Below are 573,216 nucleotides of genomic sequence, written 5' to 3' on the forward strand. Positions count from 1 at the left end.
GCAGTAACGGGAAGAGTGAAAAAAGTGCAGGCAAGCCGGACACTTCTTGAATCTCGCTGTGTGAATCTCGCTGCTGGATAGCAGAGTTTCGTTTAGATATATCCAAGAAAATACGCGCTATCGAATAACTGAGGTTTGTTTCAGCTATTTTGGGAATTGCGGGAATTCCCGATATTCATGTGACGGACGGGTCGTTGAAATGATTTTCCGCTGACAGAAACAGAAACATAGGAGGAAATATAACGTTACGCATATAATTTTTCACATCCTTATTACTTTCATTATCGGGTAGGGAAGTGATTTTACATGACGAAGAGTAAGGTATGTGGTATGTTTCAACTGTTTATACTTTAAAGTCTAAGTCTTACTTCCGTATTGTTTTCAACCCAACGCTGTAGGTCCAGATCCACAGTGAGACAACCAAATTTTTGCAAGAAGAAGAATGGATAGTATGGATCCTTCTGCAAGCAATCAAAATGATGTGTCTAAGAAGCTTGAATTCGGATCAGTCCCAGTAAGTTGACATTTTTTGTGTCTCTGGAGAGTTTATACATTAAACTTGACTCGGAAATAGGTCAGTGACAAATTGAAAACCATTTTTCGTTTCTCCAATATTAGTGTCCACGTTTAAACTCAGCTGTGGTTGATGAGATCTTACAGTATCTGCCTGCAAAGGATGTATTAAGGTGTCGTTTAGTGTGTCGTGAATGGAAGGAGCTGGTGGATTCACCATCACACTGGATAAGACGCTGTCGGAGAGAGGGGATCGATTCTCACGTTGCGCTCAGATCTCCAGCGGACTGGCGTTGGTATTACTTTCGGGAGAAGGGAAGACTTCGCAGTAATGATGAAGGTGAGCCACAGATCTGTAAAAATGACATTATGATAGCTTGATAATCCTTAACATTTTTATTAAATTAAAATTTACTATAACATTGTTATGGCTCTCTGTAATACTCGATTCTCATTGGTAAGTTGTGACATTTTCCTTGATAACAGCCGGTAAAACTGTTAAAGTCACAATGAAGTTGAAATTGAAAACTTACATTTTTAGAATATTGTGGTAATTTTTACAAATTACTTATCTGTGAGTTTCATTATAAAAAAAATCATGTGCCCTTATCTTTAATCTTTTCCTCCAGTCACGAGGAATGGTCCCAGCCAACATTGCAAGGTGGGGCCATATGGGCTTCCTATGTGGGCCCTACATGGGTTTGTCCATGGGTTCCACTATGGCCCCACATGGGTTGCCCACATGAATTTGATATAGAAACTAAGTGGGGTCCAGCTGGGCAACACACATAGGGCCCATATTGCCCCCACCTAATGGTGCCCCCACCAGTATGGGTTTTTAATGGGTACTGGACTGGTCCCTTATTATGTTATAATTGTACTTTTAATACTTACTTTTACTTTACTTTATACTTTATTAGTCCCATCACTGGGAAATTTGTCTTGGACAACGTGCAAGTCAGTACATACCTTATAATAATAATAATACTACAGCATACATTAAAAACACATAAAAAATAAAATAAAAGATAAATACATAAAACACAGTGGTGATTCACAGTATTTTTTCTCTGTTTAAAGCTTTGATTGCAGTGGGAACAAATGAATACTTAAATCGATTTGACCTGCTCATCAGGACCCTGTATCTCTTTCCCGACGGTAGTAGATTAAAATGATCAAAACACTTCATGACATGAGATGTGAGGGCCACTGGTCTAAAATCACAATTGTTCACAGAGTTGTTCTTCTTAGGGACTGGTATAACAATGGATTTCTTCCATAGAGATGGAATAATATGTGAGTCCAATGATTTTTGAAAAATGGGGCAAAATGCCATAGAGAGCTCCATAGCACAAGTTTTTAACAGAAAGGCCGAAATTTTATCTGGGCCCATGGATTTTTTTAGAGCATACACCTTTAAATAAAGTGCTGGTCATCTTTGGGTCGACCACTATCCTTTGACCTGGTTCACATATAACATTGTCCAGAACACCCGTATAGTCAACCAGTGACTCAAACCTAAGAAAAAAGTAATTTAAATCATTTGCCCTGTGTTCATCATCATTTGTTATAAAAGTATTGTGAGGTGGTATCATATTTGTTACTTCTTTCATTGCATTCCACATTTTTTTAGAATTCCCTGTACCAAAATTATCTTCTATTGTATCTCTATATTTATTCCTCGCCTTCTTCAGTAATATGTTCAGTTCCTTTTCTACTGTAAAAGAGGAACTATATTTTATGGCGTAATAGCACTTTTGGGAGTACTTCGACTCGCCTGAAAAGTCCGCTCCCCTTCTCACTCTCATAATGGGAGAGGGAGGGTGTTACTGCGCCGAGTTGAAGTACTCCCAAAAGTGCTATTACGCCATAAAATATAGTTCCTCTTTTAAAACCGCTTAGAAAAGCGCTATGTTTTATTTTGTACCACCAAACTTGCTCGTATAACTACTCGTCTTAAATAGGAAAAACGTTGAGGTGTTTGGTCACTTCTAACTTTATCTCTGATTGGTACCATTGAATGAATGGGGCTAAGCTAAATGCTATCGAAGTGGCGCAGCGCGCTCCAGCGCTTACGTGCACGCACACAGATGATAGAGGGATGTATCAACAATTCTTAGTTAAGGTAATAACATATTTTAATATTGAAAATGAGTAGACTATTCCTTTAACTTCCTTTGTTATATATCTTTTGTTATTTGGAAATACTGTGACAGTTTTCTTTTCCACAATTTTGTCCACACAAAAATGTATATAGTCCGTCATGGATTCTGTGGCCATCTCAATGTCCATCTCGCCTAATTGTCCATCAAATGCTTAATTGTAATTTACTTAGATAATATATTTGTTTAAAATTGAAAACCGATAAAAGCAACATAATTTTAGTTCGGTAAATAGTTTAGTTTAGTTCAGTTTTCAGCATTAATATTTAACAGTTCATTCATCTATAACATCACAAAACCTTAAGGAGGTGCAATATGAAAAATAAAATAAAAAACTGTAAAGGTTCAAAATATCAAAATAGTTTATCAAAATTTAATATAACAAATAAGCATTGAAAGAAGTCAAACTCTTAAAATACTTGAGACTCAAAAACAACACAAACATTGCTCCCTGTTCTGGAGATGGTATTCATTCTGATCTTCATTTAATCTTTGCTCAACAGTTTTATGAAGAACTTCCAAAGAATCCACAGCCAAACTCATTAACGCTGCGTCCGAAAAATCAAGGCAGTGACTCATTGCCGCGCTGCCTCATGAGGAAATGACTTCAGAGGCATGAAGGCAGCTCAGAGAAAGACTTTCGGACACACTTCAAAGGCAGCGTGTTTGAAATATAAACAGAGAGCGCCTTTGTGATAACTAATCACATATTTGAAAACTACAATACTAATTTCTCGCTAGAAATGCAATTAAAAAGGTGTAAAAAGTGAAAATCTACCTTTAGTTACACTAAATTGGTGGTCCAGTCACGTCCTTGGCCGCCATTTTATTTTTCGAACTTGACCAGGCTCGACCAATCACATTCTTATTGTACGCCCACACATAGGTATATCAGGAGACAGGAAGTAAACCAAACATTGAATTCGGACATGCCTTGATGCCTTCCTGCCTTGGAAAGCTGCCTCAGAAGGCAGCAATTTAGAGTTTTCGGACGCAGCCTAAATGTCCTTGCACGTTTGCTTTGATTCATCGCTGTGCAGTCCGTGAACTTGCACCGCAGTATTACGTTTTCTAAAAACACAACTCGGAAAATAAATTACAAGTGTAACAGTTGTGAGAGACTCCTGCTGCTCCGGTAGAAACTGTATCCTTGCGCCTGGGAGGGAATTCTTGTAGTTTAAATGTTTATCATCGTTATAGTTGTCATTTTAAAAGTTTAAAAATTTTAGCAAAGATTTTAAAAAATATGAGTTTATATTATGTGAAAAAATCACAATTAAAAACATTGGAAGCAGGACTACTTTATCAAGCGTAATGTGTCGTAGCAGTGAGCAGGTCTCCTTATATGAAACAACAGAATGTTTGAAACATTTATTAAATTAACACACTAACAAACTGATGAAGTTTCTGACATTTCTTATTTTCACTCATGCTCAGCTGTGCAAATTAAAATTAATAATTGGCAGGTAAACATTATAAATATCACAATTAAATGTCAAAATGATGCATTTTTATTTCAAAAGTTTTATACTGATCAAATCATATCTGTTATATTATTTGCTCTTTGTTTAAAAGTGACAATCAACCAAAAGTTATTGTTTCAAGATTTTAAATGTATAAAGATGTATTTCAAGCATAAAATTATTTTGCCCACATGGGTGCCATGATGGCCCCGCATTATCATCCCACATGGGAAAACCTACATGGGGCCCACATAGGGAAACCCACATGGGACTCACATATATTGCCCATGTGAAGCCCATGCCCACATGTAACCCATGCTGCCCAGATGGGACCCACGTGGGCCCCACATATCAATGTTGGCTGGGGTCAGAGGGCGGGGCCCAGGAAAAGATTACAGGAATTAGCAAATAGCAACATGACACATCTTTCAACAATCCAATCAATTCTCAATGTACGCCCTCCCTTTTTTAATTTCAGTATACGTTTCAGAAGTTGTATGCGGATATAAAGGGCCGATCACGGTACATTATCGCATTCAGGCTGGAGATCTCAGGTGGAGGAACCGATGCCACCAGTGGGAGTAGGTTACGCAGCAAATGGGACGGCGTTGAATGAGTATGGCAGGAAGCAGCGACAGTAATGAAAATAAACGATCAAATATTACGTTCCTCATCATGGTCTGATTTCTTACAGCTTTGTTATTATTGTGTTTCCAATACTGTATTGTTCTCATGTAGTCACTCAAATTAGTGTCGTACCAAGAAATAATAAAGAGCTCACACATACACGTCTGACTTCGTCTTTACTTGATGAACACTTCCTAAACAAAAGGAAGAGTTACAACCAATCAACATGCAGTATCCAAATGATCACATACGTAGGCTGATAAGATTACATCCCCTTTTTATGAAGTAGTAAGTTACAACACAAATCTGAACTGGCAGACTGAACACCCAACTTAAACATCACATCACATTGGGGGGCAAAATATTTAGCATTGCACCTATGGAACAGATTTACAATGGCTTCCTATTACTAAAAGCATACTGGTAGGTTATGTAACTTAGAGTAAATAGATAACGTATTGTGACTAATGACATGCAGAATATACTTTCAACACAACTCTTTTTAAATTAGCATCCATAACTTTGCAATGTTTGATTCACATCTTACCGAACATCAGAAGTTTATTTTACAAATCAAGAATGTCTCTAGGTTTCACCATGCGACCAGAGCGTGTAAACTGAGTAGATGCAGCTTGCAAGTGTTTTCTTTTGTGCCTCCTGTATCCACAGGCGGATCAATGTGCATTGTCTGAGGTGCTGGCTCTTTTACTTCTGATGTTATCGCCTTGGTTTCCATTAAGTGTCTGCGATTGCGGCGGAACACTTGATCATCAGGGGTGCAGATAAGATACGACCGTTGTGTATCTGCAGGTTGCAATACGGTGGCAGGCATCCATCGTCCATCGGCTTGCTGAAAACGAACATTAACCCCTTGTGCCAATGTGGACAATGGCTGGACAATGGATCATAGTACTGCCTTTGTTTTGTTTGTTTTAGTTTCCGTTTCACACAGTTGTAGCTGTTTTCCTGACTTAGGCAAGATGGAGCGAAGACGTCAACTCATCAGCAATTGCGAGGGAGACTGAAATCCATCAGCAGGAGTGTTTCTGTGTTCGAGTAAGATGAGGTAAGGGTCCTTCTTCTCAGCATGTGCTTTATTCAGTATGGCCTTTGCTGTCTGCACTGTCTTTTCAGCAAGACCATTGCTTTCCGGGTAGTGCGGACTAGATGTCCCATGTGCAAAGTCCCACTGGATTGCAAAGTCTTTGAAGTCATGCGAGCTGTATTGTGGGCTATTATCTGAAATTATTATCTCAGGCACACCATGCCTGGCGAAGATGGCCTTCAGCTTATGGATAACTGCTGATGATGTTGTCGAATGGAGTCTCTCCATCTCAAAGAATCTGCTGTAGTAATCTACAACTATTAAATAGTTGTCTCCGTTCCACATGAATAAGTCTGTCGCGACGATTTGCCACGGACGTTCAGGGATCTGGTAAGAGATCATGGGCTCTTTTGGGTTAGATTTTCGGAGCTCTAAGCATGTGGTACACCTTTCCACCATTTCCTCAATTTGTTTGTTCATACCTGGCCAAAATAAAATATCTCTGGCTCTTTGCTTGCTCCTCTCAATTCCCATGTTTCCCGTGTGAATGCGCTCTAGCATTTCCTTTCTCAGCGCATGTGGAATGATGATTTTCTCACCTTTAAACCAAAGTCCTTCGATTTCTGAGATCTCATCCCTGTGATTCCAGTATTCAGAAAGGCTGGAGGGGCACTTCTTCCTCACATCGGGCCGTCTGCCTTTTATGACACTTCTCAGGGAGGTAAACTGTGGATCTTGCTCTGTTGCTTTTTGGATGTCTGTTAACTTGTCACTTATGGGAAGATTAGCCACAATTGTGTGAATTTGTGCATCCATATCCTCATACGGTGATTCAAGTCTGTAAGCAATGGACTTCCTGGACAGCGCATCTGCTATTGGAATGTCTTTTCCAGGGCGGTGCACAATTGTAATATCGTACCTTTGTAATTGCATTCTCTGAAGGCGCGAAGGTGCAGCCGCAAGAGATATGCAAAAATGCATATAGCTACAAAATAAATACTTTCTTCAGTGAAGTCAGACTTCTGTCCCAGAATAACATACAGCGCATAAAAAAGTGAAATGGGTAACAGCAATACCAGATACCTAATTTCTGAAGTTATAATTTCTGAAATGCTTTATTCACGGTGTGTATATTTTTCTATCTGTTCTGAGAAACTTTATATTTTTCAAACACTTTTATAAAGGTTGTTGAGATCACTCAACTGAATATGTTTACAAGACAACGTTTATTACATCCTGTTCAACTATTCAATGCTAACGTTATATAGGCTAGCATTTTATTCTTTTAGTTGCTAATATCCGGTATGTGTTAAGTTGTCAACTTGAGATCCTAGGTATCTCATAAGTTATTAGTGTTTCACTAAGATTTGCTATGTGCTTCTTTTATTTAAGTAATCTGTTGCAGCTCCTCACAAATAGGATTAAAGTCTAATTTCTCACTTTACCTCTTATATTGTTCAGTTGTTGTTAATACGTCTTTATCCATCATTACTCTTAATGCCAGAGGAATAAGGAATATTGTTAAACGCAAGGCGTTATTTTTGTTTGTCAAGCAGCACAAATCTGATTTCTGTTTCATTCAAGAGTCACACTACGTTCCGGACGATGGTAGATTATGAAGATCCCAATGGGGGAATGATCATGGGTCTGAACACTAAGAATAAATATATATACTCAAAATATAATTTTCCAGGGACAATTCTTTTATCTGTTAGGGATACATCGGGTCATTTTATTTTTCAGGAATTAACCATTGAAAATTTTAATTTGATAGTTATTAATATATATGGTTATAATTCTAACCATGAGAACCACAAAATGATTGAAACCTTAGAGAAGCATATACTACATACTCTTAATAACTTTCCAAATTCAATAATAGGGGGGGATTTTAACATGATTCTGGACCACAATATTCACTGTTGGCCTTCATGTGTTTCCAATTTAATATTATTTATGAAAAAATTTTGCTTGATTGATGTATGGAGATTCAACAACCCATAACATAATTGCTTTTACTTGGAGTAATAGGAGTGTCACCAGTCGTTCACGTTTGGACTATTGGTTAGTTTCTGATCATTTGAATATTGATAAAATATCAGTTAAATAATCACAACCCCATTAACGGATCATAATGCAGTCTCCATCTTTATCCCTTTGCACTCGGTCCCCTCCACAAGAAGAAGACATGCTTACTGGAAACTGAACAGTTCGCTTCTACAATATGATACATGATAAGGTAAAGTCAGACATAAAGAGTGAAATTCTGGAATAAAACAAAGTCTGAGGATGCTTTTGGTAGCAATTGGGAACTTTTAAAATGTAAAACTGGCCAATATTTGAGGAATTATGGTAGTATCTTATCCAAAAATTGTAAATTGGAGAAAGAAAGAGTGGTCTCTAAAATAATTTCCTTGCACCGGAAGGACCCTAGTAAAGAAAAAAGTTATTCAGAAAGCATCTTAACCCTTAAAAGAGGTCTTAAGGTCAAAATTGTTAGGAGCACGGACGAGGACTTTTAAGAGGCTTAAGAGTTTTTTTTAGCAACTGGGAAGTGGACAAAACACGAAGAGGAAGACAAAAAATGTTGCACACAATGAATGACAGTAAGTTAACATGCAACACATTTTTTTGTGGGCGTGACGTCTGAGGCTGAGACTAGTCCAGATCCACAGTGTGACCTAAAGCGTTGCAAGAAGAAGAATGGATCCTTCTGCAAGCAATCAAAAGCTTGAATTCGGATCAGTTCCAGTAAGTTGACATTTTTTGGTGTCACTGGAGAGTTTATACCATAAACTTGACTCGGAAATAGGTCAGTGAGTTTACTTTCTGTCTAAGAACAGATGTAACTTACTAAAAAATACCAGAGCTGAAGGTGAGCCACAGATCTGTTAAAATTACATTATGATAGCTTGATAATCCTTAACATTTTTATTAATTTACAATTTAGTATAACATTGTTATGGCTCTCTGTAATTATACTCGATTCTCATTGGTCAGTTGTGGCAAGTTGTTAAATGAACTCCTTTAGGGATATAAACTATTCCTTATTTAATAACAATGGTTAAAGTTTAATGGTCTTTAATGTTAAAATGAATTACTTAAAAAATAAATACATAAGTCCCCTTGAAAGTTTATTGTGGCCTTCTATAGGGCCCTGGCCACCTGGTTGAAAAAAAAAACACTGCTTTAAAGTACTGTTGTAGGGATATATTGCCAACTGGTAGATTCAAAAAGTGTCCTTCATTCTGGTATTTTTATTAGATGGATTCAAAGGATGGAACATTGTAGAGAATGGTGGAGACGAATGGAAAATAGAAGATAATTTTGCAGCCCTTCCAAATGACAACAATGAGAAATGCTTCGCCACCTCTTTTGGGTAAGTTATGTTTCTGATGCTCCAGAAATTTCAGAACTTGATTTGTAATTTCAGAACTTAACCTTTCTGTAATCTTTGTTCTCAGGTTATGTTTAAAGCAACAACTGATTAATTTAAAAAAAAAAGAGGGTTTCAGTTCTGCTTTCATGGATCATCTGCAACCTGACATCAAAATATCAGACTGGTAAGTCATTTGCAGTAGGATGAAAAAACACTTTTCAAACAGAAATACATATAAAACAATGTTTGCAAGTTTTTTATGCAAGGCTAAGCAGTATAATTAGATTTTCTTGCAGAATTGAGCATGCTTAAAATCAAAAGAGTCATCTTTCAACATACTTAGAAAAAATAGATAAAATAGATATAAATGGTCTTATTTTACAGAAAACTTTTTTCACAACTGAGATATTTTGTAAAATAAATTTCACGATGCAGTTTTTGACCTGGTGGGTCTTTAGAGTTTAAGAGGTTTTAAGTCTCCCACACAACAATTTTCAATTGTATTCAGTATTTTATTCAAACCTTTGCGGACAATTTCGGTTTTAGTTGTCTTAGTAAATTTAGATTGAGGTTTGAAAATCACCTATTGGAAGTTTTTCATTTCTGCCTCTTTTTTTTTTTGCGTACTTGTCAATACCGATCTATTTGCATAGTGAATTATAATTACTTTCTTGCCATTTAATAAAAATGTATTGCAAGGAAGACCAAAGCCTTATCATAACTCTAAAACTAGTATTTCCTTCAGTCTGATGTGTATTGTTGTCTGGTGCAGGTACGCCCCAAGCTTTGATTGCAGGTGTTATTATGAGATCTGGGTAGAGCTGCTTGATCAGGACAAGAAACCCATCAGTGTCTTTCACCCTGAAAAAGTTTTCTTTAAAAAGTGGAATGATCAACGATGGTGTCAAGTGAGTTTAATCATAATGTTTAAATTATTCAATCATTAAATGTACTTAATTCTATTACTTACAAAGCATACTGTCCAATCATCCTCCACTGAACTATTTATTAAAGGTGGTGTGTGTAAATTCTAGTGGTGAGATTGTGAATTGCAACCAACAGCTCATCCCTGAATTTTAGAATGCATATGGTGGCCTCCACCGGACAAACATGGCGTCTTCTGAAACAATGTAGTGACGAAACAGACGAATCTACAGACCCATCCTGCATGAATAAATCCAGGTATTTTCGCCTGAGTGAATCCGTGATCCGCAGACCCAGATTCGCTAATTTAACACTAGTTGAGTTGAGTCGTCCTGGGATGTCAATAATTATGAGGTTATATTCGCCATAATTCTTTTATCTCAAGTGGCATATAATATAGAGCTATTTTGGATGAAGGCATTATTTGGATATTCCATTTGTACAGTGAGTAACTCAGAAAGACTCGAGTCTTTAAACTGACTAAAGTGTGACATCTCGGAAACGCAAGCTCATGTGACTATATTTCGTATCGTGTGAAGTGGCCAGGCTGGTATGGAATACGGGTTGTAAACAGTAGTGTAGAGATCTGTCCAGCTGCTGAGAAATAAATGTTGTTTTATTATATAATATTTTTAGGTCACTAATGGACAGCATGAAAGTTTGTACTGATATGTAAAATATATGCATCATATGCTTCTTTTATGTACGTATATACATCAAAATGTAACAATTTCTATAACAAGTTAATTTGATCACTTTTTTATAAAAACTCAAACGATGACACATAACAGTTTCACAATTTGTTATTTTTAGAGCGTTTAGCATTTAGAGCAGGGACTTTTGACATGACTAATACTATGGTAAGTGTTTCTGTTCCACTGAATGATACTTGAAGGTCAAAAACTATGTCAAACACTTGTAATTCCCTTGTTTTCGGCATCTAAAACTGCAAGTCCTTGTGCACGATAAACTCTGGGGAACTCGCTATATGTGAGGTTGATCCTTTTGCCTTTTGATCCTCAGCTGCTTGTTTCTTTACACAAATGTGATGCAATCATGTGCTGATTCATGTTTTTTTTATTTTTTTGAAGTTACTTATCAAAAAATAATTGTCAAAGGTATTCCACAGAAGAACCATTTTTGGTTCCCCAAACAAACATTAAGTCAAAGGTTCCTAAAAGCAGCATTTCTTTTTTTACCTCCAATCCTGGTCCTGGAGTACTCTTTTCCAGAAAGTTTTAGATGTCTCCTTATTTAAAACACCTGATTTAACTTCCAGAATGGTTAACATGTGTCCCTAACAAGCTGATTGAGTTGAATGAGATTTTAAATAAGGAGACATCTAAGGCTTTGTCCACACGAAGCCGGTGCATTCCCTATCCGATCATTTTATTTCCTTGTTCTAAAAAAATAGTCCGTAGTATATATGCCGGACCAGTATGGGGCGCTGTAATTCTGCTACAGATATACACTATACACAAAGAAGAAGACTTTGAGCATGCGCATAAACAACGTATGATGTTGTCCATTATCGCTTGTTGCTCACCACAATTGCATAGAAACAATAGATTTTGCTGTAATAAAGCTAGTAGGCTTTAGTAGCTTCTGTAGCACGAACATAATCCCGTAGTCCGCCGTTATTGTTGTTGCTGTCACGTGTGACGCTTCCGACACGTGATGTGATGACGTTAGGGTTGCCACCCATGTCTGATAAAAAACCTGGACATATCGATGACCCGGCCAATTGGTTGGCTCACAAGCCACCCCCCCCCATAGCATAATATTTTTATAGGCCTATGCCATTATTGGCAACACTTTACAATTCTCTTTTTTTTTTCAATTCTTATTTGTTAACTAACCGTGAGCAGTACATTTGTTACTGTATTTGTTAATCTTTGATAACGTTAGTAAATAAAAATACAGCTGTTCATGGTTTATTCATGTTAGTTCACAGTGCATTAACTAATGTTAACAAGATTTAAATAAATGTATTATTAACATTAACAAAGATAAAAAATTGCTTTATGCTATAAGTGCAGTTTATTATTAGTTCATGTGTTAACTAATGAACCTTATCGTAAAGTGTTACCCAATTATTTGTTCATTATGTTAAAATATGTAAATCAGGTTTACAATTTATTAAAGCTGCTTATACTATTTATGTAAACTGTTTTTATTTATATTCTATTGCAACTTTAAACAGGTCTAAATAGCAACTAGCAAATATGCACATGAAATTAAACTTGTTGAACTCATCTCACAATGTATTTTACAATCATTTAACCCGCCATGGGAAAAGCTGAAGTCACTGTTACAAACTCTACACACCATGCAAGATTTTAACTCTTTTAAGACAGGGATACACTTTCGTGTAGTCTGGTGTAAAATGTGTCTTATATTTTTGCTTTTGGGGCACTCTCCCTCTGCCATGGCGCTCCTGTTTCTAGATACACTGATTAGTTTGGTTCGGGAGAAGAGATAAAAGCCCGCCCACACTGACAATTGATTGGTTGATGTCCTGAAACAGGCCAATCAGGATGCTCTCTGTCTTACATGCGTTAAATGAGGCAAACACACACACAGAAGCAAGGTCTCCCTCTCTGCCGTGCGCGCGCTAAATTTCATATTCACATAGCTTTTCGAAAACCGGGACATTCAGTGTCCCGGGAGAGTTGATAAATTTCCCGGGACAGGTTATTAAAAAGAAGGACAATCCCGGTAAAACCGGGACAGGTGGCAACTCTAGATGACGTTTTTGCTTCACAAAGTATACGGATTGGCTGTACACACGAAACCGCAAGGTTGTCGATTTCAGATTTATCCACTTTAGGACCCGGTTTCAAAAAATAGCGGTTTCACTCTCTCAAAACGCCGGATCCGTGTGGACGAAACGGCAATACGATAACAAATTTATACGTATACAGTGATATGCGTCTCCGTGTGGACAGCCCCTAAAAAACTTTCTGGGAGAGGGTACTCGAGGACCAAAATTGGGAAACACTGATTTAAAGAATCCTTTTACTACAAAAAACTAAGTTTTTTCAGATGTTAAAGATGGAACCATTCAGCCATAAATGGTTCTCCAATGTCATTGTGTAGCACGTTTATTTTAATGAGGTTTCTAAATGTTGCATGGGCTCAAAATGACTAAATGGGCCCCTTTGTGTTTAAGAAATAGCACAGATATGTAGTCTGACTACATAGGGCACACTTTGCTTAAGCATATGGTTGGACATTGCATAAATAAATAAATAATTTGGCCTATTATCTGCTTTTCTTGTGTTTTTAAAGTAGCTTGTTTTGTGTTTGGCCTCACATACAAACATTGGCTGGGGAGAGATGGACTGAAAACTTTGTGTAAGTTAAATCTGTTGACTTGAAAATGTTATAGTAACGTTACACTGCAGTCCCCGAGCTCACAGAATCACAGACAGCAATATATTAATAATTATTTAAAAAAAAAACATGACTCAGCCCATCTCGGTTTTTGTTGTCGAGATCAAAATTAGGATCGCTGGTTATAGTTTTGCATTATGATACGAGATGTATTAGAGCGTGTTTTTTGTTTTGTTTCCCATTTAAAATTGGTTGGACCCGGAAGCAGTGCATAACGTCAGATTAATAACAAGCGGATAGTGTTGCAGGAATGATGACGAATTTGTGTAGGCCAAGCCAACCAGGAAGTGGCGGGACACTGGCTCCCTCTACAAAAATGGAAACGTAAAAACAGGGGCATACAGCACACGACACATAGACATTGTGAAGTAAGTGTGCGTTATTCGCTGCCGCTACCCAAGCTGGCTATGTACTCCGGTAAGAGAGTCGCTGCAACCTTGTTTTTATTCAATAGGTTTATTGACATTCCATTCCAGTGTGTGTGTGTGTGTGTGTGTGTGTGTGCGTGCGTGCGCGTGCGTGCGTGCGTGTGTGTGTGTGTGTGGTTTTCTGTAAATAAAGAAATACAGAATATGTAAATATAACATACATAACAAATACACATATATACAGATTAAAGATTAATAAGTAACTATCTCACTCTGCATTATAATAATTATATGCAATAAATAATTGCTATACAACAACTAAACAGTAGGGATGCTCCGATCAGGATTTTTGCAGCCGATACCGATCACCGATTTGTAATCTTCGTGATCGGCCGATACCGATTCCGATACCGTTTTTTTTTAAAGCTGATATGCAAGCTTTTTGATGACTAACTGTTACAATCTTTCTAAATAAAATAATACCACGGATGTTGCCTTTGTTATATTACTTGCAGTAATTAGGTATATTATTGTTTTAATAGAGACTCAAATAAATAAGCACAACAAATATTTATTCTGCAAAGAGAAATTTAATATGGCTTTAAAAAGGCTTATGTCTCCTAAAAGTACTAAAAATAAAACACTTCACAGACTTTACTGTAATAAATAAATATACACGCATTCGTATGAAGTATAAAAATTCTTTAGTCAAGAGCAGAGAGTGATTTTATTGAGAAATGAATTAGGTTACTGCAGCTTTAAGACGTGAGAGAGAGATCGCTCTGTTCACGTGCACTGATGACAGGGCAGCTGTGTGTGTGGGCGGCGGCTGAACACAGACAAGCAGCTGTGAGGAAAATAAAAGTTTAAATGCTCAAAACTTTAAGACGCATGCAAATAAGAAACTTTTGGCATGGGGATGCAATTGTCCGTGATAGATATGTGTTGTATACGCTGTTTGATGGGGATGTGAAGACGCCTCGCGCTGTTTACCGGAGAGCGTCCTCATACGCATATCTCTGTAAAGGCAAAGAGAGACATACAAATCTGCACGCTGCACATGAGCAACAGGTTGTAAAGCATCATAAGCATACGGCGCATATCTGTCACGGACGGTTGCGTCTTCATGCCGGGGGTTTCTTGTTTGCATGCGTCTTGGGGTTTTGAGCGTTTGGACTTTTGTTTTCCTCGCAGCTGCTTGTCTGCGTTCAGCCACTGCCTACGTAAAAATTTCTTTAATTGCAACCGCATTCAGGATCCTTTTGATGACAAAATTAAACAGAAAGATCAGTTTATGAGATCGGCAGATTTAGCGAGCACCGATCGAGTCATTTAATGCCATTATCGGCCGATACCGATCGGCGGCCGATCGATCGGAGCATCCCTACTAAACAATACTGAGTAGTAATGGAAATTAACATAGTTCAGTAAAGTAAAATGCAATTATATCTATTAGTCACTAGATGTCAGTCTAAAGGGGATCGCACACCGGCCGCGCAGCTCAGCGCCGCGTCGCACCTAGGAGAACTCGGAGGTATTGTAAACCGGAAGTGCACATTAAATAGCGCGAGCTTCGTCAGATTGCATCTACTTCAAAATGTAAAATATACATTAGCAGCCAATGTTTATCATTAATAATGTGGGACACATATGATGTTATTCAATGTGAAACTATGTGAGTGGTGCTCTGTGGCGCGACAGTGATTTGAACAACTTCCTGAAGGGGATCGCACACCGGCCGCACAGCTCAGCGCCGCGCCGTTCTAAAAAAATGTAACACATTGTTTTCTATGAGTGTACGCACACCGGCGCCACCCAGCTGTGAAGGGGATCGCACACCGGCCGCGCAGCTCAGCGCCGCGTCGCACCTAGGAAAACTCGGAGGTATTGTAAACCGGAAGTGCACATTATATAGAGCAAGCTTCGTCAGATAGCGTCTACTTCAAAATGCAAAATATACGTTAGCAGCCAATGTTAATCGTTAATGATTTGGGACAGATATGATGTTGTTTAATGTGGAACTATCAGTCGGTGGCGCTGTGTGGCGCGACAGGGATTTGGACAACTTCCTGAGTCACAGCTGGGCGGCGCGGACAGGCGCCACCTGTCGGCGCCGGTGTGCGTACACTCATAGAAAACAATGTGTTACATTTTTTTAGAACGGCGCTGCGCGGCGCTGAGCTGCGCGGCCGGTGTGCGATCCCCTTGACTCAGGAAGTTGTTCAAATCCCTGTCGCGCCACAGAGCGCCACTCACATAACTTAACATTAAATAACATCATATGTGTCCCACATCATTAATGAATAACATTGGCTGCTAACGTATATTTTACATTTTGAAGTAGACGCTATCTGACAAAGCTCGCGCTATTTAATGTGCACTTCCGGTTTACAATACCTCCGAGTTCTGCTAGGCGCGACGGGGCGCGGCACTGAGCTGCGCGGCCGGTGTGCGATCCCCTTGAGTCACAGCTGGGCGGCGCGGACAGGCGCCACCTGGCGGCGCGGACACCACCTGGCGGCGCGGACAGGCGCCACCTGGCGGCGCCGGTGTGCGTACACTCATAGAAAACAATGTGTTACATTTTTTTAGAACGGCGCGGCGCTGAGCTGCGCGGCCGGTGTGCGATCCCGACCACAAATGAACATATCGTCAATATGCAGGTGCAACCGCCACATGACAGACTAGTGGCGCGAACGGAACAATGAAACGCGCTTCAACATTTAAATAAGCAAATACCGTTGCGAGTGCAAAAACTTAACTAATCCTAACAGGATTATAAAAACAAATGTACAACATATTACTAACATGCATAAATCAAGATATTAACTATTGTTTCTAAATTATATATATTACAGCAAGTTCTTATAATTACAGAAGACGTGAGCATGCTGAACTATAATTAAGAGAAACACTATTATGTTAACTAGACAAATAAATATACATGCAATACCATCAATCGTGTCTGCAGCGAACTATAAAGTAAAATGGCGAAATTGCGCATGTGCACAAATGCGTGAGTCTAAGGAGTGACGTCAGTTCATCAGTCCAGCAGGGAGTTTTCCACAGCCAGTATGGTAGGTGCCTATATTTCTTTTGGAAAAAAAAATAAGTCTGTTGTGCTGTCGTCTACACTGATAAGTTATAAAGGCGAGTTACCTATACTTCCCTTTATCTCGTAAATACTTCTCTGTTGTATTTTTGAAGTTTTTAAAACGAATAAAAGCTACATTGCTGTTTTAAATGCTATGTTTTATTAGCAATGAATTTACCCAGAACTTTATTTCAGACCATCTCTGTCTGTCTGTGTTAGTTCAAGTACGCACATTTGCAGCCATCTGTTCCAGTAGCTGTGGTTGAGGAGATCTTACTGAATCTGCCTGAAGAGGAGGTGGTATTAAAGTGTCGTTTAGTGTGCCGTGAATGGAAGATGTTGGTGGACTCACAGTCACACTGGAGAGCGCGCTGTCGTAGAGAGGGGATCGAGCCCTGCGATGCGTCCAGACCTCCAGCGAACTGGCAGCGTTTTTACTTTCTGAGAAAGAAACAACGTAACTTGCTTAAGAATCCAAAAGCTGAAGGTGATTACTGTTTATCTCTCAGTTCATCCATCTACACTTACGTGAGTTAAGACGCCAGTCACATCTTTAAAGAAGATTCATATTTTCCAATGACCCACATAAAAATACATTATTTTGTAAACAGTGTTTCAGCAGCAACAACACATAAACAGCTTTTGTGGACAGAACGCAACTTCCGGTATTTTATAGCACATTTATAATATGTAGAAAGTCTCAAAAAACATTATAGTACTTCCAACAGTTTAGTAAATACTATACTGCCCTCCAAAGGCTAAGTGCAGTAACTACACAAATACTGAAACCAAGAAAAATGCCCAAAGTTTTTACACCAGCCAGTCTGCAATTTTGGCACACACATTTCTCTGAAATTGGACAAAATTGAACCAGGAGACTTTGTCAATAGACACATAAGATCTCACAAAGCCCATTTCAATCCTTAACTCAATTTTGACCAAATGCATAGTTACTGCACTTTGCCTTTGTCAAAAGCATAAAGTCCAAGTGATTAAGACCAGAAGGTGTGAGATCCACAAAACTGAAAATATATAAACAAGAACTATTAAAAAATACTTTCAAATGTTTGGGATAACTGGACTGTAGGCTGTATTTAAATTGCTAAGATGCAGTTGCTTTTATTCAAAGAAAAAAACATTAACATTTTGTCTAAATATAAAATATATAAAAGTAGATATCTGCATATGGTAAAAAAATTTTGTTTTTATTAGAGGAATTAAATGGATGGGAGATTGTACACAACGGTGGAGACGGTTGGGCAGCACATGGAAACAGAAATCCACTTTTTGAAAACACAGTCACCAAATGCTTTGTAACCTCTTACATGTGCGTCAGTTTGATGCATCTATTATAAAATCATTTTAAACCAGTTTAATTGAAATGTAGTTGATTTTAAAATCTGATTATTCAAACTCAGACCATCTTTATGTACACAAATCACCTATATATTTTGTCCTCAGGTTATGTTTAAAGCAACAGATTATTGACCTTAAGAAAGAAGGTTACAGCCCTGCTATAATGGATCAATGGCAACCAAATATTAAAATATCAGATTGGTGAGAATTAAAAAATTTTTTTTTAAATTTGACATTTTAAGTGAACCTTAATGATTCCTCTGTCCTTCAGATTCAGGTGAAAACCAGCTTTAACCATAACATGAAAGTTGAATATGCAAATTAGCACATGTACTTCTGTTTGGTCTGTACAGGTATACCCCACGCTGTGATTGTGGCTGTTACTATAAAATCTTTGTGAGGTTGCTTGGTCAGAATAAAGAAGAGCTCAGAACTTTTCATGAAAAAGTTGTCTTTCCTCAGTGGAATGATGAGCAATGGTGTCACGTAAGTAGGAAATTAGAAGATTATTTTAGATAAAGTCTTATTAATGTTAACAGTATTTCTGATGTTTCTGTGTGTTTTTTCCAGATGACACACGTTTTTAAGAATTATGGACCTGGAGTACGTTTTATTCAATTCATACATGGAGGAAAGGATACACAGTTCTGGAAGGGCTGGTATGGAATACGGCTAACTAACAGTAGTGTTGAGATCTGTCCAGAAGATGGGTCATAGCATGTTTCAGTCTGAATATGCCTGTTTACATTTTTTAAAGAAATAGTCTACTCATTTTCAATATTAAAATATGTTATTACCTTAACTAAGAACTGTTGAATCATCCCTCTGTCGTCTGTGTGTGTGCGCGTGGGCGCTGGAGCGCGCTGCGACGCTACGATAGCATTTAGCTTAGCCCCATTCATTCAATGGTACCATTTAGAGATAAAGTTAGAAGTGACCAAACACCTCAACGTTTTTCCTATTTAAGACGAGTAGTTATATGAGCAAGTTTGGTGGTACAAAATAAAACATAGCGCTTTTCTAAGCGGATTTAAAAGAGGAACTATATTTTATGGCGTAATAGCACTTTTGGGAGTACTTGGACTCGCCTGAAAAGTCTGCTCCCCTTCTCACTCTCATAATGGGAGAGGGAGGGTGTTACTGCGCCGAGTCAAAGTACTCCCAAAAGTGCTATTACGCCATAAAATATAGTTCCTTTTTTAAATCCGCTTAGAAAAGCGCTACGTTTTATTTTGTACCACCAAACTTGCTCGTATAACTACTCGTCTTAAATAGGAAAAACGTTGATGTGTTTGGTCACTTCTAACTTTATCTCTAAATGGTACCATTGAATGAATGGGGCTAAGCTAAATGCTATCGTAGCGTCACAGCGCGCTTCAGCGCTTACGTGCACACACACAGATGACAGAGGGATGATTCAACAGTTCTTAGTTAAGGTAATAACATATTTTAATATTGAAAATGAGTAGACTATTCCTTTAACCAAAGATAAAGAATCCATATACTTATACATAGTATTAGCACGTTGTTGCCTTATGTTTTACATCATGCAATGCATTTTTATGATATGCATTATATAGAATATTCTGTAAAATAACATAAACGTCATAAAATAAATCTAGAATACTCCCTCAGCACTTTCAAATGGAGCCAAGTGACGAGAAATAAACTTATAAGATGGCAGTTTTGTGATGGCAAAATTAAAGGCTCTCTAAGCGAATCTGCGAGACGTTAGTTATTGTTGACGTTTGAAACTGTTTTCAAACAGACGGAGCGTAGCTAACTCCTCCCCCCCCCCTCCCTTCCGTGCTTTCATGAACGCGCCCAACCCCCACCACCAAATCCTTTTTGTCATTTATTGGCTGGAATACTTTGTTTTGTTTTGTGATGCTAGGTTTGGCCACTTGTTGATATTGCCGTTTGTGAAGCCTGGGCTGTCTACAGAGATCGCGTTTTTTTTACAGTTTGATCAGCGGACAGGCAGCAAGCAGATAGTGAGGAGATGTTTCCGGTATGTAACAAAAAATGTTTTATGGTCTAAAACGCTTCAATTCGCTAAGAGCGCCTTTAAAATCTGTTTTGATTGTGATCACAGTATTAAAGGGGACATTTAACAAGACTGTTTATAAGATTTAAAAATAATTCTTTGGTGTCCCCAGAGTACATATGTGAAGTTTAAGCTCAAAATACCATATAGATAATTTATTATAACATGTTAAAATTGCCACTTTGTAGGTGTGAGCAAAAATGTGCTGTTTTGGGGTGTGTCCTTTTTAAATGTAAATGCAAATGAGCTGATCTCTGCACTAAATGGCAGTGCTGTGGTTGGATAGTGAAGATTAAGGGGTGGTATTAACCCCTTCTGACATCGCAATGGGGGCCAAATGGGTTCAATGACTTAATTCTTCACATGCTTGCAGAGAATGGTTTACCAAAACTAAGTAACTGGGGACCCAAGTATAGCACTTAAACATGGAAAAGGTTTACACTTGATGCTACTTAAATATTATTGTAGTTATGTATGTTGGTCATTTGGCTTTATAGTAAATACAAATAAATGATAGAAAATTGTAGTGTGTTATGTTTTACTTGTGTAGAAGTTATTTTGTTGTTTATGTCTACAAAACTTTTGTTTTTAGTGGTTCTTTGCTCGTAATCAAAGAAGAACCATTTTTTAGTGCCATATAGCACCATTGAAGCACCTGTGTAGAACCATATGTGGTGCTATATGGCCGCTGTATGGTTTTTCATATGTGCTTCAGCTGTGCTATATATATCACTAAAATGGTTCTTCTTTGATTACGAGCAAAGAACCACTTTTCGTGCTATTTAGCACCGTTTGTTTTTAGAGTGTATGGCTGCGCTGCTGCGCATAGGCTACCTATCAGCGTACCGCGAGAGCGATTTGTCTAGGGGTGTGCCCTTCGTACTTTTGAATGTATTCTCAATATCATTATTGTTATTTTTACAGTGTAAGAAATGTATTTTGTATAGTGTTATATGCAGCTAAATGTTGTGCTATATGAAGAGTTGCCATTAGGGGGCAACAGTGTTCTATATTAGAGTGAGTTCTGTACTGAATAAAGCAGTAAAAGAAGTGAGTGAATCAGCAAACCGCGTGTGAGTGTTGCTCTGGGTGTTACGATAAAATTGTTTATATACATACATAAGCAAGCAACATAATATATAGTGATTGAGTTTATGGCTCGCTATTATGCGGATCAGGAAGCTTTTCGCGTCCAATTGAAAAGACCTTACGGCACGCCCCATATCTTTCCGACCTCTTGCCACGCCCATTGCTCCAGCCTGCAGCTACCTCTACTTTTACGCGTTTGGATATTTTATAGTTGTAGCCTACTTTCGTTTAGATGTATTCAGGCAAATAAGTGATATCGAATAACTGGAGTGTGTTGGGAATTGCGGGAAATCTGATTCATGTGACGGACGGGTCGTTTAAACGATTATTGTTCCAGGCAGTTTAGAAAAACGAAAACAGAAACATACGAGGGTAGGCCTACGCATATAATCTTTCACATTCTTGGGCTACTTCGGGTAGAGAACTAATTATTAGGCTACATGACGAAGAAGAAGGTATGTGTCATTATTTATGTTTCATACTTTAAAGTCAAAGTTTAAGTTAACGTCGTGTTGTTTTTAACCTAAAGCTGTAACGTTGTTCCAGATCCACAGTGTGACAACAACCAAATGTTTGCAAAAAGAAAAATGGGTATTTCTGCAAGCAATCAAAATGATGTATATACGAAGCTTGAATTCGGATCAGTTTCACTAAGTATACATTTGGTGTCACTGAGTTTTTACATTAAACATGACTCGGAAATGGGTCATAGATTGACTGAAACTGAAAACCAATCGTTTTCTGTTATTATTAGTGCCCAGGATTAAACTCAGCTGTGGTTGAGGAGATCTTACTGAATCTGCCTGCAGAGGATGTGGTATTAAAGTGTCGTTTAGTGTGTCGTGAATGGAAGGAGCTGGTGGACACACAATCACACTGGATAGAGCGCTGCCGGAGAGAGGGGTTCAAGCCCTGCGATGCGTCCAGACCCCCGGCGGACTGGCGTCTGTTTTACTTTCTGTCTAAGAAAAGACGTAACTTACTAAAAAACCCCAGAGCTGAAGGTGAGCCACAGAGCTGTTACGATTACATTATGATAGCTCGATAATTCTTAACATTTTTATTAATTTACAACACATTTACTATAACATTTTTACATGGCTCTCTGTAGTACTCGATTCTCATTGGTAAGTCTGACATTATCCTTGATAACAGCCGGTAAAACTGTTAAAGTCACAATGAAATTTAAATTATAAACTTAGATTTTTTGGAATATTGTGGTATTTTTTTTACAAATGATATATGAGCTTCATTATTTAAAAAAATATATAATCGTTATTCAGAAACCTCAAAAAGATCTCTCTTTAATTCCATTCATGAGGAATGGTGGAAGGGTGGTGCCTGGGAAAAGATTGCAGGGATTAGCAAATAGCAACATGACCCAACTTCCAATGATCCAATAAATTCTCAATGGACGAATTCAAGTCCAGCCCTACCTTTTTTATTTTAGAATCCGTTTTACACGGATATTTGCCAAGACCAAGTGGCAACCTTCCGGTCTCTGAGGGTATGCATTGACGTCACTGCTCTGAAAGAATGAGTGGCAAAACATTGAACAAAATAGCTGGGTTTAAAAAAACAGCAGTATAACGGACAATTATCAGCTTAAATTGAATTTAGTTGGCCTTGACAGTGACCTCCAGGGACGTTGGCATGTGACCAGACCATTTTTATATGTTTGTCCTGCCTAATACTACTAAACAATTGCTACAAATTCTTGTTGAATCTGTTTGCACAGTCGATCACACAACAACTTCCCCCATTTTAGACACGTTTCCCACTCTACGTGCTAATGCTGTCGCTCAAACATTTTGCCACTCAGTGGGCATAACCGCAGTCACTTTTGCCTAAGGTGATGTCACGTGCATATCCTCTATTCATCGAGTGGCCGCTAGAGACTGGCTCCAAAAGAAAGCAGAAAACTTTACAGCAGAAAATACTATGTTTACAGCCTCATACAAAATGTTTTTGGTCTATATAGCTAATTTTGACCTTAATGATGAGGGGGGTGTATTTTTTTGTAAAATTATATTAAGCCTCAAAGTTTTGCATAATTAAGGGCGTGGCCACTTAAGTGACAGGTGAATTTCCACTGCTGTCACTCCTGCTGAGCTAGGTGGGTATGGTTTCAGGAACCAGTAACCTTAGGTCACCTTTGTCCCGTCTTTCGGACGATTTTTGGTTATCCAGGTGACGCGTTGCAAGATGAAGACGGCAGGCTTCGCCTAATTTGGGCTTTAAAAATGCTCCTCACAAACCTACGGGTGATGTCACGGACAGTACGTCCATATTTTTTACAGTCTGGTCACGAGGAGGAAAATAAGATGATCACCACTTCTGTTTCGTTGTGACTTTAACACACCTTTCTTCCAGGAACTGCAAGTTAGATAAGTTGTTAAGTTGCTAAGTTGTTAAGTAAACTCCTTTAGGGATATACACTATTCCTTATTTAATAACAATGGTTAAGTGTCATTGTCTTTAATGTTAGACTTAATAACTTAAAAACTTAATACTTAAGTCCCCTTGAAAGTTTATTGTGGCCTCCTATAGGGCCCTGTCCACCTGGTTGAAAAAAAAACACTGCTTTAAAGGCGCTCTAAGCGAATTCACGCGTTTTAGACCATAAAACATTTTATGTTATATACAGCGAACCTCTCCTCACTCTGCTTGCTGCCTGTCCGCTGATCAAACTGTAAAAAAACACGATCTCTGTAGACAGCCCAGGCTCTACAAACTTCAATATAAACACAGTGGCCAAACCTGCACCACGAAACAAAACAAAGTGTTCCAGCCAATAAACGCCAAGAAGGATTTGGGGGTTGGGATTGGGCGCGTTCATAAAAAGCACGGAAGGGAGGGGGAGGGGTTAACTACGCTCAGTTTTTTTGAAAACACATTTCAAAAATCAACACACAGATTCGCTTAGAACGCCTTTTAAGTACTGTTGTGGTGAGATATTGCCAACTGGTAAATTCAAACAATGTCCTTCATGCTGGTGATTTTTGTTAGATAAATTCAATGGATGGATCATTGTAGAGAATGGTGGAGACCGCTGGAAAATAGAAGAGAATTTTGCAGCCCTTCCAAATGACAACAATGACAAATGCTTCGCCACCTCTTATGAGTATGTTATGTTTCTGATGCTTCAGAAATTTCAGCGTAATTTCCAAACTTAACCTGTCTGTAATCTTTGTTCTCAGGTTATGTTTAAAGCAACAGCTGATTAATCTAAAAGAAGAGGGTTACAGTCCTGCTTTCATGGATCATCTGCAACCTGACATCAAAATATCAGACTGGTAAGTCATTTGCAGGATGATAAAAAAAACACTTTTCAAACAGAAATACATATAAAACAATGCTTGCAGGTCTCTTATGCAAGGCTAAGCAGTATAATTAGATTTTTTGAGAATTGAGCATGCTTAAATTTCAAAGAGTTATCTATACACATACTTTGGAGTAAAATAGATATAAATGCTCTTATTTTACAGAAAACTTTTGTCCATAACTGATATATTTTGTAAAATAAATTTTATGATAGTTTAAGAGGTTTTAAGTCTCTGTTATCCTACACAACAATTTTCAATTCTTTTTTTTAAGTTATTTTTTGGCCATTTTTGCCTTGATTAGATAGAAAGTAATTAAGGAGATGACAGGAAAGTATAGGGTGAAGAGAGGGGTATGGGATTGACAAAGGACCTCGAGTCGGGATTCGAACTCGGGTCGCCAGAAGTGCGTCTGCACCATGTGTCGGAGCACCATCCACTACACCATCGGCTCCGACACAATTTTCAATTCTATTCGGTATTCTATTCAAACCTTTGCAGACAATTTCAGTTTTAGTTGTCTTAGTAAATTTAGATTGGGCTTTGAAAATCTCCTACTAGAAGTTTTTCATTTTTGCCTCTCTTTTTGCATACTTTTCCATACCGATCTATTTGCATATTGAATTATAATTACTTTCTTGCAAATAAAAAATGTATTGCAAGGAAGACCAAAGCCTTATCATAACTCTAAAACTAGTATTTCCTTCAGTCTGATATGTATTGTTGTTTGATGCAGGTACGCCCCACGCCGGGATTGCGGGTGTCATTATGAGATCTGTGTAGAGCTGCTTGATCAGGAAAAGAATCCCATCAGTGTCTTTAAGCCTGAAAAAGTTTTCTTTGAACAGTGGAATGATCAACAGTGGTGTCAAGTGAGTTTAATCGTAATGTTTAAATTATTGAATAATTTTTTAATAATAAATGTACTAAATCTCTATTATTTACAAAACATACAGTCCAATCATCCTCCACTGAACTATTTATTAAAGGTGGTGTGTGTAAATTCTAGTGGTGAGATTGTGAATTGCAATCAACAGCTCATCCCTGAATTTCAGAACGCATATGGTTGCTGCCACAGGACAAACATGGCGTCTTCTGAGACAACGTAGTGACGAAACGCGCTCTGTAGAGCAGTTTGTCTGTTTAGGGCTACTGTAGAAACATGAAGACGACTTACAGTATATGTAAGGGGACCTGCGGTGTATGTAGATAAAAACGGATCATTCTAAGGTAATAGAAAGAATACAGTTCATTATGTAAGGTCTTTATACACCACTGATAATAGTTATATTATATTGCATTTCTGTCAAGAGATCTTTCTAAAATAGGGTGACCTTACGTGCCATTCTTCCCGGAGCAATCCCGTCCAGGATTTTGTGTTCGTCTCCCGGAAGTCGTATTTGTCGACCGCATACGTCATAGAGGATTATTATTATTATTACAGAAAAGCAACCGTTACATTTTAAGGTAAGAATGAAACTACGATTGTATATCTTATGTTTTTAACTGAATGGCGAATGGGGTCAACAAATATGACTTCCGGAAGACGCACCGAAATCCTGGACGGGATGCGTCCGGGAAGAATGGCACGTATGGTCACCCTATCTAAAAGTCCCACAATGCACTTTTAAAGGTATAAGTGATTTAGGAGAAAAGCGGTTGAAAATATAAATCATTTTAAAACAATTATCTGAATATTTGCTAGATGTTAGTTCTGTGTGTATATTGAACAAAAATGTGTTTTGTAAGAGGCGTGACTTTGGATGGCGATTTGAATGGAGGGTGGGATCGTGATTTCATTGCTATTCGGCTACCGTTAGCATTTTTCAAAATTAGATACCCTACCTTTAACCTTGATCCTCCTACTGACCTGTGAGTGATGGGTCTGTGGTCTCCACTAACACGAATCCATTTGGTCCTGCTGCTAAACCTGTTGCGTATTAAAATTTAAAGATTTGCATCATTCCTTTTAACTGTACAATCTCATACTTGCATATCCCAGCTAATCTGCCTAGCATTTAGCAAGCCAGAAGTCCCTTAACTTGTAAACATAATTAGCTGTTGGCACTGACCGTCACAGTTGGACTCAGATTCAGCTGCTTGGATCAGCACAACTTGCTGCAGACAGAGCCGGAAACGTAGCAGATCAATATCGCGGATCCACACACCCATCCTGCATGAGTAAATAGGGATTGGTGAATCTGTGAAATCCTGAGTGAATCCGTGATACGCAGACTCAGATTGACTAATTTAACACTAGTTAAGTGGATCAAACATGGCAGACTCGTCACAGGATGTCAATAATCATGAGGTTATATTCACCATAATTCTTTTTTTCTCTTTTATAATTGGCATATAGACCCTTTTACTGTTTGTACACAATGATGACGTGGCAACGTATGCACGCGCATTTTGACAACGGAAGTATGGCAAGAATCAGAAGTGAATCAACACAGACAGAGAAAGTTATTTTAAAAAGTTGACTTATCAACTTTCTCAACACAGCTACCAGATCCGTGTACTATAGTGGAGTGGATAGTAGACGTTAGAAGATGCCCAAATATAAAGTGGCCAGATACATATATACGTATATTAGTATATTATATTACTGCAACCAAACGCAGCAACCAGACATTTTGATGCTGGAAAACCATTTTAATAAGTTGCTTACACGTTAGAACCACTGGGGAACAACACCACTTCTGTTGCCGAAATGCGCGCACAGGCTATTTGGTCACGTGAGCTGTAAAAGGGTCTATAATATAGAGTTATTTGGATGAAGGCATTATTTGGATATTCCATTTAGAACACCACATTAACTACCCTCCCATACTGTGATACTGACTCAAATGACTCATAAAACCTAGATCTGCACAGTGACTCAGAAAGACTCGAGTCTGTCAAGTTTGACATCTGGGAAACGCAAAGGTTGTTTGAAATCTTACCTTTTGTTTTCACTGCTTTAATTTCAGATGACACACGTCTTTAAGAATTACGGACCTGGAGTTCGGTTTATCCGTTTTACTCATGGAGGACAGGATACACAGTTCTGGGCAGGCTGGTATGGAATACGGGTTGTAAACAGTAGTGTAGAGATCTGTCCGGAAGATGGGTCACAGCATTTTTCAGTCTGAATTTATGTTCTCTGAATTTCAGCCTGTTTACATTTTTAACCAAAGATAAAGAATTCATATACTGTTGTTGCCTTATGTATAACATCATGCTATGCATTTTAATGGGATGTATTATATAGAATATATGGGTGATTCTCACGAAACCATTGAAACACCACGGCACTAATGATTTTAGCTTTAAAATGTGTAATATAGTAACATTAAAAAGCATCAGAATTAACACAATACTGTGTTCTACCTTGCACAATGTGTGATTTCAACATAAGAATTTATAATTGTAAATTTTATCTCATTTTCTGCTGAGATTCTCATTACCGCAATGTGTTCGGCTGTGTTTGAACATGCGTTATGTTGTAATTTAATCAAATTAACACAAAAATATTAAGAAAAAAAATAAATGGATGTTTTGCTAGACTACTTTAGATGACAGAAAAAATATTTACTGAATATTCATGTATAATAATAATGAAGAAAAATTAGGAAAATGATGTGTCCATGCTTGATGTTCTCATCCTCCGCAACACTTTTTGAGAACAGTTTAAGCACACATACAGAATTTTAATAAAGTCTGATTTTGAGTGACCAAGCACATGGACCAGTTACTTCAAGATGGCTACCAGGTAAGATCATTTTTTTTACAGTTAATTTGAAATATTGTCTTGTCAGAATGCTTACGCGACATTTTGATTATCATTACCACAACAGATGCTTATTAAATGTTAATTTAATTAATAGAAGCATAATACTTTGATTTTAAATGCATTTGCAGAATCTCCAAATGATGTTCTTTCAGGTTTGTCATGTCATTTTGAAAATATGTCAGTGTTGATGTTTTCTGACTGTTGCGGTAATGAGATTTTTTAGGACTAATTTTTTTAATTATGTTACAAAAAGTGTTAAATGATAAGTAAAAGTGGGAAAAAAAGTAAATTTAAGCAATTTTTACATTTTCATGCTTGACATGTTTAAAACCAAGTTTTCGTGAGAATCACCCATATAGAAAAAAATAACGTGTTTTGACAGCATTAAATATTTACACTTGATGCTACTTAAAAACATTAATGTAGTTATGTATGCTGGCCATTTGGTTTTATAGTAAATAAAAACAAAAAAACTATAAGCAATTTAATGGAATATTGTAGTATGTTAAGTTTATTTGTGTGGAATTAATATTTTTCTGCAAAACTTTTTAAGATCATGGAAGTAAGTAAACCTTTATTAACACAATTTACAATTACAAATAATAAATAAATAAATCACAGTTATGTGATCATTATATAAACAACAGCTTAACTTGAGATGTGCCTAAAAGCTTAGCAAGTTTTGTACTCCACATAGATGTATCACTGCAGCGATCCAAAGCATCAATATGCAATCTATATATTTATTATGTCTATGGCTGCGGATACCTATTGGTGTATGACAAAGTGCCGCGAGAGCAATCTATCTAGTCGTGTGCCCTTTGTGCAGTGGCTGTGCATACCGATCAAAGCACAGCAAGACTGGCTGCATCCAAATACCGGATGCATCACAATTTACGGTCTGGGCCCTTCTAAGGCCGCGGACTTTGAAGGCAAGACTCTGAATTTTAAGGCCCTGTTTACATTAGAGCTTTTGCGTTAAAAAGGCATTTAAAAATGAAAACGATCCTCATCTATACTGGCACGTCAAAAAAAAAAATGTACATTTATATGTAAATTGTTGTAATGTTTTAATTCATTGGACGTAATGGATGCAGGCAGCTATTTGTAAAATCCTACGAAACAGTTTGCTTCGGAATCGCTCTCACTGTGTTTTGATGTCATCGGTATGCGATGCGTAACGACTTAGGGCACACTCACACTATCCAAACCGTGCCCAGGCGCGTTTGACACCCAAAGCCTGGTTCGTTTGACTGGTGTGTTCACTCTGTACCGTACCCGGTTTCGTTATTCGGCTTGCGAAGTGGGCTGTAGCGCGGTTCGCTTGGGCTAAGGCGCGGAACATGGAGTGTGATCGCAAATTGCACCAGAGCGCGGTTCCAAAAGAGAGACGCACTTCATGTGGACTTTCTGTCTCATGGCATTTAATTGTGCGTGCTTGCTTTGTCTACGGGTCTGTAGGGTGTCCCATCTGTCATTTTTATGCTCCGAAGTGTGCTCATCAGCACTCCCTTTGCACCCGTGATGTGGTCTTTGGTGAAGCCCACACTGTTGTTGGCTCCACGCACTTTACCAACACAGAAGTCCTTGCGAAAGAGCAATCAGACGACAGATCGGAGGAGTTCACACTGATGGGCAACTTTTCTTCCTAGTCTGTCCCAAAATACGACTCTGGCCCTCTTAAACCTAAATAAAATTAAATCCTAATTTCTAATTTTAAAGAAATTAGTCTTTTTACTCAAAAACACTCAAGATGTGTTTAGTGCCAATAGAGGTCACGCTAAACGCAGACCATGCCTTAAGACGACTTTAGTCCTGAAAATTTATTATTTCATTTTTTTGTACATATTTCCTGTATTTTCTGTTTTGTATCTATAAATATGGATGAACATTAAAATTTCTACAACAACAAGTCTGGTGGTGGTGGCCTAAGACTTTTGCACAGTACTCTACATTTTCTAATTCTAAACCTGTCTTCTCTGTCTTTCTGAAAGAATTACCTGAATGTAATTTCAGTTTCTACAAATAAGAAAGCTACAGGATTTGCTCTACATTTGATCTCTTCATCTAAGCCTGTTCATGTGATAGCCTTTTCTTTTTTATTATAAGTTTTTAATATATGGTATTTTTTGTGTTTATTGTATATGTGGTTATGAATATAATTTATGTCTACTTTCCGGTATGTATTTTCTGTACATTCTTTGCAATAAAAAACTGGACTGGGCATTGTAAGGCAAAGTTAGAACAGAAGGTGGCAGTAAGGCAACAATTTGGATGCCAGCTGACGTAAAACCCCAAAGAAGAAGAATATGCGCTGAATTCTGAGGCTGCGTCTGAAAACTCTTAAATTGCTGCCTTCTGAGGCAGCTTTCCAAGGCATCAAGGCATGTCCGAATTCAATGTTTGGTTTACTTCCTGTCTCCTGAGATACCTATGCGTGGACGTACATTAATGTGATTGGTCGAGCCCGGTCGAGTTCGAAAAAATAAAATGGCGGCCAAGGACGGGACTGGAGCACCAATTTAGTGTAAATAAAGGTAGATTTTCACTTCTTACACCTTTTAATTGCATTTCTAGCGAGAAATTGGTATTGTAGTTTTCAAATATGTGATTAGTTATCACAAAGGCGCTCTCTGTTTAAATTTCAAACACGCTGCCTTTGAAGTGTGTCCGAAAGTCTTTCTCTGAGCTACCTTCATGCCTCCGAAGTCATTTCCTCATGAGGCAACGAGTCACTGCATTGAGGTTTCGGACGCAGCGTGAAACTCTGGTCCAAATTCCAATACAGTAGGTGGCGATAGTGCACCATAAGGAAGTGCGTGTAGTCCAGTATTGTTTAATATCATGATTAATGATATCTTTTCCAAAGTTGGACAGGGTATTGGAAAATCTCTGTATGCAGATGACGGTGCATTGTGGAAACGGGGTAGAAATGTGGCATATGTGGAAAGATGTATGCAGAAAGCCATCATAGAAGTGGACAAATGGGCTAATAGCTGGAGCTTTAGAATGTCTGTGGAAAAAACAAAAGTAATATGTTTTTCTAAGAAAAAGAAATTACCAAGCACTAAACTTAAGTTGTATGATAAGGCATTAGAACAGGTCTTAGAAATTAGGTTCCTTGGGATATGGATGGATTCTAGACTTACTTTTGCATTACACATCAAGAAAGTAGTGGAAAAATGTAAAAAGGGAGTTAATGTTCTCAGGTGTCTTGCAGGAGTAGACTGGGGGGCAACTTGGTATTCTTTAAAGAGAATTTACTGTGCAGTGATAAGGCCAATTATTGATTATGGTGGCATAGTATACAGTTCAGCAGCGCCTTCCATGCTAAAGAAAGTAAATGGAGTACAATCCCAGGCACTGAGAATATGTGGGGCATTTAGAACATCTCCAATTTCTGCTCTGCAGGTTGAAATGGCAGAAATGTCGTTAGAAATTAGGAAAATTAAGCTGGAAATGGCATATTGGTGCTCCGTAAAGGGACATACAGATGCTCATCCAGTAAAAGATGTATTAAAGAATGTTGGGAGCATGAGTATTCAAGTTTAAATAGTTTTGGATGGAGGGCTGATCAAGTTGCCAAAGATATTGGAATAGATGGTATAGTCATGAGCCATACAGTAAGTCTACCAATTTTACCCCCTTGGCTGTACAGAATGCCGTTAGTGGATCTACAATTAAACAGTATAAAGAATGAAAAGGATAGGTATGTACCTATGGATATAACAGTGGCACATTATTTGAATCAAAACTATAACAATAGTGTTCAGATATTCACAGATGGGTCTAAAATCCTCAATCTGGGTATACAGCAGCAGCAATATATATACCTCATATTGATCAGAGTACTGTTAAAAGGCTGTCTAATGACATATCAGTATTTACAACAGAACTCATGGCAATATTCATAGCAATTTTATGGGTGGAAGACTTTAATATTAAGGATACAGTTATATGCTCTGATTCATTCTCAGCTTTGTGGAGCTTGAAAAGTGGAAAGTCAGATACAAGACAAGATATCTTACATGACATATTACAAATTTTGTACAAAAATATAACTTTTCTATGGGTACCAGCTCATGTTGGAGTTGAGGGAAATGAGATTGTGGATAAACTGGCAAAGACTGGATTAAATAAGGATGAAGTTGACATTTATCTCGAGGCTACGCATTGGGCACACCAGGTTAAATTATTATTTACACATGTTAGGAAAAAGTAAAACAGATGGGTGCATCCACTGTGGAGTGGCAGAAACAGTGGAGCATGTGCTTGTTCACTGTCAAGGGTATAATAATGAACGAGTTCAACTTGTAGATGGACTAAAGAAACTGAAAGTTCAGTTAACAATAAAAGATTTATTTCAGAGTGCACAGGTACAATCAAAAGTGTACCCTATATTATTTAAATATTTGAGAGATACATGGTTAATACACAGGATTTAAGGTGTTACAAAAAGTTTAGTATTATTTAATATTATTTGTTTCATTTATATAAGTGTTATCATTATTATTATTTTTTATTTATTTTATTATTATTATTTATATATATAGTAGTTTATCCATTCCATCATCCTAGGTATTCACACTCCGTCCCAGTAGGTGGCGGAAATGCACCAATAAGCTGGTTTGCCAACCGCCAATAAACTATAAAGAAGAATATTAAAAAAGAACAATATGCGCAGAAACCATATTAAAAAAACAGTAAACAAACAAACAGTAAACAGAAAACAGTAGAGAAATTACCGTATGGACAGGAGGAGAAGCGCATGTAGAATTTGGCGTACTGGCGTTAAACTTTAAATTAAATAAATACTATGCAAAATGACAAAGTAATTAATCAGAATACTAAATATACTTAATACAAAACGTACTCCTGTTCACGCTCGCCGTTTCTGCGAGATTCGGTGGGTGATTCAGATTTCTCTTGGCACAGCTATTAGAAGACTTACAGGTTGCTCACGTCACCATGCTCAGTTTGAGTCTGCGCAGTACGCTCGACCCCCCGGAAGTGTGAGCTTCTAATTGGCTTCACTTGTCTCCGTTGAATCCAACGGGGTCGCTGTGTCCATTTCTTTTACTGTCTATGGCAGAAACCATCGAGTTGTGCCATTATTTGTTTTCATGGCTGATCATTTAAAGTCAAATTCTAATTAAGTTACTTCCGTGTTGTTTTCGATCTAAAGCTGTAGGCCCAGTTCTACAGGGTATTAAAAATGTTAAAGGGCAATTCATCAAGCGAACAAAACTACGTGTTGAAGGAGCTTGAACTCGGATCAGATGCAGTAAGTTGACATTATTTGGTGTCACTTGAGAGTTTTTACATTAGACAGCCTAATGCACTTGCTATGTAGTGAGAAAAGATTTTGATGTTTTTGCTTAAATTACTTGATCTCTCTTGGTCTGCTACAAAAAACACCTGGCCCCTCCCCTAGATGTAATGTCGCTCCAAACCTTTGATACAACTTGAGAGCCCTGATAATTTTATAGGTCAGTGACTGAAACTGAAAACCAATCGTTGTGTCTTTATTAGTGCACAGGTTTAAACTCAGCCGTGGTTGAGGAGATCTTACTGAATTTGCCTGCAGAGGATGTGGTATTAAAGTGTCGTTCAGTGTGTCGTGAATGGAAGCTGCTGGTGGATTCACAGTCACACTGGAGAGAGCGCTGTCGGAGAGAGGGGATCGAGCCCTGCAATGCGTCCAGAACTCCGGCAGACTGGTGTCTGTTTTACTTTATGACTAAGAAAAGACGTAACTTACTAAAAAATCCCAGAGCTGAAGGTGAGACAAAAATCTTACGATTACACATGACAGCACTATGTTGATAATCCTTAAACAGTTTTTCTATTTTTGGAAGTTTAGCAATTAGGTATTACATCCTGGCCTTTCATTCCGAGGACTGTTACCCTATATAGCAGCTGTGTGTTAACCTCTCATCCGGGTACTGCGAGTCAAATTGACCAGTTCCGCGATGTAGTTTGTGGGGATAGGGGGATGTAACCCCCCACAATAAGTAGATCAAATCATAAATATGTATATACTTCAACATTTATATAATGTCCTTCATGCTGGTATTTTGTTAGATGGATTAAATGGATGGATCATTTTAGAGAATGGTGGAGACCGCTGGAAAATAGAAGAGGTTTTTAAACCACTTCCAAATGACAAGAATGACAAATGCTTTGCCACCTCTTATGGGTAAGTTATGTTTCTGATCCTTGTGAAATTTTTAAACTGATGTTAAATTTTCTGTTTAAACTGAATCAAGCTCACCTGTAATCTGTGTTCTCAGGTTATGTTTAAAGCAACAGGTGATTGATCTTGAGAAAGAGGGTTACAGTCCTGCCTTCATGGATCAAATGCAACCTGATATCAGAATATCAGACTGGTAAGTTATTTGCTGTACTGAAGTCTAAGATGTAATCTCACTTTTCAAACAGAAATGCATCTATAAGGGTGCATGACCTTTAAGTTTGTGATCCCCCCAAACAATTTTTGCAATTCAGTATATTGTTGTCTGATGCAGGTACGCCCCACGCTGGGATTGTGGGTGTTATTATGAGATCTTTGTAGATCTGCTAGATGAGGAAATGAATCCCATCACTGTCTTTCAGCCTGAAAAAGTTTTCTTTGAACAGTGGAATGATAAAACCTGGTGTCAAGTGAGTTTAATTTTAATGTTTAAATTATTTATTTAATAATTTAAAAAAAAAAAATGTACTAAATTCTATTATTTACAAAACGTACAGTACAATCATGCTCAACTGAACTATTAAAAGGTAGATTAAGTGATTTATGAGATACTCTGTTAAATAATAAAAATCAACACTAGGGCTGTGCAAAAAATCGCCTACGATTCTCATGCGTGTTTCATCAGTAAAACCGGTTCCTTGATTAGTAGTAAATCGCCATCGCCTGCTTTCAGATGGAGTGGTATTTACTACACAGATCCGTATTTTACAGAGTAGCAAAGGGAAAATCGCATTCATAATCGAGGAAAATCGACTATGCGATTTTGCCTAGCTTCTTGGTGAACTACGGCTCTGTGTAGTAAATGCCGCTCCATCTGAAAGCAGCTGATGGCAATTTACTACTAATCAAGTAGCCATCATTACTGATAAAACACGCACGAGAATTGCAGGCGATATTTTTGGACTGATCCTCATGAGAAATAAGCGAGAAATTGCTTATTGCCCCTTTTACATTTAACACAGTTTCCATTTGTTAAGTAAAGAATACTGTAGAGCCTGTCGGTTCTTATTACAGAAAAAATCCTGATATGGTAATTCAGTGTGCATTTCACTCCGCTTTTATACACGTACTCGCAAACTTCCCAAAGCACTTCTGCTTAGGGGAATGCTGAAGTGCGTTCCACTTCCTGAAGTGGATAGTAGAAGTTTATATTGGACAGACCCTTGTTCCCTCGATTCTGACAGAGGGAGTGAGTCTGCTTTCCATGTACACTTCAGACTGCTTGATAGACCAGTGTGCACTTCGACTGTGATGTCACAACATCAACTCGCACGGTGTGCGCAGTTTTCAAATTGATCTCGCAGTACTTTGGCATCATAAACAGATCTGTCTATCCAGGACTGCATGAAATCGAACAGACTTGTGGTCTGTGCACTTAATTTTTCTCTAGTGATCAATCCCTTTTGATTGCTAGTTCCTCAGTAGTGAATACTCATGCATCGTAAGCAATGATGCACACCCGAGTCAACAAGAGTGAGGAAAGTTACGAGTAAAGGGAATAAATATTTGGAGTGAAACGCAGCCCAGAACTTTTTTATTAGTTTATGTGAGTAATAATTGACAACGGATTGTGTCGTGACGTTACACCACGGGTGTGCATTATTTTAAATAATTCAAAGGTCTGGAGTCAATTATTCCGCTTATATCACGGTTACCACAGACATTGCTAAGACATTGATTTGGTAGCTATTTTAAGAAACAAGTTAGGTGTGCATTTATCGATAAAGAATGCATACCACTGGATTATTTCTCAACCAATCAGAATAAAGCATTCAAAAGCCCCGTGGTATAACAGGAATAACAAAACTCGGAATGTCACCCCTGACCAATTAGAATCAAGTATTCTTGAGAGCTGTGCAATAATAATAGTTTAATACATTAGTTACAATGAATAATACAACACCATATATTGGTCTTAGTACAGGTTAATTTTAGTATTTACTAATACATTTTTAATATAAAAACATTTACATGTATTCATTTAGCAGACGCTATTATCCAAAGCAACTTACAAATAAGGGAAACAATAAAAGCATTTAGAACAGCAGTACATAAGTGCACTAATAAAACTAGTCTCATCAAGCCCAACACAATATACAAAGCTCTGTTAACTTTACTTACTTATGTTAGACTATAGGACCTTATTGTTAACATATTTTGTATTACCTTTTTATTCTCACTGCTTTAATTTCAAATGACACACGTCTTTAAGAATTATGGACCTGGAGTTCGGTTTATTCGTTTTACTCATGGGGGACAGGATACACAGTACTGGGCAGGCTGGTATGGAATACGGGTTATAAACAGTAGTGTAGAGATCTGTCCAGCTGCTGAGAGATAAATGGTTTTATTATATTATATTCAGTCACTGATAACTAAAAATAACTAAAATGTTTGTACTGATATAAAGTTTATCTTATGCTTCTTCTTATTCTTATCGTATTCTTCTTGAGGATATTCACATTCGCATGTTTGTTGCATTTTAATATGTGTATATAAATCCAAATTTAAACATGCATGTCTGGGACTAGGGTATATACAGTTCGGTCAATAAATATTTGGACAGAGGTACATTTTGTGTTATTTTAGCTGTTTACCAAAATGTATTCCACTCATATAATGAGTATTTGCTTACAGTGCACACTCTGAGCTTTACTAATGCTGGGGACACACCAAAAGATAATCGGGCTGATTTTGGCCCCCCTTTCGACAATCCTAGCTATGTCCCGATTGTCTTGATGGTTCTACAGATTATTCCTTGGTGTGAAGTGAGTTAAGAGTGTCTGAACCTGATCGAAGAATGTTGGAGCCGCCCCAATCGCGAATCGTAAATATAAACATGTTTTAAATGTTTGAAATCGTGATGTGTGGGGAGAACCCCGAGGACAAACGCGTGCACGCTCTTGAGATTAACATGTGAAACTAAACAATATCCAATCAGAAGGTGAGATGATGGAAGACGGAAGCAGTCATGGCGCAGCACAAAGTGAAGTTGCTGCAAAGTTAACTTGTACAGACCATATTCCCGCTGTCTCCACGACTTCACCCAAACCCTTGTTTTTTTTCCTTGAATTTTCTGTGAAAATCATTTCAAACACTATCATTGAAATGTCTTCCTGCATATCATCCATCGTGCTTATTCTGAAGTCTTGCAAAATTTTGTGAGATTTTCCTGTGTTCACAGAGTCGAGACTCTGGTTGAAAATCTGTTTGTGTGTGGTGTGCTGTCTTTGACACATCATGGCACACCACATCACTAAAAACATTTTGAAAACTTTATAAGATGTAAAAAATATTTTGGTGTTTAGCCAGCATTAGAGGATATTCACATCCAAATTGGATGAAGGATTTAGTAATTACAGCCATTTAATATGTAGCTCCCCCTTTTTAAAGGGATCAGAAGTAATGGGGCAGATTACTTTAAAGCAGTGTTATGGACGTATGGTGTTGTCTATTTGTTAATTAATTTCTTCATGATTGACGAATGTTAAATGTCTAGAGTTGATTTTAAGTGTGGATTTTGCATTTGGAAGCTGTGGCTGTGAACCCAAATCATGTTGTTCATGCAAGTGATACAGACCATATTTAAGTTTCAATCACAACAAATCCATTAGTTAGATAGCAGGATCATTAAGATTGGCCAGATCAACAATTTGGTACATCCTGACTTAAATAATAATGGCCGGTGAACCCAACTTGCTCGGCTACAACTAGTCCAAAATGCTGCTGCTAAATTCCTAAAGAAAGGCCACAAATATGACCACTCCACCCCGTTACTTCGAGCTTGTCACTGGCCACCGATCCAGTACCATGTAAATTTTAAAATAATCTTATTTGTCTACAAATGATTGCATGGGCTGGCCCCAAGTCATCTATCAGAACTCCTTTCTCCACACAACCTCACTCGAGAGCTTCCTTCTGGCAACCAAAATTTGCTTAAGATTCCTTTATCTAGATTTAAACGCAGAAGTTTCCATCACGCGCCCAAGGTTGTGGAACAACTTACCAATGCACATTAGAACTTCTCTTTCCATAGGTATTTTTAAATCTCTTCTTACACTCTGAGGCTATTTTGGGGATTTTCGCCAGGATTTGGCCTACCCAATTTCAAAAGCTTCCCATACCCACATGCAGAGGTGTACATACAAAAGTTTGGTATCATTTTACAGGAAACTCTTTGAAATTACATAAAACACTGTTGAAAGTGCTAAACATGGTTGAATGTGTTGTCAGTCCTCTAAAGCCCTTTTCACACAGACATTCCATAAAATACACGGGAAAGGCAGCGGGGATTTTTCCGGGATCCTTCGATTTTTTGTTCATTCACACTGCCATGATTGCCCGGCATCTGATGGTCCCGGAAAGACACGTGACCTATTGAAAGTCCCGCCCTCTCTTCTACGCAGCGTCTGAAGTTTGCATATTATATAGTATTTCTCTCTCCAAGAACCACTCGCATGCATTTTTGTTTATGATAAGATTATAAAGGAGCGCGTGACGCGCTGTTCTAATGCTGGTGAATGATCTCAGCTTCAGAGTGGATATTTGACGAGCTCCCTGATCTCTGCTTTAATACAGTTTTCAGACATTTCTCATCGTGATTGTTTATATGCATTTAAAACCCGCATTTTGAGGAGCTGAACGATATATCTCGTTGGGATGACGCCACGGGTATTTTCGTTTATTATAGCTCAAATGAGCACGGGACGCAATATTCTTTTATGCTGCTGAATGATCTCCGTTTCAACGCAGTAAGTAATGAGCTAACTTACCTGATATCTGCTTCAGTCCAGTTTGCTGACATTTCTCGTCGTGAATGTTGTAAATCCCTCATTTTAAAGAGGTGAACCAACTTTATGTTGCCATGACACACGCGTCCTCACTACGGCACGTGCGTCATTGTTTATGCGTCTCATTTATCATTTCCTGATAACTGCGTCAATATAGTTTGCAACATTTCTCGTGGTGAATGTTTATATGCATGTTATCTCTCATTTTAAGGAGCTGAACCATAACTTTTGTTGTGATGACGCGCGCGTCCTCACTACGACACGCCCATTACGGCATTCTTTCGGCTTCTTGTTCACACAGAGGTTTATCCGTGTATCTGACTAGGTCCTCTTTCCGGCAACGATCCCAGAAGATTAACGGGACGAGTTTGTGTTCACACAGACGCTTGTCTGGCAATTTTACGGGTATTTTCTGGGACCAAATGTCTGTGTGAATGGGGTTTAATAAACACAAAAATAAATAGGTGCTTTTTGATGTTTTTTTTTTCCCTAAAGTCTGTATTTAAAAGTGTATAACTCTGGCCCTTGAATGGTAACGAAACCTGCAGACAGTTTTGTTTGACTTCAGCAATTGTCAGCTTACAGAGGAAAAAGGATTTTTTTCTCTATCATAATCTATGCAAAAGTTATTTTACTCCAACTGAAGGGAGGAATAATACCATTTGTGTGTTTAATTTCCGCCTAAAAATATTTGAAGTGCTCCCATAACCACAGTGGAATAAATGCAATTTCTCATTTTACAGAAAACCCTTTGACGTTACATAAAAAGCTGCTGTTTGTGACAAATATTGTTATTTATGTTGTTTTTCATATGATGAAACACCAAATTGTCTTTTTTTATGTTGTAAACACTTGAAAGTAGATAACTCTGGTTCGGTGTGCTCTAGCAGACAGTTCTGTTTGATACCAGCAGCAGACAGTAAACACCCAAAAAAAGAATGAACTCTTTAGCATGTCGAATTCAAAAGTTGTTCTTATTTTACTGAAGCGTGTGAAAATACTTTTTTGTTTTGCACATATAATAAATAGCAAGGGATTATTCATGCTTACAACCAAAGAAAATGCTGTGAATGGACTCATTGTTTAGAGTAGGATCTAAGATAAAAGATGGTGTATCATTTGTGGCTATCTGTGCTTTCTGAGGCAGTTCACGCTCAAGTTTCACCTAAATTTACAAAAATATTTTTTTACCTCAATATTCATTTGACTATTGTTGAATATGTGATGAAAACAGCTTGCCCATGTTTGTCATATTTGAAAAATATGAAATATGTGAATATTAAATTATATTTTAAAAATATGGGGGGTGATTGTGTAAATTAATTGTAAACAACTTTCTTACGGTAAAAAATATGTCAAAGTGATGCATATATGCAGAAAGTAGAGATTCTAAGTTTTCAAACAGTATCTCATATGTGGTACTGTGTCCATGACAGACCATTACAAATTAAAGGAATGTTTTATATTAAGAAATAATAAATAATTCTGGACCCGGTACAGGGTCCCAAAGTTAAAGTAGTTAAAAACCCATCTGTTTTCCCTTGCCTTTCTCGATTGACAGGTATAGTTTTATTTCTGTCATTAGCTATAAGTAGTTGTGTGTGTTGTAAATTGACATTTGTGGTGAAGTGTTAGTAGTGTTAATCTACAGTATATTGTCAACTGACAAATATGGAATGGTGTATCATACTAAAATTGGGGAGCTATAGGCGCATTATCAATTAACCATGAGCCTTGAGTATATTGTATTGAGTATATTTATTGTCAACTTCACATTGGGTAGTTATGTATATTTTCAGATTTGGCATGATTAAACATTAAATTAAATATAGTTTAACACAAAACAAAGTGTGTTGTTCCAAAAATAACACAGAGATGTGTTAAGGACAACACACTAGATGTGTTATTTTAACACATTCGTTTTTAAGAATGTACATTGTTAAGGATATACATGTTTTACAATACAGTTATAAAATGAGACATAATCTTAAATTTCTGAATGCTAATTACTCACCACTTTATACCTATACTTTGCACTCCATAAAAATATTTTTAATTTAACATTCACAATTTAATATGTAAATGTTGCAAATTCAAAATATTTCCTAAAATATGCAACTGTAATACTTTTAACTATTGTATGAGGTGAGAAATGTAATGAATCAAAAGACAGCCCACCTGAGGTTATGTATGAAGCAACAGCTTAAGTAAGGTCCTGCATTGATCACTGGGAACCTAATATTAAATCAGATTGCAAGAATTAACCCAGCCTTGAATCCATTTATTATTTGAATTCATGTTGTCTATTCTTAACATATTTACAGAGGGAAGGATTCAGAGATATGAATATGCAGGTATAGAATATGGGTCAACAGATCAGTCCAGAAGACACATCCCAGTGTCATTACTGGTTTAACTGAGTTTCTGTTTAGTTTTCTGTCGAACCTTTTTTAAAGGTTTTGCTTTTATTGTCAGATATCATTGTGTGATATGATAGCTATGCCAGTTACGTGGGTCCTAGACTTTTATTTTAATTTATTATATCTTTTTGTAGCGAGAAGTTAGCATTGACTTCTTTAGCTATTTTAGGCTTAGTATATAGACCATTTCACAACTTCAGCCATGTGTAAAAAAGCCTTCTTACAAACATCCTGAATTGTTGTGTCCGATTTATTCTTTCTTCAGAAGTCACTTTCTGAGTATAGGTTAACATACACTGTCCACTGTGTCACTTTTATTTTATATGTTCAAACTTGTGCCACATTATGACATTATATTTGCATCATGTATAGACACTGGTTATTTTGCTTGCAGGTTTATTATAAACTAAGACGCATCTAAGATTTTAGGCTACTTTACAATTAGCATGTCTGTGTTTAACTTTTGATAAATGTGCTTATTCAATTTATCATAGCACAATATAGTACCATCTAGTGACTTTACAAGAATTCCACTTACAAAGGCATTTGCCAGATGCTTTGGATAAGTGACTGAAAGTGAGAAAAACAACAAACAGATCCATCTTACAAATGATATTATCTGAAGTTGCAACATGTTAACGATTATTTCTTATAATTGGGATTATTTTACAAGTCTAATCATGATATTTTACAGGAATGCTACGATAAATGCAGATATACACTAATACCTGGCCGATAACTGTTCTGAATCACACAGTAATTTCATGTACTAACGCTTTTGACCAGGAAATCCCATCGATCTGAAATCACTGTTAGTTTGAGTCGTTTAAGACATGCTTTTAAATAAGCAACACTCGTCAATTATAATCATTATATCTTTATTATCATCAAAATACCTGAATAGGTTTCCTTGAGAGCGCGTATTGAGTTTCTGCACGGGAGCGCCCTCTGGCTTTTGGATGTAGGTGCATTTCACCGTAATTCATTGAGAAGCATAGCAAGCATCATTGGCTGATATATCTGTGCACCCCTAACATTTTACGTAGGCTAGATTGTAAATCGTTTAAATCAGTTGAGAAATAAAAACGCTATGTGCTGTTTATCCAGAGACCGCGCGGGTCACCGTTTACTAGGCTGCATGTTTTTATACGGCACTCTTGCCATGACTAATATGGCAGCGCCGTTGACGAGTCACAGCCACAGACAAAAGCGCTCAGTGCGCAATTTATGGCTGCGCATCTGTAGGCGTGAGCAATTTAGAGAATGAACTTTATACACAGGCTATGCCATTTCACTTAAAGCTTCGTTTCTTTCGTCCTCGAATCTTTCCCAACAAACACAAGACATCACGCGTGCTTCGAGTCTTAGCTGATCCACCCTCCTAGGATGCTAGCGAGAAAAGGAAACGAGAATGCACCAATAAGAATTGAAAAGCACCCTAGATATCCAGGCAAACACGTGATATTAAAGAACTAAGTTAGTGTGATTCAGCTGTTTTGGGAATTGCGAGAATCCTGATTCATGTGACAAACGGGTTAGCTGTCAAGTCGTGAAACGATATCTATTCTGCTGCAAGGTGTATTCCAGTTTAGCAGAACTAGCTATTTGAGGGTATACGCATATTCTCACAACCTTATAACTTTTATTATCGGTTAGAGAAGTGATTTTTGACATGAGTAAGTGCCATTATTTATGTTTCAATTGTTGATCATAATCTAAATAGCCTACTTCCGTGTTTTCAACCCAACGCTGTACCCGTAGGTCCATCCACAGTGTGACAACCATATGCAAAAAGAAAAATGGGTAATTCTGCAAGCGATGAAAATTATGTGTCTAAGAAGGAGCTTAAAATCGAATCAGACGCAGTAAGTTGACAGTTTTTGGTGTCACTGGATATATTGTTTCTACATTATAGACATAACGCGGAAATAATTAAAACCGGAACTGAAAACCAATCGTTTTCTGTTATTATTAGTGCCCAGGATTAAACTCAGCTGTGGTTGAGGAGATCTTACTGAATCTGCCTGCAGAGGATGTGGTATTTAAGTGTCGTTTAGTGTGTCGTGAATGGAAGGAGCTGGTGGACTCACAGTCACACTGGAGAGAGCGCTGTCGGAGAGAGGGGATTGAGCCCCCCGATGCATCCAGACCTCCAGCGGACTGGTGTCCGTTTTACTTTCTGACTAAGAAAAGACGTAATTTACTAAAAAATCCCAGAGCTGAAGGTGAGCCACAAATATGTACGATGACAGTACTTTTAATAATTCTTAAAAATGTTCTCTCTTTTTTTGTTGGTTCAGGTCCTAGCATAAGGCAGGCGTTCACAGTCATTGTTTGGGATAGACAACACATAAACTCCTTTTATTATGGCTCTCTGGAATAGGGCCAACTCGATTCTCATTGATAATCCTTTATATCCTTTATAACATCCGGAAAAAAGGTTAAAGTCAGATATTAAGAGTGGGTGTTTTTGGAGATTGGCACACATGGTAGGATTCAAACCAAATTTGCCGCGTTAATTAAACGCCTCATTCGTGCCGCGAGACCTCCAGACATGCGTAAACGCGTCTTTACTTTGACTTAAGATTAAAATCACTCACGCTTGACGCGGCTGGTGTGAACGCAGCATAACAGATATACGGCCCAGGCAGTTTTACGCCCCTGTTGTTCCTGGTGTGTCCAGTAGGGTGTACTGTGAGTTCGCATCATCAGATCAGCAGAGCAAGGTTTGGATCGACACAATAAGATAAACAGTGTAACTGTGGGTTCACACCAGAAGCGAGTTCAACGATTTGCGCGAGTAGCTTATGTGGCATTACGAGGGGGTTGGGGGATAGCTTTATGACAAAAGCAAAGATTTTACATAAAATTCCGACTACGCCACCCCGGGACTTACACCCGGGGAATTAATCCTTACACCCAAAAGGCGGCGCACAAGTTCGTTCCTCAGTAAAAGTGAGTAGGAGACGTGGGTATAATGCAAAAATATTCATTTATTAGACAATATTCAGGATTTACTTTAATCAGGTAAAAGGATGATTTAAACAGACATGATGAGGTTGTTCAAAACAGGTCTCCAGCTGTCACACTTTAACAATAAAGACACAAAACATTACATATCACCTTAATCAAAAAACAGAATTACACAAAAACAACACGTACATCATTATATAAAATGCCCTCACTGCTAAAATGCAATGACCGGCAACAAATCAAATAAACAAACAAATAAACACAATACCAACCTACAGGGCTGAGGCTACCCACCGGAGTGATCTCTGGCGCAAATAATCCACAAGCACACTTTCACACCACACCGTGAACTCAAAGCACACACTTATACAATTCAAAAATGTGTAACACGGTAAACGTTGAAGCGTTACCACCACCGCCACAAGATCCATCCACCCGTGGGAACCTCAGCTCCTAAAAGTATAAACAATATACAAATATTCAGACAAAAATGATATACAAATAAAGAAACGAAACAAAAAAAGGTAAACGGCAAGGGAAGCTACACTGCGCGAACGCCACAGTCCATTTGCCAACTCCAAATGCACCGGACAATCCTTCACTCGAATCTTAAAATCAACCCGGAAACTTAAGAACCAGACAGTGTACAGTCCAGCATACAGCAGAGAGGATAAAGTCGGTGCTACAGCGATGCTACTCCGCAGCACGAGAATCAAACACTCACGAGAACAGGACGTAGAACAAAAGGGAGAACCCTAAAGTAAACAAATACGATATTAAAAACTAATTGCAACATCATACACAAACATTGACTTCATGCTGGACACTTACCGAATAGTGGTATCACCCCAGACAAATAACAGTTTTACGGCATAGCTTAACCCACAGCAGATCAACCAGCAGCCAACTGAGGTAACACTGTCATGTACCACTACATGTAGAAGGGCCCCGGCACACTAGACAAACGACACACTAAATCCAACACAAACTAGTTTAAATAACATACAGGGATTAAAACTATGAACAGCAGCACATTAACAAAGCTCACCTGTCGCTATCGTTAAAAACACCCCGGGGAAACACAGGACATGACGCATTCCAGGGAGCAGCCAATCAGCGCTTAAAAAGGGACTGCCCCTTCCTGATAGGTTATATCAGCTGTCAATCACAGCTCACCTAATCCTGCTACACTTATATACAAAGTCAATGCAAGACGTGATCAGACGCATCCTTGCGTGGGGTAATGCGAATGACGCGATATGGGTGGTGCGTTTGCCGGGAAAAACTGCCTGGGCCGTAAATCTGCCTGAGGCCTGTATCTGCCTTGCTCCAGGTCTGCAGCCTCCCTGTATAGGACAATTCTCCAAGTCCCATGTTAACGTAGGTTGTCTGCATAGCTGGTTCAATAGGTTTCATGTGTTACTTTGCAAAGCTTGGTATTTACAGTTTTTTCCAATTGCTAACACACAATTTTGCAAACTAGTCTGGTTTTATCAAAAAACTTAACACAATTTACAAAACCACACACCCAAATAGCAAAATACCACATATATCCTGCAAAATGAAGCACTCCAACCTAAACTACATATAACATTATCAAAATCAAACTTTGACACAAATTGGAACACCCTTCATTCATATTACCAGATTTTTGTCTAACCAACTACACACAGTTGGGCATAATGAAAAGTGCACTTGTCTTTAGTATGCTTTGCCATAATACTAAAATATGTATTAGATTGTTCACATGCACAGAAATATTTGCAGATACACACACATGCTGTTGAATTTTTTTTTTTCACCAAACAAGTCACAACGCCACATCACAGGCAATATATTCCCTTGCCAGACATCGAGGGAAGAAGCGCCTTATCCATCCCTAAATTGCACCAACATCAATCCCATCACATGCCTCTTCCATAGCCTGCAAAAGAGGCATGCGCACAAGGGGCTGCTGGTCATATACCTTCCATATGGCTCTTCTGTGGGGTTCAAGAGTGGCGAGTGTGGTGGGAGGTATTTCACGATAAATGTTTGGTAGTCAGCAAACCAGTTTTGGATTGGAGCTACACGATGAAAGCTCACGTTGTGCCATACTACAACATACCAGTTTCTTTGGTCTGCATCATTCATACACTCTGATGGTATGAGAATGTTGTGGAGTCTTTCTAGAAATGTGAGAATATGGGCTGTGTTGTATCAAGGTTGGCATGACAGTGGAGGACACCATCCATATTGGAGATGGCAGCACACATTGTGATGTTCCCACCATGTTAGCCAGGAACATCTATAATGGCTCTGTGGCCGGTGGCGTTCCTGTGGTCTTTTCTGGTGCTTGCATCCTGATTGAAGTGTTGACGGTGAGCCATTCGGGTGTTTGGGCGGGTGGCACATGGATTGGCCATTTGGCTTGTGTGGTGTCGTTTTGAATGGTGGTGTTTTGAAAAGGCAAACATGTGACTTTATGTCAGATTGTTGTGTCTTGTGCAGAGAACCGTGTTCAGTGCATTTAAAAAGTGCCATTGTGAATTGCAAAATGTGTGTAAAGCAGAAAATGTGTTTTTAAAAACTCATTTGAGGCCCCCTTAAAAGATTACTGAGGCCCCAGCCCTCTGGTTGAGAAACGCTAATTTAAAGTACTGTTTTGGGGATCTAATGCTTCTTGGTAAATTCATATAATGTCCTTTATGCTGGTATTTTTATTAGATGAATTCAATGGATGGAAGATTGTAGAGAATGGTGGAGACGAATGGAAAATAGAAGAGAATTTTGCAGACCTTCCAAATGACAACAATGACAAATGCTTTGTCACCTCTTTTGGGTAAGTTAGGTTTCTGATCCTTTAGAAGGTTTTTGACGCGCAATTTCAGAACTTAACCTGTAATCTTTGTTCTCAGGTTATGTTTAAAGCAACAGCTGATTCATTTAAAAAATGAAGGCTACAGTCCTGCTCTTATGGATCATCTGCAACCTGACATCAAAATATCAGACTGGTAAGTAATTTGCAGTAGGATGAAAAAACACTTTTCAAACAGGAGAACACGTATAACAGTGCTTGAAAGTCCCTTTTAAGTCTCCGTTATCCGGCATAACAATTTTCATTTCTATTCAAACATTTGCAGACAATTCAGTTTTAGTCATTTTAGTAAATTTAGATTGAGCTTTGAAAATCTCCTACTGAAACAATCCTCAAAAGTTAAATGACATTGTAATATTTGTACTTTGAACTTTTTTTTAATCTATTTGCATACTGAATTATAATTACTGTCTTGTAGCTAAAACTTGAACACTATTTCCTTCCTGTGTAAACACTTCAGTCTGGTGTGTATTGTTGTTTGGTGCAGGTACGCCCCACGCTGGGATTGCGGGTGTTATTATGAGATCTGTGTAGAGCTGCTTGATCAGGAAAAGAAACCCATCAGTGTCTTTCAGCCTGAAAAAGTTTTCTTTGAACAGTGGAATGATCAACAGTGGTGTCAAGTGAGTTTAATCATAATGTTTAAATGATTAAATCATTTTTAAATAATAAATGTACTAAATTCTATTACTTACAAAACATACTGTCCAATCATCCTCCACTGACCTATTTATTAAAGGTAGAATAAGTGATTTATGGGAAACGCTGTTGAAAATTTAACTTAATCAATTTAAAACATTTAATGTTTAAATAATATGCTAGATGTTTGTTCTCTGTGTGTGTAAAGAGCAAAAATATTGTGTTTTCACATAGTCCTGGTTGTGTAAATAGTCAAAAGAAACAATGTAAATCAGACTGATCCACAACACTTACCAATCAGCAATAGGGTATGAACTTATGATGGAAAAGGAAAGAGAGTGAGCAAGAGGGATATTTGACTGTAGAAAGAGAAATGTCTATATATTGATGAAGATAAAGATTTGACCATTACGATGAAATTTTCCAGAGAGATGATAGAAAGCAGAGAGATCTGATTATTTGTGCCAAGGTTGCAAAGGTTGTTTGAAATCTTACCTTTTATTCTCACTGCTTTAATTTCAGATGACACACGTCTTTAAGAATTATGGACCTGGAGTTCGGTTTATTCGTTTTACTCATGGGGGACAGGATACACAGTTCTGGGCAGGCTGGTATGGAATACGGGTAATAAACAGTAGTGTTGAGATCTGTCCAGCTGCAGAAAGATAAATGGTTATTATTATATTATATTTTTTATAATATTATGCTATTATATATCGCTGATGTACTCAGAATGTAACAATGCAACAAAATGTTTGTACTGATACAAAGGATATATTGTATGTTTATTGTATGCTTGTATGTATATAAATCAAAATTTAACAACTTCTGTTAAGTATATTACCTGATTCTTCTTTTTACTAACCAGTGATGTTACCAATTGCAATTTGTTACAGCAAATTGTGTTGCACTGGTAATGGTAAGCACCTAAAACACTAAATATGTTATCCGATACATTTTTATGACTTAATTATTGTTTATTTTGATGAATACTCATATTTATTCTACCGATGAATTAAATATCTGTTTTTCCAATAAAAATATAAAACTGACCTCGGCGCGCTGTAACATCATCACTCCTGACTACTTCCCCTCTCGCTCAATCTTCCGTCAATATTACTGCGGGTTGAAGTGCTGCAAACTAAGTGCTTTTTCGCCATACAAAGTAGTTCTAATTTTTTTATCCGCTTAAAAAATCTCCACGTTTTATTTTATGCCACCATACTTACTCATGTAACAGTCTTTAAATCTGGAAACATGGAAGTGTTTGATGGCTTCTAAATTCATCCCTGTTTGGATCCTAAGGAATGAATGGGGCTAGGCTAAATGCTAACACATTCACGAGGTGCTGAACAAAGATTAAGTACACACATTGAAAAAAGATAGGGATTAATTAGTCTAAGTTGTGGTAAGAACATTGTAAATTATTGAAAAACGGTGGTGTTTTCCTTTAAGTCAAATGTCATCAGGGAAAGCAACAACATGGGTTAACCCAGGTGGGATCCTTGTGTGGGTCCTACACTATTAAAAAGATGCTACAAAAGGTTTTCACAGTGATGCTATAGAAGAAACATTTTTTGGCTCCTCAAAGAATCATTTAGTCAAAAGAAGCACAAAGAATCATTTTTATTACCAAAATGTTTACACAACAGAAAGAAACCATTCTGCCAAAAATGGTTCTCCAGTGTTATTGTGTAGAGAATATTTATTTTAAAGAGTGTAGTTGCGACTCTAATGGAAAAATCATGGGCTACAACGTTTAGCACAAATGGGCCCTTTCATGTTTAAGAAATAGGACTGATATGTAGTCTGACTATATGGGCCATACTTAATATATGGTTGGACATTGCATTAATACAGTACATAAATAATGTAGCTGAACTGTCCTATCCTCTGCTTTTCTTGTGCTTTTCTCACATACAAACATAGACTGGGGGGAGATGAACTCAACACAATATTTATTTCTCTGTTAGTCTGTAAAAAAAATTCTGTAAAAATGATTATCAACATCATACAGTCAAGGGGTATGTAAACTTACAAACTGTTACTTTGTCATTGCATTCATATTAACTAAGAAAAATGTTGTATGTTAGATAAGACATTGACTAATATTAACACATAGCAGTGGTTCTCAAACTTTTTCAGCGTACTTCATTGTTATTACCTTTTTCAAACTGTCTTTGTTAATTTCAGACGACACATGCCTTTACAGATTATAAACCTGGAGCTTGGTTTATTTGTTTTACTCATGAAAGATTTGTTACAGGGTGCTGGGCGGCACACTTAGAATACGGTTATTAACAGTAGTGTAAAGATTTGTCCAGTGCAAAGAGATAAATGTTTTTATTTTCACTATTATAAAAGTTGCTGTATAGCTACTCATTTACACAGGCGGATGCCTTTCTACCCTTTATTTATTAGGGTATTTGTTATAAAAAAATAAGCAAACACCAAGAAATACCTTTTTTTTTAAATACAGTTTTTACAGATTTAAAGTATTTCCTAAAAATATATATTTTAACCATTTTGTTAGATGAAGGTATTATTAATAGGAAAATTTAATCCCATTTTAAACTTGTAATACAAGAAAACCATTCAGTAAAGTAATTAAATGAATCAGAGATAATTCTAAAGCTTTTTAAAGATTTTGTTGGTTTATGCCCAGATTCATTGGTGTGACAGCTGCTCTGTCCACCTCATGAAAGTACACATTTATGTTTCTTCTGGGCCACTTGGTTCTCCACGGCTGCTAATACTGCCTCATCAAATACATTCTTCAGTCCTTTCTAAAAAATAAATAAAAAGGAAAAATATAGATATTTCACATAAAATACTAAACCCAAGAATTTAGATGAGTTGATAAACATACCCACCTGTGTTAGAGCAGAACATTCAACATATTTCACTGCCTTTAAGTCCCGGGCCAGTTTTTCTGCTGTTTCTGGTTTGATTGGCTTTTGTTTGTTTTTTGCAAGCTGTTCAACAGTTAAAGGATCATCTCTTAGGTCAATCTGAGTTCCAACCAGCAAGAAAGGGGTTTTCGGGCAGTGGTACATTATCTCCGGCACCCACTGCATTTCAAATGATCAAAATATTGATGCCAAATAATTGTACATTATAAACATTTCTCCAGAAACACGACCATCAATCTCTTTCACTCACCTTGTCTTTCACATTTTCAAATGAGGAGAGGGAAACTACAGAGAAACAAACTAAGAAGATGTCTGTTTGGGGATAGCTTAAAGGCCGTAATTGATCCTGACCTACAAAATAACAAACAAATTGAACTGGATTAAGATAGGTCTGTGGGAATGACTTTTTTAATTCTGTTAAATGTGTTTAATCTTTATATCTGTTAATAAATGTTTTTCTATTCCATATTCATATGCAATTAAAAACCTAAATAGCTCTTCTCTGGAAAGATTTATAAATGTATTTTTTATGTTTCATTAATATGAGCAACGTCATACCTACAGCATCAAATAATCCAATGGTATAAACTTCAGCACCAATCCTGACAGTCACAGCATGTCTGTCAAACACCTGAAAAATATTAAATATAGCAATTACTGGTCATAGTTAATTTTTTTATTTTAATGTGTTCACAAAGCAACTATCAAATTTAATAAGTTTTCTCAGCAATTTCTTGTTTGTCATTGATAGTAGGTTCAGGGGTTGTATCTCTCTCGTCTGAAACCAGGCAAGATAAAAACCATTCAAAAATCACTGAATAGTTAAATGAAGAGAGGAAGTCTTACTGTAGGTTCTGATGGGAACTTGTTTGTATACGAAACCAAAAGGCAGGTTTTACCCACAGCACCATCTCCAACTACCACACATTTAATAGTGGGCATTGTCATTGTCACAAAGTTTTTTCCAGTATCTGGCATCAAAATAATCTGTAAATAACAATACAATAACAATGTGCATATATGCAGAAGGTCACGTTTCTATTCAAGTTTGGAGTTCTGAGATTGAATTGACAGAATCCAGCTTATCAAACAAATATATTTTATTTTCAAATGTTGTGTCTTTATTTTCAACAAAACTATATTTTAAATACTTAATAACACCGTAAAAAAAATAAACTACACATTTAATGTTTCACAGACTATTCTGCTGTACTGCAAATATATTGCTATAATAAAACAGCTGTACTTCTGGGACATGAACTCATTTGACAAGCTTGGTATATAATTATATAACGATATATAATTTGCAAGTTGTATGATTGGATAATACGGTGGCAGGTAACAGAAAAATATTTAAAACAACAGGATGAGGATTTAGTCACACAAAAACCTGTGTGTGTAACAATAGTTTCTTATGAACCACATTACCAGAAAAGTGACGAAACATGTTTTAACAAGACGCACAAGTTTAACTCGTCTGCGGTGAACTCTGTAAACACTGCACCTGTACAACAGTTTTGACCTTTCACTTTAAACATCTTAAACTAGGATTAAACGTCAATTTATAAGCAACGAACTGTAAAAGTCAACAGGCAAGTGCCATGACCAGCTGCCCATTCTCGACGCGTTTGGTGCATTTCACAATAAAAGTCTTTCTCGTTTCATATTAAAAGTCAAATCAGGACGCTCTGAATCAGTACATTGGATGCACAGGCTGCATCATTAAAATAAAAGCTTTTTATTAAAGTATTGATCAATGATTTCTTTGTATACTATAGAAGTATATATGTATACCATAAACATACCAAAATCCAATTAATCCTGCATTTATTGTAGTATGTACAACATTGGCATGTCACAGGACAGGTGCTTTTATCAGGTTTACTGGTTCAATTTACTCAAATATTTAATAAATGTGCCAGTTCATTTGTAAAAAAAAAATGACATTTGTATCTGTGATATGATGTCACATTTAATAAAATAAATTACAGCTAAAAAAATTCAAGACAAATTGTGCCAATCCTGCTTTTGCAGTGCTTGGATCCAAAGCAGATAATCTTCAAAAAATTATGTTGCAGTGCCTAACACCGCAGATGTGAGGTAACAAAACGCTTCTGTATCCAAGTCTTCACACTGTCCGAGAACTTCAGTTCAGTTCATCACAAGCAAAGTAATCCTTCAGTGGTGCTAATAGATGTTTAATGACAGGGACGCTCCAGGACTTCCCCAAAACTCTTTGCCTCTGCAAACGGCCCAAGTTCCTCACATCCGTGTAATGCTTCGGAAATCCAAATATTCTGAAAAGCACGAAACAAAGAAAATAGTAGTTTTATGAGTGTACAATTGTGTGGGGTAGCTGCAATTAATATTAAAGTCATAAAAGATACCTCTCCATTTCTGTGATCCATATAATGTCATCTTGTCCGTTCATAATGACTGGGCACTCACTATAAGTGCACCCCGGCCCCATTGCTTTTGGCCGTGTGGTAATAGTACGAATTTTTTCATGCTAAAAACAGTGACAGAACTCATGTAATTGCATAGTACTACAATAATGAAGTATTATGTGATATAATGTCCTGCATTCTTAACAAACCTTTGCAGTTCGGCCAGCGTCTAGGCAGTCTTGAAGAGTTAGTTTATCACTCTTGGAGGGCACGATTGGTCTGGTCAAATGAGAACAGATCAAATTTAATGCAGATTGCTTATGGTATCTTATTACACGGCTCGTTGGAATGCTTGATTCTGATTGGCCGTCAAGACATTTGCAGGTTTGTTATTCCCAGATAACAAAACTAATGCTCATGCTCAAAACTAATAACACACGGTAACCCGGATGCAGCAAATACTTTTGACAGGTACAGTTTAATATTACACAAAAATTTATATAAATATGTCTTTTAGCTCATTCCCCATCAGCCATTATTTTTTTAAGTTGCCCGCCAGCATTTTTTGTGATTTTCACAAAATGCCTTCCAGGAAAAAAATCTTCTAAAATTATATAAACATACAAATAATACATCAAATGAAAGAACAGACCCTCTGCTTTCAAACAAACAATAAACAAACAAACAAAATGGGGGAAAAAACGTTTCATCCTATCTATATTTTTCTCTGCTTATAAACTCCTAAATAAGTGTATTTTTCTTTAAAAATACAACTTTTTTTAGCAAAAAGCTGAAATAATTGCATTTTTGTGAAGGAATTTTGTTAGAGATCAGATTCAGAATAATTATCAAAACATATACAGAGTTTAAAATTAGTAAATAACCTTTTTGTCTTCAGTTTTTTCATAAATTGGGTAAGTGCCATCTAGTGGATAATCGCGCTATTGCAGATTAACATGAGAATTAATCGGAACACTTTTTTATGCAAATGCTTTCTCCTAATTGACGAGATAACTCGTTGTCAATGACATTATATTTTCAAATGATTAAACCAAATAGCGGCAACCTATTGTTATTGCAGAAATAAGACCCGACCGTGTTATCAGGAACTGACACGAAACGGAGTAATTGTCCTGTCTCTTAGGTAACACACTAACAGTTTACTAAAATACCAAAATAAATAACTCATATTATGGTAATACTAGTACATACATGGCTCAATGTAGAAGTATCAATGTTTTATAGTCTTATAAATACTCACCTGTTCATGCCAGGTATGTTTCCCCAGAAGTATCTTGCTCTGTGAGCTGGGCTGACTTTCACAGCGTCGATAAGCACAGGGTTACACTAAAAACAAATGCTTATTAAAATTCATAACTAACAAAAACGAAAGAATAAATTCAGCATACAGCTACTAAAAAAAAAAGAAGAAAAACTTATTATTTATTAAACCTGTACCCAATATATCACTCACTTCTAGAAAGCGGCATATGGCATTTTTAGTCTTGTTTTCCATTAACACGACATTCTCAAACAGCCAAAAGAATGGCCGCGGGTCGTCATCCTTTGGTCTCATAATATTCAGGAGCCGATAATATTCGAAAAACAACCGCCCGCTACCATCTGCAAAAAGTCAATGTTATAAATAAGTGAAGGCTTCATACAAAATGGATGAAATGATTTCACATGAGATTCAGTGATTGTCTGGCTTTTAGCAACTCAGTGACTTAATTCACTTGGCTCATTCATAATGAAGCTTATCGTTAACCCAGAAAGAAGCTGAAGCTGTTCATACCACAATAATAGTCAGATGTGGAAAAACGTAAATGATCTTGTGAACTTAAGTGTCTTACCATACAAGCCTTTCCGGTGAGGATTGACTGTGCACAAGTCATTGCAAGGACTTCCACCAATGAGAAGATCAAACGGGCCCCACTTTTTAATCTGAGCATTGAAAGCGAGCACATTTAGTCGATGGCCTGTTTAGTTTTTTCATTATTATATTAAAAATCAGCGTAGAGTCAAACAAAGAAAGCAAACTAGTCGATTATATGATTTTGTATACGTACATGCTCTTTAGTAATTTTTTTGACATCATCCACATGCGTGATTTTTCCATCATGGTTGACCATGGACACGATAACAGACTCTTCATCCACCTCTGATGCCATGTATTGTTCAACTTTAAAGCCAAGTTCCCGTAGAGCTAAACATCCTAAAACACAAACACATATTTAAGCAAAATGCACCTGAAACGACCGTTTAAACACTCATGGGGGGTTCGGAAAAATAGGCGTGATTTCACAAAGTACGATTTTTTGTTGGTCCTGGATCAACGTTTTAATCAAAGAAACCCCAACTGACCCTTAACTCAAACACTTACCATTTTTACCCCAAATTAGTGTAAAATAATAGTTTGAGAAGAATTTTTAACAGCCCCTAACCCAATCCTAAATCTAAATCTAACATGCACCCTAATGCTGCGTTCAGACTAGCCGCGGTAGAGGCGTCAAGCGCGAGTGATTTGAATGTTAAGTCAATGGCTGTTTCTCAATTCCAAGAACGCAAAGAATGGACTTGCGTCCTCGTGAAGATCGAACTTGCCAGGCGACCTCGGAAGAACGAACTCAGAAGGTCGCGAGAACACAGAACGCACTTATGAGAATTGAGATGTGTGCGATCTTCCTGTTCGTCACCTGACCTCTGCCATTGTTTTGCAGCAATAACTTATGGGGCGTGAAGCAATTTCAGCGCGCAAGTCTACACTCGGTGCATCCTCGATATCAAGAACACATCCGGGTATTTTCATGCGTCTTCTGTACTTGCGTTCTTGAGAATTGGAATGAACTTCGACTGTTAATGATGACGTAGAGCAAGGACACGAGAACGCAAGATCGCTGAAGAACGCATATTGAGAAACAGCCAATGTAAAGACGAGCTGATGTGCGTCTGAAGGTCTCGCAGCGTGAATGAGGCGTTTATCGTGATGTGGTAGACGCGATTCCTCCTCATTCGCGCGTCTAGCTGGCGCAGATGGCGCGAATTGAACTTTGGCGTGTCGTTAACCAATCAGGACCTTGCTCTAGTAGTGACGTGATTACAGAAAGCGAGCGGAGTGGCAAAGGCCCCTCCCATTACGCAAATTTCTTTGCAAATGTCTCGATAACTAGAATTTGAATAAAGCGAGTAAATTCAAAATGTTCAAGCGGCAATTTAGACGCAGTAGACACGAATTTGACGCCTCAAACTGGACTGGTTTGAACCCGCGGTAATACTGCAATCTGATTGGTTCATTAAAATATTGATCCAGGGTCACATCCTACTTGGTGAAAATACATTCACCATATGGGCGGAGTTACCTGTGGCTATACCATCAAATAAAGAAAGGACTCTGATTGGTCGTCGCTGGCTAGCAGGGACTGCTGGGTAAACACGATGAGGTTCCTGCAGAGAACGAATGATACGGTCATTCATTACAAAATGATACAGTCGAACAAACACAATTGTTTTATAAGGTGAACTGTATAAAGACAAACACTGACAAACTCCAAGCCGCTGTTGTTGGTGAATAATTCCTGTACACGGATGCTCCAGTCGTGTCTGGGTCTCATAGCTCCGGAGGCGTTCTGCGGTGCGCACAGGTAACAGACCCATGGGTCAATTTCTTTCAGCTTAATAAAAGTCCCAGGACCTACTAGGATATCCAGACAGTCCATGCAGTAGCAGCTATAAAGGAAAAATACCAAAAGTAATATAAGTATGCGTGTGAGCCTGTATAACAGGGTTTCCTAAACTGGGGTTTAACCATCTTTGCACCAAACTGGGCATGGTATGGAACGAACACACTTATCAAACGAAGCAGGCTTTGGGGGTCAAACCCGCTTAGGTGCAGTATGGTTGGGAACATGTGAGTGCACCCTTACATTGCACATCTCTAAAACATAAATTTATTATCATAAACACGCTTACCGACAGCAGCTGTCGAGGCCGCACAGAATGACCTCCGTGCCGGAGCAGCAGACAGTGCAGTACGCCTGATATCCATCTTCATCATATGTGTACAGCGTCTCAGTGAAGTTATACTACACATGATAAACACAAAAACAGCAGATATCGTTCAAATAATTAATTAAAAACAACACAAGAACATCAAGGTATTTTCAAGAATCTGTCTCACTGCAGGACCATTGAAGTGAACTTGATTGGTCAAAATGTTAATAATAAAGACACATTCAGCCCCATATCAAAGACTATACTCCAGGCTTTCATGGTGTACCTTGCATGTTGAGCACAAGCTGCCTTCAAAAAGTGGGTGAATGGTTTCAGCAGATGTACTTCCACATGATAAACAGAACTCTAAGAGGAAAGAAAAACTGAATGTTGCATCTGTATGTAACAGCTATTTTAACAAATGTACATTAAAGGATCTCCTACCTTCAATATTTCTCTGGTTTGCTAAAACTTCATTCACCATTTCATCTGTAAAATAAAATCCCATAACATTGTGTCAATTGGGTTTGTGGTTTACCTCTATTTTACCTGTAATTAATTACACATCAGAAGGGTGTCTTATGTATACATACATCTTTGTTGGCTGTTCTGTCTCGGCCGGACCTGCATGCCTTCAATCTCCTGCATGCTCTGCATAATTTCATGTTTATTCCGGCGTGCATAGAAGTACTTTTTCCGTGTCTTCCTGATTTGAGACGGTCTCTGATTCCTTTCGGGAGACGTGAGTGTCCTGTAAACGTCTTTATCCCTGAGGTCTATCGAGCCGTTGTTCAGGTCCAGAGATTCAGAGAGTTTATTTAGAGATACAGTTAAGTTGAATAATTTTTCAGGGTGGTGTCTGTGGTTCGGGGAGCTTGCGTTCCCATTCAAAAGTGGTGGCGTAAGATCCGTTTCTAGAAATGAAGAGAGATTTTAAAGTAACTATTAATACTAGTCTCAGTGTTAAAATCCAGCATTAGCACTTCTTTCCAACAGGTATCTGCTACATACCACTGAGTTCTGATGGAGGTCGAAGCCCATTTACACCTGATGGCTTAAAGCCTCCAAAGGCCCAGTTTAACATAACTTGAATCAGCTCATCTTTACTGTCTGTGTCAGGAGAAAAAAACATTCGGCTGCGTTTGGAAGCCACCTAGAAATACAAGGTGGAAAAAAATTCCTTAATTTTTGAGTTACATTTTGTTGTCAAACAATTAAACACATACAAAATAAGAGTTTGTATTAATATAAATAATTTTTATATATATAAGTAAAATGTTTCTTACATTTACACACACACTCACCTAAAGGATTATTAGGAACAACATACTAATACTGTGTTTGACCCCCTTTCGCCTTCAGAACTGCCTTGGCATTGACTCAACAAGGTGCTAAAAGCATTCTTTAAAAATGTTGGCCCATATTGATAGGGTAGCATCTTTCAGTTTATAGAGATTTGTGGGATGCACATCCAGGGCATGAAGCTCCCGTTCCACCACATCCCAAAGATGCTCTATTGGGTTGAGATCTGGTGAGTGTGAGGGCCATTTTAGTACAGTGAACTCATTGTCATGTTCAAGAAACCAATTTGAAATGATTCAAGCTTTGTGACATGGTGCATTATCCTGCTGGAAGTAGTCATCAGAGGATGGGTACATGGTGGTCATAAAGGGATGGACATGGTCAGAAACAATGCTCAGGTAGACTGTGGCATTTAAAAAATGCTCAATTGGCACTAAGGGGCCTAAAGTGTGCCAAGAAAACATCCCCCACACCATTACACCACCACCACCAGCCTGCACAGTGGTAACAAGGCATGATGGATCCATGTTCTCATTCTGTTTACGCCACATTCTAGGCAACATTTTTCCAGTCTTCAACTGTCAAATTTTGGTGAGCTTGTGCAAATTGTAGCCTCTTTTTCCTATTTGTAGTGGGGATGAGTGGTACCCGGTGGGGTCTTCTGCTGTTGTAGCCCATCCGCCCCAAGGTTGTGCGTGTTGTGGCTTCACAAATGCTTTGCTGCATACCTCGGTTGTAACGAATGGTTATTTCAGTCAAAGTTGCTCTTCTATCAGCTTGAATCGGTCGGCCCATTCTCCTCTAACCTCTAGCATCAACAAGGCATTTTCGCCCACAGGACTGCTGCATACTGGATGTTTTTCCCTTTTCACACCATTCTTTGTAAACCCTAGAAATGGTTGTGCGTGAAAATCCCAGTAACTGAGCAGATTGTGAAATACTTAGACCGGCCCGTCTGGCACCAACAACCATGCCAGGCTCAAAATTGCTTAAATCAGCTTTCTTTCCCATTCTGACATTCAGTTTGGAGTTCAGGAGATTGTCTTGACCAGGACCACACCCCTAAATGCATTGAAGCAACTGCCATGTGATTTGTTTATTAGATAATTGCATTAATAAGAAATTGAACAGGTGTTCCTAACAATCCTTTAGGTGAGGGTATATATTAATAGTTACACAAAGTACACACATAAATTATGTAAACACAAACTTTTTTTGTATGCGATTAATCATGATTAATCGTTTGACAGCCCTCAAGATAAAAGTACAATACGTAAGATTTTTGCATTAAAATATCCCAAAACTACTAGCACAGTGTTATACATTTTGTTCACATGTACTAAAAATGTAAAAGTATCCCAAAGATTTGTAACAAAGTTTAAATATAGAGAATTTGCAGTTTTTAAAGCATACTGCCTGTTCATAGGGTGGCTTGTCAATGGTGTCATGTTCGCATTTTTTTCCTCCATTTTTACTATGGTAGAAATCATAGATGTGTTCAACTTGCACAACTTTGCATGCAGCACTGCACAGACCGATTGGTGTATGACATCATAGCGAGAGCAATCCAAAAGCATTACTATAGAGTTGCTCTAGCAAGATTTCATACGCTGATCGATCTATGCAGCGCCAAATACGGAAGTAATATTTTAGCATCTAGCACGTCACTATTGTTGTTTCTATCAAGCCACTCTGTTTGCTTATATTATAACATAACGATTATAAAACTTTATTTCATGACATCATCCATAAACATGATTTGTGAGTCCTGTCGGACTGATGCAGTAGAGATTAACATTAAAACTCCCATTATTCAGAGTGTCATCAAGCTACGATTTTGTTTTTTCAATAGTGACCTCTAGTAATACCAAACAAAACTGCAATCTTGAAAAATGATTACCCTCCTAATCTGATAAAGGTGCACTAAAAGATGTCATTAGCTAAATAAAATTTGCATTACCTGAAGAGAACTGAAGATTGCGTCTTTATATGTAGATACCGTAGCAAAGGAGTTTGAACAGAAGCACTTGGCAAATGCAAAGTAAGGCAGGAGATCATCTGCACTGATCTGCATAAAAAACAAAGACAATCTTTCTCACCAGGAGCTTGAAAAACTCAAGCACAAAGGTTAAAATGTTAGATTGCATATTATTTTATAGCCTGAATTTGCTTTATGTACCTCTAACACCATCTTGTTACCAAAGAACATCACTTTACGCATGGAGTCACAGGGCTTTTCACTATCCCAGATCTGAACCAGTCCAGGCCAGAGACCGAAGCCTTCAATAGGTCCCCAAACCATTTCGCCAACTGTGTAATCGCCCTAAAGGGGTAAACACAGTGACTGACTGTTTTCAAATTAAGCAGATTACTTCAAAGCTGAAATGTCATTTTTTAATACACAATTAGCATTACATATATTATTCATTATCTTAGCACTGTCGATTGTAATGCTAACTGAAAATAGTTGCCTCTGCATATTGCTGAGTGCTAAGGTAATAAAAAATATTTAAATTTACCTGGTACTGACTTGCTTTATCCTGTTTGTTATGCTGACTTGCTTCATCCTGTTTGTTATGCATTGATGATATATTTCTTTTCCTTTTCTGGAAAATAAAGCAAAATATTCAATCAGGACATCAAAAAAAAAAAAGTAAAACATCACCCATTTCTCAAAGAAATCATTGGATAGTTACTTTAGCATTACTCCTCCTGACATTATCACCATCATCTTTTCTGGAATCATCCTCAGGTTTGTCATCATCACTGCTGCTGCTGCTGGTGGTGTCGTCATCATCAGGGATGTCATCATCATCATCATCATCATCATCTATAACTACAGATGCACACAGTAAAAAACAAAACAAAGAAGATCTAAGGTTGAAATGTGTAAGGTGTAAAACAACATCTAGTGGTAGTTTTAAACAGGATGTAAAACCTTGTGTGTCACACTGGCTCTCTGACTCAGGTGATGCAGGTGACACTGACGCAGCCTCTACTTCCATCACATCTGCGTCTTCTAAGATTTGTGAGATAAGATCCTTATTGATCAATACGTTTTGTAAATAAGTAATAATGATATGAATCTGTAAGTTATCATTACCGGATGTGATGCTGCCACGATTCTCAGTGCTGAGATGTGAGGGAGCGCTTTTATATGAGCTGCTGTCTGTGACGTCATCATCATCTTTCATGTCTACATCCTCACTCTGTCCCAAGTTTCCATTTTTAAAGTGATGAAACAGCTGATACAGACAAAAAACAGATAATAAAGATAATTTATAATAAATTTCACGAGACTTAAAATAAACATTGTATAATGATGTCCTCTAAACCAAACTATAAAGACTAAAGGTGCGTTCACACCAGACGCGGAAGAGGTGGCAAGCACGAGTGATTTACATGTTAAGTCAATGCAAAGACGCGAATAGGCATCCTGCGGCGCGGATTGTGCGTATCGCGCAAATTGAGCGTTGCTGTGTGAGTTAAAAAATCTTAAATTTGGCGGATTTTCAGGAGATTGCTCTAACTTAATCTGGGGAATTCTGGAAAAATTTAAAATTGGAAACGTAACAAGAATTTATGGGAATTACCTGGAAATTTATATAAACTATTTTTTCAAATTCCCAGTTTATTCCCAATAATTTTCATATATTTCCGTTAATTCCATAGAAAGTTTCCAGCCTTGAATTTTGCAACTCTATTACCAACTTTATGCCGCTTTATACCATCTCCATCGCAAATGAGATTATGATATTAACCGAATGTTCTCGACACGAGGTTTTTGCCAAAAGAGCTTGCATGCACTTAAAGGGTTTTGCAGCGAATGACAGTCAAATTTGTTAAATACCAATGAAATGACTTAAGTAACTTTTATGGAAAAAAGGCATTTAAATTATTGACTAATAATCTTTTTATTGCCATTAACGTAAAATTACTGAAGCCTGATAAAAATGCTTATTTACAAAAAAAACGTCAGATGCACTTTGAGGATTTGCATCTGAACTCTTCACGTTCATGCTTATTTTCCAGCTAGCACTAACCTGTTCAAAAATGCTCTCTTTTTTCAACGTCCTGGGTAGGGCCAACATGCTCAGTATTAATTTCCCAAAAAAAGATGTCCTTCCCATAATCCTCAGCTCTCTCTTCCAGTACTGCTCCATTGACAGCTCATCCGAGCATACGTCTTCCTCATCAAGGAGCTGGTACTCCAAAAACTCATCCGTCAGCAAACCAAGCTTCTCGGGCCCTGAGCAGACTCCAAAACAAAGACCTAAATCTTGGACTATTTTTCCAGTGACCTCAAGCTTTTTCCCTGGGCTCAAAACCAAAGACACGTTCCTCAACATACAACCCGGTAATGGTAAACATCCCACAATAGCAAGAGTAACAGTTGAGTAGAAAGAGATGATAGATTTATGGAAACCCTCCAAAAAATCGGTCAACTCCTTAGCATTTTTCAGAAGAAAGTCAGCCGCATCTTTGCCAATGTCGACCTCTCCTCTAGGTAAATGTCCGGCTGTGTCCTTCAGAAATGAGATCTTTCCTCTCTTAAGAAATGAATCTGCTGCTTTAGGGCTGAGGAAACTCGTCGTGTAAAACTTTAGTAACTGAAAAGCATCTTGGAGAAACTGCATGACGCCGACACCTCGGTTAATACTCTCCTGAAAATAATAAAGTGGTTGCAAAGCATGCCTAAGAAACAAGACATTGAGTTTTATTTTAGGATCACTTAGAAGGAGATGGATTGTTTTTCCATCGGCCCTTTCATCAAAGTATTTCTCAAGGTGTGACCATAGTATGGTCATTCTGTTGATTATTCTCCAGAAGAGAGAGCAGTGAGACGTTAAGTGCTGATTCAACATTGACCCATCAACATCTACTAGGGATTTTTTTAGGATAGCTGGGAAGTCTGGAAAGTGTTTGTAGATCTCAACGATAAGGTTCAGAATCGGGTCTGAGCAATCCATTTCCGAAACACCACTGTGAGAGGCATGTCCCGCCATATTTGCAAGTCCACATAAAGACACAATGTCTGGTTTCAGCATCTTCAGACCTGAGAGGAGACCTTCATGATATGGGAAATTTGAATGGATAATGGCCATGTTCATTAGGGGTATTTTGAACTTCTTCAGAGTCTCTACAATACAGGTGCAGATGGCATCTGCAGTCTCTTCCTCTGGTTTAAAAACATCGAGCAGTCTGATTTTGTTTTCCCCTGTAGCTTTGTCAAAAAAGCCCACTGTGATCACACTGACCTTCTCCTCCTCGAGCTCAACTCCATGGTATAAATAAAGGCAATATGGTGTCTGACTGCAGATGGTTCCAAGGTCTTCCAGATATTTCTGGTCTGAGAGATGTCGGACCTTGCTATCGTTCATGAGCGAGCCAGCATCAGCTGACGCAGACGAGCAATAGTTTCTGATAAAAGACATTGTGGCAGAGCTGCAGGGTGGAGAGTCCGAAGATTTCCCATTGGATTTCTTCATAGCATTTGTCATGTTGTTTGAAGACTGTGTGCTTACAACATGGCAGGGTCCTGAAGAACGGTCTAGTACAACATGGCAGGGTCTTAAAGAACGCTCCATTACAACATGGCGGGGTCTTACAGAATGCTCCATTACTTCAGCAATCTATGAAAGAATAAAAGGGGAAAAATTACATAATACCCAATAGTTAATGAAAAAGGCACCTACGCATGTCTAGCTTTGTGCTTGATTTTAATAAAAAGGGCTGGAAAACGATTAATCACGACTAATCGTTTTGCAGAATAGTTGCAGAAAGTTTTTGCTTACATAATATTGGTGTGTACTGTGTATAATAAATATGTATATATTTATACAGACACAATGACATGAACGTATGATTTTAAGGAAAAAATATTTTTATAATAAGTATTTATAATTATATATAATAAAAACTATATTTAAATGTAAAATGTATACGTGTAAATATTTTTAAATATATACTTGCATTTGTGTGTATTTAAATATACATAATTATACACAGTACACACACATATATGATGTAAACAAAAACTTTTATTTTGCAAACGATTAGTTGTGATTAATAGTTTTGAAGCCCTACTTTAAAGGGGACATATCATGAAAATCTAACTTTTCCATGTTTAAGTGCTATTACTGGGTCCCCGGTGCTTCTATCAACCTAGAAAATGTAAAAAAGATCAACCCAGTAACTTAGTTTTGGTAAACCATTCACTGCAAACATGTGAAAAAATAGGTCACTGAAATTTGCCTCCCCTTGTGATGTCAGAACCACAGTGCTGCTGCTTAGTGCAGAGATAAACTCATTTGCATTTTAAAGGACACACCCAAAACGGCACATTTTTGCCCACACATACAAATTGGCAATTTTAACATGTTACAATAAATTATCTATATGATATTTTGAGCTAAAACTTTAGATATGTACTCTGGGGACACCAAAGATTTATTTGACATCTTTAAAAAGTCTTGTGAAATGGCCGCTTTAAAGGAAATAGTTCAAATAAATATTTTACTCAATCTGTCATCACAGACATATAAAAATAACACAAAAATATAGCAGCTGCTTTATGTTTTTGGGGTGCACTGCAGCAACACTTGCAGATGATAAATATACAGTAGCAAATAACCAATCCATACTCCAATGCGGTAGGTGGCAGTAATGCAATACCTGTATGACAGCCATCTCCAACACGCATTACAAGAAGAAGATTCTACTAAATAGCGCGAAACTTAATAAGACATTCATTAAATAATGATATAAGCGCAATTACCCAACACAGGGGTAAACATAAAGACAATAAAGTCATGGTTTACAAACATGCTACTTATAGTTGCTTGACCTTTCGGCTAAAGCAGATATGAAACGTGTAATGTGTTATGCAAGTTAATTCTACACGATTGTACTCTGAGGTAACTGACAATTAAACAATGTATAAATAAACAATTATGCACCCGGCTTGGGTATTGTAAAGACGTTTTCTGTCTGTAAATATGTCTATCACAGACGTATATCCAGACACTTCAAGACATGAAATGAATGTGTACTTGAAACATAGCGACACAGTTCTTATAATGACACGGGCGTTTGCACGCCTTGTTATTGACATTTCCAATTTAACGGATATAAAGTGAAATTCATTAGATTTCGTAAACTTACCTGTACTTCATGTGTTTCTCGTTCTTACATTCCCGCTACTTCTTCAGAACGTCGCTTCAACCATGAGCTCAACGACAGAGGCGCAACAAGCTCCGCCCACTTTAGAGCACGTTCCGCTCAGAATCATGGGTAATGTAGTTTTACAGCAGTACTACGGCAAAACATTTATGGCACGTTTTAGCTAAGCTTACCTGAATTAAAAAAAATCCAAACAGGTCTCATTCTGACAGCCAAATTAATATTGTACAGTGATTGTACAATATTGTACAATGATTTTCAAGAAAAAAATTCTTAGTATTTTTGTCTTGTTTTCAGTAAAATATCTAAAAATACTTAAATTAAGATGCTTTTTTCTTGTTAAACAAAACGACACAAGAAAAAAGTCTAGTTTTTAGACCAAAAATATCAAATTTAAGTGATTTTGTGCTTAAAACAAGCAAAAAAAAAAAAAAAATAATAATAATCTGCCAATGGGGTAAGCAAAAAATCTTTTTTCTTTAACACTAAATTCAAGAAAAAATTGCTTGTTTTATGGACAAATTCACTTAAATTTGATATTTTTGGTCTAAAAACTACACTTATTTTCTTGGGTCGTTTTGCTCATCAAGAAAAAGCATTTTAATTCAGATATTTTTACTGAAAACAAGACAACAATACTAAGAACTTTTTTTTGAAAATCATTTTTTTTGTAGTGTATGTCTACTGCAAGTGAGCAATTCCATGCAAATGTCAACCTTACCATAAAGAAAAGTTTTACCCAAAGCTTTTACCCACATTGATATATCAGATCTCAACATTTGGTGGCATAAATACCAGTTTAAGTTTTTTTAAATAATTTTTCAAATGATTTCACAGTTAAGTAGAATTTTCACATCTATAACATGGTTTCTCTCTCATATATGTGCAGATGACAAAAAAATATTTGTTCTCCATTTGTTTGGTATTATTTCTTCTGGTTTGTGCATTTTAATTCATAGAATTCATACAAAGTAATCTCCCACACTTGTCACATCCATAATACATGTTTATTTTTTATTATACACTAGAAAACATGAGTAAAAAAATGATATTTTTTTGAATTTTGAATCATCAGGGGTTTAGGAGAATATAAACCATGGCTCAATATATTAATAAGTACATTCTATAAGAAATTATGTTTTATTTTTTGACTGAAAATAAGGCATCAAAAAATGCTGGAATTACTCAAATGTCCATACATGTAACATTTATAGTAAAACAGTTCACATAAAAACAACCAATTAGGTCTTTAGGAAACACACAGTCCAAAAAGTTTTGGAATCTTGGTCTTTATTGTTTTTTTTCTCAAGATACTAACATTTTTGGTTATTTTTTATACTGCCCCAAGAGAACAGTAATTTGTATACAAAAACTATAAAAGAAAAATATAAAAAATATAAAACGACTGTATAAAAGTATTGTTAAAGTTGAAAAGTACAGAATAAGCAGGTAAAATATTAATGACAGCATCTTATATCAAATTGGAAAATCTACTAAGCAAAATATTAAGGCTATGATATTAAAATGTACAGTATTAAAGCATACATGAAAAAGACAGTTTTTGTGCTGTTTATGCCTGTCTAACAAACACTTAAAAAATGAAAAAAAAAAACAGTAAAAAATGAAAGGTTTAATATTCATAAGTCTAATGCGGTATTAAAGTTACTTAAATGGTCAAGCTTTGAGTTTGGACAGTAGTTTTTTTTTTTAAGCGTATATATTAGTCGTTTATAACTGTTTGGGTTACAGCATTAAGTATAAAAACAAATATTTCTTCGCAACCTACAGTAAAACCTTGTATGGTAGGCTGTATCTTTTCTCTTCAAAAGGCACCACACACAAGTGTTTCTGACAAATGAGGCATTTGAGTTAAAGAATCAAGAGTGCTAGGTATCACACATCATTCAGTGATACAATGTTTTCGAAAACTGCAGCAACTTTACCTATAAAAACAAACAATATAAAATGTAAAAGCATCTCTGTGAGAGCGAACCATAAAGAGTCAACATTTTGCTATACCAATCCTCCATCGTAGAGGTTGAGCTACAAAATGAAAATTTTAAGTATGCTGTATGAAAAAGTTCAAAAAAACTGAAATGTGTTAAAATTTGTAAACATTAATTTCAAGGTAAAAATACAGTACACTTATGATCTCTATCCTAAACAAAACAAGCTGAAAATTCTGAGTTGAGCGCAGGCTAATGCCCTATAGTCCTGCTCATAAAAACACCTTCTGTTATACTGTTCTTGTGCGAATGTCGACTGTATAAACACTATACCGTCTGGGGAATGTTCATAAAATTTTTTAAGTGAGATTTCTACCTTTAATCAAACAAATCAAAGTAAAACAATCTGGCATGTTAAAATCATGCCTTGAGCATAGATTTCGTTAATGCATCTTTTTTCGTAAATGCATTGTTTTGAGGGCTCACAGCTTGGTATTTGCACGTTTGCAATGCTAAATTTCAAGTATTTTCTCACACCATCAATACAATGGAAATGTGTCACATGCAAGCATACGTGATCTATAATGACATTACACATGATATAAAAAATCACTCATTCTTTAGCCTAAGCTTTAAAAGATACCGTGGAAGTTTGTTTTGTTTTATACGTTTGGCTTGTTATTACAAGGCGTTGTGTAAAATGTTTTAAAAACTATACGTGTATAGATCAAACCTTACTGACAGCTTCAAACCTTGACGCGTCAAGTACAACATCTAGTACGAAAACTGACCATGTTATCAATAAGTGACGTTCTCAACATCACACCACAGTGTCTAACTACTACCGTTTGGTCTGATGGTCAAGAGTCTCCACTTCGACCTCAACCCAACCTCTCAGCTCATCTCTCCAAAACTGAGATCGTTTTGTAACTAAGGAGATAATCTCCTAAATCTCCAAGAGGTCCTTGTTGTTTTAATGAGGACATTTGGTTTTGTACTTTGTTACTGTGTTTGATATAATGCTGTGTGACCTAAGACCGTGAACGTGGACTGCAGATGCTATTCACAGGCAAAGTAGTCTTTGAGTGGGGCAAACAGGTGTCGGATCACAGGTACGCTCCAGGACCGCCCCAGCAACTTCTGTCTGGCCCCACGTCCCATGTTGGACACATCCGTGTAATGGACGGGGAAGCCAAAAATCCTATGATGGGAGAATGATAAATATTTGATTAGGATACGGGTTAGGATATTTTCAATTATATCAGTCAATCGAATATTTTGATGGAGTATGAACATACCTCTCTAGCTCTGTGCACCACAGGATGTCCTCTTTGCCATTCATCATAACGGGGAAATGTTGATCTTTGCCTTGCTTAATGGAGTTGGACCGTGTTGTGATGGTGCGTACTTTGCCAAACTATAGATTGTATATTAAAGGGTTAGATTTAACATTCAAATAGTATACTAATCAAATGTCAATTAGTATATATATAGCATTTCTTTATTAGACAAAATAACAAGTAAAATAAGTTATTATTTGCTACACAGAATAAAACATTTAACAACAATCTTGCTTCATTTTTTCCAGCAGGGGGCATTGCAATTGCCCTGGCAAGTACTACACTTCTGGTTTGTAAAGAAAATGCTTATATGTGACACTCTGTCTGTGAAATCCAAGCCAAAATATCAACCTAATTATGAGTTTAGGAGCATCAAAGTTTGATTACACTTTTTTGAGACGACCTTACTCAATATTAAAAATATAAAGGTTTTATTTTCACACAATGTTCTTTATATTGTGTAGGATGATTTTATGTAGAAAACAGTAAAGCACAAAAAATGACATTAGCTTGGTTTTACATGCATATGTCACATATGTGCGAAATGTGTCAATATCATAAGCATCTCAAGAAACAAGATGTTACCTTTGCCACACGGCCATGTTCCAAACAGTCCTGAAGCTCTAATTTATCCATCCCAGAGGCACACAGAGGTCTGCAACAAAGCACTTTTATTCATATCACTACATAATGGTTCAATTTATAAAGACACAAATTTAATACTTATTGTAATCTAATTTAGAGGATACAGTGGCATTATTAATTAAGTATTAGCAGATTACACATAAGGATAGTATGAGATAAGAGGCCTTGTACCTCTTCATTCCCGGAAGGTTTCCCCAGAAATATCGAGCCCTGTGAGCAGCTGACACCTCAATGGCATCGATCATCACAGGGTTACACTACATCACACAGAAAACAGGTTGAGATCAACTATTCATCAAGTTAGTTTGTAACAAAGCAGATTCAAAGCAAATCACATTTCGTCTCGTAATTCTACCAGTCATATCGATCTAGAACGAAAGCACAAACCTCCAGGAACCGTGAGATGTCTCTCTTATCGTTGACGCTCATGGCGACCACGTTCTCAAACATCCAGAAGAAAGGTCGGTCTTCCCCTTCCTTTGGCTTTGCTTCACTCAACAGGCGGTAAAACTCAAAAAACAGCCGCCCGGTCCCCTCTAAACAAGAGTAATATACAATTTGCCAATTATGCAGTTAAGTATTATACTAGATTTTTTATCTGCTGATATAAATGCCTCCCATACATCAAAAAAAATATGTCCAAAAAATACATGCTAGAAAGAAAAGCTTAATTTGTGATTTTAACATAGTATAATTTTTTTTTACTTTTTGTCTATTGTATTAATGTTGAATGTTGATAAGTGTACATTGTCCCTTTTTCAAATAAACAAATAGATATGTTTGAATTTGAAAATATATTTTGTTTTAACCTTCATATATCGACACCTATTTCAAAACATATTTCAGGGGCAAGCAAATACATTTCTAATTTTACACCCCATATGGCAAAATATATATTTCTTCCTGACAAAGTTTATTTTAAATACAGTATATGCTAAATAAATTTTATTAACAGTGAAGTTAATTTTATAAAGTATATTTCTGTAGCTGAAAAAATATTTAATTTTAATCTTTTAAAAACTGTTATGTAACAAACTTTTCCTTTCAATGCAACATGAATATATTTCCTTATATATATATATATCTTTTAAAATTGTATTTAAAAAAAAAAAACCAAAAAATATATGCAAAATTATATTAGATATTTTTGCTGTATGGGCTATGCAAAAAAGCAGATGTTGCAAGAGTAAAAAAACACATTCTGAAGTCTATATAGCTCGATTCGTCCTTCAACACAAGTCACAGGGCTCAATCTTAGTAACATTAAAGAATTAAAATGGCCGGGTTGATCACAATTCAGATTGAACGATTTGTTAAGTAAATAGTACATTTATAAAGTTATAATAAATACATTTTTATTTATGGTTAAACTATTCCTTAAAGCTTAAAGGAATAGTTCACCCAAAACTGACTTTCTTCAGTCAACAAAAAAATAAATAATAATTTGATAGTAAAACGCTGTTGTTTTATCTTCTTATATGTAGGGGTCAACATGGCAACATCTGGATTGTGATGATGGAGAGGTGTGCATTTTGGAGCTTCACCATGTTGTCTCCCATATAAGAAGATAACATGACCATTTGATATAAAATTGTTTTCTAAAAAAACATCACTTTGATATTTTTCTCACTTTTGTAAGTTGCTTTGGCTTCTGCTTAATGCACAATTGTAAAATGTGAATAAAAGTCATGGCATATGGGTGTGTAAATTTCAAGAAAAATGTCATTTTTAGGTGGACTATTCCAGTAATTTGTCCCAAACATTTTAACAGTATTAAAAAAAAAACTATAAGTGATACTATCTTACCATACAGACCTTTCCTGGCTGGGTTGACAATTGAAAGATCATTACAAGGACTTCCACCAATCACCAAGTCGAAGGGTCCCCACTCAGCAATCTAAATAACAGAACAGCACCATCTAGTGTTAGTAGACAAAGTAACAGTGAAGCTCCAGATGTGTGGTGAAGCTACCAGCAATTCATTTGACATTAAACATATTATCACTGGCATTTTCAGGATAAAACCACTTTTACTTGCATTGACACAAAAGTACAAGATTGCAAATATTAAAGAAAGCCCCCTAAACTTATCTATCCAAGTAAATTTGTTTGCTCCGTATCTAAACTTTTCTATTAATCTAACTACTGGTTGCTCAGGCATTAAGGTCATGGACTGTATTTAAAGAGACATTTTAAAATGGTCTTGGTCATGCAAAAACAGTTCATGGCCGACAGCGCATCTGTGAGTGCCAGTAAGAAAGTGTTTCTGCAGCTGGTCTACTGATTCTTTCAGTGTTTCAATGATAACCCTATCAAGGGCCTCATCCACCCCAAACCACCCTCCAATATATCCCTTCTCTCTTTTCTTCCACGACAAGAGTCCTTTTATACGGCCCTCTCTGCAATCCCACCCAATCCAGGCTAGGAAGAACAATGGATGGGTGAGCGAATGATTGAGTGGGTGGGTGAGGAGGTGAATGAATGAACTGAAAGAGAGGGGATTTAAGACGGACGAACAAACCTTTGTGTTCCATCACTAAAGCTTAAGACAACTCGCTGTTTTCAGTGTGTGTGTGTGCGTGTGTGTGTGAGTGTGTGTGTGTGTGTGTGTTTGATAGTAAGTAAGAAGGATAATGGAAGCCAAACAGACTTAGAGGTGTGACTACAAAGGCAAAACTCAGGTGAGGCCATTAGACTTATCAGGTGCTGTTGGAACAAGCAACACGCTGCTAAACAAACAATCTCAGGCCAGGTGTGAGGTTACCCTGCCAAAAACTACTAGAAAGCAAGAGTAGTTGAGGAAAAAAAGAATGTGAATGTACTTTTCTTTGATGTATGAATACGCATTGATTTATAGTTTGTTAGGATATGACATTTGGTGAAATATTTGGAATCTAAGGGTGCAAAAAATCGAAATATTGAGAAAATCGCCTTTAAAGTTGTCTAAATGAAGTCCTTAGGAACTGCATCCACTCATAAAAATAAAGTTTTAATTTATATTCATGCTAGGAAATTTACAAAACATCTTCATGGAACATTATCTTTACATAATATTCCAATGATTTTGGCATTAAAAAAATCAATAATTTTGACCTATAAAATTGCTACAAATATACCTGTGCTACTTAAAATATTTGTATATTTTTGTCAAATTTAAATATTGATTTTATTGTACATGTTACTGTTATTTTTAAATATTAAATTAGGAGTGCACAATATACAGAAATCATTAAATATTGCAGACGTGCATGTCATTCAAATTTGGTTTCTTGTGGTGTGACAAACATTTAATATCTGACTTCACACAGACACAAATATTTTTCCAGTAACCACTGATCTAAATAAATGACTGGATTGCACATATAACGCTTAAACTAACAGTATGAGGTAAAACCAGCGGAGAGTTCGAGCGGCCATCTTGGTGTGCCCAACCGGCAGAGGGCGTCATTGACTTACATTCAAAATCATGATCTAAATCCATAAGAGACACAAACCAAAAGAAAACTATTATGGTGCACTCACATTTTTTCTGGTAACGTTGCGAACATCATGCACATATTGAATTTTTCCTTCATGCCGGACGACGCCCACCGAAATTGAGTCTTCACATACTTCTGATGCAATGTACAAATCAACCTTGAAGCCCAAGTCTCGAAGCACCAAATAACCTGTAAATCAACATCAGTATTCAGATATAAAAGCAGTTAAAACTGGTAACTAATGTTGAACTTGGATGGCGTAAATGGTTTAAAAAAATCTTTAAAAAGCTTTCATGCTCACCTGTGGCAATGCCATCAAACAGCGAAAGAACTCTAATTGGACGTCTTTGCTCTGCTGGAACCGCAGGGTAAATCTTGGTACTTTCCTGGAAGAAAAAAAGTAGCACCATTAAAAACCTACAAAAACAAAGACCCTCCCTCTAGGCTGCTCAAATTCATGTCAGACTTACAAACTCCTGTCCGTTGTCATTTACGAAAAACTCCTGTAGTTTCAAGCTCCAGTCGTGGCGTTTCTTCAGTACACCGTACAGCTGCAAGGGCTGACACATGTAACAGCGCCACGGGTCCAGATCACGGGCGCTGTTGGCCGCTCCAGCACCCACTAATATATCCAGACAATCCACGCAAAAACACCTGCAGGTAGACAGAGGAGACGGAAAGACAATATGCAGACAGTTATAGAGGTGAAGAGTGATGAGGGGCCGAGATGTTACAGTGGAATGCAAGAGATCTTGAGATGTGAAAGACTGAGAAGCGTGAGACGATGCGTTTGGATTGGTACCTGCAGCAGTTAGCGTTTCCACAGAGCAACACCTCTCTACCGCCACAGCACACGGTGCAGTAGGACTGGTAGCCGTCATCATCGTACATGTAGGAGATTTCTAAATAAACATCCTGATGCAAACAAAAACACAATTGTAAATACGTAACCAATTACATTATAATCAAAATTACATTACAATGCAATCAAATCTGACAGCAATGTTCATTCCTGAAAAATCTGGAGGTCTCGTGGTGCGAATGAGGCATTTAGAGCGTTGCGATAGATGCAATTCCGCCTCCTTCGTGCGTCTAGTTTGCACGAATTGAGCGTTGCCGCGGCAAATGCGCAAGTTGAATTTTTTTTTACTTTGGCAGAAAAACACGCCACGTTAACCAATCAGGAGCTTGCTCTAGTAGTGACGTGATTACAGGTCGCAGAAGCCCCTCCCATGACGCGAATTTCTGCGTAAATGTCTCAAATGACTTGATACGAATGATTTCACGCGCAAATGAAGCGAGTAAACTCAAAATGTTCAAGCGGCTAACTAGACGCGGTAGACACCAATTTTGACGCCTCAAACGCGGCTGGTGTGAACCCACGGTAAGACCACAAACCTGTTTAAACCTAAAAACTATTCATGCTGCTCCAGCTAATGTGCAAGCAACCTAAATATCTTACACAAAGCATTATGCTTCCTCTCATTCAGTTTTTAGGCTACAAACTATGTGCCAACCGTAGCAACTCCATACTTTCTTAACTCTTTCCCCGCCAGTGTTTTTTTTTAAAGTTGCAAGCCATCGCCAGCATTTTTTTTGTTTTTCAAGATTGTCATGATTTTGCACAAAGTTTAATGCCTTCCAGAAAATGTTCTTTTTTAAATATATGAAGAGTTTTCGTGGCAAAACGAGATGACTCTTTTTTTAATTTTTCAGAAATCTCGTTTTTTGGTTGTGCATTCCAATTAATATCAATTCAACTGCAGTCGGTTTGTTTTGATTTAAACCTTCATAACTTAAAAAATACAGCTCAGTAGCACCATAAAACAAAATAATAACATGATAACATAATAATAAACATGTTTTGACAAAAATGTTAAAAATGAATTTATCTCGTTTTGCAACGAAAATCTCTTTTTATCACCTCTCAAACATCGGTAGGTTTCTACAAAAATACCAAATTTACCAAAGAGATGATTGCTTATCAGATTTATCAGATTTTCCCTATGGTGTGAGGTGTGTTAGGAGTGTCCGAACCTGATCGGAAGAACGTCGGAGCCGCCCCAATCGCGAATTGTAAATATTAAACCTGCTTCATTAGAAATCCTGATGTGTGGGGGGAAACTCGAGGACAAACGCACGCATGCTCTTGTGATTATCACGTGAAACGAAACAATATCCAATCAGAAAGCGAGATAATGGAAAACGGAAGCAGTCATGGTGCAGCACAAAGTCGATGCAAAGTGAACTTGTACAGACCATGTTCCCGCTGCCTCGACGACTTCATCCAAACTTTTCTAGTTTTCCATAAATTTTCTGTGAAAATCATTCCAAACACTATCATTGAAATTTCTTCCTGCATATCGTCCGCCATGCTTATTCTGAAGTCTCGCAAGATTTTGCGAGATTTCCTGTGTTCACAATCAGACTTTTGTTGTAAATCTGTTTGTGGGTGGTGTGCTGTCTTTGACCAATCATGGAACACCACACACTATAGGAGCAAAACGGTTAAATGTAGGATTTTTTTATCCTCATGTTTGTGATCACTTTTAAAAATCTTATAAAATGTAAAAAAATATTTTGGTGTGTACCCAGCATAAATTGACAAGATAACTCGTCAATGGAGTTCATCAAATCTGTTCAAATAAAGTATAATAAATGTATTGCATTGGAGGCAGCATTGTGACATCTGTAGTTCCTCAGGACTTTATTTATCCCAGTGTATAACCAACCGATACAATAGCAGTGTCCAGGTGTTAGGATCAAGTAATGTTGTCTGACACTTTTATGAGCAATCATGTCAGCACGTGTTGCAGCGCCAGGTTCCCAGAATCTCAAGTTGTGTTGTGTGACATGAGATTGGAGAGGATAAGTAGGTGAACCTGGAGTTACCTTGCATGTTGGGCAAAGGCCTCCTTCAAACAGGGGGTGAAAGGTTGCCACTCTCGTTTTTCCACAAGAGAGGCAAAACTCTGGAACAGAGAGCAAGAACAAATCAAGCAAATAAAACCAACACAATTTTGGGAAGTACTAGTTGGTACACCGGAAAATCAATTTTAAAATAATTTTTTATATTTTTATATTAAAGGGACACTCCACTTTTTTAGGAAATATGCTCATTTTCCAGCTCCCCTAGAGTTAAACATTTGTTTCTTACCGTTTTGTAATCCATTTAGCTGATTTCTGGGTCTGGCGCTAGCACTTTTAGCATAGCTTAGCACAATCCATTAAATCTGATTAGACCATTAGCATCACGCTAAAAATAACCAAAGAGTTAATATTTTTTCCTATTTAAAACTTGACTCTTCTGTAGTTACATCATGTACTACGACCCACGGAAAATTAAAAGTTGTGATATTCTAGGCAGATATGGTTAGGAACTATACTCTCATTGTGGCGTAATAATCAAGGACTTTGCTGCCGTTACATGGCTGCAGCAGGTGTAGTGATATTACGCACTGCCCGAAAATAGTCCCTTTGGTTACTTTCAATGGCAGGGGACTATTTTTGTGTGCATAGAGTATAGTTCCTAACCATATCTGCACAGAAAATCACAACTTTTAATTTTCTGTAGGTCTTAGTACATGATGTAACTACAGAAGAGTCAAGTTCCAAATAGGAAAAATATCGAAACTCTTGCTAATGGTCTAATCAGATTCAATGGATTATGCTAAGCTATGCCAAAAGTGCCAGCGCCAGACCCAGAGATCAGCCGAATGGATTCCAAAACGGCAAAAATCAAATGTCTACCTCCAGGGGAGCTGGAAAATGAGCATATTTTCAAAAAAAATGGAATGTCCCTTTAAGGTCAAGATAAAGGGGTGATATGTCATATTTGTATTGGAGGTGTAGCTTAAAAACATTTCTTACCTTCAATACTTCTGTTATTCTTTAAAACTTCATTGACCATTTGTTCTGCAATACAGACGAAACTGCCATTATTAGCATAATAAACAACAACAATTCAAACATTATAAAACATTTAAACCTCATTATAGTTTTCCGCAAGCTTTTATTTTACAATCTAGTCATGCATCTTTTCATATCTGGTGTGAATAGGCGATTTTAGACCTCTCATTTACACATCTACATTCACACGTGTATCATTTATCGTTACGGTAATCTGCTGTCAGCCATCAACATGAATAATAACCCATATCTGACCTCTGCTGTAGACGTCCTCAGTGCCAGATTTGGCCTTACAGATACTGAGTCGAGCTCTTTTGGCAGAGGGAGGGAATTCTGGAGGGCTGGAGTCCAGCAGTGCCGAGCTCTCCGAAGCCAGGGGAAAAACACAATACTCAGCTGGAAGAAGACAAATATATATAATCACTACTGTAAACAAATACACATATACACTAAATGATGACACATTAGAGCAGTGGTTCTCAAACTTTTCTGGCGGCCCCCAAAGCAGCTTTTACAATATATAAGTAGCCAAGTATCAAGAGGTAGATCAAGTCGGAACAGCTGGGTTCCAGACGGAAATTCAGTTGCTGTTTTCCATAAGGAAATAGATTTTTAACACTAACTTTTAAGCCTTAAAAGACCTTAAAGGAACCTTTATTTTTAAAAGTTACTGTAACCATGAGCTTAAAGGTTGTTAATTGATGTTATATGCTTTTTTTGCATTATACAAATCTGCATTGTCCTCTATACATCCTGAAAGAAAACACTTAACTATTTTTCTTAGTTTAAGTTACAGTAAAAGTCATATTTGTGAGAAAATATCACAAATATATCTGTAAATGTATATCAGGACAATGACCCAGATATTTCTTCATGCGATTCACACACAGAGCGAGAGCAATAAACAGGCAGACGGTATGTTGGGCTTTCGTACAGCACATCTGCCATCGCTATGGGCAAACTATAAATCCCACAGTAATTAGATACGCTATTTCCTCGTTCTGAAACCACTGTAAGACCACACTTTCAGAGATAACCTTTTCTCAAGAGTTCACAGTTCTCGAGTTTTATTTTGAGTTAAATACCCCTAAATTCCCCTAATTTAAACCTGTCATCTGTATGTGTAATGATTTTGGATGATGAATAGTAAAACTTTAAATGGAAGTAGCCGAACTAAATAAAATAAAAATGAGGCGCTGTCACGTTAAATGTTCACATTAGAAACGAAAACATTTAGTGTAGTCTGTTTTGGGTGTTTGTGTCATGAATAAACATACAATGTGCTTAAAAAGAGCATTTGAACAGCTAACTCTATGTTATTGTTTACAAGGTCGTTGCTGGTCATTGTTATCTTTAGGTAGCGTAATGATTATATGATACGGGCTTGTATAAGTATGATACTGATCCTATAATAAGGATAAGTAATGATCTAAAAGACCCAATCAGGTAGCAGATGCGGGCATCCACGGCATCGTTTACAAAAGTGACCTGTTAAGTCCGTCTTTACTGAAGCACAAACTAAAACAGGGTCTTTAGCGTTTACAAAAGTCTCAGTTTACTAGAATCGAAAACTCAGGAGTAGTGTGTTTGCCAGGAGTAATCGTAGTAAAAGTCAAAATGCACTATAATATAAACATAGTCTTAGTTTAATGACACTGAAATTGTAACCAGTCACAGCTGTAGCCACAGTAGACTCCTGCCCAGAGGAAAAACACAACCATTCAAAAGCTGAAGGTATGGCTATGTAAACATGACATGATGAATCTCAAACAGAAGTCTATAATCAAAGATGTTAATGGCTGGATTTATAGAGGAGAGCTGCTAAGTGTGACAGTAACTTGTCAAAACCTGGCTGAGCTTGACGCCTGCGGGTTTACAGCTTGATTTGTAAACTTTAAGGGCAGTATCACTGCATCATGCCATCTATAGTCTGCTCTCGTTTCATTCAGTGCGATTATGGAATAACAACTTACATTTAAGTCTGTTCCTCAAGCCTATCATATGACTTCAGAAAACGTAATACGGAGGCATGAGTGATATGGACCATTTAAACTAGTGTGTTCCTGTAGCTCAGTAGGGCACTGCATTAGAAGGGTCTAAACTCCAGAAACACACATGATTATAGATAAAAAAGTAAAAAAGAAAAAAGCATCTGTCAAATGCATACAAGTAAATGTAGTAGGAAAGCTTTTGTACAATATGGGGCGGTTTCCCGGACAGGGTTTAATCTAGTCCAAGACTAAAATGCATGTTTGAACTGCTTAATTTAAAGGGACACTCCACTGTTTTGAAAATATGCAAATTTTCCAGCTCTTCTAGAGTTAAACATTTGATTTTTACTGTTTTGGAATCCATTCAGCTGATCTGGCGCTAGCACTTTTAGCATAGCTTAGCATAATGCATTGAATCTGATTAGACCATTAGAATCGCGCTAAAAAAATAACCAAAGAGTTTCGATATTTTTCCTATGTAAAACTTGACTCTTCTGTAGTTACATCATGTACTAAGACCGACGGAAAATTAAAAGTTGCAATTTTTTAGGCAGATATGTACTAGGAACTATAATCTCATTCTTGTGTAATGATCAAGGACTTTGCTGCTGTAACATGGCTGTAGCAGGCGTAGTGATATTATGCAGTGCCAGAAAATAATCCCCTGCTATTGGAAGTAACCAAGGCGACTATTTTCAGGCAGTGCGTAATATCACTATGCCTGCTGCACTCCACTTCGCATCGTGCCTAACAACGCCCTTCAGATGTGACTTATTCCCTGATACAGCACAGTTTCTCACGCCTCATTGCTTATAATCAATTTCATAAAAATGACATGTTTTCCATTATGTGCATGGAAATGAAGAGAGTGCATTCTCACAGGTAATAACGACTTTTGTGTTTAAAGAAAACTTGACAAGTATCATTACTTTCCTGCTGAAAACATGTACTGACTTAACAATATAGCAATGCTAAAAATGCCAGCAAAATGTCACGTTTTTGTATTTATTTTTTCTTATCTGGTGATGATTCTTCTTAGACTTTATTTTGATTTTATGTTTTTTATTTTAAAGGTTTCTGATCTTTTTGTCCTTGGATTGTTTCCTCCCATGCCTTACATGTGTCTATTTGGGTCTTGTTCAGTGGCGGCCGGTGACTTCTCTTCCGAGGGGTGCAAATTCAAAATATGTGTTCGGAGTGTTGCTCATCATGTCAAAATATGTGTTTGTTGTGTCATGTAAACCATGTGCATTATGGGTCTTTTCAAAATACATGCCTACTGCACACGCGTTTATGGTAAAAGATACGCTGTCACGTTCATAAAATATTCGCAAGACACTAACTTAACACTAAACTCTGATTACACATGAGATTATGTCATGACAGGGCCGGTTTTTGCTATGGGCAATGTGGGCGAACGCCCAGGGCGCATCTATGTGAGGGCGCACGAGCGCACTCAAAAAAAAAAAAAAAATCCAAGCGGTTTATTAGACAAACGCTCATTTCCATCTCAATACACAGGTTGTGTGCGTGTCAGAAGAGGCACGGGAGAAAGGGGCGGGGAAACAGCTTGCGACTGCAAAACGCTCGCTCGCCTTAAGGGGGGCGAGTGAGGGATAGACTGATCCCAGACCAGAGGCCATACAACACAAACTGCTGCGTCTGCTTCCAAAATCATTTTATTTTTCATTCCTAAAATTAACATAGACCCATATACCTACGAACATGTTATCAATTGGATTTTGTGAGAAAAAAAATCTGTAGAGTCAGTCATCTACGTGACTCACGTCACGTGACACCGGTTGATTGACGGGCGAACGGACCTTGTTGTTGGCAAAATGTAATGCAAAGTTAATGATGTCGAGTCTTCATCATCATGGATCAAATTAAAAGACCAAAGAAGCCATAAGTTGCCCAGATCAGAAAAATAAGAAAAGAAGATGAGGAAAAATGGGCAAAAGATAAAGGTATGCCGATTTCTACGAGCTAATGTTATTTATATTAGCCTCGCTCTCTTGCTAATATGTTGCTATTAGCCACAGAACACGACTGTTTTTTTGTTTAGTTTTAGTTTTGCTGAACTAGCAACTATTACAATTGAGGCACCATGTCATGCAACTAAATTCACCCATAGGCAACACACAGTCTAGTTTGTGTTTGCAACACAACAAGTGCAAACTCACACAGACCTCCTGACTGTGTCATTTTTTATTGCTATACGCTATATGTGAACTTAAATAACTTCTAATATAAATTGACATGCCATTTTGTAAGCTACACAGTGATATAGCTTTTTAAATAATTTGTAGTGTATGCTTAGCATTTGTTAACATCCTATAAACTAATGTGTGTTATGGTCATTTTAATTGGGTAACTGATGCATGTGTGATGTAAGTGTATCTAACTTACATATTGGATCTTAATTGTAAATTCAGGGGCATTTCTGAAATATTTTGAAGTTAGAGCACCCACTGGCAAAAATGAGGAGTCAGATACTTCAACAGCAGCCACAGACATGGTTGTGGAGTCTGATGAGGAGAGTGTGTGTGTGTTTATATACTGTATTACATTTATTTATCTTGTTTTTCTCTGTTCTTGTTACCTTTTTGTATTTAAGATTATATATAATAAAATAATACATGTTGGTGGCGGGATTTGGGGGTAATTCTTTTTTTTCTGGGGGCGGCCAAGGGATGGTTCGCCCAGGGCGTAAATCTAGCCAGGACCGCCACTGTGTCATGAAGTCTAAAGTCAATGGCGCAATATTGTTTTTGTTATTTAAAGGAACACGCCCACATTTTGGGAATTTAGCTTATTCACCGTATCCCCCAGAGTTAGATAAGTCCATACATACCTTTCTCATCTCCGTGCGTGCTGTAACTCTGTCTGACGCAGCCCCCGCTAGCTTAGCTTAGCACAAAGACTGGAAATGCATGGCTCCAGCTAGTATACTGCTCCCAATAAGTGACAAAATAACGCGATCATTTTCCTATTTATGTGTTGTGATTTGTATAGTCACAACGTGTACAAATAACAAGGTGATATGAGACACAGCGATCTTTTAACAGTATACATACTGAGAACTATATTCTCTGAAGACGAAGCACTGCCGCATGGGCGGAGTGATTTGCACAACTCTGACCGAACTCTCTGCTCCTCACCAGGGGCTTCTCGTGTGCTGCGAGCAGATCACTCCGCCCATGCGGCAGAGCTTCGTCTTCAGAGAATATAGTTCTCAGTATGTATACTGTTAAAAGATCGCTGTGTCTCATATCACCTTGTTATTTGTACACGGTTTGACTATACAAATCACAACACATAAATAGGAAAATGATCGCGTTATTTTGTCACTTATTGGGAGCAGTATACTAGCTGGAGCCATGCATTTCCAGTCTTTGTGCTAAGCTAAGCTAGCGGGGGCTGCGTCAGACAGAGTTACAGCACGCACGGAGATGAGAGAGGTATGTATGGACTTATCTAACTCTGGGGGATACGGTGAATAAGCTAAATTCCCAAAATCTGGGCGTGTTCCTTTAAAGAGCGCGTTAGTAATAAGCGCCTATAAACAGGACGACAACGTGAGTTTGTTTATCACATAGATTCGCAGCAGCACATAAAAATATGAAAAATTAAAGGATTAAACTGTAAAATATTATTATTCAGTCTCTTGGACATAAAGTAATGCTTTTTAAGTAATGCTTCTCAAAACACTCATGGCGCTGTCCGAGTGCTGAAAAGTTGCGGCTCTCAAAACGTTTGTAAATTCTTTATCTTCTGTTTGTTACAAATAAAGTGTTTTTTGAGTGCAAACATTTTTTTGCATATTTGTAAATTATTCTTTGAGATTACACTGATCATGTAGGCTATCCATTCATTTACAGCAATTAAAAGCCTGCTAATTTTACTTCCATTTCAATACAAATGGAAACAATGCAATTTTTTAATATCAATCTTAAAGTGGTGGTCTTCTTTCTCCGCTAAAATGTTTTTCAGGTTACAAATTCCGCTTCCTAAAAAGGGATTAGGCATGGCGCCAAGCGCAACTTTTAAAGGGGATCAGAGCTGAGACTCTCATTGGTTTATTTCACGTTACGCCCAAAACACACCCATTACTCATTACGAGAATAGGAACAACCCATTTAGGCCGTGCGCTTGGCGCATAAACTATTTTTCCCGTCGTTAAATTAGCAAACTTGGAATCAGACATGCCCATTTAGACCGTGCGCTTTAGACCTTTAGATCGTTAAAATAGGGCCCAAAGAGTCACCAGCCGCCACTGGTCTTGTTATTTATACCTAACACGATTTTAGTTGCTTAAAAAATGCATACATGTAAAATACACATTTAAAACAAACGCCGGTCAGTTTAATATTTTGCTATCTGATATAATAAAACACCTTTTCAATTCTGACTTTATACAGCCCTATTTTGGGGGGGGGGTGTGATTGATATTAGTCCACTCAGAGTTAAGTACGGTTTCAAAGGTTTACCCAATGGCAATTAAGTAATGCAGGATTTAGTTCTGGAATGTGACTGGGGTCTGAGATGACATCATACTAATGTGCTCTCACCTGTGTTCTCTCTGGGTTTCAGGCCCTCCTGACCTTTGGGCAGAAAGCCGCTGTGAGCCCAGTCCAGCATGGGCTTTACCTGTTCTTCAAGACTATCTGTCTCGGATGGGGGAAATGTCTTCTCTGCGCGAATGCTGGCCACCTGAGGAACACCAGATGAACAGGGGAGATAATAACAGGACAGCGTGTCAAAGTAATAATAACATTTCTTGGAGACAGACGTTACATCAGAGAGGTAGAAAAATATGAATACATTGGAATAATACCAACTATGTGAACTCTATCGCACAAAATAAATAGATTAAGTGGGAAACTGAGATAAATGACAGTCTGTAAACCATGTTATTTCGAGAACAACAGATTGAGATACTAAAGTACTGTATCACAGGCAGTCCTGTAGTACCGCTGCATGTCTGGGCTTGGATGCTTTTGTTTAGTTTGTTAGGAGGTATGATTGTGAGAGAGATAATTAAGGGACCTCTGGGGAATTCCAGATAATTCCCAGGTAAGTGTTTGCCCAGTCGTCTGTTTAACTCGCACACACTTATGAACATAAAAAGTCTATTAAGTAATATAAAGCTGTTCGTTTTTGTGTCCAGATGTCACTTGTTAACCCTTTCAGGCTCAGACACACCGTTTGCCTTTCAAACATTTAATTTTACAGGCATGAATGAATAACAAGCTATTAAACTATTAAATAAGGATTTGTGTCTTTAATCCTTGGCAACAGGTCAAGGGCCAGTTTCAGTTTCTCCATCAAAATTTTGACGTTTTTCACTCGGACTACGATGATAAATGAACAGAGGTATTTTTCACAGTAACCACTCTGCCTGACAGGGTTATCCAAATACATCAAAGGTTGGGTAGGAGGTTTAAACTAATTCCCCCTAAGGCGAAAATTGTCACTAAGTGTTTACAATAACAATTAACAAAGACAAAAATGTGTTGTTACCTCCAGGGCCTGGAATATTGCTCTCCGGTAAGAGGCGAGTTTTGTGTAGGATGACTGGTTGAAAAACTTTGGGAAGGCTGTGATGGAATCCAGTTTGTCAGCGGATACCTGTAAGACACACCAGACATGTGATGCATTGCAGACAATCGCTTTGAACAGAAGTTCACAGAATAGCGCAGCATTGCGTTAATGCATAGTGTATATTTTTATATTTATCATACTTATACTATGCAGGCTTGTGCACAATTCAGAATTGAATTGAGAATGACTCCTGAATTCCAATTCAATTCTTGATTTTGAATTGAATTTGAATTGATGTCAAAAACAGGATCTAGAATTAAAAATCGAATTTGAATTAAAGGAAGCAGAATTGCAATTCAATAGAAATTCTAAGAAATTAATATACATATTATACAGTAAGTGAAGTGTTAAAAATGAAGCTTTCAGTATATGTCAGATATGATTGCATTACATATTCTAAAAATTATATTAGTTTGAATTACTTGTACAGATTACAATAACAGGAAATGTTTCCCCCCCAGCAATTAAGGTTAAAAACTCTAGTCACATAACAAATAATTAAGTTTGATTTTTTGTAATTGTAATTTTGTGGAACACGATGGAACATGACTTTATTTCCCAGAATGCTTTACTTTAACCAAGTATTTCACATGGTTGTCAAACAATTAACTTTCCTAACACTGAGTGTGAGATTCTTTCTGTTGTGTGACTGTGGAATCTCTTTGAATTGCCATGAATTTAATTCCACTTCCTGTCATTCCAATTCAAATTCAACTTCCTGTAGGGCGGAGTCAATTCAATTCAAATTCCAATTCATGAATTGAATGGAGGCTATTTCTGAAATTCTGAATTGTGCACAAGCCTGATACTATGTTATAGTGCATTGCTTTTAGATTTTGAACAGCAAGAATGGCAGATTTACAATTTTATGCTTTTCAATGGCTGTAAAGCCCAGAGTATAGTTTGTTGTTTTACGTTTACGTGAACGTACGTCCACGGTTATTTAACTCATACGTGAACACAGACATTCACCGCATGTGCATTCTCCTGGGCTACATACAACATTCTCCTGTACGCGCATGCACGACCTACGCATACAATGTATGCACGCAGGGTCCGAAATTAACACCCGCCAAGCGCCAAATGCGGGTAGATTTTCCGTTTGGCGACTAAATTCAAAAGGCTACCCGCCACGCTGGCGGGTGATTTTCATACCAAAATGTGTTTGACAGTAACTAATCTGGGAACGAGGTGAGCTAGCCACAGAACGTCTCTACGCTCCAAGTCTCGCACTAGAGACGGTCTGTTGCTAGCTAGTACTGCAGGTAACTTGCGGTCTGCAGCTATCTGCTGCATATTAGCTATCAAAATGCATCCCCGCCCTCCCCGTCGGGCTATCTTGACTTATAGGGAGGAAAAAATATATTTAAATGCTTATGCATTCTTTCACAGATTTGGATGGGTAATAATGGTTTATGAAATTCAGGCATTGGGTATTTAAATTACGTTTGAGCCTGCGCTCGAGTTTTACTTTCACTTTCGCGATCGTGCGAAAAGACGCAGTACAGGAAGCAATCCGTCATGATTTGTCATGGATTTGTTGGGCCAATCCTCCAACTTCGTCCTGTCAGTCATTATCCTCACGTAAGAAAATTAAATCTCTCGCAGCAAGCTTTAAAGTATAGATTGTACGGGCAGTGAAGAGAGTGACTCTTAAAGCGACAGTGGCCACTGTTTTTCTGATCGAAAATATGATCCAATCTGTAACTGGATGATCCAAACTGTGAGTTTTGTGACCCACTAAACCACTTTTAAATGGTGAGTATATCTGGTGTGGGGATGAGCAGGAAAACTTGGTTTACATGGAAATCCAGTCTTTTTGTTTGTTAAAAAAACAACAGCATCAAAACAACAACAAGAATAGCAGATTAAACATTGTGGTTAGATGCCCTATTGGCTTTGTATTGGCAAAATTTGGCCTGTGGTAAAACTAATTGAATAAGCCTGTGCTATGCCCACAAAGTCAAGTGGCATTTTCTTATCTGTGACTTCAGTTAATATTTGTACTGATGATTGATATGGCTACTTGCATTCATTTCGGGCTGCCAAAAACTGAAGAGTGCCTGCCCGAAGGGCTACCAGGGATTTTGAAATTTTGCGAATCCTGCCATGAATACAGCAAATTACATTAATGTACATGTGACAAAAAAAGGCTGTTTATTATTCTGGCTGGTAAAAAATGTGTTTGGCTGGTGGATTTTTTCATCTACCAGTCCCCGTGGCAGGTGAGCCAAAAAGTTAATTTCGGACCCTGTATGCACGGTTACAAAAATCTGCACAAAAATAGGGTTGTGCAGATATACAATACCTTCGTGTATCGATGATTGTCAGATATATGGCCAATAGCGGGCTTTCATGATGATAGTTTGCGATAGTTATTATTATAATCATCATAGTTTCACATACGTAGTTTCACATAGTTTAAGACGAGTAGTTATACGAGCAAGTTTGGTGGTACAAAATAAAACGTAGCGCTTTTCTAAGCGGATTAAAAAGAGGAACTATATTGTATGGCGTAATAGCACTTTTGGGAGTACTTCGACTCGCCTGAAAAGTCCGCTCCCCTTCTCCCTCTCATAATGGGAGAGGGAGGGTGTTACTGCGCCAAGTCGAAGTACTCCCAAAAGTGCTATTACGCCATAAAATATAATTCCTCTTTTAAATCCGCTTAGAAAAGCGCTACGTTTTATTTTAACATGCACAATGCGTGCTTTTCCTCGCATGAGAGGCTTTGTGGGCTTCACTTTGTGCGAGATAGCTTGTAATGTGCATGGATTCCTTCTCCCATGACCTGGACTTGTAATGCGCGTGTCTTGGACTCATTCTAGCACCTGAACTTGTAATGCGCATGACTCGGACTCTTCCTCGCACATGAGCTTGTAATAAGCGTGGCTCTGCCATTTCCTTGCACTAGAGAGGTTGTTAGACGCGCATGTGTTTAAAACCAGCGAGTGTGTTGTTCCCGCTCCCTGGCACGTAGGTAATTTCAGAGCGCCTGGGCTTTAATGACGCGCTCGGATTAATGGCATCAGTTTTAAAAAGGTTGTGTCATGACAGTGTTGCCCTTCGAGTAAATCAGCTTCATTTTTGGCCACCAATCAAGTGCCTTGTCATAAATGAGTAAACAATGAACAAATAAATAAATGAGTAAACTATTGCCCTGCCCACCGATTATATCGCATATCGGCAATCTCACAGGCTGACAATAGGACCCTCTCACAATGGGGCATTTTGCCCAACACTACAAAAAACTGAACCTCGAGTATGCGTAAAAATGAAACTACTACTAGCTTAAGTGTAGACTGCTCTAGGTAACAACTGCCTAAAATTTTTATTTGATTTTGCAGTGGTTTTGTAAACGGTATAAAGAATCACTTAAAGGGATAGTTCACCTAAAATGTAAAATTCTGTCACCATTTAATCACCCTCATGTTGTTCTAAACCTGTATAAATGTCTTTATTCTGTTAAACACTAAAGAACATATTTTAATAGATAATGATATTTATGGCTATAGAAGTCAACTGTGTGTTTACCATCATTTATCAAAATATCTTCTTAAAGGAAAACGTTTTTTAAATATTTTACTATGTTCTTACCTCAACTTAGAGGAATTTTTACACACCTATCTTTTTTCAATGCGTACACTTAATCTTTGTACAGCGCATCATGAATGTGTTAGCATTTAGCCTAGCCCCATTCATTCCTTAGGATCCAAACAGGGATAAATTTTGAACCCACCAAACACATGTTTTCCCTATTTAAAGAGAGTAGATACACAAGTAAGTATGGTGGCACAAAATAAAACGTGGTGATTTTTTAAGCGAATAAAAAATGAGAACTATATTGTATGGTGGAAGAACACTTATGCTGAGTCCCAACTCGCCCACTTATACTACGACCTAAAAGTATGTACTGTTTTTGTGAGGAAAATGTACATACTTTTGAGTGTGTAGCAAAAGAGTATGCACGTTCTGGGACGTACTTCGATGACATCATGCAACGTGAACGAAAACGTGGTTGCCTAGTTACGCACACCACACATATTGTTAACAATATTTCATTCATTCTTATAACTTATGTCAAATATAATTTTATTTACTATTCCCATCTTTTTTCTCATCGTTTTTGTTCACAATACATTTTACAATATGTTCTACCAAGTTGAGGAGTGAGCGTCATAAAACGCAGGTCGTTTGTGAGGCAGCTGGTTCTGACGTTCATGTGCAATGTGTGTAACGAAAACTACTTATTTTAAAGTCAAAATATTAAAAAGTTTATAGTATAACTATTGTTTAACGTATTTTATACTTATATATGACTCAAAAATACCCAGATGAAAATGAACCATGCTTTTACTACAGTATAACCATGTTTCTTTCGTTGGACTAATAAAGTTAACATTTGTACAGCCACAGTATTACTACAAATAAGCAAAAGGGTCAGTGTGGTTAAGCTCCTCCCTCCCGCACGCAATGGGTTGTGGGCAATATTAGCCGTTAGAGTGTGCATTGATCTGCACTTCGAATTCTAACCGGAAATAGTAGACCATCCGGGTATTTTGGGATACTCATTTCAACTTACTACGATTTGGGACGTACTAATTCTAGTTTCGAATACTATTTAGGACCACTGATCTATATAAATGACTGGATTGCGCATGACGTCACAGCTGTGAAGCAACCGCGCCGCCATGTTGGTATACCCAAACGTCCTATTAAATCAATGGACGCGATCAGATTTTAATGATAAAACATCACTTTACTAGTCTTTGTTTTTATATTTGAAGTTACCCTGTACATTATTACAACACAAACGTCCTTACCATGTAAATAGTTATTTACTGAAAGTTGTACATTTTCGTTTTTAATCAGTTATACATTCATCTTCATTACAGTATCAGAACAGCAGACAGACCGCAGCATATTTAGTATTATTGACGTACGTGCTCATTCTGAAATCTAAATAAATAATCATACTTTGTACCGTATGTGCATGCAATAATTTGCTGGTTTTATGTTATCCAAACTTACAAGTTACCTCAACTTATTTAGAGAAATAACGCTAACCGTGTAGCTGAATGTCAAAAAAAACTTTATTTATACCCGTGTCATTAACAGAACGCAGCAGACACACTCACCTTAACGGTTTTTTATAAATCCATTTTCCTGCCCGATTAAAACATAAACATTGCAAATAACACCAGAATTAACAGTTAATTTACGTACACATATCCTAAAATAAAACGCTGTAAAGCGTGTGAATTTAAAACATGATTTTGAATGGAAGTCAATGACGCTCTCTGCCGGTTGGGTATACCAAGATGGCGGCTCGAACTTTGCGCTGGCTTCACCTCACGCTGTTACGTTAAGCGTTCTACGCGCAATCCAGTCATTTATATAGATCAGTGTTTAGGACGGATAGTATGCGAATTGGGACTCAGCATTAGTTTGCAGCACTTCGACCTCTGGCGCAGTAACATAATCACTTCTTCCACACAATATACTTCAAATTTTTTATCCGCTTAAAAAACGCCACATTTTATTTTGTGCCACCATACTTACTCGTGTAACTCTCATTTAACAGTCTTTAAATAGGAAAAACATGGAAGTGTTTGGTGGCTTCTAAATTCATCCCTGTTTAGATCCTAAGAAATGAATGGGGCTAGGGGCACTGAAAAAAGATAGATATATATTAATTAAGTCGAGGTAAGAACATAGTAAAATATTGAAAAACGGTGGTGTTTTCCTTTAAGAGTAAATTATGGGGTGGGTGAACTATTCCTTAAATTTTACTGGCATCTATGGGTTTCGGCTACAAGTGCTCTTGTAGCTCAACTGGAAGAGCATTACATTAGCAGCACAAAAAACATGGGTTCAATCCTGGGAAACACGTATACTGATAAAATGTATAGCTTGAATGCACTGGAAGTCATTTTGGATTAAAGCGTAAAATGTTTTGTTAATATGATGTCAACCTGTTTACCTCTGAGAATTTTCCATCTCCAAACCACTGTAGCCAGCGCATGCCGTGAGAGGCCTGCCTCTTCCCTGTCGCTCTCCAGGTCACCACCATACCCGGCCACCAGGAAAAACCCTTTATTTTGCCCCAGACTAACTCTCCGATACCAAAACCTTTGTTATCCTGGAGGGAAGAAAGGAAAGATAAATCAAATTAACTGATGATATGCTGTACAAACTAAATAATGCAGCACTAAAACATTGGTGACAGTTCACCAAAATGTTTTGGATTTTACTGTACAAATTTGTCCATCTTGTACTCCTTTATTGCTTAGTGGTAGAGAAATTGTGTAGCAGTGCAAAAGATCAAGGGTTTGAACCTAGGGAACACACATACTGATAATAATGTATAACTTGTAACACACTTTAGTCGCTTTGGATATAATACATAATGCATAAATATAACTCTTAAATCCAAATTTAACAGACAAAAAATTAGCAATATTGTGCTGATAAATGTGTGCATTCCCAGATTTCTAATGCTTCTGATTTCCTTTCATTTGCAACAATGTTGCTTCTTCTGAATACTATTTTGTGGTGTTTTGATACTTATCAGAGCTTAGTTAAATATGCTAAGAAACTCATACAGCTTTCAAACAATATAAGAGTAAGGATATTTTAATCCCTGCATGAAAGATCCCTTTAAATATGTATTTCTTTGATCAAACTACACAAAGAAGGACTTAGAATGGTGCTGCACATTGCTTAAATCTGGACTGAGAGACAAGCAAAACCTCTGACACTGAGCTTGTCCGGGCACGATTCCCAATCAATCAGGTACCATTTCAACACCCTGTTGTTCCCTCACCTGTGCAAGTGTGTATGCATGAGTGTTTATGTGTCTGTGGTCAACAGCGACTTAGTCAAACGCTATAACCCACAAAAACCCCATTCAGAAGTCCCACAGTCTCTTTGTCTCGGTCATCAGTGCTCACAGAATGCACAGCTGCCCGGCTTTGCAACTCACAAACCAGAGGATACGCCACAATCACAAAGGCTGTTATCTTCGCATTCAAACAAAGCGAGGCTACTGTTACATGTCAAAGGCAGGTGGTCAAACACAGGTAATCGTGGGTTGTTTGTGCATGGGCGTTAGAGGAACGGGACGAGGCGGGAAGAGATGGGTGGAGAGATTGAGTGTGTGATGTCGTGGTACCTTGTACTCAGGTTGGCTTGCTGTTTCACCGGTGGACGTTGAAGTGGCGCTGCTTTGTGCAGAGTCTTTGGAGTCTTGCTCCATCAGCTCAAGAACGGGTCCTTCGGGAACATTAGGAACCTGCACACATAGTAGCACAGACATCTTAACACACAGAAACTGGAAATCTTTGATCTTGTAAGCCAAAGTATTAGACTAAATGTAAACAGAAATGTAACATGATGTTTAAATCCAGCAGAAGCCCTAAGGGTAAATTCACACTAATCCAACAAATGGGTTAGTGTTTGTTGTGAGTGTCGGTGTGCCCTAATTATCCCTAAAACACTGTTAAACCATTAGATGTTAGTTAAAATACAAGCAGTGATATTAATCAATGCAGTTCAGTTATGAAGTTAATTAGGTTAGTGATGTATCTCAATAAACTGACATCAAATTCGATCCTGCACCTGTTTATACATCGACTGGCACAAAGTTGAAAAAATATGCAACTCCTCTTGCCCAATAAAACACTATGAGGCGTTTTCCCAGAGTCCTGGACAGGGCTCATCCTAGTCCAAGACTAAAATGCATGTTACTTATCTTAACAATTATTAAGTGCCATTGTTTAGTCTCAAGATGCACACGGTATTGTTTTCTGTAAGGTATGTTTGTAAAAACGACTTAAATGTCCTAATATAACTAAGGCTTAGTCCTGGATTAATTTTAAACCTGTCCGGAAAACTGCACCTACATGTTTTTGTGGTATGAAAGAACAGGGATTTCGAACTTTATGATGCCAGGGACCCTCACAAATGAAGAACTTTTGTTAGAGACCCGTTCCTAAAAATATATCCATTTTTATATATTTTTATGTATAAAGAAACATATAAACTGTGTTAGATAAATAGTAAGTGTGACATTAAGAAGACAATATATTGTTTCCAAACTTACTGTAAATAACTGGCTGCACTTAATGTTGAATGCATAAAGCTGAAAAAAAAAACATTTTCAATTTAAATAAAAAATACAAGGGATCAGGGAGTGACATAATGCTGCTTTCACATACAATCGAACATTTTCGTAAATATGAGTTTCCAAATAAAATTGTGTTTTTTATATGAACTGATAGCATTTTAATATGAAATATACAAAAGTATGAACAATCCCTGAAAGTATGTATGTGCATAGCAAAAAGAAAAGACAAGGATTATCTTAAGATAGGACTAGACCTTAGTTTATTTAGGAAATATAACTAGTTTGAACAAACATGCCTTACTAAAAAATTTCTTGTGTGCATTTTGAGGTAAAACAAAGGGCACTGATGTATTTTAAGAAATGTCTATGCAACTTGTTTTCAGTTTGGACAACTCTTACATTTATTTTTAAACCGCCCCTTACAGTTAGATTCAGCGTGAGAGAGTAATTTAAAAAAAGTGGGGATGGGAGTGGAAATATCTTTGCGTGGTTTATTAGCAAGGCACCCTTTAAATATCACAGGTGCAAAATGTTTATAATGACACCAAGAGCAGCACAAATTACCATAGGGTTTAAGATGATTAAATCATGCCGCATATACCATATAAACCATAATTTTGCATCTGAAAGGGAAAGTCCTACAAATACAGATGCAATTTTTACTGTGTGTCTTTAGTAAATCCTGATAGTAGTTTTTAAACGCTGGGGCAGTCTGTTGGTAAAACTGGTCCTTAGAAATAAATACGAACACTAACAAATATTAAATGAAAACGCAATAATGTTCGGTAGAGTTTAACAGTTTTTACTTTGTCTTTTTCTCATAAAACATTTGGAGACCCCTTGGAACCTTCTGGGTGCCTAGTTTGAAAACACCTACATTAGAGAATGTCAAATGAGTGAGTTCTTAAACATTTCATATAAGTTGAGCAGGGTTTAAGGTTTTTGCTTGATATGCTACATTGGAGCAATAATATTTTTAAAAAAAAGTATAATTTTTAAAATTATTTAGGGCCAGATTAACTAACAACTTGCACCAGCGCAAACAACAATTTTGGGGTTAAATAATGACTCTTGGGATTACTAAAGATGCGCAGTGGATCATTAGCGCTAAAAAAGGTGTGATCTAGTTATTTTTGTGACTGACCTTATCGCATATACATTTCTAGGAGTTTCCCTTCAGACGCAAAAGTTTTGAGAGGAGATTATTTAAATGATTCATGCAACGCGATTTACTTATGTTTGCATGTGTGTATATGACCAGTGGTGGGGGTAACGCATTACAAGTAACGCGCATTACGTAAAAATATTACTTTTCTGAAGTAATGAGTAAAGTAACGAATTACTTTATAAATGTACATTAATATTTGAGTTACTTTTTTTCAAAAAAGTAATGCGAGTTACTGTTCAGTTTAATTAATTTAATTTAAAAATTAAATAATTAACTTAAATAATTAACTTAAATATTAACGTAGAATTACGCACTCTGTGCGCCTGAGCGGGAACAGTTTGAGTCAGAAACAGAGATGGCAATCACATGCAAGGCCTGAAAGGGATCAGGCAGCAGTCAAGTAAGAAAAAGTAACGCAAAAGTAACTAAAAAGTAATGTAAGCATTACTTTCCATGAAAAGTAACTAAGTAAAGCAATTAGTTACTTTTTTGGGGGAGTAACTTAATATGGTAATGCATTTCTTTTAAAAGTAACTTTCCCCAACACTGGTTATGACTGGTATTTGCACCATTATTTGACGCTGGGAAAAAGCATGTCTTAAATCATTTTGCGCTTAAAATGGCTGCAATTGTAGCTGATAAGAGGAGGCTTAGAGAGACAGAACAAGGCAGAGGATTTTTTAAGAGTTTATTTGTAATGCCAGAAGAACATATTATTCAAAAATATTGTTTGCCAAGCCATGTTATGTTAATTGAGTTACAGGAGAAGGTAAACCTTCATTTTTTGTCCTCTGGTTCTTTTCGATGTACTTTCGCTTTGTTTGGCTGCTGGGATTTCACACCCCGAATTTTCATTTACAATGTCCGTGGTGCTGAACTCAAGCGCATCAGCCATTAGTAGCATCAACTCATCTTATGTGCGACCTGAAATAACTTGCTTAGTAAATCTTAGTAGATTGCGTTGGTCATTATGGAAATCAGCCTTTTAAAAAATAACCCACAGATATTACCATTCCCATCGGCTCTTTTTGGGAATTGTGCTCTCGCGCTAATTTGCCCCGTTAAGTAAATCTGACCCTTAATCTTGAAGTAGATTCACAGAATTCAAACAGCTGTTCATTTCCCCAGAAAATAATATGAACTAATGTACCTAAAAACAAAAAACGACAGCTAAGCAGTGAAGGTTTTTGGGGCACACCCATTCATTTCCATTGTGATTTCATCACTGTCAGCCCACTGAGATTAGTTATTTTCTGTGGTAAATTACATCATGCTGCAGAGATGCTGGATTCTGTCACTGGTTGACATCTGGTCTCTAACTACTAGTCAACCTGGTTTTGGTGGTCTACCATAATCCCCATCTATTGTTTATGTTCTAGGCTTAACGCCAAACCCACTTGTCTGTCTTGTCTTACCCTGCCACAACACAAGTTAAAGCTAGTCGTGACATATGTTTGGCGATTGACGTTTTTCTCTCTTTGCATCTCCTAGATTGCTGTATTTGATTGGCTGAGTAGAAGCGACTTAAGTTGTATGTCAACATAAAGAAAGGTGAGAGCTGACAGACATCGATACTTAAAATAGTTAAGTGTGTGGAGCTGTGTTGTAACAGCTTAAACTTAGCTCCTTGTTTTCAACGTGTCCTAGTGATGAACTTTAACGTTTTTCGGTCACTGTGTGCGTGCGAATCTGAGTATTACCAGATTGTTGAGCTCCTGTTTGCTTGGCACCCCCTCTCTATTTCGGGGTTTGCTGTGGCCCGTCAGTCCGGCCTGGAAGATGGTCCTCGGACGAGGCCTTTGCCGCAGACCCGTCTCACAACCGGACCCAACGTCGGCTTTCTCCTGAAACAACATGCCGATATGCCTTAGATAAAAGCGTCTGCTGAATGATTACATGTAAATGTGCAGATTGAGACAACCTTTCATTCACAAAACAACACTTGTTCTGTCTGCAAAAATATGTCATTAAAATTTATGTCTTTTCATTTTTTCCCTTTGAGATGGTTGCACAACCCTTGCCGTTGTTGTCAAGAGAAGTCAGGATAACAGTGATATATGAACATAGTAGTCTAATTTCGGCTTATCACAATTGATCTGATTTCAGAGAATGAGCGATATCACAGCAATTATCTTCTTGAAAGACGAGATGTGTTTATCCGAACATATACACACGTGAACATGCACACACATGCTGAGTGTTTTCAGTTAGCGCAGCAGCGTGTTTGTTTAAAGCACAGTGAGCTGCTGCATGTCTTATTTATTTCATTACACTGAAAATCACATGGCAATACCACTTCCATTATGGCTTTACAGATTCAAACTAAGTCGTTTGCGAAAATGAAGAGCGTTTTGCTAGATAAGACCCTTACTGTACATTCACACGGGACAAAAGCGTTAACGCTTGATGGAAGGCTTGTCTGAAGCATGGCCAACAGCCAATCACAGTGGCCGCAACACATGCTCCGGTCTGTCATAAACGTAATTGTCTGGCTCTGCCTAGGTTATTTGCATAAGGCGATCTGATTGGCTGACACACGCATTGCCGCTTGAAAACTTGAGAAATTTTCAACTTCTGCCGTGTGCAACGCCAGTGACGCCGCGCCGACGGATCCATAATTCAGTTCGGCAACGCATTAAAAGTGAATGGGAAGCGTCAATGCTTACGTCCCGTGTGAACGCACGGTTATGTCTCGGTTGGGATTGTTTAGAGCAATGAAACAAAATTGTGTTTTCTCTGTGCTTTCAGCCCCCATTAATGTGACCGTGTGTAACAAAGAAAGATTTTTGTGATCTTCAAAGGTTGTTGTGGTCGGCATCTAAAGCAGTCAGCATATGTTCTGGTAACTATCACCATCAGACATTTATCAAGAATGCATGTGTGACAAACAAATGCATGTGGCGACACATATGCAAGCTATTACACACATTTTTAATAAGCGACATTGCATTACATGGAAACTAGCTAATGTGTATTATATAATGATATCATGGTCTAATATCTAACACATGATGCTGAGGAATATAACTATAGGTAAATAAAACACGGCCAATAAAATGTGATCCTTATATCTGATGAAGTTCTCACCTCACTATATGAGGAATCCCAGGCGCTGTCTTCTTCTGTTTCAGAGCGCTTACGAGATCTCTTTCTTCTCATGCTGTTCTCACTCTCATCTGACAGATAGATCACAAATAGATGAGATGAACAGAATACCGTATAAGACATTTCAGACACAAATACATTACTGCAGTTTGTCAGACGTGATGCTTTATATTCTCGCTGTTCGATCAAAACCTCTACTTTTTAGCAAATTATAAAAACGCTTTATTTTTTAAACAATTAAACACTGGGTTTATAAGTTCATATTGTAGTTAAAATATGCCAGATATTTGCACATGTCATACATTTTTACCAATATCAAGCCCAGAAGGACATAAACCAGCAGATGGTGGAGATTCTGTTTTTACGTATATGCAAGGGTCCGCATACACCGATTTTTGTAACCGTGCTTACTTTTAACGCGTAGGTCACGCATGCACATATAGGAGAATGTAGCATGTTGTCCAGGAAGAGATGCATTGAATTTTGTCGCAACGCCCATGCGTTGCACATCTGTATACATGTTTGAGTCAAATAAACGATGCTTTGCAAGGCTGTGCGTTCAATTTATGTGCTCCCTGGGTTCAAACCCAAGACCTTTTGCGCTGCTAATGCCATGCTCTACCACTGAGCTATACAGGAACGCTCGCATACATTCGCATACACATACAAACTATACTGCAGGCTTAATTCAGTACATAAATTATGAAGCATAGGCTACTATGTGTAGGCAAGCAGATGAGCCCAGAAAATGAATGCAATAAGTTTCACGCAAACTGTTCTCCCATAGTAAAGCATTGTAAAAACAAAGCATTACGTGGCACAGGCATTAAGACTGTGATATTAAACAAAAAATCTGTACACATTTGAAAAATTAAGCACACTATGTACAAGCAAACAGATGAGACCAGAATATAAAAGCAAAGCGCATAAATATGTTTATATTATAAGAAAACATTAAAAATGTCTTAGTGCATCACATTACATCTTACAGATTATAAAGTTTATTATAGCAATGTAGGCACTCAGGTTTTTCTGTCATTTGACCAAACAAATAATAAAAGATTAAAGGTGCAGTGTGTAAATTTTAGCCGCATCTAGTGGTGAGGTTGTGAATTGCAACCAAAGGCTCAGTTCACTGCTCACCTCCTGCTTTTGAAACACATAGAGAAGATACGGTAGCCGCCACCGGACAAACATGTCATCGTTGGAGAAAACTTAGTAAAAAAGTTTGTCTGTTAAAGGCGGAGTCCACGATGTTTGAAAAACGCTTTGGAAAAGGAGACGGGCCGACTACCAAAACACACTTATAGCCAATCAGCAGTAAGGAGCGTGTCTACTAACCGACATCCTTGCCGGGTTGCGTATGTGTGGGGCGGGTCTATCAACAGAAGGTCCAGATTCTATTGGGGTAGGGGCGTGTTTGTTTAGGTGATTTCAAATACAGTGGGGCAAAAAAGTATTTAGTCAGCCATCTAATGTGCAAGTTCTCCTACTTAAAAAGACGAGAGAGGTCTGTAATTTTCATCGTTGGTACCCTTCAACTATGAGAGACAAAATGAGAAAAAAAATCCAGAAAATCACATTGTCTGATTTTTAAAGAATTTATTTGCAAATTATGGTGGAAAATAAGTATTTGGTCAATAACAAAAAAGCAAGATTTCTGGCTCTCACAGACCTGTAACTTCTTCTTTAAGAGGATCCTCTGTCCTCCACTTGTTACCTGTATTAATGGCACCTGTTTGAACTTGTTATCAGTATAAAAGAAACCTGTCCACAACCTCAAACAGTCAGACTCCAAACTCAACTATGGCCAAGACCAAAGAGCTGTCAAAGGACACCAGAAACAAAATTGTAGACCTGCACCAGGCTGGGAAGACTGAATCTGCAATAGGTAAACAGCTTGGTGTGAAGAAATCAACTGTGGGAGCAATTATTAGAAAATGGAAGTCATACAAGACAACTGATAATCTCCCCCGATCTGGGGCTCCACGCAAGATCTCACCCCGTGGGGTCAAAATGATCACAAGAATGGTAAGCAAAAATCCCAGAACCACACGGGGGGATCTAGTGAATAACCTGCAGAGGGCTGGGACCAAAGTAACAAAGGCTACCATCAGTAACACACTACGCCGCCAGGGACTCAAATCCTGCAGTGCCAGACGTGTCCCCCTGCTTAAGCCAGTACATGTTCGGGCCCGTCTGAAGTTTGCTAGAGAGCATTTGGATGATCCAGAAGAGGATTGGGAGAATGTTTTGTGGTCAGATGAAACCAAAATAGAACTTTTTGGTAGAAACTCAACTTCTTGTGTTTGGAGGAGAAAGATGCTGAGTTGCATCCAATGAACACCATACCTACTGTGAAGCATGGGGGTGGAAACATCATGCTTTGGGGCTGTTTTTCTGCCAAGGGACCAGGACGACTGATCCGAGTTAAGGAAAGAATGAATGGGTCCATGTATCGTGAGATTTTGACTCAAAACCTCTTTTCGTCAGCAAGGGCACTGAAGATGAAACGTGGTTGGGTCTTTCAGCATGACAATGACCCCAAACATACCGCCCGGGCAACGAAGGAGTGGCTTCGTAAGAAGCATTTCAAGGTCCTGGAGTGGCCTAGCCAGTCTCCAGATCTCAACCCCATAGAAAATCTTTGGAGGGAGTTGAAAATCCGCTTTGCCCAGCGACAGCCCCAAAACATCACTGCTCTAGAGGAGATCTGCATGGAGGAATGGGCCAAAATAACAGTAACAGTGTGTAAAAACCTTGTGAAGACTTACAGAAAACGTTTGATCTCTGTCATTGCCAACAAAGGGTATATAACAAAGTATTGACATGAAGTTTTGTTATTGACCAAATACTTATTTTCCACCATAATTTGCAAATAAATTCTTTAAAAATCAGACAACGTGATTTTCTGGATTTTTTTTTCTCATTTTGTCTCTCATACTTGAAGTGTACCTTCGATGAAAATTACAGACCTCTCTCATCTTTTTAAGTGGGAGAACTTGCACAATTGGTGGCTGACTAAATACTTTTTTGCCCCACTGTATCAACATTGGCTTTCAAACATCGTGGACTCCGCCTTTAAGGGCTTCTGTAGAAACATGGCTGCACAAAATGGCGACTTCCATGTAAGGGAACCCTCAGTGTATGTAGATAAAAACATCTCATTCTAAGGCAATAAACACATAACAGTTTATTATAAAAGGTCTTTATACACCACTGATAATTTAGTTTTGTATATTATTTTGCATTTCTGTCAAGAGATCCTTCTAAAAATTACACACTGCACCTTTAAATGATACGGACAGCTAAATGTTGTCTGTATGACTCGACGCCAAGTGCTAGACTAATAAACTTTTCTCTGCTCCTCAAACACATAAAACATTAGCATAAGAAAATACTATATATATTTTTCTAATTAGTTTACTTTTTTACCCTTGCATAACATACACGCAGACACCACACGTTGGTAGAGACCCTACAAAATGTGTGTGGCATCCCATTCTCAGACGCGGGGTAGAGTTTTGAGGTTTCGTCACATGTTTTTATCAATACTTTCATCTGTCAATTATTCGCAAAACCCACAGATAAACGTAAAGGGGATTGCAGATGCAACATTTCTGTCGGACAGCGATGATATATACACAAAAAATTCCTTGTTGCACTTACATTTTTCAAGTTTAATAAACTTAAATTTACAATTAATTTCTTGACTTGTGAGGAGTTGCTCTAAATTATAAAAATAAAGTTGAAATACCTTAAGCTAATTCAACTTTATTATTTATAGCAACTCTTCACTGGTCAAGAAAGTTGAAATTTAAGTTGATTAAACTAAAAAACTTAAGTGCACAAAGGATTTTTTTACAGATGCTCTGTGGCATCCAGTGGCGGCCGGTGACTTTTCTTCCGAGGGGCACGAATCAAAATATGTGTTCGGAGTGTCATGTTTGTTGCTCGTCATTTTAAAATATGTGTTTGTTGCGTCATGTGAACCAGCCATGTGCATCATGCCTCTTGTCAAAATACGTGCCTGGTGGACATGCATCAAAAGGGTTTATGATAACAGAGACGTTCATGTTCACAAAATACATGCAAGGCACTCACTTAACACTAAACTCTGATTACACATGAGATTAAGCGAGTATCTGGCAAACGTGAGCGTCACTTTTACTATAAACCCTTTAGACGCATGTGCAGCAGGCACTTATTTTGACAAGACGCATGATACACATGACGCCCCGGACACATATTTTGATATGACGAGCCACACACATGATGGGCTAAATACATTGTGCGCCCTTGAAACAGAAGTCACCGGCCGCTACTGGTGGCATCATCTATAAGATACTGTTGATTACACAGTACAAAACAACTCCAGGTTGAGGATTTTGCAATACTGTAAACCTGATTTGAATAGTTTTACAAAATGAGAAGCCAAACAAAAACTACTCTGTATCTAAAATGTAACGTTTTTGACCCATAACCCTGGCCAGCGGAGAGCTATGCTTATGTACCTGCGGGTGAGGCCGCGCCTCCGTTCAATTTGGGACTGAAAGGTGAAGGTGGCTCTGCTGCGGTCAGCGGGCTGTTCTCATTGGTCATCTCCAGACCGCTGTCGTTCTGTGTCAGTCCCTCTCCAACAGCCGTGTCACCGTTCACAGCCGCCTGAAAAAAAGACATCCTGTTTTCAACCTCCAAAGAACACAAACACACAATCTTGGGACAAGGTCTTCCAGGAATTCAATATATGGAAAAGCAAAGCAATAACAGAGCTAAATCCCTTTATTTGTCCACATGATCTGAATGAGTGTTTGACAATACAAACATGTGCTGGTCTCATTCATAAAAAGAGATACTAATTTAGGGCAGGTCTAAACAGCTCCACTTCATCACTGTCAACTTAACAGAGCATTTATTATAAATACACTTGTGAATCAGCAAACACAATCTTAATGCTAATTTTACAGTAATATGTGAACCTGTCATGAAATCCAGAATAAGAACTCAAATTCTAATTATGAGATTAGGAAGATTAAAGTTTAATTTCACTCACTGATTTGATTTCAATCTTTGACATGGCCATAAAATAAAGATATCAAGATTGTATTTTCACTAAATGTTCCTTACGTTATACAGGATGATTTTATGTTAAAAAAAAACAGTAAATCGTGACTTCTGAATGATTTCTGGGTTTTTTACCGGCAGGGTCACATTTTTAGTAAAAATGTAAATTATAAAGTAAATATAAAACATTTATCATTATGTGAAAACTTGAGCTTCTGAAAAAATTATGTATTCTGACTATAAATTACTAGCTCAGGTCAGGTGACTTAGTCTGCTAAATGACCAAGTTTCTCATAGTTACATAGCTATGAATCCTACAACTATGTAAACTCCAGTGCAAATAACAATTTGCTTAGTGTTGTTACTTTCTGTTTTGTTTGAATAAAGTAGCAGGAAGAAAAACACAAGCACTTTCCGATGTCATTTGTTCGCAGGTTTGTTTGTTGTAGCAGCCACAGCTGTGTTGAAACTTGAAGAAGATCGTGCAGAGCATTCACAGGATCATTGCGCTGGCAGAGCGAAGTGTCAACAGAGCGAACACAAGCAACATGTGTCTGAGGACAGATATGTGTTCGGTCATGCCTCTTCAGCGTGCGGATTGGTTAATATCCTTGATGGCTTATCAAAAATCCCTCAGTTGGCCCTGAATGCGTTTGAAGTGCCTGTTTGATTCAGTGACGAATGGTACTTAGATCCACACGTGTTTGTCTTTCGGATTTTGCATTTGAACTCTTGCGAAAAGAGTGAATTTATTTCAGGCTGTCCCATGCCATAGTGGAGTATTTTGTAAGAAAGTTTGTCAAGTTCATTTTTAAGAAAATTCGTCACAAAAACATTACAATAAGTTTTATTGGTTAACATTCGTACATCCTTTAGCTAACATAAACTAACAATGAGCAAAAAATAGTTTTTTAGTATTTATTCATCTTTGTTAAACCCCAATACATTTAGTTCAATGTGCATTAACTAATATTGGTAACACTTAACAATAGGGTTGTATTTGTTAACTTTAGGAAATGCATGAATTAACTTAAGTAATTACAAGGCTATTTACCTCATAAGTACGGTAAGGAACATTATATGAAGAGTTTGGTTCCAAAACGCAATAAATCCATTTTGACTAATTTTGGTCAAAATGTGTTTTCTATACAAAGAAGGTGACAAGATGAAAACCACTATTTTCTGTAACAAACTTTCACATAGCATCTTTAGATTATAAAAACATTAAAAATTCAAATCCATAATTTGATTTTCAAAGATTTATTATAAAATAATAAAAAGGCTATAAATCTATTAAATCAATATAAAAATGTGCATTCATCTTTGCCATGTTATATTTATTTAGTTGATTAGTGGTATTAATAAAATAAACATTAATGGCATTAATCAAAACATTTACTTTGTCATATTAAGAACACTGTCATTGCTGCTGTTATACTTGGGACGTCGTCGCTGAACTTTTTTGACAGCGATCAGCTGTAAAATATTTTGGTCTTGCTCGATTTTCGTTGGCTTTGAGTAAAATAATGAAAAGTTTTTCATAAGATCCCCTGGGGTCAATGTGTTAGCATGACCGAAGCTTGATGCTGTCGGGAGAACAAGCAACAGCCATCATTTTTTTTTGTCTTCGGAGTGCCTCTCACGTCAATTATAAGATTTTGATAGCATATGTCTCTTCCCCGTCACAGAAAACCACCACAGGTTTATCAATGCCAAGTATTATTATTTTTTTATTTTTTGTGTTGATCACGAAGTACAAAGTACATGAGGAAAACTAGGATTCTGTGTGTATTCAACGCGCCGCCATTATTGTTTACAATGTGTGGAATGGTGCACTGTGATTGGTTAAGCGGATTTGTTGCATTCTGCAGAGAAGGAAGAGTGGCGTTTATCACATTTTGGAAAAAAGGGAGAAAAGATGACAGAATAACACAGCGGATATCGGATTTTACGTAAAATTAAAAATGTACTTTTTAATACTGACCTAATACAATACTGATTTTGGCGGTAACCCGTTTTTTTAAATGGCATTTAGCGCGCTTTGGAACCAAACTCTTCAAATATTTATTTGATATATTTTATTTGCCAACTTTTTTTAAATGCAGACCTTCTGCAAGAAAACATGTTAAGATAAGACAAGACATTCAAATGTCATGAACACACCATTTTAACACGCAGTTGTCGGAATAACATACCTTGGAATGTCGCGACTGCCAATCACAATTGCTAGTTAACAATCTCAATTCTTAGCATATGTAATGTAGAAAGGTATTAAATATATTCTGTACCAAATGTTTTAACATTTTAAACCAAACAACAATAATAATTAACTTGTGAAATGACTCTGCTAAATAAATTAAATATACAGATGTTATACACTGAGAACAGTTCTGAGTAATGAACGTGGAAAGAAATCTGTGTGTTCATGGATGTGGAAACAATATTGGCTGCCATCGCTGTCTACTAAAACACCAGACATCTTTCATGCCACAGCTGTGTTGCAGAAGATCAGTGTTCCTGCCAACATGCACAATCACTCACTCACTCACTCATTCCCACCAAGCACACTGAATGTGTTGAGATTTACTGCCAGCCTTTACAAGTTCTGAATAACAATTTGATCTTCGACTATGACAAAAAATAAACACACAAAATGCATGATGGGAAACAGAACTTTCACATCACCCATATCTCTACACAGTTAAAATCTTTATGACAACTTTTTAAATAATACATTAAATACACATTTAATTTTTGGCCCACACACTCTAAAAATGTCTGGGTTATTTTTGACCCATGTTGGGTAAATATTGGACAGAATGCCCCGCTGGGTTAAAAATGACCCAATGTAGTTGTTGTTATGCAACCATGAGTTGGGTTAAAACAACCCAACATTTGGTAAGTTTTAACCCAGCAGGGCATTCTGTCCAATATTTACCCAACATTTACCCATTTTTAAAGTGCATGAACAGAATAAAGAAATATTAATGGGCATCCTGATGATGCTACATAATGCATAAAGTCTATAAAAAGTGTTTACTTTAAATCGAATCACAAGCCGCTCTAATCATTTTAGCACAAAAAATGCTCGAAGAAAGATTTTCCACCTCTGTTTCTCAGTGCCACGAAGCTGGAAGGGTGAAAGGGGTTACACGCTCCTTAATTTATTCCGTTTATCAATGACACCCCTGCACTGGACTTGCATAAAGGGGACCCAGGCCCCTGCCTCAAGCTTTTGAAAAGCACAAAGTCAGAGGATCAAACTAGGTGGGTCAGATTCTTTTTATATCATTTAATACTACACAAAGAGAGAGAGAGAGAGAGAGAGAGAGAGAGAGAAAGCGAGAGAGAGAGGAATGGCAGTGCGATATTTCCTAAAAACCCATGCTTTATTTGCAGCCATGCTTACCAAAAACATGTGAGCTAGGGCTGCACGATTAATCGTTTTTAAACCGAAATCGCGATGTGAATGGATGCGATTTTCGAATCGCAAGAAATGCGATTATTTCGATTCAAAACTATTAAATATAACAATCATCTAGTACGCAGTTTTTGACAGTTCGCTTCATGCGCATTTTACGTTTGATGCAGTTTAGACCAATAGAGTGCATGAACACTGAGGCGCTGACTACACGTCAGATAACACCATTTGGAAAACATGAGCGCGAGCAGCAGTTCAACTCCTCAACAAAGTGTACGGCCATATGATTTCCGCGATGCGGAAAACACGGACAGAATCGCGAAATGCATACAAATGGAATTAACTGCACAACGCGGAATGCCATGAAGTTGGCAGATTTTGGATTCAGTCATTTTAAAAACGCATTATAACTCATTAACCGGCAAATGAAAGGAAAGAAATGCGCGAAAACATTTCCCTTTTGTGTAATGTTGGACTTAAAGAAAGGTGTATATACGTCCGTTTCTCGTCATGCATCGCAAACAATGACAAGCGCCTCATCAGACTATAAGCAGGTTTCATTAAAGCCCGGAACACAGCAGACGAAACAGGTACATTATACTTTCTTGCATGCGCACATCTGCACCGCTTTGAATATTTACAGGCATGAGGGTTCATGAAGCGCGCACACAGAGAGCAGTCAGCACACGCGTGACCACTAAACTTAAGTTTTCTTTCTTGTCTAAGTGAACATAAACAGCTGGATGTTTATCAGTAGGCTATATTGAAGCAGAGCAGTTTTAAAGCTGTCTTGTGTCTTAAAGTGACAGTAACCTGGTGCTTTCTGTGTCAGAAATGTTTATTACACACCAAAAATTAAAATCACTCCTTACTCTTAACTGAACAAGCTTCTGCAGCTCCACATTTAAAATCCTACAGTGAGGACTGTGCAGTCTTTTATTTGTATTTTTTGCTTATGTTAAATCATAGATTCTAATAACTAATATATTTACATTTATTACAGATGCCTGAAAAGTAAAACAAGATGAGTATAGTCTTATGATTAAAAGAAAAACTTAACATTTGCTTGTCAGATGCATTGTTGTAGTGACAGCCAAAATACATTGGCCTATATGTTATTTTAAATAAAACTTTGTTTTTTAAAATAGCAAAGTCCTGCAGACAACTTGGTACAATGTTTAAGAGGTTTTAAATAAACAGTAGCACAGCATCTTTGTTTGGTGCTATTAAAACCACCACAACAAACCTGGATGTACCTCTTTTATTATATACTAATGAATCACACTTTAACCTCTTAAACCCTGAGGACCCAGTCCCGGGTACAAAATTTCGTATTTTGACTCAAATAAAATATTCTTTTAATCTTTAATGGTCCATCATGGACCCCAGTAACACATATGAGATACTGTTTGAAAGCTTAGACTCTCTACTTTCTCCAGATATGCATCACTTTGAGAAATCTTTTACTGTAAGAAAGTTATTTACACTTAATTTACACTATCACCCCCCCATAATTTTTTATATGATTTAATATTCACATATTTCATATTTTTCAAGTATGACAAACATGGGCAAGTCTTATATCAAATGAAAGCTCTCATTCTCAGGAATAAGGCTACAGCGTTATTTTTGTTCTATTATTAACACATATCAAACAATAGTTGAATGAATAATAAGGTAAAAAATCGTCTTTTGTAAACATATGGGAAAATTGAGTGTGGACTGCCTCAGATAGCACATATAGCCACAAATGATACACCATCTTTTCTCTTAGGTCCTACTCTAAAAAATGAGTCCATTCACAGCATTTTCTTAGGTTGTGTGCATGAATAATCCCTTGTTATTTATTATATGTCCAAAACAAAAAATTAATATTTATATGAAAAATGTATTTTCGGACACTTCAGTAAAATGAAAATAACTTTTGAATGCGACATGCTAAAGAGATCATTCTTTTTTTGGGTGTTTACTGTCTGCTGCTGGTAACAACCAGAACTCTCTGCAGTCTGCTAGAGCACCCAGAACCAGAGTTATACACTATCAGAGGCAGTATTTACAACATATAAAAAGAAAATTTGGTGTTTTATCATATGAAAAACCCCATAAATAACAATATTTGTCACAAACAGCAGCTTTTTATGTAACTTCAAAGGGTTTTCTTTAAAATGATATAAAGCAATTGAATTTATTCCACTGTATGTGGTTAGGGGAGCACTTCAAATGTTTTTAGGCAGAAATTGTATACAAAAAGGGTATTATTCCTCCCATCAGTTGGAGTAAAATAACTTTTGCATAGATTATGATAGAGAAAAAAATCGTTTTTCCTCTTTAAGCTGGCAATTGCTGGAATCAAACAAAACTGTCTGCAGGGAGCTGAGGCACTCAGGGCCAGAGTTATACACTTTTAAATAAAAACTTTAGAAAAAAAACATCAAAAAGCGCCTATTTATTTTTGTGTTTATTAGAGGACTGACATCACATACAACCATGTTTAGCACTTTCAACAGTGTTATATGTAATTTCAAAGGGTTTCCTGTAAAATGATACCAAACATTTGTATGTAAACCTCTGCGTGTGGGTATGGGAAGCTTTTGAAATTGGGTAGGCCAAATCCAGGCGAAAATCCCCAAAATAGCTTCAGGGTGGAAGAAGTTAAATCGCGAATCGCAATTTTGATCAGAAAAATCGCAATTAGATTTTTTCTCCGAATCGTGCAGCCCTAATGTGAGCGCACAGAGAGAGAGCCAAAGGCACCACAGAGACACTAATCAGATAACGGTTATGTTAGTAGACATTTATAATTCCAGACAAGACACAACATGAGCACAAATGGAAGCATGTTGTGTCTTTAAACCTGTAAAACAACTTATTTTAGCCGGTAAAGCCTGTTATTACATTTAGCGAAACTCAGAACATATGACATACTAAAGTCAAATTTTGAACTTATCCTTCAACCTATTAAAAAATCTAGGAGGTCATTTGGCATTTCACTCAAATATCACCCAAAGGATGTTCACCAAATTAGCGCCCCACTTCCAGCACACAATGGCACAGAAACTGTCACCGCAATGCATTGTTCAGCACAGTGTTAGCAGCACAAAGATCATGGGTTTGAGGTAACACACATACTCAATAAATATATACTACTAATAATAATAATTATGCAAAGATATGATTTATGGCACAAGTACAATGATTAATATAGCTGCAAGCAGCAATTACCGGGGTCAAGCCAAAAAGGGCACAGAAGAAAGTAAAGTTGAGTTCGGATGAGCAGTTTAAAGAATCTAGGAAAATCTCTTGATTTCAGACAAAATAATTTAACAGTTATCAGCAAAAAAGCTGTGTTCTCATTCAGTGAAATCTCTCCCTCTCTTCTCGACTAGCATAATCATAATAACGAGAAAACTGAAGAAAAAGTAAGTGGTGCTTGCAGTGGCAATACTCAGCTCACAAAATGTTACAGTTGTGTTAATGAGTCAAAACAGCCCACCCCCAAGTCTCTACGATGTTCTGATGCAGAGATATAGCTCTTGCAAAAACGGTTAATAAGGTATTCTCATTGGTTGCTAGGGAGTGAATTGGCAAAAACAAGTGATTATAGTCAAAGCCATGAAAGGAGTAATACATGATGACCCAAGATTTTAGATGTTCTGTTGGAGTAGTTTTAGGCAAAAAAAACATATTTCTCTCTCAAAACCACTAGGTGGCGCAATGACAAAATTGTGCATGCAACCTCAGTTCATAACTGTGTTACATCTAGCTAGTTTTAGGACTATACACTTTAGTTTAGTGAAGAAACAGTTGTATGACCATAGGGTGGCTTGATTTCAAAGGTTTTGTTTAATTATAAGGCCAACTAGTGGTGCAAGCATACAATTTTTTTTTGTGTAGCCTCAGACTGTGGTCGTACATCAGCGTATCAAATCTGGTGAAAAAATCTCTTTGCTTTACAAAGTTATAACCATTTATGTGTAAAAAACACCAAATTTAAAGGTAATTTTTCGTTTTTTGCAATTTTCGGCCATTTCTGATGGAAATTTTAATATAACGCCAATAGAACTTTTTGTTCAGAAGGTAAGGTTAGTTTCTTCCTATGGTGTTTTCGAGTCGATCGGAAAAACGCTCGCGGAGATATTTGCGCGTGTTTTTTAAGCGCTATTTTGCCGCACAGGGTTAACCGTAAGGCGAATACTGGCATGTTTGGTATCGTTGGACTCGGCAACTATTCAAAACTCCAGGGAAACAAGTCGCATGAAAATACGTCGATCATAGCCAAAGTTATAGGCCTATAAAACATTCGTCTGGCCCTTAGGTGGCGCTGCAACGAAACTATGCATGCCCCCTCAGTTCCTGACTGGCATCTCAAGTACCAAGTGTCGTGTCAATAGGCCTAAGTTTGGCGAAGATACAGCCTAAAATCTGTTTTTTTGCGCTCTATGTAAAATTCGTTGACGCGCTATACGACAAAGGATTGGTTTATCGAAATTCTTTTAATAACTTTTTGCCTTGAGTGTCTCTAGATGCCGCATACCGATTTTCGTGGCAATCGGGTAAAAACTCTAGGACGAGTTCGCAAAAGTAGGTTTTTCGAATAATTCAAAATGGCGGAAAAATTTTCATGACGGAAAATGACGTCATATAGTCTAATCGAATTGTCTTGAGCCAAGGAATCAGAGGAAACAAGAATTTCGTTTCTAGGACTTACGGATCAGAAGTTATAAGCAAAAACGTAAGTGCAACTTTGGACTGTTGGTGGCGCTAGCGGGTTTGAGATAGAGACTCCAAAATTGCTATGGATATTATTTGGACTGTCCTCTGTCAGTGTGCCAAATTTCATAACTTTCCTACGTACGGTTCTATGGGCTGCCATAGACCGCAATGGAACAGGAAGAAGAATAATATATAAGAAAAAGAAAAAGAAATATAGCTGCAAGCAGCAATGCCGGGGTCAAGCCGAAAAGGGCACAAAAGGATGTAAAATTGAGATTGGATAAGCAGATTGAAGAACCTAGGTAAACCTAATAATTTTAGATGAAAAAACAAAAAAGTTATCAACAAAAATAATCTAAGTTCTTGTCTACTGCAATCGTCTTTCTGTTATTGACAATCATGGAACATTAGAGCACTGAAGGACATGTGAGTTGTGTTTGCAGTGGCAAAACATGGGTTACGTCAGGTTACAACATGTTTAATTAGTCAAAAGAGACCATCCCCATGTCTCTACGATGTTCTGATGCAGAGATATAGCTTTTGCAAAACGGTTAATAAGGTATTCTCAATGGTTGCTAGAGAGTGAATTGGCAACCACCGGTGATTATAGTCAAAGCCATGAAAGGAATAATCCATGATGACTCATGGTTTTAGATGTGTTGTTGCAGTAGTTTTAGGCAAAAATACCATCTCAAAACCAGTAGGTGGGGCAATGACAAAATTGTGCATGCAACATCAGGTTATGATTGTGTTACATCTAGCTAGTTTTATGACTATACACTTTAGTTTAGTAAAGAAACAGTTGTATGACCATAGGGCTGTCTTGTTATCAAAGGTTTTGTTCAATTATAAGGCCATCTAGTGGTGCAAGCATACAATATTTTTTGTGTAGCCTGAGAATGTGCTCATGCATCAGTGTGTCAAATCTGGTGAAAAAATATATTTTCGTTGCGAAGTTACAACCATTTATGTGTAAAAAAAACACAAAATTTGAAGTTACTTTTTCGTTTTTTGCAATTTTCGGCAATTTCTGATGAAAATTTTAATATAACGCCAATAGAACTTTTTGTTCAGAAGGTAAGGTTAGTTTCTTCCTATGATGTTTTCGAGTCGATCGGAAAAACGTTCGCGGAGATATTCACACGTGTTTTTTAAGCGCTATTTTGCTGCGCAGGGTTAACCGTAAGGCGGATTCTGGCATGTTTGGTATCGTTGGACTCGGCAACTATTCAAAACTCCAAGAAAATAAGTCCCGTGAAAAAACTTTGCTCACAGCCAAAGTTATTGGCGTATAAAACATTTGTCTGGCCACTAGGTGTCGCTGCAACGAAACTGTGCATGCACCCTCAGTTCCTGACTGGCATCACAAGTACTAAGTTTCGTTTCAATGGGCCTTAGTCTGTCAAAGATACAGCCTAATATCAGTTTTTTTGCGCTCTACGTAAAGTTCGTTAAGGCGGTATACGACAAGGGATTGATGTATCGAAATTCTTTTGATAACTTTTTGCCCTGAGCGTCTCTAGATGACACATACCAATTTTCGTCGGAATCGGACAAAAGCTCTAGGACGAGTTCGAAAAAGTAGGTTTTACGAATTATTCAAAATGGTGGGAAATTTTTCATGACGGAAAATGACGTCATAGGGTCACTTCGAATCGCCTTGAGCCAAGGAATCAGAGGAAGCAAGAATTTTGTTTCTAGGACTTACGGATCAGAAGTTATAAGTAAAAATATAAGTGCAAATTTGGACTGTTGGTGGCGCTAGCGGGTTAGACATAGAGACTCCAAATTTGCTGTGGGGACACATTGTAGTGTCCTTTATAAGTGTGCCAAATTTCATAACTTTCCTACTTACGGTTCTATGGGCTGCCATAGACCGCAATGGCGGAAGAAGAACCAGAATAACAATAATAAGAAAACTAACAAATACAATAGGGTTCTACGCCCCTTCGGGGCTTGACCCCTAAAAAGAAAAAGAAGAAAACTAACAGATACAATAGGGGTCTTCGCCCCTTCGGGGCTTGACCCCTAAATATATCCAGTGTTTATTAGGGATGTAACGATTAACCGTGCAAATGAGCGTTTTCCCAATGAATGAATGATTACTCTTTTCTGGGTTTTCGTCTCTGACGGCATTCTGTAGAAGCATAGCCCAGGACTATCTCCTTGTCAGTTAGTGCATTTTATAAGCTTAACTAAAGAAATAATTTACGTCTTAACCTGTGGTCAACAGCAGATAGCGCTCTCTTGCCTACCAGGGGGCGTTCCTCCAAGTGTCTGATGAACGCCCCCTGGTGAAGCGGTCATAGCCGTGTTTTATCGTGACCAAACAGAATCAAGGATTGGAACTAAACGTTTTATAAAATGCCTTTTAACGTGTATCGGCCCAGTTGTTTTACATATTTGAAACTCTTTCATGTAATTTCAGTGTTACTATACAACATAAAGCCCTTATACAACATGTTGAAAAAGTAAGGTTTGTAAGGTATAAACAGTTATTGTTCAACCACTATCGACACCAATGCTACAACACTCAAACGCTCTACGATTACCTGCCAAAAGACGGAGTTTAGGCTGTGTGACGTCAACTGCAAAAGCTCTGTAGGGCGTGATAAGCTGCTTTCACAAACAACCTAAGGGGATGTTATTTGGAGAACAGGCTCCCAATTTTAGGTATATCGCCCAGCCCTAATTGTAACAAATAATTGTTATTGTTTGTTTATTCTAGCAACCAGGAGCATGCGACAGGTGTTTTATTGGGCATTTCAAAAGAATTTCTGGCATTCATAACACCACAACATTGGCATGCATACTAAAAGGAGGTTAAAAGTAACCTTACTTAAAGGGAAACCAGTCAAGTCTGCGTAATATTTCTCTACGAGCTCCCCCTAGTGTCTGAAAGTAAATGCTTTCAAACACACTGTCGTAAAAACGAACTGTTGTCCCTCCCCCTCGGAACCAAGTTTATCAGCTTATTTCCAATCCAGTTAGGTTTCCCTTCCGTCAAGGGTTTTCGATGCTTCTTCCCCGGCTCTGCCATTTGCAACAATCGCTAGCCGTGTTTAGCTCGCCTGCCTCTGTGTTGTTTTTTTGTAAAGTGATACTGCTTCTCGCGATATCTGAGACTTTGCGAGACTGAAGGACACCGGGTCGGATACAGCGAAGTTGCAAGTGGGGTATTCTTCCTACAGACGGTAGGGGTGGGCGAGAGAGACTTCATTCGTCCGGTAATGAGTCATTTAACCATATACCGATTTACGAAGATGATTTATTAACATAAAAATGCTGCCTTGTGTCCCTTTAATATATGTAACTAAATGTAGAAATTATAAAAACTTAATATTAAGCAATAGTAAAAATGTAATGGTGTGGAATTATCCTTTCAGGTCGATTCTGCAGGAAATTTCATGGCACATTTACTCAGGCATTTGAATGGCCATGTGTGTTTCTCTCCTCCCTGGCCAAGCAGCTTTGGTCTATGGCTTCACCCAGGTGCAGTGTTCAAAGAGCCTGAACTCTCTCTCTCTCTCTCTCTCTCTCTCCCTCCCTTCGTCCCTCTCTCACTCTTTATCTCTCTCTAAACCAGTCCCTTCATCCCCTCACAGTCTTCATTTCACTCTAACCCACTACCTTTAACTCTCTCTCTCTCTCTCTCTCTCTCTCTCTCTCTCTCTTTGACTCACTCACTTAGGCATGTCGTAATTATGACTATATCGTAGGGCTGAAATGATTCATCGAGTTACTCGATTAACTCGATTCAAAAAAAATCCTCGAGGCAAAAATTCTACCTCGAAGCCTCGTTAAATTCCTATGACGCGCACTACACGCGCCGTTGTTCAATGTTCAGGAAGCACATCATAGCGTGTAATACATTTTGAATTTAGTTGGATATTTAGTTAAATATGTCCATAAACGGCAGAGAGAGAATGTCTAAAGTTTGGGATCATTATTCTTATCATTACATTACATTCAGCATCTGAACCGAAAACATCCACTGCTGTTTCACCAAACGTCGATGAAACAAGGTAACGTAGCTTTCGCTGATTTTAATCCCATACTGTATTTGTAGCGATGTCGTTATGCGGTTTGACTAGATATGATGTTTAGCTTTGGTGTTTTTAAGTAGTAAACGTATTCACGTTTAATTGCAAGAGACTATAGCTTAAAAAAGAACCCCTTCACACACACGCATGCACTATCGTCTCTCTCACGCGAGTCAGACCGATCACGCAATGCATCACATATACTTAAACTTTTACAGTTGTGTTCAAAATTATTCAACCCCCAATGCTGTTAAGGGTTTTAGGGAATTTAGTGTACATTTGTAATTGTATTCAGAATGAAATCCTACAATGACTTCTTAAAGAACCATATGCAACTAAAATGACATCAGTTGGTTTTGTAATATAGTAGTAAATGTTTCTTTTGTGAATTCTTCATTGACACAATTATTCAACCCCTTAAAGAACTACCACTCTGAAGAACAGAGGTTCATTGAAGTGTTTTCAATCAGGTATTGAAAACACCTATGGATGTCAGGGAACAGCAATAAAGCCTAATAAGCACCAATTAGGCAGCTTTAAAATGACTGTGATACTCAACTCCTTCTAAACATTTACTGGTGTGGTTACAAACATGGTGAAGTCAAAAGAATGGTCCAGGAAGACAAGAGAAGAGGTGATTAATCTTCACAGGAAGGGCAATGGCTATAAGAAGATTGCAAAGATGTTAAACATACCAAGAGACACCATAGGAAGCATCATTCGCAAATTCAAGGCAAAGGGCACTGTTGAAACGCTTCCTGGTCGTGGCAGAAAAAAGATGCTAACTGCGACTGCTGTGCGCTATCTGAAGCGTAGAGTGGAAAAAAGTCCCCGTGTGATTGCTGAGGAACTGAGAAAAGATTTGTCAGATGTGGGTACTGAAGTTTCTGCTCAGACAATACGGCGCACCCTGCGTACTGAAGGCCTCCATGCCAGAACTCCCAGGCGCACCCCCTTGCTGTCTCCAAAGAATAAGAAGAGTCGACTGCAGTATGCCAAAAGTCATGTGGACAAACCACAGAAGTTTTGGGATAGTGTTCTGTGGAAAATTAGAACTGTTTGGGCCCATGGATCAACGCTATGTTTGGAGGAGGCCTATGAAGAAAAGAACACCTTGCCTACTGTGAAGCATGGTGGGGGGTCAATCATGCTTTGGGGCTGTTTTGCTTCTGCAGGTACAGGGAAACTTCAGCGTGTGCAAGGTACTATGAATTCTCTTCAGTACCAGGAAATATTGGATGACAATGTGTTGCAGTCCATCACAAACCTGAGGCTTGGGAGACGTTGGACCTTTCAACAGGACAATGATCCCAAGCATACCTCCAAATCCACTAGAGCATGGTTGCAGAAAAAAGGCTGGAACATTTTGAAGTGGCCATCGCAGTCACCAGACTTAAATCCGATTGAGAACCTCTGGTGGGACTTAAAGAAAGCAGTTGCAGTGCGCAAGCCTAAGAATGTGACTGAACTGGAGGCTTTTGCCCATGATGAATGGGCGAAGATACCCGTAGATCGCTGCAAGACACTTGTGTCAAGCTATGCTTCACGTTTAAAAGCTGTTTTAACTGTAAAAGGATGTTGTACTAAGTACTAAGATTGAATGTCACTTGGGGGTTGAATAAAACTGAAAATGATGTGAGCACAGAAAAGACATTTGTGGTTATTTCATTATAAATGTTATGTTATATTTTTCTGACCTACACATGCCTCTTTGATGTAATTGTAAGCAGGATGACTGAATGATCAAAATCAATGTCAAACCGGCCAAAACAATCAATTTCAGTTGGGGTTGAATAATTTTGAACACAACTGTATGTAGCCACGCAACAATAATTTCAGCTGCATGCATTCACTATATACAGCGGGAAGTGATGTTCTGATAGCAAATAGGCTCACCCCAGAAATGATATATTATTTGTTAGTAGTCTAATGGTAAATGCTGCAGGTGTAGAAATGTACATAAACCAGATATTTACTTTGATGTCAGGGCTAGATTACAGCATGAAACCTGTTGTGCATATTAATAAATTAAAGTGCTTAATTGTTGGCACTGGCACTTATAAACACTAAATGGGTAAAAATTGAAATAAATAGGCTGTAATCTAGCCCTGACATCAAAGTAAATATCTGGTTTATGTACATTTCTACACACTTGCAGCATTTACCATTAGGCTACTAACATATAATATATAATTTCTGGGGTGAGCCTATTTGCTATGGTAACAACCTGTGTGTATGCGGGCACGTGCACTTGTGTTTGTGTGTGTGCACGCGTTCTGTGCGTGAGGAAGAGTGACACCCCAGTCAGACGTTCAGTTGCTTCATTGCATTTTGGTATGGCAGAAATAAATACATTCATTTTCAATAGAACGCTGCATTTGGTTTGAATCACTTGCATTGCGGTGCATTTTAGGTTAAGAATCCGTTCGAAAAATCAGAACATCACGTCCCGCTGTATACAGTGAATGCATGCTGAAATTATTGTTGCGTGGCTACATAAAAGTTTAAGCATATGTGATGCATTGCGCGATCGGTCTGACTCGCGTGAGAGAGAATAATTTATGCTAAACTCCAATAAGACAAAGATTATTATTATTATTGAACAAAATATGTCAGATTACAAGTTGCCCATGTATGGTGTGGTGCCGTAAAGTGTAAAGTGCATGCGTGTGTGTGAAGGGGTTCTTTTTTAAGCTACTCCTGCAATTGAACGTGAATACGTTTACTACTTAAAAAAATCAAAGCTAAACATCATATCTAGTCAAACCGCATAACGACATCGCTACAAATACAGTATGGGATTAAAATCAGCGGAAGCTACGTTACCTTGTTTCATCGACGCTTGGTGAAACAGCAGTTGATGTTTTCGGTTCAGATTCTGAATGTAATGATGATGTAATGATCCCAAACTTTAGACATTCTCTCTCTGCTGTTTATGGACATATTCGCTCCGCCATCGGGCCAACTAAATTCAAAATGTACCACGCGCTATGATGTGCTTCCTGAACATTGAACAACGGTCCGTGTGAATCAGATCTCGGCGCGTGTAGTGCGCGTTATAGGAATTTAACGAGGCTTCGAGGCAGAATTTTTGCCTCGAGGAATTATTTGAATCGAGTAAATCGAGTAACTCGATGAATCGTTTCAGCCCTACCTCAGTGTTAATGCACTCTATTGGTTTAAACTGCATCAAACGTAAAATGCGCATGAAGCGAACTGTCAAAAACTGCGTACTAGATGATTGTTATATTCGCAGCTCTTGCGATTCGAAAATCGCATCCATTCACATCGCGTTTTTGGTTTAAAAACGATTAATCGTGCAGCCCTAGTCATTAATAGCCTCTTTCACACAGTAATTCCAGTAAATACCATGAATTTACCAGAATGAATTTACCAGTAAATACAAAAATGTGCTGTTCACACACGCAGTGACGTTCCGTCTTTTTACCAGTAAAACATCATTCACACATCAGTATCAAAATAGCGTACCAAATTTTTTTTCGATGCTTCAACACATTCTAACTGACCCACTGATGTCACGTGGACTACTTTGATGATGTTTTTATTACCTTTCTGGACATGGACAGTATACCGTACATAGATTTTCGATAAAGGGTCAGCAAGCTCTCGGACTAAATATAAAACATCTTAAACTGTGTTTTGAAGTCTTACGAGTTTGGAAAGACATGAGGGTGAGTCATTAATGACTTTATTTTTATTTTTGGGTGAACTATCCCTTTAAAAAGACAATACTATCGAGTATCGGCATTAATTCTGGGTCAATTAACCAACCTATGAAAAGTAGCTATCAGGACAGGCCTACACTCACTTTCTCTAACCCAATCCCTTCATCCTTCTCACACTCTTAATCTCTCTCTAAACCAGTCCCTTCATTCCCTCACACACTTTATCCCACTCCTTTCATCTCCTTTTCTTTATGCTCTGTGGAGTGAAGGAATGGGGAACAGAATGATAAAGTCTTGCCTCATTTAGTCACAATGGAAATAAACAAATAATATATTCTTTTATGAGTACAAATAAAAGAATATATTAAAGCATGGGGTAACAGGTCTTAATTTTTTAGGAATACTTGTTACATCAGCTCCTCCACTGATAAAGCCAGACATTGTGAGGACTCTGCCATAATCTTGTTGGTAATTATATCTAGTTTTGTATGGCAGGGTCCTAACAGTAAATGTTTTGTGTGGGAGAACGTTCTTTTGGTATTGTCATATCAGACCACGCTTTTCTCGTGTCTTGTGACTTTTCCCCGCTCCCTTGTATTCTCTTGTCATTGTGACTTTATCCCCGCTCCCTTGCATTTTCCAGTCTTTGTTTTTATGTCTTGTTTAGTCTAGTGTTCTGTTTTCATGTGTATATATATTTATATATATTTATTTATATATAAATATATTTATGGTTTTGTCTTGTTTGTATTGTGGTTGTCTTGTGTTTGTATGTGTTTTAAAGGTTCACGTGTGCTTCCTCACAGGTGTTCCTGCTTTGTGTGATTGCCTCCTCTCGTCTTCCTCACCTGTTGCTTGTTATCCTCTCGTTTGGTCTGTGTATTTAATCTCTGTGTGTCTAGTGTGTCTTTGCAAGTTCGTTTGTCATAATTTGTCATTTGTCAAGATTGTCTAAGATCGTCAAGAGATTGTCAAACATTGTCAAACATTGTCTATATACTCGTCTGTCATGGCGTATGTTCTCGCCATTTCTAGCTACGCTAGTTTCTAGTCTTGTTTTGTGTCTGATTCTAGTTTGTGGATTTGTTTCCCTACCCCAGTCTGAGCTCACTGCTACCCGAGAGTTTTCCTGTGGACTCTGATTATTCGACGGCTCTCTGGACTGTTTCTCTGCTGCCTGTTACGGACTGTCTTCAACCATTGTTGGATTTATAGACTGGTCTATCACTTTACTGCGGAGACTCATCGCGGCATTGTCGCTGTCCACTGGAGAGGTCCTTCATCACTGGAGCTGTCCAGCTTCTCTTATCAGTGTCTCTAACGCTCTCTCTCTCTCTCCCTCTGCCCGCCGCAGGATTTACCCCTGTCCCAGTGGCTAACCCTAACCCCCGTTCGTTGTCTGGCCGGAGCCCGAACGTGTGTGGTTCATCGTTCCGGTGCCTGTCTGTGTTCCCCGTCTCTGCCGTCTGCCCTGGTGTGGCTTTATGCCCAGACGTGCCATTGTCTGTTTGCTGTCATTATTGTTTAAATAAAACCTTCTGTTAACTGCATTGGGATCCTCTGTGTTTTGTGCCTGACAGACATACAGTAATCATTTTTCCTATCTCTCCCTCTCTCTTTCTGTGAAAAGCACTCCCTTTTGCCCTGCTTTATAATCCCATAAATTACACTGAACTGTTGGCCTCATTTTGAACCCTGAACACATGAAAGTTGAGAAATGTGTGAGAAACTGACACCATTACACATCATTGTGTGTTAGGGAGGAATATGAAACCTATGAACAGATTTTTGAAACTGAAAGTAAGGCTGTTCAAGTAATGGGCATATATTTGGACAAGTGTGCAATAATCCACCAGCTTATGAAAACATCTATTTTTTCTTGCGTGTCTTGCGTCTTTTTTTTACGTGAGCGTTTCTTTTATCATAAACGGTTTTGACGCGTGTGCAGCAGGCACTTATTTTGACAAAACACGTGATGCACATGGTTCACATGACGCAACAAACACATATTTTGAAAACGCAAGCAACACACATGACACTCCAAACACTTCTTTTGAATTTGCGCCCCTCGGATAAGCAGTCACGAGCCGCCACTGGCTGCGTCCAAAATCGCCTACTTCCATATTACATAGAAAATCAGCAGGTGAGGCGAGTATGTCCAAATATTAAATAGTATTTTTTTTAAAGTAGACGAAAAGTACCCGGATGACGGACTACTTCCGACAAGATTTTGAAGTCTACATTTGATGGACACCCATGAACCCCCGGAAGAGGAGTCATCCAAAGAAGAAGAAGATAAAAAAGAGGAAGCAGAGATGTTGTCATATTCAAAAAGTGGTAATGCGGCTCAATTCAAATGTAAATACATTAAGGTTAAAATGGGTTGTTTAACATCATCTAAGTATACGGCTTGGATTTTTGACGTCATTTGTTTTTATGACGACGTATGTCACGCGATGTTCAACATGGAAGATGTAGTACGTCCAAATTTAATTCACGCTACCATATTCAAACTATATACATAGTTACACAGTAAGTACATATTATATTAGGGTGCACGATTTGGGTAATTTTTCCCATTGCGGTTATTGCTGCTAATATTGCGATGTGCGATTATACTAAATGGTATCATGAGTCAACTTGATGGGTTTTAAGGAAAATCCACACACAGTTTAGCTAAAATGTGTATTTGTAAAACTAGAAATGTTTTCGTATTGCCACGTGATGTAGCAACTGCTCAGTGTCAGTAATCCTAAATCCAAAATACCGCCATACAACAGACATAGTTTTTTTTTTGCTACCAGATCACTGTCAACCTCCTCTGCATCCATCTTCGCTCTGGTATAAGTGACGACGCACACCACACATGTGCATGCCACACGGTGCACTGCCTTTCTTGTTCGTTTTTCTTTCTTTTTTTAAACAGCAAGGAAAATCATCAAACTGTTATCAGAAAGTTTGTGTTAACAAGTCCTCACATTTATTTATTTAATATAATTGCAACATTTTGCTGTCATATAATTGCACAGGCTGACATTGCGATTGTGATGCGATTAATTGTGCAGCACTATATTATATGCATTAAAACATGGCTGTAAAATAAAGTGCTGGAGAATAGATGCTTAGAAGCAGTTTGAGTAACTCATCTATTAACCAGACATCGCTACTTGAACTTGAAATAAAGTATAGGAGTCAAACGGCATTGAGGTTTTGCATAAAGCTTTAGTGTAAGCAATTGATGATTGAATTTTTATTTTGGATAAACTGTTCCTTTAAAGCCCCACTGTGTAGGATCTACTCCCATCTAGCGGTAGAAATCTATATGACAACCAACTGATTAATACGCTCTAGCCCCCACCATTCGGAACGCGTTTTAACTAGTACGGTGGCCCTGTCATGTCAAGGTTAACATGGCTTCCAGTAGCTAAAGCAATGAAAAAAATGAACAATTTGCAATCGTGTGATCCGTCAAAGCACACAGATTTATGTTAAACATGTAAAAAGTCTGATTGTCATGATATGTCCATTTAAAATCACATACAAAAAACAACCATAAACGTAGCTTAGACACTCCTTTTTCATCCACGTGAGGAAAAATATCACAGGGGCTGTTACACTTGGTATTTAGATGTGTTTTCGTCGATCAGATCACAAGTGGACGAGAGAGACACATTACGTTTACACTTGGTGTTTAAATCCGTCTCTTTTTGTCCATTTTCGACCGCTTCTTTCCAGATTACTGATGAGATGGTCTGTGGACGAGACCCTCTCCTGTCATTAAATTATGAGCTAGAGTAATCACAGGTTTAAATGGACGCGAAACTAATATGTCAGAGTCCAATGCTTATGTTTTAAGTAAACGTTACATGTCCGTGTATATGTAAGAGCTTTCTCTGATATTGGTGAAATAAGATTGCACAACTTTCGCACGCTTGTAAAGTGAAACAAACGACGCGCAGATCAGCGGCGTTTTATCAATGAAAGGCTAAAAATAGCGCTGTCACCGTGTGTTTGTGCTAGAGGTCTGAAAAGATGAAAAACATTTATCTCAGTACCTCACATTACATAAATGGGCGGAGAGACGGCGTGTGGCTGTTCCAGCACACAAAACCACATGCGTGTTTACACTAACTGCATATCCATGCTATAGTTAGCCAAGGAAATATAAAACTTTAAATTTACAACATAGACTGTAAACGAATATGCTGAATTACCTGTGGTGAAGACATAAAATAACTTAGCAACTTCAGTGTCCATTGAGGCCCCATCTTGGAAAACTAACTCCAATATTGACTTTGGTCTTGATGTTTTTCCTGTCGCGTTGTTGTTTAAAATCCCCGTTTCGCTTCCTTGGCGACTTGTTTTAATGTCCTCGAGAATATGTCTTCAACAGGCTTTCAAATCAAAGCATTAGATCGCAGGTTTATCACGGCGTGCTGCCGAAGGATTCAGTCTACGCAGTCTTGATGACGTATACCGCCTACGCATGCAACCTCCGTGCAACCAGCGTTTACGTGTAGTCTGAAAGCGCGAAAGGCGGAGCTTGACTTTCAGGAATGTCCCTCGTCGGCGAATGTATTTCAAAGATGGAGGCACAACATGGATTCAGCCAGAGAGCGATACGGCGGTATTTATTTTAAATAGCAGATTCTACACTTACGCGAATACTTTGATTAGTGGGGTGGAAGTAATTACACATGAATGAGCACATACTTTTGAAAGAAAACATGGGTTTTTGCTAAGAATTAACTAAAAGAAGTACACAGTGGAGCTTTAAGTAATGAACACACTGCTACTTTATCCTCACAAGCTTTCTTCATCTTACCGTGGCAGTCATCTTGTCACTTTCCGCCATGATGGCGGATGAATACTTGTTGGTTGGCATCACTATTTCAGACTTTTTTCTTTCTTCTCTTTCCTGTGAATATAAAAGCATTTTGTTATTTAAATGATTACATGGGTTAAAGACAAACAGTATAAGAGAAATAAAATCAAGATACTGTACACACGAACCAGTTATAAGCTCCAATAATAAAAAAGTCTTAGTGTTCATATGTGCTGGCCTCTAAAGAGTGTTTATTTGTCATTAACAAAATATTTACCTTTTTACGGCCATATTTGGAATAAGGTAATAAAAAGGCAACCAAATATATTTGAAAACCTTTTAAGATTAACCAGGGCTCTACAGTGCGAGTATTTCACTCGCATATGCGCCTAAAAAAGTTATGTGCGAACTTGTAAAATAATTTAGGAGCACAGTGCGCAAGTGACGGGCTGTTCAATACACTAAACAACAGCGAAGCATACCATTGATTTTACATGGAAGAGGACAGGGTCGCAATTTCAGTTAGTTGTGTGCATCTGTTTCATACAGCATGAGATGCAGAGCGCGATTCACGTGACTGGCGCGAGCAGCTGTGTCACGTGTTTATATTCGCGCTTTGGTCCGCAACGCGAGCCTGCCCCGCCCCAATCGCACCCGCGTCAAGATGCGATGACTGACTGGTGAGTTAAGAGACCACGGACTCTATAGCCGTTTTAACTTTATTTGTTGTATTTCCAGCTTACAACACCGACAGTTGTCGTCTGATATGTCGGCTCAGTGATGACTTGCTTATCCACAATGACATTAGATGTCTTAATAAAAGAAACGTATTGAAACGATTTTGTGAACTAGAAAAAATATCCTGGCGTTTCAATCCAAATTCAAAGCAGACAAAGGCTCAAATATTATGCGTATCGCGCTGACAAACATACACCTGATTTTACTGCTCTTGCGAAATCTAAGAGTATAATTTATCTTATTAAAAGCTAGCCTAATGTTTGCCAGTTATTAAGATGGCTGTTGTAGTTTAAATAGGGGTAGTGAAATAATTAGCTTTGACAAAAAAATGAATAAAACAATGTTATGTTCCATATTATAAACTTTTGGTTAGGCCTATGTGTACTTAAGTGAGTAAATATGTTAAATTCTCATTGAGTGTGATTTGGCTCTTATTTACCCCTTTAAATGTAGAATAAAGCTTACTCGGGTATCTTACAATGCACTTATGTTATTATGCAGTTTTAAAATACAACATGAGTATGTTTAAATGTATATGTAGTCATCATCCCTGATATATCTCTGGCCCCTCATTTGAAATGCTTTTCATGAACTGGCCCCCATGACAAACAAATTGAATAGCCCTGCTGTAGACACTCAACACACAATCATATTCATCAATAGTAAAGAAATGAAATGATATTAGGCTATCAGTGCGGCTGTCGCTCTCTCCTACCGCCTATTTAAAAAATGAGCCTATGATCAATAAAATGCAGCTTATATCTGCTGCTTTTGGTGACGTGAACTCTGGCCTACATTAAATCTGCATATAGCTCGGGAATAAAATATCCGTATGAATTGAGCAGTTTATTCAACTTTTTACACTGTGCTCGTATATTTCTTTGTGTGCTCTTACATTTTTTCATTTAGGAGCACATGTACTCCTTCGGAAAAAGGTTAACGTTGAGCCCTGTCATCAACCACAGCATATTTCCAGTTTATAGATTTGGTTTCACTTTAAGGAATTTTTCAGATAATAATTGCCTAAGTGAACCTATTATAACGTTGAGTCTAGGCAAAAATGTATCTGTGGTTAAACAGTAAAAGCCACTACATTAAAGAAAGGTTACACCTTAATATAAAAATGCTACCATTTACTCTCTTATTTTATTAAAAATCTTTTTTGCATTAAAGTGCCCATATTATGGAAAACTCACTTTTTCTGGGTTTCGGGGTATTCATTTGTGTCTCTGATGCTCCCACACGCATATAAACTTGGAAAAAAATCCTTCCATGCTGTTTTGAGTGAAATACACGTTTCTGAATGTCCTCTGCCTTGAGTCTCAGAGTTTAAACTCAGCGCCGTTACGTCAAACGTTAAACGGCTAGTTACGTCACATTCCGTTTGAATTTTCCCGCCCACCACCCCACTCGCAGGTCTCCACCCACCAGGGAGCTAGAGAGCACAGACAGATCAGTCACTTCGCCAATACCCTCTATGCTGTTATCATGTCTCACGGGAAATAACAGCGCTATTTGGATATTATGGATTATACTCCTGCCTACTTTTAAAAACAAAGTTTTAAAGCGTGTTTATTGGAACCTAAAGAGTAATATACAGTGTGTTACGACACAAATAGTCCTCAGATTGTAGGCGACAAGACGTTCTTGCAAAATCTGATGTAAGACTATGTATCTATATTTCACGGATTATACGCATCTGTGGACAAAAATGGTCATTGTATTTTATTGGACTGGATCATTCACACATCTGAAACAGACTTGATTCGATTCGCGATCGTTATGTCAAACATAAAAGGTAAGAAGTCACGTAATATTTTCCATGTTGTCATCTGTCACAAAATACTACATTTACGATGCTAGAGCATCTGTATCTCAAAACAGAGACCAAACATTGATGCTAATCCCGTAAATTATACCTTTTAAATGTATAGTAATGTGAATAATTGTTTGTAATGTAGACCGAAGCCTATATAGATACTTCTTTGCAGGCTAGATAGTTTGCAGCGTGGTTTCGAAAGTTAAAAAAAATATTTAACGGCTTTATTTTACAATTCTACATGAACTAAGTAATAGTGCTTTGCCAAACTAAGTGTTTTGCCAAACTAACCGAGACCGGGCCTTACCGACCCGGCTTTTCTGAAGAGGCTAACGTACCCCCGAGACTCTTGTAACTTTACGGTCCGGACCTCCCGCTAGCTTCTATCAATTAGCACGTGGTCCACAAGCAGTATACATCTAAATTTCTGTCATTTGCGAAATTATGCGTTTGAAAATGTTTTATAACGGGAATATGTTAGCATTGTCCAGGGAAAATGAGTTTGTTGAGACTGCTACATCACAATTTACTCTGGAATCATTGTGTGTCATGAGTTTCTTCTCCTGTAGTGTACTTATTAGTGATACTTTTTTGCTTGATTTGTCTGTTGGCAACATAAACCGTTAATAATAATAATATATAAAATAATAACATAGTATGGTCTGTACTGCTCACGATACCAGTGAGCATGCGCACGGGCACATGACGTTAGTAGTGGGGCGTGATCAAAAGAGCAGCAGCTCACATGCGCACGGGCACATGATGTTAGTAGTGGGGCGTGATCAAAAGAGCAGCAGCTCATAAATATGTAATGACCACCTCAAAACAACACAATCTGAAATGCCCTGAAACAGAGGCTACTAGAGATGGGTAACAATCTTTTCCTACAAGCTATTTCAAGCAAACAACTTTTGAAACATGTTTTATGAAACTCATACACCTATTTAACTTGTTGAAAAGCAGTCATAATATGGGCACTTTAAGCACAAAAGTAGATGCAAGCTTTTTCTTTATATCTCAAGTTGACAACGAATCAGATTTTAAGAGTTTGGAAGCCCCTGATTTCTACCTGCTTTACTCATACAGAATCTTGAGTTTAAAGGTCCAGTGTGGGGTTTTTAGCTGCATCTAGTGGTGAGATTGTGAAGTGCAACCAACCTCAATTTCGAAACGCAAAGAGAAGCTACAGTAGCTGCCTGCCACAGGACAAACATGTCATCGTCTGAGACAACATCATGACGAAACGCTCCGTAGAACAGTTTGTGCATTAAGGGCTACTGTAGAAACATGACGGCGACTTCTACATAAGGGGACCCGTGGTGTATATAGATAAAAATGGCTCATTCTAAGATAATAAAAACAATACAGTTCATTATGTAAGGTTTTTACACACATCCGATAATATAGTTATGTATATTATATTGCATTTCTGTCAAGAGATTCTTCTAAAAGTACCACATTGCACATTTAATGGAAAACACCACAGTTTTTCAATATTTTACTATGTTCTTACCTCAACTCAGACGAATTAATACATAACTATACTTTTTCAATGTGTGCACTTAATCTTTGTACAGTGCGTTGTGAATGTGTTAGCATTTAGCCTAGCCCCATTCATTCCTTATGATCCAAACAGGAATGAATTTAAAGCAACACTATGTAGTTTTTTTACCTTTAAATAATGTCTCTAAAATTATTTCAGTGATAGAACAACTTTTAACTGGACAAATTGTACTGTTGCTGCAACCTGAGCAGCCTCCTAGCTGCTACAAGCACACTCTGAAAGTGGAAGTGGAGGGTAGAGCACACAGCCCCGCCCCTCCCCCTGCCTGCAGAAGAGTGTCTGATACCAGGCACTCTTGCGCTTTTCAACCACATGGGGGAGCTGTAGATCATTTTTACATGGAAACTACATAGTGTTGCTTTAAAAGCCACCAAACACTTTCATGTTTTCCAATGGCGGCTCATCCGAGGGGCGCAAATTCAAAATAAGTGAAAAAAGAGAAGCTCACGTTCACAAAATACACGCAAGACTCTCCCTTAACAGTAAACTCTGATTACGCATGAAATTATGCGAGTATTTGGCAAACGCAAGCATCTCTTTTATCATAAACCCGTTAAACGCATCTGCAGCAGGCACTTATTTTGCCAAGACACACGATCTCTCGACACGCAGAACACATATTTTGAAATTACGAACCACACACATGACGGACTAGATACATGTTTTTGATGAACTTCGCATCGTGCGCCCTCGAAAAAAGAAGTTACCGGCCGCCACTGATGTTTTCCTTATTTAAAGACTGTTACATGAGTAGTTACACATGTAAGTATGGTGGCACAAAATAAAATGTGGCCTGCAGTAATGTCATCACTCCTGACTACTCCCCCTCTCGCTCAATATTACTGCTCCCAAGGTCAAATTGCTGCAAACTCAATGCTCTTTCGCCATACAACAGTTTTCATTTTTAATCTGCTTAAAACAAATTTTTTTTTTATTTTGTGCCACCCTACTTACTTGTGTAACAGTCTTTAAATAGGGAAAACATGGAAGTGTTTGGTGGCTTCTAAATTCATCCCTGTTTGGATCCTAAGGAATGAATGGGGCTAGGCTAAATGCTAACACATTCACAACGTGCTATACAAAGATTAAGTGGACGCATTGAAAAAAGATAGGGATGTATTAATTTGTCTAAGTTGAGGTAAGAACATAGTAAAATATTGAAAAAAGGTGGCTTTTTCCTTTAACAGAAGACACTCATATAAACGTTTCATTGGATGAACGCACATCGTCGCGGTTATGCATTCTGGACGGAACTTAACTTCTAGTCTTTGTTTGATAAATGGTCTGGCTAGTGGCTAAACTGGACTTTGGAACAAATACCTCATCAAAAATAACAAATGTTTTGGTTTTCTAAAGACGAGGTGAGACGGCGATCATGGATCACCGCTATGAAGGGAGGTTTAGGAGCCGATCAGTAGTTAATACTGTATACGTTATATATTACACATTTTACACAGTAACGTAAGCTCAGTGTAGTTTTTGATACGCTTTAACCATGATTTGAACTAAGGTAATATATCTTGCTTGTTATCAGAAATGGACTCTATTGTTAATGATTTTTGGAGTTTACTGGAAGTTACGTTTGTTCCACAAAAGTTGTTTGTTTATGTAGTTACTGCTGAAACCGTCTATAGGTTTGTTACAACATTAGGGTGAGTAAATGACGACAGCAATTTTGGGAGAATTGTTCCTTTAACAGCATCACTTGTATTAGCCATGTTGCATGAGTTTATTTTCCCTTCTATAGTCCAAAATTCCCATGAGTTGGAAACATTTCTGGCATCAGCTTATCAACATAACTGGCATCAGTCACTCATACTTTCAGTTTACAGCTGTTGTTCACATTACACCCTGAGGGTGACGTATGTGTTTCTGTGTTCACTCTTGCCTATCACTTTGGAAGACATTTTTGTTGCCTCATTTATATCCCACAAATTGTTTGAATTTAACCTTTTAATTTGCATGCACTGATCGAAACCAAAAACCTTTCACTCACAGGTCTTTAGTTTGTTTGCTACGAATAATCAAAAAACAATTCCAATTAATATTTCAAGTAAAATCCAATTTTAGTTAAATAGTGTATCAGTATATTTGTAGCTTGAAACACCTGAACACAGGATCTGAATAGACAAGTTTCCCGGGTGAAAGAGGCGGGCCGCCATTAGCCTTTCACTCTGCCAACGACTTCCGGTTGTGCCTGCCAAGCACGTCCGGTTAGCGTCTTTTACTGGTTAGCGTGCAGAAAAAGTAAACTATGGATGGTGTTACACGCCGCCACGGCTCCGGGACATATTGTGCTGTTTGCGGTTTCAACAACTCGTGGCGAAAACAAACTCGCTAACCGGAAGTGCTTGGCAGAGTGAAAGACTAATGTCGGCCCGCTTATTTCACCCAGGAAACTTGTCTATAAAAGAATAAAAAATGAAAATAAATCCACTTAACCAACCCACTATATATAGACAGAACACAGGCGAGACCTCCAGGTGCATCCTCCACAATAACTGAATAACACACATACAAGCGTGTGCAAGTACGCACACACAAAGGTATCTACAGCATGCGTTGATGGATCTCATTTCAGAAGTCCATTATCTACAGGTGACAATGTTTAAGTTTTTTCTTATGGAGTCAAGCACACGTGCATTAAGGCGCACACACACACACACACACATTCATTTTGCGCAGCACAGTGGGAGAACTGAAAGCATTTGTGCAAGTGAATAAAGACTGAATGCGAGAATACAATAAGAGTCCACATCAAAGGTCTGTATGAATGACAGAGATTGTGGACCTGATGTGAGAAGGGTTTTTGTCATTTGTGTAATTTGTGCATGTGTGTGCGTACTTGCAATTGAAGAATACAAAACCCACATTAACCCTTATTAAGACCACTATCAAATGCCTTGCTGTAAACAAACTTGACATAAGGGTGGGCTTCAGTACAATGACAGTGATTTTAAGTTCCATTGAGTTTACTAGTGAATGCAGCTGTGAGCTGGAAATAAGAGAAAAGTTATTGAATGACCGACTTAAGGTTTTGTTCAATTCTCAAGCACCAATCACGAAGCTTGAGCTGTCCGTACCGTTCTGAGTTCAGTGTGCTGAGCTCATTGTTAGTGGAGGTTTGATTGAAGGCCTGAGTCATTTCTGCACCCGAAAGTGACGACGCGGCTGCCGCGGCATTCCAGCGAGAGGCCCCACGGGCCATCGAGCACGCGCTTTGCCGTACCGACGCAAATAATTCTCGTTCAGATGCACGCGCGCTCAACTCGCGTTCACCCCGATGCATTCACCTGCACTGCGCACCCCTATTTTAATACACGCGCTCACAAATCTGTTTTTGAAAATACATCTAACTACAGTTATTACTAATACAGGAAATGGCAAATCCATGTTATTTGGTGATGAACTGATTTGTGAATTAACACAGTTTAACCATGAATATCATGGCTAAACTGTTGTTACTCCAGTGAGACCATGGTAAATGTGTGGTTATGGTCTTTTTACTACAAATAAAACATAAACCATGGCTAATTTTCGAAAGGACAATATTCATAAATCATCCATATTGTAAAAACATTAAACCTCATGCCGGTGTTATGAAACTTCTATGGCTACCTGACAAAATAAACCGGTTTTATTATCACAGAAATGTAACATAATTTAAGAGCTTTCCTTCGTGGCCTGTATAATGTTATTAAGTAAACTCGCTTTGTTTCGAACTGTACCAATGTAAATGTGCTTCAATGTTTTTTTAACAGATTACAAATACGTGAACATGTGAAAGATGAATTTATTTGACAAAAAAAATTCTGAGAGTTTCAGTGAGAAAACTTTGCGCACATGCGTCTTGCAAACATCTGGATTTTAATAAAAACGTGAAAATCCAACGAGAAATTATCTTAAAACGAACAGAAATTAAATAAAATGAGCACAAATATAGTAAACAACTCTGACAAATAGTTATTGCCCAAAAAAAACGTTTTACAATCTTCCCCCTCGCGCCACTTAACGTTACATAATCACCTATAAGCTTTCAACTCGCCTCGAGCGTGCACGCACATGTTTTTCCAGTTTTGGATAAAAATGAAATAATTTTACATTTGGTAGTATTTGTTATATGACTTACAGAAATAAAAATCAAATCTAAGTTTAAGCAGGTAACCCATACTATTACACGTGCGGTCACGCTGCACTTGAACTCTTCCCGAGAACGCGCATCAAACGGCTCTATGCAGAAGTGGAATGAAACTTACCTGTCTCAGCAGTTGCGGTGTTATTTTAAAAAGTCTGAGAGCACAGATTGGTGGTGCTGTTAAAGTAGTCCACTGCCAGGCTGCTGCGGTATGCCACACTAACCTTTGCTGCTACACACGCCTTTAAACCCTTGGGGCGAATATGTAAATGGAGTCTCGTTCCCAGGGACCGTTCGGTCTTTCGCCTCAGTACTCCAGGCGTGACTTTTCCCGGGTCTCGAATCTCGCATCCACGAAATAAAAACTACTTTTACCTCCTTCTGTTTAATCCTAGGTGTGTTTGATTTCATTAACCGCTGCCCAGACTAATCGGCGAATGACATTAAAGTATCGCGAGAGCGATTTGAAAGCCCAGCTGTGGAATAGTTGTCGCGATACTTAATGTTACACGCTAATAAATCTGTGCAGAGCCCATGAAGTCCTTTCTAATCAGACGCGTATCCTGTAAAAATGTTCTTTGAGGATCTGTCTCTTTGCAAATCAGATATGTATCAGATTTTTTTATAAGAAAAGCACAGCTTTAGTTTGTTCATTTCTAACAAACGATATTTTCTAAATAATTCGTAACACTTTCGTTAGAGTCACTTAACTGAAATTTTTCTGATGATCTTAAAGCGTTTTATAGAAAAAAATATTCAAATTAAATTTTTTGTCCTATAAAACAATTTTTTAAATGCTTTTTAAAATTAATGACTTGGAACAAATAATAAAAAAGCACTTTATGTAAGTTTAGAATAAGTATAGTAAAATATAATAAAAATACACCGCTTTATTAGCATTAACTATCACAGTAAAAGAGATCCATGATCCAACGTTTAGCGGACGCGTGGGTAGCGCGAAAATAGCGAAAGTGCTGAAATGAATTCGTGGTGGCTCGGTTAGTAGCGGAAGTGTTAAAGCAGATGTGACAGTTCAGTGAGTTTATCAACAGCGGAGCTTCACCCAAACGATGTTACAGTTACATTTCACGAACGATACATTATCTGATAATGTCAGCACTGACTTTCAAAACCTTAATAAGTTCAGTGAACAGGTAGGATTTCAGTATGCTGGGAATGAATGAACTGTGATCTTAGTGTGGCGTTTTTGCATTTTGTGTACACGATAGCATGTAAAATACTGCGATGAAGAAACAATTAGAAAGTCAGATGAGGTCTGGCTGTGTGTGTATCACATGAGATGACCATAGTGCTAACCCGATTAACCTGCTGTTTCTTCAGTGATGCAAAGCTGGGTTATGCTCAGTTAATTTAGCGTCCCAAACTAAATTATATATTTGAAGTGCAAGTTTGCTTAGCAAAGTTAAACATTTGCAGTGATATGTATACATGGCTATAGAGCACAGATCTATGCGGAAATACATTTACAAATAATTGTCAGACCTACAAATAAAACGATAGCATGTCAAGTTTTATGGCATAACATTTATGGCAAGTTTATGGCATGCTATACTGTAACGTTGGTTGTAGATCAGACAAACATGTAATATAAGATGTGTAAACAATAAAACTTTTGTATTTAATAGAAGTAATTAGACATCTACATGTCTTTCTTTTTAAAGTATATTATTGTATATAAAAATACATATTTAAGAGTGTTTTTATTTCTGAAATACATTTTTTGTGTACTTGTATGCTCCCTCAGCTTAATTGGTAGACCAAGGTGTTACCAATGCAAAGGTCATGGGTTCAGTCCCAGGGAATAGACATACTGAATAAAAAACAAATGTTTGTATGTCGCTTTGGAGTAAAGTGTCTGGCAAATGCATACTTGCAAAACTTCGTTCAAAGGCAATCACTTAAACATTTTCATTTATTCCCTCTGCAGCAGTTTGTGAGTCTGACAGAGATCTTGTATCAGTTTCTACTAGAGCCCAAAGAGGTAAGATCTTTAAATACCCTGTCACTTTGACATAACAAAACTAACCATTTCTCTGTGTTTAATCTGTAACTTAAGGAGGGAAAAGTTAACCCTCAGGCATCTGAAGGGGTTTTGGGGCCCTGGAGAAGTTTTGACATTCTACGACATTTGTGCTTTTCAAGTAGCTTGCAAACATATAAATGGCTGAACAAGCCTTAAAACAATGTATTCAGCATAAACTGTGCTACAATAATATGTGGGCAGCATGCATGTACATGTTTATGGGTGATTAGTCAATATATATAAACATTTGTTCATAAGACGTTTAAGTACTGGATGTCATACAGTTGAGAATTTGCTACAAAAAGATGTAATAAATATGGCCACTATTTACATTAAACAAATTGTTGATTTAACTTTTGTAAAACACTTTTTGTTGTGGAAAGGCCACGTGTGAGGGAGTCGATGGTCATGAATATTGATGTCATTCAAACCAAAGGGTAGATAAAGACCCAACCCTTAATGGCCCTATCAATGCAGAATGAAGGCAGGTAGACAATTAAATGGTACATTTACATTTAAGGTTACATTTACACGACAACAGTGTACTAAAAATGGATAAGTTATTCCTTTGTGTTTTTCACGTACAGACGCCAACGTTGTCAAAAGCAGTGGTTCTCAAACTGGGCACCGTGGCCCCCTAAGGGCTGCAAGATGGTGCCAGAGGGGCCATAGTTTTACATTTAAAAATATTTATTTATCGTAAATCAATTTATCATATTCTGTGTAAATCAACTTTAGAAAAATAAGGCCTCAACTAACAGAACTACATTGGGTAATTTAAAGCGATGCTCCAGACAAGATTCAAAATTACCTCATGATTTACTCACCCTCCAGCAATCTGAGATACACATGTCCATCATCTTTGAGACAAACACATTTGGGGCTCTATCATACACCCAACGCAATGCACGACGCAAGTGTCTTTTGCTAGTTTCAACCCTGCGCAATTATCATTTTCACGTTTAGCACCACGTTGTTTAAATAGCAAATGCATTTGCGCCCATGTGCGTTCTGTTCTGAAAACAAGGTGTGTTTAGGCGCATTGTTGGCTTGTTGCTATTTTGAGGCAACTAAAATGGACTACGCCATTGACCAACAAAAACAATGTGTTTTTTGTTATTTAAAGAGCGCAGTAGTAATATGCGCCTATAAACGGGACGACAACGCAGGTTTGCTTATCACACACATTAATGCGCAGCAGCACAAAAACGCTTTTAAATATGAAAGATTAAAGGATTTAATGTAAAATATTATTATTGAGTCTCTTGGACATAAATGATGACTAATTATGAGACGTTAGAAGGCGCAAAGAGCTGCTTCACCTGCAGCCTGGTAAGTACATAAATGCTTTGCTTTAAACAAATGCATTTGTTTTTAAATGTTTTTAAATGCTACGTTACGGCTTTATTGTATATGATGACACTGTACCTGTGGATATGATGAGATGAGAAACATTTTAAGTAATGCTTTGTAAAAATCCCATGGCGCTGTTCTTGGGCTGAAACGCTTCGGCTCTCCGCAAGTTTGTAAATTCGTTTGTATTTATAGAGTACAAACCTTTTCTTGCATATTTGCAAATTATTTTATAAGATTACAATGATTGTGTAGGATATCAATACATTCACAGCAATTAAAAGCCTGCTATTTGTACTTTTATGACCAAAAGAAAACATTTTTTAAAGGTTTTAATCCAAAAAATTTAAATTTAATTAAAAATAAAAACAACAATTTTTTTACATTAATGTTAAACTGGTGGTCTTCCTCCACTTAGTTTTTCAGTTTACAAAGTCTGTCATCTAAATTGGGATTCGACATAGCGCCAGCACAACTGGCTTTTAAAGGGGATGAGAGATAAGACTCTCATTGGTTTATTTCACGTTACGCCCAAAACACACACATTACTCTTTAGGAAAATATGAACAACCCTTTTTGACCGTACGCTCAGCGCGCAAACCATTTTCCTCGTCGTTGGGTCCGAGGGGTTAATAAAGATCTTTTGTGGGTAATTGATGTGATTTTGTAAGAAAATATCCATATTTTAAACTATAATAACAAGCTTCTGGTAATGACGTCAAGTCAGAAGTTGTTCTAGATTATAAATCTTGCAAGAGCAAACTCCAAATGTGTTTGTCTGAAAGATGATGGTGGACATGTATGTATCTTGGATTGCTTAAGGGTGAGTAAAAATCATGGGTTAATTTTGATATTTGGCTGGAGTATCCCTTTAATATGTTTTGTTTAATTCAAGTTCTAAGTTCTGTCCGAAACCATGTACTACCATGCTATATAGTACGCGAAAAGCAGTAGGCGACGCGAGTAGTATGTCCGAATACATAGTATTCCAAAAACAGTATGTACCCAAAAGTACCCGGATGACCTACTACTTCCGGTTAGATTACGATGGATACTTCACTATCCCATGATGCCCCGGGAGAGGAGTTATCCAACGAAGAAGACGACGCGTAGGCTGAATTCGTGCTGGAATGACATGACGTGATGACGACGTATGTCACGTGATGTAGCAACATGGCGGATGTAGTACGTCCGAATCTCATTCATACTACCAGGATTCATACTATACAGTACCTACTGTTTTAACAGTAATTAAGTAGGTACTTCATCTCATTCAGTACCTACTGTACAGTATGCGGTTTCGGACGCAGCCTTCGAGATTGTTTTATGTAATTGGGGGGCTCGAAGGAGAAGCACCCAACACAAGGGGCTGCATGCTGAAAAGTTTGAGAACCACTGGTCTAAACAATCCCTGTTAACACAGATTGGTGAAAACGACTAAAACCCAGCCATGTCATACAATAAAAATGCACATGACATCACTGTTTTCATGAATTTGCTTTTTTGCCGTTGTTAGCACAGAAAAAAAATGGTGACTTCGTCAGAAGTTTCCATTTTCATGGCCCTAAAAACGTTTTTTATTTTAAGTTGAAATGGACCCTAAATGCTATGCTATATGTTTGTTTACAAAAAAAACTTTTCTTAAGAAAGTTATATAAACAACTGTTAGCAAGTATTGTCCAAAGTAACATACCAGTAGCCTACATACATAACTAATGTCATTGTCCAAAGTCAATGAATTGCAATGCTTTGTCATTGTTTGGGGAGCGTTGATCATGTTTGCATGGATCTCCTCAGGTGTCATTACCTTTTGAATAGTGCCTGTGGGTGTGATCACTTTAATGACCTAAGGGAAGGAAAACTGTACCTCTCTTTTCTTTCAGTCGGAGCGATTCTTGCGACAGCTGACAGAGTTTGCTGGAGAGAATGGGATGAGCGTGGGGCCACTGAAGAGTCTGATGAAGAGCGTCCTCCTGCTACCTCATGGTAACACATTCAGCACTCTCATTTTGAATGAATACATTACCTTTACTAAAGTTTCATCTAATTATGACATTAGGATCATGACATAACCTAGACGCACTGTCACCTATTGTCACAGGAGCAGAAGCGCTGACAGTATTTCTCCATTCCTGATTTTACTGCTGTTTACACTATTGCGTTGCAGCGTTTTTACTTATATAAAATTATCTCTATTTAAGACCATTTATATGGCCGTTTAAAGACCATTAATCATGGGGGGATCAATTTTGTCCCCACCTGGGATAAAAATAATGAATCAGAGGCAGGGATATAAAGACCAGAGTGGGGTAATCCCCCCATCCTTCCCAACAAATCGCTCTCTGAGAAAACGGTAAAGCACAAAAATGACTTTAGGTGGGATTTCATAGACTGGGTCACAAATAATCACACTAGAACTAGAACTAGACTCATCACTTTTATATAAGAGAAAAAATAAGAAAAGGTTACAAAATGCTGAAAGCCTACAATGTGAATGTAGAAACATTGTTCTCTGGCTTATTTCTCAGGTGCTTTAAAAAGAAACCTGACAGCAGAACAGGTGAAGGTTGACCTTCTGTCATTAGGTATGCTCTTACCACACACACATATCCTGTGCAAATTAATCATATTGCTTGTGAAAATATTAAAAATATTTTAAAGATTAAAAATATTATCTGTTTTTGCATAGGATTAAATGAGGACAAAGCCAGTCATTTCTCTGAGCAGGTACTTCTTGAAGTTACTGTGTTTCTGTGAAGATTTTATCTGTGAGGTTGTATGCAAGTTATTCAGTTTACTTCTTCTTTTTATTTCAGTGGAAAGTTCACTACCCTGTTTTATCCAGACTGGCAGTAGGACAGACGTTAATGGTCAACCAGCTTGTTGATATGGAATGGAAATTTGGTGGTATGTAAAGGAAACATTGTGCATCTGTATTGTTTGCAGTGATGAAGAACATCATGGTTACTGTATAATGTGCTTTGGATAACATGTAAATGTATAATCCTTTGGTGTTACTGTTGGTACAAGTGAGCTACAAAAGACTGGAAATATTTTTCTACAGGTAAACGTCTCGTTTTATTCAAAAGCTTTACAAAAACCACTTAGAAACTTTCAGTTTATGTTCCCGACCATCTACCGCAGCTTGCTAACCGAACATTAACCATTTACTGATAAGATTTTTGATTGTCATTAAGTAATACAGTTGATGGTTGTCTGTGACCCGGTAAAAACAATACAAACATTTGATTTGATTTGAACGTCCAAAGAGGCCACATTTTCTCTTTTTCATCTACCACAGTGGCCATTTCTAAAGCAGGACACATTTCATTAAGTTGAAAAAAACTCTTGTGCAAAAAGAGAGATGTTTATGGTCAGGGTCTAGGACAGGGGAAATCAGCGAAGGTCTGTCTGGACGCGTCAGACGGAGACGCATCATCTTGCGCACACATGCGCAGCCTCCAAACCATACTAGCACGGTCACATATGCACTATAAATGATTTCTTTACTAGACCATCAGAGCAGCAATAATTCACATTATTTACAGGCCATTCACAAATTAAGGAAAGAAAGGTGTCGATTTGTCAATATGCACGTGTCAACATGCACCATGTGCTAAAAATCTTTTTTCTTTTAAAGGAACACGCCCAGATTTTGGGAATTTGGCTTGTTCACTGTGCCTCCGGAGTTAGATAAGTCCATACATACCTTTCTCATCTCTGTGCGTGCTGTAACTTTGTCTGACGCAGCCCCGCTAGCTTAGCTTAGCACAAAGTCTGGAAGTGAATGGCTCCAGCTAGCAAACTGCTCCCAATAAGTGACAAAATAACGCGAACATTTTCCTATTTGTGTGTTGTGGTTTGTGTGGTCACACCGTGTACAAATAACAAGGTGATATGAGACACAGCGATCTTTAACAGTATACATACTGGGAACTATATCCTCAGAAGGCGAAGCACTGCTACTTGGGCGGAGTGATTTGCTCGCAGCACCCGAGAAGCCTCCTGGTATGGAGCAAAGAGTTCGGTCAGAGTTGTGCAAATCACTCCGCCCATGTAGCAGTGCTGCGTCTTCTGAGAATATAGTTCCCAGTATGTATACTGTTAAAAGATGGCTGTGTCTCATATCACCTTGTTATTTGTACTATACAAATCACAACACATAAATAGGAAAATGCGTTATTTTGTCACTTATTGGGAGCAGTTTGCTAGCTGGAGCCATTCACTTCCAGACTCTGTGCTAAGCTAAGCTAGCGGGGGCTGCGTCGGACAGAGTTGCAGCACGTACGGGGATGAGAGGGGTATGTGTGGACTTGTCTGGCTCTGGGGGATACAGTGAGTGGGCTGGATTCCCAAAATCTGAGCGTGTTCCTTTTAATAGATAATATTAATCCATCATAAATTCTAACCTACGGTTAATCGGTCAATATGAGCATCCCTATTTCTTACTGATTCTCTTACAGCTGTAAATGAACCCCAGGGATTTTCATGACACAAGTCTTGAATTTTTTATTAATAGTACTGACCTCCTATCTTTGTTTATCCCAATTAAGATTTCAAAGCTGTCAGTCGCATTATAAAGTATAGTATTATAAAGATATGCTTCTCTCCAAGACACATAATGTGGGGTTTCTGTAATAATGTATTATTTGTGTTATTCTGTAGTCAAAGGAACAGAAGTAGGCTAACATTTTTCTTCTTGTATCTACATTTTTAAAAACATCGGGATAGGTAAAACCCAAGCAATCTTTCATTTGGCAATTTTAAACTTTATTTTTCACTCTTACAGCTAAAACTGGTCATCAGAAAAGGAAACGCAACAGAAAATGTGTACATGGGTAAGTGCTCATAAAACCCACACTGTAAAAATATGCAGCATTTTTATCAAATCAACATACGTTTATGTTACTTAAACTTAAGAATTTAAGTTGAACAATTTCAACTTTATTTTATAAGTTATGTCAACTTTTCACAAGCCAGAACTTAAAATAGTACCATACTTTCCGAACTACAAGCCGCACCGGAGTATAAGCCGCGTCATTAAAAAATGCTCATTAAGACAACATAACATATATGTCACAGTGGACTATACGTCGCGTTTATTTAGAAAATTATTTCACAAAATCCAAGCCGAAGACCAGACATTTTATGTGGAAAGGCAAGTTATTTAAACAATAGCATACAGAACAGAACTGATAAGTAATATTATCAGTTATTTAAAAGATAAACCATAGCATACAGAACTTACCTGGAAGGTTGAATAGGCTAAATTAACCAAACAAGCCAACTAGCGTGAAGTTCGCAGACTCGTCATTCCACATTACTGAATCCATTGAATTACATAAATACAGGAGCAGCATATAGCGGACTCTCACGGCTGTAGACGGTAATGTTGTCTCTTGCTTCATAAATGTCAAAATGAATTCATACTGACTAACAAGCCGCACCTGACTGGGTGATTCTCACGAAAACTTGGTTTTAAAAATGTCAAGCATGAAAATGTAAAAATTGCTTAAATTAACTTTTTTTCCCACCAGACATTGAAAAACAAAGTCTGAAGTAAATGGGAACATTAATTTAAAAACTTTTACTTATCATTTAACACTTTTTGTAACATAATTTAAAATATTAGTCCTAAAAAATCTCATTACCGCAACAGTCAGAAAACATCAACACTGACATATTTTCAAAATGACATGACAAACCTGAAAGAACATAATTTGGAGATTCTGCACATGCATTTAAAATCAAAGTATTATGCTTCTATTAATTAAATTAACATTTAATAAGCATCTGTTGCGGTAATGATAATCAAAATGTCGTGTAAGCATTCTGACAAGACAATATTTAAAATTAACTGTAAAAAAATGATCTTACCTGGTAGCCATCTTGAAGTAACTGGTCCATGTGCTTGGTCACTCAAAATCAAACTTTATTAAAATTCTGTATGTGTGCTTAAACTGTTCTCAAAAAGTGTTGCGGAGGATGAGAACATCAGGCATGGACACATCATTTTCCTAATTTTTCTTCATTATTATTATACATGAATATTCAGTAAATATTTTTTCTGTCATCTAAAGTAGTCTAGCAAAACATCCATTTATTTTTTTTCTTAATATTTTTGTGTTAATTTGATTCAATTACAACGTAACGCATGTTCAAACACAGCCGGACACATTGCGGTAATGAGAATTTCAGCAGAAAATGAGATAAAATTTACAATTGTAAATTCTTATGTTGAAATCACACATTGTGCAAGGTAGAACACAGTATTGTGTTAATTCTGATGCTTTTTAATTTTACTATATTACACATTTCAAAGCTAAAATCATTAGTGCCGTGGTGTTTCAATGGTTTCGTGAGAATCACCCGACTATAAGACTTGGCACCAGCCAAGTTTCGGAAAAAAAACGCAGCTTATAGACCGAAAAATACGGTATGTTGAATTGACTTGCTAAATCAAGTTGTTTTAACTTTTCTGAATGTTTTTTGGTATGCAGTTGATGTACTTTATCTTATCTTTCCCCATCAGAGCTGACTTTACCCCAATTCTATAATTTCCTTCATGAGATGGAGAGGGCCAAAGCCAGTATGGATTGTTTCAGTTAACTGCTTTAGATGTTATGTTCATCTGTCTGGATGCCAGCTGCCTGCTCACCTGTGAACAGATGTTTTCACAGGTGCAGACTTTCTGACAAATTGTTTCAATATGAAACTAAAATAATAGCTTATTGATTTTTCTTAATGTATGTGAATGTATGCATTTGTGACAATATCACATTCCACATTATTGTCGTATTTAATCCTCTGTAATTAATCACTATTCTCAGAATAAACTTTGGTGTTTATTAGTGTAAATGTGTGTGCTTTTGTAAGTTGTTTATTATTAAATGTACATACAGCTCAGATGGGAAAGGACAGATAAAATCACAATTAAACAATACATTTCTGACCAACAATTATACCTGACATCAATGTGACATCATAACGTTTGATTCTTAAGCTCAAAACTCATTTTATGAGGTTGTTTTGGCTACTGCACATGCGGATAGTTTGGTAAGCGCCTTGTGTGACTGTATAGAGCCCCTTCCCTCGGAAAATTGTCAGTCTTTATCGATTGATGATTGGTTCTTTTAACTGAAAGGCGGGACTTCAGTCAACATAGCTTTGAATTTCCCCCCTATTCATAGTAATATGAGTTATCCATTATCTTTGGTTTCATAAAGCACAGGTTCACAGAAAAAACACTGTTATATAAATATAGTACTACGTATAATAGTGATAGTATCATCCTTCGTTTATTTTATAAAATTTGTGAGTCAAGCTAAAATAAAATTACATTTTGATTACTACATTTGGATCACTAATGCACATCACAATCCACATTAAATGTTGTTTTAGTAACTGTATTACTATCAAAGTCTTTCATGCTTTACATTAATTTGATCTTGTGTACTCACTTATATTTGTCCTGTCAAATATGAGCTCTTTGCACTCTCAGAAGAAAAGGTACTATAGTTTGTTTTTTTAAATGTTTTTGTCACTGGGACGGTACATTTTAAAAGTTCCTAATGTACCATTTAGGTGCAGATATGTATCTTTGAGGTACCAGTACCAATATGTATCTTTTAGGCAAGTGTACTTTTTGAAAAGGTAAGATGTGTCTTTTTTCTGAGATTGTGTATGATGACATTTGTGTCCTGGAGCAATGTAATACAAAGATTAAAATTAAAAGAAACACCAAGAGGGTGTAGTCATCTAATTCCACTGATTATATATATCTGTCCTTACATATATTGTTTTCCACTCTTTGTTTCTCAAACCTGCATTCCTCTAATTTTCCTCTGATCTATGTTCAGTTTGTCTCACTCATATTTCGTTACTAATTCGAACTAGTTTGTATACTCTTCCTTCAGTATACAGACACTCTTCTGTCTGCATGTCACGGCATGTTCTCTACAACAAAGTGCTAAATACAAGGTGTGAAAATTTAAATGGATTTTATTAACCAAAAGAAATAAAGGAACTATACAAAAGAGAAAAATAAATGATATGAAGAGAGAGATTTATCTATTTATTGAATTTCTTCTATTGTGTTTGTATTCTTTAAAATAAAAGACGAACTTCAACACTATTTAATTAATGTTAGGTCATGTTTTTAAAAAAAAAAGAAAAAAGAAAAAACATATTATCAAAATGTTCACTGTAAAAATTATTTGCTGCCCTAATTTTTTGTTTAATCAACTCAGAAGAAGTAATTTTAACTTTATTATTTATCTTGACTAGAGATGAGTTGTTATAACTTATAAAATATAGTTGAAAGAAGTCAACTTCATCTTATAAGTTGTAGCTAGCAACTCTTCTTTTGAGATAGATAAATAATAGTAAGATGAAACGACTTGGAATTTTTTACAGTGTATGTACTTTTTCTCAGATCATCTTCTTTATCACCTTTAATCTTCATATGATCAAACTAAACAGTCATTCTGAAATGAAACAATTCTGCTTTAATATATTTGCATTATATATTTCACTATGCAACTTCAATACTTGAAGAAAAACTGACAATTTTACCAAGAATTTAGCATAATTAAGAAAAGTTTAATTAATTAAAAAAGTTTTAAAATCTATGTTAAAAAGCTACAGAAAGCAAAGAAACATGATGCTGGTGCCTCACTTGACACCACTGTGAGAGAACTCATTTGGCTTAGCTGAAATAAAAGTTTAATTGCTTAACAAAAAAACAACAACTGGCTGAAGATCTCTTTTATAAATCTGGTACTCAAGGACTGCAAAGTGCCAGGAAAGAGAAATATATCAGCACAAAATGTAAAGCATAATTATTAAAACATTTCCATTCATTTTTGTAATGTTGTTTAGTCAATGAAAGAGCAATCTTTACTGACATCACCATTCACCACACACATGTAGTCAGAAGAACTGCCAGATAATCAAATACAACTGCAGTGCATTTATTGGTAAACAGAAAGTCTTTTTTAAAATTATGATTTGTATATTTGTGCACATTTGTGCGCTTTTATTCATAATTCTGGGAGGGCAAAACCTTTTTAAGTTTAATAGTAAAACTCACCTTTATAGAAGTGAATCGTATTGTCGGCTGTGTTCACATCAATGAAACATAGCCTTGTTAAATTAATCTCAAAGTGAAAACAAAAATTTTCCACATCTGATAACTGGTGAGTGATTGCCGGAAATTCAAAATATCCATATAATGTTTAAATCAAATAGTTCATTTTTTATTATCAGTTATCATAATATCAATTATTGACCTATCACATGTAACAAAATCTGTTATATCATGACTTATCATTTTAATTTAAGTCACTGTATTGTCAGTTTTGAAGGAAAATATTTTTAAAATGTGTTTAATGTGTAAACTTTGTTATTTAATAATTATTTTTGTTATATAATAATATTATAATGTAATAATATTTTAGTTAATTGCAATTTTAGTCTTATTGGACTACATAATGTACATAATGTCTGAAATGAGTTGTCCAACACTTAATAATGCTTTTATTTGTAAATGTAATATTCCGGCTCTGGGCATCCATAAATCCATCAGTAAGGGGGCAATTAAATGTAAATTATGACATCACTAATGTACCTATGATGTTAAACAGACTCTGTCTGAATAAATCCCAGATCTAAGTGCCTGAAGATCTTAGATTTGACACTTTTGCATTTCCAGGCCAATCTAGCTTGTTCACACCTGCCATCCACTAAACACCTGGGTTGTGTGTGTGTGTGTGTGTGTGTGTGTGTGCGTGCTTGTGTGTGTGCTTGTGTTTGTTTTATGGTAGGTTCGTAAGTGAGAAGGGGGTATATGGAAAGGTTACTGTTACACTAGACGGCAAAAAGAGGAAGTTTCATTCCCACGAGAATTTCCTAGACACCCTAAAGCAATTCTCTGAACATCTGCCATGTAGTACTGGCAAGCTATGCTTTTAAACAATCTCATTGTCCACCATGTCAATTTCTGGATGCATTTTTAAAGACATAATACGTGGTGTCAACGTTGCCTGCAAATGTTTGGCCTGATATTTACAAAAAAACCCAGCTGTTTTTAGAATTCAGGCTAAACTTTCATGTGTCAATTTTGGAGAACTTCTACAATTATAACAGCTCATCATCAATTGGACTGCAACGCAACATTCAAACACATAAAATGATAGACTTCAATAAAGATATCAGGTTGTTGTTTTTTTGGCGTGATCTCATTAATCTTTTCTTTGGTGTGGATTATATTTTGGATTATAAAAACCTAATATCACACCAAGGCCGTGAATGTGTGTGAAATATTTCAAATCTTTCAACTGGTTTAATATTTAAACAATACTCCTGGAGTGAGCTCAAAAATGCTAATATATAGATTGAGTGAGAGAGAATGAGACATAAAAAGAAGGAAATACTGTAAGGGGTTTTCCTCGTGGTGTGGAGATCAGCCAATCAGAGTGCTGTATTTGGCAATATTTGGCATTTCTCGAACGTAATCTAAAGAAAACCCCCAACAATCTGTGAGAATCGCTGTAAATATTTGTAATTGTGTCACATTGAAAAGATTAAGTTCAGTGCAGTGTGTTAACTTGTATACTGTAGATTTTAGCATAAATCATTTGAGTTTTCTGTGCTTACATATATCATTTGCATATTATACTGCTATGCTAGTATGCTGTTCTGAGACCTGCATATTGAATTACTTTCCCACTGATGCTGCCAAACATTATTTTGACAGATGCTATTGGCTGTGTTGTGACATCATGGCTCTGTTGAGTTTGGGTTTAACAAGTCAGTACTTGCTGTTTCTCAGTAAAGTCTTTGATCATAAAAGTTGAAAAAGCAATTTATGCTTCCTCACTCCAATGTTTACTGAAAAAAAAACTATCTAAAAATGTCTGGGTTATTTTTGACCCATAATGGGTAAATATTGGCCAGAACAAATGCTGGGTTAAAAATGACCCAATGTTGGGTTGTTGTTGGTATGCAACCAGCATAAAACAACCCAGCATTGGGTCAATTTTAACCCAGCTGTGTGTTCTGTCAAATATTTAGGGCCACTCCAAAATGCGGATTTTGTTTCTCTGAAGCCATTCTGTTGTGGACTTGCTCTGGTGTTTTGGGTCGTTGTCCTTCTGCACAGTTTCAGCTGACGTACCGACATTCTCAAATGATCCTGAAGAATTGCTCCACTGCTGTGGAGTATCAATATGCTCTTTTAGGCATGCAACAATCTTTTTTTTTAGTAAGCAGTGGCTTCCTTCGTGGTCCTGCCGTGGATACCCTGCTTGTTCAGTACTTTACGTATTGTAGACTCATGAATGTTGGCAAGTTCCAATGATGCCTTCAAATCTTTGGCTGTCATTCAGGGTTGTTTCTTTCCCTCATTGATGAGTCTCCGTTGTGCTCTTGGTGTCATTTTGACTTGGCGCCCACTTCTTGGCAGAGTAGCAACAGCCCCAAAGCATCTCCATTTGTAAATTGTTTGCCTGTAGACTGGTGAATTTTCAAAGTCTTTGAAATAACTTTGTAACACTTTCCAGCTTTATGTAAAGCAACAATTCTTGATTGTAGCGAGTCATGGCTCACATAAGCGTGTTCTTCTTGTGCAGAGCAAACTCCAAAAGTTTGAGGGGTTTTTATCAGTCAAAGTAGCTGTAGTCCAAACCTTCAAACGTATTTTAACTAGACTCCTGGTGTGCTAAAACCTGACTCCAATTAGCTTTTTTGAGGTCATTAACTCAAGGTTTCACATACTTTTTCCACAAGCACTTAAAGAGGGCCGCACACATGAGACATCCAAAGAAAGCAGTTCTGCAAGGAAGAATGGGCTAAAATTCTTTCTCAACAATGCAACATTGTCTGATTCACGGCTAAAGGAAGAGCCTGGTTGAGGTTATTGCTGCCTGGTAGGGGGGGTTAAGCAGTTATTAATACTAAGGGTTCACTTACTTTTTCACTGCCATTTTGAATGTTTAATAAGTGTGTTCAATAAAGACATGAAAGATCAGAATTTGTTTGTGTAATTATTTTAATACACATTATGTTTGTCAATACCCGTGACTTAAGATCTGATCACATTTTATGTCTGTCGGGCCAAAATTCTGAGTATGATCTTGACACAAGCGCTGCGTCCGAAACTGCCAATTTCATACTATATAGTAGGCAAGAAGCACTACTTCGCTTACTATATCGTATGTAAGTATGGGTTTTCGGACGCAGCAAAGCACATTTTGTAAACACTGACATCTGAAAGAAAGCTTGTGTGTCAAACCACCCAATGATGATAAATTATACACATTCATAAGGCTTAAGATAGGTTTAATGATCATTTTTTTATACTGTACTAACAAGAAAAACTAACTTTGTGCTGGTTTGGAACTTCACGTTACTGTATATCTGGTGACATTGTTAGTTCATGTGATGCATATACTAATTAACCTTATTGTAAACTGTTAGCAGAACTTCCATCATGCTTAAAAATGTTCATATTTTTGTATTTTTATGAATGCCATATGTTTAATAATAATTGCCAGTAAGAATGTAGTATTCTTAGCTAAGTCTATATAATTCATTCTGCATATTTCACCTGTGGGTCGTAAAGATGTATTGTGAGAAATGTGTGTGTTGATGGCTAAAACATTAGTTCAGACAGGAAGAGGGGGTTTTAACACTTCATCAACCCTACACAGGGGCTCAAACACCAGGAGCCATTATAGTTATATATATATATATACACACACACACACGCATGCACACACATATTTTCTCTTTATGAAACGCTTAAAGGTGGTTTTAAACAGGAAACAAACCTGGTCTCATTCCTGCAGGCTTCCTCTTTTAAAGACGTCCCTGAAAACTTAATCTAGAAAAATAAGCCTGATTTGACAAACCAAGCCCAAAACAAACTTTCAATCAAAAAACAAGTGCCACTTTTTTTTGTGTGTGTGTGTGCGTGTGTGTAATTTATTGATATGATTTATTATAACATCAAATATACAATAATAAACAAGAATAAATTATATTTATATATTAAATGTATAGACATATTATTTAAAATAATTTTTATATTTCACATATTCAACTGGCCATTTAAATCACTAAATAAATCATTCCTTTATTTAGGCAATTATAAGGAAATCTATATTCAAGCAAAAAAAAAAAAAAAACTATAAATACACTGTCAGAAAAAATTGTCAAAATATGTACCCCAGCGGTCCCCGGGGCGGTACCCTTTAAAAAAGTCCTATATGTATAAAAAATTATTTGCTGCCTTAATTTTTTGTTTATTTAACTCAGATTTACATGTCATTTCAACTTACTATTATTTATCTGGACTAGAGATGAGTTGTTAAAACTTATAAAATATAGTTGAAATAGGTCAACTCATAGGTTGTAGCAACTCATATATAGGTAATATAAATAATAGTAAGTTGAAATGACTTGTAAATCTGAGTTGAATAAACAAAAAAATTAAGGCAGCAAATAATTGTTTACAGTGTACCATAGGTAAAGATATGTATATATTTGGTATATGTGCATTTAAGATACTAATATGAACTCTTTAGGTCCAAAGCTGTTCTTTTTAAAGAACAGCGTCCCAGTGACAGCTGGGGTACATATTTTGACCATTTTCTAAAACTGAACTGACGTGGTCTTGAGCGCAGCTCAAACAGCAGGTGGTGATATTTCACAACTGCTGTTACAGTAGTTGTCAGTCATATTTAAAGGGATAGTCCCCCCAAAATAAAAATTCTGTCATCATTTATTTACCCTCATGTCGATCAAAACTTGTTTTTTGTTTTAAATATATATTTTCAATGTCTCTGGTTTTGTGTTTATTCAATTTAAATAGGCTAATTTAGGTCAAATTTTGTTTAATTACAAGAAGAGACGCACCAATATGAACATTTTCCACCGATAGCCAATTATTCAGACTGATATCTGCCGATACCAATCGTTTGTTGGTTATATAAACTTGCATTAACTAAATTTTGAAGATTACATTTTCTGAATGTTATCCATTTATATAATGACCATTAATATTAAATATTAAACTAGTGATGTTCCTTTACATTTTCTATACGCAAGCTCAAATTCATTGCATTTTCCTGTTCTCTTTCTCTTTTGAACATATATATATATCGGGCAGGACTATCTGCGTTTTTAAACTATCGGCCGATACCGATTATATATCGGTGCATATATAATTACAGCGTTCTTAAAAATATCCCCTTTTTTGCCGAATTAAAGGTTATACACAGGCTTGGAATGACATGAACTTTCCCTTTAATTGTGCAATGGATGCAAAGAACTAGCAAGTACAAATGCTGTATATCACACCATTCTGTCAGTAAGTCCCAAAACCAACACTTGTTACTGCTTAATTTCTTGGCAAATTTATGAAAAATAAGCCCTAAGTTGCATATAATAATCAGACATGGTAGCACTGCCCTTGTTCTTCAATCATCTCCTTATTTCTTTCTCATACACACTTTTGTTGCCATCAAATTGTTTTATTTTTTAAACACATAAACACATCCTATAGTCTCTGTCCACTGGAGGAAAATTGATAGGTTGTTATTTAAGTTCCTGTTGACTGTAGACCGCAGACATAACTGTGCAGTGTAGATTGGCATGTGGTGCGCAGGGGACTTCCTGCAGTATTTCACCCCAGGCGCTGTGACCTTAATCTGGGCAGGACAGACAGCCTGTGCAGGCCGATCTGAAGGAAAGAGGGCCTCAACTTGTCTGCCTTGAGGAAGCGTAATGCAGAAGGTTTCCTGAACAGTACTATACAAAGGGCTGTATAGTAATATACTTGTGCAACGAGGTTACATGCATGCATGTTTAATAAAAGAAAGAAAAACATGCAGTCAAATTATTTATAAGTTAGAAGTCTGATAACCGAGGTTTGGTGCACAGTAGTCCACGCATACACTGTACAAACCAAATAAGTTTATAATATCTAGAGATGGTTTCAATTTTTTACTTTTTACTTACACATTAGCTAAAATAGTTTTTGAGCTAAATGTCATGAGATAAAGCATTGTTTTGATCCATAGATGCCATGTGACTAATGACTGGAGTTAAATAATGTCCTGATGACACTGATTGGCTGATGGCATCATAATAATACACATACACAGTCCTAAGCTTAACAACTCTCCTGAGCTGTGACATCAACGGCAGGAAGTAGGGAAAATTGTTCTGACCCACATTTTGGATACTAAACACTACTTTTAATGGCCATTAATAAAGATGCATTTGTCATAATGAGTTAGCCTAACTAGACCATGCTTAACATCCAAACCTTGACCTCCTGAGCAAACCACACTCACCACATACAGACGCCAACCATAAGAAAGAATGTAAATCATATTTATTTTTGCTTTATTCTAACTCGCATTTGTTGTTTGCTCTTGTTACTTAGTTACCACACACCTCTGCAGTTCCAGCTTCTCTCTTATCGCCCTGGCAACCGAGTCATCCCATTGCTTCCCCTCCACTAGCACACCGGGCCTGTCCCAAGGCTGACCCCTCCCCCTCGCTCCCCTCCATCTCTCCTCCCCCTCCTTACAGACTCCTGCAGCAGTTGGGGGGAACAAAATGATGGCAAAACTGACACACACACTTTCTATAGCACCTCTCTTTTGTTCTGATTGCCTCTGGAAGAAATCATTTTTCCCTTTCAGTGGGAATTCTTTCACACACGTTTTCCTTTGTTTCATTCATGCTATGAGGGAATAGGAAATTAATAAAACTCTAAACATTTATGCTTTAAAAAATGTTGTTCATTCAGTGAAGAGTTAAACATAAGACTAATATTCAATTATTTTAATATATATATTTAATTTTAATGAAACTGTATGGTATTCTAAAGCACAGTACAGTATGCCTAGTATAGTATAGTGTACTGTAGTGTAGTATGGTTGTATTGGGGTGGTTCTCAAACTGGGGTCCGGGGCCCCCAGGGGGGCCGCCAGATGGTGCCAGGGGGGCCCCAGTTTTACGACATTTTTATAAAATACATTAATTTATCATGAATTCTGTGAAATTAAATCTAAATTAAAAGAAAATAAGGCGCACTACTTTGTATAATTTAATGTTTTGTTTAATTAAAATGTGAAGTTTTAGAACTGATTTTTGTCATAAATTTTCTTCGGGGGAGTCGCGAAGGAATGCACCGTACACAAAGGGGGCCGCACGCTGAAAAAGTTTGAGAACCACTGGGGTATACAGTAGTGTAGAATAGTATATTAATTTACAGTACAGTACAGTAAACAGCAAACAGTATACAATATACTACACTATATTGAAGCACAGTATACAGTGCATAGTATAGTATAATACAGTACATACCGTACAGTACAATAAAGTTTGGCATAGTATAGTATTGTATAGTACAGTACAGTATAGTTTAGTATAGTACAGTACAATATAGTTTGTTATAGTATAGTATACAGTACGCAGTAAATAGTATACAGTGTAGTGTAGCATAGTATATGACAGTACAGTACAGTATAGTAAACAGCATACAGTATACAATTTAGTACACTATATTGAAGCACAGTATACAGTGTATAGTATAGTTATAGTACAGTACAGTACAGTAAAGTTTGGCATACCGTAGTATAGTATTGTATAGTACAGTACAGTAGAGAATAGTTTGGTATGGCATTGTATGGTACAGCAAGTAGTATACAGTGTAGTGTAGAATAGTACATTACTGTAAAGTATAGCAAACCGCATACAGTATACAATATAGTACACTATATTAAAGCACAGCATACCGTATATAGTACAATATAGTGTAGTATGGTTATAGTATAGTATGGTTATAGTATAGTATAGAGTACGCAGTAAGTACTATCCAGTGTACATTGTAGTGTAGAATAGTATATTACAGTACAGAACAGTAAACAGCATACAGTATACAATATAGTACAGTATATTAAAGCACAGTATACAGTGTATAATATAGTTTGGTATAGTATAGAACCGTATAGTATAGTATAATTCTAGTATGGTTATAGTATAGTATGTTTATAGTATAGTATACAGTATGCGGTATCCAGAATAGTATATTATCCTACTGTACAGTACAGTAAACAGCATACAGTACAATATAGTACATTATGTTAAAGTATAGTAGTATAGTATAGTACAGTATAGACCGGTTCAAAGGATGTGAACAACACTGGTCCAGAAGCATTTCCTGTTTCCGTTTTTTAACACTAGATAAACATTGGGATAAAATAAACCAACAGAACATATAAACCTCAATTAACTGAATTTAAACAAACATCTTAAATATAATAATATATGTAAAATAAAAAAATAAGTGTTACAAACTGTAACAGGAAGTTTTTCTGGACCAGTGTTGTCTACATCACCTGAACTGGTCTATTCTATAATTATAGTATGGTTATAGTATAGTATGTTTATAGTATAGTATAGAGTTCGCAGTAAGTAGTATACAGTGGTGTAGAATAGTATATTACTGTATAGTACAGTTAACAGCATACATTATACAATATAGTATGGTATATTAAAGTACAGTATACAGTGTAGTATATATTATATAGTATAGTATAGTGCAGTGTAGTGTAGTGTGTATAGTATAAATTTACCATGGTTTTATTATAGTAGTTTATTATATTATGGTTTTACAACAAAAACTTTGGTGAAGCTATGAAAACATGGTTACAAAACCATGGTTCATTGGTGTTAACCATTGTAGATTTTTGTAAGGTATAGTATAGTATAGTATAGAATAGTGCATTATAAACAATACAGTATATGATATAAAGTACATTACAGTAAAGTATACAGTATAAAGTATAGTGTATTGTATTACAAAACAGTAAACCACATCCAGTGTGTAATATAGTATAAATATAAGAGTACAACAGTGATTCTGAAACGGGGGTTGGGGGGTGTGAGTGAGGTGCTGGTGAGATGATATATAGCTACCAACCAACAGCACTAGATCATTTTAAGTTTAATTAAAGTTTTGTTTAATTCAAATTCTAAGTTTAAAATAGTTTGAATTTTCATGTCATGTTTTTTTGGTGGGGGGCACAAAGGGATGCATCCTACACAAGGTGGGGGCCCACAATGAAAAATTTGAGAACCAATGTAGTACAGTAATTTTAGTATAGTGTAGTGTAGTGTAGTATATTGTTTATACAAGCACATCATTTCTGACCTCCATCACATAACTAAACAGAGGGATTTCATTATGTTTCTCACGTTCAAGTTGAAAATTTGACTCATGTGATTCAATCAGTGTATGCAGTTAGTGTGTTTGACACTAGAGGACAGCATTGGCTATAAAGTTCCTCAAGAGCAATAAGTCTTATTAGGAGCGTGTCTGCCTGAAACAAAACCCCAGAAAACAAAGAGCTGAAGTAAAGCAAGTGATTACACTGAAAGTAAGAGAAAGAGAGACTAATTTAAGTTGTTAGAAAAGGGTCAAGCAGGTAAAGCCAAGAGCATAGCTGCTGCCACCACAGTGCTGTAGCACCTTAAATGAGCACCTGAAATAAAAAAAACACTTCTTTCTCTCAGATGACCTGCAGAGACTAACACACACACACACACACACACACACACACACACACACACACACACACACACACACACACACACACGCATACACGGAAAACAACTTTAAAGATACAGAGAGAGAAAAAATGCACTGTACATTGAGAACAATGCCTGGAGATTTTTTTCTAATAATACATTCATGAAAATGACAGAGAAGTGTAAAGGGGAACAGAACTGTGACAAGGCCAAACAAAAGGCTTGGCTTTAAGCGAATTACTGAATCCTGCATCTTATGCTGATTCTGCTACATGGTCTGTTAACACTTTGATACAGGCAGATGTAAAGACAGTACAAGCCTGATCTAAAGTGCGGTAGATGGTCAAAGGTCAGATGAAAGAAAAAGGACACTTCATCTAAAAAAAAGTCTATCATGATTTATAATAACAATCATGTTAATCCAAATTCGTATAATTTTATATGAAAGAATTACAACTTCATCAACCTTTCATTTTCATTGCATATTTCTTCAGTTTCAATGAAAGTGAATGGTTGTGAATGAGACTGCCGATCACTGCCATACCTTTTGTGTATAGAAATATGTAATACAAGATGAGAGATGTGTCTGTATTAGTGTGGATATTTGTGGATGGTTGAGTGGGTGTCTCTATAAATTTGTAATTTACATCTATCTATCCACTTTACTGAAGGAAAAACTAGTTAACGTGTTAGCTTCTGCTAATGACGACCATGATATGCAACACAAGAATATGCTTGTTGTCAGATTGGCACATATGTCTTTCTCAATATGTCAATGTAATACTAATGAAGTATGACCAACTTACCCTGTATTTACAGAAAGGCCAGGCAGGTTGCACTATTTGGGATGAGGACCCCGGTGGTCTACATTTGGTAGTGTTAAGCGATGCAGCCAGAGGCTTTAAAGGCCCTTTGCATTCCAGTGCCCCGGCCTCAGTTCTGCTTAATTCTATTATTTTCATTCAAACATTGTTTTAATCCAAGTCTAAAGAGAGATATGTGGTGTTAAAGGAGAAAGCTTCTTTGGTCTTTCATTTGATCTTTAATATGCTTCAATATTGAGGGGAAATAAGTACACAAGTGTGTTCACATTGCCATACACAGGAAATGAGACATACCCGGTAATATGAAATATGTATAGGTTACACCGCAAAAAATGACTTTCTTAATTAGTCTTAATTTTTTGCTCAAATTCATCTTGATTTAAGAATTCTTTGATATTTCTACTGAAAACATGACAAAAATACTAAGTTAGAAAGTCATTTTTTGCAGTGTAGAAATATGAATAGGTTAGAACTACAGATATTCGATTAATGGCAATGACATCTACAATACTGATAGATATAGATAGTTTAGCTTTTTAGTCTTTATTTCAAGGTATTTGTCATGAAATCCTTGAAGGGAAGAGTGTACAAACAAAGCAATTCTGTTATCATTTCAAAATAATCCCACAGCATGAATTCTGATGCGTTTTTCCGCCCTGTTTGATTGCCAGGATATAGACGTTTTAGTGCCAACAACATAAACAAACGGCTTTTGTGGCCCAAACTTAACTTCCAGTAGACTTCCGCAAAGAATCAATAACAACAGAGTCCCTAACTAAATACCTTAGTTCAAATCTGATAAAGTGCAGAACTAACGTTACTATGTAAAATTAATTTTATGAATTTTTGCCAGGCTGCTGAACCTCTCTTATAAAGATAGTTTACCCAAAATTCTGTCATCATTTACTAACTCTCATGTTGTTACAAACCTGTATCAATTTCTTTGTTCTGATGAACATTTTAAGGAATGTTTGTAAGTAAATTGTTCAGAGGCCCCAATGACTTCCATAGTTTTCTTTTATCCTATGTAGAAGTCAATGGGACATCCGATCAGAACAAAGACATTTTTACAGGTTTAAACAGCCCGGTCACACGAAATTATGTACCTATTTTTTTTTAGATTTTTTGACGCACGAAATTTTTTGATTCTTTTTCGTAATACTGTCACGAATTTCCCTGTTTTTTTGTGATCGTATCACGAATTTCTGTTTATGTGCAATTTTCTCGTATTCGTGACTCAACAGTTTTGTACTATTTTCTTACCATTGTCACTTCGGTTTTGAGTTAGATTTACATAAAATGACATCCTTATCCAAACCCAACCCTAACACCAGGTGACAATGTTTTAAAATTTAGAAAATATAAAAAAATAAATCAGAATTTTTTTATAAATCAATACTTAAAGTGACATCCTAACACAAACACCAAATCTAACCCTAAACCGAAGCATCAATGGTTTGAAAATAGGACAAAACAGTTGAGTAACCAATACGTGACAATGTCAGACTAATAAACAAACATAGACCAGAAGTTTACTTCGGGCCAGGCGAGTAACTGTGACAACATGCGTGAGTCCAATAAAACATTCTTTAATCTGCCCTGATCATCGGCTGTTTTTAAATAATTGGCCGATGTTTAATAGTTAGGGAAAATAGTTTTATCAGCTGATACCGATTATAGGCCAATAATCAATATATGTTTATCTGAATTCAAGAGGGTTGGGTTTTTATGTCTGAAACTGTAAGGAATCCAATAGCTTATTTTTAGCTTAACTAAATAGCTAAAAGAGCACCTATTGTCCGATTCACATTTTTACATTTCCTTTGGTGTGTAATTAGTATTAGTATGTATTAGTACATGTTAACGATATGCAAAAGGTACAAACCCCAAAGTAAACGATGATGCGAGTTATCATCTCCAACGTAAATTTCTTTCTTGGACTACAACAAACACAAGGATTGTAGGCAACAGTTTACTTCCTGGGATTGATAGACGGACATTATCATAATTCCTCCCGCTTCGGACTTAGCCTGTAAGTTAACTCCTGTTAGCATTGCATTGTGAGCGAATCTTTCAAACATGGTAAGGAGTGTCGTATTTCCAGCTGACGTCAGAGGTATTCAGGCCAATCACAACGTACAGATTAGCTGGACAATCAAGGACACAGCGCATTTCAGATCGATGACTTTAGTACGAAATAAATGCGTTTAAGGAAGGCAGGATATATGGAGCTACAAAAATGTTCAGTTTTTTGGAAAATAATGTGTTTTTGTACCATAAACAACGCGAACACAATGTATTATACCAAATACACAAAATACCGTTGTTTTTAGAAATAAAATAGGTGCCCTTTAAACAGTAGATAATGGTGCTATCAATGCCAAGATCATGTACTTTAAAAAAAATACAGGCTCTAAAAGGGATCTTCACAGCAATGTCATAGAGGAACCAGTTTTATCTTCTTTTTTATAGTATGTGAAACCTTTTCCCTACGAAAGCTTCCTGAATGGTAAAAGTTATTTATGCAACCACGACAAAGACCATTTTAGGAACCTTTTTTCCCCAGGGAATCTGATGCGATATACATATCACAGTACATCGGTTGCAATTAAATAATTTGTGATACTGTGAACGATGACATATATTGGGATAATTTCTATTTTAGGAATATAATAGGATTTAATTTTAGGAGAGCTGTCATTGAGAACATTGAGGTTTCTATGCAAACCTTAGCAAAAAGTTTGGCACGCCCCTATGCACGTACATCCTGTCACTTTTTACGTTCAGAGATAAGAAGAATGCTATCTAGTGGTCAGGATGTAAACTCCAATGAAACAACATTAATGTTGTATGATTTAAAAAAAACAATATCGTTTTTTTTTTTTTTTTTTTTTTTAGAATCGATACGGTATTGCCAATCAACCTGCCATGGTATTCACTTATACCAATATTTTCTTACACTCCCATAAAATAGGTTGAATCAAAGTTTGTATTAATTGAGAGTTGTTGGAAACATCTAATGCCTAAAAGGTGTACCTTGCTTAGCGTTTTTCTTGTTTGTTTCCTCTGAGATCTCTGAAGCAACATGACACATACATTTCAAGTGCATTCCAGGTCTTTGGTGTCTCCAGGCACCATTTTGATTATGGAAGATGGATAGAGGATCGTTAAACAGCTATTATGGTGGTGCACAGTCTTAGGACAGCCCGGTAATGAGGTGCAGCAGAAGGAATTGATGGGTGTTTGGCTCCACAGTGTTTCTAGAGAGCAATGCTGCCCTAGTTTCCACTACTGGGACACCACCAAACAATAGATTGACATTGACTAATTGTTAGATATTTTGCCAAAGAAATTGACATTTGGCAGTTTTATCCAAGCTATACATTTTAGTAGGCTGTGTTCACTGGAAATCAGACCACTTGGTATTGTAAACAGGATGCTCTACCAGTTGCAACAGTACAGGAACCATCTACAAACATGGTCACCAAATATGATTGATTGCGTCGGACTACACAGGTTTCTTTCAAGTTCAGCCTTGTTTTTTCGCTATATCTGTCAATCTCAATATCTCTCAGAATCAATTTCAATACTTTTATTTTTAACAGCTGACCTGACACACTGGAAGTCAGTCACGCTAAGTTTATGTGATGATAACTTAAGATATCGATCAAGAAACTGCTTTTCACTTTCTTTAGCTTCCTGTGAAAAATGAGACGAGAGAGGCGCGGATGAGCAGAGCGACCGTTGGCGCACAACCAAATGAACGTGTGTATGTTTGTGGTGGACGTTCCCTTCCAAAACCTCAGAGCAGTGACAAATCTGCACAATCAGCACTTTCTACTTCGTGAGGAACCTACATATCACAAAATCACTTCATACTACTCTTAGTTGCATTCGCAGTGTGCATGACACTCTTAACTTTTCTTCATGTTAAAGGAATAGTTCACAAAAAAATAAACATTCTGCCATTATTTACTCAGCCTCATGCTTTTTCAAAACTACACAACTTCTTAATGTGTAACAAAACATGTTATTTATAACAGAACATCCAAGCAGTTTTTTCTGTATGATGAAAGTGAATGGTGACCACTGCTGTCAATCAAGATTTTGGTAATTAACTAAATAAATTGATTTAAATGAACATAAAAAGTATATATTTTACCCTACCATGAGTTAAAAACAACCCATCATAGGCATATTTAAACCCAATGCATAAAAAATGAGTTATTTTCAATTCAGTGTTGGGTCAAAAACTGACGAACCCAACCCGCTGAGTTGTAATTTAAAGGTGGAGTCCATGATGTTTGAAAGCCAATGTTGATATTTGAAATCACCTAAACAAACACGCCCCTACCCCAATAGAATCTGGACCTCCTGTTGATAGACCCGCCCCACACATACGCAACCCGAGATTTGATTTGATTGGCTATAAGTGTGTTTTGGTAGTCGGCCCGTCTCCTTTTCCAATGCGTTTTTCAAACATCGTGGACTCCGCCTTTAACCTATGCTGTGTTGTTTTAACCCATTGTTGGGTCAAATATAAATATTTTCTAGGCTAATTAAACCCAGCGATTGGTGTGTATCTTTATGACCCAACGCTGAGTTAAGAAAGTATAGAAGAAATCTCAATTTTATCCAACATTTTGGTTTATAATCCAGCATAAGTTAATTTAAACTCATTGGTTGGGTTTGTCCATATTTTACCAAATCATAAATTGAAACAACTCAGCATAGGTTAAATTACAACCCAACTGGTTGGGGTTCATCCTTTTTTGACCCAATGCTGGGTTATCCTAATGGTCATATCATGTACCATTAGGTACAGATATGTATATCTGGTATGAATATGAACTTATGAGATACTTATATGATATACACTCACATAAAGGATTATTAGGAACACCATACTAATACTGTGTTTGACCCCCTTTCGTCTTCAGAACTGCCTTAATTCTACGTGACATTGATTCAACAAGGTGCTGAAAGCATTCTTTAGAAATGTTGGCCCATATTGATAGGATAGCATCTTGCAGCTGATGAAGATTTGTGTGATGCGCATCCAGTGCACTAAGCTCCCGTTCCACCACATTCCACAGATTCTCTATTGGGTTGAGATCTGGTGACTGTGGGGGCCATTTTAGTACAGTGAACTCATTGTCATTTTCAAGAAACCAGTTTGAAATGATTTGCGCTTTGTGACATGGTGCATTATCCTGCTAGAAGTAGCCATCAGAGGATGGGTACATGGTGGTCATAAAGGGGTGCACATGGTCAGAAACAATGCTCAGGTAGGCCGTGGCATTTAAACGATGCCCAATTGGCACTAAGGGGCCTAAAGTGTTCCAAGAAAACATCCCCCACACCATTACACCACCACCACCAGCCTGCACAGTGGTAACAAGGCATTATGGATCCATGTTCTCATTCTGTTTACGCCAAATTCTGAATCTACCATCAGAAATCGAGACTCATCAGACCAGGCAACATTTTTCCAGTCTTCAACTGTGCAATTTTGGTGAGCTTGTGCAAATTGTAGCCTCTTTTTCCTATTTGTAGTGGAGATGAGTGGTACCCGGTGGGGTCTTCTGCTGTTGTAGCCCATCCGCCTCAAGTGTGTGTGTGTTGTGGCTTCACAAATGCTTTGCTGCATACTTCGGTTGTAACGAGTGGTTATTTCAGTCAAAGTTGCTCTTCTATCAGCTTGAATCAGTCGGCTCATTCTCCTCTGACCTCTAGCATCAACAAGGCATTTTCGCCCACAGGACTGCCACATACTGGATGTTTTTCCTTTTCACACCATTCTTCGTAAACCCTAGAAATGGTTGTGCTTAAAAATCCCAGTAACTGAGCAAATTGTGAAATACTCAGACCGGCCCGTCTTGCACCAACAACCATGCTCAAAATTGCTTAAATCACCTTTATTTACCATTCTGACATTCAGTTTGGAGTTCAGGAGATTGTCTTAACCAGGACCACACCCCTAAATGCATTAAAGCAACTGCCATGTGATTGGTTGATTAGATAATTGCATTATGAGAAATTGAACAGGTGTTCCTAATAATCCTTTAGGTGAGTGTATATGAACTCTTTAGGCACTCTAAAAATGTCTGGGTTATTTTTGACCCATAATGAGTTAATATTGGACAGAACACATCCTGGGTTAAAAATGACCCAATGTTGGGTTAAAAACTACCCAGCATTGGGTCAAATTTAACCCAGCATGTTTTCTGTCCAATATTTACCCATTATGGGTCAAAAATAACCCAGCCTTTTTTAAAGCGGGTGCAAAGTTATATTTTTCGAAAGGGTACAGCCCTAGTTCAAAAATGCTACTATACAATTCAAATTTCTGCTTTGCATTGACTGGCAGGGTAAAAAGTAAAATTTTAACCCTTTCATTCTTACAATTCTGCAATCAGCATAAAGCTTTTTGCAATGCCAGAAATGGAAGCGGAATCCAAATTACACACGAGGATAGACCGCAACACTGTACCCTACACCCACCTACAGATTCTACTTATGACTGCAGTCATAGCAACAGATAGACATAACTACCCAATGATACACACAGTCCAGAGCACAACCTCTCACACATTTCCACAGTCCCACCAAGAGCTCGGCACATATTGAACAAACAGATAATGTTGACACATTATGCTCCCATATCATCCGAAACTGGTCACATTCTTACGTTTCATTGAACGTTAATTAGAGGCAAATGAAGTTTGTGAAGTTGATCATTCTGGTCCAAATGTTCATAAGTAAAAAATCAAAACTGTCCCAAATGACAAAATAAGGACTCATTTGAAACATGGTGCGGCCCAAACCAGCAGTTGTGATTTCGACAGACCAAGTGACACATTTCAGGGAAGAGACTGTAGTGGGCTAACCACAGATGACTGACCACTTTTCTCTTAAAGCAGATGCTAGCTATTCTTTCATGGGCCAGAGCTAAAAAGGGGAAAGGGTGGCTGGGAGGGTTTTGAAACCCACTTTCACTTCCTAAAGTAAAGTCCTGTTTCAACAAATAAGCATTTTCTACTGGGTCCATTGTTTCCTTGCACTTATCCGTGTTCCTCTAGCTAAATTGATAGAGAATTGTGTTCGCAGGACAAACGTTATGTGTTCGATTCCCAGGGAAAATACACATATTGATTAAAAAAGTATAGGTGAATACACCATAAGTCACTTTGGATAAATGAATTTGAGAAGTGAATTATTTAGCTTTAAAGAGTGTTTAGGAGAAAGTTATTTACCTCTCACTTTGTGTTCTTGAATCTGAATTAAAACACAAAAAGATATGCAGCGGCCCTCACATGAACAAGCTATCCTGAGTTTTTGCAGAACATCAATGAAAATAGGATTTCTGTCAAAAGAAGCTCCTTTCAAATCTCACTTGTATTTTCAGTAGACTGCATATGTGTGTGTCTGTATGTTGTGTCTGACTCAGACACACAGCAGCACTTGCCGGTACACAAACTCATTCAGCCCAGCACAGAATGTCCATGCTCAGTGTTTACTCAAGGTCTCCTGAATCGCCCACATTATTTCATGATCTGGAATAATACATCTTATCGTTTCAATGAGAACTCGAGGAATTTGTGTTGGTGGAACTCCCTTGAGTTCTGGATTTTGGTTTTAGGCTTATTAATCATACAATTAATTGTTTTCTTTTAGATTTTTATACATTTATGATACACGTCGGAATGCAAATGAAGACTTTTGATCTCTGGGGATATTATGATCTCTCATGCTCAGAGGTTTCCTTTGCAAAACAAGATTACTGTCTTGTAAAGTCTGCAAACAAAAGTCAGATATTATGATATGTAAATTTTCAAACATTACTTACGGTCATTTACATATTTCATTTCATTTACATATTTGGCAGACGCTTTAACCCAAAGCATTGGGTCAATTTGGTTTGTTCTGTCCAATATTTACCCAGCATGTGTTAAAAATATCCTAGCCATTTTTAAAGTGTATTTTATATTTTAACTTATTAGGCATTTTAGGAGAGACACCTGAGACAAATGTTGATACCTTGAGGTCAGAAATGTGAAAGAGAAATTTAACAATACAAAATTGTTCTCTGCACTGCTTTAAAAATGTCAAAATAGATGGTCCAAAATATTACAGTTTAGAGTAATTTAATATGTAATGGAAATATAAATTGAAGAAGGGACTTTAAATACATGTGATCCTGTCTGTGAAATCCAGGTTAAAGTATTATGATGCAATATGACATTTGGACCATCACATTTTGACTCATTGGTTTCACTCGTGGGTTATTTTTAACCCAGCATTTGGTCAAAAAGGATTCGAGCCCAGCCGTTGGTTTAAATTAACCCAAAAAATTTTCATATTTGATCAATGGGTTAAAACGACCCAGCATTTTGGGTTGAAACAGCCCAGCATAGGTTAAATTACAACCCATCAGGCTGGGTTCGTCCCTTTTTGACCCAATGCTGGGTTGAAAAAAATAACCCATCATTTTTTAGAGTGTACTCAGTCAATATTAAATATATTTTCACATGTTCTTTACATTATGTAGAATGATTTTATGTAGAAAACAACATATCGCACAAAAATAGGACTTTAGCTGGGTTTTAGGCTACATCCCAGCAAGCAATAGCCATCATCTCACCGTCTAGGTTCGCTATAGACCTGATATAGTCTGGTTATTAGTAACCCAATTCTAGCCCTAATAAACTTGAATTTGGTTACATGTTGTTTTCGCATAATAACTTGTGAGATGTGTTATATTGCAAAGTTTTTGGTTTCATTAATTAATTTATTTTATTTTATTTATTTTTGAGGTATGGCTAGATGTCTATTAAATAAACTTGAATTTGGTTACATGTTGTTTTTGCATAATAATTTGTGAGATGTGTTATATTGCAAAGTTTTTGGTTTCATTAATTAATTAATTTTATTTTATTTCTTTTTGAGGTATGGCTAGATGACAGCCCAAATTTCCCTTGTTTTAGTCTAAACGTGTGGGCTGTGTTTGGGCGTCTATTATATGCCTTTAAAACGCAAAAATTGCTTGCTCTGATATAACCTCGATAATTACACGAATCTTCTACCACAATTTACTGTTAGCCGTTTTACGGAAAATTTGGTCATTCAATTAATTATTAATAGAGCTACAATTTAAATTATATTTAATCTGACGACTTTATAAACTACATGCAAAAAAGAAAAAAAATGGTTCAGCTCATTTGGTACTGCGGGACAGTCCTCTGTTTTGTGTGTGGGTTTGGGTTAAGGGCGCACTTCCTGGATCTGATGCGCACCCGGTCCCACCGCTCTAATCTCCAGCCTCGTGGCTCAGGTACTCTGTCCTATCTCACATTACAAGCGAACACGCGCAGTCCGGTTCTCCGCGTGGACAGGCATCGGGTCGGGACAGCGCACTGAGCGTCGAGCTCATTCAAACAGGTGGTAAGCGATTTCAGGTGGAGCTGACGGGGACGTGCAGGCAGCACTTCATTTCACTGAGCCTCCGTAGCTGCATCTGCACGAGCGTTAAATAACGACAACTCGGACATCTCTGTTTATTTTTCGTTTTATTTAAGCTGTTGCTTTTTATGCAACGTACGTTTTTGGGCTAAAAAGGACAGTTTCTGTTTATTAGCCTGCAAGCTTCAGCATACAGGTGGGCGAAAGCCGTTTGTAGGACGGCCCCCTCTTTCAGTTCCTCAATAGGGCAGACGTGGGACTGTCATTTATTTGTCATCCTTTGGGACAGAGGAAACGGCTCGCGCTCAGTTAACAGGTGCGACGATTGATAAATACACCAGCGTTCAGTCGCGTATTTTGTGCGATACGCATTCGTTTTCATTTATTTTTATTTATACCCGTGGCAAATTAAGAGCTATATCTATATATCTCGCTCAAAAAACAGCATTTCCCCCGAAGCCTCTTTCTATTCGAAAAGAGGGAGGTTTTTCCAGACAACAATGTCCACCAAAAAGCGCATGGATTTAACGAAACGGAGCCGAAGCCCCGCGGTGTCCGAGGGCGAGATGTTTAGCGATTTTCAAGAGTGGTGCCTGCGCACTTACGGCGACTCCGGCAAGACAAAGACCGTCACCCGGCGAAAATACAACAAAATCCTCCAGACCCTCTTACAGAGCGACGACCCGGAGGTCGTTTATATCGAGAGCAACCACATCAACGCCAAATTCAAGTTCTGGGTGAAATCCAAAGGTTTCCAGGTGGGCAGCACTGGCGGCGAGCGGAACGAGACCGGATCAGCTGACAGACCGGTCCTGTACGTCCCCATCAAGGCAACGGTTAGTGTGGGTGCCTGTTCCCAATCCGCGCTTCACGCGTAACAGCGCGCGGCATTTGCCTATGCAAATCATATGAAAGCCACGCACATAATGGCGCACATGTTCACGCGTCGCAAAGCCGGCGAATCTCCTTTATTTCTCGACAGTTGAGCTATTTATCCTGTCAGGTCTCTGATAACCACTTGTTTGTGGGTCGGTGTCAGTGGTAACAGTGGCATGTTTGCTACCCGAAATTAGGGCAGGGCTTTTAGAAAGCACACCTATCAGTCACTAAAAGTCATTTAACCTACATTAGTTAAATGTATAGTAGGTGTTACAAACACTTTAAAATGCGCAATTGGGATTGGCTTAATGTGAGTATGCGTGCACTTGTTCCCTGTCTATGTTTGTCTGACCCTCAGTCGTGCATGGAAGTAGTTATGATGAGTTGTCTCTGTTAGTGAGTCCAGCTTTAAATTTTAACATTTGGAAAAAGTGCTTTACGTGTAAATACCCATAACAAATCACTGGCTAGACAAAACATTGTAACTCGGGCACAGTTGTCTGCTAAATGTGCTAAATGTGTACAGCCCGTCCTGGGGCAAAGAATCCCTCGGGCGATGTCATCATCGCATGTGTACTATTGCCTATATTTTTCCAGACCACAATTTAATCTCATAAAATGACATTTGCAACTATGCATTGTATGTGGTCTTGCCCTCGCTTGTGCCGTCTTAAAGATGATTGATCTCACCCAAAGAGTTCAGGTTTCCAAGCCGTTGACTTTATTATAATAATTGACTTAACCCAAACACACCTGCAGATTTTGTTCACCTGTGTAGCTTAGTGAGACAATATGGCGGTGTGTGGGACTATTGCTAAAAAGACGAGCAAGAAACGAGTGTTTGTACCAGAATATAAAAGCAATTGAGGGAGAAAGAGGTGGGCGAGCAGTTCAGCTCTCAGCAGAACAAGTAAAATAATGAGGAGCCCAGATAGAGATTCATCTCAAAAGTTGTAACCATCTATATTACTGATAAAGAAATAGAAACGGGTGTTATGGTGAAGTCAAGGTTGTATTTTATCGTCTGTGCCGTGTGATAATATATTGGCTGCCCCTTATTGTCTTATTCAAATATTATTTTCTCTGCCCTGTATGTGTGTTCTTTGTTCATTATGAGATATCCTTCCTATTCAACTCACTCGAGGGGTGAATTGAGAAACCAAGAGAGAAAGACAGTGATTCCTTCCCAAATTTAGTAAGAAGTACAGGGTTATTTTGGATTGCAACAGAGAGTTTGGTCTTAGAGGTTCTCCTCACCTGAATAGTGAAGTCATAACACCTGTTTCTCGCCAAGAATAAACGTCCAACCATCCAATCAGTTCTCAATGGCAGAAATCTACATTTTTTCTCATTTTAGAAGCACCATACGAATTTAAAGACGATCGCTACTTCTGTTTCATGCTGTCTCTTTTACTCTGAAGAAAAACAAGCAATAATACCTTCTACTGTTTACCTCTCAGCTGTGTGTCTGTATTTAAAGCATGTATAGTAGTAGTAAATATCAAGAGTTAATTGATCCATGCTGCAGCAATAAAAATGATCTGTCTCTTATAAAAACTTGACATATATTGTAGACTCTCAGAGGACTGGCATATTACTCATCAAAACTCCCAGCCTAAAATAGCGTGAATGTAGCAGCCATCATCCACAAATGTGTAAATCAGACCTCATCTGACTCGCCTGACCTTAAGTGACCTTTAGCTGTACTTCATAACTCACAAAGAGTCAACGACAGAATGATAGGATCAGATCATTTAAGGATAGGAGGAGAGGGATATAATAAAAAAATGGAAATTTTTTCATATCTGTGGCAAAATGAAGGAGAAGTCTTCTAGTCGGATATTGAGCAAAGGGGATTTCAGAGGAGAGAGACAGAAAGAAATGTTGAGAGAAGGGGAGAGAAAGAGGGGCTGAGGAAACAGTCATCAGGCATCACATGCAGTTGACACCAGCGTCTGTAGACACTATTAATAGCTTTCAACGTTCCTCTCTTTCCTCTTCTCTCTCTCTCTCTCACCCTCTCTCTCTATCTCTTTTCGAGCTACTGTTGCAGAAGAAGCTGGTTCTCTCTTTGGCTTGTTCTGTGGAGCAAGAAAGTCTGAATTTCATAAGAGTGGATGACACAAACAAACTTTACTGCACTGACAGAAAAAATGGTCCCAATATGTCACTGCAGCAGTGCCTTTTGAAAATATCCTATTATGTTTAGGTAGAGATATGTATAACATTTGGTACGAATATGTACTTAATATAGGTGCAAAGATGTAAATGGTACCAACCCAGTGACAGCTACATTTTTGATGATTTTTGTCCTGATAGGATGTTGTGTAGAGAGTAGATGTGGGGAGGGTTATATTAAAGTTTTGCAATTTCCAAGTTTGATTTCAAAAACTGATTTAAACTTTGACATGATTATTTCGTCAATATTAAAGATATCAAGGCTGTAGACAGTTTCAGCAGCAACAACATAAACAAAAGTGTTTCATGGACTAAACGCAACTTCTGGTAGACTTCCACATAAAATTAATAACGACAAGTCCTTTTACAGTAGTTTATTTATAATAACAAGGGGAGTAGTAAATTACCTTTGTTCATATATCATATCTAACGTGTATCAACTATTACACTGAACTGTTACTGCCATTAATGTATGCAGTAATATACAGTGTTAGCTATAGGTCCTTAAGATATGCTCATTTTCCAGCTCCCCTGGAGTTGGACATTTGATTTTTACCGTTTTGGAATCCATTCAGCTGATCTCCGGGTCTGGCGCTGGCACTTTTGGCATGGCTTGGCACAATCCATTGGGTCTGATTGGACCATTGGCATCGCGCAGAGGGAGTAACCAAAGAGTTTCGATATTTTTCCTGTTTGGGACTTGACTCTTCTGTAGTTACATCGTGTACTAAGACCGACTGAAAATTAAAAGTTGTGATTTTCTAGGCAGATATGGCAACTATGCTATCATTCTGGCGTAATAATCAAGGACTTTGCTGCTGCTGTAACATGGCTGATATTATGATATTACGCAGTGCCTGAAAATAGTCCCCTGCTATTGAAAGTAACCAAGGGGACTATTCATGCACTGCGTAATATCACTACGCCTGCTGCAGGCATGTTACATCAGCAAAGTCCTTGATTATTATGCCAGAATGAGATTATAGTTCCTAGCCATATTTGCCTAGAAAATCACAACTTTTAAATTTCCGTCAGTCTTAGTACATGATGTAACTACAGAAGTCGTTTAAAATAGGAAAGATATTGAAACTCTTTGGTTTTTTTAAGCGATGCTAATGGTCTAATCAGATTCAATGGATTGTGCTAAGCTATGCTAAAAGTGCTAGCGCCAGACCCGGAGATCAGCTGAATGGATTCCAAAACGGTAAAAATCTAATCTTTAACTCTAGGGGAGCTGGAAAATGTGCATATTTTCAAAAAAAGTGGAGTGTCCCTTTAAAATTCTTACCAAACCTCTCGCAAAGTTGTAATCCATGCTCGTCGTCTTCCCTCGTCTTTACCAAACCAAGATATTTGTTTCAGAGATCAGTTTAGCCACTAGCCACACCGATAAATAAATACAGACCGGAAATTCACTTCGGTTCAGGGGTGAAACCGCGACAATGCGCGTGCTTCCCATGAAACTGTCTATATTTTCACATTATCTAAGACAATTTTATGTAGAAAACAGTAAATCACAAAAAAATGACTGTATTACTGAAAGACCATTCCTCAGCACATATTTGGTGAAAGTGTTGATGGTTTCTGTGCGTGGTCAACAGTGTGCAGGTGTAGAGAGGAGTAGATGGGTGTGCTTGTGTCAGTTGTCAACATCGTTGACATCATCAAGTGCCAAATGTCCTGCAGTTGCAGTTGTACATGTTTTAAGTGTGTCTCGACAGTCACTCACTGGTGACATGTTTACCACAGTACACATCCAGTTGACATGTGACATCTTCAGTTACCCATATGAGAATATCATTTGCTAAGTGGACACACTTGGGCTTCTGTTTTTAAGGGTGCATCGTGTAACTTTTATAAGGATCTCTTGACAGAAATATTATCAGAGGTGAATAATGACCTTAAAAAATGAATTGTATTGTTCTTATAACCTAAGAATGAGTAGTTTTTATCTATGAACACAAGGGGTCCCCTTACATTGAAATCGCCGCCATGTTTCTACAGAAGCCCTATACAGACAAACTGTTTCACAAAGTGTGTTTCGTCCCTCCGTTGTCTGATGATGTGTTTTTCCTGTGGCAGCTACCGTAGCTTCACTAAGTGTTTCGAAAGGGAGGGGTAAGCTGTCGACTGGGTCGTTGGTTGTAATTCACAGTCTCATGATGCCACTAAAAGTCGCACATTGCACCTTTAAATGAGGAAAATGAGTCTTTCTTTGTTAATGTAATCTTGTGGTAGCTGGTTTCTGGTTGATCCAACTGGTTATTGCCTAGTCAACTATCAACCATTTTCCAAAAAAATTACTTAACCACCTTAAAAGAACTGTTCACCAGAAAACTGTTAACACGTCACATATCCATGGAAACAAATAAATCAGTGTAGTAAATTCAAATATGGCGGCACATTGATAACATCAAATCTCATTGGTTCTCGCATGCCATATGATGAAACATGCATGTGACAATTTGTTACAAGATGCAAAAACACTGAGATTTGACGTTATCGATGCCAAAACACACTTGTAGCCAATCAGCAGTATGGGGCGTGTCTTCTAAACGAAATCAATGCCTGGGTTGCGTATATGTGAGGCGGGTCTATCAAAAGAAAGTCCAGATTCTGTTGGGGTAGGGGCATGTTTGTTTAGGTGATGTCAACATTGGCTTTCAGAGATTATGCACTCCGCCTTTAAATTTAAATTTTACTAAATAAATGTAAAATAAATCACAACATTTTTTTTTGCTTTAGAAGACATTAATTATCATTTGGATTACTTTAATGATGGATTATGGCTGTCATAATAAAACTAAAATGCTGTCATTTTAATATAAAATGTTAATATATAAGTATATATGAAGAATTTGGTTCCAAAACGCAATAAATCCATTTTGACAAATTTTGGTAAAAACGTGTTTTCTATACCAAGAAAGTGACAAGATAAAAATCACTATTTTCTGTTACAAACTTTCACATAGCATCTTTAGGTTATAAAAACATAAAAAATTCAAATCCATAACTTGATTTTCAAAGATTTATTATAAAAAAATCTTTTTCCCACAAAATGCAATAAATCCATGACTGTTTTTTTTTCAAAATACTATAAATCTATTCAATCAATGTATAAATGTGCATTTATCTTTGCCATTATATATTAATTTAGTGGACTAGTTGTACACACTGATTAAATAAAAAAACATTAATGGCATTAATCAAAACACTTACTTTGTCATATTAAGTACACTGTCATTGCTGCGGTTATACTTGACGTCGTCGCTTAACATTTTTCACAGTGACCAGCTGTAAAATGTTTTGGTCCTGCTCGATTTCCGTTGACTTTGAGTAAAATTATGTAAAGTTTTTCATAAGATCCCCTGGGATCAATGTGTTAGCATGAGAAGCTTGATGTGTCGGGAGAACAAGTGCCTCTCACGTAAATTATTAGATGTTGATGACTTACATTTCTTTCCGTTCACAGAAAACCATCACAGGTTTATCAATGCTATTAAAGTATTATTTTGTTTTTGTTTGTTTGTTGATCACGAAGTACAAAGTAGATGAGGAAAACTAGGATTCTGTGTACTCAGCGCGCCGCCATTATTTGTTTACATTGCGTTGAATGGTGCGTTGTAATTTGTAGAGCGGATTTATTTCATTCTGTAGAAAAGGAGGAGTGGCGTTCATATCGCATTTTGGGAAAAAAAGGGAGAAAAGATGACAGAATAACATGGCGGGTATTGGATTTTGTGTAAAATTAAGAATTTACTTTTAACTACTGACCTGATATAATACTGATTTTGGCAGCAACTCATTTTTTTTTTCAAAAATGGCGTTTATCGCGTTTTGGAACCAAACTCTTCATATATATAACATTATAAGAGATGTTTCATTTTTCTGGTAAACTAGCTTTTCTTTTAAGCTGAAATGACCCGCTTAAAGATGCTGGTCGGTCAGCTTGGGCCAAATAATGGCCTGTTTGAAAAAAAAAACAGCTACCATGTCCCAAAACACAGCTACCAGCTGAAGCTGGATTTTCAAGATGCCTTTCTCTTTCATGTTGTGGACACTAAAGGTGAGCTACGTATTCACAACACCCCCTTCCCCTCAAGTCGCTGTTACCCAGGGCTCAAATATCTCTTACACACATACACACAAAGCAGGTGTAAGGAAGCAGCTGGGAAGATTAGTGTCTGTCTGTCTGTGTGTTTTGGTTGGTTTATGTGTTGTATGAGGACACTGTTTGAAAGGGTTAATCATTCAGAAAAAGTAAAGAGTGGTTGGGAATCCAAAGTTATCAGCTGTCTGGTACAGGAATACACCGGTCATCGAGTTCTCTTGGTTTATTCTCTTACGTACAAACAAGAAAAACAGAGAAAACATTGCTTTCTTACTGTCCCCTCCACTTTCCCTCAAATTACCTCTGACACACACACACACACACACACACACACACACACACACACACACACACACACACACACACACACACACACACACACACACATGCAGTGGTCGTGACTCCCCTCTGATAGCTGAGCAGCTGTAGATGTTACTCCTGCTGTAATTGTGGTCGTGAGTGTTCAGGCTAACAGGAGCACAGGAGGAGGGTGGAGGAGGAGGAGGAGGAGGGGGAAGAAGATGAGAAAAAGAGGAATGCATTGGAGCAGAGATGTTCTGCTGAAGAAGAGAGCATTGGGATGTTTGTAGGGTAGTTAGTGGTCAGTGTGTGCTACACAACAGTACACACACACTTTGTTCTCTTCTGTGGCTTGATTTTGAATTTCTACGAGTAACTATGTTGAAAAAATATAGGTGGATTTTTACATTTTCAGAAAGAAAGCGTAAGTGGTGCTTGTCTGTGCTGGCAAATTGCTAGGGTGTTGTGGTGGTTGCAAAGAGGTTTGAGTGTTTAGCACATTGCTGTACGGTTGTTAGAGCGTTGAAGAGATCACGTTTAAGTCCATCACATTCGGTTTCCAAGATACACTATGATGGACTATTATGGTGCTTTGATTGGACCACTAACTGCCCTACAAACATCTCTATGATGTGGTAAAATGGTAACTTTCAGGGCCGGCCCGTCCAACAGGCAATACAGGCGATTGCCTGGGGCCCCACGACAAGACGAGGGCCCTCCAGGCATAAAAATAATTTTGTCATTTTGCCCAGGGTCCTTATTGTTTAACATAGGGATCACAAAAAGGTACGTGAAAAAAAACCTTGGATTTAATAACAGGATAAGCTCTTCACACAACAATCGACAGTAAAATTACAATAAATGCAAAACAATACGTCTCATTGCGCATGCTTGGAAATTAAACGTTTAGGATAAAGGGTAATAAAGTATTGTATAACAACATAATGTTCACGTTAAATCTATCAATAAAGAATAAAAACGAGACTTATTTTTAGTGAGGTTGCGGTGGTTGGCTTAAGAAAACTATGGCATCAAAACAGTACCTTTTAGGAGCTAAAAAGAGAAAAGCAGAGGAAGAAAAACAATCTCAAAGTAAAGGTATATTCCGCTTTACATTGTTTGATGCATATGCTAATTTAAAAACATAAGAAAAATGTCCATCACCCTTTATAAAAAAAGACTTATACTATATCATTTACTATAGTAAACTGTGGTATAATTCTTAGATACTAAAAAATAATATTCTGTATTAATATCCATGATATTTGTATTGATACACTGAGTACTGTACTCTTTTTTCACTTTAACAACATTGCTTAATATGTTGCATTTAATAATAACTTCTACACTTATATATATATATATATAAATTGTCATTTTTGTGTGTTTTAATTTTACTTGTCAAATTTCAGTGCTATGACATATCCCCATGGGCCAGCCCTTTTCACTTTTTATTTTTAGTATGAAATAATTGAAACTGCATTTATAATCAACATTTCTTTCAATTAGACCAGCATATTTGATTTATTTTACCGATAAGTTAATCAAAATGCATTCTGGGACTGACTTTCACTTTAAAAATAAATGTGCTACATAATGCAATAGAAGAAAAAAAATGTTTCTGTATGTTTCCATAAAGAACCATTAAAGTCCCCATGAACCGGAAGTCACGATCAACTTTACTTACGCGTTTGTGATGTATTTCTGGATAATAGGAAAATAGTGGGCGTGGATTTTGTTTTGCACCGTGCTTTGATTGGATATAGAAAAGTAGGCATTTCATTCAGAAATGGAACTGGCAGCAGGGTGACAGTTGGAGGGGGCGGGGTTAACGATTGCTCCCGCCCAAGCTGTCTAGCTGATGTCATCAGATAATGATTCCACAAGAGGGCGAAAGTACATTTTCAGATTTTGATTAAAGTTTAAGAGGGCACATGAATAATAAATAAAGACTTAAATGGATAGATTGTTTATAATTTTGGGCGATATGCCCCATTTTGAGATCTTCCTATCATTAGCCTGTGAGATCGCCGATACACGAAAGCATCGGGGGGCGGGGCAGTAGTTTACTAATTTATTTATTTGTTAATTTTTGACCCCTTTATGACAAGTGACTTGATTGGTGGACAAAAAAAGAAGCAAGGGCAACACTGTCATGACCGTAACCTTCTTAAAACTGATGCCATAAATCCGAGCTCATCATTTAATTCCTGTGTACCAGGGAGCGGAAATAACACACTCGCTGGTTTTAACCCTCTGCATGCTAACAGAGCAACGTGTATTACAAGCTCATGTGCGAGGAAGAGTCAGAATCATGAGCATTACAAGTTCAGGTGCTGGAATTAGTCCATGCTGCATGCATTCAGGTCCGAGCAAGAGTACAAGATGCGCGCATTAAGTCCAGGCGCATGCAAGAAGGAATCCGCGCGCATTACAAGCTCTCTTGTGCAAAGTGAAGCACACAAACCATCTCATGCGGGGAAAGCATGCAATGCGCATGTTAATGTGAAACTATGATGATGATAATAATAAAAACCATCGCCAACTATCGTCAAGCACGCTATTGGCGATATGTCTGATGATCATCGATAAATGATATTATACAACAGTTCTTTCTGGTTCTCGAATCTGATTGGCTAAGAGCTATGCGATATTGTGCTGATATCGGCACTGTAACCGCTTCACCTTTCGTATCATTCCGCCACCTCGTGAATGGAGGTCCTAAGCAGGCTCATCTCTGAATGGAAAAACACAGACGCGCTGTGTGAATCACTCTCCGTGTGTCTCATTAGTTTACTAGCTCATAAATCAGTCTGTGAATCCCAATCAGAAGTATTATTCCGTCAAAGATCAGCGCTCTTGGATGTTACGTTACAGTTAATGGGAGAAATGTCTTGTCACATCGTGTGGACGATTAACACTTGGAAAGAGGAATATAAACACTCGTTTTTTTTCTGGAGCTATATTTCTTATCAGAACGCGAAAACACCGTGGAACTGCAGGTAAGCACCGCAGCTTTTAAATGTGGACATTGATCATTTATTTAATCGCGACGTGACTATTAAAACATGTTATGAGATATCGCCACTGATATATTTATAAGCAGCATGCAAAAACATCTCTCTGACACTTATAAAAAACCGTTTTATATAGTACTGACAAGAACAAAGTTTAATAATAATAATCGAGTGCTCGTATCGCGTTAAGAATAAATGAGAAAGCAATAGTAACGTTATACAAGTAGTTTTATTAACTTTTACCTCGTGCCAAAACAATAACAACACAAAAGACACTAAATATGAATTAAAAAACAAGTAAAGTTTGATCATGACACCAAATACTGCTGATTTGATCTCATTTTGACGATCATAAACAAACAAGGCCAACATTTGAGCCAGGGTATCTCCGTCAGAGATGTAGCCCAGAGAGGGCGGTGGTCAGCGGGGCGAGTGAACACTGACGTCCGCTCATGCTTTGGTTCTCATTCGTTCCCGAATCTCACTAAGCAAACGTTCAAACAGGTGCTATCTTTACTAATCGACTGCAGATTTAAATATAATACATATACATTCTCGACTGAACTAATCTTAAAACTACACTTTGTGACCAAGAAACGGTAATATAAAGTAACGGCTTTTCCGTCTATTGAGTTGTTATGAGCTTCAAAGCAGCCGAAAGTTTTACCTGTCATTCTGGCCGCCCTCAAATCCGTGGCGGAAGAAGTAGTTCTCAAACAAAGAGGCTTTTAAAATAACTCTGTTGTTTTCTAGTTTTCGTTTTTCAAACATGTGCCGTCGAACTGTTGTATAAAAGCAATATCGCTCTCGGAGTCGTGTGATATAGCTCTATATCATCACGGCTGTGATTGCCTAATCTGGCCTAATCACAGCCGTGATGATATAGAGCTATATCACACTCCTACTCGAGCGATATTGCTTAACTATCGTCTATCGGCACAACACTAATTGTTTATAATAAACACTGCAATAAAAAATATTGAATATTTTTGCTTGTTTTATTCACAAAATCACTACAATTTGATGTTCTTGGTCTAAAAACTAGACTTATTTTGCTCATCAAGAAAAAGCATCTTAATATAAGAAATTTTTAGATATTTTTACTAAAAACGAGACAAAAATACTTAGTAAGAAAGTCATTTTTTGCAGTGTATTAAAGGTTATGCACCTGTTATGTACCTTTGACTAAATAACCTCATTCACACAGCACTTTGGTCCCAAAAAATTTCCGTAAAATTGGCATAGAAGCTTCTCTCAGGGATCGTTCCGATAAAGAGGACCTAGAAACATTCCCGTAACATTCTCGTTACATTTCCGGAAAGCTTCGTGTGTGAACAAGATGCAGAAACAATGCAGTAAGGGGCGTGTCGTAGTAGGATGTTACAGGAAGTAAAGAGAGGTTGTTTCGAGGAGGAGGAGATTAGCGTTTTTTGTTAAAGATTATGAGGGCGCACAAGAATTTTAAACAAATTAACGTCAAGACTCGAGAGGTCGTTTACACCTTAAAATACCGTGACCACAGGCAACTCTATAAGTTTTAGGACAGATCACGTGCGTGAAAAGAGAGGGAGAGATATGGAGATTACATCCCAGCGCAATGTCACACTCCATCATAGTGGAACTAATTGATTTTAATCAAGTATGTGTGAAGTCACTTTAGATATCTGCAAATAGAGCGACTCATCCTGAATATTCGTGGGATATTCATGAGGTTCACATGTAAAACGCTTTCGTTAAGAGAACGGCCTTTAATTTGGTTCCCCAGGAGAGAAGCGCGTATCTCCGCTCAATAGATTCAGTTGTGCAGAGAAGACAGATGCAGGACTGGGAGAGTGATTATTTATGAATTAGAGAAAAGAGGAACTGTCGTTCCACTACCCTGGAAGTCTAACAAACACACACGCGCGCACACACACAGCTGGAGGGAGCTAATGACAGGACAAAATGATTAGTTTCATTTATCACCCGTGAACAGAGAAATGAAATAAGTCTAATTTTCCTGTTAACTAGAAGGAGATTAATGTTTTGAGACTGTACTGAAACTCTCTCCACTGAGTGTTCGTACAGAAATGACTGAAAACATGCAGAAACAAGCAAAGAGACTGTTCTTGGGTCTTAGACCTGACAAAATTTTTAAATATAATGTGCTTTTGTAATACATATTTAAACATCATATGTGTGAAAATGGAAAAGTCATCTAATAGCTGTAGCTTTATATTGAATAGTGGCAAAAATTGTTAACTTGACTTCTTTAGTCCCATAGGGGCCCATAGGGAAGCAGGACCAGAGCCCCTGGTGACTTCTCCATTTAGGTTTTTCAATGTATATGTCTATAATATACTGTATATATAAATATGTATAGATGTACAGTGGTGACCAGAACACCTGACAAATCCAAAAATGTCCTTTTATTCTTCCAAAGCATAATATGGGGAAGTTTCCCAGACATGGTTTAGATGAATCCAGGACTAGGCATTGTTATATTAGGACATCTAAGTAGTTTTACTTAAACAAACCTTTCAAAAAACAATACTGGTGTGAATTTTGAGACAAAACAATGGCAGTGATATATGTTAAGATATCTCAGTACACGGTGTTTAAATTAAGGCAGCTTAAACATGCATTTTAGTCTGTTCGATTTTTTATTGTATATATGCGGTAACGCACTGGCAATGTGCATAATACCCTTACTGTAATTTAATTGAAAAAAATATATTGCCTTGAAAGTGAATCAAACCCGGGTCGCCCGTGTCGTAGGTCCATAACACAGAGGAGCGAAATCTTGGCGTCACTAGTATTTTGGAGGTCAAATTCAAATCTGACGGTCAAGCATTTATCCATAATCCCTTTCTTGTTTCTATCTACAATTTTTCCATTTTATATGCTTTTATAACACTGTTTTATTCAACTACAGTAGCGCTACTGCTGTTGGTTTACAGCAGTCTACCACAAATTCAAAACATACAGTAAATTACTGTAAATTAAATGTTAATACCCATAATGCAGTGCATATTACAGTAATGAACTGGAAAAGAAAATGATGGTATTTTACTGGGCATTTTGTAGTAAGTAACTGTAGAAATTACAGTTAGGTCTAACAGTGTAGGATAAGCCATGTGCGGGAAACGGACCTTTATTTCATAATTGGGCTGTGAGCACAACAAATTTCAGATGTTATCCCATGCCTTCTGTAGTAGCTTAAGCCAAAGGCTTTCTTTTGAAAGTGCAGTTTATTTTTCAACTCACCCCAAATTTGCTTGATGGGGTTGAGGTCTGGACTTTGAGGGGGCCAGTAAGGAAAATGACCTAAATCTCCTTATGTTGGCCATCATTATGCTCTATAAACCATTGAATAAGAGCCATCATAGGGATATTAAGGTAATTTTCCTTCCAGATAAAATGTAGCATTTACATTTTAATATCCATCTTATTTTTGACGTAAATGTGGGTCCCGACAATTTTGAGCTCTTTTGTGTAATGGGGCGTACACACCACAATTCAACAATTTGTGCGAGTAGATTACATACAAAGTCAATGCAAGACGCGAAAATACGCCCTATTTGCCTCAAACGCGCTTTTGCGCAAGTTGAAAAAATTCAACTCAAGCGAAAAATTTGCACAACGTTAAATCCCGTCAGTAATCTAGAGCGAAGAACGCAATGCTCCGCGTTTGGTGTGTTCGCAGCATAAAGGGGGTCGCACAGCGGGCGCGCGGGGGGGGGGGGGGCGAAATCCAAATGACCTATATATTCACATGCTTGCAGAGAGAGCCATACCAAAACAAAGTTACAGGGTTGCTATTTTTCATGTTTTCTGGGTTGGTAGAAGCACTGGGGACCCGAGAACATGGAAAAAGTCTGATTTTCATGGAATGTCCCCTTTAATGTTAAACTATGTGAGTGGCGCTCTGTGGCGCGACAGGGATTGAGCAACTTCCTGAGTTGTAGCTGGGCGGCATGGACAGGCGCCACCTGTTGGCGCCGGTGTGCATATACTCATGGAAAGCAATGTGCTCGAGTTTTTTAGAACGGCACTGTGTGGCCTTAAGACTTCGGATGAGTCGCTAAAGCTGGTAGTCGTATTGCGAGTGACACAAAATGTGCCGTTTTGACTGGCTAGTTAATGTTTGTTATGACATCCAGAAAGACCGGCATAATTTGTGCAGAGGCAACAGTTATGTGAATCTTTTGTTAATAGTTCAAGTGAACATGGCCACTGGACGATGTTGATTATCTGAAATAGGCTGATATCCTCTGGTTAGGATACAATCCAAGTTGTACACTCATCTTCATTCACTGTCCACATCTCATGGCATCTGCACACAGTACAGTGGCTATGGGACGGGCTGTAAGGTGAATGAGTGCCTGCTGTATTCTGGTTTGATTTCCCTGCGTTCCTGTGGTTGCCATGGTGAAAAGTCTCTGTGCTGTAGAGCAGGATAAATTAACAATGTTTTAATTGACTCAGAGCTCCGAGTTACAGTGTACGTTATCTTTTCACTATCATGTGCACCCTATTAGCCTTCGCTCAGCATACAGTATCTATTCATTCAGGTGTGTGCGTGTTTAAGGCTCCTATACATACTTACCGAGCAGAGTAACCCTAGCTGTGTGTCCAATTTTGTTTCCTCTTTCCAAATCAAACTGCACTGATTAACTGTGCTTTTTCCTGCACACACACAGCTTGGGCCCTGAGAGGTAATACAGCCAAAACATACCACGTCAGTACGCTTGGGAACTCGGAGTACCTTACCGATAGAATGTACGGCACTCCATCGAGCAAACTAATCACGAGTTTTAGCTAGAAAAAACAACTGAAGGACAGGGAGAGACGAGGTGTGGGTAGCTGAACAGCCTTAGTCGAGAGGTTGAGGGTTGAGGTTAGCTGCCGGCCTTAGGGATTGAGAGAGGGCAGATCAAGATATCTGAAACCTTTTTTTTTTCTCAGAGGTTGCTCTTTTAAAGCTCGGTTATGTTTCTTTCATGTTTTAACTTTGTCATAGATGTGTCTCCTTAAATTCTTGATAAAATAGACACAGTTGACATTATTTTAAAGGGGACATTTCACAAGACTTTTCCATAAGACGTCAAATAAATCTTTGGTGTCCCCAAAGTACGTATGTGAAGTTTTAGCTTAAAATACCATATAGATAATTTATTTTAGCATGTTAAAATTGCCACTTTGTAGGTGTGAGCAAAATGTGTCCTTTTAAATTCAAATGAGCTGATCTTTGCACTAAATGGCAGTGCCGTGGTTAAATAGTGCAGATTAAGGGGCGGTATTATCCCCTTCTGGCATCACAAGGGGAGCTAAACTAAGTTACTGGGTTGTTCTTTTTCACACTTTCTATGTTGTTACAAGCATTGGGGGCCCAATTATAGCACTTAAACATGGAAAAAGTCAGATTTTCTTGATATGTCCCCTTTAAATATACTGAAATGTGGATAAATCCGATAATAATTTGCTCTTGGATAAACTAGGACAAGAAATGTTTGAAATCTTTCCGTCAGACTTGCCTAATAACGTGACCTATATATTTAATTTCTGTTCCGGTTCATCTCAGTGCAACGCGTTATGGGATCATTCCTAGCCCACCTTCTCCCCCAACACCACCTGCTTAGATCTGCAACGGAGGCTTTCTCTATTTTCTTGCAGTATGGATCCCTATGCTCTGTAATTTTGATCATGTTTTAGCTGAAGCCTTTGATCATCCCAGCAGCAGTTTAGCAGAACACTAAGATAAAGCTTATGTACATACATACCACGCTTAAAATACTAAAACTACTTTCTGAGAGTTGTCATGATTGAACTACACTCACCTAAAGGATTATTAGGAACACCTATTCAATTATAATAATTCTTATTAATGTAAGTATCTAATCAACCAATCACATGGCAGTTGCTTCAATGCATTTAGGGGTGTGGTCCTGGTTAAGACAAACTCCTCAACTTCAAACTGAATGTCAGAATGGGAGAGAAAGGTGATTTAAGCAATTTTGAGCGTTGCATGGTTGTTGGTGCCAGACGGGCCGGTCTGAGTATTTCACAATCTGCTCAGTTACTGGGATTTTCACGAACACAGATTTTTAGGGTTTACAAAGAAGGGTGTAAAAAGGAAAAACATCCAGTATGCGGCAGTCCTGTGGGCGAAAATTCCTTGTTGATGCTAGAGGTCAGATGAGAATGGGCCGACTATTTCAAGCTGATAGAAGAGCAACTTTGACTGAAATAACCACTCGTTACAACCAAGGGAAGCAGCAAAGCATTTGTAAAGCCACAACACGCACAACCTTGAGGCGGATGGGCTTCAATAGCAGAAGACCCCACCGGGTACCACTCATCTCCACTACAAATAGGAAAAAGAGGCTACAATTTGCACAAGCTCACCAAAATTGGACAGTTGAAGACTGGAAAAATGTTGCCTGGTCTGATGAGTCTCGATTTCTGATGGTAGATTCAGAATTTGGCGTAAACAGAATGAGAACATGGATCCATAATGCCTTGTTACCACTGTGCAGGCTGGTGGTGGTGGTGTAATGGTGTGGGGGATGTTTTCTTGGAACACTTTAGGCCCCTTAGTGCCAATTGGGCATCGTTTAAATGCCACGGCCTACCTGAGCATTGTTTCTGACCATGTCCATTCCTTTATGACCACCGTGTACCTCTAATGGCTACTTCCAGCAGGATAATGCACCATGTCACAAAGCTAGAATCATTTTAAATTGGTTTCTTGAACATGACAATGAGTTCACTGTACTAAAATGGCCCCCACACTCACCAGATCTTAACCCAATAGGGCATCTTTGGGATGTGGTGGAACGGGAGCTTCGTGTCCTGGATGTGCATCCCACAAATCTCCATCAACTGCAAGATGCTATCCTATCAATATGGGCCAACATGTCTAATAAATGCTTTCAGAACCTTGTTGAATCAATGCCACGTAGAATTAAGGCAGTTCTAAAGGCGAAAGGGGTTCAAACACAGTATTAGTATGGTGTTCCTAATAATCCTTTAGGTGAATGTATATTAATCATTAAAGATGCTGTGTGTCGATTTTTAGCATCATCTAGCGGTAAGATTGCAAATTGCAGCAAATGTCTCAGTCCACAGCTCACCCCTCCCTTTCAAAACGCATAGAGAAGCTACGCTAGCCTCCACTGGACAAAAATGTCATTGTCTGAGACAACGTAAGGACAAAATGCACTAAGTAGAGCAGTTTGTCCATTTAGGGCTACTGTAGAAACATGTCGGCGACTTCCATGTAAGGGGACCTGTGGTGTTTGTAGATTTAACTGGCTTATTATAAGGTAATAAAAACAATACAGTTCATTATGACCTTTAACCTTCTTTCCAGTACATTTCTTAATATATTAAAAAACTACATTAATAAAATTTCTCTCCCTTGATTCGCCATCTTGGATTTATAATGATTACTTTCCAGGCGTATCCTCTACACAAAGAACATGCAACATCTTAATAGACAACATTATTAAGTTGTCCACTATTTGAAACAACCTTGGCGCCAAGAACGCTGCTGTAATGCCTAGAAATGCTTCCTCCTCGGGCAGCTCATTAGGTTTTGGAACGAAGCAAGCATGCGCGTGTGTGTTCGCTCCCTCAGGCCCTCTTGTTAGCCCGCACAAAGCAGTGCGAACACACAAAGGCTCCATCATTTAGCCATCAGTTTGTTTATCCGTACAGCCATTTGCCAAGATTAGCCCATAAACTGTGACCGCCTGTCACAATTAGCACTAACCCAGTCAACCTCTCTCCACTCCCACTCGAATAAACCCATATGCCTTTAGATGCCGCCCCTGTGGTGCACATTTCCTCTGTTTTTGCCCGTGCCAAAAAGAAACACTTGTCCTGGAGAGGATACGAATGTTACGTTGAGAATTAGGACAGACAGGTCTAGCCTGTCCCCCCGTCTGATACGTTTTTCAGTACCGTAAATGTTTGTGTCAGAATCAGCAGGGTTGCGGTCCTCCTCGCAGGCATGTGTGGATGTTGATCTTGACATGTAGTATAGGTGTAACCAAAGTTGGACTGTTTAATCTTTCCTTTGCATGCCATCTTAACACTTAAGGTTACTGAAGGATTTAACGTGTCTGCCAAAGTTGTCCACCTGATGTTAGGGTCATATCTGAATTGCTTCTGCCCTCCACCGCACTCTTCCTCCATCCGTTGTTTCCAGAGAGGCAGAGATGTGGGGGAGCGCCGCTACCACCGCTCCCGCTCCGACCCAGCTTGTCTCCTAGCAACAGGGCTGTTTGGTCCGGGACCAGGGAGTGTAACCAGGAGAGAAACAGAGTAGCAGAAAGCAAAGAGTGTTATGAGAGAGATTAAAAGGGGAAGTGGGAAAGCTGTAATTATCTGCTGCTACTGATGGAGCGAGTGCCTGAAAGAGCAGAGAAGAGGGAGCGGGTGCTGGGTTAAAGGTGCAGAGGGGACGTGAGAGGGATGGAGGAAGAGAAAGTGTGAGGATTTGAAAAGCAGCAGGAGCATTCGTTCAGTGCTGGAAAGTATGATTCTAGTCTGTTTTTTACGGGGTCTCATTTCATTCTTATTGGCCGGTCTTCGTCTATGTCCGAAATATGGCTGTCGCACAATATCAGATAACATTTTTAAGGTTATGGACCCAGCCAAACAATTTTTTACCCTGTCTATACCCAGAACAGCAAACACTAGATGCCAGTGGCACAAAGAAAATGCTAATGTCTAACTTTGTGTATGTGTGTGTGCTGGCACATAACAGGGCAGCCCTGGTTTCACCCTCAAAGGTTTCGGTGACTTTGACCCTGTGCAGGCACTGGGGGAAGGGGGATCTTTCTCTATCCTGTCCGCTCTGCCTTAAGGTGCACCCTGTGTGTGTATGTATGGGCACGTGTGTGTCCTGTTTGTTACGCCTGGAGGTGCTGCGCCGACCCCCCTCCCTTTCTTGTCCCACATTGGTGCGTTATTGGGCTGCTGCTGTCAAACACGCTCTCGTCCCAGGCCTCTGATGTGCCCAGCAACTCTAGGAAAGGGGGGCGGTGAAGGCCAGGCGGCATCATGCTACAGCAGAACGAATCTGTAATACATGCACACACACACTGGCAAAGCCTGGCACACGTGCCCTATCTCTTAAAGTTAATGTAGTGTAGGAAAATACAGCAGTAAACATGTGTAAGTGCGCGTCACATCACTGTGGAGACTCGCCTGGTGTCGAAACAAACCCAGCGCCCACCATCTGCCTCTATGTGCTGATGTTAAACATATAGCTGTAATGGATTCTGCATTATTTTATATTTCTTTATATAAACCAACTACTAAGATGTCTGTTTGCAAAACATCGGCTGCATTTTTAAGGCAGTACACTAACTTTAAAGAACATTTTTAAAGACTTCCCATTATGTTCCCCAAATTGCAGGTGGGATATAGATTATCATTAAATAAAATTAAAATGAAAAGAGCCTGTGAGGCAGCATTGCCTGTGCACCCTGTCCCTTGCTGCCATGGTAACCCCCATGGCCCATGCTTGTGACACAGGCACAGCACGCCTGTGAGCGCCTGTGAGCTCAAACCAAAATGAAAGAAAAAGATGTGGACGATAATTCGAGTTAGCTGGCTCGCTGGTCGCTACCACTGCAACTTTGACTGGGAGGCTGTGTGCATGTCACATGACCCTTCTGCCCGGCACACCTACCAGAGAGGCCGGCTGCGGTTACCATGGTAACCAGGCTGGTCCTCCGGTGGGAACAGGAAGCTGACTCCCCAAACTGCGTTTGCTGCTTCCTTACACCTGATGCAAAAAATGCAATGTATTACTTTAAAACCAACAAAGATATTTATATCACTTTTGCAAACTATTAACTGTGTCATGATGGTGATACCTCCCGGTACCTTTTTAGGGCCATAAGTGGTATACAATACTCACAATGAAATGCAAACAGTAGTTGATCACAGTTTCTTCCCAGATGTGTGTTTTGTCATTGTTAGTGTGTATTGTGTCAGCCATCTGCTGTGATCATAGCTCACTGCTGCTCATGAGGGAGAGCTGAGAATCTCCCCAGATTTCCACATTCGGCGCTCTTAAAAGTCCCTCTGAGATTATGAGCTTTTCTTGTTTCTACATAATTAACAGCTATATTGTCGTGCAGAGTATTGTGTCATCTTTTTTTCAAGGTTTTGTTACATTATTGAATAAATCCATAAACAGATGTTTATAGATAGGTATTGCAGTTAAGCTTATGATTGTCTGAGCATAAACATGAATACTTTACATGAATACATTTGATTTTGCTGAAATGGCTCAAAAATTGCTTTTTTCTATAGAAAACGTACTTCATTCAGTTTTAATGCATTTAATGTGTTTGGATTGATTGCACCGCCTTGTGTGTTGATGCTTTTATCCTGACCTGTCATTAGAAATCAAATGTTGTAAAAGAATCAAAACGGCTTTCATGCCAAATTTGGTTAATAAATTTAACAGTACAATACATGGTAATGATAATAACAAATGTGTTAACTTTGGCAAGCCTTTTTTATTTTACATTGTCAAAGCACTGCTGTTCAAAATAGAAATACTGTTTCTTTGTAGTAATATGAGGCCAGATTCACAAAGAGTTTTTATGAAGAAAATTCTTCTTAACTGTGATAATTTCTCTTAAATGTTCAGAGCAAAATGTTAAAGAGCACCTATGGTCCGATTCACGATTTTACATTTCCTTTGGCGTGTAAGTGTGTTGTTAACAATAAGCAAAAGGTACAAACCCCAAAATAAACGATGATGCAGGTTATCGTCTCCAATGTAAATCTCTTTTCTTGGACTACAACAAACACACGTCTTGTAGGCAACAGTTTACTTCCTGGGATTGTTGACGTAGACAAGACCGATATTATCATAATTCCTCCCGCTTTAGACTCAGCCTGTAAGTTAACTTCTTTTAGCATTGCATTGTGAGCGAATTTTTTAAACATGAAAAGGAGCGTCACATTTCCGGTTGACGTCAGAGGTATTCAGGCCAATCACAACGTACAGATTAGCTGGACAATCACGGATACAGCGCTTTTCAAATCGATGAGTTTTGTACAAAATCAATGCGTTTCAGGAAAACAGTATATCTGGAGCTACAAAAATGTATATGGAAAGTAATGTGTTTTTTTAACCATAAACCACACACACACATTGTATTATACCAAATACACAAAATAACAGTGTTTTTTAGCAATGAAGTAGGTGCACTTTAAGAATATTTGGTATTCCCGAAAAACATCTTAAAGCTCCCGTTCTTTCTGTGTTTTTGAAGCTTTGAATGTGTTTACAGTGCGCAATATAACATGTGTTCATGTTTCACGTCTAAAAAAGGCGGTATTTTTCACACAATTTACTTATCTGTATGTTTTCACTGTCCTAAAAACGGGCTGATGTCTTCCTTGTTCTATGAAGTCCCTCCTTCAGAAATACGTTACGTGTTCTGATAGCCGATAGCAGCTTAGCTTGCCGTTAGCTTAGCTGCCGACTGCCATTTTCCTGTGTAAATATATCGCCTGGCAGTGAACTTTGAGCTTTATCATTTTACAGGTATTATTTATGCTCTAATAGCAACATTACAAACTAACTAGGGTTTAAAAAATGAGATCTGGAAGAATGTGACCTTTAATAAAGTTTTTGCCCCCCCCCCACTCGATGTATTAGGTGTATTATGTATAAAACAAACCTACAGTAAAACCAGTTGTTCATTTTAAAGGTATTTGATGATGTATTTCTGCTTGCAGTGTGTAGATGGAGGTTTGGGGCCGGAGAGCTCTCTGAAGAGGGTTGCTGTGGTGGAAGATTTCTATGACATCATCTACGCCATGCCTGTCGAGATCGGCTCCGATCCTGCCCAAGCACCCAAACATGCCGGACAGAAGAAAACCTATAAAGCCGTGAGTTATAAAAACATCTTGTTCGTTCTTTCTTTCTTTCTTTCTTTCTTTCTTTCTTTCTTTATTTCTTTCTTTCTTTCTTTTTCTTTCCTTCTTTCTTTCTTTTTTCTTCCTTCCTTCCTTCCTTTCCTTTCTTCCTCCCTCCTTCCTACCTTTTCTTTGTTCTTTCTTTATTCTGTGGCGTGGTCAGGAATAAGGATAAATTCATAGTCAGTTGGTTTAATTAGTTCTATAGAGAACATTTTTAGACGTCTGTATCACACGTGGCTGTCATGGAAACATGGGATGTGAGTGTGACACCTGCTGCAGTTTTTGTAAACCCAGTCCCAAGCTGCTGCCCTCTTTTGGACAGTTATGGGAATGTACGATTGCTCTCACAAACCTTTGAGGTATCACAAAAGATATTTTAAGTGCATAAATGGTCCGCCTTTAGTAATTGACACACACACACACACACACACACACACACACACACACACACACACACACACACACACACACACACACACACACACACACACACACACACACACACACACACACACACACACACACAGAGAGAGAGAGAGAGAGAGAGACACACACTCCTGCTTATCCTATGCCTGACAGCTGTTGGTCTGTTAGGGAAGGGCCAAGCTTTTCCCTTGGCATCAAAATTTGAGTGTCTGCTACTCTCAAAATCTCCTGTACACTCTTTGAACTGAAGAAACGTTTTATAAGTAAGGAATAATTGATGACGGGTCATTGAATTATAAGAAAATAATGCACACTCAAAGTGGTTATGCAGTGGTGGTGCCGTTACACCGCGGGTGTGCATTATTTTCAAATAATTCAAAGGACAGGAGTCAATTATTCCACTTACACCACGGTTTCCACAAACATTGCCTGCTGCCTATTTTTAAGACATATGACAAGTTAGGTGTGAGGTTATCGAAAAATAATGCATACCCATGGAACATTTCTCAACCAATCAGAATACAGCATTCAACAGACCCGTGGTATAAGGTGATTTACAGTGCCCTCCACAATTATTGGCACCCTGTTTAATATGTGGTCGTGGACTTCTAAAAATTCTCCTTTTTATTTAAACAACATAGAACCCAAATGCAAAAAAAGACAAAAATCCAACCTTTGATTTAAGTACATTACTTGGGTGGTAAACAATTTACACATTTAGAAAAAAACAAAACTTGAAATCATGCGTTCCACAATTATTGGCACCCCTGATATTAATACTTTGTACAACCCCCTTTTGCCAACACGACAGCACTAAATCTCCTCCTATAACATTTCACAAGATTGGAGAACACAGAGAGAGGGATCTTTCACCATTCTTCTTTGCACAATCTTTCTAGATCATCCAGTGTCCTGGGTCCTCTCTTCTTTAGCTCGCCCCACAGGTTTTCGATTGGGTTGAGGTCTGGGGACTGAGATGGCCATAGGAGGACCTTGAGTTTGTGACTGCTGAACCATTTTTGTGTAGATTTTGCCACATATTTTGGATCATTATCCTGCTGAAAGCCCCAATGACGACCCATCTTCAGCTTTCTGGCAGAGGCCCTCTGGCTTTTATTTAAAATGTCCTGGTAGTTGAAAGCATTCATAATGCCATGCACCCTAACAAGGTTCTGAGGGCCTCTGGAAGAGAAACAGGACCACAGCATCACAGATCCTCCACCATACTTCACGGTGGGCATGGGGTGCCTTTTGGCATACTCATCTTTTGTTTTACTCCAGACCCACTTAGAGTGTTTGTTGTCAAAAAGCTCAATCTTAGTTTCATCTGACCAAAGCACATGATCCCAGTTGAAGTTCCAGTACCGCTTAGCAAACTCCAGATGTTTACGTCTGTGAGAAAAGGCTTTTTCCGTGCATGCCTCCCAAACAGCTTGTTGGCATGTATAGAGGTTTTGATAATTGTTATGGAGACTTTGTAACCCCAAGATGCCACTCTTTGATGCAATTCTGTGACATGATTTACTTCTCTAACCATACTCCTCACTGTGCATTGTGGCATGGGACCTCTTCCAGCCTTGTTTGTCACTGTTCCAGTTGTTTTAAACTTCTTAATGATTCCTCTGACTGTAAATACGAGCAAGTTAAGGCGAGTGGCTATTTTCTTGTAGCCAAATAAAAAGGAGAATTTTTAGAAGTCCACGACCACATATTAAACAGGGGTGCCAATAATTGTGGAGGGCACTGTATGTGACCCTGTACCACAAAGTTGCAAAGGTATGTTTGTAGCAATAGCCAACAATAATTTGTATTGATTTTTTTATTAGGTATTGTTAGATCATGTTCCGTGAAGATATTTTGTAATTTTCCTACAGTAAATATATCAAAACTTTATTTTTGTGAGTGAATGCAGTTGCTAAGAACTTAATTTGGAAAACTTGCACCTGATTTATTGCACCCTCAAATTGCAGATTTTCAAATAGTTGCTAAATATTTGTTTCCCATACATCAATGGAAAGCTTATTTTTTCAACTTTCAGATTATAAATCTCAATTTTCAAATAAATGTAAATTGACTCATATGAGTGGTTTTGTGGTTCAGGGTCACATATTTGGAATGCCTTAAAAAAATGTATTATACAATACAACCCCTTTTTAAGAGTTCACTCAAACCCATAGGTCTTTAGATGGTGAAATGGTTCTTTATTGAACCTTTATAGATTTCATTTCATTTCTTTTTTTTTTTGCTGTTGATTTGTTCTTTATTGAAAATAGTGTGTTTAATATTAAAATAACATTTAATATGACAGATAATAACAGTAGAAATACAAACTAATTAAATCATACTAAATAGATCAGCATGACTATTAAATATTAACAGACTGTAAACATGACACAAATATCATCCATAAATGAAAATAATAGTACTAAATAATTTACTGTTTTCTACATAAAATCATTCTACATAATATAAAGAACATTAGGAAAAATTACCTTGATATCTTTAATATTGGCTGAGTAAGACGATATCAAAGATTGAAATTAAAGGGAATTCAGTGATTGAAATCAAACTTTGATGCTCCAGATCTCATAATAATAATTAATTTCACAGACAGGGTCACATTTTAACTGCTCAATGAAAATTACTACTAAACTACAAGTAATTTGAGTTTAGGTTCTTAAATCCTCTTTGGAGCTGAATAAAGAACCCTATAGAACCTTAATGAACCTGTATTCTGTGTATAGACTCTGTAAAGGTGGAAGCTGAGTTTTTTAGATGTTATACAGGTTCTGCAGTGGAGTCTTTGTGTTTAGTTCAAGTCCTGGTTTCATAGCGCACACACATGTTTGTGCTGCACCCTCCAGCTGTGGTGCCAAGACCGCCCATGTTTGTTTGAGCCTCATGGGAGAATAGAAAGACATAAGGGAGTTACAATGTGGGGGTTTGCTCTTTCTCTCTCTCTTCTCTCTTTGTCCAGTTTCATGGCAGAAAAGTGAATGAGAGAAAAATAAGGAGAAATAGATGAAGAATAAATTATAGATAGTTGGCGAAAAAAGGCGAATATAAAACAAAGCTTTATATTTAGTTGAGCTTTAATAGGTCGGAGATGTTTTTCAATAGAAATCAGAATCGTTTTTGTTGATGATAGTTCATGATGAAGTTTGACTTGCGATGTTGTGAGAGTTTTTGTGTATGTGAATCAAAATATAACAATATTTAGTGAATGATGGTGTATGTGATTGAGAGAAAAATAAGTAGTAAACAATTTAATTAATTTGTAATGTTCAAAATAGTCAAAAGTAATTGGTTGTGCTGATTCACTGTTAAAGGAATATTCAATTTTCTTAAAAGAAAAATCCAGATAATTTACTCACCACCATGTCATCCAAAATGTTGATGTCTTTCTTTGTTCAGTCGAGAAGAAATTATGTTTTTTGAGGAAAACATTGCAGGATTTTTCTCATTTTAATGGACTTTAATAGAGCCCAACATTTAATACTTAACACTTAACAGTTTTTTTCAACTGAGTTTCAAAGGACTATAAACGATCCCAAACGAGGCATAAGGGTCTTATCTAGTGAAACGATTGTCATTTTTGACAAGAAAAAAAAAATATCCACAACTTTTAAACCACAACTTTTCGTCTAAATCCGGTCGTGATGCGCCAGCTGACCCCACTACGTCACCGCAATACGTCATGATGTCAAGAGGTCACAGAGGACGAACGCGAAACTACGCCCAAGTGTTTACAAGTGTGTTGAAAGACCGTTCCTACGTTGTTGTTTGTCAACTGATACTAATTAATGTCTTTGTGTCAGTTTATTGTTTACAATGGTCCGCAAATTTGCGTTTTATATATGTAACACGTGACCTCCCTACGTCACTACGCATTTCGTCTAGGTCCGGTCCAGCGCGACCTAACCTAAAAGTTGTGGTTTAAAAGAGCATATTTTTTATTTTTCTTGTCAAAAATGACAATCGTTTTGCTAGATAAGACCCTTATGCCTCGTTTGGGATCGTTTATAGTCCTTTGAAACTCAGTTGAAAAAAACTGTTAAGTGTTGAGTTAAGTATTAAATGTTGGGCTCATTAAAATGAGAAAAATCCTGCAATGTTTTCCTCAAAAAACATAATTTCTTCTCGACTGAACAAAGAAAGACATCAACATTTTGGATGACATGGTGGTGAGTAAATTATCTGGATTTTTCTTTTAATAAAATGGAATATTCCTTTAATCGATCAGAAATTCATCCTTGAGGAAATTGATTTATACTCTAAATCACTGATATGTGCTGGGTTCCTAAATATCTTCAACAAAGGAAAAAAACACCAATTACCTCTGACTCTGAAGTGTCTAATACACATTTTGTAGTACGAGTGGATTTGACAAACCCTGAACAAGAGTTTAATACTGCCTGTGTGTTTATGTGTGTCAGATAGCAGAGACGTATGCGTTCCTGCCCAGAGAGGCGGTGACCCGTTTCCTGATGAGCTGTGGAGAGTGCCAGAAGAGGATGCACATCAGCCCCAGCGGAGCAGAGTTCAAAGGTATCAACAATATAACGCACAAATCCTCAGACACACACCAGTCCAGATCAGACCATGAGCAGAACTAAGATTTTGTTTAGGTAGGACAACATGCTTACTAGGATTTAAATAGCATTAGACTTATGGACCTTCTGGTTTTAGATGTATGGTATTTAATGTATACAGTTAAAAGGGGTAAATGTTGTTCCCGAACCAAGCGATCTTACTAACAGAATCATCTGGCTGTTGCAAGTGTATGGATTTATATATAGTGTTAAATCTATTGAGAATAGTCTTTATGTCTATATGGACATTTCTATTACAGTCTTTAAAATCAAAGAACTCCACAGAGCCAACAAGACAAAATGCATTCATACATATTCATACTCGAAATGTATCATTAGACATGTCATTGTCTTTGTTAGGAAAATCCCATCTCGTCCCCTTTGTCCCTTGCCTACCCTATAACAAGGTCCCCCCACAACTGTGTGCCAGCCTGAAGCTAATGAACCCCATTTAGCCACACCTCCTTCACACGCGCGCGCACACACACGTATCCGAGGACCCTTTGATTAGGCTGTAGTCACCGGAGTGTCCTGCTAGCCTCCATACACACTGCAATTAGCCCAATTACAGGCCTTTTAACAAAGAAAATGCCTCTGAAACGAGATTATTTCTACAGAGAGAAAATGAGACGGATTGTGGGTGGAATCCGTTGGGGGAGGAATTTGATTGGGGGATTTTCAGTGAGAAAAGACAAAGAGAAAATGGCAAGGATAAAACTAAGCATGCTATCACAATGACTGGTGGTCACAGGTGGTCGCAAACACCAAAGGTCATGGGTTCGAAGGGTATCAGGGATTCATGGGATTCATGGGATTCCGTGTCCTATAGAAATGAATAAGTTGACTTGAATGCATTTTACAGTAAGTTGCTTTGAATAAAAACGCTTACCAAACACATACAGAGTGCATCTCAAATCTAACAGTATGGGTTAAAAGAGGTATTAACCTTTGGTCTGGGCAAAATGGTAATAAAGGTTACAAAAATTCCCAGAATTTGGACTGTGGAATGCATAATAGTGAATTCATCAATTTATACATCTGTGTTAAATGCTATCTAACAGATAAAATGATATTCTGTTGTAGTCCTATTTAGATATGGGGTTGTTTATCTTATCTGTGTGTAGTAAAAGCTTTATCCACTTTCTCAGATTGCCTATTTTTAATTTAGTAGCTAATATTAAGTGTGTGTTGATTTGAAATAAATCGATAAAAAAGATTGTTTTACACACTCAATTTTGTTTCCGCTCCAAAATCTTTTCAACACTAGAACTAGAAAAATTATTTAAAACGTTTGTTACGACACAATCCCATGGCAATTCGTACATGTTTATGAAGCGGCTAGTTTATGTAAAAATTTGTATGATCTCATTTTAACGTGTTATTTCATTATGTAATATGTAATGTTTTGGACCGTTAAGTTGTTGGGATAAAGTTTCATTCGTGCTTTGGTAGCTAATTCGTATAAATTTATATGACCACATTGTCTTTGCCCCTGTGATGTTGGGGCAGGGTTAGGGGTTTCATTATTGTTTTTTGTTTTTTATGACAAGCGTATGTTTTTGTACCGAGCCCCTAAGGGGACATGGAGCAAAAATTAACTAAAGTTTAGTTTCGCGTGAAACTATCGCGCGCTCACGTGAAACTATCGCGTATGCACATGAAACTAACGCTTGCTCACGTGAAACTATCACGTACGCACGTGAAACTATCACGCGCTCAAGTGAAACTATCGCACGTGAAACTATCGCACGTGAAACTATCGTGCGCTCACGTGAAACTATCACGCGCTCACGTAAAACTATCGCGTTTAGTTTCGTGTGCTCACATGAGCATGCGAAACTAAACTTTAAAAAAATCTGCACATGAAGGTTTCGCGTGAGCACATTAAAGTTTCACGTGAGCACATGAAACTAAACTGTAGATTTTTTACTGCAATGGCACCTTAGGGGCTCTGTATTTTTGCACAATTAGCTTTGTACGAATTAAATTAGCCAACTCATATAACATGTACAAATTCTTGTGAGATCAGGCTGGTTTTTGTATGATTCACGTTCTATGGAAATTCCATATCATCGCGTGAATAGGTACATTTTGAATTATATCATTTGTGCATTATTTTATACTACTTTTTAAATTATGCCAATTACATTTTTAGGAAATAGCAAAATAGAGTTTATTTCAATTAATTGATTTATTTGAAGTATTAGTCACAGGTGAATGACATGCTACTGTATGTGCTTTTATATGGTTTGGTAAACAATGACCTTGAAACTAAACTCTAGGGGTAAAATATCTGGTAATACAAAACATATTTTTTTGATACTAGCTAGAAACGATTGCCAATCAAAATTACTGCCCTCAAACATTCTGCTCGCTGTGAGATAAACAGAGAAAGAAAAAAAACATCTCCTAGGTCTGAACTGTCAAAGCCTCGTGTCAACGTTGGGCTTTAGGTTGGGTGTTGCTCATAAAGAGAGCAGCTAATTGGCTTCTCGCCCATGGGGGTGCTCAGACCTCCCCCCATCCACTCGCGCCTCTCAGCTCCAGCAGCCCGTACCAAAGTTCAGAGCTGAATTATTAAAAGTAATTAATTACCGTACACTCACTTTAGATTTAATTGACACTCAGTCTGTGGTAGACATCACCTTTTGTATCCACGTATCTGCTATAGTGTAGCTTGATGCAGAGATGTATAAATAGTAAAATGATTATTAGTAACACATTGAGGATGTAAGTTTGAGTATCTGTAATTGATGCTAGCTCTTAAGGAAATGCTTCACACTTTTGTTTTATCATTTTCCTGCCTTATTGTTTTCTGGGTAGCCACAAGTGCAGCTCTTGTAGCTGTGAAGATTTACTGTGAGGAATTTATTGATGAGTTGATAAAATGTGTTAATTTAGCTGCCCGACATATCCTGAAGTCTGAATATTGTATTTTGTGTCTTCTGTTTTGTGTTTTTTTTTTAGTAATGCGTTTGTGTTAAATCCATATGAAATGAGAAATAGGTGATCAATAAACAGCAAACAGCTCATCCATTACTGACAGACTGTGTGTGTGTGTGTGTGTGTGTGTGTGTGTGTGTGTGTGTGTGTGTGTGTGTGTGTGTGTGTGTGTGTGTGTGTGTGTACGTGCATGCCTGTGTGTGCATGAGATTTTTAGCAGGTAATGGGCTGCTTCATGGCTCTCTTAACTCAAAGCTAATAAAATCCATAAATTAAGTATGTCACATGGTCAAAAAAAACTTAAAACCCTCTAATATCTATCTATCTATCTATCTATCTATCTATCTATCTATCTATCTATCTATCTATCTATCTATCTATCTATCTATCTATCTATCTATCTATCTATCTATCTATCTATCTATCTATCTATCTATCTATCTATCTATCTTGAGAATTTGTTGCAGTATGTATGTTTGGGCTGTAGATATGTCTACGGTTGTATTAGATACAAAGAAATAAGTACAGATACTGACACATACAGTGCCAAATAAGTAAGCAACAACTCTATCATATTATTTTCACCATTTTCATTATCATTAGGATCTTTACACATGTACAGTGGTTTTCATACGACTTAGAAAAAACACAACAGGGGCTTTATGGAGGATGGAGGGAGGTGGGTTCGAATTTTTATTGGTATTTCTGTGAATAATTATAATTGCAGTTTTGCACATTATATTACTACAATAAGGCCTTTGTTTGGTATTGTTAATTAGGCAAAGACTTTGCCAGAAAACCCTGGGGTAGATACTGCCCTCTTGTGACAACTCGGATATATAAAGTACTCATGTTCTGTACATATGTGACCCAGTCTGTGAAAACCCAGCTAAAGTCATACTTTTTTTGCATAATGTAAATAATAAACCTTGATATCTTTAATATTTTCTGAGAAGGTCATGTCAAAGATTGAAATGAATGTGAAATCAATGAGTGAAATAAAACTTTGATGCTCCAAATCTCATAATTAGATTTTGAGACTTTAGCCTGGATTTCATTTCTCTGTCTTGATAATAATGTCACTTATTTTTTATTATACCAGTGTTTAATCTCATGTTTGTAAATCTCTTCTCAGAGAACAATCAACCAACCCATCTGACCGCAGACCTTATAGACTACAACATGCCACTCACGACAACCTACCTGAAACAGAAGAAACTGCAATGCATGAACAGGAACGAGCAGGTATAGGACAACCGTTCTCATCTCCTATACAGTCATATGACATACATTCAGCGTGCAGGCAGCCGTGTTTCATTTCAATCCACCCAGATGGTGCAGAAATCACTGTGGGCGTTGTGCATTACTGACAGGAGGTGCTGTACATTGCATCTAAAGTAGAATTAAAGAGTTGTATTTAAACACAAAGTTATTCAGTATTGTCACATTTTATAGTTTCAGTGTACATTCTTAATAAGCGGAGATGTGAACTGTGGCATGTTGGTCATTCGTGGGTGGGGTGGGTGGATGTGACTTTGTGTGTTGTATTATATTTAAAGTAAAGTACAGTAGGCAATTCTTTTCTAATTAACAATTGTCGTGAGCAGCTGGTTAATTACCTGAGGTGTGAGGAAACCGGTAAAGTGCCAATTTATCATAGAAAAGTGGACTATTCTTAAAGTAACGCACACCTTAGTATATATAGGCTACACATAGATTAAATATATCTCGCTTGAAATTGTAAATCATTTTTTATGTTTGCATCAGACTTACTGTACTTGCAATCATTGTGGGCGTACTGTAATTTCGAAATGAATACACATCTGCAATGTGAGAAATCGCAAGAAAGCAATTGACTTCTGCTGGTGTGTTTGCTCAGGTTATGTCTTTTAGTTTATTAATTTTTACCTCAATATGACAAAACTCTTTAGTTTAATATTATGGTAAGATTATCATGCATGCTCAGTGTTGGATGGTGGTCTACTATACTGGCGGTGTCCCCATCAGGCGTAGTATGACTTTCTCTGTCGTCCAGCTTCACCAGAAAGACTAGCTTAATAAGTCATTCTTATGGTCCACCACTAGACCAGCACCTAACCTGCCATAAACTAGTATGCATTTCTCACATTAATCTTACACTTTATTCTGGATTTTATTCTTTGTACAAGAGGGTTCACTCTCAGAAAACTGAAGGGAGCAGACAGGAAGTGAGCGTGAGGCACTTTCCGCAAATATGGTACAAATTGGTGTCCCGTTACTTTTAAGCATTAGAGGCACAAATCACATCAAATGTCTGTATCCCCTAAAGTTGTTACTTTGGCTGGTACCACCTCTTTTTAGAGGTTCTGGATTTTTTGGCTCTATTCTATATTGCATTGCACAATACTACATGGCAAATAATGTAAGAAAAGGACAGCACTCACAGTTCAAATTGCAAAATAGCGTTTAATCGCCAACAACGAACGTTTCGGGCTAAACGCCCTTCTTCAGCATGTAATGGCGATTTAATCGGCGTAAATAATCTTGAAGTACACTGCATTATCCAAACTCTGCTGTTTTTAAGTTATTGTATGAAAGAAATAAACACATTTTAATAATTTATAGATTTACAGGTAACTAAAACGGCAAGCTCTTTTTGTCACAAACCTGTCAAAATCAGCGATAGGCTAAAACTATTATCCAATTGCTTTCAACCCTCTTACCCATTCTGGTTTAGTTGTTAGGATTCATAATTTACATTTCACACTATTTTGGTAGTTGTTAAAATCTTAAAATAAAGAAAAAAATAAAAAGAACTGATTTGAGCTGATTAATAGGTTAACAAGCATTTTCTGGAGATTTATAATGAAAAAGAAAAAACCGTGAAGATATAGTAGATAAATAATCTGTATGAAAATGTCTGAAAAACCTGAGAGTGGAAAGCACAGAGGCTCAAAATAAGCAGAGGAATTATATATGCATGAGTACAAGAGCGACAGTACAGTAACAGAGGATGTTACAGGGAGGCTGACCGGCCCTCCAGGACGTGTGTGCCCAGCTCAATTCAATAAAGAAGGAAATTAGCAGCATCCTTCCTGTTGGCTGCTCTCTCGGAGGGTGGTGGAGGAGATTAAGAGAGGGGGAATGTTCATTATCGTTTATGGGCTTTTTTCTCGTTTGCCCCAAACTCATCTCATTTTCTCTCTCACTCTCAATGTTCTCCTTTCTCTTATGTGTTTCATTTATTGTAAGGAAAGGATTTGGGATTTTATAACTTTTACATTCAGAATCAGCCGTGTTCATGCCTTAGGGCTTTGGATGCCCAGTTTTGAGTTTTAAAGACAGTATTTTAAAAGCAGTATTATTGTAGTTGTAAAGTGTTAAATATATTTTGTTTGTCAAACATTAGCAGTGTCACTGCTAGCTGTTTAGATGGCAAAGGTGAAATGTTTTGCAGTGTCTGGAATGTGTTGTTTTTGAGATAGCTGTATTGTGCCATTTTGTCTGTAGGTGGCAGATTTATCAAGCAATTCAGACAATTGCTAACTACATAAGTGCTATAAAGACCTCATCTAAAGTTTGTTGTAATGTTGACAGATTATTTTATTGCATTTTAAATGTTTTAACATTTTTCAAGTATATGTGCATTTTACATTTTTTATCTGACAAACCTACATGAGGTATTTATTATATGTAACATTTATGCTCATTTTAAAACATCTTCTTGCTCTTCAATCATGCTTTGCTATTGTAAATTTTATATAATGTTGATCAAAATGTATGGGATTTTGGTTATTGTTTGTGTTCTAGCTCAGAATTAGATTTTTGATTTTTATATTACTTTGAATTTATGGACATCTTTTAAGGACTCCATTAGTGAATCATAAATCAAAGTGTGTTTGAGCACTTACTGTAGATGTTCACTGGATGATTGAGACAGTATCAGGGTGGAGAGTTTTCTGTATTGATCTTTAGGAATAGAAGAATTGTGATGATTCTGTGTTCATTGTTTTTTTTTTTTATGAGCTTTGGACCCAACGCGCCCCTTCATTTTAAAGCATGAATAATTAAATAATCAAATATTTTCCCACGCATTTGCAATCAGTTGTATCAATGTATGTACATGTATTAGTTCCTATTTAACCACTTATCATTATGTGGGCATTGATGGGACACTGAGCATACTAAATTAATGGAGAAAAAAACAAACTTACGAGGTCCGGCTCCCGGAATACTCGCAAAAATAACATTTCACTAAACACAGAAAAGATGTTTCCAGTAATTCTAGTAATTCATTTACAGTGTGCAAAGATGGAAGCAAAAAGAAAAAGAGGGAAGGGAGGGGAGTGCGCTTAAAATGGTTTTGGTGTTTCTGTACCTCACTGTACAAGCACTTATAGCAGGGCGTGTGACGTCAGTGACCGCGGCCCCGCCCCCATCTTCAGGGCTGAGAGTCGCGCGGAAGGGGCTCGCGGCCGCAGTAATATTGTTGCAATATTAAACGGATAGAGACTGAGGAGACAGCGGCTCTGCAACGAGGGGGGATCTTAGAAGATTATTAAAACCAAATTTCTTCCACCAGTGAAGGTATGAATTCAATTTACCAGACATGACTTTATTATCTATATTAAAGAGCTGGTTTTATTTTACCTCAGCAGCGCAATATCATTTGTTTACTAGTGCTGAAGTGCTTACAAGAGGGTCGCTACTGGTGTTTATTATTTCAATTAGGGTTTAATGCTGAGTTACAGCATCTGTACATTTTCTGTTGAGCTGTTAAAATGATATATGATGATTGTATGTATGGTCGTATTAAACCTGTACATAACAGAAACAACGCGAGTGCCGGTCAAGTTGAACATTATATCGATACAGTAGCGTTAACGTTACAGACTAAAGCAAAGTCATATAGCTGTAATGTGTTCGGTATTGCGATAAATTTGCTGCTGGATGCCGATTTGTGATTGATATTGTATATCGTCAGGGGTTTTTCTTAGGAATTGTAGTTTATTGATCACCTTTATTGATACTGCACACTATACTGCATTGTTGATTGATTGACAGCTGCTTTCTGACAGCAGGATTTTTTTAGCATTTATTTATTTTGCTGAACGATTATAAACCCACACTCATGGCATTTTTTCCAGTAGTTTTAAAGTTTTTACATTTTATTATGCATGGTCTGGTTGTTGATTCCTTTGCAGTAGGATGTAATCAAAACTATTGTTGGTTAATAAACATAGTTTCTATATAAAATATATATGCACACCACGTGCCTTTTGCTGTTTTTAAAGCAGTGTTGGTTTGGCAGGCGGTTGTTACAGCTTCCATACATTACCTGAAGGCCTATAACTGTACAATACATATCTATAACTACTTACAATGTCTCTGAAAGTGCTTTTGTATCATTAACCCTAATCATTTTAACAGAATACCCCTTAATCTTGTATATATGATCGTTTCACAAAAAATCATTGTCAGCAGGTGGTTTTGCATACTACTGCGTAAGTCTGATTATGTCCAGCTAAAGAAATATGACACTGAGTCAGACAGCAAAATTCACATTTATTTCTTATCTTGCTCCACTCTTTATGTGACATTTCACTCCATTTTAAGCATGACACACTACCCCATTTCATTTCACAGAGGCCGCTTTGACATCAGGTTCTAGTTTTTAGGCTTAACGTCCGTGCAAAGAGGAGAAAAAGGGTGCACGGCCCATCTTGGCCGATGAAGGGTTACTGGCTTTAAAACTGCCTTTATCATCCTCTGCCTTCTGCCAGAGCCTCACAAGGATAAAGCTACCAAAATAAAATCACTTTTCCTGACCCTCGCACCAGCCTGTCCAGAAGGAGGGAAGCTCCCCGAGCCATAATCCCTGCCTAAATCCGAGCTGCATGGCAGTGAGGATCTCTGTGCTCCTTCTCAACCTCCCGCACAATCCCTCTATCACACCAACCCTCCCTGTTCCTCTCTCTCTTATTCTCTCTCTCCCTCCTTAGGTCTATTGTTCTTTGTATTATCCCTATGGTATTTCAGTGACTGGCTCTTTGCTCCCTGGCTGTTTAAGAGGGTCTGTACCATCCTCTGCTCTTCTCCAGCTATTACAAGACACATCAAAATTCCCATCTGGGGTCCTAAGATGTGCCTTTTTTCAGTGCAACTGTTTCTGTGTCCCTTGGGTCTTTACGGCCACTTGTTCTTCCCCACAGATGAGACTTGGCTTGGCTTAAAGTCGACATGAAATCAGAATTCATTCTATTTAGTTTCTTAAAAAAACAGTTTTATTGTAAAAGATTTATTGGTGCATGTTAAAAGAAAAATATGTCTTCGTAAACTTTTATCAAACTATAATAACATCTGAAACGACTTGCCTTTTTGGTACAGTATACCTATTTTTAAAGGGGACATATCACGACTTTTTCCATGTTTAAGTGCTATAATTGGGTCCCCAGTGCTTCCATCAACCTAGAAGATGTGAACAAGAAAAAACCCAGTAACTTAGTTTTGGTGAACCATTCTTTGCAAGCATCTGAAAAAATAGGTAATTGAAAATTGGCTCCCCTTGTGATGTCAGAAGGGGATAATACCGCCCCTTAATCTGCACTATCGAACCAGGGCACTGCCATTTAGTGCAGAGATCAACTCATTTGCATTTAAAAGCATACACCCAAAAACAGCACACACGGGTTCTTGAAATCCTTGAAAGTTTGTGAATCTGGGGGAAAAAAATTCAAGGCCCTGGGAAGTTTTAGAAAATATATACATGCATAGATACAGGTCATTGAAAGTGCTTGAATCTATTTTATGCAAGAAGTTTTCTGGGGGGAAAAATCCATGCTATTCCCTGTGTATTGTAGGATAATATCATAAAAATTCTAGACTTTTTAAGCACACGTGCTAAACTGTTCGCTTTCAATGCTTATATCTTCTGTATGCGAATGTTGATTCATACCAAAATGTTTTTTACATAGTTGTGTTTGACACATGAAAACGTCTCGGGTTACGTATGTAACTGTTGTTACCTAAAAAGGGATCGAGACGCTGCCTTTCCCTTGCCATACTTCCTGCATCCCTGTAACGCCGTCTTTGGCAATATTATAGATAGCGATATACTTCCTGGCTCCCGCATCACCCCGTCTTTGTCGTTAAGCCTCACCATTGGTTGAATTTGATATACACATTCAGACGCACTTACCCCTGGAGCCGTCCCCAAAGTTTCACCGCAGTGACGCAGCGTGAGTTCCCTCGAAAGGGAACTGTAACAATGTATCCTAAAACGTAACACGATGTAACCTTGCTCTTACTTAAAAATGTGTCCCCACATTTAGTCTTTGTATTTGAAGTTAACTAAGGTGTGGGAACCCTGTCCAAAGCAGTTTTAAACATGTTATAATAAATTATATGTGGGGTATTTTGAGCTAGAACTAACATACGCATTCTGGGGACACCAAAGATGTATTTTACACCTTAAAAAAGTCTTTTGAAATGTCCCTTTTAACTCTTTCTCCCCAATGGCCATACAGTACAGTAGGCGTCTTTTCATCATCCTGGCAATTCCTTTTGGATAAAATCATGCCCTGGACAACTTTTTTCTATCAGAAATAATTCAAAATATTGCCACTTTACAAAACAGTTGTTTCATGTCAACTTTAAAATTCTCCCCCAAAATAGTTTTGTGCTTTTATAATCGTCGCCAAAGTAGAAGAAGCTGTTATGAGCTTAATTATTTCTGATCATCTATTTGCATCTATACCACTGAGCAGTCTATTGTCATTACATACAAGTGTCCAAACCCAGTATGTGTGTGTTTATATAGTTATTACTCTCCTTTTACAGCTCATGTGAGCGTTCAGCTAACCAATGAGACGCTTTCCTGATGATGGATCCCCCACCGTGTAATTTCCTGTCTTTTCACGGCTCGTTTCTTCTCAGGCAACGTGTGCCTAAACCCGAGGGGGAAATCTAGGATGTGACATACAGGCTCCTTGGTGCCCTCGCCGCTATTCTGCGCTTGGCTAGTGCTGCCTGGGGTTTCACTGTATGTAAGACTCAACCAGCATAACGCCAGACAGCCTGCGCTTAACCAAATGGTCTTTTGGGTGGCTTCCCACTGAAATGAATTTCCTCACTGGTTCAGGCTGGTTATGCTGGTTTGGTGGTAGGTTAGATGACGACCATTAAAATGTGGCTTGTGAAAATCAGTCAATTAGTCAAAGATGATATAGTTTCTGCATCCCTAGTGAATAGAGAAAGTGATGATAGGGTTGACTTCAGATTTAGCAGCGGCAGGGCGCTATCAGACAGAGTGCACTTGTATTTTATCGTACTTGATCTTCAGCCACCAAGCTGAGCTGTGTCTGGTCTGGTGTCACAGAGGGACTGAATTGATCATGGCCTTTCTGTCATGTTAAGGGAAAGACTAGGACACTGCGGGCACAGATGACAGGATCAGTAGCAGAAGTCATTTAGACACAGTGGTGGCTGGCTGCAGAAGACACATTAGGAGGACATTCATGGCTACCGAAGGGCAGGACTGTGATTGGTTGCAGAGGTCACAGACCACATGTATGCCCCCCTTCCCTGCTGACCTGGAAAAAGCTATTGTCATGAAATATATTTTACAGGACGTGAGGTCATCATGTAGTCTGGTTTAACTAACCATTATTATGGTCAGTGAAACTCTGTTTAAGAGGATATCAGAACATGTTCAGTATTTGAGCATATTGTGATGTTACTTTGGATTAGGGCTTGTATGTTTCAGCATGCTGGTCCTTTTTCCTTTTCGAATAATGAAAACGAATCTTATTGTAAACTAGAAATAGCTTCATTTAAACTCCTAGCAGTGGTATGTCTCTTTGGGAGAAAACTATGCTAAAAGAATGTATATTTTTGTCGTACCTCAGCAGAGAAAAGTTTCAAAGGAGTATGTGTTTCATATGAACATCAGACTCTTCATTCAACAGAAAAAATGAAAGAAAATTTTAATTCTCCCATTAAAGCTTTCCTTTTAAAAACCACACTCTTTTTAAAAAAAAACCTGTAAGAATGTCAATACAGAAAGTAACAGCATATTATACAGAGACAAGACATTGATTTAAAGCTGCTATTTAACCATTGATACAATGAAGCACTCTCTCGGCTCATTTTGTGGGTGTTTTATTCAAAAGTGAGCATGCATGTGCCCTCTTTTCTCTAAAAGCTTCACCTTCTGCAGTGGAAATTTCCATGATGCCTGGCCCCCAAAACTTTTTTTTTGTGAAATGCACTTGTTGTACTGAGGCAAAAGGATGGTGATTCATTAAACCTCAGTTGTTAAAATGTTAATATCTAACCTGATCTCACAGGAAAACGTAACATTAAATATAACTATAATGTACAATTATTAGAAGAAAAAACGCACTAAAGTGCAAGAATGGGATGGCACGAATTATAAAGGAATTAGCAACCGCGTACTTAAGTTGTTCTGTGAGATCTGGTTTGATGTTAACACCTCAACAACTGTTACAAATTGTTATCAGATTGTGTTGTAATATTTGATAAATGACTTTTTGTAAAATGCAAAAAAAAAAAATGCTTGGATTGAGTTTATTGCTGCCTGGGCAGAATTGAACTATGTATATTAATGTAGTCAGCGAAGCACATAAGTTGGCATAATGTGTGAAAGGTTCATAGTCTAATTTTTCACATTCTGTTATGCCATTTCTGACATGTAAATATTATAAATTAGCAGCTGTTAGTTTGTTTCAGTCAACATGTCAGATTTTATGCAGAGTGTGGTATTAAGCATTAAAATACATTTACAAACTGTTGCCTAGTAATTGGCTGTCTATAAATGTGCTTATGCTTACAAAGTCCACTACTACAGCAGGGCTACTCAAACCATAATCTGAACATTTTATCATAAGACTATTTTAATTGACAGAAATATTTTTTCACGGCTGGACAGTTAATGAAGCATCCACAGGATGTTTGTGCGCAGGTGATGTTATCCAGGCAAATGTTACAAACACACAGGTGTTGTGTCCTTATGTGGCCTTAAGCTGAAAAAAGTATTTCTTGTGCTGCATCTGTACACAACTATAGCTCACAATTTTTTTAAGGATGCTCCTAAACCGAACAGTTTGTGGATGTTCTTGTTCTGCCAGCATTGATTCTCTAACAGACGTAACATTTTTGATAGTAGCTCCTTTAGTTAAAAGCTTTGTGTGAAGATCAACTAGACCTGAAAGTCCTTTTAGCTTGTGGTAACTTAAAGATTGCCTTAAATAAGCAGTCTCTAATTTTTCAACACTTTTTATTTTATACCATTTCTAAGAAATTATGTTTCATGCTCTGGCATTTTTTCATTAGTTTTTTTTTCCAGTTAGGTAATGTATAGTTATGGATGTGATCATGTCATTTATTCAGCAGGAAACTATAGATAGAAAATACTGTATGGGAAATTTGTGTGAAAAAATCAGATTTTTTAAAGTTATCAGATTTGTCGTTTTAAAGAATGTTTATTATAGATATTCATGTGAAAATATTTATTGTATTATTATTATTATTAACTTATTCATTGCCAGCCTTTTTTTTTTTTGAAAAGTTGCCGGCCAGCATTTTTTGTGATTTTCAGAAAAATTTCACAAAATGCCTTCCAGGAAAAATTTATTTTAAAAATATATAAATATATATAAAATGAAAGAACAGACCCGCTGCTTTCAAACAAACAATAAACAAACAACAAAAATTTTCCAAAATAATTTTTTTTAGCAAAAAGCTTAAATAATTGCATTTTTGTGAATACATTTTGTTAGCGATCAGATTCAGAACGATTATCAAAACATACACAGAGTCTAAAATTAATAAATAATTTTTTACTTCAGTTTTTTAATAAATTGGGTAAGTGCGCCATCTAGCGGATAATCGCTATATTACAGATAACCATAAAATCTCATCAGGAACATGTTTTTTATGCAAATGTTTTCTCCTAATTGACGAGATAACTCGTCAATGTTTATTGTATAACTCTTCAATGGCAGGGAAAGTGTTAACTTTATTGTAGGGCTGCATGATTATGATAAAAAATATTTTCATAATTGCAGATTATTCGCCTTGATATTGCGATTATTGATGGTTAATAGATTTTATGTTGGACACGTCAACTTATCAATTTTAAAATCTCGGATTCACCACTGTATTTGGTGCTCAAACATACTGCCGAAACGCACAAAAATGAGCAGCTGTAATTGAGGTTTTTGGTGATTATGTAAATGTTTCACCCGTAATTGTAATCCAGATTAGTTTTTCGATTTAATTGTGCAGCCCTACTTTATTGTATGTTTTTGTGCATGCATGCATGCATACTTTAAGAATTCTTCCCTGTCTGCCAGTGGTCAACAAACAGTTTGTCCCGCCCCAAGCTTGTCATGTATTGATGCAACATTGCTAGGCCAGTCTGAATATTTAAAAAACAGCTTTATGTTTTATAAAAGCATTTACAATTGACCTACAGTACGGGCTTACTTACAGAATACTGTTCTCTGCATATAACACTGGTATATAAGAGAGTATTTAACATGAAAGAAATGACACGCTTCATCTCTTACAGAGGAGAACGATGACCCTGGGACACAATTTCATGTCCGTTTCCCCTTTTCAGCTTTTGTTCTAAGGAATAATGGGCCAGGACTTAACCGAGCAAGCAGATTTGGTTTCGTCGCTCCTCACAAAGAGGCAGAGGGGCATCAGCAGGCAGAAATAGCCCCCCTTCCTTTCGATCAATGAAGGTCCAGTCGGAATCATTGATCACAGCGTATCTTTATGTAATAGAATGCTTTTATATATTTTTTGCCTGTGGCTGACACCGGGGTGTAATATCACAAACAGACACAGATTTCTATCACCTTTGCACAAATGACATTACAGGGAGCTTTGAATGGCACAAGTGTTTTTGCATGATTATGTATGTATGGCGTGTGTCAGTGCTGTTTTTTCTCTTCCCATGTGATCAATATTCTGCAGTGGAAGCTCATGGTTCCTATATGTTAATTCTCATTGGACATCATCGCGTGAGCGTGTTCACAGTGCGAACTGATATGAATGTGCAGGTTTACATAGAAACATGGCGCTCTTATCAATTCGTTCACCTTTCTGCGCTGAGATGATGCAGTGCGTTTCTTTAGGTAGCTATTGATCGCTCCGCCCGGCTTGCAGGAAGTCGACAGAAGAGGGCTCATGTAACACACTCGGACATCTGTTGGATGTGAGAAACACAGGCAATGTGATTGGCAGCTGTCAGTAGGGAACATGGACAGATTGTATGACCTTGTGTGCGGTGGATGTGTGAGAATGTGGACGTCTGTTCTGTTTCTGTCATGGTTTGAGTTCTTCTGCTTGCTACTTCCAGTTACTACGTACAGTTTTTAGCGTGAAATAACATAAAGCACACATTTACAACCTATTTTTCCAAATGAAACTTGAAATTTGATTGAATTGTAGTTAGTAGTGTATTACAGATGCTTAAAGAGGAGAGGCTGACATCTAATAAGTCTTTTAGGTAAAAATTCATTTTTCAAAGATTTTTTTCTTTGATGAAAGATTATGAAATTAATAGTGCAAATCATACACAATCATGTTATTTAAGAAAGTAGACAGGGTCGCTTTTAATTTTATGTTGAATTGATGTTTTATGTCAAACTATAAAGGTGTTTTCCATTACGAAACACGTACCTTTGTGTCCAGACAGAAAATGTATAGGAGCTTTTTCTTTTTATCAGTTTCATTTTGCAGTACTTGATCAGTTTCCATGGCAGCACACAGATATTCTTCACATTTCTCCTTTTATATATTTATATGAAGTCTTTAAATTTATTTCTGTATTCATTTGGAGCCACGTCGCCGTCCTTGCCTTGATAAATATCAGGAGTAAGAGAGAAAGGAACTAACTAGATTGAATAAGATGAGATGGAGAAAGGTATCACACTATAGCAATACATGCAAAACAATCACACAATTTAATTCATTTCAGTTTAATTTATATACTGTAATTTATATACACAATGTGCACTGTTGCAAAGTTGCAAAGTTGCAAAGAAAAATAATGCATCAAAATAATGCTAAAGATATAGAAAAATTATCTAACAAAAAAAAGTTTCACATGAGCACGCGATAGTTTCACGTGTGCACGCAAAACTAAATGCGATAGTTTCACGTGCGCACACGATAGTTTCACGTGTGCACGCGATAGTTTCATGTGCACACGCAAAACTAAACTTTATGTAATTTTTGCTCAATGTCTCTTTAGGGGCTCCATAGCCACATTTATTGAGGTTACAGTTTTTATTTTGTTTGCAAAATGTCCAATTGTAAAAAAAAAGTGCTGCCAAAAAGTCCAAGGCCACAAAAAAACTATCAAAAAATCAATATGAAGTTAAATGAAATTGATCCTGTTAACTTTATTAATTCACACTCTTGGCATTATTGTTAAGCAATGTCAATGTTATTTAATAGAAAAAATGTTACTTGACTTCTTTTGCATTTTGTATATTTTGTAAAATATTTGATGTTAATTGCTTTGAATCAAAGCATTTTGTTGCCCAAGGACATGCAGGCAAGACGATATGAGAAGGCAAGGTTGAAGAGACAGACAGGATGGGTTAGTTTGCTAAATGGATTAGCTTTAAATGGCCCGGGTACGATTCAGGCTCCGGCTCCAAAAAGGCTCCTTAGTAACACAGCCTACAAGATCCTCATCTCTGAGCACAAACGGAAGTGGCCAATCTCCTTACAAAAGCCTTTTTTACAACCTGAGAAAAGCAAATGTTGTTCTCATGCATGGTTTACTCGGTTTTAGAGAAAGACATTCATTTGTATTCATATTTTGGTGCATCGTTGCTTGACCAAACAGTATAGCATGCATCTGATACATCAATCATTGAAGGTACATTAGGCTTGTGTGCATGTATTTATAACCTCATATATCAACTCATACAACACTAGCCACGTGGACAACTTTTATGAGGGTTGATTTTTTTTCTTCTTTTATATATTTAAAATCGTTTGAATCTTTATTCATAGAATCACTCATAAATAATATTTAAGAGTAATGCCCGAGGCGACGATTAATAGTTAAATGATAACTTAAACTTGGTTCGATTATACCCACTGAAATTACGACACAATTTGTTGTTTTATCTATTTACATTGCAATAAAAGATTATCATGCTTTAGCAGCCTTATGTCAGAAGAACGCTTAGTTTCGCCGACTCTCATCAGTACGCTATTTAAAAAACACTCGCTCCTGAAGTTAATGATTTTTTAAAGACTTTACTCTCTTCTTGCTCTTAATTTGTGCCACTTTAGAGAATTTACAGCTCTGTATACAGCTGGGCAGCTAACCCTGCTAATAAAGTCACTCCCCAAAAGTCTTAACCGGACCGTCTCGTGGCTCTGAGAGTCCAGCCGCGCGAACGTAAATTAGTTATCACGATAAAAGGCTCCTTTCATCGCACCCACCGAAAGCGTATCATAATGAAAGCAAAGTTAATCAACTAAATGAGGACTTTGGTTTATGCAAAACAGGCTGGAAACAGAGGTAACGCCCAGCTGGGATGAGGCTGTCCACCGAGGACGTCTGCTCTTTGTGCTGCATGTATGGTCACACACAGCTCTTAGACAAAAGAGAACACACACAACACCACAGCCAGAAGACCCTATAGCCAGAGTAAAACACAATGCAAAGACAAGACGATGGGTGATTGGACTCTGTTTAGAAGAGCTTGAATGTTTCTTGAAGGGGGAATTTACCAGGCGGTTCCATCTGCATAGGCAGCAATTTGTCAGGGAGAGAGATGTAGAGAGAGAGAGACAGGAATGGTACCTGCATGCAGATAAGATGAACGCATGAAGAAAAACATTAATAAACAATAAAATCAAATGAACAACCATCAGAATTGAGCCGCAGGGGGTCCGGAACGATGGACTTGAAAAGATTTAGCCACTGATGACCTGTATTTTTTTAAATTGGATTAGCCGTGACTTGCTGAGCACGGGCTTGAAGTGGTTAAATGCGGTTTTGTATGATTGTAATTGAAAATGAGTTAAATGTCAGATTAATAGAATCCCCCGTGTGGCGCTCTATTGGAAAATGATTGAGGAGGTGCTGAAATGTTCATTCTGTGACTGCACTGAGGGAATGAAAATGCGGCATAGGATTTTGGGGGGTGGGATGCACAATGGATGGGTGTGTGGCCCTTTCACTGTCTGAGGAGGGTAGCTTCTTTGTTATCAAACTGATGCCTCGAGCACGACTCAAAATGTTGTCACATGACCTAACGGGTGTCCCTGAATGAGTCCTCTGTTGTCTGATCATATGAACTGACCATCAGGACTTTTGGTGACCCATTGGTATTGTTCATGATTACTGGGGAATCATGTTTAAACATGCATGCTTATCTTTTAGACTGATTTCTGTACCTATCACGTAGGGGTGAACGATAAACCGGTAGATATAATAAACCGGTAGAAAATGATTGACCTCTGTTAGGGTAGACACCTTATTTATGGACAAACCAGATTCTGTTTGAAAAAATTGGTTGTTAAATAGACAAGACTAAGGACACAGTACAACCTATTTATGCATTTAGTTGATGGTTTTATCCAAATGTGCAATGTGTGTTACCTGGATTCGAACCCAGAGTCCTGCACGGGTCCATTTTTGGAGACCCGCTCCCGCCCGTACCCGCAAAGTTCAGCACCAGATCCGACCCGTCACCCGTGATAATATCAAAATTAAATCCGCACCCGCCCGGACCCTTTAATATTTGGCACGTTACCCGATCCGTACCCGCACACGCATAAATCACACACGCTAAAATCATTCCAATTGAAGTGCTTTATTTTTTTATCTCGTACCTCTCTCAACATCACAACAGCGTCATGGATAGGCTAATGAAACAGGCTAAAGTGGGCTTTGTTTTGCGCCATTTAAGTAGCCTACCATCGGCACAAATGGAACCTGATAACTATACACAAATAGACATATTAATAAAAAAAGACCAAGAAAAAAAACAACCTACCTATACAACCCCTGCTGTGCTCCAAAATCTCTTCTCGAAATGTTTTCTAAGAAGACGTTCAGCTTCCGGCTATCAACAGCAAAACTTTATGCAACTCCTGCAACGCTCGCTCCAACTAGGCTACGAGAAGAATCAACAAAGGTCGCGCACTGTCGCGGTGGTGACGTGATGGGTCAAATGTCATATGTTGCGCGTGTAAGGGTAATTAGGGCGTGCGCACCAAAGCTTTACGCCCGCGGCCGGCACATGTTTTCAATTGATTTTAATGGAAAATAACTAGCTTTCGATAAGGCTGCCATCTAAAGGCCGGGGTATACCTTTTTTCCGCGTCCGCACAGCTTTCCAAGTATACTCGCCGCAGCTACACACGGATGGCCGCGTTGGACACGTATACGCAATACAAATGATTTCTTATTCAAATTATTACTCTACCAGGCCATCAGGGCAGCACTGATTTGCAACATTTACAGTACATAAAAAATTAGGATAGATGAAGAAAAGTAGCAGATCCACCACTGCAAATAAAATTTAGAACAAACAACAAGAAAACAAAGAACAGAAATAAAACATTATGGTGACAAAAATGCTCCACAGCTTTCTGTTCTTGGAAGAAGTGAAAATAAATGAAGACGATGGTGTGTGTGCCAATGCTGTCTATTGCCTTTGTGTAATTGTTTGTAGTGTAGTGTCCTGTCTCAACATTTTCACGCTCATGTGTCTTGTACGCTGACGGTCCGCGCACTGTTCGCACGGTCTCAAATTTTGGGCAGCACGCGGACGGTGCGCTCGGATGGCCGCGGACCCTCCTGATGACGAAAATTACGTCATGCGGACGGCGCGCATACACGGACGTCCCTAGTATACCTTTGGCTTTAGACTCCTCCGCATTCAGAAGAGAGCATCAGTGTAGTGTACAATGATGAGGAGTCTAACCCTGCGTTCACACCAGCCACGGTAGAGGCGGAAAAAACGTGCTATTTGTGCGTAGTTAGATGCTTTGACGTTTTGAGTTTACTCGCTATATTCACGCGGAAATTCGCGTCATGGGAGGGACTTCTGCAACTCCGCTCGCTCCCCATTTTTAATCAAGTCACTACTAGAGCAAGGTCCTGATTGGACAACGCGGCCCAAATATCCTACAAAATTCGGATTTTTCAACTTGCGCGTTTCCCGCAGCGATGCTCAATCGTGCCATTCGTTCGTACTGCACCATAGGATGCCTATTCGCATCTTGCATTGACTTAACATGTAAATCACTCGCGCTTGCCGCCTCTTCCGCATCTGATGTGAATGCCACATAAGATGGCGGCATTATTGGAAGCTAAGTATTCTAGTTTGTAAAGTTTGAAATATGTATATTTCTCTTACAAAATCGCATCGATTACCCTTAAAAGGCCTTTATTTATCCCCCGGGCCGGAGCCGTGTGGATTCATTTTGTGACAGATGGATGCACATTCTTTGGACTTAAAGGAGTGGACCCCATATTAATTTATTATAAAGATTGGAAGAGGACATTTTAAAAAATATCTGAAAATGTGTTCATATGAAAAAGGATGGACATATGTAACTCAGGGTGAGTAAATCATGGAGTAATTTTCATTTTGGGCCGAACTATCCCTTTAAGAGAGCAGATATAAGCAATAAAAGGAGAGAGAGTGTTTTCTCTCAGGAGAGAGTTTCCCTTTCAGTGCTGCATCAATAATGTACCATCCAATTTGCATGTGAAACGGATTAACCAATCAGACCTGGTGCTGGGGCGGTGTCGGGAGGTACCAGATGATTGGCAGCTCTGGGGGGAAAACTGCCTGTTTAAACGGAGGTCTTGTGGTGCAGCGGGGATGTACTATAGGATTCCCCTTCAACAACAGGCATGAGCAGATGGGTCTTCACCCACTGTCCCTCGGGCGCCTTTTACTTTCGCCTGTCTAATAAATCATCCTCATTCGTCCACTAAATACGCTCAGGTATTTCATTGCTTTACAGCCCAGGACACTGCCAGTGTCAGCCGTGAAGTTAGAGATGTGCGTGTAGATAATGAACACATTTTTCAGATGTACTGTAACTACTGAGCTCTTGAGATTATTTAGGGTCATTCATATAAGGTTAGACTATAGATTGGTATGTAATTTAAATAGATTGATGGCCGTTCATGAGAGGTGAAAGTGCTGTGATTCTATCAAACTGAACAGGTGACTTAAATTGGAGCAATTTAAAAAGTCGGGGACAAATTAGATTTAATAACCGTCATTACTTTACTGTGATTATATTTACAGTAATACATTTCTCTTACTAAAGGTTACATCTTTTCATTTATACATTTGAGAGATGCTGTTGTCCAAAGCGACTTCCAGTACATTCATTGTATACTTTTTATAACGTGTGCTTCTAATGCAATTATCTACTATTGAGCTCCAAGGAATACTTTAAGTTCAAATAATATTTAGGAGCTTTATACCAGGCCAACATTTGAGAAATAAAAATGTATCCACCTCAAGTTTCTTTATGCACATTTTGAAATTTTAGTTTAATCTTTGTGTTTCCATCCTACAATTTTATGCGATATCCCAAAAGAACCATTTAAATACTGTTATCTACTGTTAAATATCCCATATACAGTCCTTTGGGACCCAGTCATAATCTTGTAGGCCATTTTACATGTGTATGTATGAGTGATGCTGTCACTCAGCAGGGGTGACTGCTCTTCCTGACAGACCTCCTCATGGGCCCGTTTGCCTGCCAACATCACGGTCCAATCTGACGTGCATGTCTATTCTAGATTTCTGCACAGACAGACACTGCACTGATATGAGCAATCCTGGCTCAGCTGTTAGACTGGCATCTTACTCTCTCACTCCTTCTCTCTCTCTCTCTCTGCAGGATGAGTGTTCAGTGAGTAGCGAGGAGTTTGATATGAGTGACCCCACATGGATATCAGCTGAACGTCACTCTGCACTGTCTGACCTGAGCCACCCGTCCAGCGCAGAGAGGATGCACAGCCCGCAAAACGCACATAAGGACGAGGACGGTAGGTGACCTGCTCATCTACCATCTTAATAGAGAAAGGGTACCCTTCCAATTGGAGAGAAAAATGATTTGCTTTCACTTGGAATGCATGTGCTTGTCTTCAGTGCAAATATTCAAACAATCTTTAAATTAATTTAATTGAAAAGCAAAATTGAATCAATTTCAGTAATATGTGTATTTTAGAGGTTTAGAAAATATATTTTAGATGTTTCTTGGACCATTAGCAAATGTTTGGGAGAACTATCACCAACTTTGAAGGAATTTTCTCTTTGATATACAGAATACAATTTAGTGAGGTAAATGCCTTATACAACAAGTTGTCTTTTTTGATATTTAAATAGTTTTATCTAACATTAAAGATAGTCATATATCTTTTCTTAAAACAAGACAAACCTTTACCTACTCTTTAAGTGAATGATTAGGAGAATGCACTGTTGTTAGGAGTACGTGCACAGATGAAACATATTCTCTTATGCCATACAAGTGGATGAAAATGAGTCGAGAGGAGATGTAGGAATCGATTATGAGCTAGTATCCTCCTCCCTGCTGCTTTCAAAAAAGGAGAGAGATCTGTACAAAGAGGTGAATGTAGAGGAGAGGAGAGATGTAAAAAGAGACTGATTAGGATAAACAATTGGGTGGATTTGTTAGTCGATATTTAAAACTGTAATAGGTCTGTTATTGAGTGCGTTTACATGCACAGTCTTACGCGATTATGCTTAATAAACTGCTAACAGGTGTGGTTATGAAATGCATGAAATGGTTTTCTGTTATCGGGGAAAGCACATAAACGGCATAAGAAAAAACCGATCTGCACAAGGAAAACACTAAAATTTTTCAATATTTTACTAGGTTTATACATCAACTTAGACAGATGAATACATACCTAGTATGTAAGTATGGTTTTTTAAGCAGGTAAAAAATGAGAACTATATTGTGTGGCGGAAGAACACTTAGTTTGCAGCACTTCGACCTCGAGCGCAGTATAGACGGATTCATCGGACGCACGTGATACACGTCTATATCCCAACTTTACTTCAGGTTTCGTTTTTTTAATGTCTGACTAGTTGCTAAACTGATCTCTTGAACAAATGCCTCGTCGAAAATAACAAATGTTTTGGTTTCCTAGGTAATCTATGTATTGTTTTTTTTTTGCTTGTTATATAAATAAACTACTTTTAAAGAACTTTGTTGTTATTTATTCTTAGCGGAGTTTACCAGAAGTTACGTGTGGACCGCGACAGCCGCTTGTTTATGTTCTTACTGCTGAAACCGTCTATATTGACTAAATTTAAGCGAAAGGGGGAGTAGTCAGGAGTAATGATGTTACTGCTTGCCGAGGTCGAAGTGCTGCAAACTAAGTGCTCTTCCGCCATACAATATAGTTCTCATTTTTTATCAGCTTAAAAAATCGCCACGTTTTATTGTGTGCCACCATACTTACTCGTGTAACTACTAATGTAATAGTCTTTAAATAGGAAAAACATGGCAGTGTTTGGTGGCTTCTAATGTCATCCTTGTTTGGATCCTAAGGAATGAATGGGGCTAGGCTAAATGCTAACACATTCATGACGTGCTGTATAAAGATTAGGTACACACATTGAAAAAAGATAGGTATGTATTAATTCGTCTAAGTTGAGGTAAGAACATAGTAAAATAGTGAAAGACAGTGGTGTTTTCCTTTCTCCACATTTTGTTTATGTGCGCATGTCTAGTTAGCGCAAAGTAACGCATAAAAGTCTGTACTCGACTCATGCAGTTGGCTGAGAAGACCACGAAAATAAAATCTCATGTTACATTTACAGGTTTTGCAGACATGAGAAGAGATACAACAATATAGCTTAAGACAGATTTCTCGTCGACTGCTTGTGAAAAACCTGACAGATCTCCAGATCACATGTAAATGCAGTTTTCTGCATAGACGGTTTATTGATTTGCATGTAAACGCATAAAAACAGGTTTCTATAATAAGCAGATTTTTGATAGTTATCCGCTTATTCTGTGTATGTAAACGCACTCATTGTGGGTATATTGACGTCTCAGGTCTTTAAAGGTCAGTGGTTCCTTGTTGCATTCTCCATTAGAGGTCCTGTGTCTGTGAAGTGACATTAGGTACCAGAAAGCACTTGTGCTTTGATAATGATGGAAAAGCAGAGTCTCTCTCTCTCTCCCTTCCTTTCACTCTGGTGGAGGTATAACTGTGGTCTCTCTGCATTGAAGCCAGTCTGAAACCTTTGATACAGAAAGCTGTTTTTCATAAACATACAGATTTCTTTTCAGCTGCCTCTTATAATTGTATACATACAGAGGCGAGCATGCACACCCACACAGACGCAAGCGCTCACAAATGAAAGTTAGCCAGTGTATAAGTTATATACCGTATAACTGAACTCTGACTGTATTCTGTGAACCACTTGCTTTAGCTGGTTAGCATAAAGCAGTTCATTGTGAATGACGAATATATAATTTATAAAAGTCACATCCTCAGCATAGTCTGAAACTGTTTGGTATTGTGATATCAATTATTTAATATTTACCAGTCCCTATATGGCATGGATGAATAAACCTAATTGTGGTTGGTCATGTTTATATATTTGAGTTGGCAGTTCTTGGCCAGAATACGCTGCAAGGTGCAAAGACTATATGCCAATTACTACAATCTTAGTTGAATGGTGAGTTCTGCATTGGCTGGAAGAAGAGGAAGACATGGCTCGCTGCATGCTACTGAGGTGATTATATTAAGGGTACAGCAGGAACATGGGCTGTGCTGCTGACCTCTGAATCTTTTCTTGTGGAGGTCAGATGTGGGCAGGGTTTTTTAAAGCACCCTCTGGAGCAGGTGAAGAGGGCCATCAGCAAGGCCTACGATCCAGGACCCGTCTATCAGCAGGAATGTGACAAGAATATAGAGTAATGATGATGATGATAGAGGAAGAGAGTCAATGATGAAGAATGAAAGAGGCAGAAATAGATCAAGATGGAGTCAGAGAGAAAGAGGAAGATCGGGTAATCAGGATTGATGTCTTTATCTGATTGAAGTTGCACTTGAAATTTCCAACTTTACAAATGCACCTGTACTGATTTCTTGAACATAAGGCGAGACATTCTCTGTTCGAAAACTTATTTTAAAGCCCAGGATACACTATGAACAATTTTTGGCTGTCCCAGATGAAAGATTGCCATTGTGAAAGAATCCTCGCGATTTCTGTGATCGTGGCTCTTCATTGGTGGTCCTATGTCGTACAGTCAGAGAGGTTCAAAGATGGCCGTTTTCCCGGTCTTGCGACCAAAGATAGCCTACGATAGTTTTCTGACAATGTCAGAAATTCAGCATGATCAATGCACAGTGGTATTTATTTACCACTAGCGCATACTGGTGACACGTGTGACGCATCATCGAAGTACGATGTCATCATCGTACAGTCTACATGCTTGTCGTACCCAAGTTTAAACAATCCATGCCACGCGTAAGGCATTGTTGGTGCACTTTATAAATCCTGTATAAATTACATTGATCTTTTACAGAAAAGGCAATCCCAGAGTGCATTGCTTCAAATAGTTACCAGTGAAAAATGAGATCTAACAAGAACAACATATTTCCTTATAACACAAATCATTTAGAAAATAATTCATCTGTGCAGCCAGCCAACGCAGACAACACACAGACTGTCCACATATTCAGTCTAATCATCTATTTACTTTCCTTTTAACTTTTTGTCCCCTTGTAAAAGTTAATCAGTGTCTAAATGCCCAATTACACATGCTGTTAATCTCAACCCAGCTTGAATGTCTTAACCTGTGAACTGAAAACAGATTGTGTTGTTCAGTCTGTATGCTGTGGGCCTCAATAATTGTAACAACAGTCCAGAGTATCACACATTTTCAAAGCATCGCTGGTGTGTTGTAGTGATACCAAATGTAGCGGGTTGGTGAAGTGCTCCATTTTTCATCCAGATGATGATCCACTTCAAAGGCGACTTCAGTAGTTTGCATGCATAGTGGAAATTTCTGAAGATTGGTCCTTCAATCTTTAGATTATAGGCATTATCTGTAGGTGTGATTGTTGTGATTTTAAGATTGTGCTAATAGGTTGTTTAGTGTATATGCAGTCAGGCATCCTAAACTTAATTTTACATTTTAAAAGTTGTTAATTGCTCAACCAGCTCGCAGGAACTCAACAGTTGCTGTCAAAATGAATCACTGACTCACCCCTGTACATTATTGCACCCTGTCATTGGCCTGAAGAGGTTCATCAGATCCCTGCTGCGGTGCATAATAAACCTGAGCTACTGCATTATATCAGCTCTGTACTAATGCATTCGAACCCTGCAGCAGTATTTCATAAATGAAACACTAACGTCACAATCCAAAATGAAAAGAATAGTGCCTACATTTTAGAGCAGCATAATCAGATTGTAGTTCACCCATACCTTTTGATACACCATTTTTTCTCAGCTGAAGTTCAGGACATGTGTATGTTAAACCTGCTATTAGAGCCTGAGATGGATTTGAATGACCTTTGTCAATAGGGTTGAAGAAAAACTATCGGTGTAATGCCAAAGTATCCTTAAGGACAAACGCAACCCATGCCAAGTGTGTGTGTGTGTTGTAGTAGTAGAAGGAAACTAGGCCATGTGAAAATGACAGTACAGTTTGACTTTGATGGGTTCCCACTGGAGGCCAGGGATGGAGGTCAAGTGTAAAGTAAATACTTGGGTTATAGTAGCAACTTCACAAGCTTATTTAAAGGTATAGCGGAAGTTTTCCCGAATTATTTAAAAGAACCGCCCCTCCATATTTTTTAAAAAATGCACACGCAACACTCTCCCTCCTCCCGAGAGGGAACGCCTGTTAAACGCGTGCACAAGACAGAGAGAGAGCATGCAGGAGCCTAGTTCTTCTCTTCGCTCTGTTTACAAGTTGCTGTCGGCATGTTTACCGTGTCTGTGCGGTTCGTGACTCGTGCCAAGGCTAGCATCGCTAATCATAGCTTACATCAACTTTTACTAGCAGTGATTTTAAATGGATTTCTCCAAATAGCATGACAAAATGTACCTTTCCAGTAGAAATTTCGCGTGGGAAGCCCAACCTGTCCTTTTAGCTCACGCCAGCGGCCAGCGTGTGAAATAGTCTCCCATAAACACTCTGGTCTTGTTTCTTTCTTTATAGTCCTTTCTCTTCTTGTCATACAATTCGTAGACACTTAGAATGGTGCTGAGCTGCGTGTCCTGTGTGCAACCCCCTTAAGATCTACATTTTGAACACAACTGCACATTCTTGCTATCACATCTTCTACAATGAAGATAAATATGTAATTGTTAAATAGATTTTCAAGTGTTTTAGCTTGCAAAACAGAATAGTGTTCGCTGCTTTGAAACAATTAACTATTGTGAAAAGCGCTATATAAATAAAATTGAATTTAATTAAAATTGAGAAGCTCAGATGCAAAAATTGACCAAATGCTCTTGGCATGTACCGTACTTTCCGGACTATAAGCCGCACCGGAGTATAAGCCGCATTGTTTAAAAATGCGTCATTAAGACGAAATAACATATATAAGTCACAGTGGACTACACGTCGCGTTTATTTAGACAATTATTCCACAAAATCCAAGCCGAAGAACAGACATTTAATCTGAAAAAGTTATTCAGCTAAACAATAACAGACAGAACAGCAGGCTGAATAGATGTCTGTACGTTAAAAGTAATATTATCAGTTATTTAAACAATAAACAACAAAGCTTGGATGCACTTAGAGGGTTTTGCAGCGAAAGACAGTCAAATTTGTTAATTACCAATCAAATGACTAAAGTGTGAAAATAAGGCATTACAATTACTGACTAATAACCTTTTTATTGCCATTTAAAGTGAAATTACTGAACATAAACATAAGAGCCGAATAAAAAAATCGCACTTAGATGTCAGACACAATTAGAAATGGTTAAAGGAACACGCCCACATTTTGGGAATCAAGCTCATTCACCGCATCCCCCAGAGCCAGACAAGTCCACACATACCTCTCCCATCTCCGTGCGTGCTGTAACTCTGTCTAACGCAGCCCCCGCTAGCTTAGCTTAGCACAAAGACTGGAAATGCATGGCTCCAGCTAGTATACTGCTCCCAATAAGTGACAAAATAACGCGATCATTTTCCTATTTATGTGTTGTGATTTGTATAGTCAAACCGTGTACAAATAACAAGGTGATATGAGACACAGCGATCTTTTAACAGTCTACATACTGAGAACTATATTCTCAGAAGGCGAAGCACTGCCGCATGGGCGGAGTGATTTGCACAACTCTAACCGAACTCTCTGCTCCTCACCAGGGGCTTCTCGTGTGCTGCGAGCAGATCACTCCGCCCATGCGGCAGTGCTTCGTCTTCAGAGAATATAGTTCTCAGTATGTATACTGTTAAAAGATCGCTGTGTCTCATATCACCTTGTTATTTGTACACGGTTTGACTATACAAATCACAACACATAAATAGGAAAATGATCGCGTTATTTTGTCACTTATTGGGAGCAGTATACTAGCTGGAGCCATGCATTTCCAGTCTTTGTGCTAAGTTAAGCTGGCGGGGGCTGCGTCAGACAGAGTTGCAGCACGCACAGAGATGGAGGGGCTATGTATGGACTTGTCTAGCTCTGGCGGATACGTTGAATAAGCCTCCCAGAATATGGGCGTGTTCCTTTAAGATGCAAGACAGACCGGACAAGACACAATTTAGTAGGTGAATGGATGTTAAAGTGCAAAGTATATAACAATATATTATAGGTTTTAATATTGCAGTTTATTATTTAAGTTATTTAAATTAATTTGATGATCTTAATAATTAGGGTTTGAAGTTTTATCTGTTGAAAAGCAGTACAGTGTATGAGACATGTTATAGCCACTGTGAACCATATTTCACTTAATAATGATGAGAGAGGATCTTGTTTTTTTGTGTGTGTCTGTGTATGCATTCATTGAACTACAGGGCGTATCCACAAAAGAAGTAAAACATTAGATGCACACTCAAAAAAGATGTATTATTATACAGTACAATACACATACACAGCAATAGATCTATCAGATTTAAACGCTGCATCTCCTTATTCTTTACCTCTCCTCTGCTATACTAACCGGCCTTCATCATCTCTCCTGTCACCTCCCATTCTCTCCTCATGTCTCCTGTTTTCTCTGCACTGTTTCTCTCGTCCTTTAGACAGCATGCATCTATGATCTGCCCTTTAGCCTCTCAGCGTTTGAAGACAGATAGCTCAGAGATGCCCGAAAACATCCACACTAGCAGGCATGCGTCATCAAATGTGTTTGCCGATTCATATTTTCCAACAGAAAAACACACATTACAGATGCTCGAATGGGAAGTCTGACGCTCTGTCAGAGCTGTCAGTGATGGACTGAAACACGACATGGAAGCTGTCCGTGTTTGCTGTTTGAGATAAGACGCAGAATGCAGAGTCTCTCTCTTTTGTCCGTGTCTGTGTGTACTAAATAGCGTTACAGATGAATTCCTTTCTGTTATCTTTTATAGAGCAGCGATCACCAACTTTTCCTGTGGCCTTGGTTCTGGGGGCATTTGTCTGGTTCATTTTATCTATAGGGATCTCAAATTCTTCAATTCAGAGTTAAACTTAAATGAGATGAATCACTTAAAAGTTTCCACAAAGGTTCCAGACAGTAAAGTGAAAGTCATCCCTTTATGACAGCATAGACTACTCATCTCATTAAAAATGGCATAAGTAAAAAACATCTCCATATGGTTATCTGTTCTGAATTAATAACTGTGCTTTGATATTCTCCACACTTTTCCCCTTAAATGAATAAGTTTATTTGAAGAAACCAATTTTCCAGAACTTTTATAGTAGGAATTTTTTTTGTTTCAATACAGCTTAAGATTGCGGTTTCAATGCAGCTTCAAATGGCTCTAAACAATCCCAACCAAGGCATAAGTGTCTTATCTAGCGACATTAATTAGTATCATTCCCAGTGTTGGGGGTTATGCATTACAAGTATATATAAATATATATGTATCTCTTTCAGGGGTTTTTCTCCTCCTAGGAGTTTTCCCCCTGGACTAGCCAGGAGGGTTTTTCTCCTAGGGGTTCTTGATCCCCTGGAGAGTCTGCCACTACTGGCTGAACTTAATACTTTACTGTATACGTTGCATTATTACTACACTCGCTTTTCTATGCTTTTCCTACATCTATTAATGTAAAGCTGATTTAATACAATTAACAATTGTGAAAAGCGCTATATAAATAAAAATTGAATTGAATTGAATTACGTAATAATATTACTTTTCTGAGGTAACGAGTAAAGTATTACGCATTACTTTATAAATGTACACATTAATATTTGAGGTGTTGATTATTTTTCTGTAAACCGCATACCAAACCTGTAAAATGTCTTAAAAAAATAGTCACCAGAGCGATGTTTGTGATAACCGTGGAATAAGAGGAATATTTGTGGTCAACATATGGTGTTAGTTGTGCATTATACATATAATTTAAAGGCCCGTCGTCAATTATTCCTTTCATATTAACATAGAATAGTGCACTCTATGCATCGCGGCTGGGTGAAAACAGTTTAAATCAGAAACAGAGATGGCAAGCCAGAGCTTGACATTTTTGCGTAGGCAAAACATGCCATTTCTAAATGCAGAACTTCTCTGTCATAAAAAACACCTCCAAAGCCCGAAAGAGATCAAGCCTCAGTCAAGTAAGAAAAGTAACGCAAAAGTAACTTAAAAGTAAAGTAAGCATTACTTTCCATGAGAAGTAACTAAGTAACGGAATTAGTTACTTTCTTAGGGAGTAACTTAATATTGTAATGCATTACTTTTAAAAGTAACTTTGCCCAACACTGATCATTCCACATACAACAACGTTGGAACGGTCCTCTTTCTTCACACTTGTAAACACTGGCGGAGTAGTTTCGCATACGTGACTTTTCGACGTGATTACGTAATACGTAACGTCACATTGGTGCATCACACGGCTAGTGCAAGACGAAAAGTTGTGGTTTAATAGTACATATTTTTGTTGAGAAAAATTGACCCTTATGTCTTGGTTGGGAGTCAACTATATGGAGAAAAATTTTATGTTTTCCTCAAAAAGCTTAATTTTTCTCGACTGAACAAAGAAAGACATAAACATCTTGGATGACATGGGGGTTAGTAAATTATCTTTTTTTTAATAAAAGTGGAGTATTACTTTAACATCATCATGTGGTTGCATTCACAGTCGTGACCCCCTGATGCTCTCCGAAACAGTGTTAACCTGATGGCCTCATGCGGTTGTGTTTGAATGACAGACAGAAGAAGCAGAGGTTCATTAATGCAGTCAGGTCATTCTCTGTGGTTTCAGCAGGTTGCCGATTCTTATTTGATTCAACCATCTATCCAGGCAGTTATAGACACATATCCCAACCCCATACTGAAGAGTACATCTATTTCCATTGAACCCATCACTCTTAAGACGTACCATGACTACATAGACCTGAATTCGCCAGCCGTCTCCATCTATTTCTTAGGTTTGAACCGCGTCCCCCCACCATGAGCCTACCGGCAATAAAGACTTTGTGCGGGAGAGAGACCAAGGGCGATAATCACGTGATCACTTAATGGAAATGTTATTAAAAATGCAAGGCCATTAACATATGACATTTCCCAGTGTGTGTTCTATTTGATTATGAGTATGTTTGCTGAGTTAATCTGGAGGACCCGGAGCGAGATAGCAATGGAGGGGAGGAATCGGGAAGGAGCCGGACGATAAAATCTGAAGGCCTCTTTAGATGATTCATACAAAAGAGAGAGAAGTCACAGTACGGACCACTGTTCTCCTCCCTCCTCATTTATGCACATGACCAGACAGCCCGCGCTCTCATAATGACTGCATGTGGGGGCAGAAACTGATAAAGATGCATCTGAAGATACTGTAGAAAAGAGGGAATGTTAATGTCCTTAAAATGCCGCTTATTCACTGTCTGGAGTATGAGTGGAAATGTTCATGTCTCCACCTCATGTTGCTAAATGGTGTATTGCCATATTTCTTATGCTATCCTGTATGCATAGATCATCAGGATCTGCTACATTATCCAAAATACAGTACTGTGGAATAATATAGACCCACAATGCATTGCAACTTCTATTGCCAGTGTGACGAATGAATCTGAAGCAATTTTCAAGTGTGTATTCTGTATGTGTTGTGATGCTCTACTGAAGGCTTCATTGGCTGTATAAGACGACGGTTTCCACTGAGTCAAAACCAGAAGTCGCTTAATTATTAACTGCCATCCCTAAACGCCACCCTCAAATAACAAGGGTTGTATTAATTATTACACTTACAGGTTTGTGCACATTATCAATAGGTAACAATATGTTTTGTTAGCATGAAAGATAGCCTGCTGTGATTTTGCACATGTTAACAGGAGCGTGTTTGCCATCTCTGCGCACTCACATCGTCGACATCTGATCAAGCTCTAAGGTTGGTTTACTTCTAATGAGTTTGTTTGCGTGCCGTAGGCTGCAATCAGGGCTGATGAGGTGGCGCTCTTCACCGCGCACGAAATGCACGTCCCATTACCTATTTTAACGGGCTCAGCGTTTCTCAGAATTCGACCCTCGACGTGAAGGCTGTGTAAGAGTGTTTGTGTAAGCACCGTTTGAGAGAGGCCTCACACCTCCTCCTGATTGTTTTATGGGGAGTGGGTGGGGTACATTTCAGGGAAGTCGTGTAAAGGTTGCTCCATAAATCTCCAAAATGCCCCTGAAATTTGGACCTGGTGCTATCAGATCCTCTGGCTTTTACTGGAGGGCGAATAAAACACCGTATTGAAGAAGGGAGATAAGATAAACCATTATAAAAGGGGCGCACCGCCGTGCCTGTTTGCTTTTCTAAATTTGAAGCAGGTGTGTTCGCAGCACCCGGTGACCTTGGTTCGATTGCCAATCTGCAGAGAAACGGTGACAAACAAGGGTGTTACTTTAGGAGAGACTGAGTAATGTGACCCTTCCTTTAAAGGGATAGTACGGCCAAAAATGTTGTCACTGTATACTCGGCTCGGCTTAACACATTACAGTACACACAATGTTGAAACATTGGCACCACGTTATCGGCAATGACATAAATCTCTCATTTTGTTTATAAAAGTACCTAAAAAGAACGATGGACGACTTTTTGTTTTTAGGGTGTAGTGCACCACCACCAGCAAGGTCTTTTGGAAAAAAGCAGCCGCATTAAGAGTCTGATCAGCTTACAAAGCAGCACCAATTGACGACCCTTGACACATTTTCTGTGTCAATATTGGTGTAATGCTGCTTAGGAGATATATTTGAAAGATTTATGAAAAGCACAGATGTGAGATTGATGGTGAAAGGAAGAGGATAACATGGATTTACCCAGCTGGTTAGAGAGTGTACCGCAAACAGATGTTGGTCCTAAGCTTCGCAACATCAAGGAACTACAGTATAAACATCCTAACCAGGCCAAAGGACAAGTTTTAGGATTTTCTCTCCTTTTCTACTTTTTCTGTTACTGGAAAACCTTATAAATGTAATAAGGACTACACTGAAGCTTTTAGGGGCCGCTTAGATGTCACGCCTAAAAACGTGTGGATAGCGCTTGGAACTTTCCAAAGCGCTTGGGCAGTCGTGCTCCTGAGGTCCTTGTCACTTGACCTACTGTATGGTGTGCTTGCGGCATTCTGAAAAGTTGTGATGTTTTAACCCGATGCAGTGTGGGCGCGCCTGGGAAAAACGAGCGTGTCGCATCGCGTCGCTTCCATTATGGACATGAATACCGCGCGCCTGCATTTGAAATAATGAACTTGAGCGCGTAAAAGTCGTGGTATGTGAACGGCCCCTTATACAGTACTTTTACCCCTCATCCGGTTGTCTCGGAAAAGGCCAATGATGCAAAACAAGATGTCTTGTCCGCATCTGATTGCTACTAGTCTGTGTTGACTAGTAGGGGTGGAACGGTACACAGAAGTCCCGGTTCGGTTCATACCTCGGTTCAGGGGCCACGGTTCGATTCACTTTCGGTACAATGGAGGGAAAAGCAAAACAAAAATGAAGAAGGCATTTTTTTTAGTACTTAAGCTAATCTTAAAAACATAGGTGTCCTTATCAGTGTTATTTTCAGATGTCATGAATATGAACTGAAATGCATTTAACATACTATCTCGTATTTCAAAAATGTATACCTCTTTAAGTAATCTTGTACTCATCTTTCATACAAATATGGGTTCAAATGTATTACAAGTGTTACCTAAATACATTTTAAAATTACATTTTGGCCTTATTTCATATTAATGTACTAAAGAACAAAAAATAGGCTTGTAGGATGAATTAATAGATGTGTACGACTTCACGAGGGGCTGCAAGAAACGACAAGTAGATGACGTCAGAGTAACGCGAGAGCGATTTGAAATCAGCCTCCTCCGCAAGATTTCTCGCGGTACTCTGACGCTGATGGCGCTGCGTAAAGTTGAGCACGCTTAAAAAACTGAAAGCAGCTGAACTCGACAGAACTGCCCTGCGTATGCCTGTTGTATATAGCAGGACAATTTATCTCCTACTTCTCAGCGTGAGAAATACAAAGTGTGGCGTTTGAACTGACTGAAATGCGTGTTTGTCAAGGTGAATGCGTGAGACTTGAGAGCCCTGATTAGATGTATTTCCACTCGCATACCTAACAACGCCGACGCAAAGTCCTCGTCTTTTCCACCACTCTCTCGCCTGTACTATTGTAACTGACTGGAAAACTGAAGTTTTGCCAAACTTGCGATCTTGAAGAGGCTGGCGGAACACCACCACTTGCCATACTCGCTGTCGGCTGCTCATTCACTGACTGGACCGGCGTCGATGTGACATAACAATGCAGAGTGCCAGAATGTAGACGGTCTCTGATAGAGCGCATACATAGGCGGAGCTCGGGTGCATCGGCGCCAATCAGAGCTTCAGAGCCAAAGCGGGGCAACAGATTAGCTGTCCATAAAGAACCCGCGTATCTAACAGTAGTTCCGCATTACATTAATTATTTTGCACGCAAGTTTTTTTATTTTCATACCGTGTATTCTCCGTTTAAATTCATGCACCGAACCGTGACCCCCGTACCGATTCGGTTCGAAACGAATACATGTATTGTTCCACCCCTATTGACTAGTCATGGATACATAAAAATCTGCTTCTATATTTCAACCAATTCAACTACAGGAAGAGACCAATTTCAAACTAATGCTGGGCGAAATCCTCTTTCAAATCAGCATCTGATGTAGTGCCTAGTCATGTATCTGTTGTAACAGAAAACCTATTAGTCATACAGGATTAAACTCTGTAGTCTGTAGGTAAACTTACACCATGCCCGCTAGCAGTCCGTCGATAGCAGTCATCAGAATCTCTTCCTCTTTTTCAAAGGACTTCCTGTTTTTTTCCTCAAGGAATGCTGCACGTACTGATATCTTAGACCTCTCTCTCCTTCGGCCTCGGTGCATTAGCGCAAGTGGGTTTGTGGGTAATTCTGCCCCTTACCCACTGAGATGATTGGAAGTTGTTTTGTGCTAAAGGGAAATTAGATCAGATAACGCTTTCCCACAACACGTTTGCAGTGACTGAAGTCACAGCGGATTGCAGTTAGACACTTTTGGTCCAATTTGTAGACGGATCCAATAAACCATCACAGTCTAAAATCGTAACGTTTCCCTACTGTGGTCATCTGCGTTTCGGTCTGTAATGATTTGTGATGTGTTCTGCCTCAAACGTAGAAGCTACCTTGAACGTCTCCACTGATTCTATGATCAAAGCTACCATTGAGAAAAATGTACTTACCTGTATTAAAGCCATTGTACTAGGATAATTGACTGCATTAAAGCTACATCATGAAAATCATTATTGATCTAATAAGATATGGCCAAATGCCAATTACAATAGCAAGCCTTTCGATGTCTCCTAGTAATAGTCGCACAGGGATTGTCCTCTTAAGCCGACAGCGGGGGCTTAGCCTCAGAAACCCAATTGCCTAATGATATTAGCGCTAATTATAAAACTGCTACTAAATTTACCTGGGGCTGAATAGAATGGGGTTGCACTTTCTAGACTCTCTCATTTCTGTGAGAACTTACCACAGAAAAACATGTCTTTGAAATACTTTGACAAAGCTGTGAAAAACCACCACAGCGATTGCTGCTTGGTGTGCAGTTAGTACGATAATAAGTAAGGAATAATTCACAATAGGTCGTTGAATTATCGCAAAAAAATATACATCCAGGGTAGTAATGCGGCACGAAGCGTAGCAGATTGTTCATTATTTTTTAAATAATTCAAAGGACTAGGTTACCACCGATGTTGCTAAGACATTGCTCTGGTGTTTATCATAAGAAATTTACTGGCTAGGTGTGCGTTTATCGAAAAATAATGCGTATCAGTTGAACATTTCTCAACCAATCAGAATAAAGCATTCAACAGCCTTGTGGTATAAATGTAAATATTTTTGTGTAGCAAAGGCTGAACAAACTGAATTGTTAAGCAATATTTTAAATTATTTGCGAAGGGCGAGCTTCACTTAAGCTGACTACAACAATTTATGCAGGAAACAAAGCAAATATTACCATTCTAATATTTATGTAAAACTATATTAAAAACGTAAGCATGTACTCATCTCAGTCTTAACCCAAATCTCTCCTGTGCTCCAGTGAAGGGCACGTGTTGACGCAGAGTCGCACAGAAAAAACACAAGGTCTCTGTAACACCGGGTGTGTTTTTATTGCCCTGTAGACTTTCCTGTCCCTGAAAATGTAACTCAATTTTTATTTTTTACCTTCAGTGTTCCCTCCCTCATTCCCCTCTGTCCTGAATCCTTCAGTTTATCTTCTGTGCAGCCTTGAGGAGGAGGCCAGCTGGTGTTTATATATGTAGCCATGAACTGAGGTTTATGGTTATGACTTGGTCTCAGTCCTCCCTGTCAGCACCCACAGATATCATTCTTGTGTACAAATGAACCTCTATGTAGTCTGCTCATCCTAACTCTTTATTTACATTTATTTTCTATTATTCCTATAACACAGAGCTAATTAAGTGTGCTCCTGTAGGGAAGGCCGTAACCACCACAAGCAATCGGGGGTCAAGTCCACTGGTGCGTAGGCTAACCCTGTAGTGTGGCATTGCATGGTATTATAAGCTAATTATTTTATAGTTAATTTGCTATTTCAAACAGTTTTTGCACTGAAAAATATCGCACTTAAGCAGTGCATATGTGACCATGTCTGTAAAAACCCCAGCTAAAGTAATTTTTGTGATTTACTATTTTTTGCATACAGTAAACCCATCCTACATAATGTAAAGAACACTCTGTGAAAATGTAACAAACCTGTATACATTACCTGTATACATAGTATTCTTTATTTCCTACTATGGAAGTGAATGGGCCTCATGCTTTGGTTTGGTTACAAACATTTCTCAAAATATCTTCCTTCGTGTTTATCAGAACAAAGAAATACAAGTTTGTAACAATATGAGAGTGGGAAAATGGTGACAGAATTTTTATTTTTGGCTGAACTGTTCCTTTAACTTGCATCTGACAAATCTGAATAGGCCATATTTAAATTAAAATTGAACATACTGCATGCCGAATATCCCGTTCTTGCTGTAAATCCAACTAAAGGCCTGCGGCTTCTGTTTAGTCGTCCACTAGACAGCACCCATCCTCCTCTCCTCTTGATTTTGATTCCTCCCCCATCACCAACCCCATGATGCCGCACTGCCCCGTCAGCACGCCCACCCCAATGAGGGTGCCAGTACCACTCACACAAAGCCCGGCATCCTCTTAAAATTAGGAGTCTGGGCGGCCTGCCTCATTTCCTTTGTCTCTTCATCAAACACATGCAGCTTTCCACGTCAACTGAAATGACAAGTTTGTGTGTGTGCGTATTTGCATTTGCAACAGCATTTGTTTCAGTGCATATATGGAGGTTCATGCGGGTGATTCTCATGAAATTTAGACTTATGAGGTGTCATGAAACATTTTGATAAATGCAAAAGTAAGAGTATGGAAATAAGAAGCATACAGTTACAAACATCTATTCATGTACTATTTTGCACATGATTTCAAATGACATCATACAAACCAATTTAGTTGTTTTTTCCACATTTAAGGGGAAAATTTTCATTACCACAACGTGTCCATGACTGGATTTTGGGTTCTTTCACATGGAAATATTTATAATTAAAAAATCTAAAAAATAAAAGCTTCAGTGCATGTTATACTATAAACATTTACAGTAAAGAAACATGTGGTATTTGGTGATCATTGATAAATGTAGAGACAATAATAAGGAATATAAATGTGTCCAAGAAACATTTTCTCATCCTCCGCAACAACTTTTATTAATATAACATTTTAAAAAAAATTGTTGGAAGGGACATAATTGACTGTGACACTCAAGTTGGCTACCAGGTAAGCAGTTCTTATTTTTTCTCTCCAGATAAAAGTTGAAATTTAGTTTGTCATAGTACCTAGACAACTTTTCAGTTCTCATTACCGAAACATGAGTTTTTGTAAATGCATATATTTAATGTAATATCATGTTGCGGTAATGATAATTTTTTATAACGATAATCTAAAAAATGTAAATAATTCTATAGGAAATATTTTTTAAATCCTCTAAAAATAATGGTTATAGTAACTTCAGACCTTAATCTTATATGTGCAAACAAAATTGGCTTCAAGGGCTTTTTAAAAAAATCTGATGCTGGACACCTTCTAAGTCTGGATTTCGTGAGAATCACCCATATGCGCATTTGAACGGGATTGGATGATTTCCTTCTGTTCTTGTTTCATTGCCTTTTACACTTAATTCAAATTCCAATAAGGCACCTGTTTCACTTGCAAGTGGCCCACTGTATAAATCGTCAGCGTGATAATTCCTTGATACTTCTAAATCAGCCGTGTCTGGACTCAAATTAAAGATGCATATGCAATATCTTTTAGAAATGCGTCTGGAGACGCAACCGCCTGCATTATTCTGCCCACTCGCAGCAGAGAGTCAGACTGGGGCATTCTCAGCCGACAGGCAGCAGTCAGGAGGGAGGCGCAGCATATGGAGGTGTGAAGGACTGTTTATACGGCAAACAAAGAAAATGAGAAACAGTTTACCACAATGGTGCACAGGCTCCAACCTGACCAGAAGACAAAAGATACTGCGGTTGGCTGTGTGTGCATGTGTGTCTTACGAAAACAAGTCCTTGGTTTGGGGGAGGCGATGCCGTCTGGTGCCGCCTCCGACTTGAGAACAGAAAACGAAGGTCGCAAACACAAAGCTGTCTGACGCATTACAGTGGTTTACACTGTCATCACAACCAAACTTTCAACGGTTCACCCTTACCTGATTATTCTATTGGTAGTTCAAAAAAGTGTGGTACTTAATAAATGCAAATAAAATCGAGACTTTAATAGAATCCAGAGTCTTGACTGGCTGTCACAGGTCACAAAGACTTTATAATGACTGCTAGATTGCGGTGGGCTGCAGTAGAGTCGCTATAAAAGTGCTTTTGCTAATAGGCCGTACAGACCCAAAATAACCGGTCTGCATTGTTACCACGTCACTTTTGGTCTAACTTTCAATCACACTATGAATAACAGCCCTCACATATTTCTTTCTTGCTTGCTTTCTTGCTCTCTTTTCTGTCTGTCTTCCATTCTTTCTTTATTGATACACTGTCAAAAATAAAGGTACGAAGCTGTCACTGGGGCAGTACCCTTTAAACAAGGTCCTAATATGTACCATTTAGGTACAAATATGTTCCTTTAAAGGTACATTTTGGCAGTTCAAAGTACTAATATGCACTCTTTGGGTACAAATGCGTACCTTTTTGAAAGGGTACTGTCCCAGTGACAACTTTTGTACCTTTATTTCTGAGAGTGTATATAAATTTTTTCTTGTTGAAAAATAAAATCCAATAGACTTTCGATGAAGAAGGAACCCAGAACGTATCCAGGGACCAAAATAAAGATTTAGGGCTGGGCTTGTTTGACTTGCGCCAATAAGCAATCAACCAGGCACCTAGCAACGGCATAGGAATATCTCGGAAACCAGCGCTTTTGCATGATAGCGAGTTTTTTCTCACATTTTCTTCTGAAAGTGTAAAAACTAGTTAGTTTTTTCTTTCTGTTGCCTGCTGTAAGGCAGTTATGATTGTTATCACAAATGGAATTCACAACGACGGCTTTTGTGCAGTGGATATTTGGGGCGTAATCTTTTTCACCTTCATGTGTCTAAGAAAGTGTTTCTACTCACACACATACACACGCGCACACACACAGCACACCCTACCCATCCTCCTTCAATTCAATCCATTAAAATGAAAGAGGCTGTTAGCCATTAAGAAAAAGGGAGAGCAGCAAGGAAGAGGAGGCTTTGTGTCATATGGGTCCAAATAAAAAGCGGCTGCCTCTTTCTCACTGCGCCGCCTCCTCCTCCTCCTCTGCTCTCCATCTCCTCCCCCCATAACCAGCCCTGGGATGCGGCACTACCCCATCAGCATCCGGTACAGACTCGATTGAGGGACTCTGGACAGCCTGCCTCATTGTTCTGGACTCGTCTTCAACAGTAAGCTGCTTGTTCTTCAATACATGTTGCACATGTCCGTGCGTTTAAATGTTAAAATGCAACCAATTTGTCGTGAAAATGGAGAATTTGAAATTATTGGTAAAGTACATGATTGGGGTAATTAAGTCTCCACAGGAAGCTTTTTGAAGTTGCACTCGGGTCCTCCGTGCTGTAGGCTATGAAGAGAACGGGGGGAGTGGGCGAGACGGGGCAAGAGAGAAGGTGGAACGTGCCATTCCTACTCATACAGGCTTGCAAAGACACGTGGAGCCATGGGCTGCGTCTGCACTCTCATGTGACCTCAGAATTATGTGGGTTGCTCTGACTGCATCTCAACACCTACTGGCAAATACACACACACAGTTGTGTGAATTTTGACAGGTTAGGTTGGCGGGGAATTTGTGGGGACAGACTTCTGATGTGACATTTAAAGACAATCTGAAGTCTCCTGAAATGCAGCTTTTACCAGTGCGTTGAAGTAATTTCCAGTTAGGCAGGAAATTTAACGTGAAACATATTCAATGGGTCCGAAACCGCCTACTGTATAGTAGGCGAAAAGCAGTGAGTGAGGCGACTAGTACCCACAGTAGACGAAACGTACCCAGATGACCTACTACTTCCGGTAAGATCCTGAAGTGTGCATTTCATGGACACTTTACTATCCCATGAACCCCTGGGAGAGAAGTCACCCAGTGAAGAAGAACGAGAGGTGTCGTCATATTCCAAAATGTCCGAAAGTAAAGCGATTATATTCAATTTAGAAAACAGCCGTGGATATACAGCTGTCAGGGTTCCCACGGGTCCTTTAAATCCTTGAAAGTTTGTCAATCTGGGGAAAAAAATTCAAGGCCCTGGAAAGTTTTTGAAAATATACATACGTAGATACAGGTCATTGAAAGTGCTTGAATCTATTTTATGCAAGAAGTTTTCTGGGGAAAAAAAATCCATATTATTCCCTGTGTATTGTAGGATAATATCATAAAAATTCTAGACTTTTTAAGCACACGTGCTAAACTGTTCGCTTTAAATGCTTATATCTTCTGTATGCGAATGTTTATTTATACCAAAATGTTTTTTTTGCATAGTTGTGTTTGACACATGAAAACGTTTCGGGTTACGTATGTAACTGTTGTTCCCTGAGAAGGGAACGAGACGCTGCGTCTCTTGCCATACTTCCTGCGTCCATGTAACGCCGTCTTTGGCAATATTTCAGATAGCGTTATACTTCCTGGCTCCCGCATCACCCTGTCTTAGTCGTTAAGCCTCACCATTGGTTGAATTTGATATACACATTCAGACGCACTTACCCCCCTGGAGGCGTCCCCAAAGTGTCACCGCAGTGACGCAGCACGAGTTCCCTCGAAAGGGAACTGTAACAATGTTGTATCTTAAAAGGTAAAACGATGTAACCTTGCTCTCACTTGAAATGTGTCCCCACATTTAGTCCTTGAATTTGAGGGTATTAGACCTGGAAAGTCCTTTAAAGGTCCTTGAATTTGAAGTTAATTAAGGTGGGGGAACCCTGAACTGTCCATTGTGGTTAAATTGTGCTTGTTTCATGTCATTCCTAGGGGTGTCACGGTTCTCCAAATACGGGGTTCGATTACATTTTCGATTTTTAGGTCACGGTTCGATTCTCGATTTTTACTTTTTTTTAAAGAACAGGTTGCTATGCCATTTTTAGACTAGACTTTTATGAAATATAATATCTGACCTTGAACCCGGAGATGCCCTGCCATGTTAGTCGTGCTCCCAGTGGAAAAATATGGTAGACGCACATACCTGATAAAACGAAACTTCCTGTCAGATGAACATTCCTGTTAGTACTTTGCACCTTAAAAACGCGCTTTTATTACCGTCAGAGGAGATTGTGAGAATATACCCCAATAAGTCATGTTTAAATGCTGTTTTCATAACTCTTAAGCAACTGAAATAAGTTGTTGTGAAACTTAAACAGATCTCTTTCACAGACGCCGCTCTGCATGCTTGCATGCTTGCATGCTCTGTTCTGATTGAGTTCAGCTGAAGGCTATATGGGAGGCGCTTGCTGTTTTTTGTTTCCATGTAAAGAGGAGCTCGGGTGGTGTCTTCTGCATCTTCATGCTATCTTTTAACGTTTTAACTGGTTGTAGTTAGCGTAGTTAAAGGAGGTTGACTCGCAGCACTCAACGTGTTTTTTTTCCGCTTGGCGAGCTGACCGGACATGACATGGGGCGTGGCAGCATCAACGATTACATTTTTTAGTTCGAGCTTATGACTTAATTTCGATCGACTTCGATTAAAAATCGAAATCGGGGCACCCTTAGTCATTCCAGTTAACAAATAACTTATGACGAATGTAGTACGTCCAAATTTCATTAATTCTACCCATATTCATACTTTATGGAACGTACTGTTTTAACGGTTCAGTTACAGTATGCAATTTTGGACCCAGGGATTGAGTGGGATGCTTCATATTCTAGAGAGTATTTGATTGGTCAGAATATTCTGATAAGAAGCTGAAGGAATAAAAAATATGATGGAATTTAATGTGTACCGTCAACTGTGTGCTTACCATCATTTATCAAAATATTTTCTTCATCATTTATTACAATACTTCCAAAAAATGTTTTTTCTACTATGGAATTCAGTGGTCACTATCTGCTGTGTGTTTCCCATCATTTCTCAAAATATCCTCTTTTGTGTTCATCAGAAAAAGAAATTCATACAGATTTAGAACAACACGAGGATGAGTAAATGACGACAGAATTTTCATTTTAAAGTGAACTATCCCTTTAAGGCTAAAATTTTCATACTAAAAGCAAAGAAACTTCAATTTTAATTGCATAGGGACTTTAAAGAGACAAACCCGTATACAGGTCCTTTCTAAAAACAAACGGTGCTAAATAGCTCTAAAAGTGGTTCACTGGCTCGTAATCATAGGGGAACCATTTTAAGTGCCATATAGCACCTGTGTAGAACTATATTGTGCTATGTAGAACCATATGTGGTGCTATAGTGGTGCTATATCGCCACTGGATGGTTCTTCATACACTCTAAAAAAACAAACGGTGCTATATAGAACCAAAACTGTTGCTTTGGATCGTAATCATAGAAGAACCGTTTTTAGTGCCATATAGCACCGGTGAAGCACCTGTGTAGAACCATATAGGGGCCATATAGAACCACTATAGCACCAAATATGGTTCTACATAGCACTATATGGTTCTACACAGGTGCTTCACTGGTGCTTCACCGGTGCTATATGGCACTAAAAACGGTTCTTCTATGATTACGAGCAAAGAACCACTTTTGGTGCTATATAGCACCGTTTGTTTTTAGAGTGTAGGTGCTTTATAGGTACTTTACAGCTCTAAAATGGTTTCCCTATGATTACGAGCTTTTAGTGCTATTTAGCACCAATTGTTTAAGAGTGTATTTTTTATGGGACTCCAAATGAAAAGAATGCATCTTTAAACAGCTACAGTTTATATTGAGTGCTAAGCTCCAAAAAGTCACCTGGTATGCAAATATTCTTTTAATATGAATCCACAAAAAACATCATAATGGTGAAATAACATCAAATGACCATCAGTATGGTCAAAGATCTACAGAACCTTAACTCCTCTGCTTTGGTGACTTCATGGAAAAAGAAAATGCACCCTGTGAGAGCGGTGGGGGTAGTAGAGGTGCAGAGAAATGATGGAATGGGGAGGGGATGAGTGAGTTGCTTTGTGGCTCTCGATTTGCCGTCTGTTGGCATGTGGGAGGTTGTTCAGCTCTCACCATCTCAAGGCTACAGACACAGACAGTGAGAGGTGGAGGTAGAGTACTATAACACTCAACATGCCTGCTTTACCTGAGGAGAGGATGAGGAAGGGACAGCCAGGCCAGGAAATCCGCTAGGAAAGGTGGTAAAGAGGGGTTGTAGGCCATGTGGTGTGATTTAAGAGGATGGCAAGAGGGGAATAGAGGAGAGAGATAATGAGAGCTGATTCAGATGTTGAGTGTAACTAGAAAGGAGAGAACGTATTTAGCTCTGATAGATCGGGTGATTTGCATATTGTATGTGTGTGAGTGTGTGCATCTGCTTAATGTCCTGTTTCATATCTGATGAGATTTCCACACTACGCCCCCCACCCCGGCCTTTAACGTGACACACACGCTTTTTGGGCACTTACCCTACATGTCCACTGGTGCTGAAGATATTCACTCAGTCCAAAACTGCAGAGGAAAAGGTCTGCTGCTTTAGGGTTGTGCTGATGTGTGTACAACAGTACCGTTGTCATTAGTGTGCTATACAAGTATAATTGCTCATAATATATGGTCAGTAAATTCATCATAATGTATATAAATTAGTGCTGGGCAAAGATTAATCGTGATTAATCGCATACAAAAGTGATTTTTTGCATAATATATGTGCGTGTACTGTGTCTAATAGTTGTGTATATTTAACCACACACACATTCATATATTCATTTCAGAATTGTTTTACTTATATAATTGTTTTAAATTTATTTTTAATATAGAATATATAAAAATATAAATAAATATTTATAAACATGTAAATGTTTCTTAAATACATACATGAATGTGTGTGTATTTATTTATACATAATAATTACACACAGCACATACTCATATATTATGCCAAAAATCACTTTTATTTTGTATGCAAATTGTACAAAAGCGTACTAATGAAATTGTACGAATTATTACAAATTAACCTTTTTTTCAATACATAAAAATTGTTATGTAATTTTGGTCCCCAGCGTGGGTTCAGCCCTCTGCTTTTGTATGAATCGAAATGAATTTAAAATGCAAGCTCATCTATCTCACGCCGTGCCACTGGACACATACAGTCAAGCATTGTGTCTACGAACTAAAACATGCTCTGTAATGGCCATAGGAGTGATATCAAACAGTCAGCTACTGTCTGAAATTGTGAATGGAGAAAGCACATCCCTCATGCAATTGACTATGTAGGCTACCATATGCATGTGAGAGGAAGAGATCTAGTAAAGGTAATGAGGAAAAGAGGTTGAATATCAAACATGTTGAAAATCCTTGGGATGATACTCCTCGAAATGGGGATTAGCCACAGAATGTCAGTGACCTAGATTAAGATCACCTTTCTGCTTAATCTTTTATGAGGAACAAAAATGAGGAGCAAATTTAATTTACAGTAGAGTGCAGAGGCAGTAGGACCGGAGATGCCTGTGTTGTTTTATAGGACAGTAGGATAATGGCAATTGAAATAGATGTGTTTTTGCCATGTTTGTTTTTATTTGCTTGTTTGTGGGGAGAGGTGCATGGACACAAATGAGAAATGTATCCAAAACTAACAGAACATTTATTGGTTATGTTGGTAGTATTCTTGTGGTTTGAAGCTTACGTATGTAGACATGGATTGTGAAGGTAAGATGTAAATCATTATTAACAAAACTAGAGGTGTAACAATACATCGATACGTCATATGGCTTTAATGAATCATACCGTTAAAGGAATAGTCTACTCATTTTCAATATTAAAATATGTTATTACCTTAACTAAGAATGGTTGATACATCCCTCTATCATCTGTGTGCGTCCACGTAAGCGCTGGGGCGCGGTGCGATGCTTCGATAGCATTTAGCTTAGCCCCATTCATTCAATGGTACCATTTAGAGATAAAGTTAGAAGTGACCAAACACATCAATGTTTTTCCTATTTAAGACGAGTAGTTATACGAGCAAGTTTGGTGGTACAAAATAATATGTAGCGCTTTTCTAAGCGGATTTAAAAGAGGAACTATATTTTATGGCGTAATAGCACTTTTGGGAGTACTTCGACTCAGCGCAGTAACACCCTCCCTCTCCCATTATGAGAGTGAGAAGGGGAGCGGACTTTTCAGGCGAGTCGAAGTACTCCCAAAAGTGCTATTACGCCATAAAATATAGTTCCTCTTTTAAATCCGCTTAGAAAAGCGCTACGTTTTATTTTGTACCACCAAACTTGCTCGTATAACTACTCGTCTTAAATAGGAAAAACGTTGATGTGTTTGGTCACTTCTAACTTTATGTCTAAATGGTACCATTGAATGAATGGGGCTAAGCTAAATGCTATCGAAGCGTCGCAGCGCGCTCCAGCGCTTACGTGCACGGACACAGATGATAGAGGGATGTATCAACAATTCTTAGTTAAGGTAATAACATATTTTAATATTGAAAATGAGTAGACTATTCCTTTAAACATAAGTTAATATCAATGTGAGGTACCTTTATTTTGAAACTATCCACCTTCACGTAACCTCCATCTAGGCATTTCCGACAAAGCACACTTTTATGTTTACTAACAATACTCTCTGCATCAGATTGCGATGCAACAACAAAACAGTGTTAGCTGTCTGCTGTCGGACGTTGTCAAAATATCGACAAACCAATATACCACTACCAGTACACCATCAGAACGCATTTTCAGCGTAGCTGGAAACCTTATAACCCCAAAAAGATTTCTCACTTGAACCAAGTGTTGTTTTGCGAATGGAAGTGCTACACGCACAAAGGCGCCAATCCCGTGAGTGCCCCGGGGCTGGGCTCGAGCACCCACCGAAATGGCCAAGCACACATGCTCAGTTGGTTCACATTTCGCGTCTAACTGTGCTTTCACACCAGACACGGAAGAGGTGGCAAGCACAAGTGATTTACATGTTAAAGGTAGGGTAACACATTTTGAAAAATGCTAACAGTAACCGCCTAGCAATGAAATCCCGATCAAGTCAAATCGCCATCCAAAGTCACGCCTCTTTCAAAACACATGAACACGCACAGATCAGACGGTCACATCTCTCGTCTCATTCACCAGTGAGAAAACTTTGCAGTGCAAAGTGAATAACACTTCAAAATAACCAAACAACTGGTTTACATCAGAATTAGTTTAAGCACACGTTCGGTTGTGTAGACGTAGTAACTATATCGTTACGCTAATCCGTAAACGAACACAGATTTCATAAGCAACACAATGTTTCATCAAAGTAGAATATCTAAATCCATCTCAATACAAACATATCGCGTACCTATCTTACCAAAATAAACAGTGCAACGACTCTTTCAGACTCTTTGCCTCCTGCAGCTGTTTGCATCTCGTGGTAAAGCAGTAAAGTTACCGATGTTAATTTGGGTTTTTGCTCTTGCTGATCCAGGCAGTTTTTGCTGTTGTTGTTATAAAAGATGCCTTTAGTTTTGTGCCCTCTGTGTAGGCTGTCAATTTAGCAGAAAAGTTTGCTGTTCTCACTGTTTACAGGCAGGAGGTGAGCGCACGTGAACGCGCCGATGACGTATGGTGTCTGCGTGGACTCGCTGCGCGGTGGGCATTCAAATTACGCTTACGTATGAGGGACAAAAATGGAAACGTCCGTTCGGACCGAAATCTATGATTTGTTGAACATTTTTTGGTCCTACGCATTTCACAGATAACATAAATTTCTACAAATACATTTAAACAACTTAACACTGTGATTGCTATCAGGATGTAAGGAGACTTTTAACCAGCATAACAAAAAATGTTTCAGGATCAAATCTGTTACCCTACCTTTAAGTCAATGCAAAGAGGTGAATAGGCATCCTGCGGCGCGGTGCGAATGGAGCTGAAAGCGCGAATTGTGTATTGGCGCGGGAAAAATCATTTTGGTGGTTATTTTTATGTTGTGTTAACCAATCAGGAGCTTGCTCTAGTAGTGACGTGATTACAAGAAGTGAGCGGAGTCGCAGAAGCCCCTCCCATGACATGAATTTCCATGTGAATGTCTCGAAAGACTAGAATTTCACATGCGAATGAAGCGAGTAAACTCAAAATGTTCAAGCGACCAACTATGCGCAAATAGCGTGTTTTTGCTGCCTCTAACCGTGTCTGGTGTGAATGCATAGTAAAACCACGTGGAAAACGTGACCATGCCACTTTACTCTATTTCAAAGCACGTGGGCACTCCAGAGCAGCTGTCGTTGCTAAGTAACCGAAGCATTGACAGCTTGACGTTGTGACGAGCACCCACTGTCGGAAAAAGAAACCTGCGCCTGTGAACATGCACGTTTGTTAAGAAACGTATATCTTATTTTCATATTTTAAAATCTATGTATGGATTAAATATAAGCCTATATGCATCAATGCGTGCACACACACATTCTATAAACACTGCATCATCGTGTTTTGTGACGATTTGTCTAATGTACACCCCTAACCAAACACAATTTAAATATTAAATATTATTATATAGTTCTAGTTTTTTATTAAACATACAGGTCGTAGCATCCAGAAAAAGGAACGTTCGATTCAGTATTCTGTGGGAACGGGTCTCGTTGGCAGGATTGATGGATGGTGTAAGGATTAAAGCACATTATCTTCATGTTCCCAGATTAACACACTCCGTGTAATCCAGGGATTAAACTGTAAAATGAGATATCACGGTTCGATTCTTTAACCCATTGATGGAATAAAACAGATTCGCTGCAGGAGCTACTTGTTCACAGCTGGATCTGTCTTTCCAGTAAAGTCATATCTCTAACAACAGCTATATACTGTAGACATCCCGGCATCTGTTGCAGAGATGGCGATAAGTACAAACCTCTCAAGCTAGTCGTCTTTACTGTTGTGTAGTTCAGTGTAACATGAAGAAGTCATTTTCAATTCCTTGTGCGCATCGGGAGTGCTGATCCCAGAGGCAGCTATAGGTTTAACTCCTCCATCTGTCTATGCTTTGCGATTTAGTGGGTTAGTTCATATCCTGCTAAAACAGCATGAGGAGTGCCACGGTCTAATTACAAACCTCACATGCTAAAATTTATATTTGTAATTCGAAACCAAATTCTTGTTCAAATTCAAAATCTAATTTAAACCTGAAAACAGAAAATATTGTTTTTCGAGGATTTCTGGATTTCTTTGCATTTATGGTGCAATAACATGAATTATCAGGGTTTGCAGATTGAACTTCATTCCAACTCAAGTGCATGCTGTCACTGTGATTTTTACTTGCACCAAAATGTTGAGCGTATCCACACTGAATGTCATTTGGCGACTGGCTGATTAAAGTCTAACCAGTCTCTCACCTTTATTCTGTGTCAAGGTCCGAGACTGGTACCTGTTTGATTAAGTTTGGCTTGTACAAGACTCCCTCGCTCTCTGAGTCAAGCCTATAGACAGATGAGTGATTGCCCCTTGCAGAGTATATAACATAAAGCAAGAAAACTGTCCAGGTACTGACAGATCAAGACCATTATTACAGCACAGAAAATGTCAGACTGCTGCCCACATGAGCTAAAGCGGCTCACTAAGATCACCGCTTTTTACTGCTACCGCAGTCTCAGTCAGAAACTGACTGTTCACGGTCCATCCGATGCCGAAATATGGCGAGGTCTGATCGTGTTTCCTGTGGGAAACGCTGTTGTGACCTTTCACATACACAAACATTAGAATGTGTTTTATTTATTTAATGCTTTACTGTCTCTGGTTCATTGATTTTCCATTTATCTGCCTCTAAAGTAAAAACCAAACTATGCTTGGCTGTTTTACAAGTCACTCACATGCCCCATCTAAGTGGTCAGTTTGTAGGACGATGAGCCAATACAAATGTGCACCAGACTTTATGATGTACATCTGATGGTGCATAAAGATTTTGTTTGTTTGTTCAGCTGTATGATGACAGCCGCGTTACATATAAGCAGGAAGGCATTTAGGGGTTTGATATACGATGATGGAGAAAACAATATGAATGTGCTTCAGCCATCTTAAGATCCTAATGGGCCCTCCTGGTCCTTCAGTGTATGATAAGAGGTAGAGCGGAGAATATGACTGAGAGAGAGAGAGAATATGAATACAATGCTGAGTCACACTCTTAAGATGAACAAACCACAGGAAACCTGACCCCCGTACACTTTCAATCAGCCTTCATCACTAATGTGTGTGTGAACGTTGGATACAAGCATTTGAGGTTGATTCTCTATTGTTCGTTTTAGGATAAAGAGATGACTGATTTCATGATTAACACAGCTTACAGCAGAAACCGATCCTTACTGCACTCGCATATGTCTCTGTAGCTCTGTGGTGGGGCAAGGAGAGGGGTTAATATATTTTGAGGCATGTGACTGCCCACACTAAATGTGGACTTGTTGCCTGTGGCCATTTTTTGAATTACAAAGCAGCAGTATGGGGTGGAAAGTACAATACAGTACAGTTTAGTAAGAGCTGACCATTTACAACTGCACACTGTTCAGAAAGAGACACAGTTTTATTGTTTGTTTGGCCATTTGTCCCGGGAGGGGATGGATTGCATTAAACTTCTGATTTGCATTTCAAACAGATACATTTTAGAGACCCCACAGGCATACCTGAATAAAGATGAATCTGAATTGAGCAGTTTATGTTGGAAACCAAACTCATGGTTTTTTTTAGGCCTGCACAATATTTGTTGGTGGGTGATATTGCGATGTTTTGATTTTGTGCAATGTTAATTGGGTATGCGAACTGCTTCACTGGAGGACATAAAAAGCTCTGTTTGAGAGGTTTTTACTTCTGCCTGGCATTTCTTGAATAGTTTACATATTTTTACAGATAATTTTGTGATTTTTCTCTGTCATTTGAAACACTGGCAAAGGCATCCAAAACAGTTTTTCTTTTGAAATAAATGTTCTGCGATGTAACTATTGCAGAGGCGGACATTGCAATGTCGATGCTGAAACTATATATTGTGTAGCCCTGTGTCGACAATCAATACTTTGTTTCTAAATACTTTAACGTTGTTCATTCATTTGTCTGTTTTACATTAATTGAATCTATTTGAGTCTTCACACTAATTTAGGGTATGTTAACACGACAACAATGTAGTAAAAGCTAAAAAGTTTCTACATTAATTTTTAAAAAGTTTTTACTTTCAGACAACAACATTTGGTGCTTTTCCATTGCATAGTACCCATCGGTTTGGTTTGGGTCAGGTCGGGTCAGCTCACCTCACTTTGGCTTGGTTAGCTTTTCCATCAAGTTTAGTAACACTTCGAAGTGGGAGGGATTATAGGCATGTCGTTATATTTGCGCTGCCTACTGCTGTGACATCATATGAGAGCGTCGTTGTACATTCCCATGCATTCATTTATTTCTCAGTCCACCACAAAATTAAAATTGACCACCACAAATAGATGTTTGCACATCGCGTTTATCACTACCTCTGTCTCACATAGTTTCTGTACAAACACCCATGGCGTCAGTTGACGCGCTCCGCTGAGCCTCATTTAAGTTTCATTTAAGCATATATGTGGTCGTGCGCGTCGCGAGTGTGCCATCACAAACTGCAAGTCTGGAAAGAAAACTGTTATGGTGTTCCTGATTCACAACCTGTGGATGTTTTTCATCGCTAACAGGGAGTTTGGGAACTTACAGCAAAGCACAGATGACAACATGTTTACTCGAGACAGCGCAAGCTAGCATGAGGGTAAAGCTAATCTTTTACATTATAGCAATGACGCTGGTAGTGACGATTCGCTCAGACCAATCAGTGATCTGCAGTGTTTTCGCGTCACGTTTGGTATCAGCTCGGGTCGCTTGGAACCCCGACCGAGGTGGTACTAAAAAAACTAACGGGTACTACGTACTGCACCCAGTGGAAAAGCCCCCAAAGTAAGCTGACCCGACCCAAACCGTGGGGTACTATGCAATGGAAAAGCGCCAATTGTCTAAACAAATTCATGCTGATATGTGAAAATAACAAAAAGTCCAGTGCTGTGCAGGCCAATCCAGTAGTTGGCGCTGTCACATTATGTCTAAACCAATGGGCAACCTTCCAGTCTTTCTCGTAAAGTCAACACAGAAGTGACTGAAATTGCAATTCATCGACTGACCACTAGTGAATAGCTCTAAAAGGGGGTCAATCCCATGTTAAAATGCCCAACTTTACTCCAGAAATGAATATGTTTACAGTCTGATACAAATAGTGTTTTTGGTCTATATAGCTAATTTTGCCCTTCATGACAACTGTGAGGGGGGGGTACATTTTTTTGTAACTTATCCGTTTAAATTATATTAAGCATTAAAGTTCTGCATAATTAAGGGCGTGGCCACTTGAGTGATGGGTGAATTGCCGCTGCTGCTGTCACTAACGTCTTGCTAGGCGGGTGTGGTTTTAGCAACCAGGCACCTTAGCTACAGCAACGTCCCCCTTCTATGGCTATATGTTTGGTTATCCACTAGTTACACGCGGTGACCCATTGCCAAGTTGCTGGCCGCATGATCTGCCAACTTTGGGCTTCAAAAATGCTCTTCACACACCTATGGGTGGCGTCACGGACACTACGTCCATATTTTTTACAATCTCTGATCTGAACATATAATATAACACACTCATGATTTACGCAAATTGACTTCTTTGTAGTTTACACAGAGGTTATAACAGTATAGTTTTTAAAAACTTTTACTATGAAACCTATTTTCAAAAGTTTGCGTTTTTAGACACCCAAAACACGGTTGTCATGCAAATGTTAATGACCGAACTCCATAAAAGGTTTCCTTAGTTGAAAAAATGTCATATAAACCTAATCTTGTTTCAGTCATTCAGTGACTAAGGTTTGTTTGTTTGGCTTCCTTTTATATTTTTTATGTAATTAACTGCGTTTAGATTGACATTTTTATTTTATTGTAGCAGTAATTTGTTTAAAAAGCTGCTTTAAATGAAGCATTTTAATGTAATTAACTACCTTTATATTTACGTTTTTACTATATTGTAGCGATAATTTGTTTGTAAAAAATGCTGTTTTAAATGACACATTTTGAAGATACGGCGCGTCGAGTGGTGCGACACGGAGGTGTTCACAGTCTGAGCGCTTCTAACAGCTGCAAATTAACCTGCTGACAGGAAAGATGTTTCCAGCCCTCTCGTTCTCTGAGTCATTGCTTTCGCTCTCTGCGTTCCTCTCTCTCCTAGTGTCAGCACCGCCCGTTACTGCTGGTCTTTGTCCACACTTGTCCCTTGCGAGATGTAATAATTCAATCTTCCTGTTTTTCTCTCTCCTGCACACCCAGTATTCCTTCCGTTCCCCGAAGACCATTCACCGCAATAGGAGATAGTCTCTTTAACACAGCCAATGTTCCTTATACCCCCCCCCCCCTTCAATTCATCCCTTGTCTCATCATGCAGGAGTGATGCATTGCTTAATACCCTCACCTCTCACTTTCTTTAAATATTTGCAAAACCATCACTTTTTACATGGACCTTATACCCTCATGTCATTGTTGCCTCTCTCTCCCTGTTTCTAGTTTTTCCTTTCATTCTGGCTCAGTGCCAGGCCACATGGCTGCATTCAGAGGCAAATCGAGGGTGCGGATGGCACACCGATCTCTGACTCCTATTGTGTCAGCTCAGTTCCTGCAGTGTGTGCTTAACTGGAGTTAGTAAATGTGTGTCTTAGTGCATGTGTGTGTGTTTGTAGGCTAAGAGTATCAGTATGTTGATAGGTTGGAGACCCCACCAAAAGCATGTTAAAGCTGATTGGCCCTTATGATGACTATTGGAAATCATTGCATGGTAGGAGTAGCACTACAGACCTGCAAATGAGAGAGAGAGAGAGAGAGAGAGAGAGATTATCCCCACCTTATTCTTACACTGAACTTCTCTCTGTGGGATGCAACATCCTTTACTTGCAACGGAGGTGAGTGCTTGTGACTGTTTGTGTGTGTGCGTGCGCGCGTGTGTGTGATATTGCACATCTCATCTATTGTAAAGTCATATGTAGCAAAGTACAGACTGAGGTCCACATGTAAGTTTGGACAGCTGACAAAAGAACAGACAAACAGTGGGTTGATTCTGGCATAAGGCACTGTCTGTTGTTGAATGCTTGCTTGTGTCTGTGTGCGCTTGCTATTAGCTACAGAGTTATGCTGTGCTGAACAAGGGAGGGATGGTTCTGTCCTCGATGTAATTTGGTCATCCCTTTATCATGTGGATTGACTCTCTTCTTCCTCTTTCCCCCTCACCACCATTTCTCCACTTCTCTGTCCACCATCTCCTTCTGCTGTCATCCTTACTCCTCTAAACGCTCCATTTGTTTCTGCCTTGGGCACAATCATAACTATTCAGAGCGGGGAGACGGCACTCGCAAAAAACTCGAACAGCACTCGCAAAACATGCAGTGCACTGACACATCGCTGTCTATTCAACTCCTACATCTAGATCTTTGGGTTTCTTCGCCATATCTCCTGCGTCCCCTGCCTCTCACGGCACCAATATGAAATACCAAAAGATGTAAAGAGGGAAAGTCCCTGCCTCGGGCATCTGACTGCATTTCTTTCTTTTTATATCCTTCTTTCTTTCTGTCTCTTTCTCCCTTCCCCCATTGCCTCTATCTTTCTTTCGATTTTTTCTAGGGAATTGGGTGAAAGGGTGGTGGGGAAAGGCTGTGTGGTGCTTTTACAAGCCTGTCCACTCACATCCTCACATATTACAGGGTGAACTGCTGCCCAGATTTGGCATAAAATTTAGTAAAATTTAAGATTATTGTAAATCGTAAGAATCTGCTAAAATAACAGGATATGGATGTACTATTGTATCTCATACACTATAACTATTGGTATAATTGTATGTGAGCTCCTGGATGTGCTGTACTAAGGTATCACAGACAAACAGAAGTGCTGGAGGCTTCAACCGCAAGGCCTCACTGAACAGCCTGTTTTCAAAGAACCACCATCGGTCCTGGGGGATGAGGGGGAAATGAGATAGAGATTAATAAATGACTTTTCTTTACTAAATGTGAAAAGGGGTTTTAAGCCCCTCTCTAATTATCTCTGCTTAGTTTGCAGCCCAAACTGGGAACTTTTAGCCGGGCCTATTAAATATACCTGATTACTGTCTCTCATTAGCCGTGCCATTAGGATTTACACAGGGAGCCTGGATGTTTGTGTGTGGGCGTGTGTGTGGGACAATGTTAAACTTCTAAAACTACAATTCTTCATCTAAACATGCGTGCTTCAATGAAAATATTAAAATTCTGTCACTTTACTTACTTCATGTCGTTCCAATACCATTGTTACAGTACTTTCTTTTTTAAAGTCCCTGTAAAGTAAGATATTAAATGTGTTCTTTTAAAAATTAACCACCCAACTTTGAATGGCTGAAAAAACATAAAGTAAATAAAATAAGTTAATAAAATCTTTGAAAAGTAGGCAGCATTCTCAGCTCTCAAGGGGTGGGGGCTTGTCCGCTGTGATCGCTGAAACCACGCCCATTCGCGGGAAGTGCCAAGTGCGTCAATGAGCCACCGTTTTAACCCTGCCCAAATAATCCTGAACACAGAAATGGTGAAAAAATTGCAGTCTTACTCTGCAATTCAGTTTTACAGTTTTGTTTGGCAGGATTTAGCAATACATATTGTTTAGAAACAAAATTGACTTTACAGAGACTTTAAAATGCAAACTTTTTATATGTCCTGTTTACGTTTTGTAATATAAAGAACGTAAATGGGGACTTGGAGCTTTATGTCCCATTGAAGATGAAGAGAATTAATTAAATAGGGGTGTTGTGCTTCACTATTATGGTCTTGTTTACACATGGTATTAAGATGCATTTTGGTCGATCGGATCACAATTAGACAAAGCTAAATAAATGTGTAAAGGGGGTGTAAACTGTTTTGGGCATGTGTACTTTTGACCACATTTATGGCGCTTTTGTAACGCATAGTACCCCACGGTTTGGTTTGGGTCGGGTCAGCTTACTTTCGGGGGCTTTTCCACTGGGTGCAGTATGTAGTACCCGATACTTTTTTTAGTACCACCTCGGTTAGGGTTCCAAACATCCCAGGCTGATACCAAAACATGACACGAAAACACTGTAGATCACTGATTGGTCTTAGAGAATCGTCACTATTAGCATCATCACTATAATGTTAAAGATTAGCTTTACCTTCATGCTAGCTTGCGCTGTCTCGAGTAAACATGTTGTCATCTGTGCTCTGTTATAAGTTCCCAAACTCCCTTTAAGCGATGAAAACATCCACAGGTTGAGAATCAGAAACACCATAACAGTTTTTTTCCAGACTTGCGGTTTGTGGCGGAACATTCGCGATGCGCACGTCTGCTTAAATGCAACTAAAATGAACTCAGCGGAGCTTGTCGACTGACGCCACAGGTGTTTGTACAGAACTGTCATTTGAGACAGAGGTAGTGATAAACGCAATGTGCAAACATCTATTTGTGGTGGTCCATTTTATTTTTGTGGCAGACTGAGAAATAAATGAATGTATGGCAATGTACAACGACACTCTCACATGTATGATGTCCCAGCAGTAGGCAACGCAGATATAGACGGTTTCAGTAATAACAACATAAACAAGCGGCTTTTGTGGTCAACACGTAACTTCCGGTAAACTCCGCTAAGAATAAATAACAACAAAGTACTTTAAAAGTAGTTTATTTATATAACAAGCAAAATAAACAACACGTAGATTACATAGGAAACCAAAACATTTGTAATTTCCGATGAGGTATTTGTTCAAGAGTTCAGATTAGCAATTAGTCAGACCATTAAACAAACTGAAACTGGAAGTAAAGTTTGGACCAGACGCGTATCGTGTCACCCCACTTGCGTACGCTGAAATGGTCTATAATGACATGCCTATAATCCCTTCCACTCTGAAGTGTTACTAACTCGATGGAAAAGCTAACCAAGCCAAAGTGAGATGAGCTGACCCGACCTGACCCAAACCAAACCGTGGGGTACTATGTAATGGAAAAGCGCTATTAGAGGTAGTCGAAAACACATTCCTTTTGTGATGTAGACGCTCATGTGGTCAAATGTGTTCAAACAGCCATAAAATACTTTCTACTCCCCATAATATACCAAGCACAATGTTTTTTAATCAGTCCTGACTTCTAGTGTGAACCCACGATGTTCAGCACAGTCTTTAGGCTATCATTGATCAAACGAAAGCAGTGACTCCCGTCTCTATTGTGCTGAAATACATTAAAAGTCCCATACATATACATGTACGAACCTTTGTGCACCATGTTTACTAACAATACAAGCAGCGGGACACTGACATAATATTAGTGCGTGTCAACTTTAACCAGTTATTTACCATCACCTCACAGAAGCAGTCAAATGTGGACAAAAATGTGGACTAAAACACCAGGTGGGAACAAGAATGCCTCTATCATACACCTATGATCTGTTCGACCAAAATGCATCTTTATAACAGATGTAAACAGGGCCTATGAGACTTTTGTGTCCTGTTTGAAGCTCATAATTGCATAGAAAAGAGTTTTTGTATTAGGGTAGTCACACAGGTGTAAAACAATTTAAACACGAGTCAATAATGAAAGAATTTTGGGTGAGCTTGTCTTCAGAGGTCTCTGGTGTGTATGTACAGTATTATGTTAATTAAGCTGCCCTTCCTGGGTGTCTCAGAGATGTCTGTTGAAGATTATCTGCTGTGTCAGGGACACCAAGACAGTAAAGGACAAACACAATAAGAAAAGCATCTCTCTTTCACCTTCTGTTATTCCTGCACAGACATGTGCTTTACCTCCATCTGTCAGTCTGTCTCTCCTCACAGCCTTTACATTCTTTACATTTTCTCACCCCTTTTCCTTTCTTACTTCACTGACCCATCTTTTGCTTTCGGGCAGGGGACAGCTGTCTTTGCAACAACAGTGGATGGGGGAACTGGGTTGCTATGGCAATGCCAGGCTTTGTGCCGGCATGGGGAGCAGCTCGTGCCGCTTCTTAGTGGGATAAGCCATTGTAATCCCGCAGAGGGATTCCGACACACACACACACACACACACACACACACACACACACACACACACACACACACACACAGAGAGAGAGAGAAACTCTCTGCAGGTGCCTAGGGAAGTAGAAGTGAAAGAATTAGCATCTGTTAGTGCTTGTGCTCAGGTCAGCTCCTCTGAGGACTGCGAATAAACCCTCGAGCTGTCAGAAGCTACCAGGCCACACTAACCCACCTCATACACACACCTTAGCACTGACTCACTGTCTACAGTGTCACTTACAGCTCATTGATTTCCTTGTGCCGTAAGCCAGCCAGGACTTTGCAAGATAATGTCGCAATTACAGTAGCATCACACCGAAAAATCCACTGACTTTTCACGTGTGTGTGTGTCCGTTTATAAAAAATCGACATGCTGTGGATTCAATAGTTGATTGTCATGTTTTATGGTTGTAATGAAATCGTTAATAGAAGTGTTAACTGTACAGTTCAGTTTGTATGCATCCCGTGCACATTTAATGAAGAATTGCTATAAAGTTAAGCAGGAAATACTGCTCATTTAACCGGTTTATGAGGCGAAAAATTTCTCATTACTCTCTATACACATGTATTCATGTTTTCTGCTGGCTTAAATTAATGGTTTGAATATCTACTAAGTGCAGGAATTACACACCTGCAGTGCATCCTTTGTCTTAGTGGTATAAAATTACATTTCTTGAAAAATAAGATGAAATTCAACATTGCAACTTGTAAACTTTTAAATGACTGTAGGAGTCTTCAGCACTTTAGTAACAGCCCTAACTATGTGCACTTCACTATGCAGAAAGTTTAAGTCCTGACACTATACACTTTTAATTGCACACTTTATGCCATATAGTATATACTTACAGTAGTGTGCTGCTATGCATACTGTATGTATTTGCATAGTTAGGCATGAATATATACATGCATAAGTGTGTGTGTGTGTGTGTGTGTGTGTGTGTGTGTGTGTGTGTGTGTGTGTGGTATTCATTTGTGCTGAATATAATATAATTCCAGTCGTGTGTGTCTGTGTGTACATTTTACATAAATAAATATATTAACACATTACAAGTATCTTTAAAAAGCTGTATTTTTTGCTGCTGAATTACTGTGTTGGAGCATTTACTTTTTTTAGGGAGCCTACTTTACCATGTGTGTTCATGGTGTGAATTTTGGCATACGTGTATATGTGCGCATAAGTGAGGTTGTATTTTTAGCTCACTGATTCACGCTTTGTGTTTTTATGTTGTAGAATTAAGCTAATTGAATGATGAGCTAGATTTCAGTTTAGTGCTGTCCCCTACACACAGCAGCTGCGGGCTATGCTGTATACATAACAAAATATAATTTAATTTATTGGCCCATTGCTGCATTAATAAAACAATTCCCTTAATTAATGCCCTGCTTTATCTGTAACGTTTATTTAAATCGATGTTCTCCGACCAGACTACAATGAGAACATTGATTTATACTGGCTCCTGTACAATATGAAATCACAGCTGTAGATTAAATCATATTGATTAAAATGTTCAAGCTTAATCCTAAAGAGAGTCAGTGTTTAGGTAGAGTCAAGTTTGATTTATAGTTCATTTTTAATTAACAAGTTAATGCAAACAGTGTGGACAAGTATTTCTATGTTATGAATGTGACTTGAGCTCACTGTTCTGTGTTGCTATTGGCTTAACTGATTTATTGAGCTGTTAAAATAGCCACCTTACTCAAAATTGTCCATGACTTCTGCCATTAAAAATGCAGATATTTGTTTTAGGGCTGCACGATTATGACAAAAAATTCATAATTGCAGATTATTCGCCTTGATACTGTAATTGCGATTATTATACGTTTTAAAACGTTTTATAACTTTATGTGAAGCAGCTACATGGTAAATTCCAAAACTAAATAATGAATGTAAATTACAAATAATTATGGGAGTTATGTTATTAGTAGAAAATCCAAAACGAATGGCCAAAAACACGTCAACTTATACATTTTTAAATCTCTTATTTACCACTGTATTAGGTGCCCAAACATACTGCCGAAATGCACAGAAATGAGCACAAGGGATAGCTGTAATTTTAACTTTTGGCGATTTTTTTATTTTTATTGTTTTACCCGTAATTGTAATCGCGATTAGTTTTCTTGATTAATTGTGCAGCCCTAATTTGTTTGTGAACTCTTTATTTAGTGTTTTATCAATGCTTTTTTGACACCACATTGTTAAAAAAAATCATTAACTTTGTCACAATGCCACAACAAGGTATTTTAAAGGTCCCGTTTTTCCAGTGTTTGAAGCTGTGATTGTGTTTATGGTGCGCAATATCACTTGTTTAAGTTTCGTGTGTAAAAAAATAGTGCTGGGCATAGATTAATGTAGATAAATTTTATACAAAATAAAGGTAATTTTTTGGATAATATATAAGTTTGTGCTGTGTGTAAATATTATGTATATGTAAACACACACATACATACATACATACATACATTTGGCATGTATGAGTGGCTTAAACGAACAATTGCTCCCATATCTCAATTTTCTGAAAATGATATTTTTTTTGGTACATTAATGAAAGATAATCAAATTCATTTTCTAGTGAACAATTTGCTTATAATGGGAAAATTTTACATTCATAAATGTAAATATATGAAAATGAAGCCTTTCTTTTCTGTTTTTCAAAAAGAATTTTGGATTTACTGCAAATCTTTAAAAAGAGTAAAACTGAAAAGTGGAATAAGATTACTTAACCTGTTGAAGGACTTTAAACTTTTAGAAGACCCTGATGTTTGAGCTTTTTATTTTATTTATTTATTTATTTATTTTTTAGTATTTTTTTTTATCTGTCTTTTAGTTATTTATTTTATATTATGTGCTTGGTTTGTTGAGAATGTTAATGTACACTATATGTTTGCCTTATTGTAATTGTATGTTAATGCAGAATAAAAAAAAAAAAAAACATACATACATACATACATATATACATATATAGAGATATATATAAGACATTTTTATTTAAATATCTTTTTTTATTTTCATATAATATAAAATATTTACAAATATAAATAAATATACATGTAAATGTTTCTTAAAGGATAATTCCGGTATTTAACACTTTGAGTCTCATTTCTGGTTTGTTTTGGATGAACTACAGTGATGGACACAGACATTTTGACAATGGGTTGTGTCTTGAATTTTTGACTCGTTTAGAAGCGTCTCTTGACTGCTTCAGAATGGAAGTCAATGGCCATGCACAAACATGTCATTAAAACAACACTTAACGTTCATTTTCAAAACTGTACTACTCACCAAGTGGTTCGTGGTGTTCGTTGATGATTAAAAACAAATATATTGGCGCAATGTATGATTTCAATCCGTGTTATTTGCTCTAGTGGAACTATTTTTTCAGATACCTCACAACCGCGTATATACTTCCGCTCTATATTTGAGTCTGAAGCATGAATGAACGTAGTCCAACAAACTGTAATAAAACGGTAGTATACTTTCAAAATCAAGTTTATTTATAACACTTACACCATCCAATATGTTTTTTCATCAGCAAAACAATAAAGAAAATATTTAGCAGAAACCCCAGTGCTCCGTCATGCAAGTCAACCGATCCGCACACTTTAAGAGCTAAAGCATATATATCCAATACAACAGTAATCCCCCATAACTCCGTGTGACATATTGACGTCTTGTGAAGCAAATCAATCAGTTTTTGCAAGAAACTGAACGTTATTTACAACACTATTAGCGTGAATGCCAAAGCAGGAAGCGTGCTTTCCGTTTGAGGTGATCTCTTCCACTAGTGCTGTTGGCTCTGGATGTTGGTCTCTCTGCGCCACCTATAGAGCGGGAGCGTGAAGCGCACTTCCTGCTTGGCAAAAGCTCTGCATTGACGCTGTAAAAATATATATATATTCGAATCTCAAAACTGAAAATCGAATGTCAGCCCTACAAATATGGGAAAAATTTCTTCTGAGAGTAAACAGACCCTTTTCTGTTTCCCGGCGGCGGAGTGATATATCAGCGAGCATTGCGTCTTCCTAGAGAAGTCAATGGAATTTTACAAAATGCCAAATAAAACACGACAGAAACTGTATTTCGCTACACAACTTGTTTTTAATTATCAACGAACACCACAAACCACTCGGTGAGTAGCACAGTTTTGAAAATGAACGTTAAGTGTTGTTTTAATGACATGTTTGTGCATGGCCATTGACTTCCATTCTGGGGCAGTCAAGGGACGCTTCTAAACGAGTCGAGGACTCAGGACACGACCCATTGTCGACATTTCTGTGTCCATCACTGTGGTTCATCCGGAGCAGGCCAGAGGTGAGACTCAAGGTGTTGAATACCGGAATTATCCTTTAAATACATACATCAATGAGTGTTTATTTATTTATACATAATAATTACACACAGCACAAACTTGTATATTATGCAAAAAATTACTTTTATTTTGTATGAGATTAATCTAGATGAATCTATGCCCAGCACTAAAAAAATGCAGTATTTTTCACACAATTTACTTATCTCTATACAGCTGTTTTCACTGTTTTAAAATCGTGGTGATGTCTTCTTTGTCCTATGAAGTTCATCCTTCAGAAATATGTAACAAGTTCTGATTGTGTAGTTTGTTTATTGTGTTGTGAATCGACAGCAGCTTAGTTTAGCAGAGCCTTTTGAGCTTAGCTGGCTGATGTATTCCTGTGGGCGGAGCTTAGTCAAAAACTCTTATTTTGACGTTATTCAACTGGGAAGTAGAGGGCTGTGGTCCAAACCGGCCGTTCTCTGTAGGACTTCTTCTTCTTCTTCTTCTTCTTCTTATTTTATGGCAGTTGGCAAACAACGTCTGGTTGCATTACTGCCACCTTCTGAAATGGAGTGTGGATCTGAATACTATTGTTCCTACACTTAAATTATCCTTATTAAACCAGTTTTCCTTAAAAATAAAAATAAAAACTTAAAACATAAATCACTAGATTTCTATTGCAATATTTCTCTGTAGGACTTGAAAGGGGAATTCTATTAAAGAAAATATATCGCCTGGCAGTGACTTTGAGCTTTATCATTTTACAGGTATTATTTATGCTATAACAGCAACATTACACACTAACGAAAGTTTGAAAAATGGGATCAGGAAAAACGGGATCTTTAAAACCAATTGCCGGCGTGCCTTCTGTGTAAATGCAAACACAACCTGTAATTGATTATAGAATTGGTCTCGTAAAATGGACCAAATAACATTGCCGTAACATTTACCGAACGCATCCTGTGTGAACGAAAGGCAGAAAAAATGCAGTAAGGGGCGTGCCGTAGTGAGGTCATCACAGTAAGCAGTTACAAAATCCACATGTGCACGATTACAAATACAATACACTTCTTGTTGTGTATCTTTGCAGGATCTTTAAAGGATTGTGTATGAATGCACACAAAGATTCTGGAAAATCATTATGAATAAACCAAAATCAAACAATACATGAACAAATACCAAACACGTTTTCCATGTATTTTCTGGAATCTTTGTTTGTAAAGGACTTAAAGGAAGGCATACTGTTGCTTATTACTTTTTGGAAATGGCATTGCAGCAAAAGTTTACCTATAATGCCTCAAAATGCTGTCTACTCGCTGGAGCTCTAGTGTATTTGTTTAAATCGGCGAGAGAGTGCATGTTTATGTGTCCGTGTGGTTTTGTGTACATCTGTGTTATGGATGTATTTTATGATATGTTTGGCAGCTTGTGGCTGATGCAGCACTTTGCTCTTCCGCCCTGCCCTCTACCCCCCGCCCCAAGAGATTCATGGGTAAAGCATTGATTGACTGTCCGTGGACCATCCTCACAACCTGACAACTCAACGAGCTGCATGCTTGTGTGTGTACCCTTGTGCCTCTTAGACCCTTGCCCTCTTAAACACACACGCACTCCAGTGTTGTTCTGTCCCCAGTGCGCTAAATGCCCCAATGAATCACTGTGACATTCAGAGCAGCTGGACCGCACCGTCAGCTCTCTCTTTTTGCCTCCAGTATCGGAACGCTGTCTTTATTTTAGAGGAGCAGGGGGGAGAGGAGGGGTAGTGGATGAAGACAGGGTGGGTCTCTATTGTGCAGAAGTGAGGAGAAATGTAAGGATGGGGGAATTAGAAGGGGGAAGGGGAGAATTTGCCTTTCTTGCACCAGCTGTATATGAGGCTGTATGAAGGATGGTCGACTAGTCGTTCAAGTAAAACTGACTAGTTTGTCTAGTTTCTTTGTGTATTCTGTATGGCTGGTTTTGAATCTCCACAAAGCAGCGCCTTCATTAGAAATGGGTCCGAACATCTAACCTGGCTAATTGTACAGAGCATCCTTTTGCGCTAATTGTTTAGATAACGCACCGAATGATCGATTTTGAAAACATGTAGTATCGCACATTCGTAGTATGACGAAATAAAGGTCGAGAGAAGGGAGCTGAATGAAATGCTTGTGTAGGTGTGTGCGGCGAATGCGAGCCTGTTAAGACTGCAGCGGAGGGGGTTGACTGACAGTCTCGGGCTTATCGGAAGAACCCACTAATTGGAGGTCATCCGCATGAATTAAAAAAACAGTCAATTACTGCACAAGGAGAGAGCAGACCTTCTATCCTCCTCCTGCTTGTTGCCACTCTATATAGATTACGTATACATATATGTGTGTGTGGGGGGGGGGCTTTCAAAATGTATACAATCCGTCCTCTATGCCAATCATCGTATAGACTTCACTATGGACTTGATGAAATGTTTGTGTTATGGCGACTCCTCACAGTGCCTGCTGGGTAGACCGGATCATTACGCCTGATTGGTCATTACTGAGACTGTGAGACAGGAAGCACAGCGGTGATATCGACTGTTGTGCTTGCACCCCTCTGTGTGTCTCCGTCATACACACACATACACACACACACACATCTGCTAGTGCGATTGCAGGAGTGAACATGGTGACAATCGCTCAGCTCACTGTGTTTTGCTCAGAGATGCAGATGGTTGTTTGTACAGCATGAATAAGTAGGCCCAAATGCAATATGAAAACTAGGAAAAGCACTTTTCTGTGAAATGTTAATATTATTATTTTAAAAGTGCTCTTAACCTAATATTAATTATATTAATGTTTATGTGCCAGAGGAGAACTGGTTATCCTGGTTGAGTCTGGTTTCTCCTAAGGTTGTTCTCCACTAGAGTGTTTTTTGTTTGTTTGTTTCTTTCTTGCCATGGTTGCCTTTGGCTTGTTCAATAGGAGATTGATGATTTTAGGTTTAGGGTTAAGGTATTGTAACTTACAAATGTCACTTCATGTGTGACTTACAATTTTTAAAGTAACTTTGCAGTTTTTTCTTACTAATGCTAAACTTACATTTTATTTATATTTGATGGTATTATTGCAAGATGTGTTGTGTACATTATAACTTAACTCATTCACCGCCAGCCTATTTGAGAAAATTGCCCACCCGCATTTTTGTGATTTTAACAAAAGTTTCACAAAATTCCTTGCAGGAAAAATTATCTTCTATAAATATATAAACATACAAATATATCAAATGAAAGAACACACCCTCTGCTTTCAAACAAACAATAAACAAACAAACAAACAAACAAAATGGGGGAAAAACGTCTCATTATATATTTACTTTTTCCACTTAATTTAACCACTGAAATATGGATATCTCTCTTTAAAAATACAACATTTTGAGCAAAAAGCTTAAAAAATTGCGTTTTTGTAAAGGAATTAATGTTAGAGATCAGACTTAGAATGACTATCAAACATAAAGGCAGTTAAAATAAATCATTAAATCTTTTTAACTTCCGTTTTTTTATGAAATTCGTCCAGAAAGGCATATTAATCAGTTAAATATGAACTCATAATTGACGAGATAACTCGTCAATGGCGGGGAAAGGGTTAAAGAGCAACTATCAGCCAATTCACGATTGTACATTCCCTTTGATACATGTTAACGATTTTCAAAAGGTACATACCCCAAAGCAGTGGTTCCCAATTCCAGTCCTCGGGCCCCCCCTCCGAGAATGTTTTAGATGTCTCCTTATATGAAACACCTGATTTCACTCATCAGGCTCCTTAATTAACACACTAATGATCTGATAAACTGAATCAGGTGTTTTATATATGGAGACATCTAAAATGTTCTGAGCCCCGCGGACTGGAATTGAGAACCACTGCCCCAAATAAACGATGAAGTGAGCCTCCCACTTTGAGTCACAGCTAGGGCTGTCACAATGATTAAATAATCGCCTCATCGCGATTGTTTGACCTCATCGCGATGATTTCAGATCACCGCAATGATTGCACATCTCTCTAAAAAAAAGTTAATTCAACTTAAATATTAGTTGACACAACAATTTTTGTAATCTTTAATATTTTAAAATTTGAAGGCAACCATGTTACTTAGTTGAACCAACATTTTTTATTTGAATTGAATCATGTATAAAGGAATTGCACAACAAAGGCCATCATTTATCTATTAAATCTATTTTGCAAAATGTTTAAAAGATTTTACTCCATATCAAAGCAAAACCTTCAGCATGTCCTCACATTTACTACAGCATACAATGTACAGATTGTCTGTATGGCTTTTACTGTGGATGATTAATAGAAGAAGCGAACTGGACCAGGGCCAGTTGAGTGGCATGCGCCACGACTAATCATATTTCACGCTTGTCACACGGTAAAGAGATTTCATTGTCCATCATTATTTTCTTCAAATAAGCAAGGGGAGCTTTAGGAAGCTTTCTTTTCAGAGAAATAATACTGTAGCATGTTCAAAAGGTTTATATGGGGAGCTTTCCATCTAACCTTCACAGACGTCTAGTCCATTGAAGAGCTTTGCTTTGCTGAAACACTCCAGGGTCCAAAACTGTTAAAATATTACATTAACAACATTTTTTCTGCAACGATAAAGCAACCCCTACACCAATTAAACACTCAAACAAAAATGTACAAATGTAAAAATTCCTTGTTGCACTTAAATTTTAATCAAGGTTAATCAACTTGAAATTACAATTAATCGCAACTTTCTTAGTGAGGAGTTACTTTAAATACTTTAAAATTAATTCAACTTAATCAAGAAAGTTAAAAATTAATTTTAAATTCAAGTTTAATTTAAATTGAAAAATGTAAGTGCAACAAGGATTTATATACAGTGTTGTGGTGTAATAATACAAATTAATATTTGTATGCCTGCTAATTTTCTGGCAGGCGTGGCAAGAACCTTGCAACGTCGAAATATAACCAATAGAAAAACAGCAGCCCACTCAGTCCCAACACTATAAAGCTTGACTGCTGTGGACGTTTACAGACGAGAAAAACGCATAACGTATACAACGCATCACAGAGAAGGACAGAAATCTCCACTGCATAGGAACACACTCACGCTCACACGTTTTATGTACATTACATTAGACGCTGTCACATCTGTCATTCAAACACCTTTCCCGAAAGACAGAGGAAAGAGTGAAGGAGGTATAGAGAGAAAGTGTGAGCGCTGTATAGCTCTTTAAGCAATGCTGGCAGGCATTACTCCGGCCTTCCTCTCCCTGCATGAATACTCTTTATACTCCAATAAATATGCGTCTGTCTCTGGCACGCTCATTCCCTGCACTCACTCAAGATTTCTTTCTTTCCCTCTCTCTCTTTCTCCTGAACCACCTAGCATGAATTTAGTTTGTTCCCTTATATCTCTCATTGCTCTTGTGCAGTGTCCTCCAAAGACAATTTCACCATCCCCCTCCGTCCCCTCCATCCACTGCAGGCTGATGTTCATTTTGGCCCTGGCTCTGACCTGCTTCCTGCTGCCCTTGTCCACTTACTCACTCTCTTCCTCTCGGTATCGTCCCCTCCCTCGCATTTTCCATCCAATCCCCATCCCACTTTCTTCAGCAGGCCTGTGTTTTCTCCACCACATCCAATCCATCCTTTCTCTCTCTCTATCTCTCTCACTTTCCTTCATTTTCTGTTGCCACTTTACTGTTGCCGCTGACCCCAATTGTGCCCTTACAGTTCTTTCCCCCTTTAGCTACATGTAGCCATTACATCAGCACACCAACACACACACAGTTGTTTGTGCGTTTTATTTTTGACACCATTTGGGATTCTTTTAAAATATTGCTCTTGTAGTTTGCAGGGAGTTGTTTTCTATGTGCAGCACATTTATGGACCATGGAAGACAAAGTGGCCATTTTAGTGGTCCACTATGTAGAGAGCAGGGTGGCTGATGTGTGATTTAATTTTGTTATATGCAATGCAATATAATGATAGCGAATGGGATACAAAAATAATTAAAGCTGCAAGCAGCGATGGAAGGGCCCTCGCACACATATGCACCGCTACCCTATGGCATTAGTAAAGCAGTAAACCAGGGGGGTATAAATTAAAGTGGGTAAATACAGCTGGATATTCAAAGGGAAACTGGTGTGCCACACCGCCTGTGTGCAGCAGGTGGCGCTATGATGGTACCTGATTATTGTTATATTGACGTGTTCAGGCCGGGACCCTTATCAAACGTGTGAAGTCTGAAGCAGATCGGATAATGTATGCCTGAATTACAACAGCTTCCTGTTTCATGTCAAAACATCTCACTTTGCCAGGCTGCCACGGACACGCCCTTCAACGAAAAGTCAAGATCTTCTGAATATATCATATCAAAGTCCTTAAGATCAGTATTACCAAAAATGATGATGATTTGATTAAATATCTAAGAGCAGTAAATCACAGCGTAAAACATGTAATTTCCTGCAACCTCTAGGTGGCGCTATGATTAAAGCTGAATATTGGCATTGAAATGTGTTCAGGCCAAGACCCTTATCAAACTTGTGAAGCATGGGGCAGATTGGACATTGTATGCCTGAGTTAGAGCCACTTCCTGTTTCATGGCGAAAATGCCGAAATTTGTCAGGCTGCCACGGACACACCCTCTAACGAAAAGTCAAGATCTCCGCAATTTAACATCGCAAAGGCATTTAGATGACATTGACCAAATATTACGATGATTGGATTAAATCTGTAGGAGGAGTTCGTTAAAGTATGAAGCCTGGAAATGACCAAATTTGCACAGAAATCACAGCAAAAATTCAAAATGGCCGACTTCCTGTGGGGTTTAGAGCTTAGCTTCAAGAGACTTTTTTGTAAGTCTTGGGGTGATAGATGATCCTACCAAATTTCATATCTGTATGTTTTTCGTAGTGGGGGGGCTGTTCTTTTGAAATTTTGCAGGTGGCGCTATCGAGCCATTTCTACACGCCCACTTCTGGCGCCTATGCCACATGTAAATTTTCGCCACTTCTGACGTGTGTGCAACGTTTTATGACTTTTTGGGCTTGTTTAGCCTGTTAAAAATGCGATTCATTTAGCGATACTTGGCGAGGCCGCCACGGACACGCCCTTTAATGAAAAGTCAAGGTCGTTGTTTTTTATCATCACACAAGGTCTTGAGATTACACTGGTGAAATATGATGTTGATATGGTTAAATATCTAAGAGCAGTAAATCACAGCGTAAAACATGGTATTTCCTGCTGCCTCTAGGTGGCGCTATGAGTGTTACTGAATTATGCCATGTTGATGTGTTCAGGCCTGGACCCTTATCAAACGTGTGAAGTCAGGGGCAGATCGGACATTGTATGCCTGAGTTATAACAACTTCCTGTTTCATGGCGAAACATCACACTTTGCCAGGCCGCCACGGACACGCCCTTCAACGAAAAGTCAAGATCTTCGCAATTTATCAAGGAAAAGGGCTTAACATCAGCCAGACCAAATATGATGATGATTTGATTAAATCTCTAAGAGCAGTAAATCAGAGCATAAAACATGGTATTTCCTCCTACCTCTAGGTGGCGCTATGAGTGAAGTTGAATATTGGCATTGAAATGTGTTCAGGCCAAGACCCTTATCAAACGTATGAAGCGTGGGCCAGATTGGACATTGTATGCCTATGTTAGAGCCACTTCCTGTTTCATGGCGAAAATGCCGAAATTTGTCAGGCCGCCACGGACACACCCTCTGATGAAAAGTCAAGATCTCCGCAATTTAACATCGCAAAGGCCTTTAGATGAGATTGACCAAATATGACGATGATCGGATTAAATCTGTAGGAGGAGTTCGTTAAAGTATGAAGGCTGGAAATGACCAAATTTGCACAAAAATCAAGGCAAAAATTAAAAATGGTCGACTTCCTGTTGGGTTTAGAGCTTCGCTTTAAGAGACTTTTTTGTAGGTCTTGGGGTGATAGATGATCCTACCAAATTTCGTATCTGTACGTTTTTCGTAGTGGGGGGGCTGTTCTCTTGAAATTTTGCAGGTGGCGCTATCGAGCCATTTCTACACGCCCACTTCTGGCGCCTATGCCACATGTAAATTTTCGCCACTCCTGACATGTGTGCAAAATTTCATGAGTTTTCGAGCATGTTTCGCCCCTCAAAAATGCGATTCACTTTGGAGAAGAAGAAGAATAAATAATAATAATAATAATAAACGGAGCAAAAACAATAGGGTCCTCACACTTGTGTGCTCGGGCCCTAATTATCTATACAGAATACATGACAGATCAGATGCAAAAGTAGGACTGTCACGATTATGAAATTTGGCTGGCGGTTAATTGACTAATAAATTGCGAAGATTATGATGATTAATTGACTGTTTTATTGCTTTGATTTATTCATTTTTGTTTGTTAATGAAATCATTTTAAAACATGATCCTACTAAGGTCATATTAGTACTGGACACATGTCTGTAGTGGCTGCAAAAAAATCAATTCCTTTCACTTCCCGAAATTTGGAATTGCTGTTTTGGAAATGTATGTTTTACCTGGAAGTTCATACTGCTTATCAAAGTTTTGCAGCATTTCTTTAAATGTTTTTTCATTGTATTGAATGGCTATGGCTTTACGATGTTGTTTATACAAGCGCTGCAGCTCCCCCTTGTGTTTTTTAAAGAGATGTGCAATCATTGCGGTGATCTGAAGTCATCACAATGAGGTCAAACAATCACGATGAGACGATTATATAATCATTGATTAATCACAGCCCTACCTCTAAGTGCATCTGACATGTTTCTTGTAAATTAGCATTTTTTTATCATGCTCTTATGTTTAGGTTCAGTAATTTCACTTTATTGGAATTAAAAGGTTATTAATCAGTACCCATACAAAAAGTACATGCAAAAATCTCCAAGCACTCTTCACTGTCCTTTCTGAATAAAGGTAATATCGAGAAGTGGACACTACTTGAGTATTTTAGTTACATTTTCCAAGCATCTGTGCTTGTCTTGGGAATAAAATGTACTTTACTAAAAAATGTTCACTACATTCTAAAGCATAGAATCATTCTGTGTATTCCTTTTATATTGCATATTAAAATTGATTTAATACATAATTACATAAAAATTGTGTACCTTTACTTTTCTTTAGTAAAGGTACGAAAGTACTTTTTTATTCAAGTAAAAAAATTACTAGATGTGTAATGTACTTAAATATTATATATAAACCAAAAACTTGCAATTATGAAATTTAATAGAGTAAAAATTATGATAATATGCTTTGGAATGTATGTTTTTCAAAGAAAAACACTGATAAAATATGAATACTTAAAAATTTACTTTTATGTAGAAAGTAAAAATACTTAAGTAGTGTCTGCCTCTTTAGTCCATTTTCTTAAAAAAAAAAAATCCAGATAATTTACTCACCACCATGTCATCTAAAATGTTGATGTCTTTCTTTGTTCAGTCGAGAATAAATTATGTTTTTTGAGGAAAACATTCCAGGATTTTTCTCACTTTAATGGACTTTAATGGACCCCAACACGTAACAGTTTAAAATTGCAGTTTCAACGGAGTTTCAAAGAACTCACAACGATCCCAAATGAGGCATAAAGGTCTTATCTAGCAAAACGATTTTTATTTTTGACGCAAAAAACTTGCTGGACTACAACTTCTTGTCTATCTCCGGTCCTGTGATGCGCCAGCGCGACCTCACGCAATACGTCATCAAGTCAAGAGGTCACGGATGACGTATGCGAAACTACGCCCCAGTGTTTACAAGTGTGGAGAAAGAGGACCGTTCCGGCGTTGTTGTATGTCGAATGATACTAATTAATGTCTTTGTGTCAGTTTATTGTTTAAAATGGTCCAAAAATGTGCGTTTCATATATGTAACGTGTGACCTTTCCACGGCATTACGCAATTACGTGAGGTTGCGCTGGCGCATCACAGGACCAGAGATAGACGAGAAGTTGTAGTTTAAAAGTGCATATTTTTATTTTTATTGTCAAAAATGATCGTTTTGCTGGATAAGACCCTTATGCCTCGTTTGGGATCGTTTAGAGTCCTTTGAAACTCTGCTGAAACTGCAATTTTAAACTGCATTAAAACTGTTAAGTGTTGGGGTCCATTAAAGTCCATTAAAATGAGAAAAATCCTGGATTGTTTTCCTCAAAAAACATCATTTCTTCTTGACTGAACAAAGAAAGACATCAACATTTTTGATGACATGGTGGTGAGTAAATTATCTGGATTTTTTTAAGAAAGTGGACTAATCCTTTAAACATCACTCACCCCATTGACTGCCAGCTGGTGGACTTTGGTGTATGTATGTAGATCTAGACAAACGCTTTCATTCGTGCATGCTGTGAATGCTTGCAGTGTAGCGCATTAGCTTACTAACCTTGTTAGCATGACAGAAAGAAATCTTGGCAGTAGACGACAAACACAAAAAAAACTTTGTTTTGACCAGGGGCATATAGATGGGTTTTTTACTTGCATACAGGGTCTGTGCTTACTCAGAAGTGCCCTCTGCAGACAGCTTGTTTTTTGTTTTAACAAAAAATACAGATTTTAGCCGTTTTAAGACACTCCTATAAATTTAGAATTCAGTGTTAATACACATTGAACATGTTCAATTTATTTGTTTGAAAGCCACAATAATACATTTATACATTGTCAGCATAACCCAGTGATGTAGTATTATGTGTGTATATATATAAGTTGTTGTGTGCTCTGTTTATTTACAGATGATTCATCTTCTGAAAGTGGCAGTGGCAATGGATTGCACACACTGACTCCTCCTTCCGTGGGCGTGGCCGGTGCAAGTGACAGTACAGGGCCAGGACCTGGATCAGGCTCGTACAGCGAGGTTAACGGGAACGGAAACGGTGCCGCGGCACCAATTGACTTCAGCACGACTTCTTCATCTTCTTCCTCAGAGGACCAGCAAGCGGTGAACCTCGGCGAGAGACTGAGTCAGGCCCTGCCTACTGCTGCAGCCATGCTGGCGACCTTTAAGTCCGAGCATACAGACGAGCTACGCAGAAAATACCCCAAATCATCAGAGCTGCGTCTTGACCGAGATGTCAGGGATTATAACAACAAGGTATATAAACGATAACTAAGATAGTTTTTGTTACATTGTGTAACACCCACTGTTCAAAACTTAAGGGTCCTTTGAGAGAATTATTTCTTTTGGCCTTATAAATAAGTGTATAATAAATGTCTGAAATTTGCTTTGTTTGACAGAAATACAATTTCTTTTCTTAATAAACTATACATTTAAGAAACACACAACTACGTGTACCTTTAGTAGACTTTGGCCTCGCCCTTAATGCACCAGATTGTTATATGTCAAGCATACAATGCATGTTGTACTACAGGTACAGTAATGAAAGGTGCCCATCAAACCTAATTGATCCAGAGAGCGTGGCAGTCCTCTTCAAATCGAAGCAGAGAGGTTTGAATGATCCTCTGAGCAAGGCTTCTCTCTGTATAGAAACTTCATTTAATTCTTGTTTTCATGGCCGGCCTTAATTTCCTAGGTACTCTTTAATGTTTTGTCTTTGAAAAAGATGCCTTTCAAACATGCTCGCCTACAAAGTCTCGATCTCAAACGCCTTCCGAGACTATTTGTACCGAATGAATCTGAATAACACGATTAGACCTTGAAGACGTGCAAAGCACCGTCGGGACATGAATGGCCTTATATCGTCATGTTTTCGATATATGTTTTTCAGACATTTTCCTGTTTTGAAAAGCTTCGTGATTATCATCTATATGCTGAAGGTTCACCTTGGTTCTTTTGTGTTTGTGCTTGCAGTCTCCACAATACAGTTCAGGGAGTTATGATTCAATAAAGATGGAGATATGCGCCGAAGATCTGACTGTCGGTCGGTCTCAGGCGGCCGACGATGATGACGACGACCATGATGACCATGATGATAGTGATAAGATAAATGATGTGGAAGGAGTTGACCCAGAGAGGCTGAAGGCCTTTAATGTGAGTAATGCAAGTACTGCAGACAGATTAAGTTGGAGCGAAGGAAGTTTTTTTTTGACAGATTAAGTTGGAGCGAAGGAAGTTTTTTTTTTGTGCATAAATAGGTCATAAATGTCAGTAATCTCTCTAAACCATGTGGCTTTTATTTGTAATGAGAAAGGTCATTTGAATGCTTGTTTTATGAGAGGATTTTACCTTTGCAATGCCTTTATCTAATCATTATTATGTATTAGTAGTTTATTTTTTAGTGTTTTACACAAAAGTAATTTTAAACTAAGTATTTTGGTTAAGTTTGTTTCTCCAGTTATATTAGTTTGCATGTGGTCTAGGGATCCATAACGATTAATCACGATTAATCTATAGCAGAATAAAAGTTTTTGTTTACATCATATATGTGTGTGTGAACTTTGTATAATAATTATGTATATTTAAATATGCACACATGCATGTATAATTTTAAGAAAAAAATATTTATATATAAAGTATTTATATATTATAAAGAAATGTATATGTATATATACATGTTAACATTTCTTAAATATATGCATGCATGTGTGTGCATTTATCTATACAAAGTTTTTATACACAGTTCACACACATATATGATGTAAACAAAAACGTTTATACTGCTATAGATTAATCGTGATTAATCGTTATGCATCCCTAATGTGGTCCTATAATGAAGTCATTGTACATCATATGACCTGACCCCTTTATTGTCCATTTAGATGTTTGTACGTCTGTTTGTGGATGAGAATCTGGACCGCATGGTGCCGATCTCCAAACAGCCTAAAGAAAAGATCCAAGCCATTATTGAATCGTGCAGCCGGCAGTTCCCGGAGTTCCAGGAGCGTGCTCGGAAGCGAATCCGCACCTACCTCAAATCCTGCCGCCGTATGAAGAAAAACGGCATGGAGGTACACATGTTGCCTTGCTATCCTTTACATGATTTGATATCATCTACTGCCCCCTGATGGCCAGTACTATACAGTTCAGTTAAAATCATAAGAAATACAACTTTAATATCTTTTTTGGATACAGTGAAATGGTGTTAATTACCACAGAAAATAATTTGATTTTTAGTCTATATTTTTATTAAAGCACTTATTAATTATTTAGAAAACACAATTAATATATTTATTTATATAAATAAATATTCCCCATTTTTGAAATGATTGAAATGATGAATTAACACAACACAAACGTGTGATTTTCACGAAATCCAGACTTAGAAGGTGTCCAGCATCAGATTTTTCAAAAAGCCCTTTTAGCCAATTTTTTTGCACATAAAAGATTAAAGTCTGAACTTACTCTAACCAATATTTTTAGAGGATTTCAAAAATATTTCCTATAGAATTATTTACATTTTTTTAGATTATCATTATCAAAAATTATCATTACCACAACATGATATTACATTAAATATATGCATTTACAAACTCATGTTTCGGTAATGAGAACTAAATTTTAGAGGATTTAAAAAATATTTCCTATAGAATTATTTACATTTTTTTAGATTATCATTAATAAAAATTATCATTACCACAACATGATATTACATTAAATATATGCATTTACAAACTCATGTTTCGGTAATGAGAACTAAAAAAAATTCAACTTTTATCTGGAGAGAAAAAATAAGAACTGCTTACCTGGTAGCCATCTTGAGTGTCACAGTCAATTATGTCCCTTTCAACTATTTTTTATCTTTGTTCCATGAGGGCTTAAACAATGATTGAAAATTGAAATATTTCCATGTCAAAGAACCCAAATCCAGTCATGGACACATTGCGGTAATGAAAATTTCCCCTTAAATGTGGAAAAAACAACAAAATTGGTTTGTATGAGGTCATTTGAAATCATGTGGAAAATAGTACATGAAAAGATGTTTATAACTGTATGCTTCTTATTTTAATACTCTTATTTTAATTTCATTAAAATGTTTCATAAGTCTAATTTCGCGAGAATCACCCAAACCTGTCCATACATGTAATTTCAAATAAATTCATCTTGATATGACGTGCGCATTTGCTCGATGGTGTTGTATTGATTCGATTGATTGACCGGGTCTCTGTGTGTCCTAGCAGACTCGACCCACGCCGCCCCACCTGACCTCAGCAATGGCTGAAAACATACTCGCAGCCGCCTGCGAGAGCGAATCACGCAAAGCTGCCAAAAGAATGCGCATGGACGTCTACCAGGCACACGTATGCAACTTTTGTTTTTTTGTGTGTTTGTGCATGCAAGCGTGACATGTGTCAGTTTGTTTAAAACAGAAGTGTGTGACCGACATGCTCTCTGTCCTCTCAGGAGGAAGCGATCGATAAGCCTGTCTCCCGTGAGCCGATTTCGCTGGCCCACTCTGCATACTCACTTGCAGCCTCAGCCTACTCCCAGGACCAACTATACATTAATGGAGGGTTGAACTACAGTTACCGTGGTTACGGCGGGCTGTGCGGCAGCATTCAACATCCTGTGTCGCTTACAACAGCTACTGCCCAGACCAATGGTGAGAGAGGCGCCTATAATTGTGCAAAATTATTTATTTAATTATTTTTATTTTTTCAGAGTTGCAAATGTTTGTTTTGTTGTTCCTATAAAAGTCCTTTAGCTCAACACATGATTTTGCTATTATCCAAAAATAAACCTAATTCAAGTCTTATTGTCTAACACAATGTTCTTTACAGTGCATGTAATTCTCATTTTTACTCTCAGGCCCTACCGACCTCAGTATGAAGTCTCTGGCCTCCAGCTCATCCTCGTCAAGCTCCAGTAGTCTCGGGAGGAACGGAGGAGGGGGCGGGACTTCAGCACAGCTCAGCCACACAGAGGTAGCGGCGGTGCGACAGCTGATCGCAGGATACCGCGAATCTGCCGCGTTCCTGCTCCGATCGGCAGACGAGCTGGAGAACCTCATACTACAACAGAACTAAACTGGTCGCTCTCTCTCCTCAACGCCCTCTATCTCTCTCTATCACATATATTCATTGTCCCTCTGGGTACACACGTGGAGCGTACATAACCATCATCATCATTATTATCAGATGTTTCTGATCACCAAGGTTTTTAAACTCGGAGAGAGAGAATAAACAAAGCTCAAGCAAAAAGAGCAAAAAGAGATGAAGGAGAGAAGATGCAGAGGTACGGAAATGGGAAAAGGAGCTCTTAAGGACAAAGCATTGCAGCTTTATCGAGGAGAAGGTTGTGATTGGACGGTTTTATGTGTCTCTTCATATCGATTCATGCCTCCCTCCATTAATTTGAAGCTCCGCCTCCATGCTCCTCTGAGAGCCATTGATTTCTAATGCTCTTTGTCCTTTGCTATTTCAAAGGAGGTACTACGGCACACCAATCCTCCAGATGGCACTAACTAAATGAAGACGCTTTTGATTTCGAGGCGTAATGAAAAGAAGGAAAAAAGAAATGAAGAAAATTGAGAGACCTTCGCTGTAAATAAGCACCCTCTGTGTCCTAAAGCACTTTTCCATTCGTTCTGACCTCTGAATATTGTAACTTATGCATATAGATATGCAGGTGGATGCTCACCTGGAAATACCTCAGCCTGTCTGTCCTGCTCTTTCTCTCTCTTTCCCAGTAGTCTGTATGGGGGAGAAGAAAATTATCACCTTTCCGTCCTTAACCTCACGGTTCACTGCGTCTCAGCATCCTGAGATTCAGGCATTGAAAGCAGAGAGTTTTCTAATCGCCAAACATTTCCTTAATCATTTTGTTTTTTCAAGCTAATATATCCTAAACATTTTTACACAAAATATATCTTTAATTAAAGATATGATCTCTGCTCTTAGGTTAATATTTAAAGATGTATAATTTACAGGAAGACAAGCAGAAATACAGATTTTTTTTTTCTCGTTTTGACGCAAATGTTTTGTATATACTTCGCTTCATTTCAAGGTCTTGATCTTGTAAATGCACTGCACTGGAAATGGCGTATTGGACAGAATGAAGTGTTCTGATGAGGTTGAGATATAACCGACTGGGTTTCCTAATCCATTCGAACCTGTCATGCGTACAGGTGCCAACTCCACACTCCATTTCCTCTCTCTACGGGTCACTCCTGTTCCCCTCGTTTCTATACTGTGCCCTTCTATTTCTCCTTTACACCCTCTGCTCCTCCACCTCATTGTATCTCGGAGGAAACAGAGAAATTGAAGCTGTTTTTGGCCATTGATCCACTCTGCTGCTATGGACTCAGTTGTAACACCACAGACCTGAAACCTCAAGCCTCCCGACACAACCAGAGCACCTCAAGACGAAACGTACCAAGGCAAAAAAAACATTCAAAACAGACAGAAATGGGAAGCCAAGAAAGATAAAACCTGTTTTGTTGTTTAATCAGCGTTTTGCATTCTGGTTGAGGGTGTTTGTTTAAGACCCGAGGGCTGCTTTTGTTTGCTTTGCAGGCTTTTTTGTTTGTTTTAGCATTTAAGTGCTTCAGAAAATCTGAAAATCTTTGGCACACGAGCTTGACGCATACACACACTTAAGGGCATCTCTGAATATTTCGCTAAAAAATGATTATTTAAAGTGGTGTCATTCAGGAGCCAGTGGAAATGTCACTGTTATTTGCTCCGGATGATCTTGGAGCTATTGCACTGCTGGTGGGGGATGGAGAACAATATCGCAATGCAGATGATAATCAAAAGCATTCCTGGCCCTAAAAGAGAAAGACTAATACACAAGACCCCAACCGAGGAGCTTTCAGAATCATTTGACATACATTTAACCCTACTTACATACATAATGGGCAAGGTCAGTCGCGTGATTGAAGGCTTTGATGGAACGCCGTGTTTCGGGGGAAATTGTGAATTGCGAGTGTGACCGGAGACGACACTGCCCTCTTAAGACATATTTTGACACACGCATGTCATACGCGTTAATGATTTATTGGAGCGAAGCGAAATGTAATGTATTATATTTATGAGAGCCTACAGCGTTCAGCCCTCTTGACTGATGTATGGATTTCTGATTAGAATTAGAAGCTATTGATGTGAAGAAATATGCAAAATTGTCAGTGCGAGGCATCTCATCACTGTGTTCAGCTCGTAGCGCGTCTGTGTTACGGTCCTCTCATTATAGGGCATCCATGTCGCCCTCCTATTGTTCAGGAGAGAACGCATTCGATGTTGTAGGGAAGCAAATCCACTGGGGTTCTGCTTATGGATACTGGTTTGTCACAAAAACACGTCCAGGTCATATTTCACCTCAATATAACAATAAAACGATTACAAAATTTACATTATTTTCATAACAGTTAAGCACATTTCCACCCAATCTCACACATTCTCATTACTGTAATGTTATGGTAATGAGAATGTAGAAGTTTATGAGTTTTTACGGATTTACAGTACATAAATGTAGTTAGCATAAGTATAAACACTATTTTTGTGTTAAAGTTATGGGGATGTGCGGGAATGGTTTACAATTTGCTATTTATTTATTTTGAGAAAGAAACAATATTGTTCTGGACCTGGACATGTTCTTGCAAGGTTTTCTATTGGTATGCGTTTATTTGATTGCATTTGGGAGAAAAAAAATCCTCTTCATTATCAAACTTCTGTGCTTTTGCTGTTATTTTGTTTTTCTTCTCCCATGTCATTGTCCTGTCACAGGTATAGATAGTGATGTCATGGTAAAGAGCGAGCCAGTTTTGTTTCTTCCTGACTCGGCCATCTCTCTATGTCTCCCATTGAGGTTGATGTGGGTACACTCTAAAAAACTTTGGGGTTGTTTTAACTCAAAGTTGGGTCAAATATGGACAAACTTAACAGTTGGGTTAATTTCAACCCATAGTTTGGTAACACCAACCAAGAATAGGGTTATTTGCATTGTAAAAGTTGAATCTACTTAAACCACACTCAAAAATGGCTGGGTTATTTTTGACCCATAATGGGTAAATATTGGAAAGTACACGTGATGGGTTAAAAATGACCCAATGTTGGGTTGATTTTATGCAACCATGCGGTATAATAACCCAGCACTTTGGTCAATTTTAACCCAGCGATGTGTTATGTCCAATGTTTACCCATTATGGGTTAAATTGGTAACACTTAAAAAAATTTAGTTTTGTCTTAAAAGTAAACGCTGTAAAAACTTGTATGCATTATTTTTTTGTATAATCAACTTAGATTTACAAGTTATTTATTCATCTTGACAAGAGATGAGTTGCTACAACTTAATTAAATTAAGTTGACATATTCAACTACACTAAAAAATGATTCATTCAATTTACTCAATTATTTTAAGGTAAGTGGTTGCAATCAATTTATTTAAGCTACATTTAAACAAAAAATGTTTTGTTTTGTTTTTCTATTTTTTTATGTAGCTTAAATAAATTGATTGCACCACTTACCTTAAAAAAATTAAGTAAATTGAATGAATCTTTTTTTCAGTGTATATTTTATAAGTTATACCAACTCATCTCTAGTCAAGATAAATAATATTAAGCTGAAATAACTTAAAAGGAAGCAAATATTTTACCCAACTATGGTTTGAAACAACCAAGGTTTTTTTTAGAGTGCATGAATACCAATGTCTGTTAAATTGATTGTCAAACACTGTTGAATATACGCCAGCCTCACATGCTCGTCTATGGATTTATAAACGATGTACGTTGGTTAACCGTTTGTGACTTGAATTTGGGACTATTAAACGTATCGGTGGAGAAGCTGAAAGCGAATCGTTCATGTTTTTGTAATAGGCTTCTTCTCTCCAGTTCACTCAAGGACGGCTCCTTAACTACAAACTGTAAAACAAGGCAATTGACAATCTTGAAAAAGATGTAACTAGTTCACCGTTTCGTTCTCATGCTCTGTGTTCTGCGTGTTGTTGTAGAATACAGTGTGTCAAGAAGAGTGAGGGATATTTTAGCCATAATCAGATCATCTCTCACTCTCGAACGCGAGTTCTGTCGAAACCTTTTTATCCGATTCCTATTTTTATTAGAATTACTATTATTTTGTAATTCTTTTTGTATCGCAAAGTGGTCTTTTCAGAAATGTTTTGTAACGATACCAACATCACATGTGAAGTTGTCCTGTATGCCTATACATTCCAAACAAGGATGTCAACATGCCAGGCAGCAAGCCAAACCAAGGTCACATCAGATTGCAGATGCATCAAGGGCAACCTGCTCACTGTTTAAGTTAGCAACAGTATTAGTTTAATAAATAACGCCATGGTTCCCTTTTGTGCCACACAGTACTGTATGGGCTTGGGTCAGCTACGTTCCCACATGTTACAATTTTAAAATGTTTTAATGTTGTCGTTGACATGTAGTGGGCAGTGTAAACCAACATTAGGATTTTGGGAAATATCTAATGTGTAGTTCCTGCATCGTGCCTTTAAAAGGGCTGAACAGAATTGATTGTTTTTTATTCTTTTGTTTATAGTTTTTGATGGGTTCAAATCTGCACCGCATTTTACTGTGATCTAATGTACTAGTAAACATACCATCTGTCGTGTGTTAAAGACGCATTTTCTTATAGTCCCAAACACTCTTTAGTTAAAAAAACACATGCACGGATGGTCATACGGGTTCTGGCTTTGCATTCAGGTGTGACGCTGGTTATGGTTGCTGCTAAACTACACAATTAAAGTGGTCTGGTTTGATTAGATTAGATGTAAAGCTCTGAAGAAGAAAAAAATGTAAAACAACTTGATTTTTATTTTTTTACCACAGTTCTGTACAGCTGCATTCAAATTAACGTGGTTTCTGTTTTAGTCCTCTGTTATAATTTCTTGGTGCTTTGGATCTTTTCCATTCCGTCGGTTTTCTCCTGATTTCTCCTACTGTATAAGGAGCTGCAGATGTCGGCTCTGGTTTTGATATGTACCTAATACCAATGTGAAACCGTCTCTTTCCTCCTCATTTTGGACTCAGTGGAAGTGTGATGTTTACATGTACAGATTTATGAAATTCTTTTTTCCTCATTTTTTGCTGTTGCTATGTTTATTTTCAAATGCTTTCCCTTTTTCCTTCTTAGGCATTGCTTAATTTCATCTGATTTTTTATAGTTAAGGGAAATGGGACTTGCAGCATAAAATTCAATGTATTTACAGTTATAGGCAGTATATCTGTCTAGGAAACTCCTTAAAATTATTGCCTTCAGGCCAAGCCCAATCTTTTTTTATTTACTGCTGTCACTAGATGTACAAAATGAAGATATTTCCTCTGACAATTGAGGAAAACATGGCTATTTTTTGTTAATGATTAAAAGCCATTATCGCACCCTGCATCTGGTGCAGACGTCAAGTATTACAGTAAGAGAACAGCAAAGTATAATCCTCAGGTAAATGATTACTGTTTTATAGTTAAAAAAAGTCGTCTTATTGGCAACCCCATTTCCCTATTTAATAACCATAATATATATCATACAAATTTTTTATATTTATTGTGTTATATATATATAACAGTGAAAATTTTCTTTTCAGTACATGTGGCTAAATATTTTAATTCCTTAGAAGTGTTGATAAATACATATGTGAAAAAACAGAAAGACTGAATGAAAAAAATCATTTTCTGTTGTTTAATGCAAAACAGCATGGGTGGCTCCTAACATATCACTTTCATTAATAAAAACCAATGAGATTTCAGATGAAGCTTTCTTTGGTGGGATGTCACTGCTAAAATATGACATTGTGACCGTTTTTTCTTCCAAACTGTACGTCACAATGATAAATATACTAATAAAACAGTGTGCTATATATCAAATCTCTAGTAGCTATATTTATTATTCTGGAACCCCTTTAAAGGGCCGTTTGAGGGTAAAGACTTGAGTTTATGGGTAGGGGGTGTAAAAACAAAGATAGCTGTACAAACGTGTGTGTGTGTGTGTGTGTGTGTGTGTGTGTGTGTGTGTGTGTGTGTGTGTGTGTGTGTGTGTGTGTGTGTGTGTGTGTGTGTGTGTGTGTGTGTGTGTGTGTGTGTGTGTGTGTGTGTGTGTGTGTGTGTGTGTGTGTGTTTGAATACGTGGATCATGAGGAATTAATACAAATCTGTATAATAGCATGCATAGGCTATTACAACATAAACATGGCAGCAAACTAATGGCTTAAAATATAATGAATACACTATACTACATTTTTCTGATGTTTAGGGGATAAAAAAATGTGTGAGTTAAGCATTAAACCATTCCCTGTTAAAAAAAAACAATAGACACAATCACAGAAATTCTATTGGATTTATTGGTTTTAATGGGAATTTTATTGATTGTATTGGAAACTATAACGGTCTCTGTTGGTCTCTACTGGTATGTGTTGGGTTCTATTGGTGGGGGCATTAAATCCTAATGGAATATGTCCCAAAACACACTACAAAAAGGAATTTTGTTGTGGTTTTAAAAGCTAATGGTTCCTATTGGTATTTTAATGGAACCATTAGGAATTTCTGTAATGGTTTTATTGTTTTTTTTTTCAGCAGGGTTATGCAGCCTATGGAAATATACCATGCCAACATGAATGTGTGTGTATGTGGTGATGGAGAGGAGAGGGGGTTCTGCTGTGTAAGTAAAATGTAAAACATAAAAAGTAACTCAATATCCAAACATGTCAAAATGTGTGAAAGGGTTTAAATTAAGAGTTTAAATTAAAATACTGGAAAATAAATAAATGTATAAAGTATACCACAATGTACAGGTAGGCTAAACAACACCCATGCGTTGTAAGGTAATCGAGTAGGTTTTTTCAACCACGCAAAGCAGTTTTGCTGACGCAAATGAATGTCCACAAATAACGCATTCTTGACAAGGACGCGTTTTAATGAAGGCAAATATCGTTTCAACGACGGTTTATAAACAAATGTTGAAGGTTTGCACAGTGAACAGATGATCGCACTACAGGACACGAAGATCTATCGCAGCCAAAGTTACGTTTTGCTTCGGAGCAGCGCGAGGCACCAAACGCTGCGGCACGCGCAACACGCAGCGACCCACCGCAACGGTCGTTCTGACTGAGGAAAAACGCGGTCGGTGAATATAGATGAAAATAGCATTTCTTCGAGCTAAACAAACCACAGCATTCGTCTCACTTAACTCCAGCATGTGTTTTCCGCATACCTACAGCGCGATTGTTTGTTTGTGTGTGATCCATCCCGAAACGGAACCGGTTTCACCTGATCCTCCTCTATGTCACCGCGTTGGCTGAACAAAGGGGATCCCGGTGTGCTATCGCGACGGACCTTCGATAAGAAACCCGTACACCTCCTTATTTCAACCGCAAAGTGCCAAAAATACTGGCTGCCCTGGCGTCCGTCACCGGAGTCCTAGAAAGAGAGGGTTGGGATGGAGAACTGCTGTCGCAGCTGTATGCCATGTCTGAAGTGCTTATGGGACTGGATATGGCCCGAATTTTACCACACGAACACCGCTTACCCGGCCGAAATCCCCACCATCTCAGGTGATATCCGGATCCCGGCGCCCAAGAAGAAACCGACGCAGCTCTACGCGGCTCTTTTTGACTTTGTGGCCCGCAGTGAAGAAGAGCTCAGTGTGAAAGAAGGGGACAAATTGTCTGTTATAGAAAAGAGGGGGGATTATGTGCTTGCCAAAAAGCTCACCGGATCACTGGAGTCCGGTCTTGTACCGGCCAATTACGTGGCCCTGGTACAGGATGAATTTGCCAATTATAAGTAAGTCCTACTTACTAAAGAACATACATTTTACTATAATAAACACTGACAGAAATTTGATTAACAAATGTGTTTACATATATGTTCATATATCAGATATTTTGTATAGGATTTAATATATTGTCTTGAACCTTACCCTAAAAATTAAAGTATACTACATTATAGTTGATCAATACTATAGCTATTACTCCAGAAAACAATAGTGTACATTAACAAAGTGTAGTAATTACTTTGATATACAACAGTATACTACAATTAACTAGTTTATTATAGTAAATATTTAAATAATACATTTACATTATATTTAGTCATTTTGCAGACGATCCAAAGCGACTAACATATCAAATATTAAATTTAGTAAATATACGACATTATTTACTACAGTTCACTATAGTAAATATTTCAGCATTTACTACATTATAATTCAGTTTCATACTGTTTTGTCATGTGAGCTAATAGACGTTTAGATTAGTGAGAAACCTATTTGAGTTAAACATTTATGATCACTTGATCCGTATCAGCTATGTGCGCACCTTTATCTTAGAGAGATGAATGAAGACAGCGCGTGCACGCGCACACAGGTAAAATGTGATGTGCAGATAACTTGATGTACTGCACAGTGTTTTCTCAGTTTGATTGGTTCATGTTTCTGCACAGTCTGCTTCCTAATAGCTTCACGTTTATTCATCAAGACAACGAGAGTGTTTTTATTTTTTCATTGTTTTCGAATTGTTTTGTACTTCTGTAATGGGATCAGTCCATTAAAGGTCTCCCAGAGACCATTGACATGTAACGGCCTGCTACTGTACAGTATTTCGGTGTTCTGTAGCCTATGGTATAATACACCTGTCACCTGGCGCAGTTTCACTGAAACTCACGCAGCATGCGCGCCCTGCCGCGCCCATATTTAACATGGCAACACTTTGCATGACGCCACCGTGTTTACTGTGACAAACTGAACGTGGTTAATGTGGGTTAAACGTGAGCCTTTCTCGCAATTGAATACATGCAAATAGTTATTTTAAAGTGTATTTATTTTATACTTCCTAAAAATAAATGAAGATTCAACGGCCAGAAAATAAAAAGATCATCCCGGAAAATAAAACCATTAAAGCTCATCCCTAAAAATAAACAAATAAATTCATAACAATCATATTCATTTAAATAACTACTCATAAGATTAGCATTACTATATAATTGTAACTATAACATTTTATTTTTAATCTTTTCTATTCACAGTATGGAGATTCTTATTCAATTCTTACTACTGTCAAATAATACATTTTACAACAATAATACCCTAATTTAAAGGCAGTATAACAAATATGCCTGCTATTATGATGTATAAATACTTGCAATTTAATTGTTATGATTATTTCTTTCAACATAAAAGGATTCATATTATTAAACTTTGAGATTGGGTGGCGATATTCTTAAATTGCATGAAACAAATGTCACAATGCAAAAAATAGAGTCTCTAAACCAGTGTTTCTCAACCAGGGGCCCACTTTAGGAGGCTTTAGATGACCTAAAATTATTCAGAATAATACAAAACAACACTCTAAAGATGTCTGGGTTATTTTTGACCCTTAGTGGGTGGATGTTGGACGGAACACGTGCTGGGTAAGAATTGGCCCATGCTGGGTCAAAAATGACCCAATGTTGGGTTGTTGTTTTTATGCAACCATGGGGTATAATTACCCAACAGTTGGGTCAAAATAACCCAGCATTGGGTCAGATTTTAACCCGGCACGTGTTCTGTCCAATATTTACATTTTTAGAGTGAAATATTTAAATTGTGTAGTGGACAATAAGGGGGGCTTGAATTGATAAAGGTTAAGAACCCTTGTTCTAAACAGGCTTCATATTTTTTAAGGATCTGATAATGTCTTATTTCTTCACTATTGGCAAGTAATTGTTTATTCAGTGAGGTATTAATCTGTGCTCTGTGTGTTTGTTTACAGATGGTACTATGGGAATATAAACAGACAAAAAGCTGAGAGTCTCCTTCTGGCTTCTCAGAATAAAACCGGTTCGTTTTTAGTACGGATCAGTGAGAGCCACAGTGATGAATATACAATCTCAGGTTTGTTTTTTTTCTCTTTTCTTCTCCCTCTGTGTTATACATTTTGTCATTTGAATGGTCTTTACACGCTTGCTATTTCCTCAAACATCTCTTGCATCTTTATCTTCTTTCTTTATCCAGTTTTCTGTCTGATCTAACAGCATAGTGCCCCTTTCTAAAATCTCTGTGTTTTTTCCTCATCCTTTCAGACTACACAACATCTCTGTTTTTGTTAATCTCCTGCAGTTTGTCACACCATATTGTGCTTCCATATTCAGCTGACTAAGTGTTTTCTGTCTCCTTTGGAAGATGGCAATAGAAAAGCGAGCTGTTTTTGTCTTTAAAGGTGCAGTGTGTAATTTTTAAAAGGATCTCTTGACAGAAATTCAAAATAATATACAAAACTATATTATCAGGGGTGTATAAAGACCTTTTTATAATAACAGTTATGTTTTTAAAACCTTAGAATGAGCCATTTTTATCTACATACACAGAGGGTCCCCTTACATTTTGTGCCATAATTTTTCTACTTTTTACAAAGTTGTCTCCGTCGATGACATGTTTTTCCGGTGGTGGCTACTGTAGCTTCTCTATGCGTTTCAAAAGCGAGGGGTGAGCAGTGGACTGAGCTGTTGGTTGCAATTCGCAATCTCACCACTAGATGCTTCTTAAATTTTACACACTGCACCTTTAAAACAAAGCAAGATAAATCATGACTGTGTATGGGGAAAAATATGATTTTATTCTTTGCTTTACAGCCAGAAGTGAAAATCGTGTCTTCCATTTTCGTATTCGTCGATCGGCGATTGGTGCTTACTTTGTATCCGAAAAGATCTCTTTTGCTACTCTGGATGAGCTTATCAAATATTACCAGAACAATTCCAAAAGTCTGGGATGTCCCCTAGACCAGCCATGTGTACAGCAAGTATGCATCTCTTAATGTTTTATACACACACACGCACACACGCGCGCACACACACACACACACACACACACACACACACACACACACACACACACACACACAGACACACACACACACCAGAAACATCTGTATGATTCATTGGCATGTCTTACTATCCTAATTTTAGACATCAATGTCTGTTCTCAAGAAAGTAATGCTCATAAATAGCCATTACGTTATGGGTATCAGTTCTGCATTAGAAATGCCATTACCGATATGAAGAAGCAGTCTGTTTCTAGTGAAGTGGACATGGGTAGCGCTTCTACTAGGCCATGGTTCCTTAATTTTTAAGTTTTCAGCTGTCTTAAAGGAAATGTTCACCCAAATATGAGATTGTCTCATAATTTACTTATCCTCAGGCCATCTCAGATGTATATGACATTCTTTCTTCAGTTGAACACAAGAATAATTTAATATTGAAATTGTTTTCAAATATAGAGGTCAACATGGTGATTCTCCAAAATGCATATAAATATATTCTTGAAATAATTGAGTAGATAATGATACTATTTTTATTGATTAAAACATTGCATATCCATAGAGTATTACGGAGATTAGTGCAGTAACTTCAGATGCATGTAGCATCTAATCACAAGTAAATCGACATTATTGACGTGCTCCCATTTTTAACTCATTTTCAGGAAAAACATTAAGTAAGGGATAATGTATAGCAGTGGCGCCGGTGACTTCTTTTTTCGAGGACGATCGTCGCGAAGTTCGTCACAACATGTATGTAGCCCGTCGTGTGTGTGGTTCGTGATTTCAAAATATGTGTTCTGCGCGTCGTGTGATCTTATGTGCATGACGTGTCTTGTCAAAATAAGTGCCTGCTGCAGATGCATCTAAAGGGTTTATGATAAAAAAGATGCTGGCGGTTGCCAGATACTCGCATAATCTCATGCGTAATCAGAGTTTACTGTCAAGGGAGTGTCTTGTGTGTATTTTGTGAACGTGAGCGTCTCTTTTATCATAAACGGTTTTGACTCGTGTGCAGGCGCTTGTTTTGACAAAACACGTGATGCACATGACGCAACAAACACATGTTTTGAAAACACGAGCAAAACACATAAGACTCTGTATACATGTTTTGAATTTGCGCCCCTCGGATGAGCAGTCATGAGCCGCCACTGATGTATAGGCAGCCGGTTGTTATTGCATAAATAATTCCCAACAGTGTGATCATTACCCAAAACTGGGTTCATTTCACGATAACAACCAACTGGTTATACATTATCCTGCTTATAACATGGCTATTTTATCAGCTTATTTTTAAAAATACAGACCTTCCACAAGGAAAACCCATTAATTTTTGGTTTTAAGATAAGACATGACGTTGAAATGTCATGCTATTTGGTTTAATAATTTGTAAATATAATGTCATATATGTTATTTAAAGACATATTCATATTTAGTTTGGTGTAATATTAAACTGTACCAGTCAAAATGACTTGCAGCATCTGGGTTACAGTGTTTTATTAGTATTAGTATCAGTGTTGGGGGTAACGCATTACAAGTAACTTGAGTTACGTAATAATATTACTTTTCTGAAGTAACGAGTAAAGTAACGCATTACTTTTTAAATGTACATATTAATATTTAAGTTACTTTTTCAAAAAAAGTAACTCAAGTTACTTTTTTAGTTTAATTAATTTGATTAAAAAATATGTACTGAATTAAACTAAACTTATGCACTCTCTGTGCCTGTGTGGAAACAGTTTGAGTCAGAAACTGAGATGGCATGCCAGAGCTAAACATTTTTGTGATGAAATATGCAATTTCTGAATGCAGAACTTTTCAGTCAAAAAAACACCTGCAAGGCCTGAAAGAGATCAAGCTTTAGCCAAGAAAAAGTAACGCAAAAGTAACTAAAAGTAACGTAAGAATTACTTTCCATGAAAAGTAACTAAGTAATGCAATTAGTTACTTTTTTTGGGACTAACTTAATATTGTAATGCATTACTTTTAAAAGTAACTTTCCCCAACACTGATTAGTATTAGTATTATCTGATAATCACAAACCTGCAAATGTCGCGACTGGCCAATCAGAATCAAGCATTCCAACGAGCCGTATAACAAGTGTTAATAACAGAACCCATTGGCCAATCTGTGCACTATATTATTCTATGACTTCTGTGTCAAACTACTTAAAATATTTCTGTGAGTAGCTGTTAAGGTGTGTGGATCCGCATATTTTAACATGGTGACTGTGAAATATGACGTTCCTGGATCAGCATCTTTTGTTGATCCTAAAAACAACTGAAGACACACCTTTTCCTTATATGCTTGACTAATCTTTAGCAATCCTTAATTTGTCATTGTTCAACTCCGTTTAATGTTATAAAAAATGCTTATGCTTCTCCCTAACTTTAAAGTTAATCCTACTTGTAATAGATTTGTGTACAGTGCTTTAGATAAAAATGTCTGATAAATGAATAAATGTACACTGTAAAAAAAATCCGTAGAAATTATAATGTTATTGCAGCTGGGATCCCGGTAAATTGCCGTGGATTTGAATTTATGTTGTTTGCTGGCAATAGTTTGTTCAAGGTTGAATAAATTTTGAATATTGGCGGGTCTTTGTCTTTACAGAATGGAACTATACAATAAAAGCCTCATGCAAAGCATTCTGGGAAGCAGAAATCATCATCAAACTTTTTCTGTTTTTTGCTTCAGATTTTGTTTCCCAGAATGTTTTGCTTGATGCTGTTTTTTCTAGTTTTATTCTGTAAAGACAAAGAATTGTAAATGTTTAATGTTCATTTAACTTTGAACAAAATGTTGCCAGTAATAACATAACGTTACCGGCAACCCAGCTGCAAATTTCTACGGAATTTTTTTACAGTGTAATATTCCTATCAAACTAATTATACGCTAGACATCTCCCTAAACTACATTATAATGTTATCTAATTTTAACCATTAACCAGCCCTAAACTCAAAGGTTTTATTAAGCTTCACACCCAATCCTAAGTCTAATGATAGTTAAGAAATAGATGTTTATTATTTTGTTTTTGACAATATATCTTGTTCCAGGAGCAATAAGATCACCATCTAAGTCAAATAAATTATATAATCGCCATAAAAAATATTTTTTAACAAATATACTTATAAATTTACTTTACAGATGATAAATTTTCATTTTATACAAACAATTTAAGTGCTAAGTTTGAATGTTTTCATTCTTAATAGTTATACATGCCATACCTATACATACATTTAGTTTGTTTACATATTAAAAATATCATGGAACTGATCGTTTAGCTAGAAACTTTAATGCTTTGTGTTTAGCGTTCCTAGACTTACTAACGTAATACAATTTTATCTTCCTATTATATTTATGCAGTTTACTAAATCTACTTACTTACTAGTATTACACGTTTGATCTACATGGTTTATCCTCTCTGCTGTTGTAGTTGATATCATAAAATAGTAGTTCTCAAACTTTAGGGTGCATCCATTTCATCATCCCCCTGGAAAGTTCATGACATAAAGCAAAAAAATCTCAAACTCTGAATTTGAATAAAGTGATCATCTTATGCGATGTAGTTCTGTATGTTGGTAACCTTATTTTTATAAAATGTCATAAAAGTCTGGCCTCCTTGGCACTGTCTCGTGGCCCTCAGTTTGAGAACCACTACCATAAACTGTGTTTGTCATATTAATGAATACGATTCCTGGAAGAGATCTCTTGTGACCTTTATTTGTTTATGTGCAAAGGGAGCTGTTTGACATGGAACCATGGGAGCGGCCGAGAGAGGAGTTTCAGCTTATTAAGAAACTCGGCGAAGGCCACTTTGGAGAGGTGTGGGAGGCTTTGTGGACCACCAAGAAGCAAAAAGTGGCTATCAAGATGCTCAAACAAGGTGTGACATTGCTTTACTTTCAGCTTCAAATGTGTGGAGTGCAATATATTTAAAAGCACTGAATGGTGCATTATGCTGCACAAAGGTGGTGAAATCTTGCATATATGCTGTGAAATCTAAGCATATGGGTTTTGTAATTTTGCTGCGTGAGCACCAATTCTGCTGCACACTAGAGAGTCTTTCATTTTTTGGAATATGAAGCAAGATTTAGAAATGGAAAGGAAAAATATTATAATGGAAAAAATATTTCTGAATTGATTTATTAAAAAGTTGTTCACCATGATCCCCATCATACCCTAAAAAAGGAATTTTGTTATATAAATATAGCATTATAAAAGTGTTAATATAAATGTTTTTTCACACATCTAAAAATAAAGGGGCTTTCAGAACACTGCCACAGAAAAACCATTTCACTTCCCCAAAAAAGCTTTCGGCAAAAGTTAAAAGAATCTGTTGTTTCTTTACTTACCAAGATGGTTTTTACTACAAAATATATTTTGTGAAATGTTTTAAGCACTTTTCAAGAGCACTTGTAAGCATTTGCTTTCTCATTGAACCCTGTAGAGGACACAAAGTTGGATGAATTTGTCAAGGAGGTCCACGCACTAAAGAACCTGCATCATCCTAAACTGATTCAGCTCTTGGCTCTCTGCACACGAGGAGAACCTGTTTATATCATCACTGAGCTCATGACTAAAGGAAGCCTGAAATCATACCTTTCTTGTAAGTGTCAAACAAAATGCTTTCATTTCCCGATACTCTTCCAGAATTGTGCATGTGTACATATAAATATTATTTTACAGTATCATAACAAAGCAGTGCTTAATGGATCTTACATGCTGCTATTATGGTTTGATTTTTTGTTTTTAGTTGATCATGCTAGCACCGATGCACATTTTTGCTTTATTTCACTGCTGTTTTAATTCTTTCTCATCAAAAATCAATTGAATTTTCTAACGTAGCTTTCATGTGCTTGACACTGAATTCGTTTTCACTCTCTTTATGGCCTGCATTTCCTTGTTTACCATACAAACTGTTGTGTACTAAATTACCACAGGTGTGAAAGTGAAAACCACAGCATACGCATGCAAAACTAACAATAGCCAAACATTCCCACGGACTTTGAATGTCAATTTGCAAATCAGACACATATTGCATGTCTATTTAATAAATATTTTGTATCATTTTGTTACGCCTTCTGAGCACTGATGGAACAATATTTTGTGCAGAAATGCTGTACTGTTAAAAATACTTTGCTGCCTTAAAATTTTTTGTTAAATCAACTCAGATTTACAAGTCATGTCAACAGAGATGAAAACTTGAGAAAAGTCAACTTAATTTTATAAGTTATAACAACTCACCTGTAGTTATAACAACTCATCTCTAGTCAAGATAAATAATAGTAAGTTGAAATGACTTGTATATCCGAGTTGATTTAACAAAAAAAATGTAAGGCCGCAAAGTATTTTTTACAGTGTGTAAAAAAATAATAAGCACTGAAAATGGTGCATTTTCAAACATTGCATCTTATGTTGACTTAAAGTCGCAATGACATTAAAATGAAAAACTGTCATTTGTTTTAGAATATTGTGGTATTTTTTACAAATTGCTTATTTGTCAGCTTCATAATCTTTTAAAAATACATGTGCCCTCATAATCTTTAAAGGATTAGTCAATTTTCTTTAAAAAAAATCTCACCACCATGTCATCCAAAATGTTGATGTCTTTCTTTGTTCAGTCAAGAAGAAATTATGTTTTCTGCGTAAACATTCCAGGATTTTTCTCATTTTAATGGACTTTAATGGATCCCAACACTTAACAGTTTTAATGCAGTTTAAAATTGCAGTTTCAAAGGACTCTAAACGATCCCAAACGGATGACGTATCGAAACTACGCCCCAGTGTTTACAAGTGTGGAGAAAGTGGACCGTTCCGACGTTGTTGTATGTGGAATGATACTAATTAATGTCTTTGTGTCAGTTTATTGTTTAAAATGGTCCACAAATGTGCGTTTCATATATGTAACACGTTACCTTTCAACGGCATTACGCAATTACGTGAGGTCGCGCTTGCCCTCACACAGCCGGAGGAAGAGGAGAAGTTGTGGTTTAAAAGTGCATATTTTTTATTTTTCTTGTCTAAAAGGACAATCGTTTCGCTAGATAAGAGCCTTATGCCTCGTTTGGGATCGTTTTGAGTCCTTTGAAACTGCAATGAATTAAAACTGTTAAGTGTTGGGGTCCATTAAAATGAGAAAAATCCTGGAATGTTTTCCTTAAAAAAACATAATTTCTTCAACATTTTGGACGACATGGTGGTGAGTGAATTATCTGGATTTTTTTTTAAAGAAAATTTACTAATATTTTTTATTTTTCTTGTCTAAAAATTTTTCTTGTCTAAAAATTTTTCTTGTCTAAAAGGACAATCGTTTCGCTAGATAAGAGCCTTATGCCTCGTTTGGGATCGTTTTGAGTCCTTTGAAACTGCAATGAATTAAAACTGTTAAGTGTTGGGGTCCATTTAAATAAGAAAAATCCTGGAATGTTTTCCTTAAAAAAACATAATTTCTTCAACATTTTGGACGACATGGGGGTGAGTGAATTATCTGGATTTTTTTTAAAGAAAATTTACTAATCCTTTAACCAAAAATCCCCTAAAATGCGATCTCTTTTTACATCCGGTCATTTGATATGGTAGGTGGGCGGGGTCCGCAAATAGCAGCGTGACCCAACTTCAAACCGTCCAATCAGTTCTCAATGGACGAATTTAAGTTATTTACTTATTTCAAAAGCTGTTTTACTTGGACAGGGAAATTAAGGCAGTCGCTACTTCCGTTTCATGGCGACTTTAATAATGTTTATAATCATAATGACATACAATACGGTTTAAAAGTCTGAGACCACACTGCTTGTTTTGCATTTTATTAATGTTAGATTTTTTTAAATGTGAATATCAAAGTATTTGGGCACAGATACTGGATAAAACAAAATTAAGCATTCCTATTACTGTGAATAGGGGGCAATGCAATGCTTAGTATGGCTGCTCTGGCGTCTGAAGTCCCGCCTTCCAGAAAAAAAAACCACTCATCAATCAATAAACACTGATGATTCTCTGGTACCTCGAAGTTTGAGCACAATTTGAGCTTAAAGGGATAGTTTACCGAAAAATTTAAAGTAACAAAATGTAAAGAAGAATTATTTACTTATCCCTAAGTTGTTCTAAACTTTCTTTGGTCTGCTGAATACAAATCAACATATTAAAAAAAAATTATAACAAAGCAGATCAGGGCCACTATTGACTTACATACTATGGAAATGAATGGTGCCCCAGATCTGTTTGGTTTTTAACATTTTAAAAATATCTTCTTTTGTGTTCAGCAGAACAAAGGCATTTATAAAGGCTTGTAACAACTTGAAGATGAGTAAATTTGACAGAATTGTAAGTTTCCTGTGAACTATCCCTTTAAGAAATAAAAGTTATGGTACCGTTGATGCCAGGTTTAATTGTTGGTTGGAAATATGTTGTGTAATTGTGATTTTAGCACATGATTTTAGAGATATCAAATAGATAGGACTTTAGTGTTGCATGACTAAAAAACTGCCCGGAGGCGTTGCAAACATGGCACACTTTCCGTAAAGGGACTTTGGTATGGGTTATTATGGCCCTTGTTGTTTGAAGAAATCATCCACATTAAGATAAACTTCACAAATGCGTGTAAACCTGTTGATCCATGTTATGATGATGTTTTTCTAACATGTAATCTGTTCCTGTAGCATCAGAGGGTCAGTTATTGACCTCTGCTCACCTGATCCACATGGCTGGTCAGATAGCAGAAGGTATGGCTTATCTGGAGGACCGACACATTGTCCACAGAGACCTGGCTGCTAGAAACATCCTTGTTGGAGATGACTTGGTGTGCAAGGTGGCTGACTTTGGTCTAGCTCGCATCATCAAGGTAATTACGACCATGATGTCAAAACTGCTTTCTGTCAAAGCTCATTTTCTATTCAAAGGTATTTAAGTTGTGTAAGGGCTTCTCACCCCCACATAAACAGGTGGATTTATTAGAGAAGTATCTCATTCAGCAGTGATATGCTCACTTTTATTGCTGCTGCTGTTGTTATTACCTATGACCTAAATGCCTGCTAGTATAGTCACAACATAACACACATACAGTATGAGGTCATGTCGCTTTAGAAAGCCACTGACCAATTCACAATCATAAACATTTTTGATTGACTTCTCTTTTCTCTTTTTGCTTCTGCTCTAACTGGAATATAAATCTTACTGTAAAAAAATTCCTTGTTGCACTTCAGTTTTTAGGTTTAATCTACTTGAATTTACAATTCATTTCAACTTTCTTGACTATCTTGAGGAGATGTATATATAAAATAATAAAATAAAGTTGAATTACCTTTAGTTTTTTCAACTTTATTTGCATAATATATAGCAACTCCTCACTAGTCAAGAAAGTTGAAATTAATTGTAAATTCAAGTAGATTAAACTTGAAAAATGAATGCAACAAGAATTTTTTCACAGCGTACACTGTTAAAATATGTACCCCATCTGTCACTGGGAAAGTACCCTTGGTACATTTGGTACAAATATGTATCTTTTGAGGTACAAATATGAGGTACTAATAGACTGTGAACAAAGTTGTCTCAACTTAAATAGAGTAAGTTACTTGGCTGGCTTAAAATGTTTAATATTTTGAAGTAATTTTTAGTAAAACTTTTATGGCAACCAAGGCTGCATTCAGCCCAGACGAAATGTTGCACAATCCTTTTTAAACAGAAACGGTGATGCGTTGAACACCCTGTTTTGATGACGCAAGAGTTGCAGCTATGGCAGCTAAGAAGGCCATTCTTTATGTTGTTTTGAAGAATTTTTGGAGCCTGATGAAATTGTTATAAATACCTGTTTAATACTGTTAAATACACTCATCTTGCTCTTCATAATAAGACACATTTGTAAACTACTTAACTTGGACGCATTGTGCGAGTTGTCTTTTTAATACCTCGTGGTTTATATCATGTTGCTGCTGATTGGGCTGATATTTTTGACACAACTACCAAACAAGATCGTATATCAAACCTGTTGCACACCGTTTCCAGGAAACATGTCGTTTAACCCAGAAACCGTAGCAAATTTTTGTGCACTGGTTTTGAGCTTGAATGTGCCCCAGGTAACTTACTCTTTTAAGTTAAACCAACAAATCGTTTTGAATTCTTTAGGTCCAAATCTGTAGTTTTTGTAAGGGTACGGCCCCAATGACAGCTCGGGTACTCTAAAGCATGTGACCGATTGCTTGTGTTGTTTTTTAAATCATTTTGGATAATAGCGTCTGCTAAAATCACACAGCTAGGATTGAACATAAATATGAAATAAGTGATTTTAACTGTTTTTGTGTGTAGGACAGCGTGTATACAGCTAGCAGAAGCACTAAGATACCCGTGCGGTGGACGGCTCCAGAAGCGGCACTGTACCAGCGCTTCTCAGTGAAATCTGATGTTTGGTCATTTGGAGTGCTGCTTTATGAGATGATGTCACGTGGAAAGATGCCATATGATGGTATGAGTCACTCTGATGGCTTCAGGATTCATCCATATCACACTGTTAGATGGTTTCTTGCATAGAAGAACCATTTTTGGTTTTTCAGGATTAATATTTAATCCTCGTATTCATGCTTTATGATTTTTACACTGTACTTGTTATGCTTGGGTTAACCTTCTTGCATATTTGTGAACAGGGCTAGAACATTGGCAAATGTAGCTAGAGACAGCCAGTCGACCTGTTAACTGCTTGTTTTACTGTGAAAATGATGCCACTATCCATGTTGATCCACGTTGGCTGTTTATAGCACATAAATTAACTGTATAACACAATCTGTTTCACTCACAAAATTTGTATGTATTTAAGGATGTGGCTAATTTGTGAAAATTCGTACAACCACGTGTATATATATATATATATATATATATATATATATATATATATATATATATATATATATATATATATATATATATATATATATATATATATATATATATATATATATATATATATATATATATATATACATTTATTTATTTATTTATTTATTTACCACAGTTTGGGGTTAACCCCTCAAATCAAGCAGGGTTTTATAAACTTCCTTAAAAAATCAACACAATCTCACAGGAATTCGTACATGTTTTATGGAGTGGCTAATTCGTATAAATTCGTACGACCACATTTAGACATTTTTGTATGATTTTCTTTCGCCACTGGGAGTTGGCGTTAACAGCAGGGTTTTATTATTGTTTTTTATAATAATTGTACGTGTACATTTTGTACGAATTCATACGAATTAGCCAACTCGTTAAATATGTTCAAATTCCCATAAGATCATGCTGAAAAAATATTGCTAGAAAATTAAACTTGTGATTCGAATCTTTGCTGTAAAGGCAATGTTTTAAAAGATTACCTTGATCTAAGGACAGTGTATTAAGATGTATTATTTTATTATGAAACATGCCAAATTCTTATGCTGCGTCACCTACTTCCATACTATATAGTAGGCAAAAATCAGTATGTGAGGCGAATAGTATGTCTGAATTCATAGTATTCAGAAAATAGTATGCGATAAAGTACACTGAAGACCTACTACTTTTAGCAACATTTTTAAGTGTACATTCGATGGACACTTCAATGTCCCTTGACGTGAGACCTTGCAAACTGAGGCGGCACCAAATTCAAAAAGTTGAATATAATGAAAATACCGAAAAATACAGGAGAAATACAGATTTCAGTGTTGCACTTACTTCTTTCAATGATGTAAAATCATAATTTTGCATCATTGAAAGCAGGAAGTCCAATATCTTTGTTAAGGGGGTGAGACTACAAACACCCCTTTTCCAGTGGTGTAGTGGTACCTGGAGAAGTGGGTATACTCTTACTTTATGTCCCATGTTTTTAAAGTAGAAGTGGGTATGCCATCAAATAAAGAAGTGGGTATACTCCGTATACCTGCGTATACCCTGCACTACACCACTGCCCTTTTCTCTGTCAAATAGGCACCAAATTTGAACTGTATGTAACATACATTTCGACTACAAATATGACACACTTTCAATAAAGATTAATGTTTCTAGGGGTGAAATGCTCCTTTAAATAACAGTTCACAGTTGTTCTGATTACATCAGTCAAAGGACATATAGATCACATGACAATAAAACATGGTGGATGCCGTATTTCCAAAATGTATTTATATTACACCCACATATACTATATAAAAACGTACTGTTTTAATGATACTTCACCTAAGCGTTACTGTTTTTACATGTATTTCATATGCATGCATATTTTGTGTCCTGTATAATTGCAGGTAAGAATAACAAGGAAGTTATGGAGCTCCTGTCATCGGGCTACAGGTTACCAAGTCCCAGTCGTTGCCCCCCGAACATCTACCGCATTATGATGACATGCTGGGACGCTGAGGCTTCCAAACGGCCTTCGTTTCATGCACTTCATAGTCAACTTGACAATATCTACTCCAGAATCTACTATAAAACCATTGAGGTTTAGTGTACTATACAATGAAAAGACTGAAGCATGATTGTGGAATACTGGGACAGAACGAGGAATGATGAAAAGACTTGCATGCACAAAAGTGCACAAATGCACAACGCTTAGTGTCAGTGGGAGATGTTTTTGATTGCTTGAATTAAATGAATGAAGTAAGGTGCAATTAATGTTTGCTTGTTAAAGGACTTCAGAGAGAAATAGTGTCTAAAAGAGTAAAAGTGATTCTCTTTAACCTGATAGGGCCAGATTATCTCTATAGCTTATCATTGGAACACTTGATCATCAGAAGCACTTTGTTATGCCTCAGTTATTATTCACATTGCGCTTCCTTATTTATATTGTGATAGGGTTGATCTGGCCCATTCGGTTAATGTAGGTTTAGTGGAAGGTTTTGTTTTCAGGTGAGAGTTATGTTTACAAATGATTCACCTGCCAAATAATGGACAGGCAACTATGAGAACGTGGAAATTATGGCCATTTTAAGTTACAATTGTTGAATGTTTTTAAAACAGCCTGCACAATTTTTTTTCTTTTTTAAACCAAGTGTATGATCTTAACACAAGCTCTCTCTCTAGTTAAGATCTAACACATGAGCCATATGACAGAAACGAGCTGGGAAGATTTCCTCATATCTGGTTTTGTAGAAATCACATTGATGTCATAATTCACTTAACAGAAAAGCCACATGAGTTTCACATGTGCTAATTCACATGAATTTTCATGAGAATCCCATTGGATGAAATACATGTTTTATTTCTGTAAAGAAAATTGTCTTCCAGTTTTACAAGAGCACCACTGAGTCTTCTATGTATTCTTCAGGATAACTCATGTAAATAAAATATTTTTACAATACACGTTTCTGCTTTTTCAATAAGCTGTTTGGAAAAACACTGTATTTAACTCGAGTTTTCACGCATGCTCATGTCTTTTTTTACTAGTATCATCTGCTGTCACCTCATAATAAAGTATGCAGCCTATTGAACTTATGTCATTGTGGTGCAAAGAAAGGCGTGGTATTAATGCGGAAGATTGTAGACTTTTGTCATTTCCCTGAAGCGCGTGCCGCGCATCGCGTTCTTTACATCGGCATCCAGCAGAGCAGGTGTCTCCTCTCGGGAGCGCGCCGGCCAAGAGCGCAACTCTTTTCACATGGGGGAATGTTTGAGGACAGCTTGCCCATGTCTAAAGGCATTATGGGACAGAATATACGGATCCTCGTCGTCGGACGAGGGTGGAAACGTGGTGAAATCTCCCCGTGGTTATACGGGAGAAGGTTACAGCAATGCAATTGACGATGATCCGGAGGTTTCCCCTCGTTACTCACGACAGAATCACCCCGCTCTCCAGCCGCCTCGGAGGAACGACAATGCTTTATATACGGCTCTGTGGGACTTTGAGGCACGAGATATCAATGAGATATCGTTTCAAGTGGGTGATATCTTTCAAATTGTCGACAGTTCCAGTGAATGGTGGAGAGCGAGGAAAACAGACACGAACGGCTGTATTCTCGCCACCGGTTTCGTTCCGCACAATTACCTGGCGCGCGTGGAGTCCTTGGAGTCCCAGCCGTGAGTGCCACACAAACTTGCTTTGCACTAACTTGCTTAAAAAGTTTATACTTATGTAAAAAAATGTATTTTCTTCAGTATTCAAACTGTTGAAGTTTCTGTGCGTGCTGACGTGTTATTAGCTCCAATTGTGGGTTTATTATAGTAAAAGTATATTAGGCTACATGTGCTTTAATTATGGTTTAAAGGCAGTAACAATGGTTTTGTTAAACTGTTGTATAAATGGTTTTACTACACCATATGATATGGTGTTTGTCTCAAAAAGAATTACCACTAATACCACTAAACCACAAGTACTTTAACTATAATGAAATCATGGGTACTACACTTTTACTATAATAAAATCTTAGGTAGGGGAGAGTGGGGTACGTTAGTTGTCACACTGTTCATAACTCTAACACTAGAGGCTCAAAAAACAAAAATAGCTTGTGTGACAACTTCTATAGTCAACTTTGTTTTCACGTGTGGTCAAGATCGCTTTAATGACGTTAGCACAATTTTCTTATTTTTTGACTTAAAGTGCACATATTTCATTGCTAAAAACAACGTTATTTTGTGTATTTGGTATAATATGATGTGTTTGCATGGTTTATGGTTAAAAAAAACTTTATTTTTACATACCGTAAATTTTTAGCTCCAGATTTCCCTCACAGATTTGAAAATCTGTGTCCCTGATTGGCCAGTTAATCTGTACGTATGTGACGATCTTTACCATGTTTGAAAGTTTCGGTTGCTAACAGGAGTTAACCAAAGCCCTTTTCACACAGACATTCCGTAAAATACATGGGAAAGGTATCCGGGATTTTTCCGGGATGATTACATTTTTGTTCATTCACACTGCCATGACTACCCGGCACCTGATGATCCTGGAAAGACACGTGACCTATTGAAAGTCCTGCCCTCTCTTCTACGCGGCGTCTAAAGTTTGCATATTATATATTATTTCTCTCTCCTAGAACCACTCGCGTGCATTTTTGTTTATGATAAGACTATAACTGAGCACGTGACGCGCCGTTCTAATGCTGGTGAGTGATCTCAGCTTCAGAGTGGATATTTGACAAGCTCCCTGATCTCTGCTTTCATACAGTTTTCAGACATTTCTCATCGTGATTGTTTATATGCATTTAAAACCCGCATTTTGAGGAGCTGCACGATATATCTTGTTGGGATGACGGGCGGGTATTTTCGTTATTATAGCTCAAATGAGCACGTGACGCGATATTCTTTTATGCTGCTGAATGATCTCCGTTTCAACGCAGTAAGTAACGAGCTAACTTACCTGATATCTGCTTTAGTCCAATTTGCTGACATTTCTCGTCGTGAATGTTGTAAATCCCTCATTTTAAAGAGTTGAACCAACTTCATGTTGCCATGACACGCGCGTCCTCACTACGGCACGTGCGTCATTGTTTATGCGTCTCATTTATCATTTCCTGATAACTGCTTCAATCTAGTTTGCAACATTTCTCGTGGTGAATGTTTATATGCATGTTATCTCTCGTTGTAAGGAGCTGAACCATAACTTTTGTTTTGATGACGTGCGCGTCCTCACTACGACACGCCCATTACGGCATTGTTTCAGCTTCTTGTTCACACAGAGGGTTACCCGCGTATCTGACTAGGTCCTTTTTCCGGCAACGATCCCAGAAGATTTACGGGACGAGTTTGTGTTCACACAGAAGCTTGTCTGGCAATTTTACGGGTATTTTCTGGGACCAAAGGTCTGTGTGAAAGGGGTTTTACAGGCTGTGAGTCCAAAGCGGGAGGAATTATGATAATGTCGGTCTTCTCTACATCACCAATCCCGGGAAGTAAGCTGTTGCCTACAATCTGTGTGTTTGTTGTAGTCCAAGAAAAGAGATTTATGTTGGAGACGATAACTCGCGTCATTGTTTACTTTGGGGTATGTACCTTTTTGCATATCGTTAACATGTACTAATACACTCTTACACACCAAAGGAATATATATATATATATATATATATATATATATATATATATATATATATATATATATATATATATATATTTATACAACAGTTCTTTCTGGTTCTCGAATCTGATTGGCTAAGAGCTATACGATATTGTGCTGATATCGGCACTGTAACCGCTTCACCTTTCGTATTATTCCGCCACCTAGTGAATGGAGGTCATAAGCAGGCTCATCTCTGAATGGAAAAACACAGACGCGCTGTTTTGAATCACTCTCCGTTTGTCTCATTAGTTTACTAGCTCATAAATCAGTCTGTGAATCCCCAATCAGAAGTTATTCCGTCAAAGATCAGCGCTCTTGGATGTTACGTTAAAGTTAATGGGAGAAATGTCTTGTCACATCGTGTGGACGCTTAACACTTGGAAAGAGGAATATAAACACTTGTTTTTTTCTGGAGCTATATCTTTTATCAGAACGCGAAAACACCGTGGAACTGCAGGTAAGCACCGCAGCTTTTAAATGTGGACATTGATCATTTACTTTATCGTGACGTGACTATTAAAACATGTTATGAGATATTGCCACTGATATATTTATAAGCAGCATGCAAAAACATCTCTCTGACACTTATAAAAAACCGTTTTGTATAGTACTGACAAGAACAAAGTTTAATAATAATAATCGAGTGCTCGTATCGCGTTAAGAATACATGAGAAAGCAATAGTAACGTTTCACAAGTATAGTTTTATTAACTTTTACCTCGCGCCAAAACAATAACAACACAAAAGACACTAAATATGAATAAAAAAACAAGTACAAGTTTGATCATGACACCAAATACTGCTGATTTGATCTCATTTTGACGATCATCATAAACAAACAAGGCCAACACGAGAACCGGGGAATCCCTTTCAGAAATGTAGCCCAGAGAGGGCGGTGGTCAGCGGGGCGAGTGAACACTGATGTCCGCTCATGCTTTGGTTCTCATTTGTACCGAATCTCACTAAGCAAACGTTCAAACAGGCGCTATCTTTACTAATCGACTGCAGATTTAAATATAATACAGATACATTCTCGACTGAACTAATCTTAAAACTACACTTTGTGACCAAGAAACAGTAATATAAAGAAACGGCTTTTCCGTCCATTGAGTTGTTATGAGCTTCAAAGCAGCCGAAAGTTTTACCTATCATTCTGGCCGCCCTCAAATCCGTGGCGGAAGAAGTAGTTCTCAAACAAAGAGGCTTTTAAAATAACTCCGTTGTTGTTTTCTAGTTTTCGTTTTTCAAACGTGTGCCGTCGAACTGTTGTATAAAAGCAATATCGCTCTCGGAGTCGTGTGATATAGCTCTATATCATCATGGCTGTGATTGCCTCCGGCACTCGGCCTCGTGCCTCTGGCCTAATCACAGCCGTGATGATATAGAGCTATATCACACTCCTACTCGAGCGATATTGCTTAAATATATGTGCTGACGTGCTATGTTGAGCTAACCCTGAGATTTAGCCAAAATTAGCACATATGTCAGTTTAGGGCAGTAATTCTTACCCTAGTGGTCTGCCAAAGATGACCTAAACTAGGCAAGTGTTTATACAATCGTCACTTATCACTTATTTAAGTAGATTTTAATGCACTTGCTAAACTGTGATTTCAGTTCTTGCCTTTCTGTTTTAATAACAAAACAATGGTTCTGTGGCTAAACCAAAGATGAGTCAAAAGAAAAGATTGAGCGTCAACTGAAAGCAGCTAAAATCCACAGATCTATTAGTTTTGTTATGTACTAGTTTTTGTTTCATGTGTAAAATCCCTGTAATTTCAGTGATATTGGAGATTAAGGGGAACATTTTTTTCAGCATTTTATTGTTAGGCCTAACCATAGACTTCCTATACCAACCACCTCAGTTTTAAACTAAATGGCTCTTTTGAATGACATTAATTGGGCTGTTAATTGCAGTTTTTGTTTTCACATGTGCAGTTTGTTGTTCATATTAAGCTGTAACTCATTTCACATTTACTTTTTCAAATGAAATAAAATTCATATAATAATTTCTGAACATAGCATTGCATTTGTGTTTAAATAATTAGTTTTTGACTTGAAACAGTTGCATATTAAATGTAGCTTATCCTTCCTATTTTGTTGTTTTGTGGGGCCGTGTTAGAGTGGGATTCTGTTAGGTGGTCCTCAGAAAAAAATTGAAAGATAAAGTGGTCCTTGGGCTGAAAAAGGTGAGGTGCCAGAAACTCTGCTACACCTGTCTGTAATTATCAAGCAACTCTGAACACCTTGATTAGCTGCTTCAGCTGTGTTAAATTGGGGTCATATCATTCTAACCTTCCTTCATTTTACACTGCCTGTGTTTGGTACCGCATTGTGGGGATAGCACGGTTTCCTGGGTTAATTTCAGAGATAACCCCGCTTGTAAATTACAAGTGTGAAACGATCCTTATAGCAACTATCATCTGATTCATGATTTTACATTTCCTTTGGTGTGTAAGGTTAAACCCCAAGGTAAACGATGACACAAGTTGTCGTTTCTAACGTAAATCTCTTTTCTTGGACTCAAACTGAGCTTGATGACGTAGATGTGAAGTGAGCGACTTGTCTGACAATTGTACGTTTTCTAAAAGCTGTGAATCTGAATCATCCATAGATAGACAGTAAAAGAAACGTTGTTGAACAATTTTGTCCCGTTGGACTCTGTTTGGTAGGGATATTAAAAATATTCGTCCCATTAAAAATGCCTGTCTTAAATTGATTCTAAATCGCAAAGGCTGCAACTCTTTGTTTCATACACAGCTTGTGTGTGTACTACGGCATTTGGTCAGTATGAAGTCCTTATTAATGTAAAATCATGATGAGTCGGAGTCGTTTATAACGTGCATTTAATAAAGCAACACTCGTTAAACAAAATCATTTAAAATATTCTTTATTATCATGAAAATACCTGAAACAATTTGAAGAACAGCGATATAAATATTTCTGTACACATTTCCTGGAATAGCATTTGTAATGCTACTTCTTCTGTGGCACAAAGGGAGTTTCTGCATGAGAGCGCCCCCTGGCGTTCGGATATACCGGGATTTCACCGTAATTCATTAAAATTCATTCATTGAGAAACGCGCATTTGCACGATTAATTGTTACAGCCCTACTCTTTGGTCTTCTCTCTTGACTATATGCCTTCATGTCCACCCCGATTGCCTCATAGACAGTAAAAGATTGCCTACGAGCTTCTCTTCCTGTCCATACGGTAATTTCTCTACTGTGCAACAGAGAGTCGCAGGTTATGACGCAATCGTTAGCCTAATTTTACAAAAACTGCTTTTACTGGGCCCTCACGTAAGATACAAGCATTGTGAAAAAAAAAATCATAGAAATTTCAATGTTGCAGCTGGGTTGCTGGTAATTTACTGTAGATTTAAATTTATGTTATTTACTGGCAAGAGTTTGTTCAAAGTTAAATAAATTTTAAATATTAACAAGTCTTTACCAATAAAACTATACAATAACAGCCTCATGCAAAGCATTCTGGGAACCAGAAATCATCATCAACCTTTTTCTGTTTTTTGCTTCAGATTTAGTTTCCCAGAATGTTTTGCTTGATGCTGTTTTTTAAGTTTTACTCTGTAAAGACAAAGACTTGTAAATGTTTAATGTTCATTTAACTTTGAACAAAATGTTGCCAGTAAAAAACATACATTTTAATCTACGGTAAGTTACCGGCAACCCAGCTGCTATTTCTACGGATGCCTTTCATTTAATTTGTCCATCGAGATCTGATTGGATCGTTTGAAGTTTGGTCGTGTTGCTAATTGCTAATCGCTGAGATCTTCTCCCGGACCCCGCCCACCTGCCATACCATATGACCGGAAGTGAAGAGAGATCGTTTTGAGGAGGGGAGGAGATTTGCATTTTTGATGAAAGATTATGAGCTCACACGAATTTTTAAAAATAATGAAGCTCACAGATAAGTCATTTGTTAATAATACCACAATATTAAAAAATATATATATAGTTTTTCATTTCAATTTCATTGCGACTTTAAAGCAACACTATGTAGTTTCCATGTAAAAATGACTAACAGCTCCCCCATGTGGTTGAAAAGCGCAACAATGCCTGGTATCAGACACTCTTCTGCAGGCAGGGGGAGGGGCGGGGCTGTGTGCTCTACCCTCCACCGCCACTTTCAGAGTGTGCTTGTAGCAACTAGGAGGCTGCTCAGGTTGCAGCAACAGTACAATTTGTCCAGTTAAAAGTTGTTCTATCACTGAAATAATTTAGAGACATTATTTAAAGGTAAAAAAACTACATAGTGTTGCTTTAAAGGGCCATTTCACCGATAGGAACATTACTCTTTATGGAAAGTGAGTCATATTTGTAGTCAAAATGTAACATAAATGTAGAATTTTGTGCCTATTTGACAGAGGAAAGACAAAATGTGACTTTAGAGCACATTTGTATGAAAAACTACAACTGCCACTATGCACCACAATGCACAGCTCTGCAAGCCACTCCCATTAATCGGAACACGGCTCAGACATGCTATTATGTGCATAAATGCCACGTTAGTAAAACAAAGAAAATAGCCACCACCACTGTGTCTGACAGACACCAAACATTATTTACTTTTAAACGTGATGTTACATTGTGTTACACACAATAACACTCTGGTCTGGTGTGTAGCAAAGTCTTATTCAAACAGTAACGTGCGGTTTCAGATCCGCAGTACAAATGTCTTTTCAAGTAGTTAAAAAAGGGTATGCATTTTAAATGTTTATTTAGTTTTACCAATTTTCTTTTTGTCTCTTGTTTACTGTAATTACATTTGTGTTATTATTGGCCTCACTGCTCTCACAATACAGACATATAAAACACAGCTCAGATATGCTATTGTGTACATAAATGCCACGTTAGTATAACAAAGAAAATATAAACACTCACTTTAGTCAGACGTCCGTTTATCCCTGCATCCTCCACACAAACGCGTCCCCTGCACAATATTTCCACAGACGCGCTGCCTCAGCTCTTGGAGCTTGTGCTCGTAAACCGAAACACGTCTTTGAAATAAGCACGCGACCAGAAACATTCACAAAACAAACGTTCATATCCTTATCTGATCCAGAAATGTTAAACCGAAAGCAAACGGCGCGAGTCCGTCCAAGCCTATATACTCCGCAGCGCGTCTGCTCGTAAACCGAAACATGTCCGTGAAATAAACATTCCAAACGCGTGCAAAGTTCCTCTCTTGTCTAGAAACCTTCACCAAACAAACGCCCATATCCTTATCTGATGCAGAAATGTAATAAAGCAAGCACACAGCGAGAATACAGGCAGTAGTCTGTCCAAGCTTCTCTACGCAGCAGAGGCCGATGGTTGCTGCGTCTTCACCGGGCTCCTCTACCCAGCCGACGCCCAGGCTCCGGCCTACTCCTCGGGCTTCTGTTCCTACATCTGCCTCAGCTCTTTGCAGTATTGTGGCTCATAAAGGTGCAATGTACAGCGGATTAGAGCATCACGCTTGTAAAATCACCCTCTTCCATGTAATATTGATTAACTTCCACTGTTATTGTAACATGAATTCTGGCTCGCTCCACAACTTCTGTTTAGCTTAGCTTAGCATAAAGATGGCGGCTGATCGTTTTTTTCCCGTCTGTGTTTGTATATTTTCGTAAGTCCCACCCACTTATCTGTAATTGGTCTGAAGCGTGAGTGGGTCCCACCCATAGCCCCCACCTTGGAAAAATGAGGAATGAGTGTCTGTAGTCTTTCACACTCAATAGAGATACAGGATTTCCTTCCTTCAATGACTCAAAATGACGATTTTTACATCATTGAAAGAAGGAAGTGCCTCACTGAAATCAGTATTTCTCCCCTCTCAGGAGAAACTGAGGAAATGGTGCACGACCATTCAAAAACATGACTGGGGTTCTAACGGTACAAAGCTTAATGCAAATGGGTGAAGTTTCCCTTTAACTCCTGTCAGCATTGCATTGTGAGCGAATCTTTCAAACATGGTAAGAAGCTTCATATTTCCGGCTGACGTCAGAGGTATCAGGCCAATCACAACGTACAGATTAGCTGGCCAATCAAGGACAAAGCGCTTTTCAGATCAATGAGTTTGTATTTGTATTTTTACACTTTTACTATAACAAAATCATGATTACTATTATAACACCATGGGTACTACACTTTTACCACAATAAAACCACTGTATATTTGGTAAAGGCTGCTGTTCCTTCTCTGTCTGGTTCAGCGTATGTTTTAAATGTAATTACAGTTTCATTTTATGAGATTAAGCCATACAACACACACATAATCTGTATCTCTCGTTTTACTGTAAGTGTGCATGGACCCGTGATGGCTAAAGTAGTGATTGCATCACATGTTCCTGTAAATGTGAATGTATTATTTCCTCAGTAACCTTCTCCTGCACTGTATTGATTATTAGTGGATTTATATATGAAATGCTTAAATTTCTCGTGATGATTGCACACCAGCCCAGTTGTACCTGACCCCCTTGTTTTTCATTCCCCCTTAGGTGGTTCTTTGGAAAGATGAGCCGAGTTGAGGCTTCAGGTCACCTCATGTTACCTGCAAATCACGATGGCTCCTTTCTTGTCCGAATCAGTCAGTCTGAGAGCGTGGGCCATGTGATCTCAAGTTTGTATTAATGCTGAAGTTGTAAAATTGTATTTAAAGTGTGGTCTATATGGTTTAATCCCAAACTGAAGGCCTTTTCCTAATCTGCACCTTCTCTCATAGTAAAGGCACATAATCAAGCAAAACACTTTAAGATCTACCAGACGGATGGTCATTACTTCGTGGATCAGTCTATGAAATTCTCCAGCATGATAGAGTTGGTTGAATACTATCAAATTCACCCACTGGCCTCTGTGGATAGACTCAAACGCCCCTGTATAAGGGTAAGACAAAGTTTGGCACGCTTTCTTGATCTGTTTGTGCTCTCCGTGTGGTCATCTTTCTCGTTGCCTCCTGCCCTCTTTCCGTTCTGTAATCTGAGGAAGTGGTTAAGAGAGTTGCTTCATATTTTTGAGAACATCAGTCAGATTTTGAAATTGCAGACTGTTTGCACTATTCAATGAATTCATCAGCAAACAAACAATCTATATTTAATGCACAGCAAATACAAAAACATTTACATCACTTCCTGCCACTTCTCACTCTAGAAAAGACCTCAACCACAAGATCTATCACATTCAACAGTGGATGAGTGGGAGTTGCCAAAGGAGGAGTTTACCATCGAACAGGAGCTTGGCAAGGGCCACTTTGCTGATGTTTACAGAGGCAAATGGAAAAATCAAATTCATGTGGCCATCAAAATCCTCAAGAACAATGGTGAGCTAACACTAGCTGCGTTTTGTACGATCATGGTTATGAGAATAGTTTCACAAACTGAAAACATTGAATGCATCATAGATTCTCATGATCGTAATAAACTATGTGATCCTGTCTTTAAAATGTTATTAGCTTGTTTGTAGAAAGTATGAATGTTTTTCTGCAGCTTTAGGACTTTAGATTCATTCAACAAAGTTAAATCGAACATGCATAATCATTTGTTAATAAATGATCATATATGTTATTAATTATGCATATTTATATAGCATATTTATTATTAATATGAATTATTACATGGCTCATTTGAATGCTTAATTCTGATTGGCCAGTTGCGTCATTTGCAGGTTTGATATTTTCAGATAACAACAAAAATTAAATATAAATGTCTTTTAATAACATACACAGGGCTTGAAGTGGGTCTGTACTCATTCTCTATTTTAAAGGGCACCTGTGGTCCGATTCACGATTTTACGTTTCCTTTGGTGTGTAGGTGTCAGGCCCGAATTAACACAGTGTAGTGCCACAGGGTGACCACATTTGAAGTCCCCGCACACGGCTTATATAAGCATGCAATGCACTTATTTACATTTTCCCAAAATAACTGCATTACTGAAAAAAATAGACTTAACTTTATGCAGTTGCTGCATGTGGCATTATGCACAATTGATGAAACTTTCAGAATAGGAGTTATGAAGCGATTCATATTTAATTTACCAATAAAGAACAATACATATAACTTACATTCCAGCACACATCTCAGTAGCCAAGCCATTTAAACATTTAATCTATCTAAAAAAATAAACATAGCGTGATGAAGCACAATAAGAAACATGGGGGATCACACTTCAACAGAACACCGGTACTGTGCCTCTCTGAGTCGAAGTGTCAGCGAATGGGGAATTAATAGCAATGACATCACATTAAATCATCTGCAATCACGCGAATAATAGACGTCTCTATAGAAAGGATGTGTGTGAGTCAGATCTTCACCAAGATGAAGGTAAAACTATCCATGAGCAAACCGGCGCCTGTGGTTGTAACAGACAGTCGCTATAGCAGCAGCACAAGCAACGCTACCTCAGACATTGATGTTAATGATAACGTGATAACGAGTAGCCAGTACCAGCTGACCCTAATGCCTTCACGAGACTGTTTCATACAATTTAGAACAGAAATTAGTTTTTATATCCTTTATATTTCGATAATGTTTATTTTTCAGTGTTATAGATTACAAGTGAAATTATTTACCATTAAATCTGATAAATGTATCCACAAACTGCTAAGTAATCTTTTACCTCTGACACTAACACGCACGCGCACACGCACACACGCACATGCACGTTGTGCTAGCAATATTTAAGATGCACAAGAGAGGACCAGAACTTTTATTTCCCTACTTAAAGCACTGAGCATATATGACAATATATTTACAAATGATTAAACCAAATAGTGTGTTCTGGACATTTGAATGTCTTGTCTTATCTCAAAACCAAAAAATAAACGGGATTTCCTCATGGAAGGTATGCATTCATTAAAAATGAATATTTCTAATCAATATTTAATATTCCTTACTTTAATTATGAGGTAAATAGCTGTTTAATATGTAGGATATTCATGTACAGGCAGCTGGTTGTTATCACAAAATAAACCCCTTTAGTGTAATACACACCGTCTGGGCTTATTTCTGCAATAACAACCGGCTCCCTGTACATTATCCCTTAAGTATTAAACTGCACCTGTCAAGATGACTCAGAGTACTCAGAGTTTTATATGTTTGTTATCTGGGAATAACAAACTTTGGAATGTTGCCACTGACCAATCAGAATCCAGCATTCCAGAGTGCAGTGTAATAATAATAATTAACTACATTAGTTCAAGTAAAAAAAGTTAAAAGTGAAAGTGACATAGTGAACACACGCACTTCATAAACACACACACACGGAGCAATAGGCAGTTATCACTGAAGTACCCAGAGACCAATTGGATGAAGGTTGCTTTGCTCAAGGAGACCTCAGACGCTACTTGCAATTGGGTTACAAGCACAACTCTCTTACCATTAGAAAATGACTGCCCCACAGTTAGTTAAAAAGGACTAACAATTTAATAAATATATGAAGAGTTTGGTTCCAAAACGCAATAAACGGCATTTAAAAAAATGAGTTACTGCCAAAATCAGTATTATATTAGGTCAGTATTTAAATGTAAATTCTTAATTTTACGCAAAATAAAATATCCTCTGTGTTATTCTGTCATCTTTTCTCCATTTTTCCCAAAACGTGACAAACGCTACACCTCCTTTTCTACAGAATGCAATAAATCCACTCCACAGATTACAGCGCACCATTCCACGCATTGTAAACAAACAATGGCGACGCGTTGAGTACACAGAATCCTAGTTTTCCTCATCTTGTACTTCGTGATCAACAAACAAACAAAAACAAAATAATACTTTGATAAACCTGTGATGGTTTTCTGTGACGAGAAAGAAACGTAGGCCATCAATATCTAATAATTTACGCGAGAACAACTCTGGAGACGGAAAATGCCGGTTGCTTCGACAGCATCAAGCTCTTTTGTGCTAACACATTGACCCCAGGGGATCTTATGAAAACTTTTATTTTACGTGATGCCAACGAAAATCGAGCAGGACCAAACATTTTACAGCTGATCGCGGTCAAAAAAGTTCAGCGACGACGTCCCAAGTATAACCGCAGCAATGACAGTGTTCTTAATATGAGTAAGTGTTTTGATTAATGGCATTAATGTTTATTTTTTTAATCAGTGTGTACAACTGTTCAACTAAATGAATATAACATGGCAAAGATGAATGCACATTTATATATTGATTCAATAGATTTTATAGCATTTTGAAAAAATAAATGGATTTATTGCATTTTGTGGAAAAAATAATTCATTTTTTTTATAAATCTTTGAAAATCAAATTATGGATTTGAATATTTTATGTTTTTATAACCTAAAGATGCTATGTGAAAGTTTGTAAAAGAAAATAGTGGTTTTCATCTTGTCACTTTCTTGGTATAGAAAACACGTTTTTACCGAAATTTGTCAAAATGAATTTATTGCGTTTTGGAACCAAACTCTTCATATATTTATACAACATAGATTTATTAATGATGTTAAACTATATTGTTAGCTAATGCATTAACTAATGCAAATGATAGCTTATTATAAAGTGTTACCATTTACATTTCTGTAACATTTTACACTTTTGGGAGATGCAGATTTATTATGTTGAGATTCAAACCCATGCACTTTGTATTGCTTGCACAACACTTGATAATTTCTCAGTTTAGCTACAGCAACAGCATTGTAACAGTAAAGAAATACTGTGTTTAAAAGAAAAACTTTTCAAATCTATCCACCTGTTTCTAGACATAAATGTGGGTGCCGCCATCTTTGAGCTTTCCTGTTTATGACTTCCGGTGAGCCACTAAAGCTAATGGTAGTTTATTGCGAAGGACACAAGTGTGCCGTTTTGACTGGCTGTTTAATGTTTATTATGAAATCCAGGAAGACGACATAATTTGTGCAGTTAGGGGTTGCCATAATAGCTAATACAAATGCAGTAAATCTCTAACAAAACATTTGTTTTAACCCCATGCATAAGAACTGAATGTGTATGTGGCGCACATGCACTCATGATCTCTATTTACAAATCCATCCAGTAAACCTTTCATAGAAACTGCCAGTAAACAATAAATACAATAATTGTTTAAAAACAACTAACATTATGCTGATTTATTTATTCTGCTACTATATATTATTTAAAAAATGCGATTTCAGTACAGAATATTTACGACATAATCTGCTTAGTTAATGTTTATAATAGTAATGTGTTTGCAGGTACTTTTGTTATGTTTTAAATGAAAAAGCAAATAAAGTAAGCAAATCATTTCATAAGCTCAAGTCTCCACCTAGTGCGTACGATGTAATAATATTTTCATAAAACGAAAACAATACACAATACATGTAGTAGTTTAATATTTTTATAATGGTTTGTTCAAATAACTTACAATGTGTTGAATGAGAAAGATACTGCTGACTGTGTCGGACCGCGTGTAGCTGGACCGGGTGTGCCTCATAAGCCTTGAAAAAGTGAAGCCTCTGGCTCTTTGATCGCCCCCTGGTGGCTGGCTGCAGTACAAGTCATAACCCCGCCCTCTCCATTCAAATGAATAGGACTTTGCTCTAAATAAAAAAAATATTTACACTTCCAATAAAAGTTTTCGAAAGATGGTTTTGGTCCTTTCAAGTAGTTGTTATCACGCTGATATATGTTCATTTGTTAATTTTTGTGATAAGTTTCATTTTAGATTGTAATTTGATGCTATAGAAACGGGGCGTGTCGTTATGATTGGAGTGGTTGAATTGGCCGCGCGAGCGTTTGGGCGGAAGTTTAATACCGCGGCTCCGCCTCTGGCTTCACGGACGATTCCTTCTGCGCATGCCTCGGCTCCAAACTGGCGTTTTTACGTAACATGGCGGCGACCGTGGTCGGACATTTTTGGCTTCAATTCATTACAATGGTGGGAGCTGGACGCGTCGCCATAAACAAGTCCATTAAAAATTGCCGTTTAAAAAAACTTCTCACCAGAGAGAGAGTTGTGCCATTTTAAACCAGCCCCTGAAAAGTTAAAAACACAAAGTCTTGGTAAATTTCATGTACAAAGACTCGACTGACTTTCTCATTGTAAAGATACTGGTATGTCTCTGCTTTTATATTTGCGCATTGAAGACCCGTCACCTCTGATCAACAACACGAAATGATTGAATATATCTTCATATATCAAGCCACTTTTTAATTTCATCCTCACACTGGTTCATACATGGCAGGTTTAGTAAATATTAACTGTTTAAATCATGTTTTATACGTGCTCCCACTACCGGCTGGCTATTGAACCGGAAGTCTCGCACTGGAAAGAACATACAGTACGTCACATCACTTCTGCGTTCGAGAAAAATGTGGATATCAGATCTTTATGAATACTCTACTCTGTTGTCCGAACTGTTTTCCAAACACAGTTATACCAGGATATAAAAAGATACTCAAAGAGTTTTCCGGTTCCCTCGTAAAAGAGTTTTGATGCATGAAATACTGCAAAGAATGAAAAACATTTAGAGACTTTACCTGTCAGTAAATCTATACTGTCAGGTTATTGTATCCATACAGGATGTATAGTAGACATTCAAGAAACTCCACACCAGCAGATTTGTTAAACAGGTCAAATATTTTCAAAAGCCAAACACACAATATTCCAGACAGAAGTGCTGGGAAATTCAGCTTTTGTCAGTTTCAGAGCTGAAAAATTCACCCCAGGACATTACTAAACAACAACATGGTTGGGCAGTTCTGTGTTGTTATGGGCACAAATTAAGTACTTCATTCCAGAGAAAATGTATTCTAGTAGTGCAGGCACCACCTGTTCTGCTTACAGCCTCTGGGCATAAATATCTTACAATTCGTACAACCAACAAGTTTGTATTGTGCACAGCAGCACACACTTCTGGCAGCTGCCAATATACCCGTGATCTCAAGCAGAACAAATGTGGGTCACACAAGATGACAATGACCCCAAAGACACTACACTGGTAAATCTACAACTAAATAGCTGAAGCAGAAAGAAAATAAGATTGTATACTCAAAAAATAAGTGATGGGTTATTTTTAACAAAAAGGGACAAACCCAAACAAACTTTGGGTTAAATTTACCTACTGTCAAAAAAAGGTACATGAAGGTACAAAAGTTGTCACTGGGGTGGTGGTACTTTTTCAAAAAGTATAGTGTTGTACCTAAAAGGTGGTTCCTCAAAGGTGCATGCCTTTTTTAAAGGTACCGCCTCGTTGACAACTTTTGAACCTTATTTTCTGAGAGTGTAGAAAATGTTTACTGTATATTGATCCAACAATGGGTTAAAACAAGCCAGCATTTTTAGTGTAATGGTAGTTTGAATGTCTTACTATATTATTTCTTACTATTCTTACTATGACTGAAATGTTTTGTGTTTGGATCTACCAGGTGAGAGTAACACGGCCTGTGTTACAGGTGATGGTGGATGTTTGCCAACTTTTTATAGTGTAACTTAGTGAATGATTCTTGCATATTGCAGTTTTGTGCTGTGCTTGGCCAACATTGTTCTTATTGTTTTTATTTCATTGCTGTATTGCATTGAACTTTGATTCATCATATAAATTATATTACACTGGCAGCCATTTCTGTAACTCAACTGTAGTATTGCATTAAAAGGTTGTGGGGTTGAATGCCAAGAAACGCACCAATAAAAATGCATAGCTTGATAGTAGTGTTAGTCAATTTGGATTAAACATCTGCCAAATGCATAAATGTGAATGCAATTGGCCACAGTAAAAAGGCTGATTGTCAATCTGATTATACGACACCCTTTCTTGCCTATAATAAAACATTTAACTGATATAAAAACAGTTGTTCCTGTTAAACTCTATTCAACACAGATTTCCTCAAGCAGAAAGAGTTTCAGATGGAGGTGCAGATTATGAAGCGATTGCGTCACAGACATCTCCTCGCTCTCTTCGCCATCTGCACGTCCTCCGCCCCTTATTACATCATCACAGAGCTCATGGAGAAGGGGAACCTTTTGGACTTCCTCAGAGGTCAGGCACTGCCCATTTAAACATTATATTTATTTAAAGCTGGGGGGATGGTGTCTCTGCGGAGTTTGGCTCCAACCCTGATCGAACACACCTAAAGCAGCTAATTAAAGGATTAGTCCATTTTCTTTAAAAATGGAAAAAAAATTCTCACCACCATGTCTTTCAAAATGTTGATGTCTTTCTTTGTTCAGTGGAGAAGAGGTCATGTCTTTTGGGGAAAGCATTCCGGGATTTTTCTGATTTTGATGGACTTTGATGGACCCCAGCACTTGACGGTTTTGATGCAGTTTGGAATTGCAGTTTCGGAGGACTCTGGGCGATTGCAGGCGAGGCATGAGGGTCTTATCTAGCAATGCACTTTTAAACCACAACTTCTCTTCGCCCTGCGGCTGTGTGACACGACAGCGCGACTTCCGGTAACTGCGTAATGACGTCGAAAGGTCACGTGTTACATATATGAAACACACATTCGCGGCCCATTTTAAACAATAAACTGACACAAAGACATTAATTAATATCATTCCTCATACAACAACTTCAGAACGGTCCTCTTTCAAAACACTTGTAAACACTGGGACGTAGTTTCGAAACGTCATCCGTGACCTCTTGATGTGATGACGTATTACGTGTGGTCGCGCTGGGGCATCGCAGGACCGGAGGAAGACAGGAAGTTGTTGTTTAGAGGTGCATATTTTTTATTTTTCTTGCTAAAAATGACAATCGTTTCGCTTTTGTGCCTTAAAGCTAATTCCTTATGATAATGGCATAAAATAATGTGATCAAACGTACAGGTAAAAAACATTCATACATTACCTCATACGTGAACATGATTACTGAACATCTCCCATCATTCCTGGCTTTTTTATAACGCTATTAAGTATTCCCTTTGTTATTGTGTAATAGGGACCTCTAGTGGTAAAAAGCTACATATTGTGGCTTTAAGTTGTATAGTTAGTAACCATGTTGCAGTAATATTATATCAACTCTCTCACCTTGTAAAGTTCATCCTTGCTCTGTCTGCATCTCATTTTCAGGTAAAGAGGGTGGTGCATTAGATGTGGTGTCTCTGTTAGATATGGCGGGTCAGGTAGCAGACGGGATGGCATATTTAGAAGCCAATAACAGTATTCACAGAGACCTTGCTGCAAGAAATGTTCTCGTCGGAGATGGATATATCTGCAAAGTAGCTGATTTCGGCCTGGCTCGGGTCATTAAGGTGAGATTATATGATGTACTGTGACTTTATAACTCAGTTGTATTGTTTCTTTGTCCTTTTCTTTCATCATTTCCTCTTATTTTCACAATTGTATGTTTCAATGTTGCAGGCAATTATTTGTGCTTACCTGGCAACAAGTGCAGATATTAAAGGGGACAAGACTTTTTTAAGATGTACAATGAATCTTTGCTGTCTCCACAGTGTGTATGTGAAGTTGTAGCTTAAAATGGCATATAGATAATTTATTATAGCTTGTTAAAATTGCCACTTAGGTATGAGCAAAAATGTGCCGTTTTGGGTGTGTCCTTTAAAATTCCAATGAGTTGATCTCTGCACTAAATGGCAGTGCTGTGGTTGGATAGTGCCGATTAAGAGGTGGTATTATCCCCTTCTGACATCATAAGGGGAGACTAATTTTAATGACCTATTATTTCACATGCTTGCAGAGAATGGATTACCAAAACTAAGTTACTGGGTTGATAGAATCACTGGTGTCACAATTAAAGCACTTAAACATGGAAAAAGTCAGAATTTCATGATTTGTCCCCTTTAAGGCATGTGCTATTACATTATTAAAATATTTACTTGAATTATAATTTAGGTAAAGGTGGGTTTAACTGACAAAACATTTGAAAATCTCTGTTATATGGCATGATAAAGCACATTTATATTTAACTCATTCCCCGTAAGCCTTTTTTTTAAGGTGCCCACCAGCATTTTTTACACTCTAAAAAAAAAAAAGGTTCTATATAGCACCAAAACAATTGCTTTGGATCGTAACGATAGAAGAACCATTTTTAGTGCCATATAGCACCAGTGAAGAACCAGTGAAGCACCAGTGAAGCGCCTGTGTGGAGCCATGTGGTGCTATGTGGAACCATGTGTGGTGCTATATGGCCCCTGTGTGGTTCTGCACTGGTGCTTCACTGGTGCTTCACTGGTTCTTCACTGGTGCTTCACTGGTTCTTCACCGGTGCTATATGGCACTAAATGGTTCTTCTATCGTTACGATTGAAAGCAACAGTTTTGGTGCTATATAGAACCGTTTGTTTTTTTAGAGTGTATGATTTTCACAAAAGTTTCACAAAATGTTTTCCAGGAAAAGTTTCTTCTATAAATATATAAACATTCAAATCTATAACATTTTGTTACTTTCTTTCCTGTCATCCTTTATTTGTTCTCTTTTTATAACCTCTTAAATATGGTTAGGTTTTTCAAAAATGCCAAATTTTGAGCAAAAAGTTGAAATATTTGCATTTTTTGTTAAGGAATTTTGTTAGAGCTCAGATTCAGAACGATTATCAAAACATACATGTAGTCTAAAATTTGTTAAATTAGTTTTTATCTACTACATAATAGTGGAATTACAAATTACTGTCAAAACTCGTCAGGAAAGCATCATTGGCAGAAATTTTTTTTCTCTTAATTGACGAGAAAAAGTCTGTTCAGCACCAGTCATCATGAGAGTTAAGGACTGAGTCAGTGCGGTTAAGGTGTCTAGGAATAGCCTTCAGTTTTGTTTTCGTTGGAACAATAAATATATCTTCTTTTGAAATAGACATTGTAAACATTAGTGGTAACATACAGCCACATATGAAAACATATATCTCAATATGCAAACAATGGCATTAGCGGCTGCATCCTGGTAAGTGTAAAGTTACTCTCGAATTTGTTTATTGAAACCGCTTTATGTAATACCAAAAAGGGAAGCGTATTGCACCCGTGACAGATTTAGATTTCTCCGTCACCTAAGTTGTTAGCATGGAGCAGTAATTAGATTAAATTGTAGCCAATTTTAATAATCTATGTCTTTATTTATGTTTAGGAGCCTTTTTATATATCCAATGAAAGGACAATACCATACAAGTGGACAGCACCTGAAGCCATCAGTCACGGACGTTTCTCGAACAAATCTGACGTCTGGTCGTTTGGGATTCTCCTGTATGAGATTCTCACCTATGGCGGGGTGCCTTATCCAGGTGAAAAATTGGGATGTTTGTTATCATGTGTATCATTTGTATGTTACTGTAAACAAATTTATTAAACCACGATCACAACCCAATAAGATTTGTGCCACAGCTGCCCTAATGATTACCAAAATTATTTTCATGTTTCTGTAATGCAGTGGTTCTCAAACTGGGGTCCGGGGCCCCCAGGGGGGCCGCGAGATGGTGCCAGGGGGGGCCCAGTTTTATGACATTTTTATAAAATATATTCATTTATTTAAAAAAAAAATAAGGCAGCACTACTTTGTATAATTTAATGTTTTGTTTAATTAAAATGTGAAGTTTTAGAACTGTTTTTTTGTCATAAATTTTCTTTGGGGGGCCGTAAAGGAATGCACCATACACAAAGGAGGCCGCATGCTGAAAAAGTTTGAGAACCACTGCTGTAATGCACTGTAAAAAATATTTGCACTTTGCATTTTTAAGTATAACTAACTTGGACTTACAAGTCTTCATTTTTTTTTTTTTTTAATAAAAGCTAAGCTAAGTCGACTTTATTTTATAAGTTACAGCAACTCATCACTAGTCAAGATAAAAAGTGAAAGTTGAAATGACTTCCAAGTTGATTACACTTAAAAAAAAGAAGAAAATGTATAGTGTGGTTTATCCAGCAGTACTAAGCAGAGTATAAGTCACTGTATTATTACTAATGCAATTCTTGCATTCAATTTTACATTTTACACTCCTGTTTATAATGCTAAAATGTCAAGAAAATTAATGATATTGATTTGTTTATTGTCTAGGTTATTCAGCAAATGAGGTGTACGCACAAGTCACAGAACGCAACTATAGATTACCTAAGCCATCCAAATGTCCACAATTCATGTATGACATCATGCTGTCCTGCTGGAGTGCACAGCCAGAGGACCGTCCTGATTTTAAAGACCTGAAACACAAACTTGAAAACGTCAGCAGCTACAATGACTTGGAATGATTCTGCTGAAAGATTTCTGAGAAAGTGAAACGAGACTGACCGCAAAACAGTTCTTAAGGATGGATGGTACATTACTGGATATGTACAATAGTCCAGTGTGTTTCATTACACCAGTTGGGAACATGCACATATTAAGCACTTTTTGGCTGCTCTCAGTGGATCATTTATTTTTGGATTTTTCTCTATTGGCTAAATTCACTGAGACATGGTGTTATTTTATAATCCTGTAATAGTAGATTGAACTGATTAGAAAACAATGCCTCAAGTTACAAGTCTTATGTGAAATCAAATATAATTTTTTTATTCATCTATAAGGTAAAAGATTTTATATTTTTTGTAATAAATTGACATTCTTTCAATGCAGTTAAAGGTTATAAACTTGTAAAAGTACATTATGATCAAAAGCAGATGGACATGTGAATATGCATCAAAGAATCATATAAAAATGATGCAAACTACTACACTCCTAAGAAATGAAGGCGCTAAATAGGGTGTTAAAGGTTGTTTATGAAACCATACAGCCTGAAATTTTGCAAACCTTTATTTTTAAGAGTGTGTATTAAGCATTATGTTGTTTTGTATTTTCTGTATATTATACTGTATTTTCTGTACTATATTGTTAGTGATTTTGTGTTAGTGTTGTGTATTGATATTTAGGTAAGCAACTTACCAAATTCCTCATAAAGGCGATCTTACTTAGCCATTAAAGTCAAATAAAAAATACACATATCAGATCACCCATTTATTTCCTTTAAAGTGACTTCAGTGACCTAGTTTGACCCGTTTGTATATATATCTTTAACTTTAAAGGGATAGTTCACCCAAAGGTGAAAGTTCTGTCATCATTTACTCACTCTCATGTTGTTACAAACCTGTATACATTTTGTTGTTTTGATGAACACAAAGGAAGATATTTTAAGAAATGTTTGTAACCAAACCGTTGATGGACCCCATTTACTTAGTATTCTTTTTTCCTAATGGGGGTGAATGGGGTCCACGAGCGGTTTGGTTGCAGACATTTCTCGAAGTATGTTCCTTTGTGTTCATCAAAACAACAGGGTTAAAGCAGGTTTGTGACAACATGAGGGTGGGTAAGTGATGACAGAATTTTCATTTTTGGATGAACTATCCCTTTAAATGGTAGTGGTAAGCATTTAGAAAACATTTAATGTGGCATATATTTTGCTTTATTAATGCTGTGTATTGTTGCCTAAATCCATTATTAAAGTTATTGCAGTAAAAACAGAACTAATGGATTAAGGATAAATAATAAGAAATATCACCAGCAGATGGCGCACTACGCCATTATTTCACAGTCTTTAACAAAGCACAAAATAGTGTATTTATTACTAAAGAAAATTTATTAAGAATATTTTATATTTATATGTCAGTAATTCATAGGGTGAAAAGCAGACTTTAGGACTTTTGTTATTTTTGGGATTTTTTATTTGGTGCTTGAAGAATAAAAACCCCATTGAAAATATGCTATAGGGCTATTAAAATATTTGCTATGGTAGCAAAATATAAATACGACAGTGTTTTTAATTCTTATTGTAAAATACTGTGTCTTTGAATTTGTAGTAAATAGCCTACTATAATTATAAAAGTATATATGTAAGCTAAGCTACAGATTACTACAGTAAATATAAGAGCTGCGTTTTCTGTAGGCTATATGTGATTTACAGTAGGCTACTCAAATCCATTTACTTCTGATATGTTTAAGCTTTCTTCGGTTAAACAGAAATAATTAGGCTACTCGTGAATGTTATTTTAAATCAAATAATTTATTGCTTTATTTCTCGTTTCGTAATGATGACTATGCTTTGCGTCGCTCAGACTTTGTTGGATTTAACGTGAACTTTTCCGGTGAAAATTCGAGATGATTCCAGTTTGTGGCTGATTTATGGTCGGGCACGTAGAGGGACGCGAGTTTCCCCTGCGCTGTTCACGCGACCACAGCGTGATCATCAACAGAAATAAGAGGCACGTTTCACTTCACGCAGCGTTGCGCAGACCGATCGGTTTTTGACGTCAAAATACCGCGAGAGCGAATCGAAAGCACGAAGTGGTGTCGTGAGACCACTTTCCTCTTATAGTTCTTGGCTCTAGATCAGTCAGTTTGATTTAGTTAAAACCCCTTATCGAGAACTACGCATTTTTGGGGTGAGGTTCTGTGAGGAAAAAATTCAAATTAAATGCTCTTTTAATTGTCATATTTATATAATAGAGCACACCACACCTGGATTCTTATTTGTAAAGTGCAGTTGTAGTTTTTACTATTTGTCTATTGTTTAATATTTGTTTAAAAAAATAGTATTTCATGCTGTTGTTTGGTTTTGTTGTCCATTGCATTAGGGTTAGAATAAGTTTCATATTCACATAACATAATAAAAATTATTATTATTATAATTATTATTCATATAGCTAATATAAATAAGAACGATTAAGAACATCAGCAATTACACTATGAATGCCCTTTACACCATGTGAAAGTTACAAGATTTCTGGTTCTTGCCAAACCAGTCAGCTGACCCGTCTAAGTTCTCCCGGCTTGCTGTGTGCCAGCATGCCCACGCATAGCATTTCTGAAGGTGGAGATAATAGGCAGAATGTATAGCATCAGGTTTCATATTGCGGTTTCCAAACTGTACACACAGTCAAATGAGGTCAAGCCACAATAGACATTACCCACTAACCTCAATAACTCGGGCACCAAGTCAAAGAATGATGCTGAAATATGGGTTAATGCAGGTTTTAAGGTGCTATCATCTGATACATTGTTTTATGAACCTTCTTATTTCTTTGAATGAAAAAGTATAAATGAGAAATGTAATTGTTGTGCTTAATGTATCCTCCTAAATGTGAATGCATAATTAATAGGGTGAAAATAAGACGACGGTAAGCATAGTGACTTTAATAGTAAAGTTACAGTATTTCTGGACTTAGAAAAACATACAAAAAAGCAATTTTTCTTTATTATGTTCCTATTTCTCTTTGGCCTCTGTTTACCTTTATACAGAATGACCTTTAAAATGTAGGGTAATTGTCAACAGAAGTCTGGGTACACCTAAATCGACTGACTCCTACTTTAAGACTGCCAATGACACATGTTTTAGACCTCCTATGGGTTTCTGGAAATATGGGTCATACTAGATTTATTTGCATGGATTTCCAAACTAAGACTTCTAAAATGAGAAGATTCAGCAGTCTGTTACTCCCCAATAACTACCACATATCTGGAGGTACAATATGTTTTTTTACAATAAATATATTTTGTGTTTAGTTATTTCTTTATGTGCGTTTCCTTGTTGATATATTTTCAAATGGTCAAGAAGGCAGATGGGTGGAACCTTCAGCTCCTTGGAAAAAAAAAAGTCAGTCCTGGAGCCTGAAGCCTGGGAGGGGTTTGATTTAAAGATACAGGATACTTATGTGTGTTTGGACATGCTAAATGAATCATAAGACTTAGTTTTAGTATTTTGCTGGACCATTTGTACTGCTGATGGATTTTAAGGATTTATACACATGACAGACAGCTTACAAAAGGCAAGGTTTACTTAAAATGAACAAGGCATGGTCTTTTATGTAACCTTATTTTAGACTTCTCACTGACCTTGACGTGTACTGTATGTTGGCATGTTCCTACATAATAAGGGTTATTGAAATATTGCATTTTTCTATGTATAACCATTGCTTTAATTGTGGTGAGTTGTTTGTCATAACTTGTTTTGGACACAAGTGATGTGTTATGTTTTGTGTTACTACAGTATATGAATGAAGGTCAATTCATACCCATAGGCCAAACACTTTTATTTTTGTTTTTCATTTTTGCTTTCTATTACCCCTCTCTCTCTCTCTCTCTCTCTCTCTCTCTCTCTCTCTCTCTCTCTCTCTCTCTCTCTCTCTCTCTCTCTCTCTTTTTGTCTCCATCACCAATACATACAGTAGACTTTAAAAGCTATTACTCAGTAGCATTGACAGTCATAATAGTCTTTATAACTATAATGTAATATTTAATATTTATTTATAGCCTACCCTCATAACCTCTTGACATTGTACGATTCCAAGAAAAGTCATTTGACTGCTTGACTGATTCAAATCTTTGGCCCTCAAAAACACATCACACAATGTCAGTATTTAATTCCGGACTTCCTTATAAAACAATAAACCTTTTATGAGCTTTCAAGTAAGATCAAACAAGATGAAGTTTACCTTTAATCTGCCATTGTTTCGTTCTTATCACCAGTCTACTGAAGCGTGATGTGTGTTATGTCAGTTTGGATTACATCTCTTTACACAAAGGCTTTTGTGTTCAAGACCAATTTCACGTTGACTCAACAGAGGATTAGCGTGCAAGTGCCTAAAATTTCTGCAATCCTTTATGCCGTTAAGTTGGGAGAACTACAGGAGTCGACAGATCAGTAAGAATTGTTATATTACATATGGGTCCTTTAAAACATGGATGTGATGCATATTTTGAGTCAGGAGCCATGTTAAAAAATTTTGTTAATTGAACATTTCCATATATTTTAATTTTTATTCAGAATATTTTGATCGCCCATTCAGAAAAATGTCAGGTGGTACAAACCAATCATTGTCTTTTTGCCAGATAAGTTTTAATGTGCTCCTCATTGTGATTGTTTGTTTATTTTAAATTATAATAATTAATACATAAATAAGAAAGTTTACCATTAAACGAACATTTAAGAACTATAAATAGGCGTAATTTAAAAAAGTATAATAATAATAATTATAGACAACCAGCTTGCAATTATTAAAACTAAAATTATTATCAACTTTTAAACTAAATTATTTAGTTTAATGTTTTTTATTTCTAAGGGGCATTCATAACAGTTGCACCCTTTCACATTCTTGTTGCATCATCTGACCTCTGCAATGAATTAACATTTAACAAACTCCTGCTTGGATGCTGGTCAAATTCATATACTTTTTAAATAGGCCTACAATTAAAATGTGTTTGATAATATTCTTTTACATTGACCAAAAAAGCGAAAGTGTTGGTTTCCCATTGCATGAAAGTTTTTTACAGTATTTGAGAGAAATCAAACTTTTCATTCAGCCATAAAGACCAACTGGGGTTTACTGGGTGATGTGATATCATGTTTACTAACTTGTTAATCTCTTAATAAAAGGCCCATGATCGCACAAGATTAAAGAATAAAGTGACGCATGTCATCGAGTTATTTTTATGCCAAAGGACACAAACATAGGCATGTCATGTAATTGACCCATATTCTCTTTTACATAACCAGCACAGGCTGCCTATAATAGTGGGGTGTCTTCTCTCCAAGTCAAGTTATTTTTAGATGGGGAACAGTATTTTGGCATGATGCTAAAGTATTCCCCAAAGATGAAAAGTGTGACAAAGACACAAAAAATGACAATGCCAACAAATTGTGAACATCACTTTTACAAAATCCACCACGTTTCTTTAAATATTTGTGTTTTGAAATATAATATGTAAATAATCATCTGGGTTTGGTTACTTCCATTCAGCAGCATCTCTGGTTTCTGTTAATGCAAGACTGGGCTAAAAGTCATGTCTGTGACCTTTGACACACCTGTGATTCACTCATCTACAATCAACAAGTTTGCTTTATGTGAAATCAACACATTTTGTCTTTTTTGTAAAAGCATGATAAGAGTTTCTGTCATGATTGTGTTCCAGGAATCTTTGTGGCTGATACATGATGTTTATGGCATTATTTGTACCAACATGTACCAAACGCATGTACTTGATTTCAACCCCCTTCTCTCCCCTCTATTTTCTCAGAGAGACATCATCTTTGCCAAGTCCTTGGTTTGGCCATACAGATTAAAGCTGACCATGACCACTGTGAATGCCCCCTCCTGTCTGCTTGCTAGGAATGAGTTTTACCGGAGTAAGTGCGTAACTTTATTTTTAACTCTGCTGTGTTCATGCAATCACTGCCCACGTGTACTGCTGACCACCCTTTTTTCCAAAGTTGTGTGTTTTAAGGAGCAAACTTCAACATGAACAGACTGTTCCTATTTTAGCTTTATCAACCTAAAACAAACAAACAGACGAATCACCCTCCTATTTTCCGAATTGCCAGAAATAGACATAATTCAATTGCTTAAACAGTACTGAGTAGAGTAAACATTAAGTGCATTCATTTATTTGTAGTAATTCAGTGTTGAAAAGTGATTAAAACTGAATTTAAAGTGCCACTTCTGAGCATTGAGCTTATTCAGAAGATGTTTTACAGTAATCCTTTCATTTGTGATACATTTAATGCATGTCTGAAAGGATTTACTGTTTAGCCATTATAGAAATTTACATCCAGTGACATGGTGCTCATTTATTTAGGAATTTATATTAATTTAAACGTTGAAAAAAATAAGAATTGAAGAGCTCAAATGCAAAAGCCGCTAAACAAGATCTCTGTCTTAATATAAAATAAAGGAAATTATATAAATGAAAATATTTATGTTTATTACAAAATGCCACATGAACACATATTAGTCATTTGACCTATGTGTTTTTTATTTGTTTGCAGGCATCAATCCAACAGGCAAAATAAAGGCAGTCAGCCTGTCTGATAACTTAATGGAAACAAAACAAAGACAGGTGACTGTTTGGGTCACCAAATCTAAACACCAAGGTACAGTGTGAGTATATGAAAGAGTTGTTTTGATCAGCTAAAAAACATGATAAATAATGTTCTGTCCCTTGATAGCGGCTTTCCAAATGACTAAATTGAACCTTGGTTGAACATTAAAAAAATTGATAACAGCTCAAGCACAACACCTACAATATGGGACCAAATACTACACTGTTAAAAAATAAAAGTTGACTTAAAAAATCAACTTATAAATAACTTCAATTTGTTACGGCAAGTTTTTTTAAACCTTAATTTTACTTAATGTGAAAAATGTAAGTTTATAATACTAAACTTTTTAGGTGTAACCAATTGAATATTTTTCAGCTTTCACTTTTTACAGGGTATATCCTATTTTCGTTGTGCAAATTAAATTGTCGTCATTAATAAAAACAAAAATAAAATGTTTGGTTAAAAATTACCTTGTATTTGGTATCTCTCCCTTTGTTTAATTCATGATAACATGCAATCAAGCTGACATGGACTTCACAAGCTTGTGCCAGATGTGATTAGCATGTTGTCCTATCTTAAACTCTTCCAAAGAGCATACAGTGGGACACTAAATTGGACTTTTGGTACAGAGTGTACATAGTCAATGTCATAAATGTGCTTATTTTAAATGCGTCTTATACAGGTGCTGGTCATATAATTAGAATAGAAAGTTTATTTATTTCACTAATTCCATTAAAAAAGTGAAACTTGTACATTATATTCATTCATTACACACATACTGATATATTTCAAATGTTTATTTTGTTAATTTTAATGATTATAACTGACAACTAAGGAAAATCCCAAATTCAGTATCTCAGAAAATTAGAATATTGTGAAAAGGTTCAATATTAAAGACACCTGGTGCCACACTCTAATCAGATAATTAACTCAAAACACTTGCGAAGGCCTTTAAATGGTCTCTCAGTCTAGCTCAGTCCAGTTCGTTTTTTATGACCTTCCCTTCCTAACTTCCCTCACTCTTGTTCACTCAGAGGTACGTCATTGCTTACGTTGTACGAGTGCCCACTTCTGCTAGAACACTTGAAGTGGGTTCAAATGGATCGCCCTAAGCCCTTGATCACATGGAAAGTGGAGACCGCCCCCTCAATCATTTGACCTGTGCAACGCGCGAGCTGCTGAAGTGACGTCACAATCTTGTTGCATTGTGGGATATGGTGCTGCCTAAAGTGTACATATGAGACTCGCTCCCTTGGTCAAAATGGAAATCCATGTAAACTTCCCTCGTCCACTTGCACTTCAAACTTCAAAATGGCGACAGGGATTCCCCCAAGGGGAAGTGTTTAGGGAAGTTTGTGAGTGCGTGTTTAAAACTGGAGTGGAACACAGCCTAGTTCTGTAGGCTACACAATCACAGGGAAGACTGCTGACTTGACAGTTGTCCAAAAGATGACCATTATTGACACCTTGCACAAGGAGGGCAAGACACAAAAGGTCATTGCAAAAGAGGCTGGCTGTTCACAGAGCTCTTTGTCCAAGCACATTAATAGAGAGGCGAAGGGAAGAAAAAGATGTGGTAGCAAAAAGTGTACAAGCAATAGGGATAACTGCACACTGGTGAGAATTGTTAAACAAAACGCATTCAAAAATGTGGTGGAAATTCAGAAAAAGTGGACTGCAGTTGGAGTCAGTGCTTCAAGTACCACTACGTACAGACGTATGCAATACCTGGATTTCAGCTGTCGCATTCCTTGTCTTGAACAACATCAGACAGCGTCAGAAGCAACTCCATGCCACCCCGCATTGCTGCAGTAATTCAGGCAAAATGAGCCTCAACTAAGTATTGAGTGCTGTACATGCTCATACTTTTCAGTTGGCCAAGATTTCTAAAAATCCTTTTTTGTATTGGTTTTAAAGCAACACTAAAGAGTTTTTGCTCTTTGCTCCCCCTACATGTTGGAAGCGGAATTGTCCATTACCGCTGTTGTAAATGATTTAGCCTACTGCAGCAAAGCTGGCTCTGATTGGATTGTAGGTCTGCCGTAAAGCAAGTTTTTGTAGTTTTCACTCGAACTACAGGACCGCGACCTGACGGTTGGAAACTTCTTTAGTGCGATTTTGGCCGATAGAGGGCTGCAAAGCAAATGTGAAAGTGCCGTTCACCCTGTTTCGATTGGATGAACGACTGAATTTTTTTTGGAAACGTTATTTTAAGGTAAAAAATACTCTTTAGTGTTGCTTTAATATTCTAATTTTCTGAGATACTGAATTGGGGATTTTCCTTAGTTGTCAGTTATAATCTTCAACATTAAAAGAAATAAATATTTGAAATATATCAGTCTGTGTGTAATAATGAATGAATATAATATACAAATTTCACTTTTTGAATGGAATTAGTGAAATAAATCAACTTTTTGATGATATTCTAATTATATGACCAGCACCTGTATACACTCATTAAACACGAAACATTCTTACTCATTTTTTGTGTCTGAAAACAGATTTCTCAGGACACATGACCAATGGTTGGACAGTTGGTTTGATTTTAAGATGCCCGGTGCCATCCACCAAAACTTCCATCAAAAGCCCTGCAGACCGTGTTGTCAAGTAAACACCTCCACAAAGATTGTACAGAGAGCTTGCTCTAACTTCTGTCTCAAGTCAATGTAAATCTGCTTCTCTAGATGTCTAGTGTATTAGATGCCCTTTTAAACTTTAATGCTAATGCCTCAATGTTAGTTTGTATATATTGTAAAATATTCAAATTACCTTTTACTCATCACTTCAGGCTGTGTAGGGTTGTTTTACATAGTGAAGCAAGTACATGAGAATTTCTCAAAAAAATCTTTGTTCTGTATCTAAACCTGGAACTATTGCTGAGTCAAAAAGAAAAAGGCACAGGATCAGCATCCCACAAAGAGGCTTTTTCCATGTATCCAGCCAACCGTCAAAACTTAGTGACCTGGAAAATGTATGTGTACACAGAGAGGATCTGTACAATGTCATTTTAGCGTACAAAAGCTGGTATGGGTCTAGTTTCCACATTAACTCATATTTACTGGCTGAGTGTTGTATGTAGAACTCATCCACAGGCACTATACACCACTTCATTAATTTACTTAAAACCATTTAAAACATGAAACTATTCTGTGACATTCATCAAGCTTGTTTAGTGATTTTTTCCACCATCTTCAGACTATTCAATTAAATGGACTGTAGTACATTCTTTTCGGCACCTGCTTGTTATTCTGTACATAGAGGTGGTAACCTTTATCTTTTTCCTTGAACTGTCATGGAGTATTATGTTTTCCCCATAATCCTGTTTGTTTCCATAGTCCATATTGAAAACTGATGACTCTGCATGGTGGTGTTTGTGTATACAAGCTCGCTTTTATAACCAGACCGAGAATGCAATGGGAGTGGCCAAGGCTCCTTCTTTCTAGAGAACGGCACACTTTTTTGGAACGCACAGTATTAGTGCATGTACATTACTCATACAAAACACCTCAAAACAAAAGTAAATCAAGCAGTAGGTTGTTTTAAGACCATTTATTGTGCTGAAAACACAAGATATACAATGGGATTAAGTAACAAAAACATTTAAATGCACCAGTGTTACGGATGTGTAAAAATGTATAAAATCTTTTCGCAAGTTAGTTTTTCCATTTCGTCATATATAAAATGAATACAAAAACACAAGGAGAACAAAGCACTAAAACAGGCCATTAAATGAATGGGGAAATGTAAAAACAAAAACAAAAAAGGAGCCGCCCCCTAGCGCAGGGGTTCTGAGCTGATCACAGACTCAGGAATGGGGAGAACTCCCCGCCTCCGACTTGCCTCCATCACTACTTTCACTCGCCTGCTTCATCACCATCTCCCGGGCGACACACATCACCTGTCCATTGGTCACACTAACCACACCTGACCTGGAGGGAGAGCCAATCAGAATAAGAATTTGACTCTAACGGATGATACTGATCATTTGCAACTCAAGTTATTGGTATGGGTTTCACGTTTGATGGACAACAGCAACTCCACTACAAAAATACTAGACTGACTTCTGCTGTGCCTCTTCAGCAAGCGTTCCCATACCAGGCTGCTTTCCAAAAAAGAAACTAGACCACCAATGACCAGAATCCTGTTTGGGCAAACCTAAGAAACAATACAAGGACAAGTCAGAATAAAGCATCTTCTGGTGGATTTGGTACATGATGATGTAATCAATAAAGTGAAGTTCACAGCGATGACATAAGAGCCATTTTTGGTTCCCCAAAGAAACATTCAGTCAAAAGTTTTTATAATAGAAATAAGCATTTAACACCAAAACAAGAGTTTTTTTAAAGGTTATGCATCTTCCAAAAACGTAACTTCCACGGACTCATGCAGCACATTTATTGTTAGTGTGAAGTGTATTGTAAATGTGCTAAAGTAATGTGACAAACAGCCCAATACAAGTCCTGCCAAATAACTAACAAGGTCTAAGTAACTAACAAGTTCTTTTTAAAGTCAGTTATGCAACTTCCTCAAGAACCGATTACTAAAAGTGTCATCATCACTTCATTTAAATAAAGCTGCAGTATGGGTGTAGACTGAAAATTGTTGCCTCATTGCATGGGAAGATGTGAAGATAACCCCTGTGACTCAGTCACTTAGTGAATTTAAGCTTTATTGTTAAAAAGGGCTGAATGGATATGAACCATTACTCACCTGGATGATGTGGAATAACCTCCCCACTATACTCCGAACTGCCACATGATGAGCTGCTACTGGATGTAGAGCCAATGCGCCCTGTGAAGGTACAGACTTATAAGGCAAATGCTCCGTATAACATTAACTATTAATAGTGGTTATATAGAAGACAAGTAAGCACTCAAGTGCATACTTAAATAAGGCAACTTACTTCGGTAGTAGTCGTGAGTGGCTACAAGAGATCCGCTAGCTGGGATGGCTGCCATTTTACAAACTTCTTTAAACTATACTGTGGGGGAAAAACAGGGGAAAGCTGCTCAGATATGTCGTTGTATACAAAATAAATCAACCTTAAAATGAAACACACACTGGCGTGGGACAATCGCAGACTTTTAAGGGCACAATTCATAGGGTCAGACAATTGTTTGGATTAGACACTGTAAATGCTTTTCTTTAGTGACAATAAATCACATTAAATTAAAGGCATTCAATAGCATTTTCACATGAATGCAGAAGAAAATGACAGTAAATATTTATACATCAGAGACTAAAACAGTTGACGCGGCTTACAAGAGAATCTTCATGCAATCATTTTGTATTAAACGCATTTTTTATTTTTATTAAAAGTGCATTGTAAAAGTGAGATGCATGACGCACCATTAATTCACATTATATAAATGAGATATTAAACTGTGACAACATCGTTCCCACTTTCAATCTAAACAATAACAATCAGCAGCCTGTAGCAGTTGCACCTTAAAAACCGCCGAACAAACAACTTTATAAAACCCGTTATAACAAACCTTCTTTGTGCTGATGTTGTTAAAGCACCGTTCTGGATTCAGTCGGAGGCGTTGGGAAGAAAACGCTAGGCGACGGGGCCCATTTGAAAAGGTTTGGATGGATTAGACTCTCCACGTCCGGAAATGAGTACCGCAATGCTGACTAACAAAAACAAAGCAGTTCGCTGATATTTATACAAAAAGGTGACGTAGGGGCCCGCAGAGGCGAAAGGAGGCGTGGCTGACTCATCTCTATATATAGACCCAGATCGTGAAACCGGATGAAACCAGCAAAATCGAGGTTGGAGTGGCTGGTGCTTTAAATTCTGCTGGTGTGCGCTAGAACACGAGATAATGTGAGAATGAGAAGTAGATATCATTCTCACAACCTATTACAAGGTGTAAAATAGCTGTATAGCATAATTTCATATATAAAAATATATGGATATAGATCACGTTTACACTGGTGGATAATTTTTAACGTGTCACGATATGATCTACGTTCAGCTCCCTGGTGGTCTAGTGGTTAGGATTCGGCGCTCTCACCGCCGCGGCCCGGGTTCGATTCCCGGTCAGGGAACAACTGTTTTTCTTATTTAACTTATTTGCAAGTGACATTATGTGATACAATTGTCAGTTGAATCACTTATAAAACAAGTTACGCAGACATAATGAATATGTAAGAGTAATATACCGAACAACTTGTTATCAAAGAATTTGAATTTTACGCTGAATAAAAACCTTTTCTAAATTTTATGAAATTAACATTTATTCACAACAACATTCATAATGTAAAATATTGAAACATGTTCTTTTGAGAAGGACAAATAGACAGAGGAGCTCTTTAAAATACACAAATAAACAGTTTATCAATATATAATAAACAGTTTAATAAAATTCAGTAAAAATGTCATTAAAAATATGAAAATCTAAAATGCTTATGTATTTCTTTTAACTTTTATCTACGTAAGAACTTTATTCGTATCTATATTTACACTCAACAAACTGAGCCTTTAGTGGCACGTGGCTCTTTCAACCTGTTTCTCGGTTGTGGCTAAAAGGGATACAGCTACGGCCAAAATCTCGTGAAATCTGCCGGATCAGTGCTGTTTTTATCCTAAATCTACCCATAAACCCAACATTTCACGGGTTAAGGCCGTAGCTGTATCCTATCTAGCTACAACCGCTGCTTTTTATCCTACACCAAACCTAACCCTAAACCTACATCTCGCGAGATTTGGCCGTAGCTGTATCTACTCTAGCCTTTTGCCCGGACTCGCATCACTTTGCATGTATTTGCGTGCTACTGCCACCTACTGGCACATTTACGCCAATATAATTTTATCACTAGAAATATACGTAAATAAGCAAAAGAATAAACAAGTCATTTGAAGGAACGCTTTATTGATATACAAACAAAATGATAAGTATTACACCATTGTTGTTGTTGTTTTTTTTTTTTAAAGAAAACAATCAAAGCCTAAGATTTCTAACTTAAAGCTATATGGTGCTCATTCCCTAGACAACCACCTCCTCTAATGATGTATGTGTACTACTTAAAACGAAAAATAATGTCCTTTCTCTCATAATGTTCATTTCCTTCCTGTCATTTCTTTGTTGGCAGTACTACAGGTGTATCCACCCGTTCCTTTTTTCCCGTAGAAAGTCAGAGTAGCCATGGCAGTATACTAGTCACATACATCAGCCAAATCGCTTGCATCTTACCCAAACAAGCATGTAATCATTACTGTGTAATATACCGGAAACAAGGCCACCCGGTGACACACATGAATATAATGTAAAATAAAAAAAAGGAAAACAGACTAATAATAATAATATATTTGTTTAAAGTGAAATGTATTCCAATATCTTTCGGGTAAAAAGTGACTGTGCTACACAAGACTACATTAGTGTTCACCTCTCTCTGGGAAAAAAAAATCAACGCTAACAATAAGAAGGTTGACACGGCAGGCCTTACTCGGCTTTGAACATTCTGGGTCAAAGTTGCTTTAATGTCCTATAATTGAAAAAGTGACACTTGTGTTACATTTGACAGCAAAAGGTCTATGACATCTCTTAACTGGAATGGCACAAAGCAAAGGAAAGCAACTTCTGTTGTAAAACATTCCCAACAATCCAAATATTCAACTGAACAAGACAGAGAAAGAGCAAAGGTAAAACAAAAAAGATATAGGGGAATACATTGTTACCAGAAACAAAAATACATAAGGAATATCGCGTGAGACTACAGCGTGTATAAGGCCGACTGAGAGGTCAGACATTCACAGAGTGTACAGCAAAGCATCGCTTCATGTTGTGCTGAGAGTAAAAAATAACTCCATGGATGCTCAGCAGCATAGAAACTTGCAGCATGTTGCTTTTTGTCTTTTATCCTACCCCCTTCAGATTTAAATGTGTTTATTTTAACCCCTCTACCATCTGACGAATGCTGCTTGGCAGTACTGTTTAAATATAATTATTTATATACCTTTATTATTCATATATAGATAGAAGTTATGTAAAAACATTATGCAAAGCAGTGTAAAATAGTTTCTAATACAAAATGATTTCTTTTTGTACAACCTGCGATGATTTCATGTCACAGAATCTGCACGGTTTTAATTAGGAGATGATTCAAGCACATGCTAGCAGTAGATGGAGGGGTATCGAAGACATCAGTAAGAGGGGGATAACATAATTCAGAGAGAAAGGGCGAGGTCTGGGAGAACCAAAGCGTGTGTGGAGTCAAGATTCACGAATGAATGAGATGAGTGTTTAAGTCAAGAGGGTGGGCTCTCAGAATGGAGCGTTGTCCTGCACTGGGTTTGACTCGTTCGGAGAGTGGGCGCTTTCACCGTTGGATCTTCCTCCAACCACTTTATACTGCAAACACAGTGATATACAAAAATAAAGATCAATCGATGTGCACTGCAATGGCGAAAGCCAATCTATATATAGACGGAGAACTTCAAAGTGAAGATTGACCTTGATGTTTTCCACTTTGTCCTCAAAAGTCTTGAAAGTTGGAGAGTTCCTGTGTTACAAAATATTTAGTGGTCATTGGAGCAAATTGACTCAACTGCCAGTTAAAAAGTTAACATCATGCAAGCAAGCAAAAAAATCCTTTTAACATGATTTTTTTGCTCAACACAGCAGTTTACATAGTTTAAGTTTATATACCATCATGGCTGATATTTGAATGTCCAATTTTAAGGGGAATGGTCTACCCTAATACTTTACCTCATAGCCGGCATACTTATTGAATGGCGAATGGAGTAGTTGCTACTTGGAAAGCATTAAAAGAAGGAAAGAGGTGCGAGCGTTAGCAGGCGAGCAGTACACCACATCACGGAGAGAAATGAACTGGGTTATACCAGACAAGCTCAAATATCTGTGGTATTTACAGCATGTCCTTCAAATTAATTCAATTCATCACAGAATCTACAAGGTAACCACATGATCAGGCTAAACCAAGTAGGAATCAAAATATGAAGTTGAAATAATAAAAAATAAATGTAATTAAACTATAATAAAACATACCATACCAAATTATGTGGGTCTGGTGGTATAAAAGACAGAGCTCTACATAAGAAGTATTGCAATTTACACATAGATTTTTTTTAGGTATCCAATTATGACATTAATCGTCTTACCCAAAGGAGTTAGAGAAAGGCAAAGCTCTGTAGACCAAAGAGGCAGCAAATAAAAAGAAAAGGAGAACACAAAACCATTCATATTGGGCATTAGGCATCAGGCATGAGATCAAGGCAAGCAGGAAAAACAAAATATAAGTTTTATTATTTATAAAAATGCACAGGACTACAAAATGTAAATTAAGTGATTTGTAATACTATCATCCTTAAAAACAAATTATTTTAAAGGGACATCTCCCCTAGAGTTTAACATTTGCCCTTCACCGCTCTGGAATTCATTCAGCCAATCTCCGGGTCTGGTGCTACCACTTTTATCATAGCTTAGCAATAGCATAATCCATTGAATCTGATTAGACCAATAGCATTCAAAAATGACCAAAGAGTTTGGATATTTTTCCGGAAAATTAAAAGTTGCGATTTTCTAGGCAGATTTGGCTAGTAGGAACTATACGCTCATACTGGCGTAATAATCAAGGACTTTGCTGCCGTAACATGGCTGCAGCAGGTGTAGTGATATTACGCAGCAGCCGAAAATAGTCCCCTCGGTTACTTTCAATAGCAGGGGACTATTCTCGGGCACTATTTTTTTTGTCTTAATACATAATATAAGTTCAGAAGAGTCAAGTTTTAAATAGGTAAAATATCAAAACTCTTTGGTCATTTCTGAGCGTGATGCCAATGGTCCAATCAGATTCAATGGACCATACCAAGCCATGCCAAAAAGGGTACAGCCAGACCCGGAGATCAGCTAAATAGATTAAAAAATTGTAAAAATCAAATGTTTAACTCTAGGGGAGCTGGAAAATGTGCATATTTAAAAAAAAAGTGGAGTGTCCCTTTAATAACAACACACACGCACCCATGCACACACAGACACACAGACACACACACGGTAAAAGCATCTAATTCCAGGACCAAGCGCTACATCATACACTAATATACACTCACTGTGTGCTGTAATTCATGATCCTAACTCTTTTTCTCCATAACAAAATCCTAGATGGCCAACAAGTTATTAATCTTTATGATATTTACATTTAGCAAGCACTTTTATCCAAAGTGACTTACAAATGAGCCAAATCAACCTACAAATGATGAATAGTTAAATTATTGGTGTTGTGGATGGTGTGAGCCTGGAGGATGTAGTGTACTCAGTGAGTTTATAAAAGTAAAGCTTTAATGTGTGTTATGAAAAAATATTTCTCACAAACGGCTGTTGAGATTGTAATCTCATATGAAGCAATTGGAGGCTTGGGCCCAGAAATGCTCTTTCTTCTGTCACAACTTAAATGAATTACAGACGATATATTGTGTATCCATGGCAACATACACATCAGTGCGATAATATCTTGCAATGTTAAATCTCATCGGTTCTTGTGTCTCATGATGAAACATGCATATGAGAACTTGTCATGAGTCGCACGTGAACCAGCGAGATTCTGCGTTATCACACTGGAGTTTTGTCATTTTGACCCCCATATAAGAAGGTGAGGATGAGAGAATTTTTATTGTTAATGAACTATTCCTTTAAGTCTCATGTGTCTCAGATATTTCTTCTGAAAAAGACCCAGAAATCTCACAAATGTTTCCATTAAGAGTTTCAGAAGAGATGTCAACAATGTGACAAACTGAGCTGCAATCAAAGAGACTATAATCAAAAGCCCAAACTGCTGAAAATTTTGGTAACACTTTGGACTTGAAGTGCTGTTCATAAGACTGACATAACACCCCCACAATCATGACATGACACGTGCCATGAGCATTTTTAATGCAAAGATGTCTTTGTTATGACAACTTGACATCAACCAATACATCGTAACTTGTCATGACAAGTTCACATTACCAAGATAACATAACGGACCACTTTTTACCTGTGAAACAGATTGAATTTGTCATTAAAATGTCAATAAGTGTTAATACTCTTGTCATATAGTTTTATAACAACATCATGAATATTTTTCTTGACCTCAACTACAGTGGTACAAATATAATATGTCATTAAAATGTCATTAAGTGTAAATACTCTGTCAAATAATTTTATATCAACATCATGAATATTCTTCAGTTCATAATGTTTTTTTTAAGTTTCCTCCATGTGTTATATAATAATAATTAAAATTTATAAAATTATAATTTATTGCAATTGGAGACCAAATCACCTAAAATTAAATGAAAACAGTACAATAATGGGTTAAGCCATGCAGTGTTGGGTCCATATCACTGCAAAAACAGTTAATTACATTAAATTAATTAATTAAATGTTTTGTTAGTTTTTTCTTCTATGTCAGAAAATTTCAGAACCCTCTTTGTGAGGAAGAACAAGTTCTGTTAGTTGTCAGTTTTTGTTATGTATTGTGCAAATACATAAAGTAAATCTTTTGACGTTTCTGTTGCATTTTGTTAAGACATTTAAAATGGTTTGACAGTATTAACACTTAATGACATTTAAATGACAGTTTAATGTAATGTTAACCCAGAAAGCTAGGTAGTTTCTTAAGTTTGATAATTATTCTGCCATGTCATGTTTATGACAGGTTTATGAGAAGTTATGATGTATTGGTTTATGTGAAGTTGTCATAACAAAGACATTTCAAACAATGTCAGCTTTGCGTTGAAAATGATATATAATTAAACAAATGAAACTTAACGAAAGTTAACATAAATGTGCATAAAATCTCCCTCATGACATGACATGTGTTTTACAATGATGCATTTTAACAGTTGTACTTTTTTGATTTTACCTATAGGAATTTTAAAAGGAAATTCTGAGATAAGTTGTTACTTAAAGGAAACACAATTGAGAACTTCATCAAGTGTCCTGAGCTATGAAAAAACAATCAGAGCAAATCATGGAGTACCAAATGATTTTGAAGCCTATGAGAATCCTGAGGACCCACAATGAAAAGAGATCAAGCAGATCAGACAATACGCAGATTTTCAGGCCTATTTACTTTTAGTTACATCATGCATCTTGATAATTGGACTGCTATCTGGACTGCAGGGTCCCCAAAAAAGAGGAGTAGAATTTTAGATATATGGCTTGAACAACTAGATGCATCTACACTGAGGATTAAACAACCTTCTCTGTAGTTAGAGGGCATTTACACTTGTCTATTCATGATCAGATAGCTATTCAAAAGTGCTGTATGCATGAAGTTACCAAGAGTAATAGTATTTGTTACTTTAATAACAGGATGAACCGGAGTGGCCGTAATGAGGGTTATGAGATTAGAATGATGTTTATTGTATGTGAAGTGCAGTGGAAAGACGATACGTGGCTTTGTGACTGTCCCAGCATAGCATTAAAATCGACTGAAGACAATAACAGATTAAGATAGATGAACTGTCGATAGCAAACGGATGGATCTATAACCAAGAACAAATAGATCCCAAGGACATGAAGATGGAGTGGATGAAGGTTAAAGGCGGGGTGCATGATCAGTTAGTTGACACACCCCTTACTGATTATAGGTTACAAGTGTGTTTCGGTACTCGGCACGGCTCCCTTTTTCAAAGTGTTTTTCAAAAATCATGCACCCTGCCTTTAATGCAGATTAATATCAGTCATTATTCATGATAGCCAGTAAGAAGGTCAACAGAAACATTCATAAAACTAAGCATGCAGGTTAATGCATAAGAACGCATTTAAATCTGAGTCATGCTGTACTGGAATAAGAATTAAGAGGGAAAAACAGGAAGAACAGGGAGACGGCATTATGACACATGGGTTACCTCATGTCACCCAGTTTCCTGCTGATGGCCGTGCCCACGGTGGAGAGGGCGGCAGAGGTCTTCTGTCCAGCGCTAGACAGTGTTTCCTGAGTCTTTTTATACCTGCAACAGGAAGACAGCAGAGAGAAAACCAAGTGGAGAAAGAGAAATAAAAATCATCATGTGGGAGCCTAATAAAAGACTAGTCCTCAGAGTTAGTCAACCAAAGCTGAAAAACAAAAGCCTGGTGAGAAAACCCACAGATATCCTTAAATTCTTCTAAGTAGTTAAAGTATGTTGTTTCAATGTAAAGAAATCGACTTAAAGGAGAAGGTACATGATATATAACACCCTCTCCAGCAATGGCAACATAAAACAGAAGCTATAATATCACAGTCAGCATTTCTAGGACCCTACTTATCCTCCACAAAGCCCCAAACATAGCAAGCCACCAAAAAGCAACCCTTTACATGGCAAAAATGCAATAAATGGACATACCAACAAACAAAAAAGAAAACCATCTTTAAAAAAATGATGGAGTAACTTAAACGATGGAGTAACTCACACTTCAGAGTTGGCAATGTCATCCAGAGTGGAGGAAGCTGAAAGATATCTACAAACGAACAAGGTAACACATTCAAATCTCCACGAACACATGGAGAACAGAAATGCTGAATAAGTAACGAATTATAGAAATATTTATCAAACAGTTGAGTAAGACAGATAAGGCTCACAAGCAGAAGCGCTCCTCGACTGCACGCCAAGCATAAACATTTTTCAACAGCATTCTCAGACACAACCTTGAGGCATTTCGGTTGAGAAACTTGTGTAATATGTCAGTATGTGAGCCTTTAAGCAAAAAACATCACAGAAATCAAAAATGTTGCTGTTGGGTTTACAAATAGCAGGAAAGCTTGCTATGCTTCTCAATGAATTACGGTTGAATGCTACTACATCCAAAGGCCAGAGGGCGCTCTCGTGCAGAAACTTAATATGCGCGGCAGACGAAGAACCATACTCACGCAGCTATGACCATAGATATGTATAATAAAGGCTAGATATCTCGCCCGCACTGCTGGCCAATTGAGTGGAACGTCCACATTTGGCGGCCATCTTACCACAGGCAGCTCGCTCACCCGTAGCACCGAGCTTTAACCTCCCGAAAAGCACCCCCACTCTGGCCCAAACCGATGAATAGACCTACTTTCACCAAAAAGGTTATTTTTACTAAACCATTTAGAGTAAGCATAACTATGTTGTCATTAGAAAGAAGACACTTTGAGCTTCATTTTCCAGGTTTCAGAATTATTTTAAGGCTGAAGTACATTTACATTTTTTTAAATAAAAATCTTAATGATAAATATGTGTGTGAAACCTAGAAATGCAATGATGCCAAAGCCACAAGTCTGAAGAAAGTGTGTTTCACGTTTGAAGTCAATAGGCCCAAAAATTGGAGGAACAAGCGAGCCAGATGACGTCACGATATTTGACAGCGCTGTTTGGATATTATGTATTATACTCCCGCCTACTTTTTAAAACAAAGTTTGAACGCGGGTTTGAATGCGAGTGTAATCTCATATACAATGTTACGACGTACATAACCCTCAGATTGAAAAAAAAAATAAAAAAAATAACCCTCAGATTGTATATTGTATTCCATTACAAGACGTTCATGCGAAATCTGATGTAAACAATGGACAATATATCTATATTTCACGGATTATACGCATTTGTGGACAAAAATGGTCATTGGATGTATTCTATAAGACGGTTCTAAAGAATTATTCACACATCTGAAACAGACTGGATTCGATTTGCGATCGTTATATCAACACAAAGGTAAGGAGTCCTATTTATATTTTGCTTGTTGTCATCTGGACTTTTGTAACAAAATACTACATTTATCTCAAAACAGAGACCATACACTGATGCTAAACCCGTAGACCTTTTAAACAATGTATAGTAATGCTAATATTATTAATGTTTGTAGACAGTAGACTATATAGATATTGTTAGCAGTGTTAAAAAAAACTGATGTCATCCCGCACCCGAGCTAGTGCGCGTCGAGAGGCTAAAGCAACACTATGTAGTTTCCATGTAAAAATGACTTACAGCTCCCCCTTGTGGTTGGGTATCAGGCACTCTTCTGCAGGCAGGGGGAGGGGCGGGGCTGTGTGCTCTACCCTCCACCGCCACTTTCAGAGTGTGCTTGTAGCAGCTAGGAGGCTGCTCAGGTTGCAGCAACAGTACAATTTGTCCAGTTAAAAGTTGTTCTGTCACTGAAATAATTTTAGAGACATTATTTAAAGGTAAAAAAAACCACACAGTGTTGCTTTAATGGTGCAGGCACCTTCAAATGACCACAACTTGCTTAATTTTCTACCGATTTTCAAACGGTTTGGTTTGTTATAAACGTCAAAGATGTACCTACGACAGTGCATACTTGTACTAAAAAAGAATTTCATGAAACATGAAACAAAGCATCTAGAATTATAGCCACGTTAATAACGTTTGTAAGAAACCAAACCGTTTGAAAATTAAGCAGGTTATGGTCATTTAAAAGTACCTGCACCATTAAAACTCAATGCCACGAGTAAGCGACCCGCCCGCGGCAAGATGGCCACCATGTGATGACGTCAGAGACTCCACCATAACACATCTAGCCTTTATACATATCTATGGCTATGACCACAGCTCCAGGAAATGGCTTAAGGATATGTATATTGCTGTTCTTCAAACCTTTAAAGGTATTTTCATGATAATAAAGTATAATGATTATGCTTGACGGTGTTGATTTTTCAAATGCATGTTATAAACGACTCAAACTAACAGTGATTTCAGATCGACAAGGACTTACCAAAAGCCGTAGTACATGAAATAGCTGTGAATAATATTGATTAATAATAGCGATTCAGAATAGTTATCGGCAATGCATTATTAGTGTATATCGGCATTTATCAGTGCACCCCTAGTAAATTCTGATGATTAATGACTACAGCGAAGGCACAAAAGAGCAAACCATTTACACACACACACACACACACACACACACACACACACACACACACACACACACACGTGCTCTCTGTGGACACATCTTTCTGCCTGTCTGATTCAAACTCACCGAGTGTGTAAAGAAGGAAGTGTGAGATTTCTCACACGCTCGTGATACTACAGAGTTCACCTCTAAGAAACCCATGTTTTCGTCAAAAAAGCACAGGCTTCTTTAAAGGTTACCTAATATGACAATTTTTCAAATTTTAATTTTAGTCTTAAGGCCGAAGTATAGTCAATTTTTTTTCCATGTATGGAAAACGCATTTGATAGACAGCGCCCAATAAACGGCTCTGGCCATTCGTAAACCACGCCTCAAATACGAGAAAATTAGTGTATGGTTCCCAGCCCATGTCTTATTGTCTATGAGACTGGTCTGGTGTTAGCCAGGCTATGCGCGACCTACATGTACAAGGTATGCATGGTTTCAAAAATTCGCCGGTGCTAATACAGTATGTGCTCACTCTTCTGATGACAAAAATTGCCTACGAAGACCCTTGCGTACTCTCGCAGGATTTTAATATATGGAGTGGGCAGATTTTTGTCATTACAACGTGGTTGTGTACACACACAGGCGACAGACAACTATGTTCAAACAACAAATTAAAGTGAATTTCTCATATTAGAGAAATACTGACATGACAAAAGCAGCATGCGTTTAAAAATCCCAGTGAATGCACACTCATAAACAAAATGCAAAGCATAATGCACTGTTAGTCACAAATGTGGATAAAAACATCCGGCAAATGACTAAAAAAAGCAAGTACGCTTGACCCTGTGTGCTTCAGAAATCTGCAAAGGTGGAAAAAAAGGCCGACTGTCCCACAGTGGAGGAAAAAACAACAAAGTCAAAGTATGCGAGACATGAGTCAGCCTTTCGAACGCCTACTTTAACAAAAAAAAAGATATAAATTACTAACTGCTACTAAGGCCGTGTAGCATTAAAGATGCTATTTTTCTGTACAAGCAAAGCCAAAATCTTTCATTACTGTAAAGGTTGTTCACACCACAATAATTTTTAAAAATCATTCCAAAGACATTGAATATAACAAAACTGAGCACTCCTATATTACTATGAAAAATTCAGCAGGCTTTCAACAGGCTTTAAAAGGTTTCAGTCTTTTAAAGTGGAGAATGACTGCTAGGAAACGGATGTACATTACAGTTAGTAACATAAGAGTCCAGATCAATATCCATTTGAGAGACAGGTTTTAGCTCTTTGTATTAGATTGTATCTGTTATGGGTGTGACATATAAAGACTTTAAAACACACACAGTAGATCAGCCTATTCACGAGCTGTAAGGGTTTAGGTGACTTTGCTTAGTGGGCTCATTTAAATTGAATCGCTTTAGTATATAAGCTGTATTTTATGCATTTATGGTCAAAGAAGCAACAGTGATCTTTCCATCTAAAACACATGGATGAGTTCTGGATGCTTTTCGACGAGTCGAGTATAGGTGAGAAAAGCCCATGCATTCACAGTGAATATGTGCCGACTTGTTTAAACACTCGCATGTCACACCCTGTAACCAGTCTCTGTGCAATCTCCACATAACTACAAAACAAAGATGTGGTAACATGCTGCCTGATGGATGCCTGATTAAAGCCCAAGAATGATATTACTGCATATTTTTCAAGATTCATAACATATGTACAGGTTTAAAGTTATTACTGACCAGTTAAAGGTGCATTGTGTAACTTTTAGGAGTATCACTTGACAGAAATGCAATATAATATGCACAACTATATTTTCAGCGGAATACACTCAACTAAAGGATTATTAGGAACACCTGTTGAATTTCTAATTTATGCAATTATTTAGGGGTGTGGTCCTGGTCAAGACAATCTCCTGAACTCCAAACTGATTGTTAGAATGGAACGAAAGGTAATTTAAGCAAATTTAATTTCAAATTGGTTTCTTGAACATGACAATGAGTTCACTGTACTAAAATGGCTCCCACAGTCACCAGATCTCAACCCAATGAGCATCTTTTTGGGATGTGGTTGAACGGGAGCTTCGTGCCCTGGATGTGCATCCCACAAATCTCCATCAACTGCAAGATGCTATCCTATCAATATGGGCCAACATTTCTAAAGAATTCTTTCAGCACCTTGTTGTATCAATGCCACATAGAATTAAGACAGTTCTGAAGGCAAAAGGGGGTCAAACACAGTATTAATATGGTGTTCCTAATCATCCTTTAGGTGAGTGTATATAGACCTTAAAAACTGTTGTGTATTTATTACCTTAGAAAAAGCCATTTTAAAATATATACCCTGCGGGTTCCCTTACATGGAAGTCGCCACCATGTTTCTACCGTATCCCTAAATGGACAAACTGTTTGCAATTCGCAATCTCATCACTAGATGCCACTAAAACCTACACAGCGGATCTTTAATACAATGGTATATGTAATATATTATAGGGATCAGCCAATAACCAAGTTAACAGAAGTCGTCGTTTCATAAATGGCAGCAAGTTACGACCATGCAACTTAAAATGAAACTCCCACATACAGTAGCACTGTGAAACCTGACAAAAACATTTACAGTAAAGGACCTTGAAATGCCAGCACAGAAGCCTGTCTAGAATACACACAGAAAATGAGGAACTTGTTTCTAACATTTTCTATTATTCAAGTGGTACTCATGTACAGCTCCACCAAAAAATTCAAGTAGGCACTTGTGACTCTCTATTTGAAGGCCAATTTCCAGCAACATAAAGCGGGAGGAATGTTTGTGAGCTGGAAGAGAGAGCGCCGAGGGCGATGGTTAAAGGAAAAGCATTGAAGAACAGGACCACACCAACATGTCTGTATTTTTTTTCTGATCTGTTTAAACATGTTACAACAACAAAAGTGTATTGCTAAATTTTCTTATCAAACCCCAACCTAAGAAAAAAAACCTCATTCTCCTGTTGGTTGCTGTCAGTTCTGTCAATGACACAAGATCTATGAAAGGGTTCAGGGTCTGACTCCGTATATATGGCATCTCTCTGTAACCTCTTATGTTTAAACAGGCATGAGGCACATGTAAAAAGGCATCTTACGCGTTTGAGGTCTGGACGTCCTGCCAGCTTTTCGTGATGTTCTGTTTAAGCTCGCTCAAGGGGCTGAGACCCAGTTTGCGCTTCAGCTCAGATGCGTGACGCTCTTTGGCTGACAGCACCTGCCGCAAGGTGTAGATCTCTTCCTCCACCTAATATCAGAAATAAAGAACTCAGCAAAATAAAAACATGAAGACTTCTCATGACTATGTGTTTTGTGTGAGAGAGAGTCACAAGTCATGGATCAGAATGGTAAAGCGCAGTGGCTGTTGATGTATACCTTGGTGAGCTCCAACCTCAGTTCCTCTGCCTCCTCCTCTGTTAGTCCTGGGGGGAGATTTTCTGGACCCAAAGCCACGGCTCCCCTCTCCTCTGGCAGATCAGAAAGAGTGTCAGGGCCCAGGCCTTTATGTGGAGAGTTTAAATTAATGTCTATACATTTGAAAGAAAGAAACAGAGAGAGAAAGTGTTACAGGTGTGTGCTTATTTTTTTAAAATAGGGAAACTTAGACATAGCAAAACGAGATAAATCCATTTTTAACATTTTTGTCAAAACATGTTTATTATTATGTTATCATGTTATTATTTTGTTTTATGGTGCTACTTAGCTGGATTTTTTAAGTTATGAAGGTTTATATCAAAACAAACCAACTGCAGTTGATTTGATATTAATTGGAATGCACAACCAAAAAACGAGATTCTGAACAATTAAAAAAATTATTAACGAGTTTTGCAACGAAACTCTTCATATATATATATATATATACTACAACAAAAACATTTATTTGTATAGCACATTTAAAACAACACTTGTTGACCAAAGTGCTTTCCATTCTCAACTAAAACCAAGAAAAAAAAACGAACACATCAAACATAAAAATTACACAAAACCAGTCTTTCACTTAGACAGTTTAATAGTCAGACATTCACCACTATGTGCAATTGTAAGCAATATACTACTTTATACAATTTATTTACAATTCTGCACAAACAAATAATTATTATGTATGATCACAATGGTACGTTGAAAATTTGAATGTAATCCCATTTGGTGCTTCTGCAAAAATCGCATTGCATTAAAAAAACAGATTTTTTAAACATTAAGTATTTATAAACAAACAGAGATTAATTATATAATTTTTCCTGTGATCATTAACCCATAACCCTTCACTTTACTACTTATATTTAAAGGCAGAAACATAAGAAACCAACATGAGAGCAAGAAAGAAAATCAGACATTGTAATGTAATGATAAAATGCCAAAAATAAGTACATTTATATGAATTTTAAAAACTGTTGCTCCAAGTAAAACAAGTGAAAACTTAAAGGGGCCATGGCACAAGACTTTTTTTAAGATATCAAATAAATCTTTGGTGTCCCCAGAGCACATATGTGAAGTTTTAGCTCAAAATACCATATAAATAATTTATTATAGCATGTTAAAATTGCCACTTTGTAGGTGTGTGCAAAAATGTGCCGTTTTGGGTGTGTCCTTTAAAATGCAAATGAGCTGATGAAATTCAAACCCTGATCACAATAATGGTGGTTTGTTGCAATAAAAAAACATTTGTGCTTTTCTCTGCACTAAATGGCAGTGCTGTGGTTGGATAGTGCAGATTAAGGGGTGGTATTATTATAATAAGAGCTCCTTGTGACATCATAAGGGGAGCCAAATTTTAACGACCTATTTTTTCATGTGCTTGTAGAGAATGGCTTACCAAAACTAAGTTACTGGGTTGATCTTTTTCAGATTTTCTAGGTTGATAGAAGCACTGGGGACCCAATTATAGCACTTAAACATGGAAAAATTCAGATTTTCATGCCATGGCCCCTTTAAGCTTTATATTTTTATTTATATATTTTTAAACATGAAAACATACTGTTATCTTCAGTATTTACTATAGTAAACCGTAGTAAGTCCTTAAAAACAGTATATAGGCTACTTAAGTAAACTACAGTATTTTCTACAGTTTATTAGTGCACTATAGTTAATAGTACAGTATACTGTTGTAGTGCACTTTTAACAAAGTTTAGTAGTAAATAATGTACTGCAATTTACTACAGGTTACTATAATTAATACTAAAGTATGCTACATTTAAAATAGTGTATTTTTCATGTTCTTATTTCTTGTCATTACTAATGTGTGTATTTACAATCTAACGTCACACCCATTTACACGTGTAAGGTGTAAACACATTATCAGCTCAAAGGTTTTAAAGCGTGCTCCATTAGGTCAGACGGAGACAGATGTCACGTGAGTATGATGTATAACAATGATACGTGTCATTCAGATGAGCCCTTCAATGACCCTACAAAAAAAAACCTTCACTGGCCCTAAATAACAGCTTAATAACGCTATAAACAAATAAGAGATTTAACCCAAAGGACTGATATCTAGCGTCAACTACTTATAAAAAAATATATTAATGTTAAAATCCGCCTGAAACAAAACATAAGCGTTTGCATCCACATAGTAACTAACGATCCATGTTTGTATTTATGCACTGGTATTTTATTATATTATATAGCGAAAATAAAAAAAATGTATTAAAATTATAATAACAATGCACATGGGCTTAAAGCTGAATCACCAAAAATGAGTCAAACATCACCCCCTTATGAAAATTAACCATTTAACTACAATAACCACCGTTTAATAATGGTATTTGTATTGACACTCATTTACCATTGAACTGTAGTTTAACTCTGTATATACTATTTGTAGTAAACCATATGGTGCTATAAATGATAATTAATCTTTCGAAAACAATTCCTCAACGTTTGTTATAATAAAAGCATATTTGTTTTCCTATAGATATAAAATGAAACAACATTAACATATCTCCGTTGTTTTGATGTAAATTAAATGTATCTGACACAACTATAACAAATTTGCATTTGCTATGGTTGGGTAAATCGACTTGCACTTAACCCGATCGCCTGCACTACCCTGAGCTCCTCGTTACACACAAATAAAACAACTATAATCACACAAATGTATGTTACAAGGCACAGAAAGTAGTAATTACACTTGTGTTAATCATCATCACCCAACCAAATATCCGCCGATTGTTTTAGATTTGTTTATCTTGATTAGCGGAATCCATGTCGTCGGAAAATGTGTTGATTTAATATTCACAATGTTGTCCGGACAGTTACGCGCGTCAGGGTAATGTGCGCAAAATTTTGCGATGCCTGATATGCGCTTTCTATAAAAACATCCAAACAAGCCAACAACAGAAGAAGCCAAGCGATCACAGCCGATCACAGATCAGTTCAACATCAGCTACACAAGTGCGCTTTCTTTCCGGCGCTCCCAGATGACGTTTAGTGTCTGCCTTTCGCTTACATCAACATCACAGTGAAAATCATCACGTAGCGGGATAATATAATCATAAATATAATCATAAACATAACTTTTTGACTTATTTTTTGAGGACATTATTTGTGTACCATACACGTGGATTAAAAAGTGCGCATGAACTTGTTTTTGATTATTTAAATGTCATAAACATAACAGTAAATGGATCTCTAAACCATGTTTTAAGGTCTTTAAATTTCGTACATTTATTTATAACACAAATCTAGTTCATTGTAATTTAATTTGATTGATTTATTGACTTCATCATCATTACCCAAGGACGTTGTTTAATGTGCTATAATTGGGTCCCCAGTGCATCTATTAACCTAGAAAATATGATAAAAAACAACCCATTAACTTAGTTTTGCTAAACCATACTCTGCAAGCATGTAGATAAATAGGTCGTTGAAATTTGGCTCCCCTTGTGATGTCAATACTGCCCCTTAATCTGCACTATCCAACCACAGCACTGCCATTTAGTGCAGAGATCAACTCATTTGCATTTTAAAGGACACAACCAAAACTGCACATTTTGGCTCACACCTACAAAGTGTGAATTTTAACATGCTATAATAAATTATTGATATTTTGAGCTAAAACTTCACATACGTACTCTGGGGACACCAAAGACTTATTTTTCATCTTAAAAAAGTCTTGTGAAATATCCCCTTTAAATCCATAATAATCTACACCGTAATCTGTAATGTACACACATATAGGGAATGAGCAATCTCCTGAATTGTTCAGTCAACTGCACACTTTCCAACCATTTAATGTGATTAGTAGTCAAATTATTATGCCAATATGGGATTGCATACTCTAACACAGGACACACATAAACGATAACCAATTCTTGTTCTCCAACACCAAACATCTTTAGCCGACGGAGAGCAAAAACTTTTCTGTTGGCTGAGGACAACATGTGGTCCACTTGACCATCCCATTTTAAATCCCTCTGGATGGTAATTCCTAAAACCTTAACAGAGTCACAGATTTTCACAGAATGTTCTGATCTATAGAAAGTGGTGGCCAAGCTGGGATTCATACGGGAAGCATGTAAGACATTACATTTTTTATATTGAGTTTCATTTTATGATCCTCCAACCAAATGCCAAGATCATTCCACATCTACTGATGCGGCTGATGAGAAGTCCTCCTCTGGGCCATGGTCATGTCATACACATATTTACAGTGGGTAACTTGATCTGGGTAAGCATTGTTAATCAGTGCTAGGAAGATTATGGGTCCCAATATAGTTCCCTGGGGAACTCCACATTAAGGATATTCCCAATTAGATAAATGTACCTAGTAACGCACTCTTTAACGACGATTAGACATAAAATTATTAATCCATGGAATTAGGCTGGGTCGGGTCTCGCTCCAAGATCCAGGAGGCACTTCACTGCTACTGTATGGAAGCTTTGGCAAAATAAATTGTAACTAATGTGCATACTGAACCTGGTTCTTCGCAAGCTTTGTACACAACATCCATCAGGCTAACCAAATTATTTCTCAACCAATCAGAATAAAGCATTCAAGAGCCCGTGGTATAATAATGAAATAATGTGCTGTTTAAATAAAGGTAGCTGATAAATGAAACAGAAATGAGAGTAAGGCATTTTATATGTAAGGTCTTTATTGACTGAATGCACATCTTGAACCATAGGCTATTTAGGCAGTAAACTTCAATTCAAATGTTGGCAAAAAAGAGAATTTGACACATTTTGGCAAAAAACTCTTATATTTACACTAACCATACAAACAACTAAAAAAAAAACCCACTGTGAAAATACACATTACAAACCCTGTCATTTATCTCATAAAACCCTATCTTAAAAAAGGTCCAGTCAATGTAGAATTGGGATGGTTCACAAATCTAGAATGGGTGCGGTGTGTTTCGCACTCTTATCATCTTGCACCGATGGCTCTGGAGAATTGATAATGCCAGTACAACAGAGAAAAAAACATATTCTTTAAATCTTTAATTGTGAATATCCAGAATAATTTGCACTTTTATTTATATGCATTATTCCAACACAGGTATCATGTCAAGAACCAAACTGAAGAGACATCTCAGGTCAGGATTATAGCAAGACATCATTCCTGCTTTTGAGCAGTCTTGCATTAAACCAGCAGAAGGAAAACCATTGGCTCGCTGGTGACCCCTGGAGGGCTCAGTCCTTCAAGAGCGGCGTTTCACAGTTGAGTCTGTAAGGATTTGGTAGATTTACCATAGAGGGACCATAAAGATTTTATAACATTTATAACAATTTTCATCAAATACACTTTAAATCCGCTTAATCCAGGCCTCAGGCCATTCAGAAATCTGATCTGCTTGTTTACAAGAAAACATGTCAGATGCACTTAGATGCATCCAAGCTCTTTATATACAAATTCAAAACACTGCAACAGTGACCATATGTTACTCTCAAATAACAAAATTGAGGATATTTTGGTGAAAGGAAGAATCAATACAGGATCACAAATGGCAAAACACCGGTTCAGGATTATTACCTGGTGACTGTGCCTCTTTGACCCCACTATATACAAATTAGGCACTGAATGCTTCCCCACATTCGCTGTAGGATGAACAGAAAACCCAGGAAGTAAAGGGTGAGGGTGACAGCCTGAGGAACGATGGAAATGAAGATGGAGAGATGCAAACACGGATATTTTAATAGGCAGAACCACAAAACCAAAGGTAATGATGCAGCTCTGGTTGCAGAAATAACCAAAAACACAGAAAGGCCACTGTGATCTGCATTGTGAACTCACTAGCATATGCTCCTCAAATGCTAACCCTGCCTGGCTCTTCAAAGTATCAAATACATCACTCCAATGGTCTTAGATGCACATATTAAAAGGAAATAAATGTACCTGCTGGATGCTAAACCCGTTCCTCTCGCACACAGGCTCCTTTCTGACATCTGCACAGGCATTTGCTTGCCCCCATGAATTCCCAATAGTCTCTGACATGAAGCTTCTCGTCTCAGAGTCTGATTTTAGATCCTGGTCTGGTTCAGGGATTGGTTCAGGTTCATACACAGGTTCTGGGGTTGGCATTGGTTCAAATTCATACACAGGTTCTGGGGTTGGCATTGGTTCAGATTCATACACAGGTTCTGGGGTTGGCATTGGTTCAAGTTCATACACAGGTTCTGGCTCTGGTTCTGATATTGGCTCATCAGATGTGTCCTCCACCTCTTCTTCAACTGTAATGATGTAACAAGCATTAAAAGAGTTTTGGCTTAGAAAAAAACAGCTATATATCTGTTATGTGTCTGATACTTACCCTTTATGAAATCCAGTTGATAGAGCACTTGCTCCTCTGTACTAAAATCCACCTTGTAGTGATCCATCTTCTCATATCCAGGTTCAAGGGTCTCCAAAGTAAAGCTAGTAGTCGCTTTAGAAACCCTTGGAGAATATGATCATTAGATGAAAGTCATCATAACATGTGACACAAATTAACAGAATTTATCAATGAGGATTTTGGGTTGAGAGGGATATAACTTGGGGGGGGGGGGGGTCTAATGGTTTTTCATGCATTCTGAATTATTAACACATTTAAATAGTTGGATTTTCTAAACATTGGCAAAGGAAAAAAAACATTTGGACGTATAAAGGAATATTTCTGTGACAAATTATGTTCGTCTGGGTTCGGAATAAGTTTTTTTTTACTACTGATTCTGTTATTTAAGGAGTGCTGGAAGTACAGTGGAAGTCCTTATATGGGCATATCCCGGAATAGCGCACACACACCAACAAGAGCCAACATTAAATCAACGTCAACAAAGAATTGTGTTTTTGTTTGTGAGGGAAATCTAAGCTTATTCAGCTTCCCAAAGAACCCAGCATTATAGGAACAGTAGATGCAGTTTGTTGTGCAAGTGTGTTTGAAATGGGGCGGTCCCAATATCTGTTTTGTTGGCAATCGGCATGTAAGGGCATATAATGTAAATGACACGAACATGTAGGAAATCATAAGTTATCCAGAGGTAGGGGGATAATGTTTTGTGTGTGTTGCGTAAATGTGACTCGCTCCGCCCACATTACACCTCCAGGACCTTTAAAGGTGCATTGTGTAACTTTCACTGATCTCTTGACAGGCATGCAACATGATATACATAACTATATTATCAGTGATGTATAAAGACCTTACATAATGAACCGTTTTGTTTGATTACCTTAAAATCAGCTGTTTTTATCTAATAATATATTTATTTTTTGGCGACAGTATAGAAATAACTTTTGAATAAACATCATCATCATCTTTTAAAAGATGAGTCACTTACTTCTCAATAAGATCTTTTGAAGTCTATAAAGAAAAAAGAAAAAAACATCAAATACTGGCAAATACTGTGAAATAGATTCAAAGATTCAAATTTTATAAAAAGCCCCAAACAGTGTTGTTATACCAGCACAAAATCAGCCATCTCTAAGTCTTCAATAGCGATACGAGCTGCCTCCATCAATTTTGAGTTTGTGTCTACATGCCCACTGTAGGTCTGCACTAAAGATTGGGTCCAGCCAGTCTTTTCCTCCTCCTCACATGTAATCTGTTGAGTCATGATTTTGCATCGTTCCTCCAGAATAGCAGTCATGCCATCAAACTTCTCACAAAGAATCTGTTTTTGGATCCTGCTATTCTCCTGACAGAAAAACATACGCAATATTACTTTACAATCAAATTGACTTCACACATAAAGGAACAGTATGTAGGATTGTGGCCGAAACTGGTATTGCAATCACAATATTTGTGGCTAAAACTGGTACTGCAATCACACAACTGGTGGCCAATACACAAAATGAAAACATAAATATCAGTTGAGGACTGCAACTCCACTTTTTAAATGACAATATCCTGGCCAGACCACAGTTGTGAGTGATATAAGTATTTGAAATGAAAATGATTTCTTAAAGCAACACTAAAGAGTTTTTGCTCTTTGCTCCCCCTACAGGTTGGAAGCGGAATTGTCCATTATCACTGTCATAAATAATTTAGCCTACTGCAGCAAAGCTGGCTCTGATTGGATTGTAGGTCTGCCGTAAAGCAAGTTTTTGTAGTTTTCACTCGAACTACAGGACCGTGACCCGACGGTTGGAAACTTCTTTATTGCGTTTTGGCCGATAGAGGGCTGCAAAGCAAATGTGAAAGTGCCGTTCACCCTGTTTCAAGTGGATGAACGACTGAAACTTTTTGGAAACGTTATTTTAAGGTAAAAAAAACTCTTTAGTGTTGCATTAATGTCTAGTGACATATCAGGGCCATTTTATGATTAATTGATATAAATTTCTTACATAATGTTTCTTTAAAGCAACACTATGTAGTTTCAATGTAAAAATGACGTACAGCTCCCCCATGTGGTTGAAAAGCGCAGCAGTGCCTGGTATCAGACACTCTTCTGCAGGAAGGGGAGGGGCGGGGCTGTGTTTCCTACTCTCCACCGCCACTTTCAAAGTGTGCTTGTAGCAGCTAGGAGGCTGCTCAGGTTGCAGCAACAGTACAATTTGTCCAGTTAAAAGTTGTTCTATCACTGAAATAATTTTAGAGACATTATTTTAAGGTAAAAAACTACATAGTGTTGCTTTAAGTCAGTATGTACAAGTATTTTTTTCATATCCAAACAAACCTCTATGTTCCTGCAGATTGCTTCCAGTTCGTTAATAAAAGCTTGGGTGTCATCATTGGAGGAAACCAATGAGGCAACTTCATCACTGAGCTCTGTCTACAAACATTTAAAAGATGTTAAATTAACCCATTGTGCATTGTTCCAATTCACTACCCTTTTGTGCTGTTAGTTGCCAAAAATGGCCACTAAATTAAACGGCTGTAATAATGTATCAGATTAATATTTCTTTCAAATTTCAAATATAACACAAAAGGGTTAAAGATACCCTTTAAATGGCAGTATTTAACCATGAAGTTGACTTGATGAACTATTGTCAGGATTTTACCTTCTGTTGCTCATAGACATCAGATAAAGGAACTACTTTGCAGTTCTTGTGAGCACCAAACACCTTGCAGAGAGAACAGGTGGGCACCTGACACTCCATGCAGTAAATATTAAGCTTCTCATCATCGTGTTCATCACAGGTCAGCTGAGCCGGAGGCTTTGGTGGAGGCCTAGAGCTGCAGACATTTTGATTTACAAGACACATTATATTTAAGAGCGAGCCCAAATCAATCACGCCTATATGTTCATCACACACCAATGATCTTATTTCAATGGGGTGGTTTCCTGGACATGGCTTATCCTAGTCCCAGACTAAAATGCATGTTTGATCTTAACATATTTCAGTGCCATTGTTTTGTCTCAAGATGCACACAAGGTATGTTTGTAAAAATACTTAAAGGTCCTAATATAACTAAGGCCTAGTTCTGGATTAATCTGAACCCAAAACCGTCCCAAAAACTTTCAAAGCACGTAAGACATGTTTGTTATAGACAATTATAGACATTCCTAACATTCACATTTATGCATTTGGCCGGTTTTTGGACCCAAAACAACGTACAGTGCATTCAAGCTATACATTTTATCAGTATGTGTGTACCCTGAGTTGAACCCATGACCCTTGGGTTCAGTTCTTGATAACAAGTTACCTAACACTTTCCTGATCTGCCCTCGCAGACTCCTGCTTGTAAACATCAATGATGTTCTCCACAAGTAAATTGCGCTGAAGTCCATAAACTCCGTGACGGTCCAGGACAATCTCCTGTCGACAGGAAGGGCAGCGAAAGTGTCCTCCAACGCCAACCTGAAATAGAGATGGCTTCTCGTCTTACTTAGCATGCTGTTCATACATTTCTTTAATCAGCATGTATGTTTTCTGGGATTAAACCCATAACTTTGTGTTCATAATGCATGGAAAATATTTGTTAGCAAAGTGAACACAAGTGAAGAACATCTTCTCCATGATTCATCCAATCTGGTCTGTTTATTAGAACCTGAAGTTGTTTTTATTACGTGGATATGTTGCATACATCTTTGTGTTTTTTTCTTTTAGCATGCCTGTTTGGTAATTTGTTTACCCTCAAGTCCTCCTGTAAACAAGCGTACCTTGTTCTTAGCAGTACGGGTACATTTCACACAGGGGCTTTTAACCTGCACTTGGTTCACTCGACACTTCCCAAGGGAAAGACAAGGTACGGGTCGAGGCTGATTTCACCGGGTGTCCTAAAATAGTCCTACACTTTAATAGCTCTCAGCTGCTGAGACTTATGGGGCAATTGAGGAACAGAGCGGCATCAATGGCTCAGGGAAAACAGTACTTCACATGGTGAAGAGAACTGTTTATTTACTGAATAATCATGTATACGCCCTAAAAAATGCTGAGTTATTTTCAACCCAGCATTGGGTCAAAAAGAGACGTTTCGTACAACTGCTGGCAAGACTTTTGTATATTTATCAGAGCTGCTATGGCTACTTGAAGGTCCGACCTATAGAAATAATCCAACATGTTTGTTGTTATTTTACTGAACTGGCACATGCCTGTGATGTAAACGCGTACGCGACCAGAGCCACCATGAGCAGACTTTTGCGTTTTTACCCTTTAGACGAGAACGCGACGGTAGAGTGTTTTAAGATTTCCACTCTGGAGGGTGGTTTCACTTTTTTGCGTCTTTAAGCCCCAAAAACGCTGCCGCCGTGTAAACGAAAGGCACATCCGATTAAATATTTTTATGTTTTTACCCTTGAGTGTTCTCGTGTAAACAGGGCCTTATATTTGACCCAATAATGGGTTAAAACAACCCAAGATAGGTTAAATTACAACCCAAGGGGCTGGGCTGTCCCTTTTTGACCCAATGCTGGGTTGAAAAGAATTTTGTCTACATACATTTTCTCACTTTAAAGGGGACATTTCACAAGACTTTTTTAAGATGTAAAATAAACCTTTGGTGTCCCCAGAGTACGTATGTAAAGTTTAAGCTCAAAATATCATATAGATTTTTTATTATAACATGTTAAATTTGCCACTTTGTAGGTGTGAGCAAAAATGTGCATTTTTGGGTGTGTCCTTTAAAATACAAATGACCTGATCTCTGCACTAAATGGCAGTGCCGTGGTTGAATGTGGGGCAGTATTATTCCCTTCTGACATCACAGGGGGAGCCAAATTGTAATGACCTGTTTTTTCACATGCTTGCAGAGAATGGTTTAATGGGTTGATCTTTTACATTTTCTAAGTTGATAGAAGCACTAGGGACCCAATTATATAGCACTTAAACTTGGAAAACGTCTGATTTACATAATATGTCCCCTTTAAATGAAAAAGTTTACTTGAAAAAGCTTTCATTTTTAGGTAAGTGTTTTAACCTTGAATATTTCACTTAAATTGAAAAAATCTAAGTTGACAAAATCTAATTTGTTTAAGTAGATCCAACTTTCACTTTTTACAATGTCTACTGTGTAGCAGGGATCTGTTAGCATCCTCTTGTATTACTACTTTTTCAATGAAACCTTTAGAGGTCCATTGGATCATCTGATCAATTTATAAACAGAGTAACTTTTTAACTTGAACCTACTTTTTACAGTATAAAAGAATTAAGTTGAAAATTTCTTTTTTTAGGTGTTACCAATGGAAGTAATTTTTTAGGTTAAAGGCGCCCTAAGCGAATCTGTGTGATGTCACTTCTTGTTGACGTTTGAAGTGTTGTCAAACAAAATGGAGCGTAGCTAACTTCTCCCCTCCTTCTCCCTTCCGTGCTTTCTGAAAGAGTCATGAACGCGCCCAACCCCCACTCCCAAATCCTTCTTGTCGTTTATTGGCTGGAAGACTTTGTTATGTTTCGTGGTGGTATGTTTGACCACTTTGTTTTTGTTGCAGTTTGTGGAGCCTGGGTTGTCTACAGAGACCGCGTTTTTTACAGTTTGTTCAGGAGACAGGCAGCTATAGCAGATAGTGAGGAGATGTTTACTGTATGAAACAAAAAATTGTTATGGCATAAAACCTGTGAATTCGCTTAGAGCACCTTTAATCCAACTTTTACACTGTATAAGACGACTTGTTGGTCAACTTAATAAAATAAGTTACTTGGTTAATTCAACTTTAAAATAAAAGTTAACTCAAACACGTACACTTTTTTATCAACTAATATTTTTAAGTCGAATAAACTCAAAATTTTAAGGTAACTTACTTTTTTAAGTTGAACCAACTGGGAGCTACTAGAACCATAAATTTGCTGGCCCTGCTAAAGTTTATTAGCCATTTGACATAGCTACGCTTTTAACCTTTGTCTATGAGGACTGTTGTGGTATTAATGTTCAGGTGTAGATAATTTAACCCCCTTACACAACTCTATTGACTACAACATATAACTGTGAATATCTCTTTTATACCTGTATGCTTATTCTATGTTGCAATGATAAGGCAGCACTGTCAGCACACATGGATTAAATGTAGGTCATCTATTTTTATCATTTTCAATTCAAGCTGTGTATTGACTGGGTATTAGCAGCAATCCCCACACCTGTTTGGCTTCCACATATTTTGTCAGTCCATGTATTTTATTACTTCCATGTAGTGAAAAGTCTGGGCTCATAAAGTTTTCAACGTTTAAATGTGGGCAGGAGAAGATGTGATGCTCTTAAAGGGACAGTTCACCTAAATGACCCTTCATATTTACTTGTTGTTTGATCCCCCAGTTTCTTTTTTCTTCTTCACACCCCAAATGCAGATTTTTGGGTTTTCTGTTATTATAGGTGTGGATGGTGACTGCCTCCCCAAGCCCGAAAAGGACCCAAAAGTGCAAAACAGACAACTCCACTTGACTCAAGCCAAAAGTGTGGTGAAAAATAAACTCTATATCTCTGTTTCTCTCATCATCTGTGTCTAAATAGTTTTAGGATGTTTAGGATCATTAATATGTAACACGAATAACAGCGAGTGGAGTTATTAATTTGACACTTTTGGGTCTTTTTGAAGCTTGTAGGGTTTTTTGGTTACTAAAGAAGCGGTGACCGCCCCAGCCACCATCCTCTCCCATGGTAACCAGAAAAAAATCAGCATTTGGGTTCTAAAGAACAAAGAAAGACATTGAGTATTCAAACAACATGAGAATAAGTAAATGGGTGAATTATCTCTTTAACTATGAAGAGGTCTCAACACCATTTAGATATTAGTTGGAAACTTGACACCTCATCTACGTACAAACCATCTGTGTTTAAACTTGCTGAACATTGACGTCAACAGTCTTTATAAACATCACATACTGTTCATTTAAAACCCAAATATAACACCCGAGAAGAAACCATTGGCATATACACACCTGGTACAGCTCATTGGCACACTTGCGGCAAAGGTTGTGCAGACAGGGCAGAATGACGACTGGTTTGGTGAAGACCTCCAAACAGATGGGGCAAATAAGCTGTTTCTCCAGAGTCTCCAGTGAGTCTTTGTCGGAAGAGCATATGTCCTGTGGTATAGACATGGCTGTGTGCCCTCAATGACCCCACGCTTACTTCAATACAGAGAAGATCAGTAGATCTAAAGATAGTAGAGATTGTTGACCAGCTCTGAACATCTGCTGGGTCTTCATATCTTTTTGCTGGTCTCTTTGTCTACCCCTCTTCAAGGCACAGGGCAGTTGATCTGCCCCCCTGCGCTTGATCAGGGGGCAATGGGGCTTTGGAAGCCGTGTTAGTTTGTAGCTTGAAATGTGCGTGTGTGCTAGAAGGGGAAGGTGTCTGGTTTCTTGTTGGCTACCCCCTTATTTATCTGCTGTGCCCATATCTGGCAACCAGTGGAATGCTGGGAAACAGAGATGATGCCCTGTATCCTGTTACTGAAATAATTCATGTCTACACTATCAATACAACCACTGTCAGAAAAATAGGATCAAAACATGATCCCAAGCTGTCATTGGGGCAGTACCCACCATTTAAATATGGTGTACATTTGGTCCCATAATATGAACTCCTTAGGTACAAAGTGTACTTTTTGAAAGGGTACCACACGAGCGATGGTTAGGAACCATTTATTTCTGACTCGGCTAAAAATAAGTGTTTAGGAAATGTGCTTAAATATTTCCACGAAAAGAATGAATTTATGGATGTGGGATGTGAAGTATAAAAACTTTTATTTCTTTTACATTTATTTCTTATTGTAATAGGGCTGCAGGATATCGAAATTAATAATATTACATATTTTCACATTGATTTGAACATTATTGTATTGCATATCGTATTATTTAGCAAGTTTACATATACAAATTGTTAGTATATGGCCAGAAATTAACTTTTTACTGCACTGCAAATAAATATTTGTTGGTTCAACTTAAAAAAGGAAGTTAATTCAACTTGAAAATATTAACTTAAAAATATTTTTAATTTGAATTAACTCTCAATTTGATGGCAACTAGGTTACTTAATTTAAGTTGAACCGATGTTTTATTTATTAAACGGTGGGTATTTTAAATTACTAAATTAATTGGTACACTGTAAGAAATACTTTGCTGCCTCAAATTTTTTGTTGAATCAACTCGGATTTACAAGTCATTTCAACTTACTATTATTTATCTTGACTAGAGATGAGTTGTTATAACTACAGATGAGTTGTTATAACTTATAAAATTAAGTTGACTTTTCTCAACTAAATTTTATAAGTTGTGACAACTCATCCCTGTTAACATGACTTGTAAATCTGAGTTGATTTAACAAAAAAAAAATTAAGGCAGCAAAGTATTTTTTACAGTGTATATGAAAGAAATTAATTATTAAAAAACCCTACACAAAAACATCACAACAGTCTCTTAGCTTTCTCAACATTTATTGTACATCTTTATTCAGATCAACTATCCATGTTTAGTTTCAGACAAAGTAAATTCATGCTACAACAATTTTAAACGATTCATCCAGAATGTGCCAAAGACATTCTGCACAATTTCCATATTTGCCTACATGTCTTTTATTAAAACATTGTAAAATAATAAATAAAACATTGTTTTATCACTATGTTTACACTATTATTACCTTAATTTCAGAGCGAACACGTAGATCTGTCATGATTCTGTTCAGATGCGTTCATACACAACATTTCAGATATTCTTTGATTGAAAGCAATTGAATTCTGATCAATGTTTCAACACTGAAAATAAACCCAAATAATTGAAACTAAACACAGGTATCAATAACCATATATCGGCGTGTTTTGAAAAATATATATCTTAAAGAAGTGGTACATGTTATAATGCAGTTCAGAAAATCTAGAAACTTAATCACTGATAATAATAATCTGCCCAATGTTTCAAACATAAGTTAAAAATCGAAAGGAAATATCCACATACACAATGTAAACCTAAATTAACATGAATTAACACAATTTAGGGCAAGTTATACAAAGAGCTTTCCACACATCTCCTTTCAAATGCATTTAACATGCATATATGCACACACATACTTACAAACATGCACAAACAACGAGAGCTATACAATTAATACAACGCAAAGAGGTTACAGATAATCAAACACAAAAGGTACAGTCATACAGATCAGAGCTCTGTGTTTCTTCAGTTCAGTCTTTAAACACCACACACAAACACAGTGTCTACAGTGTTTTAGCTGTACGAAAATTGAGGCTGAATACAAAATTAGTTATTTCTGTTGAAACAGAATTAAAGTTTACAAACTTAGAAATAATATGTGTAATTATTATGCTCAGCACATATGTATTTTACGAGGTGGCTAATTTTTATTCATTCGCACAACGACATTTGTCATTTCTGTATGATTTGCTCTCGCCTTGTGATGATGTTAGGGGTGAAATTTCATTATTGTTTTTTTCTAATAATCATACATTTAAATAGTCTACACAAAAAATGTATATTATATCAACATATATTTAATATAACAAATTAAGTTAAACAATTTAAAATTGTTTAAGTTATGTCAACTTATTACAAGTCAAAACTTAAAATAGTAGGTTGAATTGACTTGCATAATCAAGTTGCAGTGTATTACAGTCTAATAATCGTACATTTGTGTGTGATTCACTTAGAAATCACACAAATTCGCCAACTTGTAAAATACATATGAATTCCTGTCGGATCATGCTGGACGCTGCAGTATATCAAAAATAAAGCAAATAAATGGACAAATGTATCTAAACAGAAAATGGAGGAGAAACTAATGTCCACAGGCAGCAAAACAGTAATACCTCTTAATGTGTATAACTGTATTGGTAAAATATATCCTATTCACCTGATGAAATTAGACCACTGGAACTAGAAAAAGTCGTCAAATAATAGGTACAAAAACACTAAAAACAAAGTAGTACAGTAATACACTGAGGAAGGATAGTCTAAAATGTCTAAAAATACAAGCATAAGGGTTCGAATATTAATACATAAGTGTTTACTTAAAAATAATTTCTTTGAAATGTTGGTCAAACAATTAATTGAAAAATATTGTTTGTGCATACTCTATGTATCATCGCATACACACAATCCTCCAATCTCATATTAAATCACACTGCCTGAATATGGTTTTATTATGCTTTCAAAGCAAAAACCAGAGAAAACATAAATTAAAGGACGCGTATTATGCAAAATCCACTTTTACAAGGTGTTTGGACATAAATGTGTGTTGGCAGTGTGTAAACACAACAACCCTTTTCTTTTTTTATGTGATGTCACAAAAACAAAGCCACACCCATGGCCACTCACTGACTGGTTAAATTTACCCAAGTGGCTAAAGATATTATTGTCTTAGACTGCATTCACAGAAATCAGATCTATTTTTAACCAAAAGCACTCACTGTGTGTTTGTAAGGAGGTGAGGAGCTGTAGCTCATTTGCATTTTAAGGTACACACATGAAAGCAGCGATATTTTGCTCCCACCCAACCAGGGGCATTTTGGTCATGCTATAACAAATGATATGGGGTATTTTAAGCTGAAACTTCACAGACACATTTTAGGCACACCTTATATTACATCTTGTAAAAATGGGCATAATATGTGACCTTTAACTGATGCACAGTTCCTAAAGAGTGGGATAAACAACCTTGTATGGCCTGTCGTGTGTATCTAACCATAACTAAACCACAAGTGAATACACACACAAGACTTGTGGCTGAAACTGAGAATGTAGACGCCTACCGGATGCAATTCACACACACAAAACCCATCAAGTTTTGCACAAATATAAAAACACGATGAAGCACAGAGGTGAAAACATGGCCTTACTCTTTATAAAGTATGAAACTATTGTTGATGTGGTAAAAGAAATTTAAGCATGAAATCAATGTCTGGGTATAACAAAAATAAGCTGTTTAGAGTCTCATAAGGGTAGAAACTATTTCAGCAGGTGCGAGTCTGTTCAGTATTCAATTAGGACAGAAGACGGAGAACATTTTAAAATTTTTAAGACATTAAAAGGGAATGTTGAAACAGACAGGATGTTTAAGATGAGTTTTTGGAGGTTTGTGGTAAGATCACATCAAATCCATAGAAAGGCAAACACCTCTGGGTTTACTAAAAACAAGTTAGTAGTTAGTATGTGTGGCATCCCAAAGGTACAGTTTTTGAGTTGGCTAGTAATGTCAGATTATCTCTTATGCTGCGTTCAGACCAGCCGCGGTAGAGGCGTCACTCGCGAGTGATTTCAATGTTAAGTCAATGTGAAGACACGTTGACGCGCATCTGGAGGTCTTGCAGCACGAATGAGGCGTTTAGTTCAGCAGACGCGATTCCGCCTCATTCGTGCGTGTAGTTCGCGCGAATGACACAAATTGAGCGTTGCCGCGTGAAACGCGCAAGTTGAAAAATGTGGACTTTGGTTAACCAATCAGGAGCTTGCTTTAGTAGTGGCGTGATTACACAAAGCGAGCAGAGTCGCAGAAGCCCCTCCCATAACGCGGATTTTCGCGTGAATGTCTCGATGACTAGAATTTCACGTGCGGGTTTCACGCGCAAATGAAGCGAGTAAACTCAAAATGTTTAAGCAGCAAAATTTGACGCGAATTTGATGCCTCAAATGGGGCTGGTGTGAACCCACGGTCATGGTAACTAAAAGCTTAAAACTATTAAAAAATATATTTATTCTAGAAAAATGTCTACACTGTAAAAGAAGTTGGTTCAACTTAAAAAGTAAGTTACCTGGTTGCCTTCAAATATTGAGTTAATTCAACTTAAAAATATTAGTTAACTCAAAAAAAGAGGTTAAGTAAATAAGATAATAACTATAAAAGTTGAATTAACTCAATATTTTAAGGCAACCAGGTATGTTCAATTTTTAAGTTGAACCAACAAATCTTGTTTTACAGTGTAAACAAAAAAACAGAGATATGTTATAAATAAGTGATCTACATTTGTAGTGGGAACAAAGTAATAAACTGTTAATATTAAATGGATCTATCAAAACAACTGTCGTTGACCATGTAGGTATATGTAATACCAGTCACTCATCAGCTTGTAATAATGATAATACATTAATACATTTACACTAATGCTGCCTTCCAGACAATTCCGATTTAGGTATTTTAATAATCCTCTGGAAATAATGTCTGGAATGGCGCTCTTTTAATGTTACTAAGCACTTTATCCAGACGTTATTTTCCTAAATCTGCTTTGGGTATACGTTTTTCAGGAAACATCATTGCAGGAAGACAACTGACACTGGAAGTGTGTGTGTTATATAACGCAACAGTATGTTTGGGGATGGCAGAGGTAAAAGGCAAATAAAAAAACTTTCCCTGTACAGTAAAACATTTATCACGTTTCCAATCTGCTCAACTAAACCTCAATCTATTTATCTGGTCTATCACTCAACACTCATTCTCCACAGTGCCCTCTTCTGGCATGGTGGTCCCGTGTGTGAGAGAGAGAGAAAGACAGGGGGAGGTTACTTTAGTAGCTGGCGTCTGTCCGATAGCTGGAGTGGTGAGAGTCTGCGGTCAGCTGAGTGGTTTCTGTGGCAGAGGAGGGCTGCATCACAATGGGGTTGCTGCCATCTGTAGGTAACAGACAGAAATATGGTTTATAATATGTCCAAAAAATGTAAGAAAGGGACAGCACTCACAGTTCAAGCTTCAAAAATAGCGTTTAATCGCCCACAACCTTGGCGATTAAACGCTATTTTTGAAGCTTGAACTGTGAGTGCTGTCCCTTTCTTACATTTTATGACATTATTCACATTGAGGGATTCAGCACCCAGTTTGATTGACCCCATTATCAGTAAGTGTGAGCGTGTTGTTGCACAGAAGATTATAATATGTCCAGCCATACAAAACCAAACTGATAAGCATTCAACAGATGCTTTTATCCTGTTTGTATTTAATCTGCATGCGTGTTCCCTGGGAGTCGAACCCAGGACCTTTTGTGTTGCCAACACAATGCTCTACCAATGTACTTTTTAAAGGGTTTGTTCAGCCAAAATGAAAACGTTGTTATTTACCTACCCTCATGCTGTTTAAACCCCTAAGGGTATTTAATTAAGACAAAATTTTAATTTTGGCGTGAATTATTCATTTAAGAGACAGGGAATCTTAATAAAGTTTAGGGCTGCTGGATTATAAGAAAAATCATAATCAGATTATTATGGCCAAAATTAAGATCACGATTATTTTACCACAATCATTGACTTAAACATGCATTTATTTAGCCTTTTTTAGTTATTAAAAGTGGATTTCCTTGAAAATGAAATATATTTGAACTTAGGAACAAAACAAAATTTTTTATAAAAATATAATATCTTGATTATAATAAGATATAATATACCTTAATTATCTTGTAATTGTTTGAATCAAAATTGAAATGGAAAATCAATTACGATTAATTATACAGCCCTAGTTACGTTAAAGTGCCAAAGAATGCATTTATACAATATGTTACATTGTTCTCTGATATCTACATAGAAGGTATGTGGCTTCATTAACTCTTTCCCCGCCATTGACGAGTTATCTCATCTCATTTGCATGAAAAAAAGTGTTCTTGATGAGTTTGTACAGTTATCTGCAATACCGTGATTATCCACTAGATGGCGGACTTACCCAATTTATTAAAAAAAACTGAAGCAAAAAATTATTTATTAATTTTACACTCCGTGTATGTTTTGATAATCGTTCTGAATCTGATCTTTAACAAAATTCCTTCACAAAAATGAAATTATTTTAGCTTTTTGTTAAAAAAATATTTCTGAAGAAAAATACCCATATTTATAAGCTGAAAAAAAAATATAGATAAGATGAAACTTTTTTCCTGTTTTGTTTGTTTATTTTATTGTTTGTTTGAAAGCCGAGGGTCTGTTCTTTTATTTGATATATTTGTGTTTATATATTTTTAGAAGAAAATTTTCCTAGAAGGCATTTTGTGAAAATCACTAAAAATGCCGGTGGGCAACTTTTCAAAAAAGGCTGGCGGGGAATGAGTTAAATGCAAAAATAATCCAGAAACAGTTTAACATGTCCATTTACAACCCTAGGATTTATCCCTAAAAATTAAATTATCTATTATTACCTTATTTGAAAGGGTCATGAATAATAATGTTGAGCTCTGCTCTGATTGGCTGTTTCTCAGAGCGGCTCATTTTAGTAGCTCTGTGTGTGTGTAAAGAGACCTTATGTTTGAGGCTGTATCAGACCAAGATACATATTTTGAGGAACAATCAATTATTCGGAGATTGTAAAGAACATTTCTGAGAGGTAAGTTTGTTTTTTCAGTGTGCAAAGACTGTAGTAGAACTGTAGCCTAAATGCTAGCATATAGCATTAAAAAGCATATAGCGCTAACTCAGCAGTCACAACTTTGTTTTTCAGAGCTCGTACTAATCATCTACGCCTCATCTATAGTTTTACATTCTACAGCACATTTAAAATAAAACTCATATCAGAAACAAAAACATAACCATACCGTGCCACTTTTTTTTAAATTGCCAATAGTTTATTTATCTCACCTCTTTCATCAGACTGCATCTGAGCCTCTAAGTCTTCAGGTGACACATAGAAATCAGGCTCATCTGAATGAGGAGGATGAGGTTTACATTTTCCACAGCAGCAGTTACAACAGCAGCATAAACAACAGCAGAAGTAACAGCCAGTGGCCACACCACAGAATACAAACAAGGCCTTGGAAAGACAAAGTGTATGTTAAAACAACATCTGCGTTTACATACATACAATGTGTTTAAATCTATCTGTGCGTATGCATCTGTTACTAACCTTGGCCCACCAGCTGGACAATACAAAGTATGTGTTCACATTCTCCTCTCCAAACTGTTCTGCCACGTAGAGGCCGAGAGAGCCGTATTTGTCGTAGATGTTGCGTTTAGTGGCATCCGACAAAATGGCGTGAGCGTTGTTTATCTCTTTAAACTTCTCGACCGCTTCTGGGTTGTCGGGATTCTTGTCTGGATGAAATTTCAGAGCTAGTTTTCTGCAAACCAAAATATGGGACATTTTCTGCTGGGGTCACATACTAAACTTAGTGTTAATTTATTAGACAAGACAAGAGAAAGTTAGGGAAAATCAAGTTGTGCACTTTGCATTGTGGGATACCGTTTCGTGTGGTGCATTCAGTTTGAATACTATAATTTGGGCAAATCTATGGAAGACAATCCAAGTATTGTGCAGTCAAAATACATAATAGTTTGCTGCTCTGAGTCTGAACAAATAAAGGAAATTATTTAAAAGCTCTATGTCACCCTCTTGTGGAATAAAGTGGAAAATCACAATGATAAAACACTGAAATGCGTATTTATTTATATAGCCTACAGAAAAATAGACTGAACTGATTTGGGAACATGAAAATGAAACAAATCAATACAGAACAGATTATGACAATTTAATCTATTAAATCACCAGTTTGATAAAATGCTTCTTTATGAATCAAGAGCATCCCAAAATATTACCTGTAGGATTTTTTGATATCTTCTGGTGCTGTGTTCTTATCAACTCCCAGGACCTGGTACAGTGATTCTCCTGATGTGGAGAGCGAACGCTGTCTCTGTTGTTCGGCCATTATTCACACATTCACTCACACACAGACACACACACTCCCCTCACACCTCTCAACCACCACCTCTGTCTGAAACAAAACAAAAACATTCATGTATATTTTCATATCTGTTCACATTGTAGCAGAATATGGTGTCACTCTTGTCTTGTTTGGAGAGCTAAATATTGTTTCATGCGACAGTGAGGAGCCTTTAAAAAAATCCAAGAAGATGGGAGAAATGCTGTTTTTTGTTTAGGTGTGATACTATCAGCATATCTGTTTCTGTATAGTATTTATTTAAAATAGTATTCACTAAAAAATGCAATCTAATTTATGATTTCCTGTAGATTTGCAAAGCGTGATTGTTTTATCAGTCAGTATTGCCCACAATGTGCAAACGAGAAGAGTCTGTGATACTTCTCAGCTTACCCTCAGATCAAGATCAAGGTAGTTTTAACATTTATGAATCTTAAATGTTATGTAATAAAGAATAAGGTAATGACTGTAATTTGATGCTAAAAACAATGCCAACACGCCTGTTTCCTGAATGGGTGATTCTCACGAAACCATTGAAACACCACGGCACTAATGATTTTAGCTTTAAAATGTGTAATATAGTAACATTAAAAAGCATCAGAATTAAAACAATACTGTGTTCTACCTTGCACAATGTGTGATTTCAACATAAGAATTTATAAATGTAAATATTAGCTCATTTTCTGCTGAAATTCTCATTACCGCAATGTGTCCGGCTGTGTTTGAACATGCGTTATGTTGTAATTTAATCAAATTAACACAAAAATATTAAGAAAAAAATAAATGGATGTTTTGCTAGACTACTTTAGATGACAGAAAAAATATTTACTGAATATTCATGTATAATAACAATGAAGAAAAATTTGGAAAATGATGTGTCCGTGCCTGATGTTCTCATCCTCCGCAACACTTTTTGAGAACAATTTAAGCACACATACAGAATTTTAATAAAGTTTGATTTTGAGTGACCAAGCACATGGACCAGTTACTTCAAGATGGCTACCAGGTAAGATCATTTTTTTTTACAGTTAATTTGAAATATTGTCTTGTCAGAATGCTTACACGACATTTTGATTATCATTACCGCAACAGATGCTTATTAAATGTTAATTTAATTAATAGAAGCATAATACTTTGATTTTAAATGCATGTGCAGAATCTCCAAATTATGTTCTTTCAGGTTTGTCATGTCATTTTGAAAATATGTCAGTGTTGATGTTTTCTGACTGTTGCGGTAATGAAATTTTTAATACAAATTTTTTAAATTATGTTACAAAAAGTGTTAAATGATAAGTAAAAGTTTTTAAATTAATGTTCCCATTTACTCCAGACTTTGTTTTTCAATGTCTGGTGGGAAAAAAAGTAAATTTAAGCAATTTTTACATTTTCATGCTTGACATTTTTAAAACCAAGTTTTCGTGAGAATCACCCGAATGTGACAGTGCATAACATGCATTGTAACTGCATTACATAACATAGACGCACGCACGCATACACACTATAAACCCCTATCAGATATCAGACGGAGATCTCTATAGATCTGTAAAACACACAATACTGAGTCTACGCCAACGTTATAGCCAATTATCGGTGATGGTTTGTGTAAATAATGAGTGCAACTGTCTTACACACATGGAGGAATGGTTAGGACCTCATGGATGCACCAAATTTGATTAACCCACTAATTCAAGTTAAGAAACCTCTATATAAAAAGGCTGCCAAGAGTTAATTCTCTGAAAAAGCCTTTTAAGATTTGGTTCGTAGCAGCAACTTTCAATGTGGACCTAAATAAGCTTTTTGATTGGGCAGAAATTATTTTATTCCTTGTCCCAGTAGCTTCCCATGTGGTGGTGGGAGTGTTTTGCCTTCATTCCAGGCTAATCGTGCAGCTTGTCAGTAAGTATTAGTTAATTGGTATTAGCGGAGCGTCTGAATAAGTGAACGGTTATTTTTGTCCCTCAAACCATACGTGCTTCTTTACAGAGGAAGATGATCAAGTACACTACCACAATTCCTATATGTGTGATGATACATTAACAGTTACTCTGTGTCAGATTTAAATGATCACAGCTGTGGTGAATAAAGGTCTGTAAATATTGTGTACATTTGTCTACCTGAAAATATAACCCATGTGTGTTTAGACTATTTAACACTCATAATGTGCAGCTTTTGTTTGTGATAGCTGGGCTATTATTTTTTTATGCATATTACTTCACCTCATAAATGCAGAGCAATATTAATATGCAATCATCTAGCACTTCTCAAGCAACCACACAGAACACCCAACCTAAAATCACACTTTATATGTTTTTCTTACTTATATTTATATGTATTGCAATATTAAAGTCCCCATGATATTCAAATTAAAATTTTCGGGCTTTTGGTATTTATATGTCTTTAGAATATGTGTGCTTTTAAATATTGACAAAATTCATATTTAGTAGATATAAGCATTAAAAACTTAGTCTATTATCTTTGACAGAACAGATAAACTTTTTATGACATCATTCTGCACTTAAAGTCCCCATGAAATCAAAACTTTTTTAATGGAATATGTGGCAATGTTTATTTTAAACTATTTATCTGTGTGGGTCATTGTTTTTTTAAACATGCATGTGCCAGCACAAACTTTAAAATCTGAAAATGTACTTTCACCCTTTTGTTCATTATCTGATAATGGCTTGTCAGCTAAATGGCTTGTGCGGGAGCATGTGGTAACGCCGCCCCTTACAACTGTCAGTCTGCTGCGAATGTAACACCTACTATTCTAAATTCAATCAGTTCACAGTGGACAAGCCACACCCACTATTTTCCTTCAGTCATATCTTGTTTGACTCGAAAATATGTCACAATACGGAAGTAAAGTTGATCGTAACCTTCTATTCACAGGGACTTTAAGCATCTTATCAGATTCCAAGCTGTAATGGTGCATTCACACCAGCCGCGGTTAAGGCGGCAAAAACGCCCTATTCGTGCGGAGTTGGACGCTTGAACATTTTGAGTTTACTTGCGTCATTCGCAAGTGAAAGCCACGTGTGAAATTTTAGTCATTCAAACAATTCACGGGGAAATTCACGTCATGGGAGGGGCTTCTGCGACTCCGCTGAGACTCTGCTCGCTTCCTGTAATCCCGTCATTACTACAGAAAGGTCCTGATTGGTTAACACAGCGCCGAAATCCGCCAGTTCAGATTTTGCAATGCTAAATTCACATGAAACGCGCCATTTGCGACGCGCCTTCCGCCCCGCAGGCTGCCTATTCGCGTCTTTGCATTGACGTAACATGTAAATCACTCGCGCTTGCCGCCTCTACCGCATCTGGTGTGAACGCGCAGCAAGATTAACTAAACACTACTGAATATTTTAAAAAGTGGGATGTCCCACCCTTACTTCTTGTTTCAATGGAAGTTACGTCAACACATCAAGCAAAGCAGGGCACATCACAGTGTCTTTAAATTACACACCACAAATGTCTTGAAACAGCACATCAGCACTTAAGCATTATGATGGCTAGTTTTGGAAGGGCAAAGATCAATAACATTTCCTACAGACAATAAAATAAAAGTAATAAAATAAAGTAATAAAAGTGTTTGTGAGCTACAAGCAGATTTGATCTACCTGTGAGAAGTTGGCCCCAACCCAATCGCAAAATGTTTGGGTTGATACACAATACTATCGCGTATCAATGATCGTCAGACATATGGCCGATAGCGAGCTTTCATGACGATAGTTGGCGATATTTATTATCATCATAGTTTCACATTAAAATGCGCAATGTGTGATTTTCCACACATGAGAGGGTTTGTGAGCTTCACTTTGCGCGAGCTTGTAACGTGCGCGGATTACTCTTGCTCGGACCTAAACGGGCGTGGTATGGATCCCTCCTAGCACTTGAAATTGTAATGGCATGACCAAATATGAACAAATAAATGAGAAAAACCATTGGCCCGGCCCCGATACTATCGTCGTGTATCGGCAGTTTCACATGCTGATGATAGGACGATCTCAAAATTTAGCACATCACCAAACACTACGAACTATACTTTCAAGTTTTGTATTAGGTGAGGGGCAACTTCACGCAGGTGATGGAACTCCACCTTCAGTGTTTCGTCAGTAGAAAACTAGTAGAGTTTTCATGTATCTGCAATGCAACTCCTACCACAACACTACATCCATTCTCACTTACACTCTTTCTCTTCTCCAACCCCCTCCATGTTACCTCACCACCATATGGCCCGACTAAATCTTTCTTGACTATGTGCACTAAAGAAGGCTGCCAAAGTCTCCATAGACTTTTAAATATCCTTTAGAACTAACAGACATTTCCTGCATGATGTGTTATGTCAGGTTCTTCTTGTCAGCTCTGTCTGTCTATTTGTGTTCAAACAACCACCCACGTCACTCATTGTCCATCTTTTCTCCATCTGCTCCGGCAGGTAAAGCGATGCGATTGATGTTCGCGGTCTGTTTGTAGAGGGATGGAACAGCACGGCGAGGCGAAAGTGTTTGGAGAGGTTCTGTCTACCATGAGCAAATATATATATAAGGCTGTTACACGCATGTAATGTAAACACACGTCTAATGGATGGCGCTGATACACATAAGGTGATTTTACTTACTTAGTTTAGTTATCTCAAAATATATTGGCTATAGGGCTGTGCAATACAAGCAGAAAAAAATATTTTACGGTCAAACAATTCCTAATGCCCTAACAAGATAATACAGAAGCACTGCTTCCTCCATTTGTGTTCTTGGTCTTGTAAGGAACCTTCTTGGTGACAATGATTTTATCAGCAGAACATGGGTAAATTGAAAACAAAGGATGCTGGGAAATCTTTCAATAGGAGCCTAATTTTATTATAAACCATTGCCAGTCAAGACAAAGATTTTCCATGGGTTACGTTTGCCAATATAATTGACTTAAAAATGACAAGAAGTGCACGCTAAAGACGGAATTAAAGTGTATTACATCAGCAGCTCAAAATGCTCACTAAAATAAAACCTGAAACTGGTGATGCAGAACGTAAACTAGTATTCTAGTAAGTTAACAAATTGGGGTTAATGAGTGATATGAATACAGGATGAATATGGTAAATAACAGAAAGATTTACAATGAATGGCCTAAATGAAATGTGTACCATGTGAGGTGCATGAATTTTTAGGTCATCTAAAGTTGGAACAGCCACAACACAAGAACTAAAGTTCATTTCTGCTAAGTTTGCTCCGAGTGAGAAATATGTGTTCAAACACATTGTTTAATGGTTCTTATTATACCAATCTCAAATCTATTTGAATAAATCCAAGAGAAGTATAACAGTCTGAGAAGACATTACATCATGAAAGTCACGTTCAGATTAAATCAATCAAATTATGGCTTTGGCACTTCAGACAGCAAGAGCATGTCTGATTTCCATACACAATACTACAAAGAATTGAGACAAACTAAAAGTCCTTCCTAACTACTTGTGATCCAGTCTGTAAAAATCTAACTTTGATATCTTTAATATTGACTCACTAAGACCACGTCAAAGATTGAATCAATGTAAATCAATGATTAAAATTAACCTTTTATGCTCCTATTATGAGACTTTAGCCTGGATTTCACAGACAGGGTCGCATTTATGGTCAAAATCACAGAGCAATAAGACTTTTCTACATGTTTTTTTATCTTATTGTATTAATAATGTATTTAAAAACCTACATTAGCATTTATCATCAGAAAGTGTGTCTTTATTGATATGTGTCTTTGCATGAGAGTCAGAACAGGCGGTGTGCTCTGTGTTAAATATAGTGTGACACACTGCACTGCCCTATATATCAAGTTAAGTGTTAATAGGGCTTGCAAGGTGATTTCCCAAATCCAAGTAAAACTTATTCCATGATACAGCACAGCCTCTCATACCTTGCTTACATAAAGCTATATCAGGAGTCTCCAACCCTGCTGCACGTGAGCCACCGTCCTGCAGACTTGAGCTCCAAACCCAATCAAACACAGCTGAAGCTGGTTAAGCAGGGTGTTCAGGGTTGCTTGATAATTACAGACAGGTATGTTGGAACTGAAGTCTGCAGGACTGTAGCTCACCAGGAGCAGGGCCGGAGACACCCGAGCTATACCTATATTTATTGTGAGATTTTAACTGCATATAAGAACCTCTTGACCCCCCTGTTATAGACTGCACACAGAGTAAGTCTGGCCAGAATACTGACAAAACAAAAGGGATGCACCGATTGTTCGGCAACCGAAATTATTTGGCCGATAATAGCAAAAAACTTATTTCGGTGTTTGGAAGAATACATTTTACCGAACAATGAGGTCTTTAACTCTTTCGCTGCCTTTGACGAGATATCTCGTCAATCAAGAGAAAACGCTACCCCGCCAATGACCAGTATTTCCGTCTTTCTGCAATACCGCTATTTTCCACCAGGTGTCGCAACTTTTTAAACCCGGAAGTATTGCCCTATGGCAAGCAGCTGCATGTCCGTTTTAAAGATCGCTCTGAATGGGATCTCTATGAAAAGTCTGTCACAAAAATGGAATTATCTCTGCTTTTTGCTCAAAATGTGGTGTTTTTGCAGAAACCTACCCATATTCAAAAGCTGATTACAAAAGAACTACTGAAGGTCGGATGAAACGTTTATTTTTTTTTTTTGAAAGCAGAGGGTCTGTTCTTTCATTTGATATATTGTATGTTTATATATTTAAAGAAGAACATTTTCTGAAAGGCATTAAACTTGAAAACTCATGAAAAACACTGGCGCTGGCTGGCAACTTTTTTTAAAAAACGCTGGTGGTGAAAGAGTTAAAGATGCAATCAAATAGCAACTAGCGCAGAGTGTCCAAAAAAAAGACGCGAAAACATACAGCACTACAAGTTTCATTTATCATTTAAAATCAAGACATCCTGAAAACCATGCAGCGTATGAAAAAGACACAGCGGACAAGAGACTAGCTCTTCTTCTCATGTCATAGAACAACGAAAAGCGTCAGCAGTACGTAATAAAAACTTCCTAGAACCAGTAAAGTCCTATAATTACAAACACGCTTATGAAACGAGAAATAAAATGTTTATTAACAAAAGCTTTTTATTAGGCCGCTTTGTTGAGCCCTTTTTCCTCTGTCATGCTCCTGTCATATTTGCCCGCGTCTCCATCTTTCTCCGTGCTCGTGCTTGACCTAGTGTCCGCTGCTTAACATACAATGCTAAGTTTTTTAAGGCAGAGTAATGAATAGGTTATTTGCATTTTGTGCAGGAATAGAAGATCGGATTAATATCCGTTTAGCCAAGACTCATTTATGTGGTCGATTGTAAATGTTTAAGAAATGTTTATTGTTAAATAATAAAATAAAGTAAAAAGGACATTCTGAAAATGTAACTTGTGCAATGGCGAGAAAATAAGCAAAATAATTAAGAAAATGTAAAATAAATAAAAAAATTTAGTTTTATTTTGTTTGGCTTCGGCCAAGAATTTTCCTTTTGTTGCATCCATAAAAACCTTGGCAGAACTGTGGGAAGGTAAAACTTCCACATCCATCTATTTAATTAGCTTATACGGTTTAGGTGTGCCTTTAGCATGGCTTTCTCTGAATGAAATGAACCTGTCACAGAGGTGGGCAGCTAACCCATCATTTAATCCTTACTAATATTTAGGTAACAACAAGAACATAAGGTGGTGGTGGTCTGAGCTCGAAGACACAAAACAGGAAATACGTATGTAAAAAGATCTAAAGATAAACAGTTTATGCAAAGTCATCTTTAGAGAAACCTACCACTACCAGCAGATACTTAGAAAACAATTAAACAATGAGTCAGATGAATATCATTATCAATTTAATTATCCACGTGGCCTACAATGCATTTAAGGTACACATATTTTTCACCAGAATGTGTGTTACCTTACCTAGGAATCGAAGCCACAATGTTTGTGCTGCTACCGCAATGCTTTACAAATGAGCTACGTGAACATTAAATGCAAAATATTAGTGGCTGTCAGCATCAGTCATTAGAAAATTTCCCCTTTTGCCTTTTTTCTCCATTTGTGTTTCATAGACGTTAGTAAGTCATATGACATAAAGGTAAATGAAGACATAACTTTCATTTATGTGGAAACTAACGCTTTAGTTGTCTCAAAATTACCCCTATGTTGCAACATGGACTGATAAGTGAGTGAGGAAAGAAAGAAAGAGACAGATCATGTGTCAAAACAAGAAGTTCAGGCCCCACGTTAATAAAGCGTTAATAGGCTAGCTAGTACAATATATTACGTGGTAAGCCACCCACGTTAAATGAAAAATAATTTATTAAAGAAAATTAGATAAAAAGAAGACATGTTTACTGTATGTGATCCAACCACAAACATTGACAAGTTTCTTGATGACGTGACCTAGTCTGTTCAATCTTAACCCTATTAGATTTTGTAATTGTAATAAACGATAATAAAGAGGTTACGAATATTTGACCTATCTGTCAAAAAAGATACAGGGCAGCAGTCAACGGGTAGTGCCTTTCTCCTGAGGATCAGAGGATTAGCAAACAGACCATCGTTTTAGATTCAGCAACAGCAGAAATGCAATAAAAAACCGCACGCGCTGATGACAGCATTGTGAGAGTTTCATAACTGATGGTGGCTATCAAACCTAAGTGTTGAGTGATCGAGTGGAAAATAAAAGCCTTTAATCTCCTCGTTCTGCGCTTAGCATCCATATTGGTTTGCTGGGTCGCCGGTCAGAGCCGAGCTGAAACCCCTACTACACAGCAATCCAGCATGCAAAGGAGACGCGATTGAGCCGCGCAGGGATTTTCTCTGGCTATGAGATGTTTCTTACCTTCTAAATGCGAAACGTAGGTGTGAGGACGGGTCGTCAGTTCTTCGCAAATGTTTCGAGTAACGGCCTACAAAAAGGAGTAAATCTAGTTCCAGTGTTCAGCGTTTCGTACTGATCACGAGCACGGTCTCAGCTCCGCTCATGTCGTGACGTCACCGGCGATCTGGAAATGAAAATGGGAGGATACTCGACGAGGGAAGCCGCTTTCGTTATAATAAAATTATAATAAACAGAATAAACGGATACATTTCTGCGTATATGATCTAAAGATGGGATTCTGTGTTTTGATTGACAAAATAATTTGCTGACATACATTATAATAATGAATCTACGAAATAAGAACAGAATATATTGTAATATATTACAATATTTTCATAACCCCTGCGTTCATTTTAAACAATTTAGATACTTTTCCACGTCAATTTGCAGTAAAACACATTTTATTAACAACCAATCCAAATGATCCATGGTTGAAGTCTCGTGTTTCTTTAAATATCGCGAGAGTTCATTACGGCCTTTCTCCCCGAGCTGCTAGCAACGATAGTGTACACATTCAGGTAAAATCCACCATTTTTACTACCATAGAAAACATTTTATAAAGTGTGGGTAATGAGTTATCTTACACGAAAGCTCAGGGAGCAGCGGTGTTTGTTAATGCTTATTTAAGTTTGTTGTTAGGTATAAAATCTGCTTTGGTCTTCTCTCCACCAGCGCAGGCTTCAATGTTATGATACAGGCCTGTATAATTAGTGCTTCCGGTCACCGTAAGCGCTAAAGTAATCGTGTTTTTGTTCCTGTACATTTTTGATTAATATGTTTTCATGTCATGTCAGCTTTTTATTATTTTTCTATCGCTTGTTTTTTCTAGTGACCTTGTCATTGAGAAGGTGCAATGGATGTACATTAAATCTGGAAAAAGTATCAAGATCTTATGTATTTAAATATACGTTGTATCATTTACATGCAATATGCTACAACTGTTGTACGTTAATTATACTAAATAAATTGAGAGTCACGGGATGGATAAAATGTTTTTTTTTTTAAAGTTATTCACGTTTATGTTGAAGTATTTTACATGCCAGTTAGACTTCACCATAGTGTAAAGTTGTGTAATGTGTTTTGACATTAATGCATGACTGTTGTTTGTACTTTGTCAATGCAGAACATTTCATGATGAGTTATGCTGAAAAACCAGAGGACATAACACGAGAGGAGTGGATGGAAAAGCTCAATAATGTTCACATTCAGCGTGCAGACATGAATCGACTCATTATGAATTATCTGGTGACTGGTATGCACACAACTAACTGTGTTATTAAAATTTAACAGCTTTAGCAAAAATGTCAGTAAATCATTTTCATTCTTGATTTTTATTTATGTAGAGGGGTTTAAAGAGGCCGCTGAGAAGTTCAGGATGGAATCGGGTATTGAGCCAAGTGTCGATTTGGACTCTTTGGATGAAAGGATAAAAATTCGAGAGATGGTCTTGAAAGGACAGATTCAAGAAGCCATTGCACTGATCAACAGTCTTCACCCCGAGCTGCTGGACACTAACCGTTACCTGTACTTCCATCTCCAGGTATAAGGGAAATGTTTGATTTGTGCTGCTAAAGACTTTGAGATACGTTTTGTGTGGAGGCAAATTTGGAGCTATCTTTTAAATATTTTTGGCATATAATAAGTTGTATGATTAAATCATACAACTAAGTGTTGTTCACATTTAGGCCTGGTTTCTCAAATGCACGAGGTCTTAACTCGAAAATAACTTGCCCTGACACATCCTAAAGTCCCCCTCTAGTCAATAATTTTATCACTTAAAACTCATCTTTGAGCATCATGATGGCATATCGTCGCTGTTCAATGAAAACCACGTCCATTTTGCAGATTTTTCGACGGATTAAATGTCCAGGTTCATTTCCCTATAAAGTATGCTTCACATATCTAAATGGCTTATGAAAAGTTGTGAAATCATGTCATCTGATTTTCACGTATATCCATTTGGTGTCAAAGCTGTTAATCACGCCACGTATCTCCCGCCCTGTGGAAGCATCTCGCCGGTCTCGTGAAGTTTCATCGTAACTCAGCAATGGATAGCCGAATAAACATAGCCTGGTGAGACAATGACTTTCCTTCATCGAGGTAAACATTTCCCCCCTGACGCCAGACGTTTATCTAGGAGTGACAAAATGACAGTATGACTGTGCAAACAAAGTATCTAGGCTATTTAATAAACTGAGCGTATTCATCTGTCAATATGAAACGCGACTTGGCCATTCTAATTAATAATTGGAAGAACGCGTATCGACCACCGTTACTGTTAAATATGCACGTATGTCCATTTAAACTCAATTTTGGTCAAATGTGGATTATATCTTTACACTAGCAAGAATATGGTTACATGTAAAGATGCTGTACCAAGTATGACAACGCTACATTCAACTGCTTTTGAAATACAGTGTTTTTTTCACTTCCTGAAAAGTACCTTTTTGGACATACGTGAGTTTCATCAGGCAGCGACGATATGTAAAGGTTTTGTCATGTGACAGTAATTTCTTTGTGCTTATAAACAGCTTTAATTTAACTCCACGAAAGATGCCAGTGAGCAGAAAGGTGTTAAAAAGGGGTGCCTGAGCGCGATTGCCCCCACTCCCCCACAAGCTGGCACCCACATTGAACTTTAGACGATCTGTGCCCAAGCTTGCTTTTGTCATTGGGATTCGATTTGTTTTGAAGAAACAGGAAGTAAAGCGCTCTTAACACTGAAGCCAATCGTAATGTCAAGTTTGTGGCTTCTATTTTGGAACATTTTGGATTCCCTCTCACTTTGTGTAGTCAATCCATCGTTCAAGAAGCTCAGATGTTCATATAATCGTGCTGTGAGCATCAGAAGGCTTTTACAAAAGCAGATGAAGTTGAATGACTGTCACGCAATTAACGGCTCGCCTTTTGAATCGCGCTCTGCGGTATGCAACTTGTATCCAGATGTTGCCCACATACAAAGAAAAAGACAAGTGTAAACGCGTCTAAGATTGGAATGTTATTATTAATTGGGGTGCAGAATCCAAACACGCATCCAGATAAAGTATAGAAACAACTGAATGTTGACAAGTATAAATGCATGGTGTCCTGATATGCCAATGATCCGATCGGCGTTATCGGATGTAGGGGAATGCATGTTAATGCATTGTGTAAAAGCAGCTTGGAATGTTTTTTTTTTCAAGTCACATTCATAAAAGCTACTTGTGGTCTAGTAAATTTGCTGTTTAATTTCAATGCAAAACTAACACAGCTTCAATATTTCTTAGTTTTATAGACGTCTTTTTATACATTGTGTTAAAGGCGGGGTGCGTGATTTTTGAAAAACACATTGGAAAAGGGATTTGGGCCGAGTACCAAAACTAAGGATGTCCCGATCCGATCTGGTTTCAGACTCGATCGGAAACGGACGTTACCTCCCGATCAGGACTCGGATACATGCAGGGTTTAAAATCCGGCGTTAAGGTCTCGCTCTGCGCCAGTGTACGCCCTGCGCTGGTGCGTGTGAACTGACAAGAAGAGAATTACGTGTTTTCTTTCATAGGCTTCACACTCGTGCATGCGGGGAACCCACGACAAAACCGTGTTTTTACAGCTCATTTAAAAACTTTGAAAAAACTTAATAGAAGTCTAAAAAACAAAGTATTAAAGTATATATAACCATGTCACTCATCTCATTACAATATGTTAACTAGATAACTGGATACAACTTATTGTATAGTTTAATAAAATAATGTATTTTGATTATACAAATTAATTATGACCTAACTATAGTGATTTTTTTAACTAACTGCTGACCATCTTAGGGAATCTCTATGGCTAATTTATAAGACATATTGCTGAATCAGTATGTTGTTTTTCTTGTTAATTGAGTCTTTTTTGGTAGCCTATCTTATGCCTAGAATTAGTCAAGGAGGTTGATTCTTATAGTTTGATTCTTTCAAAGTTTGATCAATTGTACATAATGACATGTCCAACAAATGCATATAGGGTGTCAGACTCATAGATGTACATTATTTAATGTTCAGGTTTTAAAGTTTGGGTCAACATGTGGTACAGCTTTAAAACTGAAACTTATAAAATCCTATATGAGGTCCAAAATGTCATTGAAACACACCAGTGGCTTTGCTGTCATCAGGATAAAACATGTTACCCCTCAAACCCTCCCTCCCAACAGAGCCTGCCCATAAAACAAATCCCAATTTAACCCCTGTACATATACACTATATATATTCTCATTATTTTTTAACACATCTATAGTTATGCACTGGCACAGAGTTAAACTCTTTTGACTCCACACAGAAACGGCAACGCGTGCGCATGACATAAGGAACATCCTGGTTCTGTTTTTTCACTCTTCTTTATTCTTTTTTTATGTATTATAGAAGTATCGGTTCGGGATTCGGTATCGGCAGATACTCAAAATCAAATGACTCAGACTCGAGGGCAAAAAACCTGATCGGGACATCCCTAACCAAAACACACTTGTAGCCAATCAGCAGCATGCATACTAACTGACATTGTTGCCTGGGTTGTGTATGTGTGGGGCGTGTCTATCAAAAGAAGGTCCAGATTCTGTTGGGGTAGGGGTGTGTTTGTTTAGGTGATTTCAAATGTCAACATTGGCTTTCAGAGATCATGCACCCCGCCTTTAAGTAATTTCTTTGTGTATCAGTACTGCAGATTAAAAGTATCTATTATTAAGTTGTAATTCAAAGTTGCCTGTTTTTCTCCTCCAGCAACAACACCTGATCGAGTTGATTCGCCTGCGGGAAACCGAGGCTGCATTGGAGTTTGCGCAGACGCAGTTAGCCGAACAGGGAGAGGAAAGTCGAGAGTGTCTGACGGAGATGGAGCGGACCCTGGCGCTCCTGGCATTTGACAACCCAGAGGAGTCGCCCTTTGGAGATCTGCTTAACATGATGCAGAGACAGAAGGTAACAGGTTGCTTAAAACAGACAAACTTACTGATTGTTTGATTATTCTAGATTATAATTTATGGTCTTGCATTAACAGGTGTGGAGCGAGGTAAACCAGGCAGTGCTAGATTACGAAAACAGGGAGTCGACACCGAAACTTGCCAAACTACTCAAACTGCTGCTGTGGGCTCAGAACGAGTTGGACCAGAAGAAAGTAAAGTACCCTAAAATGACAGATCTCAGCAAAGGCACCATCGAGGACCCCAAGTGAACATGAAACTGCATCTCTATGCTTGCATTCTGTGGGGAACAAAATGGACGCTTTCCCTTTCCTTAACTATTTATACTCAGTGACTGACACTCAGACATCCTTTTATCCTCCTTTTGTTTCGTTTACTTGTTGCTTATCATAGGCTGTGGAAATGAGGTTGTTGAAATTTAAGAACGACTTCTAGCCAAAATGGAAACACTTTTTACAAACGCAGAGATTGTTTTTTACAGCAATGTCTGAAAAGGAGAGCAGAATTAATTGTATTTCAGTCAATTTTGTTTTGCAGAGAATTATTATTAACCCTCTATTTTGTCCGCCGTTGTTCAGAAAGTATATAAATAGAGAACCACACTTACATTTACATGCTATTTTATTGGAGATTTGTGTCCGCTGGTGCGAGGTACCAAATGCAAAATATTGGTGTCATCATCACCACTGGATTGATTGTATTAAGGTTACGAGTGAGCTCTGTGTGCTATCATATTTTAATTTGCAGTGCACAGTTATACATTATTTGTATGTGCGTGAAAGGGCCTGTTGAAGAACATCTGGCCTTTTTAAGTACTAATGTTATTGCATTATAATGTTATAAAGTCATGTGACATTGTTTTCTACTGTACATTGTCAAGTATTCCTGCTTACATTGACATTCAATTATGTGATTTGTAGATATTGCAGATATAAATTTGTAAGCTTCTGATGTCAGATGCTTTACATTGTATTAAATATTCTTTTTTTATTCCCCAAACTCTATATTCGAATATCAAAATCGCAGATGCTGTTGGGTGCTATAACACCCAGCTAAATCTTGCAGAAGAATTTTTATCAATGAAACTGCAATTGACAGATAAACAACATCCTTAAGATGCTTGCCATAACCATCTGAAATCATACTGGCAATGCATTGTTTTTACTGGGGTCCAGGGCCCACATGGGGACTTCCGGAAACTTTCAAGGGGGCCTCAAGATGACTTAAAATTATTTGAAATAAGACAAAACATGAACTGAAATGAAGATTTTTTTAGTTTTGTTTATTTTTATAATGAACACGGGTTTCTAGATATTCAAATCTTTAAAATATTTTATTGCGTAGAAATTCTTTGTTCTGGAAGTATTAAATCTCTATGAGATTGGCTGTGCTATGACAAAACGATATTTGCTCGGTTTGATGTGATTCGATGCTTTTTATTTACTTACCGCAGCTAAGATTCGGGCTTGCATTACTTGTCCAACGATCAATCGTGTTACCGTTATTAAACGCGTGTATACATAAAAATATCCTTGCATCGACATCAGATTCGAGCATTTACCTAAACATCACTCGAAACCGTGCGTTTATTTGAGTGGAGGACGCGAGTTATGTGTGGAGAAGAGGCTGCGTCACGTTACTTCCTGCTTTCACGAGCCAGCGGTTGGAGGAACTGCGTGGCTGAAAAAAAAAGAAACTGACACGTGGATTATAATGAACAGGAAAGACTGATTTTCCTCAGTCCATTTGTTGGTTGCAGAAGCTCAATGGATGCTGCATAGACCCCGTATGGAAATGCTTCTGCATATAAACTTACCGATTTCGTTTCTTTGCCGTTTTGCTTGTCGCGCGGACTGACCCGAGATCGTACACGAGGAGATAAAACACAAACAATAATATTGTCGTTGAATGGCAGTTCTACAAAAACATGGCAAGAACAGTAGTCCAGATTCGGTCTGTACCAAGGAGAAGCCCGCAGAGAATTTCGCACAAGTTGGACCACAGAAGAAGTGGGCTGAGTCGAGTCAAACCTGGACAAGGTGAGACCACCTCGACCAAACTTTCCGCAACTAACGTTAAGTTAATAAAGTCACTCTATTCCAGGTTACATCAGTAACTTATGTTACAGGCATTCATTTGTTTTATTAGCAAAATAAGTTAATGGATGACAATAACCGTTAAGTTAGTATAGTGGCAGTCTTCATATACAATGAGATGTTTAATTTCTAAAATGCATGATGAGGTAACGTAACATTAACGTTACATAGTATTGAATTACAATTGTTATATGAAATGCTTTCTGTCATGTGTTTTTTACAAGTCATTTACTATCATGTGTACAATATTGTGAACAAAGTACAATGAAAAGGTTTTTGAATGCTTCAGGCTCGAATACAACTTTTTGATACATAATATTATACATACAGCGACTGAAATAAGTATTGAACACGTCACCCTTTTTTGTAAATATATTTCTAAAGGTGTTACTGACATGACATTTTCACTAGATGTTGGTAACAACCAATACACACGCAAAGAAATCAAACCATAGATAACCATAAATGAAGTCAAATGAAACAAACAGACGTATTGGACCCCTCCCCTGAGGAAAAGGAGGTGCAAAAAGGCATGGAAAGCCAAGACAGTCAGTAATAAAAAAGCAATCCGGCCCATTGCAAATAATAACAGGTGGTTTAACTTACTCCCAAATGATGGCCTATAAAATAGTGTCTCATTACCAAGGTGTCATGCAAACCAAACACATAGCCAGGGAAACTCTCAGAATGGCCCAGCCAATCACCTGACTTGAATCCTATTGGAAATCTATGGAAAGAACTAAAGATCACAGTTCATAGAAGAACCTTCAATAGAGCATTTGTGTTGAAGAATGGGTCAAAATCACACCTGAGGAACTGGTTTCTACATACAGTCTTAAAGCTTTCAATTCCAACAAAGGCTTTTGTACAAAGTATCAAGTACATTCCAGTAGGTGTGTTCAATTCTTTTTCTTATGTGTAATGACGTAAAATGACACAAACATCTATTTATGGACATCTATTTTTTTATGTGTGGATTGCATGGGTTAAAGAAACAACTACTAAATAAACAACAACAAAAATATAACCTTGATATCTTTAATATTCACAGCGTAAGGTCATACCAAATCAAACTTTAATGGTTCTAATCTCATAACTTTAGCCTGGATTTCAAACAGACTCTCACACAGTTCTTCAGTTTATATCTCTTTTAGTGGAAAGTTTGCATTGCATTTATGATACATCTAAAGCCAGTTAACCAACACGGGCATCTGCTAGCAAAGCCACTATATTTGCTTGGTTCTTCTTAAAACAAACTTTGTTTAATGTACACAAAAACTGTGTCTGATTATATCTGTTTGTTTCCAGGCCATTAGTCAGAATATGGACCGTGGTTCTTTTGCTGGGGACGTGCCTGCTGTACTGCGCCCGTGTAGCGATGCCTATCTGTGCAGTGAGCATGGCAGAGAAGTTCAGCTGGTCCAAAAGAGAGACTGGCATGGTGCTGGGCAGCTTCTTCTGGGGTTACTGCTTCACTCAGGTCCTTGGAGGTTACGTCAGTGACAGGTATGAACCAGGTGTGCCTTATAAGTCTTGAAAAGTGAAGCCGCTGGCTCTTTGATCGCACCCTGGTGGCTGGCTGCAGTACAAGTAATAACCCCGCCCTCTCCATTCAATCAAATAGGACTCTGCTCTAAATACAAAAAATATTTACACTTCTAATAAAAGTTTCCGAAAGTGGTTTTGGTCCTGTCAGGTAGTTGTTATCACGCAGATATATGTGTTCATTTTTGTGATAAGATTCATTTTAGCTAGTAATTTGAGGCTATAGACATGGGGTGTGTCGTAATGATTGGCGTGGTTGAATTGTTCGCGCAAGCAAGCATTTGAGCGGAAGTTTGATTCCGCGGTTTCGCCTCTGGCCCTGTCCCAAATGGCGCACTTCATGTGGACTTTCGGTCTTGTGGCCTTAAATTGCGCGTTCTCGCTTAGTCTACAAGTCCGTAGGGTGTCCCATCTGTCATTTTTACGCTTTGAAGTGTGCTCATCAGTGCCTCCTTTGCCCCCTTGATGCGGTCTTCAGGGAAGCCCGCACTGCAGCAGGCTTCGTGCACTTTGCCAACCCAGAAGGCCTTGCAAAAGGGCAATCAGACCAATCAGGCGACAGAAGGGAGGAGTTCACACTGACAGACAACTTCTCTACCTATTTCCGGTGTGATGCTCGAGTCTGTCCCAAAATACAACTCCGGGTGCACCCACGTGGACTCGCATCAAGGGTCCCTAAAGTCTGGACTACGTGATGTCATCAAAGTGTGGACTCTGAGGAGGACCACAAGTCCGGAGTTTGCCATTTGGGACAGGGCCTCTGACTCCACGGACAATTCCTTCTGCGCATGCCTTTGCTCCAAACTGACGTTTTTACGTAACATGTTGGCGACCATGGTCGGACATTTTTGGCTTCAATTCATTACAATGGAGGGAGGCGACGTCGCGTCGTCCATCTTTTTTTTACAGTCTATGGTATGAACCCATAGCTCCATTAGTCCTATTGGTAAAACTACAGAGCAAAAGATCATGGGTTTGGTCATGGGGAACATGCATACTCATAAAATGTATACCTTGTAATGCCCTGTAAGTTGCTTTGGATTAGTGTCTTCCAGATGCATACTTTAAATGCAAATTTATTACAGTAATTACATGCAAGTCAGTTGGTCACAGAAATCTAAGTCAACATTGTTGACTGAATAAACAGTGTCATCATAATATTTTATTATTATAGTACTGCTACAACACAATGAATCAGTCATCAGGCAAAAATGCAGTAGTGAAGGCAGTTAGCAATTCTATGAATGCATTAATTAAATTAACAGCAGATGAGCTTAGCAGATTTTAATGCTCCTTATATGTTTTGATGTTGGTAATAATCTATTTAAGCAAAATTGAAGAGAATGCGCAGTAGCCATATAATATCATGCAAATTTAAAGTGATATCAAATTTAGTAATTTCACTGAATGTTCTTAGTCTTGTGGCAACCAGAGAGCCACAATCTGCTTGAAAGTGGGACTGGGATGATTAAGTAGGTGATGCAAATTAAGGTTGGGATGAACAGATTGTCTGCCTGGAAGTAACAGCACTGTAAAGTTTTTAAAGCTTCCCAAAACCTTTTCACCTTATATCTGTCTTGTTTTTAATGCTGGATGTGTTTTTGTTGTTAGGTTTAGGGTGGGAGGAGAGAAAGTGATGCTGTTGTCAGCGGCGGCTTGGGGAGCGATGACAGCGTTCACACCCATCCTGGCCCATTTTTGCTCCCAACCCATCGTCTCCATGACAATCTCCCGGTTCCTAATGGGGCTGCTGCAGGGTGGGTACTGTCACAAAACCACAATCTCACAATGTATCAACATTTCTGACAAAGAACAGCGACTTTATATGCTGTCACACTGAACAATAATATGTGATATAATTTTGAACAAGAGGAAAGGTTTTGAGTAGTTTATCCTGTTATTAGAAAAACTTTGTTTATTAAGCCAAAGATTGTTTCCAGATTGTTGCTATTGCTAAACATTGTTGTGCATATATTGAGTCTTGTTTATGAGGAGAGATTATTTATTGTATTGTAGAGCTGAGCATCATTCTACTGTGGTAAGTAAAGTGTGTTTACTGCAGGAATCTAACCAGTCTGATGCTTAATGATGTTTATTAAGCTGTATGTCATTCAACTACTATTTTATTTTCTTAACCCTTCTGTGCTTTTGAGGATCACCCTGTTTAGACTTACTCCAACTTAACAACACTTTTTTAACATCACAACATGATAAATACCAACTTTATACACTGTACATGTGGAAATTGTTTTTTTTTTTACTTTGATTTGCCATGTGGGATTGATTTAACCTGATTGATAAAACGATTTGCCAGAGTGGTTACAATGTCATTTTCATGGATCATTTTCATATCGGACCAGTTATTTGTTTAGCATGCTAGCATAGAGGATGCCACAGTCATTCTGTAGCCAACATTTACAGTTACAACTTTATACATTTTTATGATAGCATTGCTAATATAAACCCTTTTCACACAGAGATTTCTGAAAATACACGGAAAATGCATCCTGGATTTGTCCAGGATAGTTTAATTTGTGGTTCATTCACACTGCCAATGATTTTTTTGGTATCTGTGCATGAATTTAAACACATACCGTAAAGATCCCGCAAAGACATGTAACATATAATTACCCATGCTTTATCTCTCTAGAAACCATGCTCATGAATTTTTTGGGATCAAAGTGCTGTGTGAATGAGGTTTTATAGTATTGTGCAGTGCAGTCTTTGTTTTAGAAAGTTTTAATGACCATCCATATTTCAGGGTTCCCACCGGTCCTTAAAATCCTTAAAAGTTTGTGAATCTGGGGGAAAAAATTAAAGGCCCTGAAAAGTTTAAAAAAATAAACATAAATAGATGCAGGTCATTGAAAGTGCTTAAATCTATTTTGTGCAAAAAGTTTTCTAGAAAAAACCCCTATATTATTCTGTATATGTAGTGAAGGATGACATCATCATAAAAATGTTTAGCGCACGTGCTAAACTTAGTTTTAAATGCTTATATCTTCTGTATGCAAATTTTGATCCATACCAAAATGCTTTTTTGCATATTTGTGTCTGACACACAACTGTTAGAATGTATCTTAAAAGGTAACATGATGTAACCTTGAAATGTGTCCCCACATTAAGTCCTTGAATTTAACCAAGGTGTGGGAACCCTGATATTTATTTAGCTCTCTTTATTAAGATACAAACAGAAAATACAGGAAATATGTACACAAAATGTCTTCTCCAGATGAAAGTCAATATTTAGTGTGCACATGTTGAACTCTTTTTGGGGAGGCTGAAGTCTTGAAGTCATTAGATCAGAATTAGAAATTAGGATTGTATTTCATTTAGGCACACTTAATGCTCACTTTCTGGAGCGGTTCCCGGACAGGGTTAGGATTTATCCAGGACTAGACCTTAGTTATAGTAGGATATTTAAGTTGTTTTTACAAAAATACCTTACATTAGGTGTGCATCTTAAGACATAACAATGGCAGTGATATATGCTAAGATACGTCCGTACAAAGTGTTTTTAAATTAAGGCAGCTGAAACATGCATTTTAGTTTGGCACTAGGAAAAGCCCTGTCTGGGACAACGCCCTCAAATCATATAATTTTAGTCAGTTTTTTAAATACTGCATACATATTCCCTGTATTTTCTGGTTGTAGAGACTGAAAAAATGGTTATATATGGTCACTAACATAACAGAAACAGCGAATCGAATTGTGGCATCATGGCCTAAGACTTTGCAATGTACTTTGCATATTTGCTTAACAGCACTATAAGGGGCCGTTTCCCAGACAGGCTTTAGGTTAATCCAGGACTAGGTTAAGTTATATTATGACATTAAAGTAGTTTTTGCAAACATAACTTACAAAAAACAATATTGGTGTGCATTTTGAGACAAAACAATGACACTGGTATGTGTCACGATATGTAAGTGCAAGATGTTTTTTATATTAAGGCACCTTAAACATCAAATCTAGTTTGGGACTAGGATAAGCCCCTTAATTTTCACAGATAGTATTGCTAATATACATGTATTTTGCAGTAATAATAACATGAAAGCTTATTTTATTTTTATATATGTCATATGCATATCCTCATGTCTATGGCCTGTACTAGTAGTATTTATCTCCTATAAAACTGCTTTGCAGCAATGCTGTGGGAATAAATCTGAATCGAAGTGAATGAGTAATAAATGACATCAGCACATTCAGACTTCTGCTGCTAATGGGCATAAACAGCTTTAGATGTGGTAGACAGAAGTCATTTGTCATTTATGAGCGCCATCTGGGTTTGTCTGTTCTCAAATGACGATTCACTTAATGAGGCTGTTTGTCATTTGTTTATTTCATTGCGGTTCAGGTGTACATTACCCATCCCTGGCCAGCCTGTGCTCTCAAAAGGTCGTGGAGAGTGAGCGAGGTTTCCTTATGAGCACTGTAGGAAGCGGCTCGTACCTGGGGTCAGTAGCCTCTTTCACACAGTAATTCTGGTAAATTACCATGAATTTACCAGAATGAATTTACCAGTAAATACAAAAATGTGCTGTTCACACACGCAGTGGCGTTCCGTTATTTTACCAGTAAGACATCATTCACACATCAGTATCAAAACACCGGTAAATTTGTTGAGAAAGCGGAAGTAACGTACCTGTAGCACGCGGCGAGCTCAGTGTTGTATTTGTAAACAATCCACGTCGTTCATAACCACGGTCCGTATTTTGTTGTTTTTACGTGTGTGGTAAACAGTCGCGAAGTTGCTCATGACCAAACAACATTAAATGAGACGACGTCAAACCGAAAATGCGTTTTTAACAACAGTACTGTTTGCACTTTAGGCTTCACAGAGGGCGTGCTAAGGACGTCGGCAATTCGGCGGTAAGCTGTTTTAAACAACTTTGGTGAAGAAATGTGGACGTAAACTTCAGGTGTGCTTAACTTTCAAGCAGCATGTGTGTGGAAACGTCAGTAAACACTGCGGGGGTAAACGCGTCATCTTTATTAAAACGCTATGATTGGCCCGAAGCTGTCTGCACGGTCTGACGTCGTCCGTTCTAAATGCCGGTAATCCTATAATTTTCGTTCACACACAGCGCTTACCGGTAAATTACTGGTAATCTTACAACCTGTCTTACTGGTAAATTGGGAGCACTGATTTACCGGAAAGGTTCTGTTCACACATGACATGTTAACGGCAATTTACCAGTAAATTACCAGTAAAGACTGTATGTGTGAAAGGGACTAATGTCTGATCTCTAAATGTATTCACTGTATATGTTACCCGCCTGGGGTCAGTGTCTGATCTCTAAATGTATTTACTGTACTTGTGTAAATCTGATGTCTCTGTTTAATATATTGAAATATTTGTGTGTTCAGGACTTTGGTGATAGGAGGCATTGGCTCTCTCATGTTGGATCTATATGGCTGGGAGAGTGTGTTTTACATCTCTGGTCTGCTGTCCTTGTTGTGGGCATACTGCATGTGGAAATATCTGCTCAAGGGAGAAGGTGAAACAAATGAACTCATATGAATCATTGTCTACCCACACCTGATTTACATAAATATGGAATATATGTTTATATTCAATATGAAACCGTTTACAAGTTATTTTACATGTAAAGTTACTGCCGCATTTGAAAAGGGATACTCGTGTTACAAAAATATAGGGTGTGGCCAAGCAAATATATTTTGTTGGCAAAAGCAGAAACGATCGAAGAGCTCAACCGCAAAACCCTCTAAGTGCGTCTGACATGTTGTTTTGTAAATGAGCATTTTTATAATTTTATCTTGGATAAAATGGCTTCGGCCAACTAACTGTTTTTTTTTTAATGGCCTGAGGCTCAAAAAATATTTGATGAATGTACAGTTTAAAACATTATCTAATTGTTGGCATTAAGAGACTTTTGTATCAGAGCTCCTCATTTTCTCTTTGGAAAAATTTGCATTGCTGAATCACGTACAGTAATAATAGCAACTTGTATTAACGTCAACATAGCATCAATAGTCACCCTGTTTACTTAAGTATAGGTGTGTGTTTTGTGTAACAGTTTCAACAGCTGAGCAAATGTATTATTTTAGATTCCTGTACAATCCTGGGTGTTTGTCACCTCACTGTGTACACGGTTGTATATTTAGATACATGGTGTACGTAAATATATATGGGTGATTCTCACGAAAACTTGGTTTTAAAAATGTCAAGCATGAAAATGTAAAAATTGCTTAATTTTACTTTTTTTCCCACCAGACATTGAAAAACAAAGTCTGGAGTAAATGGGAACATTAATTTAAAAACTTTGACTTATCATTTAACACTTTTTGTAACATAATTTAAAAAATTAGTCCTAAAAAATCTCATTACCGCAACAGTCAGAAACCATCAACACTGACATATTTTCAAAATGACATGACAAACCTGAAAGAACATAATTTGGAGATTCTGCACATGCATTTAAAATCAAAGTATTATGCTTCTATTAATTAAATTAACATTTAATAAGCATCTGTTGCGGTAATGATAATCAAAATGTCGTGTAAGCATTCTGACAAGACAATATTTCAAATTAACTGTAAAAAATGATCTTACCTGGTACCCATCTTGAAGTAACTGGTCCATGTGCTTGGTCACTCAAAATCAAACTTTATAAAAATTCTGTATGTGTGCTTAAACTGTTCTCAAAAAGTGTTGCGGAGGATGAGAACATCAGGCATGGACACATCATTTTCCTAATTTTTCTTCATTATTATTATACATGAATATTCAGTAAATATTTTTTCTGTCATCTAAAGTAGTCTAGCAAAACATCCATTTTGTTTCCTTAATATTTTTGTGTTAATTTGATTAAATTACAACATAACGCATGTTCAAACACAGCCGGACACATTGCGGTAATGAGAATTTCAGCAGAAAATTTGATAAAATTTCCAATTATAAATTCTTATGTTGAAATCACACATTGTGCAAGGTAGAACACAGTATTGTGTTAATTCTGATGCTTTTTAATGTTACTATATTACACATTTTAAATCTAAAATCATTAGTGCCGTGATGTTTCAATGGTTTCGTGAGAATCACCCATACACTCAAAGTACGGATGTACAGTACAATAGTGGCCAAAAGTTATTTCCAGTTCGAAAATTTTATATCTTTGCTCTTTATTAATTTTTTTATTAAAGATGCATAAAATGTGTGTTTGGAGTATAAATTTAAACTTGGCTTTGAATTTAAGAAAGCTTGGCAAAAAATTATAAGCTTTGCACATGTGTTCTGTGTAAACACATAGCCCAAGACAATTACAAAACAGATTTATCTTTAGTCAATTTATGGTTTATTACCTGTGAGATTTTAGTTTTTCTATGCATTTTGTGTTTGTTTGAATGAAACCCAAATTCCCTTATAAAGGGTATGCATTGACGTCACTTCTCCACGTGACCACGCTGGAACTCGCCCTGTTGAGTGGCAAACGTTCAACAAAATGGCTGGTTTTCATAGGGGCTGCTGCGAAAATGCCAGTAAAACTGACTATTATCAGCTTAAATTGAATTTAGTTGGACTTGATAGCAGAGGTGGACGATACTTAGTTACATTAGTTACATTTTCCAAGCATCTGTGCTTTATTAGGGTGTTTGTATTGGGAAAAAATGTACTTCACTACATTCTAAAGCATATAATAATACTGTGTATTCTTTAATATTGCATAGTAAAATGTATTTAATACCTAATTACATTCAAATTGTGTACTTTTTACTTGAGTAAAAGTATGTTAATGTACTTAAATATTAAATGTAAAACAGAAACATATTATTTATGAAATGTAATAGAGTAAAAATTATGATAATGTGCTCTGGAATGTATGTTTTACAAACAAAAACACAAATACTTGAAAAAATACTTTTAAAGGAATAGTCTACTCATTTTCAATATTAAAATATGTTGTTGCCTTGGCTGGGAGTTGTTGATGCGTCCCTCTATCGTCTGTGTGCGTGCACGTAGGCGCTGGGGCGCCCTGCGACGCTTCGATGGCATTTGGCTTGGCCCCATTCATTCAATGGCACCATCCAGAGACAAAGCCAGAAGTGACCAAACACACCAACGTTTTTCCTATTTAAGACGAGTAGCTACACGAGCAAGGTTGGTGGTACAAAACAAAACGTAGCGCTTTTCCAAGCGGATTCAAAAGAGGAACTATATTTTATGGCGCAATAGCACTTTTGGGAGTACTTCGACTCGCCTGAAAAGTCCGCTCCCCTTCTCACTCTCATAATGGGAGAGGGAGGGTGTTACTGCGCCGAGTCTTAGTACTCCCAAAAGTGCTATTACGCCATAAAATATAGTTCCTCTTTTAAATCCGCTTAGAAAAGCGCTACGTTTTATTTTGTACCACCAAACTTGCTTGTATAACTACTCGTCTTAAATAGTAAAAATGTTGATGTGTTTGGTCACTTATTACTTTATCTCTGTTTGATACTATGGAATGAATGGGGCTAAGCTAAATGCTATCGAAGCGTCGCAGCGCGCTCCAGCGCTTACTTGCACGCACACAGATGATAGAGGGATGTATCAACAATTCTTAGTTAAGGTAATAACATATTTTAATATTGAAAATGAGTAGACTATTCCTTTAAGTAGAAAGTAAAACCTATGCTTGATAGTGACCCTAGCAACTTATCAACCCACCTGTGGTCTGTAGATGTTGAAATGAACGATCAATTTACTTCTCCTTTTGGTGTTTTTTGGCAGTCTGTAAAACGATAGCTCCGAATTCTTGTTAATCTGTTAGTGCAGTCTATCGCACAACAGCTGTTTATTTACACGTGTTTTCGTCGATGTCACGCTGTACTCAAATGTCTTTTGCCACTCAGTGGGCGTAACCGCAGTCCCTCTCGACGAAGGTGACTTCACATGCATACCCTCTATATCCTTTGTCTTGAAGGTGGTGTATGTATAATTTTAGCGGCATCAAGTGGTGAGATTGTGAATTGCACCAACAGCTCACCCCTCAATTTCGAAAGTCATCAGGTAGCTGCCACAGCACAAACATGTCGTCATCTGAGACAACGTAGGGACGAAACGCACTCTGTAGATCAGTTTCTCCGTTTAGGGCTACTGTAGAAACATGAAGATGACTTTCATGTAAGTAGATAAAAATGGTTCGTTCTAAGGTAATAAAAACAATACAGTTCATTATGAAAGGGCTTTATACACCACTGATAATATAGTTATGTATATTAGATTGCATTTCTGTCAAGAGATCCTTCTAAATGTTACACAATGCACCTTTAAGGCCAAATTATATTGTCCAATAAATAACTTAAAAATATGATATGTATGGTACAAAATGTCCAAAAAACTAACTTTTAAGGTTTAATATAACGTGAGGGGCTTTTGGCCACTACTGTATAAATATACACAACAGAGTTTTGACAGCTTTTATTGTGCTTTATAATTGAGGTGTAAGGTGCTGAAAAGTGTTTGAAAGACTGACTGTATTTGTGTTTGTCAGGTCCGATCATTACGCTGGAGTCTCTAGGCAGCGCTGGCACTCAGTCCAAAATGTCTAGGAGAAAGTGGCTGCGACTCCTCAGACAACCAGCTGTGTGGTAAGATTTGCACCAGAGTACTGTGTGCTAAACAAAGAGTCTTTACTGAGCTCTCATAAAGGCCTCATTCACATCGGCTCAATGTCTGTCTATATATAGAGCATTCAGTAACACAGCGCTCTATCCATTTAATCAGATGGGATGGATGTGATTTCCTAAGGTTCTTGCTATGGTTGCATTACGTTTCCCCAACTTTTACGTTATAATTAATATTTTGAGATATAGTGTGTGATACCATATTAGGTCTGTTTGTCCTATTGCTGCTGTTCACATGTGCCAGAGAGGCTCTGACAGATTTTGTTTTATCCCGAAAGTTCCCAAGGATTTGTAAATCCAGAGGAAATCCTATGTTAAATAATGGCTCGCCCCTTGTCTCGCCCTTTTAGTGACTTAATATCTGCGCTATCCTCAGTTTTTTGTTTGTAAAAACTGTAGGCAACACAAGTGGACAAATGCTGAAGTGGCGGTTATACAGCATCTAACATGCAGCTGCTGTTGTGCCTTGCAGCTACAGTAATTCATAACGATGGCATAAAATAATGTGATCAAACTACAGGTAAAGAAATAAACATTAATTAATTACCTCATCATTGAACATGATTAGTGAACATCCATACGTCTCTGAATGGTGAAAACAACATCCCTTCGTTCCACTTTCCTTCATAATGCCATTAAAGGGACAATAAAAAAGCCTATTTTCGAGCACCCCTAGAGTTAAACATTTGATTTTTACCGTTTTGGAATCCATTGAGCTGATTTCAGGGTCTGGGGCTGCCATTTTTAGCATATAGCACAATCCATTGATTCTAATTAGACATTAGCATCATGCTCAAAAATAACCAAAGAGTTTCAATATTTAGGACTATATAGGACTTTGCTGCTGTAACATGGCTGCAGGAGGCGCAATGCTATTACGCAGATCCCGAAAATAGTTCCCTGCTATTGAAAGATACTAAGGGAACTATTTTCGGTTGCTGCGTAATATCATTGCGCCTCCTGCAGCCATGTTATGGCAGCAAAGTCCTTGATTATTACGCCAGAATGAGAGTATAGTTCCTAGTTATATCTGTCTAGAAAATTGCAACTTTTAATATTCTGTGTGTCTTGCGATGTAACTACAGAAGAGTCAAGTTTTAAATAGGAAAAATATTGAAACTCCCTGGCTACTTCCCAGCGCGATGCCAATGGTCCAATCAGATTCAATGGATTGCGCCAAGCTATGCCAAAAGTGGCAGTGTCAGACCCGGAGATCAGCCGAATGGATTCCAAAACTGTAAAAAAAAAAAACTCAGGGGGAGCTGGAAAATGAGCATATTTTCAAAAAAAGTGGAGTGTCCCTTTAAGCTTCGCCTTTGTTATTGTCCTAAATTTGTTAAATCCTACATATTGTGCCTTTAAATATTATGAGTATGTTATGTACATATGACGTGTCTTTTTCCTGTTTTTCAGCGCTGTCATTATTACCCACTTGTGCACCGCCAGCACCTTCTTCACACTTCTGTCATGGCTGCCAACGTTTTTCAAGGACACCTTCCCTGATGCCAAGGTAAACTAAACCAGCTCTTTTAGACAGCGCATGATGTCATGATCTCTGTCATAACCAAAAACATCAATGTTTATTACATTGCTCTTTGAATAATCCATTCTGATTAGTCAGTCATGGCTTCCTGCAGTCAGATTTGATGTATATTGTATGATAGGTGAACCATCAAATGAATAGTTGTTTTTGACAAGCAGTTTGCTACACTGTGCCTCATTCTTAGGCTTATGTTTACATGACAAAGATGTAATGAAAAACAGAAGTGTTTCATTTGCTCTTTTGAAAAAAATCACGTACAGTATACATTACGAAACCGTCAAATTTCAAATGCAAATCTCTAGCACTTTGTTGTGTGTGTGTGTGTTTGTGAGAGAGAGAGAGAGAGAGAGAGAGAGGAGGTAAGAGTAAGGATGTTGCCATTGTAGCTGAATTCCAGCAGGGGGCTCCACATCACAAGACAACAAGCATTGAGTTTTGATTATAATTGACAAGCATGTAACACAAGTTGACATTCATAAGTCGCAGGATTCACCTGTAGCTCATTGCTTGTCTCTTTGTGTATATGTTTAATTCTGTGTCTGAATGTGTGTGTTTCCCAGGGTTGGGTGTTTAACGTAATCCCCTGGTTTGTGGCCATCCCCTGTTCTCTGTTTAGTGGCTGCCTCTCAGACCATCTTATCAGTCAGGGTAGGAAAGCATATTTCATTAAAAGATATAAGCTCGCATTACTTCTATATGAAGAGTTTGGTTCCAAAACGCAATAAATCCATTTTGACAAATTTCGATAAAAACGTGTTTTCTATACCAAGAAAGTGACAAGATGAAAACCACTATTTTCTGTTACAAACTTTCACATAGCATCTTTAGGTTATAAAAACATAAAAAATTGAAATCCATAACTTGATTTTCAAAGATTTATTATAAAAACTAATTATTTTTTCCACAAAATGCAATAAATCCATGACAGTTTTTTATTTCAAAATGCTATAAATCTATTAAATCAATGTATAAATGTGCATTCATCTTTACCATTTTATATTTATTTAGTTGACTAGTGGTATACAATGATTAAAAAATAAACATTAATGGCATTAACCAAAACACTTACTTTGTTATATTAAGAACACAATGTTTTAGCATGAGAAGCTTGATGCTGTCTGGAGAACAAGCAACCGAGTGCCTCTCGCGGAAATTATTAGCTGTTGATGGCTTACGTTTCTTTCCCGTCACAGAAAACCATCACAGGTTTGGCAATGCTATTAAAGTATTGTTTTGTTTGTTGATCACGAAGTACAAAGTAGATGAGGAAAACTAGGACTCTGTGTAGTCAGCGCGCCGCCATTGTTTGTTTACATTGCGTGACTGGTCGGCTGTAATATCAGAAATGGATTTATTGCGTTCTGTAAAAAAGGAGGGGTGGCGTTTGTCGCATTTTGGGAAAAATGGGAGAAAAGATGACAGAATATCACGGCGGGTATTGGATTTTGCGTAAAATTAATTATTTACTTTTAACTACTGATCTGATATAATACTGATTTTGGCAGTAACTCATTTTTTTCAAAAATGGCGTTTATCGCGTTTTGGAACCAAACTCTTCATATATTCACGTTCAAATTTACTATTCAACTTTATTGCCATCTGCTGTTGTGTTTTTGTTGTTTGATTGTTTTGTAGTGTTGTAAACATCTTGTCTGTAATTTGTTTTATGAAACTGTAATATTGTTTCTCAGCTGGTCCACTTAATCTCTCTACTGTGTTTTTGTCCTCTAAAGGTTTTGATACAGCGTCAGTAAGAAAACTGATGCAGGTAAGCGGATATAAACACTGTTCATGTGTTCAACTGTTTAAAGGGATAGTTCACCCAAAACTGAAAACACTGTCGTCATTTACTCACCCTCATGTTGTTACACACCTGTATACATTTCTTTGTTTTGATGAACCCGGAGGAAGATATTTTGAGGAATGTTTGTAACCAAACCATTTGTGAACTCCATTCACTTCCATTGTATTTTTTCTATTATGGAAGTGAATGGGGCTCACGATCGATTTGTTTTTTTACAAACATTTCTCAAAATATCTTCCTTTGTGTTCATCAGAACAAAGAAATGTATAACAACCTTATTAAAAGAGACGGACGACACAGCAACACATATACTGGCAGTGTGCACACAGCTTAAGAGCAATTTGCATAAAATGTGTTTAACCCCTTAGGCGTCACACCACACTATTGAGTGAAATCTACACTTTTAGGCCCTGTTAACATTAGAGCATTTGCATTTTAAAACGGCATTTTAAAACGAAAACGACCATTCACGTAACTAGGCATGCGCATAAAAGTGTAAAATAACTTTAATAAAAACTCGAATTATAGCTTACCGTTGCGCATTTATGCAGCCTAGGGGTGTGCAATATTGACAAAAATTCATACCTGGATCCTTTGCCGGCAACTACAACAGACACTATTTTTGAACCTATAAAAATGTCTTTGGGAAAGTCTTATATTGTTCTAACTTCCCACCTACAACATGCTAATATGATTAATAGGTTAATGTTGATGTTATAAACCAAATAGAAAGGTCTTTATGATTTAAAAAAGAAGCATTCAAGTGAACAGTACTAAACAGTAGCGAACTTGAAACAAAAATACATTTCAGCATGTAAACTTCAATCAAACATAATAAGAGGTGAAGTATAGCTTTAGCCTATAGAAATGCTTATTGCTTTAATGTAGGGAGTTCCTCTTCACCCATTTCACGCTGCTATATTTATATTAGTTCATTGTTCATATTTATGATCTTAAGCCGCCTTTCCACTGCACACGACATACGGAAACGACAGTCGGAGTTCTCCCCCTAGTGGCAGTCGTAATGAAGTTTCAATTTAATCGTATATGGGAGAGAAGCTCATTCCAGTGCAAGAGGTTGTTACTAATATGTTTACCATGGTGGAATAAATAAATGAACGCAAATAAATGAAACAATAAACAGCTATGCATATATGACAAAGATTGCAAATATTTTTTAGAGAGAACATATAAAGACAAGATTAAAATAATAAGGTACACAAATTAAATTAATAATGTATTACTTATCAGTAATCAAAAGTGTTTTTTTAAGGATTCAAGTGTTACTAATAAAGTTAAACCAAAAGGATTAATCATTTTCACCTCACACACAGTTTGTGATTGGAATACAATGAAATACATCACTTCCGGTCGGCATATCGCATGCGGTGAAGTCGCACAAGTTCAAATTTTTTAACGGATCCAATGCTCAAAACGGATCCGATATTTATGAAAAAAGCAGTTGGTCGGCACCTCACGCAACCCCTTTGCGACTCTCCATAGGAAATTAATGACTTCCGGCTTATCAACCGTCGTTTGTCGTGTGCAGTGGAAAAGCGACTTCATAGTCCATTTGAAAATTTAAACCAAATAACTTCCCTTACCTGTCGCTGTTCAGTGCGTGTGTGTTCCCTCACACGCGTCCTCCGACAAAAAAAGCGTGGCTGGCTAAAGTATAAAATAATTTATATGACGTTAATTTTTAAAAATGTGTGAGGTCCGTGCACGTCCTTCGCTAGCAACACGAAAATAGCAAAAAGCGCAATCGACTAGACGAGCATTAAATATTAGCCTAATATGACGTTGATTTTACTGTTTTATTAATTTATATTCACAAAACTTATCAACAAAACATCGATTAAAATTAAGAGACAAATTATCTGAAACGAAATTCATTTTAAAGAAGCAAACAAAACTTAAATTAAACTCGAAAATAATGTCTGGCCCATTACAATTCTCCCTTCATATTGGCCTTTACAACCCCTATATGGCTTTTAAAATTACAGTCTATCTTTCGTAATAAGCTAACTAAATTTAAACAAAACATAAACAACATTACAACAATATTCAAACCCAACAATACTCAAACATAAATATAAAACAGACATTATCTATAAGGACACACGTTAAAACAATCTGAAATAGCTGGTTGGTAGATGATTACTATTTTTGGAAAAACTTCCATTGCAAACCTCCATTTACCTGAATAAAAATATTTTTTTCTTTGAAAATGATGCGCTGTCAGGTTAGCATCAGCTTTTAGTTTACATAACTAGTTTACTCCGTCTACGTTCATTTACACTGCAGCGCAACGTCTGAGTTCTCAAATTAAAACAGGGTGAGGGTCAAAAACGGTGGGGTAGTGTAAATGAAAGTTGTAAACGTGGCAAAAAGAATGCGTTTCAAAATGGAAAACGCATTAATGTAAACATAGCCTTAGAGATTTCGAACGAAATACAGTCCGTTATGATTAAATACAAATTTATATGCAAAACACTGATGTAAACATAGGCGTCCCGCTGGTGGACAGTGACATTTAGCAGGATATGAATCAGTTAGTCTCCCTACATTTATTTTATAAAACACTGTTGAAATGTCTGTTCTAGAGGCTCAGACCTTTCCAACGATATATAGTTTGTAGTGATAGATTAAAATTACATCAACAATATTAAAGTAAACTTAGCTGTTCCGTACTCAGGACGGCGATGCTTAATAGTTTAAAAATGAACAACCTCGCTATTACTAAACTTTATAATGTATCTATATATTTATACAAAAATAGAATTTAAGGTTTCTTGCTGTCAATAATTCACTACACAAAACACATTGCGAATTCATCTTTTATCTTGAATTGTTTTGTTTATGGTGGGGGATAGTCATGCTGGCATGTCTTTTATTTGGCCACTATATAAATAAGTTTCAACCTTTGATGGTTAGCTTTATTTATATTGTTTATCTTTAACGTCTTGGTGTCAACCAGTTGCAAAGCACTGGACTAAACTACATCTTTCTCTTGTTTTTTTAGTTCTTCTCTATGGGTGTGTCTAGTGTATTTACATTGTGTCTGTGCGGGACCACCACCTTCCCCACAGCTGTTGCGTTTGTGTCCACTACTATGGGCCTTACAACATTCAGCCACTGGTAATGTGTCTCATGTCTACCTCATCCCCTAAAAGGTGTTGATCCTGTTACATTTAAACTCATTTTCTTATCATCTCTTTTTTTTAGTGGGGTTTCACTGAATGTTCAAGATCTGGCTCCATCCTGTGCTGGAGCTCTGTTTGGTTTGTATTCATCTCTCTGCTTATTACAGTAATATGTCTGTATTGTTGTGTACATTTTTACTGGGCACAATAAAAGTTAATTGCTTATTACTTTGTTTCATTTTTGTAAATGTTTTTTTTTTTTTATCGTAGGGGTGATGAATACATGTGGAGCATTTTCAGGTAAAATACATAGCCGAATATATATTAAGAAATGTAGAAATGTCTATTACTATTGGTAACAGATTGTTTTCGTGCTTGTTTAGGGGTCATCATGGTGTATTTCTCGGGGTATCTGATCGAGGCCACCGGTTCCTGGGCGTCGGTTTTCGGCCTCATCAGTGTTGTTAACCTCATAGGTTTAGGGACATTTTTAACATTTGCAGAAGCTCGCAGAATGGACATAGATATAATAAAGGGCCGTTACCACAACATCCACATCTGAAAGCAGAGAGGACGAAGAAAAAGCTTCGGGCACCAGAAAGGACCGTTTTATAGATCTGTTGCTTTTTTGTGTCTCCCAAACACTAAATACTGTAATAGCAACCAGGTACAGGGTGACTCTCTACAGTTACTGAATGATTCATTTTATTTTGCTTTGCTTGGTTTGTTAGGTTGAGGGGAATATTAGTAAAACAGATATATATTTATGGGAGGTGTCTGAAGAGTTGAAGAGCCTTACTAGTGGCCAAAATATGAATAGTGTTAATAATAAATATTTAATTATATTTATTGTGGCCTTTAAAGCACAAGTGATTGGTAAGAGTAGCAGTAGATTTATTCATAATCACTTTGACCAAAGCAGTTATTCATGCATTTGTTGCTTCTGGTAAATACAACACGCACCGAACCATCTATTTAAATAATTGAATTAGTCAGAAGATGACCAAAGGCCAGATTTAATATTGCTTTATTATCATTATTATTACCACCATGTACAAATATGCAGTCATTGTTATCAGTGCAAGACATCTCACAGTGCAAGGTGTGTGTGTTTCTACATTCAGTATGGTTTGTTACAGCAGGGTGTGATCTTTTAATTGAAGAAAGTTACTGTTGTTATTGGTCCTTTTTAGTTTCTGAGAACAGTTTCTGATTGTCTCCGCTTTCGAAAGATTTTTGTTTTATCATTTATTAATTTATTATTAGGGACCTTCTCTCGATGCGGAACAAGAAGTTGCACAATGAATGTATTACGGTTATAAGCTTTTGATAGTTACATCTAATTGGAAATTCAACCCCAAAATCTACAGTATAATACATTTAATACCATATAATCACAAAATAAAGTGTATTTTTGAGCTTTAGTGTACAGAAAGGTTATAAAAGTGTTGTGGTGAGATGAGTCGTTAAAGGAATAGTCTACTCATTTTCAATATTAAAATATGTTATTACCTTAACTAAGAATTGTTGAATCATCCCTCTATCATCCGTGTGCGTGCACGTAAGCGCTGGAGCGCGCTGCGACGCTTCCATAGCATTTAGCTTAGCCCCATTCATTCAATGGTACCATTTAGAGATAAAGTTAGAAGTGACCAAACACATCAACGTTTTTCCTATTTAAGACGAGTAGTTATACGAGCAAGTTTGGTGGTACAAAATAAAACGTTGCGCTTTTCTAAGCGGATTTAAAAGAGGAACTATATTTTATGACGTAATAGCACTTTTGGGAGCACTTCGACTCGGCGCAGTAACACCCCCCCTCTCCCATTATGAGAGTGAGAAGGGGAGCGGACTTTTCAGGCGAGTCGAAGTACTCCCAAAAGTGCTATTACGCCATACAATATAGTTACTCTTTTAAATCCGCTTAGAAAAGCGCTATGTTTTATTTTGTACCACCAAACTTGCTCATATAACTACTCGTCTTAAATAGGAAAAACGTTCAGGTGTTTGGTCACTTCTAACTTTATCTCTAAATGGTACCATTGAATGAATGGGGCTAAGCTAAATGCTATCGAAGCGTCGCAGCGCGCTCCAGCGCTTACGTGCACGCACACGGATGATAGAGGGATGTATCAACAATTCTTAGTTAAGGTAATAACATATTTTAATATTGAAAATGAGTAGACTATTCCTTTAATGCAGATGAATTAGTCTTCCTTATTCTAGATGATTCCACATCTTCAGTGTCTGACTTTTCCTGATGGTAGATGTGAAATGCGAGAAGTGTTTTCCGAGGTATTTATTTTTTTATTATTTTAAAGTGTTCGGAAAGTTGAAGGTCATCTTTACAAAACATAACCTCACGCTCGCAGTACAATCAGCCGGTTCCTCAATACAGTTTTTCTTCAAAATTAACTATGCTTCGTCACTTAATGTGCTTTAAAAATCCTGCACAATTCCTCCATTACTGCAGGTTGTTGTTGTTAGAGACAATTGTGAAAGATTTTGCAAAGAAACAGGAAAACTTGAATTATTAATACGACGCTGTTCTTTGTAAATGTGTTCACAAAGGCACTTTGTGATTACATTTTTTTTGTACACAAAATTATGTAAAATATAAAATTACATGTAGAGAATATTACAAAAAATTATTTATTGATTTATATTTGGGTGGAAATGCTTTTATAATACATGTATGTTTAAACTATAGGAATTATCTTACCTTTAATATGTTTTGTTTAGTCCCTGTTGTTTATTGGTCATGTAACTGTGTTATATGAATGGGGTTTGTTCAATTATCATGCCAACAATAACTTGCAGTATATCAGTGTAACAGTCAACATCATCTGAATATTACGCTTGTATCATTCCTTACTACAGAGGACAATAAAATACAATAGATGATGATTTATGAATTAATGTCATTAAGATGAAAGTTTTGTATTCTTGTTTTAGGGACAAATGTAATGAAATGTAAAGCAATGCAATGTAAATCCTGTATTTGTAAACATATTTTGCTGAAATATAAATATATATTTTATCAAGTGAACCAATTTCTACCTTTATTTCATGTCTCCAAAATGTTCAAGCTGTTGTTAGGAGACACCCCACACAGGGGCAGCAGAGTCCACGTTGTAGTAACCCTTGTTTAGTGGTTTAGTCACTTAATTGTATTTGGCACATGCATTTAAATGTTGTAAAGTACTCATTATGTGTGTAATTGAAAGTGCAAGTGTGGACATACATACAGTATGTGTGCTCTTAAATTGCATGTTATGTCTGACACCTCTGCATGTTTGTGACATTATTCTTAGTTTTAAAGTCTTAAAACTTCCAAAAAAATCTAGTTTAGTTCAGATAACTGTTATACTGATATCTTTGGATCTCTGGGTAAGTAGATTAATGTGCCAATACATTTTGTATGGCCTTATTGTTTCAACTAGTCAGTCACACTTGTAATTCCAGAGCTACTGTATATTAGTATGGAGGGACATGCAGGCCTTCCTCTGCTCTGTTGCTGGATATATGGGGTGGCACCATATGGCAGGTCGCTGCGTGCCATGCTGGTGAGTTGGCAATATATGTGTGTGCCAGGCATCCGTCACCCCTCTCACGGGACTCACTCAGGTTACCATAGAGACAGATGGCGATGCCGTTACCGTGGTGGTAGGAATGGGGGTGAGATCAGGGGCCTGGGGCAAAGTGGCCGACATTATGTCAGACCCAAAGTTGAGAGATACTCTATGCAGTTCGATATAATGAAGGCGGTTGCTGGTGATACTGGTGAATTTGAATCTATGATCATTTTAATTTTGTGAAATACATACAGTAATAATGTAATTCTCTTAATGCACAGAAGTCATTAAGAAGAGAAATTATTTGTAAAAAAAACTGGCATACTAATATTTTTGGGCATTAGTGCTGGCAAATTTTGGTTCATAATCCTACAATCTAAAAAATAATTCAGGGGATCTGTTGCCACTATTTAATTTAATGCATTGGTGCAAGTTAAAAATTTTAAATAATTTATTTATTTAAAGATTTAAAGTTGCAAACGGTTTTTATTGAGTTGTCCAGACATGATAATGTTGATAGTTTCATCAAGTTAATATTGTGTGTACTTCAAATTAATTATCTGTGTTAGTTTGTATAAAACATTATTTAAGTTATAGTAACTCAATGCATTTAGCTTGATAACTTCAGGTTCCCAGCATGCTTTGCATGGGACTTGATAGTGAGAGAAAATGTAGAAATATGGTGTTATTTTATGCATTTCTAATCAAGATGAAAACATGAGAAGACTTTTAATGATTATTTTTCTGTAGTTTTGTTATTTAAAAGATTTTCTGTCATGTTGTTGATTTTTAAGAGGTTACCATTGTGCTGAAGAGTAGAGCACTTGATCAAGTTGAGAACAGACTCACCTAGCATTATCTTGCTGATTTAACCAGATGGCATTTTGATAAAAATGCTAAAACTGGTTGTCTTCTGCAACCTGACAAGTGTTGTTAAATAAAAAAGTGTGAATCATTTTAGTAGTTTTGTGTAAATCAGTGTCCACGATTGAATCAAATTTAAAATGCAAAAAACCCAGTTAAAACAACTTAATTTTTATGAGTATTCAACTGAATTTTTTTAAGTACATCCAACTTATTATAGTTTGTTGGCCGGAATTATTTTCAGAAGTAGTTGTCTTAACTCAAAATAATTGATGCAAACTGTTGCGTTAATTTTTTTTGTTGAGTCCAAGCAATATCTATTTTTTTTACCACAGCCCTTTCTGAGTGGGGGGTGGGGGTGAAAAGGTGATGTACTCCTTCAAATGAATATTACTCTGGCATTTTTAGTCTTGTTTTGGTCTAATTTTGGTCTTGTTTTAAAAAACACATTTAAAAAAAAAACATGAAAGTGTCTGGAGGTGAAAATATTAATAAATATGAAAAAATGTTATAGGAGTTTAAATTTATTGTAATAAATATAAATAGTATTATTTTACACAAATTGCTGCATACTCTTATCGCAAATTAATAAATTACAGTCACTGCATTGTTATTACTGCTAAAAGGTTTTGAAATATGAAAACTCTTTATTTCTTAGACCTTAAAACACACTAATACGTTACAAAATATAATCAAACATAATGTGTCATTATTGCATTGTAACAATATTATATAGTTACAGTACATGCACTGTTACTGTAACTTATTACTGTAGCAATTTATATTCTTTTTACGTTACAATAGCAAACATATTTACTCTCAGTAAAATGTGTTCATTTAAAAAAAGATTTAATACTATTAGACCTATATTAACTTGATTAACTACAAGAAATATGAGGTAAACTTTATTGTGTTAAGCACAACATTCAATATGCTATTTTGTAAGAAAGAGTAAATTTGATGTTTTCAATGTAAAACACATTAACTCAAGTGCTATGGAGAATAACAAACCCTCAGGCTCACAAAGTCTGATGCTGTTAACATCCAGATTATTTGAGTGACGGGTGACAATATCCAGACATCTGCTTGTGTGTATTTGTATGTGAGGACAATAGTTCAGAGCAATGCATATTATTATTTTGTGACCACAGCAAATGGCAAACTCAGCACACAATTTGCCACCACATTGAATGCTAACAAATCAAACTAAACAGGACTTTTGCTTTACAAGGCAATTGTTGTTGAAATAGTTTTAAATAAGATCCATGTATACAAACCTTTTCATTTACCCCTCCTCCCAAAAATACATAAAGCATTTTACACTTTGTCCAACGAGCCAACAGTCTACATAGTTATGTTTAAGTAGGATTGTTAGTCGTTTATTATTTTACTGAAGCACAATCTTTTCAATACTAGTGAATTGCATCATGCTTTTGAAGCAAATGGCCCACATGGTATGTTTTACAGACGTTATTCAATTTAACACAGCTGCCATAATATCACAGCTTTACATATCTTAAGTACTGTGGCACTTAATGAACTCACATGGGATGTGACAGAGGAACAGCCCCCTGCGTGCATTATTGGTTTGAGTCGCAACAGAGGAGTAAAGAGCCTGTCAGAGGACTGCCAGATACATCTGAGTGAAATAGCGCTGTTAATTACTAATTAACTTCAAGCTAATGACAATGTCATTGTGTCCACGTTTCAACGAATGTCCTCCCTATATACCCCCCCAAACACATACACATTGAGGTCTGATCTGCATGCTAATCACTCTTAATACCTAATACTCATTCGGTCTTCTTTAATGGCTATACAGTATAAATTCATGTAATAGGTTTGAAAGGATGCACGAGAATGCATTTAAGTGTGTGGGGGGATACCTCTCAGTCCTACAGCAATACACTTGACTGCTTAAATCGTAAATTAATAACTAAGACCATTTAATTTGAGAGTCCTGACCATGAGGAAAAAACAAAGAAATGAAACGATTTTATTATTTTATGACCATAAGAAAGCTTGAAGCATTTCTTAGCCATCACTTCATTTATTCTCTCGCTCTCTCTCTCTTTCTCTTTCTTTCTTCTGTTAAAGGCTGAACCCTGTGGCTATAAACTCTCCCTACACTGAATCACCACTAACTTTGTTTTGTGTTCCCCATGGATTTGCCCTGGTCTTGTTGATTGCCAATCATTTTCCTCTTGCTCACATCTCTCTGACACGCACACACACGCACGCACGCACACACACAGAAATGTTGATTTCTGTCAATTAACTCAGTCAGCTGTTGGTTTCCTGGTAAGCATATGGCCACTGTTACACACACTGTCCTATAGCTCTGTGTAGCGAGGGACAGTATTTTAATGGAGCCCTTCGGGACGGGACACCACACCTGCGCTCATGTCATCCTAAGTGATGCAACAATATAAGATGACATTACATAGAAAGAACTTATCCTTATTCTAACATGAGCAATCATGATGTTTCACCAGGACAATGTAGTTAAATGAATAAACTATGAGAAGGAATCTAAATTCAAACAGTTGCATAAATCTTCTTTTCAACTTGATTTTTTGAAAATGTTCCAAAATTAACTGATAAGAACATCAAGAGACATAAGTAAGCTTTATATGGGTGATTCTCACGAAAACTAGGTTTTAAAAATGTCAAGCATGAAAATGTAAAAGTTGCTTAAATTTACTTTTTTTCCCACCAGACATTGAAAAACAAAGTCTGGAGTAAATGGGAACATTATTTTTTAAAAACTTTTACTTATTATTTAACACTTTTTGTAACATAATTAAAACAATTAGTCCTAAAAAATCTCATTATCGCAACAGTCAGAAAACATCAACACTGACATATTTTCAAAATGACATGACAAACCTGAAAGAACATAATTTGGAGATTCTGAACATGCATTTAAAATCAAAGTATTATGCTTCTATGAATTAAATTAACATTTAATAAGCATCTGTTGCGGTAATGATAATCAAAATGTCGTGTAAGCATTCTGACAAGAAAATATTTCAAATTAACTGTAAAAAAATGATCTTACCTGGTAGCCATCTTGAAGTAACTGGTCCATGTGCTTGGTCACTCAAAATCAAACTTTATTAAAATTCTGTATGTGTGCTTAAACTGTTCTCAAAAAGTGTTGCGGAGGATGAGAACATCAGGCATGGACACATCATTTTCCTAATTTTTCTTCATTATTATTATTATACATGAATATTCAGTAAATATTTTTTCTGTCATCTAAAGTAGTCTAGCAAAACATCCATTTATTTTTTTTCTTAATATTTTTGTGTTAATTCGATTAAATTACAACATAACGCGTGTTCAAACACAGCCGGACACATTGCGGTAATGAGAATTTCAGCAGAAAATGAGATAAAATTTCCAATTAGAAATTCTTATGTTGAAATCACACATTGTGCAAGGTAGAACACAGTATTGTGTTAATTTTGATGCTTTTTAATGTTACTATATTACACATTTTAAAGCTAAAATCATTAGTGCCGTGGTGTTTCAATGGTTTTGTGAGAATCACCCATATATTAAATACTCTGCATACAGAAAAGTGCTTTTATACAGACACGTACAAAAACAATTGCATACAAGATTATGGAATAAGTTAACTGTAAAATGCAACAACAATTTGGTTATACAAGTCAATTCAACCTACTATTTTAAGTTTTGTGATAAGTTGGCAGTCACAATTTCACAATTTACAATTTCAACTTCATGCCCTATCATACACCAGGCACATTGCTTCGCAAGTTTTTTTTGCTAGTTTTAGCCTGGCGCCGTTTTCATTTTCACCTCCAGCGTGACCTTGTTTAAATAGCAAATGCATTTGTGCCCATTTGTGCAGGCGTGTTGGCTTGAAAACAAGGTTCTATTTTGAGGCAACTAAAATAGACTACGCCATTGACCTACTAAAACCGGGTCTAAAGTCTAAATTCAATGGCGCAATATTGTTTTTGTTACTCTATTTAAAGATCGCATTAGTAATATGTGCCTATAAACGAGAGAACGACGGGCGGACTTACACATTAAGCAAAGGTCGGCAATTGCCTTGGGCCCCGAGCTACCAAGGGACCCCAAAAACGTATAGGGGTGTACTTAGTGAGCTGCCACTTTTTGCACCTGAAAATCATCAAGATTCCCAGAAGCCTACATTTTGTTTTATTAGATATTCTATTTAATCATCTTTTATGTTTTTCAGTATATTCCCATAAAAAGTTTTAACGTCATTATTACATTTACATGAATGCCCTCCACGTTATAGTTTATAGTGGATCTTGGACATAAATGAGGACAGTTCACAGGACTTTAGAAGGTGTGAAGAGCAGCTTCACCCTGTAGCCTGGTATGTAAGCTGATTTTTTTTATACAAAGTGCTAATATTGCATTTATTGCATGGTGATAAGAACCATTGATGAGAACCATTTTTAAGTAATATTTTTCAAAACACTTGTCCTAGTGCTGAAACGGCTCTCTGTATTCGTTGTCTCCTGTTTGTTACCTTTGCTTTTGCACATTTGTAAATTATTCTTAGAAAAACTTTTTAAGATTAAAGTGATCATGCATCATACTTTATCAGCAATAAAACACTGCTTATTTTACTTATTGCACCATTACTGAAATAACGACTTTTAAAGAGAACCAAAGCTTTAATTACAAAAATAACCATTTTAATAAATAAAACACAATGCAAATTTTTTAACATCAATCTTAAACTGGTTACAGTTTTTCTGCTTACACTAAGAAATTGTCACTGGGACAGTACCCTTTCAAAAAGGCACACATTTGTACCCAAAGAGTGCATATTAGTACTTCAAAGGTACATATTGGTAGTTCAAAGATACATATTTGTACCTGAATGGTACATATTAGGGTACTGCCCCAGTGACAGCTTTTGTACCTTTATTTTTGACAGTGTACAAACTTCGCCATGTAAATAGGCAATCTGCCTTGGCGCAAGGAGATGAGACTCTCATTAGTTTATTGCACGTTACGCCCAAACACACCCATTACTCTTTATGAGAATAGAAACCACCGTTTAAGGTGCCAGGCGCATAGACCGTCCCGTCCTTAAACTTGCAAAAGTGGATTCAGACACACCTTAAGTGCACTTGCACTCACACTTTAGACCATGCCATGCGCTTAGATTGTTAAAATATGGCCCTTTGTTTTTATAAGTTAAAGTAACAAAAAAATATGTTGATTTGATATATTTTTACAGCTACAAGTATATAAAATCATTGTAATAAGATGTTTAAAAAAGCTGAGAGTTTCAGGTGATCTAGCTATACAGTACTGTGCAGAAGTCTTAAGCCACCATGCCAGAATTAGACTTTTTGTTTTTGCAATGTTATAGTGATCATACATAATTGTTTCTCAGTCTCTTTAAAAGAATACATCGAGAAAATACATTTTAATATTTAGTATTAAAAAATGTATAAAAATGTAAACAGATGTGTCAAATTTTTTAGGGTAAACTCCCCTTCCACTTGAGTAATAGCAGGCAGCTGCAGGATCTCTTAAACCTAAATAAAATTAAATCCTAATTTCTAATTTTAAAGAAATTTGTCTTTTTACTTCATTCTGCTCAAAAACGCTCAAGATGTGTTTAGTGGCAAGAGAGGTCACACTAAACACTGATGCCTAAAGAAGACAGTTAGTCCTGAAATTCTAATTTACATTTTTTTTACATATTTCCTGTATTTTCTGTTTGTATCTTAATAAAATAGATTGAAAAATAAATAAATATGGAAACTTCTAAAACAACAAGTCAGGTGGTGGTGGCTTAAGACTTTTGCACAGAACTGTAAGAAAATTGTAACATATTGGTGTTTGCTCATTTATTTAGCTTATTTATTATTTATGCTAGCCTAAACCTTTGAAAACGTGCCTCTATCGTCTCATTAGCAGTCATTTCTCATCTTAATTTAATTATAACATACTCAGAGTCTGATTATTAAAGTGAAGTACATAAATGCAGATGGTACATTCAACACCCCATCTGTAAAATATAATGATGTATGTTACATTTTGTATACGCACTAATGCCAGTCAAACAACAAACATATCCTCAAACACTAGACAGACCTTATGATTATGAAAAACAGGTTGCTTCTCTATGCACACTCACATATAAACTGCTACAATAGTCAAATCTATGTTCAGGGAACAATTTGATACATTGCTTAGGGAACGTACAGGTCACATACAGGCCTTTACAGTAAATAACTTTATCTTAGCAAACTTAGCCAATCTCCAACCTACCTCAACTGGACTTGCCAGCACATTCACCATGTCTATATTGAACTGAAAACTTTAACCCACTTTAACACACACACACGCACGCACGCACGCACGCACGCACGCACACTTTTGTGAATATATATATATATATATATATATATATATATATATATATATATATATATATATATATATATATATATATATATATATATATATATTCACAAAATCATGTGTTATGTTGTAATTTAATCAAATTAACACAAAAATATTAAGAAAAAAATAAATGGATGTTTTGCTAGACTACTTTAGATGACAGAAAAAATATTTACTGAATATTCATGTATAATAATAATGAAGAAAAATTAGGAAAATGATGTGTCCATGCCTGATGTTCTCATCCTCTGCAACACTTTTTGAGGACAGTTTAAGCACACATACAGAATTTTAATAAAGTTTGATTTTGTGTGACCAAGCACATGGACCAGTTACTTCAAGATGGCTACCAGGTAAGATCATTTTTTTACAGTTAGTTTGAAATATTGTCTTGTCAGAATGCTTACACGACATTTTGATTATCATTACCGCAACAGATGCTTATTAAATGTTAATTTAATTAAAAGAAGCATAATACTTTGATTTTAAATGCATGTGCAGAATCTCCAAATTATGTTCTTTCAGGTTTGTCATGTCATTTTGAAAATATGTCAGTGTTGATGTTTTCTGACTGTTGCGGTAATGAGATTTTTTTAGGACTTATTTTTTAAATTATGTTACAAAAAGTGTTAAATGATAAGTAAAAGTTTTTAAATTAATGTTCCCATTTACTCCAGACTTTGTTTTTCAATGTCTGGTGGGAAAAAAAGTAAATGTAAGCAATTTTTACATTTTCATGCTTGACATTTTTAAAACCAAGTTTTCGTGAGAATCACCCATATACTGTAATTAAAAATTAAACATTTAACAGCCTCATGCAAAGCATTCTGGGAACCAGAAATACTCATCACGCTTTTTCTGTTTTTCCTTCAGATTTTGGTTCCCAGAGTGCTTTGCATGAGGCTGTTGTTGTATGGTTTTGTTCTGTAAAGATAAAGACTTGTTGATGTTTAATGTTCATTTACCTTTAAACAAACTGTTGTTATAAAATATCATTTAAATCTACAGTAAGTTACTGGCAAAACAGCTGCCAGTAATACTGTCATTTCTACAGACATTTTTCACATTGTATGCACACACTTCCATCATGTGTTGTGTTTTGTGTCCTCATTTTCATATTTTAGGCTACTAGAGGAATCCCAGAGTACAAATTTCATTGTACAGTGCAAGAGTGTTTTCTGTACATATGACAAAAAACTCTTGAATCTTCTCTCTTTAATACTTACTTATGTCAATGTTATAAGTATGTTTTATAATAAGGATTATTATACTACACGTTCTTAAGATCTGGACAGGAAGCGTTTTCATAACAAAGGGCCTTTATTAGCTCAGAGAATTGAAGCAGTCCTCCAAAAACTCTATGCTTTTGTTCAATAGCAATGTCTTCTTTGTTGGTTATCAGCTCTTCACTGGTGGAAATTAGTTTCCTTTTGTTTCAAACCGAGCAGTCTCTGTAAGTCATTAGCTCAAAATGTATCATCACTTATCATTAATGCTTCGCAGCAGCTCTCTGTGGTACGGCTGAGAGTTATTAGTTAAGGAATCATTGACTCACCCTCGTGTCATCCCATCAATTGCCCCTGTTTCCCTTTGTTTTTGAAAGTCAGTCATCAAATTTTGTATTTACTATAGTAACTTTAGTAAAATTCTTATAATAAAATGTTAAATGAGTCTTACCATAGTAAATATTAAAGCACAGTGTTTTTACTACAGTTTATCTTTTCACTAGTAGTACTTCAAAATACTATTGTAGCTATACATTATCAAAATGTAGAAATTAGGCAACTACTACAGTATATTACGATCTAAGATAGCAAATACTTAACTATACTACATTATTTTATCTTTGTGTGTTTTCTTTCTCTCTCTATCGTTCTTTCTCTTACTAAAGTTTGGCTGTCAATCTGATGTGCCCTCTGGCTATGTGCACTGATTAAAAACCCCAGAGATAAGGAGACCTAAATTAGATTTCAATAAGGCTATTGAATATTCATAACAGGAAAACTTCTAAAGGTAAATGCTTTTTGATCTTGGCTTACAAATACCACTTGTGTGCATTTGCGGGCTTTTCACACCGGCTCCAAGTGTCGCTGTGCCGAGCCCTATCTGAGCTGAGTCGAGGGGGTCCGGTGAGCGGCAGCGGTTCAGCGAGCTCCTCTGGGGCACGCGCCGGAATACAGATCACTGGCTTCGTATAAACGCCGGGCATTAATTATATTTATACTGAAGGGATTCAATAGAAAGGGCACTTGACCTAAACATCCATTTATGAGAGCGAGAGAAGTTCAATAGGCCTATAGTGAATAAAGATGAAAAAGAAACTTGCGTGCATATATGGACATAAACACAAGGTAGCACGCATGGGGCTAAAGCAGGCATTCAGACCCTAAATCCAAAAGTTTAACATTTATATCATGTCCACATCTTATCGAGTTTAAGCTTAAAAAATAAGTGACATGAAGTATGTGGTGTAAATGGCCTCTTATTCCTAATGGATATTAAGCCATAACCCTGAATCCTGTTTGGAGTTTTTACTTATAATTTAGGTCTTTAATTACACATTTTTTAAATGAATTTGACCAATGACCAATTTTTATTGCAATAGTAATTTTGTTATAACAATCGTTAAAACCGATAACAGAATGCTTATCCGGGTATTGCAAGTCATCTAACGTTATTTATCAATCTGCCCCAGGTGAAAAAATACACTAAAATACACTTTTTTAAGAAAACTATGTACTATTTATGTACTATTTTTACAAACTAATTTCAAAACACTATTCTTTAGCTCTTTTAATCCAAGGAAATACTGAACCTGTCACACTCTGGGATTTTTTGGGGATTTTCGCCTGGATTTGGCATAATCATAATGTATGCAAAAGTTATTCTATTCCAACTGAACGGAGGAATAATAACCATTTTGTATTCAACTTCTGCCTAAATTTGAAGTGTCCCCATAACCACATACAGTGGAATACATGCAATATATTTATATCATTTTATAGATAACTCTTTTAAGTTACATAAAAAGCTGCTGTTTGTGACAAATATTATTATTTACAGCGGGGAAAATAAGTATTTGACACATCAGCATTTTTTTATCAGTAAGGGGATTTCTAAATGGGCCATTGACGCAAAATTTCCACCAGATGTAGCCATATATTGAATTCATACAAAGAAATCCAAACATTTAAGTATACAAGTTGAGTCATAATACACTGAAAAAAATGATTCATTGAATTTAACCAACTCCTTCAAGGTAAGTGGTTGCAACAAATCCACCCAAGCCACATTTAAACAAAAAAAGATTAGTAAAGTAAAATAAAATATACAACTTTTGTTTAAATGTAGCTTAAATAAATTGATTGCAACCACTTACCTTAAAAAAATTGATTAAATTCAATGAATCATTTTTTTTCAGTGTAAAAGTCACTACCATAGACATATACGTAGACACCTCATGACACCGCCATATTGGCTAGGTCTCCTCACTCTACGCTAGCACCAGAGTCAATCAGAGTCAACAGAGAGTGAGCAAACTATGCCTGTATTTTATGCAGCATACGGTTGCAATAACTGGTGCAGTATCGATACCAGATCGCATGGGATTACCTTTCACAAGTAAGATTGAACAATAATTTCCGTTATTTTACCATTTAATATATGTCATAGTAACTAACGTTACTTATGTGTAACCAAACCATGTGAAAATTCGGGAAGTTATGGTTATTGTAGTATGGGATACACCTTCCTAGGTAGAAATAAATGCAGGGGGTGCATTGGGGACCCATCCAAGATGGCGGTCGGCTGATACGTCAGCTCCAATAGGCAGTGTCAGTCTAAGAGGCATCTACGTATTAATGTCTATGTTCACTACATAGAGGTTCACTACGACCTCTTGTTGCTTGGCAACTACGTCAGGAGGTCACGCAGTGAACTTGTAGTTTGCTCGTGAACATGCTAACAAGGAAAACTAATTTTTGAATAAAGATGTTAGTTTTGTTTTCATAAAAGTATTCTTGTCACTTCATAATATTCTTATTGAACAGAATGACATATGGACTTTTGTTGGCGATGTCTTTCAATCTTTTCTGGGTTTGAGTAGTGTTTACAGTAGCAGTCTACTGGACAGTCACAAGCCTCTTGGTTTTCATAAAAATATCTAAAAATAAATTACGAAGACAATCGAAGGACTTACGGGTTTGGAACGACACAGGGGTAAGTGATTTAAGATAAAAATTTTCATTCTGAAAGGCCTGTCACAATGATTAAATAATCTTCTCATCGTGATTGTTTGACCTCATCGCAATAATTTCAGATCACCGCAATGATTGCACATCTCTCTAAAAAACACAAGGGGGAGCTGCAGCTCCTGTATAAACGAGACCGTATCAGATTACTTTTAAATGTGTGTTATGTGTATTAATATTTGCTGCCAGGTAAACCTTGCAAAATATTTAATTTAAATAATCACAACAATATGTGAAAATTATTCCATAAACAAAACAAAATGCATGAGAATAAATGTCAAAGCAATAAAATTTCAATTAATCGTCATATTCGTCAAAGGCCTAAAACAGGCAATTAATCGCCGTAATTGTTACAATTTATTAGACAATTAACCACCAGCCAAATTTCATAACCGTGACAGCCGTATTTTCAAGTTCATAATTTTACCTGGGGCTATTTTCTTATTGTAGCATAAACAAAATACATAACTTCCAAAAATTCTAAAAGTTTTCCAAAATATTTCAAATGGATATGTGGCAAGTAGAAAATTTCTTTGAATAGCATAATTTTCCTGCAACAAATTTTTTTGGACTGAACTATTCAAAATTATGTACTAGCCTAAATTTACTGTGCAGTACAAGTCATATATAGATGGTTTTAGCGGTAACAACATAAACAAACATGGAACTTTCGTGGAACAAACATAACTTACGGTAAAACTCCGCTAAGAATCAATAACATCAGAGTCCTTTTAGAAACAAGCAAAATAAACAACACGTAGTTCAAATCATAGCTAAAGTGTATAAATAACTACACTTAGCTAACGTTACTTTGTACTATATTATGTATGCAATCTTAACTACAGATCCCATCAGTAATCCATGATCGCCGTTATCCCTCGTCTTTAGGAAACCAAAACATTTGTCATTTTCAAGAGGCATTTGTTCAAGAGTTCAATTAAGCAGAGAGAGTGGGAGTAGAGTCAGGAATGATGATGTTACTGCGCGCCAAGGTCAAAGTGCTGCAAACTAGGTGCTCTTCCACCATACAATATAGTTCTCAGTTTTTTATCCGCTTAAAAATCTTTTTATTTTATGCCACCATACTTACACGTATAACTACTCATGTAACAGTCTTTAAATAGAGAAAACATGGAAGTGTTTGGTGGCTTCTAAATTCATCCCTGTTTGGATCCTGGGGAGTGAATGGGGCTGGGCTGAATGCTAGCACATTCACGAGGCGCTGTACAAAGATTAAGTGCATGCATTGAAAAAATATAGGTATGTATTAACTTGTCTAAGTTGAGGTAAGAACATAATAAAATATTGAAAAACACTGGTGTTTTCCTTTAAAGTTAATAGTATGGTAGAACGAATTTCCAAACACAGCCACACAGATTAAACACTTTACAGCTATATTAGTAGTTCACCAACTTACTGCTCACATAAACAAGACCGATGAATCTTTGTACTATATAAAATATATATAAATATAATATAATATAATATAATATAATATAATATAATATAATATAATATAATATAATATAATATAATATATATATATATATATATATATATATATATATATATATATATATATATGAAGAGTTTCTTTGCAAAACGAGATAACCACCGTTTTTTTAATTGTTCAGAAATCTCGTTTTTTGGTTGTGCATTCCAATTAATTTCAATGCTTCAATGGTTTGTTTTGATTTAAACCTTCATAACTTAAAAAATACAGCTAAGTAGCACCATAAAACAAAATAATAACATGATAACATAATAATAAACATGTTTTGACAAAAATGTAAAAAAAATTGATTTATCTCGTTTTGCAACATATATATATATATATATATATATTATATACACAGCCTCTTATACCCTATTGCTTAAAGCAAAATTGATCGTTCTTAATCCTATAGAATAAAACTAGAATATAGATTTAAACTACAGAAGATAATTTAATAAATAGACTATAAGCCCCTCCTCCACTGTTTAAAGTGTGTGTGATGTGTGAGAGGAGAGGGGACTGGTGTAGTTTTTGCCTGAGGCTGTACTGTGACAGTGAGCCCAGACCGTTTGGCTACAAGTCTCAACCAGACATCAGGAAACCAAAATGTCATTCAATGATGGGGCCAGTGGGAATCTCTGTAATAATACTGCATCCTTAAATGAAACTTTGACCCTTGGCGCTGCTTGTGGAGTCATATTCACACAAATGAAAAGTTTTGTAGTCATAGTTTTTACATACTGTATCATTCTGATGAACAACAGCTGCAATCTTAAAGGCATAGAAAATGAATTCTGTAAAATGGTGTATTTTGGCATAGTGGACACTAAAAGCGCCACCATATTTTCTTCTTTTTCATGTTCTGTCTCTCTTTCTTTTTCTCTCACTCTTTCTCTTGCACCAGATGATGGTCATTCTGTTGCCAGGCAATCTGGTCTGTCAGATTCACACTTGCTTTTACCCCCAGATCTTTTCTTTATACTCGCCTTTTCTCTATATCCAACGCTCTATCTCTTATTTTTGTTTTTTTATTCAGGACCACGATCTCACATCTACCAACCGTTAGATATGCGGAAACACCTTGCGGTTGTGTTATGTTGTCTGTAATGTACGGGACTGACAGGAATGAAAGGTGTGTGTTTTTGTTTGTTTGTGTTCCACCTAAAGGAAAGTCTGAACTCTGTAATGGGTCATTGGAGCCGTACGGGGTCATATTTTCGCCTGGAGTATGCAAAGTGGGCCGCAGGCAACGATCATGTATATAGTCATACGGTATGTAAGTATATTTGTATCCATGTATGAACACACAAGTATATGAGTAAATATCATTTTTAAGAAAACGCTAAAGAGAAAAAAAAATGATATAATCTTGTGTGTGTGTAGACAAGTGCATGGAGGCAGGTGGTGGTCTGGAGGGCTGGTGCACTGGTGTGTGTGTTTATCTTTCTAGACCTCGGGCCCTGTGCAGAGATGTGAGGTGTCATGCTAGCTGGGCTCCTGCAGTCTGAGAGGCAGCTGTGAAAGAGACAGGTATGTCTGCTACAAACACACACACACACACACACACACACACGAGATGTTTATATGGGTCAAAGACTCAAAAGTGTTTTTTTCCTACACTTAAGAAAATAAAAAAGTTACAACTAAATGCCTTTACATACACTTAAAAATAATGGTTCTTTAAGGAACCATACATAAAGAACTTTTATAAAACCTATTTTAAGAGTGTACATTCACACACATTTTTTTTATAATACCTATTTTAAGAGTGTACATTCACACACATTTTTTTATTAAGGTGTAAACTTTAACCTCTGTTACCCTTTCGTATTGAGTTAAAATTTTCTTCTTAAGATTTCCTAATGCTTAAGAAAGGAATGACGTACAGGCAGCAGGTTGTTTTTGCAGAAATAAGCCCTGACAGTGTGGTCAGGATTATTTCACATTAACAACCTGCTGCCTGTACATTATTCCTGCCTATTACATGGCTATTTACCTCATAAGTAAGGTAAGGAACATTAAGTACTTATTTTTAACAAATACAAACCCTCCGTGAGGAAAACCCATTTTCTTTCAGTTTTAAAGGGACACTCCACTTTTTAAAAAAAAATTCTCATTTTCCTGCTCCCCTAGAGTTAACATTTGATTTTCACCGTTTTGAAATCCATTCAGCTGATCTCGGGGTCTGGCGGTACCACTTTTAGCATAGCTTAGCACAATCCATTGAATCTGATTAGACCATTAGCATCGCCCCCTAAATGACCAAAGAGTTCCGATATTTTATTAATGATATTACGCACTGCGTAATATCATTGCGCCTCCTGCAGCCATGTTGCAGCAGCGAAGTGCTTGATTATTACGCAGTTTGAGAGTGTAGTTCCTGGACATATCTGCCTAGAAAGTCTCAACTTTTGATTTTCTGTTGGTCTAAGTACACGATGTAACTACAGAAGAGTCAAGAAAAATATCTAAACTATTTTTTCGGCGACGCTAATGGTCTAATCAGATTCAATGGATTATGCTAAGCTATGCTAAAAGTGGTACCGCCAGACCCGGAGATTGACTGAATGGATTTGAAAATGGGTTAGAGTGTCCCTTTAAGATACGATAAGACGTTCAAATGTCACAAACACACTAGTTTAATTATTATTATATAAATTTAATGCCATATATGTTATTAGAATACATATGTATATTTAATTTTGTGTAATATTAAACTGTACCTATCAAAATGATTTGCAGCATCCGGGTTATCTTGTGTTATTAAGGGGCATGCACACCAAAGCTTTTACGCCCGCGGCTGGCGTATGTTTTCAATTGTTTCCAATGGAAGCTCGTCTTTTTTTTTAATCCAGCAGCTAGCGTTTTTTTCCACGCTGAAAGCCGGTGCTCTACGGTTTTTCCACACTCAGCGCTGAGAATTGAAAAATAATCAACTTTGGGTGAAAAGCTCAGCTCGTCAATGTCAGTTCTCACATGGCTGTCCAATCACAGTGGAGGAGGGGCAGGACAAATATCACAACAACCAACATTAGTTTTGAGCGGTTGTTTTTAACCCAGGGCTGGGTCACTATTGGACAGAACACACTACTGGGTTAAAATGACCCAACTGCTGGGTTGTTTTAACCCAACTGCTGGGTTATTGTCAATCAACCATATGTGTTCTGTCCAATAATGACCCAGCCCTGGGTTAAAAACAACCCAGCATTTTTTACATAGACTGTAAAAAAATATGGACGTAGTGTCCGCGACGTCACCCATTGGTTTCTGAAGATCGTTTTTGAAACTTAAAATAGATGTTGCCTGCTGTCTCCATCTTGGCCGCACATCACTCGCGTATCCGAAAATGGTTAAAGAGGCGGGACGTGGGTGAAATTGAGGTGTCTGGTTGTTCACCCCTCACTCAAGCGGCAACGTCCTTAATTATGCAGAACTTTAAAGCTTAATATAATTTAAATGGAGGAGTTACAAAAAAAATCACCCCCCTCACAGTTGTCATGAAGGGCAAACTTAGCTATACAGACCATAGACTATTTTTGTACCAAGCTGTAAACATATTATTTTCTACTGTAAAGTTGGCTATTTTAACATGGGGGTATATGGGAATTGACTCCCTTTTGGAGCCTGCCTCTAGCGGCCAGTCGATGAATTGCAGTTTAAGTCACTTCCGTATCGTAAGGTTGCCCCTCGATTTTTTTAGAGTGAAGCATTCCAACAAGCCATGTAATAAAACATCTTAAAGTCCCCCTGGTTGATAATTTTATCACTTAAAACTAGAGATGCGACAATAACTGCCGATATATACTAATAATATCTGGCCGTTATAACTATTCTGAATCGCACAGCTGATATTATGCACAGCTATTTCATGTACTAAATGGTTCTTCTTCTGTGGCTCATTGATATTGAGTTTCTACACGAGAGCGCCCTCTGGCTTTTGGATGTAAAGGCATTTTATTGATCCGTAATTCATTGAGAAGCAAAGCAAGCATCTTCGGCCCATTTATCGGTGCACCCCTACTTAAACCTCATCTTTGGCATCATAATAGCATGAAATGTAGAAGTTTTGTCCAGTGAAAGTAACTTCTCCATGCTTTAAACCAGCTTAAGCCTTAAACCACCAAACTAATGAGTCACAGTGTATTTTGATATTACACTTATATATACAGCTACACATAACCCTCTCTGATTTATACTACACCAGCAGGTACAAGTTATATGCAACCCTATCTGTGAATTCCAGGCTAAAATCTAATAATGAGAATAAGCATCAAAGTTTAATTTCAATCATTGATTTTAATCTTTGACATGGCGTTACTCAATTAATATTAAAGATATCAATGTTATTTAATAGAATCACTTTAGTCATCGATTCTTAATGTGGTCACATATATCGACTAACTTACTCGATTAGACAAACCATCTATCAAACGCACTTATGCAAAATGATCCGCTCCTTTACTGCTCAAACATCAGTCATTTGCACTTCATCATCAGCTGGTTTATCGCTTCATCAGTTATTGCATGTTTTCATGCGCCGTTGGTTGTATGTTTTAATTGTGCAAGTAATTAAATAACACGTGTCCTAGCATTCTGGCCGCACGATGACGAAGTGGGTGCATGCGTTTGTGTCGCCTGATGCTGTGATGCCAGGTGTCTCCAGGTGTCTGGCTGTTCCCTGCTTCATTTATCACATTAGAAACCAATCAGTCAATCACTATGGTCAGCGTCCCTCATTTTCTTTAAAACGTGAAAATAAACAACACAGAAATAGAAGGCGTAAGAATCCAGAAAGAAAGAAGTGGAAAATGAAAAGAGAGAGAGAGAGAGAGAGAGATGGCCTCTGCAACATGTTTGCTCCCAGGCAATCATAAGCCTCCGGGGCCTGAATCTCCATCGAAATATGAAGTTAGAGGGCTTGAGAGCTTTTATTCAAAAGCTCAGATACAATCCTACACAGACCTGTACTTATCTCACAGAGTTCCTCTATATCCCAAACCCTTTTCCAAATATTTCAGCCCAGCCTGCTCCTCTCTTCCACACGCACTCAGATTTTCTCTCTCTCTCATATTTTTGCTCTGGTTTCACGGTGGGGCCAGATGTCCAGGTTGACATAGCGCTTACGGCGTTTGACTTGATAAAAAACCAGGCTGGCTGTGGGTAAAGGGGGATTAAAACAGGGCCTGAGGCGCTGGTGTTAGATTGAAAACATCCTGGGCTGCTTTGTATGGAGATTTGCATACATCGAACCCGTGCGGGGCCCATCCATCTGTTAGAGTGCATTGTCCCCAAACAACAAAGTGTGTTTAAATATTTCACATCTCCGTTTACCACAAGGGAGAGAGAGAGAGGGTGAGAGCCACAGACACGGGCGCACAAAGAGACGAAGTGGAAAGAAGAAAGAGAAAATGATTTGGCATGTCTTTGAATTTGAACAGTTCCCAAATGTGCTCCCATCACCGAGTAAACAGCTCTGGCCGGGTTTTGGCAGTGCATGGACCATTCAGACATCTCATTTTGTATTCCAACGTGACACCATAACCTGGGCTGAAAACAGGTATGAAAAAGAGGAACCAAAAAGAGTGAATTATAAAAAATAGATTTAAGAGGAACAGCAAACTTTCATAAACTCTGTGTGTCTGAACTCAAACTGATTTGAGTGATTTAAGAGAGCAAATGACATTTAAGCACATATAGACGCATATGAAAACCGTGCGCATGAACTTTGTCAATGGTAATGATTAAGTTACACATGGGAACCCAGATCAGTTTGATTCATGAACAAATCAGTAAGATCAGTTTGGTGAAAGATTCATTTAAATGATTCAAAAGGATCCAATACAACATAATATACTGACAACCTTATTTTGTATTAGCACCTGCATGCATGCATGTACATGCAGAGGTGAACATTTCTAATGACCTAAACAGATTGGTTACAGTATAAATAACACGATTGCATACAGTTTACATTGCTGAAGTTTGTGATTCAATCCCACTGACATCGTACAGTCACTTGCATTTATAAAACATATTTTAATAACCTCCACCTTTCAATCGCTCTCATTATCACGCAATTGAAGATTAACTTTAAGTTTGAGAATGTTACATACAGATCACAAAAGGTTAAATATATAAAAAATAGAAATGGGCCTAAGAAATTATGATATTAAGTTGTGCTCATGCCTCAACCCTCTTTATAATATTAAGACCATAACTCTGACTAGATATGACATTTACAGGCACTGCAAAGTTAGGTAATTATAGTAATATATCTGTAATAATCAGCAGTCGTTGAGCTGGAGAGCAAGCGCAAGAGAAGGAGAAAGAGAAAGAGAAAGAGAAAGAGAGAGAGAGAGAGAGAGAGAGAGAGAGAGAGAGAGAGAGAGAGAGAGAGAGAGAGAGAGAGAGAGAGAGGCCCGGGACATAAAGATTCAGAATGTGTGATCTACTGTAAGAAAAGCATGCATGCAAAGTCATCTGGGCCTGTTAAACACTGATACAAACTCAGAATACACAGTGAGATCAACTAAATTATGTCAAATTAATAAGCAATAAGCCCCAAGAAGCAGTGGGTTATCAGTGCATTTTATAACAGCTATTACCTTAGCTGTTATAAAATGCACTGTAACACCACTGCTTCGCGGGGCTTATTGTGTTTATAAAAAGGTTACTTCATATGCATTGCAGGATTTCATCAAATGAAACACAAATAAGTTGTAATTATATTAGTACAAATATTACTCTTCCGCCAAACAAAGTAGTTCCTCAGAATCAAGACTGTGGTGTTTATTTTAATAAATCAACATTCATCTCATTTATACATTAACATTTATATCGTGCAACTGTTGAAGTGATAATCAAATATGCTTGGAAGCATGCTTAACTCTTTCCCCATCACCGTTTTTTTTAAGTTGCCACGCAGTTTTAGTTAATGCCTTACAGAAAAATGATCTTTTTTAAATAAACATAAAATATTAAGTTAAAGAACAGACCCTCTGCTTAAAAAAAAAATGTTTCATCCTACCTTCATTTGTTCTCTTATCACCTCTCAAATTTTCAGCTAAAAGCTGAGATAATTCCATTTTTTTGTGAAGAACTTTTTTAAGAGATCCGATTCAGAGCCTGATCAAACACTTACACAGTGTTTTTTAGTGTTGAGTGAATGCGTCAGTGTTTAAGTTGGGTAGGATCACCATCTAGTGGATAATAGCGGAAATATGAATTTGAGGTAGAAACTCCTCAGGGAACGTTTTCTCTTTATTGACGAAATGACTCAACAATATTTATTGACATTTATCTGGATATCGCCATTAATTGTGCAATTGTAGAATAATAAAAAAATATGATTAAAGACTGTGGTGTTTATTTTCATTAATCAGTACGCAGTTACAGTGGCACAGTGATAATTATGTAATGCGGTCTGAACCGTGGGGTTACTGGGGTATTTTATCACGGCTTAGAACGCATTTCAACCAATCAGAATGAAGAACCAATACTGCCCGTTTTATAATGTTTTATGTCACTTTAACTTAAAGGAACCTGCCGACTTTCTGTGACTTTAGCTTATTCACCGTATCCCCCAGAGTTAGATAAGTCCATATACCTTTTTAATCTCTGTGCGTGCCGTAACACTGTCTGATGCACCCACCGCTAGCTTAGCTTAGCACAAACACTGGAAGTGCATGGCTCCAGCTAGCATACTGCTCCCAATAAGTGACGCTTATATAAAAATAATGCCAACATTTTCCTATTTATACTTGTGAGGAGTGATTAGCGCAACACTTGCGCAAACTCTTTGCTCCTCACCCCACAGCTTCTTAGGTGCTGCGAGCAAATCACTCCACCCAAGTAGCAGTGCTTCCCCTTCTGAGAATATAGTTCTCAGTATGTATACGTTTAAAAGATGGCTGTGTCTCATTTGACCTTGTTATTTGTACATGATGTAACTATGCAAATGACAGCAAAGGAAAATGTTGGTGTTATTTTGTCACTTATTGGGAGCAGTATGCTAGCTGGAGCCATTTACTTCCAGTCTTTGTGCAAAGCTAGGCTAGCGGTGGTGCGTCAAACAGAGTTACGGGACGAACGGAGATGAAAAAGGTATTTATGGACTTTTTTAACTTTGGGGGATACGGTGAATAAGATAAAGTCACAAAAAGTTCGCGTGTTCATTTAACGGTCCCGTTCTTTCTGTGTTTTTGAAGCTTTGATTGTGTTTACAGCGAGCAATATAACATGTGTTAATGTTTCATGTGTAGAAAAATGTGGTATTTTTCACACAATTTACTTATCTGTATACCGTTGATTTCACTGTCCTAAAAACAGGCTGTTGTCTTCCTTGTTCTATGAAGTCCATCCTTCAGAAATACGTAACGAGTTCTGATTGTGTAGTTTGTTTAGTGTGTTGTGATTCGATATCAGCTTAGCTTGACGTTAGCTTAGCTGGCGACTGACGTAATCCTGGCGACTGACGTAATCCTTTTTAGTCAAAAAAACTGTTCTACTGACGTCATTAAAGCAGGAAATAGAGGGCTGTATTCCAAACCGATCGTTCGCTGTAGGCTTTGAAAGGCGAATTATGTTAAAGAAATTTAATCGCCTGCCAGTGAACTTTGAGCTTTATCATTTTACAGGTATTATTTATGCTATTACAGCAACATTACACACACTGTAAAAAAAATCCGTAGAAATTACAATGGTATTGCAGCTGGGTTGCCGGTAAATTACCGCAGATTTAAATTTATGTTATTTACTGGCAAGAGTTTGTTCAAAGTTAAATAAATTTTAAATATTAACAAGTCTTTATCTTTACAGAATAAAACTATACAATAACAGCCTCATGCAAAGCATTCTGGGAACCAGAAATCATCATCAACCTTTATCAGTTTTTTGCTTCAGATTTTGTTTCCCAGAATGTTTTGCTTGATGCTGTTTTTCTAGTTATATTCTGTAAAGACAAAGACTTGTAAATGTTTAATGTTCATTTAACTTTGAACAAAATGTTGCCAGTAAATAACATAAATTTAAATCTACGGTAAGTTACCGGCAACCCAGCTGCAAATTTCTACTAAAGTTTAAAAATGGGATCAGAAAGAATGTGACCTTACAACTTAACAAATTAAGTTGTCAACTTACCACAAGACATACTTCATGCAGTAATGTCTTAACTGCTTTTATTCAAGTGAATACAATTTATATTAATAAAAACATACACAAAAAGCAATTCCCGCACACTATCTGCTTGCTGAATTTTTTTTTTTTTAATAATTGTTGCGTTGTTACAAGACTTTTTGTCTTCTTATCCTACGCACCTATTAATTTACTTCAGGTGTGCGACGCTAATTTGTTTGAATATGAATAAAAAAACAAAAAATTATTTAGTTTTTAAAGTGTAAATTCAAGACTGAACAGCAATGCTTGCTCTACACTGTCAGAAAATGCAGCACGAAGAAACAACTTGGTTTTGCACGTCAATTTAACCTAGCGTTTTAAGTTTTGACCTGTGATAACAAGTTGACATAACTTAAAAAAAAAAAACAAGTTGAAATTGTTTAACTTTTGTTAAATAGATATAATTTTTTACAATGTAACATGAAAAACAAAAATAAACTGATAATCTACGAAATGAATTAACCAGTTCTATAGGCAATCTATATAGAGTAAACAAATAAAGTGAAAACATCAGGTTGAATAATTCTTAAAGTTTTGAATGGTTGGCTGCTCAGCGTTGCTTGAGATAGCAGGAGTGGATCAGCAAACGGCACTTAAGGTAAAAGTCAACCGAGAAGAAGTGGGCCCGGCCACCTGGCGGCACGTCCACGCCGATCTCACACCTCTTACACCACCACGCCAAACACACACACGCAACAGAGATGGACGTGAGGGAAGTGTGGACAGCACGGGGGAGGATTTTGGAACGTGGTGCCTGGTCAAGCTGTCTTCTCACTCAGATGTCCAAGAACATAAAATACTCCACAAGACATTTTCATCAAAAATAAAACAAGATGTACAGGACTGGCAGTTAGGTGTATGTCGTGTCAAGGCACTTCCAAACAAATACCAAAAAGGGTAACCAAGGTGCGTTTTTTTTAGAATAGCTGTACCGCTTTCGCCACAGGATTTAGATCACAAATTTGGGCCAAAAAGTCACTATAGAGGCCTAGAGGGATTCTGTTTCAACCATGAACTGAGATGCATTATATCCTCCTATAATCTGGATTAACTGTAATAATGAACCATTATTTAAAAGCTATTACCCCAGAAAGAGAGAGAGAGAGAGAGAGAGAGAGAGAGAGAGAGAGAGAGAGAGAGAGATATGGTACAAAGTGCTACATGGTTTGTATTAGAGTACAAGACAACATAATCAGACTAATGGTTCACATTAAGTATGTGCCAAATGCTTGGCTTTTTACTTTAGATCCTACAAAATAAATACGGCGCACAGATCACAGTAATTAAATCAATCCCTTTAAATCACTGCAAATTCTCTCTTAGCCATCATTCTCAATAGTAAACGTCGCTTAACAGATTAACTTGTCTAGAGCACTGGCCAGGCTCAGTGTGTGTGTGTGTGTGTCTGTGTGTGAAGGGAAAATACGCTCGTAATTTTATTTGGACAAGGACGCCTTTTGAAAGTTTTCTGACCGTGACCCACAGAAATCAATAGGTTGTAGACAAACACAAATAGATCATTACTGTGTATACACACACACACACACATACTGAACGATGGGACCACTGCAGTGCTATCAGCAGGAGGCCGAAGCTGATGGACATTCTGGTTACGCAACTCAACAGATCACAGCCATTAGAGACAGGTGGCATCACCAAGCTGTGTGTAGGTGTGTGTGTATGTGAGAGAGAGTGGGGGGGTGAGATAGTGAGTGGTTTGATGGATGGATGGACACGAAGCAGTTGCCATGCATTCATTCAACCAGATCAAATGATTGTCTATTAGCATTATTCTATTGACTATATTATCTTGGCTATGCTATCCATATGCACTTTAAAGCTCTATATAAACTGAACCAATGTAAAAAATTGTTTTAGTTGATATACACTGAAAGTTGAAATATGTGGTCTCCTCTTATGTTATAGATAAAACAGGAGCACTATGGGTTGAAGGCTACAGGTCTGAAATTATTATATTTGAAGAAAATTGAAGTACAAATGCATAAAATATCTTATTCATTGGCCCTGTCCCAAATGGCACCCTAAACACACTGGTCTTCTTACAAGTCTGCACTATCATGACGTAACATGCTTTTACTGTCGGGAAGAAGTCTGCTACAAAGCATAAAGGCTGCATATCGACCAAAAAGGGGGTGCCCATGAGCACCATTTTCATACATAAAGAGAAACCGGGAAACCCTACGGTCTCGTGGACTTGAAGATGGTATAGAATGATTGAACGGAGTATTTATCCTTGTTCTGTGATGTGACATGTAGACAGTTTTTTTTGTTTGGGTCTGTAATGCCTTAGAAGCTTCCTAAAAACCTCTCTCAGATAGCTCTATTAGGGTGGGGGATTTTAAACAAGTGGTTTTGCATCTATTTGGCTCCCCCTACTGGCTTAACTTGTAATCTCATTACTGATTGGCTGACTTTGCTGCCATTCAAAAAATGTAGCCAATTATTTTAAAGTGGAGGGGCAGTGAGATGCCTGTGATGTCATAAGCATCAGTTTTTCAGATTGGGCCGTTTTCTGGCTGACATTTCTAAAAGAGGAATTTCTATGAGACTGAGATGTTTACCATGTCTAGCACTTTTTGTATGTTCGTGAATGTGGGTAGACTACCATTATTCAGCAAAGACAAGGTAAAAATGCTTTTTCATTCTCTGTCCCCTTTAACAGACACATGCATGAGGTGATGCTGCCATACCCTGTTCCACATTATACTCAACATAAGAGCTAAGGTGACATCCCAAGACCCAAATCTTTCAACTCATAGATATGTACACTAGATGTCGCCTTGGTTATGGCAGTTCATTGGAACGAATGCGTCAAATAGAGCTGCCATCTTGAAACAGGGGAACCCCTCATCAGCGTCATTGTAGGCAATGGTGTAACGGAAATAAAATCACCCTAAATCGTCATGCATGCGATTTTCTAGTTTTTCTTTTGGTTCGTTTCAACAGTCAGACATGTATTTAGCATTGAGTCCAGAAAAAATTAAAGTTTTGAAATTATGAAAATCTACTTTTTCTAACTATAATGCATGGGTGATTCTCACGAAACCATTGAAACACCACGGCACTAATGATTTTAGCTTTAAAATGTGTAATATAGTAACATTAAAAAGCATCAGAATTAACACAATACTGTGTTCTACCTTGCACAATGTGTGATTTCAACATAAGAATTTATAATTGTAAATTTTATCTCATTTTCTGCTGAAATTCTCATTACCGCAATGTGTCCGGCTGTGTTTGAACATGCGTTATGTTGTAATTTACTCAAATTTTGCTAGACTACTTTAGATGACAGAAAAAATATTTACTGAATATTCATGAATAATAATAATGAAGAAAAATTTGGAAAATGATGTGTCCATGATGATGTTCTCATCCTCCGCAACACATTTTGAGAACACTTTAAACACACATACAGAATTTTAATAAAGTTTGATTTTGAGTGACCAAGCACATGGACCAGTTACTTCAAGATGGCTACCAGGTAAGATCATTTTTTTACAGTTAATTTGAAATATTGTCTTGTCAGAATGCTTACACGACATTTTGATTATCATTACCGCAACAGGTGCTTATTAAATGTTCATTTAATTAATAGAAGCATAATACTTTGATTTTAAATGCATGTGCAGAATCTCCAAATGATGTTCTTTCAGGGTGGTCTAGTCATTTTGACAATAGGTCAGTGTTGATGTTTTCTGACTGTTGCGGTAATGAGATTTTTTAGGTCTTATTTTTTTAATTATGTTACTAAAAGTGTTAAATGATTACTCAAAGTTTTTAAATTAATGTTCCCATTTACTCCAGACTTTGTTTTTCAATGTCTGGTAGGAAAAAAAGTAAATTTAAGCAATTTTTACATTTTCATGCATGACATTTTTAAAAGTTTTCGTGAGAATCACCCGCATAGTGCTAGTAGGCCTAACATCCATACGCAGCACCAAATCCGACATCGTCCATGAATTTTAAGTACAGGTGGAGATAGCAGCTTTACCTAGATACCTCCAATGACAAGACCCCTGTTCTAAGATGGCGGCAGTTTTGACGCATGCTTAGAACCCCAAGGCGACATCTAGTGTATATATCTATGCTTTCAACTGAGCTGCAAAATATATGCCTTTACGCATAACAATTTGTAACTACAGACATGAAATAACATAAAAATATGTATAATGTAACAGTGAAATAAATGCATGTAATGTAACTGAACTAATATTAATACTGTAACAGATGTTTAAATAGTTAGAGTAACATATGCAGTATGCTTGCAAAGTGACAATGTTCCCGTAGCTCACACTAAAATACTGACAGTTAAAAAGTGAAATATGACAGCTTAAACATAGCGTTTTTATTATGTATTTTTAAAGGTTATATTAGGCTTAATACGCCATAATTAATGCATGAGCAGAATTGTGGTCAGCCAACACAGACTTGGTTTTCTTAATCTGGCTTTTGCCAGATGGTGTCCTATTGCACAAATGATTCATGCAAAAATTGTCACTGATCTGGTCTAGCGCCTTTAGGACCCAGACACGACATTTAATGCCTATATGTAGCAAGTATACTTGTAAGGCAATGTCTATTTATATGGGGTTGTGTTGGAAGTAATTGATGCAGCATTAAAGATGAATCACATTAGGTGGTAGCAACTGCTCACTGTGTCTTAAAATTCCTTCTTTCAGTTTTTAATCACTGATTATTTACATTTATGCATTTGACTTTTAACCAAAGTGACTTACAATGCATCACAAGGTTTACATTATCAGTTTGTGGGCTCCCTGGGCTTGTACCCATAACTTTTTGTATAATTGATAATGCAAAACTTTACCACTGAGCTAAGCAGGAGCCCTTACACAAGACAATGCAACTATCTATAAGCTTCGTATCTTCATCATAATCTATATTTTATATATATATTATAATATATTTTGCACTAATATAAAGTGCTTAGTTGTTCAAAAAAATGTGCATTGCAAACATTCACTGCAGTTCTTGCTCTCTTCATTATTTACACATTTGAAAGGCGAGTATGAAATATAAACATTTTGTATGGACAGATGTGGATTAGTGTTCATCTTTGCTTTATGCAGGAGATTAAAGCTTATTCGCTGCTAACAGGGTTTATCGTTCTCTGAAATTCTGATTACAGGAATAAAATGAGAGAAAGAGAGAGAGAGGGAAAGAGAAAGCAAGAAAGAGAGCGAGGAGAAAGTCGAGAGAGATACTTTAAGAGATGTTAGATAAACAGTGGTGTAGTAAAATTTTGATTTAACACATTCTCATTGCAATTTGTAACTAGTCTTCAGTTTCTGCTTTTCCCCAGTGACACAGGGTTTAGGAGTGGGGCTTCAGAATTGCTTAATCCAATAACTGTAGGTTTTTGTACAACAAGTCATATAGATTTCTACGTAATTATTTATTGTAAATCACAGTATTTCAAATGTGGCTTACAATCACTAGCCTGATCTGTGCCACAATCACTAAACTGATCTGGGCCACATTCCTCCCACCCACAACTGGCCAAAATGTTATCTGCCATCATGGATCCATCATGCAATCATTGCTACACCTGGCCCATACTTGGCTGACATGTTGCATGCCGTTGCCGGCAGCACGCCAGCAGTGCCATCATGAGGCTACATTCGGGCCGAGTCCGTCTGCTATGTGGGTATTAGACATTAGGGGCCCTATTTTAACAATCTAAGCGCATTGTATAAAGCGCATGACACACGGTCTAAACAGGCATGTCCGGTTCCACTTTTGCTAATTTAACAACGGGAAAAATGGTTTGTGCGCCAAACGCACAGTCTAAAAGGGTTGTTCCTATTCTTGTAATGAGTAATGGGTGTGTTTTGGGCGTAACGTGCAATAAACCATGATAGTCTCAGCTTTCATCCCCTTTAAAAGCCAGTTGCGCTGGCACCATGCCAATTTCCTATTTAGATGGCGGAATTTGTAAACTGAAAAACTAAGTGGAGGAAGAAGTTTTAAGATTGATATTAAAAAATTGCGTTGTTTTCATTTGTATTGAAATTGTTATTTTTTGGTATTAAAAATTAAAAGGCGTTTTCTTACATTCATGGAAGTAAAAATAGCAGGCTTTTAATTGCTGTAAATGTATGGATCAAGCGTGCCGCACAAGCCCTGAAAAGTGAAGCCAAAACGTCTCGATCGCCCCCCAGTGACCGGTCCCAGTATAGGTCATAAAGCCCGCCTCCCCATGTTATTCAATGGGACTTGAGACCAACTAAAAAAATTAATTACACTTCAATTATCTTTTTTCCGAAGCTGGTTTCTGTCATTTACTGTAGTTTTTATCACGCTTATGTAAATTCAAATGTTTGTTTTTAAAATAGGTTTGTGTTTAGTTAGTTATTTAATGATATAAAAACGGTGGTGTCACGTCATGATTGACAGCTGTGATATCGTGTGATATGCGCATTCTACGAGAGCGAGGGCGGGGTTTTGACTTCGCGCCTTCCCTTCCTGCTCACTACTGCGCATGACTGGTCCCGAAATCGCTATTGCGCAGACTCAAGACCCAAGATGTCAGCGCCATATCGGACAACTGGCGGCTTCACTTTTCACCAATGGAAGAGAGCGAACAGGCGTCGTCCATCTTTTTTACAGTCTATGGTATGGATAGCCTACACGATCAATGTAATCTCAAAGAATAATTTACAAATATGCAAGAAAAGCTTTGTACTCTAAAAATACTTTATTTGTAACAAACAGGAGATAAAGAATTTACAAACGTGTGGAGAGCCTTCAGCACTCGCACAGCGCCGTGAGTGTTTTGAAAAGCATTACATAAAAACGGTTCTCATCTCATCATATCCACAGGTACAAAGTCATCATATACAATAAATCCGTGTGGTAGAATAAAAAAATTCAAAATAGATGCAAAATTTGCATTTGTTTAAAAAAAAAGAAAAATTATTACCAGACTACAGGTGAAGCTGCTCTTTACACCTTCTAACGTCTCATAATCGGTCCTTATTTATGTCCAAGAGACGCAATAATAATCTTTTCCATTTTAATCCTTTAATTTTTTTATTTTAAAATGTTTATGTGCTGCTGCGCATCCATGTGTGTGATAAGCAAACGTGAATTGTCGTCACTAATGCGCTCACTAAATAACAAAAACAATATTGCCCCATTGTCTTTAGATTTTGGATCAGGTTTTTTTTGGTCAATGGTGAAGTCTATTTTAGTTGCCTCAAAATAGCAACCAGAACGCCCATGGGTGCAAAAGTGGGCGAAAATGCATTTACTATTTAGAGTAAACAACATGGCGCTAAACGTGAAAATGAAAATTGCGCTGGGTTAAAACTAGTAAAAAAAAACACTTGCGTCGCGCATTGCGCCAGGTGTATGATAGGGCCCAGTGTTCGATAACATCTTCTTTAGCGCCCCTAGAGGCAATACTGAGAATGCAACTCATATGTGGATTGTTCTTAAACACATACCAATACAGCCTGATCTCACAGAAATTCATTTTACAATTAACTATTTTACAATGGTTGCTAATTCGTATGAATCGGTATTATGCAAATTTTCTATTTGAATTAGAAAAATGCAATAATGAAACCAACCCCTAACTAAACATCACTGGGGTAAAAACAGATTGTGCTGAACAATAGCTACAAGCACATGCAAAAATAATATTTTAGGCTGTGCTCAACATTCAACAAAAAGGTGATTTAATAATGGACTGTTAATTAATTACGTCTACATACAATAAAGAGACAGTATGAAAAAAATGATGAGTTGTTTGACATGACAAAGAGAGAGAAAGTGTGTATGCGTATGTTTGTGTGGGGGGGTTAAGTTTATGGTGGTTGGGGGTGGTGGTGATGCTGGTGGTAGAAAAAGAGCTTGGCTGCATTTACGGTCGATAACGAACGCTTAATGCAAGTCTGGAAAACTGAATATGGTCACCATCTGCTCAATACCCGACTGCGTTCTGAGAACCATTCAAAAGCCAAACACACTTACTTGCTGAAGACAGCCCAAGAAAGAAAGACAGATCCAGAAAGAAAGACAGCTCGTGTGAGAGAGAGACAGAGAAAAGAGATGCGCTCGGGGTGGCCGATCCATCACGTGTGTTTAGAGAAAGAACAGACACAGATGAAGGTGAGCACAAATAGGACGGTCAGCCACGGGTCTCACGCTCAGAGGTGTCACCACACTCACACAGCTCTGGGGTAAAAAACACACAGCACATGTTAGCTAAGGTAAGAGCTGGGGTATGAAATCTTTTCCAAAAATTATGGGAAATTCTGAGATTTTAAGGTGTTGAATGGTCCAACTCCTAAATAAAATATTACCATCTTTTGTTTCAAAATGATTTGCTTTCTACCATCAAACACAAAGGGATGTTCATGCTGCTCTTTATCATACATTGAAAGTGTATGGTGACCAGAAGAACCAGTCTATTCCAGCATCTCGGGTAACAGCCTGCAATGGACTGGTGGTCTATCCAAAGTGTACCCTGCTTAACCTAAGACTTTAACAGCAATATTTTTCCTAGGTCAGACAATAGCTTTGTGGAAAGAATAGATCAAATTTGGCATCAGTATTCAGAAGAAAATAATGTAAATAGAAACTTTATCTTATATGGCTTCAAAAGACTTTTAATTTTAGAAAGATTTGATATGCCTCATCATTTAGTTCAGCACAACCCCTGCCCCCTCCATAGTCGCACCCCTTGTAATCTAGAACAGTCTCTAGGACAGAAAAGACAGGCACTCCAGTAAGAGACTAAACAGCTGGTCACCATTACAGTTATTGGTGTTAATCTGTGCCTCCATGACCTGATATCAGTCATAATCACTCACAAACACACATTAAATATGAACACACAAATCAGGAACTATGATACTCCACAGGGAGGGGAGAGAGGCCCACCCATGACCCAGAGAGAAGATACCTTTCTTTGGGAGGGGAGTGAGGCAGATGGGGGGTCTGGTCTTTTGTCGGGTGAGATTGCATTGCATGTTTAAAATGGTACAGTTCATGTAAAACATGATGGTAACCAGATGTTTTTTGAGAGCTGATATACTTAAAAGAGATAGTTCACACAATAATGAAAATGTTGTCATCATGTCGTTCCACACCTCAGCCACGGTAGAGGTCAAGCGCGAGTGATTTCAATGTTAAGTCATTGTAATGCTGTGTTTACACCAGCCACGCTAGAGGCATGAAGCGCGAGTGATTTCAATGTCAAGTCAATGTGAAGACGCATTGACGCGCGTGTGGAGGTCTCGCGACGCGGATGAGGCGTTTGGCGCGGAAGACGCGATTCCACCTCATTCCGCCAATGGCGCGAATTGAGCGTCTGGTGCGGTACGCGCGAATGGTGCTTTTCGTGCCTTTTCGTGAATTTGCGGCTGACGTCCGAGTTGAAAAATTTGAACTTTGGCGGATTTTCGCACAGCGTTAACTAATCAGGAGCCTGCTTGCTGCTGTGGCGGCAGTCCCGACCGGAGTTACTCATTCAACATGAAGGAATGCTTGATATTGTCCGTGAGCAGTCACCCAGAGCTATACGACACAAGCATCTACTTGGCTCTAGACACGCGAATGCATTCAAACTGTTCAAGCTGCAAACTAGGCACGGTAGACGCGATTTTGATGCCTCAAACGCGGTTGGTATAAACGCAGCATTGTGCTTCGTTCAAACCAGCCTCGATAGAGGCGTCAAGCGCGAGTGATTTCAATGTTAAGTCAATGTAAAGACGCGTGTCTGGAGGTCTTGTGGCGTGAATGTGGCGACTCCGCCTCGCTCGCGTGAATGACGGGAATTGAGCGTTGCCGCGGGAAATGCACAAGTAGAAAAATGTGAACTTTTTTGGTGCCGCGTTAACCAATCAGGAGCTTGTTCTAGCAGTGACGTGATTATAGAAAGCGAGCGGAGTTGCAGAAGCACCTCCCATAACGCGACTTTCCGCGTGAATGTCTCAATAACTAGAATTTCACGCGTGAATGAAGCAAGTAAACTCAAAATGTTCATGCGGACAAACAAGACGCGGTAGACGCAAATTTGAAGCCTCAGTTGCGGCTGGTGTGAACCCACGGTAAGACCTTAGTTCATCTTCTGAACTCAACATATTTTTGATAAAATCCAAGAGCTTTCAAACCACCCATAGTGCCACAGCTCAAACCTTTGTACTTAAGGAGTTCATATTAGTACCTCAAAGATACATATTGGTACCAAATGTATGTATACATATCTGTACCTAAATGGTACATAATAAAACTTTTTGAAAGGGTATTGGCCTTGTGACCATTTTGTACCATTTTATTTTTTTCGGAAAGTGTATGCACCGTATGCATTTCTTTTTATCGGAATGTCTATTCTATGGGAATCAATCCCATGCCTGTTTAGCATTGCTAATGCAAATGCTCTACCAATTGAGCTACAGGAACAGATATGTTTATGAGAGAGATGCATGTTTTTACAGTAGTCCACGTGAGAGGGTTTGGGGTGAAATTGGCCCTGCTCAGGCTGATCCATGCAAGAGCTTTCAGCTGGATTACAGCAGAGCATTAGAACAGAGACCACCGAAAAACCCTTCAGCTCTAATGTAAATAATGACTGTCCGCACACAGACCCACATACCAGTACACGCTAATGCACAATAACACAAACCAACAAACCTCCAATTACACACTTCCATAGATTTTACCAATCTAATTGACATCAAATCGCTCAAACATGAGACCCACAAGTTACCGACATTGTAAGTCGGTCATTTCTGACAATGAACATGCAAACACACAAACAAAAATGTGGTCACGGTTAAACCAGACGCAGACTGTCTGTCAGTCTGCAGAAATAGATCAATGCCATTAACACATCTTAGAGAGTCATGTGTGTATATTTGTGAGCAGACTCTTTCTCCTCCTGCTACTGAGGGGATTAATAGAGGGGGGGGGGTGTATACCCCCCTAATCCCCACATACACCATGCAGTCCTGTATAAGTGTGTGTGTGTTTGTCTTCTGCTTCACATTGGCTTTCACTCTCATAGCCTGCAAGTCAACTCTCACTGATGGTGATGCAAAAAAAGACAAGGAGAAGAAAATCTGAAATATTTGCACACAAATGCATATGCATACACAACATAATCTCATGGAAATGCATACCCTTTTTTATGAGATTTGTATGAAATTGTATGATCGTGACGCTAGCATTAGGAGTGGTGTAAGGGGTGGTTTATTGCTTTTTTAGATAATCGTAAAAATGAATATGAAATTGGCACCATGTAAATAGGTAAGTTTTTCCAGTTTTGCATACATATTATAAATATATATAGACACCCCCCCACTACTACAACCAACACTCAAGGTCAGAAAAGGTAGAATATTCATTGCAATAACTGTTCGTATACACTTTTACAGTACAGTTTAGTCACAAAATATCTCACTGAACAGCCTGATCTCACAGGAATTTGTAAAAATTGTACAAGTTGGCTAATGTGTATGAATTTGTACAAAGTGAATCTTACAAATACAAATGGCTTTCATAAAAAAACAATAATGAAAACCCACCCCTTGATCCCGTACCTAACCCTGACATCACAGGGGCGAAAGCAAATTGTACAAAAACGTATGTCGTACGATTTGGCCACCTCGTAAAATATGAACGAATTGCCATGGGTTTGCATTGAACTATTTTAACCAGCCCTCAATATATCAAAACCCTTGACTCTTTTAGCTCTTTGTCTTGTTGCGTTTTAACCCCGTACAAGCATGTAAGTGCTGCTTTGCTTTGGCAAACATGATTAAATCAGACAATCTACTGTGTTAAATCCTCTTAAGGCTTCATATTACATATCTGCCCAACAAAAGAGACTCAATCAGAACAATCAAAACCCGCTCTCTGGCCCGGATTATCTGATCCCATTGTTATGATTAAAATGAAAATGCCTGGAACAGGATGGAAAATCTCATGTACTGAGGTATCGGGATGGGTGGAGGAACGCAAACGTATCCGTCGTAAGTCTTTGATATGGATCAACCATTGTTTTATGTTATGTGATAATACATTGGTCAAAGATGATTGGTTCACAGGGATAGAGAGGTAAATGAGGTCAATCATGGGCTAAATACTTATAGGATTTACATTTTTAGGATATACTGTACATATAACGAATAATTGACAACAGGTTGTGAGCAATATTTATATATTAATATTTTCTTTAGTATTTATGTATTCATTTGTTTTATATGATCAGAAATGAAGCAAAAACAAAACTGAAAAAACAAGCAATCAGTTATTATTTGCTGTCTTAATCTTCTCTTTTTAATTTTGGTAATGGTCATATAATTAGAATATCATCAAGTTGATTTATTTCACTAATTCCATTCAAAAAGTGAAACTTGTATATTATATTAATTCATTGCACACTTTTAATTTTGATGATTATAACAACTAAGGAAAATCCCAGATTCAGTATCACAGAAAATTGGACTATTGTGAAAAGATTCAATTTTGAAGACACCTGGTGCCACACTCTAATCAGCTAGTTAACTCAAAACACCTGCAAAGGCATTTAAATGGTCTCTCAGTGTAGTTCTGTAGGCTACGCAATCATGGGGAAGACTGCTGACTTGACAGTTGTCCAAAAGACGACTATTGACACCTTGCACGAGGAGGGCAAGACACAAAAGATCATTACAAAAGAGGCTGGCTGTTCACAGGGCTCTGTGTCAAAGCACATTAATAGAAAGGCGAAGGGAAGGAAAAGATGTGGTAGAAAAAAGTTTACAAGCAATAGGGATAACCGCAGCATGGAGAGGATTGAGAAACAAATACCATTCAAAAATGTGGGGGGAGATTCACAAAGAGTGGACTGCAGTGGAGGTAATGGTTTGGGGTGCCATGTCATCTGCTGGTGTTTCTGAGGTCCAAGGTCAATGCAACCGTATACCAGGAAGTTTTAGAGCACTTCATGCTTCCTGCTGCTGACCACCTTTAAGGAGATGCAGATTTCATTTTCCAACAGGACTTGGCAGCTGCACACATCAGTGCCAAAGCTACCAGTATCTGCTTTAAGGACCATGGTATCCATGTTCTTAATTTGCCAGCAAACTTGCCTGGAAAATCTATGGGGTATTATGAAGAAGAAGATGCGATATGCCAGACCCAACAATGCAGAAGAGCTGAAGGCCACTATTAGAGCAACCTGGGCTCTCATAATTCCTAGGCACTGCCACAGACTGATCGACTCCATGCCACGCCACATTGCTGCAGTAATTCAGGCAAAAGTAGCCCCAACTAAGTATTGAGTGCTGTACATGCTCATACTTTATTTTTCAGTTGGCCAAGATTTCTAAAAATCTTTTTTTTGTATTGGTCTTAAGTAAAATTCTAATTTTCTGAGATACTGAATTTGGGATTTTCCTTAGTTGTCAGTAATAATAATCAAAATTAAAAGAAAGAAATATTTGAAATATATCAGTCTGTCTGTAATGAATGGATATAATATACAAGTTTCACTTTTTAAATGAAATTAGTGAAATAAATCAACTTTTTGATGATATTCTAATTGTATGACCAGCACCTGCATATTTATGCTCGATTCATTACAATTTTATAAATCTATTGTTTCAGTTAAACTTGGCGTAGTGATATGGAACTGTAATGAGGTCGACAGAACTACTTCAGAGGTGTGCTTTTACTGAAAAATAATGCACACCCTTAGAACGTTTCTCAACCAATCAGAATGAAGCATTCAACATCCATGTAGTATAAAATAATTATGACTTTTGTTCTCAATTAAACTGCAATGGAACTTATTTTCTTTATCATCATTTCTATCCTGTTTAATCATAAATGAATGGCCTTTAAATTTTTAAGGCAAAACTGAATATTTTTTCATCTTTTAATAAATGTACTTTTTGCATCCCATTGGGAAATTGTGTTCACTCAAATCCGTGTTTATGATAACAAATACTATTAAAAATATCAAAATATTTAATTATACTTTAAGATATACTGTCCAATTATAAATACCACATTTACTTACTATATAGGGTTAGTATTAGGGCTTGGTTTAGGGTTAACTGCATGAAATAGTTACTGTTATTAAGTAAGTACACATTAAAAAACACTGAACATATACTCAATTTTTTTAAACATAGAATAACTCATCTCAATACATGTCAGTGACGGACTTGTTGAAAGGTACGAATTGATGTAAATAAAAACAATTCTGCCTACAGAGATAAATGAGCTAAAAGGTGAACAATATGCTTTTCGCATCCTATAGAGGTGACATACAGACTGGAAGTGGTGTGTGTACAGATCGTGAGTGTTTGTGTGTGTGTTGCTGCCAGTTCTCCTGTAGTCTCCGCAGGGTGTGAGGATTATCTGAGGAAGTGCAGAGGAGTGGCACTAATGAAGAGACCTCCTCGAAAGTGCACACACACACACACACACACACACACACACACACACACACACACACACACACACACACACACACACACACACACACACACACACACCTCCACCCATATCCTAAGCACCCCTCATGTAATACATTAAACATACGCCCGGAGTTCAGAAAGGCCAATACTGACAACCTGTACCTGAGAGTGATCCTAGCCAGTAACAGTTCATCTGTTGTCATCTGTCCTCCTCAAAGTCATCTCAGCCATTATCCTTCTAGAGTAATTAAGAGGCAGAATATTACCTCAGATACACCCCCCACTCCGTTCTATGGATCGGCCCCTCTCAGCATGATGGATGGGAGGCTGTCACATCAACCTGAATGGCAGAGGGGTGCAGCATTGACACACCTCCACTCGCATAAAACCAAACACTTGTCATTACACACTCTTATTGTCAAAATGCAGATGGCAGGTTTGAGTAATAACACAATCTTGAATGAGATAGGGGTCAAAATTATGAAAGAAACAAGCCCTGCAGATTTACTGTACATATATACAGAACAACAACACCAGTACTATCTACTGATAGCCATGAGCCTCGAGTCACTCTAGATAACAATGTCTGCTAAATTAATAAATGTTATTGTAATTTACTGCACCTGTTTAAATGAAGGATTGCTTTGCAGTAAACACGTTTAAGCCCCAAGCCTGTACGTTCAAAACAAGAGATGATGTCTTATAAGGAACAACCGAACAAACACAAAATAATTTAGATAAAAAATCCTTTCACTGAATAACAAGTCACTTTCGCAGAGGGCTTATCTTGAGTATTAGTATTAGCTGAGGAAGCTTAGAGAACATCTCTCGCTATTCAACTCTAAAGCTTCTACCTCGGGAACCGAAGAAGTGAAAAACAATTGGATCTTTTTAATGTCAAAGCATGTTAAGATCCACTCTCCCAGCCCCCCATATCCTGGAGAAACCAAAAAAATTACATAAATCAAATCCATTTTCATTATTACAATATTTCAGAGGCATTATCCTTCAGACAAAATGCCATAAAACCCCATTTATTCTTTTTAATCCTTCAAAGAGTGGCTGATATTACCTGATAGTGATTGGGTGTTCGTGGTGTAAGAGTGTGAATGACATCAACAAGTCTGAAAGCTGGAATCATGTCGGTGGATCCCATTGAGATGATTAAACTGAGCCTCGTGCTCAGTCCGTGTGTGAAATAAAAGAAATTAAAATGGGACAGAAAGAGCATGTGGTCACGTATTTGCTCAGTATTTGTTGTCTATTGTATTTATTAGGGCCCTATTGTTCTTCAAGGAGTTATTATTATGTATCTGTTGTAGGTATATATCATAAATATTAAATCTATTGTATTTAATGTATATTTCTACCTATCTATTGTATTATCTATCGTATCTATCATCTATCGTATCTATCATCTATCGTATCTATCATCTATCGTATCTATCATCTATCGTATCTATCATCTATCGTATCTATCATCTATCGTATCTATCTATCTATCTATCTATCTATCTATCTATCTATCTATCTATCTATCTATCTATCTATCTATCTATCTATCTATCTATCTATCTACTATCTTATCCATCTATTTATCCCTGTCTGTCTGTCTGTCTGTCTGTCTGTCTGTCTGTCTGTCTGTCTGTCTGTCTGTCTGTCTGTCTGTCGTATCTATCTATCATATCTATTGTATCTGTCTGTCCATCTACCATATCTGTCTGTCTATCTCTGTCTGTCTACCTGTCTGTCTGTCTGTCTGTCTGTCTACCTACTATCTTATCCATCTATTTATCTCTGTCTGTCTGTCGTATCTATCTATCTATCTTATCTATTGTATCTGTCTGTCTATCTACCATATTTATCTGTCTATCTATCATATCATATCTGTCTGTCTGTCTATCTCTATCTGTCTGTCTGTCTGTCTGTCTGTCTGTCTGTCTGTCTGTCTGTCTGTCTGTCTGTCTATCTATCTATCTATCTATTTACCTACTATCTTATCCATCTATTTATCCCTGTCTGTCTGTCTGTCTGTCTGTCTGTCGTATCTGTCTGTCCATCTACCATATCTGTCTGTCTATCTCTGTCTGTCTACCTGTCTACTATCTTATCCATCTATTTATCTCTGTCTGTCTGTCGTATCTATCTATCTATCTTACCTATTGTATCTCTCTGTCTATCTACCATATTTATCTGTCTATCTATCATATCTGTCTGTCTATCTCTATCTGTCTGTCTGTCTGTCTATCTACCTACTATCTTATATCCATCTATTTATCTCTGTCTGTCTGTCTGTCTGTCTGTCTGTCTGTCGTATCTATCTATCTATCTATCTATCTATCTATCTATCTATCTATCTATCTATCTATCTATCTATCTATCTATCTATCTATTTATTTACCTACTATCTTATCCATCTATTTATCCCTGTCTGTCTGTCTGTCTGTCTGTCTGTCTGTCTGTCTGTCTGTCTGTCTGTCTGTCGTATCTATCTATCATATCTATTGTATCTGTCTGTCCATTAACCATATCTGTCTGTCTATCTCTGTCTGTCTACCTGTCTGTCTGTCTGTCTGTCTGTCTGTCTATCTACCTACTATCTTATCCATCTATTTATCTCTGTCTGTCTGTCGTATCTATCTATCTATCTTATCTATTGTATCTGACTGTCTATCTACCATATCTGTCTGTCTATCTATCATATCTGTCTGTCTATCTCTGTCTGTCTGTCTGTCTGTCTGTCTGTCTGTCTATCTACCTACTATCTTATATGCATCTATTTATCTCTGTCTGTCTGTCTGTCTGTCTGTCTTATCTATCTATCTATCTATCTATCTATCTATCTATCTATCTATCTATCTATCTATCTATCTATCTATCTATCTATCTATCTATCTATCTATCTATCTATCTATCTATCTATCTATCTATCTATCTATCTATCTATCTATCTATCTATCTATCTATCTATCTATCTATCTATCTATCTATCTATCTATCTATCTATCTGTCTATCTGTCTATCTACCATATCTGTCTGTCTATCTGTCTATCGTATCTGTCTGTCTATTCATCTCTGTCTGTCTGTCTGTCTGTCTATTGTATCTGTCTGTCTGTCTGTCTGTCTATTATCTTATCCATCTCATTCTGTCTGTCTGTCTGTCTGTCTGTCTGTCTGTCTGTCTATCTATCTATCTATCTATCTATCTATCTATTTATCTATCTATCTATCGTATCTGTCTGTCTGTCTGTTTATTATCTTATCCATCTCATTCTGTCTGTCTGTCTGTCTATACAATATATCTATTGTATCTGTCTGTCTATCTATTATATCTGTCTGTCTATCTTTCTCTGTCTGTCTATCGTATCTGTCTGTCTATTCATCTCTGTCTGTCTATTCATCTCTGTCTGTCTATTCATCTCTGTCTGTCTATTCATCTCTATCTGTCTGTCTGTCTGTCTGTCTGTCTGTCTGTCTGTCTGTCTGTCTGTCTATCTATCTATCTATCTATCTATCTATCTATCTATCTATCTATCTATCTATCTATCTATCTATCTATCTATCTATCTATCTATCGTATCTGTCTGTCTGTCTGTCTGTCTGTCTGTCTGTCTGTCTATTATCTTATCCATCTCATTCTGTCTGTCTGTCTGATCTTATCTATCGATCGTATCCTATTGTATCCTATCCTATCCTATCGTATCTATCGATCGTATCCTATCCTATCGTATCTATCTGTCTATCTGTCTATCTATCTATCTATCTATCTATCTATCTATCTATCTATCTATCTATCTATCTATCCGTCTATCTATCCATCCGTCTATCTATCCATCCGTCTATCTATCCATCTGTCTATCTATCTATCTATCTATCTATCTATCTATCTATCTATCTATCTATCTATCTATCTATCTATCTATCTATCTATCTATCTATCTATCTATCTAATATCTGTCTGTCTATACATATTCGTATTGTATCTATCAAATTAATATGTCTTTTTTACCATATCATACCCATCGTACCTAATGCATTTATCGTATCGTGTCTGTCTGTCTATCTATCTATTGTGTCTGTCTGTCTGTCTGTCTGTTGTATTTATTGAATATATTGTACATTTGTTTCTATTGTAACTAAGCAGTACAGAGTAGACACATCAGTGTTCAGCACATCAGCACATTAGTATTAGTGATTGACTGGCTTCTATGTGGGAATCCCTGGAGTCAAGTACTTTCACATGATAAACATCCCAAACTGTAGAATCAGCCATAAGCAGATTAGTACAATGGGATGAGAAGGCTTTGCGAGTCTTTAGCCCAATTCACTGCAGAAAGTGATCGACTGTGACTAGTTCAGATAAATCTCGTTGCTCTATCCATCCTTCCCTGCCTGTGTTCAGAGCTTCAGGCCAAACATCCCTCCCGAACCCAAGCTCATCTGGGCCCGGTTGCGGCGTGGGCCGTGTCCAGAAACCCATGACATGCTGAGAACGAGTACATGACTTATCAGGACACACACTGAGCTAGTGTGCAGACACGGCCTGCTTCCCTAAACCCAAGAACAATGCTAATAAATAATTGGCTTTGGGATGTTGCTCTACAAACGCTCCATCCTGCCTTCCTGTCAATCTGTGATTTAGATAACAAGGGTGAATTGTAAAGCCTTGAATTGGACATTAAAAGGGGGCGGGGGTAATTAGGACATGTTAGGATGTCTGACTCCATACAGCTCTTCTATAATGTCAGGTCTTGTCGGTTGACAGCACGTCACCTGCCCGTGTGCACTGTACAACGCAGAGGCCAGGAATTTAAATGACACAAAGAGTTATTCAGTTCGTAATGAAGCTGCTTAATGAAACCATTGCCCTTGAAAGTTCTTCATCAATTTCAGCCCTCCCTCACTCGCTTTCTCTCTCTCATGTCAGCACAGCCACGTGGCAGCTCTATATTAATTAAAGCCAGCGTTTCCTGAAGTACTTAAGTGAGGTGCCCCCATTGATAATGAGCAGGTTCAAAAGAGTGCCATCCCTCCAAAATGACTTTTTAAACCAGCCTTATTAAGCAGAAAATTATGCCCAAATCAGCCTACAAGCTCCTCATTAAAAGCCACTGATCCTTGGCCGCGCGCTAGTTCGTCCGATTTTAATTAGGAACGCACGAGTCTCACTGCCGCGCTAAACGCCATTAATCTTCCCTTTCATTCCGAGTCAGACGCCCAGGAATGTGGAGAGCCAGCCCAGCTCCGGCTCGCAGCCTCCGCCTCCTGTCCTCCTGCCAGCCTGAGCGAACGAGTGCCGGCATGAGCTGGAGGCGGCGTACGAGTTAGTCCAAGTTAGGAGTTTCTCTCATCCGTGTGGAAACAAATACATTTTACAGTTTATGAATTTAGTATTTGAGATTGCCATAAAACTTCATACAGTTAAAGAATTGAAAGAAAAACACACAAAGCTCTATAAATAAGTCTTAATACAAAAGTCAGTAACAGTTTATTTTACTACATTTCCATATAAAATGTAAACCAAGGGATACTCCTTATTTTGAAGCAGCCTAATTTAATGAAAGTTGCTTGTTGCATTACACTCTAAAAATGCTTATTTACAACTCATCATAACCTAAAGTGTAATGTTTACAGTTTAAGAGGTAACATTTATGTTAAAGGGATAGTTCACCCAAAAATAAAACTCTGTCTTTAATTACTCGCCCTTATGTTGTTCTGAACCTGCATGAGTTTCTTTCCTCTGTTGAAGATATTTTGATAAATGATGGAAAGCACACCATTGACGGTACCCATTATCTTCCATAGTAGGACAAGCAAATACTATTGAAGTCAATAGGTACAATCAACTTAACATCATTTATCAAAATATCTTCTTTTGTGTACAGCAGAATAAAGAAACTCATACAGGTTTAGAAGAACATAAGGTTGAGAAAATTATTTTTAAAAAAAATCTTTTTGGGGTGATCTATCCCTTTAATCTTGATAGATTTAAAAATGTAAAGACTTAAATTGTGAATATAATGTTATAGTAATTAATAGATTTTTTGAAGTACTTACTATAGTAATAATAGTAAATAATGCATAATTGCACCCTAGCCCAAACCAAAACCTTAAAGGATTAGTCCATTTTCTTTAAAAAAAAATCCAGATAATTTACTCACCACCATTTCATCCAAAATGTTGATGTCTTTCTTGTTCAGTTGAGAAGAAATTATGTTTTTTGGTGAAAACATTCGAGGATTTTTCTCATTTTAATGGACTTTAATGGACCCCAATACTTAACAGTTTTAATGCAGTTTGCAGTTTCAAAGGACTCTAAACTATCTCAAACGAGGCATAAGGGTCTTATCTAGTGAAACGATTAACATTTTTGACAAGAAAAATAAAAACTATGCACTTTTAAACCACAACTTCTCTTCTTCTTCTCCGGTCCTGTGACAAGCCAGCGTGACCTCACGTAATTGCGTAATGCCGTGGAAAGGTCACGTATTACATGTATGAAACGCACATTTACGGACCATTTTAAACAATAAACTGACACAAAGACATTAATTAGTATCATTCCAAATACAACAACTTCGAAACGGTCCTCTTTCTCCACACTTGTGAACACTGGGGCGTAGTTTCGATACGTCATCTGTGACCTCTTGACGTGATGACGTATTACGTGAGGTCGCGCTGGCGCGCCACAGGACCAGAGGAAGAAGAGAAGTTGTGGTTTAAAAGTGCATATTTTTTATTTTTCTTGTCAAAAATGTTGATCGTTTCGCTAGATGAGACCTTTATGCCTCGTTTGAGATCGTTTAGAGTCCTTTGAAGCTGCAATTTTGAACTGCATTGGAACTGTTTAGTGTTGGGGTCCATTAAAGTCCATTAAAATGAGAAAAATCCTGGAATGTTTTAATTTCTTCTCGACTGAACAAAGAAAGACATCAACATTTTGGATGACATGGTGGTGAGTAAATTATCTGGATATTTTTTTTTTAAGAAAATGGACTAATCCTTTAATCCTAATTCTAACCTTGTTAATATTACACAGTACTTATATGCACACATTGTAAAAAATACTTTGCTGCCTTAACATTTTTTGTTAAATTAACTCAGATTTACAAGTCATGTCAAGAGATGAGTTGTCACACTATAGTTGAGAAAAGTCAACTTAATTTTATAAGTTATAACAACTCACCTGTAGTTATAACAACTCATCTCTAGTCAAGATAAATAATAGTAAGTTGAAATGACATGTAAATCCGAGATGATTTAACAATTTTTTACAGTGCAGTACTATAAACGTAAAATTACATGAAGTGTATTTAACTAAGTTCGGGAGGAGCATGATCATGTGATCCAACCAATCAGCGCGAAGAAGTGCCTATAAATAGCAGTCCCTCATCTCTGTCCCGTGACTGATTTTTTGCAGCATCCCTCCTCCACCCCATCACCTCACTCTCATCTAGTTTCATTTATCCCAGTTTAAGAGGGGGGAGGAAAAATACGGACAAACTTAACTGTTAGTTTAAATTAACCTATAAAATGTTTATTATTATTATTATCTAACTGTGTGTTGAAACTATGCAGCTTTTTTAGGACACATACAGTACACACGATGCAGGTACAGTTTTGTGATGCTTTGTGATTTAATCTGCTGTATTTATCAGGCATTGTAGCCGAGCACACCTTTGCTTGCCTGTCTGTCAGAATTCTGCGTGCGTGGAGGATTATGGATGGCCAATTACATTGTTTCTGGCATTAATTAATGACATGAACTGTCTTCCCTGCTCCTTACAAAACAGTCTCTCCCGATCTGCCTACAGGAGGGCAGACTGGGTGAGTGTGCTTGCGCATGTAGGCGTATTGTCTTTAGGGTTGCATCCAAGTAAATTAATGTACAAGCAAATGGCCATATGTTTGTTATTGCACTGAATTTTCAAAAGAACATTATTATATGATGTTGTGTTGACGTATGTATTTTGTAATGATTGTGCACTGATTGTGTGTTCTTGAATGGCCCTGACAAGAGGGGAAAATGTACTTGCACGTGTCTTCATTCTCCTTTCGCCAAAGTTGTCCCAAATTTTCCCCCACCAGTTTGGCGGGTGATGGCCATTACAGAGATTACACTGAAGAAGTGGACTGGCTGCTCTAAGTGTCAACTTACATACAGTGACAAACTGAGAGACAACCACTTATGTATACTCTGTATTTCTTTCTTTTACTCAGACACAGATCTCTTTATTGTTAAGTCTTTGCTAAGATTTTATTTCCTGGGAGAAAACCCTCAATTGAGAGCTCATAAATTATTGCATGCTTAAAGGGTTTTGCAGCAAAAAAGAGTCAAATTTGTTAAATATAAAACATCTAAAGTGACATTAGTGAAAATAAGTTTTTTTTAATTACTTACTAATAACCTTTTCATTGCTATTAAAGGGAAATGACGAAAAACTTAACCAAACAGCCTGAAAAGATGCTAATTTATAAGAAAAATGTAAAACACAATATAGGGCTCCATTGAGAACCTTTAACATCCACAGGACCTTTTTTTTGCACAACATTTTTAAAAGGTTTCACAGACAAGAAAATTGTTATCTAAATGGATCTTCTATTGCATTGCATGTAAAAAAAAACTTTCAGAACTGTTATTTTTAAGAGTATACATGACCATTAACCTCGTCTACTTGGTCTCATCCAGAAACAGTAGTACATTTTAAATGCATGGTGTCAGGTGCCTTTTGGCAACGGGTGAGGGGTCTGGTCTGAATGCCATGTTAAGAGCATTAGCGGGCATACAAAGGGGCAGTGCCGCCCTCTCGCATCCATGTCTGATTACAATAATGAACAGAGGGGCTGGTCCATCTTCATGCATTGTCCCACATGTCGACCTGAATCACATGACTCCTTGTAACCAAATAATAGTCACTGTATATGACAAACTGGGCCAGGAGCTGAGGGGCTGGAATGATATCAAAAACCCACCGAAGGGTTGTCCCTCTTTATTTCATTGCAGGGGTGCACATGCATTTAGAAGTTTGTAACGAACAAATAAAAACACAATCTCTACCCTGCAAATCATTTCACATGTACTGCTTTCATACCTCCAAACTGGTTTCTAAAACCAGGCTTCTGATTCAGGAGGTCTCTGACACTCTTCCTATGCCTGAGTGCCCTACAGTGTCTGCCGTGCATAAACAATCACCAACCTGAGCATCGTTTTTCAGCAGTCCGCCCCCATCTCCTCTCTGTAGCTCTCGGCCTGTTCGCACCACCAAACCCTCAACGTGCATGTGCAGATATCCTCATATATGTAGCCTACTATGCGCTGATGTGCTTCCTCAAGAGATTAATGACTCTCAGCGGAGCTGTCAGAAGCATTCGGCAGAGATCAGAACTTAAGGGCATATGTTTTTCCCTCTTCTCAGCCGCCTGCAAAGAGAGACACAAACAGGGGCTTCCAGCTACGGTAATGAAATTATTCCCATGGAAAGAAGTGCAAATGTGTTAGACATACAGAACTGTTACTGTACAACAGACATCAGTAAATACTTGAAGAGAGGCTGAGCCTTTACACAGAATGCATGTACTACTCATCAGCACCGATGTAAAAACCCAGCTAGAGTCATTTTATAAAATCATCCTAAATAATGTTAATATATGTTTCAGTGAAAATATAACTTTGATATCTTTATCTTTATATGACTGAGTAAGGCCATGTCAAAGATTGAAATCAATATGAAATCAAATATTGTTGCTCCTAATCTCAATTAAATTATGAGACTACGGATTTCACAGACAGGGTCACAAATATAAAACAGGTTTTTGGAATGAATGGGTGTGCAGGTTGTAACTTTAGCTGTGGTTTAAAATCACAGTGATGATATTATAACATGTTTAGAAGAGAGGACATTAAGGGTCACATTTCTATTGGTCTCATCTGCAGCAATGACATAAATACACTAAACTAAAGGGATTATAAAAAGTGAAATACTTTAAATCGATGGTTTTCACTTTATCAAAAGAGTTCTGTAAAAAGTGATTTGTCAGGATAGCTCCGGTCCGACACGCCAAGTGTAGATGTTTTTAAAGGTTTGTAAATGTTGTAAATGTTTTTTCTATTTTTTTACCATTGTCGCTGACGCTTGGGGTTATGGTTAGAACAACTTTCTGTTACATAAAATGACACCCAAACCCCAATTCTAACACCGACTTCAAGCGACCATGACCAAAAAAATCAAAAGCTAAACCAAATCTAACCCCAACCGAAAATAGTTTAAAAATAAGAAAAACCATAAACCAAGTGTCTACATAAAACGAAAAAAACGCGACGTAGGTGATCGGGAAGCACTGGCGTATCATATGCACGCACGATAGGAGTTTGGCGTTATGTATTGCGCGACTTTTCAGATTTAACACAGAGCGAGTTCAAGATCACTAAGTTACTCTTAAATGCACATTTGGTGGACAGGTACAAAAATGAGACTCATAATAGAAGAGTACATTTTTTTGAGTGCGCTACGTCTTTAATATAGGGCCTACTACACTTTGCATTATTTCTATAAATTAAAAAACTACAATGCAAACACAAAATGTAGCCTAGATAATACGAAAAGTAAATCTATCGTTGATTAAATATCCACGTAAGGTCATGTGCTGCGTAAAATATTGCGAATGTCGGGACATTCGAGATAATAGTGGGCCGCACGATAACATCAAATGAACAAGCAAATAAATGCATATTTTAAATAACAGAACAAATGTCACTAAAATTATTCTAAATAGATTGTTATTAAAACATTCTTTAAGTTTATTATGTCTAATATTCTGTGTTCAGCGGTCAGTGTAAACATTTCAAAACGTTTAAACATCAAGATCTAAAGCAACTGATATCGACTCAATGCAGGCTTATATATCACTGAATGACTTCAAAGCAGTGTGTGAAACCTAACAGCATCCTTAGACAGGCATTGAAATCGTGTTAATAAGTGAAGCGGGTAAGTTGCAGAACACACAAATACCCATAGACAGGTCCTGCTGGCCCAGGGGCATTTCCGCATCTTACCAGTTAAAAAGCAATGACCAGTCTAATTTAAGAGATTACACTCATACAGATTCAATAGAATCCACGACACAACCCTTTAATACATAAATAAACTAGAGTGTGACAGACATTTATGTCGGCCTGTTCACGTGCTAGGCCTTATTTACAAACAGCAGAAGCAGTGTTTTATTTTGGACATTTCCGACTATCAATACTGCGCAGATATTTTAAACTCTTTGGTAAAACTCTAATGATATAAACATTGTGTCCGTTTAAAAAAGTGCACATAAAGTTTACCAAAACCGTAAACAGTTCTTTTGTCACAAGTCTTTTAAAATTGTGTCCACATGACCATCGTTTCATAGAATGTAAAGTTTGCATTGCATTGCAAGTTTGTTTTTTATCTTCTTCATAAAATGACACGTTTCACAGAATAGATAATATTCAATAATCATTATTCGATAATTGATATTTTAAAATGGTTTTAAAAAGTATGATTAAGATGCGCATGTTTGGGAGAAAAAAAAACAGATGGTTCATAGATATGTTTTAATTATAAAGACATATAAACAATAGCTATACAGTATGAAACTCATGTCGCAACAAGATCAAATGTTTGTAGGCTTGATCAAGTAGTTATTCACAGTTGTACAATACAATCAAGTGAATTGTGCAATAACAAAACAAAATCCTTTTAGGCCAAACATTTTTGAATAGAACACCGTTTTTCCTACACTGACAGACGTCGGCGTCGTTTATTCATTTCACACACACATGGTTTTGGTGCCATCCTTTTACAAAACCGATCTTCAAGAAGTTATTTGTGGGCCATGTCGTTTTCGTTGCAGTTTATTGCATAGTTCACTAATAACGCTGGAATCGAAAGGGAAAACTTTGTAGGTTTGTATAACAATTAAGTCCTCTGCAAGCTGTAATCAAGTAATAATTTCTTTTTTGTCTTATTTCACAAATAATTTGACAAAGGAGAAATAACTGATAAATTAGCTTTTTCCAATAATACCATGACCCTCAGTTAATCCTGAAATTTATTAAACATTATCTAATAAAACTGGATGAGTTATTTAGACACTTAATATGGGTTTTGACCCAAGCCCATTCTCAATAAATATTCAAACGCGCACAAGGTAAAATAGAGCAGGTAAGAGTTCAATGTATGGAAGTCAAGGCTTGTCATTGCAGTGTTTGAAGAGATTGGATGGGTTCCCGGTGAACGAGCTGCATTTCTCCGCGCAGGCGGCCAGTGCCGTGCCGGTAAATGGGTACACGGCCGCCTGTCCGAAAGGCGCCAGTGCGGTGGGCATCGGTGAAGTTATAGTCTGTCCTTGGTTTAGATAAGCCACCAACCGGCGCATTTCCTCCAGCGCTTGCGCCTGCATGAGGATGTAGTTTTTAGCAAGCAGCAAAGTGGCGATTTTGGATAGTTTTCTCACGGATGGACTGTGAGCGTAAGGAATCACAGACCTCAGGCCGTCAAGAGCGTCGTTGAGGTCGTGCATCCGTCTCCTCTCCCGCGCGTTGATGCTCAGCCGCAGAGATCTTTGCTCCTTCGGCTTTTTGGTACCCGAGTGCTTCTCTTCGTCAAACCCAGCACCCCTCTTACGGGACTCGAGGTGGTCAAAGCCGTCATCCTCGTCGCTGGTTTGCTCCCCGCCACTTTCGTTCGACTTTCCCGTTTGACCGGAAAGGAAATCCGCCGCGGGTGTCAGTGAGAAACGGGCAGGACTTCCAGCACCATGGCCAGCGCCGAAGCCGAACGCGGACTGTCCGTACCGCTGCGTCAGGTCCAGCAGGGTGTCGTTACTGATCGATTTTAGCAAGTTCTCTTCTCCGACATTCATTTTGGAGAAAACAAAACTAAAACAAAAAAACAGAGACCGGGAGGAAAACTTTCTTGAACGATGATCTCGCGCTGTCTTTGCTTGATGTCCTCAGAAGTGTTGCTGAAAATGAAATCGATGGCGATCTTTCTATCCCTATCACGCTGAACACTTGTGTAACGCCGTTGCGCGCATACAGCGATGTTGCGTGTACTTTAGACGCCTCGTCTGAACTTGCGCGTTCTCGCAGTGCGTCTTGCCCTCGCCCTGGGCAGATTGAGACTCGCGCTCAGTCCTGCGAGCGCGTGAGTAAGAGCGCGAGGCCCCGCGGGATTATCACCGTCCAATCAGGTGGGCGTTTTAATTAAGCAGATTAGACACCGGCACGGTCCTAAATTAAACTGTAGTAATGATAACCGCTGAACAAATCATGGCATACTGTGATACAGGGCCTGTGAGTGGTTTGCTTCCGTGTTGTTCTGTGTAGACTGTGATATATAAAAAAAAAGAAGAAAAAAGAAAAGAAAACACAGCATGGCATTAAATTTGGAGTCTAAATAAATGAGTATATGGACCATGCAATAAACCGTTTTCTCAAAGTAAATAATGAAATTAATATAAAATATATTAATAACAATTTAAATGTGACCCTCTCTGTGAAATCAAGCAAAAGTCTCAATCTTATTATCAAATTATCAAAGTTTAATTTCATTCATTGATTTCACTTTCATTTAATTTTTTTGACATTGTCTTCATTAAAGATATCAAGGTTATATTTTCACATAATGTTCTTTACAATATAGGCTATAGGATAATTATGACAAAAATTATTATTATTATTATTATTATTATTAAATAATATTAATAATAATAATTATTAATAATAGGATAGCTGATTTGAATGATGAACTTTAGTCAATTTTAGGACCAGTGGGTCTATACATTAGGCAATAGCAATACTTCTCAAAAAAAGCATTGCTCAAAATAGATGTCCTGATGTTGTTATTATACCACATAATACCACCATTAAACAAATGGCGACATATTGCCATATCCTTGTGACTTTAAGAAAAAAAAGATTAGCCTATTCATCTTTGACTGCCCTTGTATAACACATCCACTGCTATCAATATGACAGTTCAGTAGTTACAAGACAAAGCATTCATGTCTATTAATTAAACGGTGTCAAAATTTACACTCAATAGCTGTTATAAAGTATACTAGTCAACATTTGAAGTGGATCAAAAAAGTTCATTAAAGTTGTCCTAAGACAACAATGGGTATTGGTTTTAAGACAACTTTTATGAAAGGTTTTGATCCACTTTAAATGCTGACTAGTATATTTCTAACATTGTCAGGGTTAACAAATACGACAGCAAATAAAGAGTGTTAAAAGTCAAATGAAGTCACGGAGCAGATTGTGCAACAATAATTCACTGCCATCTAGTGTTTATTTAGGAAAAATACAATAAGACAACATAGCCAAATCTCAACATTTTGCGTACAGCACAGTACAGTGGTGTAGTAGTTTACCTGATACCCACTAGGAAATGTCAAGGATTTCCGTATATCCACTTAAAATAGAAAGAGAATGCGTAACAGCATCGTTTTGTGACACATTTCACACTTTCATTCATTTAGATGTGAATCACTGATCATTAGCATGCTCCACTAGCTACATTGGCGGGTTGAACCTCATAAGTCAGTAGGCTTGGTGTTTGACTTCATGTTGAATTGCGCGATCCGATCGGCGTATGAAATCAAATTACCGTATTGGCGCGAAAGTGACTGAGAGCAAACTGATGTGGCGCCACAGGAACCGTCAGGCGAATGACATCAAAGTACCGCGAGACGGATTCGAGAAATCACACGGAGAAGTCTGCCTTCTCGCGGTACTTTGACGTCACCAAGCGGTCTGCGTAGCGCCAAATTAAATGGAACGTAACTCACACGAGTTAACAGAGAGTTAACAACGCACATGTGACTATTCAACATTTAAATCATAAGTCCAGTTTATTATTTAATTTGGAGGTAATCATGCACAAAAATAAGCCCATGTGGATGTCCTAATGCTAATGGTTTTTCATATAGTCCACTAGCTGTGTTCAGTTCAGCATCCGCAAATTAAATATCATGTTTTGGTGCCTAATATTAGGCTACAGGATAACCTTGTAATGATAAAATAAAAGCCTATTTTCATTCTTAGACAACTTGTATTATATGCATATTCGACTATGCAAATGAGAGTAAATTTATGGTCATCTTAAATGCGTATTAAAGAGCACCTATTTCATTGCTTACAAACAACATTATTTTGTGTATTTGATTTAATACATGTGTTGGCATGGTTTATGGTTAAAAAACAAATTATTTTTCACATACTGTACATTTTTGTAGCTCCGGATTTCACACTCTTCCTGAAATGCACGGAATGATACATCGTTTGATGCTAAGCTAGGGCACATCATCAGTGATGTTCCTGATCTCATTGGGTGTTTCGGGTCTTTCGAAACATCAGACACCCTCCTTCAGGTGACCCAGCTGAGGTTGATCAAGCCTCAGCTTGTGCCCTAGCAGCGTTTGTCCACGGATCTGCTCTTTTGATCCAGAGCCACCTCGAAGCCTTCTCTGCAGCCTCTGTACTATTGCAGATAGCCCTTCTTCTTCTCTCACCCGTGATGCCGAGTGCGGTGTAGGCCCTGTAGAGGGACTGCCCTGCAAAGCCTCTGCACCCCACCTCCACAGGTAAGCACCTTGCCTTCCAGCCCTGGTTATGACAGTCGTTTACGAGGCATTCATATTTTGCCCTCTTTCGCTCAAAAGCTTCCTCCATTCGATCTTCCCATGGCACAGTGAGCTCCAACATGACCAGGTTCTTTGTTGCCTCAGATACCAAGACAATGTCAGGTCTCAAGGAGGTATTGACGACATGCTGGGGGAACTTAAGTTGTTTGCACAAGTCCACTTTCATCTGCCAGTCCTGTGCAGTGTTCAGAAGCCCTGATGTTACCCTGGCAGATCTTTCTGGTTTCTCTCCAGCCCTGATGAAGCTGATGGTTAGCTTGGAGTGCTTTGACTTCCCGCAGTTGTTAATAGTAGCCTGGATGCTCTCTGCAATTGTTTTGAGCACCTGGTCATGCCTCCAGCGGTACCGGCCTTCCCCCAAAGCTCTTGGGCAGCAACTCAAGATATGCTCAAGAGTTCCCTTTCTTTGGCACAAGACACATCCTGGTGTATCGATTAGACCCCAGGTGTACAGATTTGATGGGCTGGGGAGGACGTCGTAGACTGCCTGCACCAGGAACTTGATGCGGTGTGGCTCTGACCGCCAAAGTTCAGTCCAAGTGATCTTTCTCTCCACAGCTTGTTCCCATCTAGTCCAGGCACCCTGACGTGCCATTCCCACAGCTTTGCTGGACCTTTCCTCCTCCACCGCAGCCCTCACCTCACCTTGAACTAGCTGTCTCCGCTCCTTTCCCCGAGCCTTGTCCAACCGGGGCACTTGAAAGGTTCCTAGCCCAGCCCTTCCTCTGGCCACTGCTCCCACCAGAACACCATGGCGCAGCCGTGACTCTGCCTGGTCTACTGCTGCCTCTGCCCTCCATTTCCTGCCAGTCTTGACCACTACACCTGCCCCAGAGACTTTAGGGTCCCTAGACTCGCGGTACTGCAGCACCTCTCTTGCGCGCAAGACCTTGAACTCCTCTTCGATGGATTTTAGAGGGAGCTGCAGCTTGCAGGTGTTTCCGTAAAGGGCGATGCTACTTAAGCTCCTCGGGAGTCCCAGCCATCTTCTTAGGAAGCGGCTGACTCTCCTTTCCAGTTCTGAGATGGTGGTAATCGGAAACTCATACAGGAGGAGAGGCCACAGTATCCTTGGTAGAATCCCATGTTGGTATACCCATGCCTTAAACTTTCCAGGGAGCCCAGTTTTGTCCACGCTCTTCAGCCACCTCTCCAACTCCTCACAGGTGTTTCTGATGGATGTTGTATCCCTGAGGCTACTGTCGAAAGTCTTTCCCAGGCTTTTAACTGGTTTTTCAGACAGAGTTGGGATTTGAGTTCCTGAAATGGTAAAACGAAACTTCACCACCCTGCCCTTCTTCAGCACTAAAGATCTTGATTTAGCTGGCTTGAATGACATCCTGGCCCATTCAATCAGCCTCTCCAGCCCCTTAAGGATCCATCTGGCTCCAGGCACTGACTCCGTTGTAACTGTAAGGTCATCCATAAAGGCACGGATTGGTGGTTGCCGTGTTCCAGTTTTGGATTTGGGTCCTCTACACTCCGGTTCAGCCGATTTCACCAACATATTCATTGCCAGAGCGAACAGGATCACCGAGATGGTGCAGCCTGTGATGATTCCCACTTCTAGCCTATGCCACTCTGATGTTGTTGATCCAGATGAAACTCTCAGCTTAAAATCACTGTAATAATCCTGAATAAGGTTTCTCACTATGACAGGAACATGGTGCTTCTCCAGAGCCTCCTGTACCAGTTTGTGGGGCATGGAGCCATAGGCATTGGCCAGGTCTAACCACAGCACCACCAGATCGCCCCTGTTCTCCTTTGCTTCTCTGAGGAGCTGTGTAACCACGCCTGTGTGCTCTAAGCAGCCTGGAACACCTGGTATGCCACCTTTCTGCACAGAGGTGTCTATATATCCATTTTTGAGGAAGAACTCTGCCAAACGCTTTGCAACTATGCTGAAGAAGATCTTTCCTTCAACACTAAGAAGCGAGATGATTCTGAACTGGCTGATGGTCTTAGAGTCTTCCTCTTTTGGGATCCAAACTCCCTCTGCAAACTGCCACTGTTTTAAGGTTTTCCCTTTCCTCCATATAACCTTTAAGATCCTCCACAGCCGCTGTAGCAGCTTGGGGCAGTATTTATACACCTTGTAGGATGTTCCACTTGGTCCTGGTGCAGACCTAGACCTTGCCTTCTTAACCACTTCCTGTACCTCTTTCAGGAGTGGCTCCCTCAGGTCGAATGCCTCCACAGGCTCTGGTGGTGTTATCAAGGCGTCACACTGCCCCAGCTCTTGTTCTCTGGAGGGGTCGCTAAAGGTATTTGAAAGGTGTTGGTCGATTTCCTCCTTCGAAGAGACTAGGCGTCCACCTTTCTTCTGCCCAAGCACCTGCTTGGTGAACTCAAATGGGTTCCTAATAAAGGCTGCTCTCCTCCTAGCCCTCTCCCTTCGCCGCCTCCTATGTTGCTCGGCTCTGCGCAGGACAAGAAGCCTCTTCCTTAAGATGCAGCGCAGCTCTTCCAATGGCCCACGCTCCTCTTCACCAGATGCCTTGTACTGCTTCTTCAGGATTTTCAGCTCTGTTCGAATGTTATGGATTTTGACTGCCCTCTGATTTTTGGTGTATGGTTTCTTTACTCCTCTCTCCTCCTCCACACCAAACCTCTCCACTGCCATGCTCACTATGATGGCCGTCATAGTTTTCAGCCTCCTCTCCACATCACCCTTGGCCGTTGCTTCCAGCACCTTATCCACATCTTCATCAAACGTCTGCCACTCGGCTGCTTTACATGCTTGAGGCCACCTGATCTTCCTATTCTCGGGCTGCATGACTGGAGGGACAGTTTGCACCACTTGGAGGCTCTGGGCTCTATGGGGTGCTTCCGGGCCCTGCTCCTCCTCTGACTCACCAGGCACTTGGCCTGTGCATTGTGGTACTTGCCGTTGCTCCAGACATTTCATCCGTGACTGATGGATCTTCAGTCCTCTTGCATTTTTACAGATCTTTCCGCAAGGACATACCGCACTCATAGTCGTTTTTCCATTGCTAATGGTCGATAACCTTAAATCCGTCCGACTGGGGTTCTCCTTCTCCCCCCCTCTCGGGCTCCCCTGGGGGTGTTGTTCATTTAATTTATCCGTAGCTAGATTTGGGTTTCCTCTTCACAGAGGCTGCGGCTAGGGGTGCTAGCCCATACCGCCCCAGTTGCCGTCTTCCCGAGCTGCCATCTGTCTCTCCAGAAGTCACCAACCTCTTCTTGGTTGTCAACCAGCCTGTTCCTGGTAGTCACTGATTTCTTCAGACTGACAGTTGTAATGATACAATTTGAAAAGCTCTGTGTCCCTGATTGGCCAGCTAATCTGTACTTTGTGATTGGTCTGAATACCTCTGACATCAGCCGGAAATGTGATGCTCCTTACAATGTTTGAAAGATTCAGTTGCAAACAGGAGTTAACTTACAGGCTGACAGGCTGTGAATCCAAAGTGGGAGGAATTACGATAATGTCGCTTTTCTCTACATCACCAATCCAGGAAGTAAACTGTTGTCTACAAACCGTGAGTTTGTTGTAGTCCAAGAATTTTTTTTACGTTGGAGACGATAACTCGCATCATCATTTACTTTGGGGTATGTACCTTTTGCATATTATTAACATGTACACACACCAAAGGAAATGTAAAAACGTGAATCAGACAATAGGTACTCTTTAATTAAAAACATTTACATTATTAAATTACTGTATGGTAATGTTAGCTATAAATAGTTGTCAGATAAAGCAGTTGAAAGAGTAGATAATTTTTATCCTTTCCTGCATGTTAGCCATGGACTGAAGATTGTAAACAGTTTATTAAATACTGAGTTAGATTTTAATTAATACTAAACCAGTCTAAAAATCAGTCCATTTTACCCAGCTGTAAATGCTATTGGCTGTTAAAGTCTTTTCTTGCTTATAATAAACTTATAATAAATTAAATAAATAAATAATGCTCTCAATTACATGAAGATGTATGCCTCTGTGAGTGTGGTGGTGTCGCTCTGGGATGAGTGAACATAAGGGTGAGAGGGAAAAATCACAGTATACTCACTACAAACATCTACACCACTGGTACAGCAACATACATAATAAAAATTATTACTAATTAATAGCGTTTATTTATTAAAATTATTTTCACTTGAAAAAATTCTGTATGCATTTAGATGTTGTTTGTGACAATAAGGCATCACTAAATGCAAAGTTGTTCTCCACATCTGAAATAATAAAATCAAACAAAAGGTCTTTAAAACCGACTGAAGCACTTATTATTTTCAACCCAGCATTGGGTCCAAAAGAGACGAGCCCAAAATAGATGTCGAGTTAAAATTAACCTAGAAAATGTTTATATTTGACCCAATATTGGGTTAAAACAACCCAGCATTTTGGGTTGAAACAACCCAGCATGGGTTAAATTAAAAACCCACCAGGCTGGGCTCCTCCCTTTTTGACCCATGGCATTTTTAGAGTGCAAGACATTTTTTTGCATTATTCAGAATAATAAGTTACTTCTGTTTAAGTTGCAGAGTTTCTGATTGTTGATCTATTTATTTGCTGAAAGTACAGTGCAAAAACCAAAATCTCTGTATCTGTGCTATTTCGTATAATACAGAAGAGGGCGCTATTGTTTAACAATTTCGTAAAATAGAGTTAAAGACTGCATTCTTACCCCAAAGAATAATTAAAATATAATTCATTAAAATGTAAATAGTATTAATAAAAGTAACACAATCCCTTCAAACTCAGATTGTTTGCATGTGCATAATATCCTGCAATATAACAAAATGCACATTATGCTTAGCTCGAAGGGAAATGTGTGTAAATAAATCTATATGGTAATACATAAATAAGTTTGTTTGATCTTTCTGCATAGCACACAAAGTTGTTTGGCAGTTGTGCTTGATGTTTTAAAGGCACAGATAAACAGACATACGCATGGCTAGACAAACAAAAAGATTGACCTCTTTTATCTCTCCTCTTCCAGGCTATTCCCCTTTGCCGGGGCGACTGCAGTGTGTGATCAGCAGGGGATTTTTTCCTATCCTAGCGAAGGCGAGTGCTTCTCTACGAGTTATCATTCAGAGTGTGATATCAGGCCCTCCGGCCTAAGCCGCCAGAGATGAGACTGCCTCTGTCCTAACACGCCGTGAAATTATAGGGCTCTTCGGCTATTGTGAAAGAGGTCGCACATTTCATAGCATTCTCATTTTTTCCCTGCATCTTCAAACCATTTTCCACATCAGAAAGTAGTCATCATCTATAGGCAGTTTGTGAATGCTGTTATACCCAAGAGTACGTGTGTACCACCTATAAGTGACCATATCAGGGAAGGGAGATAACAATAGCTGTACAAACCCACTCGGTCCTCTTTGAACATCATGACTACAAAGCATGGCAAAATTGTGCAGTAATGGTCTGACGGTAAGTGCAAATGGCATTAAACCTTCGCTCGTACATGCCACTCAATAGTAGCTACTAAACATCTGGCCACATTTCTGTAGTGATGGCAAACACACGGTTATGTGCGTCTCGGATTAGCAATGCAGCAGTCTTAAAGAAAGCAAGCAAAGTGGATGCAACTGAATGCTCTGGCTTTATTTTGTTGTTGCTAGGTGACTGCTGGTGCACTGAGGAACAGATATGACAAAAGGATTTTGTATCGAAATATATTTTTAGAGCATTCATTTAAAGTGGCAAAATGCAGAAAGAAAATACGTGAGCCGTAAACACACCTTGAACATTGGGGGGAGCAAAACATTCAGGGACAGGGCTAAAAAAAAACATCAAATAATATGATGGCCTAATATGAGATAAAAATAGCTAGAAATACAGGAAATTTTCACCAAAAAAGTGACCTGAAGAGCTGCACTAATGACGAGAGTAAAAAATATTCTGTTTTTACCTCCTCCACAAACATAAAAAGCTAAAGAGGCTGTTTGTCTCAGCAATGAGACATTGTTTAGAGGCCCGAGCAATAGGAAAGCAGGTTTACGGGCACGCTGCGGCATGGAGGTTGCAAAGATAACAATAAACCTGCGAGCTCCTTAAAAGAAAATATATTTAACCACACAAAACAAAGCGTGTCTTGCTGGTGTATTGGCACGCATGCAGTGCAATTGATCTGAGGCTCCCTGTTGCCACAGCAACCACAGGCTAGACTACTCCAAGGTGATGTGCCACTTGAGGACTATGAATCCCAGTGAAGATTTCACAGGGGTGATGAGTGACCTCAAGGGGGCAGCAGCTGCCAGGATCTGCATTAACAAGGCATCGTTGGCTATGGCACAGGAAATGAGTCAATGTACAGGGATTAATGCTTCTCAAATGATCTTTGTGACACTAAACAGAGACTGTTTAATTGCCTGCATGGTTGCGATTTCTTCTGAAAATAGTGAGCAGGCCAAAGGGACTGCATCGTTTTTGGAGGTACGCGTACACTTAAAGGGCCCGTGGTGTATTGGCGTGAAGAGGAGGAAAAGGTGATCACAAAAATCACAGACCGCCCACAATTTCATATCGACATCACAACCTGAAATTAGTTTCTCTAGCTAAACTGGCTATATGCACAGATTTTTGTTTATTTATTTATTGTACTGTTTGAACTTTAAAACATGCTGGTTTGTTTTTTAACCTATGGTCGGGTAAAATACGGACAAATCCAACCATTGGGATTACATTAAACTATACAAGAATGTTTCAACTGATGATTGGGTCAAATAAATGATTTAAAGGATTAGACCATTTTCTTAAAAAAAATAAATAATTTACTCACCACCATGTCATCCAAAATGTTGTTGTCTTTCTTTGTTCAGTCGAGAAGAAATTATGTTTTTTGAGGAAAACATTCCAGGATTTTTCTCATTTTAATGGACTTTAATGGACCCCAACACTTAACAGTTTTAATGCAGTTTAAAATTGCCGTTTCAAAGGACTCTAAACAATCTCAAACGATGCATAAGGGTCTTATCTAGCAAAACGATTGTCATTTTTGGCAAGATAAATAAAAAAATATGCACTTCTCGTCTATCTCCGGTCCTGTGACACGCAAGCGCGACCTCACGTAATATCGAAACTACGCCCCAGTGTTTACAAGTGTGGAGAAAGAGGACCGTTCCGACGTTGTCGTATGTCGAATGATACTAATTAATGTCTTTGTGTCAGTTTATTGCTTAAAATGGTCTGCAAATGTGCGTTTCATATATGTAACACGTGACCTTTCCACGTCATTACGCAATTACGTGAGTACGCGCTGGCACGTCACAGGACCGAAGTAAGATGAGTAGTTGTGGATTAAAAGTGCATTTTTTTCTTGCCAAAAATGACAATCGTTTCGCTAGATAAGACCCTTATGCTTTGTTGGGGATCGTTTAGAGTCCTTTAAAACTGCAATTTTAAACTGCATTAAAACTGTTAAGTGTTGGGGTCCATTAAAGTCCATTAAAATGAGAAAAATCCTGGAATGTTTTCCTAAAAAAAAACATAATTTCTTCTCGACTGAACAAAGAAAGACATCAATATTTTAGATGACATGGTGGTGAATAAATTATCTGGAAAAGGACTAATCCTTTAATACAAACCAATGACTGGATTTGACTGCATGTTCACCGTCAAAAAAATAGTCCCTAGCTGTCACCCTGGCTGTACCCATTCCTAAAAGGTACATACTGTATTGGTACCAAATGTATACATATCTTTACTCAAATGGTACATATTAAGTGCCCCAATGACAGCGTGGGATATTTCTTTTAGCATTTTTCTGATAGTTTAGGGTCTCTTTACTGTATATCTACACTGCCTTCCCGTTAAAATCCTTTGTGGAGACTTTAAAGATGCACAAAGCTTCAGATCCTTTACCACCTTGACAATTAAATGTCTTATCTACGTGCGCCTACAGTAAGTGACCAGAGGACAGGTGAAGTGAGTCCTCCTTTAAGCCAAACGTCTGTTACCCAGCCTCTCTTAAATCATCACACTGAGATAATCTCCATCTGTTAAACACACGCACGGGCAGAGCAACAGAGCGAGAGACATTCGAGAAGACAGGTGTAGACTGAATCAGACTGAGATGCGTAAGAAAGCAAGGGAATGATTCATGGATATAAAACACAAAATCTAATAGAATCAAATAAACCGTTGTGCGAGGCGCTCGCACATCTCCCTTTGAACCTCGTGGATCATTATATGGGTTTTTATTCACGTAATCTCCCTCATCTGAATTCTCATTGGAATTATGATTTTGGTCATTAGTGCGAGCTTCTCCCTACAGTGGGCGATTTCACATAAACACGAAAACACAACGAGCTGCGTAATGGTGTCATGTCTCTGATGTGGAACTGCAACAATGACAGAAAAGAGGAAAACAACTAATTCACTTCATGTTATGTCTCATTTACACTTTTTATAAGCACAATTATAAATACAGTCGTATTTACATGCATTTATTGAAAATAAAACAAGAAAACAACATACACCATATACACTGAAAAAAAGTTCTGTGACCGGAAGTCCAAAAAGCTTGGTTGTCACGTGATTCATGGAGACTTCAGTGAGCTCATAGTGAGCCATTGAAATACACTGAGTTTGAGGGAAAGAGCTGTGATGTTTTTCTTAATTAAGAGTCAAGAAATTGCATTGATTTACAATATTTATATGCAGTTACTTTTAAAAGTAATGCATTACAATATTAAGTTATTCCACAAAAAAGTAACTAATTGCGTAACGGTTACTTTTCATGCACTGTAAAAAATACTTTGCTGCCTTAACATTTTTTGTTAAATCAACTTAGATTTACAAGTCATGTCCACAGAGATGAGTTGTCACAACTTATAAAATATAGTTGAGAAAGGTCAACTTAATTTTATAAGTTATAACAACTCACCTGTAGTTATAACAGCTCATCTCTAGTCAAGATAAATAATAGTAAGTTGAAATGACTTGTAAATCCGAGTTGATTCAACAAAAAATTTAAGGCAGCAAAGTATTTTTTACAGTGTGGAAACTAATGCTTACGTTACTTTTTTAGTTACTTTTGCGTTACTTTTCTTGGCTGAGGCTTGATCTCTTTCAGGCCTTGCAGGTGTTTTTTATGACTGAAAAGTTCTGCATTCAGAAATATTCATATTTCATCAGAAAATGTCGAGCTCTGGCCTGCCATCTCAGTTTCTGACTCAAACTGTTCCCACACAGGCGTGTACGCATAGAGTGCATAATTTTATGTGACTACGTTCAGTTTAATTCAGTAAAAAAAAATTAAACTAATTAATTAAACAGAAAAGTAACTTGCATTACTTTTTTACAAAAGTAACTCAAATATGAATGTACATTTAAAAAGTAATGCGTTACTTTACTCGTTACTTCAGAAAAATAATATTATTATGTAATGCGTTACCCCAACACTGTTTATATATCACACCAATATGTATAGTTATTTTTATGTAGTTCTATCAACAACGTTTTTTCTGACAAATAAAACCCACTAATATGGGAAGATTAGTACGGTCAGCTGCTGGTATGTGCCTTGTTAAGCATGTTTTACACTGTCTCCAACAACTTTAAAATGTTTTACACTGTTTAGTATGTAATCTTATAATGTTTGTGCATAATGTAGAATTGACTGTGTGCTGTGTATATACACCTCGTGCCTGTTAGATTTAAAAAAAATATACAAAGAACAAAATTTAAAAAAAGACTTAAGCCACTGCTCCATTTAATGTATTGTAAATTATAATAATACCACTGGGTCAGTAAAGTGTCATCTTCTTTTTGATGTAAATACGATCATCTGATGGGAATTGCCATCTTCATCACTTTAAAGTATTATTAATCCCTGAACGTATTAATATAAGCACTAGTTATTAATAAATTAATTTATTGCATTTAATTTAATTAACCAGCAGAATCAAAGTGCCAAAAACACCCCACCCACACGTTTTATGCATAAAAATGCACTACAAAAAATTGGTGCTAAATAGCACTAAAAGCTTGTAATCATAGGGGAACCATTTTTAGTGCTATATAGTACCTATAAAGCACCTATGAAGAACCATCCGGGTGTGATATAGCACCACAATACCACCAGATATGGTTCTATATAGCACAATATGGTTCTACACAGGTGCTATATAGCACTTAAAATGGTTCCTCTATGATTACAAGCCAGTGAACCACTTTTTAGCACCATTTGTTTTTAGAGTCTACGTATCGCCATCACATTTAATAGCCTGTGTCTCTAATTATACAATAATTGCATTAAGAAAACAAAATTTACCATTAAAAGGCTGTTCGTGGTTTGTTATGTGTTGCTAACGTCATCCTAAATCTGTCCTAGCCTGACCCATTTTCTACCAACATCCCCTAAATGTACTAATTTAATGAGAAATAATCCACTACAAATGAATTGATGCACAAAGTGATTTGATTGTACAATCTTATTTTTTTAAACGTAAACTTAAAACGTTTATCAAGTTCATCACATTCAGTCTTTTCTGCGGCAATTCTATGGAGCTGATAGTAGGAACTCTTGAGAGGCTCCATGATCCGCCATTGCTGTAAAAAACCTCTTCCATTGGAGTTAATGGAGTTGACACAACTCCATAACTAAAGGGCTCTGCTCAGAGGTACTAAATGTATACATATCTGTTCCTAATGGTATATATTAGGACCTTTTTCAAGGAACTGCCCCAGTGACAGCTGGGAACATATTTTGATCATCGGTACAATTATAACTAAATTAAATAAAGAATAAAATGGTGGGATTTCTGTGCATTTCAACTGAAAGGGAAACAAAAGCTGGAATAAATATGAGCACAAACACAAAAGTAAGAAAAAACATATACGTGTGATCAAAAAGAAGCGCTCTCATTCTCTGAAACACACTCATGAGATTTCACTCATTTCCATACCAGAACATCACCCTCTCTCTCTCTCTCTCTCTCTCTCTCTCTCTCTCTCTCTCTCTCTCTCTCTTTCATACATGCATACATACGCTGGATAGGGAGGAGGTATAGTTCAAAGCCTTGCTCTCAATGAGGATGGTGAGGGTTGCTTTGATCTCTCTCTGACTAATTTGAAGATGTTCAGTTTAAACCTACAGGGAACAGAGAGACGGGTTCCCATATGCTGCAGTGCTGTAGCGTTCACTCCCGCACTAATCACATGCTTAGCCGCCCTCAAACGCACAGACCTGCGCTGACTGAGCATGCTCAGCATTATCCACCAAAATGTTTCCGAAGGTAGGCCTACTCCATTGGCCGAGGGACGCGTCAATCACGGCATATTGATGGAGCATCCAATGTGGACCGAAGACAGTGTTACTGTCTCAGCATCAAAACACTCAATAATAACAACAACAACTGCTAGCGCAGAAGGCAGGATGGGGACAAGATGGTAATCTCCGGCTGAGTGGAGACGTATACCGAGAAAGAAACAGTTTGTTACACCAACATTTCATCAGATCCGGATTTGACAAAAGAATCATCTCTTCTTCTCTGCTCTACAGCACTGCAGCATGCATGCAGATTTTAGAGAGGAGAAGAAGAGGAGATATAGAAAGGGGTGGGGTGGGGGGGTTGCATGAATAATTGTTGAAGATATTTTTACTGTGACCCACTTTAAAGTCAAATTCAAAGCTCTTAAAGGAGCAGCGAGCTCTCTGAGCCTGAGACTGCGGAAAACCTAGATTCCCAAAAATTTATTTTTGCTTTTTTTACATTAAATCATTCTACATATTATATATAACCTTAATATCTTTAATATTAACTGAGTAAGGTCATGTTAAAATTAAAGTGAAATCAAACTTTGATGCTCCAAATCTCATAATATGTATCTAATTATGAAAGGGTCATATATTGTTACTAATATATTATAATATATATTTTTTTTTAAATAAAACCTCAGCGATGTGATGAGTTATTCATTTAAAAGCTTTTCTTAAATCGCTCAGTTTTCGTTTTGCTTTTCAAAAATGTCTGGGAATGAAGCAAAACTATAATGGATTTGTAAAGGATGTCACAGCGGTTTTTAGAGCAAATAGCAGTTTGTATTCATGTGCAAATTCTACACATAAAAGTGAGGATACAGTCCATAACCAGAAAACTATCATATGCATTTGTTAATGAAATACACAAATTATCTAAATTCAGAAAAGCAAGCAAAGCGTGGAGCATGCACACAATAAATATATAAAATATCTCTCTAATACAAATCAAATAGTCACATATAAAACAAGGTTGACTTCTCTTCACACATGTACAATTATTAACTGTATTTTTTAAATATCACCCTCACTTTCTCTGTCACACAACCTTTAAAAACCATCATGACCATGTCAGAGTTCCTTCTACCTTTAACACACAAGCGCTATCGATCGGAGAGGTCACACAAACATCTGTCTGGAGGGTCTGGTATATGTGGTGTAGGGGACAGATGAGCTGTCACTGTCTGATTGATGACTATGCTTGCCGGAGGACGGTCACCATGGTGATAGCAGGTCAAATAGGTCAGAGAGGTCACACCGAATTTATAATAAAATTTACTGAAGCAAAACAAACAAACAAAGTGCAGAGAGCACTTCAGGCCATGATAAGCTAATGGTAAACAGGGACATTTTGTACTGTGCTTTGCAAGCATGTTTTATTTAACATATCTGTGGATGTAAAACTAAAATAATAAATATACTACATGTTATAGTTTTTAAATATAGAGATTTTATAAAGAAATTATGCAGCTTATAATACAGCTCATTCAACAATTTGCCCTATTTGATAAGTGCATTTATTCATGTTATAAATGTATATGCATTTTAATTTTTATTTGAGTAGGTATTATGTTTTCATATTATTAGTATTAGTAGTAGTAGTAGAAATATGCCTACTATTATTGTGCTAACACACTGCAAAAAAAGATGTGATCAAGTCATGACAAAGTGTTTTTTTCATATTAATTTAATTCAACAAAATAAGCTAATTTCTTAATATTGTAGAGCCAATTTGATTGTACTTAAACATTTAAGGCAACATTTTTTACAGTGCGTTTTAATACAAATTTTATTTTTGTGTACTCAACTTTAGTGTTTAAGTACATTACTTTTATTGTACTTACTGAGGATAGAGACTTATACATGCTATAAACTTGAATTTGTAAATATAAAATTTCATGGTAAAATAAATTACAGTTTTTTTTAAACAGCATTTCTCCCACAAATAGTCAAACTTACTCACTCACTCACACGCACGCACACACACACAACGACAGGTATAAGTGTGTATGTGACTGTGTGTGCCTATATGATTTAGACTGCATTAGTTTTATCCTGGCGAACATCCTTCTGTTTTTAGCTTTAGCTTCTGTCACTTCACAGTGTTCTTATGGGGAGATTTTAGACAGGAGGTCAATATTTAATGAAGTGACCCTCTTGTTAAAATCCTTTAAGTGCTACTGTCCAGCACTAGCTTTTACAGTTATGGCTTTTATTTATTCATTTAGGACCCTTGCTCTCTCTCTCTCTCTCTCTCTCTCTCTCTCTCTCTCTCTCATCTCTCTAGCTTGCACACTCAGGTTTGGTAAGAAGGGCTGTGGTCCTTTTATCCTGAGGAATGCAACGCCATCATTTCACATTAGTCTACCGCACTGCACACAAAACACACGAACACTTTCCGTTCCTGGGAAATGCACACTTTTAAAGACACACAAAGTTAAAGGTAAATATCATTTTAATCAAAATAATCTTCACACATCATCTATCACACATCTCACTGTGATATGGAACATTATGAAATCAGTAGTAAAACAAGTATAAACATCAATATTAAATGAAAATATTTTGCTATATCATTGCATATGGTGACCAATTTTGCCATATGTCCATTATTATATTGACTGAATTTGAATATGCTGGTACAGTTAATGCAGACAGAATCTGACACTTCTCATAAAATGTTTTTGCACAGCACATAATCAAAAAGATAAAATAATAATACAACTTAGATATAAACATAAAATAAATTTTTAGTTTTGCTGCTTTTATATTTTAAAATAATCATGTATACACGATTTTCAATGAAAACACAATTTTGCCATATCACCATTTCACCTATTTCATAGCCTAAATGTCTAATTGTTATTTATTACATAATATAACTATTTCTACAGAGTTGCATCATTTAACATCTAAGTCTTACCCAAATGAAATGCTTTAAATTGGTCTAAACTTAAATAAAAACATATTAAAATATTAATTGATATTGACTGAATTCACATACACTAGTACAGTCAATGCCGAATTTGAATCTGACACCCTATTCAGTATTATCATAAAATATTTTTGCACAGAACATATAAAAAAAGACTAAATAATAATACAACTTATATTTACTTAATATATGGATAAAAGGCTCCTTTTGCTGTTTGTTATATATTAAAATAATCATATATATATTTATTTTTTAATTAAAACACACTTCTTACCAATTTTACACACATCATTAATATCTTTATAATTTATATAATATATACATGATGATAATATATATTATATAACATATAATAAGGTTATAATATGGTTTTCAAGCCTTGTTGTATACCTTCTATAATGTACAAAAGTTGTCACTGATACTGGGATTTTAAAAAGGTCCTAATATGTACCATTTTCATACCGATATGTACCTCTAAGGTAACAATGTGTACTTTTGGGGTACCAATATGCACCTTTTAGGTACCACAGTGACAACTTTTGTACCTTTTTTAGAGAGTATGTATGTATAGCATCAAACTCCATAACATCAGTCAGGGTAAAAGAGTCACGGATGAGATTTAAGGGATATGTGTGTCTGAAGTTGGCCTTGGCTCTTGATGATTATTCCACAAGGGCTATACAAAAAAGGTTATGTATGCGTTTTCGTATGTATATCAACGTGTGTGAAGATCGAATCAAGATCTGACAGCATAATTAAAGACGTCACACTCATCAGCAAAGACCCAGCACATCAATATTATCAGAAGCTTAAAAGCTCAGAGTCAACTCCAGATGTTGTTCAAAATTTTCAGTTTTGCCAATAACTATTCATTAAACATCACTTAGATCTTAAGGGTTTTCATCAAATATTTATGCTGGGAACATGCAGAAAAGAATGTGTTAAACGTGGCACATGAGAAAAGTGCTTGCGTGTGTGTGTGCGCGCCAAGTGAACATGAGAGCATAATTTAAAAGGACATTTTCTCTCCTGTGTGTCAGTGCACGTGCATGTATCTGATCTGAATATGTAGGTCAAACAACCGTATATGGAAAGCCTACAATTTGCCAACTTGTATCCGCTCGAGTAGACAGACTCACAGTGATGCTGAAGCCAAATAACAAACAGTGTAGAAGTCTATCATTTTTACCCTTCGGTTAGACTCTACATGTTTTACACTTTTGAAACCATTTTTGAATTATTTAGAGACAGTAAAGTTATAGCTGATGTTGTCAACTGCTTTTCTTAATAAAAAAAACAACTCTCTCCCTAGAAATTAATACTGAAATAATTAAATGAAAATTCTTTTTTTGTCCTGATTTTCGGAAAACAACTAATTAAGTTTTAAGTAGATTTTTCCGCAACGGCTGGTGTTTGGAGATTTTATTCATAATTTTTTCATCTGTTAAATCTCAACCTCTGCTGATGAACTGCACACATTTGTCCTCACAAGTCAGCATTATCTGCTTGATACAGAAAGACAGCGAGCGAAAAAAGGAGAAGGGGGATTTGGAGACCAAGAAGCAGAGAAACGGATTGGATCAAATACAGTCAAAATATAATTTTGGAAACGTGTATCAAATACTAAATGTCTTTAAGAGGTTTGACACACATACACACACTTAAGTCTAGCCCTGCACGCTCCATGCTAACAATAAAATATAGGGGAAAAACACACTAATTTGCATAGAGACAGGTTTAATCAAATCAGCTGTGGGTACAAATTAGCCAGTAAGAGCATAATGAGTTAGGAATTAATTAGGAACAAAAAGAGCATGAAAATATGGGAATTCTGGCATCTGCACATTATCTTCTGGTCACTGGACTCCCCAAAGACCCTTTGAATCATCTATTCAGCTATCTATGAACCTCTCTCGACCAGTAAAAGCAGGACAGAGTTGGTTCAAAGATGATTTGAATAGGATCGGGTTAGAAATTGCTGGAATGTGCATACGACCTGATACAATACTTTGAGTCATCATACATCACATGCACAGATTGTTGGCTGAACATCTGTATGTTGTCAGGCCAGTTGGTCTAATTCGTTGAATTGTACAGAATTTCACACATTATTTCTGGCCTGGTAAAAAACTGACAAACTAATTTGTTGCTTTATCTGCCAATGTAATTGTAAAGCAATCATTGGCCAATGAAAGCTGCTATAGAGTCCAGACCTTCTGCCACCAGTCTGAAGGACTTCAAAAGATACATTGTAATGTTCCTATTAACCCATGCACATCGTCAGGAAAACCTGACATAATAACTGTTATGGTGTAAGGCATGATAAATCTGTTTGCATTTAACACTATGTAACAGAATATTGTTCCCAGAATCTCCAATACCTCTTTTGTGCATTAGCAGGAACTTCTAAATGTGTGGAGACACCTCTTCCTATCACCTAATCACAATACGCTTCATTAGTGGTGTGAGCAGGTTATCATTTCTACTGACAAATTTCTGCCATGCTCTGCAAAAAAATATCAGCTGCTAAAGTCTTATCATCTCATTAAAATGTTTATGACGTCAACACAATTCTTCTCACATCTCAGCACAGTAATCAATACATCCAGTCACAATAATTATCACACCACAACAACCATTACATCACAATACTACATCTTTGGTGTCTCCAGAGTACATATCATATTGATAATTTATTAAAGCATGTTAAAATTTCCACTTTGTAGGTGTGAGCAAAAATGTGCTGTTTTGGGTGTGTCCTTTAAAATGCAAATGAATTGATCTCTGCACTAAATGGCAGTGCCGTGATTGGATAGTGCAGATTGAGGGGCGGTATTATCCCCTTTTGACATCACAAGGGGAGACAAATTTCAATGACCTATTTTTTCACATGCTTGCAGAGAATGGTTTACCAAAACTAAGTTACTGGGTTTTTTCACATTTTCTAAACATGGAAAAAGTCAAATTTTCATAATATGTCCCCTTTAAAGAAGTTCCAGAGTGTTTGTTTACTTCATTAACCCGGATTCATTTGTAAAGAAGTCGATGGTGGATTTGCAGAGAGACTGTGATTAAAAAGCAATGTTGTACCATCAATATTGGATCTGACAGGAAGCCGCAATTTAGATTCTGATGCCCACTTATGTGTTGTTTACGGTAATTTAGGCAAGTTGCGATCAAAAGGTCCAAAACTCAACAAACAAAGCTTTTTTATCATATAACTGTGGTATGTAACATTACGTGTTCATAAGACCAACCTCACAAGCACAATAGAAATATACAAAGTTAGTAATAAGGACTTAATAGGCACGATTTAGATTCTGATGACAAGTACTGTGTTGTTTACGGTAATTTAGTCATGTTGGGTTTGAAGTTTTATTGCTACTTCACCATACACATACATTGTCATTTATGTGAATCATCTCTAGCACCCAAAACCTTTTGTGGCTCGAACATATGCTATTTTTACACATTAAGGTTTTCAAAACAATTGCCCACATGTACTGACGGAGAATGAAGCTATCTAATCATAGCAGTGGGCATTTATGTACAGGTCTTCAATGTGGCCCGCCCATCAAAACCGGGCATTTCTCAAGCAGCCTTAAAAACCAGGGTACAAAATAGCCTATTACTTGTTGCTTTTGATGTTTTTGAATGTAAAAACCACGTAAATGTCATATGTAGACCCCAGACAACAGTATAAAACAACAAAAACAACAGATTCATTGCCCCTTAATACAACTATTACTACATCCCAGTGGCGGCCGGTGACTTCTTTTTTTCGAGGGCGCTCGATGCAAAGTTCATCACAACACATATATAGCCCGTCATGTGTGTGGTTCGTAATTTCAAAATATGTGTTTGGTGCCTCGAGTGATCCTGTGTGCATCACCTGTCTTGTCAAAATAAGTGCCTGCTGCAGACACGTCTAAAGGGTTTATGATAAAAGAGACGCTCGCGTTTGCCAGAAACTCACATAATATCATGCATAATCAGGGTTTACTATTAAGTGAGTGTCTTGCGTGTATGTTGTGAACGTGAGCGTCTCTTTTATCATAAACAGTTTTGACGCGTGTGCAACAGGCACTTATTTTGACAAATCACGTGAAGCACATGGTTCACATGACGCAACAAACACATATTTTGAAAACAACAGCAACACACATGACACTCCGAACACTTATTTTTAATTAGCGCCCCTCGGATGAGCAGTCACGAGCCGCCAATGCTACATCCTATCACAATACTCCTTACATCTCACCACATAAACCATCTCATCTCACCACAATAATTATTAAATCTTGCTACGATAACCATTACATCTCACCACAATAATGATCACATCTCATTACAAAAATCATTACATCCAATTGCAATAATCCTTACCTCTCACAAGTAGTTTTTACACGTCATCACTCCATCTTACTCCAATACTTCTAAAATTTTAATACAATACAATAAAATACAATACAATATGCCTGACATCAATATACTGCAAGTATGAAACCAGACACGAAACAGGATCTCTTAATTAATCTAAATGCTAATGAATTAATTGTAAATGCTAACGAGCTGTGCTGATTGTTCCCAAGCTTTGCTTGATCAGACAGGAGCGAGTGATCAGGCAGGTGGCTCAGCTGTGCCACTAACGAGCCACTAACGCTTTAACAAGGCTCCTGCCCTCATTTCTTTATGCTAATGACATTAAATAATATTTGTTCTTTTCTCAGTATCAGTGAACAAATGTGTCGGTTTTCCTCCTTCACCCTTGTCTTTGAAATCACCTTTGTCTTTGGTTTTTGTTTTGTAAGAAGTTAATTAGTTCAAGAAGGTCAACTGGTTTGATAGCAAGTTGTAGAGGAATCTTTAGTCTTTTGATGTATTAAGATTAGGAGGCACTGTTCTCAGATGGCAGCAGCGTCGGGAGAGAGAGAGAGAGAGAGAGAGAGAGAGAGAGAGAGAGAGAAACTTCTTTGAGTGGTCCTGGGTATGGTGTGTGTTCACCATTCAGTGGGCATTCGGCCATGTGAAACCAGGCCGTGTCTGCTCCGCGCTGATAGCTTCAAAGCAAATAGACGGCAGTCGATTCAGACTTCTTTTCATCGCTGCTATTATTAATAAAGGAAAGGGGGTGGCCTTTAATTGGACCCACTGTCCCTCAAAGAAAAATCCCTAACACTAATTTCCTGCAATATTCCAATGCAGGCAGAATTATTAATACAATTATGCAGAGAGACACAAACCAGATTCATTCACACTCGGCCGTGTGCCGCATTGGACTATAAACACTATGTGAAGTAGATTAATATGACTCCTTTGTGAAACAGTGAGGATGTGACCGTGTCAGTGGCTGTAGAGCATCGGTTCTCAAACTTTTCGGCGTGTGTAGGGACTATCCTTTCGTTCGACATAAAACAATCTTAAAGGGACACTTTTTTTGAAAATATGCTCATTTTCCAGCTCCCCTAGAGTTAAACATTTGATTTTTACTGTTTTGGAATCCATTCAGCTGATCTCCGGATCTGGCGCTACCACTTTTAGCATAGCTTAGCACAATCCATTGAATCTGATTAGACCATTAGCATCGTGAAAAAAAATATCCAAAGAGTTTCGATACTCTTCCCATTCAAAACGTGACACCTCTGCAGCTACATCGCATACCAAAATCGAGAGAAAACCAAAAGTTGTTATTTTCTAGGCGATATGGCTAGGACTACACTCTCATTCTGGCGTAATAATCAAGGCCTTTGCTGCCGTAACATGACTGTAGGAAGCGCAATGATATTACGCAGTGCCTGAAAGAGTGCCCTGCTATTGAAAGTAACCAAGGGGACTATTTTCGGGCAGTGCATAATATCACTATACGCCTGCTGCAGTCATGTTACAGCAGCAAAGTCCTTGATTATTACGCCAGAATGAGAGTATAGTCCTAGCCATATCGCCTAGAAAATCACAACTTTTAATTTTCTCTCTGTCTTAGTACACGATGTAACTACAGAAGAGTCAAGTTTTAAATAGGAAAAATATTGAAACTTTGTTTATTTTTAGCACGATGCTAATGGTCTAATCAGATTAAATGGATTATGCTAAACTATGCTAATAGTGGTACAGCCAGACCCGGAGATCAGCTGAATGGACTCCAAAACAACAAAAATCAAACATTTAGCTGGAAAATTAGCATATATTTGTTTTAAGTGGAGTGTCCCTTTAAACTTAGAGTTTTACCTAAACAAAACATTGTATAATTTAATTGCTGTTGGTTAGTAGCCTTATTTTTCAGAAGTTTAATTACACAGAATTTATAATAAATTAATGCATTTTATAAAGTATCATAAAACTGGGGCAAAACAAAACAAAAACACAAACTTGTGAAAAGTTCTTTGCGCATTTCTGCTCACTTTGAATTTACATTTTGATGAAAAATTGACATTCAGACTCTAAAATTTTAAAAAATTGACTAGCAATGAAAAAAAAATCATCTGTAAAAGTAAGAATGACAATTAGTGTGTATTTGTGGCCCTGACAAAATATTTTAAAGACTTTATTCAGTTTTAATTTAATTTTCGGGTAGAATACAGGCATAAGAATACAGGAAATCTCCAGCTAATATCTTAATATCACTTCCTTTAAATCTTACTTAGTTCGATTTAAAAATGCCTTTATTAGCATGACCGAAAACACATTGCCAGTGCCAACAACAACATTGCCAAAGCTAATAAACAAAGTGAAAGACAAACAATGCTGTGAAACCATCACAATATACCTCCCACTTCACAACATATTTTATATCCAATCACAATATACCTCAAATCTCATTGTGTGCTGTGAAATTCACTTTGAAATATATAAATGTACATTTTAAATAACTACACAAGTCTAATTTTGTATTAAGCTCATGTATTTATTTAACACATTGACTGTTTCTGTCAAGTGGTGCTTGTGAGCACATCACCTTTATGTATGTCTCAAAACACCTCGTGTGGAGGTTTAATGTGTGTATGATGTTTTTTGCTAAGGATGTGTGTGTGTGTGTGTGTGTGTGTGTGTGTGTGTGTGTGTGTGTGTGTGTGTGTGTGTGTGTGTGTGTGTGTGTGTGTGTGTGTGTGTGTGTGTGATGGGTAATCTGCAGGGTGAGTTGTCACACTTGTCCCGCGTGAAAAGCTGCTGTAGCGTGCAGCTCGGCAGCGATAGGCCGAGCTCATTAAAATACAGACAGTAAGAAACAAAAGCACGCATACACTCACTGTGGCGTGTTTCTGTGTGATAACCGTCACGGCCCTTCATCTGAATTAGCCAGGCTTTGTAATCACACACGCACAAACATATACATATGCACACACTCAGACACAAGTACACACTGTCATCCATGCACTTTAGTAACACATAGATAGTAATAAAACCAATAAAATATACCAAATCCTAACCCCCTTTTACTCTTCAAACAAGGCAGGCCAAAAAAAAACACCAGATCAGGATTTCCCAAGCGGGGGTTTGCAAACCCCTAGGGGTTTGTCATGGAACTGCAGGGCGTTTATGAGATTTGATTGAAATGTCAATGTGGTATTAAATTAAAATGGCTGGATTTTGTATTTAATAAAAACTATTTAACTCTTTTTTTTTATTATTAATTTATTTTGTAATTATGCTTTGTTTGGTAGAGCACGTTTGCAGTGCAAAAGGTCATACGTTCGTTTACAAGAAAACACATTTGATAAAATGTTAAGTACGTTAACCTGTAAATATAGTAATTTCACATGCTTTACACTGCGTAATTTCAAGTAAAACATGTAGGTCAGAGCAGTTCAACTAACAAAAATCCAATGTTAGTGACAAAACAACACACAGTGTGTACTTAACCGATTCAACGTAACCAAAATACATGAACAATTTCAGGCTATGTTTTCTAAAGTGTATGTAGAATATCTGGAGCTTGCAACTGCAATGTGCTATTAAATAATTTAACATGTAGCAAGTACATCTGACTCAAACATACAAATTGATGCCAAATAAACGTATTGGAAGAATATAGCCAGGGTGCTTCGGTATTTCACAAGCATGTAACCAGACAACCCATATATTAACCTGCAAATGTGCATATACACCCAAAAAAGCCTTTTTCATCTTCACACCATGCTGTCGTGTGACCAGTATATCTCATGTGACTCCTGGGAGAGTCAGGGAGAGAAAAGGTTTTCTTCAGCACAATAAATATAAGAGGGTGAGCCAAGGCTGGCCCCCAAGGACACCGCTGTGTGATTGGCCACCACCGGGACAGGAAATCGAAGAAGAGCGGAGAGAAAGAAAAGGTGTGATTTCACTAGCTAAATTACCCACGGGACTGATGAGAGAAACAAATCAGCTGGTGAGAGAACTGCATCAAGAAGCCGATATCACAGAACATCTGAAATATGCGCCAATCACACAGCAAAAAATATTTTGTCATAACTTATGTAACCAAAAAATTCAACCATTGATGGGACATAAAATATTTTTTTTCTGGCACTTTGAAAAAATTGACAGCATAAAAGCTAACATGAACATAAATGATTTGCTTGTAATGTGTCAAAAAAAAAAAACGAATTTGATCCATGGTCACTATAGTAGATTTAAGGATGCTGATTAAAGCAATTACACATGATTCAGATCAAATCAAAATGAATCAAATGTGAACTAACCATTAAGACAATAAGCAAAGAAGACCAAAATAATCTATTAAGGCTCAAACTTCAATCTCAATCTCAAACCCGCTCTCAACCCAAGGTCAAATCAGCATCTTGCTTTCTTTTCCATCATTACCAACCTCTCATTTCTTTATTCTCCCTCCAAAATGTTTTGCTTTATTTTTACAGCATCAGCTAATTTTTCTGTAACCCATCAATAAATTGTCCCTTCTGACTCTGTTCAGAACAATAAGAGTTTAATCTCTTTACATCTCACTCTTCTTGTGTATCTTCATCCCACCCTGCTTATTTTTGACAGATTAAACCTGTGAAACACATTAGGGTGATTCTCGCGAATTAGACTAATGAGGTGTCATGAAACATTTTGATAAAAAAGTAAATGCTATCAAAAAAGCAGCATACAGTAACAAACATCTCTTCATGTTCTATTTTGCACATGATTTCAAATGACATCATACAAACCAATTTTGTTGTTTTTTCCACAATTAAGGGGAACATTTTCATTACCGCAACGTGTCCATGACTGGATTTGGGTTCTTTGACATGGAAATATTTATAATTAAAAAAATCTAAAAAATAAAAAGCGTCAGTGCATGTTATACTTTAAACATTTACAGTAAAGAAACTGTTTGGTGATCATTGGTAAATGTAGAGACAATAATAAGGAATATAAATGTGTCAAAGACCAATTTTCTCATCCTCCGCAACAATTTCTTAATTATTGTTTAAGCCCTTAAGGAACTAACATTTTTAAAAAAAATTGTTGGAAGGGACATAATTGACTGTGACACTCAAGATGGCTACCAGGTAAGCAATTCTTATTTTTTCTCTCCAGATAAAATACATTTTGTTTGTCATAATACCTAGACAACTTTTTAGTTCTCATTACCGAAACATGAGTTTTTTTAAATGCATATATTTAATGTAATATCATGTTGCGGTAATGATAATATTTTTATGATGATAATCTAAAAAATGTAAATAATTCTATACTGTAGGAAATATTTTTAAATCCTCTAAAAATAATGGTTATATTAAATTCAGACCTTAATCTTATATGTGCAATAAAAATGGCTTCAAGGGTTTTTAAAAAAATCTGATGCTGGACACCTTTTAAGTCTAGATTTCGTGAAAATAACCCATTTAAAGGTACAGATTTAAATATATTTTTTTTCTGAAAAGAAGCTTTCCAAGACGTCATTTAGAGTGGCACGTATAGCACACGACTCACAGTTCAAATCTGATGCATCATAACCAGCAAAAGTCTCACTATGGTTTGCAAAAACGTGACAATGCAGCATGCATCTCTGCAAACTGAACGTTCCCCAATCCCTCTGTTCTTTTCCATTGTTCTCTATTCTTTACAAAAGCTCTCCAACTTGATCTCTGTGTTCGTCTACGTTCAACCCCTCTCTCTCCCACATACAAACACACTAGTGCACGCGCTTTCATATGTAAATTGACTTGTGAAGAATCCAGTCTCAGAGTCGGGTTCTAGCGTGCTAAATCATTAGCTCCGCGGTGACGGAGAGTGCTTCGTATCATTACATCTAATTACAGCCTTTCTGTTTTCTATCAATTAACAGAGCAATTAAAACCACTGCGGCGTGATTATCAGCTAACTGCTGACTCAGGGGCAGATATGGAAAACAATGGATATACGTGCAAAACAAACAAACAAACACACAAATCAAAGCGAAACATAAATGTTAACGTTTGCATAATTAACAATTGAAATTGTAGCTAATGCAGCATCACACAGAGGAAGCGTTATCAATTTATTACAAAAATCTTATAGTCATGTATTAATAAGCGTATAGGTCTGAAGTCTGCGAATAACGTGTGCGACAAGCGTGACTGCTGGGGAAAAAATAAGGATGGAAAAAAGATTGAGAAGTTCAGTTAACACATTTGAAGAGAATCTTTTTCACTAGTTCACACCAATACAGGCAACGAGAAAAAACGTGTGCGAGTGTAGGCAGGAGGTGGCTGGTATCGTTTGGTGAGATCGGTTTAGTAAAAGATCCATACAGCTAAAGATTTTTTCCATGATTACACATAAATATGATGCAGATTACTTTTCAGTTATATATGACCTAGCCATTAAAACAATAAATGGAGAACAAATTATTTAAAAAATATTGTGTAGTATTTCAAACAGGCATAACAATTTAATCAGATATATTCAAGATGAACAATTAAATATAATTCAAGGATAAAACAACATATTATAGGTGGAACAAAACCTACATATCATATATCTTCTTGTTTCCATGGCTACAGGCCATACTACTTGGGGACCATGATACCATAAAATACACTTTATTGACAGGAGTATGTTGATTTTTTTGACAGTGTTCCTTGTTTTTTGACAAGCGTGTGGTATTGAATGTTGACGCTGTATTATGTGTGTGTGTATGTTCATGCTCAAGTGAGCGTGTTCATATAACATGTTTGTGTGTCTGTGTTGTGTGCAAATTCAGAGTGGCCTTGGGTAGTGGGGGGTGTATGATTCAGCACCAGACATTTGGCACGTGTCCTTCTCTCTCTTTCGCTCTCTCACTCACTCACTGCATACACAATAATTCCTCATCCTCCTGGGGAGTCCGAGGGGGTGATGTGGAGGAGGGTGGAGTCAGGTGGAGACAAGAATCCCATCCCCACCTCCACCCTCCATCATCACACAGAGAGCGAGGCAGCTCCGTTTGTCTCATTCTAATTACGTTGTGGAGGTCAAAGTTCACTGGTGAGGGGGTAAAATCTAAATTTTCGGGGATGCGTTGGAGTGAGATTGGAGGTGGCTTTACATTTGGTATGCAGATCAACATAAGTGTGGCGGTTTTTGTCTACACGCATCTGCGGGGGTCACGAGGGGGTGGCGTCTGCGTGCGCCAGCCGGCCTGGGGAGGGAGTGAAGGTTAAAGAGGTCGGAGTTCTCATGGGACCGAGACAGCTCCTCATCATGCAAACATTCATTTATATACAAACCGATAAGGACAAACGTGTCGCTGCTATTGACCTCTTCACCTTAACCGACCTTGACCGCAACACAATCGTTCGGAAAACAAGAAACAGTGTTTGGGATGGACGGCTTGGACTCTGTATGCTCAGTGCAGAAGTGTTATGAGGTGGTTTATGTCCTGTGATTTCTCACTTACGTGGATTTGGTGCTTATACGCTGGAGTCCACTGTTACCAGTTACACTCTCAGTGGTTCTGTGGTAGAGCTTCACAGGTTTGTGTGCTCGTGTCACACTTCCACACAGCACCACAGAGAGGAGGAGCTGCTGAGCCATTTTCGGGACAGACCCGAAGTCAGATCATCTCAAATAATTTGTTTCGCTTGTTGTAAGTGACTGATAAATATAAGCAGATATGTAACAATATGATTAAAGCAGAAACTTAAATTGCTTATAAAAGATGTCACAACTTTGGCTTGCCTGCACATAACAACAATTGGCCGCCCCCCATGCCATCCTAACTTTTGATCCTCTAATTGCTTACCCATGTTCAGGTTTAGGGGGTTGTTCACATCACACACCTGCATTTCTTATGCCTCCCAGTTTTACATCTGTGCTTACATAACCGTGCGATTTCTAAGCTGCACCCGAGCTGGACCGAGTCCAAGTCATCAGCAAAAATGTAACTGATGACATCACATCTCTTTTTAAGCAGGCAGTGGAAGTGAAATGTGGATATCCTTGACTTGGTGTTTAAGGGAGTGTGGCATACACGCAGTGAGAATAGATGAGTGCATGACAGATGGCCACCGATTTTGGCACGGAGGATAAATTTATGAGTGTTTTTCTCAGTATGTACCCAGCGCACCAACAACCAAAAGTCGTTGTTTTGCTGAAAGCAACATTTTCCGCTTGTGATCATATAATGCATATTCATTTAATCTAGTCAATCACAAAGGCATGCATATGGTTGCTTGGCTCTCTCCTGTGACAGTTTATCTTTATCTCATTCAATGAAGACATGAAAATGGCAACTTTTGTCCTTTTCGTTTTTCCTCACTGCAGAAAAATCGTGTCAAAATTTCTCAACAAAACAATTCAAGTTTCGATTTTCATATTTGTATTTTTCTGGCCAGTCTATGGCCTTGATCTCTCTATATCTATCGTAATATATTGTGAATCACTATTCTTGCTTCAATACATTCTCGTTTATATTGGTTTACCTTTACCCCTCTCGTCTAACTGTTATGCTCTTCCTTACTTATTTATTCTTTTGATTTTAAAGGGACACTCCACTTTTATTGAAAATATGCTTATTTTCTAGCTTCTCCAGAGTTAAACATTAGATTTTTACAGTTTTGGTACCACTTTTAGCATAGCTAAGCATAATCCATTGAATCTGATTAGACCAATAGCATCATGCTAAAAATGACCAAACAGTTTCAATATTTTTCCTATTTAAAACTTGACTCTTCTGTAGTTACCTCATGTACTAAGGACCAACATAAATTTAAAGTTGCGATTTTCTAGGCAGATATGGCTAGGAACTATAGGACTTTGTTATAGGGGCAAGAGGACTATTTTTGGGCAGTGCGTAATATCACGTTACTCCAGCAAAGTCATGGTTCCTAGCAATATCGGCCTAGTAAATCGCAACTTTTAATTTTCTGTTGGTCTTAGTACACAATGTAAGAGTCAAGTTTTAAATAGGAAAAATATCGAAACTCTTTGGTTATTTTTTAGCGCTATGCTAATGGTCTAATCAGATTCAATGGATTATGCTAAGCTATGCTAAAAGTGGGACCGCCAGACCCGGAGATCGGCTGAATGGATTACAAAATGGTAAGAATCAATTGTTTAACTCTAGGGGAGCTAGAAAATGAGCATATTTTCAAAAAAGGGGAGTGTCCCTTTAAATGCCCCACTGAATGGATGGAAAAAGTAATTCATAACACAGATATTTGAACTTTCCTGTCTCTCTCTCTCTCTCTCTCTCTCTCAATGACTTTCTTAAAAATAGTCTCTCTCAGTGTTCTAGTGCAGATTTATTGTAAACCGAGAACAGTGGTTCTACCAAAATATTTGAATTTTATGGGCTTTCTGATAAGATCAACATAAAAATTTTGCACCATAAAAAATAAAACCTAAGAATCCATTCCATCTTAAAGGGACAGTTCACCCAAAAATGGAAATTCTGTCATCATTTCCACACTTTCATGTGCACACTTGTATGCATTTCTTTATTCTGTTGAACACAAAATAATATATTTTGATAAATGATGGTAAGCACACACTTTACGGTACCCATTGACTTCCATGGTAGGGAAAAGAATACTATGGAAGTCAATGGGTACCGTCAACTGTGTGCTTACCATTATTTATCAAAATATCTTCTGTATTCAACAGAGTAAAGAAATTCATACATAAATTCAAGTTTAGAACAACACGAGGAAGAGAAAATTATGACAGAATTAAAATTTTTGGGTGAACTACTCCTCAAAGATGGGACGGTTTCTTTTCATGGTATAAAATTTCTGTGTAGAAAAATATTTAGTGCAGTTGCACAAATTATCTTCTTTAAAATACTTTCATAAAGTGATTTTCATTAAAAAATTCAATAATTAATTTATTAAAAAAATTCTACGGAAACAATTTTTTTTTTAAGTAGCTTGTGTTTACCTATGAAAACAGTCAAGATATAATCTCATATAATATCATGAGAGTCAGCTAGTATTAGATGTAATTTAATTTTTAACCAACAAGATAACATTGATAGTTGTAACCCATCAAAAAGGCAGAAAATGAAGTCAAAAACCCTAAAAACCGTACTGCTATTTTTTTTTTTAAATTATATGATCACTGTTTTGGAAGAGAGACGTTTACTGAGCTGAGCTAAACTGTAAACATGCAATCAATTATTTGTGATAAAAAAATGTTTCTAACTAAAATTCTCTGCTTCTCTCATTTTTAAACAAATTAACAGATACACCTGCCTATTATCATCCACTAAAACAATGACCTTCTACACAAACTATTAGGAGGTACACTGTAGATCTCAAAGCAAATGTGTGAGCAAACTGGAAACGTTTCAGGTCGCTCTGGCAGTCGTATATTGGGAAGAGAACAGGGGGCGGGGTGTGCGGCCCTGGGTTCTCCCTAACAACATTACAATGAAAAGAACAGGCGGTGGGGAACGACATTGTCATTAACCTTTGCTGCGAATGTAAATCAACGCCCGTTCACGCAAATTACCCCAATTCCACACAACCCTTCACCAAAGACCCGACCAGAAATCTCCCAGATAAATGATGGGAAGGCGCGTGGGGAGTGCATGGACAAGCCCAAAGGCCTTAGTGTCTCTATTTGCTACTTTTTTTGAAATTTCTCTTTTTTCCACCTTACATGTAACCACATTTCATGTGCATCACACTAATGCCTTAGACTGAAATAATTGCATATGAAAAAAATCCTAAATGTGATATCACGTTCATTATGCTCGGCGTACATCAAACCACATTAATGCAACGAGAGATGCGTTTATCCCGCACTGACAGCGGGTGATGGATGGACAGCTGCCGCGTCTGCACGCGCTCGGTTGGGACGTCGACATATTGCACGTCATACGGAAAGGTAACAAATTCACCAGGACGGCTCGAACCATCTGTCTGTGTGTCCTCGCTCTAACAAAAGAGGTCACCGTGAGTCAGGACACTCTGCAGCCGTCCATTGTCCTGTCCTCACCGTTTAACGGGCGGTTGAAGACATCTAACAAAACAGCTGAAGAACAATATTAGGCGTAAAAGCTGATACTTATTAACCTTGGGTCTGATGAAACAGCAAGCAGATCCATGCTAAAATTTAATTGTATGAAAACACACAGTCGTTTGAGGAGGCAGGAACTTTGAAATACCGTGAGCTATAAAATTGGACGACATCTGTACAAAATGGAGGCAGTTGTGTGGGCCTGCACGCACAAAGCAAATCAAAATTTTCGAGCGTGCACGATAATCCCTGTGCTGTCCTGAGGGAAAATGTCTCTCTCTTTCTGTATTTTGAATTCATGCGAGACTCATAACCATCTGGCTGCTGAACAGATTAATTTTTGTTTGAATTAAATATGATCGTTTTTAAATCATTTTGTAGCACGAATGTGTGACCTCGTGAGAAGTTTTAAGCCAAAACGATGACCAGTTTTAATTCTGTATTCCCTTTCACTAGTTAAATGTTTCACTGAATTGGTACAGGACAACCCACATATATTTAGACCAAATTAAAAAGAGATGCTAAAAACAAAGATGTCTCTGTTATTGCCCTTCATTATTTTGAAAGCCCATTTATATTACTACAAATCCAAAATACTTCAGCCACTGGTCGATTTTCAATTATGGTTTTTGATAATAAAGATAAAGCAGGAGTTGAAGTTCGCCGCACTTGCCCCCACTGTTAAAACAAGCTACCACAATACAACTCCAAAACACCTCTCCTGCAGTTAAGCTTTCCATCTCTCTATTTACTCTGCAGTAGATGAAAAACCAAAGAAAAGAGAAGGAAGGTCAAAAACCTGTCAGGAGAGGAATAGAGAGGGGCAATCAATACTACATTTTGTGATGCTTTCTCCTGTAATAGCGGCTAACCGTTTGCGTCAAAAAAGCCATATTTGTTTTACCTTTGCATGTGGTGTGTGATAGATCGCACGTGTGTGCAAGCGTTTATTTTGCATGCAAATATTGTGTTATGATAGTATATGAAATACGTCTTTGCATTTGCTGTTTTTTTCCTTTCCGTCTTTCTGTTCTTTCACCATTTTAGAGTTGAGCCCTGCACACAGTATCACTGCATCCTTACTCAGGACCAATCAGAGTGTGTGTCAGATTAGGACATTTAATCCTGGTGTAATCCCTCTTCTGGTCCACTGGGTGCAGATAGCAGTAACTGTACAGACACACAGATGGGCACAATATGTGAAAGAAAGAATTAACAGAATCATTCTTAAAATGCACAAGAGAAGCATGCCAAATTATTTTGTGTTTAAAGTTTATTGCAGGATTTAATTATATTTTGGTTACGTTATATTTTAAGGTGTACTTGTTACTAGGGCTGTGTATCGGCAAGAATCTCGCTATACGGTACATATCACAGTATGTGGGTTGCGGTGCGATATGTTGCTGTGCATTGCAGTATGGTAAAGGAAGACGCCATATTGGGATTTCTCCTAGTTTAGAAACATTATAGGATATAATTTAAAAAATATATACAATTTCACAAAATGTCTTTGTATTGTATGCTGTTTTTGCAGAACCTTCAAGAATTTTTTTTTTGTAAGACCCTCTGATTGAAAGGCTCTTAGGGGAATCAAAAATGTCATTACTGCCGGTTTAGCACCTTTATTTTGAAGTGTTGCAAAGGGTTCTGATTTCTACTTGGTTTCCTTAAAGTAACACTAACCAGATAAAATAGATAGCTAGAGGTAAGCAAGCTATTCAAGATAAAAAGAACAGCAGGACAGATCATATGCAGGGCTTCCTGTCTATAGCAGGATTTCCCAAACTGGGGTTCGCAAACCCATGGTGGGTTCATGAGTTGATAAAAAAATTATCATATACAATTAAATCATAAAATGTAATTAAATCATTTTAAAATAAAAAACATTAAATAAACGCATATTAACAAATATATTTTATTTGTTTAATCTGCATGCCATGTGATCATTACACAACACAATATATCAGAAAACGAAAAATTTATGTAAAATGGGCAAATATGTTTTATGTACCAATAAAAAAAAACAGATGAAGGTCCAATAACAGGTAATAAAATACTATGTGTATAACAATAACTATGTAAAATACTACAGATACAAATTTTAAAACATAAAATAAATGTTTTTAAAGTTATACATGCAAATGTGCTAAATTATTGAAATATTTACTTTACATCTCAGGGAGTACTTCAAGTAAATAATTTAAGTCTCGTCTGACAAATACTTTTAAAAACCCCTGCTCTAAATGGAAAACTTAGGCTCAAATTTTTTAAGTTTAAATTTAGCTCACAAAAACATTAAAAATAAATAAATAAAATACTAGTATTTTAAAAATAAAATGCAAAAACTAAACCCAGTATTTCCATGCCATTTTTATTTATTTTATTATTATTATTATTTTTTGAGAAAAAATTTAAATGTTCTGCATTATTTATATTTAGAATTTTATTTATCATTACCATAAAGACTTAATCGCCAGTAGCACAGAAAAGGACCTCAATAGAGGAAGGCAGGTGTCTCTACACTGGGGTGAAATGTGACATTTGGAAATGTTGGGGGGAGGTGGAAACAGGGAAATGCAGATGGCAGTTCTGACCTGACCTTCAACCTCTTCGTCCAGCCGAGGCTTCGACAAGCCTTTATGTAAGATAATTAAGGTCTGGGTTTTTCTAACAGCAAGATTACGGCTCAGTGTTACAGATGATGTCACCTTAGTGGGTTCAGCCCTCATCACGAGCAAACACAGACGTTTATTTATGAAAGATATCAGGAATGTCACAAAATACTTTGTACATAAATTCCTGTCTGTTCACTTTAACCTCCTAAGCCCTGAGCTTTGATTAGGCTTGTATTTTAGATTTCTTCCAGCTATTTGGGGTTAGGAAGAACCAATCAATATAATAACCAAATATTTTTCTTTGAACATAAAGCAGTGTAATTGTCCACATTTGTATAGACGGTTTCAGCAGTAACAACATAAACAAGCGGCTGTCGTGGTCCGCACGTAACTTCCGGTAAACTCCGCTAATAATAAATAACCACAAAGTACTTTAAACGTAGTTTATTTATATAACAAGCAAAAGACAACAACACATAGATTACATAGGAAACCAATAAAATTTGTTATTTTCGACGAGGCATTTGTTCAGACCATTAAAAAAAAACGAAACCGGAAGTTAAGTTCGGATCCAGACGTGTATCACGTGCGTCCGATGAAACCGTCTATACAACAGGTTCCGGTTATTCAGAATTAAGTATTATGGTGCAAACAACAAAAAATGTGATGTCCACATTTGTGGACACACCAGGTCTTAGGAGGTTAAAATTGATTCAATATTTTAGGTGTTTCCAATTGAAGTAGTTTTTTATTCACACCACATTTTTACTTTAAGTTAGAAAATATAAAACTTAATTTTTTATAAATTGAGGTAAGTTTTTTTTTAAAATAGAGCAGCTTTTACTACTTTTTACAGTGTGTGCATCCACTTCACCGCCTCCCAAAGAAAATTCATGCCATAAAATCATCTCAAAATCTCAAAGAATTTGAATTAAACAAAACAAAACAAAACAAAACAGATTACATCATACAATGTAGTGCTGTTGGTTAGCAGCCTTATATTTCTAAAGTTTAATCACACAGAATTTATGATAAATTAATCTATTTTTTAAAATGCCATAAAACTTGGTACCATCACATAGCCCCCCGTTTTATAGTGTCATTATTTAATACACCTCTATCGACAAACAAATTACTTTTATTGTGCATATGCATGTGGTGCAGGCATGCATGTGTGCTGCGGTGACATTCACAGCTAAGATGTAATATTCTAGTATATAAACACATAATTATGATCCAATCAGTGCTCTGTGTTCTGCTCTCTCACTCAAACATCATGAGAGAAATCTGAAGCAGAAAGCAAATGTGAAGGAAGACAAACAGACAAGCCAGTGGGATCCAAAATGACAAGCGAACGAAGAGATGATAACAAAACGTGGGAGGGTGAGTGGAATCAGAGCTGACGAAAATGAGCAAGCAAACAAAAATTTCCAAATAAATTGCTGTTGTTTTTATGACAACACCACCATTATTAGTATTTATGGTTCAATGATTTGCCTTGCAATGGACTGACCATCTATCCAAGGTATACCGTGCCTGTAGCCTAAGAAGCTGAGATAGCAGCCCCCTATACCCTGCAAAAAAATGGGGATTTAGAGGATGAATGAATGGATTCGTAGATTTTTACCAGTTACATGGAGTCTACAACTAATTTAAAAGATCACAAAGTTGTCACTATTTACGAAGTTTAAAATAAGTTTTTGCACCATTTGTGCAACAGACATGAACAATGCCAAAAACATTTCTAAGCGATCGGATTTACAAAGCCATTTATCTACTAAGTAGATTACAGTTTAGTGTATCTAATCACCTTTCAACTACCCAGAATGCCTTAGCAACTACCCATCAACTATTCAGCATACCCTACCAACTGCATAGTTGGGCATCGTGCTAGTGAGTTCTCTTCAGAATAAATGTACAACTAGTACTCAATATTGGGCAGCCTTGTTCAGGAGGGACATCTGACTCACTCACTCCCCCACAGGTGGATGTATTTATAACACAGAGAGCTCAAAGAGTGTTAGAATGCCAATAGACAGAACTGACGCCCTGATTTGAACCGTGCAGGCCAAACCCTGTACTGTCATATTGCCATGACACCTTGAAGCAAGCCTCCACAATGTGAGTCAAAGGAGGACAGATTAACAGAAGAGAGGGAGAGAAAGTGAGAGACATTGACACGCATGCATACCCAAAACGTACAAACACACCTGCATGCACACAAATAAATTCACACTGACACCCTATTGGTTGATGATAAAAAAAACTCTTGCAGAATCGTTTTATCACTTTCACCCTGCAGAGAAAATAAGGGAACGAAGCATTGGGAGAACGGAGGGTTATAGCAAACTATAGCAATAAAATGAGCACAGACCGTTTTCCAGGAAGACTGACCTCTATGGGTAAAGAGAGACAAATACTGAACAGGTAAGTAGGTGGTCATTTCCATATGAATGTGTTTCTAAAGTACAGAAGAGTAAGAAAGCCAGGAAAACTGCCCTGTTCAGCTAAATCAAACAAGAGTGCTCTTAAAAACATGAATAAACATGAGCTCTTCAGTCCAACAGAGAGAGTCGAAAGCACATCTCACCTTTAAGTGAAAAGCTGCCTGGTATTACGTGTAGGACTTCATGTAGGAAAGTGAGAGCATGCACAATACAGTGATACACGTGCACAGAAAACGCACTCACATCCTGACACGCCATCATCACATATCAACACGGATGGCTAAACTCAAACGCTTGCTCTAACATCCATACAATATCTACACAAAAACATTAGATGCCGAGACAGATATCTGCTGATAACAATGATTTTAGATGTTCTTGTGATTTACTCAGAGGAAATTTTAATTGCTCAGATTTAGCTTTCTAATCGTTGAGTTCTTAAGTTGTGTTTCATTCAAGTGTCAACTTAAATTTAGATGTTTCTCTTCAAATATCTTAGGAGAAATAAAAATAGAAACTGTTAAAAATGCATTAAAATGCAATAAGGTGTTGTACAATTAATGTAGATTGTAAAGTAAACGGAGTTCATATTGGATTTTTTTAATATTATTGATTTTTATATGCAGACTTGGCAAATCAGAACTCAATTTGTACCAGATAAGATCTCTTCTAAAGCTATAGCTGCATTTCCATTAAAGCTCATATAACACACGCTGTTTCTGCATTTTTTTAATGTTAATCGGGAGTACCTATAAAGTAGTATTGCATCCTTTATATCTCCGAAGAGTCTTTAGTTTAATCAGATTTATAAAAGAAAGATTAGCTTTACCGAATCTTTCCAATAACGTATGAAAAAATGAAGAAGGAGGAGTTACTGCCGCGGGAGGAGCAAGTACAAGTCATGCAACACTATACAACACTGTTCAACTTATAATTCACTTCATGTTCGTGTCATTTATATAATATGCACGCGCCTATTTCCAGAAGTCTTACTTACCGCATGCAACTCGTGACCCGGTTGGGACTTTTCAGTGAAATCCAGCGCATCAAACACACACGCAAAACTCCGCTGCTACCCCTGATAAACAAACTATATCCATTGTTTCCATAAGGCGGACTTTCTTCTCTTTACATCCAAAACCACACTTCTTCATTCATGCCATTGTTGAGTTTTGAAATTAAACAAAGCTGTGTCGCGTGATATGATGTTTTCCCGCTGAATGACAGGTGGTTGGGGTTTTCCAGGGGAAGTGCCCATAATAAGAAGTGATACGTATAGAAACCCCTGAAACACTGGACCCGTAATCAAAAAAAAAACTTTCCGAAACTTGTATAAACCCTGGCGAAGTGCATTCGGCACAGAAATACTCTGTAACACGCCCAACTGCTTTTTTGACACTTTAGCATGAGGAAACCACTCTATAAATGTGTTAATAATTCAGAATGCATGAAATATCATTGAACCACCCCTTTAAGATTTGCGCAAAACTTTAGCGTCATTTTCAAATTGTCAACAAAAAAGTATTGCAAAATAACCACTGATGTTATGCGACTAAAATGCAATTTTGAGGTCTAGCGAGAAGTCATTCCAAAACAAACATGGCGACGAGTGGGTTTGACTTCATATGGATGACCTCATTTTGATGTCATGCACTTGACGGTTCTTGTGACGCCACATGAAGTCGACCACACCTCTTCTGTCTGGTCCTCTTATCAAACATACTGCACCATTTTTAAAGAATGATTATGTAAATTTTACGCACGTCAGTTGACCAGTAAACACAAAAAAGTATCCAATGCAGTTTAGCAATATATTTCTTTTTTAATTGCCTGAAAAACCACCTCACCTCACAAAAATGTTTTTGCGATATATGCAAGGTTTTGGGAAATTGCTGTTTTTCAATTCGCCATTTTAATTTGCGCAATAATGGAAACGCAACTAATGATGGAGACGTTTGTTAGATTTCTAGGTCTCTTTTTTCTTTTTATCAAGAGAAATGTTTTTCTCTTCATTAAATCTTATTGATGTCTAGGAGAAATAAAGAGATATTAAAGAGATCTCATTGATAATTTTTTTGGTAGTTGTGTCTTCTGAAACAAGCATCTCTAAATTTTTATTCATTATTGTTAACACCTAAGAATCTGTCCCCAAACGCCATCAGAATGTGCTGGACTGGGATCAGGTGAGAGTGAGGCAAGATTAAGGTAAGATTAAAGTGAGATGTGAGGGTCAACGGTCAGCAGCAAACACAATTACCTCTAAGCACTTTAACATCTTAGATAATACGCAGCGCAAGAGGATCCACTGCATAAAATAGCTGCCAGAGAAAAAGTCAAGAGAGACAGTGCTACAATGTAACACACACACACACACACACACACACACACACACACACACACACACACACACACACACACACACACACACACACACACACACACACACACACACACATTTACTTATATGTTTAAATGAGGGGAATCCATAGACTACTATTGTTTTTATAGAGCACTAGTTATAAATACTATAACCTAACCCTAAAAGAAAACTTTTTACAATTCAAACAACTTTTATTCACTATAGGGGTTTTCACACTGCGCTTAACCCTGGGTTATCTTCATTCTAAACCCCGCTTTTAACCCTGGGTTAAGGAGCGTTTCACACCTGTAATTTGAAAGCGGTGTTAGCACCGCTTTTTACCCAGGGTTATGAAACCCTGCTCTGGAGCAGGGTTAGCACCGCATTTGTGGTGTTAACCCCGCATTGTGGTGCCAAACGCATGCAGTGTGAAACGAAGCAGGGTTAGAATGACGTGCGTGAAGTTGGCCCCCCACCCAACGCAAAACGTCGGCAAAATATGCTCAATCGTTTGTGATCCGTTTGTGCTGGTTTGTGCTGCAAAAATTTTCGTTTGTGCTGCTTTGGTTTTTTAGATATTAAAAGAACATTTATAGGTCATACTGAGGTCACGTAGCCCCCAACATGCACCAAATTTACCCAAAATAGCCTTAAACGTTTGTGCTTCATTTGTGCTGGGTTGTGCAGGTAAAATTTTCGTTTGTGCTGCTTCGGTTTTTATAATATTTGACATTGAAATAAGGCGATGACGTCACTCAGCCCCCCCACATGCTTCAAGTTCACCCAAAGTATTCTTGTTTGATTGTGCTTCGTTTGTGCTGGTTTGTGCAGGTAAAAATTTCGTTTGTGCAGTTTTCGTTTTTTAGATATTAAAAGAACATTTATAGGTCATACAGAGGTCACTCAGCCCCCCACATGCTCAAAATTAACCCAAAATAGTCTTAAACGTTTGTGCTTCGTTTGTGCTGGTTTGCGCAGGTGAAAATTTCGTTTGTGCAGTTTTCATTTTTTAGATATTAAAAGAGCATTTATTGGTCATACAGAGGTCATTCAGCCCCCCACATGCTCAAAATTCACCCAAAATAGTCTTAAACGTTTGTGCTTCGTTTGTGCTGGTTTGTGCTGGTTTGTGCAGGTAAAATTTTCGTTTGTGCTGCTTCGGTTTTTATAATATTTGACATTGAATTATGGTGATGACGTCACTCAGCCCCCCACATGCTCAAAATTCACCCAAAATAGTCTTAAACGTTTGTACTTCGTTTGTGCTGGTTTGTGCAGGTAAAATTTTCGTTTGTGCTGCTTCGGTTTTTATAATATTTAACATTGAATTATGGTGATGACGTCACTCAGCCCATCTCATGCTTTAAGTTCACACAAAAACTATTCTTGTTCGATTGTGCTACGTTTGTGCTGCTCTTTACAATATTAAAATATTAGAAATTAAATTGTAGGCGATAACCAGAAATCAGATAAATAGTATTTTAAGCCTTCAGAAAAGGTTAAAGTCTTTCTCTGTCCATCTTTATACTTGTGTGAACATTGTTAAGCAAAAAAAATGAAATAACATCAGACTCCAATATGTTTTTATTGAAATTAACAATACCATAATTCAAATGTCAAATATTATAAAAACCGAAGCAGCACAAACGAGGTTTTTACCTGCACAAACCTGCACAAACCAGCACGGGCGTAGCACAGTCGAGGGAGAGTGGTTTTTGGGTGAACTTGAAGCATGCGGGAGGCTGAGTGACGTCATGACCATAATTCAATGTCAAATATTATAAGAACCGAGGCAGCACAAACGATTTTTTTGCCTGCATAAACCAGCACAAACGAAGTACAATCGAAAAAGAATAGTTTTTGGGTGAACTTGAAGCATGCGGGAGGCTGAGTGACGTCATCACCATAATTCAATGTCAAATATTATAAAAACCGAAGCAGCACAAACGAATTTTTTACCTGCACAAACCAGCACAAACGAAGTACAATCGAAAAAGAATAGTTTCTGTGTGAACCCGAAGCTTGCGGGAGGCTGAGCGACGTCATCACCACAATTCAATGTGAAATACCAAAAAAACCGAAGCAGCACAAACGAAACTCCTACCTGCACAAACCAGCACAAACGCAGCACAACCGAAAAAGAATAGTTTTTGGGTGAACTTGAAGCATGAGATGGGCTGAGTGACGTCATCACCATAATTCAATGTCAAATATTATAAAAACCGAAGCGGCACAAACGAAAATTTTACCTGCACAAACCAGCACAAACGAAGCACAAACATTTAAGACTATTTCGGGTTGGTTTTGGGCATGTGGGGGGCTGAGTGGCCTCTGTGTGACCTATGGATGTTCTTTTAATATCTAAAAAACGAAAACTGCACAAACGAAATTTTTACCTGCACAAACCAGCACAAACGAAGCACAATCAAACAAGAATACTTTGGGTGAACTTGAAGCATGTGGGGGGGCTGAGTGACGTCATCGCTTTATTTCAATGTCAAATATTATAAAAACCGAAGCAGCACAAACGAAAATTTTACCTGCACAAACCAGCACAAACGAAGCACAAACGTTTAAGACTATTTTGGGTAAATTTGGAGCATGTTGGGGGCTACCTGACCTCAGTATGACCTATAAATGTTCTTTTAATATCTAAAAAACCAAAGCAGCACAAACAAAATTTTTTGCGGCACAAACCAGCACAAACGGAGCACAAACGATTGAGCATATTTTGCCGACGTTTTGCGTTGGGTGGGGGGCCAACTTCACGCACGTGTTAGAATGTTATGACCCTAATTAAACACAGCTGAAGTAGCTGATCAAGGCTTGATAATTACAGACAGGTGTGTTGAAACTGGGTTGGAGACTCCTGACCCAGGGTTTAGGAATGCACAGTGTGAAACGTCAAATTATGAATACCCAGGGTTATCTCTTAACCCCTGGTTAAGTTTGAACAGTGTGAAACATGAAAAAAATAACCCAGGATTCCGTTAACCCTGGGTTTAGAATAACCCTGGGTTAACAATTTCAGGTGTGAAAAGCCCTTATACAAATTTGTTCCCAAAAATGGATTGTTATTTTTGAATAAAAGTTTTCATGTTGTGAAAATAATACAGTGTTCAATTGTAGGTTGTTAGTAACACAATGGAAGCAATTTCTTATTTATATTAAACAAAAAAAATGGATTGTTAAAAAGAATATTGTGTTTTAATATTGTGCTGAGATATTGTCTATAAAACATAACAAACTGAATCCGTGCCTTTTATTACAGTCATGAAGCATGATCTGCTACTTGGTAGTTAATGGCTAGAGGTATTACGGAGAAAAATCTAGCAATTCTAGAAAGCAAAAATCTGTGTATTGCACAATTCATTGTTTATTTTTAATCCATTTCCCAAAAGAGACTGTAAATTTAAAATGCATGCATCTGCTAAAGGTTCATTTTGTCAACTTTTACGAGTATCTACACTACAGTATAGATAGCTTTGAACTTAATTGACAATTTATTTGACTAAAAAGACACAAAACACTTAATTTATGGCGTTTCCCGGAGAGAGCGGATGGAGCATTGAACCCAAATCAAAATAAAAATAAATACGTGCTCGCTGAAAATAAATCCAAAGGAATTTTCACAACTACTGCCATCTTCCAAATGCCCCCCAACCCTTTCTCTCTCTCACCCTCCCTCTCTGCCTGTGGAGAGCTCGGAGAGATGGGCACGGTTGCTAGGTGACCGGTTGTGGTTGCCATGGCAACTTTAAGTGGAACAGCTGGTCCAATCAGCATAAATTGCGGGCAAGCAAAGGCAGAGCCAGAGAGATACTGGGGTGGGGGGGTGCTGAAGCATGCAGGATAGTGAGAGGGATGAGAGAGGAGAAGAAGAAAAAAGGAAAGGCGGGAAGAGGATGTGAGATAGAGAAAAAGAACCAGAAGACGAATGAAAAGCCAACTTGGAAAAGCGGATAAGTGAGTGGAAAAGAGGATGTGAGGAGAACAGCATGAAATTTAGGAAAGGATAGAGGAAGTCAAACTTCATCTCTGTACCAAACCCTATTAATCCACTTTTAATAAAAACGGTAACATAAACTTTAAGATTTAATAAACCAATCGCACAGATCCATTTTGTTCTATTGTAAGCAGAATTACAATCAGAATTCCTTTACAGAATGTCTTGATTGTCAGCACATAAACAATATAAATATAAAGAAGAGTTCACTGCATCAACATCAAAGTGCAACAATAAAAAAGTAGAAGATAAAGTGTGTTTATATATCAGGAGCTCAGATGCAAAAGCCTCTAAAAGCCACCTCGGTCCAAAAATGTAACAATATTAGCAGAACGCTCATGACATGTACATTCAAATCCACTTAATCCCAGCCTCGGGTCATTCAGAAATACCAGGTTCTTGGCCGAATCCATTAAAGGGGACATTTCACAAGACTTTTTAAAAATGTTAAATAAATCTTTGTTGTCCTAAGACTGCGTGTGTGAAGTTCTAGCTCAAGATATCATATCGATAATTTATTATATTGCAAAATTGACACTTTGTAGGTGTGAGCAAAAATGTGCCGTTTTTGGGAGTGTCCTGTAAAATGCAAATGAGTGCACTAAATGGCAGTGCCGTGGTTGGATAGTGCAGATTAAGGGGTGGTATTTTCCCCTTCTGACATCACAGGGGGAGTCAATTACAATTACCTATTTTTCACATGCTTGCAGAGAATGGTTTACCAAAACTAAGTTACTGGGTTGTTCTTTTTCACATTTTCTAGGTTGATAGAAGCACTGGGGGCCCAATTATAGCACTTAAATATGAAAAAAGTCAATTTTTTCATGATATGTCCCCTTTAAGAGTCTAATAAAAAAGCTCATTTTCAGACGCACTTGTAGGATTTTGCATCTGGGCTCTTCATATCTGACACCAGACTTTAAAGATATAAAGTCCTTTCTTGTCTATTTAAACAAACAGTACTGTGCACAAGTCTTAGGCCACCACCACCAGACTTATTGTTTTAGAAGTTTTAATGTCCATCCATTTATTTCAATCTATTTTATTAAGATACAGACAGGAATATATGTAAAAAAAAAATCAGGACTAATGTCTTCTTTTATGCAATGTCGGTGTTTAGTGTGACCTCTCTTGGCACCAAACACATCTTGAGCGTTTTTGAGCAGAATGAAGTAAAAAGACTAATTTCTTTAAAATTAGGATTTAATTTTATTTAGGTTTAAGAGATCCTACAGTTTCCTGCTATTGCTCAAGTGGCAGGGGAGTTACCCTAAAAACTTGACACAACAGTTTACTTTTTTTTTTTTTACAGTTTTTAATACTACATACACATTCCCTGTATTTTCTGGTTGTATTCTATTAAAGAGACTGAGAAACAATTATATATGAACACTATAACATTGCAAAAACAACAAATCTAATTCTGGCATGGTGGCCTAAGGCTTTTGCACAGTACTGTGTCACTATAACAAGATATAGTAACAATTTTGTTAATGTTAATGTTAGTTAATTCCAATACAGTTATTCATGTTAGTTCATGGTGCTAATGTTAACAAAAACATATATTAGTAAATGGTGAAAAATAACATGAACTAAGATTTAAAAATGCTGTAGACGTATTGTTAATTTTTAGTTCATGTTGTATTACTAATGTTAACAAATACAACCTTATTGTAAAGTGTTACTGAAGATATATTTAAAAAATAGCAACAAAATTAAACTTCTTTAAAGTCCCTGTAAAGTCAGATATTAAATGTGTTTTTGAGTTTGTGACAAATCACAGAAAAATGTATTATTAACCACACACCCAAATCAGAATGATGGAAAAAATGCAAAGTAACTAAAATAAGTTATCAAAATCTTGAAAAAATTGGCATCATTTTCTGCTCTCAAATAATGGGGGTGTGTCTGATGTCTGAGCTGAAACCACGCCCACTTGCTGGAAAAATGCCATCTCTCTCAACTTTCAAAAACTGTTGCAACCTGAATGGATACTCTTGATTGTGTTAAGGGCAGGGCCATGTGCGTTTTGCCAATTGCCAATTGTTATTACATATTCTGGTCTTCATAAAATTTCATTATTGTCAAATGCACAAATCCCTGTACAATTAAATTCTTACCTGAATGCCATCAAAATAAGCTTTCAAGTAAACTAAATGACAGGAAACATAAATTACAAGTATACAAAAGAGTGCAGCAAAACAGTACTGCAAATTTTTAGTACAGTAACCAGAATTTAGCATCCTGGAATGCATACTGATCTCTCGACTTCCTTATTAGTACAAAACTTTTCAAAAGTGATAAAATACAGCATGAGCATATGTCATTATATTTTGACATTTTAGTTGTCTTTAACAGATACCAAAAAATGTTCAAATTATGCACAAATTATGGTATCTCTTACGATCGAGAAATGCATTTTCAAGTTAACAAAAGATAAAACAAGCTCCATATAAAATCCATTGCAAATACACTAAAATTCCAGCGTGCTAGAGTACAAATAGTATGTGTTCATGTCCATAAGAACAATTACACAAAAAAATCACTGGAGTGTGTTTCCCTTCTCTCTTTGTATCTATACTGTGCATCTAAGGAGTTATATGTTATTCCTATTTTACAGAAGCAAAAGCAGTAAAAATTTCTACACGTTATAAAATTATGAGAAAAAAGTCACCATATAAACCTATGAACCTGCAGTTGAATGCTAAGGGGCAACTTAAATGATGTTAGATTAAAAACAGAAGAGCGGCAGCTAGAGGAGATCATGAGTCGGTGATGATGAGTTTTGAGTGATGAAAACCTTGCAGGCGCTATGTGTTTGGACCCCGGGCGAAATCATGAAACCTCACTGCATACGGTCAGTCTCATTTGGAACATGCTGGCCTCGATCGGAAAAAAGGCTCAGAATACTTCTCTCAAAAATTTGACCATACAAACCGGTTCGTTTAAGAATATATCATCGAGCATGTCAGACTGAATGATATTAGTCCTTCTTAGTTGACCATATCAGCACATCTTGGGCAATCAAGGTTTCCACGGAGACAAACCAGCAGCTCTCCATGACAACAGAGTTGGATAATGGGTGCAGCCATTAGATTGGCATAGTATGACAGGGAGTTGGAGGCAATATGAACTGTTTTAAGTTTACATGACTCTTTAGCCAAGACTTTAATAGGCCTAAAGTGGAAGAATGGCCTCTTAAACACTACAACTAGGATTCTCTCCAAAACTAACAAAGACCCTAATGCCATAAGGCCATAGCCAAAACCACCCCCTAACGTCTTCCTCTGTTACATCTCCTCTGGGCTCGAACCCCCACCCACCCTCCCGACCTTCTGACTGAGATCCTGCCAGTGAGATGGCCTGCATTGTGTTTGGTTACTGAAGCACACGCAGGAGCAGTTTATAGCACAATAAAACAGCACAACAGCACTCACAGGCTTTAATTGGATATAATGGGCATAAATAATTCTGATCATTTTACACCACCTTCTCGCAGATACAGAAGGAAAAAGTGGAAATTATTTATCAGCCTGTTTTGCCAATTACCAAGACACCACACGTTTGCAAACATATACAGTACAATAACACACGCAATAACCAAAAAATATTTCCATCCATTGTTGGCAGTAAATGTGCTTCTTACAATTTCTTGTTAGAACAGTGAGTGAGAAAAAAGCAAGAATGGGAATATTTGAGAACAAAGGAGAAAGACAAGAAGTGAAAAAGAGAAGAGAGGTGCATACCACTGGAGATTTTAAGCACAATGAGTGCTGTGCTTTTGCAGAGCCACACGTGCCCCACCGTCACCACAAACAGCATTTCACACAGAGTCCTGCAGTGCGGACCAAAGAGCACCATCAAACACAAATCCTCCTATAAATAGCCTGTTTAATACCAGGACACATGTAGTTATTTTCTCAAGGGTCATGTTCTGAGAAATGTATTTATCATAAACCAAAGAGGACATAGTGTTCCTCAAGATTGGGCAATATGCAGTAAACATCACTAAAGACAACATAAAATAATGTATTTACAGCTTTACGTATAAATACATGTTTTGACATTTAAAGGGGGCATGTAAGGATGTTTACATTTACATTTATGCATTCGACAGATGCTTTTATCGAAAGCAGTTAACTCTACCTCATATGCTCAAAAAAATCATGGGATTTTTCAACCCAGCGTTGGGTCAAAAAGGGACAAATCAGCCTGTGGGCTCGACCTTTTTTTGACCCAAAGCTGCATTGCATATGTGTCAAGAGATCCTCCTAAAGTTGCACATCAGTATACTATGCTAGGTTGATTCAACCTATTGTTGGGTCAAATATAAACATTTTCTCAGTTAACTTAACCCAGTGCTTCTCAAATAGTGGGGCGGGACCCCCAGGGGGGGCTTGAAGCGACACCAGGGGGGTCGCGCGAGACCCCGGGGAAAAAACTTTTTCAGGAAGTGATTTTTTTGCACCGTCACTTAAAGACATTGCACCCCAATCACGTTGATAAGCCACGTGTGTTTATTATTATTAATTATTGATTATATTTCATTTCATTTTTCAGTATCAAATGGTCAAAAAATATTATACTTTAAATAAGGATTGATTTTTTTATTTCAGGCAATTGATGCATTTTAAGTCTTTTCTGTTAAAGACTAAAAAACAATCCTAATAAATGTATTCTTTGTTGTAAGTTGATCGATATTTCTTTTTTGTGTTTTCTAAATGTTAATAAGGATACAATGTTTTGCAGATGTGTAATTTTATAGACAAATTATACTATTTACAGTCGCGGCGGAGAGTTGGGGGGCGCGAAATGTTTACCTCTTCCTAGGGGGGCGTGACAGAAAATAATTGAGAAGCACTGACTTAACCCAGCAACTGGCTCTGTCCTTTTCTGACCGAACGCTTGGTTGAAATCTAATCTTTCATTTTTAAGTGTATATTATCAGTATGTGTGATCCTGGGATCACAGTTTTCAATTCTCTACCAAGTGAGTTACAGTATCCTAGGATGTTGTTTGTATGTTTGAAAAAAAAAAATCTCATAGCATGAATGAATGTCCAGTTTTCCAATTCAGGTGTCACCTTCATATTTGGGCCAATTGGAGCACACAAAATCTGGTTCAGATTAATGCTTTATGTTCAGATTTGTCTAATGAAACAATCATATCATACACTTTGCCTTTATAAGACTAGCATTGTGACAGGACGTACTGAATTGAATGAAGTACATTCTTGATCGTTAAAACGGTATGTTCCATATTGTATGTATGCGTACAATGCATTCGGTCTTGCTTTCATAGTCATGCGAGACATAGTTTAATCATCTATGACATAGTAACAACAACAACAGAGACATTAATTTACTCAAGTATTATTAAAACAGTACAATTTAACCTCAACAAATAAATGTTGATGATTATCAGTCATGTGACCTTTTACGACATTCGTCCTTACTGCCGCCATCTTGAGTACCTACCGAGTACCAGTAGCTATTGACGAGTATTGACTAGCTTGCTACGATTAACAGATTTCTTATCTTTTAGTGTCTATGATTCTTACAGATACGGGATATGGCTACGAAAGACAACATTTCGCATCTCGACTGTCATGAAAAAAAACGCTACTTTAAAAAAATATCTTGGTTGGGTTTTGATGCCTACTCAATCCCTGATGCGTTCTTCCAGCCGCTGTCCGCTGCTACTGAACTACAACTATTTTTACAACACTAAGAAGGCACGACACAACATAAAACTTTGCTCGAAGTATCACCTGGATCTCTACACATGAACGCGAGCATTGAGAACATTGTTTGCGTACACAGAGATTACTAAAAAAAAAGTTTTCAACAACTGACTTTGGCTGTTTTGGTGTCCGCCAGCCATCCTTGCCAGACACAAAGAATCGATTCCCAAATGCGAATGAATGAATCTCATATGAGGCTCCTTTTCAACTAGAAGGTCACTATTATTTTTCACTTGCGACAAAACAACGAATTATCCGTGCATATGAAACTATGCTTTAGGAGCTATCCATCTTTACTCTCCTCCCTCCTTACGTCGCATTCGGAGATTGATACATCCAGACCGGCAAGATGGCGGCAAGCGGACACCAAATCAACCAAAGTCAGCTGTACAAAACCTTCGTTTTAGTAAACTCTGTGTACACAAACAATGTTCTCAATGCTTGAGTTCACGTGTAGAGACACATGTGATACTTCGAACAAAGTATCATGTTGTGTCGAGCCTTCTTAGTGTTGTAAAAATAGCAATTTTGATGCTCACAACATGTTGAAGGCATAGCTTTTAGTTCTTTTGTGACCACTTCAGGTACTCAAAATGGTGGAAGACAAGTTTGAAATGGGAGTGACGTCATCTGATATTCATGAATGGACAGTTTCAGCAGTAACAACAAAAACAAACAGCTTTTGTGGCCCAAACGTAACTTCTGTAGACGTTCACAAAGATCAACAACAGATTCCTTCTAGAGTACAACGAAAATGAACAAGTAAATTACTTTAGTTCAAATCACAGCTAGAAGTGTATCAACTTTAGTGAGCTAACGTTACTTTGTAAAATAAATTTATACGTTAGCTACAAATCTTTGAATTTTTGCCTGGCTGCCGAGCCTGCCTGTGATCCATGCTTGCCATCTCCCCGAAACATTTTTATTTTCAACAAGGTATTTGTTCCAGAGGTCAGTTTAGCCAGTAGCCAGACCGATAAACTAACTAGCCAGGCGCATAACCGTGACAACGCATGTGTGTCTGATGAAACCGTCTATAACATACAATAACATACTTTTTAAATTTTAGTGGCTCCGAAGGCTCTGTGGTCTTCCGATGCACACGAGAAAACTGTGGTATTCTTCGTGGTATTCATACTGTTTTTTGTATATATATATAGTATGATGGTCAATTTCAGATGTGGGGTTGAATTCAGAGTGCAAAATTAACCATCATATTTAAATACACAGAACCTTTCCTGCATGTAAAATGATTGCTTAAATAAGACTATAGGGTTCTTAATTCCGCTGTGAAAAAAAAAACAGCTGACACTTTATAGGTGAGTTTATAGGTAACCTGCTGTTAAAGATGCATTCACCGGTCATTTATATACATCACAAAGAGCGTGCGGCATTAACATATATATCCATTGTGTATTGAGAACACCATGTTTAACAATGACAGTGCTCTGAATGGGAAGAAGAAAATCATTCTCTATCTCACCCTTCCCTCTTCCTCTACCAGGTGAAAAGAAGCAGCTCTGTTACTCACTGTACATAATTGCCCTTTTATTGTCACATCAGATTCATATCTGCCCTCCGTTATGCGCCTAGCTAGACACAGCGCGTGGAGAGGGCCGATAAATACTGGAGAGACAGTCAATGAAGCCAATAAAATCACTAAGACCAATCACGTCCAATAAAGACAACCCCTCTTAATGTGCTTAGAGTGTCCGACTCCGTCCCACCGTCTCCCTACCAATGCCCTGAGCTATAAAGTGGACAGCAGTCCAGTGATGTGGCAGGCCGGCCCATCTTACACGCGATACAGGCGGTGGCCTGAAAATCCCAGAAATGGTGAGTACTGCCCGATGGTCCGTGGCCAACGACACTCGGGACACTTTGTGGAGCAGTCACTGTTTAAGCCTTTCCAATTTAATGCGAAAGAGAACACATGCGTTGTGTGAAAGTTGTGTGTGCACGCACATCCCAGGCACTTTTGTTGTGCATAAATGTCAAGTGGATGCTTAGTGTTTTTATGCGAAATGTAAGTTACACAATCACAGATGCCGTAAAAGATGTATATTATACTGTATTATGCTTTTCATCTCCAATTGATCAGTCAGTCATCTTTGTGATGTGTTCAAAAATATCTGTCAACCCTATAGGACCTGATCTGGAAAAACAGAACATGGCAAAACCTGGTCGGTTTTTATCCCCTAAGGCTTCCCCTCCCCCCTTTACGTTCTTCATCCTTTCTCTCCAAGACCTTGGGAATGAGAGAGATGACACCATTGCAAACCAAAATCCTGCAACATTTTTCCTACAAATGTATGAGGAGCTTCAGCTGGGACTTTTACCTGACAGATAATGAGTGTTATGAGATCATCAGATCCTCAATTCGGTACCAGAAGAGATTACGACAGAATGATATAAAATAATAATCATGAATGCATTTGTTAGAGACATGGTACATGAACTCTCTCACCGCTTTCTTTCCTTCTGTTTGAGGAGCTATGAATTATGAATATTAAGAATGGAGGTGACCTTTGCATCATTCTAGTAATTTAGGATGGACTACGGTGACTATAAATTAATGACTGCCAACTACAACCTATTCAGGCCAGACAGTAAATGATGTTTCAATGACCACTGCAGTCAAATCTGGTTGAACTTTAAAGACTACTAATCCTTATAAGTTTAAAAATATTTTAGGTTTAAATAATTACATAAATTCATACAATGAACACATGGCTTATATAACACAACTACATTAGGCATATGCACATTCACTGTAATGCTCATGGTAGTATTTTTATCCTTGCTACATTCACCATAGGGTGGTTATAGGATGGATACCATACAGTGGGATTAGAGACAACAGAGCAGAGGCGAAGCTAAAAGAGATGCATGTTAAACCCTGCACAACGGCATCCATCATAGAAACACAGCAAAGCCAAGCAGCATTGATGGCAGCTAAAAATGCATGTGCATATGTGTATGTGTGCATATAAATATATATTTTCAATAATTTGAAAAGAAATTTGCTTATAGAAATAATACTTCAAATAAATAATATTTGGCTATTTTCTTATTAAAAATATAACATGCTTTGCATATGTTCTATATTGTACTGTTACTTCAGGCTGTTGGTTACATAGTTACAATTAGACCTAAAACCCAGCCATGGCTTTATGAGGGAAGTCAAGAAAAAGAGGGAAAAGGGGAAAAAAAAGAGTTAAGTACAGGGGAATTATTTCAGCCATCTTTGGACATCGCAGTCTATGAGCTAATGGCTGTGACAACCGGCAACTGTAAAGAGGACAGCATTCTATTTGTGTAAAACTGGGAATGCACAGTGTTAACCAAAAAGCCATCACTGATTTATTCAATAGTCATGTAACTTCCTGATGGGCATGAGGGCTTTTCAAATTAGCATAGTGGCTATCAATATATTGTGGCAATGGCAAGGTGGGATGTGCAGAAATAAGCACATTAAATAGCAGGAGTTACAGTGTACAGGCATGAATACACATCCATTTTAGAAGACTCAGACATTTTTGTGTAAACACATAATTATACACGGTGAGGATTTTGACCACCACCCTCAGCCTCAACACAACCATCTGCATGCTTGTTAAAACATCATCCTGCAGGATATATCAGAGATTCGGATGGATGAGTTTGGTGCGCTCAAGGTGCAGCGGATAGCAGCTAAATCAGGCAAAGACTGTCATACCGTCCCAGCCGTGGTGCAAACGGATCAATCGCTGCTGATGTTGACATTTATTAGCTGGAGTGAAGTCCCTGCATTGATATCGACACCCGGAGTACCTCGAGAGGCAAAGTGTCGATAATTCTGAGGAGCATTATGACCGAATGCATACAACACACTGAATCACGTTTCATGTGTATTTTATATATTTTCATAGCACATAGCTTTTGAGTCTCACGCTCATGCTGTTGGCTATAAAAAAAAAAGGAAATCCTTTAAGAGATGCAGCCAGCTAGAATGTATTCGTGTGTCATATTCTATGGCATGTAGTCCGCTCAGGTCAGAGACATGTTACCACAAAAGAGCCAAAGAGGAAGAAGGGAAGGAAATGGTCCTCGATTATGTTTTTGGTTTTTACAGAGATGAGAAAATGTAACTGCCTTTGTGACTGTTGTATCTTTTGTGATGCTAAAGCTGGAAGGTCACACAAAAAAGTGTATTGTAGTAAAACATTTATTTTGCTTAAACTGAGGAAGATTATTTGCAGCTTGAGGCTCAGTATTTTTTTATTAATGTGTGTGTGTGTGTGTGTGTGTGTGTGTGTGTGTGTGTGTGTGTGTGTGTGTGTGTGTGTGTGTGTGTGTGTGTGTGTGTGTGTGTGTGTGTGTGTGTGTGTGTGTGTGTGTGTGTGTGTGTGTGTGTGTGTGTGTGAGTGTGTAACAAGGTGACTGCCTTATTATCAGCTAAAGAAAAAATGTTAACAAATATAGAAATAAAGAATTAAGTAAACCAAAGGCAGAAGAGATCTAGCACGAGCATGTCAACAATGAGGTTTTGAAACTAGCGCTTGAAATAATAAAACGGGAAAAAAACGAATTCGTTGCATGTACTCATTGATTTTTATATCGGCTATTTGTGTTTTTTTATGATTGGATTTTTAATGCTAAACATTTTCATGGAAAAATGTTTTCGTTTTACAGAGAATCATCATAATATTTTCCAGAATTTTAACGATGTAATGATCTGACATGACCATTAACGGATAACAACAATAGACACTTTTCATCTGGGAAAATTTGTCAAATCTTGTGCAAACGAATTTTTTTACGTTTTCGATGCAACATAAGCTATATATTTAAGTAGGCTATTAAAAATGTAGCATATCTTTGTATACATTTACATTATTATTTACGCGCTATTTCTGACTCTTTTCATAATAAAAAACCTCCACACCTGAATTGAGTACAGTAGTGTAGTGTATGATGTGTGTGCGCTATATGATTATCATTTGGAAAGTGCAGGCCCCACTTGCATTGAAATCATTGGCCACCATCTTGATTGTGGAGGACAGCTTATGAGGCCCCGCAGATTGTTCAGGCTTGACAATGGATTCTTTTGTGAGGGTGTTTCTCTTTATTTCTTCAGACAATACTTGAGGGTCCTTCTGCTTCTGCTCTCAGGAAATGTTTGCAAAGTTACACCTTACCATACCTCTCTAAACAAGTAGGCATTAAACCTTTTTCCTTTCGCAAAATAACCACTAAAAGAGAGGATTTATGACTTTACCGTAATCGTAAGGCAGTGATTTAAAATCTAACCAATGGACTTCCTACAGGTATGTCATTTTAAACGGCCGAGAATCATCTCTGATAATTAATCTGGGAATGCGATATTTTCCTTAAACACCCATACACGTGCGTAACATACATGCGCATAAGCAAGAAAAGCAAAGTATGGAGATCAATTGTGTGTTTACGTTAGAATTGACGGACACGCAGGCGTCGTGTTTAGCGCGTTTCCCAGGCGCACCGGTCCGGAGAAATGACCTTTCCGTCCTCTGCTTGAATAGCAGCATAAGTAAAGCACCCAGCTGTGCCTGTCTAAGCCTTCAACGTCAATTCAAAAATCGGAATGATTTCTCTGGGAAAACTCATCAAAATTTGAAAATGCCTTATATAAAGCAAAAACGATATTAAATAATAATAATAATAAATTCGAGAAGTTCCGTGTTGTTGTTTTTACAATTCCACGAGAGAGAACACAAAAGTCGAAAAGCGTAGAAAGATAAAAACGACGCACATTGTATTACCTCTTGTTCGTCTTCGTTAATTTCTAATTTCTAAAAAAGTAAAAAAAAATTCCGACTACAAAATAAATATAATAATAATGAAATTAATAATAAAAGATTATAAACTTTTAAAGTGACACATAAATTGTAATATTTATTATTTTGTCTACAAATAGCCTATTAAAGTAACGGTAGTATTTTGGTCAATTAGGCTATTAAATATCTACAACAATGGTAAGTTAGTTTTGCCATAAAATAATTATTTCTCTAAGAGGCTGATGGTGAAAGTATATAAGTATATAATAAAATAGTATATAAGAGGTTATAAACTTTCACTTTGCATTGACCATTCTCTCTTATTGTTTAGGTTCCTTTTTTGTGCTCCCACAAGCTCCACCACAGTAGGCCAAATCAATCATATCAACAATTCCTGTACTGCTCGCTACCAAGATGACGAATGCTTTAATCACGTGGACAAAATAGGCAAATAGCAACCACAACTGACGTGCAATATTTGTACACACACAACGCGTTATATGGCTATAGGCTTGTTCACCTTTATTACCCTAATGAAACTAACGCGTGTGACGTCTTTTTTCTTAAATCGTTTGAGTATGGGCCTTTCAAAACAACAAAACACTTTAACACGTTGTTCGTAACACCAACACTGAAGGGCATTTTTCTCGCTGGAACCCAGAGTTCAGTGCCCGGGCCGCGCAGCGCTGAGGCCCGCTCCCTAGCCCTTTGTTGAGCCTATTGTACTGAGTGTGTGTTGGGATTGGGGGCGTAATGAGAGGGCTGCCCCCCCCCACCCGATGGGGTGGATTTTCTATCCAAAGACCGTTAGACAGCGCCTGAATGAATTGGGACTGAATGTCATTGTAATGCAACTGAACGGCTCCTCCTTCACGCAGTTTAAGACGAGGAGGCCGCTCGGCCGAAGAGAAATTACCTACTGACGGAGTTCTGCGCGCAGTTTCTGTCTTTTCTCTTCCTTTAGTCCTCCTCTCATCATCAGCTATGGACGGGTGGGCATCGTTATCCTCTGGAGCCAGGAAGGCCTTCAGAGTCAGGATTTGCGTGGGAAAAAAATCTGAAACGAGAAAAGATGCAGAATAGGGCGTTTAAAATAGCCTAACCCAAATTTTTCGATTGAAGGAAATGCGTCTTGCTTTTAAAGCCTATATCACAACTGGACCGCATTTCTGTGCAGGAATCTTTGTTTTCGTTTAGATTTGGCCTGTGTTTTGTGTAGCACGTGTGTATTGTGGTAAGCTAATGCAAAAACCGGAGCTTTGTCTTGAGTAAAAAGCATCCTTGTGGAGTATTTTTTTTTTCGAATATATCTTAAAAACCTTGCTTAGGATCTTAAAAGTTATATGCAACATTTTTCTATTGTGCGTTTATTTATTTTTGCATTTATGAAAATGACATTTGGTAACAATAATTTAGTGCCAATGTCAATGAGGTCAAAGACGCTTCAAAGATGCTGTAAATTGCGTTACAAAGACAAACAGTAATAATAAATAAATAAAGACAACGAAACTCGTGTAATGTTTACAAAAAATATTGAGGATTTTTTTATTTTTCACAAGACAATTAAAAATAATTCATTAAAAAATATAAATCTTTAACCAACCAAATAACACGAATAGAAATATGCTCGTAATCTTTTAGGATATACACTGTCTCTTTAATGCAGTATTCAATGTCTTGCTGAGATAGGAGCAAATGGAGAGGTAAAAATGAGCTATACATATAATAATACAAGTCAAAATATAAATGTATGAAATAGTATATAATAGCTCAAATAAGTTTAAAAATATTAAATCCTTCATATGAGAACAAGGGGAACCTTTATGCCTAAAAATATCAACAATTCTACCATTAGGCATACTTTTTTATTAAAAATCCTCATAACTTAAAATAATAGAATCAGATAAAATATTAAAAAACAAATAAAGATTTTTAGCAGGATAGTACACATAAATAAACACAACAGCTGACGGAAATGTACAACGAAAACGCAGACATAAAACATCTGCACTCGAAAACTACATCTGCGCCAACAGGGAAAAGGTCCACTTCCCATGGTGCAACCAAATAAATGATTTCTGAGTGAACATAAGTTAAACAAAACGCTTAAAGCTTTAATGCAGGAAAAAACGCAACAAATTCGGATACTACATCTTGTTAAAAAAATGTAGTTGTCAAACGAATGCATTTGCACCCACTTGGCACTCAAAATATTGTACATCCCTTATGATTTCTACTCGCCATGCACAGAAAGGCACATCTCTGAAACATCACACCGAAAACACCACACTGCATCCCAATTTTTTTTTCCTCTAAATAACCCCTTGATTATGTGCACAAGTATGCACTTCATACAGTTGAGGACAGTCCAACTGTTTCACATTAAATATTTCCGTTAAAAATATGAATGAAAGCACGTTTGCAGGGTCAAAGCAATAAAACTGCCCATAATGCACGTCCTGCTCTTCTTTGCAGAATGTCAGTCGCGCGCTATTTCAAGGACATCTCGTTGATGAGGCTTTGGCTAATGGGAAAGAACTTGGGCCCGGGCCATGACGTCATTATGTCCCAATGTAATCCGCTTGCGTTGAGCCCAATCAGCAGAAGGCTGCGCGTGTCTGGGACGGGAAGAGAGGACCTCTAATCCGCGAGACTGGATCAGAGAGGCTGAAAAAACACACAGGGCAGGACCGAAAAACCGCTGCCCGAAGACGATCGAGATTAAAAGGGATAGGTCGGGGAGAACCGGCTCCAGTGCTTGCCATGCTCGTCTGGGGATGAATTTTACCGAGGGATGCAGTGTGTTTTGAATGGAGGGAAAAAGCAAGTCATCGTCAAGAACAGACTTCCAGCGTCATAGCTTCCGCAAAGTCATTGGACAGAACAGAAACCGAAAAGAGCACACGAATAATAGGGATTTCATTGAAATGCACGTTTTGCTTTGATGTATTTCTTCGTTTTGTTAACGTTTCTTCGCAATACGACCGAACGAAACGAGGAACGCTATTGTGCATCGGCGTTAAACCGCGAAGGAGGGCGTATTTGCATAGAGAAGAGGAGATGCAGCAGCTCAGCTGTGGAAACATCAGGAAAGTGCGTTTTTATTTAAGCACGCACGTACCGCAAGGTTTTTGTCCTCAATTTGCGATGTGACACAGTAGTGTTTCTCACGTGATGGCTCAATTGCTCATTTCTTCAAATACATAAAGAACAAAGGGACAAGAGCTCCTACTTAAACACCGAATGAAGAAACCCATGGACACAAAGCAAATATGTATTTTCTCGTTTTTTTACCCAAGAGGAAAACGGTATTGAGCGCATGTGTAAACGCTATCTATCGATTGACTTATTTTTCCATTGTGTGAGCTTAGGCATGGTGCACGTCATTAATCTCTCTTCAAACTGCAGTAAAGAGAGTGCGGTAACAACCTTATCACACATGGACCACATCACTAAAGTGCTGGACGGAACGATGTTCAGTGGGTCGTCTAGTGCAAATTAAGCATGGTGTGTGCTATGTCGTTTATTAGAGTGTTGGTTGATCTAAAAATGTGTTTTAAATGGACATTATTTGAGCGGAGAGTTACGTATAAGTAAGCAGTTTTAAGTAAAAGTGTGCGTTTTATTTTCAAATAAAACGCTTCTTCGCAAGTTCGTGTCTTAGTGTGCATGTCAGGGCGCGAAATTTGAGTGTCATACTGGGCTCGAGTAACGGGGCTTTGCTCGTGACTGCCATGCGCGCGTTTTAGAGTTCTTACTCTGCGTGTTCACAGCGGACCTTGATTTAATGTCCATACAATTAAGGCACGCGGTGAATGCCAAGAGAAGAATCTCTCAAGCATCGAGAATTCGCGGGGATAAGCTAATCGATGATAAGACATTAAATGGCTGTGAGAGCCATACGAAGTTAGGTCTAGAACTAAAAGACATTTTAACTGAATTAATGTTATATCAAAGTCTTACTTTATGCATTATCATAGTCAATTATTTCATATGACGACGTTATATTTCATTTTTATTTAGACTGCACTTCAAAGTGTTGATTGATTGAATTCCCAGTAACAAATAGCCTAAATAGATGTTTAGGGCCTCCTCGCGGCCGTGGACATTATTTGGATACACAAGAACAAGTAAATTAAATTTGATGATAGACATGATAACGTTGTTAAATCGTTTTGTATTTACTGTAGTCATCGGCTTCACGTTTTATGTGTTATAATGAAATCTCTTTGCGGAACAGGTGACTGTCACTTAGCGTCGATAGTTTAATTCTGCCGACGATGATGTTTGACAATAAAAGAAAACGCAAACCGTGGATAAAGTGGATGATTTTTATACTCTTCATCCAACCGGATTCGCTCAAGCTGCAAAGTGTCGTGAATTTACCTATAGATTTTGCTGTATGAGTGCGCCATCTACTGGGTTTAGCAACGTATCTTACAAATAAACACAATCGAGCTGATCGACACAATTTTAATTTTAAATGCTACGTTTTTTTCATAAACCGCATAAAGAGCAGATAAAGTTATTAGCTGTTTTTAATACACAATTCTTTCTAAACAGTGATACGAAATCTAACATATGTCGGTGTGCATATGATTTGTACAAATGCTTCGAGAAGAAGGCCTGTTAAAGATATTTTACATTATTGACGTATTTTAAGCTGTCCTTTCGCCTGAGTACAATTACATTTGTAATTTATTCTCAACGCAACTCACATTTGGGGCGCTGCAGGTAATTTATTAACAATTTTAGGTTTTTTTGGCCTTACCTTTCAAAAAGCCTTTCTTGCATAAATGCAAGAAAACAAACACCTTTGTCCATACAGCATTTGATCAGCGCAGTCAATGATAAATTAAAATAATTGAATTTAAACGGCTTCATCTGTTAAATCAAGATGTGAATTTACAAATATTTTTTTAAATAATTAAAATAGCACAAACACAGATTCATAAGGTAAAACCATTAGTATTTTTAATAATTGTTCACCTAAAAGTGAATTTATTTAATTAAACTTAATATCACTATTTTCTTTAAATTAGTTCGCATTGTAGTGTCAAATATTTCTGCACATCAAGAATTGCTGTAATGTTTGATGATTTAACTCAGTTAACATGGCTAGGAGGACATTATTGCCGAGTATGGTCCAAGATATGCATGGCATAACTTACCAAAATTAGATTACATTTGTGTACATTTCACTTAAATCTCTCGATCGTCGGAAATCTATTTACACCATTGATTATGTAGAGAGGTAAGTAGCAGCTTTATGCAAAACAAGATGTAGTGTGTTCATGGTTTTGATTTATTGTGGTGCATGTCAATAAATAAATATGCAATAATCACTTTTTGTTTGATTGCCTCTTTCTTAAAAGCTTCTCTACATTATTAGTGCATTATTGCTGTTTTAAAATACATATCATGCATGGGGCAGGTGTTTAGAATGATGCGTATTCAATACGCAGTCTATATAAATCTGCTATAAGGCTGGAAAGTGTACATTCCATAATTTTTTTTCCTATTGTGGTAAACAAGACTAAGATTGCAAGATTGTTGCAGACAATTATATAAACAAAAAAAAAAGGTGTGAAGTAGGCCTACAGTTAGTCAATTATGCGCCATCTTCTACAATCTCTCCTTTCTCTCCGACACATACAGTAAGGGCTAGCCTGCACTGCACAATGTTGTGCAGCATTGCTGTCAGTTGTGCCCAAACCACTGCTTTACTGCGCATTACCCAAAACTTCTGCCAACACGGTGTACTTGGTTATACCTTGTAAATGGCTGTCAATGATCTGTCAGGGCCTCAGTAACCGCAGTCTCTACACTGACTCTCCGTGCACTTTGACCCAGACAATGAAGAAAATGACGCGGTCAGCTGGAAAAAAAACAGTACATTGTAAATTAAGCGATAGATCGTTCTGCACAAAAACTATAATTACGTAAAAATTAGCTACGTAGAAAGGTTGAAATTGTAAGAAAATAACTTTACCTCTCAGGTCAATTAACACGATTTATAATGTGCATTAACATTCTCGTGCATTCACGTTAGATGATTTACCAAAGGAACGAGCATTTTAAACATTTTTTATTTACAATAACACAAAAGAGCGCATTATTTCTATGAGAAAAGATAACAAACTGCGCCTCAATGCCAGGGCAACACAGAATCAGGACCACGGAGAGCTCCCAATGTGATCGGCCAGGGGCCCTATTCTTTTTTTGTTTAAACTCTGCAACTTTGCACAAAATGACAAGAAAAATTACAACATGGGTTCAACTTTGCCTATCAGCAAACATTCTTCAAATGTACCCATGTTACATCAAAAACAAGCATTTCATTTTATTAATTAAAAATAAAAACATGCTCAATTGAGTCAATATTTATAAAATTGTAGGCTACTTTAGTAATACCACATCTTTGTTAATTTATTTGATGGTACTGCCAGTAAATAGGTTTTAAAAATAGGATCTGAACCAGAAATAATTTAATTAATTGAAACCACTATATTTCAAAATAGTTTCTCTTGAAGTGTTTTATCCAACCAAAAGAGCACAACTATATGACCTTATGCATCAGCACTGTAGCGAACTACTTTATTTAAATATTAATGTAGATACACTTAGACCTCAAAGCTGATCTGCAAATGCACTACAATGTTTGACCTTTGGTGCAAGTGTAAAAATATTTACGTGATACAACATCTTGCTGTGTTATGTGTGCATTACTTGTGTTTATAACATTATACCACAAATAAAGTGAAACCTTTATCTGTGTCAGCCTCTGATCGTATTTGTGTCAAATACGATCAAATCGCTTTCTGAGTTCATAACAACACTGCCACTACCTGACCAATATCTGAACTGCGGTGCCAAATGGTGAGACAGCAGGCTAGCTAGACTGTCATTTATGCAACTGCTTAAAATTTCAAGTAAAACCTACTTAAAAATACAGTGCATCATTTTTGCATCCACTTGTTTAAGTAAATCCAGCATATTATTTTTTTTATAGTGCAGTAAATATAGTATAAATCAGTGGTTCTCAAACTTTTTCCGCGTGCGGCCCCCCTTGTGTACGGTGCATTCCTTTGTGGCCCCCCAAAGAAAATTTATGACAAAAAACTGTTCTAAAATTGTACATTTTAATTAAACAAATATATTAAGTTATACAAAGTAGTGCTGTTGGTTAGTAGCCTTATTTTTTAAGGTTAAATTACACAGAATTCATGATAATTTAATGTATTTTATAAAATGTCATAAAACTGGGCCCCCCCTGGCACCATCTCGCGGCCCCGGCCCCCAATTTGAGAACCACTGGTATAAATACATCATTAGTACAACATTGCAAAGAAAAAAAACACATTTACTGTTTCCCAAACCAGCACACAGAAACTGCTCATTTTAAGAAGTTTAAAACATGCTAACAATAACTGTTAAGCCTGGTGTCATAACTTTCCTGCTGTCATAACTTTTGGTGTTCATATTATAAGGTAACGAAAATAAAAATGCTCTGTTTTAATGTCTGCTCTCAAATCAATGCAAAACCACAGAAATGCATGTGACATAGATTAAAACCCATCAAACAGAAATACGCCCATGTTAAAGACTTTATATGCAAAAGTCCTCTATTTGCAAATATATGCTGGCATGTCATATGAAGCTGTAGATCTTTATGTTACAGGCATCAGCCACCTGAGGTCAGCATTGCTCTTAAATCAAAGATTGGCTAAGTCTTCAGTATAATGTATGAGAAGCATCAGACTCTATTTGCCATGCAGTGATTTTTGTTGTTGTTGGTTTAAAATAACCTAGTTGGATTTTTTGTGAATTTCCAGCATCATCATATGTAACGCAGTAGCTTTCTGGTAAACAAGTGCACATAATAAATGACATTTATTCAGAAAGAAATCAAATGAAGGAATGAATATGATCTTTCTTTCAAAATATATGTACTCAAAATCTCTGCATATGGTTGGATGATTTTAGATGTGCTATTTAATATAATCATGAAGCATTTTAAATTACAAATGGGTTTAAACATTTGGGATCTAATAATACATGTGCACAAAGTTAAATCACAAAGCCACAGGAACAAGCCAAAGACATCAATGCATAAATTATCAGATGATCCATGATCAGAATCCTTTTATTATTTCTGCACTGTAAAAAAATCAATAACCAAAGTACAAATTTCTTGCACTTCCTGTCAGATACCTTGTTTTTAAAAAGACACTCTTTCTAATATATAGCTCCGGTGGCTCAGTTTCCAGTATGAAATGAAAGGATTTGCTTTTGTAACAATGATGCATTTCATCCAGGATGAGAAAATCTGCTTACAGTCAAGGTCCTAGGAATATTATGCAACACATAATTCAACCTGACTGGCAACTTTAGTGGGCTGGAGACAGGAAAAAGGGGAAAAAAAATCTTCATTGTATAAGAAAAAAATATAAAAATTAAATTAAGAAATAAATGAAATAAATAAATTTAAGTTTAATTAGCAATTTCATATTAAATGTAACTCTGAGTAGGCATACTTAGCATAACCAACTATATCAGGTATAAGAGTTACATTTAGCCATACAACTGTCTTTGGAAATGATGTGTGTACAGTCATGGTATTTAGGCTTGCAGGATTTGCTTGATGCTTCTCCCCAGCTGAGATATCATTGCTGTGTTTCCTGTCTCAGTTTGGGGAAGACCAGACCATCTGTCTATGGTCTGGCCTGGGACACATACACACATACTAACATGCTGCGCTTTTGCATGTTGGAACACATTAATAAAACACTAATGTGCCAGTGCATTTTAGATCAGTCATTAGTGTACTGCTTATATACTACTACTGTCCATGAGGGGTACCATTCATAAACCACACATAACAATTTCCACTTTTAAGTTTTTTATATGTTTGTAGGTCTTTCTCTTGTTTGGAGCACAAATCCTATTGAACTTTGAGACAAAGCGAGAAAGAGATGAGCTAACAAAGAAACCACCAATAGTTACATAATCATTTTACACCCGCATATACAAAGAGTCTCAATTTAAATGGAACACTATGTGTGACAGTCCCTGAAATAAATATAGCATCACAGCGCCTTATAATCTTCACATCATGTAATTAGCGTCAATGTACAGGAGAGGAGCTTAATTACAGTAACATTACCCCACACAAACAGTGGGATTGGATCATAGATTTATTGTGTCCCCTGACATGCACTCGTTCAATTAAGCTCTCTGTTGTCAAAGCCAAACAAACCAATGAGAAATCAAGAAAAGACTCAAAGTGTTGCTTAACACACAGTCAATAATGCCTGGGAGGCTATCATTTATTTACACAACTCACTGTCAATAAAGCTTATCCGCATGTTTTGGATCATTACGTCAGAAGCAAATGTGAAGATTTTTTTTACCTAATGTTCCAAAATGTAACATATTGCTTATGCTTCTAGTCGGTTGATATCGCAAAGTGAATCTCGAAAGGATAAGAAGGACACTGGGTTGCACATACAAAAAATTATATGTTTTTTGGTGTATTCATTACCATTGGGAAAATACCATGGTTTAACCATAGCAAATCCATGGTTACTAGCCATGGTTTAACTGTTGTAAGCATTGGTTTTAGTTTTAACTGTAGTAAAAATATTAATTTCATGAGTTTGCCCTAAAAAGTCTGGATGTACATTATTCTGCTTAGTACACTGCTACCTGCACAAGTAAACAATTTTATAAGTTCGTTTGTAAACAAATACACACCTGCCATAAAAAAGAGACTGGTCAAGATGACCTGCAGTGTTGTGGATGACAGGTCTAATGTTTTCAGTCCCACTTTAATTAATCCATTATGTAAACTATTTACATACACAAAAACAGAGTAACAGTTTTTTTCCCGAGATTTAATTTTGGTTTAATTTTTTTAGCAAATTAAACCAGTTTTAAAAATGTAAAGCTTTGTTTAAAGTTTTGTTAGATATTATCATTTGCTGTTGAAGACATAGCGCATTATATTTGCTAAATCAAAATCAATGTACAGACTCCGGGTGGGTGGGCAGTGAAACTGAAGCGCGTGCAGGAAAGCGCAGCGCTGATTGGATACCAGAGCTGTATAAATTTCCGCAGTGCCGTATTTCTCTCTTTCGTGGCGATTTAGTTTAAACCCCAATGCGGTCACAAACTGAACAGTGCCGTTATACAGGACTGTCATCGTATACAGGACAGGTTTAGTGTGACTGTTCACCGTACTATTGAAAATGAAGGAGAGGAGAATCAGCCAACCTTTGGTAATGCGTTGCAAACTGGTTTTAGTAGGAGACGTGCAGTGCGGGAAAACCGCAATGTTGCAAGTGCTGGCCAAAGACTGTTATCCTGAGGTATGTCATTTTTTCTCGTGTTCACAGACGGGTTATTGAATCTACGATATGTGCTTCAAAAGAAGATTTTATGAGAGAATGTAATGCAGTGTGGTGAAGATTTAAACTGTATAATTACACAGGCTACGCATGTTGAATATAACCCGCTATACGACGGTGCACGTGCTGAATCTACAAAATCAACACTCTGCAACAAACCACCATAGCTATATCATAAGCGAAATTTTTTTCGTTTATCGTAACTCTTTAGAGATGTGTAACTGGTTTGATCTCGTTTTCAGACATACGTCCCGACAGTGTTTGAAAATTACACAGCTGGGCTGGAGTTAGAAGAGCAGCGTGTGGAGCTGAGTTTATGGGACACGTCAGGTGAGTAATACTCACCTTTATAGTAAAATAACTCCTTCACTACATATTGACATTTTAAATAGATTAATAAACGAGTTGTGATAACCGCCAAGATAGTTATTGTGCTGATCGATTAAATATTTAAAGAGTGACGTACATTCTGTTGCTGAAGAATGACGTCATAACATATCTCAGACTCCTTCGTAGTAAGTGGTACCTCGAACAGCACAATTGTTTTTTTACTTTAATTGCTCTGTTTCAGAATTAAATAAGCTCAAATATGAACATGGATAAACATATCAAATATCATGCAGTATGATACAATAATAATGATACATGATGTGATAAACATTTATATAAAGAAAAGCATGGAAAGGTTAAATCAAATCGTAAAACTTTACTGAAGTATCAACATTCTTAGTAAAGTAAAATCTAATATATTCAATGTTAGGGAATCTAAGGGATGACATTTCAGATTTGAATACAATTTAATTGGACAACAACAACAACATGGAGATTTTAAACAGTTGTTTGTGAATAAAATATCCAACATATACAATATTAAAGTTGGCAACATATTCATGAATGAAATAATTCAGTTTTAGATAAGCCTGAAGTTGCTCGACTTTATTTTGTTCTATGACATCTGAAATAAAATTGTTTGTGCTTTCGTGTCTTACAAATAAATAATTTATCACACATCATTAATTTGACGTACTTGCATGTTAATTTTAACCTCATTTTATTTGTATACAATGGCTGGCAACATACAATCTTGTTTAAAACGTAGTTGTTTTAAGATTTGAGTCCTGTTTGTTTTATTTTTGTTTTTCAGCACTGTAAAAAATACTTTGCTGCCTTAAATTTTTTTGTTGAATCAACTCAGATGTATAAGTCATTTCAACTTACTGTTATTTATCTTGACTAGAGATGAGTTGTTATAACTACAGGTGAGTTGTTATAACTTGTAAAATTAAGTTGGCTTTTTTTCAACTATATTTTGTAAGTTGTGACAACTCATCTCTGTTGACATGACTTGTTAATCTAAGTTGATTTAACAAAAGAATTTAAGGCAGCAAGGTGTTTTTTACAGTATGTGAATCCTTGGCAGTAACAGACACATGCCTTGTTTTGACCTTACAGTAGATCATCAATATGCTGATGTAACGGTTTCAAATACCCTCCAGTCTTACTTTTTGAGTAAGTTTATATACATGTGTGCAGTCACTTGGGCATTCATGACTGTAGTAACAGATGTTGGGTAGTAGGTTAAACAATATAGGACAGACACACAATCAGCACCTGAGCCCCGAGTCAGGATGGGGGGCAAGAAATGCAAACGGAGGCTCAATATCAAGCATCAGATGTAGGCAGTGTGCCATCTTCACATTTTGCCCTTCACACGGTCAGAGAAGAGATCTGATCGTTTTTTGAAATAAGTTCAAGGTTTAAACATTTCGCGAAATGTGTCATTATGTGATGTATTCAAGAATATTCAAGGTTGAAGCCTGTGATGACGTGGTAGCTTTTTAGTGATACTGTCTTTTTTGAAATAGAAAAGTGAATGGCTGTGGTCTCTTAGATTAGAGCCGTTTGTCTAAGGAATGTTTAGTCTGTGTGTTTGTTTAAGATGCTGATTATGAGCACCATTAGGATTAGACTGGTAGTAAAAGAGATAGCTGAAGTTTTAGGCTAGGTTATCAGAAATAAAGCTGTGGAATGTAGTCTTGATGTTTGGGTTTACCAAGTTCTAGATGATAAAAACTTCTTTCCACAAAATGAATAAGTTTTATACCATACCAGTTTTATACAGAAGAAAGTATGTAGTCTATCTAGCTTTTTCTTTATTCCATATTTTCTTTTTAATTTGAACTATTCCATTATTACTCAATGTTTTGTCTAGAGAAAGAAGTTTTGTGCATTGAGCACTTCCCACGCTGATATTATAAAGATTAATCTTGATACGTGTATAGGTTTACCACTTTTAAATCCCACAACGGCTCTCATATTGCATGCAGGGTTCTTTAAGGTCATGTTGTGTTACATTGTGTGCTACGCAATGTATCAGTGACACTTCATAATGACTGCCATGCTTGGCTGCTTGAATTAAATAGATAGTTCTCACCCTCAAGTTGTTCCAAAACTGTATACATTTCTTTGTTCTGCTGACCATAAAAGCAACATATTTTGTAGAATGTTTGTAATCAAACAGATCTGGGGCACCATTGACTTCCATAGGAAAAAATAATACTATTGAAGTAAATGATGCCCCAGATTCATTTAGCTATTAACATTCTTCAAAATATCTTCAATTGTGTTCAGCAGAACAAAGACATTTATACAGGTTTGGAACAACTTGAGGGTGAGTAAATGATGACAGAAGTTTCATTTTTCTCTGAACTACCCCTTTAAGATGAACTTGCTAGCATACGTGAATGGATACTGTTTGAAAAGGGCACCATTCACTACGTTTTTTTCTTTTTTTCCTCTGTTATACTTCATGTATGATCATATGTTCATTATAAACTATGAAAATAAAAAATGCAATAGATTATGAGAACTAACAATAGCAATATAGTTTTCAGCTTCAAAATAATCTTTGTTAACATTAGTTAATGGCAATGCAGTTGTTAACTCATGTTAACAGTTACTTTTAATTAAATAACTTTTCATTTTAAAAATGTATTAGTAAATACTTAAATTAACATGAACTAAGATTAATAAATTATTAAAGGGGTCTTAGCGTGAAAATCATACTTTTTTCATGTTTGAGTGCTATAATTGGGTCCCCAGTGCTTCTATTAACCTAGAAAATGTAATAAAGATCAACCCAGTAACTTTGTTTGTGTAAGCCATTTTCTGCAAGCATGTGAAAAATTTGGTTGTTCAGATTTTGCCTATTTTGTGAGGTAGGTAGCAAGGTGAATTACAATAATACCGCCCCCTTTATCTGCAATATCCAACCACAGCACTGCCATAGTGGAGAGAGAAAGAAAAAAGTACTTGACAGCACAATTGAGTTTCAATTACAACAAACCACCATCATTGTGATCAGTGTTTGCATTTCATCTGCTCATTTGCATTTTAAACGACACATCCAAAAACGGCACACTTTTGCTCAGGCCTAAAAATTAGCAATTTTAACATGTTATAATACATTAGCTGTAGAATATTTTGAGCTAAAACTTCACATACGCACTCTGGGGACACCAAAGATTTCTTTTACATCTTAAAAAAATCTCATAATATGACCCCTTATTGATATTTGAAATCACCTAATCAAACACACCCCTACCCCAATAGAATCGGGACCTTCTGTTGATAGACCCGCCCCACACATACGCAACCCAGGCAACGATGTAGTATACACGCCCCTTACTGCTGATTGGCTACAAGTGTGTTTTGGTACTTGGCTTACTCTCTTTTTCAAAGTGTTTTTTTCAAAAATCATGCACCCCACCTTTAACTGATGTTAACAAATATAAACTTGTAAAGTGTTAACAAAAATATATTGTGAAAAATAAATATTATTAAAACTGACTACAGTTTGTATAAAATCTTCAAAATGTGTTGGACCAAGTTGAATCTGTTCTTACAAAGTATTGTGCATTGGTACTGAAATATGAGTGAAATTGATGTGTGAAACTTAAAAAATATGTTTATATTTAACAAAAACAACAATATTTTCGGGAACTATAGTTTTCTTTAAAAATAAATGTGATTGTTGTGATTCAGTAGAAGAGGAATTTAGGAATACTTCCTGTCCATACTCATTTTACCTCAAGGCGTTTCCTGCTACACTTTTAGCTAAACTCGCTCACCATTGGGAAATGTTAAACACACTCCAGTGGAATTTTCCTGGTAGCCACATGCAGTTACTCATGAAGTTAAATCTCCTAACCTTGAGTCCATATTAGAATTGAGAAGGGAAATTTTTTCTGCAAGATTTTTTTAGTCTGAGAAAAGAATTTGTAAAGCCAATCAGCGCATATCAAGCACCTCCAATCTATTCCCTTATTCAGCCAGTTATGCTTTGTTAAATTCGCCCGGCTTGGTTAGGTGGTGGCGTGCGGGAGGAACGTTGGCAAAGGGGTAGAGGCTCAAGCACCCACACACAAACACTCATCAGCATACGTGAACAAACACACTCTAATCACAACTAATTACACAAGCTGTAATTGAATTTGCTCATCTGGTTCTCTGCAGCTTCAGGCATCTCTTCACTCGCTCTCTAGATCAAAGAGCAGACAGCCATGAGAGGTTACAACCAAGCTTTTGTCAGACTCTGGTATGGGCCATTTCTACAGCTCTTATCATTTGATATGTGATAAGAGAGGAATAGAAATATTCGAATTAATTGATCGAACAGAAAAAGGCCAGGTGTGAAGAGCAATTAGAACACAATGACAGAGATATTTTACCAACGAGTTTCACGTATACATAGATTCATAACCTCACACACATCTACACTCACCTAAAGGATTATTAAGAACACATGTTCAATTTCTCATTAATTTTATTATCTAATCAACCAATCACATGGCAGTTGCTTCAATGCATTTAGGAATGTGGTCCTGGTCAAGACAATCTCCTGAACTACAAACTGAATGTCAGAATGGGAAAGAAAGGTAATTTAAGCAATTTTGAGCGTGGCATGGTTTTTGGTGCCAGACGGGCCAGTCTGAGAGTATTCCACAAACTGCTCAGTTACTGGGATTTTCACGCACAACCATTTCTAGGGTTTACAAAGAATGGTGTGAAAAGGGAAAAACATCCAGTATGCGGCAGTCCTGTGGGTGAAAATGCCTTGTTGATGCTAGAGGTCAGAGGAGAATGGGCCGTCTGATTCAAGCTGATAGAAGAGCAACTTTGACTGAAATAACCACTCATTACAACCGAGGTATGCAGCAAAGCATTTGTGAAGCCACAACACGCACAACCTTGAGGTGGAAGGGCTACAACAGCAGAAGACCCCACCAGGTACCACTCATCTCCACTACAAATAGGAAAAAGAGGCTACAATTTGCAAGACAGTTGAAGACTGGAAAAATGTTGCCTGGTCTGATGAGTCTTGATTTCTATTGAGACATTCAGATGGTAGAGTCAGAATTTGGCGTAAATAAAATGAGAACATGGATTCATCATGCCTTGTAACCACTGTGCAGGCTGGTGGTGTTGGTGTAATGGTGTGGGGGATGTTATCTTGGCACACTTTAGGCCCCTTAGTGCCAATTGGGCATCGTTTAAATGCCATGTCCTACCTTGGCATTGTTTCTGACCATGTCCATCCCTTTATGACCACCATGTATCCATCCTCTGATGGCTACTTCCAGCAGAATAATGCACCATGTCACAAAGCTCGAATCATTTCAAATTGGTTTCTTGAACATGACAATGAGTTCACTGTACTAAGATGGCCCCAACAGTCACCAGATCTCAACCCAATAGAGCATCTTTGGGATGTGGTGGAATGGGAGCTTCGTGCCCTGGATGTGCATCCCACAAATCTCCATCAACTGCAAAATGCTATCCTATCAATATGGGCCAACATTTCTAAAGAATGCTTTCAGCAACTTGTTGAATCAATGCCACATAGAATTAAGGCAGTTCTGAAGGCGAAAGGGGGTCAGTATTAGTGTGGTGTTCCTAATAATCCTTCAGGTGAGTGTATATAGCAGAAGTACATGACAAACCCCCAACCATCTGAGTCTAGACTCTCTAATAAGCAGAAAACACCTAATAGAAATAAATATTGGGATTTAAGGCATCTTTAATGGACTTGCATTATTTTCTATCAACATACAAGACCCATGCGAGTGTGTTTATGTGCACATCTTTCAATGCCGTTGCCATGGTTACAGAGTGAGATGAGGTTTAATGTGCACAGGGGGACGAGACCTCCTCAGCAACTCGCTTTGTCAATAAAGGAATCTCTCAGATTTACCCACACACACATGCACACACCAAACATAATGCCATTTACATCGGATGGAATTGAGGAGCTTAGAGATGCAAAAGCCGATACACGACACCTTCGTCAAAAATAAAATCATGATTTTAACCCAATGCTCTCGGCACGTATTATACGTTAATCAGGTCATTCGAAAATACCACTTTGTTGGCAGAATCCATTAAGAGTCTAATTTAATGCTAATTTAAAAAAAAACATGTCAGACACACTTCAATTATACTATTAATTTTTATGGAATAAAAACAAATCTTCTTCATAAGAATAGATTGCAACATTCGAAGTATTTGGATTCATTAAATGTGTGTGAGTTTTTGATCTTTGTTGTGTATGATATTGCAGGTTCACCTTATTATGACAATGTCAGGCCTCTGTGCTATAGTGACGCAGATGCCGTTTTGCTCTGCTTCGATATAAGTCGCCCTGACACCGTTGAAAGTGCCCTAAAAAAGGTAATGCACCTTACATTGTCTGTTTTCAAAATAATTCATTGCCAGGTATGGTACTGTAACAATGTGCATCCCTCTGCAGTGGAAGGCAGAAATTATGGATTTCTGTCCCAGTACGCGCATAATTCTGGTCGGCTGCAAGACGGACCTTCGCACAGATGTTTGCACATTGATGGAGCTGTCCAATCAGAGACTGACACCCATTTCCCATGAGCAGGTTAGTCAATCACACCCTCCTTTTCCTACACTCTTCTTGTGTTTATTTCCTGACGCTATACATCATCCTGTATTTTTTCACCTATAGGGAACATTGCTAGCAAAGCAGGTCGGCGCCGAAGTGTATCTGGAATGTTCTGCGTTCACGTCAGAGAAAAGCATCCACAGTGTGTTTCGCTCAGCTGCGCTCATGTGTCTCAATAAACTGCAGCCGCCTATTAAGCAAACTCCAACTCGACGACTCTCTAAACGCCTCCTTCACCTGCCCAGCAAGGCGGAGCTTCTAAGTTCCAGCTTCAGCAAGAAGAGAACCAAGAGCTGCTCCATCATGTGAGCCCACATTTGCCGCTATCCACATCTGTGCTCTATGAGAGGGTTGGTTAGGGGCTTTGAGAAGAGGGGAGGGCATAAACTTTCATGATCCCACCCTCTTTCTATATACTTATGTTATTCTTCCATTCTGACACCCTACCTACAAACACACTCATCTCTATGTCAAAGAGCAGACGCTTAAAAAATATCAATTAATTTCCCTTAACCAGCATATGGCTTTACATGAACTGCCTTTTGTATTGATGTCAATCGGACAAAGAGGGAATATTGGATGTGAAGTGCATAAAATATGTTTGTGCATTTCTGTATGAGAATAAGGTATGAACTGTGAACGCAAGCTGATATTCAAAAGGAAGAGGGTGTGATTCTGTTGCACAGTCTGCACTTTAGTGGATGTGAGAGATTAAATGTTGGGATGTGTCAGGCAGGAGCAGAGAAACAAATACAAGTTGGCATTAGTTGCCATTTCAATATGACTTAAGTTTGTTTACGGTCTATTAGGGAAGGGACTGATCTACAATGAGACCATCAACATGTCATGAAAGAATAAGTAGAGGAGCTAAACAAGAATATTTCCTCTAGAACAAATGAGGATGCTTATAGATCTATATGAAGATAGATCGAATCCAAATGTGTTGGAGATGCTGACACACATTGTTTTACTCTCTCTCTTTCCTGTAGTCCTTCATGCTACTAAAGAGTGGGTCATAAATCTGGGTGAAGTCCTGCACTGCCCTTTAGAGACAGGATTGCCCTACAGAGCAAAACAAATGCATACGTTATTGCCACAAAGACCTGTCCCAGCTGTTGAGGTTTTTTGGGATAAGATCTTTCTCTAAAGTAATTTTGAACATGGGTTTAGGAGATGAGGAAGAAACAGGATGGGAGATTACTAAAGGACAGACAGATACTTCAATCCACCAAAACTAATCAATGTTACATAAGAATTTGAATCTTTTAAAACTTGACTTTCTTAAAACTTCCCTAAAAGGTTACATGTGATTCTACATTAATATTCAGTAATAAAAGTTTGTATTGTGATGCATTCGGTCAGATCACTATCAATGGCGACTCATCTCTCAACCTAAACCTCATGGTATTAATCTCCATTTTAAATCCCGCTATCCCTGGTTGTGTAATGCTTAATCATAAAACGACTAAATCCTCGCTTTGGCTTTATAAATGGCCATGTAGACATGAATTGAGAGTTTAGATGGGGATTACGAGGAATCGGTCAGAAACTGTAGCTTATAATATTTCAATTCATCAAGTGGACAGTTTGGTAAATAAATTATTATGCAAGTCTCATATTTGTAAGATTTACTGCTTTCCCCATTCATTAACATAAACTGAAACCCTTGGGGTTTGTCATTGTTGCCTTACGGTTATTTAAGGGTGAGTGTGTTTTAACAATCAGCTTATTGTAAAAACTTGACAACAAAAGATGACCGTGTCGAAGAGAAGGTCAAGTAAATTAAATAACTGCATCAGAATTATGACAGTAAACATTGCAGTGTGTTTTGAGGGTTGGTGTAGATGTACGTCAACAGCATTAAATCAGATCATAAATTATATAGACACCTCTGGGTAAACCTTTCACTAAACGCCATCCCAAAGATTTGTTTGTGGGAATCTGTCACTTGTATATTGGATATTGTACGCACATGGTCGAACGCACAGCCTTGCAAAGTGGTTTATTTGCCTCGCACGTGTGCACAGGCATTTGATGCATGTGTGCATAGCGGCAAAATGAAATGCATCTCCTAGGCTACATACTACATGAAAATTGCGGACCCCCACGTACATGTAAGAAATGGACTATACACTGGCCTTAGGAGTAGAAACATTGAACATACAAACTGGTTTTGCCTTAACTGCACCTCTGAACTTCTTCAATATTATATCATTTGCATTAATTCAGATTCCAGTTGACATGAAACGGTTGAATCTACATCATATGCTACATAATACAGATCCTGAATACTACACTATTGCTTAGCAAGTTATGTTAAGGTGAATTGTATGTCTGTAAACCACTCGAGAATTTGATAAAAAGGTGAAGATATGGACAAGTTCCCTTACTGTAGCATAACAAATGGCTGCACAGGTGAGGTCATCATGATAATCTATAATTAGTTTGTGATGCATCTCACAGGCCATTATCTTGGTATAAATTTGTTATCGTTGTCTTATTTGGTAGCACTCTTATATCTGTTTGCTGTGGTGAACCTCCACCATCTTCCTTAAGTCTAAACGTTAATGTTGTGCATAATACTTTTGTAGCCCTTTAAAATAATGTCTGTGGATCAAAACATTTAACAACAGACGGTATGACTGTGTATGAAATGTCATGTGTAACTTATTAAAGGCAGGATAGGCAGGAATTATCTAAAAAACTTTACATAATTTGTTTAAACTGTCTATATATACAGATACATAATTAAAATGTAAGTACTCTTTTAAACACAGTTAATTATTTCCATTCAGGATGAAACAAATGATTGGCTTGCACGACTATCACTCTCTCTCAAGATCATGGCACCACCCCTGTTGCTATGGGATCTGCCCACACATGCGCACACCCGATTGATTTGAACGTGCACGAGGCACTCTAGGAAGAGCAAAAGTATGGCAGAGAAAGTGTATTCAGAACTCACAGTACCTGCATATGCAGTCAGCAAAGGCAAACAAGGAATAAACGAAGCAATCAAACGAGAGTAAATATAGCGTGGCTTTTCCTCGAGTCGACGATGCGGTAGTGGTATTGTCTCCGGAGTGTAGTCCTCATCAGAGTCAACAATGCTTTCATCACGGAAACTCTTCCATGCAAAACACTGGCTTAATAGTGAGTACTAAAAGCCATCCTATTTGTTTATATTCATAGTGATAAAGTTAGGTGTATTATTACATGTGATTGTGACATGATGTTACTATATGCACCGCGCTCCTTCCTCTCAGCTCGTCTGAGGTAAATCCTGCTCCCAGCGCATTCATGTGTTTTGGGGGCGTGGCTTTAGAAGAAACCCTAAAGGGAGGGGGTGGAGTGAATGGAAAAATTAGCTGTGTTTAAAACAGTCGTGAGAAGTCTACAGACACTAAATTTTTATACTCTCTTTTTCAGAGTACTTACATTTTACTTATGTATTGGTATTTAGAGATAGTTTAAACAAATTTGTAAAAAAGTTTTTTTGGATGATTCCTGCCTATCCTGCCTTTAAATGAACAGGTAATTATTGGTGGATTTTTGTTTATTTCCTTAGTTTCAGACAGTCTATTTTATATTAAATATTGCTTATAGGTTTTGTTCCTTGTCTTATGTCTGAAAATAATTAAAATCTGAATTTGTTCAATAAAGGTAAATAATTCAAGGCCCTGGACAGTTTTTGAAAATATACATACATAGATAGAAGTCACTGAAAGTGCTTGAATCTCTTTTATGCAAGAAGTTTTCTGAAAAAAATATCCTGTGTAGTGTAGGATAATATCATAAAAATTCTAGACTTTTTAAGCGCACATGCTAAACTGTTCGCTTTAAAAGCTTATATCTTCTGAAAGCGAATGTTGATTCATACCAAAATGCTTTTTTGCATAGTTGTGTTTGACACATGAAAACGTCTCGGGTTAGGTATATAACTGTTGTTCCCTGAGAAGGGAACGAGACGCTGCGTCTCCCTTGCCATACTTCCTGCGTTCCTCTAACGCAGTCTTTGGCAAGATGTCAGATAGCGATATATTTCCTGGGTCCCGCATCACCCTGTCTTTGTCGTTAAGCCTCACCATTGGTTGAATTTGATATACACATTCAGACGCACTTACCCCTGAAGGCGTCCCCAAAGTGTCAACGCAGTGACGCAGAGCGAGTTCCCTCGAAAATGAATTGTAACAATGTATCTTGAAAGGTAACACGATGTAACCTTGCTCTCACTTGAAATGTGTCCCCACATTTAATCCTTAAATTTGAGGGTATTGGAACTGGAAAGTCCTTGAATTTTAAGTTAACTAAGGTGTGGGAATCCCGAGTAAAGTTTTCTAATACAATCTCTGTAGCAAACAAATGCGTTTCCTTAAACACATTTCTCTCCCACTGATCTACAATCAGGTCAAGATGGTAAAGAACATTTTTCATATATCTAATGTATGTGCATTCACAGCAGTGACAAATGTGCCTCAAAGAGTTATAGCCTATATATTTTTATTACATGGCTCTCTGGAATGCTTGATTCTGATTGGTCAGTTGAGACATTTGCAGGTTCGTTCTTTTCAAATAATAACCGCTCCAAAATAATAACGCATAGCCGGACTACTTGCACGAGTGAAATCGCTCCGCGCCAATAAAGATCAATAAAGATTACTGTCTGTTTGGCGCCATCTTGTGACAAACACTGGACAACCACGACAAGACACAGACAGCTTACTGAGACTGAACTTGACAAAATAGAGCATGACAGCTACGAAGCCATCACACACAAAAATACAGAATGGGGATTAAAACTTCTCAAAGACTGGCTAAAAGAGAAAAAATGGAGACAGACAAGTATGAAGCAGCGGATCTTAATAAGGTATTACGATCATTTTATGCATCTGTGCAAAGTTTCGCGGAAGGATAAAAATGTTAATTTAAAACAAATATGCCAATAAAATGTTTCAAATTCATATTCATGTCCAGTTTTTTTTCTTATGTGGCAAGTAGCCGTGTAATAAGCGGGATAATGTAGAGGCAGCCGGTAGTTATTGGGAAATAAGCCCCTTCAGTGTGATACAAGACCCTCCGCTTCGCGTCGGGTCCTGATCACACTGTCGGGGCTTATTTCCCAATAACTACCGGCTGCCTCTACATTATCCCTTACTTATTACACGGCTCTCTGGAATGCTTGATTCTGATTGGTCAGTTGAGACATTTGCAGGTTCGTTCTTTTCAAATAATAACCGCTCCAAAGTAATAACGCATAGTCGGTACTACTTGTACGATAAAAATCGCTCCGCGCCAATAAAGACCAATAAAGATTACTGTTTGGCGCCATCTTGTGACAAACACTGGACAACAACAATTAAGAATGGAAAATTTTGACATTCATTTTAACATGTACGGAAAAAACAAAATATTTAAACAGTGGATAGAAGAAAGAACAACGACAAGACACAGAGAGCTTACTGAGACTGAACTTGACAAAATAGAGCATGACAGCTACAAAGCCAACACACAAAAAAAATACAGAATGGGCATTAAAACTTCTCAAAGACTGGCTAAAAGAGAAAAAATGGAGACAGACAAGTATGAAGCAGAGGATCTTAATAAGGTATAACGATCATTTTATGCATCTGGGCAAAGTTTCGCGGAAGGATAAAAATGTTAATTTAAAACAAATATGCCAATAAAATGTTTCAAATTCATATTCATGTCCAGTTTTTTTTCTTATGTGGCAAGTAGCAGTGTAAAAGGCGGGATAATGTAGAGGCAGCATCGGGTAAATAAGCCCCTTCAGTGTGATACAAGACCCTCCGCTTCGCGTCGGGTCCTGATCACACTGTCGGGGCTTATTTCCCGATAACTACCGGCTGCCTCTACATTATCCCTTACATGTATCATTCTTAAAGTCCCACCGTGGGTAAAATCAGGTTTTTATTTTTGTTTATATGTGGTGTGTTAATATGCTTTAAAACAAGGCGTGTGTAAATTTAAATTTAAACACTATTGCTATTAAGTATTTTCTCCATAAAATTAGAGAGTCTTATTCCCGCGGTTTAAAAATCGCACAAACATGTAACCAATAACATCAACATAGTTGAACACGTGGATCAGTAGTTCGAGTCATGTGTCTAAAACTGCTGAATGTAGCATCTATTTACACATAGATCAATAATCCGAGGGAGTGCAAAAGAGTGGGGGCGGGGACTACTTTGCATATTCATACATCTGCGTATACTAAATGAGGCAAGGGTGTAGAGTTACATTCAAGCCGTTTTAAATCATGAAGAAATTACTGTAACAAGTCAAATTTTTACATATGCTATTATGAAGCGGTTTAAATGATCAAATTCTGGAGACTTAACACATTTTTATGAAGACCTGTACACGCTATGATCCAGAATGTTCCAGATTCCTCTACATCGTGTTCCGGAGTCTGTTATCTGGTAGCATACATGCCGTGTTATAGAATATTTATGGTAAAACTAAAAGTGCTTTCATACCACACTCACACCATGTTCAGCTCTTTCATTGTATTAAATCGAGACAACCTTGATCGACCACATCTTAAAGGCGAGACTTTCAACTCTATTTTACTGAAATGTGACTGTGGAGAACACTGATATGAAAAGCTTCATATCAGAAGAGCTTGATATAAATTAAGGAATTAATATTGCAAAGAAAGAAGAAAAAAAACAGCATGAGACTGAAAATGCGTGAATTTGTATGTGACCCTATCTGTGAAATTTAGGCTAAAGTCTTATAATCTAATTATGAGATTAGGAGCATCATTTTGATTTCACATTGATAATATCTTTGACATGACCTTACTCAGTCAATATAAAAAAAAAGAATCAGAATGTTCTTTATGATTTTATGTAGAAAACAGTAAATCACATAAACCTGACTTTTTTACAGACAGGGTCACACATCTCTCTCAAAAAGCAAATGTCTTTGGGGAATAATGGGAAGTCTTATGCCTTCAATTACTAATGAGCTATGCTAGTTCGCCATAGATATGAGCAGAAAAAGAAACACATGCACAGCTACAGGTCTAACAATGCTATAGATCGTGTAGTACGGCTATAACAATGCGGGATCATTAGACACACGCTTAAAGTAGTTCATTCAGTATGTGTGTTTAAACATTTTAAGGTGTCAGATTATCCATATAACGTATGAAACTTGACATTTTACAGTATAATACAGATATATATGATTTGGAAGGGGGTTTATTTCGTCCAGTCAACACACACATGCAAACACAAACACACACACACACAATCTCTAATGCAACTGCAGGCTGTGTGGCCTCAAGAAAAAATTATGTACATAATTAGCATAATAAATAAATTCAGATATTAGCATACATTATGTGGGACATTTAACCTGCATCATTTTATAAGTTCTGGTTTAGTTGAGTAGTCTTTTATTTACTATGTGATAAACTGTATTGCAAGTGTAATTGCATTATTTAGTCCCTGTGTTAAAACAGAGTGTAGCGAAGTAGTGTTGTGTTGCAAAACTTGCACAGCTTGTTTATGCAGCCCTTGTAAACGAACTGCACAAATGTGCCCTCACATACACACGCATCTCTCTCGCTCTGCTGCAGGATTCTTCTTGCCGTGGGGATCCCCTAGGCTCTCCCAAAACCCATGAGGTACAGCCTACCCCCCCAATATCACATGTACAGTGTGTCATGATGAGCCCCGGAGGTGTGTTGATAATGAATGAGCATATATGGCTGTTTAATTAGCCAACCATGGTTTTATGGCATCTGCGTCCCTGAGCCAGACAGGGGAAAGGGTGTGTGTGTTTAGACAGGTCAGGATGGCTCTGTGTGTCTGGAGCTTTAGCCTACAGTTAAATCACAAACCAGGTTTTTGCTGGTTACAGCTGAATATTTAGGTCGAGGAACATGCTTTAGAAAAATAAATCTGACCTAGTTTAAGGGCTGCTAACTGTCCAGATGCCTCTCGCTTGGGCTCAGGTGTTTGACTTTGGATTGCCCTGTGTTTTGTCTGTAAACAACAAAATTACAGTTTAAAAGTAAGCTTAATAATGTATTTTCTCCTAAAAAACAGGATTCAGCATACATTTATTATAATCTAGATACAGTACAGAACAAAAAACAAAGGTTGGGTTTTTCCATATTCAAACCAACCATCAGTGAACTTAAATATATTGTTTCTTAATCAATAACTTAAAATCATATAATACTTTTATTGTTATTTAGATTGTCTCATTCTTGCTTTGTTTGATATATATATATATATATATATATATCCGTGGACCGCGGCCAACCTTCCGATCTCTCTGATGAAGCCAATACGGAAGTTATTTAAACTGCAATTCATCGATTGGCCACTAGAAGCTGGCTCCAAAAGGGAGTCAATTTCCATATAGACCTCCATGTTAAAATGCCCAACTTTACAGTAGAAAATAATTTTACAGCCTGGTACAAAAAGTGTTGTTGGTGTATATAGCTAATTTTGACCTTCATGACAACTGTGGGAGGTTGTTGTAACCCGTCCATTTACATATATTAAGCCTTAAAGTTCTGCATAATTAAGGGCGTGGCCACTTGAGTGACAGGTGAACTGCCAATGCTGTCACTGGAATCGAGCTAGGCAGGCATGGTTTCAGCAACCAGCCACCTCAGCTTCACCCATGTCCCGCCTCTTAACCCGTTTTCGGTTATCCACGAGTGATGCGCAACCAAGATGGCGACTGTAGACACCGCCTACTTTAAGCTTAAAAAATGCTGTTCACAGACCTATGGGTGACGTCACGGACACTACCTCCATATTTTTTTACAGTCCATTTATATCACACTATAAGTCACTATTCTTTTTTTTATACTTTGCACTAAATCAGGGTTTGTAATGTTGTTGTGATTAACCTCCGAGCTGAGCCAGTTTATACGTTATTAAAAATAGAATAGCGAGTTGAAAATGCTTCGACTTTTCAAAATGCCGCATCAAAACGCGCTGGAAATGAGGAAAACGGTTTTCCAAGCAGTTTTAGACATGAAATGTGAACCGCCCCTTAGAACTCTTGAAAAAAAAGTTGTAAAGTCACCATGAAATTAAAATGTAAAATAAATTTTTAATGAAACATTGTGGTGTTTTTTTTATAAATGATTTATGTGTGTGCTTTATTGTTTTTATTTGCCCTTATAATCTTTAAATCAAAAACGTTAACTACCTCCCCTCCTCGAAAAGACCTCTCTTTACTTCCTGTCACAAGGAACGCTATGAGGTGGGGGCTATCGCAGACTAGTTTCTGCCCAGGAAAATATTGTGGCGATTAGCAATGAGCAACATGGCCCAACTCCTAAAGATACAATCAGTTCTTGATGGACGAAATCAAGTCTCACCCTACATTGTTTCTCATTCCAGAAGCCGTCCAACTCAGAAATACGTCATGACTCATGACACAGAACAGAAGACAACCGATACTTCCATTTCATCGTGACTAAGCCCCATTGGAAAAAAACAACTTCTGGAACCAAGACGACTAAAAAGTCAAATGAACATTTCTGTTTCACCAAAGATTCTTTGTAGTGGAAGGTGTATGGGTTTTGTCTCTTGTTTTGTTTGGTTCTGTGTTTAGGTCTTTTATTGGGCATGTTCTGTTTCAGGTCTTTTATTTTGATATCTTGTCATGTCACACTTCCCATTTCACTTCCTGCTTGTTCACTATATAACCGGTTCTATCTCCACATCACACTGCGAAATATTGCCAGAGTAACATTGCATACCAAGCGTTTTATTGTCATTGTCTTGTTTCACAGTTCTTAGGGCTGTGTTGAAAAAATCGATTGAATTGGATTCTGAATCGATTTTCATGTTAATTTCTAAAGATCGATCCGTAACTCAGAAGATCGATTTAATAATTAATAACTTAAACTTGCCGCGTCATTGAATTCACGCATGCGCGAGGTGGAAGGACATTAAAACAACGAACATAGCGGTCAGTAACGTTAACCAAGCGGTTGCTTTGAAAACTTCAGAAATGCTCAAAGCTTGCGATCTACATGTAAAATAATCCACTCATAACAAATGAACGAGTTAGTTGTGTTATTTTTATAATAAGCGCCATGCAGTGAATCCACCGCGGGTCTCCAGCGAAACTCTCTCTCCTATAAATTGAAAAACATGTATACCATGAAATATACCGTTACCGTGAAATAAAATGACTCATTCTGTGGAATAGATTTTTGGTCTTTCCGCCCACCCCTATCTGGCACCATTTCATGCTTTTTTCAAAAACACTTATCTAAATCTCGAAGATCGGATCGGATCGAATCAAACAATAATAATCAATTCAAGATCTTGAGAATCGTAATCGAATCGATTCTTGAAATTTGAATCGAAACCCAGCCCTAACAGTTTTTGTCTGATATTCTTGTTCATGGTTTTGACCCTTGCCTGTTTTTGTTTGGATTTGTTTGCCTGCCCTTCTGGGATTTTATAATAAACACTCTGCATTTGGATTCGTCTCTCTCTTGCTTTGTGTAAGCAGCCTTTGTTACACAAGGTTCTACAAAAGAAAGAAAGAACGAAAGAAAGAAAGAACGAAATAAATAACAAAATAATGAAAGAACGAAAGAAAGAACGAAAGAAAGAACGAAAGAAAGAAAGAACGAAAGAAAGAAAGAAAGAACGAAAGAAAGAAGCTATTAAAGCTATTATTATGCACTGAAAAAAAAAACTTGTAAAATTTTCTTTTAAAAATCCTTGTAACAATCTTAAACTTTTTTAAGTAAAATGTACTGCTTTTTTAAAGTACAACTTATTAAAATCTACTTAATAATGCATGAACCATTTGTTAAATAATTAAGTGTGACTTAATTAATTTTATTTTAGAAGTTAGATTTATTTTAATCGTTTTAGGTAAAGTCTATTACTTTTTTTGAATATTGAAGCACTGCTGTGCTAAAAATATGAAATAAATCTTATTTACTGTTGTAAGGTAGATTGTATTTACTGTTTGTTATTTTCTTTAACATTGTAAGGACTTGGTTACTTTTAGGGGTAGTTTCCCGGACAGGGATTAGCTTAAGCCAGGACTAGGCCTTAGTTTAATTAGGAAAAATAATTAGTTTTAGGCCCCGTTTACACATACATGGTTATTTGTGTAAGACAAACGGAGAACTCGCCTCTGAATTCGATTCTTTCTAAAAACTCCGGCCATAGTGGAGATTTTGAAAATCTTTGGTTACACGGTTGCATGTAAACTGAGAGAAACAGATGTTTAGGCAGCCAACGTCACTGTACGCGCCAGAGCTTGCACCTACGCCAAAAGTGCGACCTTGTTCAAAAGAGGAACAGAAAGTAATTAATTGTTGTTCTTGGGATTCTGATTGGCCTACGTGGGCTTGAGCTACCGTAACATTGCCACCTAGAAGTTTGGCATGCTCTTGACGGCATACACGGGTGCGTGTCAATGAACACTTTCCTGAAAACTGAACGTATAGTCCTAACAAACATGCCTTGCACTGAACAAACAAACGGCGCAAGTAGTTTTCAGTTTGGACAGCTTTACATTCATTTTTGTACCTGTATTGTTTTTGATTGTGTGCAGCTCTTAAAGAAACAGGCTTCAAAGTCGCATAAAACCTTAATGAAAACGAACCCATATAGCCTTGTGTGTGGAGAAAGGAGAGAGTATGTGAGAGTAGATGTAAAAGCATGACTTTACGGTGTCAGACAATACATTTACTGCAGAAGAAATGTAGTCATAGCAACAGCAGTAAAGTCTTAGAAAGAGAGCGTGTCTGTGTAGGTTAGCGTTTGTATGCACCTCTGTGTGAATGAATACAGATTCGCTCGTCACGTTGTGAAAGAGAAAACTGTACAAGATTAATTATTTAACAGAAACGGCTCTCATCCAAGCACACTTATATTCTCTGTATGAAAATAGCAACCGCATGCAGGTGCTGATCAACAGGTACATTTTAATGAACACCTGTGCCCTACTTTATTATTAATCAAAGCCGTACCCATGCAAACCCTTCAATGACCACATTAGCAATTCACTTGATTTAAATGAACACAAATGGTGATCACTGGATCACTATTGTATTGTAAATAATAATCCAAGACAGCTGTCGCTGGCTGACGTACAATCATCAACTGATGTCACATGCAACATCACATTTCAAACTCAAAACTCAGTCTCCCGACAACAAAGCAGGCATATCCTCCTCAGATCTCTGTATGTCAGAGCCAGTCTCGACTGCGCAAACCGTCATCAACAGTCTGCATGCTTCAGCACCTGCTTTGAAGGAAGTTCTTTTTCTTCTCAGAAGGAAGCTTGGGCTTATAAAGAAAAGCCCAGCTTTTGAGATTTTCCACAGAGGGAAAAGTCACTTCCACCCACACATGGAGAACACCGGGTCTGGAGGAGGATATGAACTGAACAATAGAGACTCATCTGTCGGAGGAGTTCCTCTGTTCAAGCCCTGATATGCCTTACCCTGTCGCCCAGATAACACCCTTTCCTCTCTCTCGTGCCTCTACCAGCCTCTCATCCGACAGCCATTGTTATTTAACAAACGTTAAAATCTATTTCTGTCACGACTGATCAAGCAAACAAGGCGGTGCTGAACTTACACCGCCAACCTTATTTTACTTTGCTCATCACAGAGACTGCCAAGATTTGGAAAAACAAACAAGCTAACTCATATTAACCACAACAATGTTACTAAAATTAATGTGTTTAGTATACTGATAAATTACACTTTAATCTGCCTTTGTGTTTTTTGCTCTGTCCTTTAACAAATAAGAAATTAAAAGACTTAACAAAATAAAATTTCAGATCACAAAGTGTAAACAACATAACTAAAACTTGGCTAGAATAAAATTCTCTGACTGTTGCACACAATGTAGTAGTCCAACTTTGCCAGCTGTCTATTTGAACTTGCTTTAATTGTGTTTTTGCAGAAAAATATGCTTATTGTTGGACAGCAGACATGACTATGTTATCAGAGGGTTAAAGCTTCAATAATAGCTGGATATTAATTGATAATTAATGGATAATAATGTATTTTTGATTAGGTCAGAGGAACATATTCAAAAGAATAGGAAAATAATGCATACATATGTGGCTGTGTGCATACAGGTTTTTATTAGGGTTGCAAAATTCTGGGAATTTTCAAGGCTGGAAACTTTCCATGGGAGTAGGGATGCACCGAGATGGAAATTTTGGCCGATACCGATAACCGAAAAAACTCCCAGACCGCGGACATCTTGTCTTTGCGCTAGACTAGCATACTCTTCTTAAGCCCGCAACACGTGTCATCTTCGTGCTATGTCACAGAAAGCACCAATCAAAACTCCACATGGCCAGCAATGAGCAAGTGAAGTGGTTCAACAAACCAAAATAATCCATCATTTATCAGCTTTCATTTATCGGCCTAATTTTGCTATCAGACCGATAACCGATAATATTAAAAATAAGCAGTTATCGTCCGATAATGATATGTTGGCCGATATATCATGCATCCCTACATGGCAGTTAACGGAAATGTATGGGAATTTGAGTTGCCTATATCAGGGAACTTAAATGTAGTGTAAAACAAATCTTGCAGCATAATTTTGTTTAAAACAACACGATTTAATGCAATTTCAGTTGATTTTCTAACCTGCACTTAAGTCACATGCACACAGCTCACTGCTTACTGAAGGGCCATTGAGGCCACGCCCCCGCATGTACTTGCATTCTTTCATAACATGCACATATAATCTCTTAAATCCTGCACACAAAATAACGTCAAAATGTCCATCTTTGCATGTATTCAAAGAAATTACATAGATTTGTTAAAAAACTTACTGGTGCTTTGTGTAAGCTAGTGTGCAACAACATTATACCATTGATAAGACAAATACACTGACTAAGAAAACATTTAGGTGAAATAATTAAAAAAAGTTGTGTCTAAAAATTACCCCCCCCCACTCACACCAACTCCATTTAAATAAAAAAATCCTCCATATATCACTTAATGGGGGATTCCTCTCAATTTTCCAGGGCTCGACTACCACAGAAGCCACACTTGCTGCATTTTAACAGTTTAAATAGTAAATGCTAGCCAGTAAATCAGATATCTAAAATGTAAGCTAGCACTATTATAATAGCTATAATAATATGTATTATGGTTTTGTGTTACTCAATGAAGGAATCGATTAAAGTTCTATTTACAATTAAATCAGTCAAGAAGTCATTTTTAAAATTTGTATTACCTTGCATGCATTTCTGCTTTTTCTGCCTAAATTTCCAAATAATTCCTGTAAATCCTCATAAATTCCTGTTAAAGGAACAGTATGTAAGAAATTTATATAAATTAATCATAAAATGGCTCTGATATGTCACTAGACATTAAGAAATCATTTTCATTTCAAATACTTATAACACTGACAACAGTGGTCTGGCCAGGATATTGTCATTTAAAAAGTGGAGTTGTCATTTTGTGTATTGGCCACAGTTGGGTGATTGCAGTACCAGTTTTAGCCACAAGTTTTGTGATTGCAATACCAGTTTTGGCCACAATCCTACATACTGTTCCTTTAAGTTTCGAATTTGGAATATTTTTTTAATTTCCCATGGAAATTGACAGGAAATTTACCGGAAAATTTCCGCCCCTTTGCAATCCTAGTTTTTATACACTGTGGGCCTTAACCCACCCACATGATTAAAACTGATTATTAAATATACTATGGGTCGGTTACCTGGACAGGGTTTAGATTAATTCAGGACTAGGCCTTAGTTATATTAGGACATTGGAAGTAGTTCTTACAAAGCAATTATCTCCTGTGGAGCTCAGTGGTACAGCATGGCATTAGCAGTCTAAAAGGTTAGGGGTTCGAACCCAGGGAACACACATACTGATAAAAAAATGTCTACCTTGTAATGCACTGTAAGTCGCTTTGGATAAAAGCGTCTGCCAAATGCATAAATGAAAACAAAAAAAACAATAAAACAATGAAACGTGTTTTAAACCACATAATGTTTTGTTTAGTTAAAATTCAAAGTTTAAGATGAATTTGCTTTAGGGGCCACGATGGGGCGCACCCTACACAGGGGCCATGCATCGAAAAGTTGATAACCACTGTGTTAGGAGAAGGTGATAAAATATTTTTCTACACTTTTGTATAATCAAAGTGCTAATAATGGCTAGATGTGAAAGATAACAGGAAAAGTGTGAAGTGTTATGGTTTAAACAGCTGTGAGGAGATTCTGGATAGCAATGTTTTCATTGAGACACTCAGGAGGATGATAGTAAACTGATATGCTCTGTGACAATGTAATATCCTCTAATACCATGAGTGAATACATGGGCTGTGCCTTGCTTGAATCCACTGAAAATCAATGAAAAACACACTGGCGCTTATGTCTATGATATGTCTCTTATTTGTTCTAGAGCTCATGTTAGCAGAACTCCATTAGATTTTAGTATACATACTAAACTTTGTCATACAATGAAAATAAAAACACATCATAGTGCACAATCTCTCTCTCTCTCTCTCTCTCTCTCTCTCTCTCTCTCTCTCACACACAACTGCACAGAGACATACAGGCATCTCACACAAACATTTACCTTGATCTGTTTTCTGCAATGCTTGAAAAATTCAGCAAATCCAACTGAACTTAAGCTGCAAACTGTATGCATGCAGACAACATTTGGGTCAGGGTCAGGTGTTGAAGTTTAGCCATGCAGTATCTGAGGAAATTCTGCCCTCCTAGGGAAATAAAGAAAATTTGTGACCCAGTCTATGAAAACCCAGCTAACCTATTTTTTTAAGTTTACCATAAAATAAATGTACATAACATTATGCAAAAATAAATTATTGATATTTTGATATCAAAAATCTGTTCAGCTTTATAACTATTTTCTGTGACAGTCGCACAAAACGCTTGTTTGTAAAAGGCGTTTACCTGTCCAGAAGAAAACTGGAAGTTTGGCTTTTTGTTGCTGAAGATCCACGTTGTGATATTAATGTTCGCCCTTGTTTTATTGCACTATGTGTCACTTGGCAAGGTTTTGAATTTTTGCATCTTAATCTTGAGGGCGAAGAGAAGTTTCTTCTTCTTTAGTTTTCTGTTGGAGTTTTATAGCGGTTGGCAAACTAACTTAAAGGTGCATCCGCTTTAGGTGCTACACTTCTTGTTGGCTTTTAAGGCAAATGTTCGGTGATCATTTGTAAACAGATCTGGATAAAATAGTCAACTGAGTGAATCAAGGTAAATGTACATACCGTTGAAAAGCAACCTTTCTCCGGGTCGTAGGGTGGCAGCAGTGTAAGTGAACACCTCGAGCGTGCGTTACCAACGAACCAGCTGGAGTTCGTCATTTCCTGTTGACGTTGATTTTCCCGCGCTGCTCACAGGTTCAGCGGGAGAAGTCAGCTGTCATTGAGAAGCAAGCAAAACTGATCGTTTTAAACATGACGTCTTCGGATTACGATCCAGCTTGTTTACCTGACCTGTTACCGCTTTATTATCGCCGATTATTCCCATTTCCACAATACTACCGCTGGTTAAGTTATGGTGGTGGTAAGTAAATAATACACTAACGATACAGACTACACGCTAACCTGTCTTACAGTATGAAGAGTGTCTTTCTTCACTCGTGTTGTCTTTATTTGTGGGTGTATTTAGAATACAAATAACATATATTTTAATTTAGTAAGTACCACTACTTGTAATGAAAACATTCAACAACATTCACATAGCCTGCATGTCCTTACATCAACAAAACAAACGCTGATTTATTATTTGACCTCTATTCTCTGCATTTTGTCTGTTGCAGTGTCTAAAAACTATTTCCACAACCGTGAGTTTTCCTTCACGTTGAAAGATGACATATATGTGAGATATCAGTCGTTCAGCACACAGAATGAGCTGGAGAAAGAGATGCAGAAAATGGTTCCCTACAAGATTGATATTGGAGCAGTTTACAGCCACCGGGTAATATGTCTGATCATTAATTAAATAATATATAGTATTAAAAAATATAGCATACAGTAATATAACAAATATTAGGTGAAATAAATATTTAATAATATTTCTGCTCTGTATTATTGCATAGTTAATAATGTTCTGGTTCTGTAACAGCCCAGTCAACACAACACTGTGAAGTCTGGAACTTTCCAAGCCCTGGAGAAAGAGTTGGTGTTTGATATCGATATGACAGACTATGATGATGTCAGAGGTTGCTGCAGGTATACAGATTCCCCTTTACATACTTTCTCGCTCCATTCCTGCAAATTATATATATATAGAGAGAGAGTTTACGGATATAGTAGATAAAGTATACAGCACCTTTAATGGTGTTTGTGTATGTTTTTCAGTGCTGCTGATATCTGTTCCAAGTGTTGGACTTTAATGACAATCGCCATTCGTATTCTGGATCGTGCACTAAGGGGTGAGTAAACCTGATAATCCCCAAAGAAAGTTGTAACATCTTGAACACAACATTTTATGTGTTTACTGTTTGTGTGCTTCAGATGACTTTGGCTTCCAGCATCTTCTGTGGGTTTACTCTGGTAGAAGAGGAGTGCATTGCTGGGTTTGTGATGATGCTGCTAGGAAGCTTTCAGTGGCTGCACGGTCCGCTGTAGCAGAGTACCTCAGTTTAGTTAAGGTATCAATTGTATTTTTTTATAATGAAGATCTGTGTATTGATCTTCATCTGTCCTTTATTCCAAAAGTCAGTATTTTAATAATTGTGTGCTATATCTTCAATTTAGGGTGGTGAGGATACAGTAAGGAAAGTTATACTCTCAGATCCAATCCATCCTTTCATCAGGTAGGGAAAATTGTCACACATCTCCTTAAGCCTAGGACACACCAAACTGACGTCAGTCAGGTAGCGCAGACTGTGATGTCAGATCATATTGCCCACATGGTGGCTGTGTCTGGGTCCAAAAGTGTTCTGCGTGAGATGAGAGAATTTTCTGTGCATTATTCAGAACGAGAAACTGGAAGAGCTAGTGACTGCTGGCATACAAAACATAAACTAAGCAGCGCTCGCTTACAAGTTTCATACAAATCCCACTCACCACAGACTGTTTTGTGATATATCTGTAATGTCTTATGAGCCATCTCTTTTTAAAATATTCACATATTTGAATGAGAGATGGAAAAAATTTGTGTTCTGTGCATTCACACTTGATTTTGTTGTTTGCTTGCTTCATAACCTCCGTTTTTGGTGACGTGACATACTTTAGCGGACGGTGCAGAAAACCTTTAAAAAATTAAGTCAGACGATGCTGAAAATCTGCCTGACCGCCGACTTGGTGTGTACCTAGCTTTAGAAATACATTGTGATGTATAGATATCGTTTGTGATGATATGGGACATTCACATGGGGCAAAGCGTTAATGCTTGACGGAAGGCTTGCCTGAAGCGTGGCCAACAGCCAATCACAGTGGCCGCAACACATGCTTCGGCCTTCCATAAACCTAATTGGCTGGCTCTGCCTAGGTTATTTGCATAAGGCGATCTGAGTGGCTGACGCACGCGTTGCCGTTTGAAAAGTTAAGAAAATGTTTAACTTCTGCCACGAGCAATGGCACAGACGGGAAGCCGACGGATCCACATTTCAGTTCGGCAATGCATGACGTCACCCATTAAAAGTGAATGGGGAGCGTCAGTGCTTACGCCCCGTGTGAATGTACCGTTATAACTGACGGTCAATTGGTATAGAAACAAAGGGTTATGAGTTTGATTGTGATAATACCCACACATTTTAAGTTCCTGTAAATTGCTTTGAGTAAAAGCATCTGACAAATACATAAGTGTAAATAATCTGTGCCTCTCTCAGTCAATCTTTAGCTGTCGTCGAACGCTATTTCCCCCAGTACGCCATTGTTGGACAGGACATACTGGGCAGTAAGGAGAGCATTGAAAAAGTGCTCAGTCTGCTACCTGATGATATCCTTTCACATGTTGTACAGCAGTTGTGCCAGGTTCCTTTGTGATCAGTATTGTAAATAAGGATGCGACTAGTGTAATTCACAGGGTTCCCACAGGTCATGGAATTTCTGGAATATCATGGAATTACAAAAGGTCTTTTCCAGGCATTGAAAGTCAGGGAATTTTAGATAGATTTTTTTTGTCCAAGTCATGGAATAACAGGGATTTTTGTATGTTGATTTAAATTTCAGTTTCCAAATATTAAAATTTAATCCCTTGTTAACTTGTGACGTAAGGAATACTATTTTCAGTTCCAAGCCTCCAATGACTACAATTTAAACAGACGTTTATTGCCACTGTTTATACATTTCACGCATTTAAGCTACATTTTTATAAACTCACGGTGTACACTACAGTGGCGGCTTGTGACTGCTCATTCGAGGGGCGCCAATTCAAAATATGTGTTTTGCGCTTTGAGAGATCCTGTGTGCATCACGTGCTTTGTCAAGGTGGGTGCCTGCTGCACACGCGTCAAAACCGCTTAGGATAAAAGAGACGCTCACGTTCACAAAATACATGCTAGACACTCCCTTAACAGTAGACTTTGATTATGCATGAGATTATGCGAGTATCTGGCAAACACAAGCGTCTCTTTTATCATAAACCCTTTAGACGCATCTGCAGTAGGCACTTATTTTGACAAGACACGTGATGCACATAGGATCTCTCAAAGCACAGAACACATTTTGAAAAAAGGAACCACACATGACGGGGGCTACATACATGTTGTGACGAACTTCGCATCGAGCTCCCTCGACAAAGATGTCACCGGCCACCACTGGTACACTACATTATCCAGGCTCATGGCATACTGGACATAGGTCATGGAAATTCAACATTTTAGTCAGGGAATATATATGAAGTCCAGCTGACAGTTTTTTTTCTTTAAGTCTAACCGCACATATCAGAAAGGAGTTGATGGATTTTTATCAGAGCGAGAAGAACCCAATGAAGCGATGGGACAGACTTTGCGCTCTGGTCGAACATAGAAAGGTAATGCCACACAAAACAGTTTAAATTTCATAGAAGAGACTCAACGTTCAGTTCCCAGAATAATTTTAGTTTGTCTTTGCATGTGAAGTCGAGCAGTAAGAAAGGTGGTCAGTACTTCGATAAGGAGATCATGCTGCAGTACTGTTACCCACGTCTGGACGTCAATGTCAGTAAGGGAGTCAATCACTTACTGAAGAGCCCTTTCAGCGTGCACCCAAAGACCGGTAAGACCGAATAGACGAGCATAACATTAAAAATATATAAAAATAAAGACCTTGAAAAGACATAATTAAGACAGAAATATGGATTGTGAATGTTGTTTTGTGTTGCTTAAACAATCCAGCCACTCATCACAGTCTTTGTGTTAATAATTGTCTTTAGGTCGAATCTCTGTGCCAATAGATTTGAAAGAACTAGACACATTTGATCCTTTTGATGTCCCTACAATAAGGTAAATCCTGAATATACTGTACATATTTTCTAAATAGGCATTGCAGGACACATTTACACCGGCTATAATTACTGAAAAGGACACTAAACTCTTTTGTGTTTTGTAGTTTGATCTGCGAGGAGCTAAAGAAATCAAAAGCAGATGATGGAGAGGAAGATGAAATGAAGGACAAGGAGAATGAGCAAGATGCAGGAGAGCGCCGGAGAATCAGAGGTGAGTGAAATGTAAACTGTTCATTCTCTAATCTGCACTGAAGTCTGATACTAAATTCTGGCAATGTTATACATTAACACATTTCTAATTATGTGTAAATGCATTTTATTATAATCCAGACTATAAGCGCACAAGCCTTGGGAAGTACATAAGGGTCTTTGATCGTTTTTTGGAGACGTTGGCTCGATCTCGGAAAGGAGAGATGCTGAAGCAGAGTGGTGGGTTTATAAATAAGTCACTTAGCTGTTTCTTTGGCTTATCAATTGAAATACACTTTATTTCAGCTTGGCATACTGATTTATAATCAGTAAAATGTGACTTTTACAGATCTTCAAAAGGAGTTTTGAATGGAACCTGGAGCTCACAAGACCACACGTACACCCTTTTCTTCAGAAGATATGGACACTATGACATACAATGAACTAATGCCAATTTGCTCTTAAGTTTCATTGGATGGATATTAGAAGCTGTCAAATGTATAGAATAAGGTTGATTTTGTCATTGTGATATACTGTTCCTGTACTTGAAATGTTTGGGTTTTCCTTTAATTCTGTAAATGAATTTTCTACCAACTCGTTACTTTTTTCCAATAAACATTTTTACTTTTCAATGAACAAGTCTAATATTACAAAACATATAACATTAAATCTAAAAAAAAACTCAAGCGTTTTCCTAAGCACTTATTTATTTCAAAACCAGTTCTTTATCAGTATAAAACAACATGATCAACATATCTGAGCCAAGGCAGAAGGGGACCAAAGTAGGAAATTTCAACACTTAAAATGTTTCTCTGAATTACATTCAATCCATCATCAGTCTCATTTAGCCATGTCAACCAGGCTCTGTAATGACGTTGGAACCCAGGTTTTCTCTCCTTGAACGAAGACCACTCCACGCTCGATGTAGATGACTATTCTGCCAAATGTAAATAACTGTTTGCCCATATGTCGTTTGGCCACAAGTGGCATGAAGACAATGCCATTCTCCTCAGCCTTAGCTTGGACTAGGTCTTTAAAGTTGGTGGGTACCGATGTTGGTACTTGGCTGGTGCCTGGTGGCCGTGGGACAGAATTCTCAATTTCACGGCGTTCTGGCTGAGGCTCGCACTGGAAATCTTTCCTTCTTTCTGTCTGAATCAAGTATGCGATGTTCTCCCTTGCTCCAGGTTGCATGTACCCACCTATAAGAACAGAGAAGATTATTATCAGTGAGTTGGTGTCTTTACACCTGAGTGTTAAAGAAAGTAGAATAATGCCTTTGACACTGGATGATTTTTACATCTTAAATCGATGGGCGGCCACAGACGTGAGGACAGTTTGAAGTGATTTCTAACAACATAATCCTTACTGTGGGTTCACACCAGATGCGAATTCAACGATTTGCGCGAGTAAATTACATACAAAGTCAATGCAAATACGCAATTAGACATGTCCTTGCGTGGGGCAATGCGAATGACGAAATATGGGTGGCACGTTTGCCTCGAAAACCTGCGCTATTCGCCTCAAACGCGTCTTCGCCCAAGTTGAAATATTCAACTACAGCGAAAAATTTGCCTGACACAAACTTAAATCCTGCGAGTTACGCGATGCCCCGCGTTTGGTGTGTATGTAGCATTATGCTGCGTTTAGACCAGCCGCAGTTGAGGCGTCAAGTGCGAGTGATTTCAATGTTAAGTCAATGTAAAGACGTGTTTAAGCGCGTCTGGAGGTCTCGCGGCGCGAATGAGGCGTTTAGTGCCGCGCGGTAGACGCGATTCCGTCTAGTTTGCGCAAATTGTGCGTTTCCGCGGCAAATGCACGAGTTGAAAAAATTTGAACTTTGGTTAACGTGGCGCAATTTTCCACCAATCCGGAGCTTGCTCTAGTAGTGACGTGATCACAGGAAGTGGAGTCGCAGAAGCCCCTCCCATGACGCGAATTTCCAAGTGAATGTCTCAATGACTAGAATTTCACACGCGAAAGAAACGAGTAAACTCAAAATGTTCAAGCGGCAAACTAACACGTAGACGCGAATTTGACGCCTCAAACGCAGCTGGTCTGGACCCACTGTTAGAGCGCACACATTTGATCATTCAACCAGAGAGCGTAATCACCCACATGATGACTAGTAACAATTTCGATGTGACGCAAGATCAAACGGGACATGAGAAAAACAAATGTTGTGATAATTCTTGCATGAGACCTTGTAAAAGTACTTGTACTGTTGCCGAAATGTCCAAGTCAATATTCTTTTTCAATACTTCTCTTTCATGTCATGTTTGTGTGTGTCTTGTTTCAGTTATAAAAGCACACAACATCCGGTTAAAGCTTCCACGCTCTCATTGGCAAGTCTCAACAGGTTTGATATTAACGATTTAGACTCAGGGAGGCTTCAACATGATCAGGAACAGCAAAATAATCGCAATGACACCCATACCGGAGGTTGAAAAAAATCGGCTGCGATAAAACATTAATTGGGTAACACCCACTTTCGATCGCCGAGGGGGCAAATTGTGCTTAAAATCTTCAAGTGTGTGGCCAGCCAAGGACAAAGGAAAGTAGAAAAAGACATGTATGACTACAAAACTATATGACTGACCCAGTCCAGAAGCAACGGCACGGTTCATGATGTCAAGAGCCTCATTCAGTTTGTCTTTGATCACTGGGTGACTGAGAAGGTTCTCTGACAGCAAGCTCTTCCAGCCCAGATACCACTTAGTGATTTCTTCATAATTCGGGTTGTTACTGAGCCAGGAACACAACACCTGCAACATAAAAATCCAATTACGCTTGGTTCTTAAAAATGCTTTATTTTATATAGTTCATGAACATGTACATAACTTTCCATTAATATAAAACATGAATGATGTAAAACAACATGCTGACCTGCAGCCATTTGGGGAAGAAATTCTTATCCAGCAGTCCCACCATGGTAGAGACCGACAACATGCCCTCCCAGTCCATCACCCAGTTAAACGGCTCCAACAGCTGCTGATGAGGATTTACCACCAGCTCTCCTAAACACAGAGCTTCAAAACACCAGCACAAAGTTTAGACACTTTTCCAGACAAAGTTAAAACTAACAGTCTGGTGAATAGTCACAGAGCAAGTTTTGGGACAATATTTTTGACCATGAAGGCCTCCCAGGCACCAGGTGAGAAGACATCTTTCCAGGGTTGTAGAATAAGTCTGGCGGAGGAATCGCTAGGGTGCCAACGCTGCAAAGCATGGGCAAGTTTACTACGAATGGGTGCGTACAAGGGTTCAAGGCGGGTTTGCATCAGGGGCAGCCAAGGATGAATCCATGAATGAATGGGGACCGTATCTGTCAGTGGGTTCCAGTTGTCCACCTATCGAAAACAGAGCGAGGACTTACATATTGAATGTAAATGTGGGACACACATTGAAGTGTTGTTCAATTGATTCATTTACTGAACACAAACCTCTCTTTGTAGTCGTGGGAAAATGAGCTGCTCAGCAACATGGTCCAGAATCCACATCGGTAAAACAGGGGCCCAGCATTCCACACAGTCCACCATTGGCCCCACATTTCTGGGTTGCCACTGAGACACACAGGTCCTCATGACGGGAACCCACACCTCCCATATTAACCTGCACTCGCACAGAAACACCTGCTCAACAACCCTACTCGTACATCTACAGACACACCATATACAAAGGACTTGGTTTACCTGTGATAAGGGTCCATCTGAGAACTGTCTGGTCCGCTGTGAAGAGACTGTGGGTTTTCAAGAATGGCCCTCCATTGACCGACCTCCTCCAAACCATCTGAACAGTCCTAAGTATACAAGACAGATTGTAAAAATTTGTTCAGAGCCTTCAGTGTACACAAATTAAAGCATAATAAAACTACCAATAGAAGATCTTAAAGGGTTTAGGTGTGTTTGGGGACATCAAGAGATTTTTAACAGTGGATTTGAAGTATTAACCTTGAGCGGCTCCCAACTGCGAAGTTTCTCTTTAAGTAGAGGATGCACGACAGACACGGCTAAATCTCCCAATCCCAAGGTCTTATACTCCTGATAAAATTCTGTCTGCAGCTGCTGGAAAACCATGGCACATTCCTGAAGGCTGAGCGTAGGACTGCCATCCATATCACCCGCCTCAAAACGCTCCACCAGTTCCAGGACCTTCTCTAGCCTCCCAAGAGCTTCATCCTCCTCAGCCAGTCTGCTCTGCAGGGCGTCGCCCTCGTGGGTCAGGGTGACCACTGTGTCTTTCTCGTGCTGAAGACGACGTGCACTCTATAGAGACAACACAAACCCAGTCATGTGCAAGACCATATCCATACATCAGGTCTTTGGAAATCAGTCATACTTTGTTTTCAAGTAAGGATTTAAAAACTTAATACTCAATGAAACTATGTATAAATTAAGCATTAGATGGTCTTTATCATGGTACTTTGTCTTGATTAGTTTCATATTGAGGTAAAGCTGTCATCAGATGACAGAGATGCGTTTGTGGTGTGCCGTACCTGCAGGATATCTTGCTCTGTAAGCTCAATGAGCAGTTTAAGATTGTGTTCCAGTTCTGGCAGAGCGAAGCCAGAGCTCTTTTGTTCCCGCACGCTCACGTTCAAAGGGGTCTCTTCGGGGATGGTGTGCTTCTGACTCATTTGACTGTAGCTGTGATACACCTTCTGCTCTCTGCCTGTCATATCTATCACCTGAAACACAGGAGGAATGGGTAAGGTATTTACCTGTGTGGTGTGCTGTGGTATTTTTTGTTTACTTTATTGTTGTAAACCTGCCCCTCTATCACCTTGACCTGTGACAGCTCCCCAGCTGGTCTGCTCATGTTCCTGCTGGTCAGTTTGCCATGAGCTTTTAGTTCGTCCACTGTCTTATAAGAATATTTGGGCTTTTTCTTGGCCACTCCCGCCTCCTTACGCCACTGGCCCAAAGCCTGCTGAAATTCCTGCAAAGACGGAGTGAACAATTAAATGGAAGATGATGAGACAATGTGTAAGCAGTTCGTATTCTGAGGTTTGTAACAAATAGCTCTCGTAGTCCTTTATAAGATCTATTTTTGGCATTAATTTGCAGTTGTATTTATTCAGATTTTAATAATGTATACAGCATGTAGACCCTTTTACTGTTTGTACACAATGATGACGTGGCAACGTATGCACATGCATTTTGGCAACGGAAGTATGGCAAGAATCAGCAGTAAAGCAACTAGGGCTGTCACTTTTCGTTCGAAAATCGATTGCACAATCGATCGGACCAACCAAAAAACGTTTCGAAAACGAAAATAGGCAATCGATTTTAACCAAATATGTACACTATTAATTTTAAAAGAATTAAACAGTTAAAAATATAGATGTAACAAAACTCACAAACAAGCAGAAAAAGAAAATAAAGAATTCCGAAAGTGCAGTAGGTGTGCGAAAGCTAGACAGAAAATACCCAGCAATTTTACGCACCTATAGTTTCACGCTTTCAATCGCTGCATCTAGTGTTTTGCAAAGAAAATGGAGGACAACGTCAATAAACCTGTGCAACACGAGACAGCGTCGAAATTGTGACCTTACAGGAGATGATGAGTTATGACAAGGAGCCACCCTTGCGAGCTGACAGCGACCCGCTTTTGTGATGGAAGATTGGCAGTACGAAATACGCAGCTGGCAACGAAGTACCCGAGTTTCCCTGGGACATCAGTGCGGTCGGAGTGCGTCTTCTCAACAGATGGACATATAGTGAATGAAAAGCGCTCTGCTCTTGACCCCTAAAATGTTGATCGACTTGTTTTCCAGACCAATAATTTGTAATGGCCCTAGTCTTTTTGCGCATTTCATTATGCCTGCCTAGTGCCGCCTAAGTGTCGGTTACGTTTAATAAAATACACAGCATGTTCTCAACTTCAAGTAAGTCTATTTAAAGTTTCATTTTTGAACAGTTGTTTGAAATGGATCGAATCATTATTTAAAATAAATTTTGAATTGCCTAAATCATAAAAGCAGCCGGTTGAACCTGCAGTAATGTTTTTCATTTATGGCAGCAGTCCACTCTATTAGAGAATTTTGCACTACTGTTGCTGTTTTTTATTCTGCACGAAACTTAATGACAATGAATAAGAAATATTGCTGACTTGTGCGTTTCAGGCACTCTCTTTACATTTGTCTGTTATTTGGCGTTAAATGGAAACGTCTTTTTTAGACATGGAAAATCGATTTTACAATCGATTCAATGAACACTTATATATTAAAAATCGAAAAAAGATTTTTTCACAAAAGTGACAGCCCTAAAAGCAACACAGATAGAGAAAGTTATTTTAAAAAGTTGACTTTATCAACTTTTTCAACACAGCTACCAAATTCATGTACTATAGTGGAGTGGATAGTAGACGTTAGCAGATGGTCAAATATAAAGTGGCCAGATACATATATACGTATATTAGTATATTATATTAGTTCAACCAAACGCAACAACCGGACATTTTTAATGGGAAACCGTTTTAATAAAATTTCTGAGTTGCTGACACGTTAGAACCAATGGGGAATAACACCACTTCTGTTGCCTAAATGCGCGTGCAGGCTATTTGATCACGTGAGCTGTAAAAGGGTCTATCTGTATGGTACATTTTTTTCAGTTGGAATAAATAAGTATGAGGATTTTAGATGTCTAATGTTTGTACCAAATAAAAATGGGTTTGAGATTGACGCTGACACAATCGTTGAATGTAAGAATTTGTTTAGTCTAGGTAAAAACAGTGTATTATAGGGTGTATATAGATAAATTAGACACTCATACATTGGCCAGATGTCTAAAAATAAACCTTATAGCCACAACAATCCTGTTTTTAAGGCAACTTACTTTCTCCTCCTCCTCTTCAGAGTCTACAACAGGGAAATCTTGCAGAGACTGCTGGGTTCTTTCATTCCCATATGCACCAACTGCTCCTTTCCCCTTCCTCACCTTAGCCTCAATCGGATTCACAATACCTAAATACAGACCATAGACAGATTTTGTTTAATACATCCAGATGAACAAAAGCATGTAATTGACTGGGGTATAAAACCTATTGTGGCTATTACCCTGAGCATTTTTGCCAAGTCCTTTTCCTGGAACGTAGCCCATCTTCTGCAGGAGTTTTTGACCAATGCCTCGTGTGTGTTTCTCCCACGATCCCAGATCTTTCCCTGTTTTGATGCCACCTGCAAATCTCTGGGATGTCTTAAAGCTTCCACCCTAAAAAGGATATGAAAAAATAATTTTGAGATTCCGAAAATAATGGTATTATTGCATCTGTAGGCATCTCACTGTACCGTCTGCAGTTTTTTGGAAGCAGCAGTGCGGGTGGGAGGTGGTGTATCTTCTTGACTGGACTCATCTGAACCCTCATGTTCTGCCTTCTCTTCAGCTGCTGTCTTTCGTAAGCCAGCACTTATAAAGTTAACAGGTGCCGAGTAGTCCTTTGCTCTATGTGGATACAAATATAAGTGTATTTTAAAATACAATATATGTAACTCCTCAATACTAAATGTATTGATATTTGAATGTTGCACACGCCTGGAAAATATTTTAAGGTGAATGTTAGGTTGCATAACAAATGAATAGGAACAGCAAGCATACCTCTTTCCTCCAAAGCTTGGTCTCTCCTCATCAGAGTCATGTTCTGCCCAGATCCCATATGTCGCTTGTTCTTTAGTCTGTCTGAACCTGCGTCTCTCTGGGTTGAACTCGTTGGCCAGGTCCCACTCAGTCACCTCAAATTTTTCAATTTCAACTCCATCCTCACCCTCATCATCATCCCCTCTACGCCCATACAAATGGGACATAGACATATTTCTGTAACAAATGTATTAATGTTTTTTTATTTTATTTAGAAATGATCATTTCACAATAGCACGCACAGCTTATAACGTTATATATAAATATGAATGCACATATTCGTCATTCCATAACTAGACACATTCAATACCGAAAAACAAAATAAAAAAAACACGTTTGTGTTGCGTCAGAACTTTTTGTTTTCTCACACCACACATCCACATATAAACATTTTTATAATGCTAGTACGTCATGCAAACGTTTTAAATGCTGAAAATAATCACGTTAGCATAGCGCTGCTAATTACAACAACAAGGTTTGCTACTAACAATTAAGCTATTTCTTTATTCAGTACATTTAATTATCGTGTGTAATCTACGACATATACATCACCAATTCGTATTAAAACAACATTAAAAAACAATATCTTACCCAAATATGCGATTTCTCTGTCAGAAAGCGTATCCAAAGCAACTTCCTGTACAGACCGGAAGTGTAAGTGTGACATCAGAGCGACGCTGAGGTCAGATATCCTCTCTTACAGCCATCTTGGATCCTGTGCCCCGAACTTGTGAGTACTTCTGTTTTAAATCTACTGTAATCCAACGTTCTTTAAGGTATTAATATGTTTCAAATAGCACGAGAGTCGTCGTATTAGTATTTTTCTGTGCAAAACTGTAGATATTTATTCATTCGGTTTGTTGTTAAAGGAGATATTTAATGAATACAACCGGCTGAATGTTCAAAATGGGGGAGCGAGACGCACCGAGTTATCTTTGTATGTTTGTTCTAGGGCTGCGTGCTTTGTTTCTAGCGAACTGTTTAAATCACAGGACTTCGTTTGCAAATGCTATATTATAAACCACTTTAACTATCTGTGAAGTGTGTAACATTACATGGTGATAAAGGCAGTGTGCTTTGTTTGGCTTTCGTGATTGAATTGGAAGTTTTCTCGCTCAAAAACAAGCCATTCACTAACAATAAGAGAAATGCAAATGCTGTGACAACTTCATATTACAAAGATCGGTTGTTTGTTTTATTGTTAGTCCACGTGGGTTTGTTATCATTATTTTAGACTTTTTGTCAAAGCAGCAACAGCGTGACAGTGCTACTCTGTTACCCACGTGAGTTCTCGTGCATATCTAAAGCGATCGCTCTGGGTAGTTACTATACTTCAAAAGTGACGTAGTTTGTGTTTAGTCTCAGTACAGGAATTCTGTTTTTATGTAAGCTCGATACTATTTCGTGTTCAGATACTAACGTTAGTTGGTTACATTCAGCCGGTTGTGCGATATCTGACAGCCCAGGCCTAGCGTGAAGAGAAAATGCGCATGCTCAGATAGCAGTCTGATAGACTGTAAAATACAGATGTAAACTTGTGTCAGACTTTACACGTCTTGTGTGCTCTTTGTTTGTAAACATTTAACATTTCTGTTACAGTCCACAATGCCAGGCGAAGCCACAGAAACTGTCCCTGTTACAGAGCAGGAGTTGCTCCAGCCTCAAGCAGAGACAGGTTAGTGCTGTTTTTAAATTATTTGCATGCCCAATATCATATGTGACCCAGTCTGTGAAAACTCAGCTAAAGACATTTTTGTGATTTACAGTTTTTTACATAAAATCATTCTGCATAATGTAAAGAACATTCTATAAATATATAACATTGATATCTTTATGAATGCTGAAGAAATAATGAAATCACACTCTGATACTCCAAATCTCATAAATAGATTACAAGACTTCAGTGTGGATTTCACAGACAGTCACATATTTGGCATGCGTGTTACAGGGTCCTGGAAATGCACAGTTAAATTATTTTATTAGTGTTTTTCATGTAAAGTAGCCATAGAAAAATTGAACAGGCCATTGGTGTTTTTGCAGCTGTTTCAGACATGTTTTTTGGATGTCAACCAACTGTTGTGGGGCTTCAAAGCAAGTTTCTCTGGTTGGGGTGTTGTCATTTTTTGGGGGTGGGGATGCTGCTTGAGTCACAAATTTTCTACACCTAAAGTTTTTAGTTCATTGTGCTTGAGCCCCTCCCTAGATTTAAAGATCTAAAATAAGACCCATTAAATACCTGTAATTTTCTGTATTTTAAGGAATTTATTAATATGTAGCATATAGTTTTATGAGTTAATGATACTGAGAACATATGGTTTTGAAACAACAAGTGATCCAGGACCACCCTGTGTGATTATCTGTACTGATAAGTGCTGTACTAACGTTGAAGTGGTATTTTAAAAGCATGGACATTGGTAAGTGTATGTGCATGAAACGTGGACAAATCAAATCTGCATGAATTTTTTTCTGACATTACTACATTTGAGAGAGATCCCAGCTTTTACACTGAATTGAATATAGTTTAAAGTTTATTAGGAAACCTCAGATGTTGGAAGTTAGATTAGAAGGTATTTCCCTGGTTTGACAGACAAGGCTTGAGGCATAGACTACAACACATGTTTAAGCTGTCTCAACTGAAAATAGCTTGCACTGACAGATCCTTAAAATATGCCAGTTCCATTGATTTTCTCAAGATACACACCAGTAACGTCTTTTTCTAATGCATGATTATTAAATATGGTTTGAGTAAGGCCTAGTCCTGGCTTTAACTAAGCCTTGTCTGTGAAATCAGGGCATTATGTTTTTGTGGCTTTCTGAAAGGGCTTTGTTTGGCTATGTACCTGTAGCGTCTTTTAATCTTCAAATTGGCTAAAAAGGAAAAAGCATCTGCAGATTAGAAGTCTGTCATGAACATGATTTTGAAGTTCATCTTTCATTCATATATCTACAGTGAGTTTTGTAAGCATCAAATGTTAATGAATTTGTTGTATAGCCTAATTTGTTTTTGACGGTAGACTTTATGAACGGCACAAATTTTAGTCAAATCATGGACAAGTTTAGCCAGTTCACAAATATATTAGTTTGTTTCTGGCCATGTTCTAGTACCATTGTAACGGAACAGACAGTTTTGTGTCAGTGTTTTGTGTCAATTTTTAGCATGCTCACAGCTTTTTTGCTCCGTGAATTAGAAATATTTAAAATTATTTAACTAATTGTGTATCTTTTGAGTAATTTGAAATGGGAGTAATTTATTTGTAATGGTGATTTGGACTTGAATGTGTCAGAGATTGTGTTAATTGATTTAATTTGAATGTTTTGCTATGGATGTCATTCTATGGCAGTAGATACATGTGTGTACATGCATGCGAGTTAAGTGGTGGTTTCACAGATTTTCTCATATCCTAACCAGATTTCTGTGGTGTGCTTGGTTTGATTTAATAATTAGTTGCCAGTTGTGTTTGTGGACAGAATCGTCTCAAGTGTGCAAAGTTCTGTGGCGCAATTTAACATCTTTGTGAGATTGAGAGCATCCCTTATAACCGGCATGGATGTGAAGATTGACACCATGCAAGTTTACCATAAAAAAAATCACTCTAGTCGCTTTATTTCCATTAGCCACACCTGCTGGTCCTCTACCTCCCGCTGCTGCTGCTGCCCCTGCTTCCTCTAAGGCAAAGTCTAAAGAGGGCAAGGCTAACCCCAAGCTGTCCACATCTCCTCATACCTCTGCCTCTAAACCTGTTCCTACTGGACGCAGGAAACGCTCCTCATTATCTGCCTCCTCAAGCTCCCCTATCTCTCCCAAATCTGCCTCTGGCCCTCATGCAGCCACCCCATGCTCCCCTCTGGCTTCACCTCCAGCTGACTCTCCTGCCAGTGGCAAAGCTGAGCAAAGTGCTCCCAAGGTTGTAAAAGCTGGCAAACAGGGGAAGCAACAAAAAGCAAAACATTTTAAACCTGCCGAACAAGAAGTTACGCCCGTTTCCACTTTAAAGCCTGCTCAGGAAAATAAAGCCCCCAAAGTTTCATCTGAAGTTCCAAAAGTAGAAACCCCTGCGGTTTCAGAATCCAAACTCTCTGCCCCCCCAAAAGCTGCTGCTAAACCTGAGTCTGCCCCAAAGTCAGCCCCACCCTCTTCTGTTAGTAAAGCAGAGGCATTAAAAGATAAGCCAACCCCTGCTGTCGTTTCCCCCCCAAAACCTGCTCCCCAGGTTGTCCCTGCAGCAGTAGAGGATGATGATGATCTTCCACCACTCATACCACCTGAGAATCCTGGTACAATGCCTATTTTTCCCCCCATGCCACCTAGCACATTCCCTGTAGTCACCCCAGGAGCTCCTGAAGCTAAATCTGTCAGTAAAGGTGAGTCTACCCCTAAAGCTAAGGCTGCTTCTGCCCCTAAAGTTAAGCCTGTCCAGAAAGCAGCCCCTAAAGCCGAGGCCACCCCTGCTTCTAAAGCTGAGGCTGCTGCCCCTAAAGCTGAGGTTGCCCCTAAAGTTGAGGCTGCTGCCCCTAAAGCTGAGGTTGCCCCTAAAGTTGAGGTTACCCAAAAAGCTAAAGCTGAGGCCGCCCAAAAAGCTAAAGCTGAGGCCGCCCCTGCCCCTAAAGCTGAGGTTGCCCCAGCCCCTAAAGCTGAGGTTGCCCAAAAAGCTAAAGCTGAGGCCGCCCCTGCCCCTAAAGCTGAATTTGCCCAAAAAGCTGTCCCTAAAGCTGAGGCCGCCCCTGCCCCTAAAGCTGAGGTTGCCCAAAAAGCTGTCCCTAAAGCTGAGGCTGCCCCAGCCCCTAAAGCTGAGGTAGCCCAAAAAGCTGTCCCTAAAGCTGAGGCTGCCCCAGCCCCTAAAGCTGAGGTAGCCCAAAAAGCTGTCCCTAAAGCTGAGGCCGCCCCTGCCCCTAAAGCTGAGGTTGCCCAAAAAGCTGTCCCTAAAGCTGAGGCTGCCCCAGCCCCTAAAGCTGAGGTAGCCCAAAAAGCTGTCCCTAAAGCTGAGGCCGCCCCTGCCCCTAAAGCTGAGGTTGCCCAAAAAGCTGTCCCTAAAGCTGAGGCTGCTCCAAAAGCTAAAGCTGAGGTTGTCCAAAAAGCTAAAGCTGAAGCCGCCCCTGCCCCTAAAGCTGAGGTTGCACAAAAAGCTAAAGCTGAGGCAGCCCCTAAAGCTGAGGTTGCACAAAAAGCTAAAGCTGAGACTGCCACTAGAGCTGAGGTTGCACAAAAAGCTGAAGCTGCCCCTAAAGCTGAGTTTTCCCAAAAAGCTAAAGCTGAGGTTGCCCCTAAAGCTGAGGCTGCCCCCAAACCTGAAGCTGTCCCTAAAGCTGAGGCCACCCCTAAAGTTGATGTTGCCCAAAAAGCTGAGGCCACCCCTAAACCTGTCGCTGCCCCCAAAGCTGAGGCTGCTGCCCCTAAAGACAAGTCTGCTCCTAAAACCAAGCCTGCCCCTAAAGCTGAGCCTGCTCCTAAGTTGGAGCCCACTCCTGGACCTAAAGCAGAGGCCACTCCTGCTGCTAAAGCTGAGGTTGCCCCTAAACCTGCCACTGCCCCAAAAACTGAGTCTACCCCTGCCCCAAAGGCAGAGGCTGCTGCCCCAAAAGCCGAACCTACAATTGCTCATAAAGTGGAAGATGTCCCTGCCCCTAAAATTGAATCTGCCCCTGTTCCCCCACCAGTAAAAGCCCCATCTGTGCTGGAGCCAGTCATCAAGAACGACAAGGGTATCTCTCTCTCTTTGTGTCCATTTCCTTTTCTATGTTGGTATGGTGTATATTCGAGTGTTGTTGTTTTTTTATCGCTCTAGGGTCATATCACTGGTGAAAGAGCAGGTAACCCTAGATTATTAAATGCACCACTGGATGTTCTATAGTAGTAGCTAGACTGTTTATAATCACAGCCATTTGTCTGAGAGTTGAGAACCTAGTGTTTTAGTTGGATGAATTTTAGAAATGGGACTTTTTGTTCAGGCTTGTCACCAAAATTGATAGTAAGTTAGGAGAAAGTACAACTTTAAATTAATCAATTAATTCATCATCTAGATACAATGGTCATTTACTTAAGATATTGCAGCATATTTGCAATATAATATTCATTACATTAATTCCAAAAACATTATTTTCATGCATGGTGTCTCCAGTGGCTTTAATTGAGATGATATTTGGGGTTTTTTTAGGGTCTGGCACTGAATCTGACAGTGATGAATCTGTTCCTGACCTGGAGGAGCAGGACTCTGCACAGGCACAGACACAGCAGGCACAGGTAGGAAAACCTCAAAACATCACCCAATGTTTTTAATAAGATCTGTGGAGAGTAAAAACATTGGATCCTGTAATTGACCTGAAACTCTTTCTGTCTTCCTTAGCTTGCAGCAGCGGCTGAAATCGACGAGGAACCTGTCAGCAAAGCAAAACAAAGCAGAAGCGAGAAGAAAGCCAGAAAGGTTTGTCATTCAACAGCTTACAAGCATAAAACGTCACTATAACATCTGATTCTTTGCTGTGAATGCTTATGCTGTTATTTTACCTGTCCCCTTGATTTTCCTTTTTCCAGGCTATGTCCAAATTGGGTTTGAGACAAGTCGCTGGTGTTACCAGGGTCACCATTCGCAAGTCCAAGAACATTCTTTTCGTCATCACTAAACCAGATGTCTACAAAAGTCCAGCTTCAGATACTTACATCGTCTTCGGCGAGGCAAAGGTAAAGATCGGGTGTGAAATCAAGTGTTTTAAATGGTTAACTAACACGTTATGGCTATTGGACCTGGTTAGTCTAGTTACCCTCTTGATGATGATGTAAACAGTTTGACTTTCGTTCTTCTGAGTCTGATGAAGCCAAACTTTCTGTCCTGATAGAGGAAATTGTCACAGTAATGTAGATGCAAATGAAACCTCACTAAGCAATCTAAAGTCCTAATGTTTTCTGTTTCTTCCAGATTGAAGACCTGTCCCAGCAAGCTCAGTTGGCTGCTGCAGAGAAGTTCAAGGTCCAAGGAGAAGCCGTTTCAAACATCCAGGAAAACACACAGACGCCCACAGTACAGGAGGAGAGCGAAGAGGAAGAGGTGTGTGCACTATTGTTATACCATCACAAAATATTACTTTATTAAGAATGGCTTGAACATGTATCTTCGTGAAAGTGAGTGAGGTCATTGTGATTTAGGCATCATTTAAGAAAAGTCAAGTAAAAAATAAACCAATTCGTCATATGGAAATATTTGTATTGCTGTTATGAGGTTGACGAGACTGGTGTGGAGGTTAAGGACATTGAGCTGGTCATGTCGCAGGCCAACGTGTCCAGGGCAAAGGCTGTGCGTGCACTGAAGAATAACAATAACGACATTGTCAATGCTATTATGGTGAGTTTGACCTCATTTTAAAACTTCTTATAATAAACTATTATTTATTATATTATTTTAGTCTATGTACTCTTCTATGATGAATTAACAGTATGACTTTCGTTCTTCTGAATTTTCTCTGAAGCCAGTTTATCTGTTCTGAGAGGAGCTCTTGCATTAAATACCCTTGTGGTATTTTTTTGAGCAATTTCACTCTGTGTAATATTTGGTCTGTCTTTACAGGAATTGACGATGTAGAAGGAGGCGAGGGACTGGGTCACGATAAGATGTTGCTGATTTGATCTGCATTATTGTTTGTACAATTTATATCCAAGAGAAATAAAGGTGTGGATTGATGAAATGATGCATTTTGTATCTATTGTGGGTTTTTTTTTCTATTGATTAAAATTATTCATCCTTTTTTTTATGAGGCTGTTTACACTTGGCATTAACATGTGTTTTCGTCGATCGGATCACAAGTGGACGACGTTAATGCCAGGTGTAAACGGTGTTCAAAACGTTTTGAGCTCGTCCACTTTCGACCACTTTCAACCACATCCAGAGGTGGTCGAAACCACTTTCGATCGGATCGCTTTGGAGTTGCGGAACGCACATGTGGTTGAATGCGTTCGAACAGCCACACGCGACCGCCTTCTCTCCGCCCATTTATCTAATCTGAGGTATTAAACACAAGTTTTACGTCTTTTTTGACTTCTGGCGTGAACATTCGGTGAACAGCGCTATTTTTAGCCTTTCATTGATAAAACTAAGCGGCTGATCTCCGTAGTTTCGTTTTGAAAGCGTGTGAAAGTTGCGCGATCCTATTTCATCAATTGCGCTGAAAATTCAAAGAAAGCTCTTACATACTCATGTACAAAACACTGTGCAGCATGTTTACTTGCTAAACAAGCAGTGCACTCCGACATAATATTAGCTTGCGTCCATATAAACTCATAATTACTCCCGCTCGGGTTTGAATGACAGCAGAGAGACTCGCCCACTGTCTCACAGACCACCCCCTCATAGTATTCAGCACAGAAGTGGTCGAAAGTGGACAAAAGAGACGGATTTAAATACCAGGTGTAAACGTAATGTGTCCCTCTCGTCCACTTGTGATCCGATCAATGAAAACACATCTTAATACCAAGTGTAAACAGCCCCTAAATAATTTTCCTGAAAGCATGAATCACACAGCAAAGGGAAATAAACTCAACTAGTCTCCCATTCTTGTCTGTGAATAAATATTTTGACACATTTAAAAGGAATTAGGATTTGGTTAAAATGAAGATTGTGAAGGTTGTGTCATAACACTTGAACTTAGTAATTTATAGAGGTACATTCATTTTACAATATTTTTAAGTATGGAGAAGGGTTACAAGTTCCTTCAGGATGTTGTTGAATCATGACAGCTTTGAGAACGTTTTTTACTATTAAAGAGTTGAAGGAGCTTGCCTACATTTTGGGAGTTTGGCTTGTACACCGTATCCCCCAGGTTGGATAGGTCCATAAATACCTTTCTTATCTCCGGGCGTGCTGTAACTCTGTCTGACGTAGCCCCCGCTAGCTTAGCTTAGCACAAAGACTGGAAGTGAATGGCTTCAGCTAGAAAACTGCTCCCAATAAGTGAGAAAATAACGCAAAAATTTCCTATTTATGTGTTGTGATTTGTGGCAGCCATCCTTTAAGCGTATACATACTGGGAACTACATTCTCAGAAGGCGAAGCACTGCTACTTGGGCGGAGTGATTTGCACAACTCTGACCGAACTCTCTGCTCCTCACCAGGGGGCTTCTCAGTTGCTGCGAGCAAATCACTCTTTGTCTTCTGAGAATGTAGTTCCCAGTATGTATAATGTTAAAATATGGCTGTCTCTCGTATGACCTTGTTATTTGTACACGGTGTGACTATACAAATCACAACACATAAATTATTGCGTTATTTTGTCACTTATTGGGAGCGGTTTGCTGGCTGGAGCCATTCACTTCCAGTCTTTGTGCTTGGCTGGGCTGGCGGGGGGCTGCGTCAGACAGAGTTGCAGCACGCTGGAGATGAGGGGGTTATGTATGGACTTGTCTAACTCTGGGGGATGCGGTGAGTGAGCTAAGTTCCCAAAAGGTGGGCATGTTCCTTTAATAAACAAGTGACTTTTATTTTGAAAAATCAAATGGGAACTGTAAAATATAATCTCACGTGTAAACTGGCACTGATTATAACAATACTGATAATTAAATCGCTACAATAAATTAACCAGACTTAAATCAACAATGAACGCTGGGTGGACTCTAGTACAAATGCTTGAACTCGGAAATAAAAGGCATAATAGTTCGCATGTTACATAAACGTGTTGTGCATGACTGAGTGAGCAGTCGTCAGGTCCACAAAGATCAAAGCGGGAGATGTATTTTTTAAATCTGCTTTAACTCTCTCAGTTCAGTTTAAGAGATGGGTGTCCGGGCAGCTTTTGTTGGATCTTTACGTAATTTCGGTTTCAGGTCGAATGAGTTTACTTCACATAGGTTGTTGTGCACTCCGAGAGATCGAGGCTCCTCTAAAGCAATACGGGTGAGATCAATGATCTGATGATAATGGAGTTTACCTAAGATGACATAAGCATGTTATTATGTTTCATTTGTGTGATAGGTACTGTATGATGGAGAATGCCCCATATGCGTTAAGGAAATCCATTTTCTTAAGTTCCTTCAGAAAAACGGGGCAGATAAAGTAAACTTTGTGGACATTTCACTGCCTGAATACGATGGAAGCAAATATGAGGGAGTCAGTTACGAGACTGCAATGGCGGAAATGACGGTGATTGATGAGAATAACAAGGTTATTTTTCACTGTTTCACTATGTGTAACTTTAAAAGCATTATGCACTGACTGGAGTACTGATGGTAACTAGATATAGCTGTGCAGACTGAAAATAAATCTAAAAACGGGTGCGTGTGCGTGAACTCCAAAGTGGGCGGCACCTCCACGAGGAGTTGGTAGGAAGCCACGCCCAGCGTTGACGTTTTGTTTATATATTTTTTTAAATGGCACAATATATATAATATATAATAATATTTTGTTATACCGTAATATTAATATATAATAATTGAATATGCTGTTTAATAATTGTCTAATGACAGGTTCACCGTGGTGTGCCAGCTTTTGCAGTGATGTACAGTGCAGTGGGTTTGGGTTGGCTTGGTATGCTGATCTCTTTTCCACTGATCCGACCTCTGATGGACCGAGCCTATGGACTGTTTGCAAAAAACAGACTAAAGTGGACTGGCAGAGAAGACTGCACCACAGGACGATGTATTAAAAAATGAGAGCCATAAGCTCTTTAAAATATAGCACTGTAATATATATGATGAACCATTTATCAAGTTATTTTCCTTGGGATATTGATGTTTAGGGATCTGAATAACTTAAATAAACATAGAATCTTAACTGTAATCAATGTTATAGTGTTTAACATTTTTTAAGAAGCTGCAAGATGGTAGCAAACATTAATAACATAATATTTTACATGAGTGATGGTTTACATTTGTTTCAGATTTTGCAAGAGATGTTTTTAGAGATGCAATAATAAAGGAAACGACCAATAGGATTAAACGTAAGGGAAATGTGGGGTTATATTACTAAACACAACATTGACAAAATGTAAACATCACAAGAAAGTAATCTGTAAGACAAGCAATAGGAAAGTGAGCATTTATTTATAACCTCAAAGTCAAGTTCATGTAGAGAAAAAATCCAGGTTAGACAAAATGTCCTTTTCTTTTTTCTAAGAACGTAGTCACTCAAAGTTAAATGTTCATTGACATAATGGTTGACCACATGTTTATGTTAAAGGATATAATATAATATATAATAACAAATTACAGACAAGGCACATGGGTATAGTAGTATTTCACTATCCTTGTCATTTTAAGATAGGACGTGTTACCATGTGACTGGGCACATGGATATATGGACATGCCTTGGGACTGTCTGTTCACAATGGGCCAGTCCTCATAGATCACAACAAAGACAAGCAAATGAAAGACTAACACTTCTACGACACGTGACCCATAGGGAACTATAAATATGCAATGGGACCGAATAGGCTTTTTCTCCAGCCTACAGTTGACCCATTGAAGTCAAATTTCAAAAGTTGCCAGCATGAAGCCTTTACTTGGCAAACCAGTTGTGTGAATTAAATTAAATGTAAAATATAACACCATTGTTGTTATTGCGCTGCAATTTATATCTTTGTGATTTTATATATTTCAACAGGAGGGGTGTCAAAAAAACAAAGAATCAGTATGGTGTGTCAAAAAAGTCATGTGATTTTAATCCTATAAGATTTAACTTTTCTATAATATAAATATATATATATATATATGACTCTTAATTAACCTTGACATCTGCCCAACATTGGGTATTGACATGAAAATCCAACGTTGATCTGAATTCAAAATCCAACACAAGTGGATACAGCAATCTGATATTTTTCCAGTATAAGTCTGTGGACATTTATTATGAAATATTAGCATTCAACCTAAAGTAATTTAATACTCTTAAATTACCTTGATATCTGCTCAAAATTGGGTATTGACATCAAAATCCAACATTGGCCTGACGTCAAAATTAGACATTGATCCAACTTCAGGATCCAACGTTGATTCAACATTGATCCGACGTCAGGATCCAACATTGATTTAAAAGCATGGCCCTGTATAATTATGTAGAGTAACCATGTTACAATTAATCCCGCGTTAGTTTGTGTCCTGCTCATCCCTACCAGTTATAACTGTATCTGTGAGGTTTTATTTATATATGTGTACTATAATCATACACTAAACAGGTTGTTGTATGTGTATTATCAACTGCACCTTACAGCTGTTTATTGAATTAAGCAATAGAAAATGTAATGCAAAATCACAGGACAAATAACATTTATTTGTGAACGTCACACATTAGGGCATGCAAATAAACTGTAAATAAAAATGCACACAACCTGTAAATATGACTTTCTAAAACTTAAGATTACAACAATTAAGAAAACACATGACAAGTCCACATCACACAACTTAAATATTTGAAAACAAAATTGCTTTAACATACTTACAATAAAAAACTATGTACACAATTAACTGTACACCTATACAGTGAATGCCATGCGCTGGCAAAACTGTAAAAAGTAAAACTTGGATCAAATTTAAAAAAAATACTTCCAATTGGTAACGCCTAAAAAAGTTAACATTTTTTAAATATTTGTAATTATGTAAGTAATTATTTAACAAAAAATTTCACCTTAAATTTTTCACTTCCAAGTGAGAACATGTAAGTTTATAAAACGTATTTTTTAGGTGTTATCAATTGTAGTAAATTGTTTTTAAGTGGAACAGTCTTCACTTTTTACAGTATACTGTGGTGGTGTCTGTGGAGGTGAACTGTGGTAGGACATTGATAATTGCTGAGAAGAAGCCCGCATGTCCCGTTCTCTACACTCAGCTTCATGTACGAGTGTGTGAATTTGAAATTTAAGTGTAGAACGAGTATCATGGGACAGTCTTCGAATGACTGGAACCAAGCTTTGCATAAAGAGACCTACGTCGTCCTCCATACGAAGGTCTCTTTGTTCCTGTCTTTCTCTGTCTCTTTGTTGCTTATTTTCAAGGTATCTCTCCAATAAGTCCAAAGTCTCTGGTTGCTTTCTCTTTCTTTGTGCTGACACGTGAGTCAGGTTCTCCAAACTTCTCGTTGATGCCCCAGAACTGGAGGTGGCTTCTTCATTTCCACTATCATTATGTTCTTCAATGTTGTTGTGAACACTGTAAAATACAGACACAATTTAAAACCATGTATTGTGTGATTGACTTTGACAATATGCTATTAACACGCACACTCATATGTAACATTTAATCATATAAATCTTTATTATACCTCAGTACATGCAGTTTAAAGGTTTAATTGTTCCATCTACATCTACCGTTCAAAAACATTAACATAATTTAATACATACTTACATATACGCGTGCGTGTGACTATTACAATTTACGTATATAGTACAAAGATAGCACAGTTTTTACCTTTTTGTTTCTATGAAATCTGCAAGAAACTCCAATGTTTTCATATATTTCCATGGCTTCCTCTTTTTTGCAGCCTGCTCATTATGACACTCTGAATCTTCTCTTTTTCTCCTCGTGTAGGTATCTCGTAGGTTTTTCCACTTAGCTTTAACATCGTCCGCTTATTTATATATATATAAAAATATACTGTTAATGCATCAGACAATCAAAACTGAGAGTAAACTAAATAAATATAATATATAACTTTAGCTGAACATATGACACAAAACTCACCAGAGATTCCCATTTTCTCTGCCAATTCTTTCCACAAAGCTTCTCTTTTGTCATTATTTTTGTACTCTCTGTGATTTTTGTCATAAAGTTCTGGGTGGTTATAGACCCATGACAAAAACATTTCGGTATTCATCCTCTTCCTGCGTTTCTAGGTGAGTTCAGTTCACGCGCGATGTATTGATCCGTACCGGAAACACGATTAGTACTGCGCATGTGCGAAATGGTTCTACTTCCTGTCTGTAGTACCGGTGTCATAGCGCTTTACTAGTGAGTCTTATTATTTGCAACTCTGTCTGCCTTTCAACAAATGTAAATTGATAATATTGCATGTTTAATATTTTTTATGTAAGTTTGTTTACTCTTAAATAAAAATAAAAATTTTAGTTGCTTTTATGTGGTATTGTTATATGACAATGATGTGTTGTTGTCCTAAGCAATGACAAAAATAATTAATAATGTGTAATTAATAATATGCTTTTTTAGGTTAATATGTGGCACAAATAAAAACTAAATAGTTTACATTTGTTAAACCTCCTAAACTAAACTCCTCCCAAAACACACAAAATAAAAATATGCACATAGCGGTAGTTTGATGGCACGCTTGTTGAAAAATCCACTTTACATCTGTAAATGTTAATGCACGTGATGTGCAGATGCTGAGTCCAGTAATAACATGTGCAATTCAAGCTTTCTTTAATAACATAATGAATATTTCACATGGGTGATAATTTACTTTTGTAATTGTGTTTTAAAGCAGTGAAAACGCCCATAGAGTCAGTGTATTACAAACAATGTTACAGTATTAAAATTGTGACAAAACTAAAATCAAAGTGCTGATACTTTATAGATCTATAAAGGTACATTTTCTAAATTTTCTAGCCATCAACTAGACAGATTTTGCTTTAATGAGGAATGACCAACTAAACCGACCAATAGGATTAAACCTTAGGGAAAGGTGGGGTTAATACCAACCACAACAGCAATAAATGTAAACATCATAGGAGGTAATCTGCAAGACAAGCAATAAGAAAGTAAGCATTTATTTGTCACCTCAAAGTCAAGTTCATGAAGATAAGAGATCAAGGTAAGGCAAAATGTCCTTTTGTTTTTCTCAGACTTTAAGAACTTCAAGTCACCCTCAAGGTTAAATGTTCATTGCCACAATGGTGACAAGAGGTTTATGTGAAAATAATATGCATTTTCATAATACAAGTTTTAAACGTTGCTTTAAAAGCTTTTTTTACACATTATACACAATGAACAAATTACAGACAAGATCTGAGTCTATTAGTATATCATTATGCCTAAAGAGAGGACTTGTTACCATGTGACTGGGCACATGGATATAGTGACATGATGTTTTGGAACTGTCTGTTCACAATGTGCCAGTCCTCATAGATCACACAAAGACAAGCAAAGGAAAGACTGACATTTCTATGACACGTGACCCACAGGGAACTATAAATATGCACTGGGACTTCATTGATGTGCTGAACAGGCTGTTTTTCCAACCTACTGTTGACCCATTGGGGTCCAATTTCAATAGTTGCCAGCATGAAGTCCTTATTTAGTTATTTAATAGTTTTACAAAAACATATTTAGTTTGCAAATAAAAATCACTAAACAAGTTGTATAGATTAAATGCTTTATTAAAAGTAAAATATAACACCAGTGTTATTTCATGTCAGACTGACATCTGAATAAATTTCATTGTGATATTATATAATTGACCAGGAGGGGGCATCAAAACACAAATCATCAGTATGTGTGTCAAAAAGTCATGTGAATTTGCTCCTGTCCTGTTAGATTTTAGGTGTGTTCGACTTCATGCGGCGCCACGTCAACTGACAGGAAGATGACATCACAGTACCGCGAGAGCAATTTGAAATCACTCCTGCGTATTATTTTCCGAATCCCTCTCGCGGTACTTTGATGCCATCCGCTGCGCGGTTCTTGCGATGTTGAAAAATATTTGTAAGAATTTGGATTGCATGAGCATTTAACTGCCTAAAGAGTAATTTGTTTATAAATGTGTAAATTAACTATTCTCTTACACCCATTTATTTAGACATGCCCATGATTCTGATTCTGCTACCAAAGATCCAGATCATCTTGATTGGTGTTTTTTATTTCTGCTTAAGTTGTGCATGAGTAGTGGGATGGTACATTGATAAAACAATTTCGACTCACCTGTGGTCAAGACGACTTCGGTTGTTGTGGAAGATGAGGTATCTACTTACAAACATTCAACAATTTTCTCACCTTGAAAGAAGTTTGTTTTCCATGAGGCTTCATAGATCTTTCCTGAGCATCTATTCATCATCTCAATACTCAAGGAGAAACCTTTTAAAACCTCATAGATCAAAAAAGATGAATTTTAGCATTAGCCCCATCAGACTCTTTGGATCAATTGCCAAAAATATGAAATATGAGAATGAACAAAACCTTCAGATGTTTCGATTTTACTCAACCTCCAGTAGAGAGGCATACAAAGCGGAGGCTCCGATCGGAGTTTTCCAGAATAGCAGGACTTCTCTTCGGATGAACTTATGGAGGATGAGATTCGGAGAATCCTTTAGTCGTCTCTCCAGACATATTAACCTATACTTTAAGCCGAAACAGGCCGTATTAGTTCATGAACCCCTCACAAGACTGCGAAGGCGAGTCCTCAGAGACACCAGATTTATAGGGTCACCTGTACATGAGCAAGAAGCCTCCTCAAATCAGTCTGAAGGATCTACTTTGACCTCAAGCTATCCTGGGCCACATCTGTTTCATATCAGCTCCTTAGCGACCAGATTTGGTGAGAGTTACACCTATGTGGCCAACCATATTAACTGTATGTTTTCTCGAAGTCCAGCAAGACAAATCCATGTGATGTCATCATCAGACAATGTGTTCAGAAGGTCCAGAAACCGAAAGAGAAGAATTATGGGTAATAAAAATGCTCTTTGTCAGGATAATAAGCAACCCTTGCAAAACCAAAGCATACCAACAAGAACATCAGCAGCAGAGGATCATAATAACAATGCATCTAGTTCATGGGAAGAAGGATATCTTCACTTTGCCCGACACATCAACAGATATTTTGGGGCGAAAGTGTCCGATACTGCCGAGGAGTCACCAAATAATGAAAAACAAGCTGTTAACCATCAGATGTCACAGGTGCACAAATCTTCAGTATTTGCTCTAGAAAGATCACATGACTCAACATCACCACTTCAGCCCAAAACCCCAAGCTTGTTTCACATGAGTAGCCTCACAACACGCTTCGGAGAAAATTACACATATATGGCCAAACACATCAACCGGTACTTCAAAGGATCTACAGCCACTGAGGACGAGGAGATGCACACAGAGTACTTTGGAAGTTCACTTGAATGCTCAATGACTCTGGAGAAACAAGTGTCCTTTTTGGAGTGCCTTTTGAAACCCTCAGCTATACCAAGTCTTATGGGTAGTTACCTGGGAATGAGCAGCCGTAGTGACCAGGCCACAGCTGGAGCCAGGATCCCAGAGATCGTGATGTATAAAACAGTAAGCCTTCTTTTGTCAGTCTTGTCTGTTCTGTCCCATATAGTGACTTATAAGCTTTAATGAGTTTCAAGAGATGATTCTGTGGCTCAACTGGTAGAGAATTGCGTTAGTAACATACAGCATGTAATGCAAAGTAAGTCACTTTGGAAATAAGTGTGTGCAAAAAACATACATAATATCCAATAAAATGTAATTTGGCTCAATTGGTAGGGCAAGGTCATAGGTTTGATTCCCCGAAAACACAAAAAGTGCTAAAAAGTCTACAAGTCTGAACATTCACATAGGGTGGGGTGTCTGAATTTACCTCTGGTTCTTTAGTCCATGGCATTTGTTGTTTGGTTAAATGACAGACTGCTTTTTTGCTGAATCTATATTTCCAAGTGACAAAATGGATTCATTATAGCAGTAAAACTCCTTTCTAGACTTTGGGAGTGAGAAAAGCAGAGGAGATTACTAAGGATCTTCTGAACAGCCTGCAGGAAGCTATGGTGCCCTCATCCATCACTTCCTGTGTGGAGGAACTGAACTTTCACCTCATTAAACACCCAGCATGCAAAGCTGTAGTGTGGCAGGTACAAACCACTCACGTCCCTTTATCAGATATAAAGCTCTATGTGCTGTAAATTCTGTATTATTTTGCGTTTCTTACATGAAATCCAGGAAAAAGCAGTGCTGCGGCTCCTTAAGAGGAGGCGGATCTTTTGGATGAATGAAAAACTTCAAGAAGCCATTAGGGAAACTCTCGCTCTGATTGGATATGTAGATCCAGTCAAAGGTTGCGGGATCAGAGTGCTGTCCATTGATGGAGGAGGCACCAAGTAGGAATCTTCAAACAGTTACAATAGTTAAAATCAGGGGTTTTCAAATTCTGCTTTTTTATTTACACTTCAAAATTCATAAAATTTGTATTCATCTGTTTTTTGAGCTAATCCAAAAGTCTATGGGAATAAAGGTAAGGGCTTTTTTGCGAAAATCCTGCTAACTTCCGAGTCGGCCTACAAAAATATGTCATCCCTGCTGCATTCTATTTTTTCCAAGATTTTCCAAGAACTTATTTTGTTTACTTTTCGTCATTCAAATATGGTTAATAACTTATTTTTCTGCGGTGCGACAAACTGAGAACACATGTAATATCGGACTTTACACAGACTTTAATTACAAATTTTAATAATTTATTAGCACATTCGCATGTTTAACTTTGAACATTTTTTCTATCTGTTTTAAAGTTTTATCAGTACTATTTTAATCAAATAAAAGATATATTTTGTGTAAGTAAGTGTTTATTTAGTTATGTTTCAATTTAAAATTATTAATTGACACTTTATGATTTAATTGTAATTAATTGTTTTTCATCAAGTCACAAACCCCCAGCAATACACTAAATGTGCGATCACACCAGACGCGGAAGAGGCAGCAAAAATGCGCTATTTGCCTGTAGTTGGACGCTTGAACATTTTGAGTTTACGCACTTCATTCGCGCGTGAAAGTTGCACATGAAATTCTAGGCATTTGAGACATTTACGCGTAAATGTGCGTCATGGGAGGGGCTTATATAGCTCAAATTGAGTAAACCAACCAGATTGTTCGACCTCCTCACATGTGTGGGGCGGGTCTTTTAAAAGAAGGTCCCGATTCAATTGGGGTAGGGGCGTGTTTGTTTAGGTGATTTCAAATATCAACATTGGCTTTCAAACATTGTGCACTCTGCCTTTAACACTGCGCGAAAATCCACCAAAGTTCTGATATTTCAACTCACGAGGATTACGCGTCAACGCTACGCTCCATTCCCGGTTATCGTGCCACAGGATGCCTATTCGCGTCTTTATATAAATCACTCGCGCTTGCCACCTCTTCCGCGTCTGGTGTGAACGCACCATTACAGACCCCAGTTTGGGAAACCTGGTTTAAACCAATAGAGATTGGATTATGTCTTACGTACTTACATCTGTTTTATGCATTACAGAGGCATTGTACCATTGCAAGTGTTAAAACAGCTGGAGTCTCAAACTGGAAAACGGGTTTATCAACTTTTTGACTATATTTCTGGAGTGAGCACAGGTAACATAGAGCACACATACTGATAAGATATACAGATTAAAATCCTTTGATAAAAGTCTCTACCAAATGCATAAATAAATGTAAATGAAATACTTATTGTAATTATAATGTATGACCGTGTTTATTTTGTGATAATGACTGACTAGCTATGTGTTATTGCTTACATATCTATCTATATATTGTGCATCATCTTTCATATTTGTTTGCTGTACAGGAGCTGTATTGGCATTCATGCTGGGTCTAGTTCGTATCCCTTTGGATGACTGTGAGGAGATGTATCATCGTTTCGGGTCGGATGTTTTTAGACAGAACCCTCTCATTGGTACCATGAAGATGGGCTGGACACACTCCTACTATAACACAGAAACATGGGAAATGATCTTGAGGTTGAATTTGCTCAATGCTGAAGAAGAAAAGTGAGATCATATCTACTGTACTGTATTAAAACTGCCTCTGTGTGTTCATATAGGGAGAAAATGGGGGAGGAGATTTTGATTAAAACAGCAAGAGATGAACTAAGCCCTAAGGTGATTGCCATAAAAACAAACAAAAATCATTTCACATAATGTAAAGATATTGTCTTTAATACTGACTGAGGTAAATAAGTGAAATCAGACTTTGATGCTCCAAATCACAATTAGATTAGTAAGTTGACATGACTTGTGAATCTGATTCAACAAAACATTTAAAGCAGCAAAGATTTTTCTTGAATGTCTGACTGCAGTTTTACCTTTAACAGGTCTCTGCTGTAAGTGCAGTTGTTAATTGGGGGAGAAGTCCAAAAGCATTTATCTTCCGTAACTATAACCATGCTCCAGGTAGACTGAGTCGCTATCCTGGAGGATCAGGCTACCAACTGTGGCAGGCTGTCCGAGCCTCATCTGCTGCTCCAGGCTATTTCCAAGAGTTCCCTCTTTATGGGGACATACACCAGGTTAAAATAAGCTTCATGGTTATGGGTTTGAACCTCAGGGAACACAAATACTGATCGGAATGTATAGCTTGAATGCACTGTAAGACACTTTGGATAAAAGCATCTGCCAAACGCATAAATGTGAATAATACAATATTGCTTCATGCCACTTAAGTGCTTTATTTAAATCCCATCACCAATTTCATTTATTTTTTTTAAAGCTCAGATTAGTTGTATTCAGAACATTTTATCTTTCCTCTCCAGGATGGTGGTCTTATCCTCAATAACCCCTGTGCTTTGGCTGTTCATGAAAGCCGATTGCTTTGGCCCAATCAGCCCTTTCAGTGTGTGCTGTCATTGGGAACCGGTCGCTATGACAACGATAGAAGAGGACCTGCAACATCCACAAGTCTGAGAGCCAAAATCAGCAACCTGATTTGGAGTGCCACTGATACTGAAGGTAAGGAAGATGGCCTGAACATTAAAAATCCGTGTTGGAACTGACAGGTGCCAAACAAAGTTATCATTGTTTGCATACACAATTGTGTAGTTTTTTTGTACAACGATAGTATATTGTGTGACCAAGGGCTGTTAGGGACACATCATGACTTTTTCCATGTCTAAGTGCTATAATTGGGTCCCCAGTGCTTCTATCAACCTAGAAAATGTAAAAAAGAACAACCCAGTAACTTGGTTCTCTGCAAGCATGTGAAAAATAGGTAATTGAAATTTGGCTCCCCTTGTGATGTCAAAAGGGGATAATACCGCCCCTTACTCTGCACTATCCAACACAGCACTGCCATTAAGTGCCGAGAGAAAGAGAGGGAAATTGACAGCACAATTGAGTTTCAATTTAACAAACCATTATGGCAATCATTGTTTGCATTTCATCAGCTTGTTTGCATTTAAAGGCGGGGTGCATGAGTTTTGAAAAACACTTTGGAAAAGGGAGTCAGGCAGAGTACCAAAACACACTTGTAGCCAATCAGCAGTAAGGGGAGTGTCTACTAACCGACATTGTTGCCTGGGTTGTGTATATTTGGGGCAGGGTCTATCAAAAGAAGGTCCAGATTCTATTAGGGTAGGGGCGTGTTTGTTTAGGTGATTTCAAATATCAACATTGGCTTTCAGAGATCATGCACCCCGCCTTTAAAAGGACACACCCAAAAACATTTTTGCTTACACCTTCGAAGTGGCAATTTTAACATAATATCTATAAATAAATAAATATGACACCAAAGATTTATTTTAGATCTTAAAAAGTCTTGTAATCTTTTAGCTCCGAGAATAACAAGAAGGTTGGTATAGCCAACATGCTTGGGAAATATAAATGATAATAAGTACACCGTTAAAGTGTATAATAAGCACTTTTGAATGCTTAGAAAATAACAAAAAAGGTTGGTATTTCCAAAGTCAAATACAAGTCAGAGGTCACTGATGAACTAACTTTACAGTATATGAAAAATATTCATATAGGTATGAAACCTTTAAAGTTTTACTTTTAGGTTGTTTTATATCTTTAAATAATGAATTGTGTATAAATTAAAAGTGTTGACATGGCTCATATTGTATTTTCAGGTGTACACACTCTCTTGGATGACCTTTTATCACCAAATGTGTATTTCCGCTTTAACCCAATGCTGAGTTTAGACGTGACGCTGGATGAAAGCAGACCCGGAGTGCTTCAGCAGATGAGAAAAGACACACAGCTGTATTTGGACAGAAACCAACCCAAACTGGAGCGGCTATCCAAAGTGCTGATGACAGAGCGTACAGCCATCTGGAAAACACGGGACTGGATTGGTGAGAAAGCTTGGGAACTGCAGCAGCGCTGGGCCTGAATGGATTTGAAAGGACCTGATTCTGCCTATGTGTGCCTGTATGAAGCCTGCATGGTCAGTGAACGTATATTAAAATAAATAAGCAATAATTAAAATAACTTTGCATGCAAAACCATAATAAATGCATACCAACTATACTGTATACTATAGAATAGATGACTCCGTAGTAAAGAAATCTTGGTAAATATTGTATTAGGTAATATCTTAATACAAAGAATTGTCCCTTTGCACAAACATGTTAGGGAAATAAGAATAATTATAAGTACAACATTAAATTGTATAATAAGCACTTTTGAATTGTAAACAGGAAATCAGTGAATTTTAAATGCTGATTTATATGTTAATAATAATGGACTGGTGTATTTATTTAGTCCATTATTTAGTATTTAGTATGTATTCATTACTAAATTAGAGACTTGTGAAATAAAATAAACAGATGCTAATCATGAGTGATGTTTTAGTCACACAGTCAGCAGCACTCATATGACCATTGCATTGCAGTTTCTTTTTTTTACAATTGTGCAATGTTCTTTATCAGACTGTCAGACTGCATTTGTTTCTTTTTACATTAAATCTAGATTTTACTATTGGATTTCTGTTTTTAACAGACTATAATGGCTTGGGAATCCAGAGTTCTGGCCATGCAATAATGATCCTTATACGGATCAGTTGAATGCTTGAATCTGATTGGCTGATGAACGTTCTGAGGTGTGCAATTATTTTCTGGGAAACGCAAGGCGAACGTAGTTCCAGGCAGCTCTCTTGACCGCATTACAGTTCCATATCACTTCCCATAATTAACTGTAATAACGGACTAACAAAAACAACATGACAGACGATTTTCCGAGGCAACAGCAGCGCTGTTTAGAGACGCACAGAGGTAGCCTCGTTCACATAATCTCTCTCGCTCGCCCTCTCTTTTTCTCTTTCTTTCTTTCCTTCTTTCTTTCTCAATAGAGACAGAGCGCCGTTATGCAAATTTGAAAACCAAGCCCACCGGGGGGGAAATCAATCCAACCGTCTCCATTGACTTTGTATTGCGAGAAGCTGCCTCCTTGTCATTTCTGGCTTATAACAAAAAACTGAATAATGCCTAAAAGCTGCTGTGTGACAATATGTACAGCTAACAAGCCAAAGAACCCAGAAATAAGTTTTTATAAGCTGTCGAGCCGTAAAACCCAGCCTTTAAGGAGAATAAAGTGGATCGCCGACTACGTTTCCCCCTAGTGGACGCAGTTCTACTAATAGAAGTACTATGAAAAGTTGCCTGTATCCATTTTTGTGTCTTTAAACGCTCGTTTTTTGGGGTCGACAGCTTATAAAAACTTATTTACAGATTAAACTTAAAAACAGAATAATACCTAAAAGCTGATGTGTGACAAGGTGTACATCTAACACGCCAAAAAAATAAAGAAATACTTTTTTATAAGCTGTCGACTTCAAAAAACGAGCGTTTAGACACAGAAATGAAAACAGGCAACTTTTCATAGTACTCCTATTAGTAAAACTGCGTCCAATAGGGGGAAACGTAATCGGCGATCCACTTTATTCTCCTTAAAGACTGGGTTTTACGGCTCGACAGCTTATAAAAACTTATTTCTGTGTTCTTTGGCTTGTTAGCTGTACATATTGTCCCAAAGCAGCTTTTAGGCATTATTCAGTTTTTTGTTATAAGCCAGAAATGACAAGGAGGCGGCCCCCCGCAACACAAAGTCAACGGAGACCGTTGGACTGCTTTCCCCCCCGGTGGGCGCGGTCCTCAGGTTGTGACGCGCTGCGCTCTGTCTCTATTGCGATATAAGTACAAAAACCGGACGAATCCCTTTAAATATATCATGTGGTCGATGTCTTGAGGTGTGGTAACCATAGTATAAGCGGAAAAATTGACGACGGGCAGTTGAATTATTGAAAAATAATGCACACGCTTCGCATCGTGGCCGCATCACCATCTCGGGTGTGCCTTATTTTTCTAATAATTCAACGGCCCGTCGTCAATTATTCCTTATAAACTGGAATTAACATCAAATCTGTACAGGGTATTTCATCTGCACCGACCACTAAGGTTATTGAATTATCAGTTTGGGTAAGGAATTACTATGAGTGTGTGTAAACTGGTAATGAGGTAATTGTCAGTAAAACAATGTGTGTTAGATTGTAATGTCATCTTACTTTCAGACTTTAGTTGTGAGTCAGCTGCTTTATGTGAACTACAATTGTGAGTGAAGACAATGTCACTACAGACAAATAAAAACCTCCTGCACCTTATTAAAAGGGGAATGTTAGCTATGAACGTATCTACATGCAATGCGCATGCTGGTAAACCAAATAACTGTACAATTTACTTGGCATATAGTCAAGAAATGACATTTTCATGAGGAACAACCACCTTAAACATAACATTGCATTTTAAAGCAAACTGCTGAGCGTCATATGATCCACTACCTCTTAAAGTATACTAATATGCTCTAAATCCTAAACACCTTAAGCATCTGCTGGAGTCGCTACAAAACAAGCTGATCTGATAAAACCGTCCAAGATATTCTGTAAGAACAGAACGAGCTGACTGTGTCCATGTTGACAAAGGTTTATATTGTTTCTCTCCGGAGGAAGAGTTTTATTCAGACTCGTGCCCTGCGCTGTACAGTCTGGTGCATGGCACTGCAACGCAGGCTGGTGATGTCATACACTCTGCTCGACTAAAGCAATAGGGACATGAGCAGAATTAGATCATACTTATGTCTCTGTTGACTTGATGACTAAAGAAGTTTTTTGTTTTCTCATGACAGCCAATGTCTATTTAGCTAAACGGTGTACAGTTTACAGTACGCAGTGAAATGTACTTTATGTGTGCCTGGATGCCTGAGTGCCATTGTGGGCTGGGAATGTGTGTCAGTGTTTGAGATCTTTTTTTCCACCCACATCTCTTTAGTCAAGCTCTGCCCCATTGAGAAGTGATGTGACATAGATCTTATTCATCACCTGTTATTGTTCTCATCTGG

The 573,216-nt window shown here is 37.6% G+C and overlaps 25 protein-coding genes, 3 long non-coding RNA genes and 3 other non-coding genes across 70 annotated transcripts; 18 read left to right on the top strand and 13 right to left on the bottom strand.

Moving 5' to 3' along the window:
* Positions 1 to 7,415: 7,415 nt before the first annotated feature.
* Positions 7,416 to 10,646, top strand: LOC141369396 (F-box only protein 6-like). The gene is made up of 5 exons (XM_073875709.1): positions 7,416 to 7,455; positions 8,632 to 8,685; positions 9,075 to 9,189; positions 9,275 to 9,373; positions 9,962 to 10,646. Exons 1-5 carry the CDS (start codon positions 7,416 to 7,418, stop codon positions 10,134 to 10,136), a joined length of 483 nt encoding a protein of 160 aa, XP_073731810.1. The 3' UTR covers positions 10,137 to 10,646.
* Positions 10,647 to 16,511: 5,865 nt separating this feature from the next.
* On the top strand, positions 16,512 to 20,900 carry LOC129430242 (F-box only protein 6). 2 transcript variants are annotated; one of them, XM_055187328.2, is made up of 7 exons: positions 16,512 to 16,954; positions 17,191 to 17,458; positions 18,184 to 18,298; positions 18,433 to 18,528; positions 18,681 to 18,813; positions 18,898 to 19,077; positions 19,805 to 20,900. In XM_055187328.2, exons 1-6 carry the CDS (start codon positions 16,952 to 16,954, stop codon positions 19,042 to 19,044), a joined length of 762 nt encoding a protein of 253 aa, XP_055043303.2. In that variant the 5' UTR covers positions 16,512 to 16,951; the 3' UTR covers positions 19,045 to 19,077; positions 19,805 to 20,900. The 2 variants fall into 2 exon arrangements, with proteins under 2 accessions (XP_055043303.2, XP_073731185.1); XM_073875084.1 differs by lacking the exon at positions 19,805 to 20,900 and having other exon boundaries at positions 16,519 to 16,954; positions 17,167 to 17,458; positions 18,898 to 19,081.
* Positions 20,901 to 21,142: 242 nt separating this feature from the next.
* LOC129430239 (F-box only protein 44) lies at positions 21,143 to 28,046 on the top strand. The gene is made up of 7 exons (XM_055187326.2): positions 21,143 to 21,918; positions 22,010 to 22,080; positions 22,218 to 22,467; positions 24,473 to 24,587; positions 24,664 to 24,759; positions 25,523 to 25,658; positions 27,759 to 28,046. The coding sequence occupies exons 2-7, from the start codon at positions 22,033 to 22,035 to the stop codon at positions 27,918 to 27,920; spliced, it is 807 nt and encodes a 268-aa protein (XP_055043301.2). The 5' UTR covers positions 21,143 to 21,918; positions 22,010 to 22,032; the 3' UTR covers positions 27,921 to 28,046.
* Positions 26,647 to 27,868, bottom strand: LOC141369286 (uncharacterized). Its single transcript, XR_012372881.1, has 3 exons — positions 27,732 to 27,868; positions 26,859 to 26,959; positions 26,647 to 26,716 (listed from the first exon to the last, which is right to left on the bottom strand). It is a non-coding gene; the product is annotated as an uncharacterized lncRNA (long non-coding RNA).
* Positions 28,047 to 33,548: 5,502 nt separating the features above from the next.
* LOC129430247 (F-box only protein 44-like) lies at positions 33,549 to 49,433 on the top strand. 4 transcript variants are annotated; one of them, XM_073875083.1, is made up of 7 exons: positions 43,239 to 43,635; positions 43,786 to 43,889; positions 44,000 to 44,249; positions 47,704 to 47,818; positions 47,895 to 47,990; positions 48,342 to 48,477; positions 49,016 to 49,422. In XM_073875083.1, the coding sequence occupies exons 2-7, from the start codon at positions 43,824 to 43,826 to the stop codon at positions 49,160 to 49,162; spliced, it is 810 nt and encodes a 269-aa protein (XP_073731184.1). In that variant the 5' UTR covers positions 43,239 to 43,635; positions 43,786 to 43,823; the 3' UTR covers positions 49,163 to 49,422. The 4 variants fall into 4 exon arrangements, with proteins under 4 accessions (XP_073731182.1, XP_073731183.1, XP_073731184.1 ...); XM_055187335.2 differs by having other exon boundaries at positions 43,241 to 43,700; XM_073875081.1 differs by lacking the exons at positions 43,239 to 43,635; positions 43,786 to 43,889; positions 44,000 to 44,249; ... (1 more) ...; positions 47,895 to 47,990; positions 48,342 to 48,477 and adding exons at positions 33,549 to 33,845; positions 34,094 to 34,343; positions 34,646 to 34,760; positions 34,855 to 34,950; positions 35,089 to 35,224 and having other exon boundaries at positions 49,016 to 49,433.
* Positions 44,998 to 46,182, bottom strand: LOC129430248 (uncharacterized). The gene is made up of 2 exons (XR_012372880.1): positions 45,829 to 46,182; positions 44,998 to 45,752 (listed from the first exon to the last, which is right to left on the bottom strand). It is a non-coding gene; the product is annotated as an uncharacterized lncRNA (long non-coding RNA).
* Positions 49,434 to 51,146: 1,713 nt separating the features above from the next.
* cdc42l2 (cell division cycle 42 like 2) lies at positions 51,147 to 53,071 on the bottom strand. Of its 4 annotated transcripts, none has more exons than XM_073875086.1 (6): positions 52,870 to 53,071; positions 52,252 to 52,376; positions 51,964 to 52,036; positions 51,656 to 51,756; positions 51,367 to 51,564; positions 51,147 to 51,279 (listed from the first exon to the last, which is right to left on the bottom strand). In XM_073875086.1, the coding sequence occupies exons 2-6, from the start codon at positions 52,351 to 52,353 to the stop codon at positions 51,190 to 51,192; spliced, it is 564 nt and encodes a 187-aa protein (XP_073731187.1). In that variant the 5' UTR covers positions 52,354 to 52,376; positions 52,870 to 53,071; the 3' UTR covers positions 51,147 to 51,189. The 4 variants fall into 4 exon arrangements, with proteins under 4 accessions (XP_073731187.1, XP_055043307.2, XP_073731186.1 ...); XM_055187332.2 differs by having other exon boundaries at positions 52,252 to 52,392; XM_073875085.1 differs by having other exon boundaries at positions 52,834 to 53,071.
* A 144-nt stretch (positions 53,072 to 53,215) lies between these two features.
* Positions 53,216 to 66,372, bottom strand: dnmt3bb.3 (DNA (cytosine-5-)-methyltransferase beta, duplicate b.3). Of its 3 annotated transcripts, none has more exons than XM_055187306.2 (23): positions 66,249 to 66,340; positions 64,699 to 64,717; positions 63,128 to 64,665; positions 62,188 to 62,329; positions 62,023 to 62,103; positions 61,781 to 61,920; positions 61,604 to 61,690; positions 61,264 to 61,407; positions 61,045 to 61,152; positions 58,794 to 58,935; positions 58,376 to 58,696; positions 58,227 to 58,271; positions 58,069 to 58,148; positions 57,762 to 57,874; positions 57,335 to 57,518; positions 57,152 to 57,236; positions 55,862 to 56,007; positions 55,646 to 55,736; positions 55,267 to 55,415; positions 55,054 to 55,139; positions 54,002 to 54,071; positions 53,793 to 53,914; positions 53,216 to 53,702 (listed from the first exon to the last, which is right to left on the bottom strand). In XM_055187306.2, the coding sequence occupies exons 2-23, from the start codon at positions 64,703 to 64,705 to the stop codon at positions 53,552 to 53,554; spliced, it is 4,032 nt and encodes a 1,343-aa protein (XP_055043281.2). In that variant the 5' UTR covers positions 64,706 to 64,717; positions 66,249 to 66,340; the 3' UTR covers positions 53,216 to 53,551. The 3 variants fall into 3 exon arrangements, with proteins under 3 accessions (XP_055043281.2, XP_055043283.2, XP_055043280.2); XM_055187308.2 differs by having other exon boundaries at positions 63,128 to 64,639; positions 64,673 to 64,717; positions 66,249 to 66,332; XM_055187305.2 differs by having other exon boundaries at positions 63,128 to 64,717; positions 66,249 to 66,372.
* Positions 66,373 to 67,539: 1,167 nt separating this feature from the next.
* Positions 67,540 to 132,003, bottom strand: dnmt3bb.1 (DNA (cytosine-5-)-methyltransferase 3 beta, duplicate b.1). 5 transcript variants are annotated; one of them, XM_055187312.2, is made up of 23 exons: positions 131,711 to 132,003; positions 123,334 to 123,426; positions 102,096 to 102,246; positions 97,564 to 97,652; positions 96,177 to 96,320; positions 93,285 to 93,323; positions 92,355 to 92,474; positions 91,164 to 91,322; positions 85,100 to 85,207; positions 84,148 to 84,289; positions 77,841 to 77,981; positions 77,547 to 77,591; positions 76,569 to 76,648; positions 74,479 to 74,591; positions 74,147 to 74,330; positions 73,978 to 74,062; positions 73,720 to 73,865; positions 72,013 to 72,094; positions 70,585 to 70,733; positions 70,369 to 70,454; positions 70,138 to 70,207; positions 69,511 to 69,629; positions 67,540 to 69,413 (listed from the first exon to the last, which is right to left on the bottom strand). In XM_055187312.2, the coding sequence occupies exons 2-23, from the start codon at positions 123,391 to 123,393 to the stop codon at positions 69,272 to 69,274; spliced, it is 2,454 nt and encodes an 817-aa protein (XP_055043287.1). In that variant the 5' UTR covers positions 123,394 to 123,426; positions 131,711 to 132,003; the 3' UTR covers positions 67,540 to 69,271. The 5 variants fall into 5 exon arrangements, with proteins under 5 accessions (XP_055043287.1, XP_055043286.1, XP_055043284.1 ...); XM_055187311.2 differs by having other exon boundaries at positions 72,004 to 72,094; positions 131,814 to 132,001; XM_055187309.2 differs by having other exon boundaries at positions 72,004 to 72,094; positions 131,711 to 132,001.
* Positions 132,004 to 132,573: 570 nt separating this feature from the next.
* Positions 132,574 to 141,844, top strand: commd7 (COMM domain containing 7). Its single transcript, XM_073875092.1, has 9 exons — positions 132,574 to 132,743; positions 133,538 to 133,591; positions 136,870 to 136,972; positions 137,515 to 137,571; positions 137,676 to 137,713; positions 137,803 to 137,886; positions 137,994 to 138,050; positions 139,776 to 139,824; positions 141,519 to 141,844. The coding sequence occupies exons 1-9, from the start codon at positions 132,660 to 132,662 to the stop codon at positions 141,593 to 141,595; spliced, it is 603 nt and encodes a 200-aa protein (XP_073731193.1). The 5' UTR covers positions 132,574 to 132,659; the 3' UTR covers positions 141,596 to 141,844.
* Positions 141,845 to 163,714: 21,870 nt separating this feature from the next.
* On the top strand, positions 163,715 to 272,010 carry nol4lb (nucleolar protein 4-like b). Of its 2 annotated transcripts, none has more exons than XM_055187314.2 (11): positions 163,715 to 164,714; positions 186,121 to 186,273; positions 191,166 to 191,277; positions 195,400 to 195,509; positions 213,183 to 213,330; positions 264,697 to 265,055; positions 265,773 to 265,952; positions 266,681 to 266,869; positions 268,037 to 268,159; positions 268,263 to 268,461; positions 268,668 to 272,010. In XM_055187314.2, the coding sequence occupies exons 1-11, from the start codon at positions 164,379 to 164,381 to the stop codon at positions 268,883 to 268,885; spliced, it is 2,127 nt and encodes a 708-aa protein (XP_055043289.2). In that variant the 5' UTR covers positions 163,715 to 164,378; the 3' UTR covers positions 268,886 to 272,010. The 2 variants fall into 2 exon arrangements, with proteins under 2 accessions (XP_055043289.2, XP_055043290.2); XM_055187315.2 differs by having other exon boundaries at positions 163,718 to 164,714; positions 268,040 to 268,159.
* trim101 (tripartite motif containing 101) lies at positions 232,295 to 352,305 on the bottom strand. 3 transcript variants are annotated; one of them, XM_073875103.1, is made up of 10 exons: positions 351,886 to 352,305; positions 348,221 to 348,390; positions 347,575 to 347,749; positions 347,250 to 347,345; positions 346,035 to 346,268; positions 345,912 to 345,934; positions 344,909 to 345,033; positions 344,494 to 344,828; positions 344,131 to 344,243; positions 232,295 to 232,305 (listed from the first exon to the last, which is right to left on the bottom strand). In XM_073875103.1, exons 1-9 carry the CDS (start codon positions 352,045 to 352,047, stop codon positions 344,157 to 344,159), a joined length of 1,407 nt encoding a protein of 468 aa, XP_073731204.1. In that variant the 5' UTR covers positions 352,048 to 352,305; the 3' UTR covers positions 232,295 to 232,305; positions 344,131 to 344,156. The 3 variants fall into 3 exon arrangements, with proteins under 3 accessions (XP_073731204.1, XP_055044237.2, XP_055044235.2); XM_055188262.2 differs by lacking the exon at positions 232,295 to 232,305 and adding an exon at positions 343,233 to 343,824 and having other exon boundaries at positions 348,221 to 348,375; XM_055188260.2 differs by lacking the exon at positions 232,295 to 232,305 and adding an exon at positions 343,233 to 343,824 and having other exon boundaries at positions 351,886 to 352,304.
* Positions 275,664 to 291,911, top strand: srms (src-related kinase lacking C-terminal regulatory tyrosine and N-terminal myristylation sites). The gene is made up of 8 exons (XM_073875102.1): positions 275,664 to 276,597; positions 278,562 to 278,683; positions 279,421 to 279,583; positions 283,337 to 283,488; positions 284,053 to 284,211; positions 287,261 to 287,442; positions 288,903 to 289,059; positions 290,858 to 291,911. Exons 1-8 carry the CDS (start codon positions 276,251 to 276,253, stop codon positions 291,055 to 291,057), a joined length of 1,482 nt encoding a protein of 493 aa, XP_073731203.1. The 5' UTR covers positions 275,664 to 276,250; the 3' UTR covers positions 291,058 to 291,911.
* On the top strand, positions 292,050 to 313,520 carry ptk6b (PTK6 protein tyrosine kinase 6b). Its single transcript, XM_073875101.1, has 8 exons — positions 292,050 to 292,625; positions 301,098 to 301,219; positions 301,322 to 301,482; positions 301,747 to 301,915; positions 308,405 to 308,563; positions 309,598 to 309,779; positions 311,605 to 311,758; positions 312,529 to 313,520. Exons 1-8 carry the CDS (start codon positions 292,207 to 292,209, stop codon positions 312,717 to 312,719), a joined length of 1,557 nt encoding a protein of 518 aa, XP_073731202.1. The 5' UTR covers positions 292,050 to 292,206; the 3' UTR covers positions 312,720 to 313,520.
* ppdpfb (pancreatic progenitor cell differentiation and proliferation factor b) lies at positions 322,850 to 324,970 on the bottom strand. The gene is made up of 5 exons (XM_055187346.2): positions 324,811 to 324,970; positions 324,219 to 324,296; positions 324,026 to 324,106; positions 323,377 to 323,470; positions 322,850 to 323,244 (listed from the first exon to the last, which is right to left on the bottom strand). Exons 2-5 carry the CDS (start codon positions 324,271 to 324,273, stop codon positions 323,121 to 323,123), a joined length of 354 nt encoding a protein of 117 aa, XP_055043321.1. The 5' UTR covers positions 324,274 to 324,296; positions 324,811 to 324,970; the 3' UTR covers positions 322,850 to 323,120.
* On the top strand, positions 325,298 to 325,369 carry trnae-cuc (transfer RNA glutamic acid (anticodon CUC)). The gene has a single exon. It is a non-coding gene; the product is annotated as a tRNA-Glu (tRNA).
* tpd52l2b (tpd52 like 2b) lies at positions 326,174 to 341,587 on the bottom strand. 8 transcript variants are annotated; one of them, XM_073875094.1, is made up of 9 exons: positions 341,343 to 341,587; positions 338,535 to 338,685; positions 338,258 to 338,406; positions 332,719 to 332,766; positions 332,175 to 332,276; positions 328,443 to 328,469; positions 328,030 to 328,071; positions 327,775 to 327,823; positions 326,174 to 327,672 (listed from the first exon to the last, which is right to left on the bottom strand). In XM_073875094.1, exons 1-9 carry the CDS (start codon positions 341,360 to 341,362, stop codon positions 327,586 to 327,588), a joined length of 675 nt encoding a protein of 224 aa, XP_073731195.1. In that variant the 5' UTR covers positions 341,363 to 341,587; the 3' UTR covers positions 326,174 to 327,585. The 8 variants fall into 8 exon arrangements, with proteins under 8 accessions (XP_073731195.1, XP_073731194.1, XP_073731198.1 ...); XM_073875093.1 differs by having other exon boundaries at positions 328,030 to 328,074; XM_073875097.1 differs by lacking the exon at positions 332,719 to 332,766.
* A 1,062-nt stretch (positions 352,306 to 353,367) lies between the features above and the next one.
* dnajc5ab (DnaJ (Hsp40) homolog, subfamily C, member 5ab) lies at positions 353,368 to 369,565 on the bottom strand. The gene is made up of 5 exons (XM_055188009.2): positions 369,405 to 369,565; positions 360,460 to 360,635; positions 359,771 to 359,984; positions 359,506 to 359,677; positions 353,368 to 357,565 (listed from the first exon to the last, which is right to left on the bottom strand). Exons 2-5 carry the CDS (start codon positions 360,567 to 360,569, stop codon positions 357,462 to 357,464), a joined length of 600 nt encoding a protein of 199 aa, XP_055043984.1. The 5' UTR covers positions 360,570 to 360,635; positions 369,405 to 369,565; the 3' UTR covers positions 353,368 to 357,461.
* A 250-nt stretch (positions 369,566 to 369,815) lies between these two features.
* gid8b (GID complex subunit 8 homolog b (S. cerevisiae)) lies at positions 369,816 to 375,249 on the top strand. Its single transcript, XM_055188008.2, has 5 exons — positions 369,816 to 369,961; positions 370,567 to 370,695; positions 370,787 to 370,983; positions 374,180 to 374,377; positions 374,457 to 375,249. Exons 2-5 carry the CDS (start codon positions 370,575 to 370,577, stop codon positions 374,628 to 374,630), a joined length of 690 nt encoding a protein of 229 aa, XP_055043983.1. The 5' UTR covers positions 369,816 to 369,961; positions 370,567 to 370,574; the 3' UTR covers positions 374,631 to 375,249.
* Positions 375,250 to 375,765: 516 nt separating this feature from the next.
* On the top strand, positions 375,766 to 395,627 carry slc17a9b (solute carrier family 17 member 9b). The gene is made up of 13 exons (XM_055188007.2): positions 375,766 to 376,418; positions 377,784 to 377,981; positions 379,638 to 379,777; positions 382,375 to 382,474; positions 383,388 to 383,518; positions 387,512 to 387,608; positions 389,058 to 389,154; positions 389,748 to 389,835; positions 390,921 to 390,955; positions 394,017 to 394,132; positions 394,220 to 394,275; positions 394,408 to 394,437; positions 394,521 to 395,627. Exons 1-13 carry the CDS (start codon positions 376,288 to 376,290, stop codon positions 394,697 to 394,699), a joined length of 1,398 nt encoding a protein of 465 aa, XP_055043982.2. The 5' UTR covers positions 375,766 to 376,287; the 3' UTR covers positions 394,700 to 395,627.
* Positions 395,628 to 442,834: 47,207 nt separating this feature from the next.
* LOC129431523 (uncharacterized) lies at positions 442,835 to 536,229 on the bottom strand. Of its 4 annotated transcripts, XR_008639865.2 has the most exons (7): positions 535,907 to 536,229; positions 535,569 to 535,710; positions 527,910 to 527,988; positions 508,371 to 508,475; positions 503,514 to 503,654; positions 443,584 to 443,806; positions 442,835 to 443,336 (listed from the first exon to the last, which is right to left on the bottom strand). It is a non-coding gene; the product is annotated as an uncharacterized lncRNA (long non-coding RNA). The 4 variants fall into 4 exon arrangements; XR_008639861.2 differs by having other exon boundaries at positions 442,835 to 443,806; XR_008639862.2 differs by lacking the exon at positions 527,910 to 527,988 and having other exon boundaries at positions 442,835 to 443,806.
* Positions 445,953 to 447,668, bottom strand: bhlhe23 (basic helix-loop-helix family, member e23). Its single transcript, XM_055189462.2, has one exon. It carries the CDS (start codon positions 447,275 to 447,277, stop codon positions 446,600 to 446,602), a length of 678 nt encoding a protein of 225 aa, XP_055045437.1. The 5' UTR covers positions 447,278 to 447,668; the 3' UTR covers positions 445,953 to 446,599.
* rnd1a (Rho family GTPase 1a) lies at positions 512,691 to 529,465 on the top strand. Of its 2 annotated transcripts, XM_055189460.2 has the most exons (6): positions 512,691 to 512,967; positions 513,249 to 513,336; positions 519,626 to 519,735; positions 519,815 to 519,949; positions 520,037 to 520,278; positions 529,369 to 529,465. In XM_055189460.2, the coding sequence occupies exons 1-6, from the start codon at positions 512,848 to 512,850 to the stop codon at positions 529,442 to 529,444; spliced, it is 771 nt and encodes a 256-aa protein (XP_055045435.1). In that variant the 5' UTR covers positions 512,691 to 512,847; the 3' UTR covers positions 529,445 to 529,465. The 2 variants fall into 2 exon arrangements, with proteins under 2 accessions (XP_055045435.1, XP_055045436.1); XM_055189461.2 differs by lacking the exon at positions 529,369 to 529,465 and having other exon boundaries at positions 512,695 to 512,967; positions 520,037 to 523,635.
* Positions 536,230 to 536,266: 37 nt separating the features above from the next.
* On the top strand, positions 536,267 to 541,222 carry prim1 (DNA primase subunit 1). Its single transcript, XM_055189480.2, has 13 exons — positions 536,267 to 536,524; positions 536,781 to 536,938; positions 537,086 to 537,192; positions 537,322 to 537,395; positions 537,478 to 537,614; positions 537,721 to 537,779; positions 538,797 to 538,906; positions 539,850 to 539,941; positions 540,030 to 540,165; positions 540,323 to 540,392; positions 540,499 to 540,605; positions 540,725 to 540,823; positions 540,933 to 541,222. Exons 1-13 carry the CDS (start codon positions 536,416 to 536,418, stop codon positions 540,950 to 540,952), a joined length of 1,278 nt encoding a protein of 425 aa, XP_055045455.2. The 5' UTR covers positions 536,267 to 536,415; the 3' UTR covers positions 540,953 to 541,222.
* A 50-nt stretch (positions 541,223 to 541,272) lies between these two features.
* On the bottom strand, positions 541,273 to 548,950 carry tfip11 (tuftelin interacting protein 11). Its single transcript, XM_073875115.1, has 14 exons — positions 548,809 to 548,950; positions 548,179 to 548,394; positions 547,872 to 548,025; positions 547,641 to 547,794; positions 547,420 to 547,547; positions 545,366 to 545,521; positions 545,079 to 545,270; positions 544,534 to 544,848; positions 544,276 to 544,382; positions 544,027 to 544,195; positions 543,683 to 543,933; positions 543,470 to 543,605; positions 543,183 to 543,348; positions 541,273 to 541,785 (listed from the first exon to the last, which is right to left on the bottom strand). Exons 2-14 carry the CDS (start codon positions 548,388 to 548,390, stop codon positions 541,424 to 541,426), a joined length of 2,502 nt encoding a protein of 833 aa, XP_073731216.1. The 5' UTR covers positions 548,391 to 548,394; positions 548,809 to 548,950; the 3' UTR covers positions 541,273 to 541,423.
* Positions 548,860 to 555,894, top strand: naca (nascent polypeptide associated complex subunit alpha). 13 transcript variants are annotated; one of them, XM_073875110.1, is made up of 12 exons: positions 548,863 to 548,947; positions 549,817 to 549,892; positions 551,833 to 552,701; positions 552,807 to 553,172; positions 553,257 to 553,328; positions 553,371 to 553,917; positions 554,370 to 554,455; positions 554,559 to 554,636; positions 554,747 to 554,893; positions 555,129 to 555,257; positions 555,429 to 555,551; positions 555,774 to 555,894. In XM_073875110.1, exons 2-12 carry the CDS (start codon positions 549,823 to 549,825, stop codon positions 555,786 to 555,788), a joined length of 2,502 nt encoding a protein of 833 aa, XP_073731211.1. In that variant the 5' UTR covers positions 548,863 to 548,947; positions 549,817 to 549,822; the 3' UTR covers positions 555,789 to 555,894. The 13 variants fall into 13 exon arrangements, with proteins under 13 accessions (XP_073731206.1, XP_073731205.1, XP_073731207.1 ...); XM_073875105.1 differs by having other exon boundaries at positions 548,860 to 548,947; positions 552,807 to 553,226; positions 553,257 to 553,917; XM_073875106.1 differs by having other exon boundaries at positions 548,861 to 548,947; positions 552,807 to 553,328.
* Positions 554,975 to 555,050, top strand: LOC129431556 (small nucleolar RNA SNORD59). Its single transcript, XR_008639880.1, has one exon. It is a non-coding gene; the product is annotated as a small nucleolar RNA SNORD59 (small nucleolar RNA).
* LOC129431555 (small nucleolar RNA SNORD59) lies at positions 555,622 to 555,698 on the top strand. Its single transcript, XR_008639879.2, has one exon. It is a non-coding gene; the product is annotated as a small nucleolar RNA SNORD59 (small nucleolar RNA).
* Positions 555,895 to 557,760: 1,866 nt separating the features above from the next.
* On the top strand, positions 557,761 to 558,974 carry LOC129430885 (uncharacterized). The gene is made up of 3 exons (XM_055188496.2): positions 557,761 to 558,092; positions 558,171 to 558,359; positions 558,662 to 558,974. The coding sequence occupies exons 1-3, from the start codon at positions 557,973 to 557,975 to the stop codon at positions 558,845 to 558,847; spliced, it is 495 nt and encodes a 164-aa protein (XP_055044471.2). The 5' UTR covers positions 557,761 to 557,972; the 3' UTR covers positions 558,848 to 558,974.
* A 1,836-nt stretch (positions 558,975 to 560,810) lies between these two features.
* On the bottom strand, positions 560,811 to 562,085 carry LOC129431352 (uncharacterized). Its single transcript, XM_073875117.1, has 3 exons — positions 561,869 to 562,085; positions 561,596 to 561,755; positions 560,811 to 561,337 (listed from the first exon to the last, which is right to left on the bottom strand). Exons 1-3 carry the CDS (start codon positions 561,999 to 562,001, stop codon positions 560,899 to 560,901), a joined length of 732 nt encoding a protein of 243 aa, XP_073731218.1. The 5' UTR covers positions 562,002 to 562,085; the 3' UTR covers positions 560,811 to 560,898.
* A 650-nt stretch (positions 562,086 to 562,735) lies between these two features.
* Positions 562,736 to 570,660, top strand: LOC129430855 (calcium-independent phospholipase A2-gamma-like). The gene is made up of 10 exons (XM_073875116.1): positions 562,736 to 562,952; positions 563,937 to 565,405; positions 565,828 to 565,977; positions 566,066 to 566,223; positions 567,369 to 567,463; positions 567,678 to 567,849; positions 567,933 to 567,990; positions 568,203 to 568,397; positions 568,641 to 568,836; positions 569,955 to 570,660. Exons 2-10 carry the CDS (start codon positions 564,092 to 564,094, stop codon positions 570,215 to 570,217), a joined length of 2,601 nt encoding a protein of 866 aa, XP_073731217.1. The 5' UTR covers positions 562,736 to 562,952; positions 563,937 to 564,091; the 3' UTR covers positions 570,218 to 570,660.
* The last annotated feature ends 2,556 nt before the right edge of the window (positions 570,661 to 573,216 follow it).

The sequence above is a fragment of the Misgurnus anguillicaudatus genome, chromosome 13, assembly GCF_027580225.2.
Source record: "Misgurnus anguillicaudatus chromosome 13, ASM2758022v2, whole genome shotgun sequence".
NCBI lineage: Eukaryota > Metazoa > Chordata > Actinopteri > Cypriniformes > Cobitidae > Misgurnus > Misgurnus anguillicaudatus.

What these genes read in the sequence shown, in the direction of transcription:
- bhlhe23 (XM_055189462.2), bottom strand. Translation starts at nt 447,277, where the DNA reads ATGAATGTCGGAGAAGAGAACTTGCTAAAATCGATCAGTAACGACACC.
- srms (XM_073875102.1), top strand. Translation starts at nt 276,251, where the DNA reads ATGGAGAACTGCTGTCGCAGCTGTATGCCATGTCTGAAGTGCTTATGG. An exon ending in TATCAAGATGCTCAAACAAG is followed by an intron (nt 283,489 to 284,052) that starts GTGTGACATTGC and finishes TGAACCCTGTAG; the next exon opens with AGGACACAAAGTTGGATGAA. An exon ending in GTCTAGCTCGCATCATCAAG is followed by an intron (nt 287,443 to 288,902) that starts GTAATTACGACC and finishes TTTTGTGTGTAG; the next exon opens with GACAGCGTGTATACAGCTAG.
- rnd1a (XM_055189460.2), top strand. Translation starts at nt 512,848, where the DNA reads ATGAAGGAGAGGAGAATCAGCCAACCTTTGGTAATGCGTTGCAAACTG. An exon ending in GAGTTTATGGGACACGTCAG is followed by an intron (nt 513,337 to 519,625) that starts GTGAGTAATACT and finishes ATGATATTGCAG; the next exon opens with GTTCACCTTATTATGACAAT. An exon ending in CACCCATTTCCCATGAGCAG is followed by an intron (nt 519,950 to 520,036) that starts GTTAGTCAATCA and finishes TTTCACCTATAG; the next exon opens with GGAACATTGCTAGCAAAGCA.
- dnmt3bb.1 (XM_055187311.2), bottom strand. Translation starts at nt 123,393, where the DNA reads ATGCCAACCAACAAGTATTCATCCGCCATCATGGCGGAAAGTGACAAG. An exon ending in AACAGGAGCTCAACAATCTG is followed by an intron (nt 93,324 to 96,176) that starts GTAATACTCAGA and finishes TTTTTTTTTCAG; the next exon opens with CTTTATGCATTCAACATTAA. An exon ending in GTTTGATGGCATTGCCACAG is followed by an intron (nt 73,866 to 73,977) that starts GTGAGCATGAAA and finishes GTTGATTTACAG; the next exon opens with GTTATTTGGTGCTTCGAGAC.
- dnmt3bb.3 (XM_055187305.2), bottom strand. Translation starts at nt 64,705, where the DNA reads ATGGAGCATTCTGTAAGACCCCGCCATGTTGTAATGGAGCGTTCTTTA. An exon ending in TCGTGGCAGCATCACATCCG is followed by an intron (nt 62,104 to 62,187) that starts GTAATGATAACT and finishes CACAAATCTTAG; the next exon opens with AAGACGCAGATGTGATGGAA. An exon ending in GGCCTCGACAGCTGCTGTCG is followed by an intron (nt 57,519 to 57,761) that starts GTAAGCGTGTTT and finishes TTTCCTTTATAG; the next exon opens with CTGCTACTGCATGGACTGTC.
- LOC129430885 (XM_055188496.2), top strand. Translation starts at nt 557,973, where the DNA reads ATGGGTGTCCGGGCAGCTTTTGTTGGATCTTTACGTAATTTCGGTTTC. An exon ending in GCTCCTCTAAAGCAATACGG is followed by an intron (nt 558,093 to 558,170) that starts GTGAGATCAATG and finishes TTTGTGTGATAG; the next exon opens with GTACTGTATGATGGAGAATG. An exon ending in TGATTGATGAGAATAACAAG is followed by an intron (nt 558,360 to 558,661) that starts GTTATTTTTCAC and finishes GTCTAATGACAG; the next exon opens with GTTCACCGTGGTGTGCCAGC.
- naca (XM_073875104.1), top strand. Translation starts at nt 549,823, where the DNA reads ATGCCAGGCGAAGCCACAGAAACTGTCCCTGTTACAGAGCAGGAGTTG. An exon ending in CTGCTGCCCCTAAAGCTGAG is followed by an intron (nt 552,702 to 552,806) that starts GTTGCCCCTAAA and finishes GCTAAAGCTGAG; the next exon opens with GCCGCCCCTGCCCCTAAAGC. An exon ending in GCGAGAAGAAAGCCAGAAAG is followed by an intron (nt 554,637 to 554,746) that starts GTTTGTCATTCA and finishes TCCTTTTTCCAG; the next exon opens with GCTATGTCCAAATTGGGTTT.
- prim1 (XM_055189480.2), top strand. Translation starts at nt 536,416, where the DNA reads ATGACGTCTTCGGATTACGATCCAGCTTGTTTACCTGACCTGTTACCG. An exon ending in CAGCGTGCACCCAAAGACCG is followed by an intron (nt 540,166 to 540,322) that starts GTAAGACCGAAT and finishes AATTGTCTTTAG; the next exon opens with GTCGAATCTCTGTGCCAATA. An exon ending in AGAGATGCTGAAGCAGAGTG is followed by an intron (nt 540,824 to 540,932) that starts GTGGGTTTATAA and finishes TGACTTTTACAG; the next exon opens with ATCTTCAAAAGGAGTTTTGA.
- LOC129430239 (XM_055187326.2), top strand. Translation starts at nt 22,033, where the DNA reads ATGTTTGCAAAAAGAAAAATGGGTATTTCTGCAAGCAATCAAAATGAT. An exon ending in AAAAAACCCCAGAGCTGAAG is followed by an intron (nt 22,468 to 24,472) that starts GTGAGCCACAGA and finishes GATTTTTGTTAG; the next exon opens with ATAAATTCAATGGATGGATC. An exon ending in ATGATCAACAGTGGTGTCAA is followed by an intron (nt 25,659 to 27,758) that starts GTGAGTTTAATC and finishes CTTTAATTTCAG; the next exon opens with ATGACACACGTCTTTAAGAA.
- LOC129430247 (XM_073875081.1), top strand. Translation starts at nt 33,777, where the DNA reads ATGTTAAAGGGCAATTCATCAAGCGAACAAAACTACGTGTTGAAGGAG. An exon ending in TTGAACTCGGATCAGATGCA is followed by an intron (nt 33,846 to 34,093) that starts GTAAGTTGACAT and finishes TGTCTTTATTAG; the next exon opens with TGCACAGGTTTAAACTCAGC. An exon ending in AAAAAATCCCAGAGCTGAAG is followed by an intron (nt 34,344 to 34,645) that starts GTGAGACAAAAA and finishes GTATTTTGTTAG; the next exon opens with ATGGATTAAATGGATGGATC.
- commd7 (XM_073875092.1), top strand. Translation starts at nt 132,660, where the DNA reads ATGTTACAGTTACATTTCACGAACGATACATTATCTGATAATGTCAGC. An exon ending in CGTCCTCCTGCTACCTCATG is followed by an intron (nt 136,973 to 137,514) that starts GTAACACATTCA and finishes CTTATTTCTCAG; the next exon opens with GTGCTTTAAAAAGAAACCTG. An exon ending in GGTTGACCTTCTGTCATTAG is followed by an intron (nt 137,572 to 137,675) that starts GTATGCTCTTAC and finishes GTTTTTGCATAG; the next exon opens with GATTAAATGAGGACAAAGCC.
- dnajc5ab (XM_055188009.2), bottom strand. Translation starts at nt 360,569, where the DNA reads ATGGCCGAACAACAGAGACAGCGTTCGCTCTCCACATCAGGAGAATCA. An exon ending in GATATCAAAAAATCCTACAG is followed by an intron (nt 359,985 to 360,459) that starts GTAATATTTTGG and finishes TTTGGTTTGCAG; the next exon opens with AAAACTAGCTCTGAAATTTC. An exon ending in TGTCCAGCTGGTGGGCCAAG is followed by an intron (nt 359,678 to 359,770) that starts GTTAGTAACAGA and finishes TGTCTTTCCAAG; the next exon opens with GCCTTGTTTGTATTCTGTGG.
- trim101 (XM_073875103.1), bottom strand. Translation starts at nt 352,047, where the DNA reads ATGTCTATACCACAGGACATATGCTCTTCCGACAAAGACTCACTGGAG. An exon ending in GCAGATCAGGAAAGTGTTAG is followed by an intron (nt 347,750 to 348,220) that starts GTAACTTGTTAT and finishes AAATGTCTGCAG; the next exon opens with CTCTAGGCCTCCACCAAAGC. An exon ending in TCAAAAGATCTTATTGAGAA is followed by an intron (nt 345,034 to 345,911) that starts GTAAGTGACTCA and finishes ATATTCTCCAAG; the next exon opens with GGTTTCTAAAGCGACTACTA.
- LOC141369396 (XM_073875709.1), top strand. Translation starts at nt 7,416, where the DNA reads ATGGTAGATTATGAAGATCCCAATGGGGGAATGATCATGG. An exon ending in AAAAAATACCAGAGCTGAAG is followed by an intron (nt 8,686 to 9,074) that starts GTGAGCCACAGA and finishes TATTTTTATTAG; the next exon opens with ATGGATTCAAAGGATGGAAC. An exon ending in GACATCAAAATATCAGACTG is followed by an intron (nt 9,374 to 9,961) that starts GTAAGTCATTTG and finishes TGTCTGGTGCAG; the next exon opens with GTACGCCCCAAGCTTTGATT.
- ppdpfb (XM_055187346.2), bottom strand. Translation starts at nt 324,273, where the DNA reads ATGGCAGCCATCCCAGCTAGCGGATCTCTTGTAGCCACTCACGACTAC. An exon ending in CACTCACGACTACTACCGAA is followed by an intron (nt 324,107 to 324,218) that starts GTAAGTTGCCTT and finishes GTACCTTCACAG; the next exon opens with GGCGCATTGGCTCTACATCC. An exon ending in GCTGAAGAGGCACAGCAGAA is followed by an intron (nt 323,245 to 323,376) that starts GTCAGTCTAGTA and finishes CTCTCCCTCCAG; the next exon opens with GTCAGGTGTGGTTAGTGTGA.
- gid8b (XM_055188008.2), top strand. Translation starts at nt 370,575, where the DNA reads ATGATGAGTTATGCTGAAAAACCAGAGGACATAACACGAGAGGAGTGG. An exon ending in ACCTGTACTTCCATCTCCAG is followed by an intron (nt 370,984 to 374,179) that starts GTATAAGGGAAA and finishes TTTCTCCTCCAG; the next exon opens with CAACAACACCTGATCGAGTT. An exon ending in ACATGATGCAGAGACAGAAG is followed by an intron (nt 374,378 to 374,456) that starts GTAACAGGTTGC and finishes TTGCATTAACAG; the next exon opens with GTGTGGAGCGAGGTAAACCA.
- tfip11 (XM_073875115.1), bottom strand. Translation starts at nt 548,390, where the DNA reads ATGTCTATGTCCCATTTGTATGGGCGTAGAGGGGATGATGATGAGGGT. An exon ending in CTTCCAAAAAACTGCAGACG is followed by an intron (nt 547,795 to 547,871) that starts GTACAGTGAGAT and finishes TATCCTTTTTAG; the next exon opens with GGTGGAAGCTTTAAGACATC. An exon ending in CAGATGGACCCTTATCACAG is followed by an intron (nt 544,196 to 544,275) that starts GTAAACCAAGTC and finishes GTGCGAGTGCAG; the next exon opens with GTTAATATGGGAGGTGTGGG.
- ptk6b (XM_073875101.1), top strand. Translation starts at nt 292,207, where the DNA reads ATGGGGGAATGTTTGAGGACAGCTTGCCCATGTCTAAAGGCATTATGG. An exon ending in CGTGGGCCATGTGATCTCAA is followed by an intron (nt 301,220 to 301,321) that starts GTTTGTATTAAT and finishes CTTCTCTCATAG; the next exon opens with TAAAGGCACATAATCAAGCA. An exon ending in GCCTGGCTCGGGTCATTAAG is followed by an intron (nt 309,780 to 311,604) that starts GTGAGATTATAT and finishes ATTTATGTTTAG; the next exon opens with GAGCCTTTTTATATATCCAA.
- nol4lb (XM_055187314.2), top strand. Translation starts at nt 164,379, where the DNA reads ATGTCCACCAAAAAGCGCATGGATTTAACGAAACGGAGCCGAAGCCCC. An exon ending in CAGCGGAGCAGAGTTCAAAG is followed by an intron (nt 191,278 to 195,399) that starts GTATCAACAATA and finishes ATCTCTTCTCAG; the next exon opens with AGAACAATCAACCAACCCAT. An exon ending in TGAAGAAAAACGGCATGGAG is followed by an intron (nt 266,870 to 268,036) that starts GTACACATGTTG and finishes TGTGTGTCCTAG; the next exon opens with CAGACTCGACCCACGCCGCC.
- tpd52l2b (XM_073875093.1), bottom strand. Translation starts at nt 341,362, where the DNA reads ATGGATTCCGCTAATCAAGA. An exon ending in TGAGGTTGGAGCTCACCAAG is followed by an intron (nt 338,407 to 338,534) that starts GTATACATCAAC and finishes TTCTGATATTAG; the next exon opens with GTGGAGGAAGAGATCTACAC. An exon ending in AGGAAACTGGGTGACATGAG is followed by an intron (nt 328,470 to 332,174) that starts GTAACCCATGTG and finishes TTTGGTCTACAG; the next exon opens with AGCTTTGCCTTTCTCTAACT.
- LOC129431352 (XM_073875117.1), bottom strand. Translation starts at nt 562,001, where the DNA reads ATGAATACCGAAATGTTTTTGTCATGGGTCTATAACCACCCAGAACTT. An exon ending in AGAGAAAATGGGAATCTCTG is followed by an intron (nt 561,756 to 561,868) that starts GTGAGTTTTGTG and finishes TATATAAATAAG; the next exon opens with CGGACGATGTTAAAGCTAAG. An exon ending in GATTTCATAGAAACAAAAAG is followed by an intron (nt 561,338 to 561,595) that starts GTAAAAACTGTG and finishes TGTATTTTACAG; the next exon opens with TGTTCACAACAACATTGAAG.
- LOC129430242 (XM_055187328.2), top strand. An exon ending in TAAGAATCCAAAAGCTGAAG is followed by an intron (nt 17,459 to 18,183) that starts GTGATTACTGTT and finishes TGTTTTTATTAG; the next exon opens with AGGAATTAAATGGATGGGAG. An exon ending in TGCTTTGTAACCTCTTACAT is followed by an intron (nt 18,299 to 18,432) that starts GTGCGTCAGTTT and finishes TTTTGTCCTCAG; the next exon opens with GTTATGTTTAAAGCAACAGA.
- LOC129430855 (XM_073875116.1), top strand. Translation starts at nt 564,092, where the DNA reads ATGAGGTATCTACTTACAAACATTCAACAATTTTCTCACCTTGAAAGA. An exon ending in TATTTCTGGAGTGAGCACAG is followed by an intron (nt 567,464 to 567,677) that starts GTAACATAGAGC and finishes TTTGCTGTACAG; the next exon opens with GAGCTGTATTGGCATTCATG. An exon ending in TTTATGGGGACATACACCAG is followed by an intron (nt 568,398 to 568,640) that starts GTTAAAATAAGC and finishes TTTCCTCTCCAG; the next exon opens with GATGGTGGTCTTATCCTCAA.
- slc17a9b (XM_055188007.2), top strand. Translation starts at nt 376,288, where the DNA reads ATGGCAGTTCTACAAAAACATGGCAAGAACAGTAGTCCAGATTCGGTC. An exon ending in CTCAGACAACCAGCTGTGTG is followed by an intron (nt 387,609 to 389,057) that starts GTAAGATTTGCA and finishes CCTGTTTTTCAG; the next exon opens with CGCTGTCATTATTACCCACT. An exon ending in CTGTGCTGGAGCTCTGTTTG is followed by an intron (nt 394,276 to 394,407) that starts GTTTGTATTCAT and finishes TTTTTATCGTAG; the next exon opens with GGGTGATGAATACATGTGGA.
- cdc42l2 (XM_073875085.1), bottom strand. An exon ending in AGTTCCCATCAGAACCTACA is followed by an intron (nt 52,037 to 52,251) that starts GTAAGACTTCCT and finishes AATATTTTTCAG; the next exon opens with GTGTTTGACAGACATGCTGT. An exon ending in TTGAAAATGTGAAAGACAAG is followed by an intron (nt 51,565 to 51,655) that starts GTGAGTGAAAGA and finishes TTTGAAATGCAG; the next exon opens with TGGGTGCCGGAGATAATGTA.